The following is a 576716-nucleotide window of genomic DNA, read 5'->3' as shown; positions in this document are numbered from 1 at the left end:
TAGCTAATTAAAAAAAATTATTTTGAGCCATACAGAACAGAAACAGGGTCTTTGGCCCACTGAGTTTGTGCTGTCATTCAATCACCCATTTACACTAATCCTACACTAATTCCATTTAGTTTGCCTCACATTCCCCTTAACTTTCCACATGTTCTGTCACTCACCTACACACTAGGGTAATCCACAGTAGTCAATTATACTACAAGTCCATGTCTTTGGCATGAGCACCCAGACCAAAACCACAAGGTCAAAGGAGAACGTGCAGACTCCCCACAGGCAGCGTCTGAAGTCGGGATTTTACCCAGGAGGCTGGAGTTGTGAGGCACGAGCTCCACCACTGCTTCACAGTGCTGTCCTTTCTCCTTGTTGATAGCACTGACTGATAAAGGCTGGTTCACAAGAGATGGCCATTGCTTTATTTTGCACTTCCATCTCCACGTGAGAGGGTTGAAGGGCTTGAGGGTAACTGTTCAATAGTTGATTGCATCATAGCAACCCAATCACTTCTTACACTGATCAATATCAGTCGAGAGCTCTGGAAAGTGACTCAATATATTTACCCGATGGGTTGGACAGCATCTAAGGACAAAGCAAACCATTTAATGTTTTAATAGATCCTGGTGTCTATTCCCTGCTTTGCATTGAGGACGATCCATTTTACCCAATGTTTGCATTACTGAATGATACAATTGAGATTGACGTTGATAGAGTGATAAAAACTGCAGCTTTCTGCGTCTTCCCTTCTCTTGTTATTCTGCATTTATATTGAATTGATTCAATCTAGACTTTTCCTAACATCGGTACAGTGGTTTGATTAATGTAATCACTACTATGATGTCTTTGAAATTATGATGTGTGGGAGCTTATTCTGATATCCACCTGCTCAAAACAAGCCTTGCTTATGAGTTTAGTTTCTAGTGCTTCAGAAGGCTCTTGAAAGAATTACTTGCTGGAATACTGGTGCACTATTTTCCCTAGGGGATGTGTTTGACATTGCCAGACCTCATTGAATATTTTCTTTTGAATTCCCTATTAGGTATATATTGCTTCTCTCATATTCATTCTCTCTGAGTTTGAACACCCCACAGAGGGTAATATCCTCACAAAATGCTGGAGAAACTCAGCTGGCCCGCCTGCATCACACACAAAATGCTGTTGGAATGCAGCAGGCCAGGCAGCATCTACAGGGAGAAGTGCTATCGACATTTCAGGCCGAGACCCTTTGTCAGGACTCCCTGCGTTTTGTGTGTATTGCTCTGACTTCCAGCATCTGCAGATTCTTTTTCTTATTTGTGAGGGGAATATCCTTCCTACTTCTACCCTATTTTACCCCTTGAAGTATCTGAATTGTTCTGTTGAGCCGTGTTTGAACCTTTTGTTTTCTAGAGCGGCAGCCTCGTTGGATCAGAGTTGGCAACACTCATCAGAATGTTAAATAACCCCCTTTCTCATATGCATCAGAAAACGTCTAACTAATAGGTTTATGGACACCGGGTTGAGAAGGAAGTCAGTCCTGCAGAGGTGTAAAGTCTCAGTGACATCAGGACCTAGGACAAGAGCAAATTATCAATTGTGATTAGACCTTTTCATATTTGTGACCCTATGCATAGAGACAGCTCCCTCTGCAATTGAGATTTACTGGATCAGCATTCCAATTGTACAACTGATGGAGGTCAACAGCTGTACCTTTCTATCACTACAGGTCTTTGGCTCATGTATGTCAAAATCAGAATCAGAATCGGGTTTATTATCACTGGCGTATGTCATGAAATGTTCTGTGTCATGGCAGCAGCACAGTGCAAGACATAAAAGTGACCATAGATTAATTAATTAAGTAAATAAATACATGCACCCATGTCCCTGATGGTGTGGTTTCTTAATGATGGGTGGCACCTTCTGAAGCTGCCTTTAATGATGGGGAAGGTTCTTCTGTGATGGAGCGGGCTGAGTCTACAACCTTCTGTAACCTATTCTGATTTTCTTTGATTCTGAAGAGGTACAGGTAGCTTCTTTGATAGTTTATGGGATTCTGCTGATTTTTAAGAGCTGTTGCCAATCAGGATAGGAAAGCACTTCTATAATGAAAGCACTTGGGAATGATGAGTGAAGAACTGAGCCAGTTACAGATGATGAAAATCAGCAAAAATCAGAGGGTGGTGAGAATAACTGCTGTTGAGATATTAAGGCTGAAATGGAAAGTGGTTCATTCAAATAAATACACGTGATAGCTCTGTTGCCAAAGGAGGTTCATCAAATAAATATGTAAATCTTATCACTCCACCTCCTCCGTCACCACCATCCAGGCACTTAAACAGACCTTCCGGATGAGGCAGAGATTTACGTGTTCCTCCTTCAACATTGCCAGTTGCACTCTCTGCTATTGATGTGGCCTCCACTACATCAGTGAGATAAAAGTACAGAATAGGTGACTGCTTTGTCAGGCCCCTATGAAACATTCACCTTGGCCACGTGAATCACCTAGTTACCAGCCATCTTAATTCTCCTCCCTATTCTCATACTGACTTGCCTGTCCTCAGTCCCACTCTGCAAGAATGAGGCAAAACACAAACTCAAGGAACAACTACTTGTGTTCCACCTGGTAGTCTACCAACTCGGGGCTCTCCAAACTGGGGATAACGTGCTTCTGTTCCTCTCTCCTCTTGATTCCCTCCAGTTCCTCCTGTTCACATCCAACAACCCTCCCCAGTAACTTAACACACTATTTCTTTCTCCTCCTCCACCTATTCCATTTACTCATCACTCAAACCCTATGCACACCCTTTTCTCTTATTTTAGTCACCTCCACCTTCTTATTTCCATTTACCCAGACTTGGATTCACACTTCTCTTTCCTATCAGCAGCCCATTATTGCTTCCATCTATCACCTCCTAGCTACTGTCATTACTTTAAACTTTTTCTCCCCCCTTTGCCTTATCACCATCCTCCTCATTTGGTAGCAGTTCCCCCACCCCTTCCCTCTCACTTCTATCTCCCCTCTTGTCTTTCAGTCCAAATGAAATGTCTTGACCCAAAATGTTGACTGTCCACTTGCTCTGCGGAAGCTGCCTGACCTGCTGAGGCCTCCCGCAGTTTGTGCTTTGCTCCTTGCTAGGGTGATAAGGAGGAGAAAAACCATAAACCATCTCTCAGCAAGATGCTGTGTGAGTGCTGAAGTGCAGAGAATTCTTTATAAAGAGGGAGCAAGCTATTGAATAAACAAGCTATGAAGACTGTTAACATCAACTGCCTAGAGACATAATCCTAAAAGTATCTCACCAACTAAATACCAAGAGATTATAATCATTTCCACAATTGATTCTGTGTCTGCTAATGATTTATAACACAATGAGCTGCATACCTCAGGCTAGTTATTTTGTTCATTAATCTGTCCGTTAATAATGTCGTTTTTAGATTACAAGCCAATTGACAATATCTATTCACTTTCATTAAGAGTTGTTATGCCCTATATTAATCTTATTTAACTTTCTAATCAGTGAACAATTTTGTCATGGATCCAAGTGTGTCTAATCTCTTCCTTGACAATTTGACAAGAAGATAGTCAAAAATGAAGCACAAATGTTTAGCAACTCTTCCAATCAAAACTATCCAAGTATAGTATTGGAATTCAGGAAAATCTCACTGTCAATTTTTAAATGCTGATATTAAAGGAGAATTTTAAGAGAAGAATAACAATGAACACAGCTCTTCAACAGATTAACTACATTAAACAGAAAGGAGGGAAATGATATGAAACAAATACAATATATCCTTTGAGGGTGTAACCTGTAGGGTAGTGAGAAAGGACACCAAGGATGTTGTTCTCGGAATTTTTAAATGCATTTGCTAAGGTACCTCATAAGACTGTCACATAAAATAAGAATTTAAGATCTCTGGTGAAAAATCAATAACTTGAGACATTTAGTCTGTTTCTCTCTCCACACAGTATTTCCAACATATTATGTTTTGGTTCACATTCCCAGCATCTGCAGCATTTAGTACTCATAGGTTTGAAAGTAATAAAGAGTGGAGTTACTTGTACTTTTATTTAATTTCCCTCAGTGTTGTCATTATCTGTGGCTTAGATGTGAATGCAGGAAGCTAGCAGATGATGCCAATCTTGGGCATGTGATTGTTGACGAGGAAGCTTCCAGATGATGGATGTTACAGATTTGGGAATATCTGCTGAAGAAGCCTCGTGAAGAGACTGCTGTCATTTTGTTGGCACATACTGTGGACACGAGGTGCTGCTGTTGCCCCCCCACAGTTGACATTTTGGGTTGAGAGCCTTCATCCAGATTGCTAATCTAAATGCTGGTCTAATGCTAAAGACTGTGATAGTAGCAATCTAAAGTGGAGGCCAAGGTGGATGGACTGTTCAGCACTTTGAGCTGAGATTGGATGCAAATGTTTCGACCTTCTATTTGAGTTGCATGTGGATGTCATAAAGGATGTAAAGATTCTGGAAGCATCTACTTCCTGCTAGCCATCAAGTATGGCAAACTGCTTATGGTAATATTGTGGAACTTTGATCAGTTAACAGAGTCTGTTTCTTGCAGTTTTCATTATCTAGCATGAATGTGGCTATTTCACAAACTCACCAGGTTGGCACATCAGCCTCTTGCTGCTCTGGGCTGGCCACAGAAGGTGCCAAGGTTTCCACAACTTAAAAATGTAAAATGTTAGTGGCTCAATGAATGGTTTGTTTGTGGTTGAAGATCAAGGGTAAACAAGCATCCTTTAATGAGCATGATTTCTCACAATCCAGGTCATGCCCTCTTCTCATTACTACCATCACAGAGGAAGTCAAGAGTCAGAAGACACACTCTCTATGTTTTATGCACACCATTAGATTTCTGAATGGTCTATGAACTCATAAACAATACTGCAATATTTCTCTATCACACTATTTATTTGTTTATTTTTGTTATAACATAATTTTTAATGTCTAGCACTGTATTGCTGCTATAAAAACAATACATTTCACAAAATATGTCAGTGATAATAAACATGATTTTGATTCTGATTCAGAACGAACCATGGTACTAACACTTTCACTTCCTAATATTTATGATGTTCTGTGCTACATATTTGAAGTTGAGGGAAACCATCAAAAATTAGGGATATCTGTTGACCAATAGCTTCTGTCAAACCATTTTCTTCACCTTGACTGTAATATTTTATTATAAGTTGCTAATGATCACTTTATGATGTAAATGGCAAGATTCCATTGATTTACTGCTGTTTATTAAGAATGATAAAATGTCTCAGGAAGATATTCAATAACTTTTATTAATGAGATAAATTAACCAAACTAACTATAGCATGTGTTGTAATATTTGAATGCATGGAGAACAAGAAAATGGAAAATGTATCCTGGGTAAGGAAGGTTTTTCATTTTAAATGTTATCATTGGTATTTCCATTCCTTCACCAGTATAAAATGGCCTTGATTCAGGGTAGCCACAGTATGTTTGGCATTATGTGGAAATTGTTGGGTTGCAGAGAACATGATTTTCTCCTTGGCAATATTGGTTTTCCCTGCATGCACATGACATTTGTCATTATTATAGATGACTGTGCTTCCTGGGCTGCAGTACACTTGTCTAATACTGGACGATTGTTTTTAAAATCCTGTGGGGATCAAGTGGGAAGCCCAGAATGAATGCAATATTTGTTCTGAGAGACAATCTGCAGTTGATCTTACAATGCTCTGGATTACAAATGAACTTGGAGCAACAATTCATAAATTCATTATCAGCCCTAAAACTGATGCCCATTTTCAGTGCCCTGCGTATGCTCAGATGCAGCCATAGCTTGACAGCTTTCAATTCAATATGTCACCAATAACCCTTAAGAATTTTTACAGATAGACTGTAGAGAGTCTATCCAGATGCATTACAGCTTGATGCGGCAAGTGCTCCGCCCAAGACCGCAAGCAGCTACAGAGAGCTACTGATACACCTCAGTCCATCATTAAAACCAGCATCCTTTCCATGGACTCTGTCTACACCTCCCGTTGCCTCATAATCCAAGACCATTCCCACAGTGGCCATCCTCTCTTCTCCACCTTTCCTTCAGGCAGAAGAAAGAATAGCCAGGCTCAAGGACAGCTTCTAGACCATTGCTGAACACTTGTTTTCACAATCTAACTTGTAATGGCCCTTGCACATTATTGTCTGCCTGTGCCTTCTGTGTAACTGTAATCCCATATTCTACATTCTGTATTGCTTTTCCCTTTGTACGACCTTTAAGTACTTATACTGTGAAATGATCTGTATGGATGGTATACAACACACAATTTTTCACTGTATCATTGCACCTGTGACAAAAATAATCCAGTTTCCAATTACCCTGTGGCCAGGGGGTTATTGGTTCAAGTCCCACTCTGGACATTTGAGCATTTTGGTGTTCCTCTTCAGTGCAGTACGGTGTTAGAAGTGGTACTTTGAGCAGAAGAATTAAGCAAAAACTCTGTCCTCCTAAGTGAATAATAAAGTTCTCCCCCAGTTTTCTGACCAATATTGACCTTTCAAGTGAACGTTGCAGATTGTCTGCCCTATATCACATTGCTACTTGTTTGAGTTTACAGCATGCATTTGACTTCCTCATCACAAGTCCTTGGTAATAAATTGATGCACCGAGTTTAGTGAATGCCACTACTAATTTCCCATTTTATGATCAGCAGAGGCTCCAGTTATTTCCACATAACAGTCATGAGGATGCTACACAGGTGGAATGCCATGGGATGTTGTCAGGTTGTGAAAGGTGCTGTAAAAATACAAGTTTGTCTCTTTTCAAGTGTAATAAAAAGCGCAGAACAAAAAGCAGTCAGTCAAGTCCTGAAATCAATACAAAAAGTACAAATTTTCATCCGAATAAAGATGTTTTGTGTCACCCATAATCCAGCTTTGTTTAAATGCTGCATAAATTCACATTCTCATTGGGGAGTTTGATTGACAAATTTGAAATGACCCTTCTATTTAATGCACTTTGATTAACCATTATTTCCTTATGGATTTCTACCTTTGCATCTTGCATGATATTTGCTGTGTGAAATGCGGATTTAATTTGAAGATTGGGAATGATATTTAAGCCTGGAAGGAGAGTATTGACAAAAGGAGGTGCACCTCATTTAATATCGAACAAATTATGAACTAACATCCAACATCCATCTTCAGTCTGAGCAGAACTAATGAGGCTGCATTTAGATCAGATATGTTGGGTTTGTTATTACACGTCAATCTGTTTTGTTTAAATTTGCAAACTTACTAGGAGCTTTCTTTGCTCCTCTGAGCTGCTTATACAGTTAGCTGGAGTATTATTTAATAAAAAGCATTCTCCAGGGAAACCTCTCCAAATTTGACTATAGTCAGGGCTTCAAACCAGGAAACCATCGGTTATTGAAATTAAAGAAGAATCAGAAGTGCAGGGTCCAATAGCTTTGTCCTCTAGCCAGCCTGTTTCCACTTAAACAGAGTTAAATTCTCTTCTTAACTCATGATTTTCAAACTTTTGTTTTCTTCTCCTTTTTAGCACTCTGCTCACCACCTTTAATCTCTCTTGAAGGTTCTTCTGCCCAAACCCCAACACACAATGACTTAGATTTTATCAAAGCCTTAGAAAACTCCAGCAGCTTCATTCCCCTGGCCATATTGCATTCATCTCAGAACTGTCAGTCTTATAAGTTCCTCTGTGGCCTCCTTCCACTCTTCCTTCCCAACCTTCTCCATTTCATGCCCTTTAATCTGTTCCTCTGACACTGTGCTTGCGTTTTCCTGTGTGAGTTTGTTGAGCTCACTTCTGTTCTTTTATAGCAGTATAGATGGCAGTTTTCATGATCTGACACTCCAGTGGTCTCTTGCACTTTGGATCACAGAGCATACAGCAGAGCGACAGGTCCTCCTGCCCAACTTGTCTATGCTGAACATGATGCCAACCAAGCTAACCCCATTTGTCTACATTTAGTCAAATATCCCTCTAATCCATTCCTATCCATGTATCTATTCAAACGTCTTGCTTCTGCCACTTTCATTGACACCTCATTCCATATATGCACCACCCTCTATATGAAGAAGTTGCCACCAGGCTCTCTTCTGAATCCTTCACCTCTTATCTCAAACCTATGCCCTCTAAGTTTTCAATTCCTCTTCTCTGGAGAAAAGCCTGTGAGCATTCATTCTATTTATATAACTCCTTCATGATTTTATATGGCTCTGTAAGGTCACTCCTTTAATCTACAATCCAATGAATGAAATCCTAGCCTGACATGCAACTCCCCATGCAACTTGGGTCCTGGGACCATCCTCGTAAATCTTCCTTAGTCATCTGCCCTCAGACACCTCCCCAGATGTTCTGTGCTTACTAACACCCAAAGTAAGCTTATTCTCTTCTCATTCCTCTGCAGATGTTCACTTGTTTATAAACTTGAATCCACTGGAATAAATAAAGACTGTCTATTGATGGATTTTGAATAGATAACACCGCCACAACACTTGGTAACTGAAGTCAATCAATATTACTGTTTTTTTGATGCTGGAATTTCACATTTCTAAATGCTGGGCTTCAGAACCATTGGAATTCATACTCTCTGTTCATATTGAATTGAACTGAATTGACTTTATTTCTTACGTCCTTCACATACATGAAGAGTAAAAATCTTTAGGTTACGTCTACATCTAAATGTGCAATGTGCAATCATAGCAATTTATAATAAATAGAACAGTCAATGTAACATAGAAATACACTCGGATCAGCGTCAGTTCATCAGTCTGATGGCCTGGTGGAAGAAGCTCTCCCAGAGCCTGTTGGTCCTGGCTTCTAGGCTGCGTTACCGTTTCCCGATGGTAGCAGCTGGAATAGATTAAGGCTGGGGTGAACGGGTCCCCAGTGATCCTTCAGGCCCTTTTCTCACACCTATTCTGTGAATGTCTTGAATCATGGGAAGTTCACAACTGCAGATGCACTGGGCTATCCGCACCACTCTCTGCAGAGTCCTGCGACTGAGGGAAGTACAGTTCCTATACCAGGCAGTGATGCAGCCAGTCAAAATGCTCTTAATTGTGACCCTGTAGAAAGTTCTTAGGGATCTGCATTCCTCCTGTAATCCACAACCAGCTCCTTTGTTTTCGCGACTTTGAGGGAGAGGTGTTTTCCTGATACCTCTGCGTCAGGAAGAGGACTTATCCCCTGTAGGCCAAGTTATTATTGTTTGAGATTGGACCAATCAATGTAGTGTTGTCAGCAAATTTAATTAGCAGATTAGAGCTGTGTGTGGCAACACAGTCATGTGTATACAGTGAGTAAAGGAGGGGACTTAGTACACAGCCCTCAGGGGCTCCTGTGTTGGTAGTCAGAGGAATAGAGGTGAGGGAGCCAATTCATATTGAGTCCAATTTCTAATGTTTACCATGACTAAGGGTGCAAACCCTGCATGTACTCTAACTCTGGAAAAGCTTCTTAGGACGATACCCAGTTGCTCACTGCTCCAGAGAGTTTAGTTCGGTCCTGACCCTCTGTGCTGTGTGTGTGGAATCTGCACATTCTCCCAGTGAATGAGCAAACTCCCCCGGATGCTCCTTTCTCCCTCTCACATCCCAAAGATGAGCAGGTTAATTAGTTGTAATTATTGTTGTTTAGTTAGTCACTGCAAATTGCTCCTTACGCGAAGGTAGGTGATGGCATCTGGGGGCTATTGATGGGAAAATGTAAAAAATGGGGTTAATGCAGTATTTGTGTAAATGGGTGTTTAGTGGTCAGTGTGGAGCTGAAGATCCTGTTTCTGTCTGTGACTTGATGATCCCCTTCTCTTTTAGAAAGCTGACTAACTGCACACTCTATCAGTCAAAGACTAGTGGTCTTAACCAACAGATATCACCTCCTGGTAGTGAGTAAAAGAGAGGCAAATATAGTTGTGAATAAGCTGAGTGAATGACCACCCAGCCAACCCGGATCCATGTGGGATTTAACACTCAGCTTTAACGAACGTCATCTCTGCTCAGTCTGTGAAATCCTCGTCATTTATTTCAAATGATTTTTGTGCTTCCATTTATGTTTCTCAGTGGACAGCTCACGGGAATTAATTGCTTGGTGTCAATCTGAATGAAACTAGTGTGAGAGCTCACTTTCCTGTTCTTCTTTTAGAAATAATGCTTTGTATGTGAAGACATGAACAAACTTCAACAGATTACACTTGCATAATCTTACTCCTGTCATGTAGGTTCACCAGTCTGACTCCTGGGATAGTGAGACTGCCTGATTAAGGGAGATCGGGTTTAGTAAGTCTGCACTCACAAGAGATTAGAAGAATGAAGGGGTAGTATTGAAACATGCAAAATTATGATATGGCAGATGCAGGGAGGATATTTTGCCTGGCCAGGGAGGAGGCGTATAGAAATAGAGACCATAGTTCCAGAGTGCAGGGTAAGATATTGAGGTCTGAGAGGAAAACAAAGTGACCATGTAGAATGGTAGGACAGATGGCATGGACGGCAAGTGGCTGATTATAGTTCAAAAGGGGGTGGGCAGGTTTCTGGACTCAAAGGCATCAATAAGTACAGGGAGGCAGTGGGAATGTGGTACTGAGATAGGTGATCAACCATGTTCTTGTTGAATCGCAGAGAATGGAGTTACACAGCAGAGAAACAGGCCCAACTTGTCCAGGGTACTTTCCTGAGGTGCAGGTACCTGACAGTGAAGCAGATGGAAAGGGACGTTGAGCTACACCTAGCTCCAATTTTCACTTTTCTACAAAGTGATGGGCCAATATTGCACAAAAAATGAAGGCAAGCTTTCGCCACAATCTCCTCGGGATAATGTTAGAACATTCACTGCCTTGAGCATAACAGGTAATTCAGTGAGACCCAGATCCACGGAGATGCTGCACATGCCTTCATATCCCATCCAAAAATAGTCAAAGTATTTCCCGGTTTTGCGTCCACATAAACATATGCTAATTCAAAAATTATACCCTGTTTTCCTCTTACCTGAGGAAACAATTTCTCCATTAATTCTCAACTGCATCCTTCCAATACTTTATCTTCTTTAATTAAACCACAGTTTATTCTTCTAAACTGAAGGGAATGCGCATGGTATTTTCATTCTAACTGAGCATTTAGCTCTTTGTTGTCATCTTTCAAAGACAAATATTCCCATCTTCCTTTTTACCTCAAATATTCTTGAAAAAGGTTGACCCCATTCTGTGCTGTAGTTCTATGGGCGATAGCTTCATCTCCATAATCTCCCCTTGTGACCATTCTCTGTGCAAAAGTCTAGTCAGCACATCTCAGCAGGTTATCTGTTCATGGCAAGATGCAAAACGAGCCCACAGGGGTATCTGTGGAGCTTTAGATGACATTGTTTAGTCTATTTGTGGCCAGAGTTTATTGTCCACCACTTACTAGTCCTGACTGAATGCTGGACAGCTTAGAGTAAACTACTCTGATGGAACAGGGAAACTGCTGGATGAGCTCAGTGGGTCGAGAAGCATCTGTGCTGGGAGAGGAATTGTTGATGTTCCAGGATGAAACCCTGAATCAGGAAGGTATGTGCAGGGTACATAGCCAGTGTAAAGAGGAGAAGGCTGGTGGTGAGACAGGGACCAGTAGGAGATGGAAGATGGGTAATGAATGTAGAGTGGGAGGGGGAAGGGTGAACTTGGGAGTCAGAGGCAGGTGGATGATAAGCATAAGGCAAAGCAAACACAGATTTTGGCAAACAGGAACGTGGAAGTGATGAAGGTGGAGACACCTATGAGGAGATAAGCAAGAGCACAAAGGCTACCAGTGCAACAATATGATAAATAAGGAATATGGCGATGGTGGGTCTGGAGTCACATATAGGGGAAAAGGTGGAGATTTCCTTCCCTGAGCCAGATGGGTGGCTCTTACAACAATCTTGTTACAAATACTGAGATCAGAATTTATTTTGGATTTATTTACTTACTTGAATCTAAATTCTCCAGCTGCTGCCGGGATCTCATCTCTAACCCCAACATTGATTCTTCCGTTTCTGGCTACCAGTTTAATTGCTAATCTACTGACTCCTGAGAAGATCAGCTACAGGTGGTTGCATGTCTTTTTCTCCTCTTCCTTTCTCACAGGGCAGTAAGAACAAATGCAGAGGTCTCAGTGCCAATATCGCTGAGAACATTTCATTCCGTTCAGAATGGGGTCACCTTTGCTGGAAATTACAATGCACCTAGTGGTCATGTACTGTGAGCACTAAGAAAACACACATGGGAGAAGGTACATTTAACAGTCACCAGTGGACAGTGCTGCCTGGATAATTATAATTCTTTCCTCTGGTTTCTCACTGATACAGTTGAAATTGAAACGGTGGACCAATTAATATTTTTGCACAAATTGTTTCTTTGTGCTCTTAAATGCAATTTTTCAAACATTTATACATTTATTAACATAAAATTGCCTTGAATAACCATGGAAACAACCAGATCAACCTATCACATTGAGTTATTAATGGGCGGCAATTGGGATCCAATTGCTCTCCAGGGACAGGGGAGGAGGAAGCGGGGACAAGGATTAAGCCATGTGTTCTTGCTTCACATTTTTATTTAATGTAGCACTGCACTGCCCACTCTTCTTAGCAATAATTAATAGCAGACTTCGGCAAACCATCTGCCACTTGTGAGGTAGTAGAGAAAGCCAATCCATCAAATATTAATACTTATAGGGATTGCAGGAACACCTATGCATACAATGTGATCACCGGTCTCCCTCATATCTGCACAAACTAATTGAAAAAGTAATGACTTTATCTGGAGTGACATGAGTCACTGCAATTTGTCTATATTATTTTTTCTGTATAACATATTCTCAATGTACATTTAGGTCATTAGGGAGTGATGAATAGGGTTTATGTTGCCGGCACTGAGTTGAAGCAAACATATCTCAAGAAAGTTTTATCAGAAATTGCAGATGCTCTTGTCTGTTTCAGTTTGAAATTGACTCAGTGTCTCAGAGGTGTTAAATGTGGACAGTTTTATTAACCTCAATCCAGCAGATGCTGTGAATTTTATTTAAAGGGAAATGCAACTGCTCACTGGATTATAATGACACAAGCTGCATTGAAATAACTTCTAGGCGGTGTCCTCAAACACGTCTGGCATATCACTTGCAGCAGCTTATCAATCAGGCACTTATGAAAGCAGATTTATTAAGCTCATCTTTAAAAAAATATTGGATGTGACTTCCATTCTGTGCAGTTAATTTTTTTCCATCCTCTGTCTCTTCTCCCCTGGGGAATCTACAAAGAACCAGCTAGAAGAGCACTTGAGATCCGGAGGAAATTATTTCACATCATGAGAATAGGCATTCTGCAGTGCTCCTGCACAAGAAATTTGCATGAGTCATATTCTTCCTGCTAGAAATCTCTCGAATGTTTTCGTAAAAAGTTGGTGCTTATCTGTTAGTGAACCAGAGTGTATTAAGGAGTCCCTTTCAAAATAACTTCCATCCTGCAGAGTTAATTTTTCCCATCTGAAAATGTTACTAAATGAGTCAAGACATGACTCACTTTCAGGATTGATGGACACCAGTGGTTGAGTTGCTCATATTAGTAGCACCGCTTTTCGTAGCTCTGGCCTCAGGGAGTGTCTTGGAAGGGTCCCACCACAATACAAGTTGCGCTCTTTCTGCTACTTGTGCTACAGGGGGATGTCAGGAACTTCTTTCTCAGGGAGAAAATAAGGGTCTTTGGGTGAATCTGGTGTGTGAATGTGAGGTGCAGTTGAAACCTCCATAGGTAAACTGTTGCTTCACCGGGGAAGAGTTCAGGGCCCAGGGCTGTGGGGAGAGAAGATGAGACAAGGCGGGTGTGGCAAACCAATGGATAGGAAAATACCAGAGCACAGACGAACCCAGGGAGACTTTTCCCACTTGATGGAAGGACTGATTTTGATGCAAAGGACAGCCTGTTCTGAAATATTTATATTAAAATTACAATATAAATGTAAAAGGATGAAGTTAAATTGCAAGGATTGTACGTGTTGAATTATAAATGAGCAGCTGGTCTCCAGCTGACCAGTGTGTAACGCTAGGAGGTGACTGGTCTCAAAGACTATCCAAGTCCACTGTGAAATCACAAATTAAACTCTACTTGGTCTTTAGCAACGCTTAAAGGTTGAAGATCACTTGTTTCCTCTCATTTCTGAAAAGTGGATTATGTCTGTGCATGATTTCTTTTACCGAGGAGAGGCCATTGACAACGGCAGTGCCCTGAGCTTTCAGATTCTGATTAAACAGCAAGAAGGTACAAAATAGTAGTAGACAAGGTCTTCTGCACATTCTGCACACACACACACACACACACACACACACACACATACTCAAAACACATGGACGCAGTCATACTCTGACCGCACACATACTGACACTCACCACTTAAGCACACACAGCCATATATGCAAAAACGCATGGACATGCAATCTCAGCACAATCCAGAAACCCCCTTTCTCTTACAGCCTTCCCTCAAACTGCCAATCTCCGTCCCTTTTCCCCAAATTGTGTCTCTAGGTCTCTTTTTTCCTTCTGTTCCCCTTCATCTCAGCTCTCTCCTTCCACACTCATTGATTTCCCTCTTACCCCCTTCCCTCAGCTGGGTTCTACTTGTTTACATTAAGCACACAACTGAAAAGGTGTTCCTTAAAGAACATGCCTTGTCTCTTGCTGAGGAGACAGTCCATGTCTATGAACTGGAGACCAATCCTTCAAATAAAGATAACATGAATGCTTGGGTGCCTCCAAAATGGTTCAGCGACATCCTTGACTGAGCAAGGTTCCAATCTTTAGTGGTTTAATTAAGCTGCAATGTTTATCTAGAAAGCTGTAAACTAAAATGGAAGCTTTATTTAAAAATGAAAATCTTAACTTTAAAATGACTTCTCGGTGTGGAAATTTCCAAAGCACTTTGCTAACTTCTGGGTTACAGATTCGTGAAATCAACCCCATAATTGGCACCAATATTTGCACTCTAACCTTACCTTTCAAATTCATTACCTCTCCTTGGTTTTCTGTGGTGGATGGAAATGCAATTTTATAGAGTCATTGAGGAAATCAATATAGATGCAGGTTCTTCAGCCCATTGAGACTATGTCACCACAATGTCCACCCAGCTGGTCTCAGTTTTCTGTATTCAGCCCAGATCCTCTAAGCCCCAACTTTCCATGTCCCTATCTAAGTACTTCTTAAATGATACTAATGTACCTGTCTCAACCACTTCTTTTGGAAGCTCATTCCATGGACAGAAAAAGTTGCCCCTAAAATAACCTTAAGTCTTGCCCCGCTCACCCTAAATTGGCACCTCCTAGTTTTGGACTCTGTTATCCTTGGGAAAAGACTGTTACCCTTGGGAAAAGACTGTTACCATCCACTTTATTTTTGCTTCTCATAATTTTGAGCACCTCTTTCAAGTTGGCCTTTCTTCTCCTATGCTTGAGGGAATAAAGACCTAGCTTAGCCAACCTCTCAGGCCTTCTTGTCCTGGCAACAGCCCCACAAATCTTTTCTGCACTCTTCCCTAAATCAGAAAGAAGAAGTAGGAAAATTCTTGCATTTTTATAACATTGCTCACAACTTTAAGACTTTGGTTGAGATACTGGCCAAGGTACAAGGAAAATCTTGTGGATCAACCAGACCAGATAGAGAAGTCATTCAGAACCTGCATGGAATGGTAAATACTGCCCAGTCCATCACAGTCTCATCATTTTCTTCCATCCAGCCCATCATCATTGTGCTTTGCATTAGGAGGCTATCTATGGTACACTCAGTGGCCACCTTATTAGGTATCTTCTGTACTTAATAAAATGGCCACTGAGTGTACATTCATTGTCTTCTACTGCTGTAGCCCATCCATTTCAAGGTTCAATGTGATTTGCATTCAGAGATGTTCTTCTGCACACCTAGACTGTTGTAATGTGTGGTTACTTGAGTTACTGTCACCTTCCTGTCAGCTTGAACCAGTCTGGTCATTCTCCTCTGACCTCTCTCATTAACAAGGCATTTTTTCCTACAGAAATGGTGGTCGCTGGATGTTTTTTGCTTTTCACACCATTCTCTGTAATCTCTAGAGACAGATGTGCATGAAAATCCCAGGGGATCATCAGTTTCTGAGACACTCAGACTACCCCATATGGCACCAACAATCATTCCATGGTCGGTCACTTAGATCACATTTCTTCTCCATTCTAATGTTTGGTCTGAACAACTGAGCCTCTTGATCACATCTGCATGCTTTTATGCATTTATGTAGTTAATGCTACATGATTGGCTGATTAGATTATTTGCATGAATAAGCAGGTATACAGGTGTAAAGTGGCCACTGAATGTATATCATTATGGATGTTTGTCACCCTGTCTCCTTCTCCCCTCAGCCTACCAGGAGAAGATACAGGAGCTTGGAATTTTGGATGACCAGGCTCAAAAAGCAGCCTCTTTCCCACTGCGATCAGATTTCTGAACAAATCAATTCTTTCACACAGCCTTCCTGGCCATGCTGCCAAGTCCTTAAACCTTAGTTCAGCCCATTCAACTGAATTCTGATCGTACAGCTGGCATTGAAAAGCACTACATTATTTTTTGAACAACCTTAGACTGCTTTATGGTGCTTTGCTCCATTCCATCGATTTGCACCGATACTGTATTTATGATTTTTAAAATTATATTGTTGCATTTAGTATTACCATATATACTGCTTCTTCTGAGAGATTCAAGATTAGCTTTATTTGTAATGTGTACATCGAAACATACAGTGAAACTCATGGGGTTGTGTTGCCTTTATGGCAGTTATTTATAATATTTTCACTTAGTAATTCATTTGTTAGCATTTTATTTAAAGTTAGGATTGTTTAAAGTAAATTCGTTGTCTGTCATATATTGCGGCATGCGATGACGTCACATCCAGTTTCGCTGCGTCCTGTGTGAAAATACCGGTTTGGAGAAACGGGAAGGTGGGGGCCACATATGTGCAAGTCCAGCGCAAGAGAAGTTGTCTTTCTATGCACTAGAAACATAGTGGAAGCAACGCCGTAAGTCATGAGATAATCAATATGTTGAATTAAGATGTTAACGCTGATCCTGTTAAAAGTAACAAAGGTCAATAAGGTTTATGTTTTCGTTAGTTAAAGAGTTGCGGATAGTTTGTGTTGAAGTGTATTCAAAGCAGTCAATGGCATAGGTAGATTCTGACTGTATGCTGCACTTTAATATAATGTACTTGTTGTAGTTTTACTCTTGCAAGTATTTACGATGTAAATGTAATATCAAGAAGGAAACAAATGCTGTACAAATCTTGTATTGTTTTATCAACAGTTTTCACCATATGTTAATGAGGAAGAGCAAACAGCAAATGTTTAATCTTACTGCGACCCTGTTTTCATTGACTACAGTTTATCTCGGTGTTTAGTTCAGCGTTATCTTACAGGCCGAGCGAGAACACTACAGTGAAAAGGCAGCATTATCAGGTGTTTCAATTGCTACAATGACAACTCGATCCAACATCAAGTCATTGCCAACTAGCGACAGGAGCAGTAGGGCATCATCAAGTAAGGCCGCCCACACAAGAGCTAAAGCAGAATCCGCCAAGGTGCGAGTGCGCTATGCCAAACGAGAAGCAAAATTGAAAATGTAAGCGGCTGCCAGAGAAGCTGAAAACAAAATGGAAGAAGCTGCCAGAGAAAAGGAAGCAGCTGCCAGAGAAATGGAAAAGGCTGCCAGAGAAGCCCAAAACCAGTTGGAAAGGGCAAGGATAGCGGCAGAGTTAGAAGTGCTGACGCTGGAACGAGAAGAAGAAGCTGCCAGGGTGGAAGCAGAGTTCATAGAAGATGCTGAAGAAATGCATGATCTGGTTGACGTAAAATCTACATCAGAAAAGACCAGATTGGAACGCACAAGCGACTATATCCAACCTCAGATAGACTGGAAGATTCGTTCTTCCTCTCCATACTTATTTGATAATGCCCCACTTCATGAAGAGTCTCAGAGAGGCCTAACTGCATCACATCCATCCGAGGAAGACAATTTACCCTTGCAACTCCGCGATGAAGTCAAGAATGAAAGGGCAGACGACAAATACTTCTCGACACCAAACTTACCAGATTTGGCGAGAAGAGAGGCAAAGGCCAAATTCAGAACAGCAAATTCCATAACAGAAGTACGCCCTCAGTCATATACCCGCTGACATATTCCCCCAGCCAGCATGCCACTTGCAGATGAACCCATGGCACAGTATTTAGCACGACGAGATCTCGTCACTTCAGGAATATACCAGTTTGACGATAAACCTGAAAATTACCGTGCATGGTACTCCACATTCACCAACGCTATCCACAGAATCCAGCTCAAAGCAACCCAAGAGTTGGATCTTATGGCGAAATAGCTGGGAAAAGAATCATGCGAACAAGTGAGATGCATACGTTCAGTGTACATCAACAAACCCAAGCTAGCCTTACGCAAAGCATGGGAGAGACTTTGGGAGTGCTATGCGGCCCCCGAAATTATTGAAGTGGCGCTATACCGACGTCTGGAAAATTTTCCTGAAATGTCAGCCAAGGACCACATTAAGTTAAGGGAGCTCGGAGATTTACTCATGGAGATTCAAGGCGCCAAAGAAGATGGCTACTCAACTGGTCTAGTATACCTAGATACTCCATCCGGGATTAGACAAATTGTGGACAAAGTTCCATTTGGGCTGCAGGACAGGTGGGTGTCTGTTGCCTCAGAGTACAAAGAAGACCACAATGGTCGATTTCCTCCCTTTGAGTATTTCACTAGGTTTGGGTGCAAGGAGGCGAAGAAGCGAAACGACCCTAGCATCATGGGTCCAGGAAGCAGTACAATTTACACCAAGCCAGATAAATCCTCTTCGAATAATTTCGACATTAATAAACCGGCCTCAGTGCTTAAGACTAAAGCCTTTACAACCAACTACGACCCTAGCAAGAATTGTCCATTGCATAACAAACCCCACCCCCTCAGAAAATGCAGAACGTTTAGGGAAAAACCCCTTGAAGAGAGGATGGCCCTTCTCAAGGAGAAAAGAATATGTTTTAAATGCTGTTCCTCTACCTCTCACCTTGCTAGAGAGTGTACGATCGCCGTGAAGTGCCCGGAATGTATAGCACTAATCACGATGGGGTCATGCATCCCGGCCCGTTACCGCAAACCGACAAAGCTCCTTCACCCTCACAACAGGATGGCGGGGAGGGAGAGGCTCACTCCAGGACAACTGTTGTCAGCTCGAGCTGTACAGAAGTTTGCGGTCAAGCTCAGTCAAGCCGTTCTTGTTCAAAGATCTGCCTCACTAAGGTGTACCCTAAAGGAGCCAAAGACAAGGCCATCAAAGCCTGTGTAATTCTGGATGATCAGAGCAATCGCTCACTAGTCAGTCCAGAGTTCTTTAAATTGTTCAACATTGAGAGTGAGCAGTTCCCATACTACCTTAGAACTTGCTCAGGCAACGCGGAAACTCATGGAAGGAAGGCAGAAGGCTTCCAGCCCAAGTTCCTGGATGGTAAAGTCGTCATCTGTCTCCCTCCTCTCTTAGAGTGCAATGAAATTTTGAATAACCGCACTGAGATCCCAGCGCCAAGTGCGGTGCTACACCAGCCACATCTCCACCACATCGCCAAACACATCCCAGAACTGGATCCAAAAGCAGAAATACTCCTGCTATTAGGAAGAGATGTTCTTCGGGTGCACAAGGTTAGGCAGCAGGTCAATGGACCACACGACGCCCCCTTTGTGCAACGCCTGGATCTGGGCTGGGTGGTGATAGGAGAGGTGTGCCCTGGCAATGTACACAAACCGACGGTTAGCACACTCAAGACCAATGTGCTAGAGAGTGGCCGCCATTCAATTTTTCAACCCTGCACAAGTGTCCCGTGTATTAAGGAAGCATGACAAGGCTTTAACAAACGTAAAGTAACTGACGAGATGCTGGGTCAGTCAGTCTTCGCTCAAACTGAGCATTATAATAAACTTGCTCCATCAGATCAAGACGCCATTTTCTTAAAAATAAAGGACACCAAGGTCTTCAGAGATGAAGCAAATAATGGGGTCACCCCACTGCCTTTCAGAGAACCAAACCAGTGCTTGCCAAACACCAAAGAGCAGGCAGTCAAGCGGTTCACGCCCTTGCAAAAAACCCTGAAAAGGAAACCTGAGATGCAGCAACGCACCCGATTGACCCACGAGGTACTGCGCACACTAATGGCAAAGGTCACAGCCATTATAAATGCACAACCACTCCTACCTGTGTCTTCCGACCCGGAAACCCCCTTCATACTCTCGCCATCAATGCTCCTTACGCAGAAGGCAGGAGCTCCCCCTCCACCAGGGGACTTCTCTGATAAGGATTTGTACTTAAAGCAATGGAGACAGGTCCAGGCTCTGGCAAATCGGTTCTGGTCTCGTTGGAGACAGGAATATCTACCTTTGTTGCAACACAGACAAAAGTGGACAGAACCCTGCAGGAATCTTCCAAGTTGGAGATTTAGTCCTGCTCAGGGACAAGCAAATCGCCAGCAACAGCTGGCCAATGGCCAGAATCACTGCTACATTCCCTAGCAGGGATAGACATGTCAGGAAGGTTGAATGGAAAACTACCGACCAAGGTGATGTGAAAATTTACCAAAGGCCTGTTACAGAAGTCATTCTACTTCTACCTAACGACTGATTAGAGACTAAAGTTTTGTATTATGTTCATTGTGACCTTACGAAGGTCAAGCAGGGAGTGTGTCAAGCAGTTTATAATATTTTCGCTTAGTAATTTGTTTGTTAGCATTTTAGTTAAAGTTAGGATTGTTTAAAGTAAATTCGTTGTCTGTGATATATCGCGGCATGCGATGACGTCACATCCGGTTTCGCCGCGTCCTGTGGGAAAATACCAGTTTGGAGATACGGGAAGGTGGGGGCCACACATGTGCGAGTCCAGCACAAGAAAAGTTGTCTTTCTACACACCAGGAACATAGTGAGAGCAACACCGTAAGTCATGAGATAATCGATATGTTGAATTAAAATGTTAACACCGATCCTGTTAAAAGTAATGACTGTTGATAAGGTTTATGTTTTCGTTAGTTAAAGAGTTGCGGATAGTTTGTGTTGAAGTGTATTTAAAGCAGTCAATGGCATAGGTAGATTCTGACTGTATGCTGCACTTTAATGTAATGTAGTTGTAGTTTTACTCTTGCAAGTATTTACGATGTAAATGTAATATCAAGAAGGAAACAAATGCTGTACAAATCTTGTATTGTTTTATCAACTGTTTTCACCATACGTTAATGAGGAAGAGTGAACGGTAAATGTTTAATCTTACTGCGACCCTGTTTTCATTGTCTACAGTTTATCTCGGTGTTTAGTTCAGCGTTATCTTACATGCCGAGCGAGAACACTACAGGGGTCATGGGGAGAACAGACAAACTTCTTACAGGCAGCGACAGGAACTGAACCCTCATCTTACAGCTGCCACTGAAAAGTATAGCACTAACCACTATTCTAACGTGCTGCTTGAGCCTCACATGAGCAAGGAGTTTCATTTCACTCAAGTGTATATGATATAAACTGATTAGAAACCAAATCTGTCATATCTTGGGCAAGGTATTACCTGATTCTGTACAGCACAGAAGCAAGTGCCTCAGCTTTGGGTTCAGATGGACAGGGACTTGGACGTGGGTCTTCAGGCAAGACCCGTGTGGTTAGGAGTCAGAAGACCCCCAGAGCTAGAAAAAGACTAGCAATATTTGGCAGAAGCATGTGTAATGCTCTGGTTAACGTTTCTACTGCTATGCTGTGGGGCCTTTCATTTAGTAGCTTTCTGTAAAAGCAGGGTGTCCTGCTGGTAGAATGCCTTGGTTTTGGCTAAAGATAAGGGGTCATGAATGCTTAGGAATGTTGTGTCAGCCAACCAGGGTGGTGGAATTGGGAGAAGTTTCTAGAGAGAGCTGGACTGACAGAGATTTGTGATGTACACTGGTGGGGTTGGTGATCTTTCTGGTGGGAGATGCTGAGGAGAGAAGATTAGGAGAGATGGCTGTAGGATTCAATCTGACGGGTAGACACAATTGCAAAGGGTGCATCGCGAGACGAAGGAGTCTAAGATGGGAAGCTCTACCGGTGATTGGTGATGAGAATTCAGTGCCGTGAGTAATGGTTATACCCAGCTTTTGGAAGAGATGAGCTCCAACACTGTGCACATTTAGACTGGTTTAATTGTAATGGGCCTTTTACTTCTTTCTTTTCTTTCTCTTAATAACTGTTTGATAAAGCTGAAGTTAGTAAATATACTTTCATTATAGTGTATGATTTGTTAGTTCTTGCTTTGAATGAATTTTGAATGAAATTTTATTTCGGTCAGTACAAACATAACAAAAAGCATAATTTTCAATGATTTCATAACAATTATTTCATAAGACAAAATTAAATAATAAAAATCTTTAAAACCGACCGAAAGGGTGTAGGCTGAAGCTACAGCTTATTATGCCTACCTCTCTTACTTATACAAAAACATATTTTGCATCAATTGTCACATCAAAACAAAAAAAATTATAATCTTTTAACACAAAATCCAGTTCCAAGTATCATTTATTTACATTACTCCCATTCATTTTAAATCATGTATTTTACATTTGTTCATTAAATTATTTTAAAATAATTTTTAAAACTTATTAAGGGTGGAGCATGCTTTTAAATTCTCACTAAAAATGTTCCATAGATTCACCCCTCTGACTGAAATACGATGATTTTTTTTACATTTGATCTTATCCTCTGTTTTTGAAATATACATGTTCCTCTCAAATCATGTTGACTTTCTCTCATTTTAAACAATCTTTGGATACTTTGTGGTAACTGTCTATTTTTTACTTTATACATAATTTATATTACAGTATTTTAAAATCTACAAAATCTCTGAATTTTAAAGTTTTTAGTTGAATAATAGTGGATTGGTTGGCTCATAATAACTTGTCTTATTTACAAATCGTATGGCTTTCTTTTGGAGTAGAAAAATTGAGTTTGTATTTGTTTTGTGTGTATTTCCCGATGTCTCTACACAGTAAGTCATGTATGGGACTATAAGTGAACAGTATAATGTATACAAAGATTCCTGATTTAAGATATCTTGCACTTTGTACAGTATTGCAATAGATTTTGACATTTTTGCTTTGACATAATTTATATGTGGCTTCCAGCTTAATTTATTATCTATTACCACTCCTAAAAATTTTGTTTCAGATACCTTATCAATTTCAACATAATTTATTCTACATTTACTCTATGAGTTTGGTACACGGTTTCCAAATAGTATGATTTTAGTTTTACTTAGATACAGTGATAATTTGTTAATATCAAACCATTTCTCTTTATAATTTTTAGTTCTTTCTCTACTGTATCCAAAAGTTGCTTCAGATGTTCTCCACTACAAAATATAGTTGTATTCTCAGCAAATAATATACATTTTAATGTCTGAGAGACCATACATATATCATATATTTACAAAATGAACAGCAATGGACCAAGCACTGAACCTTGTGGAACCCCACAAGTTACCCTCAAAAGTTTTGAATTCGAGTTGTTTATGTGTACACATTGATACCTTTCTTCCAAATAACTAGTCATGTGCCACCCCTCTAATACCATATCTTTCTAATTTTGTTAATAATAATGTATGGTCAATGGTGTCAAATGCTTTTTTTTGATCAAGGAATACTCCAACTGTGTATTAATTTCTTTCTATAGTGATTGACACTTTTTCTACAAAATCTATTAATGCTATTGTAGTGCTTCCATTTTTTCTGAAACCATATTGCTGTTCACAGAGTATATTATGTTTTGTTATAAAATCATTTAACCTTACAAATATTTTTCCAATATTTTGTAAAACTGTGAGAGCAAAGAAACTGGTCTATAATTTGAAAATACATGTTTATCTCCAGCTTTGTATATTGGAATGACCTTGGAAATTTTTCCAGCAATCAAAGACTGATTACAGATATGAGTCAGTGGTTTCACTTGTTGACCAATAATTGTGTGTGGGCAGTATTTACACAGCAATTGCTCAAATCGAGGTTTCTTTAATCGGAACATCAAAAAGCTCTTGCTTGGTTGAACCCCAAATCATACTGACCTTAGACGTACATTGTTTATGAAAGTTGGCCTTCTCACTGTCGAGTCACGTGGCTGTTAGCGGAGCCGGCTACAGGCCAAGTTTGCATATGAGCCTGGTGAGGGGGTTGCACATGGATATAAACTAAAACTTTCCCCAGACTATTCTTTGTATAATGCAATCTAATTCTTAACTTGTGACCATAATGCAACTAATGAATGACAACCAACACTCACAAGTTACTGGAAGAACTCAGCAGGTCAGGTAGCATCAATGGAGTGGAATAATCAGCTGATAATTTGGGCCAAGACCTCTCATCAGTACTGCTGAGTTCCTCAGATATTTTGTGCTTGTTACTCAAGATCTCCAGCATCGGCAGGATCTCTTGTGCCTGCAGGCAATAGTCATGTCTGAACCACCTGCATTTGTACTGAATAGCTTTTCCTTGTTCCTTACTTTAGGTTTTTCCAAGAAGTTAAAATAGAGCTTGAATGATAAATCTGCATTGCAATGCAGCAAGGATAAAAGTTTAATCATTGTTACATTTCCTTTATGGTTTAATGGTGGTAAACCGTTAGTCTCGCAAAACCATGGATCTGTGCCTGGAATGGTTTCCAAGGCGCAGGCCTGGGCAGGGTTGTATGGAAGACCGGCAGTTGCCCATGCAGCAAGTCTCCCCTCTCCATGCCACTGGACGGGCAAGGGCCGATACAGCTTGGCACCAGTGGCATCGCTGGAGTTGTCAGAATGAGGTTGAAGGCAACGTTGGACTGCCTTAGGGACTCCAGCTCAGGATTTGTCCTCAGGGTTTACTCCTGAAGCCTTTCCCATGAGTGGATATGGCCACAAGGCAGCAGAGGTTTGAAATCAGAGTTTTCCCTCTCTTAGATGGACTGCCTTCCCAGGCTGACGAACTCCATCTACTCAAATATAATGGTTTAATAGTAATTTCAGAAACGGAACCCTATCCAGCCTCAAATACCACTCAACCCCAAGGCACTGATTTTGATGCTGTTCTCTGCTCACCATCATTCCAGTCCAAATCAATCATGCAGATTAAACATACCTTTCCAGTCTCTATCGTCTCAGTGATATGAGATTATATTTTCGAGCAGCTTGGTTGAATCCACTAGGAGAATGGCAGCTCTGGATTGGGTGTTGTGTAATGACCCAGATTTGGTAAATGAACCTCCAGGAAGCAGTGATCATAATATGATAGAATTCACCCTCCCAGTTTCAGAGGGAGAAGCTAAAATATCAGTATTACTGTAAAGTAAAGGGAATTACAGAAGCACAAGAGAGGAGTAGGCCAAAGTTCATTAGAAGGGGACGACAGAACAGCAATGGCTAGAGTTTCTGTAGGCGATTCAGAGGCCAATTCATATATACATCCCAAAGATGAAGAAGTATTCTAAAGGGAGGATGAGGCAACTGTGGCTGAGAAGGGTAGTCAAAGACAGCATAAAAAGAAAAGAGGGAGCAAATAATATAGCAAAAATTAGTGAGAATTTAGGAGAAGGTAGCTTTTAAAGGCTAACAGAAGGCAACTAAAAAAAGCCATGAGGTGAGAAAGGATGAAATATGAAAGCAAGTTAGCCAATAATAAAAAAAAGGATACAAAAAGCTTTTTCAGAGATAGAAAGAGTAAAAGAGAGGCGAGAATGGATATCAGACTGTTGGAAAATGATGGTGGAGAGGTAATAATGGGGAAAAAAGAAACAGTGGATTAACTTAATAAGTATTTTGCATCAGTTTTCATTCTAGAAGACACTAACAGAATGCCAGAAATGTGAGAATGTCAGGGGCAGAATTGAGTGTCGTTACTTTTAGCTAGGAGAAGGTGCTTGGGAAACTGAAAAGTCTGAAGTAGACAAGTCATCTGGACCAGGTGGATTATGCCCCAGGGATTTGAAAGAGGTACGCAAAGAGACTGTGGAGACATTAGTAATGATCTTTCAAGAATCACTACATTCTGGAATAGTTCCAAAGGGCTGGAAAATTGCAAATATCACTATACTCTTTAAGAAGGAAGGGAGGCAGAAGAAATGAGATTACAGGCAGTTTTGGGCCCCTCATCTTAGAAAAGATGTGCTGCCATTGGAGAGAGTCCAGAGGAGGAATGAAATGGTTATCATATGAAGAATGTTTGATTGCTCTGGGTCTGTACACACTGGAATTTGGAAGGATGAGGGGGGATCTCATTGAAACCTTTCAAATGTTGAAAGGCCTAGAGAGAATAGATGTGGAAAGGATGTTTCCTACGGTGGGAGAGTCTAGGACAAGAGGGCACAGCCTCAGGATAGAGGGGCCCCCTTTCAAAACAGAGATGTGGAGAAATTTCTTTAGCCAAGGGGTGGTGAGTTTGTGGAATTTGTTGCCACATGCAGCTGTGGAGGCCAGGTCGTTGGGAGCATTTAAGGCAGAGATTGATAGGTTCTTGATTGGGCATGGCATCAAAGGTCATGGGGAGAAGGCGGGAACTGGGGTTGAGGAGGAGAAAAACAAGAGGATTAGCCATGATTGAATGGCGGAGCAGACTTGATGGGGCAGATGGTTAATTCTGCTTCTATGTCTTATGGTCTTATGGTTTATTCCCCTTGAGCTCTTGTCTAAAATTTTAATCCTGTGTCTACTGGTCCTTAGAACTTCAGTGAATGAAGCAGCTTCAACTTACTGTAATCAATCATCACTCCTGACTACATTTTATCCCCTAATGGAATTGTAAAATAATTTGTATTGATTTGGAAATCTCCTGTAACTTCTTTTACATACTTCCTTTTTGAAGTTCTGAATCTTTCTTTGTCATGTTTTACTCTTCACTCTCTTTCTGTCTCTGACTCCGTCACTGACCAGGACCCGAACTATTTTTGCATCTTCTGATGTCTAATTTGCCATGGCCTTTCCACATGTGGTTTATCATTAGAAAGTTGGTATCGGTATTGATAATTGTTGCATACACCAAATACGGTATGAAGTTTCCCTTGCATATTGCTCATACAGATCAAGTCATTGCACTGGGCATTTGGTGATCGAACTCTTACTCCATGGTTTAAGTACACCACTGTGCAATGGGGTGTTGGACTTCCTAACCAACTGACCTCAGATAATCAGGATACACAACTGTTCCTGCCTTCCCATCATTCTCAACATGGTTGCCCTCCTGGCCCCGGGCTGTGTGCTGAGCCCACTGCTGTGCATCTGTTTAGACATACTGTATGGATAAACACCCGAGTAATCACATTGTCAATTTTGCCAATGACATGACAATGATGAGATGGCCTGCAGAGATGAGGTGGAAGAAATCAATGTCATTGTATGGATTGGGTTCCCTTTAAATTTCCTTTGTTTGTGTTACGATTGGGACCGTTGACTCCTTGTTTCCCTTTAATTCCCTGTTTTCCCATGTCCCTCGGGCTTGGTGATTAAAGGCAATTTACTCTCGACTGAACCAGCAGTCTATAAGTCTTTGGCTTTCAACCGTTTGGTGCGAGAGTGTTATGGAGCATTAATGAAGTCACCGAAGCTATTGTGTGCTAAAGTCATCTTGCCGGAGCCAACGAAGTTTCTTGCTGGAGCGAGTCAAGTCTCCTCCCCAAAGCAAGCGTCAGCAAGCCGCCTTCCCTCGCCAGAGCAGGTCTGTCAAGATTAACCCGCCGGGGTGAGTCAAGAGCTCACCACTGCTTGGAACAAACTTGTGCCCAGATAAAGAACTGCCTATCATTATGTGGTCTAAGTCTCCACGTACTGTGTTAAAAAAAGGGGTCCCAGCCCTGTGCCCTTGAAGGGTCCTGACCCTGTGTCAAAAAGAGTCCTGACTCCGTCCTGTGTCCAAGGAGGAGCCCTGGCTCAGTGCTTCTTGTCCTAGCTTCCACAGGGTAGGTCTGGCAGTCTGCTGCTACCCTGAGTTGAGAACTGTCTCCTCGTGTTCAAGTTCAAGTCCAAGACCAGGTTTCATCATTCAAGTCCAAACTCCAAGTTTCAAGAATCAATTCCAAGCTCCGAAGTTCAAGTGTCAAGGCCAAGTGCTGAGGTTCAAGTATCCAGTCCAAGCTCCGAGGTTCAAGTATCAAGTCTAGGGTCCCGAGTTCCAAGTATCAAGTCCATGCCTGGGTCCCGAGTTCTGTGCTCCGATCCCTGGTTCTGAAGTCCATGTTCCGAGTCCTGGCTCCGAGTTCCTAGTCCCTAGTCCAAGTCCGGGTCCCCGAGTTCTAAGTCCTGGCCCAGACCTTGAGTCCCAGCCTAAGTCCAGGGCCTGAGTCCTAGTCCATTATGCTTAATCCCCTTTCCGCTTTGCTCTCTCCTTGATTTCTCTATGTTCTATCCTTGCGTCAGGGCTTTCCTTGTAATTATTACTAAACTCTATTTAGTTAGCCCTAGAAAATGTGTTTATGTCCTGCATTTGGGTCCAGCCTTGCTCCGCACTTGTGATAATCAAGGCCAGGTTGCAAGCAAATAACTTCTTTCTCAGTGTCAACATGAAAAAGGAGATGGTTATCGACTTCAGGAAAACTATTAGCAATCACAGACCTCCTCATATCAGCGGAAATGGTGAACAGTTTCTAACCCTGGGAGTTCATATCTCGCATGACCTCTAATGGTCACAGAACACTTTCTCCCCAGGCAGAATGCTCAACAATGCCTCTGCTTTCTGAGGCAGCTGACCAGAGTGGCCTATGTACATCAATACTCATGACCCTCTACAGATGTGAGAGTATCCTGCCATCCAGCATCACAGTGTGGTATGGAACACTGTACAATGGCACAATGGCACCAGTCTAGCCATCATCAAGGACATATATACAGAAAGGTCACACCCGTCCTGCTTACGTTTGTCAGGGAAGAGGCTGCGTAGAATCCAGACCAGGACCATTAGGATCAAAAACAATGACTTCCCCCAAGCATTTCAGGCTAATCAACATCTCCACCCATTAACCCACCCACCTCACCACAACAACTACATATACATCACCGAGCATCACTTTATGTACGTACAGTCTATGTATATAATAGATACTTGTACATTGTATTTTATAGGATTATTTTTATATTTTTATTGTGTTCTTTATGTGTATTGTGCTTTTTAATGCTGCATCAGAACTGGAATAACAACCACTTTTTCTCCTTTACACTTGTGTACTGAAGAGTGACAATAAACAACCTTGAACCTTGAATCTCGGAAGGCAGAGTTTGAAAACCTTTGTACTGTACATATTATTGGGCGTTCTTGGAATGATCAGAATCAGCAAAGATTAGAGTCACAGAGAGACTTGGGAACTGTTTCTTTGATCCACCATGTCCATATCAACCCATCCTTACTAATCCCATTTACCAGGGACTAGCCTGTAACCTATTGTGCATTTACAATTCAGATAACTTTCTCTCGATTTTTCTTTAAGATGTTGGAAGTGCCTGTCTCCAGCTTGTGCTCAAGTGGCACAATCCAGGCTCCAACCACAATCTAGGAGAAAAGGTTTGATCTTAAATTCCTTTGAACCTCTTATCACTTGCCTTAAACCAGTGCCCTCCTGTTTATTTTCTTACTGAGGAAGTTTACTTCTGCTAGTTGGAATGAAGGGTCCTTTGGTTTTGACAATTGTGGACCCATTGGTTTGGATTATAGTCTGCATAAAGCAGAAGCAAATGAAAGTTGGAGGAAATATACATGGCTACCACACCGAGGAAAGAGCTCTAGAGTTGATGGAGTCAGAGGGGTTGGTGAAGCTAAAAAGAGGTTCATTTATAGGGTTTGTAGCGTTTTCGCACAGGAGTGAAAACTCTGAACTAAACACCAAGTATAAACCGGAGTCAATGAGGCACGGTCCCAGAAAGATTAACCGTTTACTGTTCACTCTTCCATATTAACGTATGGTAAAAACTGTTGATAAAACAATACAAAATATATACAGTATTTGTTTCCTTCTTGGCATCACATTTACATCATAAATACTTGCAAAAGTAAAACTACAACAACTATATTACATTAAAGTACAACATACCATCAGAATCTACCTACACTATCAACTGCTTTAAAGACACTTCAACACAAACTATTCGCAACTCTTTAAGTAACAAAGAACATAAATTTTATCAACCGTCATTACTTCTAACAGAATCAGCGTTAACATTTTTACTTCAACATATCGATTATCTTATGAACTTACGGCATTGCTTCACTGATGTTTCTAGTGCATAGAAAGAAAACTTTTCTTGCGCTGATCCTGCACACACAAGCCCCCTCCTTCCTGTTTCTCCAAACTGGTATTTTCCCACAGGACGCAGCGAAACTGGGTCATCGCATGCCACTATATATCACAGGCAATGAATTTACTTTCAACAACCTTAACTTTAACTAGAAAATGATTACAAATGAATTACTAAAGTGAAAATACAATAAACTAAACGAATGCCTGCAACACAGGGTTGACCCTACTCTCTGACTTGCTCTTCTGAGCCTGTGTGCTGAAGATCTTGTCCACTCTATCCCTGGATGGATAGTATCTGCACTGCTGTTCTAGAGTAGGTTTTTCTCTTCCCAGATTGTAGGTTTGTTACTGAAGCACTTTATCCATGCATTTTGAAATTTCACTGGGGATAAAACCTGCTCCTGAGGCCATGTTATTTTTTACGACATTCAAAGTGAATTTATCATCAAAGTTCATATATATGTCACCATACACAATCCTAAGATATATTTTCTTGTGGGCAATCATGGTAAATAGAAAGAAATACAATAGAATCAATGAAAGATTGCACATAAAAAGACAGTCAAACAAACAATGCGCAAAAGTTTACAATCTGTACAAATATAAAAAATAAAAGCCAGAAAATAATAAGAAATAATAACAGCTTTTGACAGAATTTACTTCAAGACTTAAGAAAATCTGCCAAACAGAGCTCAACAGTAAAAATATAATAAAGGGAATAAACATTGACTATACCTGTATTAATATTTTGACTATACCTGTATTAATGTATTCTTTTGGCATAATATCATGGACTGAATCTGATCTGGAAAATTTACAAAGAAAAATAGGAACTGAAATGACAAATTTCAGTTAAAATTATGTATATTATTATGTGCTTAGGTCAACACTACCTAGAACAGAAGGGGGAAGAGGAATAACAGACATTAAACATCTACACAGCATTCATATAACCATATAACAATTACAGCACAGAAACAGGCCATCTCGGCCCTTCTAGTCCATGTGGAACGTTTACTCTCACCTGGTCCCACTGGCCCGCACTCAGCCCATAACCCTCCATTCCTTTCCTATCCATATACCTATCCAATTTTACTTTAAGTGACAATACCGAAACTTCCTCTACCACTTCTACTGGAAACTCATTCCACACAGCTACCACTCTCTGAGTAAAGAAATTCCCCCTCATGTTACCCTTAAACTTTTGCCCCCTAAGTCTCAACTCATGTCCTCTTGTTTGAATCTCCCCTACTCTCAATGGGGAGTCATCAGTTTATTGAGTCTGTTGGCATTGCCTATGTTGATGCCATTGCCCCAGCACAGCATTGCATAGAAGATTGTACTGGTGACAACAGACTGGTAGAACTTGTGAAGGAGAGAACTGCATACTCCAAACGACCTCAGTCTCCTTAGAAGTAGAGTTGACTCGGGCTCTTCTTGTACTCAGCTTCTGTGATGATGCTCCACTCAAGACTGTACTTGTAGATCTTCACCATCAATAGTTACAGGGAGCAGTGCAGGCTTAGTTTACCTAAAGTCTATCACCATCTCTCTTGTTAGGGATGTTGAGCTGCAAATGATTCAGCTTGAAACATTTAATGAAGTCCTCCACCAGAGTCCTGTATTCATCCCTGAGGAACCCAGGGACCACAGTGCTACTTTTAGCCATGTCTGACACTCAGCTCTGAAGCCGCATAAGCTGTGGTCTGCCATTCAGGTTTTCCATTATCCAGGATGCAATGGAAATGCCAACCTGCATTGACGGAGCTTTCCCCCCAGCAGTATTAGTAAACAAAATTCTTTCAGTCAATTACTAAATCAAACTTCAGATCTAACTTACGGGAATTCCAAATGTTTACCACTTGTTTGCAGACATTCCTAAAAGACTGGTTTGTAATTTTAACTATATAACAATTATACCACAGAAACAGGCCATCTCGGCCTTTCTAGTCCATGCTGGACACTTACTCTCACTTAGTCCCACTGACCTGCACTCAGTCCATAACCCTTCATTCCTTTCCTGTCCATATACCTATTCAATTTTTTTTAAATGACAATGTCGAACCTGCCTCTACCACTTCTACAGGAAGCTCATTCCACACAGCTACCACTCTCTGAGTAAAGAATTTCCGCCTTGTGTAATCCCTAAACTTGTGCCCCCGAACTCTCAACTCATGTCCTCTTGTTTGAATCTCCCCTACTCTCAATGGAAAAAAGCCTATCCATGTCAACTCGATCTATCCCTCTCATAATTTTAAATACCTCGATCAAATCCCCCCTCAACCTTCTATGCTCCAAAGAATAAAGACCTAATTTGTTCACTGTTTCCCAGTAGCTTAGGTGCTGAAACCCAGGTAACATTCTAGTAAATCTTCTCTGTACTCTCTCTATTTTGTTGACATCTTTCCTATAATTCAGTGACCAGAACTGTACACAATACTCCAAATTTGGCATTACCAATGCCTTGTACAATTTTAACATTACATCTCAACTCCTATGCTCAATGCTCTGATTTATAAAGGCCAGCATACCAAAAGCTTTCTTCACCACCCTATCCACATGAGATTCCACCTTTAAGGAACTATGCACCATTATTCCTAGATCACTCTGTTCTACTGCATTCTTCAATGCCCTACCATTTACCATGTATGTCCTATTTGGATTATTTCTACCAAAATGTAGCACCTCATACTTATCAGCACTAAACTCCATCTGCCATCGCTCAGCCCACTCTTCTAACTGGCCTAAATCTCTCTGCAAACTTTGAAAACCTACTTCATTATCCACAACGCCACCTACCTTAGTATCATCTGCATACTTACTAATCCAATTTACCACCCCATCATCCAGATCATTAATATATATGACAAACAACATTGGACCCAGTACAGATCCCTGAGGCACACCACTAGTCACCGGCCTCCAATCTGACAAACAGTTATCCGCCATAACTCTCTGGCATCTCCCATCCAGCCACTGTTGAATCTATTTTACTACTTCAGTATTAATACCTAATAATTGAACCTTCCTAACTAACCTTCCGTGCGAAACCTTGTCAAAGGCCTTACTGAAGTCCATATAGACAACATCCACTGCTTTACCCTCGTCAACTTTCCTCATAGCCTCTTCAAAAAATTCAATAACATTTGTCAAACATGACCTTCCACGCACAAATCCATGTTGACTGTTCCTAATCAGACCCTGTCTATCCAGATAATTATATATACCACCTCTGAGAATACTTTCCATTAATTTACCCACCACTGACGTCTTACTGACAGGCCTATAATTGCTAGGTTTACTCTTAGAACCCTTTTTAAACAATGGAACCACATGAGCAATACACCAGTCCTCTGGCACCATCCTCGTTTCTAATGATATTTGAAATATTTCTGCCAGAGTCTCTGCTATTTCTACACTAACCTCCCTCAAGGTCCTAGGGAATATCCTGTCAGGACCCAGAGATTTATCCACTTTTATATTCCTTAAAAGCTCCAGTATTTTCTCCTCTTTAATCGTCATAGTTTCCATAACTTCCCTACTTGTTTGCCTTGCCTCACACAATTCAATATCCTTCTCTTTAGTGAATACCAAAGAAAAGAAATTGTTAAAAATCTTCCCCATCTCTTTTGGCTCCACACATAGCTGTCCACTCTGATTCTCTAAGGGGCCAATTTTATCCCTCATTATCCTTTTGCTATTAATTTAACTGTAGAAACCCTTTGGATTTATTTTCACCTTACTTGCCAAAGCAACCTCGTATCTTCTTTTAGCTTTTCTAATTTCTTTCTTAAGATTCTTCTTACATTCTTTATATTCCTCTAGTACCTCATTCAGATAAAACTTCTAAGGTTATACTTACACCAATGAAAATAGGGATCAGCACTCCACACAAGCATTTGCAATTCTGATAAAAAGTACACACCACTAAACTTAAGTGAGACCACAATCCAGAAAAGTGAAGATATTATCACTCTAGAAGAAAATTTTAACCAATAGAAGAGCATGACCCTCCATGGAAGACATCCCTACAATCCGAGCAGACTAGATATCAACGAGGAAGCGTCGAATGCCTGGCTCAGAGTTGGAGATCTTTTTCCAGGACAAGAGGGGTTCCTCGTGGCAATACAGTACCGGGGTGGTTAATACACACAAAAAAAATCAAAATACGTAATTAAAGTCCAACAAATTCAAGATGATAAATGTAGAAAATGCCGAGAAAAAGCAGAAACAATCCAATACATTACAGGATCCTGTAGCAGTTTTACTTAATCTGATTACTTACACAGGAGCAATCAAGTAGCATTCATCAAACATTATTCATCAAAAGCTTACCTTTAAATACAACCTCATGGATGAAACCACACCTTACTATAAATACAAGCTTGATCCAGTTTTAGAGTCAGAAAACCACAAATTATATTATGACGGATCTGTTAATACAGATAGGACAATCAATAATAACCACCCAGATATAATAATACAGGATAAACAAGCAAAACAACGGACTTAAAAGATATAATCATCCCAAACACACATAACTAACATAAATCAATGAGTAAAAACACCAGAAATATGCTGAATTGAAAGAGGAAATTGAAAGACTATGGATCATGAACTGGGTATACATTGAACTGATAGTAATATTTACAACTGGTATCATCACAAAGACACTACACAATACCATTGAACAATTAGGCCCATACTGTAATATTTAAGTAAATCTTCAGAAAGCCACAATACTAAACACCGCTAGTGTAGTCCGAAAGTTCCTAGCAATTGGGTAATGAGTGTGCTTGGCTGTGCCCATACCTCAGGTTTTACCAGCTTCAGCTGAGAAAAGATAATAATATTGTGGTGGCCTACACATGCGGGACTCAAACTGCCATCGGGAGCTGCGGGCAGACATGCGGTAGCGCGTTTGGAACTACCCGCTTGGGGCGGACTTTCCGGGGACAGCCTGGCGTCATGTCTGCCCCGCGGATCGCAGGGGCCCATGGGAAGAGAGATTTAAGCGTGCAATTTTGAATCAGTAAAGGCATTCTGAGTTCAGCTCTCTCTGCCTCCGTGTGTTTCTTTAGTAGCGCGTTGCACATGACTACAATATTATAATAACAATAATAATAACATAGTGCAATAAAGGAAAAGCTTTTGACAGAATTTGCTTCAAGGCTGAAGAAAAGGAGAGCTCAATAATAAAAATATAACAAAGGTAATAAATAGTTTTGCTATACCCATATTAACATATTCTTTTGGAATAATATCTTGGTCCAAAACTTGGCCAAAGTATGTTTTGTTTGTGGGTCTCCACCCATCCTACACTCAGTCTCTGCACTGTTTAATTGTTCTAGTTGTAGCAGGACCTGGTACAACAATTGGGATGTGCAAGAACGTATGAAGCTGCTGACATTAGTGGACTCAGCCCAACACACCTTAGGCATCATCTCCATCATTGGTTGTATCTACATAAGATGCTTTCTCAAGAAGACAACATTCATTGTCAAAGATCCCCACTATTGGGAACATGCCATCCTTGTGCAGGTGTCATCATGCAGTCATGCAGAATGTACAGAAGTCTGAAGTTCCACACCACAAGCTTCAGGAGCAGCTATTTCTGTATAACCATTCAGTTCTTGAACCAACTGTCACAATCATAATCACTACCTCGGTATAGCAACACGAGGACCCTTTGACCACTTAGCACTATGATTAATTTTTTTCCTATTCTAATTGTTTTCTTTCTCATAAAAACAAGTATAATAATTGTTTCATTTCTGTTTTTCTGGTGAATTCTGTATCTCTCATGTTATTTGCCTGTAATGCAGCTCCAAGTGAACTTTTCTTTATACCTCTGTTTCTATGTACTTATGTATATGACAGTAAATTCAACTTTGACTTTGACATTGACCTTGCCAAGGTTTGTGCATAATAGAATCAACCTTCTACAATGTAATATCCATAGAAGTTTTTCCTCTGGGGGACTTAGTTGGGCCACAGATCGTGCATTGGGGGTAATTGTATTGAAGCTAACTAAGCGGGAAATAAAGGGCAGGATTTGAGCTTCAGTCAGCTGTGATGGTTGGGTAGTGTGTGAGGATGTCATAACTTTGGGTTTTGTGTTGATTCAGGCTATGTGTTGTTGGGTCAACTGGGCTAGGGTCTATTGGTGGAAGGGCTCCTACGAAAATTCACAGTATACAGTAAAATGTTCTACCTATGCAAGAACTTAGGTGAAGGACTGAATAATCTAGCACTCCTTTAGATGGGGCCAAGTAGCTTACCTGCAGCAAAGGATTAGCAAATTAATTCCAAGCAAACCCTTTGAATGGCTTTGATTGCACTGTTCCTCACTGTGTGTCACTGAGCACAGGCAACCGATACCTACAAAGGTCTTAGAACTTATTCTGAGCCCAACAGGAACTGGGGAGTCAGATCGTCAATTCCTTTGGAATGGTGCAGGGTTTGGTGGCATTTTGTGGCTGCCTGTGTTTTGTTCTGTATGACTGCAATAAGTAATTTTGGTACTGTCATCAATAGAGGGAGAGTGTCTGAGTAGGTCTGAAACAAAATCCATAATACACATCCCACAAAGAGATAAGCATAGCTTGGGGCTCTGCCTGTTCCCATAGCTACCATGTTATACTGGTTGATTCACACAAAGGTCGGACAGGGAAAGGACGCAAACAACATTCGTCAAGGCATTTCATTTGTTTCATGTTCACCTCTACGGTGCTGTAACTAGCTCTGCACTATAACTCCCATACCCAAAACCCTCCATACGGTGGGCGGTAAAATCAGGCAAGGCAAATAGAGTGAGATGGAGTTTGATGTAATCAGAATGTGCTGTAAATGACTTAATGGATTGCAACTCAATAAAACGGAGTTGGACCACTGATAAGAACTATCATGTGCAAGTTCAACTGGGCTACCTGGAGTTTGATAAACAATGAACAAATAGCTGAATGATTCACAACTTGTATGAGATGTAGTGTGGCATATTTGTCTGGCTGATACGAGACATCTATGGAGTAATACAACTGAAGTTAAAAGGTGAACCTTTCTGAAACCACCTGCAACCTGCATTCAGTATCACACAACCTCATGAGTTCAAGTCAAGTTTATCGTCATTTAACTATATACATGTACATATATAGTGTACATAGAAATGAAACAATGCTTCTCTGAACAGGGTGTAAAGCACAGTAGCACACATAACACACAATACACACGATAACTTAAGAAGATAAGGATAAATCTACAGATAATCACGTATAAATAATGAACTAAAGTGCATAAATGTTGAATGAGGTACAGAACAGATTAACCAGTGACACGCAGGGAGGTCAGAAGTCTAATGGTCTGGGGGGAGGAAACTGTTTCTTATCCTGGCCGTTCTTGTTTTTATGCATTGGAGTCTCCTGCCTGATAGTAGAAAGTCAAAGAGGATGCTGGATGGATGGATGGGATTGTTGATAATACTAAGGGCCCTATGTACTGCTATATGTACCCTATGATCCTTTCAGCTGTTCTCACTGTCCTTCACTGGGACCTCTGGACCAATGATTGGTATACCAATCAAATCAAATTGTTTAATATTGAAGTTTGTTTAAATGTTCAAGCATGAATGCTGAATACTTCATTTTAATCACAATAATTTACATTTATTCTAAATCCACTTGGGAACAAATAACTGCTCTGGTTTGATGAAATGCCACAGATGTTTGCAACGTTGCCACAGTGAATGTATTACCCACAACTAACTCTTCAACACCCTGCAGTCTATTCATAAATAGGTCTTCCCTTTCATCAAATGTATAGGTATTGGTATACGTACATGCACCAAGATACAGTGAACATCTTAGTTTTGCAAGCCATCCATACAGTTAATTTCAGATCATGGAGGTAATGTAAGGAAAAACAAAGTGCAGAGCATAGAATATACAACATCTTGGTGGCAATTTATATTAGATGTCTCCTCTTGTCTATCATCCATATCCCTCCATTTCCTTCATAGTCATGTGCTTACATGAATGCCTCTTAAGCCTTACCAAACTGGCTGATTCTACTACTACCCTTGGCAAACTATTACTCTCCCTACTACTCTCTCTGTAAAACATTTACCCCTCCCATTGCCTTTAAACTTCCCCCCTTAAACTTGGTATTTGACATTTCTATTGTGGGAAAAGATTCTGACTGTCTTCCCAATCTATGCCTCTCATAATTTTAAAGAACTCTGTAAGGTTTCCCATGAGACTCGGCTGCTCTATAGAGAACAAGCCAAGCCTGTCCATTCTTTCCTTATAGCTTGTACCCTTTAATTTAGATAGCATCTGGTAAAACTTCTTCACAGTCTGCACAACCTTTCTGTAGTGGGGCTACCAGACTTGCAAGTATGGTCTGACTAAAGTTCTTTAGTTTTGCAGAATGACTTCCTTACTCTTATACTCAAAACCTTTACCAGTACAAGCATGCCTTCTGCCTTCTTTACCACCTTATGTAACAACTTTCAGAGAAAAATAGACTGGATAACAAGATTCCTCTCTATCTCAGTCCTGTTAAGGATTCAACCATTAACTGCATGCTTTCCCCTTACATTTGACTTTACAAAGTGTAATTCCTTACACTTGTCCGGATGAAACTCCATCTAGAATTTCTCTGCCCATATCTGTAACTGATCTACAGGTACGTTGTTCTGTATTATTTGATAGTCCTTTACACTGTTCATAACTCCACCAATCTTGGTGTCATCTGCAAACTTGCTAATCTACTCACCTACATTTTCATCCAAATTGTTAATATATATATTGTAAACAACAGAGGCCTCAGCACAGATCCTTGTGAAACACAATTTGTGATGATCCTCCAGTTAGAATTACAGCTTTATACCCGTACTTCCTATTTCTATGGGCAAGCCAGTTCTAAATCTGACCTTGCAATTCACCCTGAACCCCCAGTATCTTTATCTTCTGAAACAATCTACCAAAGGACCCTATCAAATTACTTGCTGAAGTTCTTTGCCTTACCTTCATTAAGTTCCTTTGTCACCTCCTCAATAAACATGCTCAAGATTTTACTGCATGACTTACCCCATACAAAGCCATACCATCTGTCCCTAAGCAGTCTATGCCTTCCAAAATTTGCATGAATCCTATTCCTTGGTATCATCTCCAACTGATACCCGAACACCGACATGAGATTCACTGGCCAGTAATGACCTGGATTAAACTTACTTCCTTTCTTGAACAAAAGTAAAACATTTGCTACTTTCTAATCCTCTGGAACCTCACCTGTTGCTAGAGAGAGGACGCAGAAGTTTTTGTCAAAGTCCTGGCTATCTACTCACTTCTTTCTTTCAATATTCTGTGACATAGGCCATTAGGCCTGATGTATATTTAATATTTGAGTAATATTGTAAATATATTGTTTGATTAAGCATTCATTATCATTTACATATTTCATTAGGGGTTATATGTAAAAAAACATGAATAGCATATGTAATCATGCCACTATGTCATACATTGTGCCTCACTTCCTGCCACTGCCTGTAAGGAGTTTGTACATTCTTCCTGTGACAACTTGAGTTTCCTCCAAGTGCTCCAGTTTCCTCCCACAGTCCAAAGATATACTGGTTGGTGGATTAATTGGTAATTGTAAATTGTCCCATGATTAGGCTAGGATTAAATCTGGGGGTTGCTGGGCAGCATGGCTCAAAGGGCCAGAATGGCCTATTCTGTGGTGTATCTCAAGAATAATAATGATAAAGAAAAACAAAACTAAGAGTGCATATGTTTATCCCTGGTTCTCGTGTGTTGTTTTATTTCTTAATTCTTTTTATCTTTTGGAGTTACAAAAGATAACAGTGACTACAGGTAAGATTTAAAATGTACCTGAGATGACTACCAACCTGTTGAAGTGTTGCATGTTTTTTTTTGCAAAGAGAAAAGAGATATTCAAATTAAAAAAAGAAGTGCAGCATGTTTTCTTTGCAAAAGGAGAAGATGTTTGAGTTGAACAAAAGAAAGGAAACAGACAAAATTCATGGGCTCATAAATAGTGAGTACTGGGTTATAATAATAAATTTAAAAAAGAGCAGAAATGGCTGGCTACATCAGAAAGATAGACATATTCGATTGCACAAGCTATGACTGGGAATATGTATACTGAGGAAACTGAACAGTATTTTAAAGCAAATGAAGTGTGAAGTGAAAAGCGAGAGTCAGTTTTGCTGAGTGCATTAGGAGGAAAGGCGTAGAGTTGCTCAGAGCTTTGACTGCTCCAACCAAACCATCCAAAATGACCTTTGCTGATATTGTGAAAGTAATGCAGGAATATTTAGAACTGAAGCTATTCTTGATTACAGAGCACGTTAAGTTTCATAAGTGGAATCAAAAGGAAGGAGAGTCCATTTCAGCATCCATGGCTGAACTGAAGAAATTGTCTGAGCATTGCCAGTTCAGTGATGGACTTAATGATGCATTGAAAACTTATGTAGTTTGTGGAATCTTACAAGAGAGCATTTAAGAACATCTGCTAACTGAGGCACAGCTCACATTTAAAAGAACAGTTGAAATATGTAACTGTATCAATGGAAAGAGAAGACAGAGATGCAATTAATTTGCAGTCAGGAATGAAAGTGAGCATGTACAAAATGTCTTAACAGTCATGCAATGTCTAAATAGAAAACTACCTGACTGACTTGTGTTACCATTGTGGCAGAGACCCACACACACCAGACCAATGCAGATTTAAAGGCGAAACTTGCAGAAAATACAACAAAGTAGGGCAGGCAGACAAAAATAAATGGATTGCACAGGAAAATCTGCATGCTGTTGATAACAAATGAGATAATGATGAGAGTGACACAGGATTGATTCACCTTAATATTTACAGCATGAAAACTAACCAGATAAATGCAATATGGCTTACACCAAAAGTGAATGGTAAATCAATTAAAATGGAATTGGACACTGGTTTGGCTGTTTCAGTCATTCCTCAAAATTAGTTTGAATGGAAGTTCAAAGGTACTGAACTGAAGCCTGCACATATCCAACTTATACTGGAGAAAAGATGACTCCTGTGGGAATGACATTTGTAACAGTGAAGTATAACAACCAACAAGCCACATTGGGCTTGTATGTAGTAAAAACAGGAAGTTCAGCATTGTGGGGCCTTGAGTGGTTGAGGAAACTACAACTTGATTGGAGATCCATCCACCATTTGCATGTCACATCTCTGCAATAGAGTCACCTGAAAGCAATTTTAGAAAGGTACTGGATAATGCCACAGCAGTGTTCAGAGATGGCTTTGGAAAACTGAAACATCTCAAGGGCAAAATAATGTTAATTGAAAGTGCCACACCCAAGCTTTACAAAGCTGGTCCAGTTCGTGACAATCCGTGATAAAGTAGCCAGTGAGATAGATCACATGGAGGCTAAAGGAATTCTTTTCAATGCCTCTCAGACACCCAGTGTTACCTGGATGACATCATTGTTACCAGTAAGGATGACAAGAAACATCTTCAAAATCTCAAAACTGTACAATGTTAAAAACATTAGAAGATTATGGACTCAGTGCATGACACAAGTATGAATTATTTAAGCCAAGCATCACTGACCGTAGTCACATTATTGAACCATTAGAATCACACAAAAGTGCTGAGAAAAGCTTTTGTTTTGAGTTATTGAATTTTTGAATCTGTTATCTATTGTCTATTGTCTATTGTTATGGATTGTTATGTAATTGATTTGATTTTTGTTGTTCCTATCTGGGCTTCTCCAAGTCCATTTCCTTCCTGGATGTTGTTTAAACCAAGTGTTGATGATTATCTGATTGTTTTGCTTTACACCATGATGTAAGCTTTTCTCCCCTTTCGTTTCTTTCTCCCAATCTCTGGTCTCCAACAGTATGGTCTTCTCTTCCGTCACCAACTTTTGCATTGAAGTCACCCATGACTATGATGACTTCTTGTGATTTGCAATGTTCTAGTGCTCTGTCTAGGGAGTAGCAGAAGGCATCAATTTCTTCCCCTGAGCTTGCCGTTGTGAATGCATATACTTGAATGATAGAGATGTTGTTTTGTTGGACACATAGGATGCAAAACTGGGCTGAGGAGTGGCAGATGGAGTTCAACCCAGATAAATGTGAAGTAGTTAATTTTGGTAGGCCAAATATGATGGCAGAACATAGTATTAATGGTAAGACTCTTGGCAGTGTGGCGGATCAGAGGGATCTTGGGGCCTGAGTCCGTAAGACGCTCAAAGCTGCTGCGCAGGTTGACTGTGGGGTTAAGATGGCATACGATGTATTCGCCTTCATCAACTGTGGGATTGAGTTCAAGAGCTGAGAGGTAACGTTACAGATATATAGGACCCAGGTCAGAACCCACTTGGAGTACTGTGCTCAGTTCTGGTCACCTCACTACAGGAAGCATGTGGAAACCGTAAGTAACACTCAGGCACGGCCAGCATGTGTTCATTGAGAGGAAAACAACTTCTGGCCCTGCCAAACTGAGAAATCTTGTTGGTGTAGATGCTGCGTGATGTATTGCCCAGTTACAAATCTGCACCGCAAAATATCAGACCATATGCAATTTAATGATTGAACTTTATAAATCTTAATAGAGGGTTAGTGAAGAAAATAAAAAGTAAAAGGGCCCATTTTAAGGAAAAAGTCTATTGCCCATCGATGGAACTCACTGTTCGTTCATTTGTTCCCATCAGCCTCCAAGCATAGCCAACGCTTGGACCCTCGCTTCCCAGTCCATTCAGTCCGGACGAAATACCGTGAAACCCGGCTCCCAGACACGCAAGAAAGAATAACATTTCTTTCATTGGATAGCCCCTGCATTGCTGCTACAGAGAAACCATTACTTTAGCAGTGAAACATTACATAGAAGCCATTACATTAGTCTTAGCAGTGAAACCTTACAGCGTGTTATGCTCTCCCCCCCCACCAAATTTAGTCATGTCCTCATGACGTTGAGATAATTCGCTAACCCTTCCTGCAAAACACAAAGCCCAATCCAGGTGTACAAAGCAGTGACATAGCTCCCCAACACAGTAGGGAAGCTATGTCACACTCTATTCCCCTGGGGCTACGTAGGCCAGCCTGATCTGGAGGTTTCCTAATTTTCTGAGACATTCGCACCCCCTAATCTAACTCAATGGGACTTTTCCTTTTTCCTATAGTTTCTCCCTGGCTTGTTTCACAGGGACACTGGACAATACCGTCACCAGAAACATGGGCATCCCCCTCGAGGTCTTCCAGAGCATCCACTAAGAGGGCCTCACCTTCAGGCACTCCGGGAAATTTGGGGATCTCCATCACTCTCGCTACTTCCCTGGGCTGTACCACCATCGGCTTTGATTGGGTGACCCACATAGTCCCTCATCTAAATTCAGTATCTAACCCAATGAAGCCACACACTTCCTCAAAAGCAGCTCAAAACGCTGGGTGCACAGATAATATCCCCAGAAAGCTCTCCCCAGCTTTCTCCGTGCAGGGCCCCATAAGCCTCCTCAGAAACAATAGGACTTTGTCTTTGAAGTTTCCACCCCCAGCTACGGGTAACTCAACTTGTGACTCGGCCCGCTTGGCTACCTTCTCCTTCTCCCTGACAGTATGGACAGGCCATTGCCCCGCCTCACCTGGGGCACCAATGGATGCTGGCAGTCCCACCACCATTATATCAGCGCTAGCCTGAACTAAAACAAGATCTGAGCCAGCCATTCTATCAGAACTCTGTGCTACAATTTCAACTTTGCCAATAGCTTTAACTGTACTCAAAAATCGAATTGACAATCCATCCGGGGTTCAAATATCCACCCCACTCAACACGCATGTATTAGCTACCGGTAACCCCACAAAGGTGCACCACCACTCCAATTCAGAGGCATCCATACCAGCATGGACTTAAACACGACCCACTGGTTCAACGCTCAGGGCAATCACACAGCATCACACTGAATAAATCCCGGATGAGCCCCCACAATTGTAACCTTCAGGCTCGGCCAGCATGTTTAGAGGAAAACAACTTCTGGTCCCGCCAAACTGAGAAATCTCGTTTGTGTGGATGCTGCGTGATGTGTTGACTGGTTACAAATCTGCACCGCAAAATATCTGACAGTACACCATATGCAATTAAATGATTGAACTTCATAAATCTTAATCTGGATAGAGGGTTAGTGAAGAAAATAAAAAGTAACAGGGCCCTTTTTAAGAAAAACATCTATTGCTCATCGATGGAGCTCACTGTTCGTTCTTTTGTTCCCATTGACCTCTGAGCATAGCCAACCCTCGGCCCCTTGTTCCTCAGTCCACTCCACCCGGTAGTCTTCTGACTGTCTCCATACATGTCCTCTCTCTCCATCACTCCCCGATGAAATACCGTGAAATCCAGCTCCCAGACTCACAAGAAAGAACAACATTTCTCCTATTAGATAGCCCCTGCAATCCAAAGTCACGTTATCTCTAGTCATAATCCAAGTATTGCTGCTACAGAGAGACCCTTTATCTTAACAGTGAAACATTACATAGAAGCCATTACATTAGCAGTGAAACCTTACAGTGTGTTACATATAGAAAGCGTGTAGAGGAGATTTACAAGGATGTTGATTGGATTGGCGAGCATGCCTTACGAGAATAGGTTGAGAGAACTTGGCCTTTTCTCCTTGGAGCGATGGAGGATGAGCAGTGACCTGATAGAGGTGTATAAGATGATGAGATGCATTGATCATGTTGATAGTCCGAGGTTTTCTCCCAGGGCTGAAATGGCTAACATGAGAGGGCACAGTTTTAAAACGCTTGGAAGTAGGTATAGAGGAGACGTTAGGGGTAAGTCTTTTACACAGAGAGTGGTGAGTGCATGGAATGGGCTGCTGGTGCCTCTGAACTTTGAGACACTCTATTTGGGACATGTACTGTTTTTGGATCAGAAGAAAGACATAAAGTTGCTACAGGTCCTCTTAGCGGCATGTAAGAAATCAATCACCAGAAAGTGGCTAAATCCAATATCACCTACTTTAGAAGATTGGCATGAAATTATTTTGGAAATATTTAAAATGGAAAAGATGACCTACTCTTTGAGAATTCAAAATGAAAAATTTAATCAAATTTGGAATAAATGGATTGAATTTATAACCCCAAAGCAAGCAGACTCTGGTTGACTCTCCTAATGATTTATACTGCTTTTCTCATCAACACACTAATATTGCTAATGTAAGCACCCTTGGTTCGATTGTTTACTGTTTTTTTTTGAAAATAGGGAATTAACACAAGTAAAAGAAAAAATTCGGGAAAGGGGAAAAATATGGAAAAATTAAGTAAATAAGTACTTAGGGATTGGATAGTTATGTTTGGGGGTAGGAGTAAACATGAATGAGTTAGGATATAAAATCCTACAATGGTAGTTACATAGGGTTACATATAATATTTTGGACCAGAAGCAATGGTTCAGGAGAGATACATGGAAATTATTATTAATCCACTATATTACTATTTTTCTTAACAATTATTGTCATTGCTTAGTCTAATAGGGTGGAATTACAACTGCACATAATTATCTATTTAAGTGCCTTATTACTTTTTATATTATCTCAAAGTTTACTTATGAATGTATAAAAAATTATAGATTAAAATTATATTTTAAAAAAGGAATGGGCTGCTGTTGATGGTGGTAGAGCTGGATATGATAATGTATTTTAAGAGACTCCTGGATAGGTACGTGGAGCTTAGAAAAATAGAGGGCTATGGATAACCTTAGGTAATTTCTAAGGTAAGTACATATTTTGTACAGCATTGTAGGCTGAAGGGCCTGTATTGTGCTGTAGGATTTCTATGTTTCTATATAGTATACTGTACATAAACTATATATATAGTGATGCATTCTATATCGAGTTGGAGTTTATAGCTAAGCAGGGAGGAGTGTTGTGTTTTTAATATTTCAGTAATATTTGGGTAATATACTTGATTAAACATTCTTTGTTGCTTATTTAAGTCATGTAAAAATTTGTGAAGGGCATTTGTCATTGTATCATGATGTCACATGTGTGCGATTCACTTAAAGTTAAAACAAAACAAAAAGAACCTGGTTTATCCCTGGTTCTCCCATGTTTTTCTTTAGATTAGTTTTACGTTTTGGAGTTACCAAACATAATGAGGCCCTGGGAACTTACCCATCTTGATGCTTTCAGAAGATGCTGCACTACTTCTTTCTTCATCTTAAAACATCCCAGAACATGATCATACTCCAGTCTCCCTTCACTCTCCTCCAATTCCTTCTCAGGGTGAAAACCTACACTAAGTGCTCATTTAATGCCTCAAACACTTGGCTCAGTACAAGTACTATACACATTCCCCCCTTTATCCTTGAGTGGACCTACCGTCTCCTTAGTAATCCTTAATGTAAGAATAAAGTTCCTTGGGGTTCTCCTTGATGTTCACCAAGTATATTTCATGGAAGCCCCTTTGACTTTCCTAATAGCCTGCTTGACCACTTTCCTGCTATCTTTATATTCTGTAAGGGCCCTGTCAAGTTTTAGCTTCCTGAGCTTGACAAATACAGTACTTTCTTTTTCTTTCTGGCTAAATTTAAGACCTCTTGGGTCATCCAAGATTCCCTTACCTTACCACCTTGTCCTTACTGGAGTATGCTGATCCTGAACTCTGGCCAGCTGGCTTTTGACTACCTCTCGATTTGTACAACAGCAGCTACTTCCAATCAAATCCCCTTAGCTCCTGTCATTCCAATCATAATCTGCCCTCTCCCTATTTAGTACCTTACAGCAAGATCTGATGTTGTCCTTGCTCGTAATTACCTTAAAACATAATGAGTTGCGGTCAGTATTCGCAAAACGTTCACGCACTATTAGGTTTGTCACCTGGCCTGGCTTATTTTGGATGCCGTTCATAGACTTCAGTTCAACATTCAACACAATCATCCCTCAGAAACTGATTGGAAAGCTGAGCCTACTGGGCCTGAACACCTCCTTCTGCAACTGGATCCTAGACTTCCTGACTGGGAGACCTCAGTCAGTCCAGATCAAAAACAGCATCTCCAACACCGTCACACTGAGCACAGGGGCTCCCCAGGGTTGCGTGCTCAGTCCACTGCTGTTCACTCTGCTGACCCACGACTGTGCTGCAACACACAGCTTGAACCACATCATCAAGTTCGCTGATGACACGACTGTGGTGGGTCTCATCAGCAAGAACGACGAGTCAGCTTACAGAGAGGAGGTGCAGCGGCTAACGCGGGGGTCGGCAACCTGCGGCTCCCGAGCCATTTGTGGCTCTTTCACCTCTGTGCTGCGGCTCCCTGTGGCTTTGGGAAATAATTGGTCAGTATTTAATTATAATGTATTTTATGTTAGTTTGTTAGCTTTTGAAATGTAATTCTAAATTTGAAGATTATGGTGATCTTGTACAATCTAAGTGTGGCGACACATTTCCTCACAATTAGCCAGCATTCCGGCTAAGGGAGATAGCCTACGGGGGTTTGTGAGTACGCGTCTTTTGCAGCATCTGCGTCCATGGGGGCTGGGTTGAGGGAGGCTTAAAAGCAAGGCTGTTTAGTTCGAATAAAGTTATTCGACTGCAGTTTACTGACTGCGTGAGCACACCGCTACAACGTGTTTTTATCGCTATTAATATACGTCACCACTGCCAATACCTGACACCCGCCAGTGCGCGATTTCTTTAATTTTTCGATCCAAGGTAAGCCAACTATGGAGAATTCTAAAAAAAGAAAAGTGACTGAAGAAAACAGAACGTTTAATGATACGTGGACAGATTCATTTGCTTTCACTGTTGACGAGACTGGTTTACCGGTATGCTTAATATGCAATGAGAAACTAGCAAACAACAAAAAGTCAAATGTCGCAAGGCATTTCCAGAATAAACACGCAGCCTTTGCTCAAAAATATCCGGATGGAGATGAGAGAAAAAAAGCCGTTTCGGAACTGATGCGGAAGGTTGATCTGAGCAAAAATCATTTCCAGAAATGGTTGAAGTCTGGAAAATCAACGACATACGCCAGTTATATTGCTGCTCAGGAAATAGTCAGGCACGGGAAGCAGTTTACAGATGGTGAATATATAAAAGAATCTTTCATTAAGATTTCAGAACATCTATTCACGGACTTTAAAAACAAGAGTGAAATTGTGTAGAAAATCAGAGATATGCCCCTCTCTGCAAAGACTGTCAAAGACAGAACCATAAAAATGGCAGAAGACATCACAAGACAGCAAATTAAAGACATCAATTCAGCTGTGGCCTACTCGATTGCCTGTGATGAGTCTAAAGACAAAGGTGATATTGCACAAATAGCGTTGTTCTGCCGGTATGTAAACTCTGCCGGGCCACAGGAAGAACTGATTGAGTTGATACCTCTAAAAGACCAAACACGGGGGGAGGACATCTGTGAGGCTGTCTTGAATTGTTTAAGAGCCAAAGGAATAAAGACCACCCATCTGGTGTCAGTAGCTACTGATGGGGGCACCGAATATGACGGGAACGCACAAGGGAATTGTGGCTTTACTGCAGAAGTCGCTGGACAGAAAGCTGCTGACTTTTCACTGCATCTTGCACCAAGAGGCACTGTGCGCTCAAACATTTCCTCCGGAATGCACAGAAGTAATGGATGTTGTCATTCAGATTGTCAATAAAATAATGGCAAAAAGTTTAAATCACCGTCAATTCCGTTTGTTACTGGACGAGCTGGAAATTGCATATTCTGATCTCCTGCTGCACAACAAAGTCTGATGGTTGTCCAGGGGGGAGGTGCTGAAACGCTTTGTCGCGTGTCTGGAAGAAGTGAAAACTTTCCTGGGCAGCAAAGGGCTCAACTTTCCTGAGCTGGAACAGCCAGAGTGGCTGGAAAAGCTACACTTCATGGTAGACATGACAGCGCACCTGAACACGCTGAACACAGCTCTTCAACGGGGTAAGGACGTACAGCCCTGCACATGTTGGAGGATGTTTTGGCATTCGAGCGCAAGTTGACGTTGCTTGCCAGAGATTTACAGAAAGGCACATTGTCTCACTTCCCCAATTTGAGAGAGTTCAAACAAGGTCACGACATGATAAATTCGGAGTATTTACATTCTGCAATCATCGCAATGCAAACATCATTTGGGAAACGCTTCTGTGAGTTCAGAGAGGAAAAAAACACATTATCCTTCCCGGTCACTCCCCTAAGCATCGATCCATCCCTACTAAATACGACTGCATTGTCAGGTGTGAGTCAACCTGAACAAGTATGATAAATATTTTAATTGCCTATTATTTTACGTATATTCATATGTTTTCATTGTTCAGTGAAATAGTCCTTTTATTTTTCAGGTTGACAGCTGGCTGACGTTATTTTTGGTTTGCTGCTGGCGGCAAATTTAAGTTTGGCGTTTTTCATAAATACAAGAAGGACTCAAATAGGCGTTGAGTATTTTACTTAAAAGTAACCTTCAACCCAACGTCTTTTTTTCGGAGTTCAAAATGTTTTTGTTGCATGCAGAAATGTAATTTCATTTTCTCTGCAGGAGTTCATCAATTTCATAAATGCAACACATTATAGTTTGTTTATACATAGCATAAAGGCAAAACAAAACGTTGTATGCAGTGTTATTTCATTTTAAATGTCAAGCGGGTTTTGCGGCTCCCAGTGTTTTCTTTTCTGTGGGAAACGGGTCCAAGTGGCTCTTTCAGTGGTAAAGGTTGCTGACCCCTGGGCTAACGGACTGGTGCAGAGCCAACAACCTGTCTCTGAATGTGAACAAAACAAAAGAGATGGTTGTTGACTTCAGGAGGGCACGGAGCGACCACTCCCCACTGAACATCGACGGCTCCTCGGTAGAGGTCGTAAAGAGCACCAAGTTTCTTGGTGTTCACCTGACAGAGAATCTCACCTGGTCCCTCAACACCAGCTCTATAGCAAAGAAAGCCCAGCAGTGTCTCTACTTTCTGCGAAGGCTGAGGAAAGTCCATGTCACACCCTTGATCCTCATCACATTCTACAGGGGTTGTATTGAGAGCATCCTGAGCAGCTGCATCACTGCCTGGTTCAGAAATTGCACCATCTCAGATCGCAAGACCCTACAGCGGATAGTGAGGTCAGCTGAGAAGATCATCGGGGTCTCTCTTCCTGCCATCATGGACATTTACACTACACGCTGCATCCACAAAGGAAACAGCATTATAAAGGACCCCATGCATCCCCATACAATCTCTTCTCCCTCCTGCCATCTGGGAAAAGGCTCCAAAGCATGCGGGCTCTCACAACCAGACTATGTAACAGTTTCTTCCCCCAAGCTATCAGACTCCTCAATACCCAAAGCCTGGACTGACACCTTGCCCTATTGTCCTGTTTATTATTTATTGTAATGTCTGCACTGTTTTTGTGCACTTTATGTAGTCCTGTGTAGGTCTGTAGTCTAGTGTAGCTTTCTCCGTGTTGTTTTTCACATAGTTCAGTCTAGTTTTTGTACTGTGTCATGTAACACCATGGTCCTGAAAAACATTGTCTCATTTTTACTGTGTACTTAACAGCAGTTATGGTCAAAATGACAATATAAGTGACTTGACTTGAAAACCAGGTTCAGTGTGTTTTTGCCTCAAGTTGGACTTTCCACGTACTGTTTCAAGAACCTCACTTGGATACACTGATGAAATCCCACACAGTCTAAGTCTCTAGCACTAAGAAATTTCCAGTCTATACTGGGGAAGTTAAAATCCACCATTATGACAGCCCTGTTGTTTCTGCACCTTTCCATAATCTGTACATATATTTGATCCTTCATTTCTTGGTAGTTATTGAGAGGGCAGGTGGAAGGCTATGGTATAATCCCATCAGCATAATTGCACCTTACTAATTTCAAGGCTCCACCCAAATTGTTCAAAGTATAAAGTAAATCTTTTATAGTGCATACGCATATGTCACCATATATTACCCTCAGATTCTTTGTTTTCTTGCAGGCATTCACGTAGAACAAAGAAATACAACCCCACAATCATTGATAAACTACACATAAAAATTGATGAACAATCAATGTGCAAAAGGCCAACTGTACAAATACACACAGAAAAGAAAATAAACAGTACTGAGAATGGGAGTTATAGAATCTTTGAAAGTGAGTCCGTAAATCACTTCAGTGTCAGTTGAAGATATCCACACCGGCTCAGGAGCCTGATGGTTGAAGGGAAATAATTGCTCCTGAACCTGAAATTGTAGGTCTGAAGGCTCCTGTACCTCCTTCCTGATGGCAGTAGCTGGAAGAGAGCATGGCCTGGATAGTGGGACCCTTGATTATGGATGCTGCTTTCTTGTGGCAGCTTTCCATGTAGGTGTGGTCAAGGGCTTTTCTTGTGATGGACTGGGCTGTATCCATTACATTCTGCAGGCTTTTCCCTTCCTGGGCATTGGTGTTTCCATACCAGGCCATGATACAACCAGTAGGATACTCTCCACTGTGCATCTCTGTAAAAGTTTGTCAAGGTTTTAAATGACATACAAATCTGCGCAAGCTTTTAAGAAAGTAGAGGTGCTGCCATGTCTTCTTTGTAGTGGCACTTATGTGTAGGTCCCAGGACAGATCCTCTGAAATGATAATACCAATTTAAAGTTGCTGACCCTCTCCATCTCCAATCCTCCAATAATGGCTCAGCTCTTGGACTGTAGCTCTTCCTCCTGTAGTCAATGATCTACTCTTTGTTTTTGCTGATGTTGAGTGAGAGGTTATTGTTGTGACACCATTCAACCAGATTTTCAGTTTCCCTCCTATAATGCTGACTTGTCACCCCCTTTGATTTGGCCAGCAATAGTAGTGTCATCAGCAAACTTAAATATGGTTTTAGCTTCACAGTTGTAAGTATAAAGTGAGTAGAGCAGGGGGCTAAACGCACAGCCTTGTGGTGGAGATTGTGGAGGAGATGTTGATGCCAATCTGACCTGACTGGGACTTCAAGTGAAGAAAACGAGCATCTAGTTGCACAAGGAGTACCCTTTCCTCTTTAGATGTGCCTTCCACTGTGTCCTCTCTGCGTACTTCCCCTATCAGCAGTGCAACCTCTCCATCTATTTTACACCCTCTCTATCACATCTAAAGCAAAGAAGCCCAGGAGCATAGAGTTGCCAGTCCTGTCCCTCACACAACCAGGGCACTGTAATGGTAACAACATCACTCTCAGAGTGTTACAATTACAGAGAAAGTGTAGTGCATATAGACAAATTATGTGTAAGGGCCATCACAAAGTAAATCGTGAGGTCAAGAATTTATCTTAACAAACAAAAGATCTCATCAGGAGTCTCATAATAGTGGGATAGAAGCTATCCTTGATGCCTTGTGGTGTATATTTTAATCTTTTGCATCTTCTGCCTAATGGGAGTCTGTGTGGGAGTGATCTTCAATAATTTTGGCTGCTTTTCTGAGGCAGTGAGAAAGAAAGTCAATGGAAGGGAGGTTTTCATTATACACTGAGCTGTTTCAGTACTTTGTTCTAAACGAGAAACCCTTTGCATGTCTTTAGAATGTATATAAGTAGGTGGGCACCCTTTGGGTCTGCCCCAAATCTCCCCACACCCTCACTGTCTAGACATTTGTCATGGATTGTCATTCTGGTGGCCCAATCAGCGGCAGGAGCCACAGTGTTAAGATTTCTCACAGGTCGACGACGCTTGTTTAAAAGGAGAGATTTGCAGGCGTTCAGGCTCATTCTGTCAACCCAACCAGTGGCAGGAACAGGGCACAAGGACGAGGTTTCTCGCAGGCCGGTGATGCTTGTTTAAAAGTACAGAAGGGACAAGCAGGGTGGCCATTGTCAGGGCAGCCATTGTTGGGAATAGGCCAGTGGGAGAGTAGGAGTGTCAAGCTTTGGCTCAGAGAAGGCTTCACCTCAAAAGAGGCATTGGCTCTGGCTAAGCTTCTGTTAAGGTTCCCTTTTATCTCTCTTTTACTGTACCTAGTGTCGTAAATGGCTGTTGTGTGTACTTCATGCTGAATGTTGGAGCCCGGGGAGACACAGAGTCTCCCAGGGAACTACATCTGCATGAAGTTCATCCAGCTGCAGCTCTTTGAAGACCGTGTTAGGGATCTGGAGCGGCAGCTGGATGACCTTCAGCTTGTACAGGAGAAGTGAGGAGATAATTGATCAGAGTCACAGGGAAATCGTCACCCTGAGGAAGCAAGAGGGAGTAGCTGGGTGACTGTCAGGAGAAATGGAAATGTGGATAGGCAGTTAGCACAGAGCATCCCTGTGGCCATTACCCTGAAAAGAACGTATACAGTTTTGGATACAGTTGTGGGGGACGACCTCCCAGAGGTATGTACGGAGACCAGGTTACAGGCACTGAGCATGGGCCCGTGGTGTAGAATGGAAAGAGAGAAAAGGAGGAAGCGGTAGTGATGGAGGACTCAATAGTGAGGGGAACAGACTGGAGATTCTGTGGATGTGAACGGGATGCTCGGATGGTATGTTACCTCCCAGGAGCCAGAGTCAGGGATGTCGCAGATTGCGTCCACATCATTTTAGGGGAGGGTGGGGGAGAGCAGCCAGATGTCTTGGACAAATGGCTTTGCCAATGACAAAGGAAGGAAAAACAAAGAGGTCCTGTAAAGATAATTTAGAGAGCTGGGTAGAAAGCTGAGAAGCAGGACCTCCAGGGTAGTAATTTCTGGATTAGTGCCTGTGCCACTTGCCAATGATGGTAGAAACAGGATGATTTGGCAAATTAATGTGTGTGTGGCTGAGAAGCTGGTGCAGGGGGCAGGACTTCAGGTTCTTGGATCATTAGGATCTCTTCTGGGGGAGGTACGACCTGTTCAAAAGTGACGTGTTGCACCTGAATCGAAGGGGAACCAAGGGCAGGTTTGTTAGAGCTGTTAGGGAGGGTTTAAATTAATTTAGCTGAGGAGTGTGAACCGGAGTGAAGGGACTCCGGATAGGACGGTTAGCAAAAAAGGAAAGGTAGCGTGCAGTCAGACTGTCAGGAAGGGCAGGCAGATGATTGGATAAAATTGCAGCTGGCAGGGTGAGTATCAGTGCATTAGGGATACAAAATCTAAAAGGGTAGCAAATATAGTACTCAGAGTGTTATGTCTCAATGCACAGAGTATGAGATATAAGGTGGATGATTTTGTTGCACAATTACGGATTGACAGGTATGATGTTGTGGCCATCACTGAATCATGGCTGAAGGATGGTTGTAGTTGGGAGCTGAATGTCCAAGGTTGCTTAATATATTGGAGGCATAAGAAGGTAGGTAGAGGGAGTGGTGTGTCTCTACTGGTAAAGAACAGCATCAAATTAGTAGAAAGGCGTGACACAGGATTGTAAGACGTTGAATCCTTGTGGGTTGAGTTAAGAAACTGCAAGAGTAAAAGGACTCTGATGGCAGTAATATACAGGCATCCCAACAGTAGCTGGGATGCAGACCACAGATTACAATAGAAAATAGAAAAGGGCAATGTTGTTGTGGGAGATTTCAACATGCAGGTCAATTGGGAAAATCAGGGTGGTAATGGATCTCAAGAGAGTGAATTTGCTGAATGCCTACGAGATGGCTTTTTAGTACAGTTTGTTATTGAGCATACTAGGGGATCAGTTATACAGCACTAACACCCAATGACACTGGATTGGGTGTTATGTAATGAACTGGAGATGATTAGGGAGTTCAAGGTAAAAGAACCCTTAGGAGGTAGTGATCACAATGTGATTGAGATCAACTTCAAATTTGATAGGGAGAAAGTAAAGTCTGATGTAGCAGTATTTCAGTGGAGTAAAGGAACTTACAGTGGTGTGAGAGAGAAGTTGGCGAAAATAAATTGAAAGGAGCTGCTGGCAGGGGTGAGTTTCTAGGCAAAGTAAGGAAGGTGCAGGACAGATAAATTCCAAAAAAAGAAATACTTAAATGGCAAAGTAGTACAACTATGGTCAACAAGGGAAGTCAAAGCTAATGTAAAAGCGAAAGAGAGGACATACAACTACACAAAAATTAATGATAAGACAACGGTTTGGGAGGCTTTTAAAAACCTACAGAGAGCAACTGAAAGAATCATTAGGAAGGAAAAGATGAAATATGAAAGCAAGTTAGCAAACAATATCAAAGTGGATAGTAAAAGCTTGTATGTAAAAAATAAAAGAGAGATGAGAGTGGATATAGGACCACTAGAAAATGAGGCAAGAGAAATAATAACGGACAAGGAGATGGCAGATGAACTAAATGAGTATTTTGCATCAGTCTTCTCCATGGAAGGCACCAGCAGTGTTCCAGTTGATAAAGGGTGCTAGGGAAGGGAAGTGAGTGCAGTTATTATTATAAGGGAGAAAGTGCTCAAAAAGCTGAAAGACATAAGTTACCTGGACCAGATGAACTGTACCCGAGAGTTCTGAAAAAGGTAGCACTAGAGATTATGGAGGCATTAGTAATGATCTTTCAAATATCATTGGACTCTGGGATGGTGCCAAAGGACTGGAAAATTGCAAACATCACTCCACTCTGGAAAAAAGGAGGAAAGCAGCAGAAAAGAAATCATAGACCAGTTACCCTCACCTCAGCGGTTGGGAAGATGTTGGAATCAATTGTTAAGGATGAGGTTATGGAGTACTTGGAGACACAGGACAAGATAGGACAAAGTTGGCATGGTTTCCTTAAGGGGATGTAGTGGACTTTCAGAAGGCCTTTTGACAAGGTGCCACACATGAGGCTGCTTATCAAGTTAAGAGCCCATGGTATCACAGGAAAGTTGCTGACATGGTTAGAACATTGGTTGATTGGTAGCAGGCAATGAGTGGGAATAAAAGGATCTGTTGTGTTCTTTATACATACCGTGGGTTTCTAATAACAAAACATATACTGGAAGAATAGAACTAGAACTTTTATTTCTAACAGCAACCAGCAACCACGTCTTAACCATACAAGCTTTTCGATCATTCTGTCAGTTCTGCACATGCTCATAGCTCCGTCCAATCACGTTCTGACACGTGACACATGGTATCACCACAGGATCCTTTTCTGGTTGGCTGCCAGTGACTAGAGGTGTTCCCCGGGGTTCGGTTTTGGGGCCACTTCTTTTTATGCTGTACATCAATGATTTAGATGGTGGAATAGATGGGTTTGTTGCCCAGTTTCCAAATGATATGAAGACTGGTGGAGGGGTGGGTGGTGTTGAGGATAAAGGTTGGCTCCAGAAGGACTTAGACAGATTAGGAGAACCAGCAAGAAAATGAAATACCATGTTGGAAAATGCATGGTCATGCAGTTTGGTTGAACAAATAAACATTCAGACTATTTTCTAAATGGAAAGAAAATCAAAAAATCTGAAATGCAAAAGGACTTGAGAGCCTTTGTGCAGAACACTCTAAAGTTTAACTTGCAAGTTGAGTCAGTGGTGAGGAAGGCAAATGGAATGTTAGCATTCTTTTCAAGAGGTCTAGAATACAAGAGCCGAGATGTGAAGTTGAGGCTTTATAAGGCACTGATGAGGCCTCACCTTGAGCATTGTGAACAGTTATGGGTTCTTCCTCTTAGATATGATGTGGTTAGGAAGTTGTTGGAGTTGATTGTCAAGGATGAGGTTACGGAGTACCTGGAGGCATATGACAAGATAGGCAGAACTCAGCATGGTTTCCTTAAAGGAAAATCCTGCCTGACAAACCTATTGCAATTTTTTGAGGAAATTACAAGTAGGCTAGACAAGGGAGGTGCAGTGTATGTTGTGTATTTGGATTTGCAGAAGGCCTTTGACAAGGTGCCGCACATGAGGCTGCTAAACAAGATAAGAGCCCATGGAATTACGGGAAAGTTACATACGTGGCTAGAGCATTGGCTGATTGGCAGGAAACAGAGAGTGGGAATACAGGGATCCCATTCTGGTTGGCTGCCGGTTACCAGTGGTGTTCCATAGGGGTCCATGTTGGGGCCGCGTCTTTTTACATTGTGTATCAACGATTTGGATTATGGAATAGATGGCTTTGTGGCTAAGTTTGCTGATGTTACAAAGATAGGTGGAGGGGCTGGTAGGGCCGAGGAAACAGAGAGTCTGCAGAGAGACTTGGATAGATTGGGGGAATGGGTAAAGAAGTGGCAAATGAAATACAATGTTGGAAAGTGTACGGTCATGCACGTTGGTAGATGAAATAAACGGGCAGACTATTATTTAAATGGGGAGGGAATTCAAAGTTCTGAGATGCAATGGGACTTGGGAGTCCTCATGTAGGATACCCTTAAGGCTAACCTCCAGGTTGAGTCGGTGGTGAAGAAGGCGAATGCAATTTTGGTATTCATTTCTAGACGAATAGAGTATAGGAGCAGGGATGTGATGTTGAGGCTCTATAAGGCACTGGTAAGACCTCACTTGGAATACTGTGTGCAGTTCTGGGCTCCTTACTTAAGAAAGGATGTACTGATGTTGGAGAGGGTTTAGAGAAGATTCACTAGAATGATTCCGGGAATGAGAGGGTTAACATATGAGGAACGTTTGACCACTCTTGGACTGTACTCCTTGGAGTTTAGAAGAATGAAGGGGGACCTCATAGAAACATTTCGAATGTTAAAAGGCATGGACAGAGTGGATGTGGCAAAGTTGTTTCCCATGGTGGGGGAGTCTAGTACCAGAGGGCATGATTTAAGGATTGAAGTGCACCCATTCAGAACAGAGATGCCAAGAAATTTTTTTAGCCAGAGGGTGGTGAATCTGGGGAATTTATTGCCATGGGTGGCAGTGGAGGTCAAGACATTGGGTGTATTTAAGGCAGAGAATGATAGGTATCTGAGTAGCCAGGGCATCAAAAGTTATAGTGAGAAGGCAGGGAAGTGGGACTAAATGGGAGAATGGATCAGCTCATGATAAAATGGCAGAGCAGACTTGATGGGCTGAATGGCCGACTTCTGCTCCTTTGTCTGTCTTCTGGTCTAAGATGTGCTGGCATTGGAGAGGCTTCAGAGGAGGCTCACAAGGAATAAAAGGGTTACCATACAAGGAATGTTTGATATCTCTGGGTTTGGACTCACTGGAAATTAGAAGGATGAGGGAGAATCTCATTGACACGTTCTGAATGTTGAAAGGCCCAGACAGAGTAGATGTGGAAAGGATGTTTCCTTTGGCAGAGGAGTCCAGGACAAGAGGGCACAGCCTCAGGATAGAGGAGCTTCCATTTAAAACAGAGATGTGGAGAAATTGCTTTAGCCAGAGGGTGGTGAATTTGTGGAATTTATTGCCACAGGCAGCTGTGGAGGCCAGGCTGTAAGCTATACTTAAGGCAGACCTTGATAGGTTCTTGATTGGACATGGCATCAAAGGTTACAGGGAGAAGGCTGGGGAGTGGGGATCAAGGATCAGCCATGATATTGTGGAACAGACTCAATGGGCCAAATGGCCTAATTCTACTCCTATGTTTCATGGTCTTGTAGATTGGAAGAATAATGGCAGCTCTGAGTGTTCTGTCCTCCACTGCTGATCTTTTCTTCACTAACTTTGGAGGGGACAGATGAACTCTAGACCCAACATCCTCTTACACAAAATTAGAAATCATTCTGTCTTCCTGGAAATTAGTCTCCTGGAACACAGTGGAAAGTAATGAGACCTCAGGCTGAATTTTACATTTTTCTCAGAGTTTATATGTTGACAAGTGTACACTTAGAGCAAGTATTAGGCTGTTTTTAATAGCTAGGTGTTTCAAGCTGACACAAATAGACTGGAAATGGATTTGGCCTTTGTTTGCCTTGCTTCCTTAATGGAGAATACATTGTACTGAACACTGTGTGCACAGGCATTTTCTGGAAACACTAACAAGACTCCCCTTCAGATAAACAAATGAAACAGCGTTTGCTTTGATAGCAACTTACTGGGATTAAAAAATAAGTAAAGTTCACTGGTTGGAAAAGTACTCAAGATCTGCTTATCTCCTTCAATTGAGTGATTGCTGTTGGTGGCTGTTTTTGTCTAGCTGAGAGCAGTAAGCCGTGAACCCTGACCCTATTCAGTTCCATTTGTTGGAGGCCACTAGATAATGGGCCCTATGTTTGAATTGCTTTTCATTCAGCCAATGGATACCTTCAATAAACTTAATTTGGGGCACCACCATCAGTTTGACTGACTCCAACCATGAACTTTCACTTTCCACTTGTCCAAGTATCTTGTGTCACATTTCCAAATATGTTAAACCACAAGGAAATCTCTAAGGGAACAGAGTTTTCTTAACCACCAGTATTATGTGGGCTCTGCAGTCTCAGAAAGAACACACAACATAGGACATATAATATAGAATAAAGAACACAGAAAAATAAAGCACAACAAACATGGCCTTCAACGCACAATGTTGTGCTGAACTAACTAAGCGAATGATACCCAATCTATTCTGTTGTACCTTTGCCACCCCCAACCCTGGCTGTGCTACCCTTTTGATATTTGAAAAAGGATCTAGTGCTTTCCTGGCGTGTGTGACGAGAAAACTCTTCTTGGGCTTCCAGACGGGTATGAGTATAACTGACATTTGGATGGCAAACTCTACCAAAGCAGCAAAGTTCATCATTGAAGCATCGGTTATAATCGGTACCTGTATCCGGCTGGAAACCCGAGAAGAGTTTATTCCTCTTGATATTTATTTCTAAAGAAAGAAAGGAATGGCTGAAGATAGATCTCTACTCCCCAAAATAAACACAAATGATGCTCATGCTAGAAACAGAAACGCCTTGGAACATTCAGCAGGTCAGGCAGCATCCATGGAAAGAGAAGCAGTTAATGATTCAAATCAAATATCCTTCATTGGAATTAGGAAAGAGAGAAACAGGTTAGTTTGAGATGGTAGAGAAGCTAAGGGAGGGGTGGACAGAACAGCAGGAATATTTATAATAGGCTGATACCCAGGTGGCTAAATGGGTCTGTTAATCAGAGTCAGAGGCATGCAGCAAGCAGCACGGAAATAGTCTCTTTGGCCTAAATAGTCCGTGGCGACCAAGACAACTATCTAAGAAAGTCCTGTAACCCCTTTATGGCCCATATCCCTTTAAACATGTCCTATTCATGAATCTATCCAAATATATTTTAAATGTTAATATATCTGTCTTTGGCAGCTTATTCCATATACTGACCACCCTTTGGGTGATAAAGTTACTCTTTAGGTTTCCATTAAATCTCCCCTCCCTCTCTAGTTCTCGATCGCCCAACCTAGGAAGAAGACTTTGGGTACTACTCCTGTCACCCTGCCTATGGTTCTGTAGTAGTGTCAGCTTCTTTGTCAATGTAATATTCTGATAATGGTAAGGAGGCCAGACTGTAGAGGAAATAAAGAATATTGGTAGGAAAAGAAAATCTGAGTCAAGATGATGACAGGTAGTTCTGATACAGACAGAAGGAAGAAAGTGAGTTATCTGCAGTTACAGAATTGGTGTTGTTCCTTGAGGCTGTGTTGGACTTGCTGTAATGGTGGAGAAGACCGCAGATTTAAATAGATGGAGAACCCATGGATTCTTGCCCCTCATGTTACATATGAAGAGGGAAGACTGCATTCACTGTCCCTCTCTTTGCAGTGATCAGCCCCAATGTAAAACACTTGCTATTTCAATTCCATCCCATGAAAGGCACTGTAATCTTGCTATTTCTCACTCTTTCAACCTTTGCCAGATGGTGAGAGTTTGATGGCCTCACAGAGGAGAGGATATTAAGGAGATGGTCAAGTAAGTCAGGTACTGCTCCTGCTCCCACTCTCCACGCGAGTAAGATGGGCTGAGGAGGGAAATACAAGTACAGTTGGCCCTCCTTATCTGTGAGGGATTGATTCCAGGACCCCTCACGGATACCAAAATTCGCGGATGTTCAAGTCCCTTATTTGACCTGCATCAATATGGTGGACCTTAGGACCCAGCGGAACCCCAGTCCTTATGTAACCTGTCTCGGTGTAGTGGACATTAAGACCCAGCGGCAGAGATCTAAATCCGCAGTGTTTCTGTTCACGAAAATAATCACGATAACGATTGAAAATAAAGTGGAAATAATAAAGCGATCAGAAAGAGGTGAAATGCCATTGGTCATTAGAAAAGCGTTAGGGTACGTCGGTCAATGATCGGAACAATTTTAAAAGATAAAGTGAGAAAGGCCCTGCCCCGATGAAAGCTAGAGTTATTACTAAGCAACGCAGTGGTTTAATTATTGGGTTTTGGAGTTTTGGGTTTTTGATCCTCCACATCAACCTGGCACAGTGGAGAGTGCGCTAGGGAGTGGTCTGTCACTGGATCAAACTCGGGAACTTCCATTCCCGAGCCCGGCACGGAAACATATGTTCTTAAGTGTTTTATTTGCATAGAAAGGTAAAATATATACTATATATGAAGACAAATGTTTGACTAACTGAAGCTAAATAATACCTGATGTACCTGTTCTGACTTACTTAGTAAGAGAACTTCCGATTTTTTTTCGATCCTGATCCACGATAACCCACGCACATCCTCCCGTATACTTTAAATCATCTCTAGATTACTTGTAATACCTAATACAATGTAAATCTATGTGAAATAATTGTTATACTGCATTGTTTAGAGAATAATGACAAGAAAAAAGTCTGTACGTGCTCGAACAACAAGTGCTGGAAGAGCACTTCCAGGTTTTTGCGATTTGTGGTTGGTTGAATCCACGCATGCGGATTTCGTGGATAAGGAGGGCTGATTGTATCCTACTGAAAATGCCTAGAATTACAATTTTTAACCACAAGGAATACTGGTGATGGATGGACTGGTCTTGTTTAATATCGATGTATTTTATTGACTGTATTGCTCGTCCAAACATGGAAGTCAAGGGTTAACTGTATTCTCTTCAATTGCCTCCTCTGGGATGCTGGGATCATCAGAAATTGATTCCCCGGCCATTTCTGAATTATCTTTCTACTTTTAGCTTCCTGGTGACATGTGAATTCCTCTGAACCTTCTGCCAGATGTCACCTCTGCACCATTATTTGGGCCCATGTTTCTTTTCAACAGAAAATTGCTCTAACGCTGCTTTTCTTAACATCTATCTTGGTGAAGTTCCACTGCTGTATCTGACAGATTTCCACCTCTTTCTTTCAGAGTGTGTTCCCAGCTTTGCATCCAGCTGGCTCCTTGCACACTTCCTATCTGTGCTGGGTTGAACGTTGAGCTATCAACTTGGCCTTGTAAGAAATGGCAAGGATACACCACAAAGTGAGGAGAGGAACGTAACAACAACTTTAGAGTAACTAGATTATTATAAACAAAACATCTAATTTATTAAAATCCTGAGCAAGGACTGCAATTTTCAGTGAAAATGACATACTGTCCTTACACAGATAGACTTCATGTAGGTCTGTGTTTGAATGTGTTGGAATCAGGCTTGAAGAACTTGTCACTGGAGAAGTTTTCTGTGGATTCAAAGTTGTGTAGTCCACCAAATTCATTAAAGCCTGCTTCACCTTTCCTTCACTGCGGCATTGAGGAATTTTCTAGGTTTTTGACAGTGCTTACTGTTTACGAAATGATTCATTGAAGCTGATCATTGAAGGGAGCAGTGATGTTTTGTAGCCTTTTTGCCACATTTAGCTGGGATTCAGATGCTAATCAGATGAAGGTTTTACACAGGGAAGCCCATCAATATCTGAGACCCACCGAAAGGTCACAAGTAAATAGACTTCGGCGAATGAAATATAACTTGCTGTAGAAATACAATGGACTCAGAAAAACACAGAAAATACTGGAGAAATTTAGCAGGACCATCAATACGTGTCTGGTAAACAGAATTTGTATTATTTCAACTGAATCCTTTAGCAGCGTGTTGAAATTCAGCCATGACAAATTTCTATTCATTCAGTCAAGGATATAGTTCATTCTGGCAACCTCTGCATTTTTAGTTCTTCTCAAATTGCCCTGGTGCTGAGCAGCTAACTGCACTAATGCAGAGGTAACACGAGGAAATCTGCAGATGCTGGAAATTCAAGCAACACACACAAAATGCTGGTGGAACACAGCAAGCCAGGCAGCATCTATAAAGAGAAGCACTGTTGACGTTTTGGGCAGATGGGAGAAGGGGTCATCGGTGGGGGTAGGAGAGTCCTTGCCAAGGAAGTAAGCTCGGAGACGGAGCCGGCGGAAGAAGAGTTCAGCGTCATGGCGTACACAGAACTTGCTGAGGTGTGGGCAAAGGGGGACAAAGGTGAGGCCCTTACTGAGGACAGAGCGCTCTGCCTCAGAGAGTTGAAGGTCGGAGGGAATGGTAAAGACCTGGCACGGATGAGAGATGGGATCAGAGGGGGGAGGGTGGCTGGTAGTGTCAGTGGAGAGGGAAGGTTTGGAGTTTGGGGTTTTGGGTTTGGGGTTGGGGTTTGTGTGTAATGTAGAGGTAATTCGTAATTAATAATTGGTTTATTGTTGTCACATGTACCGGGATACAGTGAAAAACTTCGTTTTGTATGCCATCCATCCTGATCATTTCCAAACATCAGTACAAAGGGAAGACAATAACAGAATGCAGAATATGTTGTTGCAGTTACAGAGAAAGTTCAGTGCAGGCCAACAATAAACTGTAGATTGTGAGGTCTTTATCATTCATCTGTATTGTGCAAGAGGTAATACAAGAATTTATTGACAGTGAGGTGTGTTTTCAAGCTTTTATCATTTCTGCCTGATGGAAGGGTGAGGGGAGAAGTGAGAATGTCTGGGCTGGGAAGGTTATTTGATTATGCCGGCTACTTTCCTAAGGCAGTGAGAGCTGTATACAGTGTCCATACAAGAAGCTGGTTTTCATGAGCTGCTGACCTGTGTTCACAATTCTCTGAAGTTTTTTTTGTGGTTTTGAGTAGAGCAATTACCGCAACAAGCCATGATGCATTCAAATGGGATACTTTCTATGGTATATTGGTAACATTTGGTGAGGGTCAAGGGGTATATGCCAATTTTCCATAGTTTTCTGAAGAAGTAGAGGTGCTGGTGTGCTTTCTTGGCTGTGTGGTCTATGTAGCGAGACCAGGACAAGAATTTGTGATAGTTGTTCCTAGCCATTTGAACCTCTCAACCACCTCCACTTCTGCACCATAGATACAAATAGGGGCTTGTGCTCCATCCCTCTTCCTGAAGCTAATGTTGGATTCTGATGTTTTAATAGAGGGTTCTTTCAAAATTCAAGAAAGAGGTATAAAGCTTGTTGCTTCATAATTGTTCCATTAATCATTGAGAGAATAAAGGAAAATTGAAACGGACAGTGATAGAGACCTGCTAAGCAAACGGAGCGAGAAACAAAAAGATGGTGCTGGGTTCATGTCAGCTCTTTTATACCACATAGATAAGAAAAATTTCATTCAAATTCATAGATAATATTCAGCCAATCTGCATTCAAGAGAAGCTTCACGAATCATACAAATGTAACCACTAGGGAACACACTAAACAATTGCATATACACACTGTGACTACTGGAAGCATAGTAGCATTTACCTGTGCATAACTAATTATATAAAATAGAAGCAGACAATTAATTGCTAAAGAAGGTATCAATTAAACAGTTGGATCCAACAATCATTCCCTTTGATTCTAAATCACACATTTAGAATAATTACATCTGAAAATCCAGTAGCAGAAAAACTTGCAGCATCTACATTGAGTACAAAATCATCAAATCTACTTAAGTTATGAAATATCAAATTCTTCAAAGTATTCATCATGATTATGCTAGGCTGGCTGGTGGCGTAATGGCATCAGCGCTGGATGTTGGGCCGTGAGGTCCCGAGTTTGAATCCAGCTGGCTCCCGTTAAGAACTGGTGATCTCTTAAAAAAAAACTCACCTGGCAGAAGGCAACAATGACAAAACACTGCTGTAACTTGCCTAGTACATGAATTCCCAATACGTCAGAGTGGTGTGGAAGGAAATCGTCTATTACCTGGAAAATAATTCAGGATGTGACCTACCTTATGCTATGGTTAGGCAGATCAGTAGGCACACTTACATGAGTTTGAATTAATCTGGCAATGACACTAATACAAGTAAAAGAGGTAAACTGTGATTAAGTATATTAGTATGAATATTAGTGCTCATTGTAAGTAGAAATAATCAGCAAAAATATAACAACTAATATTAGAAAAATTTCATAATGTCCAGTGGTTGTCGACTTGCTTGAAATCTTCTGGTTGCTTGGTGGTTTGCTCACCCAGCAGAGAGGCACTGGGTCAGAAGCTACTAGCACATTGTCCTCGCTGGATACTACTTTATCTTCGAATTGGTAATTAACAGCTCTTGATAAGGAACTGAACTCCCGGTGGACTCTTATGCCATTTCTAAATCAGATCCCACTCATCAGGAATCAGGGTGTGTCCTCCTTCTGTTGGATCCCTTCAGGACGCAGAAAACCATTGAGAAGCAGACTGTAAACACAGGAGATCCTGCAGATGTCAGAAATCCAGAGTAGCGGACTGGACAGCTTGGGTTAATTTCACACAATAGTCAACTAAACTGTCTGCCATAATGTCTGTATCAACCTCTCTGAGATCCCGTCTCCTGGCAGTTACATAGGAAGCCCTGTTACCACCTTGAATGGACGTGGTTTAGTTTTCTTGTTTGGGATAGCTTTGACGCTACAGCAGAGCATAGGAAGAGCCGTAGGCCATGGTATGCCTTCCTCATAATACCATGAGGAATAATGGCTTCTCTGTACTGTTAACTTCTAAGGCTACTGTAATGGCTTCTCTCTTAACTGCTGATGTAATGGTTTCACTGTAAATGCAATGTTTGATTTATGACTAGTGATAACGGGACTTTATCCAATGGGAGAGATGTTATTCTTATCTGTCTGAAAGCTGTTGGTTTTCGCGGGCTTTGGGCAGAAGGTGTGAGGGGAATGAAGAGAGGAGACACGAATTGAGGAGTCGGTGAACTGCCTGACCCTATGAGCTCTGGGTGGGAGTCCGGAGGTCGATGATGATCGAAGGAGGATCAGCGAAGGGGAAACTGTGAGCTCCAATGAATTGTGAATGGACTGTTTAATAAGATTATTGCCACCTTTTATTTTATATTTTGTTTCTCTACTAACCCCATAGTCAAAGTAAGAGTTATAAGATCTTAATCGTTAAATGCATATTGTGTACTGCTTGTTGTTTCTGGGTACTGATTTGAAACAGGGGACACATCGCACAGCATCCACCCAAACGAGAGTTCTAAAGTTTGGCCGGGCAGGGGGATCCTCACCCCGAGATGATGCCACTAGACAAAACGCATGTTACACTTAGTTGGCTGTTGTTTGATGATTCCATTCATTCTTTTGACTTGTCCTGATGACTCTTGGTGATGTGAACAATAGAAAGATCATTCAATATTCAGCAATTCTTGATAAGACTCCCTGTAAAATGTTTCTCTAGGTCAGAGTTGAGGTGACATGGCCATCACCATCTAGGAATATACTTCTTGATCAGAATTTTTGCTGTGTTTGTGGCAGTGGCTTTCTTTGCTGGAATAGCTTCCACCCATCTTGAAAAGTTGCCCATTATTACCAGTATTGTCATGGTCCCTCCTGGCACCTGGCTGGCTTACTCAGGAATTGGGCCTTTAATACCTCAATAGTTCCCAATCTATTCCCAGGTTCCAATAATTATGAACACCTGCATTCCATCGAGCAGTAGTATAAGAGTCCTGTGACCACTACTAGAAGGTGCCAGTTTGTTGGTCAATTATTGTGTGATACTTTGTTCCCTGTTCTGATTAGAACCGGTAGTTCTAAGTTCCACTCTAGTTTCTGGAGAGTCCCTGTGAATCCCGTTTCCTTGTCAAGATCCCCCTGGTTTCCTGCTCTGTGTTCAGGTCTAGGCCAGCCTCCCCAACTGAGTTGACATGCCAGTGTCCTGCATTTGGGTTCTCTTCTGTTGCCCCTGTGTAACAAGTACAGTTGAGTATCCTTGACACTTTGGTAAAAGAACATAGTCCACATGTGAGGTTAAAAATAGAGTAGATGGGGGCAGGAGCGTTTAACTGTGGTAGCTTTTCTGCTGTTCCAGGATTTGTTAACTGGCATGTCTTACATTTTTCAAATGTTTATCAAGCTTGTGCCCTGAACTTTGGATTCTACTACCATTGAGAGAATCTGTCTATCATCTTTTCCACTCCAATGTGTTTTAGGGAGTGTATCTGCTGTGCCAGTTAAGGAAACTAAGTAGCATGACTGGTGCCATATCTCCATATTCCATTACTGTTTAACCTCCCACCATTCTACATCCAGAACAACTTTTCTTGGCTGGCTATTGAGCTTGTGTCTCTGGAAAATCTTACATGTTTATCTGTGATTTGGAGTTCAGCTTTGTTTCCATAATTCCAGTCAACAGGCTCACAGCCTATGCTCTTGACACTTCATTTATTTCTTTTACTCTTTTCCATGCTGTCCTTTTCCCCATTTCACCTGTGAATGCATTTCCGTGGCTTTGCATTGTAATCATTTTAGAGTTGCTTTTACATTTCAAAACAACAATTTCTGACAATAGTTGTTTCACATCCATACGTTATTGTACCAATTGGCTATTCTTGACTGGGGTTCCGACATCCATAAGAACTCCTCCTTGTCTCCAGAAGTTTTCAAAATCATGAGCAACTTCAAAAGCATATTAAGAATTAATGTAGACATCTACTGATCTTCCTTCTGCCAATTTACAGGCTTCATTCAAAGCTTTCAGTTCTTCCTGTTGTGCAGAGGTACCAGGAGCCATGTTTCCCAAAGCTAGTACTTCAGTTCCTCTCTCTATTTCTCTTTCTCAATCTTTGAGGGGTCGTCAGTGTCAGAATCTGACCTGGACTTGATAGAGGTATTTCTTTGTGATAATTTGCATGCTTATTCACAGCGTTGCTGTTCTTGCACAGTCATGGTCAAAATAGTCTTCCATGTCCACTGGTATCAGTGTAACTGGATTTGCTCATTGAATGATGATATTAGTTATCTCAAGAACAATAGACCACCTGGACCACTGAACAGCTGTTACTGGAGAGGTCCTATTCATAGTCTGTAAAGGCTGTACTGCATATGGGCATCAAACATTTAAAACCTGATCCAGCATAATGTTAGAAACAGTGTGACTGCCAGATAGTTGCCTGCACTGCTCACAAACACAGATCCCATCCTAATACTACCAAATATCTAATTTAGCAGAGTCATAACAAGAGGTCTCTGTGTTCCTGAGTTAAGACTGTCATCATGTAGCCATGTTTCTTTTTGACATACAGGGTAAATGGTCTACTTGTCTCAGGAATTCCTAATGTAGGTGCAGTACACAATGCCACTTTTAAAACTTCCAGTTCTTTTTCACTGAGTCATAGGGTTGTCTGAGTGCTTACAGATTGTTGAGTGGTTGAGCAGTTTCAGCATATGAATCGACCCATGCTCTGTTGCAGTTGCAAAAATTCAGAAATGACTGGAGTTGTTGAACTGTTGGGGAAGATTTTGCTGACTTAACGGCTGTTGCATGATCTGCAGCAATGTTCTGCTTACCTTGGGAAATTTTCAGTCCCAAGTAAATTACTTCTTGTTGTAATTGTACCTTATCTAGATTAGTTTTGTTACCCTTGGATGATAATCGAGCAAATAAAGCACATCATGTTCATGCTGGTCTGCAGTTTTAGATGCTATCAGGACATCGTCCATATATTGTTTGATAACCAAATCAATGGTTGTTAATTCCTTCAGATGTTATCTCAAAGCCATGTGATAGTGGAAACACGAGGAAATCTGCAGATGCTGGAAATTCAAACAACAACACACACAAAATGCTGGTGGAACACAGCAGGCCTGGCAGCATCTATAGTGAGAAGCGCTGTCAACGTTTCGGGCCGAGACCCTTCGTCAGGACTAACCAAAAGGAAAGATAGTAAGAGATTTGAAAGTAGTGGGGGGGAGGGGGAAATGCGAAATGATTGGAGAAGACCGGAGGGGGCGGGATGAAGCTGAGAGCGGGAAAGGTGATTGGCGAAAGTGATACAGAGCTGGAGAAGGGAAAGGATCATGGGACGGGAGGCCTCGGGAGAACGAAAGGGTGGGGGGGAGCGCCAGAGGGAGATGGAGATCAGGCAAACAACTAAATATGTCAGGGATGGGGTAAGAAGGGGAGGACGGTCATTAACAGAATTTCCTTTCCCTTCAACCTAATGACAAGAATGTCAATTTTTTCTTCAGGGTGATCATATCCCCCACCCCTCCTCTATTCTCCACTCTGACCTTTTGCTTCTTCTCACCTGCTTTTTACTTTCCACTGGGTCCCCTCCTCGTACAATCCACTCTCCTCTCTTGACCTTTCCTACCCACTTGGATTCATCTATCACCTTCCAGCTAGCTTCTTTCCCCTCCCCCCCACCTTTTTATTCTATCATCTTTCCCCTTCCTTCTCAGTCCTAAAGAAAGTTTTCGGCTCGAAACATGAACTATTTATTGCTTTCCACATATGCTGCTTGACCTGCTGAGCTCCTCCAGCATTTTGTGTGTGTTGCCTTAGATTGGTAAGGATGACTGATTTCCTTTGCTACAGGTCACTACTGAAAAATGTGGTGAGCCAATAATCCAGTGGTTTCAGGAACATTTTTACTTATGGTGGAGGCAAGAATGTGTCAGTGAGCTGCGGCTGAGCAAGCAGTGCTCTCATGCCTGGCATTGTGTGGATGGTGAGAATTCAGTAGGGTAGAGCTACAGACGTTGATTGAGATAAGGAATAATCCATGACAATACAAAGACAATACAAAACAAATGGGGCATCTCCTTCACATGTTCTACCAGTCTGTTTTCACCTATACAATCTTCTATGCAGTGAAGTGCTGGGGCAATGGCATTAACACGGGTGATGCCAACAGGCTCCATCTTTCTCTCTTCGGCTGTCCATCAATATTTGATGATGACTGAGACCTGGGCAAGGTTGTATAGAAGACCTGCAGTTGCCCATGCTGCAAGTTTCTCCTATCCATGCCACCGATATTGTCCAAGGGAAGGGTATTAGGACCAACGTTGTCACAGAGCACTGTGTGGTTAAGTGCCTTGCTCAAGGACACAACACGTCACCTCAGCTAAGGCTCAAACTAGTGACCTTCAGATCACTAGTCCAACACCTTAACCACTTGGCCACTTGACCAAGTGGGAGAGGCAGGTTTGATTTTTGTCATTAAAAAGAAAAATTGGATAGGTATATGGACAGGAAAGGAATGGAGGGTTATGGGCTGAGTGCAGGTCGGTGGGACTAGGTGAGAGTAAGCGTTCAGCGTGGACTAGAAGGGCCGAGATGGCCTGTTTCCGTGCTGTAATTGTTATATGGTTATATACATGTGATGACCCCCTCCTGTTAGACTGTTTGAGGTAACTTATTTTTTTTATTCTTTCTTACTTCACTTCTAATTATTTGTATATCTGTGCACTTGTAATGCTACTGTGACACTGTAATTTCCTTTGGGATCAATAAAGTATCTATCTATCTATTCTATTGAGAGGCAGCTATACAAATGTTCCAGGAATCCTAAGCACTCCCTCCACAGAAGCTGCTCCCTGACTCGTTGAGTTCCTTTAGCATTTTTTGTGTTGCCCTCCAGGGATCCTTTCCTTTATTCATTCATGCTGAGCATCACAGACGAAGGCCAGCATTTATCACCCAAAATTAAACACCCTTGCAAAGGTGATGGTGGCCCGTCTTAATGAATCACTGCCATCTTGGTAAAGGTGTTCCCGCAGTGTTGTAAGGTAGATCCAAAATTGATTATGGAAGAGTGATATTGGAATATGGAGTAAAAAACTAGCCATCACTGTGAAAACAGGGAGTTGGAATAAAGACCATACGACCATAAGACATAGGAGCAGAACTCTGTCCATCAACTCTGCCCTGCCATTAAATTACAGCTGATTTATTATCCCTCTCAACCCCATTCTCTTGCCTTCTCCCCATAATCTTTGGCACCCGAACTAATTAAGAAACTATCGATTTCCACTTTAAATAACCTCACTGACATGGCCCCCACAGCTGTCTGTGGCAATGAATTCTACAGATTCACTACCTTCTGGCTAGAGAAATTCCTCCTCATCTCTAGTCTAAATAGATGTTCCTCAATTGTGAGGCCTTCTGGTCCTAGACTCACTTACTATAGGAAACATCCTCTATACATCCACTCTATTTCGGCCTTTCAATTTTTAAAAGGTTTCACTGAGATCCACCTCATTCTTCTAAACTCCAGTGAGTACAGACCCAGAACCATCAAATACTCCTCAGACATTAACCCTTTCGTTCCCAGAATCATTCTCGTGAGCACCTTCTGGTCCCTTTCCAATGCCAGCTCATCATAGATAAGGAGCCCAAAACTGCTCACAATAGTCTATGCAGTCTGACTAAAGTTTCATAAAGCCTCAGCATTATATCTTTGCCCTTATGTTTATAACTGAATGCTAACATTGCATTTTTGACTCTCAGGAGGAAGCAGACAAAGTTGCAGCTTTTATTAAAATCTGCAGGTTGAAGACTGAGGTTTGAGCAACCTGTGTTCTGAAGTACAGTCACCACAGACTGAACAGTTGTCAATTAGTTCTGAAGATTAGCTCTCCTCCCACAGGAAGTTTATTGGAGGTGAAGTGCAATGTTGTGAGACGAAAGAATGGGGAAAATGTCAGGGCAATGACACAGACTGGTTTAACACTGCTCTTCAGTGAGAATTACTATTATAAATGCATTGGTTCATATCACAGCTTGGTGGAGTGTTAGACTCATAAAGCACTACAGCACAGGGTCAGTTCTTTTGGTCCATTTAGTCTGTTATTCTGCCTGGTTCCATCAACCCACACCCCAGTGGAGCCAAGGTTCTGTGGGGTGGGGGGGGTGTTCTTCATAGGCCATCTCAACTGATGGTCAACAGGCTTTAGTGAGGTAAAAAGAGACACTAATAATGGCAGTAGCAGTTACTCTTGGAGCTGAGTGATACGGTTTGTCCCCACACCTGATTCAGGAAAAGCTCTTCAATTGTTGGACAGGGTTGACCGAGGAGTGACTTTTTCTGCAGCTGACATGTTGTCTTCATCAGCCATCTTGAAGCAGCAGAAGTAGAATGGAAGCAAGTTATCCTTGATTCCAATGAACCACTTAAGCAGATGGAGGATTATCATCAGGAGTGTAGAAGAGGACAGGAAGGAAGTGGGCCGGACATCTTAGTGGGCTGTAGGGGTGGGAAGGCTTTCAGAGGTAAGGAGGACTGAGACAAGTGGGGAATTAAAACAAGATTGAGAGTGGGACAGTGGGTCTTCTGACAGAGCCACAGCCTTGTAGCTCCCGCGACCTCGGTTCAATACTGACCTCTGATGCTGTGTGGAGTTTCCCTGCTCTCCCTGTGACCGCCTGGGCTTTTTCTGAGCATTCTGGCTTCTTCACACATTCCAAAGTTGGGTCAGTTAATCAGCCGCTATAAGCTTCCCTGAATGAGAATCAGAGGAGTTAATGAGTATATGCAAGAGAATAGATTACAATGAATTATGTGGAGGGAATGTGATGGCTCTGCATGTCAGCAAAATGTTGGTCACCTGATTGGACACCTTATTCATTATAAGGAAATATGAGAAACTTAAAATGAAAGCTTTAATTAATTTAGAGACAATAAGAGAAACAAAGCTTGCTCCAAGCAATGAATTCTGTTCAGTTTAGTTCTAATTCACTCCCAGCCTTTATCATATTTGCTTAATGTGGCATTGCCAGATCTTCAATTTGCATTTTAAGCATCTATGCTGTCAATTCACAATTTTGATCTGTAATTGCGTCAGGACACTGAAGCAGGGACCCAATCACAGACCAAGACTGTGTGCACTGTGATATTTACTGAGTAGCAAATCCAGAGGGGCAACAAAGTCGGCATCAAAGTTCAGGCAGAGATCAAAACCTCCAGAGAAATCCAAAAACCAGAACTGAGAAACAGGCAGAGTCGATATTCAGGCAGATAGAGTACAGATACAAATACTAGAAAGGCTCAGGAAAACTCACGGGCACAATCTAGTAACAAACAGATGAAAACACAGGACTGAAATACACTGAACAATAAACAGAGAGGCAGATGATAGGTGGAGCACAATGAGACAGAAGGGACAGCAAAGCAGGTGATAATGGGAAAGAGGTGAGAGGCAGAATACTTGGTAATACAGGGGCTGGAGTAGAGAGGAGTGGGGACAGGAGCACATGGGGCATGAAAAAGAACAAGAGCACATGGCAATACAAAACCACAGACTGACAGCTAGGGGGAAACACACAAAAAGACAGTTCAACTGGAGGTACTGACAATTTGTTACGATCCTCAATCACATGGAAACACGAGAGGTATTGTTAATGTTAAGATTGGCAATATTATGCTTTTTCAAATGTTATTTTAAGGTGACAATAGTCATGCATTCCTGTGGTAGGTATTAGGATTCCATTGCTACTTCAGTTTAATTGTGGCCAGTGTTCAAATTCAGGCACATTTCATGGAAACAAACAGGGCCACAGAATGAATTCTGAGTGAAAATATTGCTTTGGAAATTTTCTTATTGGATAAGAAAAGGGAGAAAGCAGTTGTGCAGGCTACCATTATCAGCAGTCAAGTAAATCTTGTGAAATTACACCTGAGGGAAGACAATTTCTCATGACTGATCAATAAGTCACCAACCAATAATTTCTCACTTGCCCTATAGCTGCACAAATAGATCAAACACAGGTGAGTTCTTGCCAATAACGTGAGTGGATTATAAATTATATTCCATTTCTATTTAGTTTAGGCCAAAGGTTCACAATGGATCAAGGTAAACGAAAATGGATACTGAGGTTAAAAAAAGGATGGATACCTCAGTACATAATATTCTTTTGGGTTTTATCATCAGTTTGATTCACTAAAATCTGGAACTATCTCACAAATAGTGGAGTGAGTTGAGTCTTTTGCATTTATCATCCCCTGATAAAGCCTTCATGATGCTCCCCCAGCCAGTCTTCTTCTCACCTCCTCTCCAATGAACTAGTTCTGTATGATGTCAGTCCAGGTCTGTTGGTAGAACCTGGCATTCCCACAACCTGACACTTGGCCTGGCTCTGACTTTGATGGCATGGTGCAGTTACTGTCAAATTCTTTCATAGTCTAATACCGCTACGTGAATTCTCAGGATTTGGCTCCAGTTGTATCTAAGCTGACTGAGCTCAGAGAGGGCTGTGAATTTTGACACAATCAGGTGCATAGCAGCTGTGGCAGGGTTTTGCATGCCATAAATTTCGTGAAAGCAAAACCTAACAGCATAAACGGAAGTGAAGCTTTACTCTGCGATGGGCTCAACGCCTTTTTTGCACACTTTGAAAGGGAGAATAAAACTGCACCTGAGAGAATCTCCACAACATTGACCCTGTGATCTCTGTCTCAGAGGTCGACATCAAGGTGTCAGGCCACGACGGTCAATGTACCTGGTAGGGCTCTGAAAACCTGTGCCAACCAACTAGCGTGGGTGTTCAAGGGTATTTGAAACCTTTCACTGCTGGAGGTTCCCAGCTGCTTCAAAAGGCTATCAATTTTACCAATGGTCAACAAGGGCAGGATTATAATCAATGACTATCAAGCAGTAGCACTCACATCTATCGCGATTATGAGCTCTGAGAAGTTTCTGATGGCTCGAATTAACTCCTGCCTAGGCGAGGACCTTGACCCACTGCAACAGGTTCTCAGCAGATGTAGTATCACAGGCTCTGCACTCGGCCTTGGAGCACCTGGGCAACAGCAAATGAACACCTCAGGCTGCTGTTTATTGATTACAACCTGGTATTTAAATGCTCAGGACTAATCAACGAATGAAATTTCAAAACTTGTACTTCCCGCTACAATTGGATCCTTCAACTTCCTCATTAGGAGACCACAGCCAGTGGGGGATCAGTAATTTCATCTCCTTTCTGCTGAGAAACAACACAGGCACACAACAAGGATGCCTGCTTAGCCCACTGCTCTATTCTCTCTACACCCATGATTGTTTGGTTAGACACAGATCAATTCTCATTAATAAACTTGCTGATGACGTCACTCAAACAACATGACAATAGTGAGCATACAATAGTAAGATAGATCAGCTAATAGACCATCTGATATGGGAACAGAAGTAGGCCTTTCAGCCCATCGAGACCACACTATTTGAGTGGTGTCTCAAAACAACCTTGTAGTCAATGTCACTAAGACCATGGAATTGATTGAGGACTTTGAGATATCAGTGCTGGAAAGGGTGAAGAGCTTCAATTTCCTGGATGTCAACACCCCAGAAGATCTATCCTGGGTCCAACATAAAAATGCAATCATGAAGAAGACATACCAGTGACTACACTTCATTAAGAATGTGAGGAGATTGGTATCTCACCAAAGACTCTAGCAAATTTCTATAGATGTATGTTAGAGAGCATTGTGACTGGTTCGATCACTGTCTAGTATGGAGGATCAGAAGAGACTGCAGAGGGTTGTAGACCCAACCAACTCCATCACAGGCACAACCCTCCCCACCATCGAGAACATCTTCAGAAGGCGGTGCCTCAAGAAAGTGACATCTATCATAAATCTATCCTACCTAGAATATGCCCACTTCACATTGCAACAATCAGGGAGGAGGTACAGGAGCCTGGAGACCCAAGCTCAAAGAGCAATTTCATCCTTTCCATCATCAGATTTCTGAATAGTCCATGAACCCATGAACACTACCACACTATTCCTCTTTCGCACCACTTATTTATTTACTTTTTGTAATATGTAAAAGTCTTTGCAATGTACTGCTGCAAGAACACAAATTTCACAACATAGGACAGTGATAATAATTCTGGTTTTGATTCTGATTCATTAGAGAAAGCACCTGGATAAATTACTCTGTGGTTTGAAATTATGTATTCATGGTGATGAATTCTTGTAAGTGGCACATCAGGGAGTGCAGCACAATTTAAGAGGCAGATATTATCCAGAACAACAATTTTAACAGGCAGCTCGGCTGCTGTCTGTAGTGCCTGTTTCCTCCATGACTGACATCTGTGTGAGGTCTGCAGGGTGAGTCGTATGAACTCTATAAAAGTCCTTCAGCAACACTGCTTGCACATTACCTCTATCACTGATATGCACAAGGCTATAGAATCTGTCAGAACCCCATTAGCTCCAATTCAGACACTGTCCCCACTTACCTTTCATTGTTTCTGTGGCAAAACCTGGAATGAGAACTCATTTAACTCTAATTAACACAATGTCAGCAGTTATGGAATGAAACCAGTTTTGTGGCCTTCACTCAAAGCAATTGACAGATTCATATCCCGGCCTGTTTTAAAGAACCATGGTATTTATATAGAAATTTTAGAAGAGTCTCTGATAAGTTTAGCAGTCTTTTTTCATTTTCGGAAACCTTTGGTTTAGCTTTCCATAAGAGATACAACACAGAAATGTAATTCCCTTTGGTCTATCCTTCAGACAAGATATAACTTCATGGTAAGTTTAACAGACTGCTTCATTTTCAGAACCTCTGTCTAGGCTTCCATAAGGTACAATTCCCCAGTAGAGTTTGGAAATCATCACATTAATCTGTGCACTTTTTTTCACAAGTTAAAGGAACATCCTGTTAGCCTGAGGAAACCTGACTGGCACCTTCATAATAGCCACAAGTTGCTCAAATATGCTCCAAAGTCTTCAGACTGTGCTACAATTTTTCCAGCATTTAGCTGCTGAGGTACTCATCAAATGTGCACCTTAGTGGTAATTCCACTGGCCACATTCCAGTCAATCAAGAATGGATTAATTCTACAAACCTTTTAAAATTTAATGTATCCCTTCATCAGTCTTTCAAAATGCTGATAAAACATTTCCCATCAAATTGTATTCTTAAGATAATGGTCAAATGCCAAACAAAAAGGCATTTGCTTAATGACAAATTCTGCTTCACCAAATGATCCATTCACAGACATAATAACATTAGGGTAAAACATTAGGGGTATTTAAGAACCTCTTGGACAGGCACATGGATGAAAGAAAAATGAAGGGTTATGGGGTAGTATGGGTTTAGTACTTTTTTTAAGGAATATATGGGTTGGCACAACATGGAGGGCTGAGAGGCCTGTACTGTGCTGTAGTGTTCTATGGTTCTATGGTTCTATAATAGACAGGATGAAGGTGATACAGTCGAGGGGAGGTGGACTGCAAAATCTGTGTGCAGCATGATGTACGGTGTCACCTGATATCAGATATCACCGTGTCAAACTTTGGAACTTCACCACTGGAAGTCAGTAAACGTCTGAAGGATAACCAATGGTGGGCATTGTGATGACCTGATCTCACATCAGTAAGGAGGACATGGATCAGGCTGGTCATCTGTAACAATGATACTTCTGTTGCCTAGATCAGATACTTCATATTCCCTAAGAATGCAATTGTTAATTTATGCCAATTTACTACAGATTTCAGCAGGAATCTATCCTTCAGTGATACATAAGAAATCCATTTGACTCATTGGGTTCATGATGGCTCCCAGGGGAGCAATCCCATTTATCCCATTCTCCCTTTCCTTTGCTCTTTGTATCCCAGCGAATTATTTTCTCTCACACAAAATTAGCAGATGAGCTATAAGTAAGAAGGATATCTTTGTCCCAGATGATGTTGAGGGTTTTGAGTTTTCATACCATCTGTCTAACGTGCCCAGAAACCTTCACATGCTCATCAAGATTCTTTTCATTCTTTTCCCTTTAAACAAAACACACCAGGGGCAAGACACAGTGACAAGTTACGCTACCAGCCTTCGCACCCTTGGGATATAGGAGGAAACTGCAGTAAGTGAGGAGAAACTTACAAAGTAATGGGGAAAACATGCAGACCCAAGGTCAGGATCAAACCCAGGGCGTGAGTTCAGTGTAATAGCAGTTCTGCCAGATTCATCGCAGGGCCAATTTAAGACATCTTAAGCAGTCTTACAACCTTATAATCAGCTTAGAGAAAACTTTCATAATGTAGGTCAGATATACAGGTCCATAAATGAAAGGGAAATATATTAAGCCCCTGTGATAGATGCGCAAGTGAACCCAGTTCCTATTTGCTTTGATAACCATGTCAGAAAGCACCAACAAAAAGGAGCCTTGATTCTAATGGGCTTATTTACTCTGATTCTAATTAAGTGTTGATGAACTGACGAAGAAAAATGTAAACATCTGTACCTGTAAATCACTCTGCTTTTCTGTTCTCATTAAAGAAATGTCAAACTGCATGGAGCATTACTGTTTTATTTTCCATTTACCGTCAGTTAATGATATTTGTATTCCCCTTGGGAATTGCAGACGGTGCTAAACCTGAAAGAGAATAAATTCCATTATCCCTAAACAGAATAGTGAACTGTTACATTAAGTACATTCGCCTGACTCATTTGCTTCATGCATTTAATTTCATGCTTCTCTGTCTGAGCAATGTGTTAGTGTTTGGTGCATGACAATTAAAAATCTACACAATATTACAATTAGGTAAAATAAATATATTACATGCTGTGACATTGCGCTAATTATCTGTTACAAGAAATGAAACTATAGTTGCTGACATTTAATTGCATGAATATTAATAAGATACTAAATTATATAGTTATTATGAGAAATCATATATTTGTTATTTTTCTGAAACCCCTCCAATCCTCTCACATCTGTGAGGCTGAGGTGATAGCATTCTTCAGGAGGGTGAACCCATGGAAAGTATCTGGCCCAGGTCGTGTACCTGGCTGAGTACTGTAGAGCTGTGCTAATCAACTGGCTGGAATGTTATGGACATCTTCAGCCTCTCTGCAGTAGGTGGTGGATACGGCCCAGTCCATCACAGAGAAAACCTTCCCCACCATTGAGCGGATCTACAAGGCATGCTGCCACATGAAAGAAGCATCCACCATCCAGGACAGGCACTTCCCAGGCCCTGCTTTCTTCTTGCTACTACATTGGCCAGAGATACAGGATTCTTAGATCTCACACCAATTTATCCATCCATCAATATATTTTTTTATTTGCACAATTTGTCTTCTTTTGCACATTGGTTATTTTTCAGTCTTTATGTATTGTTCTTCATAATGAAAATCAATTTTTCAAAATAAATCCCAAAGTAATTTGCATATAGTAAATTTTCCTTGACTTTGATAATTAACTTTACTTGTACTTTGATAATAAATTTACTTTGACTTCGATTTGTATTGTATGACTGGAAGTCCCTATAAAGGACTGAGAGGATTATAGAGGTCTCCCTACCATCCACTTATCAGGAGCACTTTGTATGCAGAGCCCTGAGTATTATTTTTTTAAAATATATTTTTATTGAAGGAATGACACAATGCAGAATACATAATGGATTACATTTTCCTCCATTTAGCTTTTGTATCTTACCCCTAAACAAACCTCTCCTCACCCTCCCTCCCCGAACATACCATGGCAGCAAATGTATTTACAATACAACAATTTACAAATACAAGTACAGACATTTCACAGCCATACCCCCACAGTACTTCAAGACGAAGGCCCACACACATCCACAACATGTCAGATGATCCAGAATATACACATATTGCAATTCGTCAACCACCCTGTGAGGTAAACCATATGCGTGTTAAAAGAGAGGCAATTTCCCAAGTACAATCAGATGCTCTCAACTAGTAGGTAATTCCTTAAGACTCGCAAAATATGACAAGAAAGGTCCCCATTTGGAATAGAACTTTTTCACAGACCCCTTCAAAGTGAATTTAATCTTTCCTAATTTCAGAAAAAAACATTACATCCTCTAACCAAGCACCAGCAGATGGGGGAGTGGCAGATTTCCAGACCAGCAAGATTCTCCTATGGGCCAAAAGCGATGTAAATGCAATGATATCCGACTGGTTTGCATTTAAACCCAAAGTATCATCCGCCACACCAAGTACAGCTATAAGCAGGCAAGGTCTCAGTGTCACCCCCAAAACCTCACTGATAATTTAAAAAACCAGTGCCCAATAGCCATTAAGCCGAGGGCAAGACCAAAATGCATGCACTATACCAGCCAGAGAGAAGGAACACCTGTCATAGCCAGCGTCTGTCCCGGGATATATGTCAGCAAGCCTGGCTTTACTTAAATGTCCCCTGTGTAAAACTTTAAATTGTATGAGCCCCAGTCTAGCACATGATGACAAGGAATGAACCCAATTCAATGCTTTTGCCCAATATTCCTCAGCCAGATCCACACCAAGGTCATCCTCCCACCTAGTCTTAATTTTGTTTAAATCTTGAACTTCCAAAGATATCAGATGAGAGTATAGAACAGAGATCAGCCCTTTATTATTAAGGCCAAGAGTAAGTTTTTCCCACAACATAGCAGGTGGTAGATCAGGAAAAGAGGGAAATTTTTCCTTGACAAAGTGGCGAATCTGCAGACTTTTTAAAAAAATGATTATGCGGGAGGCCATTTTGTCGGATCTGTAGGGCCAAGTTATTAATGGGAAAGCATTTGCTTTTTTGAAGAGCAAACACAAGGAAATCTGCAGATGCTGGAAATTCAAACAATAACACACACAAAATGCTGGTGGAACACAGCAGGCCAGGCAGCATCTATAAGGAGAAGCACTCTCGACGTTTTGGGCCAAGACCCTTCGTCAGGACTAACACGTATACCCACTTCACTCTATCAAATGCCTTCTCTGCATCCAAGGAGATAACAACCTCTGGACTCGGACAATCACTGGGTGAATAAACCACATCAGCCAGTCGATGGATATTAAAAAAAGAATGGTGATTTTTAATAAAACCTGTTTGATCATTTGAAATTATCTTGAGAAGGGGCATTCTAAACGGCACGCAAGCACTTTAGCCAAAATTTTTACATCCACATTCAAAAGTGAGATGGGGCAATATGATCCACATTGAGTCAGATCCTTGTCGTTTTTAAGAAGAAGTTAAATAGATGCCTGTGAAAGAGTAGGGGGTAAAGAGCCCGTTCTCCAAAGATTCCTGAAACACTTCCAGAAGCACCGGTATGAGCTTATTCATAAATTTCTTATAAAATTCTATCGGATAACCATCAGAACCTGGGGACTTACCACTCTGCATAGCCATAATGGCATTATTAATCTCTTCCTGCCCAAGAGCCCGATCTAAATTCTCCACCTCCGCTGGTTCAAGGGTTGGTATTTTCAAATTATCTAAAAATGTTCCATATTTGTTACATTTGAGGGAAACTTTGAGGTATACAGAGAGGAATAAAAAGTTGCAAAGATGTTATTAATCTCTTTTGGATTGCTTGTCAAGTTTTGGTGTGTATTTCTTATCTGGGGAATAAGTCGTGATGCAGCTTGACGCTTCAACTGCTGAGCCATAAGCCGGCTCGCTTTGTCACCATATTCATATGTGTGTTAAGAGGCCACATGCGTTAAGAATTAATTGTTCTGATAGGTTTGTAGATAGAAGATTAAACTTCGTTTGCAAATCAGCCCGGCTTTTATATAATTCCGCAGTGGGTGCCTCAGAATATTGCTTATCCAGGTCCAAAATAGATTGTGATAACACTTGCATTTCCTTCCTAGTATAAGATATTATTTGATCCCTCAAGTAAGCTTTTAAAGTTTCCCAAAGTAAAGAGTATGATATTGACTCAGTTTTGTTAGTCTCGAAGAATGTGTCAATGTTAGCCGATATTTCTCATTGGAAAGCAAAAGGGGATTAAGTCTCTACAGAGGCCATTCTCTAATGTTTAAAGGAAAATATAGGTCCAGTTTCACGGGCGAGGGATCAGATATAACTATAGTACTGTACTCAATTTGTCTAATCATTGATATCAAGTAGCTGTCTATAAAGAAATAGTCTAGCCTAGAATAGGAGTGGTGAACATGAGAAAAGAAAGAGAATTGCTTAACTGATGGATTCAAATATCTCCAAGAATCTATATAACCATTTTGTTTCATAAACATCGAGAAGGTCTTTGCCATACCAGAAGATACTCCTCTGGAGCTAGACCTATCAAGCAGTGGGTCAATAGCACAGTTCAGATCTCCTGAAAAGATTAGCTGGTGTGTATTCGGGTTAGGTATTAATGACAAAACCTTATTTGCAAAATGGACGTCGTCCCAATTAGGGGCATAAATATTTACCAGAATGACAGGTATCTGAAAGAGAGATCCAGAGACTATCATAAAGTGATCATTAGGGTCACTGATTACATCAGATGGTGCAAACTGCGTTCTTTTGGTGATTAATATTGCCACCCCTCGACCTACTATTAAATCTGGAATGAAAAACCTGTCTAATCCATGCTTTACAGAGTCTATTATGGTCTTCCACTCTTAAATGTGTCTCTTGTAGAAATAGTATATCTGCTTTTAATTGTTTCAGATGAGAGAAAACGTTAGCTCTTTTAACAGGACAATTGATCCCCTTTACATTCCAAAAAATAAACCTCACAGGGTGGCCTCCGTCAGCAGCACTCATGTTAACCACATCAGGAGGCACACAGGGCCCACAATCCAAAACAGTGCGAGGGCACAAGCTGCACACAATAACACACAATGGAAAGAAAGTCTGGCCAATCTGTAACACACAAAAGAATAAAACTGCCATGGTAATCCCCCAGAACACTCCCCCCACCCCTTTACACAAACACTAAAAACAATTAACCCCTGAAACCTAGATCTACCTCCCCAATTGAGGATGATCGCAGGCATTACTGAACAACAAACTTCCAAAGTGTTCCCCATACAACCAAACCTTCAATCTAATCTAGGGTGGCTTCCCTCCTTAGAATTTATACCAACACTTATTCTACCTTTGATATATATATAGGCCAAAGATTACACAGGTCAAGCAAAGCATTAAAAACACAAATAAATCTAGGAAACTAAATGCCAGAGATACAAATCCCAAATATTTACATTTTGCTGGTTGAAAGTTTTTGTTTATCAGATTCCGCAGCACAGCAGTTCGACCTGATCACGTTCCACAAATTAAGCTGGAAAAAAATGAACAAAGAAGTGAATTACGAAAATTGACAGTTTGCCTCGGCAGGAGGACCCTTCAATGCTGCATGGATAAATAACCTAAAAAAAAGTCATTGCTCTCCTCGTTCTTCTTCTCCCCGGTACAAATGGTAAAACCCTGGCCGCCTCTGCTGTATCGAAATAATGCTTTTTACCATCATGGATGACCCAGAGCCAGGCAGGATACAAGAGGCCAAACCTGACCCCTTTCCCATAAAGCGGGGATTTCACCTCCTTGAAAGCTGCTCGTTTTTACCCCAGCTCCGCACTAAAACCTTCATGAAAACACGCGATGCCTGCGGAAATACAGCTCCTGCTTCTGTCTACTGATGATGCGTTGCTTATCTTGAAAGAAATGAAAGAGAACCAGGAATGTTCTTGGCCTCGGTTGCTTGGCTTCAGAGACACCGGATGGTTTAGGCCTGACTCGGTGAGCGCGCGAAAGCACGAGAGGCCTCAGGAAGAAATTTGTCCCCAGCACTTTGTCAGAAAACTCGGTCATAAATTTAACAGGGTCCGAACCTTCCAAATTTTCAGGAATGCCAACCTCTCTCAAATTGGATCTCCGTGACTGATTTTCGAGGTCATCTAGTTTCCCTTTCAGAAACGCTGTTTCACTCTGCAACACTGCAATGGTGGCTTCGGTGCTCACCAGTGGGTCACTGTAATCATTCAGGACATCTTCAACCTCACAGATGCATTCGTCGTGTGACTCGTAATAAGACATAATTTGTTCCATGGTAGCATTCACTGGTGAGAAAGCAACTTCAAGTTCTCTTTTTAGGGCAGAATGCACTGCTTGCGTCATGTCAGTAAGAAGTACTAAATGAAGCCTCTCCAAGTCATCGGGTAGTGCAGGTCCAGCGTGCAACAGTGCCATTACTGTAACATCAGCTTTCTTGCTTGAGGCTTCGCTATCTTTTTCCCCAATTTTACTTTGAGGGTGCATTTTCTTTGCCGTATCAATGTCCAGCAACGTCCCGGGTTGTTCACAATATTAAATATTCAGTTATCTCGAGCATGCGATGAAGATAAACAGGTAGATCTTCAATAAAAGTTGGGAGCCACACTTACACGCACCTACTCACTCCATGCTCAACCCAGAAGTCGGCCCTTAGTATTATTAAGGATCCCACCCATCCATCTAGCAGCATCTTTGACTTTCTACCATCAGGCAGGAGGCTCTGATGCATTAAAAAACAAGAATGGTGGTAGGTGTGTTGTGTATACTACAGTACTTTCCACCATGATTCAGAGAAACATTGTCTTGTTCGATGGTATACATGTACTCTATGTAGTTAAATGACGATAAACTTGACTTGATTTGAATTGCAGCTGCAGGGGAAACAGATTAGAATAAGAATTAGTTAATAAGCTGCACAGGATTTTGTAAACACCATTTGGAATGAGCCAAATGGATGTTCATCAAATTTAACACTTTTGGATTCTTTGATGTATTTTCAGAGGTTTGGCCAGCTTTAATGGTGAATCAATATTTAGATGAGACTCCGAAAAAATTGAATAATTTTGTTTCTTGGTATTTTAGGCTATTCAAAAGTCATGAAAGGTGCTACATAAATACATGGTTGAGGTGGGAAGGCAAAACAAGGAGGGTGAAAAAAGCAGCCATGAATTAATATCTGTTGTATCTTATGATTTGTTGTCTGCACCGTTTACTTCATATAGAGTGCCAACATAACCATGTAACAGCTTGCTGATTCTCTAATGATACTGGCAGCATTCCCTTTCTGCCTTTTGCAATGTTGGTTGTCCATCCACATGTGAAAATTCAATGCATTTTCTGATCCTAGCTTTTACTCATACAGTTGTGATTTTGCTCATTGCAGCTAGATAGTCATGGAAGTAAGAAGAAATGTCAGTCTAAGGCATTTCCCATGTAAGCAGAGTAATGGAGGCCCAAAATGGTGGCAGCATTTAATATACACCTCATCTCAATGCTCATTATGCCTTGGATGAATTTTGGCCACTTTGACCACTTTGTTTTTAGTTGTTCTAATTGGATTATTTCTTGTATAATTTATTTTTAATTTACATTTTCCTTCTGAATGTTGTCTATCAGACGCTATGTGCCTATGTTGCAGCTGCATGTCTTTCATTATACCTGTTCAGACCTGTACTTGTGCATATGACGATAAACTCGGCTATAATCTGTTAGGTCTGATGGTGCAGTGACATCAGCGCTGTACTTTGGAGTGAAGGTTCCTGACTTCTAATCCAGCTGGACCACTCCCGGACACCTGAGTTGAGTGTCGAGCTTGCAACTCGGCCTCATAAAAAAACACTGCGCTGTGAGAAGGACGTGGGGGACCACCCACAGAATCTTTCCTCCAAGACAACCGCTTGAAAAAAAAAGTGGTCGCTGAGCTCTGGCAGAGTATGGCACACACAAAAAAATATCTATTATGCTCCAGAACAGACGAAGTTGTTATATAATTTATAAACAATACCTGCAGTTTGAATGCTGCGTACTTAAAGCAAAATGCATGATAGACATTAAAAGTGTCATTGCTCTAAAGATGCATAAACTGATTTTTTTCAGTTGTCCTCAAGGAATGTTTATTTGTTTAATGTCTGTTTTAAATCCAAAAGGTTTTTTGAATTTTTGACGAGGATTGAGACAGTTGCTGATGATCATGGAACCATACCCGATTCTGAGCCCAGTTCCTTCCTGAAACCTCATTGGCTGATCCTGCATCCCTATTCCAATGTAGTTCAGAGAAAGGTGCTATATTCAAGATTGATGAAAGTTACTTGGAGTTTATTAAAGCTGAGCATAACACAACATTAATGGTAACCTTAGATTGCACTTTTTATGATGGAGATTGAAACAGTTATTTTAATATAATTTGTACTTTTTAAAACAGTAACACTGGTGTCAAGATTGCCATTAATACAATATGAGGGATTGGCATTTAATGAGAGATTTGACATTTCATGCAGTATAGCTGGCACTGCAGATTTGGATTCATTGCTGTCAACATCAATTTGCAAGAAGCTGACTGCTTCTGGGCCAAATATTCAGGTTCACAGTTTTGATTTATTTAACAGAGCTTTGTAAATGGCAATTTGCCCTTTTATGTGGCTAAACATAATCCAATGTGTGCTTTCTGAGATTTTTGCTCTCTCTCAAAAATTCTACTGAAAGTGGATGTAAAAACGCACCAAATTTGTGCGCCCAATGTTTTCAGTCTCCTTTATCAGGAATAACCTTCACTTCTGTTTTGGTTAACAGTGATTAAACAAAATTGAGAAAATCATCTCTGTTGGTTAAAGGTCTGTATCACAAGGACCTAACTGTATCATAGGGATCAACATGATCAATACTTGGAGTGCTGGAGTGACTTTCCTAACCTGTTCAAGGTTGGACGACTGGTGTGCATCAAGAGGCCAGTCAAAGCTAACCTACCCAAGCTGGGATCAGCTTGTGTGTTCCCAGTTGACACGATTATACAAAAACTTGAGTAACAGTAAAATTAAGTCTTTGATAACAGAAAGGAGATTACAGAAAGAATTAAGAAACAAACTAAATCTTGATTACAGTATAAAATTATTATTCATAAGTTTAAATTAGTTAACAGTAAATCCATTTTTCCACTACAAAAACAGTTGCATGCTAAAGCAAAACTAATGACCCTTCTGAAACTTGGGTGTTATTTTTGCTGTGTTCTATGTTTCTACTTCTAGGCTTTGTCTGTGGCTCCTTGTCACCACATTAGCACAATCCACATCCAAATTTACTCGTTATTAGTCCTTACTATTCTTTCCTACAACACTACACTGATATTTTAAAATTGGGGAGTACTGATTCACTATCAATAATTCCAAAAGACTGGAAGTAGAGTAAATACTGAAAGGCTTTTATTGGCAGTAAAACGGAGCATGTCCATGCTGGATGTCTGTCCTGGACTGTGGGAGGAGCAGTGACACAATCACCTTCATCCAGGGGTCTGTGAGAGGAGTCACAGGAGAAGTCAGCAGAGGGGCGTGTCCAGACAGATATATAGGGTTTACCACAAGTACACATAAGAAACATTATGATATTGGTTTTCTAGTCCTTAGATTACACTCTTCCCTGTTTAAAACTTGGGAAGAAAAGTAGCCAGACAGGAGCAGTGGGAAAAGGCTGAATCTATAGGGAAAGATGTAATAACAGATAGCAGAATGGAATTGGGTGGAACCATCATGGATTTATGAGAGGAAAATCATTGAGTTAGTGTTATGGTTGCTGGATGTGACCAATAGAAATGAGGGAACCTATAGATTCAGAATCAGGCTGAATGTCACTGATGTAGGTCATGAAATGTGTTGTTCTGCTGTGGCAGTACAGTGTAATACATAGAAAATTACTATTAGTTACAATGAGAATATGTAATAAATAAATAGTGCAAAAATAGAGCAACATAGCGAGGTAGCATTCATGGGTTCATGGACCATTCAGAAATCTGATGGCGGAGGCAAAACTGTTCCTAAAATGTTGAGTGTGCACCGTTAGGCTCCTGTACCTCTTCCCTGATGATAAAAATGAGAAAAGGGCATGTCCTAGACTAAAAGGGCATGTCTTTCATGATGGAACATTTTGGAAGCATTGCCTGTTAGAAGATGTCCTTGATCCTGGTTCGGCTAGAGCTCACGATGGCGCTGCCTGAGTTTACAATCCTTTGCAGCTTTTTCTGATCCTGCGCATTGTTGACTACATACCAGATTGTGTTGCCTTTATGGCATTTGTTTAGTTTATTATATTTTTGCTTTAGTAATTCGTTTGTTATCATTTTCTAGTTAAAGTTAAGATTGTTTAAAGTAAATTCGTTGTCTGTGATATATCACGGCATGCGATGATGTCACACCCGGTTTCGCCATGTCTTGTGGGAAAATACCGGTTTGGAGAAACGGGAAGGAGGGGCTCACATGTGCAGGATCAGCGCGAGAAAAGTTTTCTTTCTACGCACTAGAAACATCAGTGAAGCAACGCCGTAAGTTCATGAGATAATCGATGTGTTGAATTAAAAATGTTAACGCTGATTCTGTTAAAAGTAATGAGGGTTGATAAGGTTTATGTTTTTGTTATTTAAAGAGTTGCGGATAGTTTGTGTTGAAGTGTATTTAAAGCAGTCGATGGCGTAGGTAGATTCTGACTGTATGTTGCACTTTCATGTAATATAGTTGTTGTAGTTTTACTTTTGCAAGTATTTATGATGTAAATGTGATATCAAGAAGGAAACAAATACTGTATATATTTTGTATTGTTTTATCAACAGTTTTAATGGTTAATCTTACTGGGACTGCCTCATTGATTGGTTTAAACTTGGTGTTTAGTTCAGAGTTCTTTTACATGCCGAGCGAGAACACTACAGTGAAAAGGCGGCGTTATCAGGTGTTTCAAGTGCTGCAATGACAGCCCGATCCAGCATCAAGTCATTGTCATCCAGCAACAGGGGCAGTAGGGCATCATCAAGTAAGGCCGCCCATGCAAGAGCTAAGGCAGAAGACGTCAAGGTGCGAGCGTTGTACGCCGAACAGGAAGCAAAATTGAAAAGGGAAGCGGCTGCCAGAGAAGCCGAAAATCAAATGGAAAAGGCTGCCAGATAAGCCAAAAACCAGCTGGAAAAGGTAAGGATAGAGTCAGAGTTAGAAGTGCTGATGCTACACCGAGAAGCAGAAGCTGCCAGGGTGGAAGCAGAGATAATAGAAAGTGCTGAAGAAATACATGATCTGGTTGACGTAAAATCTACTTCAGAAAAGATCAGATTGGAACACACAAGCGACTATGTCCGATCTCAAACAGACTTGAAGATTTGTTCTTCCTCTCCATACTTATATGCTAACGTCCCATTTCATGAGGAGTCTCAGAGAGGCCCAATTGCATCACATCCATCGGAGGAAGACAATTTACCCTTGCAACTCCGCGATGAATTCAAGAATGAAAGGGCTGATGACAAATACTTCTCGACACCAAACTTACCAGATTTGGCGAGAAGAGAGGCAAAGGCTGAATTCAGAACAGCAAATTCCATAACAAATGTACACCCTCAGTCATATACCTGCCGACATATTCCCCCAGCCAGCATGCCACTTGCAGTTGAACCCATGGCACAGTATTTAGCACGATGAGATCTCATCACTTCAGGACTATACCAGTTCGACGATAAACCTGAAAATTACCGTGCATGGTACTCCACATTCGCCAACGCTATCCATGGAGTCCAGCTCAAAGCAACCCAAGAGTTGGATCTTATGGCGAAATGGCTGGGAAAAGTATCATGCGAACAGGTGAGATGCATACGTTCAGTGTACATTAACAACCCCAAGCTAGCCTTACGCAAAGCATGGGAGAGACTTCGGGAGGGCTATGCGGTCCCTGAAGTTATTGAATCGGCACTATTCCGACGTCTGGAAAATTTTCCTAAGGTGTCAGCCAAGGACCACATTAAGATAAGGGAGCTCGGAGATTTACTCATGGAGATTCAAGGCGCCAAAGAAGACGGCTATTTAACTGGTCTATTATACCTAGATACTTCATATGGGATTAGACAAATTGTGGACAAAGTTCCATTTGGGCTGCAGGAAAGGTGGGTGTCTGTTGGCTCAGAGTACAAGGAAGAGAACGATGGTCGATTTCCTCCCTTTGAGTATTTCACTAGGTTTGTGTGCAGGGAGGCGAAGAGGCGAAACGACCCTAGCTTCATGAGTCCAGGTAGAAGTACAATTTACACCAATCCAGTTAAATCCACTTTGAATAATTTCAACATTAATAAACCTGTTTCAGTGCTTAAGACTGAAGCCTTTACAACTAACAATGACCCTAGCAAGAATTGTCTATTGCATAACAAACCCCACCCCCTCAAAAAATGCAGAATGTTTAGAAAAAAAACCCTTGAAGAGAGGATGGCCCTTCTCAAGGAGAAAAAAAAATGTTTTAGATGCTGTTCCTCTACCTCTCACTTTGCTAGAGAGTTTACGATCTCCGTGAAGTGCCTGGAATGTAATAGCACTAATCACGATGGGGCCAAGCATCCCGGCCCATTACTGCAAACTGACAACGCTCCTTCGCCCTCACAACAGGACGGTGGGGAGGGAGAGGCTCACTCCAGGACAACTGTTGTCAGCTCGAGCTGTACAGAAGTTTGCGGTCAAGCTCAGTCAAGCCGTTCTTGTTCAAAGATCTGCCTCACTAAGGTGTACCCTAAGGGAGACAAAGACAAGGCCATCAAAGCCTATGTAACTAGGATGTAACCAGGTAGTTAGACGGGGGGAGATCCAGTGGATGTAGTGTACCTCGATTTTCAGAAGGCATTTGATAAGGTCCCACATAGGAGATTGGTGGGTAAAATCAAAGCTCAGGGCATCGGGGGGAAGACAAAGACATGGATAGAAAACTGGTTGGCAGATAGAAAGCAAAGGGTAGCGGTGAATGGGTGTTTCTCGGAATGGCAGGTGGTGACTAGTGGGGTGCCACAGGGCTCGGTATTGGGACCACAGCTGTTTACAATTTACGTCAATGGTTTGGATGAAGGCATTGAAAATAACATCAGCAAATTTGCTGATGATACTAAGCTGGGTGGCAGTGTGACATGTGATGAGGATGTTAGGAGAATTCAGGGTGACTTGGATAGGCTGGGTGAGTGGGCAGATACTTGGCAGATGACATTTAATGTAAATAAGTGTGAGGTTATCCACTTTGGGAGTAAGAACAGGAAGGCAGATTATTATCTGAATGGTGTAGAGTTAGGTAAGGGAGAAATACAAAGAGATCTCAGAGTCCTTGTTCATCGGTCACTGAAGGTGAATGAGCAAGTGCAGCAGGCAGTGAATAAGGCTAATGGAATGTTGGCCTTTATTACAAAGGGAATTGAGTACAAGAGCAAGGAAATCCTCTTGCATTTGTACAGAGCCCTGGTGAGACCACACCTGGAGTATTGTGTACAGTTTTGGTCTCCAGGATTAAGGAAGGACATCCTGGCTGTAGAGGAAGTGCAGTGTAGATTCATGAAGTTAATTCCTGGGATGTCTGGACTGTCTTACGCAGAGAGGTTAGAGAATCTGGGCTTGTACACGCTGGAATTAAGGAGATTGAGAGGGGATCTGATCAAAACATATAAGATTATTAAGGGATTGGACAAAATGGAGGCAGGAAATATGTTCTAGATGCTGGGAGAGTCCAGTACCAGAGGGCATTGTTTGAGAATAAGGGGTAGGTCATTTAGGACAGAGTTAAGGAAAAACTTCTTCTCCCAGAGAGTTGCGACGGTCTGGAATACACTGCCTCAGAAGGTAGTGGAGGCCAATTCTCTGGATGCTTTCAAGAAGGAGCTAGATAGGTATCTTATAGATAGGGGAATCAAGGGATATGGGGACAAGGCAGGAACCAGGTATTGATAGTAGCCATGATCTCAAAATGGCAGTGCAGGCTCAAAGGGCCGAATGGTATACTTCTGCACCTATTGTCTATTGCAATTCTGGACGATCAGAGCAATCGCTCACTAGTCAGACCAGAGTTCTGTGACTTGTTCAACAATGAGAGTAATCAGTTTCCATACTACCTTAGAACTTGCTCAGGCAGCGTGGAAACTTATGGAAGGAAGGCAGAAGGCTTCCAGCTTGAGTCCCTGGATGGTAAAGTCGTCATCTGTCTCCCTCCACTCTTAGAGTGCAATGAAATTTTGAATAACCGCACTGAGATCCCGATGCCAAGTGCAGTGCTACACCAACCACATCTCCACCACATTGCCAAGCACATCCCAGAACTGGATCCAAAAGCAGAAATACTCCTGCTATTAGGAAGAGATGTTCTCGGGGTGCACAAGGTTAGGCAGCAGGTCAATGGACCACACGACGCCCCCTTTGCGCAACGCCTGGATCTGGGCTGGGTGGTGATAGGAGAGGTGTGCCCTGGTAATGTACACAAACCGACGGTTAGCACACTCAAGACCAATGTGCTAGAGAGTGGCCGTCATTCAATTTTTCAACCCTGCACAAGTTTCATGTGTATCAAGGAAGCACGACAAGGCTTTAACAAATGTAAAGTAACCGACAAGACGCTGGATCAGTCAGTCTTCACTCAAACTGAGCATGATAATAAACTTTCTCCATCAGCTCAAGACGCCATTTTCTTAAAAACAAAGGACACCAAAGTCTTCAGAGATGAAGCAAATAATGGGGTCGCCCCACTAACCTTTCAGAGAACCACGCCAGTACTCGCCAAACAACAAAGAGCAGGCAGTCAAACGGTTCACGTCCTTGCAAAAAACCCTGAAAAGGAAACCTGAGATGCAGCAACAATACGTAGCATTTATGGAGAGGATCTTCGCTAATGGACATGCTGAAGTAGCAGGGCCACTGAGGGAAGGTGAGGAGCGCTGGTACCTCCCAATGTTTGGGGTTTACCACCCACAAAAGCCCAATCAGATCAGGGTGGTCTTTGACTCCAGTGCTCAGTGCGCTGGTGTCTCCCTTAACGTCGTGCTCCTTACAGGCCCTGACCTTAACAATACCCTTCTCGGGGTCCTGCTGCGCTTCCGGAAGGAGAAGGTTGCAATCTTAGCGTACATCCAGTGGTGTTCCATTGCTTCTTAGTACAGGAGGACCATCGCAATTTCCTCCGTTTCTTATGGTACAAGGACAATGACATTAACAAGGAAGTCATTGAGTACTGGATGAAAGTCCATGTTTTCGTCAATAGTCCATCACTGCCATGGCCATCTATGGGCTGCAAAGAGCCATCAGAGAGGGCGCACAGGAGCATGGCGACGACACCGTTAAGTTTGTAGAAAGGCACTTCTATGTCGATGATGGCTTGATATCGCTACAGAAAGAAGACGAAGCAATCGATCTGCTCTGACGAACACAAGCCTCACTCATTGAGTCAAACCTCCGCTTGCATAAGTTCGCATCAAACTGTCAGGCAGTAATGGAGGCCTTTCCACACGATGACTGTGCTCCGGCAATCAAAGACCTAGATTTAGATGGAGAAACCATTCCCACACAGAGGAGTTTGGGTCTCCTTTGGGAGATTATGACCGACACATTCACGTTCTCTGTGCCGACCGTGATCAAGCCATTTACCCGCTGTGGAGTTCTCTCCACTGTCAACAGTGTTTTCGATCCTTTGGGTCTACTGGCACCAGTTACGATCCAGGGAAGAGAACTTCTCAGAGAACTTACCTCTGAGCACTCTGACTGAGATACCACCCTACCAGAAGACAAGCTAAGTGAGTGGGAGGCTTGGAGAGATTCACTTCAAGATCTAAAACGGCTTCATATCCGACGTAGGTACACTGTGACCTCACCCACCGAGGCAGCGCACACAGAATTGTGTGTTTTTTTGGATGCGTCTACCAAGGCCATCGGTGCTGTGGCTTACTTGAAAGTGGTCGGGAAGGATGGTTGAGTTGAAGTAGGATTCGTAACTGGTAAGGCGAAGCTCACTCCGCAGTCCGAGCTGACAATCCCAAGGCTTGAACTGTGCACAGCTGTCCTGGCTGTGGAAATGGCAGATCTTATCCAGGATGAGCTAGACCTAGAGCTGGACGATATCAAGTTCTACACAGATAGCAAAGTAGTGTTTGGTTATATTTATAATGAATCAAAACGCTTCTATGTGTATGTTCATAATAGAGTTCAACGTATCTGCCTGTCTTCAAAGCCCGAACAATGGCATTATGTACGTACCGAGGATAACCCTGCAGACTATACATTGAGATCCTTACCTGCATCCCGTCTGGCGCAGACATCCTGGTTCACCGGACCCCCCTTTCTGTATCAGCCACCAACGGAAAAAACTCAAACGAGCGAGACATTTGAGCTGATCGAACCCGAAAGAGACTCGGAAATTCGGCCGCAAATACAAACAGGAGTCACCTACCTCGAAGAATCGATACGTACTAACGAATGCTTTCAGTGGTTCTCCACTTTGCATTCTTTAGTGAGAGGACTTGCGTTCCTCATTCACATGGCCAGATCACACAAACACTCATCCCGAAATAGTAAATGTAGGGGATGGCACAAATGTAACTTACCTCGCACTGCGGACGAATTAGCCCAGGCAGAGGACGCATCTTTAAAACAACTCAAAGAGCGGCTTTTGCAGGGGAGTTTTCAGCCCTCCAAGCTAATAAACCAATACCAAATGACAGCTCTTTGAGGAAACTCAACCCAATCCTGAAGAACGATATCATCTGCATTGGAGGCCGGTTAATACACTCCCAACTTCCAGCTGCAGGAAAGAATCCAGTAATCCTGCCCAAAGACAGCCATGTGTCCTTACTGCCCATCACCATGAACAGGTAAAGCATCAGGGCCGTCACCTGACAGAAGGAGCAATAAGGGCAGCGGGACTGTGGATCTTGGGAGGTAAAACACTGATCAGTTCAGTACTTCATAAATGTGTAACCTGCAGGAAACTGTGAGGCAAGTTGGAAGCTCAACGTATGGCGGACCTCCCACCAGAACGCCTCGAAGCCTGCCCTCCTTTTACATATGTGGGGCTCGATGTATTTGGTCCCTGGACTATCACTACGAGACGCACCAGAGGAGGACAAGCAGAGGGCCATCATGTTTAGCTGCATGAGTTCAAGAGCGGTACACATTGAGGTCATCGAATCTTTGGATACATCCAGCTGCATTAATGCTCTCAGGCGCTTCTTTGCACTAAGAGGCCCTGCAAAACAGTTAAGGTCTGATTGCGGCACGAACTTTGTTGGAGCATCAAAGGAGCTGGGGATGGACAAAACGGTGCAAAAGTACCTCAGTCAGCAGGGATGCAACTGGGAGTTTAACACACCACACGCCTCTCACATGGGAGGCACGTGGGAGTGGATGATTGGTATCGCCAGAAGAATTCTTGATTCAATGTTTCTGCAGTAACGTACCCGATTGACCCATGAGGTACTGTGCACACTAATGACAGAGGTCACAGCCATTATAAATGCACGACCACTCCTACCCGTGTCTTCTGACCCGAAAAACCCCTTCATACTCTCGCCAACAATACTCCTTACGCAGAAGGCAGGAGCTCCCCCTCCACCAGGGGACTTCTCTGATAAGGATTTGTACACAAAGCAATGGAGACAGGTCCAGGCTCTGGCAAATTGGTTCTGGTCTCGTTGGAGACATGAATATCTACCTTTGTTGCAACACAGACAAAAGTGGACAGAACCCTGCAGGAATCTTCCAAGTTGGAGATTTAGTCCTGCTCAGGGACAAGCAAATCGCCCACAACAGCTGGCCAATGGCCAGAATCACTGCCATATTCCCTAGTAGGGATGGACATGTCAGGAAGGTTGAGTTGAAAACTTCTGACCAAGGTGATGTGAAAATTTACCAAAGGCCGGTTACAGAAGTCATTCTACTTCTACCTAAGGACTGATTTAGAGACTGAAGTTTGTATTATGTTCATTGTGACCTTACAAAGGTCAGGCAGGGAGTGTGTTGCCTCTATGGCATTTGTTTAGTTTATTATATTTTCGCTTTAGTAATTCGTTTGTTATCATTTTCTAGTTAAAGTTAAGATTGTTTAAAGTAAATTCGTTGTCTGTGATATATCGCAGCATGCGATGATGTCACACCCGGTTTTGCCGCGTCTTGTGGGAAAATACCGGTTTGGAGAAACGGGAAGGAGGGGCTCACATGTGCAGGATCAGCACGAGAAAAGTTTTCTTTCTACGCACTAGAAACATCAGTGAAGCAACACCGTAAGTTCATGAGATAATCGATATGTTGAATTAAAAATGTTAACGCTGATTCTGTTAAAAGTAATGAGGGTTGATAAGGTTTATGTTTTTGTTATTTAAAGAGTTGCGGATAGTCTGTGTTGAAATGTATTTAAAGCAGTCAATGGCGTAGGTAGATTCTGACTATGTTGCACTTTAATGTAATATAGTTGTTGTAGTTTTACTTTTGCAAGTATTTATGATGTAAATGTGATATCAAGAAGGAAACAAATACTGTATATATTTTGTATTGTTTTATCAACAGTTTTCACCGTACGTTAATGTGGAAGAGTGAACAGTAAACGGTTAATCTTACTGGGACCGCCTCATTGATTGGTTTAAGCTTGGTGTTTAGTTCAGAGTTCTTTTACACCTGTGCAAACTACACAGATGGTTGTGCAAACAGTCAGAATGCTCTCCACTGTGCGTCTGTAGAAATTCGCTAGAGTCTTTGGTGACGTACTTAATCTCCTCAAGCTCCAAATGAAGTATAGTTGCTTGCATGCCCTCTTCACAATTTGCATTAGTATGTTAGGCCTGGGAAAGCTCCTCTGAAATGTTGCCATTCCGGAACTTGAAACTGTTTACCTTTCGCACTGCTGAATCCTTGATGAAAACCTATTTTAGTGTTCTCCTTCCTAAATCCACAATCAATTCCTCAGCTTGCTGACATTGAGGACAAGGTTGTTTTTGCAAAACTCACCTCGACCATCTGATCTATCTCATTCCTGTATGCTTCCTTATCACCAGCTGAGATTCTGTTAACAGCTGTATCATCAGCCATTTTAGGGATGCTGTTTGAGTTATGCCTAGCCAGGCAGCCACAAGCGTAGAGGGAGTAGGGCAGTGGGCTGAGCATGCATCCTTGAGGTGCACCAGTGTTGATTGAAGGCATGTAATTTCTGATCCGCACCGACTATGGTCTCCCAATAAGGAAGTCAAGAATCCAGTTGAAGAGGTATGATATACTTAGATTTTAGAAAAGTACTCAAAGGGTCCTGCACAGTAGTTTGGTCAAAATGGTTAGAGCATGTAGAATTGGGATTAATGTACTGGCATGGATTTAGATTTGGTTATTGTATAAGTGGGTTGTTCTGAAGGCCATGTGTATTGTAATACCATAGGAATCTGTTTTAGCCCTAGAAAATGTTATATTTCCAAGTGTGTTGACTTTACCAAATTAGGTGGGTAGGAAGAAGATGTGAAGATGCTTCAAGAGGATATGGAGTATCTGAGTGAGTGTGGCCTAATGGATGGAGCCCAATGCAGACAAATATGAAGTCACCCACAAAGCAGAAAAACGGAGTACAATGTAGATGTGAAAAGGATGTTTTACATGGTGGGGGAATCGAGGACAAGAGGGCTCAGCTTCAGGATAGAGGGGCGCCCTTTCAAAACAGAGATGTGGAGACATTTCTTTAGCCAGAGGGAGGTGAATTTGTGGAATTTGTTACCACAGGCAGCTGTGGAGGCCAGGTCGTTGGGTGTATTTAAGGCAGAAGTTGATAGGTTCTTGATTGGACACGGCATCAAAGGTTACGGGGAGGCTGGGATATGGGGTTGAGGAGTGAAAAAAGGGATCAACCATGTTTGAATGGTTAAGCAGACTCGATGGGTCAAATAGCCTAATTCTGATCCTATGTCTTATGGTCTAAAGGGACGTCTTTGTATTCTGGGTCTGTGCCTTCTAGTCCTAGGCTCCAAACAATTGGAAACATCCACTCTATCTAGGCCATTCAATATTTAATAAGTTTCAACAAGATCCCCCCCCCCATTCCTCTAAACTCTAGCGACTACAGGCCCAGAACCATCCAACACTCCTCATACATTAACCCTTCCATTCCCAGGATTATTTTCATGCAACTCTTCTGGACCCTCTCCAATGTCAGCGCATCCTTTCTTAGATATTGGGCTCTAAACTGTGCACAATACTGTGATGTGGAAACCATAGAAAGGGTGCAGAGGAGATTTACAAGGATGTTGCCTCGAGTGGGGAGCATGCCTTATGAGAATAGGTTGAGTGAACTTGGCCTGTTTTCCTTGGAGCGATGGAGGATGAGAAGTGACCTGATAGAGGTGTATAAGATGATGAGAGCCATTGATCGTGTGGATAGACAGGTTTTTTCACGGGGCTGAAATGGCTGGCATGAGAGGGCACAGTTTTAAGGTGCTTGGAAGTAGGTACAGAGGTGATGTCAGGGTTAAATTTTTTATGCACAGAGTGGTGAGTGCGTGGCATGGGCTGCCAGAAATGGTGGTGGAGGTGGATACGATAGGATCTTTTAAGAGACTCCTGGATAGGTACATGGAGCTCAGAAAAATAAAGGGCTGTGGGTAACCCTAGGTAATTTCTAAAGTAACGACATGTTCGGCACAGCTTTGTGGGCCAAAGGGCCTGTATTGTGCTGTAGGTTTTCTATGTTTCTATGTTACTCCAAATGAATTCTGCCAAATGCTTTATTAGCTACAGGCCAGCTCCATGTACATGTCCTGCTTGTGAATCCATGGCAACCAGATAATGGTAATGTTAATGGATTGAAAGACATTGCTCAGTCTTGTGATACTGAACAGGAACAGGAGTTCAACACATCCCTCAGTGATGCCAAAATCTTTCTCCATTAAATGTGGTGAAGTGGCATTTGTTCAGCAGTTACATTAAGGTTTCAAGAATTATTATTACAGAAAACTTCAGGGCAGTTTTTGAGAGCTTGCACATTCATATAAATCTGCAGTTTGATTTAACTTGTACACACTGCGATGAAAGCTCCCCCCTTAGGAGAGGCTTCAATTGTACGCACTGGTAAGTAAGATCTTCCTCAAGAAGTGACTGATATTGTGAGCACTAGGATACCTACTCCCCCTGAGGAGTGATTGAAACTGTGAGAACTGGGAAACAAGCTCCCTCTTCGAAGCATAGTTTAAAGATAAACAAGGAACTATCAAGAAATCAGATATTTAGAATTATTTCCCCAACCATGCCTTATTTTGCCATAAGATCTTCAATCTGACACATTATCTTGATTTCCCTCTCTACAGATGCTGTCTGACCAGCTGTGTCCAAAACTGAAGTTTTTTTTAGATTTCCAACTTTGACCTGACAGTTTTGTTTTGTATCTGTAATCCCAATGAAGTTAGTGTGAATTTGTAAGGGAAATATTCAAGACTGATCTGCAGTCCTAATGTGCTCTGATAACTGGTGGTTTCAAAGATAACGGCTGGATTTCAACCATTTGGTTGAACAGTCATGACTTTTAACAGTCATTACCCCAAAACATTAACTCTGTTCCCCTCGCCACAGATGCTGCCTGACCTTCTGAGTGTCTGCAGTACAGGCTGTTTAAATTTAGCTCTCTGATTCACTTTACTTTAATATTTCAGGTCACTTGTTTGTGTTTGATCACATTTTTCATTAAATTTATTTTTACAATTTCTTTTGAATTTTGAGCAATAATTTTTCACAGAATCAAAAGTGTAGAACTAGACCTTTTATCCTGATGGTTCCTTGCAATATTGATGCTTCACTTCCCTCTGACTCCAGCAGCATATCCTTCTGTTCATGTGTTTAACTAGTTTCCTCCTGAATGTGACAACCCCAGCTGCTCCCTTCCATAGCAAGTTCCAGACACTAACCACTCCCTTGTGGTCCATGAGAAGTGTAATTTGAGCTGGAGATGACCTGTAGCATTGCCAAGCACTTCCAGAGAACTGGCAACACCAACTCCTGATTGGGTAGACTGCAGTGACCTTTACAGAACAAATCACATGTCCAGAATGGACTCGAATCATCAGATAACCTGCAACCTTAAAGAGGCAAAGAGTCATTTAGTACAGAAACTGACCTTCAGACCATGGTGTCTGCACAATGGTCAAACACCCATTTACAAAAATCTCATTAAACACCCACTCAGATTCTACCATTCACCAGCTCACTAGAGGTGATTTACAGTGGTCAATTAACCTACAAACAGACGCTTCTTTGGGATGTGGAAGGAAACTGGAACACACCAAGGAAACACATGGAGAATGTATATACTCCACAAAGACAGCAACCAAGTTCCTACTCTCTGGATAATGAAGTGCCTCCTTACTTCTGTATTAACCTGTCTTTGATTTATAGCTTCTAAAGTAAACTTACCTATAAATAGAAATAATTCCTTTCTATCTACCCTAAAATTTGAAGACTTCTTATTCGGCACTTCATCTCTGAGAAAACAGGTTCAGGCTGTGCAGACTTTAAAGATAATTATTAACTCTCAGTTCCACTATCACCACTGTAAATCTTTTTTGCACTTTCTTCAGCATCTCTATAATAGATAGAACTGTGCACTGTGATCCAATTCAGATTCAATGATTTGTGTGCACTTCAATAATGCCTTCTTGATGCAAGCCCCATTGTAATAAGTACAAATCCCAGATTGTAATATTTAGACCATAATGTGTAGGAACAGAATTAATCCATTGAGTCTGTTCCAACATTCAATCATATATGATTTCCTTTCCTGCCATTGTCCAGCCTTCTCCCTGTAACCTCTTACTAATCAAGAACCTATCAACCTTCACTTTTCCTATACCCAATGACTTGCCTCCATGGCTGAGTGTGGCAGTGAATGCTACAGATTCACCACTCTCCTGCAAAAGCAATTCCTCCTAATCTCTGTTCTAAAGGAATGTCCTTGTATTCTGAGGCTGTGCACTCTGGTCTTAGACTCTCTCACTATTGGAATCATCCTCACCACGTCCTCTCTATCTAGGCCATTCAATATTTCGTAGGTCTCAATTAAAGCCCACCCCCACCCCATTATTCTTCTAAATTCCAGTGAGTACAAGCCCAGAGGTCCTTATACATTAACCCTTTCATTCCTGGGATAATTTATGTCTCTGATTGCCTGCAGTTTCAATTTGTGTGTCACTGCCCCCACATTTTATTAACACAACTCTATGGCAAAAGCAGCATGTTCAATAAATCACTGAGGGCTTATTCTCCAGGTCTGTTCAACAGCTTTGCAGTGGTGCTGGGTAGAGAGCTGTGCTGCAGGTTATCTCAGGATTGCACCTCGCGTCGGGTTGTGGGGGTGTTTGGATTATCCATGCGAAGTGCTGCATTCACCACCGTTGGCATCTTATTTCAGTTCTAGGAGCTTCAGGTGTTTTTGTTCCATAACTGCACAGGAACAGGCAGCAAGCCTCTTGTATGTTAACTGTTGACATTCTGTTGGAATGGGTTTATGGTTAATAAGTTGGTAAATTGCTTTATTACAGTCACATAACTGAGGTGCAGTGAAAATTTATCTTGCATACCATCCATGAGAGGTGTAGTAGTTGCTACATCGGCAGTCAGGTTTTAATTAGCTACATCAAAGTCCAGCGTTTAATTAGCTGTGTCAGTGACCAGAGTTTAACTCCTGCTGCTGTATGTAACAAGCTTTCAGGAGACTCCCCATGACTGTGTGGCCTTCCTCCAGGAGCTACAGTGTAGTGCAGGCAGACATTAAAGTGTAAGGTCACAATACAATCCTGAATGTTCTTATGAATGATTTACTTTCTGCACCACATCACTTTGCCCTCAGGATGGAACTGGTGACAGGTTTTACTGAGGTTGGCGACAGGTTTTACCGAGGCCGGTGACAGGTTTTACCGAGGCCGATGACAGGTTTTACCGAGGCCGGAGACAGGTTTTACCGAGGCCGGTGACAGGTTTTACCGAGGTTGGCGACAGGTTTTACCGAGGCTGGTGACAGGTTTTACCGAGGCTGGTGAAAGGTTTTACCGAGGCTGGTGAAAGGTTTTACCGAGGCTGGAGACAGGTTTTACCGAGGCCGATGACAGGTTTTACCGAGGCCGGAGACAGGTTTTACCGAGGCTGGTGACAGGTTTTACCGAGGCCGATGACAGGTTTTACCGAGGCCGGTGACAGGTTTTACTGAGGCTGGTGACAGGTTTTACCGAGGCCGGTGACAGGTTTTACCGAGGCCGGTGACAGGTTTTACCGAGGCCGATGACAGGTTTTACCGAGGCCGGTGACAGGTTTTACCGAGGCCGGTGACAGGTTTTACCGAGGCTGGTGACAGGTTTTACCGAGGCTGGTGAAAGGTTTTACCGAGGCTGGTGACAGGTTTTACCGAGGCTGGTGACAGGTTTTACCAAGGCCGATGACAGGTTTTACCGAGGCTGGTGACAGGTTTTACCGAGGCCGATGACAGGTTTTACCGAGGCTGGTGACAGGTTTTACCGAGGCCGATGACAGGTTTTACCGAGGCCGGTGACAGGTTTTACCGAGGCCGGTGACAGGTTTTACCGAGGCCGGTGACAGGTTTTACCGAGACCGGTGACAGGTTTTACCGAGGCCGATGACAGGTTTTACCGAGGCCGATGACAGGTTTTACCAAGGCCGGTGACAGGTTTTACCGAGACCGGTGACAGGTTTTACCGAGGCCGATGACAGGTTTTACCGAGGCCGGTGACAGGTTTTACCGAGGCTGGTGAAAGGTTTTACCGAGGCTGGTGACAGGTTTTACCGAGGCCGATGACAGGTTTTACCGAGGCTGGTGACAGGTTTTACCGAGGCCGATGACAGGTTTTACCGAGGCCGGTGACAGGTTTTACTGAGGCTGGTGACAGGTTTTACCGAGGCCGATGACAGGTTTTACCGAGGCCGGTGACAGGTTTTACTGAGGCTGGTGACAGGTTTTACCGAGACCGGTGACAGGTTTTACTGAGGCTGGTGACAGGTTTTACCGAGGCTGGCGACAGGTTTTACCGAGGCTGGCGACAGACCTGATCTGCTGATGATGGTACTAGGAGCATGATGCATGTGGACTGCCAGATATGGCCAGACGATGTACGAGTGTTGGTTGGCTATTGTCAGATGTATCAAGATGCAGTGTAAAGCTTGTCTTGCATACTGTTCATCAAAATGGAATGACGAATTACACAGTGCATTGAGGCAGAAGGTAAAACAATAACAATGCAGAATAAAAGGTGACAACTATAGACAGAATGCAGTGCAGGTGAGTAATAAAGAGCAAGATCATAGCAAGGTCATAATGGGTCGGAGGTGGATTTTAATTGAGACCTACTAAATACTGAATGGCCTTGATAGAGTGGACGTGGTGAGGATGGTTCCAATAGTGAGAGAGTCTAAGACCAGAGTGCACAGCCTCAGAATACAAGGACATCCCATTAGAACAGAGATTAGAAGGAATTTCTTTTGCAAGAGAGTGGTGAATCTGTAGCAAGATTGTGAATCCATGTTATTGTACATGACGTCCACTTGGGAGTCTAATGATAGAAGCTGTCCTTGAGTTTAGGACACTGCATGAGGAAGGCTCAGCTCTCTATTCATACTGAGATGTTCAACTAGTGGACTGTTGGCATAGTATAAAATTTACCTCAATCCTTTAACACAACACCTCCCCCAAGTTAAGTTGAGTAACAATGCCACACAGAGCAGGTATGGTATTTGTAATCAATAATTACTGCCATGGGTAACACAGCTCTGCAGTGGGTGTAGCTGCTACTCTTACTGCTCCAGAGACATTTGTTGGTCCTCACCTCTGCTGCTGTCAATGTGGAGTTTGCACGTTCTCCCTGTGACTGAGTGGGTTTCCTCTGGGTGCTCCAGTTTTTTCCCACATCCCAAAGAGATATGGATTAATAGATTAATGGACCACAGGACATTGTCCTTTGAGTGCAGGAAAGCGAGAGGATCTGAGGGGAATTGATGGGAATGTAGCGAAATAAATAATAGGATTATTTAGCTGGATTAATGTAGCTAGCCGGTTGACGGTCACTGTAGACTCAATGCTCTGAAGGGCCACTTTCCTGATGTATCACCCTGGTGTTTAATCTTAACATTCTTTCAGTGGTAAGTTTCAGAGCTAGTCTACACCATCAGTTTTCCAATTCAGATTTCACCTAAATGTTGAAAAGATACTCTGGCATTTAAATGGCTGATGGCTGCAAAAAGGAACCTTTGTGCAGACCAGCTGATCTCCCATCAGGGGAAAACCTGACCTGAACACATTGAGCCCGATTCCATGTAGCCTCATTTTTCTATGACAGCAAAGGGTCACTGGGTCTGCAGCATTTCTACAGAGGAGAAATGTCCAGAGGAACATTAAGGGACAGACCACACTTGTATATAAAAAGGCTCAAAATATGCTAGGCATCTACCTCACAAATAATGAAGTATGTAAATTATTTGTCCAAGTTGCAGACCCAAATGCAAAACAGGTAAAGCATCGTTAGACTGCCTATATCCCATTTCATTTGTTTTCCTTCACTTTTAAGCCTGTCACATTCAAAATAAATACTTATTTCTATTTCCAGAACAAATCTCAACTTTCCAAAAGGCTTGTGTTCATTTTGAATATCACTCTAATATATTACTTGGAACTGTACATACTGGAGTTTAGAAGAATGAGGGGAGATATGATTGAAACCTATTGAATGTTGAGAGTCCTAGATAGAGTGGATGTGGAGAGGATAATTCCTATAATGGGGGAGTCTTTAACCAGAAGGTACAGTCTCAGAATACAAGTTTAGAACAGAGATAAGGAGGAATTTCTTTAGTCAGAGGGTGGTGAATCTGTGGAATTCATTACATGGACAGCTGTGTATATACTTAGAAAGGAGGTTAGTAAATTTTTTATTAATAAGGGTGTCAAAGATTATGAGGAAAAGACAGGTGAATGGGGTTGAGAAGAATAAGAAATTAGCCATGATGGAATGGTGGAACAGACTTGATGGGCTGAATGGTCTTTATGACTCATTTTATTACATTGTAAGTCTGTTTTAGACCCTATTGGATTTGAAGGAAGAATGTGCAAAGCTCATCATATGGTAGCTGGCTTCCGCTCATCACTGCAACCATTTTTGTCCTTTAGTTTCTGTGTCACTACAATAGGCATTTCTCTTCCTCATTGTTTTGAGACTGACGTGTGCTGTCTACAAACTTTATCCTGTTAAAATAAAAACTCATCAAACCATCATTCTTCCATTCAGTCACAAAATCTGAGAACTCCTTGATTCTCAGTCTCTATAGAATTACAAGATTCAATATCCTATTTGGCACACCCACTGTACCCTTCATTTTGTCCCATTGCATTCCCCTTTCACCATATCCACCGAAATGTCCCTTTGTACAATCCTTATTCTCTGCTCTCATGAAACCTACTATTAGTTCTGTGAAAAAGGACTCCTAAGTTCTCTCTTCATTCTATGTTGACATTTTTCATCCTGTACACTATGGGAGCCTGTTATTTGGTGGTCCAGAAAAAGCAGGTGCTGGACTAATTTTAGTGACAGTTCACTGTTGTAAAAGGAAGATAATCATTTTAATAGTCTTCAGAGTTGAGGTGGAATTGACCAAATAGGCTTCTCCGAGTTAATCTTCCAGTTGTGCTTTTGGAATATAGTTCCATCTCTTGCTGCTCTATCTGTGAAGGTCAATAACATGGCTTCAGTGTGTGTGGGTCATCATTCTACTCAGATAAACAACAATGGAAGCAGAGAGACATTTTCATAAAGATTCAGTAAGCGTGTAATATCACAAACCGCCATTCCCTGAAGCAGAGTTCAAATTGGATCAGCTGTTGATTCTTGAAGTGGGAAATGTTTAAACCTTTTCCGATCAGCGCTCTGTTAGTGTGACCAGAATATGTGATCGTGCAGATGTGTGGAAAAGTGCCGTAGCCGTGAACTTAGTTAGAAGCATTAAGTCTTACACAGGTAACTCTCAAATCTTGCTCCAATGCCATTTAGTCGCAGGTTTTGAAACACATCCTTTACACCTTGTGCAACTCACTGTAGTGCCAAACATTAGTCTGCATTCTTGAATTCCTGTGTGGGATCCGGCTAACTGCTAACTTCTGAGGAATTTCATTACGGAGGAATCTCATCACATTTGAACTGGGTTATTTATGAACTGTATCGCATAATATGAACTGAAAAATAATCGTTTGGCATAAGCAATTTTCATTTTATATCATTTTAATGTCTTCCAGATCAGAATTCATTATGTGACTCTGTGGAGAGGACTGTTCAAGTGTGTCTCCAGGGTCTGAGCACATAATCCTCATTAATATCTAACATAGTACTGAGTTGTGTTATAGTATTGGCAATGGTGCTTTTCAGATTCACCTATCCCAGGGGCAGTATCGGACCATTAGTGGGTGAGGCATCCTCACCTTTGTCCTTGAGATGGTATCTGATTTTTAAGGCAGAATATCCAGCCTGTATTTCACCTCTGAGCTTAATCCACAGTGCACACATTTTCTTATCCCCCAGTGACCCAGATGACTGCCTGACTGAGCCAAGGATTGTCATTCTCTTGTAGGAGTCATGTGCCTCTGTAAATTAATGTTCTACATTGGCACTGGAATGTGTGGCATCACTTGTAGCCTGCCCCCAGCACATTGTAAAGCTCTGTTTGTTGTTAACACAATCGACACATTTCATTGTATGTTTCAATGTACACATGATATATAAATCTGAAATGTGCTTTGCATTCTGTCTCAAAGCTTGTTAAGGGAGGAATGGGTCTCAGTTGTGGAGCACCTGCACCAGTTCTGGGGGAAGAGGATATAAGCTTCAGTGAACTGAACAGAAACAAGTGTCCTTGGGAATCAAGTGACCAGTGCTGTAGGAAATACCTTAAACTGAATAGATGGGGAAGGGAAAGTCAGATGAGAGGAACTGTAGAGTGAAAGGGCATTATAATACTACAGAGCAGCAAAATCTGTCAAGATTTTCATTGATTTTGCCAATTAATACTGATGGTCCATTTATCTAGATGTGTAAGAGCTTGGTATGGCAATTGCTCTGCACAACGTTGCACATAATTGCATAGAGTTGTGGACACAAGTCAATACATCAGAGAAACCACTCTATGGACTCTGTTTATACTTCTCACTGCCTTGGGAAAACAACAAGCAATATCCAAGGTCCCACCCATCCTGGACAATGTCTCTTCTTCCCTCTTCCATCAGGCAGAAAATACAAAAACCTGAAAGCATGAGCTACTAGGCTCAAGGACAGCTTCCACTCCGCTGTTATAAAACTATTAAATATTTCCTAGCATGATAACTTGGACTTTTGACCAATCCACCTAGTTATGATCTTACTGTCACAACCATGGATTTGGCAATTGTGCTCATAAATATGCATATATCATCTAATTATTATTTCATTGTGATGGTACTTAACTCCATTCTTTTTGTCATAGTGCTTGTTGAGACTTGAGCAAAGCGCAGAAAAATTATGCTGCCTGCCTGCATTCGGCCTTGCCTGAGAAAATTGGATGGTTGAGCCAACTGACTCTGAAGACTAGTGGTATTCATGTTATATTAGTTATTCCTTTCAGCCACTGTGTTGACTTTGCTTTTCATTTGAGCTTTTTTGTTAATGGCCCTGTTTGGCCTAACGTTTATTGTTTTCTTTTTCCTCTAAACTCTGTTCGCATTAAAGTCTGTGAACTATCGACCCGCTTCAGTGCCTATCTCCACACTAGGGACATATCTGAACAAATTGACACTTACATAAGAACATAACATCAGATATAGGGGCAGGAGTAAGCCACCTGGCCCATTAAGCCTGCTCTGTCATTCAATAAGGTCCTGGCTGATCTGGCCATGGATTCAATTCTATCTACCTGTCTTTTCCCCATAACTGTTAATTCCCTGCTATGGAGAAATCTGTATCTCAAGTATATTTAATGATGTAGCCTCTCCTGCTTCCCCAAGTAAAGAATTTCACAGATTCACTACTGTCTGGGAAAAGTAGTTACTCTTCATTTCCATCCAAAATCTATTCCCCCAAGTTTTGAGGTTATGCCCCCTAGTCTCACTTACAATGGGAACAACTTTCCTGTCTCTGTCTCATCTATTCCTTTCATAATTTTATGTTTCTATAAGATCCCCGCTCATCCTTCTGAATTCTAGTGAGTATGGCCTATGTCAACTCAGTCTCTCTTCATAAGCTCACCACTAATCTCCAGAAACAACTTGGTGAACCTTCTCTGTAACGCCTCTAAATCCAGTATATCTTTCCTCAAGGAGATCAGAACTGCACACAATATTGCGAGTGCAGCTTCACAAAGACCTCTGTGCTCTTAAATTCAATTCCTCTTGCAATGCAGGCCGACATCATATTTGCCTTCTTGATAACCTGTTACATCTGCATACTAATGCACAAGCACTCCCAAGTCTCTTTACAGCAAACTGAAATTTTTCACAATAACAAATGGTAAGATTTTGTTAAGATGGCAGCATACTTGGTCACAACAGACTCTTCGGGTCCTACAATTGATGCAAATGTGTGTGGTGAGTGACTTTTCTCACCATAAGACTATGATGAACATTGGTAATATAAAGACAGCATTCTGGTTCACCGGTGAGACTGATGGTGGGAGAGCTGTGTGGCCTTGGTTGCCGGGCAGGGCAGGTCCTCAGGTCATGGCATCACCCGTTACAGCCGCCCATGGGAGGAGACGCTGGAGGCAGTGGAGGAGAGAACAGAGGGGCAGGGTACAAGCTGGAAGTAACATCCATGCTGGGTTGGGATCTGGCCCCTCCTGTCAGTGAAGTTCTACAGTGTCACTCTTGGGAAGATGAGCTGGATCGCCTGTGGCTGACCCAGTGCAAGACAGGCTGATTTCTCTTCGTCAGCTGAGCCAGCGCGAGATAAGGAATTGCTGCGTACTCATTCTTGCAGAGAAGTGGCTCCAGGACAACATCCCATACACCATCAATTTTCAGGCAATGCCACTCAGGGACTTGGGCTAATATTATTTTGCGACTGTATGTGCTGAAGTAACTATATGTGTAGTTGCAGAAGGAGCCTGTACTGTGGTCCTTCCCACAGAGCCTTGGTGTTGGCTGCAGGGAGCTTCAGTGTGTCCCTCAGCATGTACTCCTTCAGACTGGACTGTGCCAGTCTGTAGTGTTACAGTACATGAAAAATTACTAACTGATAGTGTGCAAGGGCCAATGGCTTAGAATCTGGTTACTGGGACCCTGTTAAGCAGCTGTTCATTTGACCCAGTTTATTTTAATTTCAAAAATAAACCATATTCATAAAAGAAATGCAAAAAACACAAAAAAACAGTGTATGACTTTCCTTATATTCATATTGTCATTCAGTATGTACCAAGGCCTTGTTAGAGAAGGACTTGCAATCTGAGGCCCTGCCATCAGTGGGCAGTGAGGAGCTGGATCCTGTATCACAGCTAACACATGGGGGGTTTATGAAGAGGCCATATGAGTGGCACTGGTGTGATGAATAGAGAATGTATTAACCTGATGACACTCTGAGTGAACTGACTTGATAGCATTATCGATCTACAGACTGGATGGCATTACGCTTGCAAGACAAATAAGTACTGTTTTATATTGTTTAGTATAGTTTTAGGAAGTAAGTTTATTTTTGAAACAGAAAGTTATGCAGGAATTGGTAAATGTCGATGGGAAACATTTGTTAGCAGGTATAAAATTAGATGACCAACTGTTAAACTTTTACTTATGAATTTATAGCAAATCCCGTTGTTCTTTCAAAGCGTCAAATCTCAAGATGAAATTTAGTTTTGCAATAACTAAGAAGGAAGTTAAATGTTGTATTAGATAAAAGGAAAAGCTGTATAATAATGATTTCAAAACTGCAGAACAGAGCAAATTTGATCAAAGCAAAGAAGGACCAAGGCACCGGAAAGGAGAGGGGAAGTAGAAAACAGCAGCAATCAAGAGAGAGGCGGAAAACAGATAGTAAAATCCATTTCCAACAGATCAGCTTGGGTCCCTTATAGGACGAGACAGGTGAAATTATACTGGGGAATGAGAAAAACCAAAAGAAATTAAATGGCGGTTCCTGTCTGTCTTCCTGGAAGAACACACAAGGAATTTTCCGAAAATAGCGGAGACCTCAAGCTCAGAAGCAGATAAAAATGAGCAAAATTAGAGAAATAATGAGAGCCAATAAATATTTATGATTTGATAGCCCATATCCTAAGAGTTTGGCCCCCAAACTTTGGAATTCCTTCCATGTTACTTTTTGAGTTCTCTTTCCACATTGAAGTTATTCCTTACCATTGCAACCTGGTTATAGAACATAGAACATAGAAATCTACAGCACATTGCAGGCCTTTCGACCCACAGTGTTATGCTGACCATGTAACCTACTCTAGAAATTGCCTAGAATTTCTCTAGCGTATAGCCCTCTATTTTTCTAAGCTCCGTGTACCTATTAAAGAGGCTCTTATAAGACCCTGTTGTATCCTCTTCCACCACCGCTGCCGGCAGTGCATTCCATGCACCCATCACTCTCTGTGTGAAAAACTTATCCCTGACATCCTCTCGGTACCTTTTTCCGAGCACTTTGAAACTATGCCCACTCATGTTAGCTATTTCAGCCCTGGGAAAAAGCCTCTGGCTATTCACACAGTCAATGCCCCCTCATCATCTTATACACTTCTATCAGGTCACCTCTCATCCTCCGTCGCTCCAAAGAGAAAAGGCCAAGTTCACTCAACCTATCCTCATAAGGTACACCGTCCAGTTCAGGCATCATCCTTGTAAATTTGCTCTGCACTCTCTCTATAGTGTCCACATCCTTTCTATAGTGAGTTGACCAGAACTGAACACAAAACTCCAAGTGGGGTCTGAACAAGGTCCTATATAGCTGTAACATTACCTCACGGCTCTTGAACTCAATCCCACAGTTGACAAAGGCTAACATATCATACACATTCTTAACAACACTGTCAACCTGTACAGCAGCTTTGAGTGTCCTCTGGACATGAGCCCCAAGATCTCTCAGATCTTCCACACTGCCACACTGCCAATAGTCTTACCATTAGTATTATATTCTGTCTTCAAATTATCTGGGTTGAAGTCCATCTGCCACTTCTCAGCCCAGTTGTGCATCCTATTGATGTCCCGCTGTAACCTCTGACAACCCTCCAGACTATCCTCAACACTCCAAACATTGATGTCATCAGCAAACTTACTAACCCACCTTTCCACTTCTTTATCCAGGTCATTTACAAAAATCACAAAGAGGAGCGGTCCCAGTACAGATACTTGCGGAACAACACTGGTCCCCATCCTCCATGCAGAACATGAACCATCTACAACCATCCTTTGCCTTCTGTGGGCAAGCCAATTCTGGATCCACACAGCAAGGTCTCATTGGATCCCATGCTTCCTTACTTTCTAAAGGAACCTTGCATGGGGAACCTTATCAAATGCCTTACTGAAATCCATATACACTACATCCACCGGTCCACCTTCATCAATGTGTTTTGTTACATCCTCGAAGATTTTGTACAGCAAACCTGTACATCCAGTAATAGTGATCTGCTGAGGCTTTTCTGGTGTTCATTGAGGGATAAATATTGGCCAAGACACTGAGAATAATTCCTCCACTCATTAAAATCGTGTTGGCAAGTCAGTTTAGAGTCAGCATGTTGATAGTTCAATCTCTAAGGCTGTAATCTGTGTTGCTGTACACTTAGTAATCAATCCAATACTCTGTTAGGTCAAATTATACTTCCTGGGGCAGAAGAAATCTCAGTCATCAGTAATAACATTTCTTTATACAGTCCACATGCAGGATCTCCACCCAAAACCTCAACTGTTTCCCTGTACGGATGTGTGAGTTCCTCCAGCCTTTACCTGTTGCTCCAGATTTCCCCATCCGTTGTCTCTTGTGTCTACATTTCCTTCTCCAGTTTGTTTTTCAAGTCTTATCCAATAACAGTCCTGTGATATGTTTTGGAATTTCCCGTTAAGGTGCTGCATAAATACAATTGTTAACACACAGTGTTTTTGTGCATTGCTTCTGCCATCAGTTAATTTTTTTATAAGTTTCGGGCAGTGATCCGATTATCCTTGTGGCAACATACTTGTGTTTCCTCTGACATGTGTCAAAATCCAAGCCTGCAGAGTTTCAGCTCTTTGCCCTGACAAACTATTGGTAATGACAGTTGTCGAGCTGGTATCACATTAAACACAATGGGTTCTTTCTGTGACCAGATGATTAAAATTCTGTTCTATCACAACCACAGCCGGTAGCAAACAAACTGTCATTTGATGACAGGAACAGAAATGGAAAACGATGCAGAACTTAGAGGTGAAATTTGAAATTGATTCCCAATGTCTGCTTTTGTATTTCGTTAAGTCAAGATGGGTTTATTCTCATATGCACGGGAACAACGGAAAACTTACTTGCTGCAGCATCACAGGCACTTAGCATCAGAGACACAACATTCACATTGAAAATTACACAAGAAAGAACACAAATAGCCTGAAGTAATTCACATGTACATGTCTAGAGGCTAATGTCAGGCAATAAGTCTGTTTTTGATCAATCTAGGGAGAGGATAATATATGAAGGAACATTGACTATATGTACCCGGTCTTACAGCAAGAACATATTTGCCTCACGGTAAACCGACGTAACGAGGTCAGGTGGCTGTCGTGTAAATTTTAAGGGAATCTGGATTTCTAGAGTGCCCCCCCCCCCCATTTCTGATTCTCCTTCAGCCTCCCACTTTTGTGTCTGTTAGCATATTCACCCTTAAGCCACCTCATGACTCACTTCCCTTCTCGTTCTGCTGGTTCCATCCATATTCCACTCACAGGATCCTCCCCTCCCCTGGCTAGCTCTGGTTTGTCTGCCCTTCACCTCTCCCCTAATGGTTCTCATTATCTCAGATTCCAGCACTGGTCAAACACGCACAAAATGCTGGAGGAACTCAGCAGCTCAGGTAGTATCTATGGAAGGAGATAAACAGTGCACGTTACAGGCAAAGACCTTTTGTCAGAACAGAGTCACAAACTGTCGTCTGTTTATTTCCCTCCATAGATGCTGCCTGACTTGTTGAGTTCCTCCAGCATTTTTGTGGGTTGCTCAAGATTTCCAGCATTGAGTCTCCGGCATTGGTAGTCTTTATATGCCACTTCCATCCCTCCAGCCGCAATCGCCACCTTCAACATCCCTGACCCCCAACTTGCTCCATTTGCGAGTTTTGTCTGCCCACTAGCTCTTGTATTCTAGTCCTTTGAAAATGAATAATAACGTTGACTTTGCCTTCTTTACCTTTGACTCAACCTGCAAATTAACCTTTAGGAAATCCTGCACAAGGACTCCTGATTTCTGAATTTTCATCCCCATTCAGAAAATCTTCTATGCTTTTATTCCCTCTATCAAATTGTATGATCATCAGTTTCCCTACATTACGTTCCATCTGTCACTTCTTTGACTATTCTTGTAAGCTGTCTAAATCCTTCCATGACTGCATGCTTGCAATGTGGAAGCAGGTTCTTGGGTCTGGTGAATGAGACAGAAAACACTGATACTGAATAGGTGTATTAATCATTTATTTACAAATGGTAACAATTCGACCAAACGTTTATGTTCCCCCAAGTTACACAAACTGCAAAGCTTTGTATTCAACAAGCAGATTCTTTTTTAAAATTCGCATGAAGCATACCTTCCCAAAGGCTCTGCACAGCCTGCCTGAAACAAAGGAAGAGAAAAATAAATCCCCCCACGATACCCTTTATAGCCAGGATATTTGAAACTCAACACTAGGTAACCAACCAATGGGAAGAGCAGCTGCAGTTTCTAAACGAACCAATCACAATGGAAACAGCTTTCAACAAGCAGAATAAACCACACTCTCCACATGGCAATGCTTCCTCAACACTACTTACTCTTCCACCTGTCTTTATATTGTCTGCAAACTTGGCCACTAAACCATCAATTCCATCATCCAAATCATTGACATATTATAACATGAAAAGAAGCAATCCCAACACTGACCATAGTGGAGCACCACTGCTCACTGACATCCAGTGAGAAAGGGCTCCACTTATTCCTACTCTTACCCTCTTGCCAGTCGGCTAATCTTCGATCAGTGAGTTGCAATCTCACTGTCTCTCCATGTGGCATTGGATCACATGGACAATAGCAACACCTACAACAGATTGCTGTTTATTGATTACAGCTTAGTGTTCAGCAGAATCATATCCTCAGTATAGTACTGATTACAGTTAAGCATTCAACAATTTGACCTTGTGTGCTCCTTTAGTGTCAATGGGTTTTCACGCACTGGAAGGTTAGTGCGCACGTGTTGACCCATCCGCGTCTGGGCTGGTGTGAGGCCATTCTGTAGTGGTGCACTTCTGTAAATCATTAGACTTGTGGAAATCCTCTCATCCATCTAGCGCTTCCTTCATGAGGCCCTTCACTATCTTGACCGAACTCTCTGCTGACCCATCAGATTTTGGGCGATGTGAGCTTGAAGTTGTATGTTGAAACCCCTAATCATTGGTAAAGGACTCAAATTCACTGCTCAAAAATTGTGGACCATTGTCTGATACAACTTCATATGGAACTCCATGCTTCACGAACACAGCTTTCAGGAAGGTGATGACCGTTTTGCTGGATATTGATTGTGCTGTTGCAACCTCTGGGTAATTGCAAAAGTAATCTGTCACAACAATGTGACTCTTCCCACTACAATCAAACAAATCCACTCTAACTTTGAAGTACGGCCTGTCTGGAACAGACTGTGATATAAACAGTTCTGTGTGCTTCTTTGGTCTGTAGGTAAGGCATATTTCACATGAAGTAATGGTCTGGCTGAGGTCTTGGTTTATTCTTGGCCAGTGCATCACTTCATGAGCTCTTTGTTTACATTTTCCTTCACCAAGAAGCCTTTCATGTGTCTTTTGGAGCATTCCCTTGTCTAGAGACATGCAAATCACAAACCTGTTCCCTTTGAAGACCATATCTTCCACTGCTGACAATTCAGCTCTGCATGACCAATAATCCCGAATACACATTGAACTGTCACTCTCAGCTACTGGCTATCCTTTCTGAATTGTATCTTTGAGTACATTCATTGCTTCATCTGACCCAGCTGTTTTCCTAATCTTCTCTATTCTATCAGGAGATATTGGAATGGAGGTGTCAATCACGTCAGCATAGGCCTGTGTATCTACATTAATCTCTTGGTCACTATTTTCTTTCTTGTTGACTGCTTCAGACAGTACATCAGCGGGAAACATTTATTTTCTCAGTGTGCAGATCATCTTCACGTCATATTTCCGCAGCCTTTTCAACATACACTGTACCCTCATGGGACAGTCATTCAGTGGTTTGGACATAATTGAGACCAATGGTTTGTGGTCTGTCTCCACTTCGAAAGCTTGTCCATAGTTGTACTGAGGGAACCTTTCACATGCATATGTGCTGGCGAGAAGCTCTTTCTCTTTCTGTGCATAGTCAGCTTACACACTTGTTAAAGCCCTTGATGCACAGGCCACAGGTTGCCACGTGCATTCGTTCTACTGCAGTAGCACTGGTCCAAGGTTATACCGGGATGGATCAGCTGTGATCCTAGTACACCTTTCCGGATCATAAAATCAACTCAAGTCAAGTCAAGTCAAGTCACTTTTATTGTCATTTCGACCATAACTGCTGGTAAAAATGAGACAATGTTTTTTCAGGACCATGGTGTTACATGACACAGTACAAAAACTAGACTGAACTATGTGAAAAACAACACAGAAAAAAAACTGCACTAGACTATAGACCCACCCAGGACTGCATAAAGTGCACAAAACAGTGCAGGCATTCCAATAAATAATAAACAGGACAAAAGGGCATGACCTCTTCAGTTAGGATCTGGAAACACTCTTCTTGCTCATGAGACCAAATCCACTCATTTCACTGCTTGAGGAGTGACCTAAGTGGTATTGACACAGTTGATAATTGAGGGATGATCTTAGCCAGGTAAGTCATCATCCCCAAGAAACATCTCACCTCTTCTTTGTTTTGAGGCCTGTCCGTATTTTCAGTGGCTGATGTCTTTCTTGGGTCAAGCTTCACTCCCTCTTCTGATATGATATCTCTTATGAAAGTCAGTGTCTTAACACCAAGCTCACATTTCTCTTTATTTAATTTTAATTTCAAATTTACATTCTGTGTTATGTCAAACACCTCTCTCAGTTTTGCCTCACGTTCATCCTAAGTGATGGTCTCAAAATCAGGCATGCTGTGTAAAGAAAATGTGGATGGTTTTATGGTAGACTTCTAATGTGGATAGAATCCCGAATGGTAGTCGAAGTTGTGTGGCTTCTGGTTTAAGATGGCACTTCTGAAGGTGAGCGCCAAAGTCCTGGTAGTTCGAAAGGCAAGAAATTTGACTGAAAACATAATTAATAACAGATTTTCTGAAGTAAAATTGTGGCAAGCAATCACCGCAAACAATAAAGAGGCAAATGAAGGTGAAGTGAATTTGAGGGATGAGCTGTGTTGCAAAATTGATGCAGATGCAGTTGGAGTGAGTGATTTGGAGAGGAGAAGTTGAGGGGAGTCTTGATGCCTGTCCAACTAACCCAGGTGCAAGGTTGGATCATTCTAGGTGCCATGCCGATTTGGAGAGGTTGAGAATGGCTTTGAGCTGGGCAAAAGGCCCAGAGTGAATTGCTGCATGGACTGGTATAGACCTGGAGCATTTCACTGTACCGGAGCCGGGTGTTAATGTGAGGTACGATCCACTGTTTGGACAACTTAAATGCCGGTCCAGATAGGCTGGAAAGGCAGGGAGCCGAGACTGAAGGCAAGATTTGGGCCATTTTCAAATTGTTCACCCATGTTTCCATGACGCTGAGGCCGTGAGACTGCCCCAACTGCTGTGCTTCATGTCTGCGAGCTTCACGTCAATTTGCCCAGCTAATATGATGAATTGAGACCGAGACTTTGGGCCTACTCCAGGCTGGTCTGGGGATTCAGATCTAAGGACTCAAACTGGTTTGGAATGCTGTTACTGACTTCCATTCTTTGCATGATTTCTGTATTTTTCTCTTTCTCTGCACATCCTGTGTTGATCTCTCTTTTTAATTGGGTTCTTTTGGGTTTCTTGCCTTATGGCTAATTGTAAGCAGGCAAATTGCAAGGCTGTAAAATTTATATATTCTTTGACAATGAATGTATTTTGATTCTTTGAAAACTACACTGTGTCGAACTTGCCTCATCAAGCTTCATCTGCTAAACATTGGGTTTGCTAAGCCACTTTGGACCTGCGAAGTGGGATATGATCTTCTCCTGTGTTGCAATTTAAAAAGCTTTCTCTTGATGGCTCTGTTCAAATTTCCTGGGTTAAGACATATCCACAAAGCTCCATTTTTCTTTTGCACAATGGCCAATGACCTCACCCTGTTGGGTAACGTACTTGGGGGAAATGTACAGAATTCACAATCACTGACATTGAGTTGGGGTTTCACTTTAAGAGGCTGGTCTGATGTAAGGACGTTATTATGTAAAGATTTTTAGCCTGTTTTTGTGTTTAGGTTTTGGAGCTCAATAAAATGTGTTGCAGGTTTCATTAAACATCAAATGCCTCACTTTGTTTTATCTGGGAAACCCTACATTGATGACCCTGATGCTCCAGAACAATCCCAGAGTTATTGAACATGGTGGCAGTGTAGACTCTTTGAAACTGCTGGAGTTTTAGGAGCAAAATAAAGTTGCTTGGTTTGTACAAATTGAAGCCCAATTTGCTCTGCAAGAAATCATCGGCGACAACACCAAATGTTACTAAATGATGGCTTCACTCAGCAGTTCCACAGCTGTGAGAGTGGTGAGTCTGCCGGAACATGATAAATACTGATTGCTGAAAACTCATCTTTTACAGAGTTTTGGACTGTTGGAGTCTGAACATGCCAAACAGTTGTTCTCCTTGTCTGTCATTGGCAATGCTAAGATTTCAGAGCTAATGGACCACTTGCTGTCTCTCCTGGGAAATCACCATCATTGTTTTATTTTCTAAAGAACGCTTCATGCAGCAAATGTCTGATCAAGTTCACATAGCCCTCACTAATGCACCCGTGAAGGATTATAGGGAGTTTGCTAAAATGGCTGATAGCTTACTCTCAGCCGGGGAGATGCATAATTCCTCCTCTTTTCCCTGCCTCAATAAGCCCGGTCAGCAAGGCACCCAACATAAGGACGTCTGTGGCTGGAAACGGACATTGCCAGACCTGTGTTTTTCATATCCATTTTGGTATGAATGCTAGGAAGTGCTGACTACCATGCAGCTTCAATAGTGCCAGCACACTGGGACATCAGAGGTCTGTGAGCACCATGGTTTGCAGCTGTTAGGGTTGTCTACTGTTCTTTATGGACACCCCTTCAGGGCGACACTTCCTGTGTGACATGGGTGTGCTGCCAGCATCGCCTATCGATGAGAAAGCAAAGTGCACTGAAACCTCACAGGAGGCTGCCCATGGCAGCAGGACCCAGACTCACGGGACACGATGGATGATGCTCTGCTTCAGTGGGCAACATTGTACATGGGACTTTGTCATGGCAAAGGTGGCTAGACCTCTGCTTGGTGCAGATTTCCTGTGTGCCCCAGGGCTGTTAGTTGATCTTAAGGCCCACTGGGTTGTGGATGTCAATGACTTTGAGTCGTTATCCTCCTCCCCCAGTAAGATCCCCACAGCAGCTTTGTCAAGCAAGTGCACCACCACATGTGAGTATACTTGACTGCTGGGTGAATTCCCAGATCTCACCAAGCCCACATTCTCCACTTTAGTCCCAAAACAGGGGATTGAGAACCACATTCCCACAACTGGCCTGCCAGTGCATGCCCGTGCGTATAGATTGGTCCCAGAAAAGCCGGCAACCGTGAAGGGCGAGTTTGCCAACATGGAAAGACTGGTATTGTAGCCAGTCGAATAGTCTTTGGGTTTCACTTCTCCATATGGTCCCTAAGTCTGATGGCGGTTGTTGCCCATGCAGTGATTACCAATGCCTTAACGAGACTAGAACCCCCGATCATTACACAGTCCCAAAAATCCAAGACCTTTTGGCACATTTAGCCGGAAGCTTAATTTTTTCCAAAGTTGATCTAGTTAGGGGCCCGTGTGCTCAGAGGACTTTCCTAAAACAGCTGTGACAACCCTGTTTGGCCTTTTTGAATGTCTGCACATTCCATTTGGATTGAAAAAATCAGCACAGACTTTTCAAACAGCCGATGGACTCTGTATTAAAAGATCTAGATTTTCTTTTTGTTTAACAGGATGACATTCTTGTCTCTAATGCATCCAAATTCAGACACGTTACCTCATCTCCACACACTTTTCAAGTGCTTAAGCCAACATGGGTTGAATAATAACCCTGTTAAATGCCAGTTTGGGTTATCAACCATTGACTTTCTTGGCCATCGCATCTCCACAGAAGGTGTGAAGCTCCTCCCATCAAAGTTAGTCACTATTATGGATTTCCTATCACCTTTTCCTATCATGGTCAAGATAGGAAATCAGCAGGAGTTTTGAGGTATGGCAAATTTCTATCACCACTTCATTCTGCAAGCTGCTGAACTTAAGCTCCTCCTATATAGTGTGCTTAAAGGCAATACCCCTAATCAAGTGCTTGACTGGTCAGCAGGCATGATCTGATGAAACTGAAGGAGCTCTTTCTAACACGACCCTAATGGCACCCCTGCTCCCCTATGCACCTATTGCCATTGCTATGGATGCCTCAGACGATGCTGTGGGTGTTGTGCACAAACAGTTGGTCATAGGAGTGTGGCAGAGACGTGCCTTCTTCGGCCTCAGCTAGGTCCCCCTGCAAGGAAGTACAGCATGTCTGACCATGAGCTTCTCAGTCTCTATCCGGCTGTCTGTCATTTTCCCTTCACGCACGTGATAGCCAAAATATCGGACACTTGGTCTCCACAGCAGCAAAGCCACCTGGCTGAGATATCTGCGTTCACAACAGATATACGACATATCAAGGGGAAAAATAATGCCATGGCTGATATTCTCACAGCTAGACTTTGAGGCAGTATACATAGGGATTGGCTATGCCAACATGGAACCTGATCAAGTTACTGACCCAGAGGTCCAGGCTTACCAAACAGCAGTCACGGGCTTGGAGTTGGCTATCATTAAGATCAGGTAAGGTGGGTTTCTCTCCAGTGCGATGTCTCAATCTGTCACCCTTGCCCCGTTGTGCCCTCTATTTGGAGATGGGCTGATTTTGAATTCCATGCACGGTCTTTTGCATCTGGGATAGGAAGCCTCACGGAAATCGATTACATTAAAGTTTGTTTGGCACAGCCTCAGAAAGGGCATGCGTGATTGAATTTATAAAATTTAAGAGCAGGGAAGTTATGCTGCAACTGTACAGGGTACTGGTGAGGCTGAACCTGGAGTACTGTGTGTATTTCTGGTCTCCTCACTTAAGGAAGGATATACTGGCTTTGGAGGTGGTGCAGAGGAGGTTCACCAGGTTGATTCCAGAGATGAGGAGGTTAGACTGTGAAGAGAGATTGAGTTGCCTGGGACAGCACTTGCTGGAATTCAGAAGAATGAGAGGAGATCTTATAGAAACATATAACATTATGAAAGGGATAGATAAGATAGGGGCAGTTTCCACTGGTAGGTAAGACTAGAACTAGGGGACATAGCCTCAGGATTCAGGGGAGTAGATTTAGGATGGAAATGAGGAGGAACTGCTTTTCCCAGGGAGTGGTGAATCTGTGGAATTCTCTGCATAGGGAAGTGATGAGGTCTACGTTAAGGTTAGATAGATTTTTGCAGGTGGAGGTGAGTCCATGACCAGATTAGCCATGGTCTTATTGAATGGTAGAGCAAGCTCGATGGGCCGGGTGGCCTACTCTTGCTCCTATATCTTATGTTCTTATTGGACTGCAGCCTGTGTGGACTGCCAGTGGGCAAAAATTAACTGTCACGTTCAGATGCCATTGTCTACTTTTGAGGTCCCTGAGCAATGATTAGACCATGTCAATGTGGACCTTGTTGGTCCTCTCCCCCCCAACCCACTGGTTTCATGCACCTGTGGACCATAGCATCAGGTGGTCAGAAGTTGTCCCTCTAGTTTCAATGATGACCGCAGACATGGCTCGGGCATTCATCAGCGTCTGGGTTATTCAGTTTGGCACCCCGCCTGATATTTCTTCTAACTGCGGTCCCCAATTCACATTGGATCTTGGCATTGGGCTACATCGCGCCACAGTGATTGTCTGTTGTTCAATGGTCTATGCGAGCTGTTTCACCACTCATTACAGGCTGCTTCCACAGTTACTTCCAGGACAGCGGTGACACACAGCGCATGTTGAAGGGCATCCAGGACATCACTAATTACAAGACATCACCTGACTGTGCAGATGCCTCCCTCCAAAATGTGCTGAATAACTTCTACGCCCAGTTTGAGGCGGAAAATGACATGGCGGAGAGGAAGTCCACTCCTCCTACGAATGACGAGGTGCGTGTCTCTCCGTGGCCGACGTGAGAAGAACCCCATCCAGGGTCAACCCACAGAAGGCTGCTGGACCAGACAACATCCCTGGTAGAGTGCTCAGAGGATGTGCAGACCTGCTAGCAGATGTTCCCACTGACATCTTCAACATCTCCCTGAGCAGCGCCACTGTTCCAATGTGCTTCAAGGCCGCCACAATCATCCCCGTGCCGAAGAAGTCTTCAGTGTCCTGCCTAAATGACTACTGTCCCATTGCACTTACATCCATCATCATGAAGTGTTTCGAGAGGCTTGTCATGAGGCATATCAAGACCCTGCTGCCCCCCTCACTGGACCCTCTGCAGTTTGCGTACCGTCCCAACTGCACAAAAGATGATGCCATTGCCACCACCCTCCACCTGGCCCTAACCCACCTGGACAAAAAAGACACATACGTTCGGATGCTGTTCATAGACTTCAGTTCAGCATTCAACACAATCATCCCCCAGAAACTGATTGGAAAGCTGAGCCTACTGGGCCTGAACACTTCCCTCTGTAACTGGATCCTAGACTTCCTGACTGGGAGACCTCAGTCAGTCCGGATCGGAAGCAGCAGCTCCAACACCATTACACTGAGCACGGGGGCTCCCCAGGGCTGCGTGCTCAGTCCACTGCTGTTCACTCTGCTGACCCACGACTGTGCTGCAACACACAGCTCAAACCATATCATCAAGTTCGCCGATGATACAACCGTGGTGGGTCTCATCAGCAAGAATGACGAGTCAGCTTACAGAGAGGAGGTGCAGCGGCTAATGGACTGGTGCAGAGCCAACAACCTGTCTCTTAATGTGAACAAAACAAAAGAGGTGGTTGTTGACTTCAGGAGGGCACAGAGCGACCACTCCCCACTGAACATCGATGGCTCCTCGGTAGCGATCATAAAGAGCACCAAATTTCTTGTTGTTCACCTGACGGAGAATCTCACCTGGTCCCTCAACACCAGCTCCCTAGCAAAGAAAGCCCAGCAGCATCTCTACATTTTGTGAAGGCTGAGGAAAGTCCATCTCCCACCCCTCATCCTCATCACATTCTACAGGGGTTGTATTGAGAGCATCACTGAGCAACTGCATCACTGTCTGGTTTGGAAATCGCACAATCTCGGATTGCAAGACCCTGCAGCGGATAGTGAGGTCAGCTGAGAAGATCATCGGGGTCTCTCTTCCCGCCATCATGGACATTTACACTACACGCTGCATCCGCAAAGGAAACAGCATCATGAAGGACCCCACACCCACCCCCCCCCATACAAATTCTTCTCCCTCCTGCTGTCTGAGAAAAGGCTCCGAAGCATTCAGGCTCTCACGACCAGACTATGTAACAGTTTCTTGCCCCAAGCTATCAGACTCCTCAATACCCAGAGCCTGGACTGACACCTTGTCCTACTGTCCTGTTTATTATTTATTGTAATGCCTGCACTGTTTTTGTGCACTTTATGTAGTCCAGTGTAGGTCTGTAGTCTAGTGTAGCTTTCTCCGTGTTGTTTTTTTTTTATTATGTAGTTCAGTCTTGGTTTTGTACTGCATCATGTAAACCATGGTCCTGATAAAATGTTGTTTCATTTTTACTATGTACTGTACTAACAATTATGGTCGAAATGACAATAAAAGTTGACTTGACTTGACTTGCTCTGAGGGCTTTCCTGACCAATGAGTGTTGGCAAGATCATCTCCAATGGGTGCCACTGGGGCTCAGAACAGCTCCAAAAGAGGACCTGCAGACATCTGAGGCTGAGCTGGTATATCAGGTGATTTTATTCCTGACACCACAACTGCCTAGTTGGCCTCTCAAAAGCATTCCACCCTCCTCAGTAAACTTAATTCCTTTTCACCTATTCCTACCTCCCATCATGGCGTACAGCACTCTTGAGTTCCTGTTGACACACATTCCCCCTCATTTGTTTTTGTCCTCTATTATTTCCTTCGGCCCCCTTACGATGGATCATTTTGGAGTGGGGGAAGAGACTTTTATCATAGATAAGAGGGATAAACCTGCACATATTTTGGTAGATCACCTAAAACTGGCCCGCCAAGATTTGAAGTATTCCGCTGCCATGCCGCTGGCGTCCCAACATGACCATGAGTGTGTCAACGCATCTCTGAACAAGCCAGAGGCTCCTGCTGTTCCTCCACCCATGGAACACAGGACCCAAGCTGGACAGCTCCTTCGAGCTCCAGACAGGCTCACAATGCCAGATCTGCTGAATTCCGGGTGGTGCAGGGCAGGGGTTGCTGTGCAGGGTAATGTAATTGGCGGAAAAATACATAATTCACAACCGCCAATATTGAGATGGGGCTTCACTTTAAAGAGGCAGGTCTGGTGTGATGACATCATTGCTTAAAGATTTTTAGTGTACTTCTGTGTTTAATTTTTGGAGTTCAATAAAATATGTTACAGATTTCATTAACCTGTTTTATTTGTTAAACCCTACAATCCATTTGCTTGTTCTTCAATTTTCTGTAAGACATTTACCAATTCCATGTGTACTAGTTCACGTTTAGATTTGGCTCTAAGTGCAAACGGAGCTTTTCTGCATGCATGGACAACAGGAGGTACTGTCTGATCTAAAAGAATTTTGCTTACACCAAGTAAGCATCTGAGCTCCTCAAAGACGTCTGCATACTCTTCCATGAGCATTGTGTGGTCATCTCTAGTCTGTGAAGCCACTACGAAAACTCTTTTCACTAGGATGAGCTTCTCACATGCACTCAGATCTAATATTGGCTGCACTCTCTTTTCTACAATCAGTAGGAATGCCTTTAGGTGCTGTACCTTGTGCTTGAAGATCATTATACAGCCTCCTTTTATTGGAATGGTCTCTCCAGTATAGCCTGTCATTTTTAACTTCACTGGGTAAATCTTGCTCTTTGTGAGTCTTGTAATCATCCATGATTATCAGATTTACCTGGGCTCCAGAGTCAAGCTTGAATGGAGCGACTGTCTCATTCACAGTCGCTGGAACAAACCATTCTGTCTTACCAGCACCAGTGATCTATAAAGATTCTACAAAGACTTCCTCCATTTCTTCAGAAATCGTGTGCATCTTTCTCTTGGTAGTCCCATCTTTGCAGCACTTTGCAAAACGACTCCTCTTCCCACAGTTATTGCAGGACTTTCCATAAGCAGGATGCATTTTGGGATGAGCTTATCTCCACATTTCCTGCATTTGCCTTTTGAGCCTTCCTTTTTTGCTTTGCTGTTGCTTTGGGAAATGCCTTGTGCTCTGCCCCCCTGTTTTCACAGCATGCACCGTAACGTCTGCCCAGTGCAGCTCCTTTCCTTGCGCCCATTACCTTGAAACAATGTCTCTTTGACTGAGGCTACGTCCACACTACACTGGATAAATCCGTAACCGAAGCTTTCTCTCTTCGTTTTTACCCTTCGTCCACACTAAAATGGCATTTTCATCCCCCAAAACTGGAGCTTTTCAGAAATGCTGGGTGGGTATTTTGAAAATGCTGCTCGGGCAGGTCAGTGTGGATGGGTGTGGTGAACTACGTATACCTGTCTGGACACGCCTCCCCTGCTGACTGTTCCTGCGGCTCCTCCCACAGACCCCGGTATAAAGGCGATTGGAGGCACTGTTCCTCCCCCAGTCTCCGAGATGCCGTGTTCCCTTTTGCTGCTAATAAAAGCCTATCATTCACCTCCCATCTCTGAGAGTTATTGATGGTGCATCAATTTTATTAGCAGCAATTTTAAAACATGGAGAGCATTTTACAACCAGACAGATTGGATCGCGACCCACAATCCCAGGAAGCTGGCGATGCTTTCGAACTCTGGCTAGCATGCTCCGAATCGTACCTGGAAGAGATTCATGTGACCGACCCTGCTACAAAGTGCAGGGTTCTCCTCTCCAGAGTCAGTGCAAGGGTCTACTCCATGATCTGAGACCAAACGGACTACCAGGGTGCGATGGATGCCCTCAAAAGACAACACCGGCGGCCGGTGAACACTGTCTACACAAGAAATTGCTTAGCGACATGGCGGCAGCGGGCCAGAGAGTCGGGCGCTGAGTTTGTCCGGGCCCTACAGACACTCGTGCGGGCCTGTGACTGCAGGGGACTGACAGCGGAACAGCATTTGGAGCTGCTAGTAAGAGACGCCTTAGTTACGGGGATCAGGTCAGTTTACGTGCGCCAGCAGCTGCTGGAACACGCCGATCTTACCTTATATTCGGCAATCAGGCTGGCCGACATGCTGGAGGCCGCTCTGCACAACGCTGATGATGTCCAGGTGCGCGATCTCCCGCCAGCCTCATGGACACTGCAGACCCTGCAACCCGTCGGCGAATCAACCTCAGCTGCTGCCAGTTGCGAGTCTGCGCAGTGTTACTTCTGTGGACTCGAAAAACACCCCCAAAAATGCTGCCCGGCCTGAGAAGCTACTTGCTCCAGCTATGGAAAGAAGAGCCACTTTGCCAAGGCCTGTAAGTCCAAACTACGAGCGGGGTCGAGCAGCGCCGCGTGCGAGGCATGGGGGCAGCCATCTTTGGCGCCACCTCGCCCCGCTTCCAACCCACGGGTGCTTACCAGGCACCAAGACAGCGATTCAACTTTGGCCTATGTGACCTTCGACCAAAGCACTCCACACCAGCTCGCACGGTCAATGATGGACATCCTGGTGGAGGGGCACAGGACTAGCTGCCTTTTTGACACCGGCAGCACTGAGAGTTTTATTCACCCGGAGACAGTGCAACGCTGTGGACTCGTGACATGGCCAGTAAGCCAGAAGGTCACCATGGCTTCTGGATCGCATTCCACAGACATCCAGGGGGGGCTGTGTAGCGACATTGGTGGTGCAGGGCACAGAATATCAGGACTTTGCGTTACTGGTCATGCCTCAACTGTTTGCCTCTGTGCTATTGGGGCTCGAGTTCCAGAGCCACCTGAAAAGTGTGACAATGGAGTATGACGGGCCCCTCCCACCAATCACTGTCAGAAATCCTCAGTTTTGTGGGACTTTGTCATATACCCCGCTATTGACCATACACACACACCGACCCGCACATCCCACCCAACACCATGCCAACAGCCGCGCTACTGACACCACTTGCAGCCTCTCCACCCTCAAGATCCCTCCCCCATCGCTGTTCGCCAACCTGACCCCCAACTGTAAACCTGTGGCAACTAAAAGCAGGAGGTACAGCGATAGGGTCTTCATTAAGTCGGAGGTGCAGCGGCTGCTCAGGGAGGGGATCATTAAGCCAAGCACAAGCCCTTGGATGGCCCAGGTGGTCGTTGTTCAGATCGGGCAGAAAAATAGGATGGTCGTGGACTATAGCCAGACCATCAATAGGTTCACACAGCTTAACGTGTACCCCCTACCCCGCAACGTGGATATGGTCAACCAAATAGCTCAGTACAAGGTGTACTCGACCATAGACCTGAAATCCACTTATCACCAGCTCCCCATCCGCCCAGAGGACCGCCCCTACACCGCCTTCGAGGCGGGCGGCAGGCTCTATCACTTCCTGCGCGTCCCCTTCGGTGTCACGAATGGTGTCTCTGTCTTCCAGAGGGAAATGGACCGGATGGTGGACCAGTGCCAACTGAAGGCCACATTCCCATATCTGGATAACATCACCATCTGCAATCACGACTGGCAGGATCACGACGCCAACCTCCAACGATTTTTCCAAGTGGCCAAAGCTCTTCACCACACCTATAACAGGGGCAAGTGTGTGTTCGGAACCACCTGACTTGCTAACCTTGGGTATGTCGAGGAGAATGGGTCATTGCCCCTGACCCCGACCGTATGCGCCCCCTGTTGGAACTCCTTCTTCCCACCACCCTCAGAGCCCTCAAGCGGTGCCTGGGCTTATTTTCCTATTACGCAGACAAGGCCCGCCCCCGGTCAAGTCTACCGCATTTCCCCTCTCAGCCGAGGCCCACGTGGCCTTCAGCCGCATTAAAGGGGACATTGCCAAAGCAACAATGAATGCGGTGGACGAGACCATTCCCTTCCAAGTAGAGAGTGACGCCTCCGATTTCGCTCTGGCTGCTACCCTCAATCAGGCAGGCAGGCCAGTAGCATTCTTCTCTCGTACCCTTCAAGGCCCTGAAATTCGGCACTCTACGGTGGAGAAAGAAGCCCAGGCCATAGTGGAGGCTGTTAGGCACTGGAGGCACTATCTCACCGGCAAAAGGTTCACCTTGCTGACCGACCAGCGCTCGGTTGCATTCATGTTCAGCAACCAACAGCAGGGCAAAATCAAAAATGATAAAATTTTGAGGTGGAGAATAGAACTCTCCACCTACAACTATGACATCCTGTACTGGCCTGGGAGGCTCAATGAGCCCCCTGATGCCCTATCCCGGGGAGTGTGTGCCAGCGTGCAGCTCGATCGGCTTTATGCCCTCCATGCAGATCTTTGCCACCCGGGGGTCACCCGACTTTACCATTTTGTGAAAGCCCGGAACCTGCCTTACTCCCTTGAGGACATCAGGACCATGACCAGGGACTGCCAAGTCTGTGCTGAGTGCAAACCAAACTTCTACTATCCTGAAAAGGCACAACTTATCAAGGCCACCCGCCCCTTTGAGCAACTGAGTGTCGACTTTAAGGGCCCCCTTCCCTCCACCAACCGCGATGTCTACTTTCTCAACATAATCGACGAGTACTCGCGGTTCCCCTTTGCCATCCCCTGCCCCGATACCACTGCCACGTCTGTCATAAAAGCCCTGCGTCAGCTCTTCACTCTGTTCGGATATCCCTGCTATATCCACAGTGATAGAGGATCCTCCTTTATGAGTGACGAGCTGCGCCAGTACCTGCTAGCTAGGGGCATTGCTACTAGTCGGACCATGAGTTATAATCCCTGGGGGAATGGACAGGTGGAGAGGGAGAATGCCACAGTGTGGAAGGCCACACTCTTAGCCCTTAGGTCAAAGGGTTGCTGGTCTCTCGCTGGCAGGAGGTCCTCCCTGAGGCACTCCACTCCATCCGCTCCCTGTTATGCACATCCACCAATATCCACCAATGCCACCCCTCATGTGCGCCTCTTTTCTTTTCCCAGGAAGTCTGTCACTGGGACCACCCTACTGGCTTGGCTAACATCCCCAGAGCCAGTGCTGTTCCGGAAACATGCGAGGAGCAATAAACACTCCCCAATGGTCGAGAGGGTTCACCTACTTCATGCGAACCCCCAGTATGCCTACGTGGTCTTACCTGATGGGCAGGAGGACATGGTCTCCATCCGCGACCTGGCGCCTGCAGGAGCACCAGACCCCTACCCCGAACACTCCACGGTGACTATGAACCCCGTACCCACTGAGGTCCATACCCACGAGACATCGTGCACACCAAGCCCTACACACAAGCATGAGGGATCACTGACGCCTAACGGGCTGGCACCTTGTCAGGCTGGAGCCAGCACAACAACCATCACTGGTGCAATCACAGCCGGTGCTACGTAGATCGCAGCGACAGACTCGACCACCTGATGGACTTAACCTGTAAATATACTTGTAAGAAACTTCGCCCCATGGGGACTCTCTTTTAAAACAAAGGGAATGTGGTGAACTATGTATACCTGTCAGGACGCGCCCCTCTGCTGACTGCTCCTGTGGCTCCTCCCACAGACCCCTGTATAAAGGTGATTGGAGGCACTGCTCCCCCCTCAGTCTCCGAGATGCTGTGATCCATTTTGCTGCTAATAAGAGCCTATCGTTCGCCTCCTGTCTCTGAGAGTTATTGATGGTGCATCATCGGGGTAACCAGAGACTTCTGAAAACACTGTCAGATGGCAGCGCACCATTTCATTGTTTTCTTGAATTCAACCTAACAATTTCAGAACAGACGGGAAAGAGACTGAAGGCAGAAGAGTTAGAAATGTACTCACCAAATACTTTGACCCATAGCTTACTGAATAAATAAGTATACTCACTTTGCCCTGTTTTCTGTCTTTGCTCATATGAAGGTGGTTTTACCTATTTATGCAAGTATTTCTCTGACAATAGATGTGTAACAGCCTAATGCAATATTGTATGAAAATACAGGATAACACTGATGCAGACATGTTTTATACATTTAACAAGGTGCTTTATTAATGCAACAGTGTTTGTCAGTTTTTCAATGTTCGTCGTCAGCCGGGTCATACAGTCCATGAACTCCCTGTCAGTTGCCTCCATACACTTCAGTATTTGTTTTTTAGGCAATTTGTTTTTTTAAACTTTTAAATCTTCCTGTGCGAGAGCCAACAGCTGACCGTCGTTTAAGTTTTTCTAGTCAGTAACTGAACAAACATGCACTGTCTTTCACGGCGAGATTCGACACCAAACATGTCGCTTGTTTTTGGTTGATGTGTCCAGTGCATGCGCAGTAGGAGGAGATTTGCCGAAATCTCCATTTCAATGTGGACAGAGATATTTTTAAAAACACATAGTGTTGACGCCTATCGTTTTTACGCGAAACTGGTGTTTTCAAAATTATCCGGTCTAGTGTGGATGTAGCATTAATGTCAGAGAAAAGCAAGAGTACTCGGTGTGCTGTCCATCCCTCATCTAACATCAGTAAGGAAAAAGCCGATTACATAGAAACATAGAAACCTAGAAAATAGATGCAGGAGTAGGCCATTCGACCCTTTGAGCCTGCACCGCCATTCAGTATGATCATGGCTGATCATCCAACTCAGAACCCTGTACCTGCTTTCTCTCCATACCCCCTGATCCCTTTAGCCACAAGGGCCATATCTATCTTCCTCTTAAATATAGCCAATGAACTGGCCTCAACTGTTTCCTGTGGCAGAGAATTCCACAGATTCACCACTCTCTGTGCGAAGAAGTTTTTCCTCATCTCGGTCCTAAAAGGCTTCCCCTTTGTCCTTAAACTGTTACCCCTCGTTCTGGACATCCCCAACATCGGAAACAATCTTCCTGCATCTAGCCTGTCCAATCCCTTTAGAATTTTATACGTTTCGATAAGACCCCCCTCAATCTTCTAAATTCCAGTGAGTATAAGACTAATCAATCCAGTCTTTCTTCATATGAAAGTCCTGCTATCCCAGGAATCAATCTGGTGAACCTTCTCTGTACTCCCTCTATGGCAAGAATGTCTTTCCTCAGATTAGGGGACCAAAACTGTACGCAATATTCTAGGTGCGGTCTCACCAAGGCCTTGTACAACTGCAGTACTCAAATCCTTTTGCTATGAATGCCAACATACCATTTGCCTTTTTCACCGCCTGCTGTACCTGCATGCCCACCTTCAATGACTGGTGTACAATGACACCCAGGTCTCGTTGCATCTCTCCTTTTCCTAATTGGCCACCGTTCAGATAATAATCTGTTTTCCTGTACTTGCAACCAAAGTGGATAACCTCACATTTATCCACATTAAATTGCATCTGACATGAATTTGCCCACTCACCTAACCTATCCAAGTCACCCTGCATCCTCTCAGCATTCTCCTCATAGCTAACACTGCCGCCCAGCTTCGTGTCATCCACAAACTTGGAGATGTTGCATTTAATTCCCTCGTCTAAATCATTAATATATATTGTAAACAACTGGGGTCCCAGCACTGAGCCTTGCGGTACCCCACTAGTCACTGCCTGCCATTCTGAAAAGGTCCCGTTCACTCCCACTCTTTGCTTCCTGTCTGCCAACCAATTCTCTATCTACATCAATACCACACCCCCAATACCGTGTGCTTTAAGTCTGCATGCTAATCACCTGTGTGGGACCTTGTCAAAAGCCTTTTGAAAATCTAAATATACCACATCCACTGGCTCTCCCCTATCCACTTTTCTAGTTACATCTTCAAAAAATTCCATAAGATTCGTCAGACATGATTTTCCTTTCACAACTCCATGCTGACTTTGTCCGATGAATTCACCTCTTTCCAAATGTGCTGTTATCACATCTTTGATAACCGACTCCAGCATTTTCCCCACCACCGATGTCAGACTAACCGGTCTATAATTCCCCAGTTTCTCTCTCCCTCCTTTTTTTAAAAAGTGGGGTTACATTAGCCACCCTCCAATCCTCAGGAACTAATCCAGAATCTAAGGGGTTTTGAAAAATTATCACTAATGCATCCACTATTTCTTGGGCTACTTCCTTAAGCACTCTGGGATGCAGACCATCTGGCCCTGGGGATTTATCTGCCTTTAATCCCTTCAATTTACCTAACACCACTTCCCTACTAACATGTATTTCCCTCAGTTCCTCCATCTCACTAGACCCTCGGTCCCTTACTATTTCCGGAAGATTATTTATGTCCTCTTTAGTGAAGGCAGAACCAAAGTAGTTATTCAATTGGTCTGCCATGTCTTAGTTCCCTATGATCAATTCACCTGTTTCTGACTGTAAAGGACCTACGTTTGTCTTGACCAATCTTTTTCTTTTCACGTATCTATAAGAGCTTTTACAGTCAGCTTTTATGTTCCCTGCCAGCTTTCTCTCATAATTTTTTTTCCCTTTCCTAATTAAGCCCTTTGTCCTCCTCTGCTGGTCTCTGAATTTCTCCCAGTCCTCAGGTATGCCACTTTTTTTTTTCTAATTTATATGTTTCTTCTTTGGACTTGATACTATCCCTAATTTCCCTTGTCAGCCACGGGTGCACTACCTTCCCTGGTTTATTCTTTTGCCAAACTAGAATGAACAATTGTTTGTAGTTCATCCATGCAATCTTTAAATGCTTGCCATTGCATGTCCACCGTCAACCCTTTAACTATCATTTGCCAGTCTATCTTAGCTAATTCACTTCTTATATCTTCAAAGTTACTCTTCTTTAAGTTCAGAACCTTTGTTTCTGAATTAACTGTGTCACTCTCCATCTTAATGAAGAATTCCACCATATTATGGTCACTCTTACCCAAGGGGCCTCGCACGACAAGATTGCTAACTAACCCTTCCTCATTACTCAATACCCAATCTAGAATGACCTGTTCTCTAGTTGGTTCCTCGACATGTTGGTTCAGAAAACCATCCCGCATACATTCCAAGAAATCTTCTTTCTCAGCACCCTTACCAATTTGGTTCACCCAATCTATATGCAGATTGAAGTCACCCATTATAACTACTGTTCCTTTATTGCACGCATTTCTAATTTCCTGTTTAATGCCATCCCCAATCTCACTACTACTGTTAGGTGGCCTGTACACAACTCCCACCAGCGTTTTCTGCCCCTTAGTGTTATGCAACTCTCCCCATATCGATTCCACATCCTCCAGGCTAATGTCCTTCCTTTCTATTGCATTAATCTCCTCTCTAACCAGCAATGCTACCCCACCTCCTTTTCTTTCCTATCTATCCCTCCTGAATATTGAATATCTCTGGATGTTGAGCTCCAATCCTTGGTCACCTTGGAGCCATGTCTCTGTGATCCCAACTATATCATATTCATTAATAACTATCTGCACATTCAATTCATCCACCTTGTTACGAATGCTCCTCGCTTTGACACACAAAGCCTTCAGGCTTGTTTTTACAACACTCTTAGCCCTTATACAATTATGTTGAAAAGTGGCTCTTTTTGCTTTTGCCCTGGATTTGCCTGCCTGCCACTTTTACTTTTCACCTTACTACTTTTTGCTTCAACTGTCATTTTACACCCCTCTGTCTCTCTGCACTTGTTCCTATCCCCCTGCCACATTAGATTAAAGCCTCCTGAACAGCAGTACCAAACGCTCCCCCTAGGACATTGGTTCCAGTCCAGCCCAGGTGCAGGCCGTCCTGTTTATACTGGTCCCACCTCCCCCAGAACTGGTTCCAATGCCCCAGAAATTTGAATCCCTCCCCTTTGCACCATTTTTCAAGCCACACATTCATCTGAAATATCCTTCTATTTCTACTCTGACTAGCACATGGCACTGGTAGTAATCTAGAGATTATTACCTTTGTGGTCCTACTTTTTAGTTTATCTCCTAACTTCCTAAAATTCACCTTGTAGGACCTCATCCCAGTTTTTATCTATATTGTTGTGCACCACGATCACTGGCTGTTCACCCTCCCATTCCAGAATGTCCTGCAGCCACTCAGAGACATCCTTGACCCTTGCACCAGGGAGGCAACATACCATCCTGGAGTCTTGTTTGCGGCTGCAGAAATGCCTATCTATTCCCCTTACAATCGAATCCCCTATCACTATAGCTCTCCCACTCCTTTTCCTTCCCTCCTGTGCCGCACAGCCACCCATGGTGCAATGAACGCGGCTGCTGCTGCCTTCCCCTGATGAGACAGCTCCCCCAACAGTATCCAAAACAGTATATCTGTTTAGGAGGGAGATGACCTCAGGGGACTCCTGCATTAGCTGCCTACTGCTACACTGTCTAGTGGCCACCCCTTCCCTTTCTGCCTGTGTAGCCTTTACCTGTGGTATGGCCAACTCACTTAACATGCTATTCACTACTTAACTAGTTATTATCACACTGCTGTTTGTGATGGCCTGCTGTGTGCTAATTGACTATTGTATTTACTACATCCCAACAGCGAGGACACATCTAAGTTACTTAATTCACTGTAAAGTGCTTTTGGACATTCTGAGGCCATGAAAGACAGAAGGTAAATAGAAGTACTTCTCAGGCCATTGAAACTCATTAGCAGCATCAGTCTCCTCTTCAAGCAAGCCATCCCTCTTCATTATCAGAACATTGAATCTCACAGCAGAGCAGGGGTCACTGTGCAAGCTGCGGACCTTTGAAAGAACATCCTGTGCCATCTCACATCCCCACACTTCTGCAATTCTTTATTTGCCACAACTTCAGGTGAAACTACTTATCAATTTGGCTTCCACCAACTTTCCAGAAACAGGTTTTCCACTCCGGACAATTCTTGGAAAGATTTTAATACCCCTTTTCTCCTCTCTTTGTGTCTTTTGCCCATAGTTTTAAATCTGTGGCAGAGAAACAAACGGTGAGAGAAAAAGGATGGGTCATGCAGTATCTTTGGGTGGTGCAGTGGTGTGACGACAGAGAAGAAATTGTTGATGTTTCAGGTTGAAAGCCTGCATCAAGACTGACTGTGAAGAGGGAAGATTTTTAGTATCAGGAGGAGAGACAAAGGCTGGTGAAACTGTTTAAAATCTGTGGCAAAGAAACAAGTTGTCAGAGGAACTCAATGGGTTGCCCAGCATCTGTGGGTGATAGAGTGGTGCGACAGCAAAGAAGGAATTGTTGTTGCTTTGGGTTGAAACCCTGAGTATGAAGAGAAAAGATGGTTGGCATCAGGAGAGACAAGGACCAGTAGGTGATAGATAGACCAAGGAGGGGTAAAGGATAAAAGGCAGAGTAGATGGAGGGTGGAGTTGGGAGACTGAGGTAGATGGGTGTTGTGTATTTGCAGTGTATCTTAGTACTTAATTAGATAGTGTATATATCGTGACTTGACACTTCATGGTCTGAACATGTCTTTATTCCTCATCCCCGCTTCCATGCTCCCAAACATCACGTGTTGTTCTGTCTCCAACTGATGACATTATCACCATACCTGACAAGTATCAAACTACATTAACTGACATTACTATTTTAATAAATGACATACCTCCTTTCTTGAGAAATGAACTTTAATGTTATAGAACCCATTCAACTAAGATTTTTAACCATTTCAGTTCAACACATATTCTCTGATATGCCTGACTTTAACCAACACATTTTCTGTTTCAACTAAATGATAACTCTGGAACTAAAAACTTCATTTACAACTTACAATAGTTTGAAATGTTTCAAAACCCACAACTTAAGGTCTACTTTAATACAAAATTGTTAAACTTCAGAGGTTGTTTTCTAACCATTTGCGGTCTCTCTGGTTTCTCTTTGCTTTCAATGGCTGTTAATGGCTTGAAGTTGAGCTTGCCCAAACTGTCCATCCTATTGCCTTCCTGTCCCAGTACCTCATTGTCCAATCCTTGAAATTCATCCTGTTTGTCAAATGTCTTTCTTGTGTTGAACTTTTTCACATGTGTGGTGTTCCTTGCATACTGCACTGCAGTTGGAGATTCAATTACTACTTGACTTCCTGTTTTCCTCACCACCCTGTGTGGTGTTGTGTTGAAAGGTGTGGTGAATTTGTCCACCTTTTCTTGCTGGAAAAGCACAGAGTCCCCAACTTTTACAGTGCTTCTCTGTGATCAACTGCATACAGCTTGTACTTTCCTTTTTGTTCTCCGTCCCAACCTTGTACTTCCAGTTCTGCTGTGTGTACCTCCTTTATGTCTGGTAACTTCCCCCTCATTTTGTGGTTGTGTAGAGAAGTTTGACAGGACTTGTAGTCGCATGTTACACACACTTGTATATAGTCACACGCTTTCTCACTTCATGTTTCCAGTCAAGTCCTTCTGCTTAATCCTTTTCATCAGTGATGCATTTTGGCACTGCACTTCACCAATTGCCTGAGCCCACTTTGGCATTGTCTTCAGGTGTTTGATTCTATTACTCTCACAACATTCCTTGAACTGTTCAGATCTGAACTGAGGTCCATTATCTGATTTGATAGATATGGGCTGTCCACATCTATTGAAAATATTCTCCAGACTGTCAATAACTTTCTCTGCAGTTGTAGAGGCCAAAATGTCATATTCATATAATTAGTGAACAACTGCTACTAGAATGGAATAGTTTGTTGGTAATGGTCCAAGCAAGTCAATGGCTACCTCCTGCCAAAGACCACCTGATAACGGTGTCAGTTTTAGTGGTTCTGGAGGGTTGGGTCAAGGTACTGTCTGACAGCCGTGACAAGCTTTGCAGCATCTCTCAGATGCTTTATCCACACCAGGCCACCAAACCTCGGTTCTGAGATGCTGTTTTGTACCAACTATTCCCAAGCTCTCCACGAAGTGCTTAATCGCTCGATGCACCCGCTCCAGTTCCAAAACACAGAGCTTGGGCTGCTACACCGGCAGACACTTCCTGCACGTTCCAGGTGGTCTGGAACACTGGAAACATCCGTCCCCTCCTGTAGGATGGAGGATATGAATTACACTCAGCTAAACTGACCTGCTCTGCCTCACCCTCACTAATAGTCTCTGAACTACAGGTGTCAGGAAAGACTCACTGCTGACTCCAATATCACACCATGAAACCAAACACTTAACTGACTACTCCCAATTGACCTTTCACCAATGCCTCCAGACTAAAGAAATATTCCACTCTATGTTCTATCGCATGTGTAACACTTTCCATTCTGTGCGCTTTCCCATCGTAGGAATCATTCCGTTCCATTTTCTATCCCAAGTGTTACATTCCATTCTGTGAGCTATCCGATGTGCGACACATTCAATTCCATGTGCTTTCCCATAGGTTGCATGTCCCAGTCCATGTGCTTTTTTTGAGTAGGAAATAATGAAGGGCATAAAAATTCTGTAGCTAGGTATTTATTTTTAGATCATTAGAAGTTGTTTTGTTGGATTGTGCATCTTAGAATATCTGGCACTATCTGAAACTTATCTCGCTGGTGGTTACTGGCCCGTATCCATTTTATAATGAGAAATATTACAACAGAAACTGATGCTGTTCATTGAAGCGGCCACTGAACCTGAAATTTTCCAGGATGAAAATGTTGTTGGAGGCAAGTTTGATTCTATATAGAAAATGATTTGTCGGATAGAGTGTGATATGGACTGAAAAGCCATATGGAAAATACTGAAATTAAAAAGCGAACACGAGGAAATCTGCAGATGCTGGAAGTTCAAGCAACAACACACACAAAATGCAGGTGGAACGCAGCAGGCCAGGCAGCATCTATAGGAAGAAGCACAAAGGGTCTCGGCTCGAAACGTCGATAGCGCTTCTTCCTATAGATGCTGCCTGGCCTGCTGCATTCCACCAGCATTTTGTGTGTGTTGCTGGAAAATGCTGAGTCTGCATTTACAGACTGTCTTTTCTGATCAGTCTTGTTTTGGTGGATGTTAAGAGCAATAAATGTGTAAAGGAAATCTAGGTGCCAGTTTCAAATTTTGGAAGTCTGGTGCACTCAGTAGGAGGGAGGAAAGTGATGGCTCAGTTTTATCTCAGTTTTAATTGTTTTTTCAGTGGCTGTTTTTAGGTTTGTGGGGAGTTAGGGGTCAAGATAGGTTTTAGGGACAGGAAAGTTGAGGGGGTAGAGGAATTAGAGGACAGACTGGAGCTTTAAGTCTCCACTCTGTGTTTGAAGGGCAGTGACATGGATGTAGGATATCCACGGACCAGGCTGTGAGATCTGACCAGATGTCAGACCAGAAGATTAGTACAGTATGGGCAAAAGTTTGTGGCCCCCACAAGTTCAGCGCGTTGTCAGCGGTTTCTGGAGTTGGAATTCCATGTGAGCTGGAGGAACAAAGTTCAATGAGACTAGAGTTCAAGGTCTGGGGTCCCGTGATCAATGTCCAGAGTTTAATGCCTGGTGTTTGGTGATCTATGGGTCTTGTGATTATTGCCGAAGATCAAGGCCCATCCAAGGGTCAAATTGGAAATCTGTAAGTCGAAGCTGGTTGGCTGGAGCCCCAGGTCTATGAATCTCTATAAATCCACCAGTGTATGTATGCCCGGGTTTCTATCTGAGTCCGAATCCAAGTCCACTAGAGGTTGGAGGCCGAAGAAGGTAGCCTCTCTTGGGGCTAGAGGACTGTGTGGGTGGGTGGGAGGGAGGAACAGGTTTGTTGTTGCTGTTGTTGCTTTGTTGCTTTCTGTATTCTGCTGAGCATTGTGGACATACTATATTGCCGGTGGAATGTATGGCAACACTTCAAGGTTCAAAGTTCAAAGTACATTTATTATCAAAGTATGTATACATCATACAACCTTGAGATTTGTCTCCTTACAGGCAGCCACAAAACAAAGGAACCCAAAAGAACCCATAAAAAAAATCGTCATACACCTAACGTGTAGAAAAAAAAACCAAATCGTGTAAACAATAAAAATAAGCAAATAACATTCAGAATGAAAATGAGACCTCACAAAGCCAGGAATCACTATGGGCAGATCAGGCCACAGCCTCTGGTTACATCCACACTACGCCGGATAAATCCGTAACTGAAGCTTTTTCTCTTTGTTTTTACCCTCCGTCCACACTAAAACGGTATTTTCATCCCCCGAAACTGGAGCTTTTCAGAAATGCTTTCCAGGGTGGGTATTTTTGAAAACACTGCTCGGGCAGATCAGTGTGGACGGGGTAACCGGAGACTTTTGAAAACGCTGACAGACGGCAGTGTGCCATTTCATTGTTTTCTTGAATGCAACTTAACAATTTTAGAACAGACGGCAACAAAACTGATGCCAGAAGAGTTAGAAATGTACTCACCAAATACTTTGACCCCACAACTTACTGATTAAATAAGTATACTGTACTCACTTTGCCATTTTCTGTCCTTACTCGTATGAGGGTGGTTTACCTATTCATGCAAGTACTTCTCTGACAATAGATGTGTAACAGCCTAATATAACATTGTATGGAAATACAAGCTAACACTGATGCAGACATGTTTTATACATTTAACAAGGTGCTTTATTAATGCACCAGAGTTAGTCAGTTTTTCAATGTTCGTCGTCAGCCGGGTCAATCTGTCTGTGAAAGTCCCTGTAGGTTGCTGCCGTATGCTCCAGTATTTGTTTTTTTTTAGTTTTAAGTTCTCCTGTGCGGGAGCCAACAGCTGTCCATCATTTTAAGTTTTTCTTGTCTGTGACTACACAAACGCGCACTTTCACGGTGAGATTCGACACCAAACATGTCACGTTTTCAGTAGATGTGTCCCGCGTATGTGCAGGAGGAAGAGATTCGCCGAAATCTCTGTTTCAATGTGAATAGAGATATTTTTAAAAATACATAGCTTGGACGCCTATTGTTTTTACGTGAAACCGGCGTTTTCAAAATTATCTGGTCTAGTGTGGATGTAGCACAGCTGTGTAAACATCGTGGAGCAGCAAGCAAAACAAATCCAACCCTTGCCTCTAGTCCTCTAGTTCCTTTTCAATTTGCCCCAGGCACACCTTTGGGTGCATTGGTTGTTAACACAAATGACATATTTCACTATATGCTTCGATGTGCACTAGGTAAGTAAATTTGAGTCTTCAATCTTGAATCTTATCCTTTGTCTTGTGGATGTTTTTCACTGCTCCCACTGTGGTTGAAAGTCCAGATGAACTCATAGAGTGATCTGCTGTTTGCAGAAGACCATTCAGCTGTCAGACCTTAAACACATGATTGCTGAATGTTTTCAAATGCACCTAGACACTCAAGTGACAACAGTTAGATTTATCAGCGAAGGATGGATCGAGGAAAGAGTCCTGGAGAAAGAGTTTTGTTGGAAAAGGAGATGAGAATCATGATCTGATTTATTACCAATGACATACCTCAGGGACCGCTTTAATTGGGTACAGGAGTGGAACCCAGTGTGGTGTTCTGCTGTGGTAACCTATAAACTTCAAGGTTCAAAAGAACTGCTGTGCATTCAGAGATACTTTTCCGCACACCACTGTTGTAATACATGGTTATTTGAATCACTGTCACCTTCTGGTCTTGAACCAGTCTGGCCATTCTCTTCTGACCCCTTTTGTTGACCAGGGAACTGCCACTCACTGGCAGTTTATTATTTGTTTTTCACATCATTCTCTGAGAACTCTAGAGTCTGTCCATGAAAATTCCAGGAGATCAGCAGTTTCTGAGATACTCCAACCACCACATCTGGCACCAGCAATCATTCCCCAGTCAATGTCACTTAGATCACATGCTTCCCCATTCTGATGTTCAGTCTGAACAACAACTGAACCTCTTGATCATGTCTGCATGCTTTTATACATTGAGTTGCTGCCACATGATTGGCTAATTAGATATTTGTATTAATAAACATGCGTACAGTTATTCCTTAGACAGCGGCCACTGTGTGTGTGTTGTGAAATTTGTTGTTTTGTGCTGTAGTAGAGTGTAAGATACAAAAATTACTTTAAGTTACAATAAATAAAGAAACAAAGGAGGGATAACAAAGCCGTGCTCATTGGTTCATGGACCATTCAGAAATCTGATGGCAGAGAGGAAAAAGCTGTTCCTAAAACATTGAGCGTGGGTCTTCAGGCTCCCGTGCCTCCTCCCTGATGGTAGTAATGAGAAGAGCGCACGTCCTAAATGGTGAGGGTCTTTAATATTCCCTTCCTGAGACACTGTCTTTTGATGATGCTCTTGTTGATGAGGGGGCTAATGCCCATGATGAAGCTGGTTGAGTTTAAAACCCTCTGTCGCTTCTTTCAATCCTGTGCATTTGAGCTTCCTTAAAAGTGGTGATGCAGCCAGCTCTCTACTGCATTCTTATTGGTTAATGAGCAAGATTTTCCAATGACATGTCAAGAAGAAGAGCACAGGTCGGACCCAAGTGCTCAAAGGATGGGAATAAGGAATCGTGATCAGGAAGGTTATGCAGAAATATTTGGAAGCTTGAAAAGGAGTTGGATTGATATCTCTTATTGAAGGGAAGTTGATGATGAAATACATACTAAAATGACGCGTGTGTTTTCCTTAAGGATCTTCCAACGGGGTGTGAAATGCACACCTTTGCAAATCAATTGTGGAGAATAGAACCTGGGAAAAGGTAATGCCAATTTTAAGCCTGGTATGTATGGCATGTGGAATGACTTGCCAGGTGAAGTGGATGGAGCAACTAAAATAACCACTTATCAGAGACACCTGGACAAGTACATGGAGCTTCAGAAGCTTATGGGCCAAAGACTGGCAAATAGGACTAGCTTGAAAGAGGCATCTTGGTTGGCTTGGCACAGTTGGACTGAGGAGTCTGTTTCCTTGCTGTATGAGTCCATGAAATCCTTCCTGGGAGTGCAAGTGATCTCCAGAGTTCCACCAGAGGCCACGGAATGTGTGAAGAACTCCCCGAGTGAAAGGTGAAACAAAAGAAAATGCTGACACTTTGACTGAGCTCTGACAGCTCTGGTACCTTTGATACCAAAAGCTGTGTAGCAAAAGGATATAAGAATTAACAATAGACCAGGTGTTGTTTTCTATATCTTTTCATTGTAAAAAATTAAAATGGCATAGTCTGGTTAGTAGGCAACACACCACATAAGGGCCTGCATTCATATTTTTAGTTAATAATCTTTAATGTGACATGGATCTCACAAGAGGCTTTGAAATAAAAACAAATGCTGGAAACTCTCAGTTGGTCAAATAACATCTGTGAAGAGAGAGTCAATGTTTCAGATCCCATGGCATCATCACAAAATGCTGGAGGAACTCAGTAGGCCAGGCAGCATCTATAGAAAAGAATAAGCAATCGATGGTTTGTGCCAAGACCCTTCATTTCAGCCTGAAATGTTGACTGCACTCTTTTCCATAGATGCTGCCTGGCCAGCTGAGCTCCTCCAGCATTTTGTGTGTGTTGTTTGGATTTCCAGCATCTGCATATTTTCTCTTGTTTGGCTTAATTTTCGTTCTGATATAACTGTAAGGCTATAAAATATAAAGGCAAAATTGGGACATTTTGCCCATCAAGTCTGCTCCACATTTCAATCATGGCTGATCTTTTAAAAAAAACTTTTCTCTACCCCATTATCCCGCCTTCTCCCCATAACCCTTAACCCTCTTACCAAACACAGACTGAATGACTGAAACATTAACTCTATGTCTTTCTCTACCTGCTGAAAGTTTTCTGTTTTCATTTCAGATTCACAACATCTACAGCATTTTGTTATAGCTAAACTCAAACCTTCTTGTGTAGACCTGCCTTCCAAGTTCAACTTAATGGACCACATCTCTGGAAACAGAATAACAAATTAGTGACTAAGGTTAGAGTCATAGAGTCATAGGGCACAAGAGCACAGAAACAGGCCCTTTGGCCCATCTAGTCCATGTTGAGCTGTTATTTGGCCTAGTTCCAGTGACCCACACCTGGACCATAGCTCTCCATATCACTCTGATTTATGAACATATCCAAACTTCTCTTAAGTGTTGCAATCAAACCTGCATCAACCACATTCGCTCAGTCCACACTCACACCACCCTCTGGGAAGATCCTCCTCAGGTTCTCCTTAAATATTCACCTATCCCTCTTAAAGTATGACCTCTAGTTATAGTCTCATCCAGCCTCAGTGAAAAAAGCCTGCTTGCTGTAACCTTATCTATACCCCTCATAAGTTTGGAAACCTGTATCAAGTCTCCCCTCATCCCACCAATATGTTGAAGTGGGACAAGTACCTTATGTTCACCACTAGGAAAGCCCAGCAGAGACTGTTCTTCCTGTGCCAGCTTAAAAAACCTAACATCTCAGGGCACCTCCTGATGAATTTTATTCAGCCATCATTGAGAGTGCTGTGACCACCTCCATCACCGCCTCCTCCCTCTACAAGACCAGTTTTGCAGTGAGTGGTCCACTCAGTGGAGAAGATCAATGGCTGTCAGCTACCAATATTAAATTTCCTGTTCATGGTCAGAACAAAGAAAAGAGCTGAATGATTACTGTTGGCCCCACCCACTCTAGCAGTCACCTTTTCACCAAATTGCCATCGGGGAGATGCTACCAGTCCATCACCACCAGGTCTACATGTCATCTCTGAAGCTTCTTTCCTGTAGCTATCCAGCTTCTCAACAAACCTCACTCAGGTGTAAGACCCTGACTGTCCCTGCACAATATCATTAGATGGTCTTTCCTGCTCTCCCTGTTCTGTTGATAATTATTGAGTCTGTTCATATGTCCACATTTATTTAAGTTTGGTTATTGATGTTTATGCAAGAGACAGTTCTGCTAATTGTTAATTCCTCATGGCTGTTTACACTATTGCCTTGTAAATTGTTGGTTGCTGTTGTGTTGTTTGTCGTGGTATTGTCCTGTGTTTTATGCTTGGCACTGAACCACGATCAGTTTTGTATATTTCACATACGGGCAGTAAAGTGATTCTGATTCTTATTCCCATTCTCCTATGCTTGAAGGAATAAAATCCTATCTACTCAACCTTCCTCTGTAACTCTGGTCCTCAAGTCCTGGCACCACCCTTGTAAATTTCTCTGTACTCTTTCAATCTTTTTCATATCTTTCCTGTAGGTAGGTAACTGCACACAATACTCCAAATTTGGCCTCCCCAGCATTTTATACAACTTCAACATAACATCCTAACTCCTGTACTCAATACTTAGATTTATGAAAGCTTTCCTTACAACCATATTTACCTGTGATGCCACTTTCGAGGAATTACGGATCAATAATCCCAGATCCCTCTGTTCTACTGTATGCCTTACCCTGACTTACTTTAGACTCATCTGCATTAAGTTCCATCTGCCATGTTTCCTCGCTCTTTATTACTGTAATATCTATCTGACATATTGTTTTCAAACAGTATGATTCCCTTCAACACTAAACTTCACCAGGTGGTGTTTGGTAAGTATTGTCAATTTCCCAAAGTACTCCTCCCCAAATAGTGAACCCCGCCCTCCCCCCCCCCCCCCCCGACAAACAGAAGCAATAATGTCAAGGAGGTGCACCGGGGAAATTCCGCTCTAAATAGACTCCCAGGAAACCTGTCTGTGAATTATATCCACACAGGGGATCTACCTTTATATAGAAATGCTGTTTGTGATCTCCCCCTCCCTAAGAGATGAGACAGCCAGATGCGAACCCTCAATGATTAGTCAATCTAATTTACCACTGCTTCACTGGCTCAGTGCTGTCAGATTCTCTGATATCAGGTCTTGCTTCTGAGGGTGGTATGGGAAACACATTCTATATAACGGTAAAATCCTGAGTGTATGTTTGGGCTGCTCCACGTGTTAGCACATCACGTGCACAGAATGCCCAGGAGGAAAACACAGGTGAAGCTGGCAGTCAGTGTTTCCTTCTTGTCGAAATTGAAAAGACAGGCCACAAGCATAAAACGGTTTCTGGTCACCTATTCCGACCTTTCAGCAATGTTTGTTTTATGAATGTGCAATCCACACAGGGTTTGGTGAGCAGTGAAGTTCCTTGCCCGATGCTCCTGTTCTCAATGCCCAGGTTGTAAGCTATCCCCATCGATGCTGCCCAACACATTGTCCTTCTCCTAACAACTGAAAGGCAACATCCATTTCATCACTTGCTCTTAACAGCTGGCCAGACTTTAACATTTGAAGGAAAGAGGCCTAGCAGGGCACCGAGTTCACACTAATCATCAATCACCCATTTGGATTGGTTTTACTTTAATCCCATTCTTAACCTTCCCACATTCCTATCAGTTCCCCCCAGATTTACTTACAAAGCTTCATGCCTTTGGGGCATAGGAAGAAACCAGTGGACCTGGAGGATACTCAAGTAGTCATAGGAAGAACGTGCAAACTCCACGTAGACAGCACTGGAACAGAATGGACCCACATCTCTGATGCTGTGGGACGGCAGCTCTACCAGCTGTGACCCTGAGGAATATCAAGTTTTATGAAGTTTTAATTGGGAGAAGTAAACAATAGTGAGATTTAAAAGCAAGAACCAGCACATTAAAATCGGCGTTGTGTAACAGACACACACAAAACGCTGGAGGAATGCTATATAGCAGAATTTCTTTTCATTACAGTCCTAATTTGCTGACCTCTCATTTCAAGACAATTTCCCTGGTCTAAACAGGAAGAAACAGCTTCTAATCCATTCATTCCTCTTGGAATTCTACAGATCGACTTTGCTTAGACACAGAAAGAAAAGAACAGACAACCTAGATCACTGCTGGCATCTGTGCCATTTATGGTAAGGCGTTACGTGCCGTTATAGGGCTGGATCCCAACTTGAGAGATTCAAGATTTAGCATGTTAGAGGAGAATGTATTTTAACTTCATAGTGAGGAGGAGGTAGTTGAGGGGAGGAAGAAGTTTGCAGTACTTTGTTTTGTGGGAAAAGTGTTGTGAGAAGACCTGAATGAGAGAGAAATGTCATCAAATTAAGTCAATGTAGGAGGCAAGAACACAGACCAACTGTTTAGTGCAGATTAGGATGAGTGAGTAGATAGCGCATCTCACCCATAAGGTGATTCATCAGAGTCCAGATCATTGTCATATGCTCAAGTATTCCTGTTCATAGATGTAATGAAAAATGTATTTACAGCAACATCACAGACATAGCATTGGAAACAAGAAGAACATAAATTAAACCTAAATTGTACCAAATTATATAAAAAAGATACAATTAGAAGAAAAAGGTCCATTGTCAGTTATCAGCAAGATGGAGATGATATTTCTAATCCTTACCTGCTGACCACGGTCAGTGCAGATTGGATAACCCGCCTCGCTGACAATCAACGCTAGCACACCTCAACGGTGTGTGCTTAGCCCACTGCTCTACTCTCTCTACACCCATAACAGTGTGGCTGGGCACAGCTCAAATGCCATCTATAAATTTGCTGATATTTGCAAAACTTCAGACGGTGAGGAGAAGGTGTACAGGTGTGAAATATATCAGCTGGTTGAGTGACGTTGCAGCAACAACCTTGCATTCAACATCAGCAAGACCAAAGGATTGCAGATTCAAATTCCTGGGTGTCATCATCTCTGAGGATCTATCCTGGGCCCAGCATGTCAATGCAGTTACAAAGAAGGCACAACAGTGGCTATATTTTATTAGGAGTTTGAGGAGACTTTGTATGTCACCAAAGATGCTCACAAATTTTTACAATGTACAATGAAGAGCATTCTAAATGGCTGTATCGCCATCTGGAATGTAGGGGCAGGCACTGCACAAGATCAGAATAAGCTGCAGAAAGTTGTAAACTCAGTCAGCTCCATCATGGGCATTGGCCTCCACAGCAAACAGGACATCTTAAAGGTGCAATGCCTCAGAAAGGCAGTATCCATCATTAAGGACCCTCATCACCCAGTATGTGCCCTCCTCTCATTGCGACCATCAGGGAGAAGGTACAGGAACTGTAATTTACAATTTTTATTATTATGTATTACAATGTTCTGCTACTGCATACCAACAAATTCCATGACATATACCAATTATATTAAACCTGAACAACACACACAAAATGCTGGTGGAACACAGCAGGCCAGGCAGCATCTATAAGGAGAAGGACTGTCGATGTTTCAGGCTGAGACCCTTCGTTAGGACTAACTGAAAGGAAAGATACTAAGAAATTTGAAAGTAGTGGGGGGAGGGGGAAATGCGAAATGATAGGAGAAGACCGGAGGGGGTGGGATGAAGCTGAGAGCTGGAAAGGTGATTGGTGAAAGTGATACAGAGCTGGAGAAGGGAAAGGATCATGGGACGGGAGGCCTCAGGAGAACGAAAGGGGGAGGGGAGCACCAGAGGGAGATGGAGAACAGGCAGGGTGATGGGCAGAGAGAAAAAAAAACTAAATATATCAGGGATGGGGTAAGAAGGGGAGGAGGGGCATTAACGGAAGTTAGAGAAGTCAATGTTCTGCCATCAGGTTGGAGGCTACCCAGTTGGTATATAAGGTGTTGTTCCTCCAACCTGAGTGTGGCTTCATCTTGACAGTAGAGGAGGCCATGGATAGACATATCAGAATGGGAATGGGACGTGGAATTAAAATGTGTGGCCACTGGGAGATCCTGCTTTCTCTGGTGGACCGAGCATAGGTGTTCAGTGAAATGGTCTCCCAGTCTGCGTCGGGTCTCACCAATATATAAAAGGCCACACCGGGAGCACCGGACGCAGTATACCACACCAGCCGACTCACAGGTGAAGTGTCGCCTCACCTGGAAGGACTGTCTGGGGCCCTGAATGGTGGTGAGGGAGGAAGTGTAAGGGCAGGTGTAGCACTTGTTCTGTTTACAAGGATAAGTGCCAGGAGGAAGATCAGTGGGAAAGAATGGGGGGGGGGGACGAGTGGACAAGGGAGTTGCATAGGGAGCGATCCCTGCGGAAAGCAGAAAGGCGGGGAGGGAAAGATGTGTTTGGTAGCAGGATCCCGTTGGAGGTGACTGAAGTTATGGAGAATTATATGTTGGACCTGAAGGCTGGTGGGGTGGTAAGTGAGGACAAAGGGAACCCTATCCCCAGTGGGGTGGCGGGCGGATGGGGTGAGGGCAGATGTGCGGGAAATGGGAGAGATTAAACCTGAGTCTGGTTCTGATTGTAGCTAACTGGTCAAAGTGGTCATAGTATTGCCATGCTGAGGTAATGATTAGATTTGTGCATTAGGGGGCATGCATGGAGTAAGGGACAAAGATAGAGATCAAAGTGAGATTGGGTCTAGGCCAAGGATGAACATTAGAGAAAGTCTGGCCAGTGGGCTGGGAGTGGGACTCAATATGTAGGTCAGTGAGTCTTGATCTAAGTGATGGAAATGCATGTGATCTCTTCCAAATCAATTTCACTCCTTCGCTTGTCCCCTTCATCATCATTCACCGTATCATATGATGTGGATGGTCATGGTGACAATGATTGACCTCGGCAAATTTTTCTACAGAAATAACTTGCCAGTGCCTTCTTCCGGGCACCGTCTTTACAAGATGAGTGACCTCAGCCATTATCAATACTCTTCAGAGATTGCCTCTAACATGAGACAAACTGCAGATGCTGGAAATCCTTCCTCCACCATCAATGCTGCCCTCACCTGCATCTCTTCCATTTTATGGGTATCCACTACACCAGAGATAGGGTACCTCTTGTCCTCACCTACCATTCCACAGCTTCCATGTCTAGCGCATAATTCTCCGTGACTTCCACCATCTTCAATAGGATCCCACCACCAAGCACATCTTTTCCTTCTACCCACTTTCCACTTTCCACAAGAATCACTCCCTACATGACTCCCTTGTTCACTCATCCCTCCACACCGATCTCCCTCATGGCACTTATCCTTGCAAGTGGAACAAGTGTCACATCTGCCCCTATACTTCTTCCCTCACTACCATTCAAGTCCACAAACAGTTCTTCCGGGTGAGGTGACACCTGGCTTGTAAGTCTTTTGGGGCCATCTACTATATCTGGTGCTCCCAGTGTGGCCTCTGAGACACAATGTAGATTGGGAGATCGCTTTGCTGAGCACGTATGCTCCGTCTGCCAGAGAAAGTCTGATCTCCTGGTAGCCACCCATTTTAATTCCACTTCCCGCTCCAATTCTGACATGTCAGTCCATGGCCTCCTCTACAGTTGTGATGAGGCCATACTCAGGTTGGAGGAGCAATACTTTACATTCTGTCTGGGTAGCCTCCAACCTGATGGCATGAATATCGAATTTTCGAACTTCTGGTAATAGCCCTCCCCACCCACTCCTCCTTCACCATTCCCCATTCCTGTCTCCCTCTCTCACCTTATCTCCTTACCTGCCCATCACCTCCCTCTAGTGTTCCTCCACCTTCCCTTTCTTCCATGGCTTTCTACACTCTCCTATCAGGTTCCCTCGCTTCCTGCCCTATATCTCTTTCACTAATCAACTTCCCAGCTCATTACTTCACCTCCTCCCCCTCTCGCAATTTCACCTATCACCTACCACCTTGTACTTCTTCCTCCCTTCCCCACCTTCTTACTCTGGTTTCTCATCTTTTTTTTTCAGTCCTGATGAAGGATCTCAGCCCAAAGTGTCTTTTCTATAGATGTGGCTTGGTCTGTTGAGTTCCTCCATCATTTTGTATTTGTTGCTTCAGAGATTGCCTGCCTGGCGTCAGTAGTCACACAACCAGGACTTGTGATATGCTCCAGCTGCTCATACGACTATCCACCTGACCCCATGGCTTCATGTGACCCTGATCATGGGGCTAAGCAGGGGCTACTCCTTGCCCAAAGGTGACCTGCAGCCTAGAGGAGGGAACAAGCGCCTTATACCTCCTTTGGTAGAGATGTATCGTCACTCCGCCACCCTCTTAGCATTTGCAAATTCCAGCAGGCTTGAGTTTTCTCTGGATTTCTTTTCGCAAGTTATTATGTACTCTATTTTCATTTCATTCAGTGAGTGTGCTCTAGATTATAGTTTATTGGATTAGCAAAATACCAATTATTTTAAATCTGATTACCAGCCCTCCTGCCAGAGGAAATAGTTTTCTGTATTTACTTTTTATCATTCACCTCTCTCTCCTGACCTATTCTGATCGACAGAAATCTTAAGCTTTTGTAATCCTTCACATGAATTCTTAGTCTTAGAATGGTCCATCACTCCAATAAATCCCCTCTGCATCCTTCCTAAGGCACAACATCTATAGTATCTTCAGAACGCTATTAAGATGCAGCATATATAAATCCAAAAAGATAATGACTGATTTGTAAAGCAGGACACTTAAGCTATTCACTTATTGAGCATCTGAGCTGCTGCTGCAGACTGTTATGTTGAGGGAAGGGAGGTTTGCTCCTTTAAATACGGTGCAAGGCCCACAGTGAGGTAGACTCAGAGACCCAAAGTTCATCTCTGGCATTTAAGAGGTCAGTTCAAGAGTTTTACAATAGCAGGATAGAAGATTCCCTCGAGCCTGGTGTCAAATGCTTTCAAGCTTTTCTATCTTCTAGCTGATGGGAAGTGAGAGAGGAGAGAATGCCCGATTGGTGGGGTTTTTGATCATGTTGTCTGATGGGAAGTGGGAGAGGAGAGAATGCCCGATTGGTAGGGTTTTTGATCATGTTGTCTGATGGGAAGTGGGAGAGGAGAGAATGCCCGATTGGTGGGGTTTTTGATCATGTTGTCTGATGGGAAGTGAGAGAGGAGAGAATACCCGATTGGTGGTGTTTTTGATCATGTTGTCTGACGGGAAGTGGGAGAGGAGAGAATGCCCGATTGGTGGGGTTTTTGATCATGTCTGACGGGAAGTGGGAGAGGAGAGAATGCCCGATTGGTGGGGTTTTTGATCATGTTGTCTGATGGGAAGTGGGAGAGGAGAGAATGCCCGATTGGTGGGGTTTTTGATCATGTTGTCTGATGGGAAGTGAGAGAGGAGAGAATGCCCGATTGGTGGGGTTTTTGATCATGCTGTCTGATGGGAAGTGGGAGAGGAGAGAATGCCCGATTTGTGGGGTTTTTGATCATGTTGTCTGATGGGAAGTGGGAGAGGAGAGAATGCCCGATTTGTGGGGTTTTTGATCATGTTGTCTGATGGGAAGTGGGAGAGGAGAGAATGCCCGATTGGTGGGGTTTTTGATCATGTTGTCTGATGGGAAGTGGGAGAGGAGAGAATGCCCGATTGGTGGGGTTTTTGATCATGTTGTCTGATGGGAAGTGGGAGAGGAGAGAATGCCCGATTGGTGGGGTTTTTGATCATGTTGTCTGATGGGAAGTGGGAGAGGAGAGAATGCCCGATTGGTGGGGTTTTTGATCATGTTGTCTGATGGGAAGTGGGAGAGGAGAGAATGCCCGATTGGTGGGGTTTTTGATCATGTTGTCTGATGGGAAGTGGGAGAGGAGAGAATGCCCGATTTGTGGGGTTTTTGATCATGTTGTCTGATGGGAAGTGGGAGAGGAGAGAATGCCCGATTGGTGGGGTTTTTGATCATGTTGTCTGATGGGAAGTGGGAGAGGAGAGAATGCCCGATTGGTGAGGTTTTTGATTTTGTTGTCTGATGGGAAGTGGGAGAGGAGAGAATGTCTGGGTGGTGGGGTTTTTGATCATGTTGGCTGCATTCTCTAGGCACCGTGAAGTGTGGACAGAATAAATAAATGGGAGGCCGGTTTTCACGATGGTTTTACAGAAAAGACAGACTGGATACAGGGCGGTTTTTGCTAATGTGTGAGAAATCCAGAACCAGGGACCACAGGCTTGGGCTACGAGTAATACCATTTAGAACAGGAATCAGGATAAGTCATTTCCCCAATTGGTGATAAACCTGTGGAATTTTCAGTGGAGGCCAAGTCACTGAACATATCGAAGGAGATGTTTGTCATACTTCTCAGTGCAGGAGGATCATGGGATACTGGGAGTAGGTTAGGAATGATGTACGGAATTAATAACTAGATATGATCGAGTTAGATAATGCAGCAGGCATGAGGGGCTGAAAGGCCTTCAGCTTCTATTTTTTCATGTCTTTAGGCTTCTCTGACTACAGGGAAACACTTGAGAACATCAGATTTGGTTCTAGTAAATTACCTAAAGCTTATCAAGCTAAATCCATTAATGTTTCTCATTAATTCCAATGAGGAACATTTCGTCCGCATTGCCGACTTGTCTCAAATATTCATGAAGTGATTAAGGCAGCAATGATTTACTCTAAAAATCAGCACATCACATTTTGCTGCTGTCTAAATATCAGTGACACTGTTACTTTTTGTAAACAGGCTTTCTGTCCAATCAGGATCACCATATGTGCACACAACTGAATACACAAAGAACAGCAGCGTATTCAATCCCGAAGACACATTGCAACATTTCTCCAGGAGCCCAGTGCCCAGAACTACATACATGTCCAGTAGAGACCTAAGCAATGATCTCTAAACGTTTAACATCATGCTTTTGAATAAAATTTAAAAAGGGTACACAAACTTTTAAAGTTTATCTTCATAAATATAGTAGATTATATTCAAAATCTATTTATGATAATAAACTTAAAAGGTTGGTGTAAGTGAAACACCATTTCACCCTGAATTTTCATCCGATTCAAAATTTACCATTTATTTTTTGTAACTGTTCACTTCCTAATTTCAGAGCTCCTCCATTCTGGGATATCAGGAAAGGTGCGATCCAACCACAGTCCTCTCTCTCCTGTGATGAACTACAGCACAACCCTGAACTGTGAACCACTCCTCTGCCTGTTTGAGCTCCTCCAGCAGTTTTGTGCTCCAGAATGCCTCATCTGCAGTCTCCCTGTGCCTATAACAGGCTCTGGATATATCAGAATCCGGTTTATTATCACAGGCATGTGTCGTGAACTTAGCCGCAGCAGCAGTTCAATGCATTACATATTATAGAAGAAGAAAAAATAAGTAAAATCAATTACAGTATATGTATATTGAATAGATTAAAATCATGCAAAAGAAATAATATATATTAAAAAAGTGAGGTAGTGTTCAAGGGTTCAATGTCCATTTAGGAATCGGATGGCAGAGGGGTAGAAGCTGTTCCTGAATCGCTGAGTGTGTGCCTTCTGTACCTCCTTCCTGATGGTAACAGTGAGAAAAGGGCATGCCCTGGGTGCTGGAGGTCTTTAATAATGAATGCTGCCTTCTTGAGGCACCGCTCCTTGAAGATGTCCTGGATACTTTGTAGGCTAGTACCCAAGATGGAGCTGACTAAATTTACAACTCTCTGCAGCTTCTTTTGGTCCTGTGCAGTAGCCCCTCCCCCATACCAGACAGTGATACAGCCTGTCAGAATGCTCACCATGGTACATCTATGGAAGTTTTTGAGTGTATTTGTTGACATACCAAATCCCTTCAAACTCCTAATGAAGGTTCATCACTGTCTTGCCTTCTTTATAACTGAATCGATATGTTGGGACCAGATTAGATCCTCAGAGATCTTGATACCTAGGAACTTGAAACTGCTCACTCTCTCCCTATGAGGATTGATATGTGTTCCTTCGTCTTACTCTTCCTGAAGTCCACAATCAGCTCTTTCATCTTACTGATGTTGAGTGCCAGGTTGTTGCTGCAGCACCACTCCACTAGTTGGTATATCTCACTCCTGTATGCCCTCTCGTCAACACCTGAGATTCTACCAACAATGGTTGTATCGTCAGCAAATTTATAGATGATATTTGAGCTACGCCTAGCCACACAGTCATGGGTATAGAGGGAGTAGAGCAGTGGGCTAAGCACACTCCCCTGAGGTGCACCAGTGTTGATCATCAGCGATGTTAAATCGATGATCTCGTTCACTCCCCTCATCACACTACTGACGACGATGGAGTCTCAGTGAACACAGCATTGCTCTCCTGCTCCATTGAGAAACTGCCGACTGACTGCCATGACATAACCTGTGAGAAAGCTGGAGAGTGACAGGAAGTCGCATTTCCATGCACTCAGCACTTTCAGTGTCAGGTTTTACAGTGATTGTGCATCAACTCCAGCATTGCACAAATGAATACCCAAGCAACAATATAAACTGTGCACTGACTGAATTTTCTATTTATGTTGATTCAGCATCTGAAAGTGGTTTCGTTAACAATAAGGAAAATAGACTATTGGAGCATGCAACATCCCATTACCAGAGCACAAAGATCACATGGTAAAGAATTCAGGAACATCTTAAGAGAAATTGCAGCAAGGACACAGATATTGCTGTGCTAAAACGAATGACAGGCTGCTTATATATGATAAAATGTTGCTGATGAGGCAGTATACATGATCCTCACAGGCATTGTCTGCTGGAGAACTTTTGCTTCAGGAGTCTATCCCTTTGGGTAAAATGAGTGGTTCCCTAAAGAGCTTACTGGTGCTGTTTGAATATTATAAGGGATATAGTCAGCTGTGCACTCTTTGCAGCCACAGAGGATGAAATGCTATTTTAAAGTCATTACCTTTCTTCTGTTATTTTCTGCTATATTTATGTCATTTATAATATTAAAAAAACTCTTACGTGGCTTAAATATAGTGGCAAGGAACAGAGTTCATAGAATCTAAAGAAAATCAGCCATATATTTATTACAAAAACAATTTTGTACGTGAGGATTATATTTTAATTTGAAGTGCATGAGGAGGAAGGATAGATTGAAATATATTTTCTAATGTACTCCTTCAGAAGGCTCAGTTGCTATGGTTATTTATATTTCTATTGTTGCCCCATTCACTGGCTGCAGCCGTGTGATAAAATAAATCAGGGTAAAGTGTGATGAAAGGGTGGAAACAAAGTTCAATTATTTGGGACAGAATTAATGCAAAGCATAGAGAAGGGGGACAAACAATTTTGAATTGATGTCAGTCACTTTTATTCTTTATCATTTTGAATTGATAAACGTTTCAGACTGTCTGTGGTTTTGAATGCTAAGATCCCACAATAAATAGAATGGACAGCAAAAGATTTTCTTTTTTTAAACTCTCCCAGTACTGAATACAAAAATCTGAATGATGTTTAGATCATTTTGGGAGAGAACTAAATGGTCAGGTGATAATATGTTGACACAACAATATTGATCCATTTTCAGGATGCAGATTTATTGTCCAACCTTAGCTGCTCTTGAAACCAGTGAAGTTTGGAAGAACACTAGAACACTAGAGTACAGGCACAGTATGGGCCCTTCAGCCTTCAATGTTGTGCTGACCCATATACTCCTTAAAAAAAGGTACTAAACCCACACTAACCCGTAATCCTCTATTTTGCTTTCATCCGTGTGCCTGTCCAAGAGGTTGTTAAATGCCCCTAATGTTTTAGCCTCCACCACCATCCCTGGCAAGTCATTCCAAGCACCCACAACCCTCTGTGTAAAAAAACTTACCCCCGATGTCTCCCCTAAACTTCCTTCCCTTAACTTTGTACATGGTGTTTGCTATTCATGCCCTGGGAAACAGGTACTGGCTATCCACCCTATCTATGCCTCTCATAATTTTGCTGCCCTCTATCAAGTCCTCTCTCATCCTTCTACGCTCCAAAGAGAGAAGTCGCAGCTCTACTAACCTTACCTCATAAGACTTGTTTTCCAATCCAGGCAACATCCTGGTAAATCTCCTCTGCACCCTCTCCAAGAAGAAGACCAATGCACCTAACATTTTCCAGGGCTACTGTTACTTTTCTGACATGTAGAAAATAAGTCCCTAGACTTTGTCCAATTGATTTCCCAAATATTCTGTCTTTACCAGTGCTGACTTCCTTCAGTTTCCTCACCCTGTAGACCATTGGCTCCATGTCATATCTGGGAGGTTATTTCTGCCTCCCTTGTGGAAAGAGAATCAAGGTAAATATCTAATTGTTTTGCTATTTATTTGTTCAAGGTGTGTCAGAAGGGCAATGTCATGATAATCATTGGGAATTTTAACATGAAAATGGATTGGGGAAACCAGGTCAGTACTGGACCTGAAGAAAGAGAATCTGTGGAATGTCTGAGGGATGGCTTTTTAGAACAGCTTGTTGTTGAGCCCACTAGGGGATTGGCTGTGCTGGATTGAGTGTTGTGCAACAATCTGGAGGTGACAAGAGAGCTTAAGGTTAAGGAGCCCTTAGGGAACATTGATCAGCATATGATCGAGTTCACTTTGAAAGTTGAGAAGGAGAAACTAAAATCCAATTCATTGGTATTTCAGTGGAATAAAGGAAATTACAATGGCATGAGAGGGGAACTGGCCAAGGTTGACTAGAAAGGGACACTAGCAGGAAGGACAGCAGAGCAGCAATAGCTGGAGTTTCTGTGAAAAATGAGGGAAGTGCAAGACAGATATATTCCAAATAAAAATAAATTTTTGAATGGAAGAAGGACACCACTGCGGCTGACAAGTGAAAGCAGAGCCAAAGTAAAAGCAAAAGAGAGGGCATACAAGGAAGCTAAAGCTAGTGGGAAGATAGAGGATTGGGAAGCTTTTAAAAACTTACAGATGGAAACTAAGAAGGTCATTAGGAAGGAAAAGATGAATTACGAAAGGAAGCTGGCGACTAATATCAAAGAAGATACTAAATGCTTTTTTAGTATATAAAGGGTAAAAGAGTGTCGAGGGTAGATATAGGACCAATAGAAAATGCCGCTGGAGATATTGCGATGAGAGACACAGAGATGGCAGAGGAACTGAATGTGTATTTTGCATCAGTCTTCACAATGGAAGACATGTGCAGTATACTGGACAGTCAAGAGTGTCAGGGAAGTGAAATTTGTGCAGTGAAAATTATGACTGAGAAGGTGCTCAGGAAGCTTAATGGTCTGAGGTTGGATAAAACTCCTGGAGTTGATGGAATGCACCCTTGGGTTCTGAAGGAAACAGCTGGACAGATTGAGGAGGCATTAACAATGATCTTTCAAGAATCAACAGATTCTGGCATTGTACCGGATGACAGGAAAATTGCAAATGTTACTGCACTACTTAAGAAGGGTGGGAGGCAGCAGAAGGGAAACTATAGACCTCTTAGCCTGACATCAGTGGTTGGGAAGATGTTGGAATTGGTTGTTAGGGATAAGATTATGGAGTACCTGGAGGCACATGACAAGATAGGCCAAAGCCAGCATGGTTTCCTGGAAGGAAAATCCTGCCTGACTAACCCATTGCAATTTTTAGAGGAAATTACAAGCAGAGTAGACAAAAGAGATGTGGTAGATGTGGTTTACTTGGATTTTCAGAAGGCTTTTGACAAGGTGCCACACGAGGCTGCTTAGCAAGAAACGAGGCCATAGAATTACAGGGAAGTTACTAGCATGGGTGGAGCATTGGCTGATCAGCAGAAAACAGAGAGTGGGAATAAAGGGATCCTATTCTGGCTGGCTGCTGGTTACCAGTGGAGTTCTATAGGGGTCAGTGTTGGGACTGCTGCTTTTTACACTGTAAGACAATGATTTGGACTATGGGATTAATGGATTTGTGGCTAAATTTACAGATGATCCAAAGATAGGTGGAGGAGTAGGTGGTGTTGAGGAAACAGAGAGCCTGCAGAGAGACTTAGATAGTTTAGGCTAATGGGCAAAGACGTGGCAAATGAAATGTTGGAAAGTGTATGGTCATGCAGTTTGGTGGAAGAAATAAATGGGCAGACTATTATTTAGATGGGGAGAGAATTCAAAATACAGAGGTGCAAAGAGACTTGGGAGCCCTTGTGCAGGATACCCTAATGGTTAACCTCCAGTTGAGTCGGTGGTGAAGAAGGTGAATGTAATGTTGGAATTCATTTCTAGAGGTATAGAACATATGAGCAGGGATGTGATATTGAGGCTCTATAAGGCACTCGTGAGACTAAAATTAGAGCATTGTGTGCAGTTTTGGGTTCCTTATTTTAGAAAGGATATACTGACATTGGAGAGGGTTCAGAGAAGATTCACGAGAATGATTCCAGGAATGAAAGGGTTACCGTATGAGGAATGTCTGGCAGCTCTTGGGCTGTATTCCCTGGAGTTTCAGGGAGAACGAGGGGGGATCTCATAGAAACATTCTGAATGTTAAAAGGCCTGAACAGACTAGATATGGCAAAGTTATTTCCCATGGAAGGAGAGCCGAGGACAAGACAACATGACTTCAGGATTGAAGGACGTCCATTTTGAACAGGGATATGGAGAAATTACTTTAGTCAGAGGGTGGTAAATCTGTGGATTTTGTTGTGAGAGAGAGAGAGAGAGAGAGAGAATTAATATGAAAGGATATTCCAAGTAACTTCTCTGGGATACTTTCCTCTAAGGTGGGTTTATTTTGCCTGTGACTTGCTTCAATTTAACTACTCTGAGTCTGCCTTGAGAGACAGTTGCACTTTTCTAAAGTTATTAATGACAATGGAGGTAATTCAATAGTATTGTTTTCATCCATTGATGGCTGCTGAAAACTTTGAGGCCAAAAGTGAGAGTTTTGCTGCAATTTTTACCAGAAAAAAATATACAGTAAGATGTAATATAATACAGACCTCATGAATAAAACTTGTTGAACTTCAATGAGTTCAAGACTGGGGACAAAACCCCTTTACTAAAATAAGTTTACCTGAATTTCAAGAAATAATTACCCAGCTAAAACCCATCAACTCATGCCCTTTATCCTATTGCCACAGGCTTTTTAAAAGAAGCTTCAGATGCACTAATCAACAGTATACTTGACATAGTTAATTACTAGTTTCTTGCACTTTTTCCATATTCCTTCAAAACTACCACAGTTAAACTCTAGTTTAAGAAAAATAATCTAGATTGTTCTGTTTTGGACAATTTTACACCTAAATCCAATCTGCCTTTTCTGAGTAAAATTTTAGAAAAGTTATTTTTTTGACAATTTAGTGATTACTTGAATAAAAATTCTATTCTTGACAAATATCAGTCAGGTTTTAGATCAAATCATAGTACAGAAACTGAATTGCTTAAATGAGTTAATGACTTGAGGCTTAATGCCGACACAGGTAACATATCAATTCTTGTTCTCTTAGATTTGACCACAGCATTTGATACCATAGATCACAGCATTCTCAGTGGTAGCTCTTTCTGGTATTTTCTTAATCTGATTTCAGTCTAATATAACAGAAAGAAAATTCTGTGTGATTGTGCATCCAAAATCCACGATGTTGTGTCGGTGTGCTGCAAGGACCAATTCTCGGCCCGTGTTGTTCTCACTCCACCTGCTCCCATTAGGTCAGATTATTTCAAAAGACAATGTGATTAGCACAGCTACGCAGAGGACACACACTGTATTTGTCTATTACATCAGATGATCTTGAGGCTCTAAACCCTCTGGTCCAACGTTTTACTAGCATTACAGAATAAATGTGTTTGAATTTCCTTAAACTAAATCCACTAAGGAACAAGAACAGAAATTCTGGTTATTGGCAGCAATAAAAAAAAGTGTGACACTAACAAAAAAAATGATCACCTGGCCTTACAAATCAAGCCAGAGGTAAAGAATTTAGGCATTATTATTGACTGTGAGCTACATTTCAAATCACTTATTAACCAAGTTATTAAGACTGTGTTCTTTCATTTAAGAAACATAGCAAAAGTTTGATTTCTTAATCGAACTTGAAGATGCAGAAAAATTGATAAACACTTTTGTTTTTAGCTGATTGGACTGCACTCTTTTCAGGTCTGCCTAAGAAAGATATACTGTAAATCAGCTGCAGCTTGTTCAAAGTGCAGCAACAAGTATCTTAACCAGAAAAAGAAAATCTGAGCATATTTCAAGCAACACACACAAAGTGCTGGTGGAACGCAGCAGGCCAGGCAGCATCTATAAGGAGAAGCACTGTTGACGTTTCAGGCCGAGACCCTTCGTCAGGACTAACTGAAGGAAAAGACAGTAAGAGATTTGAAAGTAGGAGGGGGAGGGGGAAATCCAAAATGATAGGAGAAGACAGGAGGGGGTGGGGTGAAGCTAAGAGCTGGAAAGCTGATTGGCGAAAGGGATCCAGAGCTGGAGAAGGGAGAGGATCATGGGACGTGAGGCCATCAATGGCCTCAATGAATCAATGTTCATCAGGTTGGAGGCTACCCAGACGGATTATAAGGTGTTGTTCCTCCAACCTGAGTATGGCTTCATCTTGACAGGAGAAGAGGCCATGGATAGACATATCAGAATGGGAATGGGATGTGGAATTAAAATGTGTGGCCACTGGGAGATCCTGCTTTCTCTGGTGGACAGAGCGTAGGCGTTCAGTGAAACAGTCCCCCGGTCTGTGTCGGGTCTCACCAATATATAAAAGGCCACACAGGGAGCACCGGACGCAGTATACCACACCAGCCGACTCACAGGTGAAGTGTCGCCTCACCTGGAAGGACTGTCTGGGGCCCTGAATGGTGGGGAGGGAGGAAGTGTAAGGGCAGGTGTAGCACTTGTTCCGCTTACAAGGATAGGTGCCAGGAAGGAGATCGGTGGGAAGGGATGGGGGGGCGGGGAGATGATCCACATTTCACCAATTTTGGCTTCATTACACTGGCTGCCTGAGTCCTTTAGAAGCAATTTTAGAATACTCTTAATTGTATATAAGGCCCAGAATAACCTAGATCCTCTGTATATTTTAGAGTGTCTCTCCCCTTACACCCCTAATCATAATCTTAGATCTGCGAATACTGGTTTGCTGGGTGTTCCCAGAGCCAAGCATATAAAAACTGGTGCTGTAGCCATGTGCACCAAAAATCTGGAATACTCTACTGACTGAGATGTACCAGGCTAGAACTGCGAAATGTTTCAAAATACTTCTAAAAACCTACTTTTCTAATTTGCCCTACTTATAGGATTACTGAATACCTGTTGATGTGGATTACGTTTATATAATTTGGTAGATTTGATTACATTTTATTCTATAGAATGTTTGTCTTTACTTATGAGTTTTAAATTTGTCTTGCATTTTTTATGACTATGAAATGAAATTTATCTTTAATATCTATGTAAGATATTGGCACGTGGCCTAGTGGATAAGGCATCGGTCTAGTGGTCTGAAGGTCACTGGTTCGAGCCTCAGCTGAGATAGTGTGTTGTGTCCTTGAGCAAGACACTTAACAACACATTGCTCTGTGACGTCACCAGTGCCGAGCTGCATGGGTCCTAGTGCCCTTCCCTTGGACAACATCGGTGGCGTGGAGAGGGGAAGGCCAGCAGCTTGGGCAACTGCCGGTCTCCCACACAACCCTGCCCAGGCTGCGCCCTGGAAGCCTTCCAAGGTGCAAACCCATGGTCTCAGGAGACTAATGGTTGCCTATATTATATCTATGTAAGGAACTTTGAGCCTGCATCTTAATGTATGAAAGGCTCTATATAAAAGTTATTATTATTGTTTTCAAGTTGCTTTAGAGGCCTATCACTGACTGTGTTTTGAATTGATTTCCTCACTTTCTGAATGTTCCTTCTCCACTTTGAACAGTCATTGGCCACAGGTCCCCAGAGTCAGTGAGGGTCTTGTATTTGTGTATTTTGAAAACACCATTGAAGATTTTCCTCAGGCTGCCTGGTAATCTCCTCTCAAGGCAGACCCATGTAGAAACAGGACGCTGTTGGACATGATGTGGTTCAGGCCAGGAATTCAAGAACATGCCCTTTTGTCTTGAAGGCCACTTTTTATCGTGGCATCCCGGGTGATTTAGTGTGGACATGGCAGAGTGAGAATTAAGAAAGCTCCTTGGGAAACAATATTGGTCAATGTTCAATGTTCAGGGGTCACTGAACAGGATAAGCAGAAGATGCAGAAAGTTGTAAAGTCACTCAGCTCCATCATGGGCACTAGGCTCCCCAGCATCGAGGCGACACCTTAAAAAGGAGGCGTCCATTATTACTGACCTGCTTCACCAAAGACATGCCCTTTTCTCATTGCTACCATCACAGAGGAGGTAGAGGCGCCTGAACACACACACGCTCAATGTTTTTGGAACAGCTTCTATCCTTCCACCATCAGATTTCTGAATGGGCAATGAATCCATAAACATTGTGTCACTGTTTTTCCTTTATCTTTACACTTCTTATTTGTAACACTTACCCAACAGGCTGGTATATGTCTAGGGGAAAAGGAGACCCAGCCACTCACCAACCCCACCTCCCGTACACGCAGGTGCTGTGAGAATCAAGTTTATGCCACGCGTACACACACAATATCAAACTCACACCAAATACCGTTATGGAATACACTTTAAAGATTTTACTAAAACTAAAAGAGTACTATGCAATACCGAATATATGAAGGAAAAGAAAATAAAGTAAAATGCGCCAACTTATCAAAGTTCAGTCAGTTTAGTGCACATCGTTGGAGCTCAACCATCGAACCATTCGACCCCTTGTCACTTTCCTCCGACCTCCATGTCCTCGCAACTGGGACCACCCTCCGTGGTCGACCAAGCAGTGCAGCGCACGTCCACCTTCCTCGGCGTCTCCTTCCCGCCTCCTCTGAAAAGACCGCGAAACCCCCCAAGCTCCCAGCCTCACAAGACAAATTAACATTCCCCATTCATTAAAAAATGAATACAATCCCCATATCAGCAAGTCCAAAGCTAAACAACTGCGAGAGAAAACACTTATCAGACAAAGAAGCATTCCTACTCTAGCAAACCAAAGAAGCCATTTTGATGAACATACACAGGATATTGTACATTCTCCCCCCACCAGTAAATGTCATGCCCTCATGACATTACCAGAGTTCCCCAAGGCTTCTTGCAAAACACAAAACCCAACCCAGGTGCAGAAAGCAGCGACATAACTACCCAGAGCAGTAGAAATCACACTCGGTTCTCCTGGCACCACATATGTCAACCGCTCCGGGAGGCACCTACTCCTCTGAGATCTCCATACCCCTTCTGCCGACCCTTCTGCTTCACAGGGCTCCCTCTTCACCTGCAAACCCACTGCCTCGGACACCCCAGATCTACCTGACAGACCCTCATGGGGCTCCCCCCTCACCTGAGAACCCTCCGGTTCACGTTCGGGTTCCACCCTCTCATCCCCCAACATTGGCTGCCTCTCCATCTGACCCTCAACACCTTTCCTCCTCTCACCCAACTCAGTATGGGAAGGGCCAGGAGCCTCCTCTTCTGGTACTGGAGTGCCAGCGAATGGGAGCAGGGGCCACTCATCTGAGTCGTCATCTTCCGAATCAGTATCCATTCCCGTCTCTTCTGCAGTGCACCCTCGCAGAGTCCTTGTACTAGGCGCAACCTCCCACTCTGGCTCCTTGTCCACCTGCACTGCTTGACTCAGGGGCAGCAGGTGATTCCGATGGAGTACCTTGATAGGCCCATTCCCACCCGCAGGTTTCACCCGGTAAACTGGTAGATTCGGCATCTGGCTTTCTATTACATAGGGGCTGGCCGCCCATCGATCTGCCAACTTGTGCTTACCAGGGAGTCCCAAATTCCGTAAAAGGACCCGGTCGCCCGGTAATAATTGGACAAACTTCACCTTTTGATCATATCTCATTTTATTCCTCTGATTTTGTTTGGTAGCCGCCGCCTCGGCCAACTCGTACGCCCTCTGTAACTCCCTCCTCATGTCGGACACATACTTCAGATAGGGCTTCCCCAGTAATTCACCCACTTCAGCCCCAAAACACAAGTCAATGGGCAACCTCGCTTCCTGCCTGAACATCAGATAATAAGGCGAGTACCCTGTAGCATCATTACGAGTACAATTGTAACAGTGAACCAATTGTCCAATATGACGACTCCACTTACTTTTCTGCCCAATCTCCAGCGTCCCGAGCATATTCAACAGGGTCCTGTTGAATCTCTCTGGCTGAGGATCTCCCTGTGGGTGATAAGGGGTAGTCCTGGATTTCTCAACCCCTTTGCATAGTCAGTAATTCATGGATAAGGCGGCTCTCAAAGTCCCGCCCCTGATCACTATAGATTCGCCTGGGAAGGCCGTAATGAACAAAATACTTCTCCCATAACACCTTCGCCACTGTCGTCGCCTTCTGATCCTTAGTGGGAAATGCCTGAGCATAGCGAGTGTAATGATCGGTGATGACTAAGACATTCGCGGTGTTGTTGGTGTCAGGCCCGATCGACAGGAAATCCATACATACCAGGTCCAGAGGTCCTGCACTCTGCAAGTGCGACAGTGGAGCTGCCGACGTGGGCAGGGTCTTCCTCCGGATGCAACGACTGCATCCCCTACAGTATTCTTTGACTTCCCCCCTCATCCGGGGCCAGTAGAACCGGTCTTTGAGTAATCCATAGGTCTTTTCCACCCCCAAGTGTCCAGAATCAACATGTAAGGCCTGGAGTACAGCCTGTCGATACTCCTCCGGCAGGACCAGTTGCCAACAGTGGGGTTGGTCCGGAGACGCCGTTACCCGGTACAAGATTTGGTTCTTTAACTTTAACCGAGGCCACTCCTTCAATAACAGAGGCACGCATGGGTGTTTCGCCTTCTCAGCCAACGCCCCATCCCCCTTCTCGACCGCTCTCCATACTGTGCCAATGCCCGGGTCATTCTGCTGAGCAGCTGCCACTTCCCCCGGACTCAGTTCCGGCAACTGTCTAGTCCACAGTGCAGACAGTGCAGTCAAGTCACAGTAAGCTAGGGGTATGGCATCGTCAAAAACCCCCAAATGGTCCACGGCTTGCTCCAGCCTTCCTCTTCCCTCGGCCTTCATGGTGATAGCAAACTGACACATTGCCTTCACTCCAGGGGCAGGGACACTCTCCCACTCCTCGTCCTTCTCCTGTTCCCCTGGCTCCCGACGTGACAAAGCATCCGCATCGACATTCTTGCTTCCGGGGCGGTACCTCAGGCTGAAATCATATACCGACAATGCCGCCAGCCACCGATGTCCTGTGGCATCCAGCTTCGCCGAAGTCAGGATATAAGTGAGAGGATTGTTATCCATTCTCACTTCAAACTTGGCTCCGTACAGGTAATCGCCCAACTTGTCCACCACCGCCCACTTCAACGCCAGGAACTCCAACTTGTGAGTGGGATAGTTTCTCTCCGATGGCGACAAGCTTCGGCTGACAAAGGCTACCGGCCTCAATGCTTTGCCATGCTCCTGGTACAGAACAGCCCCGAGACCCTCAAGGCTGGCATCCGTGTGCAGCACGTATGGCTTCTGGGGATTGGCAAAAGCCAACACCGGGGCCTGGGTCAGCGCCCTTTTCAAAGATCGGAACGCCTCTTCACATTGATCATCCCATCTCGAGCCAAAAGGTTCCGCCGAGCGCAGAGCACTCATGTTCTGGGGTCTCAGCCAGGTGGTCATGGCCTCGATCTTAGTTGGATCAGTAACCACTCCCTCTCACGAAATGACGAGGCCAACATAGCTGACCGACGACTTGCAGAACTGGCATTTGTCCAGGGAAAGCTTCAGCCCTTCTTCACTAAGCCGGCTTAACACCTTGAACAGCCTCTCCTCATGTTCCTCCAAAGTCGATCCAAACACTATCAAATCGTCCAGGTACACCAGCACCTCCAACAGATTCATATCCCCCACAGTCTTCTCCATGAGCTTCTGGAAGGTGGTTGGGGCCCCCGATATGCCCTGGGGCATTCGTTCGAACTGAAAGAACCCCAGCGGGCAGATAAAAGCGGTCTTCTCTTTATTGGCCGCGCTCATCGGGATCTGGTAATACCCACTTCTTAAATCCAGCACACTGAACCACTTCGCACCGCTCAGGCAGGCCAGCGCATCCTCGACTCTTGGGACAGTATATTGATCAGGGACAGTTCGCCGATTCAAAGTCCTGTAGTCAACACACATGCGCACCCTCCCATTCTTCTTCCGTGCCACCACTATTGGGGACACATATGGACTTCGAGACTCAGCTATGATACCGGCCTCCTTCAACTTGCACAAGTGCTGCCACATGTCCTCAACATCTGCCGGAGCCAGCCGCCGGGATCTCTCTCGGAATGGGGTGTCCTCCGTCACCCGGATGGTGTGGCGAGTGCTTTTGGAGCAGCCAACATCAAACTCGCCCCGAGATAAAACAGTTTCCATCTTCAGCATCTTCTCCACTAGCCTATGTTTCCACTCCGACGACACTGGGGAATCCTCGAAATTAAAGGCTTCAGCGGTCAGTTCCCTTCGATGCTCCAACCCCTCCCCGTTAGGGGTCCTCACTGGTGCGCTAGACATTATGGTCACCGGGAACAGATGTGCCAGCGGCATTCCCCTCTTAAAGGTGATTTCTCCTGCCATAGTGTTCCTGACACTTATAGCTATACGCCTCGCATGTACCACCCCTGGTCTCTGCACTTCGGGCCTCACCAGCGCCCCCGCCGGAAATCATGTCTCCCCTTCAAGATCGTCTGGGGCATCTACTGACAGGGCTTCGCCCGTCGGCACTCCTGGGAATCTGGGAGTCCCCATCACTAGTGCTACCTCCCCTGGAGGGATCACCTTGGGCCTCGCCTGCGTACACCACACCGTCCCTCGTTTACACTCCGGGTCCAGCCCTTGGGAGGCAACCCATTCTTCGAACACCGCTCGAAACACTGGATGCACCAAGAGGGTCTCCAGGAAGTGTTCCCCCACTTTCTCCTTACAAGCTCCCAGGAGCCGTCGCACAATGGGGGAGTTAATCCCCACCAGGGCAGCACCACCGGTTTCCAACGGGTCAGGATGCACCAACACCAACGTCTCAATAGCTTCTGACACTCCCACATTGCCCTCTGAGAACTCCAATCTCACCGATAGGTACCCATCGTACGGGTAGTCACCCTCGCTCACACCCCAAATCTGCAGGGCGTCAAATGGGGTTACGGGCAAATGCTTTAGATATTGATTGTAGAAAGACCGGTACAATAAGGTCACCTGCGATCCCGTATCAAGAATGACTTTTGTGTAAACTCTCTCTATCCGTAGACACAAACGGGCACGGGGTCCTACCTGCCCATCCGGAATAGAGGCGTGGGCACCCGGTGGTCCCCTGGCTGATCTCTGGGAATGTGTTCCTCCAGAGGCTCCAGTCCATTCCCTCACTGAGCCTCTCCTAAGTTTCCCGACACCTCTCCCTTCTTAGTCGCAGGGGGGCTTCCCTCCGCGAGACTCCTTGTCTCTCAGAATCCCACCTGAAGTGTCCCTCCTCTCCACAGCTATAGCACACCCTTGGCCGCCCACAGTCCTGCCTGAAATACCCCTCTTTCCCACAGTTAAAGCACACACTGCACGCTGCCCCTCCTCTCCCAGGACGGCTCCTGCTCCCAATCCACTGCACGGGCCACACCCGGGAGTGAGTACCTCCCCTGTCCCTCCCCTCCAAAGGGGGTCCCTACTCCCCTGGGGGTTTTCAGTCCTCCACCCAGCCACCACTTCCTGTATCGCTCCCGGTGGCCCGCGCCCCTTTTCCGCCCCAACGCTCTCTCTTCCTCTCGTACCTGTCTAATCAGTTGCCCGAACGATGGAGGGGGCCCTTTCTATAAGCCTGCCGGATAGTCCACGCCACCTTGTCCTCCTCCAGAGAGCCACTGAATATCTGACTCATCCTCACGCTAGCCACGTCAGTCGCCTTCACTACCCCCCCGGCGCCGCAGCCCCGAGAGCATCCCCTCCATCCGAAATATGTACTCGGAGAGCTTTTCCCCTCTCCATTGTTCCAGGCGTTGAAACTCTGCTAAAAGCAGCCAGGGTTCCCCTGACAACCCAAACGTTCCCTCCAAAACTTCTAGGCATTCCTCCACTGAGGCCCCAGGCTTTTCAGCTTTCAACTCCCGGACTTTTTTGGCTGCCGAACCCCTCAAACTGCCCACCAATCGCTGCCTCTTCTCCTCCTCCGAGCCTGGCCACTCCTCTAACATCAAAGACGTATGCTCGATCCAGGTCTGATAGTCCACCTCTCCATCTGGGGTAGGCTTGGCTCTGGAGAACACCCCCAGCTTCAGCCATGGCCTCTCGGCCACCCCCACCAGGGAGTTAAGTGCGGCTGCCAGCTCCGAAGGCCTAGTCAGAAGGAAGGCCTAGTCTCGCCTTCCCCCTCCGACCCCCCTTTACTAGTGATGGGCACCTCCCCGGGGGCCACCTCTAGCTCTAGCTCCTCCTCCGGTGTCTCCTCATCCTCCCCCTCGGAGAGAGTGTAGAGTCCCCACGGCCCCGTCTCCCCCGGTACACTGACCATCGCCGGCAGTTCCGACGTCCTGACGTCAGCACTCGTACGAACCAACACCCAGCTAGACTCTACCTCTTTACCACACTGTCTAGCTACCAATTCTACCTGCCCAATACCTTTTACCAAACTTAACCCCTGCACTAACACATCTCCCGAAACTCGAAAATCCACTCTGCTCACTACACAGGCATAACTGCACCGGTACATCTTCCACATCTTCCAACTCGCACCAGCTAACAATCTTATCTCTGTCTGTCTCCGCTCTGCTGCCTCCGCGATTCCACAGCACCTGACAACCCAATCCCGGACGAGCACCCACAAATGAAACACTTACCCAACAGGCTGGTATATGTCTAGGGGAAAAGGAGACCCAGCCACTCACCAACCCCACCTCCCATACACGCAGGTGCTGTGAGAATCAAGTTTATGCCACGCGTACACACACAATATCAAACTCACACCAGATACCGTTATGGAATACACTTCAAAGATTTTACCAAAACTAAAAGAGTACTATGCAAAATAGTATATATGAAGGAAAAGAAAATAAAGTAAAAGGCACCAACTTATCAAAGTTCAGTCAGTTTAGTTTGGAGCTCAGCCATCGAACCATTCGACCCCTCGTCACTTTCCTCCGACCTCCACGTCCTCGCACCTGGGACCACCCCCCGTGGTTGACCAAGCAGTGCAGCGCACATCCACCTTCCTCAACGTCTCCTTCCTGCCTCCCCTGAAAAGACCGCGAAACCCCCAAGCTCGCAGCCTCACAAGACAAAATAACATTCCCCATTGGTTAACAAATAAATACAACCCCCATATCAGCAAGTCCAAAGCTAAACAACTGCGAGAGAAAACACTTATCAAACATAAAAGCATTCCTACTCTAGCAAACCAAAGAAGCCATTTTGATTAACATACACAGTACATAGTACATATTTAATTTAAAAATTTAATATGAACTACTTATTGTAATTTATTTTTTTATTATGATGTATTGCAATGTACTGCTGCTGAAAAATAACACATTTCACAGACATATACCAGTGATATTAAACCTGATTCTGATTCTCTTGTGGTTCCTGGACAGTCTGCACACATCTTGAGGGAGTCACATGTACCGCATAGTTTGTATCCTGTGTACAAGGTGAATTTACTGTCCCTGAGCAGGTAACCCTCTTTGCGTCTTGAACACCGTTAATAAGGTGCTACAAGTATTAGTGTTGCTGAAGTCATATAACTAACTGGTACAGCTGAGGTATTTGTGAGCTTAGCAACTGTTTGATACTTTCTATACTTCCTGATGTGCATTTTTGTGCAAATTAGATGGTGCTTTGTTGCCTTCAAGCAATACCTTCAAAGAATGCATGGTTTCGACGTAATCCATGCCTGAAATGCAGGTTCTTTTTTTATCGCACATAAATTTAAAGCTGAGAAATGCTAAACGCTTTCACAGATTGGTATCAGTCCTTGTTCTGTTGTTTATCATTAGACTTGTTGCCTGAATTATACAGCTCAGCGCATCAGTTGTTCCATGTCTCTGTGCCTATTTGTTATGTGGTACAGCTTTCCCTGACCCTGCAAGTTATTCATTTTAAGGAATTAAGTATGCAGCCCATTTCAATAACTTGCTGCATAAACCAGCCTAAAACATGCTGTAGTTCTTTAGCTTGTTACGTACCCTGTAACTGGGTCACTTACCAGCAAAGATAGAGAGGTCCGTTGAAGTCTGATGGTACTATTTTTAACAGTATTTATTGATAAAAATACACAAAATAATATCAATGCAAACATACAGATAATATACGTCATCAATACTAAATCTAAAAGCGCAGGTATAATAATAATCGATAAGGAATAGCTCTATCGTTGTCTAGGGGATAATGTATTGTCCGATGGAAATATAAAAGTCACTGTTGGTTCATTCAAGCTGCAGCGTTTTGGTTTGAGAGAAAGACGGGTTAAAACTTGCCCAGTCCTTTTATGATGTCAATCCTTCGAGAGTCGGGAGTTGATTTCCCCGTTGTTAGCTCAAAACCGTTCTTCCGTGGTAAAGGCCCACCGATTCCGGGGCAAATGGAAAAGGACGCACGTGGCCTTCCCACCGGATTTCGCTATTACGGGATCGCTAGCGTTTCTTCTGGTGCGTCTGAGGGGCTGTGCCCACAGACCCTCTTTTATCCTGACTCACAGGGTCTCAGATGTCAATCAGGTTGGGATGATGCAATCCCTCCACCAACTGCCCTCGGTTCATTGCCTGGGGGGGGGGGGGGGGGCTTCAATGAATCGTACAGCATTCAATACACAATTCCGTCTCCAAAAGACAATGACCTGTTCTGTGGCTTTTTGTCTCGGAGGCCCAGGAAACATTCCAACCATCGAGGAATCTGTGTATCTCTCTCTCATTTCCTGGGTCTCCTGACTCAAATCAATAGCGATCTTGCGATTCTCAAAAAGGAGGGGGCCACGGGCGTAACAAGCTGATTAGAAGATAGCAGAAGGAATTAATTTCTTGACCCTGATCTTTCACATTTAATGCTTCACTGAAGGGCTTAATAGATATATATATTTTACATTACTCAGCAAGGACTAGTCAGGTCACAGATCCATTAGCTGCAGTATGGGGCTCTGCATAGTGACCCAAAAGGAGATTAAAATAGCAAGCAGGTCTCACACAATTCTGCCTGTTGAAATGACACATCTGCTGACTTATACATCCTGTCTTTTATGAATTAGTATTCACAAAAGTTTGTGACAGCCATTGTTCAGGTGAACACCAACTAGTATGTTCCTCTTTGATGTGGATGGTGTAAATTCTTCTCAACCTGCACTGATTAATTGAAGTCTATTTGTCAAAATGCCATATCATTCACACTTATGTGGCCATATGGACCTCTCCTAGACCTCCCCCGAAATTTAATCTCAACATTGATGAGTAACCGTACTGAGACATAATTATTCAACAGACTAATCACATACTGTTTCATAGATGATATTTCCACTGGGTAATGGCGGAACTGAAGCCAGATAACACACTGTTGCAGTGTACCAACTTTGCCACTAAATGTCAGTGGAGTATTATGTTTCAGAAAAGGTACCAGAAACATTGATAGAGTCCATGATGACCATAACAGAAATCATTTGTTTCGTTTGATCCTAAATCTTCAGTGTTAATCTCATTCTGAAAACATGTGTGTGTGAGTGTGTGTGTGTGTGTGTGTGTGTGTGTGTGTGTGTGTGTGTGTGTGTGTGTATCTGAGGTGAAGATTAGTGCATAGATTTGTTGACCAGCACACTGTTTGCCTTAACTCAATCAGCTGCACTTTGCACTTTCACAGTTGGGAATTGATAGTTCCCTCCTATCCCCCCACCCCCCGAGGGTGCAGATGAGGTTTACTAGGATGCCGTCTAGATTAGAGTGTATGATCTATAAAGGCAGGTTAGACAAACCAGTTGATCTTCATAGAGCGTCAGTGGTTGAGGGAGACCTGATAGAGGATTTTAACATTAAGAGAGACACAAATAAGTATGTTAATAGGATGGTAAGAAATGTTACCAAGGCAAGTACATGTCTGATAGAGTTACTTAGAAAAGCATATAATTCAGATAATGGTAGTAGAATCATTTCAAGCATGTATAAGGTGTTGTCAAATCTTAAGACACAGTTGACTTCATACATTAAAACGAAATGGGAGAAGGAAGGAGGGATAATTATATCTGAGGAAGAATGGACAATAATATGGAGGTATCAATGGAAATGTACTAGTTCACAGAAATGGAGGGAGCTCGGGTGGTAAAACTTGATAAGATATTTTATTACACCCTCTCAGAAATCCTATTAATATAGTAACATCCCTGTTTGCTGGAGAAGTTGTGGAAATCAAAATGCAAGCCATTATCCTATTTTCTGGAAATGTCCCATTATCAAAGACTACTGGAGTGGGATACATAATACCCTACAAGAAATCTTTAAATGTGAAATACCCTTAGAGAGTAAGACCATATATTTTGGGTTTATACCTCAAGAATGGTTGAAAAGAGATAAATATTTAATGAATATACTGTTGGTGGCTGGTAAAAAGGCCTTTACTAGGAAATGGTTATCACAGGAAAGTCCAACTTTAAATACATGGATGGAAATTACAATAGACATTTACAAAATGGAGAAGATAACAGCATCTGTTAACCATAAGCTGGAACAATTTGATTCATACTGGGAAAAATGGTTTAACTACATAACACCTCTTACGCCTGGTTTTATTCTCACAAGTCAGTGAATATGTTGTAATAAAAGATCACTCCCTACTTTGCACTTAGTTTTCTTATCTCGATTGTTCTCTCCTTTCTATGAGTGTATACCTCAGATAATTATTATGTTGAGATTTGTGACAAATATGATTACATGATATATATGTACAGTATCTGAAATACATCTTATGGAAATGTTTGTTTGATGATAAACTTCAATAAAAAATAAAATACAAAAAAAAGAGACACAAATAGGGTAGACAGTTAAAATCATTCACCCAGGGTAGAAACGTCAAGCACCAGTCAACAAGCTTTTAACTTAGAGGGGGAAGGGAGGGGCAAGTTTTTATGCAGAGAGTGGTCAGTGTGTAGAATGAGTAGTGAAAGCAGGCAGGTTAGTGGAGTTTAAGAGGTTTTTAGATAGACAGATGAATCTGAAGTAAATGGACGACACACAGGAGGAGGCCATTTAGTATAAGTTGGCATCACGATCGAGACAATGTTGTGGGCTGAAAGGCTTTTTTAGTGTTGTGATTTTCCATGTTCTATGTCAAAGCACAAGTTCTGGGGTAATGTTCCAACAACTCTTATTTTCCTTCTGTGACACTCTCAGACCCATGTTGATGCAGTAAATGTCAGGTTTGGTATGTGAAAATGCAGACTGAAGTAAAAACAGAAAATGCTGGAAACACGGTAAATTCTGATGATCAATCATTGACCTGAAGCAATGGCTGACACACCACAAAAAAAGTAGTGAGGTAGTGTTTATGGATTCATTGTCCATTCAGAAATCTCTTGGCAGAGGAGAAGAAGCTATTCCTGAATCATTGAGTATGTGTCTTCAGGCTCCTGTACCTCCTTCCTGATGGTAGCAATGAAGAGAGGGCATGTCTTGTGTGATGGGGGTCCCTAATGATGGAAGCCGCTTTTTTGAGGCATCGCTTCTTGAAGATGTCCTGGATGCTACAGAGGCTGGTGTCCATGATGGAGCTGACTGAGTTGATAACATTCTGCGGCTTCTTTTGATCCTGTGCAGTGGCCCCCACCCATGCCAGACGTGATGCAGCCAGCTAGAATGCTCTCCATGGTACATCTGTAGAAATCTGTGAGTGTCTTTGGTGATATACCAAATCTCCTGAAAATTCTAATGAAATATAACTGCTGTGGTGCCTTCTTTGTAACTGCCTCGATCTGTTGGGCTGAGGATAGATCCTCAGAGATGTTGTCACCCAGGAACCTGAAACTGCTCATTCTTTCCTTGTCTGATCTCTCTATAAGGACTGGTGTATGCTCCCTCATTTTACCCTTTCTGAAGTCCACAATCAGTTCTTTGGTCTTACTGACATTGAGTGCAAGGTTGTTGCTGCAACACCACTCAATCAGCTGATATATCACCAATCACCTTTCCAATTCTTAGCTTCAACCCACCCCCTCCGCTCTTCTCCTATCATTTCGTATTCCCCCTCCCCCCACTACTTTCAAATCTCTTACTATTTTTCCTTTCAGTTAGTGCTGACGAAGGGTCACGGCCCAAAACATCGACAGTGCTCCTCCTTATAGATGCTGCCTGGCCTGTGTTCCACCAGCATTTTGTGTGTGTTGTTTGAATTTTTCAGCATCTGCAGATTTCCTCAGCTGATATATCTTGCTCCTGTATGCTCTCTCATCACCATTTGAAATTGTGCCAACAATAGTTGTGTTGTCAGCAAATTTATAGATGACATTTGAGCAGGACGTAGCCACACAGTCATGGGTGTCCTACACATCAGGTATTGCATAGAGGGAAGTATTATAATTGTCCTCAAGGAATGGGTGACAGTAATCTTTCTTCCCAGTGGAAGACAGCCTTTGGATGTAGAATATAAGGGTCGTAATGTTTGTACAATGATCCGCAGTAGTGTAGTAGTTATAGTGACACTATTACAGATTGGGGCATTGGAGTTCAGAGTTCAATCCCAACATCATCTGAAGGTGACTGAACTTCCTCCCCATGGAATGCGAGGGTTTTCCCTGGCTGTAACGACGTACTGGGTAGGTGAATTGGTCATTGTAAATTATCCCGTGATTAGTTCAGGGATAAATTCGAGATTGTCGGGGGTTGCTGGGGAGACATGGCTGAAAGCACTGTAACAATAAAATAATAAAATAAAGTAAATTGCTGCCAATTCTGGCTAAGACCAGTAGAATGACTCTAAGGAACCATGGTCCAGAAAGACTCACAGTCTTCAGGGCAGATACAGTTTTGATGCACAGTTTATTTGATAGTATTTAATTAACGTTCTGATTATATTTTGGGTGAGCTGCATAGATGAACACATATGGTTTTGAAAAACATTTCAGCCCAAAATAACAGCTGGAAGCTAGTCACAGTGTACAATGAAGCTGGAGTAAGTCAACAGGTCAGGCAGCATCCATGGAGGGAAATGGACAGCCGATGTTTTGTGTTGGGACCCTTCATCTGAACTAGAAATAAAAAAGAGGAGATAGTCAGTATAAAGGGTTGAGGGGAAGGTGGGGAAGATGAGTTGGTGGGTGATAGGTAGATTCAGGCGAAGGGGGGGAATAGGTAGACGAGGGAAGGGAAGAGTGGGTATCATGTCAGAAGCTAGCAGTTGATGGGTAAAAGTGATGAAGGGCTGAAGATGATGGAAGAATTGTGGATGCGGTTCAGCACGTCACAGAAACTAGCTTCCCCTTCCATATTTTAATTTTCCCTTCAAACTATAGCAAAATCAGGTGCACTGCTAAACATCAGGAACATTTGCTCTGACCTATTATCGTCAGAATCAAACCATCTCATGCAGTTTTGCTGGTGGTCTTTAGGGGTCTGGAACATAGTATTGGTGTTTGCACAGGATTCTATCTTACCTTTCCCAGCCCCTCTTCCTTCATCCATCACATTTGACTTTAACGTGGTCATTCCATTTTCCTTAACAAGTTCCTTTGGGAGTAATTACCAAATGCAGGCATGCCCCGACAGTTTTCTGCTTGCTTATTTGATTAGTCTTCTTGCTCCCACAAAGGGATTAGGCCTGGAACAGGAGTTCAAAGAAATGCTGAGGAGGGTTAATGAGGAGAAAGTAAGCAACCTCACAGAGGGTTAGAACATATTGGATAGATGATCTGTGTCCCTTCTGCCCCTCCTTTGGGTGGATTCTGCTAACTTTGGCTGCTTCTAGCTCCTGTTCCTGCTGCCTGGAAAACTAGTTGTTTTATTAGACAATAGACAATAGACAATAGGTGCAGAAGTAGACCATTCGGCCCCTCGAGTCTGCACCGCAACTCTGAGATCATGGCTGATCATTCACTATCAATACCCAGTCCCTGCCTTGTCCCTATATCCCTTGATTCCCCTATCCATCAGATATCTATCTAGCTCCTTCTTGAAAGCATCCAGAGAATTGGCCACCACCGTCTTCCGAGGCAGTGCATTCCAGACCCCCACAACTCTCTGGGAGAAGAAGTTTTTCCTCAACTCTGTTTTAAATAACTGACCTCTTATTCTCAATCCATGCCCTCTGGTACTGGACTCTCCCAACATCTGGAACATATTTCCTGCCTCAATCCTTTCAAATCCTTTAATTATCTTAAACGTTTCAATCAGATCCCCTCTCAATCTCCTCAATTCCAGTGCCTGGAATTCCAATTCCAATACTCTGCCCTCTTGTTCCTGCTTCCAAAGTGGATAACTTCACATTTATTCACATTGAATGACATCTGCCAAGTATCTGCCCACTCACCCAGCCTATCCAAGTCTCCCTGTATTCTCCTAACGTCCTCTTCGCATGTCACACTGCCACCCAGTTTAGTATCATCAGCAAACTTGCTGATATAGTTTTCAATGCCCTCATCTAAATCGTTGACATAAATCATAAAGAGCTGTGGTCCCAATACAGAGCCCTGTGGTACCCCACTAGTCACCTCCAGCCAGTCTGAGAAACACCCATTCACTGCTACCCTTTGCTTTCTATCTGCCAACCAGTTTTCTATCCATGTTGAAACCCTGCCCCCAATGCCATGAGCTCTGATTTTACTCACCAATCTCCTATGTGGCACCTTATCGAATGCCTTCTGAAAATCTAGGTACACTACATCCACTGGCTTACCCTCGTCTAACATCCTTGTTACACCCTCAAAAAACTCCAACAGATTAGTCACGCATGATTTGCCCTTGGTAAATCCATGCTGGCTCGGCCTAATCCTATTACCGCCATCAAGATGTGCCACTATTTCGTCCTTAATAATGGACTCAAGCACCTTCCCCACAACTGACGTTAGGCTAACAGGGCGATAGTTCTCCGTTTTCTCCTTCCCTCCCTTCTTGAAAAGTGAGATAACATTAGCCACTCTCCAATCTTCAGGAACTGATCCTGAATCTAAGGAACATTGGAAAATGATTACCAATGCATCCGCAATTTCCTGAGCCACCTCTTTTAGAACCCTCGGATGCAGACCATCTGGACCTGGGGATTTATTAGCCTTCAGTCCTACCAGTCTTCTCATCACAGTTTCTTTCCTAATGTCAATCTGTCTCAATTCCTCTGATATCTTATGACCCTGGCCCATCCATACATCTGGGAGATTGCTTGTGTCCTCCCTGGGGAAGACAGATCTAAAGTACGCATTAAATTCTGTTGTCATTTCCCTGTTTCCCATAACAATTTCTCCCAATTCATTCTTCAAGAGGCCAACATTTTTCTTAACTATCTTCTTTCTCTTCACATAGCTAGAAAAGCTTTTGCTATCCCCTTTTATATTCCTGGCTAGACTGAGCTCATACCTGATTTTTTCTCTCCGTATTGCTTTTTTAGTTAAGATCTGGGCAAGTGTGAGGTGATCCACTTTGAGAAATTAAATGTAAAAGGACAATTCTCCTTTAATGGCAGATCCTTAACAGCACTGATTGATGCACCATCAATAACTCACTCTGAGATGTAAAGGCGAGATATCGGCTTTTATTGACTGGAAGAAGGAACAAGTAGTGGTTGACCACCATACTACATCCTGGAGACTGAGAGGCCGGGCTCAGACCTCAATCGCCTTTATTCAGGGGTCTGAGGGAGGAGCCACAGGAGCAGTCAGCAGGGGGCGTGTCCAGACAGGTATATGTAGTTCACCACACTGATATACACGGACACCTTGTGGTCCAAGTGCATAGATCCCTCACAGTTTGATAGGCATAAGGCATGATTGCCTTTATTAGTAGAGGCACTGAAATCAACAGTCAGGAAGTTATGTCGCAGCTTTATAAAACTCTGGTTAGGCTGCATTCAGTTCTGGTCATTCCATTATTAAAATGATTTACAGACATTGGAGAGGGTGCAGAAGGGTTTTATGAAGACGCTGCCTGAATTAGAGGAGAGGGTGGATAAACCTGTGCTGTCTGGAGCTGCAGAGGCTGACGGGAGACATGATATGAATTTATAAGCTGAACAGAAGCATAGATAGAAAGCATTGAAATGTTGAACACTAGAGGGCATACATTTAAGGCGAGAGGGGATAAATTCAGTGCTTTTTACATAGAGAATGGTCGCTGCCTGGAGTACACTGTCAGGAGCGGTAGCGGAGAATAGTACAATATAAATGTTTAAGAGGCAGTTAGACACATGAATGTGCAGAGAATGGAGGGATATGTACTTGTGTAGGCCCAAGGGACTCATTTAGTAGGCATTTGATTTACGACTTTAATTAGTTTGGCACAGCATTGTGGACTAATGGGTCTGTTCCAGTGCTGTACTGTACTGTTATAATAATGTCAAGCTATCCAAGCAGGATTTCGGATAAAACTGGAAGAGTTCACATTTTGGGCAAGGGCAAAGAGCTCTTTAACCCTGCTACCAGCCCATGTTTACATGTAGAAACCTGGCACGGTATGAAATAAAGCTGAGTGCAACTGGCGACTGGTAACTGATTTAATGTGTTACAGTCCCCAAACAGGTAGGTGAGTGACTTTAGCAGCTCTTGCATCGAGAGATACATCTTTCTTGTGATTTAAACACAGAGCAGAAGGAAGAAGTGTACCATGTAATTGGATTCCTGTCCTTTGTCAAAATTACTAAAATCTCCCAGTTATGGTTTTGACACAGGCTGGTCCACTTGAACAATTCCTTGACAAAAGATCCATGGGGTTGCAACCAATTGCCTTGAGTTATCACTTAAAATCATGTTCCTTAAAGGAGACTTACCTGATGTTATTTTATTTAAACTTATCTTCTGCCCAATAATTTCTGAGAGGAAGTCTTTAGGAACTGACAAATCACATTGGAACATGAAGAAGCATTAACCAAATCTGTGCCTAAATAGCAGAACAAAGAATAACTGAAATTAATATAATACCATGCTGCAACAGAATAATTGGACTCAACTGCAAGTGCTAGAAAACTGAAATAAATACAGGAAATGCTCGAAACATTCAGCAGATCTGACAGCAATTGTGAACAGTGAAACAATAGTCAATGGTTCTGACATATAATCTTTGTTGTGAAATTTTAATTATGTTCCTCTTGCTACACATAACATAGCTGGTCTACTGGAGAAAGGACAGAGTGATTGTCCTTAAAGGTCAATCTCAGATCCTAGAGAAAGAAAGCACTGCTCTATATTGAATAGAATCGTAGCATGTACAAAGTAGTTAGGGGCATACAGCTCATTATTTGCAGGCTGCAAGTATCTAGCTATCTATATATCTTCTCATAGCCAGAATGAACTGGTTATCTGTGTCACTAGCTGTCCAAATACCATCTACTCTTTGGGTGAAAAATGTACCCCTCAGATTTCCTTTAAACACTTTAAAACTATGTTTTCTAGTTGTGGACATTCCTGCCCATGTGAAACAGACACTGACAATCTACCATCTCTGTGCCTCTCATCATTTTATACTGTATGCTTCTACAATGTCACTTCTCAACATGTTTAGCATGTTACATTAGTTAAAGGAGTGACCCAGTAAAGTGGTCACTGAGTGTATAGTGCCCCAGTTAATGTGAATCCACTCTACTTCAGTGGCGCATGGCCAAGTGGTTAAGGCGTTGGACTAGCGATCTGAAGGTTGTGAGTTCAAGCCCCAGCCGAGGCAGCGTGTTGTGTCCTTGAGCAAGGCACTTAACCACACACTGTTCCATCCACCCAGCTGAAAATGGATACAGGCAAAATGCTAGGGGTTAACCTCTCGATAGACTGGTGTCCTATCCGGGGGGGGGGGGGGGCAGTCTCGTACTCTCAGTCGCTTCACGCCATGGAAACCGGCATAAGCACCGGCCTGATGAGCCTATACAGACTTTAACTTTAACTCTACTTCAGGCATTGATTGAATTTGGTCTGTTTGAATGCTCTGCTCAGTATGTGTACTGAAAGCTCTTTCTTGCAGCTTGATGTTAAACTTTAATATAAATGTATTGAGGGAACTCAGCTTTCTGTTCTGGATAATCATGTTGTGAAATTCTACTGAAAGCTGTTATTGAATACCTTTCCTGATTTGTTGACCTTGTTTTTTGTTCACTGTTTGTTGTTACTTTTTCATTTTGTCTTATAAAGGATATTGGTTCTTCTCAGCACGTAGAACAACAAACATCACCTGTCAGAAAAAAGGAACACCTGTTAGTTGTCTAAGGCAAAATTACGTTGTTCACCATAAAACTCCATTATTCAAAAAAATTGGTTCTTTAGATTAAAATATTACATAACTATTAGACCAATAATGCTTTGCCTCTCTGCCAAACTCGGTAGGTAACAAAGATTTCAGGGAAGGCAGTCTCTTAGAGATAAAAGAGACTGCAGATGCTGGAATCCCAACATTCACAGTTGAAGGTAAATTTATTATCAAAGTAGATATATGTCACTATATACAAACCTGACATTAATTTTCTTGCTGAATACAAGAAACAGTATAGAAACAATGAAAGACAAACAGGGCAGACAAACAATCAATGTGGGAAAGACAACAAACTACGCAAACACAAAAAGTGAGTAAATAAACAAACAAACAAATAAGTAAATAAGCAAACAAGCAAGCAATAAATATTGAGAACATGAGATGAGGAGTCCTTGAAAGTAAGTCCATAGGTTGTGGGAACAGTTCAGTGATGTTATCCCCTTTGGTTCAAGAGCCTGATAGTTAAAGGGTAATAACTGTTCCTGAACTTGGTGGTGTGAGTCCTAAGACTCTTGTATCTCTAATGGCTACAGTGAGAAGAGAACATGGTCTGGATGGTGAGGGTCGTTGATGAAGGATGCTGCTGTCCTGTAACAGGGCTTTGTGTAGATGTGCTCAATGGTGGGGAGTGTTTTACCTGTGCTGGACTGGGCCATATCCATTACTTTCTGCAAGCTTTTCTGTTCAAGTGCATTGGTATTTCCATACCTGGTCAAGATGTATCTATACATAGTATAGCAGTGCTTGGATGTGTTCGGACCCCTGGTGCTGCGGGTTATATGTGGATGATAACTGAGCAGAGATTTCTTCAAACAAGGCTGATTGAAGTCCCCGACAATGATTTGGAAGGCGTTGCGGTAGACTGTTTCTTGTTGCTGATGGTGGCACTCAGTACTTTGAGTGCTAGCATAACATTGGCCTTTGGTGGTCAGGACCACAGAGGAGTAAGACAGTAGGCAGTTAATCATTAGATGTTCAGGTTGGGGGAACAAGAGTGCACCAAACCGCTAGTCTGAGCACCACGTAAAGTTTATCATGAAAGACAAACCCCCACCTTGTACCCTCTCTGAATAAGCAGTGCAATCCACTTAGTGTATCAATAAGCCAAGTTCAGGTAAATTATCATTCAACCATTTGTGAATACCTGTGAATACAGCTAAACAAAACAGTGTTCCTCCAGGGCCAAGGTACAAGATACTGTAACAACAGTCATACACTGCACAAGGCACATATAGCACATATAAATCAGCAAGCAAACTTACAGTCACACAAAATAAACATATAGAACCCGAGTCCCTGAGTGTATATCCTGCAAACAGGTGGACTTGGGTGTTGTCAGCAAGACTAAACATTTCTCACATGAATGCACACAGGTACACATGCACATATTTCAGCTTGTCATTCAACCGTTTGAACGCTGGAGGGCAGCACCGATGGGAGAGGTCAGCCCCCATCCCAGCATGGATGCCATGCTACAGCACCTCCGGCGTCTCCTCTCCCAGACTGCTGCAACAGGCAAGCCTGCAGCATGAGGCCTGCTCCTCACTGCACCCAAGGCCAAGCATCTCCCCCAGCATCTGCCTCTCCAATAAACAAGGAAAGTGGACTTGCGGAATTTTACATTACCAATGTCCCACAGGGCTTAATGATTGCAAGAGAGATGTCCAAGGAAATCACTTGCTGTTATGTCTTATAGCATTCTGACATGTGGGCCATCATTTATACGAGCAGCTCTTCCCAAAGTCATCCTCTAATATTTCCCATTACAGGTGTCCCCTGCTTTACGAATGTTCGCTTTACGCCACTTCACTTTTGCCAGAAACCTACATTAGTAACCTGTTTTCGCATTACAAAGAGGATGATCACTTCTACAAAAATTTTTCCCATATAAATTAATGGTTCTTTGCGTTACACAATTTTGGCTTAAGAAAGGTTTCATAGGAACGCTCTACCTTTGTAAAGGGGAGGGACACCGGTACTGTAGTCAACAGATGGACTCCAATTATTCTTCATTATTGATATTAGTTTATTATTGTCACATGTACCAAGATACAGCGAAAAACTCGCCTTGCACACTGTTTATACAGATCCAATCGCTGCACGGTGCATTGAGGTAGAACAAGGCAAAACAGTAACAATGCAGCATACAGTGTAAGAACTACAGAAAAGTGCAATTCAGGTCAGTGAGAAAGCACAAGGTCATAATAAGATGGATTGTGAGGCCAAGAGTCCAAGTTATCATACAAGGTCCATTCAATAGTCTGATAAGCTGACCTTGTGCCTGGTGGTACGTTCTTTCAGGCTTTTGTATCTTCTGTCTGATGGCATAGGGTAGAAGGAAGAACGTCCAGGGTGGGTGGGGGTCTTTGTTTATGCTGGCTGCTTTCCTGAGGCACACTGAGAAATATAGATAGAATGGAGCAACACAGACAAAATGCTGGAGGGGACTCCGCAGGCCAGGCAGCATCAATGAAAAAAAGTACAGGTGACGTTGAAACATGTTGAAATGTCGACGGTACTTTTTTCCATGGATACAGCTTGGCCTGCTGAGTTCCTCCAGCTCTTTGTGCGTGTTGCTCGGATTTCCAATATCTGCAAATTTTCTCTTGTTATAGATAGAATGGAGGCTGCCTCTCCTAATGTGCTGAGCTGTGTCCACAACTTTCTGCCGTTTCTTGTGATCACATGTACAGCAGTTACCATACCAAACCATTATGCATCTCGACCGAATGCTTTCTAGGATGGATTGCTAAAATTTGGTAATTGGCAGAATTTCTTCAGGGGGTTTCTCCCTTCTGGCTACCACATCTCAGGTGATAAACTTCATTCTCCATCTGTCCAAGTACTTCTGACAGTCATACCTCTGTTGATCAATCCATACAATCTTGGCAACTGATCAGGAGCTTTTCCTCTTCTTTAAGACCTTTTGAAGATGCACCTGATGATTTTTACAATTCCAAAATCTTTCCAGGATATTTAAAAGTCAAAAAGCTGCAGGTATTGGAAGCCAGAAATAAACTTTCCGGTAACTTAACTTGCTGGCTTCTGATAAATCTTGTACATTAAATATTTGAGTTATGCTTGCCATAGTGCAAACAATATTCTGACTCTGAGGTGTTTTCAGGAAATAAGACGAACTACCCACAGTGTGTCTCGGTTTGCTATAAATTTATAGGCAAAATTACTTTGACATTCATTAGCTGAGGTTGAAAACCAGACTTATGCAGCAGCAATACTAAATTGGAGATGTAATAGATTAGGTATTTGTGAATTAACTCACAGGATAGGGACATCAGGAAAGACGTGACATTTATTAACATCTTTACCCATGGGATTTTTTGCCTTTGATGAAGGAGTTTCCACATTGCTCTTCAGCAAGAAGTTTTATAAACTTTGAAAAAAAGGTGACACATCTCTAAGACATTCCGGTGCCTGATTTAGAAGGTAAACCAAAGTTGTATGCGCTCCTTTCTGCTTGCTCTCTACATGATAGAAGTTGCAACTTTTGGAAGATTTTTTTGGAAGGAATCGATATAAATAGACCAATTTTTATGTTGGAGATGTTCTTATTCTTCTACCATTTATCCAGTACAAGACTTGTTGTTGACTCAATCTAGTTGGCTATATAGAGCGCAAGAAGGAACTCTGAATGGAGACAACCTTCAGATACAAACCGAGTTCCAGCTCTCTCAAGAGTTGAGAATGGAGATGAAGCTACTTGAGTCAAGAAAACTCCTCTAAAGAACTTCAGCTTTTATGTCCTTGAGTTTGGTCTCCAACCACCTAAATCACCTTCCCTTATGCTAAATATGACTTCTCCATGATCTCTATCACCCTCGGTTTTAGCAGACCCACCATTCAAGATATACAGTCATCTTCACGTATGTCCCACAGTCAATGCGCACTCCAAATCAAACACCGTATTACCCACAGTCAGAACAGAACACTGACGTCATACACCACCGGGTTCAAGAACAATTACTTCCTTTCAACCATCTGGTTCTTGAACCAACCTGCACAGCCCTCATCACTATCTCAGTACATCAACACTATGATGACTTTGTACAAGAGTTTTTCTTTCTTTTCTGTTCTAATTATGTTCTTTCTTGTATAATTTTGTATAATTATGTGTATGCTTTTCCTTGTGGCCTAGATGCCACAGCTAAGTCAATCTTGCACCAGTGCTGGTGGTTAAATTTGTTGGTCCATATTTGGCCCCAAAGGAAGCAACTGATAAATGACATAATTTACTTCTATTAATGATATCATATATTTGTTGATGAATGATATTTTGTTTTAATTAATTTGTGGCTGTGACATATTGCTGAATTAAAAGCAGAGCCAATGAAAGGTCAGGCACCATCTGTGGAGAGAGCACCAACATGAAGGGAGGCAGAAGAGATTGCAGATGTGGAATCAAGAGTTAGCAAGCTAATTCCAAACTTTAACTCCCTTTCAATCTTTATACTGGCTGTCGCCCCTGTAAAGGCAGGATTGTATTGCCGAAGCTTTCTTAAGGTTGTCATTGCCGGCGGAAGTAGTGGCGTTGAGCTCTTGCTGCCTATTAAATGCTCCCAATGGTGTGTGTATCAAATAGCCTCAGACAACCAAGTCTAGCTACTGCCTTTCACGTGTGGCTTAGCTATTAAGCCCGGTGGATCTGTTTCTACTGACAGGAGAAGGTGCAAAGGCAGGTAATTGGTACCTTAAAACCAGTCGCTTTGGACAGATAGCTATGGTTGGCAGCTCATCTTGGAGAAAGAAAATTCGGATCTCAAACTACTGCCTTGCAGCTATACCCACTCGGGGTATAGGTAAGGCCTCAGCAGTAAACCCCAAGGAAAACTCCAGAGCTGGAGTCCCTAAGGCTTGGTTCAATGCTGACAGACAATGCCTGCGATGTTGCCGATGCCATACTGTACTGGTCTCTGCCTCTCCTTTGCGTGGAGAGGGGAGCCTGCTGCATGGGCAACAGCTTGCTCACCATATCACAGTGCCCTGACTTGTGTACTGGTTGGCATTTCACAGACAGCTAGGATGCAATATCCATCATTGACTCTGACCAATGGAGGGCCTCACAATACTAAGTCTTTATAAAACATTGATATGACCGCACTTGGATTATTGTGAGTAGGTTTGGATCCTTTATCAAAGAAAGGATGTGCTGGTATTGAAGAGGGTCCTGAGGATTTCCAGGAATGAAAGGATTACGTATGATAAGCATTTGATGGCTGTTGGCCTGTACTCTCAGGAGTTTAGAAGAATGAGAGGATCTCATTTGAATCTATCAAATATTGAAAGGTCTAGACAGAGTGGACATGGGGAGGACCTTCCGAGTTTCCTATACTGGAGTGTCTAGGACCTCAGAATAAAAGGATATCCCTTTAGAACAGAACTTTGGAAGAATTTCTTTAGCCAGAGTGTGGTGAATCTATGGAATTCATTGCAATCGATGGCTGTGGAGGCCAAGTCATTGGGCATTTTTAAGAAGGACCTCGGCCTGAAATGTCAACTGTATTTTTTTTTTCCATAGATGCTGCCTGGCCTGCTGAGTTCCTCCAGGTTTTTGTGTGTGTTGCTTGGATTTCCAGCATCTGCAGATTTTCTCTTGTTTATATTTTAAGCAGTTCTTGATTTCTAAAGTCAACAAAGATTACAGGGAGAAAGCAGGAGCATGGGTTTGAGAGAGATAATAAATGATGGAATGATGGAGCAGACTAAATAGGCCAAATGTTCTGATGCTGCACCCATGTCTTGTGAACTTTCAGTCCAGGGTCTCAGCTTGACTGTCCACTTCCCTCCACAGATGCTGCCTGACTGAATTCCTCCAGCTTCTTGTTGTTTGCACCAGAGTGAATACAGGTTTCCCCCGCTATCTGAAGGTAGAGCTTTCCTATGAAACCATTCGTAAGCCGGAATGGTGTAAAGTGAAGAAGCAATTACCATTAATTTTTATGGGAAAAATTTTTGAGCGTGCCCAGACCCAAAATAGAACCTACCAAATCATACCAAATAGCACATAAAACCTAAAATAACACTAACATATAGTAAAAACAGGAATGATATGATAAATACACAGCTATATAAAGTACAAATAATATATGTACAGTGTAGTTTCACTTCTCAGAATCAGGAAGATTGAGCTAAAGCCGATTTGTAGAAAAGAATTGGCACGTACACGCATGCGCACACACCCGCCTGCACAAGGCTTCACGATCATGGCAGTCTTTCTCGGGGTAAACACAAGTTTAAAGCGAGCATCTTTTTTCATAAAAGTGAAAATCCTCTTTCAGTTAGTGAAAGCAAGTACTAATGTAAGTCTTTCATAAAAGCGAAGTTGCGTAAAGTGAACGTTTGGAAAGCGGAGGACACCTGTATCTCAGATTGATCATCGTTCAACAGAATTGAAAAAAATAAACAAAAACAAATGATTTAGATTTTATTGATGCATCGAGATCTTCGGGCCAACAAACCCAGGTGTGGAGTAAACTTGAAATCAAAAGGCAAAAACTAATGATAAAGATTTATTCAAAAACGCAACAGGGGAATAAAAAAAAATAACTCAAAGTGTACTTGCTCAGGAGGGGTAGAATTCACAAAACATTTATTCACTTGGAATCCAGATTAAGGACTCAGTTATGAATGCTAGTTGTGATGAACTTTGCATAAAGCATAGGAACCCTATATGTATCAAAATCAAAACTTAATCAACTCAAAACAGGATGCACGAGGAGCCCAAGTTCAAAACACAAGGATAACTGGCAATTAAATCAGTTGCTTAACAAGCTCTAGTTAAAATAATCAGAGGAGTTCAGGTGTGTCTGAGCACTGAGGCCTGATGCTCTCTGGTGCCCAATGCTGATCCGAAGAGTTCATGACAGAACTCCCCCTCCTATGGCTGGCACCTGCTGGTCCAGGTGATCTGGATATCTTCTAATAAATCTGTAATTAACTGAGGATACAAAATGTTATGGGAAGAAACCCAGCATCTCTCCTCCGGGTCATAACCCTCCTAGTCCACAAGGTACTGTACCTTACCATGAATAAAATGAGAATCTAGCAGTCGCTGACCTATGTATAATTGTTGACCATCAACATAATGAGGAGATGGAGGCTCTCCTCTTGCTAAATGCCTCCAGCAAGTCTGAATGTTCTGAAAGCACTCTAGACAATTTGATTGACTTAGAGTCCAGTTCTGAGGAGTCAGAAGGCATCTCAGGGCTTACGACCAATGGCTTGTCATAATTCAGGGCTGGCATCGCTAAACTCTGGCTGGTGCCTTGGTACCTTAAAAACTTTAGAAAGACAGTTATTCTGACAAAGGTTTGACCAACCCAGAACGGTGTCTGAAGTGTAATTAATACACAGATTATGGAAAAGTAACCATGAGAAACCAAGGATTAGGGGATTATCTGGAGAGTGAATAAGGAGGAACTAAATTGTCCCTTGGTGTATACCGATCGTTGACTTGAGAAGAATGGAAAATTAAGAAAGTTGACCAGGTCCCAATGGTCTTCCATCCAGGGCTGTAGCAATGAGTGGCTGGTTGAGACATAATTTAGAAACTTGGATCTTCTTGGCCAGTCCAAGATCTAAGAAATTCCCCACTGAACCAGAATCTACCAAGGCCCCAAGGGAATGTTGATGTCTCAATAGGGAAGGTAATTCATTGAACGGAGAGAGAGAGATTAGGGGTTGTCACAGTTCTTACCCTCACTGGACAGTTCTGGGTGTCTCCTGACAACTTGAGACAGGAGACACGAAAATGGGCATCTCCTCTGCTTCATGTCTCTCTCGGTACTGGGGAGAGCCAGGTTCTTCCCAGTTGTATGGATTCCTCCGGAGAAGAGTGCGAAGACCTGCGAGGAGCTGGGTGGAGTCTCAAATTGTGAAACTAGAGGAGGCATGGGTGAAGTTGCCACACCTCTTCCTCTTTTTCTCAGACATACGATTATCAATTCTGATAGCCATTACCGTAATCTCCTCCAAAGCATCTACTAGGTCTCTGGTTGCTAGATCATCCTTCATTTAGCCATGTAATCCCCATTGAAAAAGGGCTACCACAACCTCCATGTTGCACTCACTCTCTGCTGCCAAGGTCCAGAAGTCAGTTGAACAGTCGGCAATGGATCGAGCCCCCGTCACAAATAGAGGAGTCTGCTGGGTACCTTTGGACCACTGGCAGGGTGAAAGAATACCTTCCTCATCGTTCTTAGAAATAAATTGTCTTCAAAACATATGTGAGAGCCCTTTTTCCAGAAGGCCGTAGCCCATGAAAGGGCCCTGTCACAAAGGAGGGGCTCCTGTCTGAGGGGAACATAGTGGGCTGTAACTCAAACATTGAGAACATAGATAAGAAACCATGACCATTGCATTGTACCATTTGGGGGCAGGCAGGGACTCATGGTAGTTTAGGACAAACATAGCCAGACACACAGGCAAATGCTCAGAACCAGAGCCTATCCCTGAAGAAAATACTGTATACCTCACCTACCAGTTTCAGAGCCTTTTTGCAATGATGCTGGTACCTCCTGGACTAAATGTTCATGCTGTCCAATTGCCTCTCCTTGGCAGGCCAATTCCATACATAATTAATCAGACTCCTCTGGGTCCATGGTGGCTAAGACCTGCTGTAATGAGATTGTCAGGCAAACAAACCCAGGTGGGGAGTAAACTTGAGACTTGAAGGTAGAAAGTAACAAAGAGGATTTATCCGAAGACCAAAGAGGAATAACAAATGACTCAATGTGAACTTACTCGAGAGGGCTAGTGTACACAGAGCATTCATTCATTCACTTGGAACCCAAATACACGACTCAGGTGGGAACAATAGTCCTGACAAACTTAAATAGTGCACATAGCATGGGAACCCCAGGCGTATCAAAATCAAAACTCAATAAACTCAAAACAGGGTGCATGAGGAACCTGCATTTAATAAAAAAAAACAAGCGGCATGTAAAACAGAAGGAAAACCAGTCACTAACAGCTTCCACTTAAAACAAATCAATGATATTCTGGTGCTTTGCAACACCAAGGACTGACACTCTCTGGCGACCCCTGCTGATCTGATGAGTTCATGACAAGTGAAGGGAATGAATGGCGTGAACCAAGGAAATGCCCATGTAAAGGTGGTGACCTAGATGATGTAAATGGCACCAGAGGTGGTGATGACAGCTGAGGGTGTGGGGTGGTGGTTTGCTATTTTCTGCTGGTCACTCTGAAGGAGGTGTAAGCACACAGAGTATATCCACACTTCGAGGACAGAAGTGATTCAAGAATGCAGCTCACCACCACATCTCAAAGCAAATTTTTTTCATTATTTATTTATTATGAAACATTTTATTGAGTAGGCCGTTCCAGCTCTTCAAGTTACGCCTCCCATCAACCCCCGATTTAACCCCAGTCTAATCGCAGGACAATTTATAATGACCAATTAACCTACCAATCGGTAGATCTTTGGACTGTGGGAGGAAACAGGAGCACCGGGAGGAAACCCACATGGACGTGGGGAGAACGTACAAACTCCTTACAGACAGCAGTGGGAATTGAACATGGGTCGCTGATGCTAACCACAATGCTACCGTGAACAGGCAATGAAATGCCAGCTCAGCCTACAAAGCCCACATTCCCTGAATATAAAAAGAATGAAAAGGGAAGAGCTGGAAAGCTGGAAAGCACACATCCACCGACTGCCCGAAAACCAGTCTAATCCTGTGACACTCTGGGGGCAGTGAAGAGCCAGCCGATTGGTGGGGCTGGAACCTGACAACTCGGGTTAAGGATGTTATGTTTGTTTCCCAAAAGGCCATTATTTTTCAGTTTTTTAATGGTCTTTGTCTCTGATATTATTTGATCCTAATTTATTTAAATTTCTCATTTAAGTGCTTATGTCCCAGAAATAACAATCTGTTACTAGTCCTGTCGTTACTGTTAACAATGCTAATTGTAAATAAGCCTGGGTTGTTTGATCTCCTTTCTCTGTGTTGGACACACAATTACTCAATTCTGCTCAACCAATAAAGGCTCCAAATTATAGCAACTTTTCTTAATAATTTTATTGTGTGGGAGTGGTGAAGGACTTCATGTGGGAAATCTGCCATATAACTTCTAACTTTTGCCTTTCATAATAGTGCTGAGAGGGAAGGTTGCAGAACATGGCAATAAGCTTGGTTGCACCCTGGTTCTCCTGTGTAAACCATCCTTCAGTGGTTTGCACTCTCTGATGTTTAAAAAAGACATGCTGCTCCTGGGAATGCATTTGGGTGATTACCCTCTACCTCCATGGATTTTTGAGCCCTCTGGCTAGGACTCACTTCGACTGGGCTTTAATGCAATGAAAACCATGCGATAATGAGATATTAGCGGAGAATGCCATTGGACTCCTGAAATTGAGATTCAGGTGACTCCTTCTGTTTGGGGTTGCCCATTTACTGTGGACATTTCAGGGTTATGTCCATGAGGCAAACTGGAAACCACAGCTGGTGCCTGAGGAAGCTCAAGCTGAAGGTGAGCAGAAGCAGGAGGAGTATGGTACGTTGCTAAAAGCTGGCTGATTTCCACTCTTGGAGAAGCTCTACCTTGGTGTGTTGATGCCAGGAAAAAGTCACCCTTCTTTGACATATCTAACACTATATGTCCAGGATAGAGATAGAGAGTTTAGTGACCCGGTTTCATGACAACAACCTTTCCCTCAGTGTTAGCAAAACGAAAGAGTTGGTCATCAACTTTCAGGAAGGAGATTGATGCTCATTGCCCTGTCTACAGTGTTGAGGTTGAAAGGGCTGAGAGTTTCAAGTTCTTAGGAGTGAACATCTCCAATGGCCTATCTTGGTCCAAGAAAGCTCACAAACGCCTCAATGCATGTCCCTTGCAACATTTGCCAATTTTTAATGTTGCACCATAGAAAACATTCAGTCTGGATGCATCCAGAAGAATGGCAAATGCTTCACACGTTACCACAAGGAAGTGCAGAGAGTTGTGGACACAGCCGAGCACATCACAGGAGCCAGCCTCCCCTCGATGGGCTCTGTCTATACTTCCTGTTGCCTCAGTATAGAAGCTAATGTACTCAAAGACCCCACCCAGCCTGGACATTTTCCTTTCTGCTCTCATCAAATACCTGGAAGCATGTACCGCCAGGTTTAAGGACAGCTTCTTACGCTGTTGGTATCTGACTATTAACTAGCTCCCCAGTACAATAGAATGGAATCTTGATCTCCCAATCTACCTCATTATGAGTTTCCACCTCATTGTTTACCTGCATTGAACTTTCTCTATAGCTTTTACACTCTATTCTGCATCGTTAATGTTTGACCATGTCTACCTTGTTCATTGTGTGATGAATTGATCTGTTGAATAATATGCAAGACAAACATTTTACTGTGTCTTGGTATATGTGACAATAATAAGCCAATTCCCATTCCAGTTCCATTTCCAGGTGTCAGCTCTTTGGCCATTGAAGCCTTCTCCAACATCCAATAAAATCCTGGTTGAAGTGATGGTATCAACTCCGCCTTCACAACTACCCCTAGTAATCTTCCACCCCTTGCTTATGTAATCATAAACATATTCAGAAACTCTGTTCATATCAACATCAGATAAAGAAAGTTCCAAAGACTTACAACTGTCTAAAAGGAAAGATTATACATTTGTTACCTGTGTACTGAATGGGCGAAGCCTTAGTTTGAAGCAGTGGCCCCTAATTCTAGATTCTCCCACAAGAGGAAAAAACCATTTCCATTCAAGCTGTCAAGATCCTTCAGATCATCAGATCTTATGTAGAACATAGAACAGTACAGCATAACATGGATCCTTTGGCCCATGATGCTGTGCCAATCTTTTAACATATTCCACAATCAATTTAACCCTTCCCTCCTATACGCCTGGAACAGTGCATTCCAGGCAACCATATCTCTTTGTGTGAAAAACTGATCTCTGGCATCTCCCTAAACATTCCTCTACTCACATTAAGAGGAGATCCCCTGATATTAGTCATTGACGCCCTGGGGAAACTCTCCACCTTTGCCTCTTATAATCTTATATACCACTATCATGTGGTGTCTTACTCTTCTGAGCTCCAAAGAGAAAAACACTAGATTGTCCAACCTTACCTCAAAAGGCATGTTCTTTAATTCAGGCTACATCCTGCTAAATCTCTGCACCCTCTCTAAAGCCTCCCCATTCTTCCTATAAGGAGGTGACCAGAAATGAGCACAATGCCCCAAATGGTGTTTTAATTAGTCCCTTTCAATCCTCTAAGCTACAATAGATGCAGACACAACCTATCCAATTTTTCGACTCATAATAATTCACCTTTTCCAGGTAGCAGTCAATTAACTCTTCTCTTTTTATCAGTGCAGCTAAGAGTAATGGATATTGTGATATGTTGAACACACTGATATGTAAGTATCTGCTTCTGCACTGAACCAGCTTCCAATGAAAGATGAACAAGACTCTGATTATTGGACTGCTGCTGTGAGATCTCAGAGCATATCTCTGTTCACTATGGAGATGAAGCAGAAACTATTTGGCGAATGACTGTTCCTAAACTACTTCAACTTGTCATGGAGCGTCAGAGACCAGACCTTCTCTGATCAGCGTGACCTCCGTTGGGTGGCTTCTGACGGCTGGAAAACTCTTGGCCAAAAATGTAAGTGGTGCCCAGGAATATTCACAGATTTGCGACCTTCCGGTAAGGTGGTGACGTAGCATTCTGTCTGCGTCCAACTTAAAGTGTTATTGCCTTTTTTAAACATAGTGTTTACAACTGTAAGACACTGCTGGATATTAAGAATTTCAGGTACTGCAGGTCTATCCTGTCAGTGGAGGAGCTGGAGTTGCTGGACTTGGTGCAGGACATGTTGCTGTCTGCTACAGAAAGTTGTTGGAGTGTGCAGTCAAACAATGAGCGATTGTCTTGGACATTATTCTTGTCATTGCAAGGCCCTGTTTGCCATTGGCAATGCATTTTAGAATATTCAAGGCCACTTCACTGGCTTATTGGTGAGACCAATGACGGGGAAGCTGCATGGACTTCATTTAGCGTGGAGTAGACCTCATGCCACGGGGTCACCTGTTGCAGTCGCCCAGGGGAAGAGATGCCGGAGATGGTTTGGCTCAGCATTCATGCTGGGTTGGTGCTGCCCTCCAGTGTTCGCTCAGTGAAAGACAAGCTAGATTGCCTTTGTCTGCGGACTGCTGTGGGCTTGTTCTTGCTGACAGCACCCATGCATCGTCAATCTAAGGACATGACACTCAGGAACCTGCAGTATATTACATATTTTTTGTGTGACTGTATGTTTACTGCTATCTTATAAGGATGTGCAACATGTGACTTGTGCTGTGTATGCCTCTTGCTACTGCCTTTTGCACCTTGGCCCTAGATTAACACTGTTTCATTTGGCTCATGGGTATTCATGTGTAGTTGGCTGAATGACAATTAAACTTGAACTTGAAATTGAAAGAAAATTGATTATCCTTTGGGAACTGCACCAGGTTTACGACACATACACTGCAGACTTATTATGCTGTTTAATATATGATTGCAAAGACAGTGTGCACATTGACACTGTGTCCCATGGTCAGCTGAAATTATTGCACCAACTAATATCATAAAAAGCTAATTTGTAAAAGTCTATCACAATCTTTTGTCAGGTGTTATCTAAGACAGTATGCAATGAATCGCAGAATTGACATCAGGGAAACATTTTCTAAGATAACTAGAGTTAACTGATTGCAACTATTTCCTTAAATAAATTGGAATGCTAAATTTTAATGAATTCACTTTCTTGGCATATTTCAGTACCGCCAAAGGAAATACCCATTAACTGTATTGCACCCCTGTGTTATGCCCCAGGATCCCAACCAAAGGTTGAGTGAGCTCAATAATGGCCTGGAACTCCAGGTGAAATGACATAACTTTTTCATGTTCCACAACAACTGGTGCTCCTTATAGCAATGTTTCGATGCTCCTTCTGTGGTAATTAGAATCTTAAAAGAGCAATGTGAATAAATGGCACTAAGCTACAGCAAATCTCACTTGTCGGTCCTTTTGAGCTCCTGTCCCATTTCCTTCTATTCTCTTTCAATCTTTTAAATGTGCTTTATCCTTCTTTCATGGAGCGTTTTGTTTGAATCTTTCTAATCAGCTGGAAATGGAAATGAAACTGCTCTTATTCAAGTGACAGATCACATCCTGTGTGACCACGGCAACGTGTTGCTTCTGGCATTGTCAGCTTGTCTGCAGATGCAGATTTGCTTGCCCGCTCCACTCCCCCCTCACTGTTGTCAGCTGGTAGGACTGTGCTCATCTGCTTACCTGTTCAGAAAATCACCTGCAATATGACCCCTTCCAATGTCAATGCCAATACCTGTGGTGTCCTCCTCCAGGACCCTGCCTTTGGATCTGGTCCAGGGGTAATATTTGAGTTCAACATCTGCACAGCTCTGGTTATACCCCCTCCGGGCACTTGAAGACTCTTCTGTAGACTGGCCAACAGTCTAGAGGTCTTTTCTGAATTGTCTCAGTATCTTAAATGGAGAAACCATTGATGTTGTCAAAAGAAGCACAATATGTTATTGTCTACAAACGCAGAGTCTGGTGCTAAAGGGGTCGTGGTTGTGGTCGTGGCTATCCCTCATGGTCGAGGATGACGGTCTTTGTTCTGTTGATATATTTATGGGTTCTCAAGTGGCTTATGAGTCCAACCTTGGCTTTGAAAGTTCTTCCGCATTCAGCACAGGTAGATCCAGATGGTAGATCGGGCTTTGGCTGTTGCTGCCTCTCTTTCCATTTTCTTCTAATTCTGCACATCTTTTGGCTTCGGAAGTTGCTGTTCCTTCTCGGATGATGGCTTGCCAGAGTTCCCTGTCCTTGGCCTTGGTTTCCCAATTGTTGATGTCAATGTTACATTTCTTCATGTTGGCTTTTAAGATGTCTTTGAATCTCTTCTGTTGTTTGCCTCTTTTACATTTGCCTTCTTTAAGCTGGGAGTCGAAGATTTGTTTCGGCAGACGTTCGTCTTTCATCCGAACAACATGGCCTCTCCATCTTAGTTGGTTCATGATGATGTAGGCTTCAATGCTTGTTCATTTAGCACGCTGACATTGGTTCTTAGAGGTACCTCACTGTTGGATACACCACTGTACAATGGAATGCAGGTCTGTGGTGATTGTGTAGTGTGGGGGAAGTGAGGGGACTGAAGATGCCAGAGAGAGGTCAGAGATAGGCCAAGGGGGGTGGGGGAAGTGAGGAATCAGTGAAGTGGAGTTAAAAAGAAGTGAGGGGAATGATAGGTGGTGAGAGGAGTGAGAGGGCAAGTGAGGATCAGTGAGGGGAGTACAAGGATGAAGCAAGGAGCAAGTGAAGGGTAAGCAAGGTTCGAGTGAAGTCAGGAGAGGGACTATGTGGAAGCAATGGATCTGGGGTTATTAGAGAGTGAGGCATAGAAGGGGCAGTGTAACTGGGCTAACAGACAATGCTAGGTTACCTACGGTGTTACTGATGACGTGAAGAGAAATTGCAGCAACTTTAAAGTTGGAGCAATTCTATTTTGCTAATTTTTGTGAGGCTGGAGTGAGGTGCAGACACAGTGACTGTGTCCAAATTGGTTGGGGAGTTATTGCACGTTAAATTTTCACAAACTGCGCTTGTTTGCATGGCAACCAAAGTCCACGTGTGGCATGATGGCGTAGTGGTCAGGGCACCACTTTACAGCGCAGTCTGTAAGTCTGGGGTTGGATCCTCGCTGTCGTGTGCACGGGATTGTACGTTCCCCCTGTGACTACGGCAGCTTCCTCTGGGTGCTCCAGTTTCCCACCACAGTTCAAGGACATACGAATAGGGTTAGTGAGTTGTGGGCATGCTATGCTGGTGCCAGAAACGTGGCCACACTGCCGGCTTCCCAGCATCATCCCTGATGATTTAATTTGATACATTTCACTGTATATTACGATGTAAATCTGACAATTAAAGCTAACCCTTCAAACCCTACAACTGTCACAATTAGAATTTCATGCTTAATTAAGTATGCACAAGTTTAAATATTTCTGTACCAAGCAAATGTGCTCACCTATTAATGTTTCATGATGTTAGAACAGAGCTGAACGTGTGCCAGTTCGTGGAATCACAAATTGCTGACATGATAATACAGTTAGGTTGGATGAAATTGACAAATATGAGATGGCTACTTAGTTTACGGGGATTATACAAAGTAAAGCCTGATAGGCTTTTAGCAAACTGCAGATGAAGTTGAGGAGGGAGTTGGTGACAGTTTACAAGTACTGACTGTGTCACAAGACTCTTAGCTTCATTGGGAAGATGAGGGCCTGTGGAGCAGCTGGCAACTGTAAAATTGGACCCACCGTGTGCTTCTGTTTCTAACATCCTGTCACCCAGAAAAGCAGGTTCTCAGGGATACTTGTACCTGGCCTCACTCTAAACCCTCTGAGTAGGTTTGTTTCATAAAACTGGATTCCTACTTGAGTGATGATACCACTCTACAACTTACAGTATGTTTAGCTTGCAGTAGAGATGGAGTCATGGCAGAAGCAGAGCTGGGCAACAGGGTCATACATCTTGGTTTATCGAGTTTGCACTGTTTCCACAAATCCTACTTATCCTTCATGCATTCTCCACCACTCCGCACACTCTTCACAGGTTTAACCACTCACCTACATATTTTGGGCAATTTACAGTGGCTGAAACACTCTCATCTTTGGGAGGTGCAAAGAAGCTGGAACACCCGGCGGAAACTGTTCACAGGGAGAATGCGGAAGCTCCGTGCAGGGAGCGCCTGCCGGTGGAACTGAACATGGGTCATTGACACTGTGTGACAGCAGCTCTACTAGCAGTGCCAGTGTTTCTCCAGGAAGGGTTATCCCTAAATAAAAATAAAATACATCGCTAAATTGGTTTATTATTTTGTAGGCACCAAGGTTGAATGAAAAGCCTTGTTTTGCACACTACCCAAACAGGTAATTGAGGTAGTCCAAAGAAAGAGCAATAACAGATTGCAGAACATAGAACTGCATTCACAGAGAAAGTGCAGTGCAGGTAGGCAATAAGGTGGAAAGCTATGATGAGGTAATTTGTGCGCTCAAGATACATCTTATCGCATAAGAGGTCCAGTCACTGGTCTTGTAACAATAGGATAGAAGCTTAGAGCACATAGGATGGTTTACCTTGAAGGATATTCACTTTCTATTTCTTGAATGCACCGAGTGCACAGTTTAGCTGACTGAGCTTCTTTACAAATTAAGATGGTGCAGTAACAGAGGTGACTGGTTGGGAGAAATCGGCAGAGCAGGCACTGGCAAAGCCAGTCCTTCTGCAAAGCCAGTCTGATGCCACCCCCGCTATTTGTATGACACAACAACCCAGAAGCTGGTAACCACAAATGAGTGAGGCCTATCAGGGGCACAAGAAGATTGGTGGCATTGTAGATGGTGTAGAAAGCTGCCAAAGGACACAGCGGGATATTGATCTGGAAGGAGAAACGGCAGAGAAGTTTAATCTGGGCAAGTGTGAGTTGTTTCACTTTGGGAACTGAGACGTAAAGGGATGTTCAACTTAATGGCAGGACTCTTACCAGCACTGATGTACAGAGGGAATCCCGCGGTGCAATGCCATAGTGCCTTGAATGTGGCTCCCTGAACTACAACGTTTGTAATAAGATATTACAGAAGGCATAAGGTATGCTTGCCTTTATTAGAAGAGGCACTGAATTGAGAATTCAGGAAGGTTAAGTTGCAGCATTATAAAACTCTGGTTAGGCAGCATCTAGATTATTGCTTTCAGTTCAGGTTGCCCCATTATTCCAAGGATGTGCAGGCTTTGGAGAGGACGCAGTAGAATTTTACCAAGATGCTTCCAGGATTAGAGGAGAAGTTGGACAAATTTGTATTCTCTGGAGTGGCAGAGACATGATGGTAGCATGTAAGATAATGAGAAGTGTTGATACAGTGTTTATAGATCATGGCTGACAATTCAAGATCAGACTTGTAGATCCTAAGGAACAATGGCCCAAAGAGAGTCACTGTTTTCAGGGCAGAAAAATGGAGACAAAAGTCCTGATACATAGCTTTTGTTACAGTATTTTGTAAACGTTATATTTGTATTTTGAGTGATATCCTCAGGAGAACCCGTAATGTTTTGCAAAACCTATCAGCATAGTTAAACATACAAAATAATGGTGGAAAACTAGTCACAACATGCAAAGGAGCTGGAGGAACTCAGCAGGACAGGCAGCAACTATGGAGGGAAATGGACTGTCAATGTTTCAGATTGGGACCCTTTATCTGGACTGGAAAGGAAGAAGGGCGATAGTATAAAGTGTTGAGGGAAAGGTGGCAGATGAGAGATAGATCCAGGTGAGGGGGGGAACAATAGGTAGACGAGGGAGGGGAAGAGTGGGAATGTTGTCAGAAGTTAGGAGTTGATAGGTGGAAGTGACACAAGGCTGACAACGATAGATAAATTATGAACACAGGTCAACACATCACAGAAAGAGGCTTTCTCTTTCATGGACTGTATACACTTCTCGTTGCTTCAGTAAAACAGCCAATATTACCAAAGACCCCACCCACCCAAGACATGCTCCCTTAATTTCCCTTCACACTGGGCAGAAGGTACAGAAGCTTGAAATCACATACCACCAGGATCCAATACAGCTTCTATCCCACCGTTATAAGACTATTCACCATTTCCCCAGTATAATAAAATGGGCACTTGACCTCACAATCTACCTCCTTCAGGCATTGCACCTTTTTGTTTTAATACATGGCACACTCCCTGTAACTGTTACACTCTATTCTGCATTCTGTTATTGCTTTTTCCTTGTACTACACCGTTGTGATGAGATGATCTGTATGGATGGCATGCAAAGCAAAGTTTTTCACTGTGCCTTGGTACATGTGACACACAGGGGCATCGGGATCCAAGTCTATTTTTCCCCGAAAGTGGCTGCACAATTTGTTAGGGTGGCAAAAAAAAGGCATATGGCATGCTTCCTTAATTGGTAGAAGCGCTGAATTTGAGTTAGATTGCAACTTCACAAAACTCTGGGTAGGCAGCATCTGGAGCATTGCATTCAGTTCTGATTGCTGCATTATAGAAAGGATATGGAGGTTCTGGAAAGGGTGCAAAAGATGTTTACCAGGTTACTGCCTATAAGACTGAGTTGGACAAACTGGGGTTGTTTTCTGCAGAGTGGCAAAAATTGAGGGGAAACATGATAAAGGCTTACAAGGTTATAAGACGTACCGTATATAGAGTAGACAGCCAGTATCTTTCTCACAGGGTCAAAATATCTAATACTAGAAGCCAGGCATTAGGCTAGAAGAGGGAATGTTCCAAGGAGACAGGTAAGACTGTGTTGTGAGGGATGGTGGTGGAGGAAGATAGGACAGAGGTGTTTCACAGGCTCTTAGATAAATATGCAGAGACTGGAGGGTTTATGGACTTGTAGAAGCAATTAGGCGTCATTAGCTTAATTAGCTTGGCTCGACATTGCAGGCTGAAGGGCCTGTTCTTGTGTTATACTGTTCTATGTTCTACGTTCTTAAGTGTAGGGAGGTGGTTAAAATGAAATTAGGAAGGCAAAGAAAGGTTAGAAAATATCATTGGCAGATGGGGTTAAGTTCAATTCCGATATATTCTATAAGCTTATTAAGGGTGTAGTTGACAGTGAGCAAATCTATCAAAGCTTGCAGTGGGATCTAGACCAGCTGAAAAAATGGGCTGAGAAGTGGGAGATGGATTTTAATGCAGACAAGTGTGAGGTGTTGCACTTTAGGAGGTCAAACCAGGGTAGGACTTGCATGGTGAGCGGTAGAACAGGGGAGTATGGTGGGATAGAGACATCTAGGAGTACAGATCAATAATTCACCTGATACCGTAAATTCTGGACTATAAGCCGCTACTTTTTTCCCACGCTTTGAACACTGCGGCCTATACTACGGTGCGGCTAATGCATGTTTTTTTTCATGCTGCCAAAAACATTTTGCCTCGTAACAGTAGACCAATAAAATTGATGAGTAGTTCACAGAGGTCCAATGAAATTGTACGATAAATCAAGCGCACTTTCACAATTAAATTATTGTAAATCAGTCATTTGTACTCACCCTCATCAACATGGAAAACACTCGAAGAAAAGCATATGTTGCAGCTTTTAAGTTAAAGGCGATCAATCTGGCGGTTGAAGAAGGAAATCGAGCTGCTGCACATAATCTTGGCATAAATAAATCGATGTTGAGACGGTGGAGATGCCAGCGTGAAGAACTGAGTCAATGCAAAAAGACGACAAAAGCTTTCAGAGGTAATCATAGCAGATGGCCCGAACTTGAAAACTTTCTTGAAGACTGGGTTAACACACAGAGAGCAAGCGGCCGCGGTGTTTCCACCGTGCAGATCAGACTGAAGGCTAAAGCAATCGCCACCAAAATGAAAATCGAAGATTTTAGAGGTGGGCCATCGTGGTGTTTTAGATTTGTGAGATGAAAAGGCCTGTCCGTCAGGGTACGCACGACTCTGTGTCAGCAGCTCCCTCCCGACCATGAGGAAAAACTTGCTAACTTCCGCACATTCACTCAAACAAAGATAGCGGAGAATTCCATCGGGCCAGATGATATCATAAATATGGATGAAGTACCTTTGACGTTTGACCTGCCTCTCACTCGGACTGTTAATAAAAAAGGTGACTCGTCCATCACACTGAAAACAAGTGGCCATGAGAGAACGCATTTTACTTGTGTTCTGAGCTGCACAGCTTCCACTGATGGTGATTTTTAAGCGGCTGACAACGCCAAAGGAAAAATTCCCAAAAGAAATCATGGTGAAAGTCAATAAGAAAGGTTGGATGATGGAGAGTCTAATGAAGGATTGGCTGAGAGAGTGCTACGCCAAGCGACCAGGGGGATTTTTTCACAGAAAAAAAAGCATTGCTTGTTATGGACAGCATGAGGGCCCATTTAACAGATTCAGTGAAAGCTGCCATCAAGAGTACAAACTCAATTCCAGCTGTGATTCCTGGAGGCACCACGAAGTATTTGCAGCCACTGGACATCAGCGTGAACCGGGCATTTAAAGTGGTGCTTCGCGTTGAGTGGGAGGCTTGGATGACGAGCGGTGAGAAATCCTTTACCAAAACAGGACGCATGCGAAGTGCATCTTTAACTCAAGTCTGCCAGTGGATCCTAAATGCGTGGAGCCGTGTCACAACATCCACCATCACCAACGGGTTTCGAAAGGCTGGACTGCTGCGTGATGAAGAGGACCGCGTGCGCTCAAGTGAGAGCGACAACGAAGAGACTGAAGTGAGTGACGAGATCCTGAGGTTGTTCAATTCGGACACTGAAGGACTTTGATGGTTTTAGTGCGCAGGAGGAAGATGAAGAAGGCGATCAATAACTTTTCCTGGTAGGCTGCAGTATATATATGTTTTTTAACCAGTCGTTAGGAGATATTGGAATGTTGTTCGTGCACTGTTCAGTAAAAAAGTATACGCAACGTGTTACCGATACGTATGTATATTTAAAAGTAGCTGTGTTACAGGCACTGTTTGAAAAAAAGCATTTGCAATATGTATTTGTTTATGTTACCATACGGATTTAATTAAAAGTTAAAAAATCCTCACGTGTAATATCTTTCTGTGTAAATATCTCATATTACAACGTGGGACACCTGCGGCTTAAAATCTGGTACAAGTACAAAATTGATTTTCTTTCTAAAATTAGAGCGTGCGGCTTTTAATCAGGTGCGCTCTGTAGTCCGGAATTTATGGTAATTGTAAATACAATACTTTTATTAAAGGCTCCAAATTATAAATATTCTATCAGCACTATGTATGCATCTGCAGTATACTGGAGTGCGATCAATTTGTGCCTGTATGGTTGAAGAATTATTTCTACCTTTGCTATCAATGAATGCAGATGATACCTGTTTCCTTACTTGTAAATAGGGAGAAATCATTTACTTTCTATCCAGAACAAATAGAACAAGTTTGCCGCTTGGTATATGAGCATCATTAAAAGCATGTTGCTTAGACAAAAATAAAGGGAGCTCCATCTGTCTTAGAGGCATTTTTGAATCAATATTTTAAATATCCCTTGCTGAGCTAACAGTCTCAGAATGCTATTATTATGCCAAACAGAAGTGTCACCACGGCTCAACCATTAGACTTCCTGTTTCTTGACCTTCCAGTTGCAAGTTTGAAAAAGATGACTTAGCAAGATGAGGTGGTGACTCATGGATAATTATTTGCCTTGTAATATTAACTGGAGCTATCTTTCTGAACAAGAATCATTAAAAATAGGTAATGCATATTCAATCATTGCAGTGTCCTGAACTGTGGGTGACTTACTGTGTCATTTGCTTTTTAGAAGGCTTAATTCATTAGCTAAAAAAGAATGTATTTGAAAGGATGACTGGAAGAATTGGATCAGCCCATTATTGAATGGCAGAGCAGACTCGATGGGCTGACTGGCCTATTTCTGCTCCTATATCTTATGGTCTTATTGTCTTATTGCCCAGAAATAGTTCAAAACTTGTGGATCAATTGAAATTGAAACTGGCATCCATTTAACGGCTTGAGATGTCTGCATGCTGCAGCTAGTTAAAAATATGTATGGTTTTGCATCTGAGAAATGAAAGCAAAAATACAGGGTTAATATTAAAAAAAGGAACTTATTCATTTATGCTTTGTGGGCATCATTGGCCTGGTGAGGATTTATGCCCATTCCAAGTTGCCCTGTGTAGGCTAATAGACTTCTTCAGAATGCAGTCAATGCCCAGATGAGTCCGGATGAAAGGTCCTGGCCCGAAATGTCAATAGCTCATTACCCTCCATAGATATTGCCTGACCTGCTGAGTTCCTCCACCATTTTGCATGTGTTACTAAAGCTGAGATGGTTGCTCTGGAGTCACATTCAAATGACGATGGTACGTAGATAGGAAAGGTTTAGGGGACATGGGACAAACACAGCCAATGGGGCTAGGCCAGTCAGGCAGTTTGGCCGCCACAGATGAGTTGGGCTGAAGGGCTTGTTTCTGTGTATAGCTGTGGTGATTCTGTGACTCAACATAAAGATGAAGATGACAGAATCCGCCCCCCAACACAAAACATCTGTGAATCTGTAAATCTATGATTTTAATGCAGTCCAGTGATTTCATTTCAGTGGAGTTTTTTCCAATTACAGAAAAGTTGAACTAAATTGTAAAACAATAACACCTGGCATTGTGAAGATGAAACTAATTTTTATTAGATTTTGAAATCTGGCCTCTGGAAATTAATCCAGTTACCAAAACAAAGCTATCATATCATAAAGAGAACTCAAAAGAAACATACTTATTAGCTGACAATAATTCAGTAATAAAGCATTTCAGATACTGCAAATCCAAAACACAGAGGTATAAAATCCTGGAAATACTCACCAAGTCAAGCAGCATCTGTGGAGGGAGAAAAAGAGTTTGTTTCAAGTTAATGACCTGCCATTTTAATTGTTGACTGTTTTTCACTCCATCATAAAATCAGAGAGTTCTCTAAAGATTGCAGAATATTCATTTTTACTTGCAACTTCTCAACAAGTGTAACTGTCTCTGCATGCAGCCACACCCAGCCAGCACTTTGTCACAGCAAGTAGTTTCAAATTTAAAAGTTGCAGGGCAGAAGCATGATGGAAGAATTCCCACTTGCCCGGATGAATGCAACTTCAACATCTCCCAAGAAGATGAATGCACTCAGGGTGAAGAGGCCCATTTAATTGGCATTTCATCAAGGGTTCTAAGCAGTCGTTCCTTCCACCATCAGTACAGAATAACTGAATTGTATCTCGTCTAGAAAACAAACAGCAATTACTCACCTACTGATTTATGCAGTTCCTGCACCTCCCTTTGCTAGAGACACTATCACCAAAGAAGGAAAAGGGCTTCAGTGTCACTGAAACCCCAAGACCTCCATCACTGTTCCTTCACCATCCCTGAGTCTGAGCCTTGGAACTCCCTCTCCCAACGGAAGTAACTTCACCAAAAGGACACTGAGCACCTTCTCCTTGAGAGCTTTGTGAAGATGGCAATGACATGGAGTTACTGGCAGCAAGGAAGGAAAACAACTTACACAAGTCAATTTGAAACCTACAGTGTGGTACCAACAGGGTGAATGTTCATAATGATCTTGTACTGTGGTATTGGTTGCTTTGTTGTGGTGTGGGATTCAGTGTGTTCTTACTGTAGTCACAAGGGACTACAGATTCTGGAATCTGGAGCAACAAAAAAAGAACTAAAGGAACTCAATGGGTCATGCAGTATCGACGAAGGGAAATGGATAGCTGAATATCTTGATCAAAAAAAAAATGGCTTTTCAATTCCCTCCAGGGATGCAACATAACCTGCTGAGCCAGGAAGCATCTATTAGACAGAACTGGACAGGTCCACATAGATTTATAAGGACATTGTCAGGAATAGAGACCCTGAGTCCATGTTAATCACTGTGCTCACCCAGCTAGTCCCAATTTCCCACATTCAGCACATAACCCTCTGAGTCCCACCCCTTTATATACCCATCCTATTGTACCTCCCTCAACCACTTCCTCTGCCAGCTCTTTCCACATACTCACCACCTTCTGCATGAAAAGTTGCTCCTCAGGTCCCTTTAAATCTTTCTCCTCTCATCCTAAATCATTTGTATGTCCCCTAGTTTTGGTCTCCCTTTCTTGTGAAAAAGACTGTTGTCATTCACCTTATCTATGTCTCTCCTAATTTTAAACATTTCTCTAAGGCTACTTCTCATTCACCTATGTTCCAAGGAAAAAAGACCTGGCCTGGCCAATCCTCCATATAACCCAGGCCCTCTAATTCTGATAACATCCTCATAATTTTTGTTCACTACTCACTCCAGTTTAATCACATTTTTCCTAGAATATTATAACCAAATTTGTACACAGTACTCTGAGCGTAGCCTTATATAACTACGACAAGATGTCCCAACTCCTCTACTCACTGCCTGACAGATGAAGGCCAGTGTGCTTAACATCATCTTCTTCACCACTCCGTCTACCTGTGACACCACTTTCAGTGAACTATACACTTGTACTCTTCTCTTCCATTACACTTCGAGTTGCCCTGCTGTCAAAGCTGTCAAAGGTCTTGCCAAAGTCCAAACAGACAACCTTCACTGCCTATGTCATGTACCTTTACAGTTAACTTTTCAAAGAAAAAAATTATCACGCATGATTTCTCTTGCACAAAGCGAAGCTGACTCTTCCTAATCAGACTCTGGCTATCCAAATGCTGGTAGATCCTGTCCTTCACAATTCCTTCTGTTAACTTGCCCATCGTTGCTGTCAGGCTAACTGCCTTGTAATTTCCTGCTAGCCATTGCTACCTTCATAACGCAATGGGACATTAGCCATCTCCCAGTCTTCAGGAACTTCATCAGTTGCTAATAACGGAGCAAATATCTCCATAGTTTACTCACTAGCCCTGCACAAAGCCCAGGGATGAACTCTGTCAAGCCCTGGGGAGTTTTCCTTCCTAACACTCTGTAAGCCTGTGAATACCTCGTCCCTGGTAAAGTAAATGTCCTCCAAGAAGTCACCACTTGTTTCCCTTATTTTTTGAGCAACCATGACCTTCTGCATGAATATTCCAAAATATCCCCTTCTACTCAGCAAAAGTACCTTTTGGACTAATTTTAGATATCTTGTTTTCAAAAGGCCACTTGAATTAACTATGTATGCAGAATAATTTGCAATTAAGCATTCATGTTGAATAAACATCTTTATTAAATGTGTATCCAATTGGATCAGATTGCATATTGATCATTTAATTGTATTTTTTAACATATGATCTTGTGATACTGATCTTACCGAGGCTTTGATCTATTTGTTGATCTCAGTCACTGTTCTGACTACCTGCTCACATGGCAAGTTCAGTTATGAATATTTAAATAATCAGCAAACACTGGGAAGTACAGAATAAGCACAAAGGGTGCACAGATTTGTTCAGAATATCAAACATTGGTTATAGCAGAGGAGACCATTTAGCCCATAGTGTTCATTTCAGCTATGTCCCAGATAAACGTGCTCTACCCACAGCCCCTTCCTCTATTCCTTTACATTTTCTTTTTTTTACATATGTATCCATTTCCTTTGAGAAGGTTACGATGCCTGTCTCCGTCACCTTTACCAGTAGTCCCTTCCAGATTCCAAACACACGCGATGTAAACAAGATTTCTTTCACATCACCATTAATTTTCTTCTCATATTTTACACTTGTGTCACAACCATGGATCTGGCAGCACAGCAGATACTGTAATTGTGCTCGTGAATATGCACATGTCAGCTAATAATTATTTCATTATGATGGTATTTAACCCCATTCTTTTTGTCATAGTGCTTGTCGAGCCTTGAGCAAAACACAACAACGTTTCGCTGCCTTGCCTGAGAAATTGGACTGTTGAATCAAATGGCTCTGAAGACTAGCAGTATTCATTTTATATTTAGTTATTCCTTTCAGCCACAGTGTTGGCTTTGTTTTCCATTTGAGAGTTTTAGTTAACAGCGCGGTTTGGCCGAGCGTTTATTGTGTTCCCTCTGTTCACAGCAAGACCTGCTTCAGTATCTCTCACTCCGCTCTTGGGCCATATCTGAACATAGTGACAACTTGTGACCTCTAGCAAAGGAAACAACTTCTCACCATTTACTCTAAAAGGCCATAAGATGTTGGAGAAGAAATAGGCCATTTGACCAATTGAGTCTACACTGCCATTCCATCATGGCTAATATATATTATCCCTCTCAACCCCATTAACCTGCCTTCTCACATTAACCTTTGACACCCTGACTAAAGAATTTATCAACCTCCACTATCTGGGCTCTCATCATTTTAGGCATATATCAAAGCTTGCTTCAGCTTTGAAATGAAATGAACTATCTTTATTGTCATTGCATAGTACAATTTGTCATGCATCAATACAGTGAAAATAAATTTGCAACTCTCGTACTCAATGCTATAAAACAACAAATAAAATAAATAAACAATAAATAAAATCAAGTAACCAGCCAGTACGAACAATGTCCAGCAGTACAAAAGCGCAACTCAGATGCATGATAGCCATAAATCAGTATTAAAAGTAGCAATGTAACATATTTATGGATGATACTTGATCAATTGGTTCAGAGCAATTATAACTATGGGGAAAAAGCTATTTTTCAGTCTGAAAGTGTGAGCATAGAAACTCTTATAACATCTGCCAGATGGAAGAAGTTCAAACAGATGATTGCATGGGTGTGTATTGTCCTTACAAATGCTTGTAGCTTTCCTTAGGCAGCACAAGGTATAGGTGTCCTCCAGGGCTGGGAGCCGTTTCTTAATGATCTTCCGTGCGCTAGAAAGCTAGAAAGCTTTCAGTTTTCTATTGGTCTCAGAGTATCTAATTGACTTTTTATTATAAATCTTTTGTGGACCTTCTCCAATGCAATGTATCTGAAGCCCACACTTAGAGCCGACTGCCTATAAAGGCCGACCTTATCTGTACATCCTTTATTGAAGAAGGGAATAACACTCACCACTTCCCCAATCCACTGGTACCATCCTCCAAAATCCTTTAGCGTACTGGAAGCAGATGATAGCTATTGTCATATTTAATGGCACTCACCAATGAAGCACATTACTCTTAAGAGGTGTTTAGACAAATCCATGAGCAGGAATGGAATTGAAGGATGTAGAACACATTAGGCAGAAGTGTAGTTTAAACTAGCATTATGGTCAGCACGGATGTTATGGGCTGAAGGGCCTGTTCCTGTGCTGTAATCTTATATGTTTTACATCCTATACTGGCATATCTATGCTGTATTCATCTAGGCAAATGCAAAAAAAAAATTACATTACAAATTATTGGCTATGGAAATTTGAAAGTAATCAGGAGGTGAGCCTCTTACTGCAGATCACCTGACCTCTGACATACACACATCTGTCAGGTCCAAGTATTTTTCTGTTTGCTTGACTGTTGACGGCAGGGAACCCAGTGATGAGAATGCTGCTCGATGTCAGATTGAAGCAATTAGCTTATTTTTCCTTAGACGTGGATGAGCTTGCCTGGCATTTGTGGAATACAATTCCTGCCTGCCATTCACAACTGCAATTTAAATGGTTATGTGACCATGGTTTCGTACTGTGGGTGTCAACTTCAAACACTTGGATGAGGCGGGATAATGACGTCAGTGTAACAAGCTGCGACAGACCGCTGGGACTTTTAGTGGTAGAGAGAGAGAGAGAAAGCTTTGGACTGCGGGCAGGAACAGCTCACTACAATATGGGTAACGCCTGATACTTCCCCATGCCCAAGTTTGAATTGATTAATGGCACACGGTGCACATTGGATGCGTGACCGTCACTTTGTATAATCCATACGTGGATTTTTGTTGGAGTATCCTGTGGCAACCATTTTTGTTAACCCTTACCTAGATTCTGGTGTGCTACGTGGTAACCACTTGTGCTAAGGGATATTCCGTGACTGTCACCTTGTGATATTTCTACGTGGATTTTGAAATGACTCGACAGGCAAGATCTTTGGTGACTGTTACTTCGTTTACCTAGCATGGAATCTGTGGAATTCTTTGTAATTGCCTCCTCTCTACATTTTAACGTGGATTTATAAATCTCACCCCTCATTTATTCCGTGGATTACTGGACCTTTCTACTTTGCCATCTTTAGGAACTGTTCCTAAGCTTGACTGTTCGGGAGCCACACACACATAACACTGTTAACTTCTGTTTATTTTGTTCAGTTTTCTATATTATGAGTAGATACTAATAAAGATAGTGGCTTTAACATTAAAACCTGACTCAATTTGTGATCTATTGCTGCTGGTACGCAACAAAATATTGTCCAGCTCTTAGAGAGTCACAGAATGAGCATGAAGGCACGCCGTGCAGCCCAATGAGTCTGCATAATCCATCATCAATCCTACACCGATCTCATTGAGGATAATTTCAAAAGGCAGTGCCTCACCATCCAGAGCATTCCCTCTTCATGCTGGTCTTTTGAGTTATAATAAAATCTATTTTGCTGGCAAACGTGCAGTCTCTGGAAAATGATACTGACAATCTCAGAGCTACAATATTGTATCAGAGGGACATTAGGAATGCGTGTGTCCTTTGTTTAATGGAATCTTGGTTAACTCCTTCCGTGCTGGATGCAGACATTCAAATAGACAGGTTTGCAACACATTGCCAAGATAATTCAGTTGACTCTCTCAAAAGCAGAGATGGAGGTGTATGCCTCATGATCAGCTCCTCATGATGCACTAATATGCCAGTGATGTCCCAGTATGGCTCACAATTAAGTGCCGACCATTTTACCTGCTGCCAGAGATTTCAGCGATCTTTTTGGTAACGGTGTACATTCCACTTCAGGCTAATGCCAAGCAGGCTCTAGAGAAATGGAGAAAAGTAACCAACAGGCGTAAAACAGCCCACCTGGATGCCTTCCCCACCATTTTGGGGGATTTTAACTAGGCCAGATTGAGAAAGCCACTAAATAATTATTAACAAACCTCCTGTAGTACCAGAGGAATTACCACTCTGGACCACTGTTGCACTAAGTTCAAGAATGCGTACTGTGCTATTCCAAGTCCACTCTTTGGAAAGTTTGATTACCTGAGTGTACGTCTACTCCCTGAGAGTAGGTAGAGACTGAAGGCTGCAGCACCAGTGGTGAAGGCCAAGCAGGTATGGACCAGGAAGGCACAGGAGTGCTTTTATGACTGCTTTCAATCAGTGGACCGGTCTGTGTCTTCGAGACTGGATGAGTATGCTGCAGTTGTTCCTGACTTCACTTAAACCTCTGTGGATGAGTGTGTGCCTACAAAGACAGACTGTACATTTGAAAGGGAGAATCAAACCATAGCTATGAAGATCCCTGCAGCATCTAATGACCCTGTGATCTCTGTCTCAGAGGCTGCCGTTCAAGAGGATGAACTCTCATAAGGCATTAGGACCCAATGGAGTGCCTGGTAAGGCTCTGAAAACCTGTGCCAACCAACTGGCGGGAGTATTCAAAGACATTTTCAATCTCTTACTGCTACAGTTGGAAGTTCTCACCTGCTTCAAAAAAGGGCAACACTTATACCAGTGCCCAAGAAGAGCAGTGTGAGCTGCCTCAACAAATATTATCCAGTAGTGCTCACTTCTATGGAGCTGAAATGTCCTGAGAGGTTGGCCATGGCTAGAATCAGCACTGGTCTCAGGAAGGACCTGGACCCCCTGCAATTTGCCTGTTGCCACAATATCTCTGTGGCTCTGTTTGCAGCCTTGGATCACCTGGACAATGCAAATACCTATGTCAGAATGCTCTTTATTGACTACGGATCAGCATTTAACACCATCATTCCTACAGTCCTGATCAAAAAAACAGCAGTACTTAGGCCTTTGTTTCTCCCTCTGCAGCTGGGTCCTTGACTTCCCGACTGGAAGACCACAATCTGTGCGGATTGGAAATAACATCTCCACCTCGCTGACAATTAACACTGACACTCCACAAGGTTGTGTGCTTCGCCCACTGCTCTACTCTCTCTACACCCTTGACTGTGTGGCAAAGCACAGCTCAAACACCATCTGTAAATTTGCTGATGATGCGACCATTTTTGGCAGAATATCAGATGGTGCTGAAAGGGTGTACAGGAGCGAGTTACACCAATGAGTTGAGTGGTGTATCAACAACAACCTGGCACTCAACATCGGCAAGATCAAAGAGCTGATTGTGGGCTTCAGGAATAGTAATACAAGGGAACACCAACCAATTCTTACAGAGGGAACATAAGTGGAGAGAGTGAGCAATGTCGTGTTTCTGGTGTCAATATCTCTGAGGACCTAATCTGAATACAATATATTGACACAACAGTGGTTGGTCTTATCTAGAATAATGATGAGAGAGAGTCTAGAAAGGAAGTGGTGTGGTTGGGGGTGTGAGAAGAGCAACTTAAACCTGAATGTGGAGAAGACAAAGGAAGTCATTGTGGGCTCCAGGAAGGTGCAGACAAACCATCCCCCTCGGAGAGTACATGGATTCTCCATTGAGAGAGTTAGGTGCTCCAAGTTCCTGGGAATTCACATCACAGATGACCTCACCTGGTCCCTTAATATCACCTCCCTGAATAAGAAGGCACAGCAGTGCCTCCACTTCCTGAGAAGATTGAGGCAAGCGAGGCTCCCACCCCCCATCTTAACTGCATTTTACAGGAGCACCATTGAGAGCATCCTGTCAAGTTGTATCTCCATTTGGTATGGAAGCAGTCAAGCATCAGACCAGAAGTTCCCACAAAGAACTGTGAGAACAGCTGAAAGGATCATAGGTGTCTCTCTACCATTCTTCGGGGACATTTACTGAATCAGGAGCAGCATGTACGCAGGGCCCTTCGTGCTATTATGGATCCCGCCCATCCATTCAGCATCTTGTTTGGCTTTCTACCATCAGGCAGGAGACTCCAATGTATAAAAACTAGAATGGGGAAGAAAGTGTCACTGGTTAATCTGTTCTGTATGTTGCAATATTTAATATTAATACACTGTAGTTTGTTATCGATGTGTGATTCATCTGTAGATTTATTCTTACCTTCATAAGTTATCATGTGTTATGTGCGTTACATGTGCTGCTGTGCTTTATATCCTGATTCAAAAAAATGTTGTCTCATTTCTATATACATAAAATGGTTATATTTGTTATATACATGTATGTAGTTAAATGACAATGAACTTGACTTGGTGCAGCTATAAAGAAGGAAAGACAGCGGCTATATTTCATTAAGAGTTTGAAGAGATTTGATTTGTCAGATGAAACACTCGAAAACTTCTACGAATGTACTGTGGAGTGCATTCTGACTGCATCATCGTCCTGTACGGGGGTGGGAAGGGGGCTTCTGAACAAGATTGAAATAAGTTGCAGAAACTTGTGAAATTAGTCAGCTCTGTCATGGGCACCTGCCTCTGTAGTATCCAAGACATCTTCGAGAGCGGTTCCTTAGGAAAGCAGTGTCCATCGTTAAGGATGTGCACCACCTAGGACATGCCCTCTTTACGCTGTGCCCGTCGAGGAGGAAGTAGAGAAGCCTGCAGGCACACATTCAACAACTCAGGAACAGCTTCTTCCACTCTGCCATATGATTTCTGAATGGACATTGAACCCATGAACACTACTTCACTACTTCTTTAATTTCTGTTATTCTGCACTACTTAATTTAACTTAACTATTTAATAGACACATACACAATGTAACTTGGTCTTCTTCTCTATATTTATTTATCATGTCTTTCATTGCACTGCTGTCGTTAAGTTTACAAATTTCATGATATATGCTGGTGAGATTAAATCTGATTCTGTTTCTGTCTCTTCTCATTACTATCATCAAGTAGGAGTCACAGCAGTCTGAAGACCCACACTTAAAATTTTAGAAATGTTTCTTCTTCTCTGCCATCAAATTTCTGAATGATCTATGAACCCATAAACCATACCTCATTATTCCTCTTTTGCACAATTAATTTATTTTTTATGATAAATTTTAGTAATTTTTATGTCTGCTGTCACAAGAGAACAAATTTCACAACATATGTCGGTGATAATAGCCCTGATTGTGATGTTGATATCATGTAGGGTGGTATAAGGGAGAGAGCTTCTCTGCAAGGAATCAGAGTGCGCCTCCACCTCTGTCCAGGAGTCAGAAGCTTTCCATGTGTGTCCCAGTGATGGTCCTGATCACTGTTCTTGCATGGCTCACACTACAAGAGCTCTCAGCTTCTGTGATTCATGCTCTGAGTACATTCAGGTGCCTTGGTGACAGCTTTTGCCATTGTTTGATGCATGTGGTGGAATAAATACAGTTGGCCCAATCGCCAACGGGTTTTTCTAGTGTGTGGTCCTACATGATTTATAGACTGAGTGGAATGCCTTCCAGTTCCAGGTTAGCTCTGTGTGCCACAGAGATGTAATCAATCACCCTGTGTGCCCAGGGGAAGCCCAACGTGTTGGAGAAGCTGTGTGTCCTCTGTGCAAAATGAACAAGATGGATTTCTCCTCCATCACCTCCCCCATACAGCTGTATGCTACACATTTATATAGTGTAACCTTATACTGGTAAATGTTTGGATATGGAGGGAATTGGGGGATACAGGTTTATGGAACTGAGGTAGTGTATCTGCCATTATCATACTGAATGATGGAGCAGGTATGGAGAGATGAAGTCAGTGAATGTACAGCAGGGAAACAGGCCAGTCAGCCCACCACAGTCACTCCAACCAATGGGGATCCATCTGCATTAATTTCACCTCCCAGCACTTGTCTCCTACCCTGGTTAGTGATTCAAGTGCTCATCTAGAGACTTATCAAAGATTGTCTGCAACCCTGCTTAAACCATTCCCTTGGCCAATCCATTCCAGGAACTCACCATCCTCTGGACAAAAAACTGCTCTCCAATCCCTCTGAACCCCTTTTCCCTTATTGTAAGTCTATGTCCTCTTGTTTTGTCTCCCTCTGATATGAGGAAAAGATTCTTGCAGAGCACACAATCTAGACCCTTAAAACTTGATATGCCTTAATCATATCTCCCCTTAGCATCCTCCTCTCCAAGAGAACAGACTTAACTTCTCCAGTTTCACCCTTATAACTGAAATGCTCCATCCGGAGTAACATTCTGGTGAAATTCCCTCTTTACCTTGTCTGGTGTTATCACATCCTTCCTATAAAATGGCATCCAGAACTGACATGATCCTCCTTGAAGATTAGCTGAAGGTTTATGAAGTTGGAGTGAAACCTCCCTACTTTTGCATTTAGTACCCTGTCTAATGAAGACCAATAACCCATTTGCCCCACAAACATATATTTACCTGCATTGCAATTTCAAGGATCTCTAGACATGTCCTCCATGTCCTTCTGTTCCTCAGTGCTCCCTTAAGAACCCACTATTCATGGTGTATGTCCTAGCCTCATGCATCACCTCATATTTATCAGGATGGAACTCCACCTTCCATTTCAAACCCAATTTCACCAACACATCAAAATCATTCTGTAGCCTGACTACTCTCTACACTATCATCACCTCTACCAATTTCACCACCGACAAATCTACTGATCATGTCTCCTGAAGCTAAACCCAAATCATTCACATACATTGTAAACACTGATCGCTAAGGAACACCACTAGCAGCAGAATCCAACTGTGAAAACAACCCTCCATCATCACCCTGTCTCCTATCACCAAGTCAATTTTGGATCTAATTTCCCAACTTCCCTTAGATCCCAGGAACACTTACCTTTAGGACCATGTGGGATTTAGTCAAAGGCCTTACTGATGTTCATGTGAACTATTTCTACTGCTCTGCTCTCATTGATACACCTGGTAACCTCTCAAAACTTTCAGTTAGATCAATCAGAAAAGATATGCCTCTGATAAAGCCATGTTGGCTATCTCTGTTTAGTCCCTGCTTTTCCAAGTAGTTGATAATCCTGTTCCTCCACACTTTTTCCAAGAACTGCATTATCACTGGGCTCACAAATATGTAATTGCCTAGCTTTTCCCTGCTGACATTTTCCTCTCAACTTGAACCTCATTGGTTTTTAGTGAAGATTTCAAAATATCAGTTAAAGCCCCAGAAATCTCTTCTCATGGGATGTTGGTGTCATCAGCAAACTTGCTGATCCAGTTCAACATATTTTCATCTAGATCGTTGGTATAGATGACAAACAACAGATGACCCAGCAGTGAACCCTGTGGCATACCACTAGTCACAGGCCTCCAGTCAGAGAAGCAAGAAGCTACTATCATTTTCTTGCTTCTCCTGTGAAGCCAATGTCTAATTCACTTTTTTACCTCGTCTGAATGCAAAGCAATTGTATCTTCTTGACCAACCCCTCATGCAGGACCTTGTCAAGTGCCTTGCTAAGGTCCATGTAGACGACATCCACTGCCTTGCCTTTATCAACTTTCCTGGTAACTTCCTCAAAAAACTCTATTAGATTGATTAAAAGATCTATTAGATAAAAAGATTAAAAAGATGTGATTAAAAGATTAAAAGATCTATTAAAAGATCTCTATAAAAAGATCTATTAGATAACCTACCATGCACAAATTTGTGTTGACTATCACTAATCAGTCTCTGCCTATCCAAATATTTATATATCCAGTCCCTTAGAATACCTTCCAATAATATACCTACTACTGGTGTCAGGCTCACTGGTCTATAATTTCCTGGTTTACTCTTGGAGCCTTTCTTAAACAGTGGAATGGCATTATGTATCTTCCAATCACCCAGTACATCTCCCATGCCTAAGGACATTTTAATATCTGTGCTTGGGCCCCTGCAATTTCTGCGTTAGTCTCTCACAGGGTCTGAGGGAAGGCCTTGTCAAGCCCCGGGAATTTATCCATTCTGTTGTTCCTCAAGACTGAAAACATCTCTTCCTCTATAATCTGTATACAGTCCATGAGCTCACTGCTGCTTTGACTCACTGCTATAGGCTCTGAGTAAATACATACGCAAAAAATAATCAATTTAATATCTCCCCTCCCCCATCTATTTTGGCTCCATGCATGGTTGTCTATCCTGATTCCAGAAGACCAATTTTGAATCTTGCTACATTTTTGCTCTCAATATGTTGATAGAAGACCTTTGGATTCTCCCTCACCTTGTCTGCTAGAACAACTCCATGCCTTTTAGCCTTTCTGCTTTCCTTTTTAAATGTTCCCTTGCATTTCTTATACTCTTCAAGTACCTGATTTACTACTTCCTGCCTATACCTGCTATGCACCTCCTTCTTTTTTCTTTTCAGGGCCTCAATATCTCTTGAAAACCAAGGTTCCATAAAGCTGTTATCCTTGCCTTTTATTGAGACAGAAACGTACAAACTTTGTACTCTCAAAATCTCAGTTTTGTAGGCCTTCTGCTTACTAGGTACACCTCTGTAGAAGATAACCTAAACCCAATGCACAGTTGCCATGCCAGATTCTTCCTCATTCCATCAAAATCAATATTTCTCCAATTTAGAATCTCAGCCTGAGGCCCAGACCTATCCTTCTCCATAATTATCTTGAAACTCATGACACGATCACTAGATGCAAAGTGTCCCCTCCACAAACTTCTGTCACCTGCCCTGTCTCACTCTCAAATTGCAGATTTAGCATCACACTCTCTCTAGCAGGGACCTGTCTGTGTTAATTAAGTAAACTTTCCTGAACACATTTGACAAACTCTATCCCATCCAGCCCTTTTACAGTATGGGAATCCTAGTCAATAAGCTAAAATTGCCTATTATCACAGCCTTAGATTTCTTGCAACAGTCTGCAATCTCTCTACAAATTTGCTCTTCTAAGTCCTGCAGACTGTTGGATGTTCTATAATATAATCCCATTACCAAGGTCATCCATTTTTTTATTCTTCATTTCCTCCCATATACCTTCAGTAGACGGGCTCTCCAGTCTGTTCTGACTGAGCACTACAGTGACATTTTGCCTGACAAGTAATGCCACCCCTCCCCCTTTAATCCTCCAAGCTCTATTATATCTAAAGCAATGGAACCCTGGAGCGTTGAGCTACTAGTCCTGCGCTTACTAATGGCTGCAAACCCATAATTCCACATGCTGATCCTTGCCCTGAGCTCATCTGCCTTTCCTACCATACTCCTTGCATTGAAATATACACAATTCAGAACATTAGTCCCACCAGGCTCAGCCTTTTGATTCCTGACTTTGTAGACTTAACATTCCCTACAACCACTGCACTGTTTGCTCTGGCAGTCTGGTTTCTATACCCCTTTAACTCTAGTCTAAACCACTCCCCCATGTGCAGCACTAGCAAACCTTCCTGTAAAGATATTAGTTCCCCTAAGGTTCAGCTGCAAACCTTCCCTTTTGCATAGGACCCACATTTTCTGGAAGAGAGCACAATAATACAAAATTACTAAATGCTCCCTCCTGCACCATCTCCTTAGCTATGTGTTAACCTTTATGATCTTCCTATTTTTGACCTCGCTAGCACATGGCATAGGTAGCAATCCTGAGATCACAACCCTGGAGGTCCTGTCCTTTAACTTAGCAACTAAGTTCCGGAACTTCCTTTGCAGGACCTTATCACCCTCCAACTATATCTAAAGCAGTATACCTTCTGTTGAGGAGAATGGCCACAGCCGTACTCTGCACTGGCTGCCTATCCCTTTTACACCTCCTGACAGTCTGCCAGTTACCTGTGTCCTGCACCTTGGGTGTAACTACCTCCCAGTACTGTATGTCTTTTCTATCAACCTGTCAGCTTTTTGAATGATTTTTCAGGTCCATCTCCAACTCCTTTACGTGATCTGAACGAAGCTGCGGCTGAATGCACTTCTTGCAGGTGTCGTTGTCAGGGACACTGGAGGTCTCACTGCCTTCCCAAATCCTGCAAGAGGAGTATTCCATTATCCTGCCTGGCACACCCCTGCCATAAGTGTGGAATAAAAATCAAATGAAAAAGAAATCTACCTACAGTCTCTGTCTCACCTCTTTGAGCTAAAGCTTGAAGTCCCCACTTTATCACTGGCTCAGTCACACAATGACCCCCCCCCCCCCCCCACAATGGCTACTCCACTTGAACCTAATTTATTTATATTGGCCCTTGCCGAGTGCCTATTTATGCGCTTGAGAACTGGGTCGTGTAGAATGTCCCGACTGCTCTGCATGTTTCCTTTGAAATCTCTCTCCTGCTACACAATCCAGTGTCTCCTCAGGAACTGTGGCACACAGAACATTTATGTTCCATTAATAGTTTATTTAATGCTGTCCAAAAGAAGCTCTTTCAAATGAGGTTTCCTTGTTTCAGAACACTCTATCTGAGCATTTTCCATGACCCTTTTGTTTCTTTACCTCACAGGATGTAAAGCTCTGTGCTGGAGTAAATTATCTTACACAGGGCACCTCCTTACCTTTTGGTAGGTCTGTGTGGTGGGAAACAAGAATATCAGAGATGAAACAGAACACTTGATAGTTCGAAACTTACTCAACTGTTCAGTCAGATCAAAGCTGATCTTCACTCAATTCCTCCAACTTGTCTGTGATGAGCTTTCTCTCTCCCATTGCAAGACAGATTGCTTCCTGATTTTACTTGTCGATAGGCTCTAAACTTAAGCCAATTTTCCCAATTTACCCACCAGCGGAAGCATATCTCTCTAACCATCTTAATGAATCCCATTTTGCAGAGAAATAAAATCTGTGAAGTTAGAAGTAAATAATATGAGCCAGTCCATCAAACTAAGTGATTTTGAAAAAGGCTTATTGATGGTGAAAACTACTTTCTGGAGATGAGTTGTCGTATGAACTGCAGTGACTGTATATTATAACATTGAATTATCCTCTAAATTCATTTCGAATGTATGCTGTCTTCCTCCATCTATCACCCACTTTCTGCTTGCTAACATTCATTAACGTCAATTGACAGTGGAAGATTGATCCTTGCCATTCATTGATGTCAAATCGCACTCCAATGACCTTCGTAACAACATAAGGGGAGAGGTATAAGTTATCACTGTGAGTGATGATGGCTGGTGATTTTCTCTTCCATATTCCTCTTGTCCAATTGCAGTCAGCAAGACTAGGTTTGAGAAAGCAAATAGAATAACTTCATTGCTTACATGAAAACAGAGAATGCTGGTCAGGTAGCAACTGTAAAACAGCTTCCGGTTGAAGACTTTATGAGTGTGAATTTAGGAGGTGTGCTTAGTAAGCTTGCTGGTAACACAAATGCTGGTTGTGGTGTGCATAGCAGCGAAGGTTCTCTAAGTCTGCAGTAGAATAGGGATTAGATGAAAAGTAAGGTGGAGGCTTGGCTGTTGGAATTCAGCCCCAATATGTGTAAAGTGATAATTTTTGAGAAGACAAATAGAGGCAAACTCTGTAAAGTAAATGGTAGGATGATAAAGAATGCTGAATCACTGTGAGACCTTGGAGCTTAAGTCCATAGTTCCCTGAAAAAAGGCAGTATAGATAGATAGGATGGTAAAGAAAACATATAGCATGCTTGCCTTCATAGACCAGGGCACTGATTATATGAGTTGTGACATTAAATTGCAACTTTACAAAATGCTGGTTAGGCCACACTTGGAGCTACACTGTAGGAAGATTGTGTTGGACAGAGTACACAGGAAATCTGCCAAGATGTTCCATGGATTACAAGACTGTAATTGTAGGGAGAGTTTAGATAGACTGTTAGTTTTCCCTGGAGTAAATGAGTGAGGGGTGACCTGCCAGAGATATATGAAATTATAGGAGGCACAGAGACAACAGATCGTCAGAATGTTTTTCCCATGGTAGGGATATGAGAAACAAGGGGGATAGGTTTAAAGTGAAAGGAATGAGCTTTAATAGTGATTTTTCACAGAGAGTGGTTGAAACCTGGAACTTGCTGCAAGAAGAGATGGTGGTATCAGATACAGTAATTGCTTTTAATGGACATTTAGACAGACATTTAAATAGGTAAGGTATAGAAGATCATGGGAGAACATGAACATAATGGACTGAAAGGCCTATTTCTGTGTGGTAGGATTCTATGACTCCATTATTTTACTTAGTTAGTTCTTGATTCCTATAAGTGAGGAGATAGAAACTTTGTCAGTTTGCTTCTGATGAAGACCTTGCTGGTGACCTCTGTAGTAAATCCTAGCTGCCAATACTATTTCTATGATAACACAAACCTCATGAGAGCCTGCCCATTAGCTGAAGTGCCCTATTGAATCATCTTAACACATTGCTATCACTGGAGAGAAAGGCAAAGGAGAGATTCTCTGAATTCAAGTACAGAAACCAAGAGTCAGAAAACAGTTAAAATCATTGACATATTGTAGAATGATAATAGCAGAAAAGGTGTCCATTTGGCTTTTTATGTCTGTTCTATCTCATTCAAAGAGCTGATTCTGACAAATCTTTCCAAATTTTGATCGATATTATCTTTTAAATGTTATACTTGTATCTACTTCTTTTTCTTCTTTTACCCATGTAGGGAGTGGTAAATCACATCAGAAATTGGGTCAGGAAAACAAAAGGCAGCCTTTGGTCAACATCGGCAGTGAAAAGCTACCTTTACGTAGTGCCTATGCCATGAAGTGCCCCAAAGTGCTCTACTAGAGGTTAATAATTCATGGTGCCCAGAAAGAGAAGTTAGGAAAACTGGGAGTCAAAAATTTGGTCAGATGTAAAATTTGAGGAAGAGAGGAGCCTCTTTATTATAGATCAAAGTCACAGTTCCATTGCTAGCATGCTTCTGAGGGATATTGGGACTTGCTGCTGTGCTTAAGGTACTATAGAAGTGTTACTGTAGTATAGATAAATGCAAGGCAATGAAGGCATGGGTTAAGAAACCTCAGTGGTGATATCAAACCAATAATATGGGAATGTGGGTCATACAGGACACAGGTATGACTTGACTTTGAAACAGAATAGAGACTTTATAACACCTGCAGAATGTAAACAACCTTGTTGGAACTTTAGCCTCAAGGTAAATCAGAATTAATAGTGAGATTTTATGGAACATTTGTTTCACTTTCCTTGAACACTATGAATTCATTGCTTCTCCTTGCTGCAATGGGATATCTTGGCTCTGGAGAGGACAGAGTGGTACTGGAAAGTGTTCTGAGGACTGCACTTTGGAGCTGTGCAGTTGATACTGAGGGATGGAGGAAGCCACAATAACCTGAGAGTGCAGGTACCATCCTGTGAAGCCAATTCTTTCATTTCACCAGGGAGAATTGATCTGCCATTCAAAGGTTCCAAGAATGTATAGAAAAAAAGAGCACTGTTTGTTATGACACTGTCAGTTATTCCAGTTATTGCCCAGCTGTTCAGAACATTATCATGAGTCTGCCGCATGGCACCTGATCAAGTGCTTTTTTGGAATTCTACGTATAACACTACGACTCTCCCTCTCTCTCAATTTCATGAATGCCCTTGGGCCTTTGGTGATGCAGTTAATTGCATTAAGGAATTCAATATAAAAGGCAGTAAAATGTTGAATTTTATTGTTAGCCAAAATGAATGAATGGCAAATAACCATCAAAGATGTAATAATCTCTATAAACAATGATGGTGAGGTGGGGGGAGGGATAAGGCGACTTGGGAGGTGTGGAGAGTGCGGAACTCATTACCACGGAGGGCAGTGAAGTCAAGTCACTGGGTGTATTTAAGGCAGAGGCTGATAGGTTCTAGACTGGTAATTGGGTTAAAGGGTACATAAGGGTGAAAGTGGGAAAAAGGGCTTGAAAAACACCCCAGCTTTAATTGAAATGCAGACCAGATTTAGAAGGGTTGAATGGCCTAATTCTCCTCCCAGGTTTTATGGTGAGGAAGAAGGAATGGGGAGGAGGCAGTTTCTTCCTGCTTTTGAAAACATGCTTAGCTGTGATTATTGAAGCAAGGAATTAGATGACATGTTTATCTTAAAATGGGCAATTCTAAATCAAATCATTCTAATTCTTCAGTTCCTCTATCTTTTCTTTAATCAGAATCAATTACTATCTGCTGTGCCTCTGACCTTATACTCCTTTTTGCATATTTCAAATACTAGAATTGAAATTGGTAATTAATTTATTATTGTATAGAGTTACAGGGAAAAACATCCTTTTTCATGCCATTAATACAGACCATTTCAAAACATAAGCACTTTAAAATAGTACAAGAGAAAAGCAATAATGGAATGCAAAATATAATACAAAATTGAGTGACACAAAATTTGGAGCAAGAAGGCTACAAAAAGAATGTCTAAGGATTTCCGGAACAAAGGCTTTTTACTACTCGGGGTAAAAGAGAGGTAAGACTGCAGAGGCGTGTAATGTCAGCTAGTAGAGCAGGAAAAGTTTAAAAAGAAGACCGCCATATCCAGCGGGCAGCAGAGTGAGAGGTGGCAGAGTAATAGGGCTTTGGCTCAATGGGCTTAGGTGGTAACGCGGTGAGGTAGGTTTACCTGTGTTAATTGCGGAAAGGAAGACTGTGTGTGAGGCTGGTTTTCTGCGCTTGGTGTCAGATGTGGGAGGACCTGGAGTCTCCCAGCCTCCTGAACGGCCATATCTGCACCAGGTGCGCTGAGCTGCAACTCCTAAGGGAACGCGTAAGAGAACTGGAGATGCAGCTCGTTGACCTTCACCTGGTTAGGGAGAGTGAGGAGGTGCTAGAAAGGAGTTATAGACAGGTGGTCACAGTGGGGCCATGGGAGACAGATAAGAGGGTCACAGTCAGGGGGGGAAGGGGAAGAGTCAGGTACTAGAGAGTACCCCTGTGGCTGTACTCCTGTTTGAGTACTGTTGGGGGGGAGTTAGCCTACCTGGGGAAGCAACAGTGGCCATGCCTCTGGTATAGAGTCTGGCCCTGTGGCTCAGAAGGGTAGGGAAATTAAGAGAAAGGCAGTAGTATTAGGGGACTCTATAGTTAGAGGGTCAGTCAGGTGATTCTGTGGATGCAGGAAAGAAACTCGGATGGTAATTTGCCTCCCAGGTGCCAGGGTCCGTGATGTTTCAGATTGCGTCCAAGATATCCTGCAGTGGGAGGGAGAACAGCCAGAAGTTGTGGTACATATAGGTACCAATGACATAGGTAGGGAAAGGGAAGAGGTCCTGAAAGAAGATTACATGGAGTTGGGAAGGAAGTTGAGAAGCAGGACCACAAAGGTAGTAATCTCGGGAATACTGCCTGTGCCATGTGACAGTCAGTATAGGAATGGAATGAGGTGGAGGATAAATGTGTGGCTGAGGGATTGGAGTGGGGCAGGGATTCAGATTACTGGATCATTGGGACTTCTTTTGGGGCAGGTGTAACCTGTAGAAGAAGGACGGGTTGCACTTGAATTCCAGGGGAATCAATGTCCTGGCAGGGAGGTTTGCTAAGGCTACTGGGGAGAGTTTAAACTAGAATTGTTGGGGGGTAGGAAACAAACTGAAGAGACTGGGGAAGAGGCGGTTTGCCCACAAATAGAGGAAGCTTGGAGACAGTGTGTGAGGGAGGATAGGCAGGTGATAGAGAAGGGATACACTCAGATGGACGGTTTGAGATGTGTCTATTTTAATGCAAGGAGTGTTGTAAACAAAGCGGATGAGCTTAGAGCGTGGATCAGTACTTGGAGGTATGATCTGGTGGCCATTACAGACACTTGGATGGCTCAGGGACAGGAATGGTTACTTCAAGTGCCGGGTTTTAGATGTTTCAGAAAGGACAGGGAGGGAGGCAAAAGAGGTGGAGCCTGGCACTGCTGATCAGAGTAGTGTCACGGCTGCAGAAAAGGTGGTCATCATGGAGGGATTGTCTATGGAGTCTCTGTGGGTGGAGATTAGGAACAGGAAGGGGTCAATAACTTTACTGGGTGTTTTTTATAGGGGCCCAATAGTAACAGGGATATCGAGGAGCAGATAGGGAAACAGATCCTGGAAAGGTGTAATAATAACAGACACAAGGTATACTGCAGATGCTGTGGTTAAATCAACATGTACAAACAAGCTGGATGAACTCAGCAGGTTGGGTAGCATCTGTTGAAATGAACCGTCAACATTTCGGGCCGAGTCCTGATGAAGGGTCTCGGCCCGAAACGTTGACTGCTCATTTTAACAGGTGCTGCCCGACCTGCTGAGTTCATCCAGCTTGTTTGTACGTCTTGTAATAATAACAGAGTTGTCGTGATGGGAGATTTTAATTTCCCAAATATTGATCGGCATCTCCCTAGAACAAGGGGTTTGGATGGGGCGGAGTTTGTTAGGTGTGTTCAGGAAGGTTTCTTGACACAATATGTAGATAAGCCTACAAGAGGAGAGACTGTACTTGATTTGGTATTGGGAAATGAACCTGGTCAGGTGTCAGATCTCGTAGTGTGCACAGGGGGCATTTTGGAGATAGTGATCATAATTCTATCTCCTTTACAATAGCATTGGAGAGAGATGGGAACAGACAAGTCAGAAAAAGATTTAATTGGAGTAAGGGGAATCATGAGGCAATCAGGCAGGAAATTGGAGGCTTCAATTGGGAACAGATGTTCTCAGGGAAAAGTATGGAAGAAATGTGGCAAATGTTCAAGGAATATTTGTGTGGAGTTCTGCATAGGTATGTTCCAATGGGACAGGGAAGTTATGGTAGAGTACAGGAACCGTGGTGTACAAAGTCTGTAATAAATCTAGTCAAGAAGAAAAGAAAAGCTTACAAAAGGTTCAGAGAGTTAGGTAATGTTAGAGATCTAGAAGATTATAAGGCTAATGGGAAGGAGCTTAAAAAGGAAATTAGGAGAGCCAGAAGGAGACATGTGAAGGCCTTGGCGGGAAGTATTAAGGAAAACACCAAGGCATTCTACAAGTATGTGAAGAGAAAGAGGATAAGACGTGAAAGAACAGGACCTATCAAGTGTGACAGTGGGAAAGTGTGTATGGAACCGGAGGAAATAGCAGATGTACTTAATGAATACCTTACTCCAGTATTCACAATGGCAAAGGATCTTGGTGATTGTAGTGCTGACTTGCAGCAGACTGAAAAGCTTGAGCATGTAGATATTAAGAAAGAGGATGTGCTGGAGCTTTTGGAAAGCATCAAGTTGGATAAGTCACCGCGACCGGATGAGGTGTACCCCAGGCAACTGTGGGAGGTGAGGGAGATTGCTGAGCCTCTGGTGATGATCTTTGAATCATCAATGGGGACGGGAGAGGTTCTGGAGGATTGGGGAGTTGCGGATGTTGTTCCTTTATTCAAGAAAGGAGGTAGAGATAGCCCAGGAATTTATAGACCAGTGAGTCTTACTTCAGTGGTTGGTATGTTGATGGAGAAGATCCTGGGAAGCAGGATTTATGAACATTTGGAGAAGTATAATAGGATTAGGAGCAGTCAGCATAGCTTTGTCAAGGGCAGATCGTGCCTTACGAGAGTGTTTGAATTTTCTGAGGATGACACTAAACACATTGATGAAGAAAGTACAGTAGATGTAGTGTACATGGACTTCAGCAAGGTATTTGATAAGGTTCTGCATGCAAGACCTGTTGAGAAAGTAAGGAGGCATGGCATCCAAGGGGACATTGCTTTGTGGATCCAAAACTAAATTGCCCGCAGAAGTCTAAGAGTGGTTGTAGATGGGTCATATTCTGCATGGAGATTGGTGACCAGTAGAGTGCCTCAGGGATCTGTTCTGGAACCCTTACTCTTTGTGATTTTTATAAATGACCTGGATGAGGAAGTGGAGGGATGGGTTAGTAAGTTTGCTGATGACACAAAGGTTGGAGGTATTATGGGTAGTGTGACGAGCTGTCAGAGGTTACAGCGGGACATTGATAGCATGCAAAAATGGGCTGAGAAGTGGCAGATGGAGTTCAACCCAGTTAAGTGTGACATGGTTCATTTTGGTAGGTCAAATATGATGGCAGAATAGAGTATTAATGGTAAGACTCTTGGCGGTGTGGAGGATCAGAGGGATCTTGGGGTCCGAGTCCATAGGACGCTCAAAGCAGCTGCGCAAGTTGACTCTGTGGTTAAGAAAGCACATGGTGCATTGGCCTTCATTAGGAATTTAGGAGCCAAGAGGTAATGCTGCAGCTGTATAGGACTCTGGTCAGACTCCACTTGGAGAACTGTGCTTAATTCTGGTCGCCTCACTTCAGGAAGGATGTGGAAGCCATAAAAAGGGCGCAGAGGAGATTTACAAGGATGTTGCTTGGATTGGGGAGCATGCTTTATGAAAACAGATTGAGTGAACTCGGCCTTTTCTCCTTGGAGCGACGGAGGGTGAGAGGTGTATAAGACGATGAGAGGCATTGGTCGTGTGGATAGTCAGAGGCTTTTTCCCAGGGCCGAAATGGTTGCCACAAGAGGACACAGGTTTAAGGTGCTGGTGAGTAGGCACAGAAGAGATGTCAGGGGTAAGTTTTTTACTCAGAGAGTGTTGAGTGTGTGGAATGGGCTGCCGGCAACGGTGGTGGAGACGGATACAATAAGGTTTTTTAAGAGACTTTTGGATAGGTATATGGAGCTTAGAAAAATAGAGGGCTATAGGGAAGTCTAGTTATTTCTGAGGTAGGGACATGTTTGGCACAACTTTGTGGGCCAAAGGGTCTGTATTGTGCTATAGGTTTTCTATGTTTTCTATGTTTCTGTTTCTAAAATGTAGTTCTGATGTAGGGTTTTGACCCAAACATTGGCAATCCTTTTACTAACAGATGCTGCTTGATCCATTAAATTCTTTCAGTAGATCTCTTGTTGTAACAAACTAAAATGTTACTGTTATGGTGTCAGTGTAAGAACAGTGCAGATAGACAATAAGATGCAAGGGCCATGATAAAGCAGGTTGTGAAGACAGGAGTTCATCTTAACATGCAGGAGTTCTATTCAAGAGCATTTTAACAGCAGGATAGAAGCTGCCTTTTGTCTTTTTTGCCTAATGGATGGGGGAGAAGAGAGAATGTTCCGGGTGAGTGGGCCTTTGGTTATGTTGGCTGCTTTTCAAAAGCAGTGAGAGGTGTCAACAGAGTCCACGTGCCTCATGGTTTTCCTGATGGAGTTAGCTGTCTCCACAACTCTGAAGTTTCTTGCAGTCCTGTGCGGGGCAATTGCCATACCAATCTGTGCTATACCTGGGCAGGATGCTTTCTATGGTGTATCTATAAAGGTTGGTGAGGGTCAATGGGTACATTCTGAATTTCCTTAGTCTTCTGTGGAATTAGAGGTGCTGATGTGTTTTCTTTGCTACAATGTCCAGATGCTTGGACCAGGACATGCTGTTTTTGATATTCACATCTAGGAACTTGAAGCTCTCAACAATCTCCACTTCATTGGTACATAGAATGGTGCGTGCTCTTCCCTGCTTCCTGAAGTCCCATACCATGACTGTCACTTCCCCAACGTGATTCAATATAAATGTATATAATCATTATAGACTGGGGTTTTATCATCATCCCTAGGTTTATCAGTTACTGCCCACATTCTACCTTAAAGATTTTTATTTCCATTTATAATTCCTCCTTCTGATCTTACTCACCTTGGACTGCTGGACAGTCCAAAATAATTCAATTTAAACTATTAGTGAAGTGATGTGATTTAGGTTTCAGTTCTGATATGGTAAAATCCGACCATATCAGACATTGATGGTAATGTTATAAGCAGAGGACCAGCATTGATATGAGATTAACCTCTTTTAAGTAGCATTGGTAGTAAGAAACTGGGATGCACTGTCAGATAATGCAGCGTTTACAAATTCCATAGCCTATATCAGAAGAGATTGGATAAATATTTGAAGAAGTAAAATCTTCAGTGATATGGAGTAAACAGATTTCTTTTGAAAAGAGCTGATGTGGAATTGAAGTAAATATATTGCACCATATTATGAGTGTAGTGCAAATCTGGACCCCATCCCACACATGCTATTAAGTCAAGATCAATAAAAAAAATTCCAAGTGGGTATTAATAGACCTCTTTGAAGAAAAGTTACTTTAGGCCCTGGAGCCAAATGGAGTGAAAATTTCTGTGGTAAAAAGGCTACAAAGGGTTGAGGTCTCAGCTTTTTGATATTTGTAGTAACTGTACACTAATGTTAAGATGGGAGATGAATGCTAAATCCCTTCATAGATTTCAAATGGCTCATACCATACTTCTGGCAATACAGTTTGCATATCAAAGATCTGGTTGACCATGCTGCTGGAACAGTCAAAAAACGTAATCAGTTGTCAAAGAGGCAAACCGGCAGCCATCCAGTTTCTGTCATCTTTCTGACTGCTTCTAAGTGGCTTGAATTCTGTTCAGCCAAGGGTGTCCAGCACAGAACCAACAGGGTATTGAAAATTAATGGCCTGCTGATGCTGGCTGAATTGATTCTTCTTATCTTCAAATGCCAAGAGGCAGAAATTTCAACACGGTACATACACACAGAGCAAAAATATAATCTTCTAATCAAAATACTGTATATTGAAATGCTAGTTTAGTAAAACAGGAACTTCTGATTTGAATAAAGGCAAAACTTAATTTTTCAACATTACTCATTCTTGATCTTTTAAATACAAAGAGCATTTCATAGTAAACTGTGTATGAATTTGAATTTACTGGAAACTTTCCTTTCATTTACCATGATCATATATCTCTCCTGCCAGTCAAGAAAGGACAAATGTTGTGTGGTGGTGCAAAACAACGACAATGCATTGATCTAACTGCCAATAGAATGTTGTTGAAGTGTGTAATTTGTTCTGTGGAGAGCTGACCGTGACCGTCATTTGACTGAACAATACAAGTCAGGTAATTGATGTATGGTTCAGTAGTTTGAAGGTTTTCTAGTCAACTGATTATTGCTAAGTGCACAACTTATGTTTAGAAAGATGGAACAGATATGACAGTTTCAAACTCTATATACTTTGAAAACTATTGATTGTGAATGCTTGTCAGAATTCTTATGTCCATTTGAATGCTGGAATTAATTGGTGCCACATAAACTCATCCTACTTTTGATTCTTTTCATCGAGACTGAGTTTTGAGTTATATATCATCCAATCAAGAGATTAACAGCCTATTATGTTACAAATATTATTGATATTAATAAACCATGAAATTAGCCAATGTATTCACTTCAGAATGTTAATACATTGTCTGTGAGTGTTCTACTGTCTTTCAACAGCAGTCGACTCTACAGTTCACTGAGCTGTGTTCATTGGACGAGAGCTGAGATGTTTAAACTCTCTTCTGCCAGTTATAATAGACAGGACAGAAGCTTTTGTTTTGGTTGTTGTTGCAAAGCCAGCACAAATGCCATTGATTCAGTGCACTCCAAAATCTGGCATGTGGTACTGGCACAAATAAGCATATCATGTTCACTGGGTGAACCATATGTCCAGGGTGACATTCAAATGCTGGATACTTCCAATTCAACATTTCATTCTATTTTATTTCTTTGTTCATACTGATGTTCATGGCAATGCCAGTGTTTATTGTCTAAATGCACCTGAAATGTGGAAATTATTAAGATTTAACTAGGTTGGTATGTTTAGAGTTATATATACGCCCAACTAGGTAGAAGAAACAGATTTTGTGGATGTTGGTGAATCAAGTGGCTTTTTACAACATCTGAGCACTTGAATGGTGTTCAATTTTCATTAAAAATACCATAGTGGGATTGTATCAATGGTTCTAAACAGACCATTAGTCTGGTAACCTAATCTCCCTGCTACCATACCCACTTAAATCTGTTCCTAGTGTTGATCTCTGAACAATGCTGGTACCTCACCAGTGACATTCTGTCAGTAGAAAAGTGTGGTCTAGATCAAGCCTGATCCTTTGCCAAAGAACTCTATATTTGGAGAGGTCGTTCCAAATCTTAATGGGATCTTGGGTTGAGAAAGGAAGCTGTAAAACAGCAAAGTGTAGCTGAAAAACTTTTACAGATAGTTAACAACATTCAGAAATAGGTCCCAACATCTTTAAAGTTAAGGCAAAAACAAAATAATCAGTAACCAAAATACTCAAAACAATTAACAATAAAAGTGTATGTACGTAATTAACTAATTATATAGAAATGTAAATTAAGTAATGCTTATTCCTTGCCGCTGTTTTCCCCACCGTTGTATCAATCTCTTCTTCCACCTCCTCTGGATTTTAATGGTATATTTGTGGCATTAACACCCTACTGCTGCTCTCACATGGGCTCCGTGACCCTTGCCAATCAACTTGCTTCATCATTGCATTTAATTCCCTTGAAGGCTGCACATCTCCCTATATCTGTAACTGGTCTGGATCTTTAAATATACAGCTCTGTCCATGAAGCATGCCCTGAGTCTCTGTGGCCATTACCCTTTACACAAGCTCTCCGCCTTTCAACAGGAGCCTTCAAATTTTCAAATATCCCCTGCAAATCCTTGTCAAATGCCACTTTCACTTCTCTCCCTCTTGCATTTGCTTTTAGGCTATACATCACTTCCAGCCTTTCCTTTGTGCTCTTGGTCTTCAGGTGTCAGGTGTAGGGGAAAGAATAGTGAGGACTAAGACTCAGTAAATAGGGATCTGGATTGATCTAATGTGTTAACAGAGAATTGCAAAGACTAAAAGTAGAGACACAAAGTATAATGCAGCAGTGATGACATCCTAGTTTCAGGAACTTCTTTAATCTCTTTGCTGTAACAGGAGGTCTGATAAACTGTCATCCAAGTTAGACTTGTGGATAATCATTTTATTCTGTAATCAAGACCTAGTCTGGTACTTAATTACGTTCTTCTACAACCGCATTTCTATTAACAAAACCTAGTTTTACTGATAATCAGTTTCTGTGTAATCTAGTCAACTGAGAATGTAAAAGCTCTACCAAATTCATGCTCAGGTAGATCATCTTTGACTGCACCAATAGTAATGAGTCAGCCAGTATTCTGAACACCAGTTTTTGTGGTCTTTCTGTGTGCCCCTACAGTGTTGGTTTTGCCTGACCACACTTTTGTGTGACGTATCACAAGATAATAGTTTTACACTTTACAGTATTTCTATTGTATTATAGTGCCTATACAGAGTATTCACTCCCTACTCCTGGAAGTTTTCAAGTTTTATTGTTTTACAACATTGCATCACAGTGGATTTAACTTGGCTTTTTTTTATACTGATTGACAGAAAAATACTCATTTCAAAGTGAAAAGAAATCTCTACAAGTTACTTAAATTAATTACAAATATAAAACACAAAATCATTGATTGCATAAGTATTCACCCCCTTTAATATGACACACCGAATCATCACTGGTGCAGCCAATTGGTTTTAAAAGTCACATAAATAGTTAAGGTGTCCTAGTTATATATTCTGTGCAGTCAAGCTTTTGCAATTGATTGTAACAAAAATACCCCTGTGTCTGGAAGGTCCAGCTGCTGGTGAGTCAGTGTCCTGGCAAAAATGACACCATGATGACAAAACAACACTTCAAGCAACTCTGGGAAAAGATTACTGAAAAGCACAAGTCAGGAGATGGATACAAGAAAATTTCCAAGTCACTGAATACCCTTTGGACTACAAGTAAGTCAGTCATCAAGAAATGGAAAGAATATGGCACAGCTGTAGATCTGCCTGGAGCAAGCCATCTTCAAAAATTTAGTGACTGTGCAAGAAGGGGACTGGTGCGGGAGGCCACCAAGAGACCTATGACAACTCTGGAGGAGATACAAGCTTTAATGGCTGAGATGGGAGAGACTGCACATACAACAACTGTTGCCCGGGTGCTTCACCAGTCACAGCTTCATGGGGGAGTGGTGAAGTGAAAGCCACTGTTGAAAAAACTCACATGAAATCTCAGCTAGAATTTGCCAGAAGGTACGTGGGAGACTCTGGAGTCAGCTGGAAGAAAGTTCCAAGGTCTGATGAAACCAATATTGAGCTTTTTGACATCAGCCTAAATGCTATGTTTGGTATAAGCCAAATACCACACATCATCAAAAATACACCATTCCGACCATGAAGCATAGTGGTGTTTGCATCATGCTGTCGGGATGCTACATTGCAGCAGCAACCCTGGAAGGCTTGTGAAGGTAGAGGGTAAAATGAATGCAGCAGAATACAGGGATAACCTAATGCAGTCCACAAGAGAACTGTGACTTGGGAGAAGATTTGTTTTCCAGGAAGACAATGACCCCGGCAGAAAGCCAAAGCTACACAGGGTTGGTTTAAAAACAAGAACATTAGTATCCTGGAGTGGCTAAGTCAGAGTCCAGACCTCAATTGAATTGAGAGAATTTGTGGCTGAACTTGAGAAGGGCTGTTCACTCATGAATCCCATGCAATCTGACGGAGCTTGAGCAGTTTTATAAAGAAGAATGGGGAAAAATTGCAGTGTCCAGATGTTAGAGACCTATGCACCGAGATTCAAAGCTGTAATTTCTGCTAAATACTGACTTGAAGGGGGTGAACACTTATGCAATCAGTTATTTTATGTTTTATATTTGCAATGAATTTAGATTATTTTGTAGATATCTGTTTTCACTTTGACATGAAAGAGTCATGTTTTTCTGTTGATCAGTGCCAAAAAATGGCAAATTAAGACCATTGTGTTCAATGTTGTAAAACAATAAAATGTGAATACTTTTTATAGGCACTTGTACTTCTGGAACTGATCAAACTCGATAATTTGAATGCACGACTGTTCTTTTGTTGCAATAATCTATCACGTTTGTAAATGTAATAGCAATCGGCTCTAAGGTTAATATTGACCAGACTGATACAACACCTGCTTGGGAGATGAGCTTAAATGCTGCCAGTGTAATGCTGTTCTTCCTCTCCTCAATGGACTCTATCCACTGGTGGCTTTCATTCATTTAAGATAATGAAATAGCTTCCATTCACCATAATGATCAGGGTGATTCATAGAGAGTCATAAAGCATGGAAGCAAGCCCTTCAGTCCAACTTGTCCACTCAAACCAAATCCCATTTGCCTTCATTTGGCCATTTTGATCTAACTTTTTCCAATCTATCTATCTACCTGTCTAAATATCTTTTAAACCTGTTAATTTTACCTGTCTCTACCACTTCTACCGGCAGCTTATTCCATATACCAACAGCCTTTTGTATAAAAACTTGCCTCTTAGATTCCTTTCACATTTTCTCCTTTCATCTTAAGCCCATGCCCTCTAGTACAGTAGTTGGCTCCTCTAGTCTAAAAAAAACTGTAACTAGTTACCCTACCTGTGCAGTTTGCAATTTTATAAACCTGTAGAAAATCTATTCACATCTACTGTGATGAAGTGCTTTGAGAGGTTGGTGATGATTACAATCAAACTCTGCATAAGCAAGGACCTGGACCCACTGCAATCTGCTTATCGCACAATAAGTCTACAGTGGATGCTTTCTCACTGGCTCTCCGCTTGGCCGGGGATCACCTGGACAATAATAATGCCTATGTTAGGCTGCTGCTTTTGGACTAGAACTCAGTGTTTAGCACAATCACACTTTCAGTTCTAAGTAACAAGTTACAACACCTGGGCTTTTGTACCTCCCTCTGCAACTGGATCCTTGACTTCCTCACCAGGAGAACACAGTCTGTGCGAATTGGAAATAGTATCTCCCCCCATTCATTGAGTATCAGTACTGGTGGACCTCAATGATACATGTGCAGGCCACTGCTCTAATCTCCCTACATCCCCGATTGTGTGGCAAGGTGCAGCTCAAATATGATCTATAAATTGGCCGACCACACAAGCATTGTTGGCAGAATTTCAGATGGTGACGAAGATGCATAGAGCAATGAGATAGATCAACTGACTGGGTGGTGTCACAGCAACAACCATGCACTCAGCATCAGTATGACAAAAGAATTGATTGTGGACTTCAGGAAGTGGAAGTCGAGGGAAGGCACTCCAATCCTAATTGGGTGATCAGAAGTGGGAAGGGTGAGTATTTTCGAATTCCTGGGTGTCAACGTCTTTGAGGATCCATACTAGGCCTGACATAATGATGCAGTTACAACAAAGGGACCGCAGATGTATTTCAATAGAAGTTTGAGGAGAATTATTATGCTACCAAAAACACTTGCCAATTTTTACAGATATGCTATGCAGAGCATTCCAACAGGCTGTATCAATGTCTGGTATGGAGAGATCACTGTACAAGATTGGAATAGCTGCAGAAAGTTGTAATCTCTGCCAACTCCACCATGGGCACTAGCCTACCCAGCATCCAGGAAACCTTCAAAAATGCTGCATCCATTATTAAGGACTCCCATCACCCAGGATATGCCCTCTTCTCATTACTACCATCAAGAAGGAGGTACAGGAGCTTAAAGCCACAAACTCAACATTTCTGGAATGGCTTGTTCCTGACTGCTGTCAGATTTCTGAATGGACAATGAACCCATGAATACTACTTCAGTAATGTAATGTACTGCTGTTGCTAAAGAATAAATTTTACAACATATGCCAGTGTTATTAAACCTGATTCTGAGTCATCCCTCAAATTCCTTTGCTCCAAGGAACTGGTTCAGACTATCCAGTCAGTGTTTATAGCTGAGCTGTACCATGATATCCCTTGTAGCAGCCTGAATTTACAGTTTATTGCAAGATGCTGTCTTCCGCAGTTTCAAGCCATCTCCAGTGCAAAGTGTAGTACATGGGCTGGTAAAAAACCTAATTTGTAATATATACCCATGCACTTTTCTCATAAATGCATGACTGACTTGGCATGCTATGCTTTTGTCTCTTTCTGATCTGCATAATCTTTCACAGAGAGATTTACACTTTTCCTTTAATAGCCTTAAACAAAACAAAGAAGCATATAAATCTAACATGCATAATGCCCATTATCCACAAACTTGCCAATGCCTGGGGAAGGATGCCTTCTCGGTGGTTACCTGAACAGAACAAAAAAAAGATAGATTGGCCATCAAAGGGTTTCTCTCCTGGGCCATCTGGAGTGCAACTGCGTGAAGTGATATGGAAGTAATTAGCAAGCCATGAGATTGGTATCAGCCAATTCTGTTATGCGTTGTAACTCCAAAACATAAAACTCCTTGAAAGAAAAACATGGAGTCAGGAGTAATGTTTCTACTTTTAGTTTCGTTTTTATTTTAATGAGGCATGTAAGTATGATGTGGTGGCATAACGTATGATGTTTGCTTAACCCATAATGAATTATGTAAACAACAAAGAATGTTTGATCAAGCAATATATATACAATATTACTCAAATATTACTGAAATATTAAATACACAATACTCCTCTCTGCTTAGATTTAAACTCCAAATCACTATAGAATACAATTCAACTATATACATTGTGTACTATATCTTACAGCTACTATACTGAGATCCACAGCATAGTAAATTTTTATTTGTCCTATTCAGATATAAAGATTTAATCCCTGTGGTTGATTTCTTACTCTTGTGGGATAACATCTTTCCTGACAAGGGGGTGTCACTCTGCTTGGCAGGAGGGACCTGAGGCTGTGAAACAATATCAGCTTCTGTGGCCTCCTCCGTGATGTTTGTAGGTGTTGACTCTTGGGATGGCAGGAAATGGTTCTGAGCACTCTGCACACCATTTTTCTCATTTCTTCTTTCTTCTCCAAGATGCTGTTGGTATCTTCTGGACGTGTTAGCATCTGGGATAGTGCATGGTAAACTGCTTGATCTGCTAACCTATCCCAGGACACCAGACAAAGCTTCAAGCCAATGCTTTGATTTTGGCTGTGCCTTGACGACCAGCATATATTTTCTCCAACACTTTAGCTCTCAGCTTAGATGGTGCAACACCTTACATTCTCTCATAAGACTAATTCTGTCAAGGGCAAGTTCATTTCAGTGCTGGTAAAAATGAAGAAACTGGAAGTTCTGCTGCACATTCCAGCCACTTGGAGGTGCCATATAGACCTAAGACAGTGTGGGATCTTTTCCGGTTTCCGTTAGGATCTGTAACAATGGTGACACAATATTTTCAGCCAGAAAGGTTTCTGTCTAGACTTTGCAATTGTGTTTGCATTCACTTTCATTCTAATTGTGTCCAACTCAATTATGTTCCTTTCTGCAGTTTCCATTGATATGGCGATTCAAGTGCTCTCTTAAATGCTTTCTTGTAAGTTTCCACAAATTATATAATCTCCTAATGCATCATTAAGCCCATCACTGAACTCACACTTCTCAAACAATCTCTTCAATTCAGCCAGAATTACTGAAATGGACTCCCCTTCCTTTTGATTTATTTAGGTTATGAAACCTAAAGTATTCTGCCATCAACAATGGTTTTGGTTCTAAATGTTTCTGCATCACTTTCACAATAATGTTACGTACCCGTGGGTATCTTGTACTTGTCACGTGACAGTGGTGTTGAAGCTATACTGGACTTGTGATGGTGGAGTGACATCATTTTCCCGCCAGTAGAGGTCATGTGACAGGTTTTTTTTACAGGGTATAAAAGGAGGACCCCTCCCTGTGAGGAGGGGCAGTTCGTGGCTGGATTTGCCATTTTGACTCCATGCCACTGCGTGGTCCAATATTATGACGCAGTTTGGTTGAAAGGTGGAGTTTTATTTAATGCCTAAAGTTTAAAAGGTCATTGCTAGCAGTTTCTTTATAATACTGCCAGTTAAAAATCAGTGGAGAGTGAAGATCGGAGTTCGGGAGCTAAAAGATTGAGGAAAGTCGATTTCGATGGTGAAACAGGTTCGACTTTGTTTGATCATCATTTGGAAGGAATTCGTTGGCTGTCCCTTTGGTAACCCCTGTGAATAATAGCAGTAAGGGTTGGGTATAGTTTTGTCAAGGAAAGGTCAGTGCCTTTAAGCCGTTTCATTTTCATCTTCGTAAATTCTCCGTGGGAAAAGTATAGTTAGACTGGGAACTGCAACAACATGACGTGAAAGAGAATTTAAATCGTCTAAAAAATCTCTCCTTTAATGGACTGTAAGCATTTTGAACTTTTGCAGTACTACTTTGAAGAACTGTTTTTGCAACATTGCTTTAAGAACTGTTTTCGCTTTATTCCTTTAAGAACTGTTTAAGCTGCCGCACAGCAGCTGATTTCTGGTTACGTTAGTGGTTTGTTTACTTTTGGGGGTTTGTTTCTCAGTGTTTAATAAATGTTTTATTTGTTATAAAAAACCCTGCCTCACTTATATATTTATTGTTGCTGAATCCGTAACAATATCAGCAAAGCACATTTCAGCTGGTTTGGTATTAGTGATTAAACTTCTAAGCCAGGGGTTGGCAACCCACGGCTCCGGAGCCGCATGCAGCTCTTTCATCTCTGTGCTGCGGCTCCCTGTGGTTTGTTAGTTTTTGAAATGTAATTCGAAATTTGAAGATTATGGTGATCTTGTACAATCTAAATAAAACGTTGAGGCGACCCCATTTCCTGGCACATTGGAACCCGTTCACAATTAGCCACCGTTCCGGCTAAGGGAGATAGCCTACGAGGGTTTGTGAGTACGTGTCTTTTGGAGCATCCATGCCCACGGGGGAGGGGGGGGGTTGAGGGAGGCTTTAAAGCTAGGCTGTTTAGTTCGAATAAAGTTATCTTTGACTGCAGAGTCGTTATTTTAGCGCTGCGTCTAGCACACTGCTACAACGTACAACGTGTTTTTTTTTATCGCTATTAATATACATCACCAATGCCTGACACCCGCCAGTGCGTGCTTTCTTTTAATTCTTCGATCCAAGGTAGGCTAATTATGGAGTAACCTTCAACCCAACATCTTTTTTTCGGAGTTCAAAATGTTTTTGTTGCATGCAGAAATGTAATTTCGTTTTCTCTGCAGGAGTTCATCAATTTCATAAATGCAACACATTATAGTTTGTTTATGCATAGCATAAAGGCAAAAAAAAACGTTGTATGCAGTGTTATTTCATTTTAAATGTCAAACGGGTTTTGTGGCTCCCACTGTTTTCTTTTCTGTGGGAAATGGGTCCATATGGCACTTTCAGTGGTAAACGTTGCCGACCCCTGTTCTAAGCAAACTGTATGCTCTTCCATCTACATGCAGCAAAACTTTTCATTGGCTATTCCATTTGCTTTAAAATACCACTCAATTCACTCATTATAGATCACACAGTTAATCTTTTGTGCAATTGAATGCATCCATGTGGCCAGCCATTTCTGCATTTAAAAAAAAATGTTATTATCATCCAGTACTCACTGTTTCTGAACCTGTGAATTTCATCCATTTTCTGCCTTTTATTTTAATTTGACTGTGTCTGTCCCTCTTCCGAAGACACACTCGATGTGATTTTTTTAAGCCTTGAATGTCTCACTGCATTTGAACTGGTAGATACTCATCTCAGGTTCATTTTAAAACTGACTGGTTGGCAGTGTCCAAAGCATAAAACTAATTGAAAGAAAAATGTGGAGCTTTCTTCCCTAGACTGTAGCAGAATGAGTGGAGATTAGATAGAGATATACAAAAAAAACCGCAGAAGAATAATAAGTCTCATATGCACTCTTAATTTTGTTTTTACTTTAGCGAGATTTGCAAATATAATGTGGTACACAACAATGCCAGTTCTGAATCTCTATGACACCACTGTCCTATCACCTACTATCCCTTTGCCTCCACAGTCAAAATGAGCCAATGAACTCCTCCAGCAGAGTTTGCTTTTTTTGCTACAGAGTCCAGCATCTTGTGTCTCTTCCCTATGTTGAAGCCAGCTGGAGCTGAGGTTCTTCCAGCAAGGCATGCAGAGCATTGTACACTAGTATTGGTGAGCACTGTCACCCTTACCAAGATTCAGTGAAAAACTTGTGTGCCATCCTGTCCAATCATGCCATACAGATAGTAACAAAAAAAACAGAATGGTGCAGCAACTACAGAGAATGTGCAATGCAGGTAGGCAACTACAGTGTAAGAGCCATGATAATGTAGATTAGGAGATCAAAAGTCATGGGAGGTCCATTTAAGAGTCCGATAATAGGATAGAAGGTATTTAAATACACGTGACAATAATAACCAACAACCAATACCAATAGTAATTTTCTGAAGAGCAGCATTCCAGGAGGCCATGGATTTCTGAGAGAGTGGTGTCATAGAGATGTATAACACTGAAATGGGCCCCTTAGTCCATCCCATCCACGCCAACCATTTTGCTCATAAACTGCATTAGGGATGTTTTTTTTACATATCTTCCCTTTTCAAGTGTTTGTCTGAGTGCCTCTTAAACATTCAAGTTGTATCTGATTCCACCCACTTCACCATTAGTGCATTCCAAATAACTGCCAGAGTTTGTGTAAAATAATTTTCCCTCAGGTCCACTTTGCAACTCCATCTTCTCACTTTAAACATATGCCCTCCCAGTTTTCATATAACTACCATACCAGAAAGATTTCAACTACCAATCTATCTATGTCTCTCATAAAACTGGGGCATTGGAGGATTGCTAATGTTGTTCTGTCGTTTAAGAATAAGCCACAAAATTGTAGGCTGGTGAGCTTGACTTCAGTATTGGGTAAGTTATTGGAAAGTATTCTAAGGGACCTGAAATACAAATATTTTGCCAGTCAACATTGCTTTGTCTGTGGTAGGTTGTGTCTAACCAATCATATAAAGTTTTTCAAGGAAGTTACCAGGAAAGTTGATGCAAGGCAGTGGAGGTTGTCTACATGGACTTTAGCAAGGCCTTTGATAAGGTCATGCATGGGAGGTTGGTCAAAATAGTTCAGTTGTTCTGCATTCAAGATGAAGTAGTGAATTGGATTAGACACTGGCTTCGTGGAAGAAGCCAGAGAGAGGTAGTAGATGGTTGCCTCTCTGACTGGAGGCCTGTGACTAGTGGTGTGCTATTGCTGGGATCGGCGCTGAGTCTGTTGTTGTTTGTCATCTATGTCAATGATCTGGATGGTAATGTGGTAAACTGGATCAGCAGATTTGCAGGTGACACCAAGATTGGGGGTGTAGTGAACAGTGAGGAAGGCTTTCGAAGCTTGCAGCAGGATCTGAAACAGATGGAAAAATGGGCTGACAAATAGCAGATGGAACTTAGTGCAGACAAGTGTGAGGTGTTGGGCATCAGTAGGACCAGTAGGTCTTACACCGTGAACAATAGGGTACTGAGTGGTGAAGTAGAACAAAGGGATCTGGGAATACAGGTGCATAATTCCCTGAAAGTGGTGTCGCAGGTAGATAAGGTCATAAATAATGTTTTCACCATATTGGCCTTCATAAATCAATGTATTCAGTACAGGAGATGGGATGTTTTGTTGAAGTTTATACATCTTTGTGGAGGCCTAATTTGTAGTCTTGTGTGCAGCTTTGGTTGCCTACCAGCAGGGAAAATGTACGGAAGATTGGAAGAGTGAAGAGAAAACTTTCAAGCTTGTTACCGGACTTGAGGACCCAAATTACAAGGAAAGGTTGAAGAGCTTAGGACTTCCTTCCGTAGTGTATAGAAGAATGAGTGGAGATCAGTTAGAGATACACAAAAAAATTGTGGAAGAAAGGTTTGACAATCTACTTCTGGATGTTGCCACGAAAACCCCTTGGATAAACTGCACTATCCATATGGTCAGCGTGAGTCAATGGCTACTCGATGGCACTCAACAGCAACAACAAGCAAAATTATGAGGGGCATTGATAGGGTAAATGTAAGCAGGCTTTTACTACTAAGGTTAGGAGAGACTAGAACTGGAGGTCATGGGTTAAGAGTGAGTGGTGAAATGTTTAAGAAGAACATGAGGGGAAACTTCTTCACTCAGAGGGTGGTGACGGTGTGGAATGAGCTGCCAGCGGGAGTGGTGATTCCAGGTTTGATTTCAACATTTAAAAGAAATTTGGTTAAGTACATAGATGGGAGAGTTATGGAGGGCTACAGTCTGGGTCCAGGTCAATGTGACTAAGCAGACTAAAAAGTTAGCATGGACTAGATGGGCTGAAGGGCCTGTTTCCCTGCTGCAGTGTTCTATGTCTCTATAATCATATGTAACATTATCAGTTCACCCCTCATCTTCCTTCAGTCCAGGGAACAATGAACCCAAGCTATTCTAACGCTCTCTGAAACTAAAGCCCAGAATTCCAGAAAAAACATGCTGGTGAATCATGATAAGAACATAAATAATACAGAGAACTTGAGTTTTAGAGCCCTTTAAAGTTCAGAGATGAAGTGAATGAAGTTATCCACACTGGTTCAGGAACCTGGTGGTTGAAGGGTAATTATTCCTGTACCTGGTGGTGTGCGTACCTCCTTCAGGTACAACTGACAGTTGCGAGAAGAGAGCATGGCCTGGATGGTGGGTGTTCTTGATGATAATAAATCAACTTATCAATTTCTGCCCCTGAAATGCCTGCTGCCATTCGTATTCCACTTATTATGCATGACTTTGAAGTGGTGGTTGTGCATCATCCAGGTGCTGGTGGGATTGATGTTCTCTTTTAGGATGCACCTGATGACTACAAGAAAGCTGCATCAATCTCCAGCATGCATCCTGTTGATAACTAAGGTACCTGGGGAGCAGCTAGTGCTGGTGATTTCTTTCAAATGGCATCAACCTGTGGGTTTTGCAGCAGAGGTCTCTGCTGTGCCCTGAGCTCAAAACCTTGCCCACTGCTTTGATCTTGTAAGGCATGAGAGCTTAAAACAATTTCCATGTTGAATTGTACTCTCTATGCTGTAAAGGCGACAGGATAATGGCTGGAATATTGAGAAGGAACAGTTTTTCTTCATAACAGAATGAACATGAATAAACTTCCAAGGGGAAGAAAGTGACAGGCTGACAAATTGAAACAAGGTTGGGTCAGGTTTGATGGGTGATATAACCAGCTATTAAACAGCAAGAAAACAATTTGTTCCCTGAAGTGTTTGATTGTTATTGGATATACCTTATCAGTGAAACATTCAGTCATTCTACTCAGACATTTGTCAGGTCTTTTGAGGAGTTAATCAAAATAGTATTAGCCAGTTTTACTGTAACTCTCATAGTCAGTGTTATGTTAGCAGTGGAAAAGCCTTCTAATCTCTCTCTCATTTGAGGCTCATCTACTTTGTACTCATATCCTCTAGTCCTGTGATCGCAGTTCAAAAATATAATCTCATTACATTTAAATAACCCATTTTTCTTCCTGCATTTTAAAGACATGAACCATGCCCAGTTTGAATGTTTCTTTTCCTCAGAGAACAAATCTAATTTTGCCAGCTTACTCTCATAAGATTTTCAGTCTTGGAATCATCCTTTCTTTTTCATTGGTACATTATGCCTTTGCAAGTAAGCCACACAAATGTTATTGCTGTAGTCTCATCAGCATTTGTCTTCCAAATCCCTAGCCATGCACTAACTGCACAAGTATAACTCTGTCCACTTATCCACCACTGCATCTATCACTTTGTATAAATCAAAGCACACAAGGGTGATGACTTGTGTATTCGGTTCTGCTTTTAATTTAAACAACTTCAAGCTTATTCACCATCAAGTAACTTTTCTTATTGGCCCTTCTGTCATACTTTTGAACATTGACTGATGAATAATCATGGAAAGTTGTTCCCAGGTCAGTGTCCATCTGCGTTTCCCTGTCAATGGAAGTCACTAAAAGGATGCTTACAATCGGTTTTCTTAATTGCCGACCAACCAGCAGAGCTCCTGATGATCCCGCTTGTAAGAGAGGAGCTTAGCATTCTGTTATTTCTGGTTAATCGTTCCCTTGGTTATTCAGTACTCTTAAAGTACAGAAACTACTCAAGAAGATAGATGGGATTTCTTTCATTTATTTCTAACACTATAGGGACAGAAGACTATTGCCAAATTGTTTTTAACCAGTGTCAATCGGATTAGCTAGTGTTGACTTTAGACACTACATGCTTAGAGCAAACAGCTTTAAGATAGCATCATTTGTGCGTATTTGTGTTCAAAAAGCAGTGATTTTTGTCACTGATAGTTGGCGAGAAATAAGCAGTGTCAATTTAGAATTGTTTTTGCTTTCTGTGGTGTCATGCATTCAGGCTTGGAGATGGTGGAAATGCCCAGATGTGAAAATGGAAAAATTTCACTACTTCAATGAGCTATGAAGAACTTGAAGGTAGCATGCTGGTTATCCATTGCATTTAATGATTTCAGTGAAAACTCTGTTGAATAGTTTTTAAAGTGGACAAGCTGCTGCACTGGGACAGTTCCTTGAAAGTCTGGGTTCAGTGCCAAGGGTAATCATCACAATCTAATGTCTCCTTTGGTTGCAGTGTATTACCATGACTTCTTTTGTGCCGTATCATACTCTTCTCTCTCCACAAAGTGTTGCAGAACTCACCATCTTGGCCTTTAGATTTCACTGTTGATCTTGTCCTCCCAGTCCACTGCTAGAACAGACATCTATTTATTTCATCAGGGTATGAGGTCTGTCAGCTACCTTCATCTGGTTTAGCCTGCCTGTTGAAGCGGTGTACCAGGGGTGTGGCTGCTGTCGCATGCAAACAGCTGCTTGGAGCCACAGGTGAGAGCTGAGAGTCTGATGGGGACCAGAGGTGAGTGAGCTACCACAGAATGGATACAACAAGCCCCTTCACCCCTCTCTGGACACCTCCTACAGGCAGCATACACTGGATGAATTCCTCCATTGATAACCATTAGGAACTAATATACTGTTTTATAGATTAGATTAGATAGAAACTCAAATGATCTTAAAGGAAATGACAGTGTCACAGTCACATTACAAGGGCACAGATATACAAATATTAGAAGGGAAGTAAGAAAGAATAAAAAATAAGTTACCTCAAACAGTCTAACAGGAGAGGGTCATCACTTCCCCAGCTATAGTTTGACTCATTATAGAGCCTAATGGCCGAGGGTAAGAATGACTCATAGAATAGTGATCTTTGGAGCAGCACAGTTGTCTTAGTATTGTACTGTAGTAGTATTGGTAGAACTCTAACTTGTTCTGGATTTCAGTTAAATACATTATATGTGATGCACCATCAATAACTCTCGGAGACAGGAGGTGAACGATAGGCTTTTGTTAGCTGCAAGAAACCACCACACAACATCCTGGAGACTGAGGAAGGGGCAGTGCCTCCAAACGCCTTTATACAGGGGTCTGTGGGAGGAGCCACAGGAGCAGTCAGCAGAGGGGCTTATCCAGACAGGTATATGTAGTTCACCACAATATGTTACTTAGTTAAATGGTAGTTTGTCCTTTTTATGCCTTTTAACTATTTCCATGAAACTTTGGCTATTTGAGCCTAAATGTACTGGGGTCCCGTACAGGGTGAACTAATATGGCAGCAGATGAGTTGTTAAGCTCCTTTGTCTGTGCAATATGTCGTCAGTGTTGCACAGCTTGTGTAGTGCTGTAAACACAAAAGGTTCTGTAAAGGCTGGAGATCTTGAGCAGCACACCAAAATGCTGGAGGAATTCAGCAAGTCAAGTAGGATCAATGGAGGGGGATAAACCGTCGCTGTTTCGGGCCGAGACCCTTCATTAAGTCCTGATGAAGGGTGTCGGTCTGAAATGTAATCTGTTTATTCCCCTTCATTGATGCTGTCTGACTTGCTGAATTTTGTTTGCATTGTCTGGCCTACAGGGACTTGCCTAGCAGGCAAGAGTACACAGAAGAAGAAAAAGCTGGATCAGAGACTGGGTAGGTGGAAGTAATCTGTTTGGATCATACAGAAAGAAAGCACAAGTTCAATATCAAATCCTGCCGTTTGCAATGTGGCCAGGTGGATGATTTAATTATTTTTATTATTGAGATACAGCGCTGAAGAGCCCTTCAGCCCATCGAGCCATGCTGCCCTGCAATCCAGAATTATCAGTTCAGGACCAATGAAACAAGTTTATACAGGATATAGAAACTAAATTTGACACATCAAAATGTCACCAACCCCAGCACATAATTACCAACAAACACAGAAATAATAAACTTTTAGTCTGATATCTGGTCAAATGGGCGATGCACAATCAAGAAGCAATCTGGATTAGGGATGAGAAAGAACACACTCGCATAGTTGAAGACAACAAGCATCTGAAGTTACAATGGATTTACGAAAAGCAGTTATAAAAAATTACCCACAACTGGAAAGATACCAGCAGTGATAATATTCATATTCATTGGAATAAAATCTTTGCTATTCTTCATCCATACCTATTAATACCTATCAACAATTTTATTAACAATCCTAAAAAATTGCCTACATTTTTAACAGGAAGTAAAATATATCTCTTACCTAAAGGAGAAATCACAAATGACCCATCAAAGTGTCATCGTATTACCTGTTTATATAACATATATAAAAAAGTTGTGATAAAGGAAAAAATTTTGACAGAATTTACTTCAAGGACTAAGAAAATCTACTAGACAGAGCTCAGTAGGGAAAATATAACAAAGGCAATAAGGACTTCTGCTATACTTTTATTAATGTATTTTTTTGAAATAATATCTTGGTCCGAAACTGATCTAGGAAATTTACAACGAAAAATAAGAACTGAAGTATCAAATTAAAAAAAATACTACGTACACTTGAACACACTTAGATTATCACTACCTAGAACAGAAGGTGGAAGAGAAACAAAAGACATTAAAAATACATAACAGACAAAACTTCCAAGGATATATTTTCAACAATGAAAACAGGATTCACCACTCCACGTGTGCATATGCAATCCTGATAAGAAGTACATACCACCAAATTTAAGTGAAAGCATAATCCAGAAATATGAAGAAAATATCACTGTTAAAGAAAAGGTTAACCATTGGAAGTGCATGACCCTCCATGGAAGACATCTCCGCAATCTGTGGAGACTAGATGTCAACAAGAAACTGCCAAACCACCAGGCTCAGAGTTGGAGACCTTATCCCAGAAATAGAAGGGTTCCTTGTGGCAATACAGGGTCAGGTTGTCTACACAAAAATGATCAAAAATATTTAATACAAGACCAACAAATTCAAGGCAATAAATGCAGAAAACAGAGAAACCAGGAACAATCCAACACATTACAGGATCCTGCAGCAGTTTAACTCAATCTGATTACTTACATGGACACAATCAAGTGACAAACACCATTCACCAAAATTTTGCTTTAAAATACAAACTCATAAATGACACCATACCTTACTATCAATACAAGCCTGATCTAGTTTTAGAGCCAGAGTCCTGCAAATTATATCATAACTGATCCATCATTACATATAGGACAATCCATAACAACTGTTACAGAATGAACAAACAAGAACAACTTATTTAATAGACATAGCCATTCCAAAGACAAAAAACATAGATAGATAGATACTTTATCGATCCCAAAGGAAATGACAGTGTCACAGTCACATTACAAGTGCACTCCCTCCCCCCACTAGCTGCCATTTAGATGATGACATCACGGCGTTGGTAGAATTTAAATCTGGCACATTGAACCCATGCTGTCTCTCTTTTCACTCGGTGGGGTACGACACCCTGGGGGGGGGGGCATTGGTGGTGCCGTGGAAATTGTAAACAGTGGAGGTATGCTGCAGTAAAGAGGGCCAGGATGCACACTTTGGGTAAGTATTTGCCACTGTGTACATGTTTAGTGTCTGTTAACCTATTTACTGGTAGTAAATAGCTTTTTTCCCTATTCACCTGATTCACCCTATGAACCTGATTCACCCTATGAACCTGATTCACCCTATGAACCTGATTTCACACAACAAAATGACAACAAACTTCAACTTCAGCTTGAACTTCAGGTGCGCCTGGAGTGAATGCAGTGCCATGGAAAGATGTCTTTTCTTCAGGAGGTCAGGATGGCTGAGCTAGAGCTGGCGAAACTCAGAGGACCTGGGTATGTGCACCCCTCAGTCTCTGCTGTTCTGGAAGAAACAACACAAATCTGCCCAATCTTTCCTCATAGCACACACCCTCTAACCCAGGTAACTTCCTGGTAAACCCCTTCTACAACCTCTTCAAAGCCTCCACATCCTTCTGATAATGGGTTGAACAGAACTGGAATGCAATGCTCCAAAATGGCCCAATCAGAGTTTTAAACTGTGGGCCTGTGCAGTTCTGTTCTATGTTCTATGTGCTTGGTAAGACACACTTGAGTACACACATTACTTGGGTGCCAAGCCCTCTGGGCCATGTTGAAAACATGATACAAAAATGTGAATTGTATCTCATCCTTGGAGTTAGTTCATTCCACAAAGATCAGGAATTAAATATGGGTTTGTTGTGTGGGATTGTGTTTGCGTAAATCATTAATTTAAACCTCCAAAGTAATGTCTCTTCAAACAAAAAGTGTATGTCAATAAATCTGGCTCCTGGAATTTTTCTAATTAAACCTAGCAATAAACAGCAAGAAAGGATTGTCAAAGTAAACTGCCCCTGAAGCTGTCATACTGTAAAAAGGTTTTTTGAAACTAAGGGAGGATTTATTACTCAATGGATGATGATCTATGAAAGGAGATGAGTGCTTGTTCCGCTGAACAGCTGTCAGCCCCGTGAACGGAGTGTATTCTGTGAACAAAGTTAAAACCTGACAGGTAAAGAACTTTGAAAGTGAACATTACATGTATAATGTCAATTTTTCTGTAACCTGTCATTGGCATAACAGCTCTTATAATTTTATCTTTGCCTGAAACATTTTGTATGCTATTATGATTCAGGAAGCACAAAATAACATTACTTCTGTTCAGCGATTTATTTGATGCGTATGTGTGTTTGCTGAAAGTGCTCCTGAGGGACAGTGAAAAGGCAAGAACAACATTTCGGAGAATGGATGAAGGTGGAGAGAAAGAGAAAATACAAATTTTGGTAGATTAGTTCCACCGTCCTTCCGAAAATTAGCAAGAAGATGCAGAGTGTGGAGTAAACTAATTCTGCCTGTCCCTACCCTCATGCATACACTTAAGAGGAAGGGAGGTCAGGACTGATGAAGATACCAATCCACCAAATATACACCCATCACTCTTATTTTGGTATCCACTAGTCAGTATTACATCTCTCAATCATCTAAATGGGGGCAGGTCACACATATGTGTGCATGTGTGTATATATATATGTGTGTGTGTGTGTGTATTATAATATATATTATATTAATTATATATATTGATGGTTATTTATATATATTCAGGCTCCCGTTCAGCAGGTCATCTGCCAGGGTCAGTGAGGGATTGGTTACATGCAAGTCTGGTGGATCTGTGGGATTTCAACTCATGTTGTTCTAGTTTGACAGTAGATCACATGGGTGTGTCAATAACCTCTTACTGCCATATGGTTACTTTGTACTCAAATGGACATTTATTGTATTTGGTGTTGTATTCTTCCCCACAAAGCCTTTGCATTAGATGCATTGAGTTTCATTGCACCCCACAGCATGTGCTCCTGCACCCTGAGATGTGCCTGTCAGCAGCATTCCCTCTCAGACATCGCACTCTGCTGGAAGATTGACAGATGTTGGGCAGATCAAATCGTGTCTGCTACCATATTGATGACTTTCTAGCAGAGCTTGATGTCTGTCTTCCCAGGGACAACCTGTGGAACAGACTGTCTACCATTACGCAGCTGCTCAAGGTGAACTGCGACAAGAATTCATAATCCTTCGTCACGCCTTCTTTGCAAATTCAGTCTGCAAAGGGGTGTGTTATCATCTCTTTTCTACCGCAGCCATCCCAAAAGCATCGTGCATTGGGGATAATGCTTCTTCTGCATAGGGAGAACCTGACTGGGAGGCTTGATTTAACTCAGATGTTGTGTCATTATCATGATTCAACTCCATGACCAAGCTAAGGGCTGGATGTTCCACTGGATAGGAAGCACCAAACAGAGGTAATGATCATAAGGTTACATGTAATGAAGACAAAGATGTCCAGAAAAAGGAGTGTCAGAGGTTGTCTGTGTGAATTTGAGGGAGAGGGTGGAAAATTCAGAAGGTATCAAGAAGGTATCAATAGGAACATGGTGGGAATTTTATTTAGCCAGTTTGGTATTTTAATTTATTTAGAGATACAGCACAGTAGCAGGCTGTTGTGGATTAACAAGTCTGCGCTGCCCAATTACACTGATGGAACCAATTAATCCACTAACACGTTTGGAATGTGGAAGGAAACCGGAGTGCCCAGAGGAAACCCACATGGTCAAGGGGGGAATGTACAAAGTCCTTTCAGACAGTGACAAAATTTATCCAGGGTCACTGATGCTGTAATAGCTTTATGCTAGCCTCTATGCTACTGTGCTGCCCCTAGAATAGTTCGGTAGATTCTTCAGTTAGGTGCACTTCTGACAACTTGAATTTCTGAAAAATTAAGTTTCTTGAAACCCTATTTTGTTTATGTTATAACCTTTATTTTAGGCTCTGGAATGAAGACCAGATCTTGGGATTCATCAACCTTTAAGAGAACTTTTATATTTTCAGGTGTTTTTGCAGAATTTTCCCAGATGAGCGTCATTACCATCACAACATCAAAATACTGAATTTAGTTTAAAATGAAATGAAAAAGATTTCAAAATCAATTCTACAAATAAAAACCATGCCCTTTAATAAATTTGTTTTAACTCATTTTTATGTACATTCAGAATATATTTTTGAGATACAATTTCTTAAGTGTCAATATTTTCTGTGTCTAAACAACAAAATATTTGTTTACTAATTTAATAAATTACATTTATTTAGACTGTCCTGTTAGACTATAATTAGATTGACGTCTCTTCAATCCGTCTGCTTTTTGATAATTGTGAAATGATCTTAAGTTTTGCTGTTTCCTTTCTTCTCTTTTATCTCTCTCCTTGTCTTTCAAGGTACTGCTGATATTTCACTGGGTCTTCTTTAATTGTATCTTTGTATTTTTGATCAGTCTGTTGATGATTTTGGAGCCATCTTGACATATTCCCTGCCAGTTGTGTGATGGTAATGGCATTTAAGAAATAAGTTGGCTCAATCTTGCTCTTGTCAACTCAACTGGATAGCTAGATTGTAAATGTAATTTAAATATACAGAAGCAAAGTGAAGTTATTTATTTCTCCATCAAAACACACAAATAGTAATTCATTTGGTAATAACACATTGTAAACATACTCTTAGGACAGGAGGTATAAATCTTTAAATTACTCACAGTTCTGGACATCAAAATGTTAGTCTTCTGTCATGACAACCACATGCTCCCTTGTCATCTCATTTCTATGGCAACCAATGAGCAGTTTGAAAAACCTGGACTGGTCTCTAAAATGTGTTGTGTGTTGGTAATGACAGAAGTGTTGGGAACAGCAGTTCTTTGTTATAAAAAATGTACAAATTGTATAAAAATAACCCACGTGAATTTGACATGTGTTTTAAAAGTTCTTGTGAGAAAATATAAACCAAAAGTTTCATGAATTTAATACTTATTATTACTTTACTTTGAAGACATAGTTAGAGAGTCTGGGTAGGGGACAAACCCAAAGACATGAAATTCTGGCACATTTAAGTTTTTAACTCCCTTAAAAGTTATGAAAATATTATTTATGAAGCATCCTGAAAAACGTTTAGATTTACCATTACCTAACTTTTAAAACTACAATACTTGTTTTTGTAAGAACTATTTTATTTCTTGAATATCTACCCCAGTGACAGAAGAATTACTCCAATTAAAGAATCACCCAGTTATAGAATATTTGTTAAGAGCCTATTCCTCATAAGAGAAGTAACTGAATAACAATAGAGGCAGGGTGTCCTGTACCAGGAGCCAGTGAGTGGAAAAGCTCCTGGTATGGAAAGAATATGGAGCTAGCGTACTCCACGACGTGGATTACAGTGGGGAGACAAGGTGCCTGGCAGGGGAGGCCATTATCAGAAAAGGATATTTAAAAGCCTTCAGGGAAGGATTCTGCAAGTGGAGCTGAAAGAAAACATTAAGTGTCCTTTGGCAGTCTGAGGTGAGGTGCTAAGGGGCCCAACTTTTAGAAGGCAGAAAGTAAATAACAGGGTCCAAGGAAGTCTAGTGGAGATGATTGGGTGCGTCACTGGAATGATGGAAGATGACAGTGACATGTCTGCATCTTGAAATGAAGACAGAGAGATCCAAAATAGGAACAGAAGTGTCAGAGATTTCAGGTGAATTTGATGGCAGGGTGGAAGTAGTGGTAAAGGTAATGAGGTTGCATAAGTGCAGGTAGCATCAGCATTGCAGTTGTCAATGGAGTGGAGAAAGAGTAGGGGAAGTGTGCATGAATAGGCTTGGAACAAGGGCTGTTTTGCATTGCTGACAAAAGACAGGCATAATCGGGGCCCACAATAGCATCTGTGGCTATCCTTAGTTGTGAGGGGAGAACAATTTCAGCCAGATGGATAAGAGTGGTAGTGGCTTAGTCTTCAATAAACTGTTTAATGGACTGACAGTCAGGTTATCGGCCCTCTTGGGCCTGAAGTAGTTCTTCAATTGTACCAACCATGGCCACTGCCAGGATCATCATCCTGGACAAGAGGAGATCAGAGGAGAAAGAAAAACGATATTGAGGATCAGATAACCCATTCAACCAAAGTCTGGCAAGATACATTTAAAAATCAGATCACAAGAAAGCAGGAGTGAGAGTAGACCAATGTGGACTTAAGACTGTCCTGTAACTTAATACCATCATAGCTGATTTAACCTAGGCTTCAAGCATTCCGCTGTGTCAGTAGCCCCATCCTACAGCTCTCAATTCCCTGATCTCTCAAAAATTTATCTGCCTTTTCTTTTAAGTACCTACCTCTAGTGATGTAACCACCACAGCCTTCTGGGGTAGAGAATTTCAGAGATTTGAAGGAAGTTTGTATGCACTTCCATTTTAAAACGTTCTGCTCATGACCATGTAAATAGCCCCTTGTTCTTGATCGTCCCACCAGCGAAAACATCAATATCAACCTGTAAACCTCCTTAGAATGTTACATGTTTCAATGACTTCACCTTTCACTTTTATGAACTCCAATGAACACAGGCCTAAGCTGTCCAGCCTCTCTTGATAGGACAACCCACTCACCCAAGAAATAGTCTGGTGTATCTCCTTTGCACTGGCTCCAATGTTACTGTTGTATTTCTTTTACATAAAGTGAGCAAAACTGTGCAGAGTATTACAGGTGTAGCCTCATCGACACCCTGCACAAATAGAACAGAACCTCCCATTTCTTAACCATATAGCCATATAACAATTACAGCATGGAAACAGGCCATCTCGGCCCTTCTAGTCCATGCCGACGCTTACTCTCACCTAGTCCCACTGGCCCACACTCAGCCCATAACCCTCCATTCCTTTCCTATCCATATATCTATCCAATTTTACTTTAAATGACAATACTCAATCTGCCTCTATCACTTCTACTGGAAGCTCGTTCCACACAGCTACCGCTCTCTGAGTAAAGAAATTCCCCCTCATGTGACCCTTAAACTTTTGCCCCCAACTCTCAAATCATGTCCTCTTGTTTGAATCTCCCTTCTCTCAATGGAAAAAGCCTATCCACGTCAACTCGATCTATCTCCCTCATTATTTTAAATACTTCTATCAAGTCCCCCCTCAACCTTCTATGCTCCAAAGAATAAAGACCTAACTTGTTCAACCTTTCTCTGTAACTTAGGTGCTGAAACCCAGGAAACATTCTAGTAACCCCCAACCCCTTCACAATAAAGTGCAAAATGCCAGATGTCTTCTTAAATAATTTTTGAACCCTGACTGCTAACTTGTGATTCATGGTCAGATCCCGCCGAATTCTTTTATTTTTATTTTCTCTCCATGCAGGTAATAATCTGCCTTCAGTACATGACCTTATGCTTCCCCACATTGAACTCCACTTGCCAGGTTTTCGTCTGTTCACTCAATCAATCTGTATCCCATTGCAGAATCACAATGTCCTTATCACAACATACCCTTCCTTCTACTTCTGTGTCATCAGCAAACTTGGAAACCTCACACTCCCCCCACCCCTCCACGTCATTACCAAGAAAAGTAAATACGAGGGCTGATTGATAAGTTTGTGGCCTAAGGTAGAAGGAGTCAATTTTAGAAAACCTAGTACATTTATTTTTCAACATAGTCCCCTCCTACATTTACACACTTAGTCCAGTAGTTGTGGAGCATACGGACCTTGGACCTCCAGAAAGTGTCCACAGCAGGGGTGATTGATAAGTTCATGGCCTAAGGTAGAAGGAGATGAGTTATACAGTTCTTGTTACATGCACATGCAGTTCAACTCTTTGAGTGATTATGCAGAAAGTTTGAAGTTAATAACCCATCAGGGGTGACTGACAGGTTCATGGCCCAAGGTAGAAGGACGTGAGACAGACAGACAGACAGACAGACATACTTTATTGATCCTGAGGGAAATTGGGTTTCGTTACAGCTGCACCAACCAAGAATAACGAAGAAATATAGCAATATAAAACCATAAATAATTAAATGAGATCTCAGAGTGATATTTCTCCTGGTTAGCAGGGATAGATCGGGCTCAGAATATATGTTACCTCTCAGCTATGACAATTATAATGGAGCTATGTGGAACATAGAGCCAGGGTGTTTCATCAAACATCCCCCTTGTTCCATCAGAGCACGCCACTGACACTGAAGGTCTCATGGTCCAATATGAAACCTAGTTGATTGGAGGATGTCACTGAGATCCAACTACCTCAGTATCAGAATCAGGTTCGCTGTCTCTGGCATGTGTTGTGAAATTTGTTAACTTAATTTAGAAATGGAGAAACAAAAAATAAATAAATCACAGTAACTATATATATATATATATATATATAATAGATTGAAAAGTATTGCAAAAACAAAACTAATACATATTATAAAAAAGTGAGGTAGTGTTCATGGGTTCAAAGTCCATTTAGGAATCGGATGGTAGAGAGGAAGGAGCTGTTCCTGAATCACTGAGTGTGTGCCTTCAGGCTTCTATATCTTCTACCTGATGGGAACAATGAGAACAGGGCATGCCCTGGCTGATGGGGGTCCTTAATAATGGATGTCATCTTTCTGAGACTGAAAGAAGCTGCAGAGGGTTGTAAATCTTGTGTACTAGTCTACAAAGTACCCAAGACATCTTCAAGGAGCGGTGTCTCAGGAAGGCAGCACCCATTATTAAGGACCTCTAGAACCCAGGACGTTACCTCTCTTTGCTTAATATACAGTATTTCAGTTTTTGGCACTTATTTAATCTATTCAATATACATATAGTTCAGTTTATTTATTCAGAATTTTTTTTCATCTTCTATATTATGTATTGCAATGAACTGCTGCTGCTAAGTTAACAAATTTTACGTCACATGCTGGTGATAATAAACCTGATTCTGGTATAATTTTTGCCTTTTTGAAGCAAGTGGGAACTTCCACCCGTAGTGGTTGAAAATGTCCTTGAATACTCCTGCCAGTTGGTTGGCACAAGTTTTCAAAGCCTTACCAGGTACTCCGTCGGGGCTTTCAGCCTTGCGAGAGTTCACCCTCTTTAGAGACAACCTATCATCGGCCTCTGAGACAGAGATCACAGGGTCACTGGATGCAGCAGGGATCTTTAAGGCGTTGAGCTCATCTGGTAGTGAAGCATCACTGCCATTCATACTAATGGGTTTCACTTTGTAGGAACCCTGCCAGAGTTGACATGCATCTGATGTTGCCTCCAACATCACTCAGGATTGTTTCTTCGATCTTGAAATAGCCCTATGCAAATCATATCTGTTTATCTTGTACAGACATGGGTCACCAGACATAAATGCCACAGATCTAACCTTCTGTAGACAATGTACCTCCTGTTTCATCTGAAGTCTCATAAAATCATTGAGTATTAAAATAGGTGCCTTGATAGGAACTGAACATGCAGAAGTACAGTGATTGAATCTGAGAAATATTTGTTTGTAGTGAGGGGAAATAGCAGGAAATGTATCAGTAATTTATATTAGCAATTTGGGAATGTGGTGATGTGCTTATGATTGCAATTTTTGGGGCAAGACATTAAAGTTTTAGTAAAGAGTAAAATGGCGATGCAGAGAGTTTCAGCATCAATTTGCTTTCATGTAATTCTTGCAGTGAACAGCTGGCTTTATAGAAATGTCAGGGAATTTAATCCAGCAGATGGGAAGTTGTTAGTGATTATTATATAATGTGAAACCCCGTACATAATGAAATGGTCTTAGGGTAAAACTGAGTTTTATATCCAGGAAGTTCCAATTCATTTGGAAACTGAAACAGTGGAAGTGTTGGAGTTAGCGCGATGCTATTCTGGAGTTACCTTCAGAGGTTAGGTATGTTCATAAAAGATGTGCTAGTTGCATAGTCTTGTCCCAGAGTGGTCACAGAGACAGATTATCTCCTGTACTTTGCAGATGAAGCAGCCTTGTGAATTTATGGGTGACTCTCACACAATGGCTGGACTGCTTGTTGAGATTCCTCTCAGGATATTGTGTAACCCTCAACTTTGACCAACATGTATTTGCCTAGGGGAGGACAGCCTCCAGCCCAGCCAAACTTGAGAAGTCTTGCTTGTGTGGATGCTGTGTGAAGCCTTGCCCGGTTACAAATCTGTGCCACAAAATATCAGACAGTATACCATATGCGATTAAATGACCGAGCTTTATAATTCTTAATTTGACTATGGGGTTAGTAAAGACAACAAATAGAAAAAGGGCCCATTTTAATGAAACAGTCCAATGTGCAGATTGGAGCTCATAATTTTCCATCCATTTGGTCCCCAGCGACCTCCCCCGAGCGTCATAGACTCCTGGACCCTCATTCCAAGTCCACTCTGTCCTCCAGTCTACCAACTCTCTCCACTCGAGTCTTCTCTCTTCGTCTCTTGTCGACCAAATACCGTGAAATCCCTTCTCTCAGGCACATATAGAAAGAAAAACACCTCCTACCATTGGCCAGTGCACATTCCACAGCCCCCATTATCTCTAGTCATAACCCAAACAATGCAAACTACAGAGAAACCATTACATTAGCAGTGAACCCTTTCCCTGGGCATTACAATTGTCCAGTAACCATCTTTCATACAGAAAGTATTCCACAATGGGCTGAAGTTCTACAACTCCTATTTTGATGAGAAGTCTTTTGAAATGAAATGTTAGTTTCTGTGTCTCTTTCTACAGATGCTGCCCAACTTACCGTGGGTTACCAGAATCTTCAGCTTTTACAATCAGTAGGATAAATATTACCTCTTAAGAACAAAGTTACAGATATTTGCAAGTTAGAAATTTCTTGAATAATATGTTACAGTCTTTTTCTAAATTATGTCCAATGGACATTACGGACATTTTTTTAGCTCTGAATCCTTGCCAGAAGGGTTTAGTAGCCACCATTTATAATATGATCATGAAAATACAGCCAGAAGTATCAAAAAAATTAAGAAGGAATGGGAAAAAGAATTTTATTGTCTTATACCCACTGAGCAGTGGGAGAAAATTTTACAATTATCAATTCCTCTTCTATTTGTGTTAAACATGCCCTCATACAATTTAAGGTTGTATATAGGGCTCACATGTCCAAGGATAAACTTGCTCGATTTTACTCTCATGTTAATCCAACCTGTGACAGATGTCATTCTGAAGTAGCTTCATTGACTCACATGTTTTGGTCTTGCCCTTGTTTGCAAAATTATTGGAAAGATATTTTCAGTATTATTTCAACAGTTCTGAATATCAAACTCATCTGTAATTTCTTTTCATTCTTAGATTAATACTGAAGTTGTATTTTCCAAAATTGGAAGAAGACACAGCTGGCTGCTTTTGGGAGATTCTTGCCAGAGCAAGTAGAGAGTTGATTGTTAGATTTTGCAAGGAGTAACTCAGGCTCATTAATCTCTGGTTAATAAAGTAATCTACATCACTGACAAGGGCAGATCATCGTATCACTCAGCGCTCGGCAATTGTGGATACATGCTTGGTGCAGTATCCTAAAAACTGAAGGATATAAGCACCTGGAAAATTGCAATCTGCTGTCATTTGTGGATGAGGTTAGACAACATTTAATGTATTTCTATTTATGCTTGTTAAGACTGGAGAAGGGGTTGAGGCCAATTTTAGAGTAATTATTTTACTTACGTCAAGAATAAGACTGTGACTGACAATGGGACAGCAGCGAGAATGGTCACTTGTACACATGGGAACCTAGTTCACCGGACTGGTCACTTCAGTGAGTGGAACCATGTTGCCCTGTTTCCTGACCATGATTATTAATAACAAGTAATACTGGGAATAAATCTCAGTTTTAACTTCACTGCCTTGCTTCGGGAGGAGATTACACATCGTACTCATCTCATTCTTTATTGTTACTGGTGGTCCCTTCTCTGACATCTTGGCACAGATCCACCTACTGGCAGTCCCTTCCATTGGAATGACTTTGTTCAGCATGGAGTACACTGCATGCAGCTGACAGTCTGAATCTGACCATGTCTCTATCCCTGCTCCACGCTCCCCATCTGCTCCTCAGACTTTCGATGTTCCCCTCTTGTGCACTAATTGTTAGAGAGAATTTACAGTACAAATTACACTCAGCTTTTCCCCTACATAGGACATTTCTTTTTCTTTCTCATGTTGTTGTCAAGCATAACTGCATCCTTGAAAGAATCTAAACAATGCCTGCCTTTTCTGTCTTTTGCCTCACTTTTCTCCACACGGACTTCCTCCTCGTGTGGCAGGATTAAAACTAAAGCCAAACAATGGGTGACCATCCTGAGCCTCTGCTCTGTGACCTGAGTGAGGCCAAGCTGAGCCCACTGGAGCATTTTGAAACACGGACTGCAGAACACGGCTAGACATGCTATGTTAAGTTTACTGTATCATGGAGCTTGCAATTCTCATTGAACTCTGCCAGAGCACTCTGTCAGGAAGGAGAACTTGTTTGTGCATGGGTGAGGTATCACTTGCTCTAAGAAGAGGTGTAAGTGGGGGAAAAAAAAACTGCTCCACACTAATGGAGGGGCTTTGCCATTGGACTGAGTCATGAGTGGTGTCAGGGACAGAAAGGGAACAAAGGCACTCTGCAGTAGACTCGGAGTCTGCATGTGTTTCTTTAGAGAATTGTGTATGTTCCCTTAGGTACTGATTAAATTGATTAGTGCTTTAAAGTCATTGTGCATCCTTTTATTTCTCTCACTGCTGGAAAGGGAATCAAGTGCAACACACCTGTTGACCACCCCGAATTTCTAGCCTGGTTTTAGGTAACCCCACGGCCTTACATGCCTCTGTGCACTCTTCCAGAGTTGACCCTGCCTCACAAAATGGCCAATTCTGCAAGCTAGACTTTTGGATTGCACAAGCAATCCAATGTCTGATTGCAAATCCCTCCCATCTGTAAAACAATCCTTATATACTAATAATATTAGCTCCATTAAGAAAGCAAGTCTCCACTTTGCATGCAATTGAGAAACAGGATGCAAATTTCACTTGGAATGGTGATGGTATACTTTACCACAAGATTCCACTAAAATGAATTTACTTAAGCACTAATGAAATCTGCCAGTCGTCATCTCTGGAACTGACAAGGTAATGACTTTTAAAAAATTCTCTTTAATGTATTTCATAGTCATAATCTGATGTGATTTGTTAATACTCATGAAAATAGATCTTTCACAGGAGATAGACAGTTGTAATATGCAATGCTTTACTTGGAAGGAATTTAACTTTAAATCATTGACAGTGACTAAAGAATACACCAAACTATCTTTTAATATAACATGAGTGCATTAATGAATTTCTGTATAAATTTTGTAGATTTAGTAAGGAATGATACGTCTAAAAGTGCTTGTACACTTATGTAAATGGACTTACAGGGACTTCATTGAAGGAGTTAACAGGATGAGTAGACCATTCATCCACTCAGGCCTGTTCTACTTAATCAACAAGAAAAAATCTGCAGATTCTGGAAATCCTTTGCATTGCCAACTGCTGACAGGACATCAACCATCTAGACTTCAACACTCCTCTCTCCTATTCCAAGCTCACTCCTTCCAAATGTTCGGCTCTCCACTCCCTCCGCACCAAACTCAACCTCACCTTCAAACCCGCAGATAAGGGAGGTGCTGTAGTCATCTGGCGTACTGACCTCTATCTTGCTGTGGCCCAGCGCCATGTCTGAGACACCTGCTCTTGCTTACCCCTTGAACAGGACCTCACTCTCGCACCACCACAAATCTTATTGACTCTGGGGATCTCCCACTCACCGCCAACAATCTCATAGTTCACAGACCCTGCACCTCCCGTTTCTATCTCCTAGCCAAGATCCACAAAGCTGCTTGTCCAGGTAGACCCATTGTTTCAGCTTGTTCCTGCCCCACTGAACTCATATCTGTTTAATCTCCTCTAGTTCAGTCCCTTCCTGCCTACATCCGTGACACCTCATACGCTCTGGAACTTTTCAATGGTTTCAGGTTTCCTGGCCCCCATCATCTTATTTTCACTATGGATGTCCATTCCCCACCAGGAAGGTCTCAAAGAGTTCTGTTTTTTTCCGGACACCAGACCTAATCAGTTCCCCTCCACCACCACTCTCCTCCATCTAGTAGAACCTGTCCTCCTTCTAAATAATTTCTCCTTTGGCTCTTCCCACTTCCTTCAAACAAAAGGTGCATACCTGGGCACTTGCATGGGTCCCAGCTAATCCTCCCTGTTTGTTGGCTATGTGGAACAGTTTACGTTCCACTAAGCCTAAACTGGCGACCGTCCCACATTTTTCCTACGCTACCTGCACCACAGCTGAACTCGTCAAATTCATCTACTTTGCCTCTGACTTCCACCCTACCCTCAAACTTAACTGGTCCATTTCCGATACTTCCCTCCCTTTCTCGATCTCACTGCCTCCATCTCTGTAGACAGCTTATCCTCTGATATTTACTATAAACCCACAGACTCTCACAGCTACCTGGACTATACCTCTTCCCACCCTGTTACCCATAAAAATGCCATCCCCTTCTCTCAATTCCTCCATCTATGCTGCATCTATTCTCAGGCTGAGGTTTTTCTTCCAGAATGAAGGAGATGTCTTCCTTTTTTAAAGAACAGGCTTCCCTTCCTCTACCATCAATGCTGCCCTCAAACGCATCTCTTCCATTTCATGCATGTCTGCTGTTGTCCCGTCTTCCCGCCACTCTACCAGCAATAGGGTTCCTCCTGTCCTCACCTACCACCACACCAGCCTCTGCGTCCAGCAAATAATTCTCGAAACTTCTGCCATCTCCAACGGGATCCCACCACCAAACACATCTTTCCTTCTCCTCCCACTTTCTGCTTTCCACAGGGATTGCTCTCTATGTGACTCCCTTGTCCATTCATTCCTCCCTGCTGATCTCCCTCCTGGTACTTAACCTTGCAAGTGGAACAAGTGTTACATCTGCCCCTACATCTCCTCCCTCACTACCATTCAGGGCTCTAAACAGTCCTTCTAGGTGAGGCAACACTTCACCTGTGAGTCTGATGGGATCACATACTGTGTCCGGTGCTCCCAGTGTGGCCTCCTGTATATTGGTGAGACCTGACATGGATTGGGAGATCACTTTGCCAAGCACCTACGCTCCATCCGCCAGAAAAAAGCGGGATATCCCAGCGGTCACCTATTTTAATTCCAATTCCCATTCCGATATGTCCATCCATGGCCTCCTCCATTGTCATGATGAGGCCACCTGTTGGTTGGAGGAACAACACCTTATATTCTGTTTGGGTAGCCTCCAACCTGATGGAATGAACATTGATTTCTCAAACTTCTGGTATTGCTCCCCCACTCTCCCTTCACCATTTCCCATCCCCATTTCCCTCCCTCACCTTATCTCCTTGTCCATCCATCGCCTGCCTCTGGTGCTCCTCCCTACTTTTCTTTCTTCCATAGCTTTCTGCCTCCTTGACCAACTTACTTCCTAGCTTTTTACTTCATCCCTCTCCCTTCAGGTTTCACCTCCCCTCCCCTGGTGTTTCTCTCTCCTCTCCCCTCACCTTTTAAATCTACTTCCCATTTCTTTATCTCCAGTCCCGCTGAAGGGTTTTGGCTCAAACGTTGGCTGTACTCTTTCCTTAAATGCTGCCCAGCCTGCTGAGTTGCTCCAACATTTTGTTCGTGCTTCTGTTCTACTGAAACTGGGTTTGATATTACACTTCATCCCCACTTTGATGACCTACTAACAGGAACCTCTGCACTTGAGCCTAATAACTGTGTAGAAATTATTCTAAGGGAACATTGGTAGAGGATAGTGACAGGGATCAATTAGGCATTATAATTGCTGTTTTTAAATACATTGTGCAGCCAGCACAGAAAGAGTGTTAATGAAATTACAAAATGAATAAGAGGAGAAGAGGCAAGGCTTCGTGATTAGAATGAAGAAGACAGAGGTACTGTATTGAGGTGTCATGTACATATTGCGGGCTCCCATAAACTGTCAAATAAATAACACTGTTTGAAAAGGCTCTAAACATAAATGAGGAAATTATAGGCTGATGAGTCTGACATCAGTTGTGGGAAAGATATTGGAAGATATTCAAGTGCACTGGATATATAAGTATTTGGATGGACATGGACTAATTAAGGATAGTCAGCATGGCTTTGTACATGGTAGGTCATGTCTAACCAATTTTATAGAGTTCTTTGAGGCAGTTACCAGGAAAGTGCATGAAGGTAAGGCAGTGGATGGTGTCTACATAGACTTTTGCAAGGTATTTGACAAGGTCCTGCACGGGAGGTTTGTCTAGAAGGTTCAGTCGCCTAGTTTTCAAGTTGAGGTAATAAATTGGGTTAGACACTGGCTTTGCAGGAAAAGCCTGAAAATTGTAGTAAATGGCTACTTCCCTGACTGGAGGCCTGGGTCTAGTGGTGTGCTGCAGGGATCTGAGCTGGGTACACTGTTGTTTGTCATCTCCATCAGTCATTTGGATGATAATGTGGTTAACCGGAATAGAAAGTTTGCAGGTGACACCAAGATTGGGGCTGTAGTTGGTGGCAAGGGAGACTATCATGGCTGGCAGAGGGATCTGCACCAATTGGAAAAATGGCAGATGGAATTTAATGCAGACAAGTGCAAGGTATTACATCATGGTAGGTCTACAACCAGGGTAGGTCTTTTATTGTGAACGGAAGGGCACAGAGGATTGTTGCAGAACAGGTCAATAATTTGATAGGGTCATAAAGAAAGCTTTTGGCATGTTGGCTTTCATAAATTGATGTACTGAGCACAGAAGATGGGATGTTATGTTGAAGATCACTTGCAATACCAGAGGAAACAACATACTGGATCATTGCTACACCATCACCAGGAGTGCCTACCATGGTATTCCACGCCCTCACTTCGGGAAGTCTGATCACCTAGCTGTACTTTTACTCCCTGAGTGTAGGCAGAGACTGAGGACTGCAGCACCAGCAGTGAGGACCAAGAAGGTATGGACAAGGGAAGCACAGGAGTGCTTACAGGACTGCTTTGAATCTGTAGACTAGATTCAGGGATTCATCTTTGAACCTGGATGAGTATGCTGCAACTGTTACCGACTTCATTCAAACGTGTGTGGATCAGTGCGTGCGACTTACTGTACATTCCCAAACCAAAAGTCGTGGATGAACCAGGAAGTATGTTGTCTGCTGAAGGCTAGATCGGTGGCTTTCAAGTCTGGTGATCCAGGCCTGTACCAGGTATGATTTGTGGAGGGCTATTTCAAGGGCAAAGAGGCAATTTTGAATGAGGTTGGAGATGATATCAGATGCACGGCAACTCTGGCAGGGTTTGCAAGACATTACTTCCTACAAAGCAAAACCCAATAGCATGAATGGCAGCGATGCTTCACTACCAGATGAACTCCATGCCTTTTATGCCCGCTTTGAAAGGGAGAACGCAACTACAGCTGTGAAGATCCCTGCTGTATCTGATGATCCTGTAATCTCTGTCTCAGAGGCTGATGTTAGGTTGCCTTTAAAGAGAGTTTTTTTTTTAAGCATGTTGCCCCAGAAAGTCAGCCGTTCTTGTCTGGAGCGTGGTGTCAGGATTGGTCTCCTTTCAGATTAACGGGTCACGATATGAACGTTCCTGAGACGACCCTTGTATTTTTTATGAGGTCAAGTGGCTAGCTCAATGCTCAACCCGGCACAGATGGAAAGCATGCTCTGGGGTGGCCTGACTTGGATTTGAACTCTGGAGTCCGGTGCTGATGCCATTGCACCACTATCTTTAAAGAGAGTGAACCCTTGCAAGGCAGAAGGTCCTGATGGAGTACTTGGTAAGGCTCTGAAAACCTGTGCAAGCCAACCAGCGGGAGTATTCAAAGACATTTTCAACCTCTCACTGATACAGATAGAAGTTCTCACTTGCCTCAAAAAGGCAACAATTATACCAGTGCCTGAGAAGAATAGTGTGAGCTGCCTTAATGACTATCGCCCGGTAGCACTCACATCTACAGTGATGAAATGCTTTGAGAGGTTGGTCATGACTGGACTGAACTGTCTCAGCAAGGACCTCGACCCATTGCAATTTGCCTGTCACCACAATAGGTCAATGGCAGATGTAATCTCAATGGCTTTTCACGTGGCTTTAGACCACCTAGACAACACAAACACCTACATCAGGATACCGTTCATCCCCTATAGCTCAGCATTTAATACCATCATTCCCCCAATCCTGATTGAGAAGTTGCAGAACCTGGGCCTCTGTACCTCCCTCGGCAATTGGATCCTCGACTTCCTAACCGGAAGACCACAATCTGTGCGGATTGGTGATAACATATCCTCCTCACTGACGATCAACACTAGCACACCTCAGGGGTGTGTGCTTAGCCCACTGCTCTACTCTCTATGTACACAGGACTGTGCGGCTAAGCATAGCTCAAATACCATTTATAAATTTGCTGATGATACAACCGTTGCTGGTCGAATCTCAGGTGGTGACGAGAGGGCGTACAGGAGTGAGAAATGCCAACTAGCGTAGTGGTGTCGCAGCAACAACCTGGCACTCAACATCTGTAAGATGGAAGAGCTGATCCTGGACTTCAGGAAGAGTAAGACGAAGGAATACATACCATTCCTCACAGGGGGATCAGAAATGGAGAGAGTGAGCAGTTTCAAGTTCCTGGGTGTCAAGATCTCTGAGGATCTAACCTGGTCCCAACATACCAATGTAGTTATAAAGAAGGCAAGTCAGCGGCGATACTTTATTAGGAGTTTGAAGAGATTTGGCATGTCAACAAATTTGACATGTCAACAGATTTGGCTTGCAGGTACAACAGGTTATTAAGAAAGCAAATGGAATTTTGGCCCTCATTGCCAGAGGGATTGAATTCAAGAGCAGGGAGGTCATGCTGCAACTATACAGGGTATTGGTGAGGCCACACCTGGAGTACAGTGTGCAGTTCTGGTCTCCTCACTTGAGGAAGGATATACTGGCTTTGGGGGCGGTGCAGAGGAGGTTCACCACGTTGATTCCAGGGATGAAGGGGTTAACCTATGGGGAGAGATTGAGTCACCTGGGACAGAACTTGCTGGAATTCAGAAGAATGAGAGGAGATCTTATAGAAACAAACAACATTTTGAAAGGGATAAATAAGATAGAAGTAGGAAAATTGTTTCTATTGATAGGTGAGACTACAACTAGGGGACATTGCCTTAAGATTCAGGGGAGAAGATTTAGGATGGAGATGAGAAGAAACTGTTTTTCCCGGAGAGTGGTGAATCTGTGGAATTCTCTGCCCAGGGAAGAAGTTGAGGCTTCTTCACTAAATATATTTAAGATACAGTTAGATGGATTTTTACATAGTAGGGATTTAAGGGTTATGGGGAAAAGGCAGGTAGTTAGAGCTGAGTTTACAGACAGATCAGCCGTGATTTTATTGAATGGTGGTGCAGGCTTGATGGGCCGGATGGCCTACTCCTGCTCTATTTCTTATGTTCTTAAATATACCCAAAAACTTCTATAGTTGTACCATGGAAAGCATTTTGATAGGGTGCATTACTGTCTGGTATGGAGGGGCTACTGCACAGGACTGAAAGAAGTTGCAGAAGGTTGTAAATCTGGTCATCTCCATCTTGGGTATTAGCCTTCAAAGTACCCAGGACATCTTCAGGGAGCGGTGTCTCAAAAATGCAGCATCCATTATTAAGGACCCCCCCAGAACCCAGGGCATGCCTTTTTCTCACTGTTACCATCAGGTAGGAGGTACAGAAGCCTGAAGGCACACACTCAGTGATTCAGGAACAGCTTCTTCCCCTCTGCCATCCGATTCCTAAATGGACATTGAATCTTTGGACACTACCTTACTTTTATTTTAATATACAATATATGTGTTTTTTATTGTTTCAATATACGTAATTGACTTACTTGTTTATTTTTTATTACTATTATTTTTATTTTATTTATTATTTATTACATATTAGATTATGTATTTCATTGAACTGCTACTGCTTTCAAATTTCATGTCACATTCCAATGAAAATAAACCTGATTCTGATTCTGAAGTTGTATTAGGATGGTGAGGCCTAATTTGGAGCATTGTGTGCAATTTTGGTCATCTACCTACAGGAAAGATGTAAATAAGTCTGAAAGAGGACAGAGAAAATTTACAAGGGCTGTTGCTGAGTCTGGTGGATTGAATAGGTTAAGACTGTTTTCTTTAGAATATAGAAAATTAAGAGGAGATTTGCTAGATGTATGCAAAATTAGGAGTATTAAGGACAGGGTAAATGCAACAGACTTCTTCCACTGAGACAAAATAGAGCTCAAGGGTTAAGGATGGAAGGCGAAATATTTAAGGAAAACATGAGGGGAAGCTTCTTCATTCAGAGTGTTGTGAGAGTGTGGAATGAGCTGCCAGCACAAGTGGTGCATGCAAGCTCAATTTCAACATCTAAGAGAAGTCTGGATAGGTACATGGATAGCAGGGGTAAGGAGGGTTATGGCCCTGGTGTAGGTCAGTGGGATTAGGCAGTTTAAATGGCTTTGACATGGATTAGATGGGCTTAAGGGCCTGTGTCTGGGTTGTATTTTTCTATGGCTCTAAAATAAGGTACCAATGTGTTAACATAATTCAAGATAACACAGGGTTATAGTTAATTGGCCACTGAGGGAGTGGAGTTGATGTGAATGCGGGATTAATATAGGATCAGTGTAAATGAGTGGTTAATAGCTGGTGTGAACTCAGTGGGATGACAGGCCTATTTCTGTGATGGGTGATTGTATGTCTCCATCTAATTGAACAAAAATTAGGAGCAAGAGTTGGCCATCTATCCCTTTAAGCTAACTCTATCTCTGTTCTTATATCTCTTTATTGCAGTATTACGCAGAACTCTATCAATCCCTGTTTAAATGAGTCTCCATGGTCCTCAAAATGGAGAAATCTAAAATTTCATCATCCTCTGAATAAAGGCATTGCTCTTCAGATGAAGATCAAAACCGGTTCTGTTCTAAACGATCAATATCCTATTTTGAGTCTGTGACCCCAGGTCATAGACTAGAAACCTCAGCCAAGGAGAAAATTATGCGACCATAAGGATTAAGTCAAATAGGCATGCAAGGGAGACAGCAGATACTGGAAATCTGGAGCAACGCACAGAAAATGCTAGAGGAATTCAGCAGGTCAGGCAGCATTAATGGAGGGAAATGAACAGAGGGAGAAAGTGTGGTGATAAGCAGGTTATATGGACAGAGGAGGGGAAAATGAGGGGTTTAAGGGGCCAGAGGGATAAGGGGAAAAAGAAGAGGATTGGGGAACAGAGGGGTCAGGGAAATTGTTCCTCTCCTATAGATTCCCTCGTCTTCATCGCTTTGCCTCTTTCACCTATCATTTCCCAGCTTCTCAAAGCATTACCACTTCTCCCCCATTCCCATCCACCTAGTTACCCTCCTTCCCCACCTAGATCACCCATCACCCACTAACTCACTCTCCTCCAACTTCCCCACCCTCTTATTTTGCCTTCTACCCTTTTCTTTCTAGAGCTGGTGAAGAATCTCAACCTGAACCATCTGTGTATTCCCCTCCATAGATGCTACCTGACCTGCAGAGTACCTCCAGCATCTTGTGTGTAACTGAAAAAGGTAATTTGTACAAACTCAATATTTTAGCTAGGGAAGTGGGAAGTTTTATGTCCAGGGCCAAAACAGGTGAAATAATCTTTGAATCAGTATTATAGTTTTTGGTGTAACTGATGTTTAAACTTTCTCAGTGTTCATTATTGAAATTGGATACTGTATTTTGACCTGGTAAAGCTATCAGTAACTCAGAGTGCTCAGTTGCAAGAGACTGCGGATGTCTGACGAGAAAATGCTGATCAGCCCCAACCTGAAACATTGACTGTTCATTCCCTCCATGGATGCAGCTATACTTGCTGAGTTTCTCTGCTGTCTTGTTGCTTGGAAGTGCAGATGAAGTTTGCAATCCTTCCATGTTGTTTCCAACAAGTCTTGAATCTTTTAACCTTCTAGTGCGGAATTATATATTGCGTATCTCCCTAAGGCTGGGGAGAGGATCCATATGTTAGGCAAATTAGGCTGATTTGATTGGAATACTTCTGCCCATCTAGTTTTGAAACATATAATGGCATACTTCTGCCGCAGAATCACAGCTCCCCTTCTTACCATAAGCAAAGACAAAACGCATTGCCCTGGAATAAAACAGTAAATAGGAATAGTGTTTTCCCCTGGATTGTCAAAAAATTGTCTAATTTTAAGTTTCACTTTTCTGCTCTGTTTCGTGTATGGCGTAATTGTCCAACCATGGAGCACCGGGCATGTGCGCCCTAATCAATACTTTAATTGGATTTTCATTAATTGGATTTTCATGTGTCTAGTTAATTGGATTAATTGGATTTTCATGTGTCTAGTTAACATTTCGGCATTTAATCAACTCAACCAATTGAAGAAGTAATTGAGGAGATGATAATAGACTCATATTGCTCTTGGCAAAGGATTAATTGATTAGATGAATTACCTATTTCCTTTGTGCTCCTTCACTGAGTTAGTTCACATGCAAGGATTAACATCTACTCAATGTTCCTAAATTGGCAGGTGGTGACACTTGTAGGACTTCTTATAATGGCATTTGTATGTCAATGTATGTATGTAAGAGTGCATCCATGTATGTGTATTACTTGTGTAAGTCCTCCACAGATATTTTGACAATACTTCCTCCTACCCAGTCTTCTGTATAGCCTTTATTCCATTCTCCTGTTTCTGTTGCTCTAACGAGACTTCCACAGGTAGGTCTGAAGTGTCTTCCTTCCTCTTGAACTGTGACTTCCACACTAGTGTGGTGGACAGAGTCTTTGGCCACATCTTGCCTTTTACTAACAGCTCTGCTCCCACGTTCTGTTCTCCTAGATCATGGACAAGGTTCCCCTGGTCCTTGTCTTCCATCCCACCAGCATTTGCATTTAACAAGATACCTCTACAAGTTCTGCCAGCTCCAACAAGATCCTGGCACCTATTCCCTTTCCCTTCACCATTTCAGCAGAGTTAGTCTGCTCTTCTATCTCCATCAGCAACTCCCTGTCTTATGGCACTTTCCTATGTAACAGGACATGGTACAATACCTGTCCTTCTACCTCTTCCCTTCCCAACATCCAGGGACTCAAAGTGTTCATGCAGGCAAGGCAGTGATCCACTTACACTTCTTTCCATTAATTGTGCTGCATTTGGTGTGCACAGTGTGGTCTCTCTATGATTGGTAAAGCCAAATGCAGCCTGTGACCAACTTTGCAGAATACACATGTTCAGTCAACACTTGGAGTATTGTCAGCAGTTTTGGGCCACTTATCTAAGAAAGGTCTGGATAGAGTGAATGTGGAAAGGATGTTTTCAATAGTGGAGGAGTCTAGGACCAGAGAACACAGCCTCAGAATAGAGGGATATCCATTTAGAACAGATGAGGAAATATTTCTTTAGCCAGGTCGTGGTAAATCTGTGGAATCCATTGCCACAAATAGCTGTGCAGGCCATGTCATTGGGTATATTTATGGTGGTGGTGGTGGTTAGGTTATTGATTAATCAAGGTGTCAAAGGTTAAGGGGGAGAAGGCAGAAGAATGGGATTGATAAAGATAATAAATCAGCCATGATGGAATGATGGAACAGACTTGATGGGCTGAATGGCCTAATTCTGCTCCCGTGTTTTATGGTCTTATGGAGAGGGAATCAAAAACTAGAAGCAATAGGTTTATGGTGATAGTGGAAAGACTTAAAGAGGTCCCATGGAACACTTTTCTCAGGCACTGCTTGGTGTGTATATGGAATTCGTTGCCTGAGGAAGTGGTGAGGCAGATACAGTAACAACATTTAAAAGACATTTGGACAGCTACATGGACAGAAGAGATTTAGAAGGCTGAGGGCCAAACAAGGACAACTGGGACTAGCTCAGATGTGGGTCTTGGTCAGTATTGATAAATTGGGTCTAAGAGCCTGTTTCTGTGCTGAGTGACTCTATGAACTTATGACTCTAAAACTGATTACAAGCAAAAGATAATCCTCACCACTGTTGGATTGCGGATAGTCCAAGATAGCAGATGAGTCATTGACTAGGTATAGTAAAGACTTGGAAGACAGCATTAAAGCAGGTTATCCAACAATGAAATTTAGTTTTAACTCAAGAGTAGATGTTTTTCTGGGTGAATAACATTACAAAAATAAATGGTGAGCAGGAAGGTGTTCATAAAAAGGTTATATATCAGTGCAAGAAGCCAAACTTGTTTATAGAAAAAGGACTTTGGAAAAACCAGCAGGATAATTTATAGTCTTTCTTTAAAATGGAATTGCCAGAACCACTTCAACCCAGTGCTATCACAAATCACAGAAAGTTTGTGGTCTGCAATCAAAGGAGAGGGAGATAATTTATCACTGAAAACCCTTTTGCAGGATTGCAGGTCATACATTTTAGGCTCGGCATTGAAAGATATGCTTACGTGAGGTCTTTCAGAAGGATGAGGGGGATGGGTCCTTCATTTAAACCTACCAGGTACTGAAAGGCTTAGATAGAATGGACATTGAGAAGATGATTCCATTAGCAAGAGAGTCTGGATCTGAAAGCACAGCCTCAGAATAACATCCCTGTAAACTGAGAAGAGAAGCATTTCTTCAGTAAGAGGGTGATGAATCTGTGGAATTTGTTGCCACCAAGGACTGTGGAGGCCAAGCCATTAGGTGTATTTAAGGCAGAGGTTGATAGATTCTTGATTAGTAAGTGGGCTAATGATTATGGAGAGAAAACAGGAGAATTGGGTTGAAAAAAAGAAATCAACCAGGATTTAATGGCAGAGCAGACTTGATAGACCAAAAGGCCTAATTCTGCTCCTATATCTTATGGTTATATTCTTACATTGTGGACTTGAGAATTAGTACATCCAGCCTTACAAATATAAAATCTATGGTTAAACAGACATCAAGGATGGCCCCATCTGTGGAAACGTGCTGTAAACATGCAAAACCAATGCAACATGCTGAGCAGATCCAGAACATGGACCAATGGCACGAATGCCAGTGGGTGCTGCAACAGCTCAATAAAATTTAGCAAAATAGTTACACATTATCAACAGACAGACTTGACAGGATCTGGCTATTCAAAACAGTAGTGGTCAAACAAGATTACAATGGAAGGAAAGTTTACAATAGAAGATCAGCGAAGGAACGCTAACACAGATTGGAGTGGATGACCAAGCACAACCAAGAATGCAGTTTGCATACGATACGGGCCATTGACAATCGTATAAAGAAACACTGATTTTAGTTCAAAGACTGATGCACCTATAGGCTGTCCCATCATGAACTGGACACTGTAACCTTAGGGTTAATCAAGTGCCATTAAAGTAGGAACATAACCAGGTGAGGATCTGAGAAGGGCTGGTTGGATGCGTAGTCCTTCTTGATGGGCAGAGGGAAGGCTACTGACTAGAGAGGCTGAACAGGTTAGCCTTACTAGGAAAGCTTCACAGGAAGGCTTGAAGATGGTTTGGAACAAACCAATATAAAGATGACACAATTAGTTTGAACAATCTTCTGAAATGTGTTGTATTACACTTAAGTATTCATATATGGGCATGAACAACATAAAACTATACATGTATAAAACAAGATTTAAGAGAATATTTTGCGAACCTTAGCTGTGTCCCATACATTGAAAGAGCAGGTAGAAGTGATGAGTAAACCCACATCATGCTGTAATGCTGTGCTCTGCAAGTGAATGACTGTGCAAAAAAAAAATGGTTGGTGTATTCATGATGATTTTTGAATGCAACAGCTGCAGAGACAGGGGATTAAATACTCCAGAAAGCATTTTGAAGTTTGTTTTGGCAAATATGTCAAGCCTAGACAAAGCAGATATGCTTTCTTTGTCTAGGTAATTAGATGAAAATGGGCTGTACTCTGTTAGGGAGAAAGCCAAGGCAAGTGCTGATGTTAATCGGCTCAGATTATAATTAAATATGCTTCAATATCCTGGCAGAGTCCTGCCCCAGTCATGAAGCAAGTATCAGCATCAAGCCTATGAGCTGTTGTGATGGATAGTCACTGTCCTGGGCTGGAGGGCCTTTTTGCCAAGCTCAGTTTTCTAACATAGCAGCTGATACTTCTGAAGATCATAGCGATGTTTCTGAGTAAGTGAGTCTCTCAACCGACATTTGTTATTCAGTTTCTTTTCATAAACGTGAACCTGTCAGGGCAGTTCCCCATCTTACCATTATCTCATTGATTGTGCTTTAATTCCTGTCGGCTGATTCCCTATGATTGCTAGTCCCATTATTTACCACACTCCTGGTTCCCATTAGCGAACATTAGGATAAAACTCAGGCTTCACAGCCATGCTGTGCCAGTTCGTTGGTCAATTCTAGCATGAGTAAACCTTGTTTCTTGATTCCTTAGGGCGGTCAGTTCTAAGTTCCACATCATTTCCTGGATACTCTACGTAAACCTTGTCTCTGTGTAAAGACTCTGCTGGATACTGGTTCTATTCGCGCCAGTGCTAACGCCTCATGACTCTGCCTTCGCGCCTGTGTCCTGCACTTGGGTTCATCCTCAGCCTCATCTTCGCAACAGAACCAGTCTTCAGTTCCTAATATAGACGTCAAACAATCATCAGTCTGCAGTTAAAAGGCCAGTTTTGGAAACAAACAGCACTGTCTATTGACCACGGACTGATGACCTGCAGCACAAAGCTGGATCCTGTATAAGACAATGGGGTTATGTTATTGCCTTCCAGCAAACCAGACAACACTGGCTAAGTTATTTAGTTCAAGGAAGCTTGCAGACCAGAATGATACTCTTACTTAGGACATCATATAGCTGATCTATTAACAGTTGGAAGTTTTGTGCACTTAGAGAGTCAAGATTCACAGCATTAATTGTGTGCATCTGGGAACTCTGTACCCAGAGCTTTTTGACCACCTGTGTGAAAAAGGTGTCGGAAAAAAATAATATATGCATGTGAAGTCACCAAAGTGTCAACAAACAGAAAGAACAGTCAGTCTTGTTAGGAATGGATAAAGAATATCAAGAAGAATGACAGAAAGATGGGGTGAACTTGAGTCCATCTCTCTGCCTTTGATTTTTGTAATGGATGACTCATTCATCTGCGATCATTGGTTTGGGTCTTTTTAGCTTATAGGAATTGTATCTGTGTTTTGGAAATCCTTTGTGTTTCAGAAATGGTTTGTAATTTGGAAATCCTTTATTATATAGAAATTCTCTGTGAATTTCAAATATTTTTCAAAAATTTTATCTACATTTAAACATGTGTCCCTGAAGATAACTGAGCTGTGTTTTAACTACTTTGTTAGCTGAAAGTATCTCCAGCTAACTAAGTATCTCCTGGAAGGAGGGAATGCACTGCTCAAATAGTGAGTATTCATAGCTAAATTCACCATGGAGGATAGAGATTGAGAGATGAAGGGAAGTGATCTGACCTTTGAAGAATAGGTGACGACAGTATAACCTCTCTTTAGTGAGGGGATCCATTACTCTCTATATCGGATAGGGCTTTAGGATCTTCATTTGAGTTTACAAGTTCAGGGACAGTATCTCAGTGCCATCAGAGTGAGAAAGGAAAGCCTCAGCAGTGAATGCATGACAACATCTGTGTGATGAAACTGCCTTGGGATATTTTCAGCAATGATGTTGGAACTGTGTTGTTAATGGAAAGTGAGAATGAGTTAGTTATTCCACACAGACCACAAGTAAAACAAAACAATTATGCAAATGAAGAATTTTTGATTATATTTGTTAATTAAATTTGATTTAATTTAATTAAATCCTGGTAGAGAGACTGGTTAAGTTGTACAAACTTTACTATATAACAGAGGTGGGCAATGCTACAATCTCATCATGACTATAACACCTAGTTCAGAGCATCAAAACAAAATGTTATGCCAAATGCCTTGTCAAGATAACCTTACAAAGAGGCTGCAACTACACACACTGCTGTATTTTTATACTGAAAGCAGTAGCTAGTGACCTTACTGTCACAGTTATGGAAATAATTGGAGCAAAATAAAGAGACCCAGTTTTGAATCATGCCTGGATACTTAGGGATGACTAGATTCCTACATTTCCTAACTACTTCCTTGCAGACAGATGTACAAGATGGTATAGATGATAGTAATCCTGAAAGGGAGGCCAAGCAAAGTATGAAAGACCTCCATGCAAAAGGTTTGTATGGTATATATGAGGCCAATAGCCAGATGGTTTGTCCACAGCTTTGGCATGAACAAAGACAACAAAGATCCAGCTAGCAGATGTACAGTGTGTGAGGAATGTTGAATGTTACCTCCTAAAGCATGACTTGAAATGTGGAAATGGTTGCCAAGGCACTTCCAAAAGATTTGGTTCAGGCATTGGGAAAACGAGGTTGCTCACTCCTTGCGAATCGTTGTCAGCCCTTCAAAGTAGCTGGAGGTCAAACTGATGGGCTTCTGTACTTCTTCTCTGGACCATAAACTGAGGAGTGGGGAAATATAGCACTGTTGTCGTGTTCTGCCCGGATGATAAGTTGTTGTACACAGTAGTCTGTAATTCAGCTTGAATAATTTTCAAGGGATTAAAGCATTGTTGACTCCACCTCTCCACCCGAGGTCCAATGGGAAAGGGAAAAGGTCATTTCAGAAGTTAAAGGGTACATGAGAAAGCATGTATAAAAGGTTCTGATGCTCTGTACCTGTGTGCCTGTGATGCTGCTAAGGTAAGTTTGTTCCATTGCACACATGCATACATGTACTAGTGCACTAGACAATAAACTCAACTTTGACTTTAGGAACAAGGGATGTTTCTTGGTCCTTGAACCTGCTTTGTCATTTGTCAACCTGTAGGATCATGACTCAGCTCCACCTTCCTGCCTGCTCCCCTTAGACCTCAGATCTCCAATGGGCCAGAATTCCAACTCAGCCTCAAACAAGGCACACAAAACTCTGGAGGAACTCAAAAGGCCAGGCAGCATCCATGAAAGAGTAAACAGGTGACGTTTCAGGCCAAGACCATTCATCATGATTCATGAATGGTCTCAGTCTGAAATGTTGACTCTACTCTTTTCCATAGATGTTGCCTGGCCTGCTGAGTTCCTCCAACATCTTGTGTTTGTTACTTGGATTTCCAGCAGGGTGCAGGGTGTTTATGGTCTGCCTCAAATATTTTCAATAGTTGCCTTCCACTGCTTTCTGACCGGTGAAGTCCAGTGGGTCACCACAACCTGGAGGAAGAAATTCCTCTCTTCTCTGTCTTAACTGGCTGATTCTGTACTCCAGAACTATAACTCTTGTCATATCTATCTATCCGGTCCCTCAGGGACTGGTATGCTTCTATCACCCCACCTCTCATTCAATCAAACTCCAGTCAGTAGTAACCCAATCTGCTCAACCTTTCCTCATTAGATATCTGAGGGATCCTTCTGGCTGATTGATGCACCATCAATAACTCTCGGAGACGTGAGGCGAGAAATAGGCTTTTATTAGCTGGAAGAGAGAGAGAGCACTATCAGCAGCAAGAGACCATCACACAACATCCTGGAGACTGAGGGAGGAGCGGTGCCTCCAATAGTCTTTATACAGGGGTCCATGGGACGAGCCACAGGAGCAGTCAGCGGGAGGGGGGGGGGGTGTGCGTGTCCAGACTGGTATATGTAGTTCACCACACTGATCTTCACTGAACTGTCGCTAATTGAAGACTGTGGCTGTAGAAGGAGAGCTGAACTCTAACCTGTACTATAGGTACCGTTACGTGTCCATGGGGCAAGAATGACAATGGAGTAGTGTGATTAAACCTTTTTACTGAGTTGCTTAGCAACAGTGTATGCTGGGGAATTTACAGTGTGGGAGCAACATGCCAGACCTGCTGAAACAGAAAACATGTGCATTCGAAAGCCTGCATGGAAAGAAGAGAGCCTCCGTGTGTAGGAAGCCCAATCGATTCACCAATAGATTGGTCATATGCAAACACACCACATTTTTGCAATTGATCTGATAAGGTATACTCCTCCCCCTCCCACCCATAGTTGGAACTGGAGGAAGGGAATAAGCAAGGAAAACTGGGGAATATGATGGAATCCTATTCCTTGGTAGTAGTCAACTGGTTGGTGCACACGGGGTGGGGGGGTGGGGTGCAGCTTCTCTCTCTGTACCTCCTGGTCAGCTAATGTCGATGGCAGTGTCCTGTGCATCTTCTTTTCTCTTGATGAAGTGTCCAATAGCTTATCAGCAGAACATGCTCCTGTAGCTTCCCTGGGAAACCCATCAGCTCATGGAAGTATATGATCCAAACTTCACCTTTCATCCGTTTGTCAGCTCAAGTTCTGCTGCTTAACTGTGACCATCTAGACGGCAGCCCGTAGCCAGTTTCCTTCCTGCAAGATGTGCTTGTTGGCTTTGTCTTTGGCACCAAACATTTGTGGCCTGGTGTGCATATTGTATTTTTGTTTTTTGGCCTCTTGCTTGCTGCAAATTCACTCCTGCTCGGCTGGTTGTAGGAAATCTGCTCTCTGTAGTTGGTCAAATTCTTCTGGCATTGGGCACACTGCAAGTGACACTGGCGGGCCTTGTAAAGCTTCAGCTGGAAGTTCCCTTTAAACCTGAACTTAGCGGCCAGGTCAGAGTATTGTCCCGAAGCATCAGCTGGGAAACCCACTGGTGCTTTTGTAATAGGAATTTAATGCAGGGTTCTCCCCAATAAGGTCAATGTAGTACAGCACCGATGTCATCTTTTTAATCCAAGTTTTAATTTTAATCCAAATTCTGCCAAGCAAACTAGGCCAGATGCACAGGTCAGTGAAACAGGTCTCTCCATTGAACCAATTCTGCTGTAAAGATACCACACATGCCCATACTATCCTCAGTGTAGTTGCAGAACCATTCAGCAGATGTAATTTTGGAATCTGGTGTAAGGATCATTCACTTACCAAGATGACGGCTGACCTCGTATCCAGCTCAAATTTCATGGGCTGGATGTCCACTGTGAGTGCAACCAAGTAAGAATGGGCCTGTCAGGATTTGTGGTGATTTTAAGGCCACCATCAACCGCCATCAACACTGAAAGCAGTCCCAAACTCTCTGGCCAGGATAGAGAATATCTTTACAAACCTTTCTGGAGGAAAACACTTCAGCAAAGTGGACTTAGCTGAGGCCTACCTACAGATGGAGAAGGAAGAAGATTCCAAAGTGTTTCTCACCATAAACACTCACAAATGGCTTAATCACCATAATAGGCTTATTTTTAGAGTAACATCTGCATCTGCACCCTGGCAGAAAGCTCTGGACCAGGTGCTGTAAGGTTGCCCAGGCACTCAGTGTTACCTGGATGACACCATTGTTACTGGTAATGAAGACAAGGAACATCTCCAAAATCTCAGGACATTGTTAAAAAGGTTAGAAGATTATGGGCTCAGAGCATGACAAAACAAGTGTGAATTCCTTAAACCAAGCTTCACTTACTGTCGTCACACCTTTGACACACAAGCATTACACAAGTGTGCTGAGAAATTTCAAACTGTTTGCCAAACCTGGCTAATGTGCTTCTCCCCTTGAACTCATTATTACAGATCAGGAAGAAATGGCAATGGACAAAGCAGTGTGAGGTGACTTTCAAATAGCTAAAGTAAAAGGTGACATCAGACACTGTATTCACAGATTATTATCTACATCATGAAGCTTGCTTGTGATGCCTTGCCTTATGTAATGGATGCAATCATGTCACATGTTATGACCGATGGAAGTGAACGCCCCATAGCCTTGCACTATGACCCTTAATACTGCAGAGAAGAAATATGCATAGATTGATAGAGAGGCCTTGAGTCTGGATTGGGGTGTAAAACATTTCAACCAGTGCTTGTACGGGAGAGAGTTTACCTTCATTACTGATAATAAACCATTTTCAATCTGCTGAATGCTGTTTCACCCACAGCAGCAGCACGAATGCAGAGACAGGCTTGGTTTCTTGGAGGTCAGAACTACAAGATTGGGTTCAAGAGGACAACCCATCATGGAAGTGCTGATGGATTGCCCAATTACTCTTGGAAAATTTACAAACGAGGACACTCATCTGGATATATTCTCCCTCATGCAAATTGAAAGTTTCCCTGTTACAGCAGAGATGATCCAAAAGGAAACCAGTAAGGATCCCACTGTGTCTCAGGTCTAAGTGGCAAAATGACTGGAGTGTCCAATTCCCCCAGCACTGGGATGAAATTATCCTTGACAGAAGTTGCCTTATGTGGCGATTGAGAGCTGTTGTACCAACCAAGCTGAGAGCTAAGTTTCGGAGGAGTTACATGCCAGTCATCTATGTGTGGTCAAAATGGGAGCATTGGCTTGAAGCTTTGTCTGTATCAGCAGATTGAGCAGTTTGCCATGCACTGTTCAGGATACCAACATGTCCAGAGCTGTCAGGACCACTTCCTGTAGTCCCAGGGTTAACTTCTACCATCATCACGGAGGACGCCTCAGAACCTGATATTGTTTCACAGCCACAACCCTCTTCTGCCAAGCAGAGCGGTATTGTCGAAAAAGATGTTATCCTGCAAGAGTGAAAAATGCCCCACACTGATTAAAACTTTAGACCTGAATATATTTCTACGTCTATATCGTAGTTGCATTATATATATATATATATATATATATATATATATATATATATATATATATATATACACACACACACACTGTGTACATACACATGTACAGTATATAATTTGAGATGCTTTCTATATTGAGCTTATAGCCAAGCAGGGAGGAGTGTTACATATTTGACATGTCAGTAATATGTGAGCACATAGCAATGCAAGAAAATCAAATTTTTATAAAGATCAGTAGATGGCTCACCTCCCACACTCTCTGCCTGCACAACCTCACTGCATGGTCCTTCTTCCGATGCCTTGTAACTATCTGTTTTAACCCGACACCCATCAGATGGAGAGGAATCAAACCTCCTCACAGCTTCGGCATAAGAAATATTAAGTGCTATGTTCACCTGCTCAATTTCCTGAGTCTTTTGTAAACCAGGGCAACCTAATGAAGCTGCACTATGAGCAACCCCACCACTGCAGCATTTTGACTCAGTGCCAACTGCACAGCTCCGATAATCATGTTCACCTCCACTTTTTGCACATTGCAATTTCTCCCACAAGAAGCAGGAACAGTTCCCTCTCATTGGCACTTAAAACACCACAACAGTGGAGTCTCATACATTCTACTGAATAACTAATACAGGCTAAATAAGTGTTTGATAGTAGCAATTCATCTAAAAAACACAAAAGAATTATCAATTTTTTCCCTTCCCTCCAAGTCAGTAATCTCTTAGCCAGAACTACCTTCTGCCCTTTCAGATTGTTCCTAATATTCTTCATAGAAACATACAGAGATACACCTGAAATGCCAGCCCAAACCTTTGTTTCTCCTGCTGCCAATGTACTAACGATTTTACTCCTATCCATAGTAATCATTTTCAATATTTTCTCCTGTTGTTTTAAATCAGCAAATGTAATCAACACCTTATCTTTGCTGAGACAATGTTGGCTTTACCAAAATCCTCCTGAATAGCTTTGTCAATCTAATTGGGTGAAGATGTTTGTCAGAACTAGATATGAAAGTAATCAGTACCTTGAAGTGGACATCATCTGCCACCCCAGTCCTAATACCCTCCACAGGGTGACCCTCCTCATCCAGACCTACCCCACCACCAACCCTTAACTTATTTTCCTTTTATTTCTTGCCAAATTCCATTCCTTACCATCACTTAATTCCCACCATAAGCTCCCCTCAGTCACATTACAGGTGGTGCAAACCACCAGTTACCTCTAACAGCCAAAAGTTCAGCCTCAGAGTTGCTACCCCCAGGTCCACAACATCTGCCAGCACTACCCTGGGGATGGTGCGTCTCGGGCAACTAAAACCCCAAGCCCTGCCGAGCCTCTCAAGGTTTCATCTATTTCTATCAAGCCACTTCCTAATTTTCAAAACTCGAGCAGTACAAAAGTAGCCTGTTTGACCTTTCCTAAAACAATACATGCATACCATAATAATTTAATAAACCTTCTCAGAACCAGTTCAAGTATATTTATATCATATTTAAAATAAGAAGAGCTAATTATTTTTCATTGCTCTGATTGGCGGATGCAATTGTGTTTGTATATGCTTCATCCCTTCCTCTGCCACTCTTGTTATCATTACCCATTTGTCCATCTTGTCCTATTGACTTCCCTTTTCAAAGTTCCCTCACTTGGGCCTATGTTTTTCTCAGCGCCCTTGCTACAGCACGTAATTTCATTCACTAAAATATTAATCTCAGGTCAGTTCAAGTAAGCCTGTGTTCAAGTACGTAAGTAAGCCTGTCCCAATGGATCAACTCTCCTTTCCTCAGAAGGGTTGGGCAAGATTCTGTGACTTGATGTTAATTGCCTTTTTTTATGCACTGCCAGGTGTGCTGAGTATTTTGGGCAATTTCTGTTTCTATATGTACTGGAAACATTGTGGTAGCATCTGTGTGTGTGTGCGCCCTTAACTCCTGGTGGAGTCATTGGGGTGCCGTCGTGTCAAGCTTTTTGCACTGATTGTTCATCATATGGCATGCCTCAGGCACCTGAAACCTGGTGGAGCCCATCCCCCTCCAGGTTTCTGGAGCCGGCTGGATTCGAACTCGGGAGCCTTCAAAGCTCCGAAGTCCGGCACTGATGTCACTACGCCACCAGCCAGCATGGTAGCATCTGTGGAGAGAGAGAAAAAAAATCAGTACTTTTTGAGTTGTGGTCTTTTCCCTGAACTGGAAAATTTTAGAAAATATTTTGTTTCATTGTTTTTTTTCATACTTTGTAATCATTTAAAAATGCAATAAAAAATTATTTAAAAAAAAAAAAAGAAAGGATAGAGAGAATGAAAGGAAATGTCTGGGATTAGATAGAGACAAAGGTTGTCCTTGTCAGCCACAATATTATAAATTGATCCTTTTCCAGTATCCTAAATTGTTGAATGAGCTCTACTCTGGCTTTGTGCCTGCCTTTTAAAAGATGACACAGAAAGACTTGCGAGATAATGTTGAACAACAGATCCAGAGTGAATATGAAGTTTAAAGATGTTTTCATGAGTTAAAAAGGATCTGAAAGATGATCTTGACTTGAAGTTTTGAAAGGACTGGTTATGGAAAAGCCAAATGCATCAGATGTGATTTTTTAAAAATTCCGTAGGTTCTTGAATGTTCCACAGATTGGAAGGTAGAAAATGTATTTAAGAACAGAGGGAGACAGAAAGCAAGGAATTACAGAGAAGTTAACTTGACAAGAGTAGGATGGAAAATGCTAGATGTTTTTTAAAGGAAAGAAATAATAATGATTCCATGAGATTGTGTCAACATGGATCATGAAAGAGAAGTCATGTTTGAAAACTCTGTTGGAGAATCTTGAGGTTGCAATGAACAGTATGAGATAAAGGAGAAACAGCAAAAACAGTCTTTTCAGACTCTCAGAATACCTCTAATAAGGAGCCAAGCAGGAGGTTATTAAACAAAGCCGCAGCACATGTGACAGTTTTACAGGAAGCAGACAATGTGAGTAAATGGCTGATTTTCTAGTTGGGAGGATAACATTACAGGAGTATCAGAGTGGTTAGTACTGCAATATAATGTGGTAATAAATCAGGCCATAGATTCATAGTATCATAGAGGGATCCCAGTGTGGAGTCGGGTCTCTCAGCCCTTCTAGTGCCCACTGGTCGTCAGCCATCCATTTTACATCAGTATTGCATGAATCACATTTTTTATTCTCTCCACATTCCTTCTCTGCCACCAGGTCTACCACTCAGCTATATCTCAACCCACACAGCAGTGGAATGCGTGAATAAATTGAGGCACCAGGATGAAACCCAGGTGGTCATGCAAACTCCGCACGAACAGTACCAGAGGATGTGGTTAAACCCAGGTTTCTGGTGTTGTGAGGTAGCAGTTCTGCCTTATGTGTCACTGTGCTGTCTAGGTTATACGACTGGATGGAAAGAAATGGAAAACTGTGTAATTTTTAGGTGGTGATAGGTTGAAAGCTTCCCGTAGACAGGACCTTTGCTCAAGATTGAACTGGGGTCTCTGGTGTTGATATTCAATGGAGTTGTGTATTTATGCACATGAATCTCTGTGGAACTAATCAGGAAAACAAGTGGCATGTTGGTTTCTATTGCAAGAAGATTTGAGTACAATAGGCTTCAATGCTATTGTACAGAACTTTGATGAGACTGGTCTGGTCTTCTACTTAAGGTCTGATATATTTGAGAGGATGGTAAACTGGTAAATTGGTTTATTATTCTCATATGTACTGAGGTATAGTGGAAAAATAATCTTGCATACCATTCATACAGATCACTTCATTATGACAGTGCATTGAGGCAGTATGAGTTAAAAGAATAGCAGAGTGCAGAATAAAATGTTACATTTACAGAGAATGTGCAGGAAGGTAGACAGTAAGGTGAAAGGTCATAATGAGATTGTGATGATTACGGTCTTCTTAAATCTGGTGGGAACATCAGATTGAAGCAGGGGGAAGTTAAAAATGCCTATAAATACCTTCATCAGCTGATCAGTGCAGCATCTGAGGCATGTAAGCCAGATATTTCCATGGGTTCACTCTCTGGAAGAGTGATCTTATAATAGTGACTGTAGGTTCAGGTATATTGGAGGCTGTTTGGGGCAGCTGTTGATAATCCAATCCCCTTCCTTTCAAAATATGTAGAGAATGCTTTAAGCTTCTCAGGAAGGGATGTGCTGCTGTAGCCCATTATAGCATATGAGCCTGCCAAGACTGTCACCTGGTCAGGGACTGGTGTTGTCTCTTTGTAATCCTGATAGCTTTGCAGAGGTTGCATCTCGATCTTTTACATAGGCCAGGGTCACCTGATTTGAATGCTGCAGTTCCAGGTTTCAGTAGGGAGTGAATCTTTAGGTTCACCTATCATTCAGAGGTTCATCTGATTGACACCTGGGATAGCAGTGTGTGTTCAAGGAGAGAAAAGTAAGACTGGACATGGTCTCCTGAATCTGATGAAAGTGTAGGAAGTTCTTGTGGGGTAGATGAAAGCATGATGTTTCCTTCAAGAGGCGAGAAACAAGAATCAAGTCCTCACAATAAGGGGCAGACATATTGGTGCTGGAAATGGTTTATTGATACCTGTATACTGAGATACACTGAAAAGCTTTGTACACCATCCAGGCAGATTATACCATCTACAAGTACCTTGATGCTGTGAAAAGAAACAGAATGCAGATTGTACTCTATATAATATTGCATTAGTTATAAAGAAGGCAAGACAGTGGGTATACTTTATTAGGAGTTTGAAGAGATTTGGTATGTCAACAAATCCATGGAGAGCATTCTGACAGGTAGCATCACTGTCTGGTATGGAGGTTCTACTGCACAGGACTGAAAGAAGCTGCAGAAGGTTGTAAATCTGGTCAGCTCCATCTTGGGTACTAGCCCACAAAGTACCCAGGACATTTTTAGGGAGTGGTGTCTCAGAAAGGCAGCATCCATTATTAAGGACCCCCTGCACCTAGAGCATGACCTTTTCTTCACTGTTACCATCAGATAGGAGGTACAGAAACCTGAAGCCACACACTCAGTGATTCAGGAACTGCTTCTTCTCCTCTGCCATCCAATTCCTAAACGGACATTGAATCTTTGGACACTACCTCATGTTTTTACTATACCGTATTTCTATTTTTGCACTTTTTAAAAATCTATTCAATATACATAATTGATTTGCTTGTTTATTATTATGTTTTATTTTTTTTCTCTCTGCTGGATTATATATTGCATTGAACTGCTGCTGCTAAGTTAACAAATTCCACATCACATGCCGGTGATAATAAACCTGATTCTGATTCTGACAACAAAACAAGTTAAGTTAAAAGTCTGCAATGAGGTAGATTGTGAGATTAAGAAGATTGCTGGCTAGCAGCTAGTAAACCATTGAAAATCTCTACCTAAGATGGCTAAGTCACTGAATATATTCATGACTGAGATTAATTGTCTTTTAGATATTAAGAGAATCAAGGGCAGTGGTGTTGGTACAGGAAAGTGGAGATGAGAGAAACATCATTGAATGGTGGAGGACGTGTAATGTTTTGAAAGGTCTTCTCCTGCTTTTCTTTCTTCTTTCCTTACATTCTGACATTTGAAAAGAGCTTTGCTCACTCCATTTCAGCCCTGCTGTCATTATAATCCATGTTTGACACTTTGCAGATTTCAATCTGTTTGAGATTGGATCTATGCTGTACACTTCATTAACTAGCAGGAGTCTCCCGAATTTATGCTCTTTATAATTCCAAACCCCTGCGCCAACTCTGCACACTATAACTACAAGGTACCTCATTCAAGCTCTCAACCTAATTATTTGTACAGCTGCCGCCAGCAGGCAGCTTCTTTCCTACTGATACAGAAATAAATTCTGAGTTAAATTGATAATTAATTTAAATGCTAAATGCAAAACATCACTAAACCTAGAAAGATATCACATTTAAAACTCTTACGATTCCTCCACTCATCAGTATCCTGAGCTTTGTGCTTGTGATTCATAGAAATGGTCTCCATGCTCTCAGTTTTGAATAAACTTCGGAGCTGAGTCAAAAAGAGCTGCTAGCAGCAGCGACTTACCAAAGAGGCGTTGAAGAAACAGAATGCATAGCATCAATTGAACTTGTGCCTGAAACATTGGCACACAGTGTCCCTCCTGTTATCAAATCATACTTCATTTCACAATGAGATACACTCCTACTGAAATGTTAGTGAATTGAAAACTCAGAACCAGGCTGAATTTGGTAGAACCCAAAGCATAGGGAAAAGTGAAGGAAAGGGACTGGAAGCAGTGAATGGGTCATGAGAAGATAGTTCAGATGAATAGAACCAGGAATGATCTAGTGAAATTGGCAATAGGCTTTGCAAAACACGTATACCAGAGAGCTTATAAGGTAACAGTTTTCTATATTGGGTTAGATTAAGCTGATGCATGATTTTACTGATGGCACAATAATATGGAATTCAGAACTGGAGAATGCTCCACAAGTATCTAGAGAATTTACTAAGTCAATGGAAGTTGCTCCAAGATGAGGAAGAACGTGTAAAGAGTAGTAGACGTAGTCCAATAATCCCTCCCTACCATCAGTTGCATCAACATAAATTATTGCTTCAAAATGACAATATTGATCATCAAAGATCCCCACTACCTGGGTCAAGCCATCTCCTCACAGCTACCATTGGGCAGGTGGTACAGAAGCCTGAAGTCTCACAGCACCTGGTCCAAGGATAGCTTAGGGACAGGAATGGTTACTTCAAGTGCTGGGTTTCCGATGTTTCAGAAAGGACAGGGAGGGAGGCAAAAGAGGTGGGGGCATGGCACTATTGATCAGAGATAGTGTCACAGCTGCAGAAAAGGTGGACATCATGGAGGGATTGTCTATGGAGTCTCTGTGGGTGGAGATTAGGAACAGGAAGGGGTCAATAACTTTACTGTCAGAGATTACCATGGTTGTTAGATAACTTTACTGGGTGTTTTTTATAGTCCGCCCAAAAGTAGCAGGGATATCGAGGAGCAGATAGGGAAATGGATCCTGGAAAGGTGTAATAATAAGAGTTGTCGAGATGGGAGATTATAATTTCCCAAAGATTGATTGGCATGTCCTAGAGCATGGGGTTTAGATGGGGTGGCGTTTGTTAGGTGTGTTCAGGAAGGTTTCTTGCCACAATATGTAGATAAGCCTACAAGAGGAGAGACTGTATTGATTTGGTATTGGGAAATCAACCTGGTCAGATGTCAGATCTCTCAGTGGGAGGGCGTTTTGGAGATGGTGATCATAATTCTATTTGCTTTACCATAGCATTGGAGAGGGATAGGAACAGACAAGTTAGGAAAGCGTCTAATTGGAGTAAGGGGAATTATGAGGCTATCAGGCAGGAAATTGGAAGCTTAAATTGGAAACAAATGTTCGCAAGGGAAAGTACGGAAGAAATGTGGCAAATGTTCAGGGAACATTTGTGTGAAGTTCTGCATAGGTATGTTCCAATGAGACAGGGAATTTATGGTAGGGTGCAGAAATTGTGGTGTACAAAGGCTGTAATAAATCTAGTCAAGAAGAAAAGAAAAACTTACAAAAGGTTCAGAGAGCTAGGTAATGTTAGAGATCTAGAAGATTATAAGGCTAAAAGGAAGGTTGCTTAAGAAGGAAATTAGGAGAGCCAGAAGGGGCCATGAGAAGGCCTTGGTGGGCAGGATTAAAGAAGACCCCAAGGCATTCTACAAATATGTGACGATCAGGAGGATAAGACATGAAAGAATAGAACCTATCAAATGTGACAGTGGGCAAGTATGTATGGAACCAGGGCAAATAGCAGAGGTAATGAATACTTCACTTCAGTATTCACTATGGAAAAGGCTCTTGGTGATAATAGTGATGACTTGCAGCAGATTGAAAACCTTGAGTATGTAGGTGTTAAGAAAGAGGATGTGCTGGAGCTTTTGGACAGCATTATAGACAATAGGTGCAGAAGTAGACCATTCGGCCCTTCGAGCCTGCACCACCATTTTGAGATCATGGCTGATCAACTACTATCAATACCCGGTTCCTGCCTTGTCCCCATATCCCTTGATTCCCCTATCCATAAGATACCTATCTAGTTCCTTCTTGAAAGCATCCAGAGAATTGGCCTCCACTACCTTCTGAGGCAGTGCATTCCATACCCCCATGACTCTCTGGGAGAAGAAGTTTTTCCTTAAATCTGTCCTAAATGACCTACTCCTTATTCTCAAACCATGCCCTCTGGTACTGGATTCTCCCAGCATCTGGAACATATTTCCTGCCTCTATCTTGTCCAATCCCTTAATAATCTTATATGTTTTAATCAGATCCCCTCTCAATTTCCTTAATTCCAGCGTGTACAAGCCCAGTCTCTCTAACCTCTCTGCGTAAGACAGTCCAGACATCCCAGGAATTAACCTCGTGAATCTACGCTACACTTCCTCTACAGCCAGGATGTCCTTCCTTAACCCTGGAGACCAAAACTGTATACAATACTCCAGGTGTGGTCTCCCCAGGGCTCTGTACAAATGCAAGAAGATTTCCTTGCTCTTGTACTCAATTCCCTTTGTAATAAAGGCCAACATTCCATTAGCCTTCTTCACTGCCTGCTGCACTTGCTCATTCACCTTCAGTGTCTGATGAACAAGGACTCCTAGATCTCTTTGTATTTCTCCCTCACCCAACTCTACACTGTTCAGATAATAATCTGCCTTCCTGTTCTTACTCCCAAAGTGGATAACCTCACACTTATTCACATTAAACGTCATCTGCCAAGTATCTGCCCACTCACCCGGCCTAAGTCGCTGGGCCCGGATGAGATATACCCCAGGCTACTGTGGGAGGTGAGGGAGGAGATTGCCGAGCCTCTGGTGATGATTTTTGCATCATCAATCGGGATGGGAGAGGTTCCGGAGAATTGGAGGGTTCCGAATGTTGTTCCTTTATTCAAGAAAGGGAATAGAGATAGCCCAGGAAATTATAGACCAGTGAGTCTTACCTCAGTGGTTGGTAAGTTGATGGAAAAGATCCTGAGAGGCAGGATTTATGAACATTTGGAGAGATATAATATGATTAGGAGCAGTCAGCATGGCTTTGTCAAGGGCAGGTCGTACCTTACGAGCCTGATTGCATATCTTGAGGATGTGACTAAACATATTGATGAAGGGAGAGCAGTAGATGTAGTGTATATGGATTTCAGCAAGATATTTGATAAGGTACCCCATGCAAGGCTTATTGAGAATGTAAGGAGGCATGGGATCCAAGGGGACATTGCTTTGAGGATCCAGAACTGGCTTGCCCACAGAAGGCAAAGAGTGGTTGTAGATGGGTCATATTCTGCATGGAGGTCGGTCACCAGTGGGATGCCTCAGGGATCTGTTCTGGAACCCTTACTCCTTGTGATTTTTATAAATGACCTGGATGAGGAAGTGGAGGAATGGGTTAGTAAGTTTGCTGATGACACTAAGGTTGGAGGTTTTGTGGATAGTGTGGAGGGCTGTCAGAGGTTACAATGGGACATTGATAGGATGCAAAACTGGGTTGAGAAATGGCAGATGGAGTTCAACCCAGATAAGTGTGAAGTGGTTCATTTTGGTAGGTCAAATATGATGCCAGAATATAGTATTAATGGTAAGACTCTTATCAGTGTGGAGGATCAGAGGGATCTTGGGGATCGAGTCCATAGGACACTCAAAGCAGCTGCACAGGTTGACTCAGTGGTTAAGAAGGCATACGGTGTATTGGCCTTCATCAATCGTGGAATTGAATTTAGGAGCTGAGAGGTAATGTTGCAGTTATTTAGGACCCTGGTCAGACCCCACTTGGAGCACTGTGCTCAGTTCTGGTCACCTCACTATAGGAAGGATGTGGAAGCCATAGAAAGGGTGTAAAGGAGATTTACAAGGATATTGCCTGTATTGGGGAGCATGTCTTATGAGGCTAGGTTGAGGGAACTCAGCCTTTTCTCCTTGGGGTGACGGAGGATGAGAGCTGACCTGATAGAGGTGTATAAGATGTTGAGAGGCGTTGATTGTGTGGATAGTCAGAGGGTTTTTCTCAAGGCTAAATTGGTTGCCACAAGAGACACAGGTTTAAGGTGCTGGGGAGTAGGTACAGAGGAGATGTCAGGGGTAAGTTTCTTACTCAGAGAGTGGTGAGTGCGTGGAATGGGCTGCAGGCAAAGGTGGTGGAGGCGGATATGACAGGGTCTTTTAAGAGACTTTTAGATAGGTACATGGAGCTTAGAAAAATAAAGGGCTATGGGTAAGCCTAGTAATTTCTAGGATAGGGAACAACCTTGTGGGCCATAGGGCCTGTATTGTGCTGTAGGTTTTCTATGTTTCTAAGAACAGCTACTTCCCTTCAAACATTCAGTTCTTAAACTAAATTGGAAAACCCTAACGACTACCTCAGCAAAGCAACGCTTTGACCAATTGCACAATATGCATTTTTTCTTCCAGTTGTGTTCTTCCTTGAATACAGGTAATTTTGTGTAACACGCACAAAATGCTGGTGGAACGCAGCAGGCCAGGTGGCATCTATAGAAAGAAGGGCTGTTGACGTTTCGGGCCGAGACCCTTCGTCAGGACTAACTGAAAGGAAAGATAGTAAGAGATTTGAAAGTAGGAGGGGGAGGGGAAAATGCAAAATGATAGGAGAAGACCGGAGGGGGTGGGGTGAAGCTGAGAGCCAGACAGGTGATTGGCAAAAGGGATACAGAGCTAGAGAAGGGAAAGGATCATGGGATGGGAGGCCTAGGGAGAAAGAAAGGGGGATGGAGAACAGGCAGAGTGATGAGCAGAGAGAAAAATAAACTAAATATATCAGGGATGGGGTAAGAAGGGGAGGAAGGGCATTAACGGAAGTTAGAGAAGTCAATGTTCATGCCATCAGGTTGGAAGCTACCCAGCCGGTATATAAGGTGTTGTTCCTCCAACCTGAGTGTGGCTTCATCTTGACAGTAGAGGAGGCCATGGATAGACATATCAGAATGGGAATGGGATGTGGAATTAAAATGTGTGGCCACTGGGAGATCCTGCTTTTCTGGCAGACAGAACGTAGGTGTTCAGTGAAATGGTCTCCTAGTCTGCGTCAGGTCTCACCAATGTATAAATTTTTTATATAAGTATAAATATTTTGGGTAACTTGTGTTTTTCTTCTGGATGTTGTGCATCTGATATTATGTGCTGGTGATACTGCTGCAAGGAAGTTTTACATTGCATCTGTGCATACATGTACTTGACCATAAGGCCTTTCATTTGACTTTATCTTTGACATTAGCTGTGAAAAGATTATGGGAATGGAACTAACCAATGATTCAGAATAACCTATGACAGGAGTAACATGTGTAAGTCATGGCTTTGCTTCGTGAACGAAGATATAGGAAGGTGGCTGCCCACGTCTGCTGCAGGCTCACTGGTGGCTGACGAGGCCAATATGGGACAGGCAGACGTGGCTGCAAGGGAAGATCTGTTCTGGGTTTGGTGCTGCTGTGTCACCATTCTTCCTCATTCCCCTTTTGTCCTCAAGGCCAGCCCTGTGTGCATTCTCAAAGGAGGAGACAGACTGGTGAATGGTGTGTCACCAGACCTCGCGATCGGAGGCTAGAGTAGACCACTGGTGATGGTCAATATGACAGGCACCAAGGGTTTTCTTCAGAGAGTTCTTGTACCTCTTTTTTGGTGCCCCCTGTCACGTTGGCCAGTGGAGAGTTTGCCATATAGGCGATGAGCCTCCATCCTGGAGTCGTGCCCTGCCCAGTATGGCTGCGTCTTCAACAGCCTGGCCTCGATGCTGTTGACCTCCACCTGTTCGAGGGCTTCAATGTTAGTGCCAAAGTCACTCCAGTGGATGTTAAGGATGGTGTGGAGGCAGCGCTGGTGAAAATGCTCAAGGAGTCGTAGGTGGTGACGGTAGGTGACCCACGACTCGGAGCTGTACAGGAGGGTGGTCAGTACATCATCAGCTCTGTACACGCTGATCTTTGTGCCTTTCTTCAGATGCTTGTTGTTCCAGACTCCTTTGTACAGCCTGCTGAATGCGCTGTTTGCCTTTGCCAGTCTGCTGTCAATCTCTTTGTCGATCTTGGCATCTGACGAGATGGTGTACCCCAGGTAGCTGAACTGGTGGACTCACTTCAGCTCTGCCTTGCCGATGGTGATGTGGGGAGTGTGGTCCTGAAGTGCAGGTTGATGGAGAACTTCTGTCTTCTTCAAGCTGCCTTCCAGTCCGAAGAGCTCAGCAGCCTCTGCAAAGCAGGATATTACACACTGCAGGGCTGTTGGTGTGTGGGCACCAAGGGCAGCATTTTCAGTGAAGAGCAGCTGTTGGATGAGTTGCTGCAGTGTCTTGGTGTAGGACTGTAGTCGCCTCAGGTTGAACAGATTGCCATCGGTGCGGTATTGGATGTAGATACCGTCCTCGTCATCGAGGTCTTCTGTGCTCTTTTGAGCATCATACTGAAGAAGATGGTGAAGAGAGCTGGCGCTAGGACACAGCCTTGCTTTACACTGTTGCCTATTGGGAAGGGCTTTGAGAGGTTGTTGTCGTGTCTGACTTGGCCACTCTGATCTTCATGTAGCTGGATGACCATTACACGGGCCGAAGGACATGCCCACATCTATGACTATCTTCCCCGAGCATTCATCAAGCCCTGCAGTGATGGGAAAGAGGTGAAAATGGCAGCTGGAAGCCACAGTTCCGATTCTGCATGTAGGCGGTTCAGGTGTATGGGTCGTCTGATGTTGACCCCGGAGACAGCGATATCATTCGGCAGCACCCTGAACGACCAAACACCCTTCTCCAGGGACTGCACTGCTTGCTCCACATGGAGAGGGGCCTAGAAAAGGTGGCCTAACCAAAGCTCATTTCCATTTCCCCCGGTTGGTTAGCTGCAGTCAACGGGCATCCTTAAATGTGGTTGAACAACAACAAAAATGAAAAAGTGCACACCTGCCTCACAAGGAGTGCAAAGACTAAAGCTGATGTGCTGGAACATCAGAACCATGCTTGATACAGCAGACAGTGGTCACCCAGAATGACACTCTGCTCTAATTGCGTATGAAGTTTCAATGTTGACAGCGCTACTCTTGAGGAAGTCTGCTTCCCAGAGGAAGGCAGCCTTCAAGAACATGGCACCGGCTACACCCTCTACCCCTCAGCCAGAGGCTGAGTGATGTCTTTCTGGCGTTGCCTTTATGGTCAGGAACTCTATTGCCTCCAAGCTTGAAAAATTGCCAATGGGTCACTCCGAACATTTGAACATACTTGAGTTTTATCTGTAATATTAGTTGTGAAAAATTACACTGAACACCAATTTTTTGAAAGTGTTAATTCCTCAGAATTTTTTTTGTTTATGGCAGACTGCTTAAAACTGAATACAAATACAATCTCAGACTATTTGTATCACATAAGAATTCGGAGAAACAAGAAATTAACTTTTCTTGAATATAATGCATTTAATTGCATAATGATGCTGATGCTTTGTAATAGTTCAACTAAGCTGGATTTGGAGCTTCTTTCTGGGGAACGCGCTAAAACGGTAGCGCGATATTAATACGCAGCAGCCTCTCCTGAGTCTGGATTGGAGAATGCCAAATGTTATGTGGATTTTCTAGTGTTGTCTGTCTTGTCATATGCTTTTGTGATATCATTCTGGAGGAACGTTGTCTCATTTTTTAACTGCATTGCATTCGTGGTTTCTAAATGACAATAAACTGAATCTGAATCTGAAGCTAAAAATGCATTGTTGATGATTTTCATCTGTACTCAGTGTCTGAAGCTTTTCACTTAAATGCCCAACAATAACCAGCCAGCACTGATGGAATCCAGTTGCCCTGATACCGTTCCTCCATGACTGTAATTTCACCATGCTCGTCACAGACAGTGCCAAGATTTGCAGGGAAGCCTAAATGGGAATGTTGAAAACAAAACTTTAGTGACATGTCGTACTTCATGGTCTTGAATGTTTGAAGCATGTTGTCAACCATCTGCATGTAATTTGGTGCTCTGTAATTGCCAGGAACATTTTCAACAACATCCTTGAATACATTCCATGTGATTTTCTCCGGTCCCATTAGAATTTCTTTGAATTGCCGGTTATTGATGGCCTGTTTAATTTTTGGACCAACAAAATGCCCTCCTTAATCTTGGCATCAGTTATTCTGACTTGAAGTGTAAATTGAAATAACAAATATAGGGTATTTCAAAAGAGTGGAGCGTAATAGTGAAATTTCATGGTAATTTTCAGTGTAGCAGCCCAAAATTCATAAGGTATATCCAAAAGTATTTAGGAAGCAAAATCTTTGTTGTCCAATGTAATTGTTGTTTTAAGGTTTTTACTTTTTTAGGGAATAGACATTGGCTTTGTGGGAGACACCAGAGAGTGGTAGTAGATAGTTATCTCCCTGTCTGGAGGCCTGTGACTAGTGGAGTGATGCCAGGATAGGTGCTGGGTCTGTTGTTGATTGCCACTTATATGATGTGGTAAACTGGATCAGCAAATTTGCAGATGTCACAAAGATTGGGGATATAGTGGACAGCAAGGAAGACTATCAGAGCTTGCAGCGGGATTTGGACCGGCTGGAAAAATGGGCTGAAAAATGGCAGACAGAACTTAATGCAGTCAAGTGTGAGGTGCTGTACTTGGCAAAATCAGGAAATTTTAATTCTATATCTAAAATGTCCCTCCAAATGCTTTGTGATGCAAAAATACAAGAGTACTTTTTGGGTTTCCCAGACCTCTGGAGATCTGACACTGGAGTGGAGATGAGATCCTGGTGCATTTTGCAGCAGTTTCTGTGTTCCAAAGGAATGAGAGAGCTCCTGCTGTCAGTCCCTCATGGAAATAATAAGTATTTTCTCCAAAGTTTCTCACCTGTCCCATTTCAACCTCCCTGACTTCATGTCCTGAACTCTAGCTTCACCCTCTCCGAATTACTACTTTCCACCTCCTCTGTCCCCTCATGTCCCCTCCTGCATCTCTGCCCACAAATAGGTCAGTCTTTCTTGGCTGGAACAAACCATACTGGAAATGGAAGCAAAAATGCATAATTGCAACTGGACCCCCAGTTCACTGGCCTCTGTTGTGCCTACTGTGATCACCTGCACTTGCCCTCAGCCCCCACAAACTATCATTGTTCTCTATATATCTCCTTAGCTTTGCAATGCTGTAGAAACTCCCAATCAATGTAACATCACTGAATCATTAGAAATCTCTGCCACGGATGGAAGCATTAATGCCCATTGTGCTCATGGCGATGCTGGTTGAAAAAAAAACTACCCTGACTTATTCCACTTTCTGTCATCAGCGGCATAGATCACCATGCTTCAACTATCGCCAAGTATTTCTTGAATGGATTCTGCCTTTTCCTTCATCGCCATAAGTTACAGATCACACCACCCACTGGGTGAAGAATTCCTCACTTCTCCTTTAGACCTTCTATCAATTGTATTAAATCTATGTGTGCTATGATATTGCTCCAAAGAAAAATAGATTCCCCCTCTTTGTCTAGTTCTCAAAATCTTATGCATCTTAAGTGGCTCGCTTCAGATGCAAAAAATCACATTCGAACCTACTTCATAGCGGCCGTTGTCTAGTACAGTATAAGCAACATCCCCATAATTCTATCTGGCACCCTCTAGTGCAAGTACACTTTTTCTGCAAAGTGATGTCAAGCTGTGACTGAACTATAGTTGTTTACACCTACAGCGCAACTCTCCTGCTCTTATCTTTGATACCTTGGCTACTAAAGGAAAGCATCCCACATGCCTTTTTATTTGTCCATCCGTCCTGCTACTCTCCGCAGGTCTAGGAGCATCCATGGAAAGAAAAGCAGTTAATGCGTTAGGTCAGAGTTCTTCTGTCGGACAGAGGCAAAACATATTTTGAGTAGCAGAGGAGAGGAGAGCACACTGTTCTTCCCTGTGTGTATAATGTTTTCTTAATGGCAAAACTTTGGAACACGTGCTGTAGGCTGGACTAGACTTATAGAGAAAGAAGAACTGTGCCAATATGATGTCAGAGTAGAAGTGGCCAGTTTTGATTCAGACAGAAAGGAGGAGTGAGTTATCTAAAGCTGGGGAATATGGCATTGAGTCCTCCAGGCTGCATTGTGCCCGGATAGAAAATGGGCTGTTGTTCCTTAAGGAAGCATTGGCCATTGCTGTAACAGGAGACGGTAGATAATAGAGTCACAGTTGTAGCAGGGCGGGGAAATTAAAGCTGCCTTTAAGGGTTTGTGGACTTACACCAGGATCTCTACTGATCCTCCACACCACTCAATTTTATGTTTTATTTTATTTAGAGATACAACACAGTAACAGTCCCTTCCAGCTCAATGAGCCTGTGCTGGTCAATTACAGCCATGTGACCAATTGACCTACTAACCTGTATGCCTTTGGAATGTGGGAGGAAATGAGAGCAACCGGAGGAAACCCATGCAGTCAAAGAGAAAATGCATAAACATCTTACAGACAGTGGTGCTGCAATATCCCATCATTGATTGCATATTCCTTTGCCTTTCCAAATGTATCAAATGCCTCCAGCTTTCCAAATATATCACCTGACATTTCTCTGAATCATTTTCTATGTGCCAATCTTCTGCCTTTAATACCTTCACACCTTTAAAACCTTCCTGCTTCCTTCTCACTGTCAACCACATGGTCAATTCTCACATCATTTGCAAATTTCTACCTTAAGGCTAAATCTTTATGATGAATTAAATGTCAGGGACAAGGACTGATCCCTGTAGAAATCCTTTGGAAACAACCTTGCAGTCACAACAGATCCTTTCATAATACTCCTCCCTGCTACTGAGATAATTTTAGATCCAAGTTGTTCTGCTCCCAGGGCTCCAATGCATATCTGGTTTTGACCAGCTTACACGGAGGAGTTTGACAAAACCTTTGCTACATTAGAAGTGTCACTCTTATTGACCCTCTTTTGTATCACTTAAAAAAATTCAATAAAGCCAGTCAGGTGTAAGCTTCCTGTAGCCAATCAATTCTGACTGATTAATTCCTGTCTTTCTTCTCTTAAGATTAGTTCTGATAATTTGAATTAACTGGCCTGTACCTCCTCATATCCCTTCCTCTGACACCAAACTTATAATCAAAGTTAATTGAAAAACTGTGTTTGAAGCCTCTGTAATGTCTTGTCTTGCTTCTTTTAACTGCCTGGGATACATCTCAGTTGGGATTAGTGAGTTGTCCTAATTCGAAGACACTGAGCCCCTCTCCTTCTGTGGTTACCCCATATAAGCAGTGTGGTGGGAAGGGAGATCATATTGGAACCTACCAAACACTGAAAGGCCTGGATAGAATAGATGCGGGGAGAATGATTCCATTTGTAGCAGAGTCTAGGATCTGAGGCACAACCACAGAATAAAGGGGTGTCCCTTTAAAACTGAGATGAGGAGGAATTTCTTCAGCCAGAGGATGGTGAATTTGTGAAGTTTGTTACCGTGGAGGAAGGTGGAGGCCAAGTCATTCTGTGTATTTAAGGCAGAGATTGATAGCTTCTTCATTGTTATGGGGGTTAAGGATTATGGAATAAGTCAAGGGAATGGAGCTAGAAAAAATCAGCCATGATTGAATGGTGGAGCAGACTTGATGGGCTGAATGGCCTAATAATGCTTCTATGTCTTATTGTCATGTGGCATATCAAATATTTCATTGTCACTCCCTCCTTTGTGAGTAAGAGTTTCATTGAGAACTTTATCCACATCCTCCACTCTTTCGTCTCTGATAGGCTCTGGTGCTCTGTCAGTTATATTTCTGTCTCACATGTACTTAAAAGCACCTTTGGATTTACTATGGCTAGACTGTTGGTATTTCAAAGCTCCTCTTTACTTTTCTTTGTCTCCTTTTAAAATTTTTACTCATCCAGTCTTTCTGATGTGTTGAGTATTTAAGGACTGACAATGCCCTTCTCTGCCTTATCCTGTGTTTTCTATGCCTTTTCATTAGGGGGCCATGGATATGGTAGTCCTATCTTGTACCTTGTGAGAAAGTACTTCCCTTTCACTCTGTAAATCCACCCCGCCTTGGATGTCATAGTGAATCAACACTGCAACAAGCTCTTCACACCACCTGCTCTTCCAGTAAGACCTTTGTTAATACAGGCGTTACAAAGTGGGCCACTTGCTAAGCCCAGTTAAATTTGATCATTTGGTTTCCTAATCCCTTCCGAAGCATAACTCTGTTACTCTCTCCATAGATACTGTCTGACCTGTTGTTTTCACAATTTTCTGCTTTTATTTCAGAAACCCAGCATCTAGTGTTTTTACAATTTTCACCAAGATATTTGAATTATATTTTACTTGTTAAAGTCCAGTTTTTCTGCATGTCAATGTCCTGATAATACTGTCCATCATTACTCATTCTGAGACTGTGTTAGCTATTTTGAACCATTTTTGTGTTGGGAAGTAACTGAGGCCAGTTGTCCAGTGAAATCCTATGATTCTTTTCAATAATCTTCATGCCACACTCACAGAAGTAGTCTAATATTGTTAGGAGACGCTTCCAATTGAACCAGCTTCCGAGCTTTAAATGCTCTAACCCTGCAGAGTGTGGATAGCCAGTGCAGCTTCCTTTAGGGCTTAGGGTGTCCCCATTAATCGATAATCATGCTTTGGGCACCAAGAATTGAGCATTTAAGGAACACCTGGACATATGTTCAGTGCTCAATTGTAAGCCTACCAGTGATTTTTCAATCCTATTTGAGACTGCGTCTCAATCCCAGCCTCAGCTACTCCAGCATTTGGGACCAAGCATCCTCATCAAGGACTCTCATTACAGTACGATTGAGCCAACGTGGACCCAGTGGGGTAACAGAGTCTATCGTCCGTTGTGACCAGCCACAGCAAAGATACTTCCAGACAGAGCCTGGAGATTCACGACCTCCAGGTAGCCATTGGTCAACTTTTGCAAGGAGGATGTTAGAGTTGCTTGGGAGAACCAGTCGGTCACGCTCCAGAGCTAGTACATTCTCCAACCCCAGGCTCTCACCATGGCTTCTTAATGCACTGCTCATTTGTATTTAACTTCAAAGTGCCCTTTGTTATCTCTCTTCTGCCTGGAAGAGCCCTGCGCTGGGGATGTTGATCAGTGTTCTGTGTGGATTCGAGGAGCCTGTAGCTGCATTAAGGAGGATGTTTTATCACCTGGCTGAGCCTCAGATTGCCTGATGTAGATTTGACGGGGGGATGGTCAGCGATCGAATTTCAGACCTTGGCCCAAGAGAGTGGTTGGAATGGGGAGATCTTGACCATGCTACACCACCATAGACTCTGAGACAAACTGAAGGATGCCCTCGCTTTGGGAGAACCAGCAAAAGAACTTAGAGGTTCTCGTTGACCGCTCAATCCTTCTTGATAATCGTCTGGCAGAGCAAAAGTGGGACCTCTTCAGTAGGTCAATGAGAACTGGTCCAAGCCATCCCTATGCATCACAGTTCCTCCCCTCAACCTTGGGCCATGACCAGCCTGTTGTCTGCTCAAGATCCAGTTGAACACTTGCAGCTCAGTTGCTGATGGGAGGCTCCAGAGTCAGAGTCAAGGTTGCTGCTTTTACTGTGGGGAATCACGTTGCCTTTGGGCTGAATGTCTGAGGCTGCAGCCGCCTGGGGAACTGCTAAGACCAGTCAACATTGGGAGGACAGTGATAGTCCAGTGACAGTGATAGTAGCAGCCACTATGCCCAATCCCATGGATTTTGGTTTTGTGCAAGGTGGAGTTCACCTGCGGTACGAATGAGGCAGGTGAAGGCTTTTGAGGACTTATGGGCGGTGTGTAACATTCTGGATTTAGAAACTGCCTGCTGGTTTGACATACCACTGCGGGAGTTCAGCCAGTCTTTGCCCGCAACTGTCTTAGAAGGCTGATCACTAAGTTCTGGGCAGAGCCAGCAACAGTCTGTGTAATGCAGATGAGGATCGGGGATCATGTGGAAGACATGAGTGTCTGCATTATTGACTCTTCTCTCATATCCTTGATCCTCAGATACCCTTGACTGTCCCAGCGTAACCCATCCATGGGATGGAGAGAACGAGAATCATTGCTTGGTCCAGTCATTGTAAGAGGCTTTGCTTATGGTAAGAGTTAGGCTTCAGTGCAAGGGAACCTGAGATCTGGAGACCTAGTTCAGTCCTCAAGAGCGGACAAGCTGGTTCTGGTCAATGGGACAGTGCAAGTCCCAACACAGTCTGGATGGAATCCCCCAGGAACTGGAGAGAGGGAATCTCTAGGTCAGGAGAAGACCAAGGAGATGCCCAAGCAGTCTGGGAGATTTGCTGCTAAACTGAAAGGAACCAGCCAGCAGGTCTCAAAAAAGGGAAAGTGTCCTACATGTTGATCCTTGAACCCTATTCCCAGGGTTGCATGAAACCTCTGTAATGTCTCTCTGCCCTTGCCTGTGGATACAAGTGGGGGAGTGGGCTGGGGGGTTGGACTCCGATTTGGCCACTGTTTCCACGGATGAACTTTGTGAGCTCAGAGAACGGACTCTGAAGTAAAATCACCCCTGTTACCCAAGGAGTCTCAGGAATCATTTTTGAAGGAACGTCCGGAGGAGATAGCAACACCTAAACTGGTCAAAATCCCTTCTGTTTACAATCTCTTAGAGATCTTCAGAAGGAGAAGTGCCATGGAGGCCAAATGGATGTAAAGGCAACTCATGCCGCAGTCTTCATTTGAGTCTCCACCTCACCTGCCGGCGCATGTTTCTTCTTCATACACAATAAAGATGGGAGCTTGTGGCCGTGTATTGATTATAGGGGGATTAAACCGCTTAACGACCAAGGATTGCTACTCCGTTCCTCTTAAGAGAATGGCTTTTGAGATGTTCCAAGGGGTGAGGGTATTCACAATATTAGACATCTGGAGTGCCTACAATCTGATCTGTATCAGGGAGGGTGATGGAAGGTGACATTCAATACACTGACAGGGCAGCAGGTTGGTCTATTCTGTAAATCGTGAAGCCTTTATCTATGATCACTGTATCTGGCATGTCTGGTGAAAGCCATGGCTTGTTAACTGGAAGCAAGGACATTAAAATGCTGGTGGCACCTATGGTGGTGAAAATGGTATATGTATTGATGGTGGTAGTTGTAATTTGGGCACCAATGCCAATTGAGTGCTATAGGTGCTGGTGCTGGGTGGGGTAGAGACCCCAGTAGTAGTGACAATATGTGTACTGGTAGGGGCAGTGGTAAGGGTGCCAGTGGTGATGGTGTGGTGATAGGGGTATGAGTTATGTTTGAATTGGTAACTGATTTATTATTGTCACCAGTGCCAAAATCCAGTGAAAAGTTTTAGTTTATCTGCCATCCACTCAAATCATGCCATACGTAAGTGCACTAAGGTAATTAAAAGGAAGACAGAAAGCAGAGTAGAGTAGTACAGTTACCGAGAAGTGCCAAATAGAGAGGGAAAGACAGAGATTCTCAAGATACACTTAAAGGATTCTTTCCTCACCTAAGAAGTATGACAAATCAATGGCAACTATAAGAGAAGAGATGCAACTGGAGGAAGTTTGACAACATTAAGTGCTTTGAGAGTTTGGTCATGGCTAGAATCATCTCCTGCTTAAGCAAAGACCTGGACCCACTGCAATTTGCCTGTTGCTCCAACACGTCTACTGCAGGAGCAATCTCACTGGCTCACTACTTGGCCTTGGATCACCTGGACAATAGCAACACCTACACCATGCTGCTGTTTATTGACCACAGCTCATCATTCAACACTATCATACCCTCAGTTCTAATCAAAAATCTTGAAAACCTGAACATCTATACCTCACTCTGCACCTGGATCCTTGGCTTCTTCACTGGGAGTCCACAGTCTGTGCGGATTGGAAATTATCACCACGCTGATAATCAACACTGGTGCACCTCAAGGACGTGTGCTTAGCCCACTACTCTACTCTCTCTACACCCATGATTGTGTGGCTGGCACAGCTTAAATGGCATCTACAAATCTGCTGACAAGACAGATATTGCTGGCAGAATTTCAGATGGTGATGAGGAGGTGTGCAGGAGCAAGGTCGATCAGCTGGTTGAGTGGGGTCACAGCAACAACCTTGCACTCAGTGTCAGTGAGACCAAGGAATTGTTTGTGGACCAGGAAGGTGAAATTGCGGGAACACACCCTAGTCCTCATCGAGGGATCTAAAGTGAAAAGTGTGAGCAATTGCAAGTTCCTGGGTGTCAACATCTCTGAGGATCTATCCTGGCCCCAGTGTATTGATGCAATATCAAAGAAGGCACAACAGTGGCTACATTTCGTTAGGAATCTGAGGAATCGGGAGGAAGTTACAGCTTGTGATTCAGCTGGGATCTCAGAGAATTCGACCTTTGTAGGTAGGATTTAAGCCTACCTGGTCAATACCTGTGGAGGAGGGGGAGCTGCGCAGGCGCGAGTGACGTCAGCATCGAGCGTGCACTTTAAAAGGCAGAACTTCTTTTCAGAGCGGGCAGCGGAGTCCGTGGAAGCAGAGTCCTGGGCTTTGGCAAGCCTGTGTGATTGCTCGCTGAGGGGAAGAAGGTAAGGTCGCTAGGTGCTTTTTAGACTTATTCTGTCAATCCAGTTCAGGTATGGGGGAGACAGTCAGAGCAGTGGTGTGCTCCGTATGCAGTATGTGGGAGGTCAGGGTCAACACAGTTGTCCCTGATGACCACACCTGCAAAAGGTGCGTCCAGCTGCGGCTCCTATCAGCCCAAGTTAGGGAGTTGGAGCGGGAGCTGGATGAACTACGGATCATTTGGGAGGCAGAGGCAGAGATAGATAGGAGTTATCAGGAGGTAGTCACACCAAAAAACCAAGAAGTAGGCAGATGGGTGATGGTCCAGAGAGGCAGGGGGAGCAGGCAGAGAGAGCAGAGCACCCCTGCGGCCATTCCCATTAGCAATAAGTATACCGTACTGGATACTGTTGATGGGGATGACCTACCAGGAATGAGTTGTAGTGGTCCTGCCTCTGGCACAGAGGCTGAACCCTCAACTAGGAAGGGGAGGAGGGAAGAGAAGAGAGTGATAGTTTTAGGGGATTCTATAGTCAGGGGGGCAGATAGGAGATTTTGTGGGGCAGATCGGGAGTCTCAGATGGTATGTTGCCTCCCTGGTGCCAGGGTCTGGGACATCTCAGATCGGGTGCAGGCTATTCTTGAGAATGAGGGCATGAACCCAGACGTAGTGGTCCATGTAGGGACCAATGATGTAGGTAAGGTGAATGAGGGGGTCCTGCTTAGAGAGTTCAGGGAATTAGGAGTGAAGCTGAAAGGCAGGACCTCCAGGGTGACAATCTCGGGATTGCTACCTGTGCCACGTGCAAGTGAGGCGAAGAATAGAATGATTATGCACATTAATATGAGGCTGAGAGCATGGTGCAGGAAGGAAGGGTTCAGGTTTTTGGATAATTGGTCTTTGTTCCAGGGACGTTGGGATCTGTTTCGAAGGGACGGTCTACATCTGAACTGGAGGGGTACTAACATTCTTGCAGGAGTATTTGCCAGTGCTGCTCGGGGGGGGGGGGGTTTAAACTAGATGTGCAGGGGGCAGGGATCCAGAATACAAGAGAAGATGATATGATGAAAGATAAGGGACAGGTGGGGAATACACGTTTCCCAAATATTAATTGTGTAAAGGAGAAAGGTGAGACAGAACACGTGTTGGAAAAGTTACATGTACAGAGGGTTGGTCAGAAGGAGCATGGGGTTAAATGTGTAGAAGGTTTGGGCGATCTTGAGAAGGTCATCAAAATTCAAGGCGCAATTAGCCCGATGGAAGTTCAAGGAGCTGGGTTAGGTACAATAGACAGTGTTTAAAGCAAAGAGAGGAGGAATGGGCTAAGAATTCTATACTTGAATGCGCATAGTGTCAGAAATAAGACAGATGAGCTTGAAGCTCAGATGAAAATGGGGAACTACGATATCGTTGGGATAACGGAGACATGGCTGCAAGGGGATCAGGCCTGGGAATTGAGTGTACCAGGGTATACGTGCTATCGTAGAGACAGAAATATGGGAAGAGGGGGTGGGGTGGCCCTGTTGGTGAGGAATGAGATTCAGTCCTTAGCAAGAGGTGACTTGGGAACAGGGGAAGTAGAGTCTGTGTGGATTGAGCTGAGGAACAGTAAGGGTAAAAAGACCCTAATGGGTGTTGTGTACAGGCCCCCAAACAGTAGCGTGGATATTGGGTACAAGTTGATTAGGGAGTTAACATTGGCATGTGCTGAAGGTAATGCAGTCGTTATGGGAGATTTCAACATGCAGGTGAACTGGGAGAATCAGGTAGGTGCTGGACCCCAGGATAGGGAGTTTGTGGAGTGTCTAAGGGATGTATTTTTGGAACAGCTTGTGCTTGAGCCAACCAGGAACGAGGCTATTTTGGACTTGGTGATGTGTAATGAACAGGAATTGATGTGATCTTGAAGTAAAGGAGTCATTAGGAAGTAATGATCATAACATGATAAGTTTTTATCTACAATTTGAGAGGGATAAGGGCAGATCAGAGGTGTCAGTGTTGCAATTAAATAAAGGAGACTATGGAGCCATGAGGGAAGAGCTGGCCAAAGTTAAATGGGCGGATGCCCTGGCAGGAAAGACAGTGGATCAGCAGTGGCAGATATTCTTGGGGATAATACAAAAGATGCAAAAGCAGTTCATTCCAATGAGAAGGAAGGATTCAAAGAGGGGGAAGGGCCACAGTGGTTGACAAAGGAAGTCAGAGATTGTATAGCATTAAAGAAAAAGAAGTATGACAGGACTAAGACGAGTGGGAATACAGATGATTGGGAAAGTTTTAAGGAACAGCAGATCTTAACTAAAAAAGCAATACGGAGAGAAAAAATCAGGTATGAGCTCAGTCTAGCCAGGAATATAAAAGGGGATAGCAAAAGCTTTTTTAGCTATGTGAAGAGAAAGAAGGTAGTTAAGAACAATGTTGGCCCCTTGAAGAATGAATTGGGAGAAATTGTTATGGGAAACAGGGAAATGGCAACAGAATTTAATGCATACTTTAGATCTGTCTTCACCAGGGAGGACACAAGTAATCTCCCAGATGTATGGATGGGCCAGGGTCATAAGATATTAGAGGAATTGAAACAGATTGACATTAGGAAAGAAACTGTGATGAGTAGACTGATAGGACTGAAGGCTAATAAATCCCCGGGTCCAGATGGTCTGCATCCGAGGGTTCTAAAAGAGGTGGCTCAGGAAATTGCGGATGCATTGGTAATCATTTTCCAATGTTCCTTAGATTCAGGATCAGTTCCTGAAGATTGGAGAGTGGTTAATGTTATCCCACTTTTCAAGAAGGGAGGGAAGGAGAAAATGGAGAACTATTGCCCTGTTAGCCTAACGTTAGTCGTGGGGAAGATGCTTGAGTCCATTATTAAGGACGAAATAGTGGCATATCTTGATGGCAGTAATAGGATTAGGCCAAGCCAGCATGGATTTACCAAGGGCAAATCATGCTTGACTAATCTGTTGGAGTTTTTTGAGGGTGTAACAAGGATGTTAGACGAGGGTAAGCCAGTGGATGTAGTGTACCTAGATTTTCAGAAGGCATTCGATAAGGTGCCACATAGAAGATTGGTGAGTAAAATCAGAGCTCATGGCATTGTGGGCAGGGTTTCAACATGGATAGAAAACTGGTTGGCAGATAGAAAGCAAAGGGTAACAGTGAATGGGTGTTTCTCGGACTGGCTGGAGGTGACTAGTGGGGTACCACAGGGCTCTGTATTGGGACCACAGCTCTTTACGATTTATGTCAATGATTTAGATGAGGGCATTGAAAACTATATCAGCAAGTTTGCTGACGATACTAAACTGGGTGGTAGTGTGACATGCGAAGAGGACGTTAGGAGAATACAGGGAGACTTGGATAGGCTGGGTGAGTGGGCAGATACTTGGCAGATGTCATTCAATGTGAATAAATGTGAAGTTATCCACTTTGGAAGCAGGAACAAGAGGGCAGAGTATTGTCTGAACAGTGTAGAGTTAGGTAAAGGAGAAATGCAAAGAGACCTAGGAGTCCTAGTTCATCAGTCAATGAAGGTGAATGAGCAAATGCAACAGGAAGTGAAGAGGGCAAATGGAATGTTGGCCTTTATTACAAGGGGAATTGAGTACAAGAGCAAGGATGTCCTTTTGCATTTGTACAGGGCCCTGGTGAGACCACACCTGGAATATTGTGTACAGTTTTGGTCTCCAGGTTTAAGGAAGGACATTCTGGCAATTGAGGAAGTGCAGCGTAGATTCACTAAGTTGATTTCTGGGATGGCAGGGCTGTCTTACGCAGAGAGATTGGAGAGATTGGGCTTGTACACACTGGAATTGAGGAGATTGAGAGGGGATCTGATTGAAACGTTTAAGATAATTAAAGGATTTGATAGGATTGAGGCAGGAAATATGTTCCAGATGTTGGGAGAGTCCAGTATCAGAGGGCATGGATTGACAATAAGAGGTCAGTTATTTAAAACAGAGTTGAGGAAAAACTTCTTCTCCCAGAGAGTTGTGGAGGCGTGGAATGCACAGCCTCAGAAGACGGTGGAGGCCAATTCTCTGGATGCTTTCAAGAAGGAGCTAGATAGATATCTGATGGATAGGGGAATCAAGGGATATGGGGACAAGGCAGGGACTGGGTATTGATAGTGAATGATCAGCCATGATCTCAGAATGGCAGTGCAGACTCAAGGGGCCGAATGGTCTACTTCTGCACCTATTGTCTATTGGCTATTGTCTATTGAGAATTTGTATGTCACTAAAGACCCTCACAAGTTTCTATAGATATACTGTGGAGAGTATTCCAGCTGGTTTCATCACCATCTGGAATGGAAAGGTCACTGCACAAGGTTGGAAAAAGCTGTAGAAAGTTGTAAACTCATCCAGCTCCATCATGGGCACTGGCCCCCCAGCATTGTAGATATCTTTAAAAGGTAATGCCCCTGAAAGGTGACATCCATCATTGAGGACACCCATCACCTAGGACACACCCTCTTCTCATTGCTACCATTAAAGGGGAGGTATAGGAGCCAGAAGACACACACTCAACATTTCAGGAACAGCTTCTCCCCTTCCACCACCATCATATCTCTGAATAAACAATGAAACCATGAACACAACCTCAGTACTTTTTCCTCTCTTTCTGCACTACTTATTTAATTTAATATTCTTATTTTATATACACTTCTTATTGTAATTTATAGTTCTCATTATTGTAATAATACAATATCACAATACAATCCTTACTGTAATTTTTAGTTTCTGTATGTATTACAAGGTATTTTTCCCAGGCTTTTTCCCAGGGCTCAAATGGCTAACACAAGAGGGCATGGTTTTAAGGTGTTTGGATAAAGGTACAGAGGAGAGTGAAAGGAGAAAGTATTGTATGAAAACATGTTCTTCTATGACAACACATTGCTTTGATTCTCTGCTGACAAACTCCTATTTACAGAAATCCTTTGGTACCCAATTTTATTCTCCCCACATTTCTACCAACTCCTTCACTAGAGGCGATTGACAGCAGCCAATTAACCTAGCAAACCACACCTCTTTGGGATGTGAAATAAAACCAGAAGATCAAGACAAAATACATACAAACTCACAAACTCCACACTGACAGCTGACCAGGAATTGAGGCCAGTGCTAAACCCTGGTTACTGGAACCATGAGGTAGTTGTGCTACCTACTGTACTACTGGGTGACCCACTTTTGTCTGAGGCTGTGAATGACTCCATTTTATGATCTGTGTATGAAGGACATTAATGTGTATCGAAGGCTGAGGAAGACTATTACAAGGATGTGTGGACATGGTAGGGAACGTAGTCAAGACCAAACGTCAGAGCAGTAATCAGGGGTCAGACAATCAGTTCACTTCTATGATCATCTTCTTGCTCTGGAGAAACAGGACTATATAAAATGCAACATGAATCACCATTCAGACGATTAACTTAGAACATTAAATTGGTTGTCTCTTCACAGATGCTGCCTGACGTGCTGAGTATGATCAGCCTTCTTTTGTTTCTTTTTCTCCCAAGAGGGTCAATCCACCTTCATCAATCTGAGTCCGGAATGACAGGATGAAGAAGAATAAAGAAAACAAATCTACATTTTCTATGTACCAGATGTACACTAGGAGAGTTATTATAGGACAGAGCAGATCCATCAATGTAATGAAAGGCCAATTATGTTATGCATACACCAGCTTCTTCCAACAGCAGTGAGGTAGGAACTGTAGTTCCTAACATCTCATTGAATATGAGATATAAGTTAAAGGTTCCAAAGGTGAATGAGCTACACAGTCCCCTGGGACATTCACATCTGCTCAAAACATTTATGTAAAAATTATGACTTTTGTCTTTTCTGGTGAAGGAAATCCCATTGGATAACTGAACAAATCATTCAATGTCAAATTGCATTAAAGACACGCCACTGCACATTCCCTTTCTGAAATTAAATGACAATGGGATCTCAGAAGACTGACTGTAAAACGTGGTGCAGAATAATTCATATGCTACAGGAAATAAGGCTGATAGCAGGCAAAGGCAGCAAATGCTCGTTTCAGTCCAGCAATTTTCATTGATAAAGCCATTGGCCTGGAAAACAAAAACCCTCTAGCAATGATCCCAAGAGCCAGGACAAACGTTTTGTGGTCAATGATCATTCAGCTCAGTAAACACAATGACTTGGATGGCTTTTATCTCAATTTTTTCATTTGAAAACATCTTCAAATTAATTAGAGGACAACTTGGGGTGCCACCATGGCAAAACAGTTTCGTGCAATGCTATTGCAGCTTGGGGAGGCGGAGTTCAGAGTTCAATTCTGACACTGACTGTCAGAAGTTTGTACATCCTTCCTGTGAATGCATGGGTTTCCTCCGGGTGCTCCAGTTTCCACCCGCGTTCCAAAGACATACCTGTTAGTAGCCTAATTGGTGTTTGTAAATTGTCCTGGGATTACAAAAGAATTAAATAGGTGGTTTGCTCATTGGGCTGGAAGGACCTGTTCTGTGCTGTATCTATAAATAAAAAAAACACTGCTAATAAAGGAAGAACAAAGAGCCTATACTTAACATCTAAAAGTTTCGACTTACTGGACTCCAACTGAACACAAGTAGTTATGATAAATTTATAATGATGACTTAAGAAATATTTATGATGAATTAGCATTCCCCTATTTTGCACTGAGGGTAGTTTCTGCTGCAAACAGCGAAGCGAAGTTGAAGTTATTAGCTGGTGGGTGGTTGTGAAACAATGTTTCAGTCATTTCCACTCCTCATCGATCAAGGGCTCAGCATTTCTCAGAGTAAAACAGAAAAACAAATGAGTGGAAATTAGGGATTATCCCAGTTGTTAGCTTGAACTTGTTAAAGTGAAATGCTACTGTAGATTCAAAGTGTCGAATGGGGAGGGTCCTTTCGTGAAATTAATACTTGTTTCTTTTCACTGCAGGGCCCAAGGAGATTTCAAGACAAGAAAATATTAACCCAGTTACCGGCTCAGTTTAGAACTGTGTGACAGGGCGAAGAGGCCTCCAAATTTACCCTGTGCTCCACTACAGCCCAGCAGAAACAAGTGAGGCAACTAGCACCCTAGATTTGGTCCACCTAGTTCTCCTTTGAGGCTTAACTTCTCAAAATGATGCTGAGATGGACATCAGCCAGGCAAAGGTTCAAACAGACCCCCATTATTCTTTGAAATTGTTAATTCTATTAAGAAGTCTAATTATTTGTTTATCTGGGACTCTAGTGATAAGATTCACTCCTTGGAAAGGGCTTTCAAAGCAAAACACAGGATTAGCACAGCAATTAATCCTGCAATGTTGAATTAGCCTCATATTTGTGAATCCAATCTGTCCCAAACATTGAAAGAAAGGAAAAGATCTAAAACTGTGTCCAGCAGGTAGCAACAGGAAGTGACACAATGGAATCATAGTCAGAGAGATACATCATAGAAACAGGCCCTTCGGCCCACCAGGTCTGTACTGAGCATCAAGTGCTTACTTTTACGCTGAACCTATTCCACCCCATTTTATCCTTTCCCACTTCCCCATCAACATCTCTCTATTACCTCAACAGGGTCACTCACTCATGGTTACTCAAAACAATTTAAAGCAGTCATTTTGATTAATCAACTGCACATACTTGGGGTTTGGGAGGTAACTAGATCACCATGGGGAAATGCATACAAAGGGATGGACCTGGAGTTCTGGATTGAACCTGGGTCACTGGAGCTATGAGTTGTACCACCATACCACCTAAACTGAACGATGGACACAATTTCAAACCTGGATATTTAAATAAGACAACCTTTTATTCTATAGAGCTTTGGCCAGCTACTCAATGTTGCCAAGTGAACTGTTCAGAATTAGTATTATATTATCATTAAGGAACTCAGCAGAAATGGCTTTGCCTGCAGAAAGGTGAGAATATGGAACTTACCTCAAAAGGTAAATGAGGCAAAAGAAAGAACAATGCACTGAAGCTCCACAAATAACAAAAGAAAAAGGAGCAGAAGAGTTCAGATGATTTTTTGATAGTAGCAGAGTCATATTGAGAATAAACACAGGTATAGAGTAGCCTGCTCATATATTGTAAATTTGACTAATCAGAAATTCTTCCTCATTTGGTAGTTGAATTCAACAGAATGAACATCAGTAGCAAAATCCTATGTTTCAAGTGTATCGAGTGTATTTAATGCTGTTGAATTTAGTGCATTTAAGTCTAATAAAATCACTCAAGAGCAATCATGATGTAGTGGTAGCTGGGATTTTTCTTTACAAATGAGCTAAGCTGGGCAGAAGGGATCCCATCGTGTGTTCTTATTTCAGAGCAGGATATAAGTAAATGTTGCAATCTTTTTTTTACTTCAAGCTGGAAGCATTTTCCCTCAGGCATTTATCCTGATATAATTTCCAACTGTAGTATCAAAAGGTTGAAAAACTCCTTGCAATACATTTTATGTGATTTTTAAAAGATGTATTATGGGTCAGCATTTGTAGGTATGGCTTTTTATTTCTCAATTGAAACAAACAAAAAAGTGTGCCCTAATATCCAATCCTTGATTCACTATGAGGTGGATGTCTCATACTGTCATCTTTCCATCTAACAGCCAAGGCAAGTATCTGTCTTTTGCAGTAGTGAAACAACAGCTGCAGGTGTATGTCAATGCTGGGTGTCATAATGTGTTCATCCTGCAGAGTATTTCATCAGTTGCTATGACCTAGCCTTCGCAGGGTCAGATCAAAATGTTGGTATATTGGTAAATGAGTTTATTATTATCGTATATACAGAGTTACAGCAAAAAATATTTTGCTACGTCTATGTAGATAATTTAATCACATTAGTACAAGGAGAAATGAATAACAGAATGCAGAATACAGTGTGACGGCTACAGAGAAAGTTCAGCACAAAGTTCAGACAATAAGGTACAGGCCTCTATGTTCATCAGCTTTAGAAGTAACCAGCCCTCTCATATTCTCAGGAGCTGGTAAAGTCTCTGCTATTCCCAGGTACAGTTCCTTTACATAGAGACACTCAGCACAGATACAGGGCCCTCAGGGCAATGCATTCAGAATGACTGATAAAGGTCAGACAACACAACAGATGGCAGGACCATAGGGAAAATTGTAGAACAGAGGGAATTTGGTGTACAGATCTATAAATCCCTGAAGGAGGTAATAGAGCTTGCAATGAATGCATGTGGATGCTAGTTTTTATCAGCACCAAGTATAAGAACATAGAGGTTGATGTACAATTTTATAAAACATTGGTTAGATGCATTTGAATTCTCCAAGCAGTTCTGATTGCCATATTATCAGCAAGATACGACTGTGCAATGAAAATACACAGGAGGTTCAACATGATGTTGCCTGGGATGAAACATTTCATTACGAGGAGAGATAGAATAGGCTGGATTTGATTTTCAATTGAGTAGAGGAGGTTGTGGGTTGGGAGGGGAACTGATGGCAGAGTATGGAATAATACGAGGCCTAGACAGGATGGATAAAACCATAAGGCTATGAGATATGGGAGCAGAAGTAGGTTATTCAGCCCATTGAGTCCGCTCTGCCATTCATAGAACTTTACAGCACAGAAACAGGCCTTTTGGCACTTCATGGCTATGTCAAACCATTTTTCTGCCTAGTCCCACTGACCTGCACCTGGACCATATCCCTCCATACACCTCATCCATGTACCTGTCCAAGTTTTTCTTAAATTTTAAGTGAGCCCGCATTTACCACTTCATCTGGCAGCTCATTCCACACTCCCACCATTCTCTGTGTAAAGAAGCACCCTTACATTTCCCTTTAAACTTTTCCCCCTTCACCCTTAACCCATGTCCTCTGATTTTTTTCTCCCCTAGCCTCAGTGGAAAAAGCCTGCTTACATTCACTCTATCTATACCCATCATAATTTTATATACCTCAAATCTCCCCTCATTCTTCTACGCTCCAGGGAATAAAGTCCTAATCTATTCAACCTTTCTCTGTAACTCAGTTTCTCAGGTCCCGGCCTTCTCTGCACTCTTTCAATCTTATTAATATCTCTCCCATAATTTGGTGACCAAAACTGCACACGATACTCCAAATTTGGCCTCACCAATACCTTATACACCATAACATTCCAACTCTTATACACAATACTTTGATTTATAAAGGCCAATTTACCAAAAGCTCTCTTTACTATCCTATCTACCTGTGACGCCACTTTTAGGGAATTTTGTATCTGTATTCCCAGATCCCTCTGTTCTACTGCACTCCTCAGTGCTCTACCATTTACCTTGTATGTTCTACCTTGGTTTTTCCTTCCAAAGTGTAATACCTCACACTTGTCTGTATTAAACTCCATCTGCCATTTTTCAGCCCATTTTTCCAGCTGGTCCAAATCCCTCTGCAAGCTTTGAAAACCTTCCTCACTGTCCACTACACTTCCAATCTTTGTATCATCAGCAAATTTGCTGATCCAATTTACCACATTATCATCCAGATCATTGATATAGATGACAAATAATAATGGACCCAGCACTGATCCCTGTGGCACACGACTAGTCACAGGCCTCCACTCAGAGAAGCAATCCTCCACTACCACTCTCTGGCTTCTCCCATCGAGCCAATGTCTAATCCAATTTACTACCTCACCATGTATACATAGCAACTGAATCTTCCTAACTAACCTCCCATGCGGGACCTTGTCAAAGACCTTACTGAAGTCCATGTATACAACATCCACTGCCTTCCCTTCATCCACTTTCCTTGTAACCTCCTCAAAAAAATTCTAATAGATTTGTTAAGCATGATCTGCCACACACAAAGCCATGTTGACTCTCCCTAATAAGTCCCTGTCTATCTAAATACTTGTAGATCCTACCTCTTAGTACTCCTTCCAATAATTTACCTACTACTGACGTCAAACTTACCGGCTTATAATTTCCTGGATTACTTTTAGAACATAGAACATAGAATAGTACAGCACATACTTTTAGAGCCTTTTTTTAAAAAATGGAACAACATGAGCTATCCTCCAATCCTCCGGCACCTCATGCTTAGATACCGACATTTTAAATATATCTGCCAGGGCCCCTGCAATTTCAACAGTAGTCTCCTTCAGGGTCAGAGGGATACCCTGTCAGGTCCTGGGGATTTATCTACTCTGATTTGCCTCTAGTTAGCAAGCAACTCCTCCTCTTCAATCTGTATAGGTTCCATGACCTCACTACTTGTTTACCTTATTTCCATTGACTCCATGCCAGTTTCCTTAGTAAACACAGATGCAAAAAACCCATTTAAGATCTCCCCCATTTCTTTTGGTTTCATACATTGCCAACCACTCTGATCTTCAAGAGGACCAATTTTATCCCTTGCTATCCTTTTGCTCTTAAAATACCTGTAGAAACTCTTAGGATTATCCTTCACCCTGACTGCCAAAGCAACCTCATATCTTCTTTTGGCCCTCCTGATTTCTTTCTTAAGTATTTTTTGCACTTTTTATACTCCTCAAGTACCTTATTTGCTCCCTGTTTCCTATACATGTCATACATTTCTGTCTTCTTCTTTGTCAGATTTCCAATATCCCCAGAGAACCAAGGTTCCTTACTCTTATTCACTTTGCCTTTAATCCTGACAGGAACATACACACTCTGCACTCTAAAAATTTCTCCTTTGAAGGCCTCCCACTCACCAGCGACATCCTTCCCAGAGAACAACCTGTCCCAATCCACGCTTTTTAGATCATGGGCTGATTCAATTCTTCCAGGAATCCTCACTCGCCTGCCTTCTTCCCATACACTTTTATGCCCTGGCTGATCAAGAACCTATGTATCTCTGCCTTAAGTACATCCAATGACTTGGCCTCCACAGCCTCTCATGGCAACAAATTCCACAGATTTACCACCCTCTGACTAAAGTAATTTCTCCACATCTCTGTTAGAATGAACATCCTTCAATCCTGAAGTCGTGCCTTCTTGTCCTAGACTCCCTTACCATGGGAAATATCTTTTCCATATCTAATCTATTCAAGCCTTTTAACATTCAGAATGTTTCTGTGAGATTCCCCTTCGTTCTTCTGAACTCCAGGGAATACAGCCAAGAGCAACCAAAAGTTCCTCATATGGTAACCCTTTCATTCCTGGATAGTCAACCACTCAATGTGCAGAGAATAAAAAAACAAATTGTGCAAATAATAAAAGTAAGTAAATAGCATTCAGAACTGAAGTTTACAAAAGTGAATCCGCAAGCACAATGCCAGCGGCTGATTCAGGAGCCCATTAACTGCAGGCCACAGCCTCAGTTCAGCACAGAGAGGAGTAAACCTCACAAAGCAGCAAGTTGAACCAGCCTCTCCCTGGCCTTTGGCCCTGACACGCTGACCTTTTCAACCTGGCCCGCCTTTTAAATTGTCCAAACCTTGGGTCATTCTTTGCTCTCAGATCCAGGTCTTGCTGCTTTGATACACTCTCGAGCCCGGACCTCATCACCTTGTTTTGGCCAGTATCCAACCTTTGCAATACAAACTGGTGCTTAAATTGATCAAACCTTGTGTCTTTCCTCACACCTCGACTCCACCGCATTGAATCGCACCTGAGTCTCCTCCAGCAATGGCCAATCCACCTCAGTGCAGCCTGTACATGGCAGGCTGCACATGTCCAGAGCCTTTGAGGTTTAAGTTCACACTGCAAAATTGCAAGGTTCCACAGGTGGTTCAAAAGCTCACTCTGAAAGAAAAGTTGCAGGCTATGGATTGCAGCGATTGTTTGCCAGAAAAGGTGTGATTAATAAAGTAGCTCGCATTATTTTTTGTTTTGTTTGCAGCTGGCAAGTAGTTGCTGAGCTTCTCCAGCACCATCTTATATCAGGAGATAGCGAAAGTAGGGTCAAGGTGAGGGACAACTGAGTTTGAGAGGATGTCAGGGAAATTTTCAGCCAGATGGTTGTTTGCAATCTAGAACAGATTGTCAGTGAAGGTGGTAGAGGTTGTATTTAAGTATTTACATGACCATCTAAATGACAAAAGCATGTTGCTATATGCCAAGAGTGGGCAAATGGAATTAATATAGATGGATACTTTGTTTGAGTGAACATGATGGGCCAAACAGTCTCATCTCTGCTCAGCGACTCCGCAATCCTCACTGTCAGGAACGGACCCTTTGGCCCATTGTTTATGACAACCAAATTGCCTGGATGATCTGAGCTATTTGCCTACATTTGGCCCGTAACCCCATGAACCTTTCCTATCTATGTACCTGCCTAAGTGTCTTTTAAATGGCCTACTACATTAGTGCTACATTATCAATTGCTATGTGTTTTAATCACCCTGCTCTCCGTCCCATTAAACACTTCCCTATCTGCTATCCAACCACCAGCCTGCTTCCCAGCTTCCTAAACCCGCCCTTCATCTGACAACTCTCAACAGTCGCTTCCCAGGAGCTATACTTGCTTAAAACAACACAGGGTCTCGGCCCGAAACATCGACTGTACTTCTTCCTGTAGATGCTGCCTGATCTGCTGCATTCTACCAGCATTTTGTGGGTGTTGCTTGCATTTCCAGCATCTGCAGATTTCCTGGTGTTTGCTTGCTTAAAACAATTAACTTCCTTCTCGTGAAAAGTCAGATACTGTACACACATGTCCACAGAAACGTACACAAGATGTCTTTTCAGTAAAACTTTAAAAGTCATTGGGCATGCTACTTTACCTGGGTGAATTTTGCAAACTGCGTGATTCACACAGAAAGGTTGTGTTTTCATGATTTTTGCAATATACCATCAAAATTCAATTACATAGCCCTGAGAAGCAATGCAATATGATACAGACAAAAACCTTTGAATTAACTTTCACCACTTAAGCAATTTCCACCGAGTGATGAGGCCATAAAGACCAGCTAATTAAATGATAAGGTCACAAGGGAAATCATTTAAACAAAGCAGTTAGCTGCCGAAGATGGTCTGGGAAATACAAAGAAAAGAAAGGTTAGTGATGTTTTTTGGAGTCTGTGATTAGTTTTGAAGTATGGAGCCCTGGCCAGGCTACAGGAAAATATAAATGTTCCACTCTTAAACATGCCCATGGCTTGAAAATATTTTGTACCTCTCACCGCAACACAGTCAAGTATGGAACCTAGGGTTTCTGGGTGCATTCCTGTGTTTACAAAGGTGGTAGGACCGATACTATATATTTCTAGTCTCATCAGTAGTCTGGAGATGTTCCAGTGCCACCATTTTCCTTCCATGCCAACTTTTTTTGACAAAGTTATTATTCTGGAATCATTGGCTAGGTTGGAATTTTTGTCCATCCAATTTCCTTTGAGGACCTGGTAGTTAGCTGACTTCACAAACCACTTCAGTCCTTCAGAGTGCTATGATTGGTTTCTGTCTGATAACATCAACATTCAAAATTATGGTGCTCTTCAACATGTTGCTCTGATGTGTAAGCAAGGTTTATCAGTCCCATCAGACGATGTACAGTATATTCTTTATAACTTAAAGGTTTTTCAATCAGGCAGTTACATTTTATAAATAACAGCTGACAACACTGGGCCAAATCTCAGATACATTCAGGGGAATGAAAGAAAACATCCAATATATGTACAAAACGCTAGTGAAGTCGCATTTGAAATATTGTGCTCAGTTTTAGTCACTTTGCAGTTGCACAGATGCCATGAAGCTGGAAAGTATGCAGAGGGGATTTACATCGATGTTATAGAACTCAAGGGACTAATCAATGGTTGCAGAGAGGTTAAGTAGGTTGAAACTTTATTCATTGGAGTATAGGGGAATGTGGAATGATCTTGTGTAAAATTATCAGGGGAATAGTTGGGGTGAATGCACACATTCTCCTTCCCAATGTTGGGACACAAGATTAGGGTGAGGAGGAGCTTTAATAACCATATAACAACTACAGCACTGAAACAGGCCACCTCGGCCCTTCTAGTCCATGCTGAACGCTTACTCTCACCTAGTCCCACTGACCTGCACTCAGCCCATAACCCTCCATTCCTTTCCTGTCCATATACCTATCCAATTTTACTTTAAATGACAATATCAAACCTGCCTTTACCACTTCTACTGGAAGCTCGTTCCACACAGTTATCACTCTGAGCAAAGAAATTCCCCTTCGTGTTATCCCAAACTTTTGCCCCCTAACTCTCAACTCATGTCCTCTTTTTTGAATCTCCCCCACTCTCAATGGAAAAAGCCTATCCATGTCAACTCCATCTATTCCCCTCATAATTTTAAATACCTCTATCAAGTCCCCCCTCAACCCTCTACGCTCCAAAGAATAAAGACCTAACTTGTTCAACCTTTCTCTGTAACTTAGGTGCTGAAACCCAGGTAACATTCTAGTAAATCTTCTCTGTACTCTCTTTATTTTGTTGACATCTTTCCTATAATTCGGTGACCAGAACTGGACACAATACTCCAAGTTTGGCCTCACCAATGCCTTGTACAATTTTAACATTACATCCCAACTCCTATACGCAATGCTCTGATTTATAAAGGCCAGCATACCAAAAGCTTTCTTCACCACCCTATCCACATGAGATTCCACCTTCAGGGAACTATGCACTATGATTCCTAGATCACTCTGTTCTACTGCATTCTTCAATACCCTACCATTTACCATGTATGTTCTATTTTGATTATTCCTACAAAAAAGTAGCACCTTACACTTATCAGCATTAAACTCCACCTGCCATCTTTCAGACCACTCTTCTAATGGGCCTAAATCTCTCTGCATGCTTTGAAAACCTACTTCATTATCCAAAACGCCAACTATCTTAGTATCATCTACATACTTACTAATCCAATTTACCACACCATCATCCAGATCATTAATGTATATGACAAACAACATAGGACCCAGTACAGATCCCTGAGGCACACCACTAGTTATTGGCCTCCAACCTAACAAACAGTTATCTACCACTACTCTCTGGCATCTCCCATCCAGCCACTGTTGAATCCATTTTACTACTTCAATATTAATATCTAATGATTGAACCTTCCTAACTAACCTTTCGTGCAGAACCTTTTCAAAGGCCTTACTGGTCCATATAGACAACATCCACTGCTTTACCCTCATCAACTTTCCTAGTAAACTCTTCAAAAAATTCAATAAAATTTGTCAAACATGAACTTCCATGCACAAATCCATGTTGACTGTTCCTAATCAGATCCTGTCTATCCAGATAATTATATATACCATCTCTAAGAATACTTTCCATTAATTTACCCACCACTGACGTCAAACTTACAGGCCTATAATTGTTAGGTTTACTCTTAGAACACTTTTTAAACAATGGAACAAGATGAGCAATATGCCAATCCTCTGGCACCATCCCCGTTTCTAATGACATTTTGAAATATTTCTGTCAGAGCCCCTGCTATTTCTACTCTAGCTTCCTTCAAGGTCCTAGGGAATATCCTGTCAGGACCCAGAGATTTATCCACTTTTATATTCCTTAAAAGCACCAGTACTTCCTCCTCTTTGATTGTCATAGTTTCCATAACTTCCCTACTTGTTTCCCTTACCTTACACAATTCAATATCCTTCTCCTTAGTGAATACCGAAGAAAAGAAATTGTTCTAAATCTCCCCCATCTCTTTTGGCTCCACACCACACATAGCTGTCCACTCTGATTCTCTAAGGGACCAATTTTACCCCTCACTATCCTTTTGCCATTAATATAACTGTAGAAACCCTTTGGATTTATTTTCACCTTACTTGCCAAAGCAACCTCGTATCTTCTTTTAGCTTTTCTAATTTCTTTCTTAAGATTCTTTTTATATTCTTTATATTCCTCGAGTATCTCATTTACTCCATGCTGCATATATTTATTGAAGATCTCTCTCTTTTTCCTAACCAGGTTTCCAATATCCCTTGAAAACCATGGCTCTCTCAAACGTTTAACCTTTCCTTTCAACCTAACAGGAACTTAAAGATTCTGTACCCTCACAATTTCACCTTTAAATGACCTCCATTTCTCTATTACATCCTTCCCATAAAACAAATTGTCCCAATCCACTCCTTCTAAATCCTTTCACATCTCCTCAAAGTTAGCCTTTCTCCAATTAAAAATCTCAACCCTGGGTCCAGACACATCCTTCTCCATAATTATATAGAAACTATTGGTATTGTTATCACTGGACCCAAAGTGCTCTCCAACACATACCTCTGTCACCTGACCTATTTCATTTCCTAACAGGAGATCCAACACAGCCCCTTGTCTAGCTGGTACCTCAATGTATTGCTGCAAAAAAACTCTCCTGCACACATTTTACAAACTCCAAACCATCCATCCCTTTTACAGTATGGGCTTCCCAGTCTATGTGTGGAAAATTAAAATCTCCCACAATTACAACCCTGTGCGTACTACAAATATCTGCTATCTCCTTACAAATTTGCTCCTCCAATTCTCGCTCCCCATTAGGTCGTCTATAATACAACCCTATAAGTGTTACTGCACCTTTCTCATTCCTCAATTCCACCCAAATAGCCTCCCTAGATGAGTCCTCTAATCTATCCTGCCAGAACACTGGTGTAATATTTTCTCTGACAAGCAATGCAACACCTCCCCCTCTTGTCCCTCTGATTCTATCACACCTGAAGCAATGAAACCCAGGAATATTTAGTTGCCAATCACACCCCTCCTGTAACTATGTTTCACTAATAGCTACAACATCATATTTCCAGGTATCAATCCATGCTCTAAAATCATCCACCTTTCTTAAAATGATTCAAGCATTAAAATAAATGCATTTAAAAAATTCTCCACCTCTTCCTCTTTGTTTATCTCTAACAGTGCAAACAACTTTACTATCTTCTTTTTCTTCCTTCTTCCATACACCTGTTTCTATACTCTGGTTCCCTGTTCCCCTCCTCCCTTGTATCTAGTTTGAAGCCACTGGAGCCTCTCTAGCAAACCTACTTGCAAGAATATTTGTCCCCCTCCAGTTCAGATGTAAACCATCCCCCCGGAATAGGTGCTACCTTCCCTGGAAAACTGCCCAATCTGAATATAAATCTGAAGCCCTCCCTCCTGCACCATATCTTCAGCCACGTGTTGATCTGCGCTATCTTACTATTTCTAAACCCGCCTGCACGTGGCACTGGTAGCAATCCTGAGATTGCTATCCTGGAGGCCCTGTCCTTTAACTTGGCACCTAGCTCCCTAAACTCACCTTTCAGGACCTCCTCACTCTTCCTACCCACATCATTGGTCCCTACATGGACCACAACATCCAGCTGCTCACCCTCCCTCTTGAGAATACTGAGAACTCGATCTGAGATATTGCGGACCCTGGCACCAGGGAGGCAACAGACCATCCGGGATTCTCAATCTCTTCCACAGAACCTCCTATCTGGCCCCCTAACTATCGAATCCCCTATCACTACTGCTCTCCTCTTTTCCCTCCTTCCCTTCTGAGCTGAGGGTCCAGTCTCAGTGCCAGAGATGCAACCACTGCAACTTGTCCCTGGTAGGTCATCCCCCTCAACAGTATCCAAACGGTATACTTATTATTGATGGGAACGGCCACAGGGTTCTCTGCTCATTCTGCCTAATCCCCTTCCCTCTCCTGACAGTCACCCAGCTACCTGTCTCCTGACTCTTAGGGGTGACTATCTCTCTGTAATTCCTGTTTATTTCTGCCTCTGCCTCACGAATGATCCTAAGTTCATCCAGCTCCAGCTCCAGTTCCCTAACACGGTTTTGTCAGGAGCTGCAGCTAGATGCAGGTGTAGTCATCAGGGACAATTGTGCTCGCCCTGACTTCCCACATACTGCAAACAGAGCACTCGACTGCTCTAACTGCTGCCTCCATTACCTACTCCTAAGGTAATTAAATTAATTAAAGGAGCTCACCCAGTCTTACCTCACTTGGAGTGAAGATCATCCTCAGCCTCTGCTCGCTTTTTCTCCCGCTGCCTCACGGGCAGACTTTCACACGCTTGCGCAGTCGTACCCCCTTCAAACCTCGCCTCTGCCTGTTCTCGCCGAAGCCTGTTGAGCCAAAGCCATCCCACTCTGCCTCAGTCCACTCCAATGATGGCCACTGTATATGGTGGTCTTTTTTTTAAAGCTTTGGCGTGCAACATCACGCGCCTGCACAGGCTCGCCTCTTTTCCCCGATCAGTTGAAAAAAAATGGCTTCTCTCTGAAATACCTTTACTTCTTCCCTCTCCATCTCTTGCTTTGATTACAATGAGGAATGCTTCATTTAATGGGAACATGAGGTCAATTTGTCATGAGGATGGTCAATATATAGAATGAGCTGCTAGTGGTTGAGGTAGGTCCATTACTAACATTGATAAGATACCTGGATGGGTACATGTATAGGAAAGGTTTCGAGGATGATGGGCCAAATGGGAGTGAATGAGACTAGATTAGATGGGCGTCTCCGTAACTTCCGGCTTCGCCAACAGGATCCCACCATCAAGCATCTTTCCCTCCCCCACTTTCAACTTACTTTGCAAGTGGAATAAGTGCTACATCTGCCCCTACAGTATATGCCTCACTACTATTCAGGGTCCCAAACAGCACTTCCAGGTGAGGCAACACTTCACCTGTACATCTGTTGGGGTCATCTACTGTACCCGGTGCTCCCAATGTAGTCTTTTGAGTATTAGTGAGACATGATGTAGATTGAAAGACCACTTCGATGAGCATCAACAGCCTTTCTGCCAGAGAAAGCGTGACCTCCCAGTGGCCACCCATTTTAATTCCACTTCCCATTCGTATTCCGACATATCAGTCCATGGCCTCCTCTGCCGTTGTGATGAAGCCACTCTCAGGTTGGAGGAGAAAGACCTTATATTTCGTCTGGGTAGCCTCCAAGTTGATGACATGAACATCAATTTCTTGAACTTCTGGTAATGCCCTGCCCCTTCACCATTTCCCATTCCCTTTTCCCTTTCTCACCTTATCTTCTTGCCCCCCCTCTGGTGCTCCTCCCATTTTCTTTCTTTTTTTCCCTATCAGATTCCCCCTTCTTCGGCCCTGTATCTCTTTTACCAGTCAACTTCCCAGCATTTTACTTCATCCCTCCTCACCCCCAATTTCTCCATCACCTTATGTTTCTTCCTCCTCTTCCCCCCCATCTTCTAACCCTAACTCCTCATCTTTTTATTTACAGTCCTGATGAAGGGTTTTGGCTCGGTGGAGGACGCTGGTGGAGGTGTTGCTTTACTGCTGTTTGTGCGTGGGAGGGGGAGCTGGGGAATGCTTTGGGGTTCCAATGTTTAACTGTCATTCATCCTTTGGGGCACTCCTCTGGCCGGCTGGTGGCACAGTGGCATCAGCGCCAGACTCCGGAGCAAAGGCTCCCGAGTTTGAATCCAAGTCGGGTCTCCCCCGGGCACACTTTCCATCCGTGCCGGGTTGAGCGTCGGGCTAGCCACTCGGCCTCTTAAAAAAAAAGGGTTGAGTCAGAAACGTTCATATCGTGACCCAGTTAATCTGAAAGGACACCAATCCTGACACTACGCACCAGACAAGAATGGCTGACTGTGGCTGACCGTCTGGTGTGACACACTAAAAAAAGCTCCTCTGTTTTTGCGGATGTTTGCAAGGAAAAGAATTTCAGAATGTATATTGTATACATTTCTCTGACATTAAATGTATCTATTGAATCTATTAAACCTATACTCTTTTCCATAGATGCTGCCGGGCCTGCTGAGTTCCACCAGCACTTTGTGTGTGTTGCTTGGATTTCCAGCACCTGCAGATGTTCTCCTGTTTGAGGTTAAGTGGGCAAATTGGTCAACAAAGGACCTGTTCCTGTGTTGTATGACTATCTGACCAGGTTCCATCTATAACTACACAATGTTAACATCCAGAAAGAAAGAAAAATAGTCTTTATTGCAGCTATTCATTTTTTTAAAATTAAGGAGCTTTTCTTTTGAATATGTGTTGAATTCAGATTCACTTATTTACCACGCATACATCGCAACATACATACCAATGTGTCATTTGCATAAACAACCAACACTATCTAATGATGTTCACAAGTGTCACTACACATTCTGACACTGACAGAGTGCAGGATGCTCATGATGCTCAGCAGTGTAACACAGAACACAACAAGCAACAAGACTACAACAGCAAAACAGTCCCACTCACCCACTCACAAGTTCAGTCCTCCAGCCCTAGGTCAGGCCAGGCCCCCGGGCCTCCAGTCTCCAGTCTCAAGACTTTGTCTATCAGGCTTCGACATCTGGACTTCTAGTTGACCTTAGGGATTGAACATAGAGCCCCAGACTAGCCAATGATGGAAGCACAAACTCTATGGCTCCAACTCCGGGCTCTGAGACTCATGGCCCTCAATGCCTCCTGAGATCTGATCCTGCCTGTCCCCCCACTCCCGACCTGGTACAGACCGACATCCACTCATGCCTTTTGTAACAAATTAGAGGGCTTAGGATTAAAGTAATTAGTGGACGGATGAGTGGCAAGAAGAGAAAAGAGTGAAAGATTGTTCCATCAGGCTCAAGGACAGTTTCCATCTTGCAATCAGACAGACTTCGTGTATGATAAAGATGAACTCGGGCTCACAATCTACCTCAGCCTGACCCTTGCACCGTATTGCTTACCTGCACTGGATTCGTCTGTAATTGTAACATTATGTTCTGCATTCTGTTACTGCATTTTCCTAGTACGATCTCAATGAAATGATCTATATGGATGGCGTGCAAAACCAACTCTTTCACTGTATCTCTCTACACATGGCAATAGTAAACCAACTTACCCAAATTTTTCACCCGGACTTCAGAACCTACTGCTTGAAAAAGTGATGTACACATAAACATCCCTCATATTTAAAGAGTTCATTTGATTTATAACTTGCAGACTACAGAACCAGTGCAAGAATAGTCTTCATCCAGCACAAACACAATGAGATGTATGATCCTCTGCATCATCATAAAGTTTCCATGAGTCTAATCTGACACACTGTTCATAGAATTGTCGTTCTTAAACTACCCTACCTCCCTACAGAATTCTATAACACTATTGAACCTTGAGGGTATTCACGGATAAACCTGAAGATCAGACCTTAGCCTTCTCTTGAGGCTAATCAGCTGGGATCAGTCTCCTCTTCCCTTCTGGAAACTGGACCTAGGAACACACTGAAAGAAGTGAAAGACATGAAAAGAACAAGAAAACATATTCATGCTATATTGTGGTGTTGCTAATCTAGTGACTAATAATGTGTCAGTTGATTCCAGGACAGAATGATTAAACGGAAGTAGCTGTTCTTGAACCTAATGGTGAGGAACTTCACACTTTTGTACTTACTGCCCAACAGTAGCTGTGAAAAGATGGTATATGGTGGTGGGACCTTGGAAGTTGGATGTTGCCATCTTGAGGTAACACCTCCTGTATGTGGGGAGGGATGTGTCCAAGGGGCATTATTGGGCTGTCCACAACTCTACAGTGTGCTTCCTGTTGTGAGCAGTGAATTCTGTCATCAAAAAGTCCGGCCTAAGGCAATTCCAAAAGTTCTAGACTACTCTAAAACTGAGGCCCATGTTGTCAAAGTAGTGGGATACCTATGAATATTTACAGTGCTTGAAGTGCCTGACACTCAGAAAAAGACCCTACAAGTAATTATTCAACTTTACAGAGTGCTGCAGAATTTTCGGAAGAACAAACACCTGTGAAAGAACAATTTCTGCTGTGGAATGGGTAACAGTTGTACGGCTGGTATCTCTGGCTGGAAGATTCAGTCGATGATCCTGTGCATGGGCATATAAAGGTCTCTAGGCATTAGCTTTTCTCTTTTGTACACAACAGCTATTATAAAACCATGAACTGTCAATTTATGGAGATAAGAAGCTTAAAAATATTGACAATGGGTACTTGTAGTTGCGATAGATTAGTGAAAAATTAACACTGGATTTAGCTAAACTTCCGTGAATTCAAAATAATTGAAATACACAATGTTCGACATGCAAACATTGTCTTGTCAAGGCAATGTAATTAAATTCTCTAGGGCCACAGAAACAGGCTGTGTGATATGCAAATCAACTCCTTCATATTACGCTTGGAAGCTGCCAAAACAAACAGTGTTTGAACTGAAAATATGGGGACAGAATAAGGCAAAAAGATTCAGGATTCAACATTCAAGATTGTTTAACGTCATTTCCAGTACGCAAGTGTAAAGGAGAACAAAATAATTGTTATTCCAAATCCGACAGAGCACAAAAACACACAAGATAAATAACACAATAATTTAGAAAACCATAATAAGTAGAAATATATAAGATAGTTAATATATATGGATTGATTGTATGTCCATAAAGTGACACTATGCAAAGGAGGGTCTGTACGTAAGGTGACTCTGACAGGAGATGATAAAGTAGTGGAGGGGGGGGGGGGTGGTTAATGGGTGCTGTTGATCAGTCTTACTGCTTGGGGAATGTAGCTGTTTTCGAGTCTGGTGTCCTGGCATGGATGCTGCATAGCTTCCTCTCTGATGGGAGTGGGACAGCTGGAGATGAAGTAAGGTTAAGGACCTGTTCAGGATCAGGAGATGAGCTTTTGATCTCAGAATCCATCCTTTTGATTACAGCTTCTGGTATCAGAATGTCTGATCTCCAGTCTCCTTTGCAAGCTGACTGAGATAAAATGTGTTCCTATGTTACCAGTGACTGTTCAAGAAAATGCTAAGTTGCTTTCAAATGTGCTTTGAAATATCCCAGGTCTGGGATGAATGCATCAGAAATTGACTGTCTCTTTATCTCTTCTCCCCTCTCTCTTCCACCCTTCCTTCTCTCTGCTCCTCTGCCTGACTTTGTGGCTCTCCCCTTTCTGTCTCTGCATTTCTCTCTGCTCCTCCATTCCTAAGTGTTTCTACCATTTGGTTGTTGGCCATGAGGTGGTGTTGCTGTTTCAGAGAAGGCTCCTCTCCATTGTTTGGATCCTGATGAGGTCATGTTGTCCAGCGTGAAGTCATTGAGATATTTCCTGGTGTGGTCTGAATATCTATTCTTGCCATTTTGTATATCTTGCTTCTGTGGTTATCTGATCTACCAGACAAATTCTGTTCCTTATTGCCCCACCCCCGTTAGTCCCTACTAGATCAGCCAGCATGTTTATATGAGCATTTTATTCATCCCTCAATTTGCCCTGACTCCGTCCCCTTGCTCCTAAACTGCCAAGAGACAAACATATCAAAATGGATTCTATATTTATTGTGCCATGAAAAATTTATTCAGCCAAAGCATTTCATTTTCTTTGAACCAGTGGAAAAGAAGATTGGAAAGCCCAGATCTCCTGGAGGTGAGACACAGGAATGTTCAGGCCATTGTGAGGTTGAGGAGGTGGTTTTTGTTTGAAGCAAGTGAATTGGGAAGATGGAGCTTCCCAACAGCCTGGTGGAAGTAAATGTCTTACACTTGGAGGAGGGACCCATCTGGAAGCTGCAAGTCTGACGGAGAGTGCAGAACTCTTTGAGAGAGCCTTCATCCCTTTAGCCCAAGACAACCACTGTGACTTCCCAAGCAGTGGGTTATGACACTGCCAGCAGGTGACAACTCTTTTTTGTGTAATTTACACACTTTGACTTTCTTTGCACATTGGTTGTTCGTCAGTTTTTGTTTCTGTATAGATTTTCATAAAGTCTGTTGTATTTCTTTATTTTCCTGTGATGGCTGTGAGAGGATGAGCTTCAACTTTGATAATAAATTTACTTTGAATGACTTCTCCCACAGAAGATCTTTACAGTTGGTTTCATCAACTTTGCCCCCAACTTCTATCCTGCCCTTAAATTCACTGTTATATTCTGACACCTCTCTCTCCTTTCTCAATCTCTCTGCCTCCATCTTCTGGAGACAGACTGTCTACTGATATCTTTTGTAATACTACTCGCTCTCCCAGCTATTTGACGATAACTCTTCCCACCTTCTCACTTGCAAAAATGTTATTCTCTTTTCCCAGTTCCTCCATCTCATCTACATATGTTCTCAGCATGGGGCTGTTCTTTCCAGGACATCAGAGATTTCCTCCTTCCTCAACGAGTGATACTGCTCTCACTCACATCCCTTCCATTTCCCAGACCTCTGTCCTCACCCATCTTCCCGCCACCATAACAGGGATAGAGTTTTCCTTGTCCTTACCTACCATCCAAAGAGCCCCTGCATCCAGCACATTACTCTACATCTTCAAGAGATCCTGCCACTAAACACATCATTCCCCATCCACCTCTCCGCTCTCAGTGCAATACCCTTCTCCACCAATCCCTCTCCACTCATCTTCCACCAGGTACTTATCGGTGTAAACAGGACAAGTGCTACACCTACCCGACACCTCCTCTCTCGCCAACATTCAGAGCCCAAACAGTCCTTATGGGTGAAGCAACCATTCACCTGTGAGTTGGCTGAAGTCACCTACTGTAGCCAGTGCTCCCAGTCTGTCCTCCTCTAAATTTTGACATCCTACATAGACTGGAGGAACACTTCACCGAGATTCCTCACTCCATCTGCCACACAAGGTGGCATTATCTTTTGGTGGCGCAGTCGCAGTTGAATTGGTGCAGGTGGCCTCACGCAGTTCCAGGAGGGAGAGACTTTAAAAAGTAGAGCTCCCATGTGATTTCAGATTTTTTTGGTGGTGCACTGGCAGTTGAATTGGTGAAGGAGGCCTCACACAGGTCCGGGAGAGAAGATATTAAAAAAGGAGCTTTCACGGGATTTTGGCTTTTTTTCAGTGGTCCAGTAGTAGTGGAACTGGCAAAAGAGGCCTCACACAGGTCCAGGAGAAATGATGTTAAAAAGGAACTTCCACAGGATTTCAGATTTTTTTCGGTGGCGTATTCATGATTCATGAGCAAAGGCAAAGAAAAATAAGGCAGGAAATAGCGGAGTGATCATTGTGTGGGTGGACCAGGGTTAGAGGGGGGAGGCTTTCACTCATCAGACTTCAGCAAGAACAGTTTTGGGCGAGGTAAGTATCTGATGAGTTTCTTCTATTTTCTTCTTTTTCTTCATCTTTTGTCTGTTAGTGCATAGGTAGAGCAGTCAGAATAGCTGTAGGGGTGTGTAATGTTCCTTGTGTGAGTTGTAGGAATTCTGGGAGACCTCCAGCCACCCGGATAACCACATCTGCACCAGGTACAGCTCTTCAGAGAATGTGTCGAGGAAATGGAGCAGCAGCTCGATGACCTTTGTCTCATATAGGAAACTGAGGAGTTGATAGAGAGGAGCAATAGGGAGGTAGTCACCCCAAAGTTGCAAGAAGCAGCCAGCTGGGTGGCTGTCAGGAGAGGGAATGGAAATGTGCAGTCTGTATAGAGTACCTTTCAATAATTGGTATACCATTTGGATATCTTGAAGGGGAGACACAGCAACTAGGTCTCTGGCACTGAGTCTGGTGCTGTGGCTCACAAGGGAAGAGGGGAGAAATGGACTGCAGTAGTCACAAGGGATTCCATAGTTTGAGAAGTAGAGACAAAATTCTGTAAATGTGCTAGAGACACCCCGATGGTGTGTTCCCTCCTAGTTGCCAGGGTGAGGGACATCGGATCGAGTCTACCACATTCTAAAAGGGGAGCCTGAGCAGCCAGAAGTCTTGGTACATATTGGGACCGCTGACATAGGTGAAAAAATGAAGAGGTCCAGAAGAGAGAATTTTGGGAGCTAAGTAAATAGCTGCAAAGCAAGACCTTCAGGATAGCAATCTCTGGATTGCTGCCTGTGCCACACACCAGTGAGGGTAAGAATAGGATGATTTGGCAGACAAATGTGTGGCTGAGAACTGGGGCAGGGGCCATGGTTTCTGGATCATTGGGATATTTTCTGGAGAAGGTGTGACCTGTACAAAAGGGATGGGCTACCACATGAACCCAAGGGGGACAAATATCCTTTCAGGCAGGTTTGCTAGAGCTGTTGAGGTGAGTTTAAACTAATTTATCAGGGGGATCTGGAGTGATAGGGCTGAGAATTGCAACATTGGGTTACAAGCAAGAGGCAGTGTGTTGAGAGATGGTCAGGAAGGACATGCAGATGATTGGGGAAAATTACAGTCAGTGGGAAGAGCTGCAGTGTAAAAGGGGGACAGAATCAAAAAGGGTAGTGAATATAGGATTGAAGGTGTTATATTTGAATACACTCAGTACGTGGAATAAAGTAGATGATTTCGTAGCAGCACTATTAGAGATTGGTAATGATGACATTGCGGGCATCACTAAATCGTGGCTGAAAGAAGATTATAGCTAGGAGCTTAACATCCAAGGATACACATTGTACCAAAAGGACAGGCAGGTAAGTAGGGGGGCATGGCTCTGTTGGTAAAAAATGAAATCAAATCCTTAGAAAGTGGTGACATAGGATCGTAAGATGTAGAATCTTTGTGGACTGAGTTGAGACACTGCAAGTGTAAAGGAACCTGATGGGAGTTATATACAGGCCTTCAAACAGGAACCTGGATGTGGGCTACAAATTACAATGGGAGGTAGAAAAGGCATGTCAAAAGGACAATGTTATATAGGATTTCAAAATGCAGATAGATTGGTGTATATTCATGTGGGATTTCAATATGCAGGTAAATTAGTAATATCAGGTTGGTATGGGATCCCAAGAGAGAGAGTTTGTAGAATACATACAAGATGGCTTTTTAGAGCCCACTAGGGAATCAGTTATTCTGGACTAAGTGCTGTGTAATGAACCAGATTTGATTAGAGAGCTTAAGGTAAAGAAACCCTCAGGAGAGAGTGATCATGACGTGATAGAGTTTACCTTGCAATTGAAGAGGGACAAGCTTATGTCAGAAGCATCAGTATTAGAGTGGAAAAAGGGAACTACAGAGGCATGAGAGAGGAGTTGGCCAAAATTGATTGGAAAGAGACACTAGCATGGATGATGGCAGAGCAGCCGTGGCTGGAGAGTCTGGGAGCAATTCGGAAGGTGCAGAATAGATACATCCCAAGGAAGAAGAAGTATTCTAAAGGCTGGATGATGCAACCGTGGCTAACAAAGGAAGGCAAAGCCAACATAAAAGCAAAAGAGAGGGCATATAATAAAGCAAAAATTAGTGGGAAGTTGGAGGACTGGGAAACTTTTAAAATCCAAAAGAAGGCAAATAAAAAAAATTAAGGGAGTACAGATAGAATATGAAAGTAAGCTAGTAAAGAATATCAAAAGAGGATTTCAAAAGTCTTTTTCAGATGTATAAAGAATAAAAGAGAGGTGGGAGTAAATATTACACCGCTGTAAAATGATGCTAGAGAGATTGTAATGGGTGAACAAGGAAATGGTGGATGAACTGAATAAGTGTTTTGCAACATTCTTCACTGTGGGAGACACTAGAGGTATGCTGGACGTTCGAGAGTATCAGTGGACAGGCATGAATAATGTTGGGAAGTGTATGGTCACACATTTTGGTGGAAGGAATGTTGGTGGAAAATTTTGGTGGAAAATGACTATTTTTTAAATGGGGAGCAAATTCAGAATTCTGAGGTGCAAAGGGACTTGGGAATCCTTGTGCAGGATTCTCTAAAGATTAATTGATAGGTTGAGTCGGTGGTGAGGAAGGCAAATGCATTGTTGGCATTCATTTCAAGAGGAATATAAAATCAAGGATGTAATGCTGAGGCTTTATAAAACACTGGTAAAGCCCTGCTTGTAGTATTGTTAGCAGATCGGAATTCTTATTTAAGAAAATTGTGTGAAAACTGGTGAATCTTCGAAGCTGAATGAATAAGTCACAGCTCTCACTGATTTCATCAAGACCCGCAGGAATGCATGTGTGCCTTAGCTGAGATACTGGATATACCAGAATCAAAAACTGTTGATAAACCAGGGGATTAGTAGTGTGCTGAGGGCTAGATCCGCACCATTCAAGACCAGTGATCCGGAATTATACAAGTAGTCTAGGTAGGAGCTACAGAAGGCTATTTTAAAGGTGATAAAGGTGATTGAAGCTAGAGACAGATTCGTTTGCACATCAGCTCTGACAAGAGTTGCAGGCCATTACTGTCTGCAAGGTAAGACTACCATCATGAATGGCTGTGATACTTCCCTCACAGGTGAGCTCAACACCTTTTATAAGCACTTTGAAAGGGAGAATGCAACTACACCTGTGAGAATCCCTGAGGCATTTGGTGACATTGTGATCTCTGTCACGGAGGCTGACAGCAGAACATCTTTCAAGAGGATGAACCCTCTTTAAGGCATCGGGCCTTGAAGGTGTACCTGGTAGGGCACTGAAAAGCCATGCCAACCAACTGGGCGAAATGTTCATGGACATCTTTAATCTCTCACTGCTGCAGTTGGAGGTTCTCACCTGCTTCAAAAGGGCGACTATTATACCAGGATTCAAGAAGAGCACAGTGAGCTGCCTCAATGACTATTGCCCAGTTGCACTCACATCTATGCTATGACGAAGTGCTTTGAGAATATGGTCATGGCCAGAATCAACTCTTGCCAAAGCAAGGACCTGCACCTTCTTCTATTTGGCTATGACCACAATAGGTACAGATGCAATCTCACTGTCTCTCCATTTGATCTTGGATCACCTCCTCAATAGCAGTGCCTACCTTAGGGTGCTGTTTATCAATTACAGCTCAATACAATTATACCCTCAGTTCTAATGAACAAGCTCAAACACTTGAGCCTTTGTACCTCCTTTTGGATCCTTAACCTCTTCACCGGGAGAGCACAGTCAGTGCAGATTGGAAATAACATCTCTTCCTAGCTGAAAATCAAGAGTGGAGCAGCTCCAGGATGTGAGCTTAGCCCACTGCTCTACTCTCTCTACACATAATTGTGTGGGCAGGCATAGCTCAAACAGCATCTATAAATTTGCCAATGACACAACTACTGTTGGCAGAATTTCAGATGGTGAAGAAGAGGTGTACGGGAGTGAGATAGACCAGCTGGTTGAGTGGTGTCACTACAACAACCTTGCACAACATCAGTAAGACCAAGAACTTGATTGTGGACTTCAGGAATGAGAATCCAGGCAAGTATACACCAATCCCCATCAAAGGGTCTGCAGTGGAAAGGGTGAGCAATTTCAAGCTCGTGAGTTTCTAAATCTCTAAAGATCTATCCTGGGTTCAACATATTGATGCAAGTAGGTACATAGAAGGCATGATAGTGGCGATATTTTATTAGGTGTCTGAGAAGACTTGGTATGTCACTGATGACTTGCAAATTCCTACAGCTGTACCACAGGAAGCATTCTTACTGGTTGTATCGCTGTCTGGGATGGAGGGGCAACTTCACAGGATTGGAAAAAGATGCAGAAATTTCTAAACTCATCCAGCTGCATCATGGGCATTAGCCTCCCCCAGCAGCGAGAATACCTTCAAAAGGTGATGCCTCAAAAAGGCAGCTTTCATCCTGAGGGAACCCATCACCCAGGAGGAGGTACTGGAGCCTGAAGCCTCACACTCAACATTTCAGGGTCAATTTTTTCCCCAGTCCAACAGAATTCTGAATGAACAATGAACCCATGAACACTACCTCACTCTGTTTTTGCTCTCTTTTTTTTTGGTGTGTTTCTCATAATAATTTATCGTTATTTATTATTATTATGTAATGCAATGTACTGCTGCTGCAAAGCGACAGATTTGGTGACACATGCCAGTGATATTAAACTGATACAGAGTCATCGGGGACTTGCCAAATTTCCTTAGCTTTCTGAGAATGTAGAGGCATTAGCAAGCTTTCTTGGCTGTAGCACCAGTGTGGCTGGACCAGGGCACATTGTTGGTGATTTTTACATCTTGGAACTTGAAGCTCTCAACTAGCTCTACCCTATTTACATAATTATGAAGGGCTTGGATAAAGGTGGACAGTGCAAAACCTTTCCAAGGAAATTTTCAAGGACATTGAAAACCGGTGGGCAGAGGCTTAATGTGAGGAGTTAGAGGGAATCTGAGGAAATGGTTTTCACACAGAGGGAAGTTGAGGTCTTGAACTTGCTGCCAGAGCAGATGGTGGGGATAAGCGCTGTCATGGTTACAAAGCACCCAGAGGAGCACTTGCATAGCCAAGGCACAGAGTGTTGATAAAAGAAATTACTGTCGTTGAGTACTCATCATGGACATGGTAGGAAAAGTGTCTGTCTCTGTGCTGTTTAAATCTAGAGGTAAGGGAGAAATTTCCTATTGAAGATAGCTAATCATCTTCCCCGAGTTAGAAATGTAAAATGAGCTCTGTTCCATAAAGCAGCAAATGCAGAATAGAATCAGAAAATGCTGAAAATATCTTGTGTACCACCTGCTGGTGTCACAACCACAGATTCGGCAGTGCAGCAGATAGAGCAATTACCCTCATGAATATGCACATGTCAGCTAATTATTATTTTATTGTGATAGTACTTAACTCCATTCTTTCCATCATAGTGCTTGTCCAGACTTGAACCCAGCCCAGCAATGCTTCGCTGCCTGTTCGCATTCGGCCTAGGTTGAGAAATTGGACTGGCAAGTCAAAGGACTCTGAAGACTAGTGTTATTCATTTCATAGTTAATCATTCCTTTCAGCTGCAGTGTAGGCTCTTCATTTTCCATTTGAGAATTTTAGTCAATGGTCCTACATGGCCTGCATTTATTGTTTTCTTTTTGCTCTAATACTGTTTGCTCTCGCTTCAGTGTCTCTCACTCGGCACTTGGGCCATATCCGAACCCGATGACAGGTTGCCCCATTTTAGGAAGCCTTGGAGAGAGTACAGAAGAGACTCACCAGGATGCTGCCCTGGTTGGAGAGTATAAGGAGAGGTGGGACAAATTTGAATTGTATTCTCAGTAGAAATGTCAAATACCAGACAGCTATTCCCACAGCCCTGTGTTGGTCCTCAAAGAAATCCCACTCCCTACTCTCTCACAAGGCCTTGTGCCCATCCTCAACCTGGCCCGCTGCAGTGGGGACTGACGCAGGGCTTTAGGTTGTGTGTGGAGCAATGGGATTATTTTGGACACTGTGATGGTCCTGTGGGGAGAGAGAATAACAGTAGGACCAGTTTAGGGCTAATGGATTTTGGGGCTTTGAAAATAGAGCAGGGCACAGTCAATATTCAGGGTCTAAACATACTACATCGATGGAGCTGGACGGTAGCATTTGTCTGGGGACTAACAAAGGGCTTTGTGTCAAAAGAGCATGAGAGAGGTCACTTTGAATATTTGGTGCAATGGTAAGAAGGGGCAATGGGATTATTTTGGAGTTGATACAGGATTGTAGGGAGCGAGCAGGGCAGTGGGATTATTCTGGTGACTAACATGGCTGAGTTATGTAGTGTTGCCTCCCAGGGTCAGGGACATCTTAAATTGAGTCCACGGCACTCTTTTTGTGAGAGGATAAGCTGCAAGAGGTCATTGTCCACATCAGTACCAATGACATGGGTAGGGAGGATGACGAGGTCATGCAAAGTGAGTTCTGGGAGTTAGGTGCTAAGTTAAAAGACAGGACCTCCAGGGTTGTGATCTTTACATTGCTAGTGTAATGTCCTATGCTAGTAAGGCCAGAAATAGGAAGATCATATAGCTTAACACATGGCCAAGGACATTGTACAGGAGAGAGGGTTTGAGATTTTTGAATCATTGGGTTCTCTTCCAGGAAAGGTGGGATCTGTATACATGGTATGGTTTGCATCTGAACTGAGGGAGACTTTGTACAAAGTCAGGAATCAAAAGGCTGAGCATAGTGGGACTAATGCTCTGAGTTGTGTATATTTCAATGCAAGGAGCATTGCCGAAAAAGCAAATGAGCTTAGGGCATGGAGCAACAAGTGGAAAGTATGATTTTGTAACCACTAGTGAGACCTGGTGGCAGGAGGGGCAGGACTGTCAGTTCAGTGTTCCAGGGTTCCATTGTTTTGGGTGTGTGAGATCAGAAAGGATAAAAGGGGGAGCTGTTACATTATCAGTCAGGGAAAATATCGCGGCAGTGTTCAGACAGGACAGGGTTGATCTAATGAAGCTATATGGGTAGAAGAGAGAAATTAAGACAGGATGACAACATTAATGGGATTATGTTATAGCTCAGCATTCAGAGGAGTAAATGTGTAGAATGATTGCAGAGAGGTGCAAGAAACATAAGGTTGTGATATGTGATTTTAACTGGTATTTTAACATGTTTTGACTGGGACAGGCATACTGTAAAAGGGCTGGATGGGATAGTTTGTAAAAGGTGTTCAGGAAAGTTTCCTTGATCAATACATAGAGATCCCAATGACAGACTGTGCAATATTTGATCTCTCATTAGGTAACAGGACAAGGCAAGTGACAGAAGTTTTTTGTAGGGGAACACTTTGCATCTCATGCCATTAATTTCAAGGTAATTATAAAGAAGGATAGGTCTGGTCCTCAGGCTGAGTTTGTCAAATGGAGAAAAGACAATTTTGATTGTATCAGAGAGGATCTGGCAGGTGTGGATTGGGGCAGGCTGTTTTCAAGCAAAGGTGTACTTGGTAAATGGGAGGCCTTCAAAAGTGAAACTGAGAGTACGGTGTTTGTATGTTCTTGTCAGAAGAAAATGTAAAGGTACAAAGTTCAGGGAAGCTTGTTTTCCAAGAGATATTGACGCCCTGGTTAAGAAAAAGAATTAGGTGCATACCAGGTATAGACAAGGAGGAGCAAATAAGGAACTCAAGGAGTATAGGAAACACAAGAGACCACTTAAAAATAAAATCAGGAAGGCTAGAAGGCAGCAAGAAGTTGCTCCAGCAGACAAGGTAAAGGGAATCCCAAAGGCTTCTAGGGAACAAAAAGAGTAGCGATGGACAAAGTTTGCCCTCTGGAAGATCAATGTGATCAACTATGCATGGAGCTGAAAGAGATGGAGAAGGTGTTAAATAGATTTTTTTTTTGCCTCTGTATTTACTTGGGAAAAGAGACTATAGAAGTGAGGAAAGCAGTAGTGAAGTCATGGACCAGGAAAGGTCTGTCAGGACCCCAGTATTCTGCTGTAAAAAGCAAATACTAACTGTGGGGAGAGAGGAATTGTCAATGTTTTGGGTTGAAACCCTGTACATGGCTGAGAGGGGTTAAAAAAAAGATTATTTGAAACAAAGATTTTGGTCCCTAAGTACTTCCGAATGTATCTTATGCATTTTGGGCATGAAAACCACCATGAAATTTCCCTATCACACACTATTAAAGAAAAACCTATATTTGTTATTTCAATTCATAATTCAAGTCAATTAAAATGTAAACTGAAAAGTGTTCTATTTATCCAGGGTGGATGCTGCATGGCACAACAGCTTTTAGAGAAACAGGACATGGAGTCTGGAGGAGGTAGATGAAGATGCTATGATGCATGACCCAGGAAAGGAAAACAATCCTGATACTGATACAGATTTTGAACTCTTTTTGTTGAGTGAGCCTCATCTGATACCTCAATCTAAGTTAAATTACCTTGTCAGAGACTTGTATTTGTCAAAGTCAAAAGCAGAATTACTGGGTTCAAGACAGCAAGGTTGGAAACTGCTGTTGCCAACCACACATATTTCCGTGAAGGATTTTGAAACCTGAGACCGATATTCCCCAGAAAAACTGATGCCAAGATTATGGAAGGCATTTTTGTTCATTCACCAAACAGGTAATCAATGACAGGCAATTGAAAGAACTTCTCGTAGAACTCAAGAAAATTGCATGGAAGGCATTCAAGGATAGTTAAAAGAGAATTTTTGGCAAATACAGAGCACCAAACTACGTGCAACTGGTTGACAACATGCTTCGAGCACACAAAACTATGAAGTGCAGCATGTCACTAAAGAGTAGTTTTCTACCTTCCCAATTAGACTTCTTCCCTGCAAATCTTGGCACTGTCAGTGAAGAATATGGTAAAAGGATTCTCTAGGACATTGAGGGCAAATGGAATCCATCAGTGCTGGCCGATTATTGTTGGACACTTAGCAAGAAGCCTCAGAAACTGAATACAAATGAAAATCATCAAAAAGCGTTTTTAGCTTGGTTGAACTGTTGCAAAGCATCAGCACTATTATGCAATGAGTCACATTATATTCAATAAAATTTATTTTCTTGCTTTTTCAAATTCCTATATGATACAAGTATCTGAAATCATATCTGTGCTCAGTCTTGAGTGGTCTATCATAAACAGAAAGGATTTCTGATGAAGCAACACTTTCAAAAAAAAAAAATTGCTGTCCAGTGTATAAGGATGACAACGAGTGTGGTGAGACAAAGGCCAATAAGTGTTTGATTGATCAAAAAAGGTGAAGAATGATGGCAGAAGGAGTGACGTGGGAGAAGGGGAATGATAGATTTGAGAGACCAAGGCCAGTGTGTGAAGGCGTATGATGTGCTGGACTTCATCAACCATGGGATTGAGTTCAAGAGCTGTAAGGCAATATTACAGCTATATAAGACCATAGTTAGAGCTTAATTGGAGTACTGTGTTCAGTTCTGGTCACCTCATTGCAGGAAAGATGTGAATACTATAGAGAAAGCTCAGAGGAGGTTGACAAGGATGTTGCCTGGATTGGAGAGCATGCCTTATAAGAATAGGTTGAGTGAACTTGACCTTTTCTTCTAGGAGTGATGGAGGATGAGCGGTGACCTTTTAGAGATGTATTGGATGATGAGAGACATTGATTGTGTGGACAGCCAGAGGCTTTTCCCCTGGGCTGAAGTGACTAACACGAGGGGGCACCGTTTTAAGGTGCTTGGAAGTAGGTACAAAGGGGTGTCAGAGGTAAGTTTTTCCACACAGAGTGGTGGATGCATTGAATGCACCTCCAGCGAAGATGGTAGAGGTAGATACAGTAGGGTCTATTAAGAGACCCTTAGATTGGTATATGGAGCGTAGAAAAATACCAGGCTATGTGGTAAGGAAATTCTAATCAACTTCTAGAGTAGGTTACATGTTTGGCACAACATTGTGGGCCGAAGGGCCTGTAACATGCTGTAGATTTCTATGTTTCTAAGGCAGGTGGATAATAGCTGGAGACACAATAGACTGCAGATATCAGAACCTGGAGCAATAAACGATCTGCTGGAGAAACTTAAACATTCTGATTTTACATTGCTTCAATTCTAGCTTCTGTGATTTCTTGACACTCATCTTTGCACCAGTGGAGGCCAGCCTCTTTGGATGTAAACCATAAGCTTCAGAATTCTTTAAAGCACTGTTTATTACTCATCTCTTCAGCAACACTGATCCTAACGTCTTCCTCAATGAGCTGCTTGGGTACCTTGGGAACAGTTGAACATTCAATCAATAATCGGATGCTGTTTCAAATACATCTACAGGCAACATTTGAATCCATCACTTCATCTCCAGTAAGTTACAGTGTATGACTTAAGAAGAATTGTAAACTAAGTTTTTAAACCATTTCCATGTCAAATCAAGGCATAAAGGTCATAACAGACTTGTGCAGAAATAATAAGTCACCATTTAGTTGTCTGGCTGATGAGCATCTCAGCACCTTTTTCTTGCCTTTGTTCTGATATCCCTTAATATCCCACATGCATAGCCATAATCTGTCAACATCAGTTTGAAATCCTAATGAATTAACATTGGACTATACAGTAAACTCAACTATCCTATTTGGTTGGATTTCAAGTGGAAAAGAGGGGTCAGCTGGTAAAAGAGAACGTGATGGAGAAATCAATACCAGACAGAAAGCAGGAGAAGCAGTCAAGAGTCAGAGAGTTGTACAACACAGAGACAGGTCCTTCGGCCCATTATGTCCATACCAACCCTTTTTTTCCACCTCTCTAATCCCATTTTGCTGCATTCAGACCAAATCCTTCTTTGCCTTTCCTCTTTAGAAGGGATAAGGGAAAACAGATTGAATAACCCTGTACTCCATGACAACTTCATTATTTTTTCAAAAAGCAAGATAGCACACAATGAATGTCAGTGTCTGTTGTGGCCTATCAAACCCTTGTCCAGAATGAAGTAATGATTTAGAAACTGATGGCTGGCAGCGGTGACAATTGGATAATAATGAGGAGAATTGTCATTGAGTTATACTGTCATCAGATGTCTTCTCAAACCTTCTGAATTATACATACTGTATAACACAGTATTCCTAAGCAACCTCTTCAAATATTCCACTTAAAGAGTAAAATAGTATTTTGCTCAAACTGTCAATCAAACAAAGCATCTGCTCTAATATTATCAGCAGAGTTTTTTATTAGATATTGTCATCGCAAAGACAGACGTTTATGAGGCAGCTGGGATATGGGCAAAGGTAGAAATCAAGGATGGGCAATAACAATGTAGACCAGAATGAACTGTGAGATCTGGGTTTTAACTGAGTGAAGACAATTGGGAAAAACAGCAGGGCTGTGGGTTAAAGTGATAACTGCATTTGTCAGATTGTTCTGAAAAGTGTCCATCAACTCCGTGTGCCATGACATGGAATTCTTTCTTCCAAAACACTCCAGTGCTTGAAGCCTGAGAAAACCACAGACTTGCCAATCAATCCGGAGCTTATATCCAGAGCTTGTGTTTTGTTTCACAGATAGCTTTGAAATAAAGAAAGCCATCTCCATTATTTTTTGTCTCAATTCATTAATTTCAGAAAGTGAAAGGAAATTACAATTAATTGTGTTACCATTGGCAGTAATAGATTGTGGTGGATCAGAATTGTATCACATTTTCTTGTCAGTTCTAAATCTGCAAACCCTACCATTTAAAAGGATAAGGTCAACAAGCACACAGAAAGCATGACCTTCAGATGCTCCTTCCAGTCACACAGCAGTCTAACAACAGAATTTTTAGAATCCCATGGTCAAAGTCCTAAAGACACTGCAAGAATACCAGTAACATATGGACCTGCAGTTCTTCATGAAATAGCATCACCATCCTCATTTGCATAAGATTTAATGATGGGCAGGAATTCCTCACTAACAATGAATGTGAAAACACATAACACACAAAGCAAAAGCTGGCAGGTGATAAGTGGATCCAGCCGACAGGCAGGTATTGGTGAGGGGAGAGTGGGAATGATGTCAGAAGCTGAAAGGAGGTAGGTGAGGATGACAAAGAGCTAAAGAAGATGCAGTCTGATAGGAGATTAATGTGGAACATGGAGTCAACAGAGGGAGGCGAGTACTCCTTGGAAGAGAGTATAGATGATGGGCAGATAGAAAGGGTGAGGTAGGAGAAAGATAAGGTGATGGGGGCCAGCTGGATCATGAGGAGAGAGAAAAGAAATAAAAAGTGAAAAAGACTGAAGAGGAGCAACTAATGGAAATTGGAGAATTTAATGTTCCTGCCATGAAGCAGGACACTGCCCAGGTGGATTATGAGGTGAAATTGACTTTCAAGGACTCAAAGTCACCTTCAGAGAACCTCTGATTTTCCTGCTGCTGAGAACAAAGGGACACCACATCATAAGATATAGGAGCAGAATTTGGCTATTTGGCCCATCAAGTCTACTCTGCCATTTCATCATGGCTCATCCATTTCCCTCTCAGCCCCAATCTCCTGCCTTCTCCCCAAAACCCTTCATGCCCTGACAAATCAAGAACTTATCAATCTCTGCCTTAAATATGCCCAATGACTTGGCCTCCACAACCAACTGTGGTAACAAATTCCGCACATTCAACACTCTCTGGCTTATGGAGTTCCTCCTCATCTCCAGCCTAAATGGACATCCCTCTATTCTGAGGTTGTGTCCTTAGCTTGTAGACTCCCCACCAGAGAGAACATCATCTCCACACCTACTATATTGAGGCCTTTCAACATTCAATATTTTTCAATAAGATTCCCCCCCCCCCCAATATTCTCAATTCGAGTGAGTACAGGCCCAGTGCCAAATGCTTCTCATATGACACACCTTTCAATCCTGGAATCATTTTTGTGAACCCACTCCAAAGTCAGTACATCTTTTATTTGATAAAAGGCTCAAAATTGCTCAGAATATTCCAAATGAGGCATCACCATGGTCCCTCCAAGCCAGGATGACTGAGGCAAACCACCTCATACAAAACAACCCCCAACTAGGCTCAGTCCCAGAGTCCCTTATATCCACCTGCCAGCTGATAGGCAACAGGTGCACCTTCTTAAGCCAAGATGATCCTATTTGGCTTAAGGGTGACAGGAGGGACAGCTGCAAGACCCGGAGTCCAGAGTCTGTGGACCAGATCAAGACCCGGAATGCGGGCTCCGGACTAAACCATAACAAGGACACTCAAAGCAGCTGTGCAAGTTGACTCAGTGGGTAAGAAGGCATACAGTGTATTGGTTTTCATCAATCGTGGAATTGAATATAGGAGCTGAGAGGTAATGTTGCAGTTATATAGGACTCTGGTCAGACCCCACTTGGAGTACTGTGCTCAGTTCTGGTTGCCTTACTGCAGGAAGGATGTGGAAGCCATAGAAAGGGTGCAGAGGAGATTTACAAGGATGTTGCCTGGATTGGGGAGCATGCCTTATGAGAATTGGTTGAGGGAACTCAGTCTTTTCTCCTTGGGGTGACGGAGGATGAGAGGTGACCTGATAGAGGTGTATAAGATGATGAGAGGCATTGATCGTGTGGATAGTCAGAGGCTTTTTCCCAGGGCTGAAATGGTTGCCACAAGGGACACAGGTTTAAGGTGCTGGGGAGTAGGTAGAGAGGAGATGTCAGGGGTAAGTTTTTTACTCAGAGTGGTGAGTGCATGGAATGGGCTGCCAGCAACAGTGGTGGATAAGGTCTTGTAGGAGACTTTGGATAGGTGCATGGAGCTTAGTAAAATAGAGGGCTATAGGCAAGCCTAATTATTTCTAAAGTAGAGACATGTTCGGCACAATTATGTGGGCTGAAGGGCCTGTATTGTGCTGTAGGTTTTCTATGTTTCTGTGTTTCTATGTAAGTTTTCTTTATAATCCTGTCTACCTGTGATGCCACTTTCAATAAATTATGGACCTGTATTCCCAGATCCCTTTGTTCTACCTCACTCCCCAGTGCCCTACCATTCACTGTGTAAGACTGTGGTTGATCTTACTGAAATGCAAAACCTCCATCTGCCGTTTTTCAGGCTATTTTTCCAGTCGGTTCATCCAGACACCTGCAAGCCATGATAGTTTTCCTTGTTGTCCATTACACCCTCAATCTTGGTGTCATCTGAGAATTTGCTGATTTGGTGTACCAGATGTCAAACAACAATGAATCCAGCAGCGATTGCTGTGGCTCTCCACTAGCCTCAGACCTCCAGTCAGAGAGGCAGCCATCTACTACCATTCTCTGGATTCTTCTGCAAAGCCAATGCCTAATCCAATTCGCTACAGGTAGTCCCCGAGTTATGAATGTCTGACTTACGAACAACTCCTACTTACGAACCGAGGAAGGAGAACACCGTCTGCCATTTTAAGTCAGATTGCGACGCAGTCCGCCATTTTTAGTCATTGCCGTTGACACTGTGTTAAGTGTGTAACTTTGTAGTTGACTTAAATTTTTCTAAGCAAGATTCACCCTAACCCTGCACCCCCCTTTTCCAATCAGCTGGTGGCTCAGTGAGATCAGCGCCGGGCTCGAGAACAGAGGTTCCCAAGTTCGATCCAGTGACAGACCTCTTCTGAGCGCACTCTCCATCCGTGTTGGGTTGATGTCGAGCTCACAACCCGACCTTGTAAAAAAAACACTGCCTCCTCCAGTTTAAATTCTCATGCGGAATATTGTGAAAGATCAAATACCCAAACCCAAACCCAGCACAGCCCCCACTTGTTCCATTTAACCTGTGTGGTGGTCCTTAGGACCCGGTGGAGCTCGGGTCCTGCCGCCTGCAATGTTGACTGGAAGCGATCACGATTGAAAATAAAGTGGTAATAGTAAAGTGTTTGAAAAGAGGTGAAATCTCATCAGTCATTGGAAAAGCATTAGGTTACAGTCGGTCAACGATCGGAACAATTTTAAAGGATAAAGGATAAAATGAGAATAATGGAGCATGTGAAAGGCCCTGACCCGATGAAAGCTACAATTATTACTAAGCAACACAATGGTTTAATTAATGGAATACATATGTTTCTTAAGTGTTTTATATGCATAGAAAGGTAAAATATATACTAAGACAAACATTTGACTAACTGATGCTAAATAATACTGGATGTACTTGATCCGACTGACATACAAATCCAACTTAAAGATGGACTCAGGAATGGAACTCGTTTGCAACCCGAGGACTGTCTGTACCTCTTCTTGAATGCCAAGCAACTGAACCTTCTTGACCAAACACCTTGCTGAAGTCCATGTAGACAACATCCACTGCCTTGCCTTCATCCACTTTCCTGGTAACTTCCTGGAAAAACTTGATAAGATTGATTAGGCAAGACCTAACATGCACTACGCCATTCTGACCACCCTTAATCAGTCCATGTCTGTTGTGATGAGCAAACCAAGCTAAGATGGGGTCCAGAGTTGACTCCCCTATGAACTATGCTGCTAATCAGAGAGAGAGAGAAGAAGGGGGGGAAGCATCCTGCTGTAGACGAGACAGAGAGAGAGAGAGAGAGAGAGAGAGAGACATGATTTAATATTATGGCTCCTCAGCTGATTGTTTACCTTTGCTCCAAGGACACTTTCTTTGCCTGCTTGTAAGATTCTTGCAGAGACAGCAAGGCGAGGCCAGCCTGATGGACAGCTGGTGCCCTGCAAGTGATGATAAAAAGCAGGTCTACAAAGATACAAGCAGACACACCACGGGACATTGAAAGAGCATTGTGCACCCACGTGAAGGTCAGGATTTGGAGGATCGATTCAGGGGAATCGATCAGAGGCTCAAAGTGTGTGAAGCTGCGACCAGTGGGGGCTTGTTTGTGTGTCCACCCTTGCCTGGGTGACAGGCCTACCACTGAAGAACGGTCGTGCCTAGTATGGTCACAGTTGGTGACCACAACAGGAAGACAACGGAAGGTTCAACGGCAACTGCATCACCTCTCTCTCTCTCTCTCTCTCCAACAGTACACCAGCAACTAACTCAACCTAAACTAAACTGAGTTGAACTGAACTCTTCACCGTCGTAAGACTATCCATTTACCCCTAGACTTTGAAAGAGCTTGGTTTTGATTTCTATTTCCACACTTCTGTATATATCATTGCTAACCTGTTTCATATATTTGTATTGTATAGTACTGTATTACTTAGTTTACTAATAAACACTATTAGTTACAGTAATACCAGACTCCATCATGTATTCCATTTCTGCTGGTTCAGTAACATGGTCACGGGGTACGTGACACTGTCCAAATACTTAAATATTCAGTCCCTTTGAATACCTTCCAGCAACTTTCCCATGACTGAAGTCAGACTCACTGGCCTATAATTTCCTTGTTTATTTTTAGAGCCTTTCTTAAGAACCAGAACAACATTAACTATCCTCCAATGCTCTGGTACCTCACCAGTAGCTAAGGATGATTTAAATATCTCTGCTTTCATGTTCAAATTTGTATTCCAGTTATATTCAGTGGGAGAAAACTTCACCTAATTGTCTAATTGTCCTGTGCTCTAAAGCACAAACCAGAAATTTACCAGTCACCAATCCAAACACAACACCAGATGGGAATGCCTCCAACTTAACTTCAATGTTGCTTAAGGTTTTTCTGATGGACATTTGAAGAGTTTCCCTAAATCGCTGGGAATACATTCTGTCTCCTTGCAGCAGAGTATAAGGGACAATCATGTACTAGCATCCTTTCCCATTTCTGCCTCTAATTTACATTTTCACCGAAGTGAAAGATGTAAGACAATGTGATTTGCTGTCATTTGTTTATCACAATTGTACAAAGTCACAGTTTCAGTTACTTTATTAATGCATCTTTGCCTTCCACCCACTTCGTGCATCTTGAGCCAGGTAAGTAATGCGCTATTATTGTCTGCATTGTGTGTGATTTAGAGATATTACAGTAAAATCACTTTTATCCATTTGGAAAAGCATTAAACTGAGGGAAAGTACACAGTTACAGCTACAGATGAGCATTCTTTTATCACAGTAATTTGACAGCAAGATCTTCCCAATTTTAACCTGACAGGAAGGTAGCTTTAAGTGTTATCTGTGCAGATTTCCATCACCACTTCCATTCTCAGATGAAACCCTAGAGAAGAGGTAACTAGAAGAATCAACACAATCGCACTGTTAACTTACCTACACCAGTTCTTCTCGTTGTAAAAGCAGAGAAAAGCAAAAAAACTTTGAAAACAAAGCAGGTTGCATGCTTCTCAATTTAACTGTAGAAAATAGCCGCCAGAAACAATAGATTTAATTGCTCACACGTCTCTAACACTTCTGTCTGTTGCAATATTGGTGGTTAGTCATTACTGCTGTTTTAAGCCTCCACCACTTCAAGGATTTCATTGTTATGATTTTGTCTTTGTATCAACATAGTGTTTTGCATAGAACTGACTAAAGCTTGGTGTCTGTGGAAAAAAGAAGCCATGTTGTGCACTACCTTATTTTATTTAACTTGACTGGCAATTTTCCCAATAAATTAGAAAATCCCAATATATTAGAGACAGAGATATTTATTACCTGTAAATATGAGTTCTGTCAGGATGCTTGAACTGGTGCTGAATTATAGATTCACTAATGACCATCTAGAATTAACAGCAAGGGGGTGGAGGGATAGCATAGACCCTCCATATTTGCTCCAATGAAAATTGAAAGCCAAAGTTTATAAAGATCTGGGGCAGCTTCAAATTAAGGATCCCCGTTAATATCAATGCCTGTCTCAACATGTCCAACTTAGGTTTTTCTGGATTGAACTGAAGTTGCTGAAAGGTTTCCAAGCCGGCACACTTATTCTGTTCCTTTCACCAGTGATCTGTTGAGAGTTTTCAACATTTTCACTCAAATACATAATATTAAGGGAATCTTGACTGTGCTTCATAAAGGAATGGGGATAGAACCATTTGTTAAATTTGTTCACTTTGGTCAAATGACTACAATCTGGACCATGTTAAAGGATTCATCAGCAGACCAAAATGAATGTGTCACAGATGACACTAACTTCATAAAGGCATGCATGGTTGTGAGTGCACATTCTGAATCTTCTCCAAACAGAAACACTGGATCAATTAGGTGATTGTTAATTTGTTGAAGGTTAGATCTATGGCATTCAGGGCTGGTGATCTCAAGACATACAAGAAGTCTAGATATGACCTCCAGAAGGCCATTGTGAGTGAAAGGAGACAATTTCAGACTAAACTGAAATCGGGTGCTCAACAGCTGTAGCAGGACTTGCAAATTATTACTTTCTATAAGGTGAGATCGGGTAGCATAAGTGGCAACAACCCATCAGTCCTGGATGAGCTCAATGCCTCCTATTCACACCTTTATAGGGAAAAGTATGACACACCCACATATCCCAGATGGTTCTGTAATTTGAGTCTCTGAGACTGATGTCCTTTTTGAGGGTGAATCTACCAATGGCATCTGGACCTCAAGATAGCACTGATAAAATGGCGGCACTTTGCATGGAGATCCGAGGGAATCATCAGATATTCCAGTTTACGATGTTTACAGTTGAACTGTGTTGGCCGAGTGATTCAACATGCAATGGTTACTTCAGTAAGTAACCACAATTAAAATGTTTGAAAAACCCATTGATCTTCAAACTCAGCAGATTCTGGACTGCAGACACTAATCAAGAGTGCAGTTCCCCTTTAAGATAAGGGAAGCATGGAAAGCATGTTGCTCTGTAAGTCCAGTTGAAGCACAGAACCCTTAGACTCCACTCCCTACCATCCTGCTGGCGAATGTATGGTTTCTGGAAAATAAACTTGAAAACCTCAGAGGAAGATACCAGAACCAGACAAATATCAGGGGCTGCAGTACACTTTTGCTTACATCCACCATTTCAGATATTGCTGCAACCTGAAGGTTTCACCATCCACCACAAGGACAGGACAGCTGAGGCTTTTAATAGTAGAGGAGGCAGATTATGCTTCGTGAGTAACTCATTGTGGTGCACAGGCTTTGATTCTGTCTCAATCTTACTCACACAACCTGGAACATCTAGCAATCATGCATCATCCCTTTTATCTGCTGACAGAGATTTCCATCATCATCCTGGTAGTGGTGCTCATTCTACCCCTGGCAAACATCAGGTAGGTACTGGAGGAGCCTCGCATTGCAATCAGCAGTCACAAGGCAACATACCCTGATGCCTTCCCTATCATTGTGAACATTTCAACCAGGTCGGCTTGAAAGAGTCTCTGAATAACTGCAACCAACATATCACCCGTGGAACCAGAGGAGCCAACACACTTGACCACGTTTATGCAGCAATCAGGAATGCTTACTGTGCCATCCTATCTCGCACTTTGGAAAGTCCAGTCACCTGGCTTTGCTTCTCCTCACATACAGGCAGAGACTAAAGACCGCAGTACCAGTGGTGAGGGCCAAGAAGAAGTCAAGGGAGGTAGAGGAGCACTCATTGGAATGCTTTGAGTCGATGGACAGGACAATATTCAGGGATTCAAATCTGACCGAATGTCCTACAGTTGTTACCGGCATCATCATGATCTGTGTGGATGGTTGTATGCTTTCAAGAACATACTGAACATCTATGGAAGAAATAGGAGATTCGTAGTCTGCTGAGGGTTAGATCTGTGGCATTCAAGACCAGCGATCCAGAACTATACAAGAAATCCATGCATGACCTATGGAAGGCTATTTTAATAGTGAAGAACAATTTCATTTGAGGTTAGAGACCTCAGCGTCAGCTGTGGTAGGGTTTGTAGGCTATTACTTCCTACGGGATGAAACCTAATATCATGAACAGCTGTGATGTTTCTCTGCCAGTTGAGCTCCGTACCTTTTATGCATGGTTTGAAAGGGAGGATAAAACACACATGTGTGAATCCCTGCAAATGCTAGTGACCCTGTGATCTCTGTCTCTGAGGCCAACATCAGAACATCTTTCAAGAGGGTAAGGCATCAGGCCTTAATGGTGTACCTGGCAGGACTCTGAAAGCCTATGCCAACCAACTGTCAGGAGTGTTCATGAGCATCTTTAATCTCTCACTGCTGCAGTCAGAGGTTCCCACCTGCTTCAAAAGAGTGAAAGTCATATCATATCAAAGATCAAGAAGAGCAGAGTGAGCTGCCACAACAACTATTGCCCAGTTGCACTCACATTTACTGTTGTGAGGTGCATTGAGAGGTTTGTCATGGCCATAAACAACTCTTGTCTAAGCAAGGACCTGGACCTGCTGCAATTTGCCTGTCACTACCTTAGGTCTACAGCCAATGCAATCTCACTTGCTCTTCATTACTTGCTCTTCATTCGGCCTTGGATCACCTGGATAATAGCAATACCTACCTCAAGTTTCTGTTCACCTCAGTGTTCTACATCATCATGCCCTTGGTACTTATCACCAAGCTCCAAAACCTGAGCCTCTGTACTTTCTTCTGCAATTGGATCCTTGACTTCCTCACTGGGAGACACAGTCACTGCAGATCAGAAATAACATCTTCTTGCTGACAATCAACACTGTCACACTTCAAGGATGTGCATTTCAACCCACTGCTCTACTCTGTCTATGCACATGATGGTATAGCCAGGCACAGCTCGAACACCATCTATATAAATTTGTTGATAACTATTGTTGGCAGAATTTCAGATGGTGATGTGGAGGCTTACAGGTGTGAGATAGATCAGCTGGTTGAGTGGTGACGTAACAACAACCTTGCTCTCAATGTCAATAAGATCAAGGGATTGATTGTGAACTTTAGGAAGGGGAAGTTGCTAGAACATACACCAGTCTTCACTGAGGGATTAACAGTGGATAGGGTGAGCCGTGTCAAATATCTGGATGCCAGCATCTCTGAAGATCTATCCTGAGCCCAATATATTGATGCAATTACAAAAAAGTCACAATGGTGGCTATATTTCATTAGGAATTTGAGGAGTCTTGATATGCTATCAAAGACTCTAGCAAATTTCTAGAGATGTACCATTGAAAGCATTCTAACTGGTTGCATCACTGCCTGGTTTGGAGGGGCAACTGCACGGGATCAGAAAAAGCTGCAGAAAATTGCGAATTTAGCCAGCTCCATCATGAACACTAGCCTCCCCAGCACCAAGGATACCTTCAGAAGACAATGCCTCAAAAAGTTTGCATTAAGGAACCACATCACCCAGGATGTTACCTCTTCTCATTGCTACCATCAAAGATGAGGTAGAGGAGCCTGAAGACACATATTCAAAGTTTTGGAAACAACTTCATCCCCTCCATAACCATATTTCTGAATGGATGATGAACCCATCTATACTACCCCTTTATTTTTGCTCTCTTTCCACACTACTGATTTAATTTATATGCTCTATATATATTTTTGTTATTGTAATTTATAGTTTTTTATTATGTATTGCAATATACTGCTGCCACAAAACAACAAAATTCACAAAATATGTCAGTGATATTAAACCTTATTCTGATTCTGATTCCAGACAGCACACCTGGCCAAGTTCTGGGGATCTGTTTTGACCAACTGGCTGGGGAAATTCCTGACATATTCATCCTCTCACTTCTGCAGTCTGGGACTCCCATAAGATCCAAAAGGACATTTATTTTACCAGTGCCCAAGATGAGAAGGTGACCAGGCTCGAGGGCTGCCTTTTGGCAGCACTCATGTCAACCATAATGAAGTGTTGCCCATGGTTGGTTATGGCATGAATAAACTATTGTTTTAGAGATGAGTGGGATCTGCATAATTTGCCTGCTACCAAAACAGGTCAACAGCAGATTTCCTTGGCCCTTCTATCTCACTGGACAACTGAAATATACATGCCAGGCTGTTGTTTATCAACTACAGTGCAGCATTCAACATAATTATCCTTCCAATCTTATCATCAAGACCTGGGCTTTTGTACATCCATCTGCAACTGGATCCTCAGCAGAACTCAGTCAGTGAGGATTGGTTACAACCTATCCTCTTTGCTGACCATCTGCACAAGTACACCTCAAGGCTGTGTTCCTAGACCTCTTCTAGACACTCTATACACACAAAGCTGTGTGATTAAGCATGGCTCCAATAGCATCTTCAAATTCGCTGACAACACCACTGTTGGATGAATCACAGGTGCCGATGAAATGTCGACTGTTCATCTCCCTCCATAGACGCTGCCTGACTTGCTGGGTTCCTCAAGCATTTTCAGTGTGTTGCACTGTGACCACTTTAATCACTTTGCAATTAAATGGACTATTTTCATCTAAATGTGCCCTTATTGAGTGTATAATTTATGTTTTCCTTGTGAATATTGCTTATATGATGCTACAATATTGTGGTAAACCATGTATACCTGTCTGGACATGCCCCTCTGCTGACTACTCCTGTGGCTCCTCCCACAGACCCCTGAATAAAGGTGATTGGGGTACTGCTCCTCCCACAGTCATCCAACATGGTCGTGCTCCATTTTCACGGTTAATAAAAGCCTATCATTATTTACTCTACTTCCAGTCTCCTAGAGCTATTGATAGAGCATCAAGTATATACTTGTGAAGCTGCTGCAGGTAGTTTTTCATTGCACCTGTGCTTGTACTTGTGCACATGATAATAAACTCGACTCTGACAGAGTTCAACAACATGTAGCCACAAAATAAGAAATTAAGAAAAAGGAACAGGAGAAGGCCTTCCCAGAGCCTTTAATTCAAAGCTCCTATTAAATAAATTCTTCTCCATCAAATCTACTTTTCCATCAGCATGGCTGAACTACACCCCACATGCCCTCTGTCTCAAGAGCCTTGAAGAATGTCTGGAGAGAGCAATTGTCCTCGTGGTTTCATTATAGGCCTTGTTCTGCTGAAAGGTCAATGTACCTCTCTCTCTCCTTGGATAATGCCTCGTCGTTATTTTGGATTTCCAGCATTCACAGCATTCGTCCCTGTCCTTGGTCTTCATCTGGTGCAGTAAAAGCACAAGCTTGTTCCAGTTGTTCTTAAAGAAATATCTGCATGATGCTACAGTATATACTTGTCCCGTTTAATAGCCCAAATCACTGGGAAACACTGCTGATATCATGCAAATTTGGAAAAAAATCTGAAAAATGTTTTCTGGAAGATTTTCTGTTATCTAAAGTTCTGTACTTGCCTGAATTCATACCAAATTAAATATATACTGTGCCTATCAAAAGCATGCACCCCCTTTGGAAGTTTTCATGTTTTATTGTTTTACAACATTGAATCACAATGGAATTAATTTGGCTTTTTTTGACACTGATCAACAGAAAAAGACCCTTTTGTGTCAAAGTGAAAGCAGATCTCTACAAACTGATCTAAATTAATTGCAAATATAAAACACAAAATAATAGATTGCATAAGTATTCACCCCCCATTAATATGACAGACTAAATCATCAATGGTGCAGCTAATTTGTTGCAGGAGTCACATAATTAGTTAAATGGAGATCACTTGTGTACAGTCAAGGTGTTTTAATAGATTGTACTAAAAATACACCTGTATCTGGAAGGTCCAACTGCTGGTGAGTCAATATCTTGGTGAAAGCTATGCCACTCTGCCATGAAGACAAAAGAACACTCCAAGCAGCCCTTCAAAAAAGTTATTAAAAAGCACAAGTGAGGAGAAGGATACAAGAAAATTTCCAAGTAACTGCATATCCCTTGGAGTACAGTTAAGTCAGCCATCAAGGAATGGAAAGCATATGATACAGCTGTAAAACTGCCTACAACTGGTCATCCTCAAGAACAGAGTGACTGTCCACAAAGGGGACTAGTCACTGAGCGACCTATGACAACTCTGGAGGAGTTACAAGCTTCAACGGCTGAATTGTGAGAGACTGTGTGTACAGCACTGTTGCCTGGGTGTGTCATCAGTTGGAGCTTTATAGGAGAGTAGCAAAGAGAAAACCAGTCTTGGAAAAAAAAACTCACATAAAATCTTGGCTAGAATTTGTCAGAAGGTCTGTGGGAGACTCTAAGTCAGTTGGAAGAAGGTTCTATGGTCTGATGAAACCAAAACTGAGCTTTTAAGCCATCAAACCACATGCTATGTTTGGTGCAAGCCAAACACTGTGTATCCTGAAAAACACACCATCTTTGCTATGAAGCATACTGGTAGTTGCCTCATGCTGTGGAGATGCTTCACTGTAGCAGGCCCCGGAAGGCTCGTGAAGGTAGAGCGTAAAGTGAATGCAGCAAAATACAGGGAAATCCCAGAGGAAAACCTAATGCAGTCTACAACAGTACTGCGACTTGGGAGATTTCCAGCAAGACAAAGACCCCAAGCATTAAACAAAAGCTACATGGGAATGGCTTAAAAACAACGTTAATCCCCCTGCCAAGAACTAATATGGCAGGGAAATGGGAACCAGTATGATAGAGATTAAGTTGAACCAGTTAACAAGTAGATGAAGCAATATATAATATGAATGTAAGGAAGGACAAACCAAGGATTGGGTATGACTGCAGACAAAGCTAGGAGTTAAGTTGTACCACAGAGGCAAAATTCAAAAAGGTGAAGAATGCAGGACTGAAGGTGCTGTATTTAAATGCATGTAAAATTCAGAATAAGGTAGACAAACTCATTAGACCAATTAGAGATTAGTTGGTATGATGTTGATGTTGTGGGTACCACTAAGTTGTGGCTGAAAGAAGGTCATAGTTGGGAGCTTAACATTGAAGGATATGCTTTATATTGAAAGGACAGACAGGAAGGCATAGGCAGTGGTATGGCTCTTTTGGGTAAGAGATAGAATCGCATCTTTAGAAAGACATAGGGTCAGATAATGTTGAATCTTTGTGGGTGGAGTTAAGAAACTGCAAGGCTAAAAAACATTATGGGAATCATATATAGGCTTCAAAATAGTTGACAAGATGTGGGGTTCAGATTGCAAAAGGAGCTGGAAAAGGCATGTAACAAGGGTAATGACACAATTGTAATGGGGGACTTCAATATGCAAGAGGATTGGGGAAAATCAGGCTGGTATCAGATTGCAAGAGAGGGAAATTGTTGAAAGCCTATGAGATGGCTTTTTAGAGCAGCTTGTGCTCAAGCCTACTAGGGGAAAGGCCATCTTAGATTGGGTGTTGTGTACTGACCCAGATTTTATTAGTTAGCTTCAAGTAAAGGAACTTTTAGGAAACAGTGATCTTAATATGATTGAATTCATACTGCAGTTTGAGAGGGAGATGCACAAGTCACATATTATCAGTATTGCAAGGGAATAAAGGGAATTACAGAGGTATGAGAGAGGAGCTTGCCCAGGTGGATTGGAGGAGGATACTGGTGAGGATGACAGCAGAGCAGAGGTGGCTGAAGTTTCTGGGAATAGTTCACAGGGCGCAGGACAGATAAAGGCTGATTTATACTTGTGCGACGCATTGATGCCGTAAGTACTGCGTTACCTACGCTGTACCTACGTCATACCCTACGCCGTAGGGTGACGTGCACCTCCTCAAAAAAGTAACTCGCACGTCGAGGTGACGCAGACTATAACAACTGCGATTGCTCCGCTTGGTAGCATCTCATTTCCTCCTTTGCATTTCTGGTTGCTTCTTCTCCGCCATGTCTGTACACCGATGCAAAATAGATGAACCAAATCATCAAATCTACCTGCCAAACATACAAAAATGTTTGAAATGCATTTCCTCATCCATGTCTCTCATGGAGAAACTCAACACAGTGCCATAGAAACCCCACCGCCAACTAGTGTTTTGGCGTAAGCCAATGCATGCTCGCTACGGCGTAGAGCAATGCAGAAGTGAAAATCAGGGTTATGGCATAGCTACAGTGTAGCCAATGTGCACAACTATAAATCAGCCTTAAGTCTTACAGAAGAATAAGTTCTGAAATGCAGGGCTAGGGAGCTGTGGCTGATAAAGGATATAAAGGACCATAAGGTAGCAAAAATGAGTGGAAAATTGGATGATTTGGAAGCTTTTAAAATCCAGCAAAAGGCAATTAAAAAAGCTATAAGAAGGGAAAAGATGAAATATGAGGGCAAACTAGCCAAAAACATAAATGCCCATTCCTTGGCAGCTGTATCACATGACTCATTGGCACCACATGGTGATGATTATTCCATCTCTGTGCTGTCACTCAGGCTAAAATCAAACCGACAAATAGTTCAAGATGGGTTCTATTCCTGCACAGTAGGTGGTGTTGCTCCTTGTGTTTGCATGTGACCTCAGCAACACGATGCCGCGTTACTGTGCAGAAGGCTGAAATTCCCAATATAAACGTGCACAATGCTTTGCACATTTGAATCATCTGGAAATCGCTTCTCCATGTTTTAACGTCATTGACGGTGAGCTTCCAGACACTGGAATTTCTCAGGCAGTAACTTTGTGCTGGCCAACTCATTGAACATCGGAGCTGAAGTGAGAAGTTGTTTCCATTAAACTGAAGAATAGATAATGCAACATCAATGTCAATTGTTGACTCCCCTGAATCTATCATCCAGTTTCATAAAGGTGGGTGAGCACTCTGTTCCCATCATGATTCCTACAGCAGATTCTGACCCGTTATCACAGTTGTCACATGAAAAGAAGTACTGGTAGATACGAAGCAGACTTTTTATTCAACAACATGAGACTGAGCAGGCATCATATTGAGACCCCTTTCAGAAGAAAAATGTCTGCTTGACCCGACACTGCGTGACATTTTATATGCTAATGATCAAAGGACAATTCCATATTTACAATGCATCTGGAATGCTTCATTTGAACTTCACACCTCTCTCTTCACACCCACACCACTGACACCCAAATAATGTATTTAAATCAGCATTATCTGGTCTTCCAATTAACTGTGGTTCATGGTTCCTAGGAACCCAATGTTCAGGGCTGCATTTTAAGTTTAATCTACAGTCTATATTCACATTTGAAGATTAATGACTGAAGTCAGTTGCTGAAGTTATTTGCTTTGTGTGTTACCCCCAGAAATGCCCTAACAATCACTTTTTGGTTTAGTCCCATGTTGAAAACTGCTACAAAAGCTTCTGGCAAAGGATCCATAATTGAATTTTGAATAAAGATTGTGCTTTGGCATGTGGTTCACGAAATGTTAGTATTGTCATCCAATGCACTGTAAAGCAGAGAGCAAATGAGGTGAACCCAATCAAAAATGTATTAAAAGTATAATTCAGAGATTTTTTCAGAATAAGCCATGTTCTGAATAAAGCACTAGTTATCACAAGCTAGTAAGTTGTCTTGTGAATTGTTTCTTTATATGCAGGGCCGATAATTCTTTGTTCATCTAAAAGGACTGATCCTCTGACTTTGTCCCAGGAATGCAGAGATAACTGCGATATCAAAATCTGTTGACTTATATCCAAGACTTGCTATTTGTCCAAGACATCTGTGAGCTGAGAGGCCTGCATATCAGTGAGGTATTGTTATCTTTCTCTCAGGAACACTTGGTTCGGCATGAAAACCATGTGCATGTTTTAGGTTGCATTCATGCAATGTGATGCCTATAACCTTTTCTAACTTTTATCTTGTTTTTCATTTTTTACTGTTGCCAACGTTAGACAAAGCACAAATGAATTCCTTATTGTGAGCGTACAATCACCATTCACAGATCAATGGAAATCTCCAACAAACGTTCTGTGACAGAGACAAATTTAAACAGCCATGGTTCTCATTAGCAACTCTCAGCAGTACCTGAGATGCAGCGACAAATCTAATAGTACTGCTGCCTCCCAGCTCCCGTGACACAGGTTCAATCCTGACCTCCTGCTTTGTACACGTGGGCCAAAGTATTTGTTTCTACTGTGTGCTGTATGATTCTATGACTTTATGTGTACTGAAACACAGGGTACATCATGCACAATGGGTATAATGGTAGAAGAGTGGTTAAGCTGCTGATATAGGAAGCCAAATGCTTGGATCAGCACTCCAGAGATCAGATTTGAATTACTACCAAAGGCTTTAACTTAAAATAAAAATATAGAGTTTTTCAAATGATAACTAGTCACGGTAATGGTGACTATGAAACATATTTATGTCATTCATGCTTTTGGGGCTAGGAATTTGTCCTTCCTGAATCACTTGGGTCTCTGCAAATGTCACGTCAGTGGCAGGGAGTTTGTTAGAAAAACTCTGAGAATTAATCTATACATAAAAAGGCAGGGATTAATCACGCAATGCATATTCACTGTCCTGGGCCAAGGGGCTTTTTTCCCCAGTTTCAGTTTTCTAACATAACAGCTTTGATGTGAGCTTCTGGAACTCAAGGGTCATTTTTAAGTAAGTTTAACTTCCACCCAATATTCATTGTTCAGCTTCTAGTAGTAAATGGAAGCCAATCTTCAGTTCTTAATGTGAACAGCAACCAATAATCAGTCTGAAGTTAGAGGACAACTTTGCAAACAAACAACACTCTCTATAGAGCATAGCATGGGGGTAGTTGCTCATGAGATGGACTGTAAAACAATGAGGTTAAGTTAATTGGGCTTGATATCAAGCCAGACAACATTGGTTAGGTTATTGAACTAAAGGAAGCTTGCAAACCAGAATGATACTGTCATTTAGCATATCAAGCAGCTGATCTATCAATAGTTGGAAGATTTGTGTACTTAAGGAGTCAGCTTCAAAGCATTAATTGAGGGTATCTGGGATCTCTGTGCATAGAAACTTCTGGACCATCTGCGTGAAAAGATATCAGAAAAATATTACAAGTGTGAAGTCATCTAAGTAGCAAAAAAAAACAATATAAATGTAAGAAAAGAGCAGTCAGGCTTGTTAGGAATGGCCCATGAAGATCAAAAAGAATGACTTATAGCTGGGGTGAACTAGAATCCATTCGTCTATCTTCAATTCCTACGATAGACGATTTATTTGTCTGCTACTCTTTGGTACTCAATGTCTTTTTAGCTGATGTGAATTGTACTTCTGTTTTGGAAATCCTCTGTTTTTCTGAAATCATTTGTACTTTGGATATCTTTTATGAGATTAAAAACCTCTGAGTTTTAAATGTGCTTTAAGAATTTTGTCTCATTTAAATGTGTATCACTAAAAAATGAACTGTGTTTAAATTAGTATCATGATGCTCCGGGGTGGGGGTGCATGGTCAATAGCCCATCCCTGAATTTCTAATGACCAGCATTGTTCTTGTGACAAGATGCTTTTGTGGGATTATGGTGGGCAGTTCCAATTCATTTATTGTTACATTTTAGCTTGGGTTATACAGTTATTGCCTTGTGTATTTGTGGATCACCTTAACTGTAACTGGGGTGTGTGATGGTCACCTCCCCCCAAGACATGAGACAAGTTGGGTTCACTCTCTGGGTCATGGTGCCTGGTCTGTTTTGTGTTTATCACAATAGAATGATTGTTGAGTTTAACGAGCTTCCTCACCTGTCATTATAGACCAAATGCTTGCCACCATATGTTAGCTGGAAGTATCTCAGACTTGGTAGGGAGAGTAGACCCTTTGCTCAAATCGTGGGTATTGACAGCTGAACAGATAATGAAGGATAAACAAGGAAGTGAACTAGTTTTTGAAGATTGTGTGGTTACCGTATAACCTCCCTTTCGTGAGGGCACCCACAGCTATCTATGTCCAAAGTGCTAAAGATGTTCATTTGAGTTTAGAAATTTACAGTCATCAAGCCAAATTTATCACTATCAAAAATAGCCACCATGTTTGAGGAATATTCTGTCTGAACAATTTAATTGAATTTTTCAGAGAAGTAGCAGAGCGTAGTGTGGTTGATGGACTACATGGACTTCAGTAAGGTCTTTGTCAAGATCTCACAGGATCCAAAAGGTAAGATTCATGGGATTAATTGATTTGCAGATGACAGATATTGTTGATTGTGTTAATGCTATTGTTGCTTGCTTCTATTGTTTGCTTGATCTGTGTTTTTTTTCTCTTTCTCTGCGCATTGGGCGTTGGTCCTTATTACGTTTTAATTGAGTTCATTTGGGTTTCTTGCTTTGAGGCTACCTGTAAGCAGACAAATCTAAAGTTTGTATAACTGACACATTCTTTGAATATAAATATATTTTGAATCTTGAATCTTTGAATCTAGAGAATGATTGTCTCAGGCTTTAGGATAATATTGATCATTTGGTCAGATGGGTGGACAAGTAACATTTAGAGCTTAATCCTGATAAGTTTGAGTTGATACACTTTGGAGGAATACTCAATGAACTGGGTTGAACTGAGGAATAGAGTGATCTTTGTGCCCAAGTGCAAGGATCCCTGAAGGCAGCACGAATAATAAAGATTTGAAGAAAGCATACTAAATGCTTTCCTTCATTGGGCAAGGAATAGAACAGAAGAGCAGGGATGTTAAACATCAGTTAGGCCACAGCTAGGGTATTGTGTGACATTGTAGGAAGGACATTCTGTAAATAAGCATGAGAGGATGTGAAGGATATTCACCTGGACGTCGTCCAGGTAAGGAGATACTGGATAGATTTTGATTCATATTTAGATTTATTTATTTATCATATTTAAGCCCCAGCTTGATCAATCTACCCTCACTGGAGCACCGCCCAAAATTCAACCGTACTTTTTTCCATAGATGCTGCCTGGCCTGCTGAGTTCCTTCAGAGTTTTTTGTATGTTGCTACCCTCACACAAAATACTCTTTAATCAGGCAGCTGGTAAATCTCATCTGCACCCTCTCTAAAGCTTCCACATTCTTCCTATAATGAGGTGACGGGAAGTGAACACAATATTCCCAACATGGTTTTACCATGGTTTTATGGAGCTGCAACACTTCCTCACACCTCTTGAAATCAATCCCCCAACTAATAAAGCCAACATGCCATGCACTTTCTTAATCACACTGTCAACTTGCATGACATCTTTGAGGGATCTGTGGATGCGAGTCCCAAGGCTCTTCTGTTCCTCCTCTGCTAAGAATTCTGCCATTAAACCTGTACTTTTCTTTCAGGTTTGACCTTCCAATGTGTATTATTTCACACTTCACCAGATTGAACTCCATCTGCCACTTCTCAGCCCAGCTCTACATCCTATTAATGTCTTGTTGTAACTTATGACAACCTTCTACGCCATCCATTACACCACCGATCTTCCTGTCATCTGCAAAAATTACTAAGCTACCCATCCACTTCCTCATCCAAGTCATTGATAAAAGTCAAAAAGAGAAGGGGTCCTAGAACAGGTCTCTGCAGAACACCACTGGCCACCAAACTCAAGACAAAGTAATCTCCGTCTACAACCATCCTCTGCTTCCTGCGGGCAAGGCAATTCTGAATCCACACAGCCAAGTTTCCTGGGATCTCATGCTCCTCACCTTCCCAGTGAATGTACCATGGGGAACCTCATCAAATATTTTAACAATATCCATATGCTTCTTATCTATGGCTCTACATTCATGGATTTAGTTTGTCACTTCCTTGAGAAATTCAAGTAGGCTCATGAAAAATAACCTGCCCCTTACAAAGCCATGCTGATTATTTCTGATCAGACCATGCTTCTCCAAATGCTCATAATTCCTGTCTCTAAGAATCCTCTCCAATAGTTTGCCCATCATTCACGTAAGCCTCACTGGTCTATAATTCCCAGGATTGTTCCTATTAGCTTCCTTGAAAAAAAGGAATAACATTTTCCATCCTTCAATCTTCTGGTGCTACTCCTGTGGCCAGTGGAGACACAGAGATCATTGTCAAAAGTGACATAATTTCTTCTCATTCTTCTCTTAATAACCTGGGGTATATTTCATCTGGCCCCAGGGATTTAGCTATCCTGACGTTTTTCAAGATTCCCCTCACATCTTCTTTCTTAATGTCCCTCATTCCAGCCTGTCTTATGCTGTCGTCACAGTCATCATCCCTCTCTGGTGAATACTGAAGCAAAGTATTCACTGAGGATCTTCTCTACCTACTCTGAAGCCTGAAACCTAATTCCTCTTTTATTCCTGATCAGTGCTACCCTCATTCTAGTCATCCCTCCTGTTCTTTACACATGCATGGAATACCTTGTGACTTCCCTTTATTCTATTCAATAAAGCCTTCTCATGCCCCCTTTTTGCTCTTCTTTGGCCCTTTCTCAGCTCCTTCCAGGCTACCTTATAATTCTCAAGAGCCCTCTCTGACCCTTGCTTCCTCTTGACATATTATACATCTTTTCAACCATGTTACATTCACCCTACCATCCTGTCCCTGCCTCAGTGGGCAGATCTATCGAGGACACAGTACAAGTGCCCCCGAAAACATCACAGCACTTCACTACGGGTCATACTCAAAGACCAGCCTTTACCAAAGAAGGTGGTTTTATGAACCAGTGAAAAAATAGTGAGCTTGAACTTAACATTTAAGGTCAATTGACATTTTCTGCGAGAAGAGTGTAGTATCAGAAATTGGGAGATCTCCAGATAAAGAACATAAGACACAGGGGCAGAGTTACAGCATTCTGACATTGCATTTGTTTTGCCATTCTATCTTTGCTGATTTATTATTCCTCACAACTTCATTCTTCGACTGTGTGCCCACAACCTTTGGCATCCTTGCTAATCACATCCTCCGCTTTATATTTACCCAATGACTTGGCTGCACAACTGGCTGTGGCAGTGAAATCCATTAATTCACTACCCTCTGGCTAAAGAAATTCGCAGTTGTAGTCATGGGTTGCCGCACAATGTTCTCAAGTAACATCCTTCTATTCTGGGGCTCTACCCTCTGTCCCTAGACTCTCCCACTATTGAAACCATACTCTCCACGTTCACTTTAACCAGTCATTTTAATATTTAAAAGGTTTCAATAAGATTGCCCCTCGTTGTTCTGAACTCCAATGAGGGCAGCCATCAAGTGCTCCTCTTACGTTCACCCTTTCATTTCCAGGATCATCCTTATGAACCTGCTCTGGATCTGTGCAATGCAGCACATCCTTTAGATAAGGAGACCAAAACGGTTCACAATATTGTAACTGTGAACTGTTCAATGACTTTTAAGTCTCAATGTCATATCTTTTATTATATATTCTAGCCCTTCTGAATGAACAATGATTTGACATTTGGAAACATGTCCCTTTTCATATCCCTCTTGCATATGGAATACTTCTTGGGAGATGGAGGTAGGCAGCAGTGACTAGATTTTGTGACTTTATAACTAAAAGTCAGTTTGGTTCTGAGTCTGGTGGTGGAGCAGCTGTAATACGAGTTCCATCAGACCGTTGCTCTGATGTTTACTCAGTCTCTGGGAAGTGGTGTTTTATGTAAGTTCATAGTATTGATTCTCATAACACTTAATGAGATGCACATGTTATGATCTTCCAATTTTGTATTAATAGAGATTTTTGTTATGAATTGCTCTTGATGCAGCAGACCTGTTGCTGATCATTTAATCTAAATACATGATTCACCTTGCTGAGATAAGTATCATTGGTATGGCAGCTGCTGGCATCCACATGGCAGTGCTGAACATGCTGGAATGCATGCTTAGATGAACTTAATTGCTCATGCATGATTAAGTCTGGTGGTTTGTATTCAGCTTGGCATTTTCTTAGTCTTGTTTTCTGAGATGTGAGCTAAAAACTGAAGAATGATAAGCCACAGAGATTGTCAAGGTCAAGTGGCATCCAATCAATTTCCATTTGACTTATGGGGGCATTACAGATCCATTTAGTCTTGTGTTTGTTAGCCCCAGAACTTCTTCTTCACAAAAGGATCTTTAGTAAAAGTTACACTAAATGCAGGACAAAATACCACATTAGTTCCATAATATTATGAGCATCATTGTTTCTCTTCACCCAGATGAAGACTCTTAATCTGTAATATCAGCTGCTTGGTACAGTCCATTGATGCTGCCATACCCATTGTGTTCATTCAAATCTTTGTCTATTGGCCCAGCATTCAGGATCCAGTGTCTCCAACATCTAACATTTGCAGTTTCTTGTGTTTCCATCATTGATTCCCTTCCCATTTGTACAGAGTCTGCTTCTTGTCTGCAGTGTCTTCAGTAGATTCAACAATGGGAGATCAAGTTTAATTTGAAGCCTCTTAACTGTGAGAATCCAATAATCAACTAGATTTTCAAATTATCTTTACTGCTACTCTTTCTAGCATTGATGATTACTTTAGAATATCATGTTGGACTTCTAAGAGAGACTAATTGTTCTTATCTAAATGGAGTTTTGGATAATTGCTCTGTACACTGTCCATAAAATATTGATGAAATATTCCCATCTCACAAAGAGAGTAGTTCAGGAGTCATTTTACAATGTTTTAATTAGGAAGAAATTTCTTCAACATTTCACGAAGACTGTTCAACATCATTTTGTAATGAATAAAGAAAAAGGCCAAATATATCTAAAAAGAACCAAAATTCATAATGGGCTCTACAAATTCACTCAAATTTATATTCACTTCAATTGTCCTCTAGTACTATTAACAGCTCTGTCCTTGTCTTCTGGAGATACTGCAATTGAAAAGAAACAGATGGTGAAGCAGCTGAGTGTAACCGGAATTTAAAATTGTCAGAACAACAGCTCAGATTCATATTTTTATCACCTAAAATTACTGGTCTGGATTGCGATCAGAAGAATCTTTCACATGGGTTCAGAATTAAGTGTTTTGATGCAGATGAGAGAAAACTCGTTTTCAAACTCAACCCTGCAATTGATGAAGCACGTTCACCTCAACAACAGTATCATTAGAAGTGTCTTTAATGGAATGAAATGTCTTAAAGTACTTCAAAGAAACACGGTCAAACAAAATTCAATTCTGAGTCACATAAGGAGATTTTAAGATCAACAGAGGTTCTTAGGACCACTTTAGATTTGAGGATTAAGGAGCAGGGATACAGGGTGGTGAGCATATTTCAGGAGGGAAGTTCCGGGTGTTGATTCCTGATGAAGGCAAAAAACAGTGAACACATTTATGTTCCATTCTTGTTGTCAGGGTATGACAAGACAGGCTGAAAGCCAGTATGATTCTCCGGGGTGGATGTACATCTATGATCACTACTGTTAAATGGATTGTAGAATATACAATAGGCCACAAGTACAATTCAATCTTAATGAGAGGGGCCGAATATCCAGCTAACACAAGTAGCTAAAGTGGTACGGTAATTGTATGCTTCCATATGCAAGTCATGGACACTTTACATACTGAATATGTGGGAAAACTCTGAATCACACAGCAAACAGAGGTTGTGGCTCAACACCATCTGAATGCACGTCTGATCCTCAACTTGAACCTTACACAGGAACCTAACACACCAATAACACTGGACAGTCACAAGAGAAAACAGAACATCCCACAGCTAGAACAGAGGACACCTCTCACCTAAACCACAAGACTCTTCTCATCTAGAACATAGCACACTTCACACAAAGACAAATGAGTTGTGGAGAGATACAGCTCAGAAACAAATCCTTTAACCCATTGTATTCCTATTGTCCACCAGGCAACAATTTACATTAAATCTACCTTAGCCTAGTTCATCCTCCCCACATTCCTATCAACTTGCTTCAGTTTCAGACTCACCTAAACACTTGGAACACTCTACAGCAGCCAAACTACCTGTGAGGTGGAAGAAAACAAATTGAGAGAAACTCGCATGGTCACGTGGAGAATGTGTGAGCTTCGCACAGACCATTGAAGAAGGGGATACTTCGAACCACTACTGCATGGTGTGCCTCCAAATCTTATTGGAGCTTAGAAGAATAAGAGATGATCTCTTTGAACCATTCTGTGTGATCACGACAGAATGAAGTACAGTGAGCACAAATGTCATGGTCGCCCCTGTAACAAGGTAGATCATCATTCATTCTAGCAGGAGTGGTCTAATTAAAAAGATATAAACAAAAACTTGATTTTATGCATGCAACAGATTATCAAGTAAACAATTTCACTAGACATTGTGGCTACTCTTAAGATTCAACAAAATATTTCCCCACACAGAGTTAAGCATCTTCTATAAAAGCACACTACACCCTTGTGTTTGTTTTCTCTGTTAGTAGAAGACGAACGGCTAACACTTAGCAATAAAATTGATTTTTGGTATTTTGATGATGGCAGTAAATGAAACAGAATTATAACAAGGGATCAGACAGCATCTGTGAAAACTAATGCTTCAGATCAGAATCACTTCAGCAGAACTCCAATGAGAGGTCTTTGACCTGACACATTAATTTTGTTCCTTTCTCCACATATGCTGACTGATCTGTTAAGTATTTCCAGGACTTTCTGTTTGATGAAGATGGAAGTGATTACAAACTGTGTCCAGTACTGCATCCTGGACATACTGCCAATTCTTCAGCTACAACTTCCTGAAATGGTATTGTACTGGAGGTGTCTCTTCCACAGACACCATGCAAGGTAGAATTGTATGTACAACTAGGAAGTAGATTTGAAATTCTACTCCTGATTGCCCTGATGGTCTTTATTAATTCTCTGTTTGCAGTAGCACCTTCACTATTTTAAATATAGTGGATTCCAGTTAATTAGGACAAATCAGGACCAATATATTTTGACCCAATTAGGCGGCTGCCCCAGTTAGCAAAAATTACATAGAAATCATTAAAAAGATACAATAAGGACATACAACCTTGTATGTGAGTAACTAATTATGTATTTCAATGAAATACAGAACAAATTAGAACACTACCAATACAACTACAATATTACAAAACTGCATTAGTTCCTAATGGTTATCAATGGTGAATTCATCTAGTGTATGCTGCAGCATAGGGTAATTTTGGCTAGTGTCAAGTCTTTTTGTGGCTTCTTGGCAAGAGGGCTGTAATTTTTTAAAGTTAAAATAAAAAACAGAATTATCAAAAATCAGAGTTTTTTGACTCAATGTCCATCAGCCCAAATAGATAATATAATGAAAGCACATGCAACTGGTGCTATTTAATGAGGCTGCCTGGCCCGCTGAGTTCCTCCAGCACGGTGTAGCATCTAAAGGGCCACACAGGTGTACATGACTGATACCTGTTAGAAACTATTCAGCAACTGCCTCTGTCTCAATTAAGCAGGATAGTATTCCAAATAAACAAATGGAAACCCAGATATTATCTCAATTAGTTTTTGTTCTTTAGGAGCTGTCCCAAATAAATGGCTGCCTCAATTAATTTATTGCAATTAAATGGAATCCACTATACTTAATATTCACATTTAGAGATGCATGCACTCAGTGGCCACTTTATTAGGTACCTCAGTACCTAATAAGTGGTCACTGAGTGTATGTTTGTGGTTTTCTGCTGCTGTAGCCCATCCACTTCAAGATTTGACAGGTTGTGCATTCAGAGATTTTCTTCTGTGTGCCACTGTTGTAACACGTGGTTATTTCAGGTCCTGTCCGATTGAACTATTCTGACCATTTGCCTATGATCTCTCTCATTAACAAGGCATTTCCACTCACAGAACTGCCACTCCATATTCATCATTTTTTTGTTTATCGCAGCAATCTCTGTAAACTCTAGAGACTGCTGTGTGTCAGAATTCTGAAAGACCAGCAGTTTCTGCAATAGAAACATAGAAAAACTACAGCACAATACAGGCCCTTCGACCCACAATGCTCTGCTGAATATGTACTCACTTTAGAAACTACCTAATAACCCTCTATTTTTCTAAACTCCATATGACTATCCAGAAGTCTCTTAAAAGACCCTATAGTATCCACCTCCACCACCAGCAGTGGCAGCCCATTCCATGCTCTCACCACTCTCTGCGTAAAAAAACGTACCCCTGACATCTTCTTTGTACCTACTCCCGAGCACCTTAAAACTGTGCCCTCTCATGATAGCCATTTCAACCCTGGGAAATAGCCTCTGCCTATCCACATGATCAATGCCTCTCATCTTCTTATACACCTCTATCAGGTCACTTCTCAACTTCCGTTGCTCCAAGGAGAAAAGGCCAAGTTCACTCGACCTATTCTTGTAAGGCATGCTCCCCAATCCAGGCAACATTCTTGTAAATTTCCTCTGCACCCTTTCTGTAGGTGCTCAAACCACCCCATATAGCACCAACATTCACTCCAGAGTCAAAGTCACTTAGATCACATTTCTTCCCCATTCTGACGTTTGGTATTGCTGAGCACCTTTTTGCTCTGTCTTCTAACAAACAACAAATAACTCAGGGTGGATTAATTATAAGCACATTTATTTTACCTGCAGCAAGGGGAGACCAGCACCATGCCAGCTCCAGTATAGCTTCCAAAAAACGGACAGCATAGTCATTGCTTTGTACACAAGTGTGGCTGCACACGCCTCTATTCAGGAAAAAGAGTGCAGTCTGTCCTCCTGCTTCATACGAGCACTTGGCATTCTTCCAGTAGTGCATCTGCTGGACTGCAGTCTTTGGTCCATTAGCATAATGTTGCATGAACACTATTAGCAAAGCACTCTGGCACAATACAGGTTCCATTTTGTTACTACAAGTAAAGTACATATCCACATTGCCTACTTTATGTCATTTCATGCCACTACATTTTGTTAAATACAGTAATTGAAATATGCACATATATGCATATAAAGCAATGATCCAGATCCAAAGCCCTATCAAAATTCCCTTTTCATCCCTCCACTTCAACAAGTACCGATTCCTTTCCTTAATGTTGTTTCACACAAACATTATGGAAGAGTAACAGCCATGATTATAATGCCAATAGTTATACCATATTACAGAATAGCTACCTACCATCTTCCCAGCATTCTGAGTGGCCCCTATCCTTTTCCTGGAGTATAATTGTGATACTGCTCTTCTACTTTTTTAAACTCTTTGGTAGCTTGCAGTTTGTCAAGTTAGTTATATTTTCTGTTTTATCAGGTATGTAAGTACAGCATTTGTGCCCTTTTAGGGCACAAGCACCCCATTTTCTGATAGAATAAAATCCAAACCCATTTTTTTCAGTAATGCTACTGTACAAACAGCCGTCAGTTCAGCTGACAACTTGGTTAATGCTTGCTGGGTTTGATCAAGGGTATAGCCCATCTTGTTCATTATTTTCTCCAAAGCCAATGCCATGTTTATCAGCTCCTGTGACAGTCTCACAGTTTACTGTCCTGGAAAGGCAAATAGCCTGAATCTCTCAGGCTCTGTAATGGACCTCTGGTGCTGCTGGACCAGAGGATGGTGAAATAGTGACACCAAACGTTGCATGTGTGGCACTACTTAGGCAAAATAACAGCAGCCCTTCCAGGCCCATGGCTCTCTTCACTTCCCTTCAGATTTGGTGCACATACCTGGCAGTCAGCAGCAGACCCGGTAATCACATACGTACTAAGTGCCGTTCAGTGGACGGGGAGGAATGAGATTTATTAGTTACATACATGTACCCTTACTGCTCTCCAGATAGGTGCCCTCACTCATCCGGTTGCAGTGACATTGTACCTGATCAATGCCCCTAGCCACTGCGCTTGACAGTTTCATGTGGGGAATCTGGTCCCCATACTTCCTGTGGCTGCATCAATTGCATTTAAAGGTTTGAGGGGTGGTGAACATAGCATCTATTAAAGCACTTGAAATGGCAATTGGTGTCTGTCCTGTAACCATTCAGGATTTTTAGTTTGGTTCCACTGGTTCCAAGTTATTCCTGAACACATATGCCAAACATTCACTAGAATTAAAGGGAACAGCACATAGCGGGAATTCTCTTTCACCGTGGAATGGAATATGGGTACAAATCCAAAATGCTGAAACATTCAATCAGTGGGTATATTCATAACTGAGTAAAAGGAAAGAGTTATGAGCAGGGGCTTTGTTTATATATGGTATGCCGAGACATCCATTAGTTCCAGCATCACCAGTACGAACAGGGTGATTGGTGCAGCATTGAAGCATCTCATCTTTTCATTGGCTCAGAAGTCTTTTTACAGTTTGAGACGTGTATCCACGATGGGTTTTCTCTTACCTTGATAGCTGTATTAGTCACCAGCAATTCCTAGAATGGTCCTTGGTACTTAGGATACAAATAATTCTTCCTCCTATATGTCTGGATAGCCATGTAATCTCCAGGCTGTATGTCGTGATGCTTAGTGTTGCCCATTACGGGTTGTGCTTCCTTCACCTGTTGATAATACTCGGTGATACCTTTTGTCAAGAATACACAATAAACTAACATGCTTTCATCCAAATTATGTATGCCCATTTACTTAACTCCTATTGGTGCACCAAATGGCAGGTGCAATGGTTTATGATTTTGTGGGAAGGCAATTCAGTAGTCTTATTGGCTGTGGCCCTAATAGTCAAAAGGATCAAAGCTAATTCTGGTTTCCATCTCAATCAACATATTTTACTGAGCTTGTTTTTAATCACTCCATTCATCCTTTCTACTAAGCCTGTTGACTGAGGATAGTAGCTGGAATGGAAATGTTGGTCCATCCGTAAGGTCTTACTTCTTTTATTACTTTCTCAGTAAAATGGGTACTATTGTCTGCAGACAGTTTCCAAGGAATCCTGAGCCTTGGGATGATTTCCTTCAACAAATGTTTAGCTGCTATAATGGCATCATTCTTTCCAACAAGATAATGCTTCAATCCATCATGAAAATGCATCATTAATGACCAATAACTATTTATATCATCACATAAAAGTAATTCAATACAATCCATCTGTAAATATGTGAATGGTCCATCAGAGGGTCGTGTATGAGGTTCTTTCACCTTCACTAGTTCCCCTGGATTTTGTAAAATACATATCATACATTTTTCACAAACTTGATGCAGAGCTTGTGATAAACCCAGGGCATACCATGTTTGATTTATATGATCTATCAATCCCTTCTTCAGACTCTGGGGAAAAAGGGTACTGTACCCCATGGGCACTGGAGCATTTGGGTTAATGGTCACTTGATGCAGCTCAGCTGTGATCATCTTACCTATTTCACTTGGCCCAAAGTTGTGGTGGGACTTTGGAGAGTAAAGGTTCCATATCGGCGCTGAACAACCCTTCTACAACTTCTTGCTCAAAGGCTGTTCCTGCTCCTTATGCAGTAGGGAGCAATAAAAGAAAACTTTTACCTCCTTCCGATCGCCACAGATTCCATCCAGCCGTTTCCAGGACCTTCTGTCATGGCAGTCCTTCAGACCCTTGGCCATCAGTCAAAGCTCCTTTGCCATTTTATCTCTTGAAACTGCTAGAGTTAAGTGGGGTTCCCAGTTCTCTTGAACTCGTACCATCCACTGAACCTCGTGGGGGAGTCACACTGCTGCCACAATACCAAAATCACCCACATATATTTCAGAAGTGTATAGAACAATTTCCTTGCCAACATAGGTGCCAAATTTCTGATGCATAGAATGGTCATTTCCAGCTGAGTCATAATAAGCCATATGGTGAAGGCAATAATGCCATTTACCGTGTTGTAGGTCTAGAGAAATCTTCAGAGGCTCTCTCATAAAAATGTTCCAAACTCCTTGATAAGTGAGGAATTGCCACTTGTACAAAATTGGTTGACTACTACTGAAAAAGTATAGTCCACAGTGGCCTTCTGGAACAGACATTTTAAATCCCTCAGGATTGCAGGTAATAGAAGCTTGCATGTTACGCAGTAAATCTCTTCCATATATGTTCACTCCAGCAGAAAGTGAAAAGGTATGATTTACATCCTATGAAAACCTCCACTGGGTCTGATTTGGGGACATTAACAGGCTGTCCCCTTAGTCCAGTTACACAGATATTATCCTTACCAAACTTGGAGGACATTCGTCCTCTTTCATTATGGAGTAGGTGGCTCCTGTCTCCACTAGAAATGGTTATCCATGTAGTCTATCAAGGCAATTCTTCCACAGATCTCTTTCCATAATTATTAAACATGCACCATGCTGTTGTCCCCTTATTTGGAAGGACTCTCCTTATCCCAATACTACCCATTCTTGTCTCTCTTCCTCACCCTACTTACCTTATTTACTTTTTCTTTTGTTCACTACAGCATCCTCTCGGGATTAAACCTATGAGATCAGCTTCCACAAATGGTAATCTTACTTACTCTTTATACTGGTGTGTCCCTGATACTCTTACTGTTAAAGTCTAATCATTGATACCTGTATGCTTCTGGTCGCTGTGCCAAAAGCGTCAGTATCACACAGAGAGAAAATTATCTACTCTGTGTACAGTAGCACAGATCGTTCTGTATAGAACCTGGAGCAGGGCAGAACCTGGCATTTGCTACTCATCTGGAAAGGCCAAACAGAGCAAAAGGCAAAGGTTCATTTTGGTGATCACTCCTCCATCAAAGTTTGCCGAGGAGTAGGTGGTTACTTGTATTCCCTTTGGTCTGCTCCTATACCTAAACATACTACCTTGGTATTACCTCAAAGTTTTGTCAAGCAATTAACAAAAAATAACTCAGAGTGGATCAATCATAAGTGCACTTTTTATTTGCTGCAAGGGGCTACCATCAGTGCATAAATGCTGGTGATAGCCTTCAAAAAATAGACAGCATTGTCACTCTTTTATACACAAATACGGCTATCCATGCCTCAGATCAAGCATCCTCTCCTTCTGCTTTATCAATGCACTCAACACTCTTACAGTAATACATCAGCTGGTCTGCAGTTTGTCAAGGACTCGGGTTCTGTCAGCGAAATGTTGCACAGACACTAATAGCAAACCATTCTGGTACAATACAGGTTCCATTTTATTACAGATAAAAATGCCACTTTGTTACTACAAGTGAAGTACATTTCCACAGCATGAACCTCTTAACTTTGTCTGGATGTCTTTATGCATTGAATTGCTGCCAGAAGATTGGCTGATTAGATACCTGCATTAAGGAGGAAGGGTACAGGTGCACCTAATAAAGTGGCCAATGAGTGAATAAACAGTTGAAATAGATTTAAATAATAAAATAATCATTAATGATTTTAAATCATTAGACCCATAATATTCATATTAGTTCATACACAAGGAAAGAGTGAAACAAATTACCAAAGAACACTTGGCTAAATTAACACTGTAATTAAGGTTAGCAACCCCACTTAAATAGTTGAAACAGAAGCGAGGAGCCAAATGCAAACTGCATCCAGCCCTTGATCTCAGTCATTTGTTGAGCTTCTACAAGCCTCAGAATTGAGTCCAGGAGCAGGTACCTGACCTCCTCACATGTCTGACTTCACTGTTGGAATGCATAGAAGTAGAAGGCATGCAGAGTGAATGGACGAAGATTTCTCTGTATGGAGGATTCAACAAATGGAAATGTCGTCTGGTTCATCAAAACTGTTCTGTCATTCTTCAAGGCCAAGGCTATTATTCTTTCCAAATACTATTTATTATCAAAGTACATATATATCACTATATACAACCCTGTGATTCATTTTCTTGCAGGCATTCACAGTAAATACAAGAACCACAATAGAATCTGTGAAAAAACACACGTGACAAAGACAGACAACCAATGTCTAAAAGACAGAAAGCTGTGCAAATACAAAAGAAAAGGAAAAATAAAATAATAATAACAATAATTTGGTTAACACTACCTAGGACAGAAGGAGGATGAGGAATAACAGATAAAACTTTAGTCTCTTACTATCTTTCCTTTTGGTTAGTCCTGACGAAGGGTCTCGGCCCAAAACGTCGACATCGCTTCTCCCTATAGATGCTGCCTAGCCTGCTGTGTTCTACCAGCATTTTGTGTGTGTTGTTGTTAAAACTTTTGAGTACTATTTCTGTCAACAAAAACAGGATTCAGCACTCCACATGAGCATATGCTATTCTAATAGGAAGTACACACCACTAAACTTAAATAAACACAAAAAAGAAGTTATCACTAATGAAGAAAAAGTTAACCAATGGAGGAGGATAACCTTCCATGGAAGACATCCTCATGATTTGAACAAAGTAGATATTGACAAGGAAATCTCAAACACCAGGCTCAGGGTTGGAGACCTCTTCCCTGTGTTATGATCCCAGCCCCCTCCTTTGTGAGAATCGCAAGAACACCCGTCGGGGGGGTGGGGGGGGGGTCAGTAGACCCAGTAGGAAAGAGAGAGAGAGAGAAATGTGCCAAATTGCACGTCCCACCCGGGATGCAGAATAAAGACGACAGCGACTATTGTCTCATGGAGACCACGTGAAAAGCCCTCGGGCAAGGTGGGCTGGTTGAGAGAGAGATTGCATCATCCCAACCTGATTGACACCTGCGACCCTGTGAGGAAGTATAAAGGAGAGTCTCAGGGGGACAGCCCCCTCAGACGCACCAAGAAGACACGAGAGAGTGATCCCGCAGCAGCGGGAAGCCATTCTGAAGGAAGCCACGTGCGTTAGATTCCGGGATTGGAATTTGTGGCTGGAATCACAGAAAACCGCTTTTAACTAACATCGGGGAGAGGGAACCAACGCTCCCCCGATTTCACAGAAGCTTCATCAAGACTCGGCAAGTTCTTTCTCTTTTCCCCCAATCTCTCTCTCTCTCTCGGTCGCCCCACGTGAAACCCAGTGATTTTCCAAGGGGCTGAGGCCTGCAGACTTCTGAGTAACTTTTATATTTCCAGTGGACAATCTATTAACCCCTAGACAACCATAGAGCTCACTTCTTAATGATGATTATTACTATACCCGCGCTTTAGATTGAGTGTTGACGATGTGCACTATCTGAATGTATGTATTAACCTTACTTTTGTGTCCCTTTGTAAATAAAAACATTTGAGAATAGTGACATCAGACTTCAACAGACCTCTCTGTCTTTGCTGGTAAGTTATCCAGTTACGGGATACGTAACAACTGAAACAGAGATGCTCCTTGTGACAATACAGGACAAGGTGGTTAATAAAAAATATCAACAAATGCATAATAAAAGACCAACAAGTGCAAGATGATAAATGCAGAAAGTGCCAAGAGAAACAATCCAACACATTACAGAATCCTGGAGCAGTTTAACTCAATCTGATTATTTACTTATACTTCAGACACAATCAAATGGCAAACATCATTCACTAAAATCTTGTATTAAAATACAAACTGGTAAAAAAGACAATCTATCAATACAGGTAGGGCAAAACCTAATAACCATCTGGATATAATATTATAGGATAAACTGGCAAGAACAACTTACTTAATAGATATCGCCATTCCAAACACACTTAACATACAAAAGTCAGTAAGTGATAAACACCAGAAATATGCTGAATTAAAAGAGAAAATTGAAAGACTGTGGAATATGAACAGGATATACAATGTCCCAACAGAAATATATACTACTGGTATCGTCCCAAAGTCACTACACAATAGCATTAAATAGCCTACAAAGCAATACTTCTGTAAAGCTTCAGAAAGCCACAGACACCACTGGACTAGCCCATAAGTCCCTAGCAATTGAGAAAAAAAGTAATAATAATAAATAAATAAGCAATAAATATTGAGAACACAGGTTGTAGAATCCTTGAAAGTGAGCCTGGAGATTGTGGACTCAGTTCAGTGTTAGGCTTAATGCAGTTATCCACTCTGGTTCAAGAGCCCAATGATTGAGAGGCAACCTGTTGATTTTAGTCATGAATGAAATGAATGACTGAGCCTCCACATCCCTTTGAGATAGTCCGAAGTTACTTGTACTATAGCTAGGCACTGTAAACCAGTTCTACATTTGTCAACTAGGAGGAAAATGCTGACTCTTACTTTTCCCATTTTTCTGCAGGTTCACTGTTATTACATCATTTACTATGTATTTCAGCACCTTTCTTGCTATTACATCCGCAATGAGAAATGAGCAAATCTGTTTTAACCACATGCTTGCCAATTTTTGAAGCTGTTTCTACTGAATGATGTTTTAATGCCACCTAAAGTCACCTATTTATAAATATGTCATTAAAAATCAGTGATTTTTTTACTGTCTGTGTTTGCCTTTGATTTGATAGCTTTTAATTTTCTCTTTAAGTTGCAACAATGTGACATTTGGAAGTGAATGCTTTTCATTTTCACCCTCATTTTGCATTTCACTAGATTTTATGTGTGCTTACTCTGTGTTAGTTTCATAGCTTGTTCGGTAGAGGAATGATTCAAATACACCTTCATCAGGTGTCTACTGATATTTCACGCATAGTCTCATCCCATTCCTTTTCCTTTCGAGTAGCTGACTCCAATGGACCCAGATGTTCAAGTTCCAACCCCAGTTTGTGTTATTGATGCACAAAAGGCACAGTGATCAGCCTCAGATGACTGACAATTTTGCATAGGACGACACGCACAAGGTCCTGTGCATTAGTGGGCTTTCAATGGACATCTGGAGAAAACTCACAAAGTTGTAAGATCAGATCACTGAAGTAACAAGCAGAAAACACAGGTTTATTATAATAAACATACTTATCCAGGATATAAATGCTATGAAAATTAGCTTTTTTTGCTGCAGCAGCTCATTAAATAATAAACAGAAATTAGATAAAATTTAATTCACATAAATTATGGTTACTTTCACAACAGTGTAAACAAAAAATAATAACATAATCAGATTAGTGCAAGTTAAGGGAAATATAGTCTGAAGTAAAGCTAAGGTTTTTCTGGACAGTTCAAGACCCTAATGTAGTTGGGAAGAAGTTGTTATTGAATCTTAAGATGTGGGTCTTCAAGCGTCTCTACTTCCTGCCTAATGGCATCAATAAGAAGAGGGCATGGCCTGGTTTATGGAAGTTCCTGAGGATAGATGTTGCCCTCCTCATCTCTTACAGATGTCCCTGAGTGTGGGGAGAATTGTATCCATGATGCAATTGACCACTCTGTTGTGCTTTACATTGTTATGGCTCATACAAATTTCTACCAAAATATAAGAAATTATTTCTGGCTCTGACCTTACAGCAGCAGATTACTACTGCAGTGGTATCATTATTACAACATAATGGAATAATTTGACAGTCAAAAGAATTCCATTGAATTTAGAGGTTCCTAAGTTGCAAACATGTTCAACCACGTCAATGAAGGTGATGACAGATGGAATAAAGACAATTCTATCAGGTAACATTGCATCAATGGAATGAGAACATTAATGTTTCAGTTTGTTAATCACCCACCAGAACTGGAAGATAGAGATATTAACTGTCTTTAACCAGTTTCAGAAGCAGAGATATTGGGGCATCAGTACAGATTAAAAGCCTTATCTTAGAATTGGAGCATTAAAGATAATATTCGTGATGGATTAAGATGTAAGTGCATTAAATATTCTGATTAAAGGATTGCCTGGGCCCAGTGCACTGACATTCATTATAGGAATGGAAGGCATTAACAGAATCAAACATGTAAAGTGGATAACTAATCTACAAATGCTGAAGTAATGGCATCAGGAGAAAATGAGATGGATTCTGAAACTTACAGATAACCTAGACATGGGTTGTGTGTGAGTAGGAAAGCAGATTAGTAGGAACCTTTACAGCCATTAGACTGCTGTGCTGGCATGCTGAACCTCACTCAACACAACTCTGAACTGATTCCACAACCTACAGACTCACTCTCGAGGAATTTATAACTCTTCTCAGTATTTCTCAGTATTTTCTTACTTTCACACCTTGCTTTTTTATAAATGTCTACAAGTAAATGGATCTCAAAGTAGTATATGGTGACATAAACAGTAAATAAATAATAAACTCACTTTGAACATCGAGCTTATAATCCATAGAGAAGAAATGTGATTTATAATTGACTGGTAGAAGTATTGAAAAGTATTGAAAATATATCAGTTAGTATCAGTCAGGTGAAAACCTTTATGATTCACATATCAGTCCTTTTAAATAAGTCCTTGTCTTGAAACTGAGAAAGGAAGATCTCCAGAAGAAGAAAGACTAGAGGGGCTGAGAAATTCAGCTGACCGAACTGTTCAGGTTGAAATTCATCAAGATGAGAGCTGTTGGAAAAAAAAGATGATCATTCGGAATGAAAGTAATTGTAAGAAATGGTTTAAACAGGAATAGTGTCAGACAAAGAGAAAGGGAAGGAGGTACAAGAATATAATTGTAACAAGAAGAGATCTGTGCTTTTATTTCATGTCACCTACAAGATGGAAAACACACAAAGAGACAAACGCAGGGTGAAGTAAGGTAATGAATAAGGACAGCACAAGCACAGAATGAGCTGATGCCAAAAAAACTCTGTCAGTCTTCTCCAAGCCTGTGGTGAGAGTGAACTGTTCAACATAAACAGTAAAGAAAACAAAAAGCAGAGTGACATCTATAGCCTAGTCATTCCCAAAGGATTTCAAACTCAACAAAGTACATGTGATTTCTGAAGACCAGGGTAGAGCTGGCAATGGATCTATCATCTTGCACTTCAATATGACCCTCAGGTAGCAGGTTTGGTTGATGTTCACCTGAGACCCTGTTGTTCCCATGGGATCTTCAGAGAGTACCCAAAGAGCACTGGTCTAGCAGAACCTCTGAAAGTTTAAAGTTTAAAGGAAATCTCTTATCAAAATACATATATGTCACCATATACTATCCTGAGATTCATTTTCTTGCAGGCATTGACAGAAACTAGAGATGATCACAATAGAATCAATGGAGAATAAAAGCACACAGCAAAGACAGATAAACAACCAAGGTGCAAAAGGCAACAAGCTGTGCAAATACAAAAAGAGAGGGAAAAATAATAATTATAATATTAATAAATAAATAAGCAATAAGTATTGAGAACATGGTCTGTAGAGTCCTTAAAAGTGAGTCCATAATTGTGGAACCATTTCAGTGTTAGGATGAGAGGTTATCCCCTCTGATTCAAGAGCATCATAGTTGAGGGTAAATAACTGCTCCTGAACTTGGTGGTGTGGGATCCAAGGCTAGTTCCCGATGGGAGCAGCAGTGAGAAAAGAACAAGGCTTGGATGGTGGATGCCCTTGATGTGGGATTCTGCTATCCTGTGACAGCACTCCTTTTAGATGTGCAGAAAGATGGGGAGGGAGCTTTACCCAGGATGGACTGGGCTTTTCCATTCAGTGGAATTGGTGTTCCCATAGCAGGCCTGATGCAACCGGTCAGAATGCTCTGCACCGGGTGTCTGTAGAAATTTATCAAAATCTTCAATGACAAAATTTCACAAACCTCTAAGAAAGATAGTACAATCATCCGTAACGATATCAGGCCCTTCAGCCCACAGGGTTATGTTGTCCATCCAGCACACCCATTTACACCAATCCTACCCTGACTTGCTTTATTCTACCTACATTGTATCGACTGCTTCAGATTCTATCTCTCATCCACACACTATAGGGGACCTTAGAGTTGCCAATTAACCCACCAACCTGTACACCACCAGATGAGGATGAAAACCTATCTGGTCATAGGGAGATTATACAAACTGCTGAATGACAGCACCAATGATGAGGATTGAACCTCGGCCACTGGCGTCCCTATATAACTACAGCAGAGTGACCGCAGTTGATGTAGTTTCTGTGTTCAAGACTCTGGAGCTGAATTGGCGCCCAAGACATCCCAACTCAAAGGCAGCTTGCTGCCCACTGTCAATCATTTGATAACCAATGAAGAGCCATAAGTATGAGTCAAATCAGTGGGTTTAATTCTTATTTAAATGTTAATAAAATTCCACATGCAACATTTCTGAAGTTTTTTAAGGCTCATTGAATTAATGATAAATTAGCCAACTGGAACATAAACTAACAGCAATCAGCAAGAGGAGAGAAAGAGAAATCAAAAGAAACTGCGTCTGGAGGGGAACTGTGATGTGAAATTCCACACGGGTTGGTTCAGCTTGATTCTGCTCACATTACTCAAAAACCATTTGGAAGGAGCTTCTTGTGAATTTAATCAAACTTGTAGCTGAGAATGCCAAGTGACAAGTCTGAAGAATAAAATTAAAATGATTACAAGTATCTCAAGTTCATGATCTACTATCTGGCTGCTTGCCAATCTACCTGACTTCCCTGGCGCTGGGAGAAAACATTGAATTGTTGGATATAAACAGCTGATGTCAATACTTTAGTTGTTGATGGTACAACAAGGTCTGACTCTGCAGAGGTTAATGAAGAAGAAAATTGAGCAGCAGGATGTAGTTACTAGTCTGTTTCCATTTCTACTTTTTGCAACAGTGTGGGTGGTGCCCGTAACACCTGCATTGCTCATGCATGCTGAAAGTACGCAGCGAAGAAGTTGGTCACATTAATCCATGCTATCCCTCTCTGTGCCTCGTGGGCAGCTACCTTCCCATTTCCTTAGTATTTTGACAATTTTTTTTTATGAGGCCAAGTTTTTTGATTGACGCTCAACCCAGCACAGATGGAAAGTGTGCAAGGAGCTGGCTGGATTCGAACCCGGGACAACTTGCCTCAAAATCCATTGTTGATGCCACTACACCACCGGCTGGTTGTGTTAATCCAAACCCTTTATCAATTCAATGATATCCCCATTAAGTGGGGCAGGTGGCTGCAGCTGATAGATTATCTGCACAATGGTCTTCACAATCTAATCACCCACATTCATTTCTGACCTACATTGCTGGCTGTGTGGAGTTTGCATGTTCTCTGTCTGACCACAGGCATTTCCCCAGATGCTCTTGCTCCCTCACTCGTCCCAGTGATGAGCAGGTAAGTTGACCCTCACTGGGGGCAAGTTGTTGTAAACTGCCCTGCATTGTGACTAAGTTGCAAAAAGAATTAGAAGGAGAATTGATGGGCATCTCCTTTATAAAAGAGAATAAGTACAGGATACCAGAGTAAATGAGAGAGGCAGAATGATATTGATGGGATTGTTTCCCTTAACAGCCATACAAATGCTTCAGGCTGAGTGAATCTTTTGGGTTAATGTAAGAGAGCTTGCCACCGAGCTGCAGCAATTCTCTGGCTGAGCCTGTCCTTTTCTCCTCAATGATTCAGAGTTTGCTGGTTGATCTGGTGTTAGAGGGGTGCAGTAATTGACTTGAGTGAGGAGATATTCTTCACCATGGGCAGGGAGCGCTGTGGATGAGTCAGAATTATGGTACCAGATTGCACCATTCGTCACATTCAAGTGCTGGGCAGGAATAGATACCATGGTGCCATCCTGTTACAATATGCAGACAACCACTGGGACAGGGGCTGTCCATTCAGAGAGTGGAAGCCATCTCCTGCATGGCTCCTGAACAGAAAGGGTCATGTGCAGTGATTTGCCCACATTACAGGTATCTCGGAATTCAGGCTTCAATTGACTATATTCAGAGATGTGGAACAATGGCAAGGTCTTGTCTTCATCTCATTTAGACTGATTAGCAACCATGTATGGACTGCAGTGGTAACTGCTGGGTATTTGGTGGGGACCTTCTGCATATCTGTGTGACTCAGACCTTCCAGCAATTAGCCTGACCACTAGGTGGCTGCAGAGAGCACCAATCTCCACCTGAGTCTCATGAAAGTGCCAAGCACAAAAGTAGGAAGTACCCGTCATGTGAGGTGTCCCACCAATCTTACATCTGTGGCCGCCTGGACAGCACTAGATCTGGATTCCCCTGCACACCGAAGAACGTTCCTGATCCATAGGGGTTTGTACATCATCCACAGTCTCGCAACCACACCCTCATGAGCAGTTGCAGTGCAGGGAAGTGCAGTGGAAGAGTTGACTGTGGCTTCTACTTCTTCGGCCTGTGTTGACTGATTGTCTTGCTGCTAATGAGGAGAGAGCTGAACGGAACCAATCTGGTAATGAAGTCATTGGTCTCGTCATTCAGCATGAGCAAGAGGTCATTTAGATTTGGACTGGTATGTGACAAGTAACATCGGTAACAAGTCACCAAAAAGAACCTCACTTCACCTCCACCTTCGGTAGTATTACTATCAATAATCCTCCACTGCCAACTTCCTAAGGGTTCATAATTGACTATAATTAACTGAATAATCCACATAATCAGTGTACTACAAAAGCAGGTCAAAGCTTCTGAATCCAGTGTGAATTCAATCATCTCCTGACATCTTTGCTTTGTCTGAAAGTCAGGGTGTGATGAAATCCTGGCCAATTCCCTGGTGTGGCTCAGCAACGAATGAGAACCTTAGTGCCACCTTGGATAAAAGACCTTGTTTTATGGCACCCAATCACCCACCCTCAATGATACCTCCCTCCGTTACTTGCCAGTTGAGGCTGTAACAGTCCCATCTACAAATGATCAACGATTCTTCAACAGCTTTGACCAAACTTGTGTCCCTTCTATAGAGGAGAAAGTCTGAAAGCTGCACTGAGTAACCGGTGCACTCAGACACAACTCCCCACCTCCCTCCGAACAGAACTCTCCACACCCACACCCCTCAGCTCCAGTCGAAGCTACTCCGGATACAGCGATTCCACCCCCATCATCATATTAGCATTCAATTGTGCCCAGGTTGGAAATGGATTCAGTTCATTATTGTCACAAGTACCAAGATACAATGAAAAGCTTCTCCTGCATGCTTTTCATACAGAATAATTCATTACAGAGTGAATTGGGGTAGAACAAGATAATACAATATGATGTAGAATGAAGTATAGCAACTACAGAGAAAGTGCAATGCAGGTAAACAATAAGGTATAATTCTATCCCACTGTTTGTCATTGACTTGAACAGAACATTTGTAGGATAAGATGGACACTTGGCCTCACTACCTACCTTGTTATGATCTTACATTTTACCATTTACCTGCACTGCACTTTTGGTAGCTTTACACGTCATTCTGCATTGTTATTGTTTTACCATATTCTAGCTTAATGTACTGTGTAATGATTTGATCTGTATGAACACAATGCAAGACAAGCCTTTCACTGTATCCTGATACATGTGACAATACTAAACCAATACCAATAAAGTGCAAAATCAAAATTATGAGGGGGATAGATAGCGTTGACATGGATGGGCTTTTTCCATTGAGAATAGGGGAGATTCAAACAAGAGGACATGAGTTGAGAGTTAGGGGGCAAAAGTTTAAGGGGGAATTTCTTTACTCAGCGAGTGGTAGCTGTGTGGAACAAGCTTCCAGCAGAAGTGGAAGAGGCAGGTTCAGTATTGTCATTTAAAGTAAAATTGGATAGGTATATGGACAGGAAAGGAATGGAGGGTTATGGGCTGAGTGCAGGTCAGTGGGACTAGGTGAGAGTAAGCATTTGGCACGGACTAGAAGATGGCCTATTTCCATGCTGTAATGGTTATATGGTTATTATCATATGTAAGGTCAAGAGATCATCTTATAGTACTAAGGAATCATTTGGTAGCTGTCCCTCGTATCCAAAGATGATAGGAAACCTGGGTGGGAGAGTTTTTTAAAGTGGAAAGGTCATTGCACCTGGGAAGTTTCACTGTCTTGACGTCAGAAGTCCATGTCCAGTGATATGAGTAGTCATCACATCCTTGGTTCCAGTGGATGACCATGACTTCTTCTGTGCCTCATCATGCCCTTCGCTCTTCTCAGGGCAAACCATCTTCCTGCCCATTGGATCTCAGCTGCCCAGTCCGCTGGAGCTGCCTTTGCAAGGTAGTACAGACAGCTCCCTACCACCCTGGGGCACGATGCCCACCGGCTACCCTTACCTGGTTAGTCCCACCTGTTGAAACAGTGCACCGATGTGTGCCTGTTGTAGCAAGCAAGCAGCTACTTGGAACCACAGGTGACATTTGAGTGTCTGGTAAGGACCAAAGTTGAGTGTCTGGTGAGCTACCCAAGACCGTGTATGTCAAGCCCCTTCACCAGAGGTGCTACCCATCCCCGGACCCCGCACACATCCCAAGGAACCATTTAAGTGTCATAACAACTGGGTAGAAGCTGTCCTTGATCCTAGTGGTACCTGCTTTCAGGCTTTTGTATCTACTGCCCAATGGAAAAAGGGAGAAGAAAGAAATGTCCAGGGTGGGTACGGTTTTTGATTATGCTGGCTTTTAGGCTGACTTTAGTGCATATCCACTGGGCCTCATGGGCCACAAATCTTTAGCTGAAGTTGGATCACAGTGAGAGACATCAAGCCTACCATCCTGTGAGGGATATGAAAACAAGACACACTGGAAATACACATGTGGCATGAGCACCGATGTTACGTGACCTACTGATTAGCTTCAGCATTTGTATTTAATACTCTTGGCATTTGCTTGTTTTTATTATTGAGATATGGTGCAGAATAGGCCTTTCTGGCCCATTAAGCCACAATTAACTCGAACCTAATCACGGGACAGTTTACAATGACCAATTAAGCTACCAACCATTACGTCTAAGGACCGTGGGAGGGAACTGGAGCACCCGGAGGGAACCTACACAATCATGTGGTGAATGTACAAACTCCTTACAGGCAGAGGTGGGAATTGAACCCGGGTTGGTGGTACCACAAAGCATCATGCTAACCACTCCACCACTATCCTGTACCTGCAGCTTTTGTTGGACATTATTTCAAAGCTTTGGATGGAGTTAGAGTTATGGAGTCCTACAGCATGGGGAAAAAAGCCTTCAGCCCAACTTGTCCAAGCCAGCTGAGATGCCCATTCATGCTAGTCCCATTTACCTGCATGTGACCCATATCCCTCTAAGCATTTCCCATCTTTGTTGACTTTTAAAAGTTGTTAATACCTGCCTGAACCATTCCCTCTGGCAGCTCATTCCATATAATGACCACCCTCTGAGCGTAAAAGTTGCCCCTCATATTTCAATAGATCCCTCTCCAATAGCCTGCCCTGTAGAGAGCTCATTGATACTACGACCAAGAAAGTTCATTAGTGCCTTGCCCTCCTCAGGAGTATATGCAGCAACTCTTATGAATACTTAGTGATGCACTACATTCTCTCTGGGTGTATGATGGCTTGGTAAGACAACTGCTCTGCACCTGACCAGAAGAAACTGCAGAGAGTGATGGGCATAGCCCAATACATCACAGGAACCAGCCTCTTCTCTATGGACTCTGTCGATTCTTCTCAGTGCATTGGTAAAGCAGCCAACATATTCAAAGCCACCACCCATCACAGACATTTCTCTCTTCTCCCCACCCCATCAGGTAATCAGGTATAAGATATAAAAGCCTAAAAGCACAGACCACCATGCTCAAGGACAGATTCGATCAAACTCCTAAATGATAGACAGACTTTTGCATTTCACCGTTTAGCAGCATTGTACTTTTTCCATAGCTTTTACACTTTATTCTGCATTGTTACCACTTCACCTTATTTGAGCTCAATGCACTGTGCATTGATTTAATCTGAATAAACATTATGTAAGACAAATATTTCACTGTAACTTGTGTACATGTGACAATAATAACGTAATGCTCTATCCCAACTATTTTCTGATTCCCTGACTCTGGAAAAAGAACAGTGTTCATTCACTCTATCTATGTCCCTCAAGATTTTATACATCGCTATAAAATTACTCCCAGTCTCCTACTCACCAATGAATAAAATCTTGGCTTGCCCAATCTCTCTCTATAACTTGGGTCCTTGAATCCTGGCAATAACCTCGTAAATCTATCCTCCATTCTTTTCACTCAATGTCATCTTTCCTATAGTAAGAGGACCAAAACTGAGCATAGTACTGCAAATGTGGAATCAGCAATACTGTGCACAACCTTCCAAATCGCCTCCCAAATTCTGTACACAATGTCTTGACTGATACGAGTCCAGCACACGTTGATCAATGTTTTCAGTGATGATGTATGGCCGAGGCTGTGGTGGGAATTTGAATTTGAATTCTTGGCAGGAATCCTGATCTTGTTTGAATTAGAACTAAAATTTATTTAGATCTTACATCCATGCCACAAGGTGAGGGAGTAAATATCTTTGCATTCTTTCCATCCTTGAACTGTACTGCTGCCACATAGTCACACATTTTACATAATGCTGCACAAGCTGGTGATAACAAATCTGACTCTGTTTCTGATTGTCATTTGAAAGATTTGCATGAATACATGGATCAGTGTGTGTTGGGACACTCCCTGTCAATTGATGAAGCCACTTTCAGGGTGGTGACAGTGAAAGCAAGAGTGAAATCTGATGTCCTGATTTTCGGCTGCGAGTCTGGCTGTAGAGGCAGAGAGAAGGATCGCACTGTCCAGCCACTGGGGTTCCGGCATAAAGAAAACCGGAGGGAGATATTCCTCACCAAATCCAGTGTCAGGATTGAAGAACCGGGGACAGGTGCAAGGTGCCACAAAGCGGGGTGGCACGGCAGTGTGGGTAATACAACGCCAGCGACTCAGGTTCAATTCCGCCACTGCCTGTAAGGAGTTTGTGCATTCTTGCTGTGGCCACATCGGTTTCCTCTGGGTGCTCTGATTTCCTCTCACATTTCAAAGGCTTATGGGTAAGTAGGGTAATTGTTCACATGGATATAATTGAGCGGCATGGCTGGTTGGTCCAGAAGGGCCTATTACTGTGCTGTTTCTATAAATAATTAAAATAATAACAATAAAGCTAAAGTCTCAGGGTGTGTATTATCAAATCATTAGGGAATCCACCACCAACACATATTGCTCCTTGCATGCACGCAAATTATTCAACTGACAATATCTAAAATCAGAATCAGATTTATTATATGTTCGGCCTTTCTCTCTTGCCTGGATTCACCTCTCACCTGCCAGCTTGTACTCCCCCTACTCTTTTACTGGCTTCTGCCTCCCACCCCGCACTTTCATTCCAGTTGTAGTGAAGCATCTTAGCCTGAAATATCGACTATCCATTTCCCCCCGAGGGCCTGTCTGACCCCCTGAGCTTCTCTAGTACATTGTGTGCATTGTGGATTAATGACATGGGAGCAGTACAGTGCAAAGACAGGACATAAAATCAGCACTCCTACCAAGAATTTAAATGTCCCCATGTCTTGTCCCTTTCAGACAGCCAAACCCTTCACCTGGCCAAGTGTTTAAATGGGTGGAGTTTCAGGAGATCTTGAAGGTAGTGCTGGGTAATTGATGTGAATGTTATTTAAGGTTCAGTTTTTATTAAATCGGAATTATCATTCATGAAGGCATAGAAGTGTAAGCCATCTGTTTAACATCAAAGCAATGCGGTATAGTGTTACCATACACTCAATTTTGTAACTCATGACGTGGGTACCAGTTCATTTGGCAAATGTAATGAGTTAGGTTATTCACTCAGTGTACCTCTCATTTTAGTACATCAAATGTATTTCAATTGTCTTTTAGCTGGAACAACAATCCATTTTTTTTAGACAGATGAATGTTGTGCTGGTTCAATACACGCAATTGCAGCTGACAAAGGCTCTGTCTGGCCTTGCAAACGCTGGTGCTGATTTCTCAGTCTAATGAGAAAGTGACACCGCTGTGATACTTGAATTCTTCCACTGTCTTCACTCTTCTTCCCTTGATAGTAATACAGGAGGCAGTAGCAGTGGATTCAGGAGCAGGTTGAAGTAAGACTTCTGTCTCACCATGGCTGATGGTAAGACAAAGAGGCAGAAGATGTCAACAATGTCTGATTCTGAATTAGCTGAAGGTCGCACAGTGTGAACCATTAGAGTACAATCGTGGGTGTGAAGTGCTTCAATGATGAGTTTCCTGACTATCACATAGGTCAAAGAGTGATCCATTGACTCTGTACTTCAGGTAGACACCCTATTCAAAGTCTCTGACTGTCTGGTTCAGCACTCATGTGAAGAATGGGTTAAACAGTACAGGGGCCATTCGAACCCTTGCTTCACTCCAATTTGAAATACTGAATGATTTCACTTGAGAAGACTTGGCCAGCCATATCAGAAGCGGGTTTAATATCACCGGCATATATTGTGAAATTTGTTAACTTTGCTGCAGCAGTTTGATGCAATAAATAATAATAAAGAGAAACAAACTGAATTACAGTAACTGTATATATACTAAATAGTTAAATTGAACTGTGCAAAAATAAATAGAAATAAAGAAAAGTGAGGTAGTGTTCAAGGGTTCAATGTGCATTTAGAAATCGGATGACAGAGGAGAATTATTGAGTGTGTGCTTTCAGGCTTTTGTGCCTCTTTTCTGACAGCAGCAATGAGAAGAGGGCATGTCCTGGGTGATAGAGATCCTTAATGATGAACGCCACCTTTTTGAGGCATCTTCTTGAAGATGTCCTGGACACTATGTAAGCTAGTGCCCATGATGGAGCTGACTAATTTTGCAATGTCCTGCACCTTACTTCAATTCTGTGCAGTAGCCCCCTCCATCCCCACCACCTCTACCCCATACCAGACAGTGCTGCAGCCAGTTAGAATGTCTTTGTGGTACTTCTGTAAAAGAGTGGTGAATGAGGTGAACATGTTTGCATGGGTATCCAGTCTTGGCAGGATCTCTGTTTACTGTACCAAATGCCTTAGTAAGATATATGAAGGCAGTCTGCAGCTCCAGGTTCTGCTTGATTCACTTTTCTTCAACGTGACAGACACAGAAAATTGTATGAATGGTGTCTGACCTGGACAAAACCACACAATGTCTCAGGAAGGTTCTACTCTGATACTCTTAGGATTAGCCAGTGGAGGATGATATGAGACAGGATCTTCCTACAAACTGACAGGAGCTAACTGCCTTGGTAGTTTCCACAATTGGCTTTGTTATCTTTATTCTTGAAGAGCAGAATTACTGTGACATCCCTACAATCTTTGAGCATGTGTTCTTTTTCCCAAATGCTCTTAGGATGTTATGAAAGGCTTCCAACACAGATGGACCAGTTGTCTTGAAGATTTCCACAGCAATTCCATCCTTCCCAGGGGCTATTCCAGAGCTTATCAAAGTAACAGCTTTTTTTGACCTCAGCCAAAGTAGGTGAAAGGTTGAGTCTATGTGTGTACCAGGTTTTGGGGGAAATTAGGTCAAGTGCAATCTGGTCTACATTAAAGGGGATTTCAAGCAAAACTGAAGGTGTACAAAGCTGTTTGTTCTCAGCAGTTTCTTGTATAGATGTGAATATTGGACAGTATACTGAAGGTAGCTCAAGATAGTCTGAATTCAGTCTCCAGCATCCACTGGCAGAGCCGAGTCACAAACCTAGATGTCCTCAACAGGGCAGGCACCGCAAGCATTTGCATAATGATCATAAAAGTACAAGTTTGGTGGTCAGGGAATGTTATACGAATTAAGGATTCCCAAATCCCCAAACAGCTACTGTATGCTGAGCTTCATTGGGCAAGAGTAATTGAGATAAAATGGTCAAAGATTGCATTAAGGTTACTATTGCACATGCTAAACTTGTTCACAAATAGATAGAACAGGGTGCACAAGACCAGAATTGTTGGCTAGCCTTGGTTAGAATTGCTCATTACAACCCAGAAGAGAGGCACCAAGTAGAACTAGTCACTAGTCACTACCAGATCCAAAACAATTTCCATGTCCTTATTGTGGACGTCCATTTTGCTCACACTAATACAGAACAGAGGAACTGCACAAATCTAACTGTCATCGTTGGATGTGATGGACAAGTAATCTAACAAATTATCAATCCAAAATAATCTTAATACTTACACAAGCTAAGCTACAAAGAGAATGTGTTTTTTTAAATTTAATGAACTTTTCCACCTCTTTTCTTATCACCTTTCTCCAAGTAGCAATTGGCCAATGTCCATCCTCTTGGTGTGTGATTGGCCGTGAGCTCTGATTATAGGGGTGGGAGGACGTTCACACAAGCCACATTTTGCTTTTGTCCAAAACTCCTGTGTAGACCTACACAGACATAAGAAGTAACATTGGCTATTGAGCTCTGTAACCTTGCCCTGGCAACCATTAATGTCATGAGTGATGTCGTCTGAGCTCCATTTACTCATCTGCTCCATTTCCATTTAATATACTTACTCTACTGATTTCACTCTTACAACTTACCATTTCCCTTCCTCTGGTGTGAAGACTGCTCCTTGCTTTTCCTTGTAAGTGGTCTAGCTCTGATCAGAACATGAGAAAATGGAAGCCGGGGTAAGCCGTTTAGCCCCTCAACCATGCCTCATCTTTCAATAAGTCTATGGCTCATCTGCCTCAAGCTTCATCTCCTGCACCAGTGAACATGGAGTTAATGATTCAAGTTCATCTACCAAAGGATATTTTGAGATCTGACAAGGTTCTTTTACCTCATACATTAACTTCTAATTTTCTCCCCACAGATCCTGTTTGACCTGCTGTACTTCTGTTTTTGTCTCAGATTTCCAACATGTGCAGTTGTTTTTTCTTACTTTTAACCTCTGGCTTAAGATACAGTTTTGAAGACTTCTGTGATATCTCTGTTGGATGATCTCTGTGATTCTGAGGCCTTGGCTCAGAAATACCACTCACTGCAGGGAATGGTGCCCTTATAAAGTCTGACGATTGCAATTACCGACAGCATCCATTCAGTTAATTACTGGCAGCTTCTGCACAGTCCGCTGAGAGAGCTGGAGAAAAACACACTACCATCACATTCCAACAAATGAATATATTCAAGCAGAATTCATTTACTTTTTATCTGAGAATGAGGTTCTGTCAATTCTTTTATTTAAGAGTATGAACCCACTTGCAGAGAAAATGTAAACAATTAATCAGTCTTCCACACTTATTAGGAGTTTGCACTCAGCATGAATACTAATACATTTATTATTTTTGTTGTTACTTTTGAAAACAATTCTGTTCTTTTGTGACAAATTTAAAAATTGCCAACATTGGACTGAAAGAGAAAGCTAAGTTTTGTTATGTGAAAACATACGAAGAGAAGACCATAAGGACAAATGAAGCTGATTGATGCTATTATAGTAAATTTGCCTGTGAATATATCACTCTTTGTTCTTCAGGACGTTACACCTTTTTGAATATTAGCTGTATAGTTTTTCAAATTACACTTACGCTTATTAAAGTGGTACACAGAAGACTATGAAATAGAGCACTATTTGTGTATCATCCACAAGCTTTGAGTGCTTGAAGATCAGTTTTAGTTCAAAAGAGATAATATTCCCTTTACCATGTCCTGCTAATGTGCACCATCTCTCCCAATCCCCCCTCCCACAACATTTGGCAGAAGAACCTGATAAACATTTGGCGTCAGTCTTCACTGTGGAAGACAATGGCAGTATGCCAGAAATTAGAGTGTCAGGGAGCAGAAGTGAGTGCAGTTGTTGTTACTAAGAGGAAGGTGCTTGGGATGCAGTAAGATCGGAAGGTAGGTAAGTCATCTGGACCATATATACAACACCAGATGAAATGCATTTGGGATACTTGGAGGCACATGATAAAATAGGGCAAAATCAGCATGGATTCCTTCAGGGGGAGTCTGGCCTAACAAATCTGTTGGAATTCTTTGAGGAAATAACAAGCGGGATTAAAAAAAGGAGAAAAAGTGGATGTTGTTAACTTGGATTTTCAGAAAGCTTTTTACATGGTGCCACGCATGAGGCTGCATAAGAAGGTAAAAGTCCATGTATTACAGGAAAGAATTGGCTGACTAGCATGAGGAAAAAAGTAGAAATAAAGGGGGCCTTTTCTGGTTGGCTGCCAGTGACCAGTGGTGTTCCCCAGGGATCATTGTTGGGACCGCTACTTTTCATGTTATATTTCAATGATTTTGATGATGGAATTGACAGTTGTACAGACCAAGTTTGTGGACGACTCAAAGATAGGTGGTGGGGGCAGATAGTGTTGGGGAAGCAGGCGTCTGCAGAACAACCTAGACAGATTGGGAGAATGGGCAAAGAGGTGGCAGATGGAATAGAGTGTGGGGAAGTGTATGCTAATTAACTTTGGTGGAAGGAATAAAGGAGTAGAATGTTTTCTAAACAGGCACAAAATTCAGAAATCAGAGCAGCAAAGAGACTTGGGTGTCCTTGTGTATCATTCCCGAAAGGTTAACTTATAGGTCGAATAGGTGATGAAGAAGCCAAACGTGATGTTAGCATTAATTTCAAAAGGACTAGAATATAAAATAGTATTTCCAGCTGGCACTCATGGTTCAGGTAACACACATTTCAGAGACTGAAGGCTTTGTGCCAAAGATCACAGTAAGCAAGGTCATAATCTGGGCACTGAGACCAACATAACACCAAGGCTGCATCACATGGCTCTCCCAGGAGGAACTGAAGATCCCAGGATATGACCAGCACAATGAATTTTCTCCATTCAATATCATAATCGAGCGATGCTAAGAAAAAATGGGCAAACAAATTTCTGCCATAACAATTGAGTTAGCATTTCAAACACATGATATGAAATTCAAACAAGATAGGGTATGCTGTTGATGAGAAGGGATTATTGATTTCAGTCAGATTTACAATCAGGTTAGTTTGTTGCCACAAATACCAGTCAGCAATGAAATTCCTTGTTTCCATGAAGCAGAACATCATTATTCCCAAGATTAGGAGGTGACAGCAAATGTTGACCAAGATGAAAGAAACTCATTTAATAGAGACACCAACAGATGCTGACCCTCCAGTGTGAATCCATACAGCTACTGACACAGCCAGTGTGGATCCACAACGATACCGACACACCCAGCGTGGGCCCACACCGATACCGACATTCCCAGCGTGGGTACACACCGACACCGACACTCCCAGCGTGGGTCCACACTGATAGCGACACTCCCTGTGTGGGTCCACACCGATACCGACACTCCCACTGTGGGTCCACACCGATACCGACACTCCCAGCGTGGGTCCACACCGATACCGACACTCCCAGTGTGGGTCCACACCGATACTGACACTCCCAGCGTGGGTCCACACCGATACCGACACTCCCAGCGTGGGTCCAAACCGATACCAACTCTCCCAGCGTGGGCCCACACCAATACCGACACTCCCAGTGTGGGTCCACACCGATACCGACACTCCCAGTGTGGGTCCACACCGACACCGACACTCCCAGCGTGGGTCCACACGGATACCGACACTCCCAGTGTGGGCCCACACCAATACCGACACTTCCCGTGTGGGTCCACACCCATACCGACACTCCCAGTGTGGGTCCACACCGATACCGACACTCCCAGCGTGGGTCCACACCAATACCGACACTTCCCGTGTGGGTCCACACCCATACCGACACTCCCAATGTGGGTCCACACCGATACCGACACTCCCAGCGTGGGACCACACCGATACCGACACTCCCAGTGTGGGCCCACACCAATACCGACACTTCCCGTGTGGGTCCACACCCATACCGACACTCCCAGAGTAGGTGCACACCAATACCGACACTCCCACTGTGGGCCCACACCAATACCGACACTTCCCGTGTGGGTCCACACCCATACCAACACTCCCAGCGTGGGTCCACACCAATACCGACACTCCCAGTGTGGGTCCACACCGATACAGACACTCCCAGCGTGGGCCCACACCGATACAGACACTCCCAGTGTGGGTCCACACCAATACCGACACCCCCAGCATGGGCCCACACCGATACCGACACTCGCTGTGTGGGTCCACACTGATACCGACACTCCCAGTGTGGGTCCACACCGATACCGACACTCCCAGCGTGGGTCCACACCGATACCGACACTCCCAGTCTGGGTCCACACCGATACCGACACTCCCAGTGTGGGTCCACACCGGTACCGACACTCCGAGTGTGGGCCCACACCGATACCGACACTCCCAGTGTGGGTCCACACCGATATCGACACTCCCACTGTGGGTCCACACCGATACCGACACTCTCACTGTGGGTCCACACCGATACCGTCTCTCCCACTGTGGGTCCACACCGATACCGACACTCCCACTGTGGGTCCACACCGATACCGACACTCCCAGTGTGGGCCCACACCGATACCGACACTCCCAGAGTGGGTCCACACCGATACCGACACTCCCAGCGTGGGTACACACCGATACCGACACTCCCAGAGTGGATCCACACCCATACCGACACTCCCAGTGTGGGCCCACACCGATACCGACACTCCCACTGTGGGTGCACACCGATACCGACACTCCCACTGTGGGTCCACACCGATACCGACTCTCCCAGTGTGGGCCCACACCGATACCGACACTCCCAGTCTGGGTCCACACCGATACCGACACTCCCATTGTGGGCCCACACCGATACCGACATTCCCACTGTGGGTCCACACCGATACCGACAGTCCCCGTGTGGGTCCACACCGATACCGACAGTCCCAGTCTGGGTCCACACCGATACCGACACTCCCATTGTGGGCCCACACCGATACCGACACTCCCACTGTGGGTCCACACCGATACCGACACTCCCAGTGTGGGTCCACACCGATACCGACACTCCCATTGTGGGCCCACACCGATACCGACACTCCCACTGTGGGTCCACACCGATACCGACAGTCCCCGTGTGGGTCCACACCAATACCAACACTCCCAACGTGGGTCCACACCGATACCGACACTCTCACTGTGGGTCCACACCGATACCGACACTCCCACTGTGGTCCACACCGATACCGACACTCCCAGTGTGGGTCCACACCGATACCGACACTCTCACTGTGGGTCCACACCGATACCGTCTCTCCCACTGTGGGTCCACACCGATACCGACACTCCCACTGTGGGTCCACACCGATACCGACACTCCCAGTGTGGGCCCACACCGATACCGACACTCCCAGAGTGGGTCCACACCGATAGCGACACTCCCACTGTGGGTCCACATCGATACCGACATTCCCCGTGTGGGTCCACACAGATACAGATACTCCCAGTGTGGGTCCACACCAATACCGACACTCCCATTGTGGGCCCACACCGATACCGACACTCCCAGAGTGGGTCCACACCGATACCGACACTCCCACTGTGGGTCCACACCGATACCGACATTCCCCGTGTGGGTCCACACCAATACCAACACTCCCAGCATGTGTCCACACCGATACCGACACTCCCTGTGTGGGTCCACACCGATACCGACACTCCCAGCGTGGGTCCACACCGATACCGACACTCCCAGCGTGGGTCCACACCCATACCGACACTCCCAGAGTGGGTCCACACCGGTACCGACACTCCCACTGTGGGTGCACACCGATACAGACTCTCCCAGTGTGGGCCCACACCGATACCGACACTCCCAGTCTGGGTCCACACCGATACCGACACTCCCAGAGTGGGAGCACACCGATACAGACTCTCCCAGTGTGGGCCCACACCGATACCGACACTCCCAGCGTGGGTCCACACCGATACCGACACTCCCACTGTGGGGGCACACCGATACAGACTCTCCCAGTGTGGGCCCACACCGATACCGACACTCCCTGTGTGGGTCCACACCGATACCGACACTCCCAGCGTGGGTCCACACCGATACCGACACTCCCAGTGTGGGTCCACACCCATACCGACACTCCCAGAGTGGGTCCACACCGGTACCGACACTCCCACTGTGGGTGCACACCGATACAGACTCTCCCAGTGTGGGCCCACACCGATACCGACACTCCCAGTCTGGGCCCACACCGATACCGACACTCCCAGTGTGGGCCCACATCGATACCGACACTCCCACTGTGGGTGCACACCGATACAGACTCTCCCAGTGTGGGCCCACACCGATACCGACACTCCCAGTCTGGGTCCACACCGATACCGACACTCCCAGTGTGGGTCCACACCGATACCGACACTCCCAGTGTGGGCCCACACCGATACCGACACTCCCAGTGTGGGTCCACACCGATACCGACACTCCCAGTGTGGGTCCACACCGATACCGACACTACCAGTGTGGGTCCACACCGATACCGACACTCCCAGTGTGGGTCCACACCGATACCGACACTCCCAGCGTGGGTCCACACCGATACCGACGCTCCCAGTGTGGGTCCACACCGACACCAACACTCCCACTGTGGGTCCACTCGGATACCGACACTCCCAGCATGGGTACACACCGATACCGACACTCCCAGCGTGGGCCCAAACCGATACCGACACTCCCAGTGTGGGTCCACACCAATACCGACACTCCCAGCGTGGGTCCACACCGATACCGACACTCCCAGTGTGGATCCACACCAATACCGACACTCCCAGCATCGGTCCACACCGATACCGACACTCCCAGCGTGGGCCCACACCGATACCGACACTCCCAGCGTGGGTCCACACCGATACCGACACTCCCAGCGTGTGTCCACACTGATACCGACACTCCCAGTGTGGGTCCACATCAATACCGACACTCCGAGTGTGGATCCACACCAATACCGACACTCCCCGCTTGGGTCCACACCGATACCGACACTCCCAGCGTGGGTCCACACCGATACTGACACTCCCAGTGTGGATCCACACCAATACCGACACTCCCAGCGTGGGTCCACACCGATACCGACACTCCCACTGTGTGTCCACACCGATACCGACATTCCCCGTGTGGGTCCACACATATACAGATACTCCCAGTGTGGGTCCACACCAATACAGACACTCCCATTGTGGGCCCACACCGATACCGACACTCCCACTGTGGGTCCACACCGATACCGACATTCCCCGTGTGGGTCCACACCGATACCGACACTCCCACTGTGGGTCCACACCGACAACGACACTTCCATTGTGGGTCCACACCGACAACGACACTCCCAGAGTGGATCCACACCCATACTGACACTCCCAGTGTGGGTCCACACCGATACCGACACTCCCAGCGTGGGTCCACACCGATACCGACACTCCCAGCGTGGGTCCACACCGATACCGACACTCCCAGAGTGGATCCACACCCATACCGACACTCCCAGTGTGGGCCCACACCGATACCGACACTCCCACTGTGGGTGCACACCGATACAGACTCTCCCAGTGTGGGCCCACACCGATACCGACACTCCCAGAGTGGGTCCACACCGATACCGACACTCCCAGTGTGGGTCCACACCGATACCGACACTCCCAGTGTGGGTCCACACCGATACCGACACTCCCAGCGTGGGTCCACACCGATACCGACACTCCCAGCGTGGGTCCACACCGATACCGACACTCCCAGCGTGGGTCCACACCGATACCGACAGTCCCAGCGTGGGTCCACACCGATACCGACACTCCCAGCGTGGGTCCACACCGATACCGACACTCCCAGCGTGGGTCCACACCGATACCGACACTCCCAGTGTGTGTCCACACCGATACCGACACTCCCACTGTGGGTCCACACCGATACCGACACTCCCAGTGTGGGTCCACACCGATACCGACACTCCCAGTGTGTGTCCACACCGATACAGACACTCCCAGTGTGGGTCCACACCGATACCAACACTCCCAGCGTGGGTCCACACCGATACCGACACTCCCAGCGTGGGTCCACACCGATACTGACAGTCCCAGCGTGGGTCCACATCAATACCGACACTCCCAGTGTGGGTCCACACCGATACCGACACTCCCAGCGTGTGTCCACACTGATACCGACACTCCCAGTGTGGGTCCACACCGGTACCGACACTTCCAGCGTGGGTCCACACCGATACCGGCACTCCCAGTGTGGGTCCACATCAATACCGACACTCCGAGTGTGGATCCACACCAATACCGACACTCCCCGCTTGGGTCCACACCGATACCGACACTTCCAGTGTGGGTCCACACCGATACCGACACTCCCAGAGTGGATCCACACCCATACCGACAGTCCCAGTGTGGGCCCACACCGATACCGACACTCCCACTGTGGGTGCACACCGATACAGACTCTCCCAGTGTGGGCCCACACCGATACCGACACTCCCAGAGTGGGTCCACACCGATACTGACACTCCCAGTGTGTGTCCACACCGATACCGACACTCCCAGCGGGGGTCCATACCGATACCGACACTCCCAGTGTGGGCCGACACCGATACCGACACTCCCAGTGTGGGCCCACACCGATACCGACACTCCCAGCGTGGGTCCACACCAATACAGACACTCCCAGCGTGGGTCCACACCGATACCGACACTCCCAGTGTGGGTCCACACCGATACCGACAGTCCCAGCGTGGGTCCACACCGATACCGACACTCCCAGCGTGGGTCCACACCGATACCGACACTCCCAGCGTGGGTCCACACCGATACCGACACTCCCAGTGTGGGTCCACACCGATACCGACACTACCAGTGTGGGTCCACACCGATACCGACACTCCCAGTGTGGGTCCACACCGATACCGACACTCCCAGTGTGGGTCCACACCGATACCGACACTCCCAGCGTGGGTCCACACCGATACCGACGCTCCCAGTGTGGGTCCACACCGACACCAACACTCCCACTGTGGGTCCACTCGGATACCGACACTCCCAGCATGGGTACACACCGATACCGACACTCCCAGCGTGGGCCCAAACCGATACCGACACTCCCAGTGTGGGTCCACACCAATACCGACACTCCCAGCGTGGGTCCACACCGATACCGACACTCCCAGTGTGGATCCACACCAATACCGACACTCCCAGCATCGGTCCACACCGATACCGACACTCCCAGCGTGGGCCCACACCGATACCGACACTCCCAGCGTGGGTCCACACCGATACCGACACTCCCAGCGTGTGTCCACACTGATACCGACACTCCCAGTGTGGGTCCACATCAATACCGACACTCCGAGTGTGGATCCACACCAATACCGACACTCCCCGCTTGGGTCCACACCGATACCGACACTCCCAGCGTGGGTCCACACCGATACTGACACTCCCAGTGTGGATCCACACCAATACCGACACTCCCAGCGTGGGTCCACACCGATACCGACACTCCCACTGTGTGTCCACACCGATACCGACATTCCCCGTGTGGGTCCACACATATACAGATACTCCCAGTGTGGGTCCACACCAATACAGACACTCCCATTGTGGGCCCACACCGATACCGACACTCCCACTGTGGGTCCACACCGATACCGACATTCCCCGTGTGGGTCCACACCGATACCGACACTCCCACTGTGGGTCCACACCGACAACGACACTTCCATTGTGGGTCCACACCGACAACGACACTCCCAGAGTGGATCCACACCCATACTGACACTCCCAGTGTGGGTCCACACCGATACCGACACTCCCAGCGTGGGTCCACACCGATACCGACACTCCCAGCGTGGGTCCACACCGATACCGACACTCCCAGAGTGGATCCACACCCATACCGACACTCCCAGTGTGGGCCCACACCGATACCGACACTCCCACTGTGGGTGCACACCGATACAGACTCTCCCAGTGTGGGCCCACACCGATACCGACACTCCCAGAGTGGGTCCACACCGATACCGACACTCCCAGTGTGGGTCCACACCGATACCGACACTCCCAGTGTGGGTCCACACCGATACCGACACTCCCAGCGTGGGTCCACACCGATACCGACACTCCCAGCGTGGGTCCACACCGATACCGACACTCCCAGCGTGGGTCCACACCGATACCGACAGTCCCAGCGTGGGTCCACACCGATACCGACACTCCCAGCGTGGGTCCACACCGATACCGACACTCCCAGCGTGGGTCCACACCGATACCGACACTCCCAGTGTGGGTCCACACCCATACCGACACTCCCAGTGTGGGTCCACACCGATACCGACACTCCCTGTGTGGGTCCACACCGATACCGACATTCCCACTGTGGGTCCACACCGATACCGACACTCCCAGCGTGGGTACACACCGATACCGACACTCCCAGCGTGGGTCCACACCGATACCGACACTCCCAGCGTGGGTACACACCGATACCGACACTCCCAGCGTGGGTCCACACCGATACAGACACTCCCAGTGTGGGTCCACACCCATACCGACACTCCCAGCGTGGGTACACACCGATACAGACACTCCCAGTGTGGGTCCACACCGATACCGACTCTCCCAGTCTGGGTCCACACCGATACCGACACTCCCACTGTGTGTCCACACCGATACCGACATTCCCAGTGTGGGTCCACACCGATACCGATACTCCCTGTGTGGGTCCACACCCATACCGACACTCCCAGAGTGGGTCCACACCGATACTGACACTCCCAGTGTGTGTCCACACCGATACCGACACTCCCAGTGTGGGTCCACACCGATACCGACACTCCCAGCGTGGGTCCACACCGATACCGACACTCCCAGCGTGGGTCCACACCGATACCGACACTCCCAGAGTGGGTCCACACCCATACCGACACTCCCAATGTGGGTCCACACCGATACCGACACTCCCAGCGTGGGTCCACACCGATACCGACACTCCCAGAGTGGGTCCACACCCATACCGACACTCCCAATGTGGGCCCACACCGATACCGACACTCCCAGCGTGGGTCCACACCGATACCGACACTCCCAGAGTGGGTCCACACCCATACCGACACTCCCAATGTGGGCCCACACCGATACCGACACTCCCACCGTGGGTCCACACCGATACCGACACTCCCACTGTGGGTCCACACCGATACCGACACTCCCAGCGTGGGTCCACACCGATACAGACTCTCCCACTGTGGGTCCACACCGATACCGACACTCCCAGTGTGTGTCCACACCGATACCGACACTCCCACTGTGGGTCCACACCGATACCGACACTCCCAGTGTGTGTCCACACCGATACCGACACTCCCAGTGTGTGTCCACACCGATACCGACACTCCCACTGTGGGTCCACACCGATACCGACACTCCCAGTGTGGGTCCACACCGATACCGACACTCCCAGTGTGTGTCCACACCGATACAGACACTCCCAGTGTGGGTCCACACCGATACCAACACTCCCAGCGTGGGTCCACACCGATACCGACACTCCCAGCGTGGGTCCACACCGATACTGACAGTCCCAGCGTGGGTCCACATCAATACCGACACTCCCAGTGTGGGTCCACACCGATACCGACACTCCCAGCGTGTGTCCACACTGATACCGACACTCCCAGTGTGGGTCCACACCGATACCGACACTCCCAGTGTGGGTCCACACCGATACCGACACTCCCAGTCTGGGTCCACACCGATACCGACACTCCCAGCGTGGATCCACACCGATACCGACACTCCCAGCGTGGGTCCACACCGATACCGACACTCCCAGCGTGGGTACACACCGATACAGACACTCCCAGCGTGGGTCCACACCGATACCGACACTCCCAGCGTGGGTACACACCGATACCGACACTCCCAGCGTGGGTCCACACCGATACCGACACTCCCAGCGTCGGTCCACACCGATACCGACACTCCCAGTGTGGGTCCACACCGATACCGACACTCCCAGTGTGGGCCCAAACCAATACCGATACTCCCAGTGTGGGCCCACACCGACACCGACACTCCCAGCGTGGGTCCACACCGACACCGACACTCCCACCGTGGGTCCACACCGATACCGACACTCCCACTGTGGATCCACACCGATACCGACGCTCCCAGTGTGGGTCCACACCGATACCGACACTCCCAGTGTGGGTCCACACCGATACCGACACTCCCAGTGTGGGTCCACACCAATACAGACACTCCCAGCGTCGGTCCACACCGATACCGACACTCCCAGTGTGGGTCCACACCGATACCGACACTCCCAGCGTGGGTCCACACCGATACCGACGCTCCCAGTGTGGGTCCACACCGACACCAACACTCCCACTGTGGGTCCACTCGGATACCGACACTCCCAGCATGGGTACACACCGATACCGACACTCCCAGCGTGGGCCCACACCGATACCGACACTCCCAGTGTGGGTCCACACCGATACCGACACTCCCAGTGTGGGTCCACACCGATACCGACACTCCCTGTGTGGGTCCACACCGATACCGACATTCCCACTGTGGGTCCACACCGATACCGACACTCCCAGCGTGGGTACACACCGATACCGACACTCCCAGCGTGGGTCCACACCGATACCGACACTCCCAGCGTGGGTACACACCGATACCGACACTCCCAGCGTGGGTCCACACCGATACAGACACTCCCAGTGTGGGTCCACACCCATACCGACACTCCCAGCGTGGGTACACACCGATACAGACACTCCCAGTGTGGGTCCACACCGATACCGACTCTCCCAGTCTGGGTCCACACCGATACCGACACTCCCACTGTGTGTCCACACCGATACCGACATTCCCAGTGTGGGTCCACACCGATACCGATACTCCCTGTGTGGGTCCACACCCATACCGACACTCCCAGAGTGGGTCCACACCGATACTGACACTCCCAGTGTGTGTCCACACCGATACCGACACTCCCAGTGTGGGTCCACACCGATACCGACACTCCCAGCGTGGGTCCACACCGATACCGACACTCCCAGCGTGGGTCCACACCGATACCGACACTCCCAGAGTGGGTCCACACCCATACCGACACTCCCAATGTGGGTCCACACCGATACCGACACTCCCAGCGTGGGTCCACACCGATACCGACACTCCCAGAGTGGGTCCACACCCATACCGACACTCCCAATGTGGGCCCACACCGATACCGACACTCCCAGCGTGGGTCCACACCGATACCGACACTCCCAGAGTGGGTCCACACCCATACCGACACTCCCAATGTGGGCCCACACCGATACCGACACTCCCACCGTGGGTCCACACCGATACCGACACTCCCACTGTGGGTCCACACCGATACCGACACTCCCAGCGTGGGTCCACACCGATACAGACTCTCCCACTGTGGGTCCACACCGATACCGACACTCCCAGTGTGTGTCCACACCGATACCGACACTCCCACTGTGGGTCCACACCGATACCGACACTCCCAGTGTGTGTCCACACCGATACCGACACTCCCAGTGTGTGTCCACACCGATACCGACACTCCCACTGTGGGTCCACACCGATACCGACACTCCCAGTGTGGGTCCACACCGATACCGACACTCCCAGTGTGTGTCCACACCGATACAGACACTCCCAGTGTGGGTCCACACCGATACCAACACTCCCAGCGTGGGTCCACACCGATACCGACACTCCCAGCGTGGGTCCACACCGATACTGACAGTCCCAGCGTGGGTCCACATCAATACCGACACTCCCAGTGTGGGTCCACACCGATACCGACACTCCCAGCGTGTGTCCACACTGATACCGACACTCCCAGTGTGGGTCCACACCGATACCGACACTCCCAGTGTGGGTCCACACCGATACCGACACTCCCAGTCTGGGTCCACACCGATACCGACACTCCCAGCGTGGATCCACACCGATACCGACACTCCCAGCGTGGGTCCACACCGATACCGACACTCCCAGCGTGGGTACACACCGATACAGACACTCCCAGCGTGGGTCCACACCGATACCGACACTCCCAGCGTGGGTACACACCGATACCGACACTCCCAGCGTGGGTCCACACCGATACCGACACTCCCAGCGTCGGTCCACACCGATACCGACACTCCCAGTGTGGGTCCACACCGATACCGACACTCCCAGTGTGGGCCCAAACCAATACCGATACTCCCAGTGTGGGCCCACACCGACACCGACACTCCCAGCGTGGGTCCACACCGACACCGACACTCCCACCGTGGGTCCACACCGATACCGACACTCCCACTGTGGATCCACACCGATACCGACGCTCCCAGTGTGGGTCCACACCGATACCGACACTCCCAGTGTGGGTCCACACCGATACCGACACTCCCAGTGTGGGTCCACACCAATACAGACACTCCCAGCGTCGGTCCACACCGATACCGACACTCCCAGTGTGGGTCCACACCGATACCGACACTCCCAGCGTGGGTCCACACCGATACCGACGCTCCCAGTGTGGGTCCACACCGACACCAACACTCCCACTGTGGGTCCACTCGGATACCGACACTCCCAGCATGGGTACACACCGATACCGACACTCCCAGCGTGGGCCCACACCGATACCGACACTCCCAGTGTGGGTCCACACCGATACCGACACTCCCAGCGTGTGTCCACACTGATACCGACACTCCCAGTGTGGGTCCACACCGGTACCGACACTTCCAGCGTGGGTCCACACCGATACCGGCACTCCCAGTGTGGGCCCAAACCAATACCGACACTCCCAGTGTGGGTCCACATCAATACCGACACTCCGAGTGTGGATCCACACCAATACCGACACTCCCCGCTTGGGTCCACACCGATACCGACACTTCCAGTGTGGGTCCACACCGATACCGACACTCCCAGAGTGGATCCACACCCATACCGACAGTCCCAGTGTGGGCCCACACCGATACCGACACTCCCACTGTGGGTGCACACCGATACAGACTCTCCCAGTGTGGGCCCACACCGATACCGACACTCCCAGAGTGGGTCCACACCGATACTGACACTCCCAGTGTGTGTCCACACCGATACCGACACTCCCAGCGGGGGTCCATACCGATACCGACACTCCCAGTGTGGGCCGACACCGATACCGACACTCCCAGTGTGGGCCCACACCGATACCGACACTCCCAGCGTGGGTCCACACCAATACAGACACTCCCAGCGTGGGTCCACACCGATACCGACACTCCCAGTGTGGGTCCACACCGATACCGACAGTCCCAGCGTGGGTCCACACCGATACCGACACTCCCAGCGTGGGTCCACACCGATACCGACAGTCCCAGCGTGGGTCCACACCGATACCGACACTCCCAGCGTGGGTCCACACCGATACCGACAGTCCCAGCGTGGGTCCACACCGATACCGACACTCCCAGTGTGGGTCCACACCGATACCGACACTCCCAGTGTGGGCCCACACCGATACCGACACTCCCAGCGTGGGTCCACACCGATACCGACACTCCCAGTGTGGATCCACACCCATACCGACACTCCCAGTGTGGGCCCACACCGATACTGACACTCCCAGTGTGTGTCCACACCGATACCGACACTCCCAGTGTGGGCCGACACCGATACCAACACTCCCACTGTGGGTCCACACCGATACCGACACTCCCAGCGTGGGTCCACACCGATACCGACACTCCCAGCGTGGGTCCACACCGATACCGACACTCCCACTGTGGGTCCACACCGATACCGACACTCCCAGTCTGGGTCCACACCGATACCGACACTCCCAGTGTGGGCCGACACCGATACCAACACTCCCAGCGTGGGTCCACACCGATACCGACACTCCCAGCGTGGGTCCACACCGATACCGACACTCCCAGTGTGGGTGCACACCGATACTGACACTCCCAGCGTGGGTCCACACCGATACCGACAGTCCCAGCGTGGGTCCACACCGATACCGACACTCCCAGCGTGGGTCCACACCGATACCGACACTCCCAGCGTGGGTCCACACCGATACCGACAGTCCCAGCGTGGGTCCACACCGATACCGACACTCCCAGCGTGGGTCCACACCGATACCGACAGTCCCAGCGTGGGTCCACACCGATACCGACACTCCCAGCGTGGGTCCACACCGATACCGACAGTCCCAGCGTGGGTCCACACCGATACCGACACTCCCAGTGTGGGTCCACACCGATACCGACACTCCCAGTGTGGGCCCACATCGATACCGACACTCCCACTGTGGGTGCACACCGATACAGACACTCCCAGTGTGGGTCCACACCGGTACCGACACTCCCAGTGTGGGCCCACACCGATACCGACACTCCCAGCGTGGGTACACACCGATACAGACACTCCCAGCGTGGGTACACACCGATACCGACACTCCCAGCGTGGGTCCACACCGATACCGACACTCCCAGCGTCGGTCCACACCGATACCGACACTCCCAGTGTGGGTCCACACCGATACCGACACTCCCAGTGTGGGCCCAAACCAATACCGATACTCCCAGTGTGGGCCCACACCGACACCGACACTCCCAGCGTGGGTCCACACCGACACCGACACTCCCACCGTGGGTCCACACCGATACCGACACTCCCACTGTGGATCCACACCGATACCGACGCTCCCAGTGTGGGTCCACACCGATACCGACACTCCCAGTGTGGGTCCACACCGATACCGACACTCCCAGTGTGGGTCCACACCAATACAGACACTCCCAGCGTCGGTCCACACCGATACCGACACTCCCAGTGTGGGTCCACACCGATACCGACACTCCCAGCGTGGGTCCACACCGATACCGACGCTCCCAGTGTGGGTCCACACCGACACCAACACTCCCACTGTGGGTCCACTCGGATACCGACACTCCCAGCATGGGTACACACCGATACCGACACTCCCAGCGTGGGCCCACACCGATACCGACACTCCCAGTGTGGGTCCACACCGATACCGACACTCCCAGCGTGTGTCCACACTGATACCGACACTCCCAGTGTGGGTCCACACCGGTACCGACACTTCCAGCGTGGGTCCACACCGATACCGGCACTCCCAGTGTGGGTCCACATCAATACCGACACTCCGAGTGTGGATCCACACCAATACCGACACTCCCCGCTTGGGTCCACACCGATACCGACACTTCCAGTGTGGGTCCACACCGATACCGACACTCCCAGAGTGGATCCACACCCATACCGACAGTCCCAGTGTGGGCCCACACCGATACCGACACTCCCACTGTGGGTGCACACCGATACAGACTCTCCCAGTGTGGGCCCACACCGATACCGACACTCCCAGAGTGGGTCCACACCGATACTGACACTCCCAGTGTGTGTCCACACCGATACCGACACTCCCAGCGGGGGTCCATACCGATACCGACACTCCCAGTGTGGGCCGACACCGATACCGACACTCCCAGTGTGGGCCCACACCGATACCGACACTCCCAGCGTGGGTCCACACCAATACAGACACTCCCAGCGTGGGTCCACACCGATACCGACACTCCCAGTGTGGGTCCACACCGATACCGACAGTCCCAGCGTGGGTCCACACCGATACCGACACTCCCAGCGTGGGTCCACACCGATACCGACAGTCCCAGCGTGGGTCCACACCGATACCGACACTCCCAGCGTGGGTCCACACCGATACCGACAGTCCCAGCGTGGGTCCACACCGATACCGACACTCCCAGTGTGGGTCCACACCGATACCGACACTCCCAGTGTGGGCCCACACCGATACCGACACTCCCAGCGTGGGTCCACACCGATACCGACACTCCCAGTGTGGATCCACACCCATACCGACACTCCCAGTGTGGGCCCACACCGATACTGACACTCCCAGTGTGTGTCCACACCGATACCGACACTCCCAGTGTGGGCCGACACCGATACCAACACTCCCACTGTGGGTCCACACCGATACCGACACTCCCAGCGTGGGTCCACACCGATACCGACACTCCCAGCGTGGGTCCACACCGATACCGACACTCCCACTGTGGGTCCACACCGATACCGACACTCCCAGTCTGGGTCCACACCGATACCGACACTCCCAGTGTGGGCCGACACCGATACCAACACTCCCAGCGTGGGTCCACACCGATACCGACACTCCCAGCGTGGGTCCACACCGATACCGACACTCCCAGTGTGGGTGCACACCGATACTGACACTCCCAGCGTGGGTCCACACCGATACCGACAGTCCCAGCGTGGGTCCACACCGATACCGACACTCCCAGCGTGGGTCCACACCGATACCGACACTCCCAGCGTGGGTCCACACCGATACCGACAGTCCCAGCGTGGGTCCACACCGATACCGACACTCCCAGCGTGGGTCCACACCGATACCGACAGTCCCAGCGTGGGTCCACACCGATACCGACACTCCCAGCGTGGGTCCACACCGATACCGACAGTCCCAGCGTGGGTCCACACCGATACCGACACTCCCAGTGTGGGTCCACACCGATACCGACACTCCCAGTGTGGGCCCACATCGATACCGACACTCCCACTGTGGGTGCACACCGATACAGACACTCCCAGTGTGGGTCCACACCGGTACCGACACTCCCAGTGTGGGCCCACACCGATACCGACACTCCCAGCGTGGGTACACACCGATACAGACACTCCCAGCGTGGGTACACACCGATACAGACACTCCCAGTGTGGGTCCACACCCATACCGACACTCCCAGTGTGGGTCCACACCGATACCGACACTCCCAGCGTGGGTACACACCGATACAGACACTCCCAGTGTGGGTCCACACCCATACCGACACTCCCAGCGTGGGTCCACACCGATACCGACACTCCCAGCGTGGGTACACACCGATACAGACACTCCCAGTGTGGGTCCACACCCATACCGACACTCCCAGAGTGGGTCCACACCGATACCGACACTCCCAGAGTGGGTCCACACCGATACCGACACTGCCAGTGTGGGTCCACACCGATACCTACACTCCCAGTGTGGGTCCACACCGATACCGACACTCCCAGCGTGGGTCCACACCGATACCGACACTCCCAGTGTGGGTCCACACCGATACCGACACTCCCAGCGTGGGTCCACACCGATACCGACACTCCCAGTGTGGGCCCACACCGATACCGACACTCCCAGTGTGGGTCCACACCGATACCGACACTCCCTGTGTGGGTCCACACCGATACCGACACTCCCAGCGTGGGTCCACACCCATACCGACACTCCCAGTGTGGGTCCACACCGATACCGACACTCCCAGTGTGGGTCCACACCGATACCGACACTCCCAGCGTGGGTCCACACCGATACCGACACTCCCACTGTGGGTCCACACCGATACCGACACTCCCAGCGTGGGTACACACCGATACCGACACTCCCAGCGTGGGTCCACACCGATACCGACACTCCCAGTGTGGGTCCACACCGATACCGACACTCCCTGTGTGGGTCCACACCGATACCGACACTCCCAGCGTGGGTCCACACCGATACCGACACTCCCAGCGTGGGTCCACACCGATACCGACACTCCCAGCGTGGGTCCACACCGATACCGACACTCCCAGTGTGGATCCACACCGATACCGACACTCCCAGTGTGGGTCCACACCGATACCGACGCTCCCAGTGTGGGTCCACACCGATACCGACACTCCCAGTGTGGGCCCATACCCATACCGACACTCCCAGTGTGGGTCTGCACCGATACAGACTCTCCCAGCGTGGGTCCACACCGATACCGACACTGCCAGTGTGGGTCCACACCGATACCGACACTCCCAGAGTGGATCCACACCCATACCGACACTCCATACCAACACTCCCACTGTGGGTCCACACCGATACCGACACTCCCAGAGTGGGTCCACACCGATACCGACACTCCCTGCGTGGGTCCACACACATGCAGCTTGTATCCCAGCATCTAAATTTAAACATCTACAAGTAATTTTCTTCCTTGATATTGAAATATTCCCTCTCTGGGTCATGACTTTTGCTGTCTGAACTGGTCTTTTGTGGCTGATGTTTGCCCTGATGCATTATCAGTAAGGGATTTTATGAAAACTCTGGGGGTATTTTGCAGTCGTTCTGTCTGCTGTGAGCCATCTGTAATTGCTGCTCTGATGCTCTGGGCTCCTTGCAGTTTTTCAACAGTGATTCTCTTTGTTGGACTGTGTGGTTACAATATGACCATCTGTAAAGTGGTAACAAGTTGTGAATAAGAAATTCAACACAATGTTTTCAAGTGAGTGCCATGAACAGTGAATCAAACTTTGCACTACTCTGTCATAAATACCCCATGCAGGCTCATTTGCTAATTAAGCAGGCAGTAGGGTGGTCTCTTTAACCTCCTGCCAGTTTTCCTCTTGTTATATCTGGTAATTCAGTCTTCTGGAAAGTAAGTGTTATGGATGGAGGGCTGCCTCATTCTGCTCTGGATACAGCAAGGTTTGGGTAATTCCATTGCTATTCTTTTTACAGAGGTACAGAGTGCGATATATTATGCAATTTTTAAATCATTGGTGCTAATTCACAGTGCGAAGCCAAAGGGGTACTGAACAATATTCAAATGGATCGAATGATTTCTACAGTAAAGTACTTACTTTGCTGCTAATGGAGAGATCACTCCTAACATGCAGAAACATCTATTCTAGAAGGTAAATCTGGATCTTATGGAGACCAACTGGCTATGAGATCTTAGTTTTTCTTCAGTCATTATTAGAAGCTCAAGACAGAAGAAAATAAGATGCTTGGAGTTAGGGATGCACTTCCTGGTGTGTGCCTGTATGGATACACAGCTGGAATTTAACACCATTGAGTATTCCACTCTGCATACACCACCAGTCCTGTTCTCAAATGGGTGGATCTCAGATAGAAATAGACCTGCAGTATGGGTGTGTAAACTGCAAATGAATTCCAACACAGATTTGAGCCACTTTTTGGAAAACTGGTTTCAAAGTGAAGCAGAAGGGCAAAGATACCCACAGGTATGCAGGTCTCTGAAAGTGGTGATGCTTCTGAGGGCAGCTTTGAAGGTAGCATCAGCCACTGGTTCATGAAATCAAATCAAAAAGTGCTGCAGTTCTGGTGTCATCGATGAAAAAAGAATGTGAAACTCACTGCTTTGTGTCCGCAGGAAGAGAGTTCATAAGAGCCTTCAGTAGACCACAGTCAGTGTGCTGGCAATGTAATTCCTATTGGAATTGGAATTGGTTTTATTATATCTAGCGAGATGCAGTGAAAAGCTTGTCTTGTATACTGTTCAAACAGATCAAATCATTGCTCAGTACATTGAGCAAGCTGAACAAGATAATGCAATAACAAAGCAGAATAAGCTGTTACAGCTACAGAAAGAGTGAAATGCAGGTAAACAATAAGGTGCACAATCACAATGAGATAAGTTGTCAGGTCAAGAGTCTAACTTATTGTACTAGGGAACCATTTTATAGTCTTATAATAGTATAGTAGAAACTGTCCTTGAGCCTGGCGACACATGCTTCAGAATTTTGTATCTTACGCCTGATGGAAGGGGGAGATGAGTGAACGTCCTGAGTAGGTGCTGGCTGCTTTACTGAGGCAGCAAGAAGTATAGGTAGTGGGGAAGCTAGTTTCCTTAATGTGTTCACAGTGCTCTGTAGTTTCTTGTGTTGCCATACTGATCAAATTGTGAGGGTCAATGGAGACATACCAGATTTCTTTAGTTTCCCGAGGCAGTAGAGGTGTTGGCGAGCTTTTTTGGCCTTGGTGTCAGTGCAGTTGAACCAGGACAGATTATTGGTGATGTTCACTCCAAGAAACCTAATGCCCTCAACCCTTTCAACCTCAACACTATTTTAACAGACAGTGCCTATTCACCTCCCTTCTACTTGGACGTTTTCATGTTTTATTTTTCTATGACATTGAATCACAATGGATTTAATTTGACTTTTTTTGACACTGACCAACAGAAAAAGTCTCTTTCGTGTCAAGGTGAAAACAGATCTCCATAAAGTGATCTAAATTAATTACAAATATAAAACACAATGTAATTGATTGCATAAATAGAAAAAAATAGAGAGAGTACAGAAGAGATTTACTAGAATGTTACCTGGGTTTCAGCACCTAAGTTACAGAGAAAGGTTGAACAAGTTAGGTCCTCATTCTTTGGAGTGTAGAAGGTTGAGGGGGACTTGATAGAGGTATTTAAAATTTTGAGGGGATAGATAGAGTTGACGTGGATAAGCTTTTTCCATTGAGAGTAGGGGAGATTCAAACAAGAGGACATGAGTTGAGAGTTCGGGGCAAAAGATTAGGGGTAACATGAGGGGGAATTTCTTTACTCAGAGACTGGTGACTGTGTGGAACGAGCTTCCAGTAGAAGTCGTAGAGGCAGGTTCGATTTTGTCATTTAAAAAAAAAAATTGGATAGGCATATAGAGAGGAAAGGAATGAAGGATTATGGGTTGAGTGCTGGTAGGTGGGACTAGGTGAGAGTAAGTGTTCTCCACAGACTAGAAGGGCCGAGATGGCCTGTTTCCATGCTGTAATTGTTACATGGTTATAAGTATTTACTCCCTTCAAAGTGAAAGCAAATTTCTACAGATTGGTCTAGATTTATTACAATTATTAAACACAAAATAGTTGAGTGCATTTTTGCTCACCCCCTTCAGGTTAGCATTTAGTAAATGCACCTTTGGCAGCAAATACAGCTTTGAGTCTGTGTGAATAAGTCTTTGTTAGCTTTGGTAATAAAGCTAATATCTGGGTACTACAGTTTTTCCCCTTTCTTCTTTACAAAACTGCTCAAGCTCTGTTAGATTGAATGGGGATCATGAAGGAACAGCCCTTTTCAAGTCCAGCCACAAATATTCAATTGGATTTAAGTCTGGACACTGACTTGGCTACTGCAGTACATTAACGTTGCTCTTTTTTAAACAATTCCTGTGTATCTTTGGCTTTATGCTCAGTGGAGGGAATAAACAGCAGCACAGAGTTTGTGTAGCATCCATTGTCTGCTCCCTACCATAAAAGGCATGCAAATTCATGAGTAATCTTTGCCTTCCTTCAACCAATGGCATTTTCATTTCCCCTCTTCTTCTGAGTAGGTGCTGGAAGTACTCTGAGATGTAGTCCGTTGAGTAAGGAAGGTCTCAGAGGCTCTCTGTTAGGAAAGTTTACAACAGTCCACTTTCTCTTGCATTAAGTGGCAGTGGACCATCCCTTTCACTGGATTGCTGCCTGACCGTGTTACACTGCACACACTGACTCATTCCAGGCTGCTTTCCAGGTATTGCATGTCAGCTATGCCCCGTTCCAACACCAAAAGGCATTCAACTTTCCAAGCATTCTTCTGTGTGTGAGACAGCTACCCAGTGCTAGTTCTATGAATTCATACACGTGGAGATAAGAGCTGAAGATGTCAAGCAGTCTTCAATCAGTATGGAAAGCAAGCATTCTAGAAGAATCATTTAGACAAATCTCAAAAGAATCTCACAGAAGAATCACATTAATTTTCACACACTTTCAGTGCAAAAATAAAAACAGGTTTTTAAATATAGTTTGGACTTCAACATTTTGGGTGTGGGCAGCTGTGTCTGTAGAATTACACATTTACAATTAGAACATATCTCACCTCTACATATTTAAACATCATTGTTTGGAATCCAGACATTGAAAACGATCTTCTTTTGCACTGCACTGAGAATTGGTTCCGTCTACAGACAGTGATAGGTGTTTGTGTTGATCTTGCATGGCTGCTACCCACATCACTCCTGAAGGATGCCCAATCCATATCAATCCCTTACATCCTGTCGAACATCATGTTGTCTTCAAACTGCATGGATCTGCTGCTCCAGTGGTGTTACCTTGCCAATCCCTGAGGAACTGCTGCAGACCATTGGCTCTTCTCTAATTAAGCCAGACTGTAATTGTGCCAGGAGAAACCAAGTTCCTGCTTCAGGTCCATGACCAATCAAAAATCCACCATGTTGTTCATTACAGAGAAGCCACAGCCTCACGTGGAAAAAAAACAAAGGGAATGTCTGTGGTAGGAGAATGAAGAGTGGTGCAAATGATGGTGCTGCTAGTTGAGAGGGGGTGAGATTGTTATTCATAGTGATTCTGAATGAAGAAGGTATAAACAGAGTGAGATGGACAATAAGGGAGAGAACACTTGTCATAGTGAAATGAATGGTGTAAAATGTCTGCCAGGAGCAGCATCAGATGGACCTACAACAAGATCCCAAAACAGAACCACTTGTATGAGCAAAAAAATGATGGCACAGTGTTCTACACCATTCATGACTCCTCATTTAGTTCATACCCAAATGCAGCAGGACCTGGACAATATCCAGGCTTGGCTGACAAATGGCAAGTCACATTTGAGCCATGCAAGTGCCAGGCAATGACCAACTCCAACAAGGGAGGCTCCCTTGACATTCTGTGGCATTACTATCACTGTATCCACTACTATCAACATGCTGGGGGTTACCATTGACAGGAAACTGAACTGGTCTAGCCATATGAAACTGTGGCTACCAGAACAGGTCAAAGGCTAGGAATCTTGCAGCGTGTAACTCACCTCCTGAGTCCCCAAGCCTGTCCACCATCTACAAGGCTCAGGTCAGGAGTGTAATGGAATACTCACAACTCGCCTGGATGAGTGCAGCTCCATCAGCCCTCAAGGAGCTTAATGACATTCAGTACAAGCAACCCACTCAATTGGTACCCCTTCCACAAGCGTCTAATCCCTCCACCATCAATGAACAATTGCAGCAGTGTGTGCTATCTACAAGATGCACTGCAACAACACAAAACAGTTCCTAAGGCAGCACCTTCCAGACCCATGACCACTGCCATCTAGAAGGATGAGAACAGCAGATACCTGGGAACACCACCACTTGGAAATCCCCTTCTGAGTCACTCACCATCCTGACTTGGGAACATATTGCTGTGCCTTCATTGTCTCTGGGTCAAAATCATGGAATTCCCTCCCTAACAGCACTGTGGGTGTACCTACACCTCAGGGACTGTAGTAGCTCAGGAAGGCAGCTCAGCACCACCTTCTCGAGAGCAACTGGGGATGGGCAATAAATGCTGGCTCGGCTGGCAATGCCCACATGCCGCAAATGAATAAATAAAAAAAAACAAAATGTGTCAAATAAACCAGTAATCATATCAAAGCTCTGTAGTCCCATTACATCAATTGTAGAATGGCGGGAGATAAATAAACGGCTAACAGGGGAGGAGAGTCCAACTGCATGCCGATGGTTCATCAGAGAATGTCTTCCCTCATGAGGTAAAAGGTGAGAATATTTGCTAATGATTGCACATGGTTCAATTGTAATTGTTCATTCCTTCTAGCACCGATGCACTGTGGAGATTCTACAGTGCAGCTTAGTTACTCACTTGGCTACTTTGACAGCACCTCCCAAGTCTCCACTACCATGACGAACTAGAGCAGTAGACAGATAGGAATGGCATCTTGACTTGGAAATATATCCAAGATTTGAATGATGAAACCCTGTCCAAGATCACTGTTGGAGCACCTTCTGAAGGCTGAAGAGCAAAAATAAATTCCCTGTGTGTTTCATCACCGTCTTGTTGTTCATAGACTTACTGACCAGGCTGGAGTTCCTCGGTTTCTGAAATAAAAAAGTAACATTAGCAATGTTGGAGGTGAAGTGGGAGCAAGGGAGGAGGAGTTGGGATTTCTGTCGCCTTAACCTCGTCACTCCGCATCCTCAGTAAAAGTCACCCTTGTGATGGTTGGCATATATTATGACCTCAGGGATCAGACAGCTCCCACCAACTTCAGGTGTGTACCATCACAGCCTCGACTTTGTATTGTCCTCATTCTCAAGTTGCACCTTTCTTTACTGTTTCCACGGTTAGGTTCATCCTTTGAAATTCTTGAGGCCCAGCAGCAGCCACAATACACTGTCAGCTCCAGCAAAGCATCTTCAACTATTGTCAGTCTTCCTAGGCTGATAGGGACAATAGGTCAACAGTGTGGTCAATACCGGCAGGAGCCCATAATCATTTTGATACACAGTAAACAACAAGCTGATAATGTTGCCTCCAGTGGCTCTCCCTTTTAACCCCTTAACCTGAAGAATTGCAATGTTAAAGAGAGACAATAATCCTTTGTTTCTTCCTCTGTAGTAGAAATATCAATGCACTGACACAAAATACTGTTCACCAGTTTGGGTTGGAAGGCATATGTGATAAGGAGAAGTTAGACAAACTTGGGTTGTTTTCTCTGGAGTGGTGAGGCTGAGGAGAAAGCTGATATAGAGTTTTAAATGATCATGAGAAGCACAGATAGAGTAGACAGCCGGCATCTTTTACAAGTGTTGAAATGGCTCATACTGGAGGTAATGCATTCAAGGTGAGAGGAGGGAAGCTCAAAGGATATGTGTGAGGCTTTTTTAAAAAGTGTGATAGGTGTCTGGGGCACACTGACAGAGGTGGTATTGGAGGCAAGTACAATACAGGCATTTAAGAGGCTCTTAAATAGGCACATGATTTTGCAGAGAATGATGGACACTCTATGAATAGAAGGGATTGGTTTAGTTAGCTATTTAATTATTAGTCAAATTGGTTCAGCACAACAATTTGTCTCCCATTTCGAAGTGCTGCTGAATTTCAAGACATATGCTGGAGATATTAAACCTGATTCTGATTCTGGACCTGTTCCTGTGCTGTACTGTTCCAAATCAGTTATCAATACCATTTATTGTGAATGAGCTTTGTCATCACCATTTAAGTTGTTAGTATCACCAGCCAGTCCAATGTTTGGCAGATAGATAACATATCACTGGCACTGAAGTACAAATGTTGAGAAAAGTGCTTGAGTATATACAACGTGGACAACACATGGTGGAGTTTTTTATGTGCTGGGCTAATCAACAACATCTTCTCCAGCTATTGAAGTAGAAACATAGAAACATAGAAAACCTACATCACAATACAGGCCCTTCAGCCCACAAAGTTGTGCCGAACTGTCTGGGTCCGGTCCGGTCCGGAATCCACATTCCGGGTCTCGATCCGGTCTGAGGGCTCCGGACTCCGAGTCCTGCAGTTGCCCCACCTGTCACCCGTGAACTAGTTAGGACCCTCCTGGCTCAAGGAGGCACTCCTGTGACTCATTGAGCTGCAGGTGTTTATAAGGGGCCTTGGGCCTTGGGCCTTGGGCCTTGGGTGGCTGTTTTGTTCTGTTTCCTGTTTCTCCACCGAACACTTCTCTGCATTCTGTTATCCTGCCCGGGCTCAGATCTACTCCTCATCATGCTTCTCTGCCCCGTACCAGTACTGCCAGGTTGGTCCTCTCCCCCACCTTTCTTCCCATGCGCTGGTCCTGCTTCTCCGCTTGTTTGTTTTGTTCGCACGGTTGCGCTGTCTGCCAGCCTTTCCCGATTTTCCTGCTATCATGGCTGTTGTGTTGGTCACCCAAGACCTATGCCTGTTCCTACCCCTTGCCTCCATCGGGCAGACTTGGCCAGTCTACTGCTGCCCGTTGGGGGTTCTGCCCCGACTTCCTCTTCCACCTCAAACCCTGGGATTGTACCCTGCACCCGCCTAGGGGTCCGCGTCGTGTCCAGGCCTCCGGTGTTTCCACCTGGAAGGTGGCCCTACCCAGTTCAGATGTGACCCACCCAGGGAGGGCTCTCCGCTAGCTTATCTAGCCCCCTAGACCTGTCTGAACCCCGGGGACCTGTCTGCCTGCCTGCCTGAACCCTGGGAGCCTGTCTACCTGAACTCGAACTCTGGGAGCCCGCTCCGCTCTGCCTGCCTGACACTCTATCTTCCTGAACCCCAGCTCTACCCTTAAATGCCATGGCATCCCCATCCTGCCCTCCCCCTAGTACTTCAGTGTCTGTGTCCTGCGTTTGGGTCCACCCGGCCCCATTCCTGGCACAAACGTGTCCCTACCTTAGAATTTACTAGGCTTACCCATAGCTCTCTATTTTTCTAAGCTCTATGTGCCTATCCAAAAGTCTCTTAAAAGACCCTATTGTATCCGCCTCCACCACCGTTGCTGGCAGTCCATTCCACACACTCACCACTGTCTGTAAAAAACTTACCCCTGACATCTCCTCTGTATCTACTCCCCAGCACCTTAAACCAGTGTCCTCTTGTGGCAACCATTTCAGCCCTGGGAAAAAGCCAGAATCAATGCCTCTCATCATCTTATACACCTCTATCAGGTCACCTCTCATCCTCCGTCACCCCAAGGAGCAAATGACTTTTTTTTGCATGGTGATTTCAATAAAGTCTAAACACAGCAACGTGAAACAATAAAGACAGAAATCCTAACAGGGCTGCTTCTGAGGAATAAGATCAGACAATATTGGCATGGAGCCACAGAAGGAGGATCAGAGAGAATGACAAGCACTTGGTCAAAGTGTAGGTGTAAAGGGAGTAGAAAGAAGCAAATGCACAGAGTTATGCGATAAAATTAGAGAAGAAGACTTCTTAAATGGAGACACAAGAGACTACAGATGCTGTAATCCGGATTGATAAACAAATAGAGTTTTGTGTCAAGTGTTACCGTTGCCGTCAATTCAAAGCATCAAGATCTTGCCATCTCCAAGTGAGCAGGTTGCGTTTGAACTTGAGTAATAGAGTAGAACCAAGGGTGGAAGCTCTCATGGTGTAACAACAGTGGATGTTAATAGATTTGCTGCTCATTATATGGAACCTAGATGACAAGCTTTTGCTTCCCATTTGGGAGAGCTGCTGAATAGCACAACATATGCCGGTGATACTAAACCTGTTTCTGATTCCAGCTTCAGTGACAGACACAATACTGATTCCCCCCGCTGAAAGTCCGAAGTATTACAGATGCTGGAAATCTCAAATAAAATCGGAAAATTATGCAAACACTCAGCAAGTTAGCAGAATCTGTGGAAAGAGAAGCAGAGTTAATGTTTCAAGATAAAGACCCTTCATTGTACTTTTTGGTCAGTGCATTAACCTAGAGGTACAGTAAGCTCTGGGATGATGGCCTTCATTGAAAGAGACAATGAATACAGAAGTTGCTTCAATTATGCAGTTACAGTATTAGTGAGACCACAATTAGACTATTATGTGTAGTTTTGGTCTTCCTAGCTAATAAAGGATAGACTGTAATTGCCGTAGGGGGTGCATCGTGAAGTTCACCAGACAGATTCCTGGAATGGCAAGATAGCATTATGTTGAGAGATTACATTAACAAATTTACATTCTCCAGAATTTGAGAATTTGAAGAGTCATCTATTGTAAGGAGAAAGTATCTGGTTAATAGCAAGACTTTTAAATGCTTTGATCTTGGGGTCCAAGTCCATATCTTACCGAAAGTGTCCATGCAAGAAATTCACATTGCAACTTTATAAATGGTGGATAGGCATGCTTGTAGTATTGTGTGAAATTTTAGTTATTGCATTACAGGAAGTACATGGATACTTTGGTGAGTGTCCAAAAAAGGTTTATCTGTGTGCTTCCTGGATTAGAATGTATGAGCTAAAAGGAGACATTGGACAATTGTGGATTGCTTTCACTGAGCGGTGATCTGATATGAATTTATAATATTATGAAAGGTATTGGTAGGGTAGAGCATCAAAATCTTTTCCCCTGTGTAGAAATGTCAAGAACTACAGGACGTGTCTTTAAGATGAGGAGGGAAAAGTTTCACGGAGATGAGCAAGACAATATTTTTTACACAGAGAGTGATGGGTGCTTGGAACAGGGTTGGTGATGGAAATAGATAAAATAGTGGCACTGAAAATGTTGCCAGACAATAAAATATGTAGGGAATAGAGGGTTATGGTTCATGAACCCACAGAAGGGATTGAGTTTAATTTGGCATCGTTTTCAGCACCTGTATCATTGGCCAAAGGGCCATTTCCTGTGCTGTACTATTCTATGTTCTGCATTCATGTCCAATAATACATATGAAATACTGACAGTATGTGATGGACTGGATGCGGGAAGAATGTTTTCCCTGGGTGCGTTGTTTAGAAAGAGGGGTTGGAGACTTAGGTTTCAGGTCAAGAGGTAGCTGTAAAATGAGTCAGAGAACAAGTTGTGATGATTATATTTCAACTCCTCAAAAACATAGAAATATGAATGGTTGGTTGAAAACATGGCAAATGAGGGGAAGTGTGTAATCATGCATTTAGGTAGGGAGATCAAAAGGCAGTTGTGACCCATATGAAAAACATTTGCAGATGGTTAGAGTACAGAGCGATATTTGTTGTTCATGTGCAGACAGGTACAGCAAGTACTGCAAAGGGCAAAGTGGAGTCTAGAAAAGGGGAAGTCTGGTAATAATGTTGATGGAGTCAAGCATCTGAGCTTCTGTTCAGTTTTGGTACCTCTCATTTAAGAACGCATTAACTAACACTGGATGATTAACTAGCCATCAAGAAAGGTACTGGAGAAAGGTCAGTAACATTATGAAGGACCCCACCCATCCTACTCATGGACGGTTTGTCCCATTCCCATCTGGGAAGAGGCGACATACCATCCATGCTGGGACAACCAGACTCAACGAACAGTTACTTTCCCCAAGCAATATCTCCACCCAGTAACCCCCTCCACACCCCCAAGAAACACCACTTTATCATTTCCCGTTACTCATCTTATGTACAGACAATCCTGTGCCTAGCATCATTTGGACATACAACTAATCTATCTTACAAATATTTATATTTATTATGTTTTTTATTATTATTGTGGTCTTTATCTTATTGGGTTCTTTTTGTGTTGCAACGAATCCAGAGTAACAAGTATTTTATTCACCTTTAAACTTAAGCACCAGAAATGACATTAAACAATGTTGAATCTTGTATCTCACAATAATACCGGTAAATTCGGTATGCAGTTTAGTACTTTCACAATTACTACACTGGTGCTAGATGCTGCGTGTGTAAAGGCTCCTGAAAATTTCTTCCACTTTTTGTGCCAATTTCCACCATGCTCTCGCTTTCACATGTTCCATCTTTGACTCTTCCCTCCCCTATATTTCTTATCTATATCCATCTCAGTGGACAGGTTATTTACATGTTACATACAAAGACTCCCACATTCCTCCTCCCATCTCTTAAAGGTTCCATTCCATTACTCAAATGTCTTCTTCTAATTCTGATAACCAACCTCTCCTCTCCAGTACTTCTGAGATGTCCACAGTTTTCCTTAGTTATATTTTCTCTTCTACACAGTTGACAGGACTCAAATGCATCTACCCTACTTCCGTACGTCTGCTCTCACCCCATCTCATTGAATCCAGGGCAAGGAAAGGGCAGCCCTCATCCTCAGCTTCTACCCATGTCTCCATAGTCAATGGATCATCCACTGTAATTTCCATCAACAATAGGACACAACCTGCCCCTTTGCCTTTACCCTTCCCACCAACCAGAGACATTTTATTTTATTTATTTATTGAGACACAGCGCAGAATAGGCCCTTCCAGCTCTTCGAGTCCCACCACCCAGAAACCCTTGACAACCCTCAATTTAACCCTAACCTAATCATAGGACAAATTAGAATGACCAATTAACCTACTAACCGGTACATCATTGGACTGTGGGAGGAAACTGGAGCACCAGGAGAAAACCCATGCAATCCAAGAGGAGGACGCACAGATTCCTGAGAGGACGCTGGCATTAAGCTCCAAACTCTGACACTTGAAGCTGTAATAGTGTTGCACTAACCATGGCATGAGACATCCACATACATTTCAGGTGAAGCAGTGATGAACTGCAGTTTGTCCAATTCTGTGTGATACATGGTTCCATGGAGTGTCAAGGAGTTATACACCATGGAATCATCATGGTCTTTGCCCAACTTGTTCACACCGGTCAAGATGCCTCTCTGTGCTAATTTCACTTGTCTGTATTTAGCCCAATTGCCTCTCACCCTTTCCTGTCTATGAGGCTGTCCAAAAGTCTTTTAATCATTTTAATTGTCCCCTTCTCTATTATCGCCTCCGTTAGCTAGTTCCCGCTATCCACCACTCTCTGTACAAAAATGTGCTCCTCAGGACCCCTTTAAATCTTGTCATTTCACCTTAAAAATGCTTTTTTATTTTTGACTGCTCTGTGCTGGGAAAAAAGTGTGACTATCTCCCCTATCTATCATCAACGTTATTTTATAAACCTCTAGAAGGATACATCTCAACCTCTTTCGCTCCAGGGTTCAGTACAACCTATCCAATCTCTCCAGTCCCAGCCACATTTATGTAAATCTTTTCTGCACCTTTTCAAGTATATTGACTATAGGAGGAGGAAATGGGAAGTCCATGAGCTAATCCTCGTTAGGGATAGGAAGTGGAGTGAGTCAGTAACTTTAGATTACTTGGCATTACCACTTCAGGGCGTCTATCCTGGGACCATCATGTAAGTACCATTTTGAAGAATGAATGGCAACGTCTCTGCTTTATTAGAAGTTTGTGCAGATTCAGCATGTCATCCAAAACTATAGAAGCACAGCGGAGAGTGTCCTGACTGGTGGCATCATGGCTTTGTATGGAAACTCCAAAGGCCAAGAATGGAAAAGCCTGCACAAAGTAGTGGATACAGTCCAGACCATCACAGGCAAAGCGCACCACCCCCACCCCACACCATCCCCACCATTGAGCACATCCGCAAGGAGCGCTGCCACAAGAAAGCAGCACCCATCATCAAGGGCTCCTGCCTTCAGCTCTCTTCTCGTTTCTCCCAACAGGAAGGAAGTCGAGGAGCTTTGGGTCTCACACCACCAGGCTCAAGAATAGCAATTACCCCTCAACCATTAGGCTCTGTAATGGTATTGTGTTTACTGACTGCAAAGCCCTAAACTCAAAAGACAATTTTAAGCCCTATCTGATATAGATACAATACCTATGGGTGCCTTACTAGTGAGTTTATACTATATCCACCTACTTTTCAAGAACTAGCTTAATTCCATGTCTAGTCTCTGCAGTGGGGTTTAGCTGCCAATACCCACTACTTCAGTGATGATGCATTATCAAGGAGGAGATATTTCCAACTAACGAAGTGGTTTAAACTGTTCGTTTTATTTTTAATGATACACACTTAACTTTAGATAAATAGTTCTTAACACACATTTAACACTCAGAGAGGATTTCTAATTTATAAAATATCTCTGAATTACAAAAGATTTATGAACTACAAAGGATTTCCAAACAAAGCTACAATTCTTACAAACTATAACATACTTGCGGAAGGTTGCAGAATGAATTCTAGTTCTTTCTGTAACACGATCTTTCTATAATTCTTGTCATTCCTAACAATCCCCAATGCTTCTTCCTCTCTCACCCTGTTGATGGTAACACTATGTGACTAAACACACAGCAATAAATTATTTATGACTGTTTGATTACGGGCAAATAGGAGATCTGGGTAGATACACTAGGCTATGGGACTAGAAACTCTAAAATGTTTATTGGATTTATCAATTTCAGTTGACCAAAGAGGAAAACATTTTCTTTTTATCTTAGCTTCTGCTTCAGTGCTTCATTCCATCTTATCTTCCCATTGAAAAACCAGATCAAGGGCTTCACTGAATAATTTAGAACATAACCCAGAGATGCAGGAAATTGTCATGCTACCTTGACATTTAACAATGGAGTGGAACAGCGGCAATAACTGGGGAAATGGAAATGTCTAAAATCTTTGTAGTGAGTATGTTTGTATATTTGTTGGCCATAAAGCGAAAGTACAATCAGTTAGGAATCTGTCTAATGTAGAAGTCTTCATGAAAAAATAGGGCTTACACTATGCTCTAGTCTAACGGTTTCAATGTGATGTTCCCATGAGTGGGGTCATTTAATAACATAATAGTGTCTAGGTGTTGAGGGATCCATCTGAAGGGATTCCTTTATTAATTTACCTTTACTACCTGGGCTGGAATCTCACATTTTGTTGGGGTTTATTAACTACTTCTGCAAGGGATTTTTTGCCTTCCCATGGTATCTATGTTCATTTTATCTGCAACGAGGGTCAGAGTGAATGTTTAAGTGGGCAGGAACAATCACTTTTTCAGAGGCAAGGTTTAAGGGTTCCACTGTATTAGTTCACTTATGACCAAGAGATAGTGATATTTAAATTGAAATCATCATGGCATCATAGCCATCATCCAATATTTTCTGAGTCATTAAGCTTTGGGGTGTCTGAGCCAGAGGAGACCATTTCCGTAGTGAACGCAATTCTCTGTGAGAAGGCAAATGGTAAGTAAGGCAGCACTGAACAATATTAGTATAAACACAAATATTAGAAGTAAAATACAGCAAAGGAAACAGATCTTCTTGGAGTTTGAGTCTGTCTTACTCTGAAAACAACAATGCATTCTGGATTTATTATCCCCAGGCAATGTCTCTGAGATTTTCCTGAAATGAATAGGAAATATTTTATTGCTTTTCAGATCTTAACATGTGTTTTATCTTCTCAATACATCTCACTTCAACCTTCCCATTGGGGTGCAGACGTTCCATGGTGTACCAGTCATATATATGTGTTCCACTCATTCTGGGGGGATAAATTTTGCTGGGGCAGGTATAAAGTTACCTTCGGAGACAGTTTTTGTTTTGCTTTATTTTGTTTTGTTTTGGAGACAGGTCTTGTTTCCCCTCCTGGTCTCAATTATCTCATTGATAACCTGGGTAATGAGACAAGTAGGTTTTCATCTAGTATGGAAACTAGTGCTAGAATTATTTTTATGGAATTTCTTTTCTTGGACCTGAAACCCTTCCTGTGGTCTCCAAACCTTCTTGTCAGGTTCATTCACTTTTTCTTGAATTCCTATAAATTCTTTCAATTCCTTGAGGAGAGTTGTATCAGGTGTAGGTAATATTTGGCCTGAGTTAGTGATTAAGGGTATTTTTAGGTGGATATTGTACAATAAGAATTAAGGTGTAAAATTCTTATGTATTCTTACTTCCACAGTTGCCATTTTGTTTACAGATATATGCACTTCAGGGACAGGTATTGTGTATTTAATAGTTAAGCAATATTTGAGTAATCTTGTATATACAGTACACATTGGTTGATAAAACATTCTTGTACATTTACGTAACTAATTACAGGTTAATTGCATGTATGTTAATTGCACATATCTTCGTGCTACCACGTGATATGTGTGTGCCTCATTTAAAAGTAAACTTGATGTTAGGGCCACATTTCAGACTCATGAGTTTCCCTTTGAATTAGTTTAATGTTTTGAACTTACAAAACATAATAGGTATAGCCTGCTTTGCCTCTGGAATAGGTCAGTTTTGCCAGGCCTCGTATAATCTTTCGATTTCTTCGCTCCACCATTCCACTTAATTGCAGTCAGAATCGGGTGCTGTACTCCACTTGTACGCTTGTTTGTTTAGTTATGGCTTGAAAGCCATTGCCAATGAAGTAAGGCCCTTGGTTGGCATTTATGCAGGTGAGTGTGCCAGCATATGGGAATGTGGAGATCCGGCATGCTGTGATGGTTGTGGGCTCACTACAAGAAGTCTTGGAGTCTAACCACATGTATTCTCGTATGAGAATATGATGAATTATCGTATTGTACCAATCAGGCTACCAATGAGACAGGTTGCCTTGAGATGCCAGAAGTATTCCTGTATTGTGAATTTGCCACACCTGCATTGACGCAGTTGGTTTTGTTTGTCTTATAGAAGGTAGTCTTGTGCCTGTTTCATTATTATAGGCCAGTCATTCTTTATAACTTGTGACTGTTTACTTACAATCTCTCAATATGTAAGGTCACCAATAAAACATGGCTAGCTTCACATGAGTAGTTTATCTGCTATCATGATTGTATCTGAATCCCTGATGTGTTTCACAAATCCATGCTTCCCACTTGCAGACAGAAGATACTTGTTTCTTGTCTTCTTTTAGAGCAGCAATACACAAACCTTATCTTTACCTTCAGTTTAAAATATTTGTAGTGTGTTGGAAATCCTTCAGGATCAGGTTCAGTAGTACAAAGCAGAATTCTTAAAACGTCATCCTGGTTATTTTTTATTTCTTGTTTAGTTACTTCCTAAACCCTGGCCTCCCTTCCTATAGTAAGATCCATCCTGATAGCTTGTTATACTCATTTATTACGTACTTTATTACTATAGCTGTGTAAGAGGCCTGCATTATGTCCTGGGATGTGTAATGTCTGTAGTAATGGTCTAATGAATAATAATTTGTAAATATTCCTCCATGTGGACAATATGGAGGCAGTTTGCTCTCTGTTCTCCATCTGGTAATTGACCAGACGGGAAGATCTCTTACTACTTTCCTAACAACATTAAAGTCAATACAGGTTCTGCTTTATTTACTTGTTTTAGACATTATTCTAGGGCGGGGGTCGGCAACCCGCGGCTCTGGAGCCACATGTGGCTCTTTTACGTCTGTGCTGCGGCTCCCTGTTGCTTTGGGAAATAATTGGTCAGTATTTAATTAAAATGTATTTTATGTTAGTTTGTTAGTTTTTGAAATGTAATTCTAAATTTGAAGATTATGGTGATCTTGCACAATCTAATTAAGACGTTGTGGCGACCCATTTCCTGACACATCCGAACCGGCTCACAATTAGCCAGCGTTCAGGCTAAGGGAGATAGCCTACGGGGGTTTGTGAGTATGTGTCTTTTGAAGCATCCGTGCCCATGGGGGGCGGGTTGAGGGAGGCTTAAAAGCAAGGCTGTTTAGTTCGAATAAAGCTATCTTTGACTGCAGTTTACTGACTGCGTGTAGCACACCGCTACAACGTGTTTTTATCGCTGGCTGTCCAGAGGGAAGGTGCTGAAACGCTTTGTCGCGTGTCTGGAAGAAGTGAAAACTTTCCTGGGCAGCAAAGGGCCCACCTTTCCTGAGCTGGAACAGCCAGAGTGGCTGGAAAAGCTACACTTCATGGTAGACATGACAGCGCACCTGAACACGCTGAACACAGCTCTTCAGGGGTAAGGATTTACAGCCCTGCACATGTTGGAGGATGTTTTGGCATTCGAGCGCAAGTTGACAGTGCTTGCCAGAGATTTACAGAAAGGCACATTGTCTCACTTCCCCAATTTGAGAGAGTTCAAACAAGGTCACGACATGATAAATTCGGAGTATTTACATTCTGCAATCATCGCAATGCAAACATCGTTTGGGAAACGCTTCTGTGAGTTCAGAGAGGAAAAAAACACATTATCCTTCCCGGTCACTCCCCTAAGCATCGATCCATCCCTACTGAATACGACTGCATTGTCAGGTGTGAGTCAACCTGACCAAGTATGATAAATATTTTAATTGCCTATTATTTTACGTATATTCATATGTTTTCATTGTTCAGTGAAATAGTCCTTTCATTTTTCAGGATGACAGCTGGCTGACGTTATTTTTGGTTTGCTGCTGGCGGAAAATTTAAGTTTGGCGTTTTTCATAAATACAAGAAGGACTCAAATAGACATTGAGTATTTTACTTAAAAGTAACCTTCAACCCAACGTCTTTTTTTCGGAGTTCAAAATGTTTTTGTTGCATGCAGAAATGTAATTTTGTTTTCTCTGCAGGAGTTCATCAATTTCATAAATGCAACACATTATAGTTTGTTTATACATAGCATAAAGGCAAAACAAAACGTTGTATGCAGTGTTATTTCATTTTAAATGTCAAACGGGTTTTGCGGCTCCCAGTGTTTTCTTTTCTGTGTGAAACGGGTCCAAGTGGCTCTTTCAGTGGTAAAGGTTGCTGACCCCTGTTCTAGGGCTTTAGCCCCAGCAAAGTGATTTCCTAATGGATAGGCTTACAGCTCATGTGGTTCATATTCAGTTTCCAATAAAAATTTCCTTTTTATAATCAAGAGCAGAGATCCATCTTTCTGGACTTCCATTACCAATCCATATTTGATAATAGTGCACCAAAGGATGCTGTGCTATATTAGGTTGTGGAGAAGATGGTTCGGCATCCTCCATGACAAATAAGGGTGAGAACTCATGACTCACAGGAACATATTTCCATTTTAAGGTGTTCTCTTTGGAAGTATTTGCAATTCCTATATCCCATTATGGTAACTCTCCATTCATTTTTGGTAATATACCATTTTTTAATATATATCATTTTTTAAAACCACAAACTCTGTATAATAATTAGATTGTCCCCTTACGGTGGTCTCACTGCAATAAGTACATAGAATATGATAGTAAGACATCATTCTGAGGCAGTAAACTCAGTTCATTTGGGGTGAAATTAAATGAGGCATAGTGTATGGGATCCTTGTGTTTCTACTCCCTCATTATAGCAGATGGCTTTGGCGGTTTTTGGTGAAACACAAATTCACAGAACAAGGGAATTTCTTAAGATTCTTGTTTGGAGGTCTATTGCTTGCTGAAATGTATTCATTATTGTTTTCTCATGAGACATTCATGATGTTTTGCCTTTAAAAACATAAGCTTTGGACATCCGATTCAAGTGACTTTTTGTCTAAGTTCTGGAATTAAACCACATCCCTGACTGGTAATTGTTATGCATAGGAAATTCACTTTTGTGTGGCAGAGCTGAGATTTTTAAATGTTAATTACATTGTCACTTTCAAGAAGTAGGTGTGACCCAAAGTTATTGGTCTGATCTATGTAAGATTTATACTTTTTACAAGTCAATCCTTGCATCATTTGATGAAATGACTGTTGCTGTATCAAAATTGCAAGGTCGAATTTTGCCAAAAATACAATCTTTGTCTGCACCCCCCATGCCCCCCCAGAGCATTCCATGTGTGTAAGGCACAAGCAATGGGGATTAATGCAGGTAATCAATAAAGAGTTAAATAATTCTAAAGAGGAATCAGCTAATAAATTATGCATAATTAAAGCAGCTGGTGAGAAAAGTTCATCCAATTTATCTTTTTAGCAGAATAATTAAGGTTAGATTTTAGAAGTGGTACCAACTCCAGGAGGACAATTGAAAACAGGAATGATTAAACTCAGCTGGATTTTCCTTCCCTTAATATCCTGGCATAAAGCAAAAGGGTACAATGGTGTATCATAAGAAAGTTGGGTTAAGTTATTTTAGCACAGTACTGAAAAGCAACCTCTTAAACAGGTGCTATATATATTTATATTACAGACATCTTTTGCAAGCTCGGGATTCACCCACACACTTACACCCAGCTGAAGATTAGACTGCTTTAAATCTTCTTGCAGTTTGTCTCAGCGTCACGGAAATTTACTGCACAGAAACAAATCCACCAAGTTCACCTTTCTGCCCATTGACACTATTCCCATTCAAGAACATAGAACAAGGCAGCACTTGAACAGGCCCCGCAGCCCTTGAGGCTTGTGCCAACTATTTTGCCACTTAAAAGTTCCACACCTGTCTGCACATGTTCATGTGCCTATTAAACATTTCTATCTTACCTATTTCCACCACTACCCCTCACCATCAGATTTCTGAATGGTCCATGAATCTATGATCATGACCCCTCTATCCCCCTTCAGCACTATCTCTGTATGTATCTATTTAATAGTAATTTTTCTGTCTTGCACTAAACTGCCATACAAAATAATACATTTCAAGATGTAGGCCAGTGATAATAAACCTGATTCTGATTCTAATTCTGTTTCCCGGCACCTTTCACTCTCAATGTAAATAAAATCTTGATTGCATTTCTCCTTTAAACTTTTCCCTCTCACCTTAAACCTATATCGTCTTAACATTTGTCATTTGCATCCTGGGTGCAAAGTAAACTCTGACTACCTACCCTGTCTACACCTCCCATAGTTTCGTAAATGCTATCATCATTTACCCACATGAAGACTGAATGCTGAATGTTTTCCACTCCGTTGCTGACTGGATGTAATTCCCATTCACCTGTGACTGCCCCACCCATGTCCAAAGAAGATGTTGAATATCAGGTTGGCTGTCAGTGCTAGCACAATTTAGGCTGGCTTAGCTACTGAGGAAGAGATCAAACAAGTTCCATGCCATCGGACTGGCAATCTTCAGTGATAATCATCAAAATCCTCCAATTATCTGTCCTAGAAATGTCTTCATACTCTTTACCAACACATTCGATCCAACCCTGGCTGAACTGGTGTTTCACTTTATGATCTGGCTGTTTTCTGACCTTTTTTCATGGAAGTATTTAGTACAATTCACCCCTGCACTCTCTCACCGTTCTCAGCTCCCTCTGAATTCTATTAAAGCACAGACTGAAATAGCAGGGACTCAGTTGAATAGTTCTGCTGTGCGATCGGTTATAAGGAACTCTTCTCATTTCCTGGGCAACTAGTGACATTCCCACTTCTCACATTCACCCAACGATGAGGCTTACAAGCTAGTACAGCTGAAACATTACACAGTAAGTGAAGAGACATCAGGGAGAGCTTGGTGAGTTCTGTGGGAGTCAATTGGGTTGAAGTGGAGAAACGTTACAACTTGTGTAACGTTTTCAAAATTGGAGATGGGAATTCTCATGTAAATGCAAGAAGTAATCCAGGAGAAGTATTGTTCCCAGACAGTGGTAAGAATGTGTGAGCTGAAGGCTCAGCTCAGATTCCTGCTCTTTCTACAATTGAAGGGATACTGGAAATCACAGGAGGAGATGAGAGAGCATCTGATTTTGGAGGCAGAAGAGTTCTAAATTGTCACTGTAGCCAGATTGTTCTCTGATTCACCAGTTTTCTCGCATCAGTGCAAAGGCCCAGAATTGTTCAGGGCCTGGGTAATGTGATACATGTGATATGTAGAGCACTTTTGTTGCGGGGTCACCATTTCATCAGCTCACAAAGCTCAAGGCTGTACTGCACCTCACCTACTCTGCACCAAGAGAGGTCTTTTCTTTGCGCAGTGCCTGAAGGAAAACAAGCTGCTCACATGGTGTGTGGAGTTCAATGCGTGAGAGAGTTCTGAGGGAGTGAGTCATGGAAGAGATCTGTAACCTCCAGAGTGAGGTCATCTCTTTGGAGCTGGGGTGGTGCTCAGGTCATGAAGTGGTAGGTGGAAATGGTCACGCTTGGGATTGAACCTGAAAGGGTGGGACTGAGGGTGGAGGGAACGGCATTATGAGGGAAGGTCCTCAGATTTGTTCCCAGTGCTGGACTCAGCATACCTACTCCTGTCACTTCACTAAAATTATCAAGAAGAAAGCTCTGTTTACATGGATGAAAACCATGGAGGTGACGTCTGAGTTAGCTTTCCACTGGACTCATTTACAGGCCTTTCAGTTCAGACTTGACAATCCAGCTATAAGTCCCTGACTTTCATTGTAAAGTATCGTTTTATGAAGTACAATATGTATGTAAATATTGTGTTTGGAAATTGTATTTCTGAGGCTTTGCATTTGAAATTCATCCTCATTTGCTTGCTCTGAACATTCTACATGGTGGTGGGATGTGTTGTACACAATTTCTTTGTTTCAGGCTTCAGAAATGTGCCAGATGCACTGCCACCAATATATCTGCCACCAAGGGTTAACAAATTTCTGCTGCCACATATCCTTATAAAATGGATTTTGAGCACTTTGAATCTACCTTCTCAATCAACTCACTGGTAGAGTTCCTGCAGGTTCATGATTTCAGCGACACACCTATGTCACCTGGTTGAACCTCACCTGGTTCACATTGGGAGGTAAGCACAGGACAAGAACTATTCATTGGGTTTTATTGGCTCCTGAGCCTTAACAATGCAGTCACCGCACTTTAATAAACTTTACAGATTTAATGCTGAAATGTCCTAATGGTTGCATCATGTCCAGAGTGCCAATTCAAATGTGCAGGAACATAAGAAGCTGCAGAGTGCAATAGATTTAGCACAATACATCATGGACACATCTCTTCATGCCATCAGTCATATCTACAGAAGGTGCTGCTCAAAAAATCAACATTTATCATTAAAGATCTCACCATCCCAGTCATACCATTTCTCACAACTATGATCAGAAAGCAGCTACAGAAGCCTAAAGTTCCACACTAAGAGTTTAACAACAACTAGTAACCTTCAACCATTCGGCCCTTGAATTGGCACAACCCTAATTACAACCTCAGTGTAGCATTACTATGGCCACTTTGATCAATTTGCACTAATATGGACCAATCTACTCCTCCTTTCTTTCTCCAGTCCTGCCGAAGGATCTCAGCCTGAAACGATGACTGTACTTATTTCCATCGATGCTGCCTGGCTTGCTGAGTTGCTCCAGTATTTTGTGTGTGTTGTTTGGATTTCCAGCATCTGTAGATTTTCTCTTGTTTACACTAATATGGACCTTGTTTTCTTTTGTTATAATAATCTTCTAAAAATATGTATTTTTCTTGCAAATGCTGCTTGTCTGATACTATCTGTTTGCAAAGCTGCTGCAAGTAAGTCCTTCATTGCAGCTGGGCATATGGCAATAAACTCAGCTTAGACTTTTGACTTTGATGACACATGGGCCCAAGCCAGCATTGGAAGCAAATCTTCATCTTCTTTGGAATATTCCATCACTGACCATTGACCATTTCAGTTTCTTCATTGCATTTTCCTTTTGCTGGTTTCAATCAGAAAAAGCAAAGAGCTGATTATCAATAACAGGAGGGTAAGCCGGAGGTCCATGAGCCAGTCCTCATTTGGGGATCGAAGTTGGAGAAGGTCAGTAGTTTTAAGTACAATGAAGAGATTGAGATGGTCAATGATGGAACCAAACTCCCCACCCCACCACCTTCACACTCTGGCCTTTGCTCTCACAAGAGCAGGTTCCAGAGCCCATTGCACTTCCAGGGCACCAACACCATGGATGACCCTAACGGCCGCTCTCATTGAAAACAACAGAGGCTCATCTCAGCCCTGGTTTTACTTTGCATTCACACTCAAACACTTCTAAGCTGGTGCATTTTGAAAAGGTCTATGTATCCAATAGGGTATGCAGTTATTGGAGGGATTTTTCTGGGAATCGCTTTGCCAAGTGGTCTGTGTGATGGAGGAAAGAGCTGTGTGAGCGGCAAGCTGCTGGGCCAGGCCTTGAGGAGTTTAATGCTTGCTGTACAACTCCCAGAATCCTCAACCTCCCTGTACACACCCTCACACAATAAGGTGGGTGACATGTTAAGATTATTAGTTGTGTAGTTATGTTTATAGATATAACATATAATATGCATACATATTCTCAGTTTCTGAGTGCACCAGTCTTAGGGGAAATGTATAACTTTCTAGCCTTATGTGTTTCTTTGACTGATTATTGATTCCACTCCCACTGATAATAATTCAAAGTTCAAAGAATAAAGTCTTTATTTCTCCAAGTACTATATATATTACCATATACTATCTTGAGATTCGCTTTCTTTCAGGCATTTACAGGAATATAAATAAATACACTAAAACACGATTCATAAGAAAGTCAGCATGGCCAGGATGGTGAGTGTCCCTATTCACAGATGCTGCTTTCTTGTGGCAGCACTTCATGTAAACATGCTCAGCGGAGGGGAAGGCCTTGTCTGTGATGGACTGGACTTAACTACCACTTTCTGCAAACTTCTCCATTCCTGGGCATTAGTACTTCTGTACCAGGCCATGTTGCAACTGGTTAGGATATATGAAAGTTATATATAGAAGTTTTGTCAAAGTTTATAGTGTCATACATGCCAAATCTACTCAAACAGTTAAGCAAGTAGAGGCACTGCCATACCTGGTTTGTGATGCACTTATATATTGGTCCCAGATCAGATCCTCCAATGTCATAGTACCAAGGAATCTAAAGCTACTGACCCTCTCTACCTTCAGTCCCCTAATGAGGACTGGTTCATGGACTTCCAACTTATTCCTCCTAACGCTGACAATCAGCTCTTTGGTTTTGTTGATGTTGAGTGAGAGGTTGTGTTCAGCCGGCCACTGGTGTTTGGAGCTCAACTATCAAAGTCCTAGTCCTGACGAAGGGTCTCGGCCCGAAATGTCGACAGCTCTTCTCCCTATAGATGCTGCCTGACCTGTTGCATTCCACCACCATTTTGCATGTGTTGCTTGAATTTCCAGCATCTGCAGATTTCCTTGTGTTTGCCTTTTAGGTTCTAGTATTACCTGCTTAGACAGTTCCACCTCTCAATCTCATTCAAAAACTCCTTAAAAATTATCTCTGACCGGGTATGAATTCATTAGGTTTAATGACCCATCTCTTTCCAAAACCAGCAGCTAGACGCAGCAGGATAAGTTTGATATTGAACTTGGCTACCACCAATGTGGAGTTTGCACATTCTCCAGGTGGCTGTGTATATTTCCCACAAATGCTTCCATATACCAAAGACATATAGGCTAATAGATTAATTTACCACCGTAAATGATCCCTTCATTGCAGGTGAATGGTTGTTTCTGAGGGAAGTTAGCAATGTGTGGAGGATAAGATAGTGGCCTTATGTTAACAGGTGTTTAAAACTTGGTGTGGATTCAGTTGGCCAAAGTGCTTCTTCCCCTGTTGTAAGACAGTGCAATGAGACAATCTGTCCATGAAGCTCCATGCTGATTGACCAGCCCTGTGATATAATCACAAGCCCCAGACACGTTCCTTGTCAGCTGTTTAAGCTGCACTCCTCTTTCCAACTGGCTCCTAAAGCTGACAAACAGCTTGAATGTGAGTGTCATTAATCTTTACATGAATAAAAAAATAACAAAATACTATTAAAAATTTAACAATGCTTACATGAATATTGAATTAAAATTTAAAAATATATAAACTTCAAATGCCAGAAAATACTTCAATGCAATTAAACAAACATGAATGAATGCAATTTGTTCTCAGAGACATACATCGTTAGATAATTTCCCCCTTGCTGCTCTTCCTCACTATAGTTATAATGGCACACAAGGAGGCAATTTGGCTCAGTAGTGCAATTTTATTGGTTCTCTCCCAATCCCTTCATCTCTGCATTCTTATTCTCAGTCCTAATCAGACCTGATGAAGTGTCTTGGCACCAAATATCGACTGTTTACTCTTTTTCGTAGATGCTGCCTGGACTGATGAGTTCCTCCAGCATTTTGAGTGAGTTGCTCTGCATCTTATTGTATGTCAAACTTGCCCATCAATTGTGCCCACTGATCTGTAAAAAGTGAGAATTTACAACAGCCTTCCACCTGCCAGCTTGCCTCTTTCCCATGGTGTGGCTGAAAGAAGACATAAGGTGAGAGGTGGGACGTTAGAGGCAATCTGAGGGGAGCTTGTTCACGTGGAGAAATGTGGAACATGTTTAGTGTGTAGGTTTTGGATAGGCTTTTAAATTGCTAAGGGAGCAATGGATCTAATGCAGGCAAAAGGGCTTGTATGAATGTCAGCATGGACCTGGTGGGCTAAATGGCCTTTAACTGTGTTGTGTGACTCTATCACCTGTCTTTGGGATGGGGAAGGAAACCAGTGAACCCTCCAGAAATACACACTGTCATTAGGAAGAATCAGGATCAGAATCCGGTTCATTCTCACTGTCTTACGTGATGTGAAATCTGTTGTTCTGCAGTTGCAGTACAGTGCAATACATAAAAATACTGTAAGTTGCAAGAAGAAATATTTTAAAAAATAATAAATAGTGCAAATAGAGAGAAAAATGATAAGGTAGTGTTCATGGATTCATGGGCCATTCAGAAATCTGATGGTGGACAGGAAAAAGCTATTCCTAAAATGATGTGTGTGCATCTTCCAGCTCCTGTATCTCCTCCCAGATGATAGAAATGAGGAGAGGGAATGCCCTGGATGTTGAGGGTCCTTATTGATGGATGCCACCTTCCTGAGGCACTTCCTCTTGAAGATGTCCTCACTGATGGGGAGGCTAGAGTTCATGATGGAGCTGGCAGAGTCTAAAACCCTCTGCAGCTTTTCCTGATCCTGTGCATTGGAGTCTTCACACTAGGCACTGATGCAGCCAGACCTATTCAATGTGTGTGCTTTGCCCTCATGGCTTCTATCAATATTCAATTCCCAGAGTGTTGAACTGAGGACTACTTCATCCCTTTGGAAATTAGTTGCTCACTACACACAACCTGCCGTTACTGTCTTGGTGAAGCTCACATGTGTTTCTCAATGCTAAAGTGAAACTGTGTTTTTGTCTCATCTTTCAGGATTGATCCAGATGGCACCCCACAACTCTGTTGCTGACCTGGGGGTGGATGCTAACGTCAGAGGTACAGTCACTAGGAACTGGCCTGGTTCCTTCCTATCTCACTTGATGTTGAGTCACCAGAATCTATCAAGCTTGAGAAACCCTAACCCGTGAGTTAAGGCCCTTGACAGCTGTCAGAAAGAAAGCACCTCATGCTCACCCCAGCTGTTAGCCTTGCCTTTCTGATCTAGCAGAATAGCTAATGTTTTGTTTCCATGCTCCACTGCAGAGCTGTCTGCACCGTGTGGAAATAATAAATAAGAGAAGGAAACACCATCTTTTTGCCCATGGGGTTGTGGTTGAATGCCAGCCAAAGCAAATGAAATTAAAGCTTTTTCCCTGTCACAGCTTTGGTCAACACCAATCCTTCTCCCAGTAGATCAAGTCCACAGCAGAACTCTGTTGATCATCTAGCTGTAATCTCTTGTTCATCAGGTTTTTGTTTTCAAGGAATGTTTTAGACGGCCAAGGACACAATGGGAAATGTGAAGCTGCCACAACAGGTCGACATAAAGATAACAACTGGTTTGGTTTTAATTTGTTAAACTATTTACATGGTCTTAAATTTTTTGTCAAAAGCTTTTGAGAAGGACGATTCAGACTGTCTGACTATTTAATTTCAGGTTATGATTCAGATTATATAAATTCATTGTCTTATATACCAGGTTGTAATGAGTCACCTGTACTGAATTGAACTGAAATGTATTGAATTAAATTAAATTATATTGAATTGAAATGAATTATATTGAATTGACTTTATTACTTTCAGCCTTCACATACATGAAGAGTAAAAATCTTTATGTTACGTCTCCGTCTAAATGTGCAATGTGCAATTATAGTAACTTATAATAAATAGTATGCACAACAGGACAGTCAATATAATGTAGAAGTACAATTGTACCAGCATGAATTCATCAGTCTGTTGGCTGGTGGAAGAAGCTGTCCTGGAACCTGTTGATCCTGGCTTTTATACTGTGGTACCGTTTCCCTGATGGTAACAGCTGGAAGAGTTTGTGGTTAAGGTGACTCAGGTCTCCAGTGATCCTTCGGGCCCTTTTTATGCACCTGTCCCTGTAAATGTCCTGAATAGTGGGAAGTTCATAATTACAGATGCGCTGGGCTGTCCGCACCACTCTCTGCAGAGTCCTGTGATTGAGGGAGATACAGTTCCCATACCAGGCAATGATGCAGCCGGTCAGGATGCTCTCAATTGTGCCCCTGTCTGTGAAGTTTACAGAGTAATCAGTAAACATGTTAATAATAAATATCACATTAAATACTGCGATGGGTGCAAACAAGTGGATGGTGTAAAAGTTTGTTTATTTATTTATTGAGATAAAGCATCGAGTAAGTACTTCATATCCTCCGAGCTGCACCACCCAGCAACTAGTCTAATCACAGGACAATTTACAATGACCAATTAACCTACTAATGGGTATGTCTTTAGACTGTGGGAATAAACGGGAGCACCTGGAGGAAGCCCAAGCTGTCACAGGTAGAACATACAAACTCCTTACAGATAGCAGGTGGAAATTGAAGCTGGATCGCTGGTACTGTAAAGCACGCCGCCCTATAGTAGTCTGAAAAGACAGGCTTTCACAAGAATATCTCTGTGAAATGAGGGGAAATTTCAAACTAAAGAACTCTTCCTCAGCTCAAAAATTACAATGAAAACTGAAGACATAGGTCTAAGTGGAGCAGGATGCATGTCCCTGGACGGAATAAACTGGACAAAGAAGAGATGGTCACAAAGGGGCTTTCAGTAATTGGTTGGGATGGTTGTGTATAGCAGTATTATAAAAAATGAGGTTTGGAGTCAACCAGAGCAGTCAATGAAAGCCAGGTCTAACAAACTCTGCAGACAGTGGCTGTGTCCAGAATCCGAGACAAAGCTCATTACTTGGCAGCTGGGGTTATGGATAGTTAAGAGTTAAAAGCTATGCAAGATTATTAGACTGCAAAAGCTACAGCAGGTCAGGATTTGCAGTTTGTAATTTTCCTATCCATAGTATTATATCAAATAATTATTTTGTAGTTTCTTATAATTTCAGTTGTATTACTATTTGTGCTTATTGTATTCTATTAGCAGTAGTGCTACCTATTTTCAGTAAGCTTTTAGAAAGAGTACTGATTGTTGTTATTTTGTGAGCCCCAGTTCACTTCGCCCTCTCTGGACAGGCTCAGGAAACCCAGAGAACAAGGAAAGGGGAGAACGGTCAGCAGAGTTTCAACAAGGGGAACAGGGAAGTAAGTACCATTGAAAGGGGAGAGTCATGGAACTGCTGGTGCATGTGGCCTAATAAAAAAAAAGCTGTAGATCACCTCAAAAGAATCAAAACTGAATAAAATCCACATGGCTGTCAGCACATGGGCAGAAAAAGAAGCAGCAATTAGTGCGGGAACAGGATAAGGATACAATGTGAGGGGTAGTAGCAGAAACTTGCAAAGGAGGTAAATGTTAACAGCTGTTGGGAAAAAATTAAAAATCCCCAGGAGCAGAATTTAACCTGGACATTTAGCGGCAGCATTGCAAACAAAGGGGGCAGAACATTGTTGAGGATCTCTACTATCCATCCCACAATCTCTTTGACCCACTATTGTCAGGGAGGAGGTACAGGAGCAGCAGGACCAGGGTTGACAGACTGGGTAACAGCTTCTTCACTCAGGCTGTGAGACCAATGAATATCCCGTCACCACCAAGGTCTCATCACTGGGATGGTGAGCTGTTTACTGTACTATTTAATGTTTACCTGTGCTGCACACTACAAGATTTCAAACTATATTTTATTAACTTATTTATGGTGATATTTTGATTTATGTAGTCTGTGTGATGTGTTTTGTGAGTGCATAGTCATTCTGAGAAACTTTGTTTCATTTAGTTGTACATATGTACAGTCAGTTGACAATAATATTGAACTTGACCTTGAACTTAAAGCTTTCGGTAAGAATGTCATAATCGCAAGATAGATGAATGAATTGGTAGACAGAGGGAAGAATGTTAGAGATATAATGTGGAAACAATACCCTAAACCATTTTATTGGAGATTTTATGTACTGGAATTTGGAGCAAGGTTCAAAGATTCAAAATGTATTTATTATCAAAGAATGTCTAAACTATACAACCTTGAGATTCATTTGCTTACAGGCAGCTGCAAATCAAGAAACCCAAAATAACTCAATTAAAAAAACAAATCAAGACCAATTTCCATTGTGCACAGAGAAAGAGAAAAGAACACAATTCATTCAGACAATAGGAAGAAGGGGGCAATCTCACAGTCTTAGTGTGACAGAGAGAGGAGTCTGTCTGGGCCGGTGTTAAAATTGTCCGAACAGCGGATCATACCTTGCATTAGGACATGGGTTCCTCCACGGCGAATCGCTCTGGGGCTGGACCTCGCAGCCCAGTGGTTCACTTCAGGCCAGAGTGATCCAATCTCAACTGGGGTATTATCACTGTGAGAAGTGAACACCTGTAGAGGCAAACTAAGACCTTATATCAGAGGGCCTGACATAAGATGTTGACCCAAAAAATACAACCATCCCACTGCCTCCATAAACACTGCTTGACCTGCTGAGTTCTTCCATTAGTTTATGTTTTACTGAACTATTCATGCTAATTTGCTGGGAGGAGAGTAGTGGACTAAATTAAAGTACTGTAGCGGTGCGCTACACGCAACGCTAAAATAACGACACGGAGTCGGTAAACTACAGTTAAAAAAGATTTTATTTGAACTTCGCGGCCTTGCTTTAAAGTCTCCCTGATCCCACCCTCCCCGGGCGTGGATGCTGTAGGAGGCACGTACTCACAGTCCCGCGCGAGCTTTTCCCTTTGTTGGTGAAGCAGACCTGCCGCCCTTTTGGGACTGGCCTTTATGCCGGTGCGCTGGCTATTTGTGAGCCGGTTCGAGTGCGCTAGGAAGTGGGTCACCACATAACCGCCCCCCCCAGAACCGGCGATACACCCCCCAATGTCCACAGTCTGGGCCGGACCCTGTTTGGGAGGTCGGCCCCTGCGCCGCGGTGCCAGGAACTCGACTGGTTGCGCCACGTCCACATGGGCCGGTTTGAGTCGGTCCACCGTGAAAACCTCCTCTCTCCCCCCAACGTCCAGCACGAATGTGGACCCGTTGTTCCTGAGCACTGTAAACGGCCCCTTGCAGTGGTGGCCGATGCCCGCCCCTTTGTACAAACACAAACTTACAGTTCTGCAGGTCTTTGGGTACGCAGGTCGGGTGCTGCCCATGCTGTGAAGTGGGTATGGGGGCCAGGTTGCCGAGCCTCTCGCGTAGTCTGCCCAGGACTGCTGTGGGTTTTTCGTCGTGCCCCTTTGGAGCTGGTATGAACTCCCCGGGGATGACCAGGGGCGCGCCGTATACCAACTTGGCCGACGAGGTGTGCAGATCGTCTTTGGGCACCGTGCGGATGCCGAGTAGGACCCAGGGAAGCTCGTCCGCCCAGTTGGCTCCTCTCAGGCGGGCCATGAGAGCTGACTTCAGGTGACGGTGGAAACGCTCCACTAGCCCGTTCGACTGTGGGTGGTAGGCAGTGGTGTGGTGCAGCTGTGTCCCCAAAAGGCTGGCCATAGCTGACCACAGGCTGGAGGTGAACTGGGCGCCTCTGTCAGAGGTACTGTGGGCCGGTACACCAAAGCGGGACAGCCAGGTGGTGATCAGTGCCCGGGCACAAGATTCGGAGGTGGTGTCGGTGAGCGGGACCGCCTCTGGCCATCTTGTGAACCGGTCCACGATAGTCAGGAGGTGCCGCGCTCCACGCGACACTGGCAGGGGGCCCACGATATCCACATGAATGTGGTCGAAACGCCGGTGGGCGGGATGGAACTGCTGCGGTGGGGCTTTGGTGTGCCGCTGCACCTTGGCTGTCTGGCAGTGCATGCTTGTTTTGGCCCATTCACTGACCTGTTTGCGGAGACCGTGCCAAACAAACCTGCTGGAGACCATCCAGACAGTTGTCCTGTTGGAGGGGTGTGCTAAGTTATGAATGGAGTCGAAAACACGGCGCCGCTAGTTTGCCGGAACAACGGGACGGGGTTGGCCGGTGGTGACATCACAGAGTAGGGTCCTCTCACCTGGGTCTACGGGGAGGTCCTGGAGCTGCAAACCAGAGACTGCGGTTCTGTAACTAGGGATCTCCTTGTCTGCCTGTTGCACCTCTGCCAGCGCCTCAAAGTCTACCCTTTGGGAAAGGGCATGAATGTTAGGGCAAGAGAGCGCATCCGCCACGACATTGTCCTTACCCGAGACGTGCTGGACATCCGTCGTGTATTCAGAGATGTAGTACAGGTGGCGTTGCTGGTGGGACGACCAGGGGTCGGACGCTTTCGTAAACGCAAAGGTAAGCGGTTTGTGGTCCGTGAACGTGGTGAAGGGCCTACCTTCTAAGAAGTACCTGTAATGCCAGATTGCCAGGTATAGCGCCAACAGTTCCCGGTCGAAAGCACTGTATTTGAGCTTGGGTGGTCACAGGTGTTTGCTGAAAAACGCCAGGGGTTGGCAACGACCCACGATGAGTTGCTCCAGTACCCCACAGACTGCCATGTTGGATGCGTCCACTGTGAGGGTGGTAGGGACGTCCATTCTGGGGTGCACTAGCATCGCGGCATTCGCCAAGGCTTCTTTCGTTTTAATGAAAGCAGCGGCGGACTCTCATCCCAGGTAACGTCCTTGCCTGGACCCGACATCAGGGTGAACAGGGGACGCATGATTCGGGCAGCTGAAGGGAAGAAGCAGTGGTAGAAATTCACCATACCCACAAATTCCTGAAGGCCTTTGATTGTGGTGGGTCGGGGAAAATGGCGGACTGAGTCTACCTTAGCAGGCAGAGGAGTTGCCCCGTCTTTAGTAATCCTGTGGCCCAGGAAGTCGATGGTGTCGAGCCCGAACTGGCATTTGGCCGGGTTGATTGTTAGACCGTATTCACTCAATCGGGCGTAGAGTTGACGGAGGTGGGACAGATGCTCCTGACGACTGCTGCTTGCTATGAGGATGTCGTCCAAATAGATGAACGCGAAGTCCAGGTCGCGTCCCACCTCGTCCATTAACTGCTGGAACGTCTGTGCGGCATTCTTCAGGCCGAACGGCATGCGGAGGAACTCGAAAAGGCCGAATGGGGTGATGAGTGCCATTTTGGGGACGTCGTCCGGATGCATCGGGATTTGATGATATCCCCGGACGAGGTCTACCTTGGAGAAGGTCCGTGTGCCGTGCAGGTTTGCTGCCAAATCCTGAATGTGCGGCACAGGGTAGTGGTCCGGTGTTGTAGCCTCGTTCAGCCTGCGGTAGTCACCGCATGGTTTCCAGCCCCCTGTTGCTTTGGGCACCATGTGCAGGGGGGAGGCCCATGGGCTGTCGGACCGCCGGATGATCCCCAATTCCTCCATCCTCTTGAACTCCTCCTTCGCCAGTCGGAGCTTGTCCGGGGGAAGCCTTCGAGCATGGGCGTGGAGGGGTGGTCCCTGGGCCGGGATGTGGTGCTGTATGCCATGTCGGGGCATGGCTGCCGTGAACTGCGGTGCCAGAACCGATGGGAAATCCGCCAGGACTCTGGTGAAGTCGTTGTCGGACAGCGTGATGGAGCCGAGGTGAGGGGCTGACAACTGTGCTGCACCCAGGGAGAATGTCTGAAAGGTCTCGGCGTGGACCAGTCTCTTCCTGGGCAGGTCGACCAGCAGGCTGTGAGCCCGCAAAAAATCCGCACCCAGAAGCAGTTGGGCTACGGCGGCCAGTGTGAAGTCCCACGTGAACTGGCTGGAGCTGAACTGTAGCTGCACCGTACGGGTGCCGTAGGTCCTTACCGTGCTGCCATTTGCGGCCCTCAGGGTGGGACCAGGTGCCCTGCTGCGAGTGTCGTAACTCGTCGGAGGTAAGACACTGATCTCGGCACCGGTGTTGATCAAAAAACGGCGTCCCGACCTCTTGTCCCACACATACAGGAGGCTATCCCGATGGCCAGCCACCATAGCCATCAGTGGCGGCTGGCCCTGGCGTTTCCCGGGAACTTGCAGGGCGGGCTACAGCGGCGGGCTTCTGTGCCCCACCATTGTTCGTTGGGCTCCCCACCCCTGTCTCTGGGGTTAGCGGGCTCTGTAGCCGGGCCTGGTCTGGTTTGCTTCTGGGAGCGTGGCCTGGTGATCTGTGGGACGGATGCCCCACTCACCTTCTTGGCATTCCACAGCAAGTCTGCCTGGGCTGCCACCTTCCGGGGGTCGCTGAACTCCGCGTCGGACAGCAGCAGGCGTATGTCCTCAGGCATCCGCTCCAGGAATGCCTGCTCAAACATGAGGCAGGGCTTGTGTCCACTGGCCAGAGACAACATCTCATTCATTAAAGCCGATGGAGGTCTGTCCCCCAAACCATCCGGGTGCAGTAAACGGGCAGCCCGCTCGCGCCGTGAGAGTCTGAAAGTCCTTATGAGTAGGGCTTTGAAGTCTGTGTATTTGCCATCCTCCGGGGGCGACTGTATGAGCTCCTCAACCTGGCCGGCTATCTCTTGGTCGAGTGAGCTCACCACGTAGTAGTAACGTGTGTCCTCCGAGGTTATCTGCCGTACGTGGAATTGGGCTTCTGTTTGCTGGAGCCATAGGTGAGGTCACAGTGTCCAGAAGCTTGGCAGTTTCAATGAAACTGCATGAACAGATGTGGCGTCGTTCATCTTCGGCCCAAATATCGTTTGGACCGTCGGGGTCACCAATTGTAGCGGTGTGCTACACGCAGCGCTAAAATAACGACATGGAGTTGGTAAACTGCAGTTAAAGAAGATTTTATTCGAACTTCACGGCCTCGCTTTAAAGCCTCCCTGATCCTGCCCTCCCCAGGTGCGGATGCTGTAGGAAGCACGTACTCACAGTCCCGCGCGAGCTTTTCCCTTTGTTGGTGAAGCAGACCTGGCGCCCTTTTGGAACTGGCCTTTGAGCCGGCGCGCTGGCTATTTGTGAGCCGGTTCGAGTGTGCTAGGAAGTGGGTCGCCACAGTACATGGTCTTATATAGCATAGCTTGAGCACAGGAGGGACAATCAGAAAGATGAGCCTTTGAATCAATGAATTGTCCAACTGTAATATAATAGGGGTATTAGCAGTAAACCTGAGCACTTAGCAATTGCTCCTCTGGCAGAATCATGTTAATTGGTCATTTATTTTTCGTGCTCAAATTGGACCTGCCATTGCTAATCCAATGAACACAGCTGTGATTCAAAGATATCTCATTAACTGGGAAGAGGATGGGGAAGTTTTGATGGTATAACAAGTGCTGCATCGAAGCAAATCATTACTTCAGGACAGTACTATGGCACAACTAGCAGACCAACTGCCTCATTGCACAAGCGAGCCAATTCAGTCCTGACTGTGTGGAGTTTGCTCCTTCTCCCTGTGACAGCGTCACTTTCCACCAACTGCTCCGATTTCCTTCTAGTGCAGGTCGGTGGGTTAATTGCTCATTATAAATCATCTCCAGTGTGTGGGGGTGCTTGTATGGAGCTGATTAGAATTTGTGGAGAATTTTAAAAATGCACAGAAAATGCTGGAAACATGCAGCACCTGTACAAAGAGAAACAGTTAGCGTTTCAGGTTGAAGATACTTCAAAAGAACTGAGGAAGAGAGGAGCCCGTTCTAAAGAAGGAGCAGAGCAATGTGTAGAATAAAGGGTACCCTGCAATAAGCTGAATTGTTTTCCTATTTTTGTTTCAAACTTCCAGCATCTGGAGTGTTTAACTGATTTTAACTTAGATGGGTACTAGGTGGTCAGCCCTGACTCAATGAGTTGAAGGACCTGTTTTTGTGCTCTGTGGCTCTACGACTCAAATGTGCTGAATATTAACAGAAGAAAATTATAGCATCTGAAATAGTGGAACATAGTGAAAATGACATGCATCTTCCATCAAACTAAAAAACAATTGTTTAGGGAAGTCTTGTAGCGGTGTGCTACACGCAGCGCTAAAATTACGACACGGAGTCGGTAACTGCAGTCGAAGGAAAAAAAAACTTTATTCGAAATCCTCAGCCTCACTTTTAAGCCTCCCTCAACCTGCCCCCCGTGGTGCAGAGGCTCCAAAGCTCTGTGCTCGCAAACCCCCGTAGGCTATCTAATTGTGAGCCGGTTCGGATGTGCCAGGAAATGGGTCGCCACATAATCCCCCCCCAGAACCGGTGATACACCCCCCAATGTCCACAGTCTGGGCCAGAACCTGTTTGGGAGGTCGGCCTCTGCGCCGAGGTGCCGGAAACTCGGCCGGTTGCGCCAAGTCCACAAAGGCCGGTTTGAGGCGGTCCACCGTGAAAACCTCCTCTTTCCCCCCAACGTCCAGCACGAACGTGGACCCGTTGTTCCGGAGCACCATAAACGGCCCCTCGTATGGCCGCTGCAGCGGTGGCCGATGCCCGCCCCTTCGTACAAACACAAACTTACAGTTCTGCAGGTCTTTGGGTAGGCAGGTCGGGTTCCGCCCGTGCTGTGAAGTGGGTATGGGGGCCAGGTTACCGAGCTTCTCATGTAGTCTGATCAGGACTGCTGCGGGATCTTCCTCTTGCCCGCGTGGGGCTGGTAGGAACTCCCCGGGGATGACCAGGGGCGCGCTGTATACCAACTCGGCCGACGAGGCGTGCAGGTCGTCCTTGGGCGCTGTGCGGATGCTGAGTAGGACCCAGGGAAGCTCGTCCGCCCAGTTGGCTCCTCGCAGGTGGGCCATGAGGGCCGACTTCAGGTGACGGTGGAAACGCTCCTCTAGCCCGTTCGACTGTGGGTGGTAGGCAGTTGTGTGGTGCAGCTGAGTCCCCAAAAGGCTGGCCACAGCTGACCACAGGCTGGAGGTGAACTGGGCGCCCCTGTCGGAGGTAATGTGGGCCGTTACACCAAAGCGAGATATCCAGGTGGTGATCAGGGCTCGGGCGCAAGATTCGGAGGTGGTGTCGGTGAGCGGGACCGCCTCTGGCCATCTTGTGAACCGGTCCATGATAGTCAGGAGGTGCCGCGCTCCACGCGACACTGGCAGGGGGCCCACGATATCCACATGAATGTGGTTGAAATGCCAGTGGGCAGGATGGAACTGCTGCGGTGGGGCTTTGGTGTGCCGCTGCACCTTGGCCGCCTGGCAGTGCATGCACGTTTTGGCCCATTCACTGACCTGTTTGCGGAGTCCGTGCCAAACGAACCTGCTGGAAACCATCTGGACAACTAGGGATGTGCCAAGTTATGAATGGAGTCGAAAACACGGCGCCGCCAGGCTGTCGGGACGACGGGACGGGGCTGGCCGGTGGCGACGGCACAGAGTAGGGTCCTCTCACCCGGGCCTACGGGGAGGTCCTGGAGCTGCAAACCAGAGACTGCGGTTCTGTAACTCGTAATCTCCTCATCCGCCTGCTGCGCCTTTGCCAGTGCCTCAAAGTCTACCCCTTGGGAAAGGGCATTAACGGTAGGGCGAGAGAGCGCATCCGCCACGACATTGTCCTTACCCGAGACGTGCCGGACATCCGTCGTGTATTCAGAGATGTAGTACAGGTGGCGTTGCTGGTGGGACCACCAGGGGTCGGACGCTTTCATAAACGCAAAGGTAAGCGGTTTGTGGTCTGTGAACGCGGTGAAGGGCCGACCTTCTAGGAAGTACCTGAAATGCCGGATTGCCAGGTAGAGCGCCAACAGTTCCCGGTCGAAAGCACTGTATTTGAGCTCGGGTGGCCGCTGGTGTTTACTGAGAAATGCCAGGGGTTGCCAGCGACCTGCGATGAGTTGCTCCAGTACCCCACCGACTGCCGTGTTGGATGCGTCCACTGTGAGGGCGGTAGGGACGTCCATTCTGGGGTGCACTAGCATCGCGGCATTTGCCAAGGCTTCCTTCGTCTGAATGAAAGCGACGGCGGACTCCTCATCCCAAGTAATGTCCTTGCCCAGACCCGACAGCAGGGTGAACAGGGGGCGCATGATTCAGGCAGCTGAAGGGAGGAAGCGGTGGTAGAAATTGACCATACCTACGAATTCCTGAAGGCCTTTGATCGTGGTGGGTCGGGGAAAGTGGCGGACCGCATCTACCTTAGCGGGCAGAGGGGTTGCCCCGTCTTTAGTAATCCTGTGGCCCAGGAAGTCAATGGTATCGTCCGAACTGGCATTTGGCGGGGTTGATTGTAAGACCGTACTCACTCAGCTGGGCGCAGAGTTGACAGAGGTGGGACAGATGCTCCTGACGACTGCTGCTGGCTATGAGGATGTCGTCCAAATAGATGAACGCGAAGTCCAGGTCCCGTCCCACCGCGTCCATTAACCGCTGCAACGTCTGTGCGGCATTCTTCAGGCCGAACGGCATGCGGAGGAACTCGAAAACTCCAAACGGGGTGATGAGAGCCGTTTTGGGGACGCCGTCAGGATGCATCCGGATTTGATGGTACCCTCGGACGAGGTCTACCTTGAAGAAGATCCGTGCGCCGTGCAGGTTTGCTGCAAAGTCCTGAATGTGCGGCACAGGGTAGCGGTCCGGTCTGGTAGCCTCGTTTAGCCGGCGGTAGTCGTTGCACCGTCTCCAGCCTCCCATCGCTTTGGGTACCATGTGCAGGGGGGAGGCCCAAGGGCTGTCGGACCGCCAGATGATCCCCAATTCCTCCATCCTCTGGAACTCCTCCTTCACCAGTCGGAGCTTGTCTGGGGGAAGCCGTTGAGCACGGGCGTGGAGGGGTGGTCCCTGGGTTGGGATGTGGTGCTGTACGCCGTGTTGGGGCATGGCCGCTGTGAACTGTGGTGCCAGAACCAATGGGAAATCCGCCAGGACCCTGGTGAAGTCGTTGTCGGACAGCGTGATGGAGCCGAGGTGAGGGGCTGGCAACTGGGCTGCACCCAGGGAGAATGTCTGAAAGGTCTCGGCGTGTACCAGTCTCTTCCTGGGCAGGTCGACCAGTAGGCTGTGAGCCCGCAAAAAATCCGCACCCAGAAGCGGTTGGGCTACGGCGGCCAGTGTAAAGTCCCACGTGAACTGGCTGGAGCTGAACTGCAGCTGCACCTGACGGGTGCCATAGGTCCTTACTGTGCTGCTGTTCACGGCACTCAGGGGGGGACCAGGTGCCCTGCTGCGGGTGTCGTAACTCGTCGGAGGTAAAACGCTGATCTTGGCCCTAGTATCGACCAAAAACCGGTGTCCTGACCTTCTATCCCACACATACAGGAGGCTATCCCGATGGTCAGCCGCCGTAGCCATCAGCGGCGGCTGGCCCTGGCGTTTTCCGGGAACTTGCAGGGCGGGCGACAACAGCGGGCTTCTGCGCCCCACCGCTGGTGGTAGAAGCACCAGTGTTCATTGGGCCGGGGGTTGGCGGGCTCTGCGGCCGGGCCTGGACTGGTTTGCTGCTGGGAGCGTGGCTGGGAGATCTGTGCGATGGATGCCCCGCTCACCTTTTTGGCGTTCCACAGCAAGTCTGCCCGGGCTGCCACCTTCCGGGGGGTCACTGAAATCCGCGTCGGACAGCAGCAGGCATATGTCCTCGGGCAGCTGCTCCAGGAATGCCTGCTCAAACATGAGGCAGGGTGTGTGTCCGTCGGCGAGAGACAACATCTCATTCATTAAAGCCGATGGAGGTCTGTCGCCCAAGCCATCCAGGTGCAGTAAACGGGCAGCCTGCTCGCGCCGTGAGAGTCTGAAAGTCCTGAGGAGCAGGGCTTTGAATTCCGTGTACTTGCCGTCTGCCGGGGGCGACTGTACGAACTCCGCGACCTGGGTCGCTGTGTCCTGGTCGAGGGAGCTCACCACGTAGTAGTAGCGGGTGTCTGCTGAGGTGATCTGGCGAACATGGAATTGGGCTTCGGCTTGCTGGAACCATAGGTTCGGTCGCTGTGTCCAGAAACCCGGCAGTTTCAATGAAACTGCATGAACAGAGGCGGCGTCGGTCATTTCTGGTCCAAAAATCGTTTGGACCGTCGGGGTCACCAATTGTAGCGGTGTGCTACATGCAGCGCTAAAATTACGACACGGAGTCGGTAACTGCAGTCGAAGGGAAAAAAAAACCTTATTCGAAATCCTCAGCCTCACTTTTAAGCCTCCCTCAACCGGCCCCCCGTGGCGCAGAGGCTCCAAAGCTCTGTGCTCGCAAACCCCCGTAGGCTATAATTGTGAGCCGGTTCGGATGCGCCAGGAAATGGGTCGCCACAGTCTCATTAATAAAAACTTTAAAAAGAAATTAATCCAATACAGCATGACAACAAACTTATGAAGGATTGCAAGCAAAGGTATTTTTCTGTGTTTTCTCAAATAAGCCAGAGGAGATTTAGCACACGATTTGATCAAATGCATAATCCTAAAATGTAAAACGTGTTTTTATTTAACAAATGCCTCCTGTTTTTTGAATCACTGAGGTCTATTGACTGAGAGCCTTTGTTCATAAGTTATTTTTTGATCATAGCACTAGAGTATAACAGTACCCAAAATGGGTTCGATAAAAAGTCCCCTCATGTCAGGATACAGCCCACTATCAGCATCTACCTAATATCTCTTGCACGTGAAGAAATAAAGAACATTATTTTTTTTCTGCAAGCAATGATTATTTCTTTATGGGGATTCAAAGCCTGCACTTGCAAACTCTGAGCAATAATTATACTTCAAAGATTCCATTTAATTTCAAACACTGCAGGTTGCCTGCACTCTAATTATCCTGTCAGAATATTTCACAGCATTTCTGATTACTATGTAGGAGCCTGACTTGCCACTGGCAGAATCATTTAGTTTGGGTTTGACCTTCATTGCAAGTCTCTCAGTATAAGTGCCTGTCAAGCCAGGAGTGTGTCTCAGTCCCTGTGGGTAATGGGTTAGACCAGAAGAGCCATTTGTCAATGTCAGGACGTAAAGGTCTGATATCTACATCTGTGGTCACTTGTGCATTGGAGCACTATCCTGCCTCTTAATCTAAATCTGAGAAATGTCCGTTATGGAAAAAAGAGTTCTCTTTGCTCGAGAAAGAAAAGTTTCCATTGCCAAATAACCCACTTTGGGAGCCCTGTGTTCCTTTTGAGGACCCTTGATGCATTAGTGCTGACTGATTCAATGTATCCAGTACAACTTTGCAGCTTTCCCCCAATTACCTCCAGAAGAAGTCTTGCCAAAGTTAATGTTCATTATAGCGATGTCTTTACTAGGTCACTGAGGCCTGATTCCTCTCACAATCCTTTGAGGACAGAAAAACTCTGAGCGTGAACTTTAACTGCCTGCATTTGTTCAAAAAAAAGGGTAAAAGTTAATTTTGTTCTTCCATTACCAAGACTTCAAGAACCAGTTTGATAGTGAACTAAACATAGCTTATTGTCCTAAAAACATACCATGCAAATGTTTCAGCTTTTGTAAAAACACAATATTTTTTAAAATCCTTTCCCCTTCTCAATGCATTTTCTTTTAGGTGCACTCATCACAGTGTAATCAAACTGTACTGGTTTTTAACATCACATACAAAATGCTGGTGGAACACAGCAGGCCAGGCAGCATCTATAGGGAGAAGCACTGTCGATGTTTCGAGCCGAGACCCTTTGTCAGGACTAACCAGATGCTGTCTGGCCCGCTGCGTTCCATCAGCATTTTGTGTGGGTTGTTGCTTGAATTACCAGCATCTGCAGATTTCCTCGTGTCTGATTTTTAACTTCTATTAGATCTCCAGTGCCTAATTAGAACTGGAAATACAAGTTCTACTTTTCTCAGTGGGGAATGGGAAAGGTGTGAAGAACTGTCATAGATGATCTCTTACAGTTCATAGAAAACCCAATCATTGCACTGTTATTGGCTGTAAAACCCACATGGAGTCCTTCCTTGTGAAAGAAAGTGAAGAATGGAAAGCATTGATTTCCGGAGAGAGGGAAGTGTACTAAAAGTTATCTGAGGGTCAACTTCTTCATGTAGAAGGTAGTGAGAACAGAGGAAGTAAGTAAATCAGGTACAAAAACAAAATTTAAAAAGCATTTGGGTAGTGTAGTACTGTGCACAAGAGTTAGACACACACACAGTATATATAATATATATATATATACACACACACACACACACACACACACGCACACACACACACACACACACACACACACACACACACACACACACACACACACACACACACACACACACACACACACACACACACACACACACACACACACACACATATATATATATACCCAAGACATTTGCACAAGTACCGCATTAATTTTATGTATTGCGCTGTACTGCTGTCATAAACTAAAACAAATTTCATGACATATTGTGAGTGATGATATACCTGGTTCAGATATGGGTTTCTATTGTGGACTGAGAATGGGAGGGTACAGGGAGAAGGGAATCATGTTTAGGAATGGAGCAGGAAGTATCAGAAAGACATTCTGTAATGATATATAAACCAATTGTTTGGAATCAAATGACCCTGCCTGGTGTCTTAGGGCTGGGCATGTCTGCACCTGCACTAACCCTACCCCTAGCACTCCTTCTCTGCCAATTGTCCCACACCTCTCCCATAGTGCTCCACCATCGTCATTCCCAAAGTTCTTTGTTCCTGCCGGATTTACAAACTTGCTCTCTGCAGCACATTGACGAACACAGTACTGTGCAAGTCTTAGGGACCCTAGCTCTTTTGGTGCCTAAGACTTCTGTATAGTACTATACATGGACAGAAAAGATTTTGGAGGAATACAGGCCCAATGTAGGCAATGGAACTAACCTGGCTGCGTACCTTGTTTGTTATGGATGAGTTGGGCAGAAGGGCCTGGCTTTGTGCTGTATTACTTCATGACTCTATGACTGTAAAAGAACATCGTTAGGTTGCCTGTCAGGTTCATGACCTGGATCATCCCAATCTGTTTTATACCCCGTGAATTACTTCTGATGTGTAATCAGTGTTATAGAGAAAAAATTGCTTAGCAAGCTCCCGCAGAAACCAAGGTGGTAATGCCTGACTGTTGTCACTTGAAGACCAGCAGAGACTCCACTATCCCAGTTCAGACCGACGTAGTGGAATTTCGGCCATCTGCCTGAGAAGGAGATCCTCAGCTCAAAATCTCACCTGAAGCATATCAGCTCTGTGAATGCAGTGCTGACCAAGTGGGTTGCGATCTGTGGACTGGATCAGGCACCAGCCCTTGACAGGGTATGTAGTTTAATTCTATGTGATGCTGAGGATTTCCCGACCCTTCATCATTTGTTCTTTCTTTCCCAATCTTTTTATTATTATTAATAATATGAACAAAATACAATTGATATATTAATAAAGGGATTACAAACATACACATTCCCATTGCACATGAAAGAATACATAAGCAATGATTACAGTATAAATGAGTATTAACCCTTCATCATTTGAATCAAACACTTAGATACTCCACAGATTCTGTAACATCAAACTTAGAATCTTAAATTATCTGATGCTCTTCATTGCCTCCACCCCTATCATGTGAACTTCTTCTCACTCCCCACATCTGTACTCTGAAATAGCTGTGTCCTCAACAGCAATCCCAGCTCATCCAAGTACAACTCTGAAGCCCCCATCGCAGTTGTCTCTCAATTGCTCTGTGCTAACTTTTGCATTTTTGTTCCTCTCTGACTGGTGTTAGCTTCATAAAGTCTGTAGGGAAGCTTAGAGTCCTGTTTTCTGTCACATACAAGGAGCTGGTTATTTCAAAGTGAGTTGCATAGAGAAATTATTCTTTCACAGCTATGAACCTCTGGAATTGTCTGGCCCAGAGGTTAGATCATGCCAGATCAATAGATATTCTTAAGGTAGAAGAAAGATAAATCGAAAACATTGATGAATTAATTGATATGGGGAACAGAAGAGGATTTGAAGTCAGCACAGATTAACCAGGATCATATTAAATGACTGAGTAAGCTTGAGTGGTCAGGTGACCTACTCCTGGTCAAGAGAAAATCTGCAGATGCTAGTGATCCAAAGCAATATACACAAAATGCTGGAGGAACTCAGCAGGCCTGAAGAAAGATCTCGGCACAAAACATTGACTGATTACTCTTTTCCACAGATGTTGCCTAGCCTGCTAAGTTCCTCCAGATTCCTACTCCTGGCCCAGTTTTCTTGTGTTAATTTAATTCTCTGTGAGTCAGGCAGCATCTGGAATGGTCCAGATGAAGGGTCTGACCTGAAGGCTTGACCATCCATTCCACCCCCTCCTCATTATCTGACCCATTGAATGTCTCCAGAATCTTGTATATTGCACCAGATTCTAGCATCAGTCTCTAATTCTCTGTCCTGCTTCCACTCTGACTTCTGTGTCAATTGCATCCTACACAGATCCAATGAAGATGAACGTAACATCAAACAAAAACATCTCATTTCCTTTGCAGCACTCTTGACTCAAAATTCAAGTCCAACAATTACAGATTATCTGCATTCTGGCATTCCATTTCATTTTCCAGTATTGGCTTCAATTTTTTCTGTTTTCAGATAATTATTTAGTATTTACACTTCCACCAGACTGACCTGTTCTCCTCACTTATTCTCCCATTGTCACAACCATGGATTTTGTAGCGCAGTAGATACGGCAATTGTGCTTGTGAATTTGTACGTGTCAGCTAACTATTATTTAATCATGATTGTACTTAACTCCATACTTGTTGTTTAGTGCTTGTCGAGACTTGGACAGAGCTTTGAAATGCTTCGCTGCTCTTTTGCATTTGGCCTTCCCTGAGATATTGGATTTTCAAGTCACCTGACTCTGGAGACTAGTGGTATTCATTTAATGTTTAGATGGTCTTTTCAGCCACAGTGGAGGCTTCATTTTCCTTTTGAGAGTTTTATTTAACGGCCCTGTTTGGCCTAGCATTTATTGCTTATGTTTCCTGTTCATATTAAAGTCTGTGAACCATCGACCTGCTTCAGTGTCTCTCACTCTGCACTTGGGCCATATCCGAACCTGGTAACACACATCCTCTATCCTCCCTTTTATAACGTAATTGTCTATGCTTTTACCTATCCTAAATATCTACAACCTCTCCCACAATTAGAACATAGACCATAGAAAATAGAACTTTGAAGACTGGATAGTACAGTGCAAGAACACGTCCCCTGGCCCACAAAGTTGTGACAAACTAATTAAGTTCAAGTTCATTTAATTATCATTCAAACATACATGAATACCATGAATACAGCTGAAATGAAATACCGCTTCTCCAGGACCAAGTTACAAAACAGAGTACCAACAGTCATACTCAGCACAAGGTACATCTAACACAAATAATTACAAAAGCAGTAAACATACAGTGCAGTCACACAACAAATAGTAATGTGGCCCAAGTCCGAGTATCATCTTCTGTAGATTGATGGTGCTTGGGAAGAACAAGCCCATGAACCATCAATCCTGCAACGTCCAAACTTCAAGCAATTGCAGACAGGTGCAATCCAGCTTGTCTTCTACTGAGCAGACACTGGAGAAGGAAAGCAGCATCCATCATCTCGGACCGCCACCTACCAAGCCAAGCTCTCTTCTTGCTGCTGCCATCAGGAAAGAGGTACAGAAGCTCTAAGTCCCACACCATCAGGCTCAGGAGCAGTTACTACCGCTCAGCCATTAAACCAGAATTGATAACTTCACACACCTCAACTGATTCCACAAACTTTAAGAATCTAAAATTCATGTTCTTAATATTTATTGCTTGTTTATTGATTATTATTTTTTTCCTTTTTTTGTATTTACAGAGTTTGTTGTCTTTTGCACATTGGTTGTTTGTCCATTTTTGTTTTGAGGCAGTTTTTCATAGATTCTATTGTGTTTCTTTGAATTTACTGTTAAGGTTCACAAGAAAATGAATCTCAGGGTAGTATATGGAGATATATAGTACTCTGATAATAAATTACTTTGAACTTTGAACTTCTTTACCACCCTACCAAACTGTGCAGCCACTCCTACCCCCACTTCTTTCTATTTCCCCCTATTTCTTCATATTAAATCTTATTGTTACGACAAGTCTCCAGCAACAGTGAATATACAATTGAAAAAGGTTTTTTTGATAAACAAATAAACATTTATTTAACTCTGTTCAACAAAAATGAAAAATGAACAAACGACTAACTTAACCAGAAGTTAACTGCTATACAGCAACTCAAACAGTTCTTACAGTGATAAATATGAACACAGTTCTTAAAGTGATAAATGCAAAAGTCCAAATGATTTATACAGTCAATTAGGAGAGACTTTCCTGAAGTAACAAATTCCTCAACAACGTGACTTTACTGCTGATCCCAGCAGAAATATGCCTTGCCCGAAAGATTCATGATGAAGGAAATAAAAACGGCTTAAAGGAACTGACCTTTTCCTTGGCAAATAACACTGTCCCAACCCTTTCTGCTCTTACAAGCAGGGATTATTTTGGATGCAGGTTACTATTTCCTGAATGAAGATTCAATAAGGTTGATCCTGTATTAAACCGCCGACAACACCAACTTTACTTGATCCTTCGGGTTTCTGTACTTTAGTACATGCTTCACTCTCCAACTGTATTGCAAAGGTAGATCAAACTAAAACTGGCAGCATTTGGCAAAACTGCCAAAAATAACCTTTAAGACTTAAGATAGAAAGTAAAACTCCACCTTAAAACAAAGCTGTGTCATGAGACCAAATACATAGCATAACAGAGTAACTGACGAATTAAACAACGAACTAACCTGTATCACAGCAGGACTTTCCCATTTTATACCTGTTGGAACAGGACATCACATGACCTCACATTGGCGGGAAAATTACATCATATGACCTCACACTGGTGGGAAATTACATTACCCCACCATCACAAGCATGATTACATCATGCTCACCAGATACTCAATTACATCATGGTCATAAGATACCCACGGGGTAAGTAACATTATTCCGTCTATTACCATTTACTGTTATGATGAACTGCATTTAACCCACTGATACTTGTGCTTCTTTCCCTACCTGACTGGCTGCATGATCTCATAACTTTCTTTTGAATCAGTATTAACATATAGCAGCTATACCTGAGTGCAAGCTGAGATTTTCCTGAACCATATTTCCTTTGCAAATGGTACCAACATTTCCTACCACCTAATCCATCTAGACAACTGACCATCCCCTTCTCCCAGTTTCTCGATCTCCACCATTCCTGCTCTCAAGATGAGCCCTTCCATTCCAGGACATCTGAAATGCCCTTCCTTTTCAGGAAGCATGACTTTCTTTCTACTATGGTTGATGGAGCCCACTCTCACATTTTCTTTTTTCTCCCAGTTTCCTGTTCTCAACCCACTCTCCCACCAAATGGAAGGATGTCAACACCAATTCCCCTTCCTTCAAAAGGAGCAAATATACCTCACGCCACCTTCACTGGCCATCTTCCTTCTCCATTTTCAGTTGTGATACTGGGTCTTGACCTGAAGTGATGCCAGTTACTTCCCTGTCACAGATACAGCTGAGTTCCTCCATTTCCAGTGCAGACTCCAGCATCTATTATCTCTGGTGGCTCCAAATGACGTCGTAGTAGCTTCAGATGGTACACCTTGATAACGTCTGTTTATATCAGTAACATAGTCTACCTAGTTCTTTCAGGTTGTCATAGTGGGGGTGGTGGTAAGGATATGCTCCCATTACCTATTAAATGTGCCCAATGGCATGCATCTCAAACAGCCTCTGACAACCAAGTCCAGCTCCTGGCCCTCATATGTGGCTTAGCTCCCGATCCCGGCAAAACCACTTCTACTGCCGGAACAAAGGGTAAAGGCATGTTACTGGCAACTTAAAACAAGTTTCTTTGGGAAGAAGGGACTAATCAGTCATCTAGGAGAAGGAAAACTGATCTCCAGCCTATGCTGCCTTGGAGCTACACCCACACGTGGGGAAGGCTATAGGAGTAAATCCTGAGCTGGAGTCCTTTATTGACTTCCATGATGACTGCCAACTCCTGCAATGTCGTTGGTGCCAAACTGTATCTGTCTCTGCCATTCCTTTGGTTTCATCAGCTACTGGAGAGGGGAAACCTGCCTTAAGGACTGCATATCATGTAGACAGCTGGGACACCACATCCAACCAACCGAGAGCTTCAATTACGATCCTGTGTCTTATTGTTTACCTGACTGCACTTGTCCGCCACAGAAAAACATTATTTTGCATTGTTCCACCTTGTTCTTCATTAGTGCTGTGTGTAATGATCTAATCTGCCTGAACAGTACACAAGACAAGTGTTTCAGTGTATCTTGATGTATGTGACATTGATGTTCCCCTGATGACTCTTTGATTTCAGAGTCTGTAGTCTGCATGAAAGCATCCTTCAGATGGATGAACTTTCAGGAAGCATCCGGCCCAGATGGGCTACCTGGCTGAGTAATAAAGACCTGTACTGATCAACTGGCTGGAGTTTTCACCGATATCTTCAACCCTTCACTTCAGCAGTCTGAGGAACCTACCTGTTTCAAGCAGGCTTCAATTGTACCAGTGCCTAAGAACAATGTAGTAACCTGCCTCGATGAATATTGCCCAGTAGCACTTACACACATTGTGATGAAGTGTTTTGAGAAATTGGTGATGAAAAACCTGCCTGAGAAGTGATTTGGATCCACTCTAATTTGCCTCCTGGTACAACCATTTCATTAGCTCTTCACTCAACCCTGGAATATCTGGACAGCCAAGATGCATAAATCAGGATGCTCTTTATCAACTACAGCTCAGCATTCAATACTATCATCCCCTCAAAACTAATCAATAAGCTTCAAGACTTGACAATATCTCCTTGTGAAATTTCCTCACTTGCAGACACCAGTCTGACTGACAACAACATTCTCTCCACAATCTCCATCAGCGCAGGTGCATCACATAACTGTGTGCTTAGCCTTCAGCTCTACTTGCTTTATACTTACGACTGTGAGGCTACGCACAACTCTACTGCTATATTAAGTTTGCTCATGACACTACTGTCATTGGCTGAATCAAAGGTGGTGACAAATCAGCACATGGGATGGAGATTGAAAATCTGGCTGAGTGGTGCTACAACAACCTCTCACTCAATGTCAGCAAGGCCGAGGATCTGATTATTGACTTCAGAAGGAGAAAACAGGAGGTTGATGAGCCAATTCTCATTGGAGGATCAGAGGAGAGGGTCAGCAACTTTAAATTCCTCAGTGTTATTTTGGAGGACCTGTAAGTGCAATTACAAAGAAAGCATGCAGCACCTCTACTGCCTTAGGAATTTGTGAAGATTTGGCATGATATCTAAAACTTTGACAAACTTCCAGAAATGTGTGGTAGAGAGCATATTGACTGGATGCCTCACAGCCTAGCATGGAAACACCAATTCCATTGCATAGAAACCCCAGAAAAACTCATGAATATGGCCCAGTCCATCAAGGGAAAAGCCCTTGCCCTAATTGAGCACATCTACAAGAGTGCTATCTCAGAAAAGCAGCATCTATCATCAGGAACCCCCTAGCACCCAGAACATGCTTTCTTCTCCCTGCTGCCATCAGGAAGAAGGTACAGGAGCCTTAGGACTAAGACAATCAGGCTCAGGAACAGTTATTACCCCTCAGCTATCAAGTTCTTGAACCTGTGGGGATAACTTCATTCAACTTCACTTGCCACATCACTGAATTCTTCCCACAACCTATGGATTCACTTCATGTTCTCAATATTTGTTGCTTAGTTTTTTTCTTTTGCATTTGCATAGTTTGTTCTCTTTTGCACCTTGATTGTTTGTCCACTCTGTTGTTTGCAGTCTTTCATTGATTCTATTTTGGTTCTTGGATTTACTGAGCATGTCCGCAAAAAATGTATCTCACAGTTGTATATGGTGACATATGTGTACTTAGATAATAAATTTTCTTTGAACTCTGAGCTTTCAGAAACCAATTCCAAAGCTATGCTGAAACAAACATTTTTATGTTATTAATGAAACACTTGTGGCTTTGGTGCTGATTGATGACTTTCATAGGCTTTGTGATCTACACTGTCTTGAGTGGGATCCTCCAATTACTGGATTGTAGGAGGAACATTATACAACACATCAAGTCATTTAGAGACCAAATTGTAAGCAATAATTTACAAGAGGTGATCAGTTTTGGTGTTATGATCTGTGTTTTCCTATTGTGGATTTTGGACATTGAATTTGGTTGCCCTTGTTCATTTCTGTAAATACAGTAAATATATTGCGAAGAGGACTGCCTGTGTTTGCCACAACCTTTTCCTGTCACAAACAACTCACTACACTGAGGGTGAACTTGTTTTTATGTTGTTTCCCAGTCACCCCTAGACTAGAGCTACCAAGGGAATGTAACTCCTATGTTATTAGGCTGTCTAAGACTCTATTCTTTGTAAGATAGGAGATTGGGAAGTGATCTCATAAAGGTGTATAAAATCATGAAATGTAAAGATAACAGTGAATACACTTTAATTTACTTCCTCAGGTAAGGGGAACTAAAAGTCATTGGTCTGAGGTGAGAGGAGAAAGATTTAAAAGTGACCAGAGGGGTAAATTCTTCATGCAGAGGTTGGTGCATATATGGAAAGAGCTGCCAGAGAAAGTAGTTGAGACAGGTACAGTAACAACTTTTAAAAGATTCTTGGGTAAGTATACATTCAGAAGGGGGTGTTTAGGGGGATATTGGTCAAATAGAGGCAAATGACCTAATTTGGTGGGTAAATGGCTAGCATGGATGAGTTGAGCCAAAGAGCCATTTTCCATACTGTGTTATTCAGCACTATACAGCACCTTTTGACTATCCAGAATGAATATACAATGAACTCTCTTCTGTGATATGTTTTTTGGTAATAAGGAAGGCAGATACAGTGTTAACAATCTCTTTTAAGAGGTCTACACTATATAGATAGATAGATAGATAGATAGATACTTTATTCATCCCCAAGGGGAAATTCAACATTTTTCCAGTGTCCCATACACTTATTGTAGCAAAACTAATTACATACAGTATTTAACTCAGTATAAATATGATATGCATCTAAAATCACCCTCCCAAAAAGCATTAATAAATAGCTTTTAAAAAGTTCTTAAATAGTTTACTAAAGTGCATTGAGTGGTAACTTAAGCTCAGTCCTAACCCCGGCACTTTAACATGTCTTGCCCCTGGTGGTTGAATTGTAGAGCCGAATGGCATTGGGGAGTAATGATCTCTTCATCCTGTCTGAGGAGCATTGCATTGACAGCAACCTGCCACTGAAGCTGCTTCTCCATCTCTGGATGGTGCTGTGCAGAGGATGTTCAGGGTTTTCCATGATTGACCGTAGACTACTCAGCGCCCTCCTCTCTGCCACTGATGTCATACTCTCCAGTTCTGTGCCCACGACAGAGCCCGCCTTCCTTACCAGCTTATTAAGATGTGAGGCGTCCCTCTTCTTAATGCTGCCTCCCCAGCACGCCACCACAAAGAAGAGGGCGCTCTTCACAACTGTCCGATAGAACATCTTCAGCATCTCACTACAAACAGTGAATGACGCCAGCCTTCTGAGGAAGTACAGTCGACTCTGTGCTTTCCTGCACAGGGCATCTGTGTTGGCAGTCCAGTCTAGCTTCTCATCTAACTGCACTCCCAGATACTTGTAGGTCTTAACCTGCTCCACACATTCTCCATTAATGATCACTGGCTTCATATGAGGCCTAGGTCTCCTAAAGTCCATCACCATCTCCTTGGTCTTGGTGATATTGAGACGCAGGTAGTTTGAGTTGCACCATATCACAAAGTGCTGTGCAAAGGTCTTAGGCATATTTATATATAGATAGGGTGCCCTAAGTCATTTGCACAGTACTGTATTTATCAATGCAGAGCAGAGAGTGAGTTTGTAAGTCTGCCGGGAGCAAATGCTGTTGGGAAGAGCGAGGGTGGAGCACTGCAGGAGGGATGTGGGACAGGTGGCAGAGGAGGAGTGTGGGTGGGCGGTGGCATGGTACATGTGCAGGCACACACAGCCCCAAGACAGCAGGCAAGGTCATTTGATTCCAAACAATTAGTTTGTTGATCATTACAGAATGGTTTTCTGGTACTTCACACTCCCTCCCCTCTCTCTCGCTTCCCCTTTTCCAAACCATGACACCCCTCTCCCTGCCCCCTTCCCACTCTCAGTCAACAAAATGAGCCCATATCAGAATCAGGTTTATCATCATTCACATATGTCATGTACCTGTGTCAGCAGTACAGTGTAATACATAATACTACTGCAGTTCTGTGCAACTGTCTCAGGCACCCTGGCAATGTGTATATCCCTTGATGAGCATTTGATGGTTCTGGGTCTGTATTCATTGAAGTTTAGAAGAATGAGGGGTGGGAGGATCTCATTGAAACCTGCCACATATAGAAAGGCCTCGATAAAGTGAGTGGAGACAGGATGTTTCAAATAGTGAGAGGGTCTAACACCAGCATGCTCATCCTTAGAATAGAAGGACAGCCTTAAGAACAGTGATGAGGAGGAAATGCTATAGCAAGAGTTTGGTTATTCTGTGTAACTTATTGCCACAAACAGCTGTGTAGCCCAAATCATAAAGTATAAAGTTATGAGGCCATGGAAAGAAAATGGGGTTGAGAAGGAAAATAAATCAGCTATGACTGAATTGTGGAATCAGAATCAGAATGAGGTTTAATATCATGGGCATGTTGTGAAATTTGTTGTCTTTGTGGCAGCAGTACAATAGAATACATAATAATAGAAAAAATTGTGAAAACTTTGATGAAGGTAGAGTAGTAGATGTAGTGTATATGGATTTCAGCAAGGCATTTAACAAGGTACCCCATGCAAGGCTTATTGAGAAAGTAAGGAGGCATGGGATCCATGGGAACGTTGCTTTGAGGAACCAGAACTGGCTTGCCCATAGAAGGCAAAGAGTGGTTGTAGGTGGGTCATATTCTGCATGGAGGTCAGTGACTAGTGGTGTGCCTCAGGGATCTGTTCTGGAACCCCTACTCTTTGTGATTTTTATAAATAACCTGGATGAGGAAGTAGAGGAATGGGTTAACAAATTTGCTGATGACCTAAAGGTTAGAGGTGTTGTGGATAGTGTGGAGGGCTGTCAAAGGTTACAGCTGGACATTGATAGGATACAAAACTGGGCTGAGAAGTGGCAGATAGAGTTCAACCCAGATAAGTGTGAGGTGGTTCATTTTGGTAGGTCAAATATGATGGCAGATTATAGTATTAATGGTAAAGCTCTTGCAGTGTGGAAGATCAGAGGGATCTTGGGGTCCGAGTCCATAGGACTCTCAAAGTTGCTGCAGGTTGACTCTGTGGTTAAGAAAGCATACGGTGCATTTGCCTTCATCAATCTTGGGATTGAATTTAGGGGCCGGGAGGTTATGTTGCAGTTATATAGGACCCTGGTCAGACCCCACTTGGAGTACTGTGCTCAGTTCTGGTCGCCTCACTATAGGAAGGATGTGGAAACCATAGAAAGGGTGCAGAGGAGATCTACAAGGATGCTGCCTGGATTGGGGAGCATGCCTTATGAGAATAGGTTGAGTGAACTCAGCCTTTTCTCCTTGGAGGAATGGAGGATGAGAGGTGACCTGATAGAGTTGTATAATATTATGAGAGGCATTGATTGTGTGGATAATCAGAGGCTTTTTCCAGGGCTAAAATGGCTAGCACTAGAGGTACAGTTTTAAGGTGCTTGGAAGTAGGCACATCTTTGTGGACTGAAGGGCCTGTATTGTGCTGTGTGTTTTCTTTGTTTCAGTGTTTCAAATTACATTGAGTATACATATTGAATAGTTAAATTAAATAGACAGTGCAAAAATTGAAATAAAGAAGTAGTGATGTAGTTTTCATGGATTCAATGTCCATTCAGAAATCAGATGGCAAAGGGGAAGAAGCTGTTCCTGAATCACTGAGTGTGTGTTTTCAGGCTCCTGTACATTTTTCCTGATGGCAGCAATGAGAACAAGGCATGCCTTGGGTGATGGAGGTCCTTAATGATGGAGGCTGCCTTTTAGAGGCATTTTTTATTAAAAATGTCCTGGATGCTACAGAGGCTAGTGCCCATGACAGAGCTATGTTTACAATTATCTGCAGCTTACCTTGTACAGTAGCACCCCTCCCCCCCCATACTCGATGGTGATGCAGCCAGTTCGACTGTTGTCCAGCATACAGCTGCAGAAATTTGTGAGTGTCTTTGGTGACATACTAAATCTCCTCAAACTCCTAATGAAATATATTCACTGTCATGTCTTCTTTGTATCTGTATTAATATGTTGGGTCCAGGATAGATCTTCAGAGATTTTGACACCCAGAACTTGAACTTGCTCACTCTTTCTGCTTTTGATCCCTCTGAGGATAGATGTGTGTTCCCTTGTCTAATGCTTTCTGAAGTCCACAATCAGTTCTTCGGTTTTACTGATGTTGAGTGCACCATACCACTCAACTAGGTGATATATCTCGCTCCTGTACACCTTCTTGTCACTATTTGAAATTCTGCCATCAATAGTTGCATCAGCAGCATATTTGAGTTGTGACTAGCCACAGTCATAAGTGCATAGCAACAGTAGAATAAGACATATCCCTGAAGGGTAAGCACATATCCCTGATGTGGACCAGAGTTGATTATCAGTGAGGTGTATCATTGGTCACCCTAGTTTGGAACGGGGTCCAGAATAGACCCTATGAACTGTGCTACTATTAAGAGAGAGAGAGAGAGGGAGGCAACCAGCACAATGAGAGAGAGAGAGAGAGAGAGAGAGAGAGAGAGAGAGAGAGAGACTGCTCGAAAGATTGATGTTATGATTTCTCTGCTAGCTTGTTTACTTTTCCCTGAGGTTACTTGCCTGCTTGTGAAGTTCCTGCAGAAAGTAATTGGAGCAGGTTGATGGACGGCTGGTGTCCAACATGTAGAGATAAAAAGCAGATCCGCTGGGACACCGACAGACACACCAATGAGACACACACAGTGTCGGACATTGAACAAGCTTTGTGCACCCACATGAAGGTGGGTTTTTGGAGGATAAATTTGGGGAAATCGATCAATGGCTCAGTATGAAAAGGTGCGACTGGTGGGGAATTATTTGTGTGTCCATCCTTGCCTGGGTGATAATTCCACCACTGAAGAATGGTTGTACGTGCTATGGTCATAGACGGTGACTACAACAGAATTTCTGAAGACAATGGGAAGATTGACGGCAACAGCTCACCTCTCACCTCTCTCTCCAACGTTACTCAATGAACTACCTCAAACTGAACTGAACTCTCTCTATTGTCGTAAGACTGTACCCATTTACCCCTAGGTTTGAAAGAGCCTAGTTTTGCTCCTATATCCACACACACACACACACACACACACACACACACACACACACACACACACTCTATTATCATTGCTAACCTGTTCAATATATTTGCATTTATATTTCTGTATTGCTTAGTTACTAATAAACACTATTAGTTTATAGCAATACTAGGCTCCAAAGTGTTTTCCATTTCTGCTGGTTCTTTAACCCGGTCACCGGGTACTTTTAAAATTGGGGGCTCATCCGGGATATGAACAAAATTGTGTGGGGGCTTGTTTGAATTGATTGGGGGAAATCCCTCATTTTGATTTGGTTGTGTGGAAAAACAGCAGAAAAGGAGTTTGTGGTTAATAAGTTTGTGGCAGATCCAACCCCTGAGGTTTTAGATGAGGTTAAGAGGGATGTACTAATGGAAATTGCTTGTAAGCTAAAGATTAAAGTGACCACTCACATGAAGAGGGCTCAGGTACAGCTGTTAATAGCACATCATTACATAGCTGAGGAAAAATTCGAAGAGGAGGTGTTGGAGACATTTGTTGAAGATAAAGCACTTACTGAGGCTGAGGATTAGCTTCAGGCAGATAAAATGAAGCATGGGTTTGAGCTAAGAGTAAAACAACTTGAGGCTGAGGAGGCAAGGAAACAGAGGGAAAAAGCAGAAAGACAGAGACAGTTCGAGAGGGAGATGAGGCAGTTGGGATGTCCAGTGTTGGACAATGATGATTTTTATAGCTTGAAAGAACTGGTTGTAATTGAAGAATTTAAGTGTGTTCCTGATGATGTAAAAACATTCTGAGATGGAAAGGATGCTGCTACCTTGCAGGAGTCTGCTGGGTTAGCAGACAAGGGTGTTTTAACCCACAAGGTTGACTTACTTCGGACTGGAGTTTCCCAGTGAGTAGCTGGGAGGATCAGTGGAACCTGGAATTTGAAACTGGGACTGGTATTGAAAGTCTAGAAGAGGCAGCTGTCCTAATTGCCTGCATTCAGGTTGTTGATGCACCTGTGAATTCCCAGGGTGTTGAACCTTGTGTTAAAACTCAGTTAAGGTCTGAGCTGTCTGACTCGGTTGAAAAGGAATGCAGTTTTTTTGTGTCAGGTGGACTTGATTCAGTGTATAAAGGGTTAACCTTGGTGCCAGAGGAAACTGAGGATTCTCAGTCATTTGTGTTACATGGTGTTCCAAACGTTGGTGATGAGTTAAAAGCTGGTGACGTGAAGTTTATGGACAATAGTGAGAATGGGGCTGTGCCTGGTCTTTTAAATAAAGAACTTGAGAAATTTGGACTGGTTTCATGATCTTTGACCCTGCTTGCAGGACAATGGTATGTTAAGAAAGTATGTAAAACTCTGAATTTTGTTTTTGCATCTGGAAGTACACAGCTGCAAGGTCATAGAGCTGTTTTTCATGATACTGGGGTGAGGAGACAGCTCTCACAGAAGAGGAGATTCAGAATATGTCAGTAGGATATTATCTTAAGGATGGGGTGTTACTGAGGAAGTGGAGATCACCTACTGTGCCTGCAAGTGAGGATTGGGCCATTGAACAACAAGTAGTGGTCCCAAAAGTTTACAGGGCTGAGATTTTAAATGTGGCTCACAGTATGTCTTTAGGTGGACACTTTGATGTGAAAAAGACAGTAAATAGAATTATGAAGGAATTCTACTGGCCTAATTTAAGGAAGGATGTTGTGAACTTGTGTAGGACTTGTCATACCTGTCAGGGTGCAGGAAAACCAAATCAGGTGATCCCAGCAGCACCACATAGGCCGATACCTGTTTTTGGTGAATCATTTCCCAGGATCATAGTGGATTGTGTGGGCCCATTGCCGAAGACTGCAGCTGGCTACGAGTATCTGTTAACCATCCTATGTGTTGTGTTTAGGGTCCATGGAGTGGTTCCCCTCTGGAACATCAAAGCCAAGACTGTGGTAAAAGCACTTATCAAATTTTCCACACTGGTAGGTCTATCTAACGAAATCCAATCTGATCAGGATAATAACTTTACTTCGAGAACATTCCAGGGAATAGTTAAGGAGTTGAGAGCTAAGCATATTGTGTCACCTTTGACCTTACTCAGAGAGCAATTGTCAGATCAGAATGTAAATATGGTCAAGTCTTATCATGACCCCAACCCCGCACCAGTGAGTACTTTTATGACAACGGAGAAGATTGTAGTGTCTGGCACTGAAATACTATATCATTTTAATGAACTCCCTGTAGTTTTTACAAGACTCTGAAATACTGATGTTTTGAAAAATGTTGATGGGAAGGTTCAACATTCGCAGTAAAAGCAGCAAAAACAACTGAAGAGCTTAATTAACAAGTGCAAAGATTTATTCCCTGACATTCTAAGGTTGTGTATGGCCGCGGTGCATGATGTAATTGTAGATAAAGCTGATCCCATTAAGCAGCACCCTTACATAATGACCCAAGACAAAAATAAAATGATCGAACAAGAAATTGAGTACATGCTAACAACTGGCATAGTTAGGCCAACCTCTTCAGACTGGGCGTCCCTACATCAGATGGGGGTATGAGATTCTGTACTGATTACAGAAAAGTTAATGAAGTAACTAAGACAGATGCTTATCCCATCCCGAGAGTGAATGATTGTATTGAGAAAGTGGGAAAGGCTAGGTACCTTACAAAAATTGACTTGCTGAAAGGATATTGGTGTGTTCCTTTGACTGAAAGGGCTAGAGAGATCTCAGCATTTGTTATAACTTTGGGGCTGTATGAATATAATGCTTTACCCTTCGGAATGAAAAATGTTCCAGGAACATTTCAAAGGATGATTGACTCAGTAATTAGAGGTTTAGAAAACACAAGGGCTTATATCAATGACTTAGTGGTCTGGAGTGACACATGGGAAGAGCACATTGTGGCTGTGGAAAAATTGTTTGAATGGCTGTCCGAGGCCAATCTAACAATGAACCTCGCTAAAAGTGAATTCAGCCACGCTACTGTCATGTATCTTGGGTATGTAGTAGGTCAGGGGCAACTGGCTACTGTACAAGCCAAGGTACAGGCTATCGCTGAGGTTCCCTTTCCGACTGGCAGGAAAGCTTTGAGAAGGTTTTTAGGATTGGTGGGGTATTACCGAAAGTTTTGCAAAATCTTTGCAGATATCGTTCTCCCGCTTACAAAACTCCTGGGGAAGAGTGACAGATTTGTATGGAATGACCTTTGCCAGGAGCTGTTTGAAAGATTAAAAACTATACTGTGCTGTCATCCTGTACTTTGAGCACCTAACTTTTCAAAAGCATTCTCTATAGCAACAGACGCTAGTGACGAGGCTGCTAGGGCAGTATTGTTACAATAGGGTGCTGATGACATTGAACACCCAATGGCTTATTTCTCCAAGAAATTTAATGTACACCAGAAAAATAATTCCACTGTGCAAAAAAGAGTTTATTATCACTTATTCTGGCGTTATTTCGAAGGTTATATTTGTCCTGCCCAGAAACTACTGATAGTTTACACAGATCATAATCCGTTAGTATTTCTGATTAATATGAAAAATAAGAACAGAAGGTTGTTGAACTGGTCTGATATTGCAAGAATATGACCTAGAAATAAGACATGTCAAAGATACTGACAGCATTATAGCTGATTGTTTATCTAGATGTTAAGTTCAAAATTGTACCTGTCTTACTCTGTTATCTGATGATTATCTATATATTGTTTCAAACTCTGTAATACACATGTAACCTAAAATTATTCCTTTGTAAAATTTTCTTAAAAGGAAGGGGGTGTCATGGGTCACCCTAGTTTGGAACGGGGTCCAGAATAGACCCTATGAACTATGCTACTATTAAGAGAGGAAGGGAGGCGACCAACTCAATGAGAGAGAGAGAGACAGAAACTGCTCGAAAGATTGATGTTATGATTTCTCTGCCAGCTTGTTTACCTTTCCCCGAGGTCACTTATGTGCTTGTGAAGTTCCTGCAGAAAGAGGAGGGCGGAGCAGGTTGATGGACGGCTGGTGTCCAACATGTAGAGATAAAAAGCAGATCCGCTGCAACGCAGACAGACACACCACGAGAAACACACAGTGTCAGACACTGAACGAGCTTCGTGCACCCACATGAAGTTGGGTTTTTGGAGGATCAATTCGGGGAAATCGATCAGTGGCTCACAGTGTGAAAAGCTGCGACCGGTGGGGACAGTGGCTCACAGTGTGAAAAGCTGCGACCAGTGGGGACAGTGGCTTACGGTGTGAAAAGCTGCGACCAGTGGGGACAGTGGCTCACGGTGTGAAAAGCTGCGACCGGTGGGGACAGTGGCTCACAGTGTGAAAAGCTGCGACCAGTGGGGACAGTGGCTCACAGTGTGAAAAGCTGCGACCGGTGGGGACAGTGGCTCACAGTGTGAAAAGCTGCGACCAGTGGGGACAGTGGCTCACAGTGTGAAAAGCTGTGACCAGTGGGGACAGTGGCTCACAGTGTGAAAAGCTGTGACCGGTGGGGACAGTGGCTCACAGTGTGAAAAGCTGCGACCGGTGGGGACAGTGGCTCACAGTGTGAAAAGCTGCGACCAGTGGGGACAGTGGCTCACAGTGTGAAAAGCTGCGACCAGTGGGGACAGTGGCTCACGGTGTGAAAAGCTGCGACCGGTGGGGACAGTGGCTCACGGTGTGAAAAGCTGCGACCAGTGGGGACAGTGGCTCACAGTGTGAAAAGCTGCGACCGGTGGGGACAGTGGCTCACGGTGTGAAAAGCTGCGACCGGTGGGGACAGTGGCTCACGGTGTGAAAAGCTGCGACTGGTGGGGACAGTGGCTCACGGTGTGAAAAGCTGCGACCAGTGGGGACAGTGGCTCACAGTGTGAAAAGCTGCGACCGGTGGGGACAGTGGCTCACAGTGTGAAAAGCTGCGACCGGTGGGGACAGTGGCTCACAGTGTGAAAAGCTGCGACCGGTGGGGACAGTGGCTCACAGTGTGAAAAGCTGCGACCGGTGGGGACAGTGGTTCACAGTGTGAAAAGCTGCGACCGGTGGGGACAGTGGCTCACAGTGTGAAAAACTGTTACCATTGGGGACAGTGGCTCACAGTGTGAAAAACTGCGACCAGTGGGGACAGTGGCTCACGGTGTGAAAAGCTGCGACCGGTGAGGACAGTGGCTCACAGTGTGAAAAGCTGCGACCAGTGAGGACAGTGGCTCACAGTGTGAAAAGCTGCGACCAGTGGGGACAGTGGCTCACAGTGTGAAAAGCTGCGACCAGTGAGGACAGTGGCTCACAGTGTGAAAAGCTGCGACCAGTGGGGACAGTGGCTCACAGTGTGAAAAGCTGCGACCGGTGGGGACAGTGGCTCACAGTGTGAAAAACTGCGACCAGTGGGGACAGTGGCTCACAGTGTGAAAAACTGCGACCAGTGGGGACAGTGGCTCACGGTGTGAAAAGCTGCGACCGGTGAGGACAGTGGCTCACAGTGTGAAAAGCTGCGACCAGTGGGGACAGTGGCTCACAGTGTGAAAAGCTGCGACCAGTGGGGACAGTGGCTCACAGTGTGAAAAGCTGCGACCAGTGGGGACAGTGGCTCACAGTGTGAAAAACTGCGACCGGTGGGGACAGTGGCTCACAGTGTGAAAAGCTGCGACCGGTGGGGACAGTGGCTCACAGTGTGAAAAGCTGCGACCAGTGGGGACAGTGGCTCACAGTGTGAAAAGCTGCGACCGGTGGGGACAGTGGCTCACAGTGTGAAAAGCTGTGACCGGTGGGGACAGTGGCTCACGGTGTGAAAAGCTGCGACCGGTGGGGACAGTGGCTCACGGTGTGAAAAGCTGCGACCGGTGGGGACAGTGGCTCACGGTGTGAAAAGCTGCGACCGGTGGGGACAGTGGCTCACAGTGTGAAAAACTGCGACCAGTGGGGACAGTGGCTCACAGTGTGAAAAGCTGTGACCAGTGGGGACAGTGGCTCACAGTGTGAAAAGCTGCGACCGGTGGGGACAGTGGCTCACAGTGTGAAAAGCTGCGACCGGTGGGGACAGTGGCTCACAGTGTGAAAAGCTGCGACCGGTGGGGACAGTGGCTCACAGTGTGAAAAGCTGTGACCGGTGGGGACAGTGGCTCACAGTGTGAAAAGCTGCGACCGGTGGGGACAGTGGCTCACAGTGTGAAAAGCTGCGACCGGTGGGGACAGTGGCTCACAGTGTGAAAAGCTGCGACCGGTGGGGACAGTGGCTCACAGTGTGAAAAGCTGCGACCGGTGGGGACAGTGGCTCACAGTGTGAAAAGCTGCGACTGGTGGGGACAGTGGCTCACAGTGTGAAAAACTGTGACCAGTGGGGACAGTGGCTCACAGTGTGAAAAGCTGTGACCAGTGGGGACAGTGGCTCACAGTGTGAAAAGCTGTGACCAGTGGGGACAGTGGCTCACGGTGTGAAAAGCTGCGACTGGTGGGGAATTATTTGTGTGTCCATCCTTGCCTGGATGATAATTCCACCACCGAAGAACAGTCGTCCGTGCTATGGTCATAGTCAGTGACCACAACAGGATTTCGAAAGACAATAGGAAGATCGACGGCAACAGCTCACCTCTCTTTCTCTCTCCAACATTAGTCAACGAACTACCTCGAACTGAACTGAACTCTGTCCATCATCATAAGACGGTACCCATTTACCCCAGGTTTGAAAGAGCCTAATTTTGCTCCTATTTCCACACACACACACACACACACATATATCATTGCAAACCTGTTCAATACATTTGCATTTATATTACTGTATTGCTTAGTTACTAATAAACACTATTAGTTTATAGTAATACCAGACTCCAAAGTGTTTTCCATTTCTGCTGGTTCTTTAACCCCGTCATAGGGTACGTGACAGGTGGAGATGTTATTACTGATCTGCATAGATTGTGATCATTCGGTTAGCAAGCCGAGGCTCCAGTTGCAGAAGGAGGTACAATTCCCTCTGGAGTTTTTCAATCAGAACTGTGGGAATGATGGTAATAAATGCTGAACTGCAGTCAATAAACAGCAGCCTGACTTTGGTATTTGTATTATCAAAGTGATCCAAGGCCCCATGAAGAACCAGTGAGATCACACTTGCTGTAGACCTATTGTGGTGTTAGGCAAATTCAGTGGATCTAAGTTCTTGCTGAGACGGAAGTTAGGTTTAGCCACAACCAGCTTCTCAAAGCACTTCGTCACCATTGATGTGTGTGGTACTGTAGCAGATTTGATGGGCTAAATGGCCTAAATCTGTTCCTATGTCTTATAGTCTATGGTTACAGACAGTATCAGGTTTAGATCATGTTCAGCAAGTTACGTTGCCTTTGTTTTCTTCCTGATTACAAGGGAGGAAGGAACGGGGCTTGCTTTTGTTGCTTAATGTGTTCTACATTGTTCTGCTGAGCACTGAGGGTGTGTTATGTTGTTGCCAGAATGTGCAGTGAACTTGCCTCCAGCACACTCTTGGGCGCGTGCTGGATGTGAATGCAAGTGATGCATTTCACCGTATATTTAGATATACGCATGGCCGTGACAAATAAACTTGAATCTTGTATATTTCTGCTTCTCAGGATCTTGTGAGGAAGCTGGAAACCCATCAACATTAGAATTCCATCACACCCATAGAGTCTACTCACCACTGCCTCACGCCTCCCTCCCTCTCCCCAACAACGACCTGAAAATCAAACAACATTTAACATTGGAAATATGAAACAAAAATAGAAGGTTTTGAAGGCACTCAGGAGAGCAGCTAACATCTGTAGAGAGAAGAAAAAACCATGTTTCAGGTCGATGCCCCTTCCAGAAATCTTTTTCCTAGTTTGGCTGAACTGACATAACAATTGTTTCTCTCTCCACAGATGCTGCCTGTCCTGCTGAGTATTTCAACATCTCTAAATTTTATATAATACCTACTTCATGCCTGGTTCCTCAACCATGGCCTCTGGTTACCTGATGTCACCCTCCTGGATTCCTAAGTGTGACCAAGGGACTTGCTTTGATTTCTAATTTCATAAATAATCTGAATATGTGACAAAAGCCTGAAATCACATCCCACCAGGCTGGACAGCTTCTATCCTGCCGTTATAAGAACATTGAATGGAGCTGTTATATAGTAAGATTTGACTTTTGACCTTACAATTTACCTTGTCGTAGCCCTTGTGCCTTATTGTCTGTCTACCCTGCACTTCTCTGTAATTCTGCATTCTGTTTTTACTTTTTCCTTTTCAAGTTGCGATGTGGTGAAATGATTCTTATATGGCATGCAAGACCAAGTTTTTGACTGTACCTCTGTTCATGGGACAATAATGAACCAATGGCCAATTCCTAAGCTTCCTCATGTCCATTTTGCATGATTCATTCAAATTGCGTAACAGGCTTGCGGGATGAAATAATTTTTCCCTTTTCGCGCAGTCCTGACAGTAACTGCAGGGTGGTCAGTGTGAGAAACAGACACAGAGAATCACATGCACCTCAGTGCACTGCAGAAGTTTTTTAAACTTGCATGTGCAAAGTTGTAATGTCCAAATCAATCTGTTGAGATAGCAACCTTAATTATTAACACATGCAATAATAAGGAGTCACCAACACTTGATAATGCCTTTCCATTGACAGATCAACAAAGAACAGGTCTGACAGTGAGTTCCAAAGCATAATGTAAATCAGAGAAATAACCTCATACATGAAAGACACAAATTCAATAAAAGAGCACAAACACAAATCAAACAACAGAACATTTGCGTCAGAAAAAGAAAATTTATTTCAAATGCTCAGGTGATACCTTGGGAAATGGATAATGAGATTACGCTCACACATTAATCTGAACTGTTTGAATAGAGTGCAGCTACAGGCCCACTTCATAGCCTGCTAATTATAATGGAGCAGAATTTGCCAGGATTTGCCCATGTAATTGGCATCAAGCTCAAGAAATGGGTACCTGCAGCTCTGAACGCAGGAGTTCCAGACCTGCTTATAAATTCTTGCCAGTGAACAGCAACTTATCCGAATAATAAGTTACTAAATTATTTACTAACTAAGTTATTTTGCTTCAGTTGTGCATAGTGCTGTTAAAGTACCCATAGTGTTGTTGCTGTTTGAAGTTCCTTGCAGTTATTGGTAACTTTATTTTCCACCATTGCCCTGAAACATGCATGGTATTTTTCTAATACCACCTTACCACCTTAATGTTCCATGGTTCTGCAGAGTTTCCACTCAGTCAAACAAGGGCAGAAGATATACAGTGAACAGCAGAGTTCTGTTGAGTGTTGTGGAGAGACATGGAGGTTGCTGAAAGTGGTAACACAGGCAGACAGGGTGGTGAAGAAGGTATGTGGTATGCTTGCTTCCATTGATTATGACACTGAGTAGAGGAGTTGGGACACTTGTGAGACTGTACCTGAAGTATTGTATGTAGTTCTTGGCACCAATGCAGAGGACGGAGATGATCAAGGTGTAGAAAATATTCACAAGAATGTAACTGGGACTGGAGGGCCAGAAATAGATATAGGAGAGACTGGATAGTCTGGGACTGTTTTCCTTGGTGCATTAGAGCTGAAAGCTGACCTTACCAAGTAATATAAAATCATGAGGGCAAAATTAAGGCAAATGGTGACCATCTTTTTCCCAGATAGAGAGGGCAAAAACCAGAGGACAACAGTTTAGGGTGAGATGGGAAAGGAAACCTGACAGACAATTAGAAAGGAAACCTGACAGACAATTATTTTCAAACAGAGATGGAGCAGAATGTATATGGAACATTCTGTAATAAAATGTGGTAGAAATGGATACAGCATTTAAAAATATATAGACAGCTACAAGGATAGGAAAGACTTAAAGGGATATGGGCCAAATGGGACAAGCTCAAGTAGGTACCTTGATCTTCATGGATGCATTGGGCTGATGGGTCTGCTTTTGTGCAGTACAACTCTAGGAATCGACATTTCCTGCCCCATCACTGAATGCTCCACAGCCAGGGCCATGCTCATTTTTAGCCCAAGGCTGTTTACTGTAACAGGAGCTTTAAAAACAATTGCCATCTTCTCCAATTGCCCAGTTATAGTGTAACCTCCATCTATCTTGACCTCACACTCTACATGCATCAGTTTGAAGCTCTAAATGGCCCTCACTGTCCATGCACTCCTCTAACAACTTCAGGGCCACATCACCTGCTAGTTCCTCCTGAAACGTGACCAGGTCCCAGACAGGAAGGCGAGTGCTGCATTGAGAGCTGTCCAGAGTCTTCGCTGCCCTGTTTGACTCATCAGTGATTGTCCCTGCTCTGGAAAGGCCAGCACTGTGTGCCTCTGTCATCGCTGATTAACTAGACTAAAAACTTGCTTTACTACTCAATCAGACTTTATTTACTTGAGCATAAGGAGAACAGCTTGGCTCCTGTTACCAAACTGTTGTGAAGGTTGAACAAAGAAATACAATTTTTCTTTACAAATATTGAATAGCTGGATACAGATATTGATCTAAAAGAAACTTTGTGCACTTGTGAATCGCATCATTTGAATATGTAAGCACCAACCGCAATACATATTTCAGGTATTAATAACCAATTATATCTATCTGTTAAAGGACAATAGTACTTGGGAATTAATAAAACAGCCATCCAATAGTAATTGCTGCCTAAAATCCGTTGTATTTTTATCTTGTCTTGGTCTGCTTGGCGACTTTCGTTCCAGACTTGAACAGAAAGGCAGTACAAAGGAAAGTTAGACTTTAAGGCGAGTTCAGCCTGAATGACTGCACTAGGTCTGTGCACTGTCTCTGTCAGCTTATTGTTTTGTCTCTTACCTTCCACACTCAGAATAGACTGTACAAAGGGAAGTCCAGCTCTCAAAGGTTTGGTTTGACTTGAGACCGTAGTGTGCTCATTCTATTCTGTCAGCACACCATTTAAAACCCTGCCTTGCTGCAACTTCCACACTCCTCCCCCCCACTTCATTCTGTGAAGACAACACGAGTGTTACTGAGTTTCAAAAACGCAGAGTCCCTAAACCAGGGGTCAGCAACCTTTACCACTGAAAGAGCCACTTGGACCCGTTTCCCACAGAAAAGAAAACACTGGGAGCCGCAAAACCAGTTTGCATATAAAATGAAATAACACTGCATACAACGTTTTGTTTTGCCTTTATGCTATGTATAAACAAACTATAATGTGTTGCATTTATGAAATTGATGAACTCCTGCAGAGAAAACGAAATTACATTTCTGCATGCAACAAAAACATTTTGACCTCCGAAAAAAAGACGTTGGGTTGAAGGTTACTTTTAAGTAAAATACTCGACGTCTATTTGAGTCCTTCTTGTATTTATGAAAAACGCCAAACTTAAATTTGCCGCCAGCAGCAAACCAAAAATAACGTCAGCCAGCTGTCAACCTGAAAAATAAAAGGACTATTTCACTGAACAATGAAAACATATGAATATACGTAAAATAATAGGCAATTAAAATATTTATCATCCTTGTTCAGGTTGACTCACACCTGACAATGCAGTCGTATTCAGTAGGGATGGATCGATGCTTAGGGGAGTGACTGGGAAGGATAATGTGTTTTTTTCCTCTCTGAACTCACAGAAGCGTTTCCCAAACGATGTTTGCATTGCGATGATTGCAGAATGTAAATACTCCGAATTTATCATGTCGTGACCTTGTTTGAACTCTCTCAAATTGGGGAAGTGAGACAATGTGCCTTTCTGTAAATCTCTGGCAAGCAACGTCAACTTGCGCTCGAATGCCAAAACATCCTCCAACATGTGTAGGGCTGTACGTCCTTACCCCGTTGAAGAGCTGTGTTCAGCGTGTTCAGGTGCGCTGTCATGTCTACCATGAAGTGTAGCTTTTCCAGCCACTCTGGCTGTTCCAGCTCAGGAAAGGTGAGCCCTTTGCTGCCCAGGAAAGTTTTCACTTCTTCCAGACACGCGACAAAGCGTTTCAGCACCTCCCCTCTGGACAGCCAGCGATAAAAAACACGTTGTAGCGGTGTGCTACATGCAGTCAGTAAACTGCAGTCAAAGATAGCTTTATTCGAACTAAACAGCCTTGCTTTTAAGCCTCCCTCAACCCGCCCCCCCATGGGCGCGGATGCTGCAAAAGACACGTACTCACAAACCCCCGTAGGCTATCTCCCTTAGCCTGAACGCTGGCTAATTGTGAGCCGGTTCGGATGTGTCAGGAAATGGGTCGCCACAACGTCTTATTTAGATTGTACAAGATCACCATAATCTTCAAATTTAGATTTACATTTCAAAAACTAACAAACTAACATAAAATACATTTTAATTAAATACTGACCATGTAGCGGTGTGCTACACGCAGCGCTAAAATTACGACACGGAGTCGGTAACTGCAGTCGAAGGAAAAAACTTTATTCGAAATCTTCAGCCTCACTTTTAAGCCTCCCTCAACCTGCCCCCCATGGCGCAGAGGCTCCAAAGCTCTGTGCTCGCAAACCCCCGTAGGCTATCTAATTGTGAGTCGGTTCGGATGTGCCAGGAAAACGGTCGCCACAACCAATTATTTCCCAAAGCAACAGGGAGCCGCAGCACAGACGTAAAAGAGCCACATGTGGCTCCGGAGCCGCGGGTTGTCGACCCCCGCCCTAAACCCTCTAATGATCCTATTGAGAGAGGATGACTGTTGAATCGTAATGGAAGCAGCTGCTCTTTGAACAGAGCAATCTTAAGCAAGAAGTTAGAGTGAATATTAGAACAGGGAGGAATACTTACCCTGCCCTCCATTGCCCACTGCACACAGCAGCTACCTAAACCTCCCAGTAGGGAGTGGAGCCAGGTGTGGACAGAGTCCTATAACCCCTGCCCAATATTATCAGCTTCAGACTGGATCAGGGATGTACATGCAATGCTCCTGGCCAATGATTGCGCAAATACCACCTTTTTCATCTAATAGGAAATCTAATGCCAACTGGTTCTGAAGGGCCACAGCAACCAGCCCAATAGTAATGTTTTTAATGGCCTAACTGGTGTCATTTAATGCTGAACATGTCTCATTAGCTAATTTCTTCATTGCTGATTTGCTAGTCATTTTTATGGGCAGAACAGTTCCCTGCTCCCCTCACAGTTCTAGTCTCATTATCAAACTTGAAAACAGAATTAAAGATATCGGTTGCATTGGCAACCCACCCCGTGAACACGTGGACCCTCTGGAACAAACCCAGCAGATCCATTGGTTCATAGCTGTGATGGAAAGAAGTGTTAGAAGGGTTATTGCCATGACAGAAAATGGACACTACACACAAACTATCAAAAACATATAAAGAATTTTATCATTTAAGTTCACAAACAGTAATGATCAGAAGTTCAATTAGTCAGTTCTTATCATCAAGGTTCTTTTGGCCATCAGTTTTCTGGTCTGGTGGCCTTGCTGGCTTAACATGTGATTTGTTGACCCAAGATGGCTTTTCTTGAACATTGTATATGGTCAGCCACTTCCCACAATGGCTCAGGGCAATTCTTCCATCGATAGGATTTCTCAAATACCCAATCTCCTAGCTAGCAAGTATTCTGTAGTCACAATCTTATTGGGCTTCAAACACCCATTGATGGAAGCTTTTAAGAGTTTGTGTTAGTACCATACAATACTGCACCAAGCTTTCACTTATGGTATGGATGTCTATCTGTTTCACAAAAAAAGGGGTGAGTGACTGGAAAGACCATGGGATATCCCAACACAACCTCATGTCAAGATAAGCCTGTTACATGATCTATTTGATTTTATTTATTTCAGGATATAGTGTGGACAGGCCCTTCTGGCCCAACAAGCCATATCACCTAGCAACAGACCTATTTAACACTAGACTGATCACAGTACAATTTACAATGACCAATTAACCTATTGACCAGTATGTTTTTGGACTGTGGGAATAAATTGGGGAACCTGGAGAACATACAAATGCTTTACAAGCTGCACTGGAATTAAGCTCCGAGCTTCAGAATACCCCAAACCATAATAACATTGCACTAAATGCTACGTTTTCATGGCACCCAAGATCATCCGACTCACTCCACTAACATTGATTCCATTTGTGTGGGGGTGTGAGGAGAACCCCAGTTTCATCAGCATGGTCTTGAGTCCAACTCATCTATCCTCAGTAAATGGCATCAATACTGAGCACCGAAAGATTCAACAGAGCCATATAGAATGGAGAACAGAGAATAGTACAACACGCTATGGCCTGTCGGCCCATGATGCTTTGCCGACATCTTAACTTACTCCAAGATGAATCCAACCCTTCCCTCCTATACAGACCCTAGCCTCCCTTTTCTTTCATCCATGTGCCTATATCAGAGTCTCTTCAATGTCCCCAATGTATCTGCCTCTCCTACCACACCTAACAACGCATATCCCACACTGTGTAAAATGTGTAGTGTGTAGGCCTCCATTAGTCTCGATAGACCATGGATTTGCGCCTTGGAAAGTTTCCAGGGCGCAAGCCTGGCAAGGTTTTTTTTTTATGAAAGACCAGCAGTTGCCCAATCTGCAAGTCTCCCTTCTCCATGCAACCAATGTTGCCCAAGGGAAGGGCATTAGGACTCATACAGCTTGGCACTGGTGTCGTCTCAGAGCAAAGTGTGGTTAAGTGCCTTGCTCAAGGACACAACACGCAGCCTCAGCCAAGGCTCGAATTAGCGACCTTCAGATAACTAGATGAATGCCTTAACCACTTGGCCACGTGCCAACAACATGTGTGTAAAATAAACCTCCCTCTGACATCTCCCCTAAACTTTCCTCCACTCACCTTAAAAGGATGTTGTCTGGCATTGGTTATTGCTGCCCTGAGTAAAAATATCATCGCCCTTGTACGTTGCATGCCTCCTGTTTTCATGAGTAATACATACAATGGCATGCGAGCCAATATGCCAGGCAATGCATTTCTTGTTAAAGTCTGTGCATCCAATTAACAGAAAAAAAGAAGCAAATCAGCATCTGTAATGTCTAACAGTTTCCCATCCTCCTAATTGCAACTTACTTCATTGATGCCTTTCATTCCATACTTCCCTCATTTAGGGCCCCCACATATTTGATCTTTCAGGATAGGTATAACTTTGCAGAATTATAAATTTATGGCACCACCCATCTTAAACCCTATAGAGATTTGTCTCTTCCCTTTGAATTCCCCCTTTTAGTAAGCAGCTCATTGAATAAAGGATTAGTGATGTTATGATGTAGCTGCATTAATCAGTGCTGAAAGCTGTGTACAGTTTTGTTCATTCTGTTGCAGGAAAGGTGTTGCTAAACTGAAATGATTTACAAAAATATACCAGGACTGGAGGGATTGACCTCTCGGGAGATGTTGGCCAAGCTCTGTCTTTATTACCAGGAGCACAGGAGAATGAGGGGGTGCTTTTATAGACATTTATAAAATCATAAGGGACATAGATATGGTGGATGGCAGCAAGGAAAAGGCAGAAGGGTTGATATCAAGTACTGGAAAATCTGAAGCAGTAAATGCATGAGAAAATTGAGCTGATGAACTCTGCTAAGAAGAAAATTGAAATGTAAAATATTAAGGTATTAGAAACAACTCATAACACAAAACTGATAAAATGAAATATTACAGACTGATGGAAGAAAGTGGCTCAGGGTCCCACACAGAGCAAGAGGGAACAAGTGATAAGACTGATAAAGAAATAGTCAGAAGAAAAACAAATCTTAAAGAAACCCAGAGGGAAATTCAACCATTTGGAAAGCTTGTCAATCAAGGCACAAAATATCTTAGCAGCCAATATTCTCTGTGTAATAGTAACCTGTACAGGTGTGGCAAGCACTGACTTTTGGTAACCCAGCCTGTTTAAGCTGCATTATTTATAAATACTCAGCAGCAATTTGAATCATTCTCCTGGTGCTGGTGAAAGAAAGTATATAGTTAAGTACATTAGATAGATAACTCTTTCTGTAAGTGCTGCTTGGGTGGTTCAGTTCTTTTAACAATGACCAGTGACAACAATAAACTGAACTGGAATTACAAAGAAAAGGAAGTAATTGCACCACTCAGTTGGCAAAGAAATATTTTTAATACACTGGCAAAAGACTGAAGGTATAAATTTTCAGTTAGCCTGACCCCCATAATTACTTTTGCAGCAAGAATTCAGCATTTACACTACTGTTTGTGTGACACAGTTCATCCTGGTGTTATCTCTGAACAGCTGATACTTTCTGTGCTGGAATACTTCTGCACTCTCTTCTTCTAAAATGTTTTTATCACTGTCAACTCTTTCATCAGTTTATTCTGACTGAAGGGAATGCGAAATCTAGGCAATTTAACACCTCAGTTCCTTCAAAATAATGGTCACTTAATAGAAAGCTTAATGCATTTTTGTTGTATGTTATGTGGATTCATGATAAAAGATGCATTTGGAACTGTGACCTTAACAAAAGGAGGATGCCTGCATGTGGAGATGATTAAAAGCTGAGAAGTTCTTTAATAGAATTTCTAGTATCATCACCTGATTAAGATGTATGGCTGAGCCCATCACCTGATAATGATGAATGGCTATATCAAATGGCACCAAGGGATTGCCAGCAAATAGCTAAATAGGGAGGCTAAACGCATTTTATCTCAGTGTAGTTCCTTTATGTTTCCACATACTGTATAGGTTTGGAAGGGCAACAATTAAAAAACCGGGTACTTTAAAGTTACATAGACTTGTATGCATGTGTCTGTATTTAAAGCCATACCACATTCACTTGCTTGGGTTGTTATAGTAATTGGATTCAGTTATTTGATATTGAATGTTACAGAATTGGCTTGAAACCCTCATTCAGTTTCCTGTTCATTGTCCTCTCAACGTGTATCTCTAACTCGGCGTTCGATGAACAAGGAAACAACTCCTTATTGTGAAAAGGATTCAGACATCAGAACTTGTTTTTCAGTGGAACAAGCAATGTTTAAGAAGTTGGAGACAAAGAACATTAAAGTAATATGTCCAGAGCAAGAAGGTTTATCACCCAAGATAAAAACACAATAAGTTTAAAGAACATAATGAAAACACAATATAACTATAAATATTAAAGCTATCCTCTAATACACAAGTGACTGTTATATGCATAGACTGACTGTAGATACGTAATGTGATGCTAGGTGATGTACATGTAGTGATGAAGGGGTGGGTGGAGGTATCGGTCAGCCTGATGGCTTGAGGGCAGTAACTGTTTTTAAGTCTAGTGGTATTGTGGTGGATGCTGCATAGTGGGACGGGGAGTGGGACAAACAGTCCATAAACGGGTTGGATGGGATCCATCATGACATTACTGACCTTTTCCAGCACCTTTCTGTAGATATATTCTTGTTGGTAGGTAGTCTACTGCTAGTGATGCATTGGGCTGTTTTAACTTCCTGCTAGAGCCTCCCTGTCTGTCACCTTGCAGATCCTATACCATACAAATGATGCAGCATTTTAGCATCTCTCAGCTGGGTATCTATAGAAGCTCCTGGGTATTGATGTACATAGACCAGCTCTCTTCAGTGTTCTCAGAAGGTACAGGTGTTGGTGAGGTTCCTTAACTGTGGAGGATACATTCTTGAACCATGGGAGGTTTTATGAGATGTGCACTCCCAGGAGTTTGAAATTGCTCAGAGTTTCCACTGATGTGCCACCAACGTGTGGGTTTTCCTGAAGTTGATAGCCATCTCCTTTGTCTTGTTAACATTGAGAAAGAGGTTATTTTCAAGGCACAAGGTCTCAAGGTCTTCCACCTCCTTTCACCTCCTTTCTCATTGTTTTTGGTGATGGGCCCACCATTGTGGTGTGATTGGTGAACTTGACAATGTGATTCCTTGGGTGTTTGGCCGTGTAGTCATGCATGGACACAGTGTATAGCAGTGGGATCAACACACAGCTCTGGGGGTTGGGGGGGCACCTGTGTTGAGGATGATGGGGAGGGAGAAGCATTTTTGCATCCTGACTCTCTGAGGTCTGTTGGTTAGAAAGTTCAATGCCCATTGCACCGTGGTGTATTTAGAACAGGAACGCTGGCCTTTATAAATCAAAGCATTGAGTACAGAAGTTGGAATGTAAAGTTAAAATTGTACAAGGCATTGGTAAGGCCAAATTTAGAATATTGTGTGCAATTCTGGTCACCGAATTATAGGAAAGATATCAATAAATTAGAGAGAGTGCAGAGGCGATTTACTAGGATGTTACCTGGGTTTCAGCACTTAAGTTACAGAGAAAGGTTGAACAAGTTAGGTCTCTATTCATTGGAGCGTAGAAGGTTGAGGGGGGATTTGATCGAGGTATTTAACATTTTGAGAGGGATAAATAGAGTTGACGTGAATAGGCTGTTTCCATTGAGAGTAGGGGAGATTCAAACGAGAGGACATGATTTGAGAGTTAGGGGGCAGAAGTTTAAGGGAAACACGAGGGGGTATTTCTTTACTCAGAGAGTGATAGCTGTGTGGAATGAGCTTCCTGTAGAAGTAGTAGAGGCCAGTTCAGTTGTGTCATTTAAGGTAAAATTGGATAGGTATATGGACAGGAAAGGAGTGGAGGGTTTATGGGCTGAGTGCGGGTAGGTGGGACTAGGTGAGATTAAGAGTTCGGCACGGACTAGGAGGGCCGAGATGGCCTGTTTCCGTGCTGTGATTGTTATATGGTTAAATATATTCCAGGATAGAAGTGTTGGGGCAAGGAGTAGAATGATCTACTTCAGTTACAAGACTAACACCAATAAAGGCTAAGTGGCCATTATTCAGAATAATTTAGCAGAGTTATCAGCAGTGAAATAGGCCCTTTGTCCCTCCAAACCAGCTGCAAGCAACAACTGTTATTTTAGATCAATGCTACACTAACCCGTCTTATTCTCCCACGTTTTTGGATATGGGAGGAGTTCAGAGTACACAGAAAAAACTGCGCAGTCACAGGGAGAAGGTACAAACTCCACACCAACAGTACAGAGATCAGGATTGAACCTGCACCTCCGGAGTTGTGAGGCAGCAGCACTTCCAGCTGCACTTACGATCCACGTGTATAGTTACTTCAGCTGATGCAAGCTCACCTGAATGTAGGAACAGCTTGGGAAGCAGAGCAGCACGACATCAATCCGAACACACTGTCAGTTCCCTGCCCCATGAGAATACCGATAAAATAAACCATAGCAATTTCATTGTAGTGAAATAAAATAGTCAGCTTCCTTCATTCAGCTCAAAAGACAGTATAATCAGTCATTCTCAATGCCATTAAGGTCTGGAAAATAATGATATATTTTTTTATTAATTGTACAGTATTTGAGAAATGAGCACAATACATATAGAACCATAGGTGATCAGAAAGAAGGGGAACCAATCACATTGTACCTCTTTATAATTCATTGTCTATGATATTATTAATAACCTAAACTTGCTTTTGACGAATTAAATTGAGTTCACCTTTTCAGAAAGCTTCAGGTTACCCTTGCCAAGTGCCACTCCAGTCTCTGTAAAAGACTGTGGCATCCCACCATTTTTCTCCAGCACAGGATTTAATTCTACCTTGTGTCTTTGCCTCTACTGGGTAGTGGTTGCTAGAACTGCCCTGTTGTTTCTGTCGGACAGTGTGGGCATTTGTCATGCCTGCTTGCTTTGTCTGTGCTGCACTGAACCATCACTGTCCTGTGTGAACATGCAGGTCACCGGTATTGACGTCTGTTTGCCTGTACAGATCAGGCCGTTCTTTAACATGTTTGTGGAGAACACTAGATTCAGTATCTAGTCCATCTGTAGGTCAGGTGTAGTACTGTCCAGTTTATCTGTACTGGGCAGGTGCATCATTATCAATTCTGCCTGTACTGGGCAGGTGTATTACTGTTCAGTTTGTTGTTTTGGACAGGAGTATCACTGTCAACTCTGTCTGTACTGGGCAGGTGCTTTACTGTTCAATTTGTTTGTACCAGATAGATCTATCACTGTCAATTCTGTCTGTACTGGGCAGGTGTATCATTATCAACTCTGTCTGTACAGGGCAGGTGTTTTACTGTACAGTTTGTTGGAACCGGATAGGTGTATCACTGTCAATACTTCTGTACTGTGTAGGTGTATTATCTTCTCTTTGCAGGAAAGTTTTGTTCAACCTGAAGATTGCCTTTCTGATTCTAGTTGAGAAGGAAAGATTCTTTAAACTGAGTTCTTCCTGAGAAATTGCATATGTTAATCAGGTCATGATATCACTGTACAGAAAAGATAGAGTTGGCATATTATTACAGTCCAGCAGCATAACCCTGACTAGGAATACAGCCTTCAATCCAAAGGAGTAGTTTGAACTGTCAAACTTTGGAAGGTGATAACCAGAACACCCAACCTCTCTGTATCCATCTCTTCCAGGCTCTGGAATGAAGATCATCAGATTCTTGAGGTGTATCAGCTTTCAGTCACACTAACTCCTCTTACACTATTTTTGACCAATTAAAGGCTATCAAAGCTGAGCAGAGACTTAAAGGGGTTAACAGAGATGAAGACAGACAGACAGGCAGGCAGACAGACTGGTTCTGATATAAAGTTGGTCTCTGTGGCAGCAGAAGGAGACAGAGAGTAAACAGACTCACCTATTGATCAATGTATGGAACAGTGAAGGGCAATTGACCAGATGGATAATTTCAACCTCTCAGAAAGAGTTACTGTAAATGTCCACCCAAAGGAGGTATGGAACTCAACTTCTTCTATAAAACCAGTGACTACTTCTAACCCAGTTGAAGGGCCTTTGAGTGTTAAGTGCATGTGAATAAACCGCTTGCATCTTGAGACTAGACAACTGATTGGTGACTCTGCTATGCAACACTCTCCGCCTAGCTCAGCACTAATAACATTTTGTTCAATTCCTCGTTCTTATGAGACCTCTAGTGATTTTTCTGCCTTCTTCTGTGAGGACAGACAAAAGTCATGGTTTAATTCTTCCACATTCCCCATTACAACTTCTCTCATCTGTCTGTAAGGGACTGACATTTTCCTTCCTTCATCATTATCTTTTTGTTTCTTGTTTCTTGCCAGACTATTTTTCTATCTTGCCATTGCTATATCAATTTCATGGTCTGCCTTTGCTAAGTTCTAAAGATGCTTCAGATTGCAATGTTACTTTGGGCAACTTTATAAACCTTTTCCAGTGATGTAAGATATCTTTAATTTCTTTTGTCAGCCATGGATAAATCATAAATCACTGGTTTACACTGAACCACATTACTTTCAAACTCAGTACAAAATTGACATATTATTGTCATTCACCCCTAACAATCCCTCTACAGTAACATCTGGAATTAACCCTTTATTATTTCACAAAATAAGTTTTAAAGTAAGCTTTTAAAATGACCAAAATGGTTGTTGCGATGTGTCTAGTGGGTAGTGCTTGTCGCTCTCACTTTCAGCTTCCACCGTTAGCTAGTCGTCTTGCAAAAAGGAGAGCTGAATGTATAAGTCTCCCCCTGCAGATGAGCTGTTGCCAAACATATTGTTTCATAAGCTTTCCTTTTGACTACACTGGTGAGAGCAAGAGGGGGATCTTGATGACTGGGCCTCTCAGACCTTCTGTCCAGGCTTGTGATGATGATCATCACCTATCGTCCTTCGAGACAGATGGATGGCAACCAAGCTTCTTCCTAGATGATTTCCCAACACATTAATCCAGAAAGCATACTGATTTGGAAAATTATGATGAAAAAAAAATAATACTTATTTTCAAATACAGCATAATCAAAACCACATTATAAATGTTTTCTTGTTGGCAGAGAGAGGGAGAGAAATCGAATAGTTTGGATGAACATCGATAGGAAAAAAAAAGGCACTAGAGGATCAATTCATTTTAGAGATAAGTGTTTGATACTGATGTTTTAATCCAAGGTTCTTACAAGTCAGGAAAGAGGCACAAAACTTGTTGCTTCATGATTATTTTGTTAAGCGTTAATGGAATAAAGAGAGTTGAAAACAGATAGTTTTAGAGATCTACTAACTGATGAAAGGGAGAGTCATAAATTGACACCCAATATGCAGCAGCTCTTTTTATACTACATAGATAAGAAAAATTCCATTCAAATTTGTAGATAAGAGTCAGCCAATCAGAAATCCCTTAATCAAACAATGCAGCACCAAAAGAAACTTCCAGAGCTTTCCAGAATCATACAAATGTAACCACTAGGGGAGACAATGACCAACAACATGCCCATAATATGGCCACTAGAAAACGTATGAAGCACTCACATCTATATAAGTAGTTCTATGAAATATGAGCAGTCAACTAATTGTTCAGCTGCACAGAACATAACAATGGAACAGATATATCCCACAATTCCCCCTTTGTTTCTAAATCACACTTTTAGAATCAAAGGGGGCTTGTGGGGTCTGACTGTTTACATCTGAAAATTCAGAGGAAGAAAAACGTGTGGTATCTATGTTAAGTATAAAATAATCAAAAGCTACTAAAGTTATGAAAATATCAAAGGGTATATATTCTTCAAAATAATCATAGGACTGTCAGAGTTATGCAGATAAATAGGCGTATTTACATGAGTTTAAGCTATTTTATTATTCACCCTTACACAAGTAAAAAAGATGTATTATTATAAAGCATGTTAATATGAATATTAGTAAATATTGTAAATAAGGGAAATTGGCAAAAATATATCAACAACTAATATTAGAATAAATGTCATAATGTCCATTAGTTGTTGACTTTTTCAAAGTCTTCTGGCTGTTTAGTGATTAGCTGACTATCACCCAACAGTGAAGCCCTGGGCCAAGAAGTTGTTAGTGTGTTAACCACAGCACTGGTTGGGTACAACTTTAGCGCACTTGCTTTGACTGTTGTGAACCCATTTACTTTTGCCTTCTACCTTCACCACAAAATTGGGAATTACGAGCACTTGATAAGAATGTTTCCATTGAGCTGCCATTTCTTAATCAGGGCCCACTTGCCAGGAATCAGGCTGTGTCCTTCTTCACTCCAAGCAGCAGAAGCCTGTTGAGAAATAGACTGGGTTCATTTCACTGAATAGTTAACTAAACTATCTGCCATAATGTGTATATCACCTGTTCTGAGATCAAGGGCTCCCAGCAGGGACATATGACACCCTGCTGCCACTTCAAATGCATTTAGGTTAGTGTTCTTGTTTCGGGTTGCTCTGATGCTACATAAGGCCATTCGAAGAGCAGTAGGCTAAGGTGAACCTTCCTCATGATACTTAGTCATCGTTCAACTTGTCCTGATGACTCTGGGTGATGTGGACAATGAAAAGATATTTTAATGGATATCAGGCAACCTAATTCCTCACAAACACTCACAGTGAAATGTGTTCCTTAGTCAGAGGCAATGTGACATGGTAATCCCATCTAGGAATATAGTCTCTGATCACAATTTTTGCTGTGTGTGTGGCATTGGCTTTCTTTGCTGGAATAACTTCCACCCATCTTGAAAACCTGTGCACTATTACCAGTATGTCTGAGTACCTTCGACACTTTGGCAAAGAGTTGGAGATTACTTGTAAGTGTAAAAATGGATCAGATGGTGCAGGAGCACTTAATTCTGGTAGCTTTTCTGTTGCTCCAGGATTTGTTTTTTGGCATGTTATGCATCCTTCAAATGTTTGTTGAGCTTGTACCCTGAATTTGGATTCTGCCTTCACTAGGAGAATCTGTCAATCATCTTTTGCACTCCATTGTGTTCTATAGCATGTATCTGTCCTGCCAGATAAGGAAGCAATGCAGTTAGAGATACTAATCTATGACTAGCGCCATATCTCCACACTCTATCATTGTTTAACTTCCCACCATTCTCCATCCAGAAACACTTTCCCTGGTTAGAGCATTGAGTTTGCATCTCTCAAGTAGCTTTTATGTTTGGCTGAGTTCAACGTTACTTCCATAATTCCAGTCATCAAGTTCACTGCCTATGTCCTTGGTACTTTGTTTATTTCCCTTACCCTTTCTCTTCTGTCCTTTTCGCCATTTCATCAATGAAAGCATTTCCACGGCTTTTCATTGAACTCATTTTGGAGTGGCGTTTACATTTTAATATGGTGACTTCAGACAACAATTGTATAACATCCATAAGTTCTTGTACTAGTTCAGCATTCTTGACTGGGGTTTCTACATCCATAAGAAATCCTCTTTGTCTCCATTAGTTTCCAATATTATGAACAACTCCAAAAACACATCAATAATCAATGCAGACATTAATTGTTTCTTTCTGCCAATGTACAAGCTTTTATTTCTGCCTGTTGCACAGATATACCAGGATCTATGATTCCTGATGTCAGCACTTCAGTTTTAGAAACAATGGCCCATCAGCCATTCAAATTCCTCACTCAATCAATGAGGAGCCATCATTGTACAGAATCAGATCTGTGTTTGATAAAGGTGTTCCTTTGCAATAATTTGCCACTTCATGGCTCAATATTGTTCCTGCACAATCATGGTCAACAGAGTCTTTCATGTCCAACAGTAACAGTGCAGATGGATTCACTGGAATCACTCATCAAATGATGGCATTAGGTGCCTCTAGAATAGTAGACCACTTGGGCAACCGAGCAGCTGTTACTTGAGAAGCCCCTCTAATCAACTGAAACAATTAGACCAAGAGTATGCCTTGGCTCCAGAACCTGCCTTATATAAAAGACACATTGAAACTAAAACTAAATATGATCTCCTTTTAACTCATCCAATTGAAACCCAACTCCGAAAAGATAAAAGTCAATTTTATATTCATGGAGATAAAACAGGTAAATTATTGGCTGATCAAATTAAAACTTTTATGGCTAAACAGCAGATTAAACAATTTTGCAAAACTAATGGTGTTAGGACAACTGATCATTTAGAAATAAATGATACTTTTAGAGAACTTTATTCTAATCTCTATAGTTCTGAATCTTCTAAGGATAACACTGCAATGAACAATTTTTAGACCAACTAAACATTCCTACAATTTCCACTGACAACAGAAAGTTGTTGGTACAACCTATTTTTTTTAAGGATATTGAGGCTGTGCACTCATTACATTTGAGGAAAGCTCCAAGTCCAGATGGATTTTCTGGAGAGCTTTACAAGATCTTTTCCTCACTGCTTATACCTCACTTATGTTCAGTTTTTTTGGATTCATTCAAGTTGGGCAGACTCCTTCACTCTTTTTATGAGGCTTCCATTTTGCTTATTCTTAAAAAGAATAAGGATCCAACTGAATGCTCTTCTTACAGACCAATTTCTTTACTTAATGTTGATACTAAGATCCTAACTAATTTTTGGCCCATAGGGTTGAAAATATTTTACCATCTGTCATTTCTGATAACCAAACTGGACTTATTAAAAAAATTGATATTCTCACTTTAACAATAGTCAGTTATTAAATGTTATTTATTCTCCTTCTAACATGATATTCAAATGTGTGGTATCCCTAGATGCTGAGAAAGCTTTTGACAGAGTTGAATGGCATAATTTATTTAAAACTTTAGAAAAATTCAATTTTGGACCCATTTTCATTCAATGGATTAAATTACTTCATTTAGTTCCTTCCGCTAGGGTTATCACTAATTCTGATAATTCCAAACCATTTGAGCTTCAACGTGGAACTAGACAAGGCTGTCCATTGGGCCCTTTGCTTTTTGATCTGGCCTTACAACCATTAGTCATTGCCTTTCGAGAATCTAATGATATCTCTGGTATTTTAAGGAGGGACCCTATTCACAAAGTCTCACTGTATGCTGATGACCTGCTGCTATTTATTTCTAATGTTGAAGCTTCATTACCCCATGCGCTTTCTTTTCTCTCCTGGTTTAGCCAGTTCTCAAGTTATAAATTAAACCTACATAAAAGTGAACTTTTCCCTTTGAATAATTTGATATCAACAAATTGTAACCTTCCTTTTAAAATTTTAAGAAGCCAATTTACCCACTTAGGTGTAACAATTACTAAAAACTATAAGTGTCTATGTAAAGAAAATTTTCTTACCCTATTGAATCATGTAAAAAGGATACTATCAAATTGGTCACCTCTTCTGTTATTGCTGTTTAGCTGAATTAATTCTATTAAAATGAATATATTACTTAAATTTATATATCTTTTTCAAGAATTGCCTGTTTTTATTCCTAAATATTTTTTTTGATTCTCTTGACTCTATTATATCTTCTTATATATGGAAGAATAAGCATTCTAGATTAAATAAAAATCATCTTCAGAAAGATAAAAAGAAAGGAGGATTAGCCTGATCAAACCTTAGATTTTATTATTGGGAAGTTAATATAAGAAATCTTACATTTTGGTTATATTAAATTAATCACGAGGATTGCCCGATGTGGGTTTTTTAGAAACTAACTCTGTTAATAAATTGTCAATTATTTCTCTTCTTGGATCCTCACTCCTTTTGTCTCTGAGTACATTAAGTGATAATCTGGTAGTTGAACACATTATGAGAATTTGGATACAATTCCGAAAATACTTTGGCTTTTTGAGATTTTCTCTTTCAAGTTCCATTTTCTCTAATTTTTTTAAACCCTCTGTGATTGATGTGGCTTTTAAAGAATGGGATAGATTAGGTGTTAAATAGAAGAAAGTCTCTTTCTGTTTGAACAACTGTCAACTAAATATAGTTTACCCAAAACACATTTTTTTTGATACCTACGAATAAGAGATTTTTTACGGTCTCAAATAAGTGCAATTCCTAAAAGTCCTGATAAGAATCTACTAGGTGTAATTTTTTATTTGAAACCTTTTTATAGTGGATCTATATCTAATATTTATAATATGCTGTAGGGAATGAGAAGTGTTCCTTTAGATAAAATTAAAAATCTTTGGGAATAAGACTTTAATTTCTGAGGAAACATGGAATCAAATTTTTAAATTGGTTAACACTTCATCGTTATGTGCCTGCCACTCTCCTACAATTTAAAGTGGTCCATAGGGCCCAAGGATAAGTTGTCTAGTCTTTATTTAAATATATCTCTGTATTGTGATAAATCTAATAATGGAGAAGCCACACTCATTCATATGTTTTGGACATGTCCGAGTCTTGGAAAATATTGGAAATAATTATTTCACCCTTTCTCGATACTTTTCAGAGTAAACTTTGACCGCTTTATTTGGTGTTGTTGGAGGAAAGGATATTATTTTGGAGTCATCTGACTTGCACATTTTGGCTTTTATTTCTCTTAAGGCCAAAAGGATGCTCTTGCTTAAATGGAAAGATGTAGCCCCTCCTATTCACGCTCAATGGTTATGTGATGTGATGTCATGTTTAAATTTAGAGAAAATTCGATGTTTGATGTCCGAATCTGGTCAAGATTTTCAAACATTGTAGGGAACTTTTCTGTATTATTTTCAAAACCTTTGATTTGCTGTTAGGCACAGACGATGACTAATAATTTATTTTTTCCTTTTTTTACTAATCAGCTTCAGTCTTGGTAGTGGATTCGATTTTTTTATATAATAAAATTACTATATCTCAATGTTACAAATTAATTAATCTGTATGGACAAAGGGTAAGGAGTCTTTATATGTGATTTAGTATAATGTATTGATAGGTATATTTTTTCCTGTACTCTGTATTCTTATATGTAAATTAATAAAAATATTGGAAAAGTGAAGCCCCTATTCATAGTCAGTAGTTTTTTTCAGAGTGTGGACATCGAATATTTAAAACTTGATCAAGCACAATGCTAGATTCAGCCAAGACTGTTGATAGGTTACCCGCATTGCTCACAAACACAGACCCCATCCTAATGCTACATGATCTAGTTTAGCAGAATGATAACCAACCTCAATGTTCTTGATTTAAGACTGCCACCACAGACACACAGGGTAAATACAGTATATCAGGGATTCCTAATGCAGGTGCAGTACACAGTTGCCTTTAAATTTTGAATCTGCCCTTAGCAGATTGCTCAGTGGTTGAGCAATTTCTGCAAGTGAAACTACTCTGTTGCAATTGCACAAACCAAAAAGGACTGGAGTTCCTCAACTGTTGGAGAAGATTTTGCTGATTTAATGGCTTTTGCATGATCCTCAGTCCACATATGTATCACCAAGGTGTAAAGGCCATTTAGTAATATTAAAATCAGAGTAATCATTGCTTACAGATTCCATTAATCTCATATTCCCTGAGGCTTTAAGTTTAGGGGTGTCCAACCCTGATGAGAAAACTTCTGTAATAAATGAGACTTCGTCTGTTAAGCAAATGGTAAGTAAGGCAGCACAGAATAATGGTATCTTATTATAAGCACTAATATTAAATGCAAATTAGAGCAAGAGCAGCATTACTGCCTGGAGTTTAAGTCGTTCTTACTCTGAAAACAATACATTTTCAATGTGTTCTTCCTAGATGATGAATCTATGAGATCTCCCTCAACTGAGTAGAATTCCTACATTTCTTCTTTCTTCAAAACATGTGTTTTTTTCTTTTTATTACATCACACCCCCCCCCCCCCGACCTTTCCCATTAGAGTGCAGGGGTGTTGTGGAGGATCCATATACTGGTCTAATGCAAGGCTACCACTAATCCTGTAATCCTGTCGCGGCAGGTTTGATGTTAAGTGGGAAGACAGTTTTACTTATGGTATTGTGTCTCCTCTAGGTCTCGATTACCAAGGTCCTAACAAGAGAAGGAAGCTTCCATCTAGTATGGAAACTATGGTCAGAATCATTTTTAATGGAATTTCTTTTCTTGGACCGAGTTCCCTTTTTATGGTATCTGTCATGTTTTTGATCTCCAAAACATAAAACTAATTGAAATAAAACACAGAGCCAAGAATAACATGTCTAACTTCGTTTTTATTTGAAGTGAGGAGCGCCGATGCTGTGGTGGCATAATGACATAATATGTCATTCATAAATTTTAACATATAGCCTGTAATGATTTATTTGAATGAACAAGAATGTTTAATCAAACAATATATTTACAATATTACTCAAGTATTACTAAAATATTAAATACAGGCCACTCCTCCCTGCATAGCTATAAACTCCAACTCAATATGGAATGCATCTCAGGTTTAATATCATTGGCATATGTTGTGAAATTTGTTAATTTTACAGCAGAAGAACAATGCAATACTTGATAAATAACCAAAAAACCCTGTAAGTATATATGTATATTAAGAATTAAATTAACATAAGTAGTGATAAAACAGAAATTTAAAAAAGTAGTAAGGTAGTCATCACTAATTCAATGTCCATTTAGGAATTGGATGGCAGAGGGGAAGAAGCTGTTCCTGAATCACTGAGTGTGTGCTTTCAGGCTTCTATATCTCCTACCTGATGGTAACAATGAGAAGAAGGCATGTCCTAGGTGGTGGGGGTCCTTGATGATGGAAGCCACTTTTCTAAGTCACCATTCTTTGAAGATGTCTTGGGCACAACAGAGCATAGTACCCATGATGGAGCTAATTAATTTTGCAATTTTCTACAACTTACTCTGACCCTGTGTGGTAGAAATTGCCGCCCCCCCCCCCCATACCAGATGGTGATACAGCCAGTCAGAATGCTCTCCATGGTATATCTGTAGCAGTTTTCAAGTCTTTTAGGTGGCAAACCAAATCTCCACATACTCCTGATGAAATATGGCCACTACTTTGAATTGATAGCTGCATCCTCAGAAGTATTGACACCCAGGAACTTGAGATTGCTCACTCTCTATATGTCTGATCCTTCTATGAGGATTGGTTTGCATATCCTCGTCTTACCCTTTCTGAAGTCCACAAACCGCTCTTTGGTCTTACTGATATTGAGTGCAAGGTTGTTAATGCGATACCACTCAACTTGTTTGTGTATCCCATCAACATGTGAGATTCTGCCAACAATGGTTGATTCATCAGTAAATGTATAGATGGCACTTTAGCAATGCCTAGCCACACATTCATGGGTGTTGAGAATAAAGCAGTGGGCTAGGCACACATTGCTGAGTGTCAGCAAGGTGAATCCCTTTGATCCCTTTGAAATGTTGTTCAAACTTATTTTATGGAATGACTGAAATAGGCAAGGCAATGTCAAATTACATTTTAATTAATTTGCCATTCACTTCTGGTGTAAGCCATATTGCTTTAGCACTGAGCTTGCGGTACCCCACTAGTCACTGCCTGCCATCCTGAAAAGGTTTACTCCCACTCTTTGCTTCCTGTCTGCAACCAATTCTCTATCCACATCAATACCATACCCCCAATACCATGTGCTTTAAGTTTGCACACTAATCTCCTGTGCGGGACCTTGCCAAAAGCCTTTTGAAAATCTAAATATACCACATCCACTGGCTCTTCCCATCCACTCTACTAGTTACATCTTAAAAAAATTCTATAAGATTCGTCAGACATGATTTTCCTTTCACAAATCCATGCTGACTTTGTCCGATGATTTCACCTCTTTCCAAATGTGCTGTTGTCACATCTTTGATAACCGACTCTAGCATTTTCCCCACCACTGATGTCAGACTAACCGGTCTATAATTCCCTGGTTTCTCTCTCCCTCCTTTTTTAAAAAATGGGGTTACATTAGCCACCCTCCAATCCTCAGGAACTAATCCAGAATCTAAGGAGTTTTGAAAAATTATCAATAATGCATCCACTATTTCTTGGGCTACTTCCTTAAGCACTCTGGGATGCAGACCATCTGGCCCTGGGGATTTACCTGCCTTTAATCCCTTCAATTTACCTAACACCACTTCCCTACTAACATGTATTTCCCTCAGTTCCTCCATCTCATTAGACCCTCGGTCCCTTACTATTTCCAGAAGATTATTTATGTCCTCCTTAGTGAAGACAGAACCAAAGTAGTTATTCAATTGGTCTGCCATGTCTTAGTTCCCTATGATCAATTCACCTGTTTCTGACTGTAAAGGACCTACATTGGCCTTGACCAATCTTTTTCTTTTCACGTATCTATAAAAGCTTTTACAGTCAGTTTTTATGTTCCCTGCCAGCTTTCTCTCATAATCTTTTTTCCCTTTCCTAATTAAGCCCTTTGTCCTCCTCTGCTGGTCTCTGAATTTCTCCCAGTCCTCAGGTGTGCCGCTTTTTTTTGCTAATTTATATGTTTCTTCTTTGGACTTGATACTATCCCTAATTTCCCTTGTCAGCCACGGGTGCACAACCTTCCCTGGTTTATTCTTTTGCCAAACTGGGATGAACAATTGTTGTAGTTCATCCATGTGATGTCTAAATGCTTGCCATTGCATGTCCACCATCAGCCCTTTAAGTATCATCTGCCAGTCTATCTTAGCTAATTCACATCTCATACCTTCAAAGTTACCCTTCTTTAAGTTCAGAACATTTGTTTCTGAATTAACTATGTCACTCTCCATCTTAATGAAGAATTCCACCATATTATGGTCACTCTTACCCAAGGGGCCTTGCACGAAGAGATTGCTGACTAATCCTTCCTCATTGCTCAATACCCACTCTAGAATTGTTTGCTCTCTAGCTGGTTCCTCGACATGTTGTTTCAGAAAACCATCCCGCATACACTCCAGGAAATCCTCTTCCTCAGCACCCTTACCAATTTGGTTCACCCAATCTATATGCAGATTGAAGTCACCCATTATAACTACTGTTCCTTTATTGCACGCATTTCTAATTTCCTGTTTAATGCCATCCCCAACCTCACTACTACTGTTAGGTGGCCTGGACACAACTCCCACTAGCGTTTTCTGCCCCTTAGTGTTGTGCAGCTCTACCCATATCGATTCCACATCCTCCAGGCTAATGTCCTTCCTTCCTATTGCGTTAATCTGTTATTTTAATTTGCATTAATTTTTATCTGTATCTCTTCCATGTGCAGTCCATTTATTTTTGTGTGTTAGAAAGAGATAGAAAATGCATACCAAAATGTCAATGTTGCTATAGTTATGGGGGATTTCAATGTGCAGGGAGAATGGATAAGCAGCTTGGTGCTGGGTGGCTTTTTAGAGCAGTTCATGGTCGAGCCCACCAGAGGATCAGCTGATCCGGAATGGGTATTGTGCAATGAACCGGAATTGTTTAGAGAGCATAAGGTGCAAAAAAAAACTTAGAGGAAAGGAATCATAATTTGATCGAATTCACCATGAAGTTTGAGAAGGAGAAGCCATTGTCGGATGTATCACTATTACAATGGAGTAAAGGGAATTACAGAGCCATAGAGAGGAGTTAGCCAGAATTGATTGGAAAAGAAAATTGGCAAAATGACGGCAGAGCAGCAATGGCTGAAAATTCTGGAAGCAGTTCTGAAGCCACAGGCTTTAAACTTCCCAAAGAGGAAGAAGTATTCTAAAGGAAAGATGACACGACTGAAACATTCTGGTTCAGTCAGCTGCATAAGTCTAAGGAAGACAATGTCCAACTCCTCCGAATGTGTGAAATTGAGGTGCAAACCCACCCCAAAACCCCGTTTGTGTGGATGCTGCGTGATGTGTTACCCTACGAAAAAGTGCCATGAAATAACAGACAACACACAACATACAATTAAAAGATATAGCTTTATAATTTTTAATTTGACTAAAGGGTTAGTAAAGGAAGAAAGAAAAAAAGAAAAGGGCCCATTATAATGAAACCATCTAATGTGCACAAGTTGGTGCTCACAGTTTCCCCTTTACTGATCCTCCTTTGATCTTACCCCGGGCTTCATCAAATCACGGCCCGCTACGGGTCGAATCCTACGACTGCTTCTCTCTGGCAATTTCTCTCTTAACAAAAGACACAAGTCCAACCTTAGTGTCCCTCACCAGAGAAACCTCCCCTTAACCCGGCCACCCTAATCGGATGGCACACAATTCTGCCATCTCTTATTTTCAACAGTAACCCAAACAAGCAGCTTACACAGAATCAAATACAGAACAGCACAACAGTAAAAAGAATATGAACCAGGACATTACACACCGTGGCTAACAAGAGAAGTCAAAGCCAACATAAAAGACAAAGAGAGGGTGGACTGGTACTAATGGGGACAAGGAAATAGCAGATGAACTGAGTAAGTATTCTGCATAAGTCTTTGCCGTGGAAGACACTAGCTATGTGTAGGAAGTTCCAGATGTCAGCGGTCATGAAGTATGTGAAGTTACCATTACGAGAGAGCAGGTTCTTGGGAAACTGAAAGGTGTGAAGGTAGATTAGTCACCTGAACCAGATGCTGTACACCCCAGAGTTCTGAAAGAGGTGGCCGAAGAGCTTGTGGAGGCATTAGTAATGATCGTTCAAGAATTGCCAGGTATTGGACTGGACAGCGGACTGGAATGCAGCAAATGACACTCTACTCTTCAAGAAGGGAGAGAGGCAGAAGAAAGGAAACTACAGGCCTGTTAGTCAGATCTCAGTGGTTGGGAAGATCTTGGAGTCGATTATTAAGGATGAGGTCTCATTTTTGTCTGCCCAACATCCTACTTTGTTGCATTTTCTGCAGGTTTTGACTTTAAACTTATGAAACACTCTGGTTCCCTTGACTGCGTAAGTATAGGGAAGACAATATCCAGCCCCGCTAAACATGTGAGATTGAGGCACGAGCCCCCCCTCCCCCAAATACCCTGCTTGTGTGGATGCTCTGTAATTAGCTTCCCTGTTACAAATTAATGTCACGAAATAACAGACGGTTCACTGCATATGGTTAAAGGAATTAGATTTATGAATCTTAACTAAAGGATTAGTAAAGAATAACAAAAAGAAAACTGCCCATTCTAAATAAACAGTCAAATGTGCACAAGTTGGAGCACATCTTGAACTTCTCTGTCACTCACTCGCTGGGCCCTCGGTCAGTGTGAAAGCACACACCACCTTCCGAGTGTCGCTTGCAATCCGCCTCAAACAAACGGGTCTCCCACCGGATCGTACGCTATGACCGGTTCTCCCCAGCGCTCCTCTCTCCGTCTGCTGCCAAACACAAGCCCAAGACCAACCTTATTGTCCCTCACCAAGAAAAACCTTCTGCCAATTGGATGGCAGACGTCCCACATCATCCCTTATCTTCAACAATAACCCAAACAGGCTGAAAGCAGAACAAACAGCTCTTACAGAGCTGCTGAATGAAATACCTACAGCATAACAGTAAAGGTGTGAACCAGGACATCACACTGTCTCTCCTCCACAAATAGTCATGTCCTCATGACTTTGAAATAATTTGCCATTCCGTCATTAATAACACCGTTTTCAATGGAATTCCCTGATGTCAGAGCCTCCAATCCATTTGTAAATGGTAGTCACATATCTCACTAAGGGGATAGCTGCAGCCTTCTGTTCTGGTACTACTTTGGCCAGCCTATCTGGTGGGCTCCTGACTCTTTGAGACCGCAGTATCGCATCATCTATATCTTCAGTCTCAGACTTCCTTTGGGCATACTTCTGGTCTATGTGGTGAGGCCTCCCCCTGCCTGTTACTCGTGCCTTCCAGCAACTCAGGCCCCTCTACCATTGGGCTGTGTTCAGCTTCATTCCCAGTTACTTTAGAGCCCAGTCCCCCTTTGGGGTCCAGCTGCAAACCTGCCTGCCCACAGATAGTTCCCCCAATTTCACCTGCCTCAGCGTGAAAAGGGTTGGGAATCTCTTCCTCAATTAGTGGGGAGTTGACAAAAGACAGCATATGCCATACCCCTATTTCCTCACCTTCCGAGTTTATATCCCATTCAGGGGCAGAGGATGGTCTGATCTTCCCTGCTGTTTGTCCTTCAGTCTCTGCATTGCTGCAGAGTTTTCGAACTAGCTGTAGGTCCAGGTCAGGCTCTGGGCTAACACGCAACTCTTGTCCTAGAGGTAGAAGGTGGTTCTGATGGAGAATCTTGATAGGCCCATCCCGTGCTCTAGTTTCACCTGGAAAACCGGTACATTTGGCATCTGTCTCTCCACTACATAGGCCATAGCTGCCCATCAGTCAGCTAACTTATGCCTCCTAGATAGCCCCAAATTCTTTACGAGGACTTGGTCTCCAGGCATGAGATGGGAAAACCTAACTTTTTGATCATACCTCCTCTTATTTCCTTGATTCTGCTTGGCAGCCATGACCTCAACTAATTCATAAGTGTTTTTCAGCTCATATCAGGCACCTACTTCAGATAAGTCTTCTCTTTATCAGCCTCACTCATGGGTATCCGGTAATACCCACTCCTCAAGTCAGGCGCACTGAACCACACCGCACCATTCAGGCAGTCCAGCATGTCCTTGATTCTCTAAACTGTATACAAGTCAGGGACTGTATGCTTGTTCAGAGTGTGATAGTCCACCCACATCCATGCCTTCCCATTCTTCTTCCTGGCCACCACTACTAGAGACACGTAAGGGTTTTTGGACTCAGTGATGATACCAGCTTCCTTCAACTTCCGCAGATGCTGCCAAATGTCCTCCATCTCTACAGGGGGCCAGTCACTGTGCCCTTTCTCCAAACACGGTGTCCTCTGTCACCCGGATGGTGTGCTGAGTGCTCTTGGAACAACCCACATCAAACTCATTAGCAGGAAAGACATCTTCCAGCTTCATTATTTTCTTTATCAATTCCTTCTTCCAACCTCCAGGTACTGGGGGTCCCCAAAGTTGAATGACTCGACAGTCATTTTTGGAGAGAGTTTCTCCCTGGCTTGTGTCTCAGGGACACTAGGCATTACCGTCACTGGGAAGAGGTGCGCCATTGGCATCCCCTGCTTGAGGGTGACCTCCCGCTCCAAAGTGTTCCTGACACTCGCTGTCATCCTGGTCACCTGTACAACCGAGGGCTTCTGCAGTTTGGACCTCACCAGTACCTCAGCAGGTAAGCCTGACTCCTCTTCGTGGTCTTCCAGAGCATTCACCAAAAGGGCCTCAGCCTCTGGCATTCTGGGAAAATTGGGATTTCCCATCGCAAATGGTTTATGTTCATTATCTGGCCCAGTGCAACCATGCACTTCTGCAAAAGCAGCTCGAAACGCTGGGTGAATGGGCAAAGATTTCAGAAAGTTCTTTCCAATATTCTCCTTGCAGGCTCCCACCAGTCTCCTCGCAATAGGAGTATTCGTCCCCATGGGAATTGAAGCGTGGTCCTTCTCAACCAGGTCTTGTCAAACCAGCACTATTAAGGACCTCGGCCACTCCCACATCTGCCTCTGAAAACTCCAACTTCACTGACAAATACTGGCAAACCATTGTACGGATAGTCATCCATACTAAGACCCTAGATCTCCAGTGAACTGAGTGGCGTCAATGGTAAATGTGTCAAATACCGGTTGTAAAATGAATGGTACAGCACAGTAACCAGAGTCAAGTAGGTCTCTAGTATAAATACCCTCAATCTATAGCGATACACTGGAGCTTGGCCCCACTAAGCCTTCAGGAATAGGTTTTTTTTTGGTTCAGAGTGTTTCTGAATGTAATGCTGGGAATGTGTTCCCCCCAGATGACAGGCTGTTCCCTCACTGGGTCTCTCTGCTTAGGTACCTGGGGGCTCACTCTCCGAGGGGTTTCCCATCACTCACACTCCCACCTGAAGTGTCCTTCTTCACCACAGTTATAACAGACAATTCTGGCTGCTTCCCTTCTTGCGGGACCCTGGACACTAGCAGACTCTGAGTAGTCTGTCCACCTCCCTATCGGCTCTATCGTATGGTAGGGGCACGGATTGATAACAATCAGGACATCTCAGTCCTAAGCTCTGCCACGTGCTCCTTCACCACCTCATGGGGTGGGTTATCAGTGGCCACCTCAGCAAAGGGGACCACTACCGAGGACTGTACCCTGCAAGCAGAGGCCTCCAGCACCTCCATGGCATTCTCCTCCTCTCTTACTTCTCTGATTAGCTCAACAAATGAGGAAAAGGGGCATGTCTTACGAGAAATTTGGAGACCCCAAGCAATCAGGTCCAATGAATAGGCGCCTTTCACCACTTGGTCCTTTCTTGACCGATTCACATCTATGCCGCAAACAATTTACCTGCCTCTCTATCTGAAAAATGTAGGCAGAAAGCTTTTCCCTCCTCTCCTGAAACATGTTCCGAAACCCTGTCATAAGCTCCAATGGGCTTCCCGTCCCACCAAACACCTTTTCTAGCCCTTGCAGTAGGCCACAGAAGTAGCAAAGGGGTTTTGCATCTTAACAGATTGCATTACATCAGCAGCCAGCCCTTTCAAACTTTCAACCAATTGCTGTCTTTTCATCAACAGAGCTCTGCCCCTCATCCAGCAACAGAGAGGTCTGCTCCGCCCAATTCTCATACTCCTCTTTCCTTTGGGGGGGGGCTTTGTTCCTGAGAACAGGTTGAACCTACAATAGCTGAGACTTTGAACCTGGGTATTCTGCCATTCATTCGTGAGGGAGGTAAGGGCTGCTACCACCTCAGAAAGCTCAGCCCTCGCCCTCAGACCATCCTTCCCTTGCTCTGCAGAAACGAGAGCAACTTGTCTTTAAAGTCTCTTTCCCTAGCTACGGGAAACTCAGCTTCTGATTTGGCACGCTCGCCTTCACTCCCCTCCTTCCAGAAAGTATGGACAGCCCACGGCCCCACCTCTCCCGGGGCGCCAATAGTACCAGGCAGTTCTACCGCTGTTACGTCAATGCTAGTCTGAACTAGAACAACGTCTCTGCCCAGCGTTTTATCAAACCTCTGCTCCACCCCTGCAACATCCAAAAATATGTATCATAATCATTTTACTGAACGACATTGGATCAAAGCTCAGGACAATCACACAGCATCCAGCAAAATTGATCCCAGACGATACCCCCACAATGAAATACTCTAGTCTCTTCAGCTGCTTAAGTCTAGGGAAGCAAACCTCTGGCCCCATCAAGTGTGTGAGATTGAGGCACGAGCTCCCCCCCCCAAACCCCCGTTTGTGTAGATGCTGTGTAATTTGTCACCCTGTTACAAACTTATGCCACAAAATAACAGGCAGTACACTGCATACGATTAAAGGAATTATATTTATGTATCTTAACTGAAGGGTTAACAAAGAATAACAAAAAGAAAAGAGCCCATTCTAATTAAACAGTCAAATGTGCACACACTGGAGCTCACCTGGAACTTCTCTGTCAGTCTTACGCTGGGCCCTTATTGTTCTTCATCAAGAGAAACCTCCCATGAATTGAATGGCACACATTTCACATCATCCCTTATCTTCAACAATAACCCAAACAGGCTAAACGCAGAACAGACAGCTCTTACAGAGCTGCTGAATGAAATACCTTCAGCACAACAGTAAAGATGTGAACCAGGGCACTCCACCTGCATTGGTCTGATGTACATGAGCACCTGCCACATGACAGTCATATAATTTGTTCAGCCAGACTGGTTTCTACTTACATGTTATTCATGCTCACTTTCATTCCTGACTGCAACTTGTTTGTGTCTCTACCTGATGTTTCCACTGATGTAGCAATCTCAACTGCTCGTTTAAATGTGAGTCACGCTTTAGTTAGGAGCTGGTTTTGAATGTTTTCTTGTAAAATTCCACGAACTAAATGATTTCTCAGTGCATCATTAAGCCTCACTGAACTGACAATCTCTTCAGTTCAACTATGTATGCTAAAATGGACTCCCTTTCCTTTTGATTCCACTTGTGAAACCTAAAGTGTTGTGCAATCAACAATGGTTTTGCTTCTAAATGTTCCTGCATGACTTTTATGATATCAGAAAAGCTCATTTTAGCTGGTTTGTTTGGAGCAGTCAAACCTCTAAGCAAACTGCATGTAATTCCACCTATTATGCTCAGCAAAAACTGGCACTCATTTTTCATTAGCTATTCCATTTGCTTTAAAATATTGCTCTGTTCGCTCAGTATACATCACCTAGTTATCTTTTGTACAATCAAACACATCTATCTTTCCAATGTAGCCAGCCATTTCTGTTTTTTTTTAAATTTATGACTATGATACTGTTTATGAACTCATGAATTTGTCCTTGTTCTGCCTTGTTTTAAAACTTGACCACTTCTGTCCTTCAGTGAAGAAAAAATGTGCCGCGGTTCCCGTTAACTTGACATTTTGCTGCAGCTTTTTTTTAAAAACTTGAACATCTCAGTGCATGTCAACAGGTAGTTAGTCATCTGAGGTTGTTTTAAAACTTCCTTGTCATCACTGTTATGACTTTGAAGATCCAAAACATAAAACTGATCAAAATAAGAACATGGAGCCAGGAAAACATGTTTAACTTGGCGTTTAACTTAAGTGAGGTGCACACATATGACATGGTGGCATGACGATTTATGCCATTCATGTACTTCTACATATAACCTGTAATTAATTATTTAAATGATGAAGAATGAAGAAGAAACTATATACTCAAATATTACTGAAACATTAAATTCATAACAATATTCAAACTTTTTTGTCAGGTTCTTTTGCCTTCTCTAAAATTCTCATAAGTTCTCTTAATTCCTTGAGGAGATTTGTACCAGATGCAGCAAGTGGTTGGCATGAGTTAGCAATGTGTATAGGTGGACACTGTACATTTAGAAAGGAGATGTAATATTCTGGTTCACTATTTTCACAATTGCCATTTTGTTTATAGACATGTGTATTTCAGTCCACTTTGGCTCGAGAGTAAACCAATTTTGCCAGGCCTCCTTAATCTCTCGATAACTTTGCTCCACCATGTCATTTTATTTTGAGTAGAATGGAGTACTCTACTTACGTGGTTGTTTGTTCACACATGACTTGAAAGCCTTTGCCAATGAATAAAGACCCTCGGCATGTCTGCAGGCAGGGGTGCTAGCATATGGGAAAGTGGAGTTTCGGAGTGCTGTGACAGTTACACCCTCACTACAAGAAGTCATGGAGACTAACGTCATGGAGACTAACCACATGTATCCTGTACAAAGTTCAATTATTACAGAAGTATACATATTAGGTTTCTGTTTAGGTAGGCTACCTGGGGATGCAATAAATGGGCTTATATATTCTAATTGCCACACCCCTCATTTGGTGTAGTTAATTTTATTTGTCTTTTAGGAGTTGGTCTTCTGACTGCTTCTTATTATAGGCTAGACATTCTTTACAACTTGCAATGAATTGCTTACAATCACTCAACATGCCAACTTTCTGAATGAATGGTTTGTCTTCCATCATGATTGTATCCAAATTCTTGGTGGGCTTCTTGAATCAATGCTTCCCACTTATGGGCAGGAGGGATTTGCTTCTTATCTTTTTCAGGGTCCATACCCAAACCTTTCCTTCACCATCAGCTTCATACTTCTACCATGTTGGCAATCCTTCAGAATTGGGTTTAGTAGCATCCAGGAGAATTCTTAAAACAGCATCCTCGTTGTTTGTTATTTGCTGTGTAGTTAAGAGTTTGCAAAGATTCAGCATAACATCTAAAACTTTAACAAACTTCCACAGATGTGTAATGGAGAACATATTAATAGGCTGCATCACAAGCTGGGTACACCAATGTGCTTGAATGAGAAATCCGACAAAAAGGAGTGGATATGGCCCAGTCCATCATGAGTAAAGCCCTCCTCAACATTGGGTTACAGGAAAGCAGCATCCATCTTCAGGGACCTCCACCATCCAGGACATGCTCTCTTCTCTCTGCTGCCATCAGGAAGAAAGCACAGGAGCCTTAGAACTGTCACAACCAGGTACAGGAATCAGTTACTGCCCCTCAACCATCAGGCTCTTGAACCAGAACGGATAACTTCATTTGCTCCACCACTGACCTATTCCCATGGACTCGCTGTCAAAGACTCTTCATCTCATGTTCGCGATACTTGTTGCTTATTTATTTATTATTATTATTTTCTTCTTTTTGTATTTGCATTTTGTTGTCTTTTGCACATTGGTTGCTTTTTTCCTCTTGTGTGCAGTTTTTCATTGATTCTATGGTGTCTTTGTATTAACTGTGTTTGCCCTCAATAAAATGAATCTCAGGGTTGTATAAGGTGACATAAATATACTTTGATAATAAGTTTACTTTGAACTCCAGCACCCACTTACCTCTTCTCTTCTCCTCACCTGCCTATCATCTTCCTTCCTTCCTCCTTCCATGATCCACTGTACTCTCTTATAAGATTTCTTCTTCCTCAGCCCTTTACCTTTACCACCTAACTCTTCCCAGCTTCTCACTTCATCCCCCCTTCCCAACCCAACTACCTTCCCCCTTCACCTGGTTTCAACTATCAACTGCGAGATTGTACTCCTTCCTCTCCCCACATCTTCTGGCTTTGGCTTCTTCCCCCCAGTTTCTAAACCTGATAGAGGGTCTCAGCACAAAACATGAACTATTTACTCCTCTTCATACTGTGGATGCTGCCTGACCCTTTGAGTTCTTCCAGCATTTTGTTACTCACCTTAAGATAACTCTGCCTACCATCAACTGATATCATGAAAAGGCTATCTCTCAATAATGCAAGTAACTATCAATATTGGTCCCCAGTTAATGCATTGAAGCAAGCTTCTTTCATTGCAATGCATAGGTAATGGATATTCAGGCACTACAATCCCCAACATCTGTTTTCAAGGGCTATCTCATTTAGCCTCCAGTGACATTTAAACATTCATAACAGCATTCAGCCTTAAGAAAAGAGTAATGCCAGACTGAGATTAAGAACTAACCAGTGTGCTAAAATCCATTTTTGCTTGAGTTATATTACAAAATAAAATTTATAAAGCAAGAAATACAGCCATGGTCAGTCATGCTAGAGATGCTGCATAGTCAACGCAGTATATTTAACTCTGCCTCCAAAGGTCATTCAGTCGGAGAGGAAGGAAAAACATGCTAATTACTGCAACTGCTACGGTAGTAATTTGACCAGCTAAATAAACCCGTCGTGACAAGTTATTTTTTAAGCTGCTTTCCGCTGGACTAGTTTCCACATCTCAATGACTCACACATCATCCTTTATCAGAAACAATTATTTTTCCAGTAGGTTCCACTGAACTGGAATCTGTTTATGGTGGTGTTATGGACAACTGGAATATTGATGTTCCTTCAGTTCAGTGGCAGGAAACATTCATTCCTTTGAAGTTTGATACCAGAACTGAAAGGACAGTGAAGAATCTAGCTGCAGTCTTTCTCCTTTTGGCTGTGTTGTACACTTTCCACGATTCAGAAGTGGCCTGATGAGTGGCAGGAGATGAGAGCAAACTGTTTTATTCATCAGCTCCAGTAAAAATTTTGCTATTTCTGGCTTACTGATAAAAAGAGATCAAAGTCTTAACATTAAAATGCAAATCAAATCTTGACAGTTCATTCATCCTTAACTTTCCACCTGTGCTTCACATGATGTGTCCATCAAATTCTCTCCAAGAGATCCTCAAGGTTCTATTCAGATTAGTCACTGAACATTGTCATTGACAACCTAGTAAGGCCAACATTTGCAGGATTAAAGTACAGAACATCTGCATGTTATTGAGAATCTCCTTGAAACTGGCACATAAAATATTGCAGTAAGGTAGTGGCTTCTAAATTTTATTTCCATGATCACAGGTAATTGTCTTTTGGTCAAGATGCTCTTTAAGTATTGAAAATAATGTCCCATTTAGTAATGCATGAATTCCACAGAAAGGGAAGTTAAATTCCATACACAGAATGATCCAACCTAGCCAGAACTCAGTTTTCTCAACTGGACATGAATAAATCTTTCTTTCTTTTTCAATCTTTTTATTAATATCAATATGATAAAATTAATACATAGTTATTGGGATTACAAAATTAAAATGAACCTAAAAGGATACACAAGCAATAAGTACAATATAGTTAAGTCTTCCCAAATCATGCATGATGCAAATATCATATAGACGAGACAAAAAAAAAATCTAGGCATATAATGTTGAAAAAAACAGAAAAGAGAAAAAGAGAAAAAAAAATTATTACCCCGCCCCCCCCAAAAAAAACTAATCTAACAAACTGACCATGAACTAATAAAGAAAAGAAAAGGAAAAAAAGGAGAAAAAAATGGGCTGTTTATAGTATCTATAAAAAGACAAAGAATCATCAGTGTCACCAACTCTGATCCTCTCTACATATATATAATCAAAACCAGAAAAACAAATAGGATAGTTCAGGGCTCATATGTCCAAGAACAAATTGGCTCATTTTTATTCCCACCTAAATCCTATATGTGACAGATGTCATTCTGAGATAACTTCTCTAACTCATATGTTTTGGAAAAATATTGGAAAGACATTTTTGATATTATTTCCGTGGTATTGAACATTGATTTACAACCTCATCATATATTACTGCAATCTTTGGTTTACCAATGATGGAGTCAATTCATTTATCTTCTTCTGCTTGTCAGATGATTGCATTTCTTACATTAATAGCTAGAAGATCTATTTTGTTGAATTGGAAAGAAATTAATCCCCCTACCACATTTCATTGGTTTTCTCAAACTATGTTATGTCTAAATTTGGAAAAATTTAAAGTGTCATATACGACCCTTCTATTAAATTTGAAAAGACTTGGAGGCCATTTATTCAATATTTTCACATGATGTAATTCAACCCTGTTCCAATCCTATTTGTTTTTCTGGTTTTGATTATATATATGTAGAGAATAAGTTTAAATCAATAGTTCCTAACTGTTGGTTATTAGATGCTCCTTCCTTTGGGAGATGTATGAGACAATAGGTATCTTAAGAAGAATCCAAAGTGGATCATTGACTCACAGCCACTAGCTGAACATGCTTGCAGATTCTTTGGCCTTATCTCAGGCACTCACCAATATTAAGGATGTCAAGGTGCTGGGATCTTCCTCTTTCTGCTGGCTGAATATTTATCTAGTGCCGTTCAACACATACGAGCCTAAAACTGGGCTTCCATAGGGCACTGTGGACAAGCAGCAACTGTCTCCAGCAAGTTGGATGAAAACGAATCCCAATACATTTTAACTACACTGCACACATGGAATAAAACTTAAAGTAATAAAATAAAGACCACTCAAGGACAAAAAACAAAAGGAATATATACCTGGAACCAGAGCTTGTGACAGTGACACCAAATGAGTATTTTGCATCTATATCATCAAGAAGTATATGGAGGAGTGTGAAATCAGGGAAGGATATACTGTTAGTCTAGGGCATGTTCATATCAAGAAGGAGGATATGTTGGGTCATGAGTAGCATAAGGTTAGAGAAGTCCCAAGCCCATTTATTGAGAGAGCAAGCGAAGAGAATGCTAGGGATTCATGGAGACTTGACAGAGATCTTTGTATCCTCTTTGACCACAGGCAAGGTCCCAGAGGACTGGAGAATAGACAATGTTGTTCCTCTGTTTAAGAATGGCAGGAGAGACAAACTAAGACTTTATAGGCCAATGAGCCTTATAAGAAATCTATGTTGTTTGTACTGTTTATAAATGATTTGTATGGAAATGTAGATGGGTTGATGATTAAGTCTGCAGATGACAAAAAAATTTGATGATGAAGTTTGTCAAAGTATACCGCAGAATGTAGGTCAGTTGGAAATATAGACTGACAAAGGGAAGATGGAGCTTAATCCGAACAAGTATGATGTGTTGTAACATGTGAGGCCAAATGCAAAAGAAAAGTGTACCATAAATGACAGGACCCTTGCAGTGCTGAAGTAGAGAGGGATCTTGGGGTGCAATTCCAGAGTTTCATGAAGATGGTAACATGAGTAGATAGAGTGGTAAAGATGTTGTACAATGTGCTGTTTCATCTGTCCGTGTGTTGAGCAAAACTGTGGGAAGTCACATTGTATAAAACTTTAGTTAGGCTGCATTTGGAGAATTGTGAGTAACTCTGGGTCACCCCAGTACAGGAATAATATGAAGCTTTTGAGAGGATACAAAAGAAAGAAAGATTCACCAGAAAGTTGCCCAGCTTAGAGTATTATCTTTAGGCCATTGTGCAAACTTGGATGATTTTCTTCAGTGCATCAGAGGCTGAGGGGTGACTAGATAGAAATATATAAAATTATGGAGCATGTTTAAGATTAGAAGCAAAGCCCACTCGAATTTGAATGTAACCCTCTTTTTTTCTAGGTTAAATGTCAAATAATAGTGGGCTTAGCTTCAAAGTGAAAGGTGGAAAGTTTAAGGAGATTTGCATGATACACTTTTTTTACATAGTCTGGTATGTGGTTGTAATGCACTGCCTGGGGTGCTGGTGGAAGCAGAATGATAACAACATTTAAGAGGCATTTGGACTGACAAATGAACAGGTTGGAATGGAGGGATAGAGACCACGAGCAGACAGATATGCAGTTTAAGTTGGCCTCATGGTCGATGAAGGTCCTGTTCCTGTGCTGTACTGTTCCAACTTTCTGGGTTCAATCACCAAAATCAGAATTGTAATCCACAACAATCTGTAAATTTATAACCCCATCTTCAGAGGTTGAAAGAGATCTATGCTCTATTTGTCGCAGGTACATGGAAGCATCATAGCATATAATGAAGTGTGTCATTTATGTCAACAATCAATGCAGTTCGAGGATTGTGCTGGGGGCGGCCTGCAAATGTGAATGCACTACCAGCTCAACATAGTATGCTAAAAACTCATTAGCCTTAGCACTAACTGTATGTCTTTGGAATGTGAGAGCAGATCATACAAACTCCTTACAGAGGTAGGAATTAAATCCCAAATGGTGGTTACTGGTGTGGCGAATCACTTTCTACTAGGCCACTCAGTGGGCCAGTGGATTAACTCTGATTTAGCAAGTCTTGTAGATGGACATGCTGAGAGTCGCACCAGGCACACTTAAAAATGCCAAGTAGGTGAGGCAGAAGGTGAGGATTACTCATTCACAAAGCAGCGAGCGCAGCTTGCAAATGCAGTGTGTCTCAGCTCCACGACCGTGGTGATCCTGTTCCGTTCAGTTGCAGTGCCACACTGCACAATGACGGGTGTGTTTGGTATGAAGACAGGACTGCAGAGTCATCACTTCTATCGATACTGTCATTTGCAGGTGCAACAGATAGATTAGTGGGAGGGAAATCATGTAAGTTTCTTCTTTTCTTTTTCTTTATCTATCTTTTTATTAGTTAGATAAAAAACGACATATATATTTATATATATAAACAAGAGGAGAATTGTCTCAAAAATCTATATCAATAACAATTCAAATAAAAGGAAAAATACAAATTATCACGATCATACATAGAATTAATTTAATAGTATGTAATAAAAAAGATCATGGATTCTCCTCTTAACCATAACAATAAGAAAAGAGATAAAGAAACTTTTATAATTGAAATGTACATAAAAAAATCCAAAACACAAAAAAAAGACACAAAAAAATGAAAACAAAACTGGGCAGTTTATCTTTATCTTGAGGGTAAAAGCAGGAAAAAAGGAAAAACTTTCTCATCAAATCCAAAACTTCAAAAAGGTAACTGGAAGGGCCATAAGTCAGAGCCTATGAAAATAATGAATAAAGTATCACCAAGTTTCCTCAAATTTAAAGGATGTATCCAATGTCTCACTTCTTATTTTCTTTAAACTTAAACAGGACATAATGGAGGAATGCCAAAAAAGGACAGTGGATGGATTAGAAACCTTCCAAATGGCTCTCCGAGCCAATAAAGTTGTAAATGCTTTTGAAGTTTGCAGACGACACCATCCAGAACAGTGATGAGTCTGCATATCGACAGCAGGTGGACCAACTGGCGCTCTGGTGCAGTCGGAACAATCCGGAGCTGAACACGCTCAAGACAAAGGAGCTGATAGTGGATTTCAGGAGACATCCCCCTGTTATGTCCCCCCTCACAGTCCTCAGCAGCCCTGTGTCCACTGTGGAGAACTTCAGGTTCCTGGGAACCACCATCTCTCAGGATCTGAAGTGGGAGCAGAACATCAGCTCCATCCTGAAGAAGGCCCAGAAGCGGATGTACTTCCTGCGGCTCTTGAGGAAATATGGTCTGCCTCAGGAATTGCTGTTGCAGTTCTACACTGCAGTCATTGAGTCTGTCCTGTGCACCTGCATCACTGTGTGGTTTGGAGCCGCCACCAAGCAGGATAGAACCAGACTACAGCACACAGTGAGGACTGCCGAGCGCATCATTGGAACCTCTCTGCCCTCTATTGTGGATCTGTACTCTTCCAGGTTGAAGAAGAGGGCGGGGAACATCATAAAGGACTCCTTCCATCCTGCGCACGGACTGTTTGAACTGCTTCCGTCTGGTAGGCACTTCAGATCCCTCCAGACTAAGACTAATAGGCACTGGAGAAGTTTTTTCCCTACTGCGGTCACTTCGCTGAACAGTTAACTGCCGGTTAACCGTCGGCTAACTATTACTTGGATCGCACTACCTGTATATATAATCTATATTTTCATTTATATTTATCATTATTATTGTTATGAGCAGAGAGACAACATCTGCCGGAAGTAAATTCCTTGTATGTGCACAGGTACTTGGCGATTAAAGTCTGATTCTGATCCGTAGAGTGGAAGCAGGAATATCTTCTGCTTCTGATGGAATAATCCCAAGAATTGCTGTTAATAGATTTGGTTGTAAATCCAAATTCAAGACTTCGGACAAAGTTTTAAAGACTTCTTTCCAAAATTTATCTAACTTGATACAAGACCAGAACATATGTGTTAAAGTAGCCACCTCAATATTACATCAATCACAAATAGGATTAACATTGGAAAAAATACTGGCTAATTTATCTTTTGACATATGTGCCCGATTCACTACCTTGAACTGTATCAAGGAATGATGGGTGCAAATAGAAGTATTTACCAAATAAAAATTTTTATCCCATTGATTATCTGAAAGAGACTTCTGAAATTCCAATTCCCATACAGCATTAATTTTATCATTAGCTAATTATAGCTATCAGTCCTTTTTGAAATGGTTTGACCTGAAAAAGAGTATCAATAATATTAGGTGAATAAGCCAATGGAAAATCTGGAAGCAAACTATGCAGAAAATACCTAATTTGTAAATATCTAAAAAAGTGTACATTAGATAGATCATATTTATCCACTAATTGAGTAAAAGACATTAAACAGTTGTCCATGAACAAATCTAAAAAACATTACTATTCCTTTGGATTTCCAAATTGAAAGGTTTGATCAAAAATTGAAGGTTTAAAAGACTAGCTAAGATGTATTTTATTAGAAAGAACAAAATTATTAAAATCAAAGGATCTACGAAACTGAAACCAAATTCTTAATGTATGTTTAATAATAGGATTAAGGTCTCAACTACCAATCTTAGAAAGCAAAAAAGGAAGAGGAGTTCCCAGTAAAGAGACCAAAGAATACTCATCCACCAAGTTTTTCTCCAGATCTACACATAACGGACAGTCATGCATATCTGAAAAATAAATCCAAAAAGAAATATAATGAATATTAATTGCCCAGTAGTACATTCTAAAGTTTGGCAAAGCCATACCACCAATTTTTTAAATTTCTGCAATAAAGGTTTATTCAATCTGGGATTTTTATTATTCCAAATAAAAGATAAAATTTTAAAGTCTAATCTATCAAAAAAACAGTTTAGGAACAAAGGAGGGGATTGCTTGAAATACATATAAAAACTTCAATAACACTATCATTTTAATAGCATTAATATGGCCAATTAATGATAATGTCATAGGAGACCATTTAGAAATTACTTGTTGCGTGTACTCAATTAATGGAAGAAAGTTATAAAATTTCTTCCAAATCTTACAATTTGGCACAGGTTTCTTGCTCTATCTGTGGCAATCGTATTCCAAAATACAATCCAGACCAGGTAATGGGAAATATACATTTTCACTGGGACATACCAATGATAGGGTTTTACAACATTCCTGAGTATAATGGTCTTATTAAAATGCTTCTTTTAAATGGGAAACTTTTTAACTGAAGCCTTGCAGCTTGAAGTCACCTCTCTGGATTAGGAGTCCAGATCTTTGGTTTGCTCTACGTATTCCTTAACCACAAAGCCATTGACAAATTGAAGAAAAGCAGACAGTGCAACCCTTTGTGAATGGACAAAGGGATGTAACTGAGCTTGCAACCAGTTTTTTCTCTCTACTCTGAGATTCCACCATCCAATGTCCCCACCAGTCCACCAGTTCATGATATGATGGTCAAATAGAAATACTGGGTATGATCTGAAATTCTAAAAGCATCACATCACATCTGTGATCTGTCCTGATGCCATAGTGTTTCTGAAACAATTACTGATGGGGAGTTAGCATGAAGCCTGTGTCTCAGGAAGTGAAAACCTTTACACTCCAATGGGAATGAAATCCCCTGATCCTTAAAAGCTGTTACAATAAATAAAATACTCTCAAGTAACTGGAGTTAAGACTCAAGTAACTCAATACTACTCAAGTAACTGGAGTCTGAGTCTGTTAATCTCAGGTGGTATTTAAGCACCTTATGGTGGAGTTTAGTATTGGTACAGTGAAATCCTGGCTCTGATAAAACTAAGTCAACTGCATAATTTACTCAGAGAGTGATAGCTGTGTGGAATGATCTTCCAGTAGAAGTGGTACAGGCAGGTTTGATTTTGTCATTTAAAAAAAAATGGATAGGTATATGGACAGGAATGGAATGGAGGGTTGTGGGCTGAGTGCAGGTAGATGGGACTAGGTAAGAGTAAGCGTTCGACATGGACTAGAAGGGCCGAGATGGCCTGTTTCTATGCTGTAATTGTTATATGGTTATAATGAACCACTACATTTAATTTTTAAATTTTGTTTGTCCCACTTTAGTGGCAATCTGTTCATCACCCCTAGGTCTCTATTAACATTTAAAATCCTAGCAGCTTGCTGTATGTGGAACTGTCTGAATAGGGGCTTGCTCAGTTCTGGAGACGAGGGTACAATGTAACTGGGGGACTAAATGAGTTCTGTGTTACTGGAATCATGGATTAATGACCCTAAATTGTAAGTACTTTAATAAACTGACTTTTACCATATTTTATCATGCAGCAATTGGAAATGGCTTACAAAGAGACAGTTCTCTACCACAGCAGCTATGGAGTTAGCATTTCGGCAGTCTCAAAACCAAAAATTGACTGCTCATTTCAGAGACACAGGAGAGACTTCAGATGCTGTAAATCTCAGTCAACACACACAAAATGTTGGAGGAGCTTAGCAGGTCAGGCAGTATCTACAGAGTCGACATTCTGGGTTGAGGTCCTTCATCAGAAGCGGAAAGGCAGAAGCTGGAATAATAGGGTAGAGGGAGAAGGAGGGGTCCAAAAGTGTCAGGAGAGGTAGGTGGATAAGAGAAGGGGAAAAGGAAATGATGTGAGAAGCTGAAAGGTGATAGGTAGAAGAGTCAAAGGGCTGAAGAAGAAGGAATCTGAGAGGAGAGGCGGGGAATTAAAGGGAGGTGATGCTTAGGTCATAAGAGCAGGGAAGGGGAAAGAGAAGAGGTAACAGGGCTACAAGGATAAGGAAAAATCGGGGGAATATAGGGGAGAGATTACTGGTAGTTATAGAGATCAATGTTGATGACATCTGATTTGAGACTACCAAGATGGAATATGTGGTGTTGCTCCTCCAACCTGTATCTGTCTTCAACATGGCAGTCCATTTTCCTCCAAGATACTCTTGCCCTCAGCACCTTTACTGATGTTCTAGATTCCAGCACCTGCAGTCTCCAGTTCTTCAGCTTATGAGAGTTGCACTTCGGTGGATGACAGAGCAGTTAGTCAAGGTCTTAGAGGGAATATGTTGTAGTTGATAATAGAACAAAAATTTGGAATCTCAGCTGGTCATGCGCCATCCTTGTAAAACAGAGAGGGCTTACTTCATAAGAAGATATGGCCTATAGAAAGGAGGTGGAAGAGCTTGAGGCAAATAACTTTTTCCTCAATGTCAACAAGACAAAGGAGATGGTTATTGTCTTCAGGAGAGCTCATGCTACTCACCACCTCTTTACATCAGTGGCACACCAGTGGAAACTGAGAGCAGTTTGAAACTCTTGGGAGTCCATGTCTCACACCACCTCTCATGGTACCATTTCAGGCCGAACACTTTCTACCAATGGCTCTTCTTTCTGAGGAGGCTAAAGAGAGCTAGACTATGCACATCTACTGCATACTCACATCATTCCAGAGATGCACTGTAGAGAGCATCCTAACATGCAGCATCACTGGAAGGCTCTGCAATGGGTAGTCAAAACTGTCCAATGCATCACCACACCAGCCTACCCATCATCAAGAACCCATGCACAGAAAGGTTGTGGAAAGGGGCCATCATGAATTATCTCCACAGACTGCTCATGGATTGTTTTTCCCACTCCCATCAGGAAGGAGGCTATGCAGTATCTACACCAGGACCACCAGGCTCAAATAAACATTATGTTCCCCAACCAGTAAAGCTGACCATTGTCTCCACTCAATAACCCACCATTCCACACCCCCAACCACCACTATTTTACTATTACCTACAAGTCACCTTATGTACGGACACTTCTATGCCTAGCATCACTTTATGGACATACAATTAATCTATATATTGTATATAAGCTATCTTACATAATTATATTTATTGTGATTTTATTTTTATTGTGTTATTTATGTTATTGTGTTTTTATTGTGCTGCATCAGATGTGGAGCAACAATTATTTTATTCTCCTTTACAGTTGTGAACTGGAAATAACATTAAACAATCTTGAATCTTGAATAAAGCAGCAATTTACCAGCTGGAACAGATCTATGCTGGACCATCCGGTGACGTCAATGTGGCTTTCAACATGACCAATCACCTCCAGCTTTGGTCCAAACCTGAGCAAACTCCAGAGGTAAACGTCTGAAAGGCAGTTTGACTTTGCAGTGAAGGTGACATGGAGGAGCCTGAGTAAAATTGAAGTGAATGGGCTTCAGGGAGAAGTTCTCCACTGTCTAGAGACAGTCCTAATATTCAGGAAAAGGCTGTGGCTGTTAGAAATAATCATGTCAGCTCTATCTCTGAACCCCCTAGTGGGCAAAGGAACTGCTGCAAAAATAGCCTGAAGAAATTCAACATTACATCAAAAAACTTGGAAGACATCACACTGAGTAGATCCACCCGTCACAAACCTGTTCAAGGGGAAACTGTGCTACATGAGATGAGCCTCCGCTGTGCCACAGAGAACAAGCAGTGAAAGGAGGTACTGAAAAACCAAAAGACTCAACCACCAACCACAACCACCACCTACTCTTGCCTACACTGCACATGAACATGTGGAGCAGCCTCTACTGCCAACCAAGGACCCAGAATAGGCACCTCCATTGGAGGACAGCATACTCAACTCGAGTGAGTGCTCTACTATTACTACTATCAGACCATAAGCACAAGACCAGTTTTTGACCAGTAGTTGTGGTAACAGTTCCCCCGGACTACTCTTCACCAAACTGCTCAACCCTTTCGCTGTTTGATCACTTCTGCTCTGTGCTTCTCCACTTCATTCCTTTGATCCAAACTCTGTCCATTTAGCCTGCCTCTGTATTTAGCTACAGTTCTGAGTAATGGTCTGCAAAGCCTCCATAAGTGCTGCTGGTCTGCTGAGTGTCTCATTTTCAAGTTTTGAATGGACATGCATTTTTGCTTAGCTTTATAATAAAATCCCACATAAAATTTGCTATTTCCTGTCCAGTCAGCCCTGTATCTCAAATTCATCTTCTATCAAACCTGCAGAAACAAACATTCCACCAGAAGGTTGTGGAAAACATTAACAGTTCAATTATTCTGAAAAATCTGAATCCAATTTTAAAATAAGAGCTGGAGTAGTGGTGGGAGTTATCAGTGACATTTGACTCATGCTCTTACAAAATGCTATAATCCTGCAAAATATGAGACAGGCTTAAGAGGCTGATGGATATGTTGTATATTTAAGATTTCAATAATACTTGAGTAATATTGTAAATATATTGTGTGATTAAGCAATATTTGCTGCTAATGTAATGCATTGTGGATTATCTGTAAAAATCTGTTAATGGTATACATTATCATGCCACCACATGATACATGTGAGCTTTGCTTAAAGTAAACACAAAGTAAACAAGATTCACATTTCAGACTCCTGTGACTTTCTTTTAATTAGTTTAATGCTTTGGAGATGAAAAAAAATAAGTGTGGAAACAGGGTATTTTTAAAACGAATTGGAGATGACTACCTACATTAACCGTGGAAGTTCGAATAAAAAGAAATGCAGTGAGAATTGTTCAAGTTTAAAAAAAGCACAGCACATTTTATTTTCTTTGGAGCAGTGAACTTTCTTCGCAAAAGGAAAGGTGATCAAGGTTAAAAAAAAAGGCAAAAAAGGATAAGTCCATGGTTCTATAACAAATGAATACTGGGTGATAATAATCATTAAAAAAATACAGGAATGGCTGGCTACATCAGAAAGATAGACAATTTCCATTATGCAGCAGATAAATTAATTTTGCATACTAAATGAATTAAGCAGTGTTTTCAAGAAATTGGAATAACCAATGAGAAATGAGTGTCAATTTTGCTGCATGCATTGTGTTTAAAGGCACACTGTTTGTTTCAAAGATTAACTGCTCTGACCAAGCCTGCTGAAATGATCTTTGCTGATATTGTGAAAGTAATGCAGGGACATTTAGAACTGAAACAACTGTTGATTGCAGAATGCTTTAGGTCTTCATGGAATTCAAAGGGAAGGGGAGGCCATTTCAACATATGTGACTGAAATGAAGTTGTCTGAACATTGTCAGTTTGCTAATGAGCTTAATGATGAATTGACAGATTTTTTAGTTTGTGGGATTTTACAAGAAAGCATTCAAAAACAGTTCTTATACTGAAGAGCAACTTAAATTTAAAAGCATAATTGAAATTGTTATTTCAATGGAAACAGCAGATGGAGACACAATTGAGTTGCAGTTGGAATGAAAGTGAGAATGAACAACATTGCAGTGGCTAAGCAGAAACTGGCCTGGCTGAACAAATTGTGTTATCACTGTGACAGTGGCTCACAAACACCAGACAAATCCAGATTTAAAGGCAAAATCTGCAGAAAATGCAACAAAATAGGACACATCAAAAGAGCATGCTAAGCAGACAAAACTAAATGGGTTGCACAGGGAAGAATTAAAGACTAAATTTGAAGTTGCAGTTTCATAAAGAGTACTAATCATGATATTGATGAAAAATCTCATAATGATGAGAGTGACTCTGGATTGGTTAACCTTGAGGTCTAAATTGTGAAAACTATCAGGAGACAAGCAATAATGCTTACACCAGAAGGGCACAGCAAATTAATTAAAACAGAATTGGACACTGGCACTGTTGTTTCACTCATTCCTCAAAATGAGATTGAACAGCTTTCCTAAGATACTAAACTGAAGCATTCAGATATCCAACATATACTTGAGAAAAGATAATTCCTGTAGGAATGACATTTGTAATCATAAGATTCAGGAGCAGAATTAGTATATTTGGCCCATTTAGTCTACTCTATCATTTCATCATGGCCGATCCATTTTCCCTCTCAGCCTCAATCTCCAGCCTTCTTCCCATATCCCATCATGCCCTGACTAATCAAGAATCTATCAACGTCTGCCTTCAATATTCTCAATAAGTTGGCCTCTACAGCTGCCTTTGGCAATGAATACCACAGAATCATCACTCTCTGGCAAAAGGAATTCCTCCTCATCTCTATTCTAAAAGGACATCCCTCTAGTCTGAGGCTGTGCCCTCTCATCTTAGAATCCTCCACCATAGGAATCATCCTATCCACATCCACTCTATCAAGGCCTTTCAACATTTGATAGGCTTCCATGAAGTCACCAATCATTCTTCCTAATTTCGGTGAGTAGAGTCCCAGAGTCTTCAAATGCTCTTCATACGACAAGCCTTTCAAATCCAGATTCATTGTTATGAATCTCCTTTGCAACATCTCCAATGTCAACACATCCTGTCTTAGATAACAGACTCAAAACTGTTCACAGTAGTCCAAGTAAGGCCTCACCAGAGCTTTATAAAGTCTCAATATTTTATCCTTGCCTTTACATTTTAGTTCTTTTGAAATGAATGCTAACATTGCACTTGTTTTCATCACCACTGAAGCCACCTGTAGGGAATCCAGCATGAGGACACGCAGGTCCCTTTGTACCTCAGATTTTTAAAATTTTCTCTCCATTTAGAAAAAAGTCTACAATATTGTTTTTTCCAGAAAAGTGCATGACCATCCACTTCCTGTCACTGTATTCCATTTATCACTTCTTTGCCCATTGCCCTACTCTGTCTACATTCTTCTGTAGCCACTCTACTTCCTCAAAACTACCTGCCCATCTACCTATCTTTGTATCATCCACAAATTTGGCCACAAAGCCATCAATGTGGTCATTCAACTCCTTGACATTTAACATGAAAAGAAGCAGTTCCAACACAAACCCCTGTGGAAAACCACCAGTCACCGGCAGCCAACCAGAAAAAGTGCTGTTTGGGTCTTGCTCCAGTCCATGGACCTTGGGCCTTGCAGCCAGCCCTCCTGGAGCCATTGGATCATTTTGGCTTAAGGAGGTACACCTGTCGCCTATTAGGGGGCAGGTGTTTATAAGAGACTCGGGGACTGGGCCTACTTGGGGTGTTTTGCTCCTTGCCTGCTCTGAAGCTGGTTTGTTTGCTTTGAATCCTGCTCTGCTACCAGCTTTGCATTCTGTTCTGCAACCTGCTCTGTCTGGTTTGTCTTGCTTTTCCTGATTCTCTTGGGTGTGTTGGTCCTGCTGTTCTGCTGTATTTGCCTTGCCTGTGCTGTCTGGTTGCTTCTCCTTATTTACTGGTGTATCCTGGTTGTCCTGCTACTCACCCTGGACCCAGCTCCATTCTGTTCCCTTGCCTCTGTTGGGTAAGCCAGACTGTTGCTGTTACCCCTTGGGTGGTTCTGCCCCTTCCTGTCCCTTGCCTCCATTGGGGAAGCCAGGCTGTCTGCTTTTGCCTGGCAGAGGGACTCTGTTCCCTTCCTTACCCCTCACCTTTGATGAGTTGTGCCCCGCACCTGCCCAGGTATCTGTGCCTTGCCCAGGCCTTGTGTTTCTGCCTGGGAGGTGGCCCTGCTTGGGATCCATGTGGCCTGCCCTGAGGACTCCTACCCTTTCCTCCACTCTTTTCTGATGGGTTGTGCCCTCACCTGCCCAGGTGTCTGTGCCTTGCCCAGGCCTTGTGTTTCTGCCTGGGAGGTGGCCCTGCTTGGGATCCATGTGGCCTGCCCTGAGGACTCCTACCCTTTCCTCCCCTCTTTTCTGATGGGTTGTGCCCACACCTGCCCAGGTGTTTTGTGTCTTGCCTGGGCCTCCATGTTCCTGCCTGGGAGGCGGCCCTGCCCAGGAGTTATGTGCCTGCCACAAATGCTGGGATCCAGCCCTGCCTGCATTACCCCTTACAAGCCATGGCATCCCCATCCTGTCCTACCCCTAGTACTTCAGTGCCTGCGTTGGGTCCATTCCTGTCCCCGATCGTGACAGGTGCCCTTTATTCCGAGTGTTTGCCTCCTGCCAATCAGCCACTGATTTATCCATTCTAGCATACTTCCTGAAATAACATGGGCCCTTAACTTGTTAAGCAGCCTCATGTGTAGCACCTTGTCAAAGGCCTTCTGAAACCCAAGTACACAACATCCATCGATTCTCCTTTGTCTATCATGCTTGTTATTTCTTCATATCTGACATCTCTCGATCTTCTGGTAAACTGCTTTCTTCTTCCACAGAGAAGACTGATGCAAAATACTTATCTAATTTGTCTACCATTTCCTTGACCCCATTATTACCTCTCCAACATCATTTTCCAGTGGCCTGATATCTACTCTGACCTCTCATTTGTACTTTATATATCTGTAAAAACTTTTGGAATCTTCTTTAATATTATTGGCCTGCTTACCTTTGTATTTTGTCTTTTTCTTTATAACTTTTTGGGTTGCCTTCTGCTGGTTTTTAAATTAACAGTGAAATACCATGAGTAACAGCCACATTAGGCTTGTATATCTTAAAACACAGGAGAGCCAGCATGACTGGCTGAGATATCTACAACATGATTGGATATCCAGCCCCACCCAGTGAGTTAAGAAAGGTACTGGATGAAGCCACAGCAGTGTTCAAGGATGGCTTTGGAAAACCCAAATGTATCTAAGGTAAAATAGTGTTAAATGAAAATGACACACCGAAGTTTTGCAAAATCCATCCAGTTCTTTATACTATTTATGATGCAGTGGCCAGTGAGCTAGATTGGATGGAATCCAAAGGAATTTTTTCAAAGCTGAGTGGAGTCTATGGGCAATGCCAGTGATTCCACTTGTCAAGAAGAATGGGTCTGACAGGATCTGTGGTGACTTTAAGATTGCCATAAACCAAGTACTGAAAGCAGATCAATGCTCTCTGCCCAGGACAGAGGATATCTTTCCAAACCTTTCTGAAGGGAAACACTCCTGCAATGTGGACTTAATTGAGGTTTACCTACAGATGGAGATAGAAGGAGAGTCCAAGTGTATTTCTCACTTTAAACACTCACAAAGGGCTTTCGCACTACATAGGCTTATTTTTGGAGTAGCATCTGCCCCTGCATTCCGATAGAAGCTGCAAGGCTGACCAACACTCAGCAACACCTGGATGACATCACTATGACTAGTGGGGATAACGAGAAACATCTCCAAAATCTCAACACAGCATTAAAATGATTAGAAGATTACGGGCTTAGAGCACAATGCAACAAGTGTGAATTCTTTAAACCAAGCTTTGCTTGGTATGGTCACACCATTGATGCACAAGTTTTACACAGGTGTACTGTGAAAATTCAAGCAGTGATGGATGTCCCAAGGCCAAAGTATGAGTCACAGTTATGGTCCTTTTTAGGATTTGTCAATTACTACAGCAGGTTCCTGCTAAACTAAGCTACTGTACACCACTCCTTGAACTCATTTCTACAGTTTGGGCAGAAATGGCAATGGACAAAACATTGTGAGGTGGCTTTCAAAAAAGGTAAAGGAAATGGTGACATCAAATACTGTGCTCACACTTAGTGATCCACGTCACTCTGTGAAGCTGGCCTGTGATTCTGCGTCTTATAGTACAGGTGCAGTCATGTCATGTGTTATAAATGAAAGTGAATGTCCTGTAGAATTTGCATCACATCCCCTTGACTGCTGCAAAGAAAAAATTTTGTACAAATTGAGAAGCCTGGAGTCTAGTTTGCAGTGTAACATGTTTCAATGAGTACCTGTATGGGGAAGAATGTATCCCCATTACCGAACATCAACCACTAGTGTCCATTTTCAGCCGACAGAAGGGTGTTCCACTAACAGCCGCAGCACAAATGCAGAGATGGGCTTTCTTTCTAGGAGGACACAATTACAAGATCAAATACACTCAAAAATTTCTATAGAATTTCCATGGAGAGCATTCTAACAGGCTGTATCACTGTCTGGTATGGGGGTGGGGGCACTACTGCACAGGACCAAAAGAAGCTGCAGAAGGTTGTAAATTTAGTCAGCTCCATCTTGGGTAGTAGCCTACAAAGTACCCAGGACATCTTCATGAAGCAGTGTCCCAGAAAGACAGCATCCATTATTAAGGACCTCCCGAACCCAGGGCATGCCCTTTTCTCTTTGTTATTATCAGATAGGAGGTGCAGAAGCCTGAAGGCATACACTCAGTGATTCAGGAACAGCTCCTTCCCCTCTGCCATCCGATTCCTAAATGGATGTTGAACCCTGGGATACTACCTCACTTTTTTAAATATACAGTATTTCTATTTTTTTGCATGTTTTTTAATCTATTAAATATATGTATACTGTATTTTATTTATTTATTTATCTATCTATCTATGTATTTATTTATTCATTATTATTATTATTATTTATTTTCTCTCTCCTATATTATGTATTGCATTGAACTGCTGCTGCTAAGTTAACAAATTTCACGTCACATGCTGGTGACAATAAACCTGATTCTGATTCTGAAATTCAGGAGGATGACTAATCATGGAAATAATGATTACCCTTGGAAAAGGAAATAACTGAAAAATTTACAAAAGAGGACACTCCTCTTGACGTATTCTCCCTAACACAAATTGAAATTCTTCCTATTATGGTAGAGATGTTGCAAAGGGAATCTAGAAAAGACCCCGCCGTGTCTCCTGGCCACCTGAAATGGTTGGATTGTGCAGCAGAAATCCATTTCCTTGTTTTTACCAATGCCGCGATGAGCTTGCCCTTGACGGAGGTTGCCTTATGTGGGGATTGAAAATTGTTGTGCCATCTAAGCTGAGAGCTAAAGTGTTGAGGAGCTTCATGCCTGTCATCCAGGCATAGTCAAAATGAAAGCATTGGCTCGAAGTTTGCTTGGTGGCCTGGAGTAGATCAGCAGATCAGGCATTTTTGCCATGCATTCTCAGGGTGCTGACACAGTAGAAGATGCCAAGAGCAGCACCACTTCAGTCCTGCCCTACATTGACACAGTATTCAGGTCAGTTTTATCAAACGGGCGCAAATTTCTTAATAGTAGTGAATGCAGCAACAAAGTGGTCAGAAATATTCCCAATAGCCTGCACCACAGCCTCAGTGATGTGCTGAGAAGCCTCTTCACAAGGACTGGTGTTCTAGAACACTTAACCAGTGTTAATGGACCACAGTTTCTTGCAGAGCAGTTTCAGCCATTCCTGGGAATGAATGGCATAAGACATATTACTCTGCTCCATACCACCCAGCTACAAATGGCTTAGTGGAAAGGTTTGTCCAGAGACTAAAGAACACACTGCGAGGAATGCCAGCAGAGCACACCATGCTAACAATGAATTAGAAACTCGCCAATTTCCTCCTTGCCTATCACAAGGCAGCGCACTCTGTTACCAAGAACTCACAAATGATGCTGTTCCTGGGTCTTTGCTTGGATCTCCTCAAACCCAATCTCAGAAGGAGTATGCTGGACAAGCAGCTGAGACAAATTAAAGGCGACTCAAATAAAGAGGTTTAATGCTTCATTCCTGGACAAGCAGTCCCGGCAAGGGATTGCAGAGGTGATCAAAAGTGGGTACACGGAAAGATTAAGGACAGAACTGGACCATTCTCCTATACAATGGAGATTGTGTCTGATGTCCTCTGGAGAAGACACATTGATCAGTTGAAGAGAGCAGAGTCAATTGTTTGAGAATAAAAGTAGTCAGAGCTGTCAGAGCCACTACTTACAATCTTAGATTCAACTCCTACAACCACCATGGAGGAGGACCCAGAGTCTGAGACTGCTTCACAGCCACAAGTCTCACCTGCCAGAGGATTCCCTTTGTCAGGAAAGATTTTATCCCACAAGAGTAAGAAAGTCTCCATAGAGATCAAATGTTGGCCAGAATGGGACAATTTAAAATTTACTATGCTGTGGATTTCTGCCTATATACTGCTTGTATTATATAACATACTGTGTATACTTAAGATGAATTCTACATTGAACTGGAGCTTATAGCTAAGCAGGGAGGAGCGTTATGCATTTATATTTCAGTAACATATGAATAATTTGGTAAATCTGTTTTAATTAGGCATTTTTGCTGTTTACATAATGCACTACAGATTATTTGTATAAGTATGTATTTGGCATATGTTATCACGCTGCAACGTCCCTTGCTTAAAGTAAACATGAAGTTAGAGTCACGTTCCAGACCCACATGTCTTTTTCAAATTAGTTTAATGTTTTGGAGTTACAAAACATAACAGAATGTGCTCCTGTTCCAAGTATGCCTATGAACATATTTTCACACTGGTACATTGTTTTGTCTTAACAAAAGCACCTCAAACTGACAGAGTTTGTTAGCATCCTTAGTGATTGATTCAACACAATTAAGGAAAGAATTCTACTCAGGATGTCTGCTGAGTTTTGAATTCTGTGCTGCAAAAGCAGCCAGGAAGCAATATTTCACAGCCTTGCCATAATGAAGGCCATGTCTGGAATATGTGATCATCTTCAGTTGTCTCTGGAACCAAATCTTGGCGAAGGCAAACTTCGAAGGTGAAATTTACCATGGTTTTCATTGCATCAGCATACTTTTTCATTGACTGAGGAAAACGGTCTTTAATACTCAAGATCTCTGACCTGGTACCAAATGGCTGCCTCCATTAACTGATTGTCTAATTAACTGGAATCCGTAGTATTTCTGTTAGTAGATGAGTCAAAAATCAGAAGGCACAGATTTAGAATACAAGAATGTCCCATTTGATCTGAGGTGAGGACCATTACTTCAGTCAGAGGTTGGTGAATTAGAGGGTAATGGAGGTCAGGGCATGGGTTGTATTTAAAGCAAAGATTGATCATTTCCTGACTGGTCAAAGGTTTGCGGAGAGAAGATGGGAGAATGGAATTGAGAGAGAAATAAAATCAGCCATAATTGAATCGTGATCAGATTCAATGGGCTGAATGGCTCCTATCCTATGATCACACTGAAGGAATGCTGCAAAAGAGAAGATGGGTCAGTAGTCTGCTTCCTGCTGAGAGCCGTGAACAGGAGGCAGTGCTTCTGCTTCCAATTACTGGCCATGATAGGACTGGGATCACTTAAGTCCCATTGGTAAAATAGCAGCTTGGCTCCCATAAATGGATAATAGCCTGCAGATTGAGGTGTCACAGGCGGTCCTGCATCTCTGAATCAAAATTTCACAAAGGAATTGATAGTTTTAGGAGAAAGGATGGAGCAATAAATAGAATAGAGTTTCATTTGGTGACAGGACAGTGTCTTGCAAACCCAGATAAAATCCTCCACTTTGCGAAGAACTGCATTCTGATGGCATGATAAATGAAGGATTTTAACAGTGGCCATTATTACAGTGATCCATTTAAAAAATGCAGGTGATATGGTTGCTGAATTGCTGTAAATGGAGCTTAAATTTCTTGTAATGCTTAGCTGTGCTATGGTATTTTAACCTGTGATCCAGTGTGCCATGCCTTCCTGTGCTGACATGACTGAGAGCACAGAATCAGAGTAGCTTATCGCTTTCTCATTCCAGTGCTGATGAACATTTTAGCTCCAGCCCTTTGTGACCAGAAGATGACAAGCTACAACTCAACTTAGAGAAAATATGACGACAAAAAACTATTAGTATACGATAAAAAAAAGTCGTCACTAGTGTGTCTACATGTATGTAGAGAGGAAGGATTGATTCATTGAGCATAAATGTGGGTCTCAGATGCTGAAACATGAGATATAATCAAAAGGCAAGGATAACAGGTTGAGCAAAACTTGGTCTTTGAGAGATATTGAGGTCCTGGTTTAGAAAAAGGATGAGGTGCATAGCAGGTAGGCAGGAACAAATTAGGTACTTGAAGAGTATAAGAAATACAAGAGAATACGAAACAAAGAAATCAGGAAGGCAAACAGAAAACATGAGGTTTCTCTAGCAGACAAGGTGAAGGAGAATCCTAAGGATTCTTCAGACATGTTAAGAGCAAAACGATTGCAAGGGCCAATCTGATCTGGAAGATCAGAATGGAAATCTATGGCTGGAGCTGAAAGGGATGGGGAAAACTTAAAACATTTTTTTTGTATCTGCATTTACTTGGGAAACGGACACAGAGTGTATAGAAGTGAGGCAATGCCACAGTAATGTCATGGACCTTATATAGTTTACAGAGGAAAAGGGGGTTGTTGTTTTGAGACAAATTAGGATGGATAAATCCCCAGAGCCTCACAATGTATTCCCTTGGATCCTATGGGAGGCTAATGCAGAAATTACAGGGGCCCTAATGGTGATGTTTAAGCCTCAGGTGAGATGCTGTAAGATTGGAGGATAGGTTACTTGTTCTGTTGTTTAAGAAAGGCTCTAAGAATAAGCCATGAAAGTATAGGCTGGTGAGCCTGAAATCAGCAGTGGGAAAGTTATCAGAAGGTAGTCTAATGACTGGATTTAAGCTGTAAGCATTTGGATAGACCAGGGATGATTAGGGATAGTCAACATGGTTTGTACGTGATAAGTCATGTCTAACCAATATTACAGAGTGTTTTGAGGAAGTTACCAGGAAAGTTGATGGACTGGAAGGTGTCTACATGGATTTTTTACAAGGCATTTGACAAGCTCCTGCATGGGAGGTTGGTCAAGAAGGTTCAGGTGCTTGGCATTCAAGATGAGGTAGTGAATTGGATGAATTAACGGCCTCACAGAAGAAGCCAAAAATGGTTGTAGATGTTTGCCTCTCTGACTGGTTGTCTGTGTGGTGAAGGGATCAGTCTGGGTCCATTCTTATTTGTTATCTATATCAATGATCTGGATGATAATGTGGTGAACTGGATCAGCAAAATTGCAGATGACACCCAGATTGGGAGTGTAGTGGACAGTGAGGAAGACTATCAGAGCTTGCAGCGGGATCTGGACCAACTGGTGAAATGGGCTGAAAAACGGTAGATGAAATTTAATGCAGACAAATCTGAGGTATTGTGCTTTGCGACAGCCAACTAAGTAGGTCTTATATGGTGAGCAGTAGGACACTCAGAAGTGCAGTAGAACAGAGGGATCTGGGAATACAGGTCCATAATTCCTTGAAAATAGCATCATGGGTAGAGAGGGTCATAGAGAAAGTTTTTTGCACATTGGCCTTCACAAGTATTGAATACAAGAGTTACTGTAGAGTGTTATGCTGAAATTGTATAAGATGTTAATGAGGGCAGCATATTGTGTCGGATTTTGTCACCTGCCTACAGGAAAGATGCAAATAAGATTGAGAGAATGCAGAGAAAATTTACAAGGATGCTGCTGGTACTTGAAGACCTGAGTTACAGGGAAATATTGAATAATTAGAATTTTATTCCCTAGAATGTAGAAGCTTGAGGAGAGATTAGATAGAGGCATACGAAATTATGAGCAGATTTTTTCCACTGAGGTTGGGTGAAACTAGAACTAGAGGACATAGATTAAGGGTGAAAGGTGAAATGTTTAAGGGAATATGAGGTGAAACTTTTCACAGAGAGTGGTGAGAGTGTAGAACAAACTGCCAGCACAAGTGGGAGATGTGGACGATATCAATACTTAAGAAAAAATTGGATAGATACATGGTTGGGAGGGGTATGGAACGCTAGGGTCTGGGTACAGGTTGATGCAGATTAATGGTTTTGCATGGACTAGATAGACCAAAGGGCCTGCTTCTGTCCTGAAGTGTTCTGATCTAGTGTTCAGTGATGGGGAATACGGAAATGGATGATTAGTAAACAACTATTTTGCAACTCCTTTCACATCAGATAACAAAAATTTTAAAAAATCACCTAACACATAAGTAAGATTTTAATGAGAGAGAGGAAATTATTCATACTTGTAAAGAAAATGGACTGAGAATTTAAGTGGACTACTGGTCTCTTGGATCAGATGGCACATTGGGGTTCTGAAAGAGATGGTAACAGATATAATGTATGAATTGGCAATGTCAGAGTCATCAACACATGGCTTTCTACAGCACAGAAACAGCCCTTTCTGCCCACCACATATAGAGCAACCTTTTTGCTCACCTATACTAATCCCATTATGATTGTATCCTTCTATGCCCTGCTTACCTATTGGTGTGAATGTGTCTTCTTATGCATAATAATTATATTTGATTCCACCAGCTTTTCTGAGAAAATATGCCAGATATCAACCAGCCTCTGCCCAAAAATTAATTGATCAGAACATTTGATACTTCTTTACATCTTAAACATATTCATTCCTGTTTTTGATGCCCATACAATAAGAAAAAATATTTTAACCATCTACCCTATTTATGTCTCTCACAGACTTCCGTCAGGTCATCCCACCCCCTCCCACCATCCTCTTTTGCTTCTGTGAAAACAAGCCAGCCTTTCCATTACTCAAATCTCCCAATCCAGGCAATATCCTATTTGCATTCTCTCCACTGTAATGAAGTCCAAAATTGCACACAATTCTCCAAGTGCAGTCTGTACAGAGTGGTTACCTTCCAGAATTTCCTAGATTCTATGATAGTCCCAGTGGGTAGGGGCATAGCAAATGAATGTAATATCATCATCCAACTAAATATTTTAAAACACAGAACAACTTCTGGCTCAGCTTGAAATCAGTTGTTGGGAAAAAGCTTGAATGCATCGGTAAGGAAGTGTTTCAGACATCGGGATTTTAGAGAGATATTCAGTCAGCAGCCAGAAAGATCTTGGCTTACAAAACTACAACTATCTTAGGTTGTGAGGTAACTGTTAGACTGGATACAGGATTGAGCAAAGAATAGAAACAGTAATAATAAATTGCTCAGCCTTCAACTCATGAGATGTCATTAGCGTTGGCCTTTGGCTACAATGGGCAGAGTTATTCACAATCCATAGTAAAGACTCAGATAAAGGAACTGAGTGCAATGTATCAAGCTGGTATCAATGGACAGGATTTTAGACGTGGAGTACAGCCTACACTGGTACTGCATGGGCCAGAATGCACACTTCCACTCTATCATCTCAGTACGATTGGTTCCAGCACCTGGTCTGAGATGAGAAGACTACCTTTATTCAACGATGTGTGGATCCTGGAAAATCTCTGAGAAAACTCTGTACACTCAGTCACAGAGATCTAGGACAAGGCTCAGACATAATCACACTGAGTGGTGAAGCAGTCATAAGGGGCACATAACTTTATCCAGCTCCCCTCGATGGGCTCTGTCTATACATTCACCGCCTTGAGAAAGCAGCCAATATAATCAAAAGACTCCTCCCATATTGTTCATTCTTTCTTCTACCCCCTTCCATCAAACAAGATACAAAAGCCTGAAAGCATATACTACCAGGCTGAGGGACAGCTCCTATCCCACTCTTCTAAGTCTATTGAATGGTATCTCAGAAGATGGACTCTTGACCTTACAATCTACCTTACCATGACCTGGGGCATTATTGTCTATTTGTACTCTACTTTCTCTGTAACTGTAACATTATATTCTCCCCTCTGTCATTGCTTTTCCTCTGTACTACCTTGATGTACTAATGTTGCAAAATGATCAGTATGGACAGGATGCAAGACATTTTTTTTCTACTGTTTCTCAGTAGATGTAACAATAGCAAACTGATTTACCAATTAGCACTTCTTCCAAGTGCAAATTATGTAATGCCATCTTTATTGCAAGTTTAATTTGTGACGAGTCTTCTCTGTAGGCACAGCTCCTTTGATCTGAAGTACATTGTAGGTGAAAGTGTTGACATCCCACTTTGTGATCCTTGACAGACTTTGTGATCAGGCATCAGACTTCAAAGGGAATGGTTCTGTTGCCTCAGAACCGGTTATCTGGACACACATACAATGCCTGCAAGTACCAAGTAGTTCACCTTAATCCATTGATACCATATCACGTGCAGCCCAATGATGCTTCAATATGCTGTCACAATCAAACTCCCTCTGACCTGTCCAAACTCAGCCACACTCAGTGCATCTGAATCCTACTCTTATGCTTTTGTTGCATTTCAAGACTCCTGACATGGAGGTCCTAGTTCACCAACTTCAATGGGGTTCTGCAGTCAAGATCTACCCCTGATGCAGGGTTGTAACCTAAAATGTCATAATTTCTATTTCCACCATGGATTTTGTCTGACACTTTGAGTTCCTCCAACAATTGATTGTTGCTCCAGATTCCAGCATCTGAAGTTTCTTGTGTTACCAAATTAATGGAGCTCCTTCTGCCTTAAGTTCTGGAGAGTCGATGGCAATTCATTTTTAATTTCTTGATAATAACCTCCAGAACAAGGTCCTTCAGTTTTCAAAAGCAGTAAAGCAGAGAAAAATTGGTTTAAATGTTATAACATGAAAGATATTCATTAAATAAACAAAGTTGTACTAAAACAGTATTATAAATGATGAAGGGTCTTGACCTGAAAAGTTGGCTGTATTCATTTCTGAAGGTGCTGCCTGATCCTTCTGAGGAATTCGTCCAGCATGTTCTATGTGTTGCTCTGGATTTCCAGCATCTACAGAATTTCTCATGTTTTATAAATGATTTATTTCAATCAGGTAAACATATAAAATGTTGATATCAGCCCTGAGATCATGTTTTGAACATTGAGTTTCATAGGCTGACTATATCTCAAGAACTATAGATGTCTTAATTTTCAGTTCATAGGATTATGAGCTAATCAACTCCACTCTCTCAGAGGACTATCAAAATCTCCAAAACTTAATGTGTTGGTGATAACTCAGGAAGGTTTTGTTGGATTTTAAATAACAGCTATACAGTTTTTAAACAATGAACCTATCACATAGTCTGCAACAAATGACATTTCACTACCATGTAATTTTTTAAAAGCAATACTGGCTTTAAATGCTGTTTAAAATAATTTCATAATAGTTACCGCAAATGGTACAGTAACACAAGGCAAAACACACCTTGTCCCAAATATCTGATAGTCCGCATCCCTACATTGTACCAAATTCCCAACCTTGTGCTTGTTACCTGTTTCTCTCATTCCTAGAATAATTTGGGATGCTTACACATTAATGGCAATACCCTGAAAAAAACTCCTTGGTATGATTTTTGTGATTGTTTTACTGACTGCGTCCAAATGAAGCAAGTTGGAATATGAAGACTCAAAGGGCAGGAAGAAAGTTGGTCCTATGGCCCTTTGAGCCTGTTCTGTCATTCAGTGATATGATGACTGGATAAGACATCCATCATTTGCCTTATCCACAGCATCCATAATGTTCCTGTTGAGTTCACTCCATGATCCATCCTCCCTTACCTCCCACATTGGACAAGGTTACTAATTACAAATAAACATCAGACATACATAGCTTCCTGAGAAAATGAGACATTTACTATTGAACTAGACTGTTAGGGAGGGATGCTTTTCATTGGATTGACAAATGTAGTCAGATAATTAATAATCTCACTCATGCTCCTTATACAAGGCCAGAGAGCCATTAATAACCAAAGGTGTAATTACTGCATTTGGTGGAGCTGTGAATCCATGTTCTATTTGAAATGTATCGCACTCCAGAGAGGAATTGCACATCCCATTAATTAAACTAAAAGACTCATTGAAGGTCAGAATTTTGATAAGAAAGATGAAAAAGCATAGGATCCAAGACAATTCCCAGTACATTTAAAGGAATGTATTAGCTGTCCTTTCCATCACAACTGGAAGTGTTCTCATATTAGAATCATAGAGCACAGAAATAATCTATGAAGTGTACATGACAGTGGACTACAGCAGTCCCTCCAGCTAATCTACTCCCTGCCAGCCTGGTCCCATCTTCCTGCAGCCAGGATATAGCCCTCAATACCGCTCTCATCCGTGCAATAACCCTGGATATTTTATATACATTTAATTTAGGTATTTATTTGTTGTCTTCTGTATCAGTAGAAAAAAGCAAATTTTAGATTTCCAAATATTCATTTTCCAAAAAAATTAAATATTATATGCCATTGGGAAGGATGTATCGGAGCCTTAGGTGTCACACCATCAGTTCATAGAACATAGAAATCTACAGCACATTACAGGCCCTTTGACCCACAATGTTATGCTGACCATAAAACCTGCTCTAGAAACTGCCTAGAATTTCCCTACCACTTAGCCCTCTACTTTTCTAAGCTCCATGTACCTATCTAAGAGTCTCTTAAAAGACTCTATTGTATCTGCCTCCACCACCGTCGCTTGCAGTGCATTCCATATACCCACCACTCTCTGTGTGAAAAGCTTACTGTGACATTCCCCTTACACCGACTTCCAAGCATCTTAAAACTGTGCTCCCTCGTGTTCGCCATTTCAGCCCTGGGAAGAAGCCTTTGGCTATCCACATGACAAGCACAAGCACATTAACAGACAGAGTGCAATAGCTCGGTGAGAACTAACCCAGTCAGGTACAGACTGGGGAGGTGGTTATTACACACCTCAGTTACAAACACACAAGCAGGCAGTAATACAAATGTTTGTATATCCTGAGCTAAAATAAATAAACTTGAACATCTCTCCATAATACTTCTGAACATGCACATCACAAGTGCGTTTCAAAACAAGAACAGTAAGTAGCGCTGGCTGTTAGGAATGCTGAGTCGAGTTGTTGACCACGGCCCCGGAGTGCCACACCGCCCCTACCCGGTGGGGAAAGCTGATACCGGCAACCCCAGAGTCCACAACAAAGTCCAAAAGTCCCGGTGCTGGTTGACACCGCTGCCTGTGGCACCAGGGGTGGAGGTGGGTGTGGTGTCTGCAGCCTACACAGGGGAGGCAAGAGGCAGGGGACCCAGAGTGTCACCTCCGTCCCTCAGTCTCGCCGGGTTAGTGATGGCCAAGGGCCGGTATGAGGCCAGCTGGCCTTGGTGCAGCACCTAATATACCACATCGGTTGAGTACCTCTCTCAGCCCCTTCCTTTGACTTCCTAGCTCGGGGGGATAGTCCAGCTTGAGTTGCTGCAAGTACTCCAACACTGACTCACCAGGAACGTCTAGCTCGGGAGGAGAGCCAAACACCGGAATCACCAGCGTGCACAGCACCCGTCTGAACTTGTTCACAGCCTGGTGCCCTCCTGAACTGCTGTCCGGTATGCCCACAATACTAGGGGTAGGTGGCAATCCCGATCACGCTGCTGCTGGCTGACAAAGGTGGCAAGCTGAGTAGTTCTTCCGCTGTTTCAGTGCCCCGATCACTGTGGCATTCTTCAGGGGCACTGAAACAGCAGAAGAACTTCTCTGTGTGTCTCATTTGGTGGTGGTAGTACTCTGGCCCAGGACCATGTACAGCTCTGGCCACTTTGTGAAGCAATGCATGGGCATGAGAATGTACCGGCTCCCGGTGTAGGTGCAGAGGAAGGGGTCCAGCATATTTACTGCTACATGCTCCATTGGTACCTTCACCATGTACTGCTGCATTGGCACCATAGGCTGGCAACCCGGCCCCTTTGGGGATGGTCAGCAGCGCCAGAACGGCTCCAGGTCCTGCCAGCACCCATGCCAGTAGAAGCATTCTTGCAGCTTTCCCAACATCTTTGCAACCCTGAAATGGCCAACTCTAATCAGCACTGTGGTGTGGGGACCTCCAGCTGCAGGAGGTGCCTCTCACCACCACCGCACATCTCCAGTCTGCCCCACTGAGGGTATAGGGCTTTGGACTCTGGATCCGGGGCGGAGACCTCTGCACACTCCGGCCACCGTCCCACACTCAGCTATCCCCTGACCCAAGGCAACACCGGATCACTCTCCTGCCCTCTGCCTGGCTGCTGGTGGTCAATGGAGAGAAGGTCTACCTTTCCAGTGGCTGCCACTTTCACCCCACTTTCTCAGGATCTGTCAGCACCCTTCCGCACTCACCACGTGCCCCAGCAGGCAGTATTTCGCGGAGCTGAGGCAAAGGTTCCCCTGGTGGACAGGGGCAAAGACCTCTTCCACATTCCGCAGACGTGAACCAGCAAATCATCTAAATAGATGGCATGTGAGCCAGCACCCTCTCCATCAGTCTCTCGAACGTGGCTGGGGCATTACACAGGCCAAATGGCATTACTCGGAAGGGCCACAACTCTTGACCAGTGGAGAAGGCAGAGTTGAGACAGGCTTCCCGGGCCAGTTCGGCCTGCCAGCAGCTACAGCCGAGATCAGGAGAGATGAACCAGGCTGAATCCACATTATAGTCCACGGCATCATCCATTCGGGCAGCGGGTAGTAGTCCACACAGAGCTGCCATGACCTGTCTTTCTTCCGCACCAACACTGCTAGTCTGCCTACAGGCTGTCAAAGGGCTCAATGATGCCAGCTGCTGCCATCTCTTTGAGCTGCCACTCCGCTGCCTGGCATTTGGCGAGGGTCAGGCAATAGGGTCTCAAGTGGATGGGCCAGGTGTCCTTAGTATTAATGTGATATTGGATCAGACCCATGCTTCTGCAGTCCTTGTCCCTGGCTGTGAATATGTTGTAGTGCTGGTCCAGTAGGTGTTTCAGCCGCTGCCGCTGGTCCTGATCGAAGCCCATGCTGCTCCCTTGTCATAGCACCTGCACCACTTGCACCAACCACAATAACAGATAGGAGTGAGAACTAACTCCTAACTCAATCCCATACAGATGAAAGAGGTGATTATTATACACTCCGGTTACATTCAGGGTGATGCACAAACACACAAGCAAGTAAATGCATGGCCCGAGCTAACAGACAGATGGACAGACAGTCTTTATTGATCCCAAGGGAAATTGAATTTCGTTACAGCCATACCAACCAAGAATAGTGTAGAAATACAGCAATATAAAACCATAAATAATTAAATAATAATAAGTTAATCATGCCAAGTAGAAATAAGTCCAGGACCAGCCTATTGGCTCAGGGTGTCTGACACTCTGAGGGAGGAGTTGTAAAGTTTGATGGCCTCAGGCAGGAATGACTTCCTATGACGCTCAGTGTTGCATCTCGGTGGAATGAGTCTCTGACTGAATGTACTCCTTTGCCTAACCAGTACATTATGGAGTGGATGGGAGACATTGTCCAAGATGACAAGCAACTTGGACAGCATCTTCTTTTCAGACACCACCGTCAGAACGTCCAGTTCCACCCCCACAACATCACTGGCTTACGAATGAGTTTGTTGAACCCTCGGCCTGTTGCCCCAGCACACAACAGCAAACATGATAGCAATGGCCACCACAGACTTGTAGAACATCCTCAGCATCATCCGGCAGATGTCAAAGGACCTCAGTCTCCTCAGGAAATAGAGACGGCTCTGACCCTTCTTGTAGACAATAAGTGAAGTTAAACATCTCACCATAATTCTACTGAACACACACCGTGAATGCATTCTAAAACAAGAACAATAGGTAGCACTGATTGCTAGGAACACTGAAGTGAGCTGTCGAGCACACCCCTGGAGTCCCGCACTACTTTGACTTTGAACTTTGAACCACAATACAGAAAGTACGCGGGGACATTAGAAAGCATACAGATGAGATATACAAGATTGGTTTATTGGATCCATGTGTTTAATTGTCATTTTCTTTGCAGTTTAACTATCAATTAATCTGCTTATACTTAAAGTAGTTTTTTATATGCATGGCAGTTTAATATGCCTCTTGTGGTTATACTAAGTATAATTCTGGAGGTTCTTTGTTTTACATTAAGTTAATATGTGCTTCCTCACTGCTTAATTTTTACTGCTGTATTGAATAAGTATTTTCAAATTGATATGTTATTAACTATAGATTTGAATGGAATTTTTCTTATCTCTGGGTATAAAATAGAATAAAATAGCACTTTATTGTCGTTGCTCAAGACAACAAGATTGTGGTGCTACTCCAGTCTGTGCAAAGCAGATACGTACGATGCATGCAGCACAGCTTAATTCAAAAAGAAATCAGCAACCAAATCAATAATGAAAGATCTAGTACTTTCCCGGCTAAAATTGACACCTGGACCTGGCTGGAAGCCCGAGAAAAGGTTATGTGAATCAAACAAACAAATAAATCGATAAAGAGTAGCTGTTTTATGCTAGGCACCATCTTTAGTTTCTCCTGTCTTCAACTAGTAGAGCCCTGGCCCTGTTTGTTTCATCTTCCCTTTATTCTATCAACTTTTAATAAAACAATTGTGAAGCAATAAGTTTTATACCTTGCTCCTAGCTTCTGAAGGAATCTTAGATTTCAACACCAAAATCCCTCAGGTTCTAGGATGAGAAAATTCAGATAGAGGAATAAATTAGAGAGATCAGGACAGTTTTCTGTGGAAAGATTTAATGAGTGGTCTCGTCAGGTTGAATAGTGAAAGTTGTTTCCACTGGGGTTGAGGACTAAAGATAACAGTTATTAAAAAAAGGAAGAAGTGATGTGAGGAAGTGGCATAGGTGGGTACAATAATGATATTTCAAAGGCTTTTAGATAGGTTATTGGATAGGAAAGGTTAAGAGGGACATGAACCAAACACTGAAATGGGACAGCTTGGATGGGGCATTTTGGTCAGCATGAACCAGTGGGGCCGAACAGCCTGTTCATTTGCTGTATAGCTTTATGAATCTTTAACTAGGTAGAGAGATTTTAAATGACCAGCAGCCCAAGGCTGGCAAATAAAGTTGGGGCAGAGCACCAAAGAGCTGTCCACCTCCGTCTTTAAATCAGCAGTTGAGGAATCATTTATATCCCCACTCCTCAAGAGGGGAAGTTTAGCAATGCCTTTGAAAGACAATGCAGCACTTTCTGGTACAGTACAGAGAGCAGGGTACAATGAGCCTAGTAATGATACTCCAGAACAGAATGGAACAAATCAGATCCAGTATTTGGTTTTGTCCAGTCAATCATCTTCACTACAGCCTCTAGAATTAAAAGATAAATTGGATCTTTCAATGAGAATAATAGTCATAGAGTCAAGCTCTGTAGTTATTTAGTGTAGTAAGACAATACAAAAACCAAAAGTGTTTTGGAACATTTGCTAGCATCAAATGCAACATTAAAATACTGAGTAAGGCCATAGAGTCATAGAGCACTAATGCCTCCGCAATCTCTTTTAGAGCCCTAGGATGCCATCCAACTGATCCAGGTAACTTACTTACTTTCAGACCTTTCAGCTTCCCAAGCACCTTTTCCACAACAATTGCAACTACAACTCATTCTTGCCCCATGACAATCTCAAATTCCTGACATTTAAGACTGAAACGAAGTTCTTACACCATTTCATTATCACCTATTGCTACCACTCCAGCGTCATTTTCCAGCATTCCAATATCCACTCTCACCTCTCTTTTACTCTTTATTTATCTGAAAAATCTTTTAGTATCTTCTTTTAAATTATTGGCTATGTTTCATCTTTTGGAACATAGGACATAGAACAGTACAGCACAGGAACAAGCCCTTTGGCCCATGCTATCATGGAAAACCAGATAAAAAGCCAATTCAAACCACCCAAACATTAATCCCTCCTACCTGCACAATATCCATGTCCCTCCATCTTCCTTACATCCATTTGGCTATCCAAATGTCTCTTAAAAGCCTCTGGTGCATTTGGCTCTATCACCATACCACACAGCATATTCCAGGCATTCACCACTCTGTGTAAAAACTTACCCCTCACATCCTCTTTGAAGCCTTCAATGCACGCCCTCTGGTATTAGGCATTTCAACCCTGGAAAACAAATACTCACTGTCTAGTCTATCTATGCCTCTCATAATCTTTTAAACCTTTATCAGATCTCCCCTCTGCCTCCAGTGCTCTAGAGAAAACAGCCCAAGTTTATTCAGCCTCTCATGATAGCACATGCCCTCAAAACCAGCAAGCATCCTGATAAATCTCTTCTGGCCCCTCTCCAAAACCTCAACATCCTTCCTTTAGTGGGGCGATCAGAACTGCATGCAATAATCCAGATGTGGCCTAAACAGAGTTTTATAAAGTTGCAACGTGACCTCTTAACTTCTGAATTCAGTGCCTCAACTAATAAAAGCAAACATTCAACAACCATTCTTAACCACATTATCAAGTTGTGTAGCTACTTTGAAGGAGCTATGAACTTGTATCCCAAGATCTCTCTGCTCAGCAACATCGTTCAGGATCTTGTCCTTAACAGTACACTGTCTCCTTACATTTGCCCTACTGAGGTGCAACTCCTCATTTTTATCTGGGTTAAACACTATTCTTGAGGCCTCACCCTCTTCTGAGTTAACCTCTTGTTCTTGAGGTACGTACAGAATGCCTTGGGATTCACCTAACTCCTACTTGTCAAGGATTTTTCATGGCCCCTACTAGCTTTTCTTATTCCCTTCCTTATTTCGTTTCTGGCTTCTTTATACTCCTCATATGCTTCATTTTATCCTAATTTCTGAAGCTTTACCCAGTTTTCCTGTTTCTTCTTAAGTTCATCACCTCTCTGGGCATCTAAGGTTCTGAATTGCTCCCAACAATCCAGCCACTGCTATCTGCCATCATCCCTGCTAGCATCCCCTTCCAATCAATGTTGTCCATCTCCTCACTCTTGCCTCTGTAATTCTCTTTACTCCATTGTAATACTGAGATATCTGACTTTAGCTTCTTCCCCTCAAAGTACTTTCATATTATGATTGTTGCCTGCTAAGGGGTCCTTTACCCAAAGTTCCCTGATCAAATCTGGTTCATTACACAACACACAATCCAGAATTGCCTCTTCCCCAGTGGATTCAACCACAAGCTGCTCTAAAAAAGGCATCTCTGTCATGGTCCCAACCGTTAGTTCCTCATATTCTCCCAGTTCCCTTTTCCCTGTATTCTCCCGGGCTCCTTGATTGTGGCACCTGATTCTCATCTAAAGCTGCAGCATAAATGCCCCGGCTTTGCATCCACTCATCGCCAGATCAGTGATCATTAGAACCATAGAATTTTACAGCACAGAAACAGGCCTTTTGGCCCTTCTTGGCTGTGCCAAACCATTTTTCTGCCTAGTCCCACTGACCTGTCCCTGGACCATATCCCTCCATACGCTTCTCATCCATGTACCTGTCCAAGTTTTTCTTAAATGTTAAAGGTGAGCCCACATTTACCAGTTCACCAGTTCACCTAGCTGCTCATTTCACACTCCCACCACTCTCTGTGTAAAGAAGCCCCCCCCCCCCACCAATGTAAACTTTTCCCCCTTCACGCTTAACCCATGTCTGTTTTTTCTCCCCTAGCCTCAGTGGAGAAAACCTGCTTGCATTCACTCTATACCCATCATAATTTTATATACCTCTATCAAATCTCCCCTCATTCTTCTATGCTCCAGGGATTAAAGTCCTAACCTATTCAACCTTTCTCTGTAACTCTGTTTCTCAAGTCCCAGCAACATCCTTGTAAACCTTTTCTGCACTCTTTCAACCTTATTAATATCCTTCCTGTAATTTGGAGACCAAAACTGCAAACAATACTCCAAATTCAGCCTCACCAATGCCTTATACAACCACACCATAATATGTCAACTCTTATACTCAATACTTTGACTTATAAAGGCCAAAGTACCATAAGCTCTCTTTATAACCCTATCTACCTGTGATGCCACTTTCAGGGAATTTTGTATCTGTATTCCCAGATCCTTCTGTTTGACTGTACTCCTCAGTTCCCTACCATTTACCTTGTATGTTCTACCTTAGTTTGTCCTTCCAAAGTGCCATACCTCACACTTGTCTGTAATAAACTCCATCTGCCACTTTTCTGTCCATTTTTCCAGCTGGTCCAAATCTCTTGGCAAGCTTTGAAAACCCTCCTCACTGTCCACTACACCTCCAATCTTAGTAACATCAGCAAATTTGTTGATCCGATTTACCACATTATCATCCAGATCACTGATATAAATGACAAATAACAATGGACCCAACACTGATCCCTGTGGCACACCACTAGTCACAGGCCTCCACTCAGAGTAGCATCCTCCACTACCACTCTCTGGCTTCTCCCATCGAGCCAATGTCTAATCCAATTTACTACCTCACCATGTATACCTAGCGACTGAATCTTCCTAACTAACCTCCCATGCGGGACCTTGTCAAAGGCCTTACTGAAGTCCATGTATACAACATCTACTGCCTTCCCTTCATCCACTTTCCTGGTAACCTCCTCAAAAAACTCTAATAGATTTGTTATACATGACCTACCATGCACAAAGCTATGTTGACTCTCTCTGATAAGTCTCTGTCTATCCAAATACTTGTAGATCCTATCACTTAGTACTCCTTCCAATAATTTAGCTACTACCGACGTCAAATTTACTGGCCTATAATTTCCCAGATTACTTTTAGAGCCTTTTTTAAACAACGGAACAACATAAGTTATCCTCCAATCCTCTGGCACCTCACCTGTAGACACCAACATTTTAAATATATCTGCCAGGGCCCTTGCAATTTCAACTCTAGTCTCCCCCAAGGTCTGAGAAAACACCCTGTCAGGTCCTGGGGATTTGCCTCAAGATATCAAGCACCTCCTCCTCTTTAATCTGTGTAGGTTCCATGACCTCACTACTTGTTTGCCTTATTTCCATTGACTCCATACCAGTTTCCTTAGTACATTTGTAAATACAGACACAAAAAACCCATTTAATATCTCCCCCATTTCTTTTGGTTCCATACATAGCCGACCATCATTGTTTTAGCCAGTATGGTCATTCACGTTCCCGCCCGCTTAGGATTGTGTATTCTAAGTTCAGTACTGAGGTGTTACTCTGTCTCTCCTTGTCACAATAAGTATTGCCTGCCGTCTGCCTTTCCTCCTGTTTGCCGTTCAGCTCCAGCCATGCTCCCCCACTCGTCTGCGCCTTAACTCTATCTCTGTTCATTTGCATTTGGTTTCACCCGTTCTGTGCAACAATCTCATAGACATTCCACAAATTCCCTCCCTAAACTGCAATAACCAACCCAATTTCTTAAATCTACCTGTATATAGAAAGCGCACATATCTATTGTAACTTTGACCTTTTTACATGCCTTTTCTATATCCCATTGAAATTTGTATCTGTTATCCTGTCGACTGTCATGGAATGCAAAGAAGGCTTGACCCAAATGCAGAGCAGCAGAGATTATTTAGTGGTGAGCAATGAGTTAATAATAAAATGCAAACTAACAAGCCACAAGAAGCCGCAAAACAAGAGAGTAGCAATTCTTAACGTGACAATGCAGGGAGGTAACTGAAGCATAGGAGCAACTGGCTGTGATTGGCTGGTTTGTATGAGTGAAGAAGGATTGTGAATGAGGGCTGGGTTCAAATAGGCTGCAGGTGATGAGTTTGAAATGAGCAGCAGATGACTACTGTTAGCTGGGTGGAGACTGGAAGGAGCTTGCATGTGCTGGCCTGGCAGCTCCTGCTCAAAAGCCTGTATATAACTCCCGTCAGAGTTTTTTTTTTACCTTTGCAGTTTCTTAACTCTACCCATATCGATTCTCATCTTCCGATCCTATGTCTCCTCCTTCTAAGGATTTGATTTCAGTTCTTTTCTGAACAAAGCCATCTCACCTCCCCCCCACCTACTTGCAATCTTTTTGATATAATGTTAAGCTCCTAACTATGATCTTCTTTCATCCATGAGAGTGATGACCAGAATATAATTCCTACCAATTTCTAGCTACATTACTAGATCATCTACCTAATTTAGTATACTGCGTGCATTTGAATATAACACCTTCAGTCCTGTTTTCATTGATTTTGCCTCCATGTTTCAATTCAACTCATTCCACTAACTACAATTTTGCCCTATTACTTGCATGCCCTTCCTTACAGCCTCACTACACACTGCATCTACTTGTATATCAATGTTCCCATGCTCAGCTCTATCACTCCGTTTCCCATCCCCCTGTCAAACCCTCCCCAACAGCTCCAGTGAACCTACCTGCAAGGATATTGGTGCTCCTCAAGTTCAGGGGTAACCTGTTCTTTTTGTACAGGTCCCACCTTCCCCAGAAAACGATCCTGAAATCGGAAACCCTTCCTCCTGCACCAATTCTTCTGCCGCATATTCCTCTGCCAACTCATCTTATTCTTTCTCTCACAGGCATGTTAACCTGGCAGCAATCCAGAGATGACTACCCTGATGTCCTCCCCATATCGAATGCTATGGCCTAATCAGAGATATTACTGACCCTGGCATCTGCGTGTCTCTTCCATGCTCACAGAATCTCCTGTCCACTCCCCTGATTATGGAATCCCCTTTGACTACTGCACTCCTCTTCTCCCCCTTCCTTTCTGAGCCGCAGAGCCAGTGTCAGTGCCAGGAACCTGGTCACTGCGGCTTCACATTGGTACGTGATTCTCAGCTCCCCCCCACCCCCACCACCAACAGTATCGAAGGTGGTATACTTGTTCGTGAAGTGAACAGACAGAGTGGTACTCTGCACTGGCTGCCCGTTCCCCTTCTCTCTCCTGTGCCAATCACACAGGTATCTGCCTTTTACAACTTAGTGAGGACTACCTGCCTGTAGCTCCTATCAATCATGTCCTCATTCTCCAGTATGAGCGAAGGTCATCCAGCTGCAGTTCCTTCACATGTTCTCTAAGGGGTTGCAGCTAGTTGGGTTCATATGGGAGAATGAAGAGTTGACAGATAACATTCAATATAGTGAGGGTGAACAGCTAGAAGATATGGTACATATTGTTAGTTAATGTACAGATGTAATTATCATGGAGACCGGAGGTCTTCCGCAGTTCCCACGTTTCACACAAAGAGCGTACTACTAACCTGTGACCCATTCTCACTGCACTAGCTTTGTACTAATAGACAAAGGAAGACAGAAAAAACTCACTATTAACTTACTTTAAATACCTGCCTTTTCTCAGCAAAGCCCATTGAGCCAAAGGCTCCCACTTTAACCCTGGCTCACTCACACAATGGCCGCTCCCACAATGACCACTCAGCTTTCATCTTGCTTATGTTCAAAGTGCAAGGTGTTTTAAAATTAGACAAGAGGAAGGAGTGGAGAGAATGAAGAGAATGCCTGCTATTTTCATGGAATCATACAGTTTCTGATTAGTGTATTGTCATTTACACCAGTGCACAATAAAATTCCTAGTTCCTGAGAAGCTCAGAGTGCAAACAATATACATGGCAATAATAAGTGTAAAACTATAGAATAATGCAAAGGTAGCAGCATGATCTGAAGTAATGCAGAAAAAAACCCGAAATTGGCAATATTGTAATTGAATGACCGAGAGGTAAAATTTAGAGACAGTGAAGCTAACAGCATCACTGGGAAGGTGGCATGAAAGAGGGGATTGGTTCAGAAGTCTGATCACCATGGGGAGGAAGCAGTTTGTGAGTTTGGCTTTCAAGCTCCTGTATCTTCTCCCAGAAGGTAAAAGAAAAAAAAACAGGCAATAGCAAAGATGGCAATTTTGTTGACATTATCATTAGGCTTCCTAAAGCAATGCACTACACCAGCATGTATGCCCATGCCCACAATCGAGTACACATCTACCCCATTTATCAGTACATGGTCAGTTGCTGAGTGTGCCTTGGCAATCAGGATCCTTCATAAATGCTATTAACCTGCATCCACCTCCCACTCTGAGAGAGCACTCAGACTCCAACCATGTAAAATGCTTTTCCTCAAAATCATCTGATAAAGGAGAGAACCAAGTAATGAACCAAAACTTTGTGAAATATTAAACAGGATTAAAACATCATGGAACAGATAGCAAGAAGGTAAAACTATGTAAAAACAAGTAGATGCTGGCCTGGAAATACCATCAAATAACATGGTCTTAAGTTATGCTGTGTAATTGAATTGTTGCATAAAATTGATCAGGAACCATTATGTATTGGAACCTCTTTATATGCATTACATATAATGGGCTTTGGAACTCTGCTTTCCTTATGTAGTATACAGTAAATGAAGCAGACAGTATGTGCAAGGGTGATATCACTCCATGTAAAACCAGATTGATGGGTTCCTGCAAAATTGATTAATGTTTACCCAATTAATACAGCCTGCAAGCTACCCAAGGGAAAGTGAATCTGCACAGCAGAAACAAGCTTGCACATATTCTATTTAAAGACGTGGTCATTACTCTTGGTATGATAAACAGCTAGTTGCTAGAGGCAGAGGAGCTGCTATCGGGATTGCTTTGAGTCGGTGGACTGGGCCGTGTGCCAGGATCATCAGAGGATCTGAACAATTATGCCACTAAATCATTCAGAGCTGTCTCCAACCCCAGAAGTCCTGGATGCACCAAGAGATCCAGAATCTGCTGAAGGCTAGATCAGATCTAGCCACTGAGTAAAATACAATACCTCTGGAAAGCCACCTCAAACATGAAGCAGCGACTTCAGACCAAACTTGAATCACTAAAAGTTGCTCGACAGCCGTGCCAGGATTTGAATGCTCTCACCTCCTACAAAAGGAAACTAAGGTGACAACCAGCTTTTACTACCCAATGAGTTCAATGCCTTTTATGTTTGCTTTGACTGTCAAAACATGGGCACACCTTCATGATCTCCCTCAGTCCCAGATGACCCTGTGATGTCAGTCTTTCAGATTGATGTGAGGGCATCCTTCAGGACAGTGAACCCTTGGAAATTATTCAGACCAGATGAGGTATCTGGTGTGTTTACTGAGATCTTTAACTTCTTGCTTCAGCGGTATGAGGCTATCAGCTGCTTCAAGCAGGCTTCAGTTATACTGGTGCATAAGAGGAATGTGGAAACCTGCCTTTTTGATTATCGTTCAGTAGGACATATATCCACTGTGCCAAAATGGTCTGAGAGGTTAGTGATGAAACATATCAACTCCTGCCTGAGGTACAACTTGGATCCACACCAATTTGGCTACCTTCACAACAGAGCAACAGCAGGACTCATTTAATTGGCTCTTCACCTAACCCTGAAACATCTGGACAGTGAAGATGATTATATCAGGAAACTCTTCATTGACTACCGCTTGGCAGTACAGGCGAGCTGCGGCGACAGGTGATTTGTGAGTTAGGGGAACAGAAAGGAGATTCTGTGGACAAGAACGGGATTCCTGGTGGTATGTTGCCTCCTAAGTGCCTAGGTCCAGGACATCTTGGATTGAGTCCACAGCATTTTCAAGTGGGAGGGAGAACAGCCAGAGGTCATAGTCCACATAGGTATCAATGGCATAGGTAGGAAGAGGGATGAGGTTCTACGAGGTGAGTTCAGGGAGTTGGGTGCTAAATTAAAGACAGAACCTGCAGGGTTCTGATCTCAGGGTTATTACCTGTGCCACATACTAGTGAGGCCAAAATTAAGAAGATTAGTGGTGTTCTGCAGGGGTTGGTGTTGGGTCCACTCCTTTTCACATTATATGCCAATGATCTGGTGACAGAATTGATGGCTTTGTGGCCATGTTTGAGGATTATATGAAGATAGTTGGTGGACAGGTAGTACCGCAGAAGGACTTAGACAGATTAGGGCAATGGGTAGAGAAATGGCAAATGGTATATAATGCAGCAAATGTATGGCCATGCACTTTGTTAGAAGAATTAAGAACTAAGATTATTTTCTAAACTGGCAGAAAATTCAGAAATCAGAGGTACAAAGGGACTTGGGAGGCTTTGTGCAGGATTTCCTAAATGTTAATTTGCAGGTTGAGATATTAGCATTTATTTCAAGTCTGGAATATAAACTATTCCTATACAGCTCGGGGTATTAGAGAGTGGAATTCAATCCCAATGTCCTCTGTAAGGCGTCTGTATATCCTTCCTGTGGAATGCATGGCCTTTCACTGGGTGCTCCTGTTTCCTCACATAGTGCAAAGATGTACCACCTAGGTTAAATGGTTATTGTAAATTGTCCCGTGATTAGATCAATGTTAAATTAGTGTTGTCAGGGGTTGCTGGGGCAGAACTGCTGAAAGGGCCAGAAGGGCCTACTCCACAATGTATTGCTAAATATGTAAATAAAGGCAAGGTTGTAATGCTGAGACATTATAAGGTATTAATCAAACTGCACTTGGAGTAACCTGAGCAATTTTGGGTCCCTTATTTAAGAAAGGATGTGATGGCATTGGAAAGAGTACAGAGGAAATTCATGAGGATGATCCCTGGAATGAAAGGGTTAATGGATGAGGTCCTTTTAATAGCCCAGGGCCTGTACTCACTGGGGTTTACAAGAATGAGGTGGGGATCTTTTTGACACATATTGGCTATTGAAAGGCCTAGATAGAGTGGACGTGGATAGGATTTTTCCTATAGTGGAAGTGTCTAAGACCAGAGGGCACGGCTTCAGAATAGAAAGAAGTCCATTTAGAAAATGGACTTCTTTATTTAGTCCATTTAGAAAATTTAGTCAATTTAGAAAAGAAATGAGGAGAAATTTCTTCAGCCAGAGGGTGGTGAATCTGTGGAGAATGGGGCTGAGAAGGATAATAATTGGTCATGATTGAATGACAGTGACAAAATGGGCTGAATAGCAAAATATTGCCTTATATACTATTTTATCTTGTGGTCTATTAACAGAATTTCTACTATACTTAAAATCAACACCTAATTCAGACATTAAATCCAAGCTGTCTCCAAGGAAGAAGGTCCCATTACTCCCATTACCATTTCCTCTGGTCTCCTATAGCTTTGTAACGTATTTCTTCTCAGATGCACATTGATCTCCTGCTGAGATTCTCCCATTTACTCACACATCAGGAGCAATTTACAGTGCCAATTTGCACAAGTCTAGGTTGTGGAAAGAAGCAGAGAAACCCCATGGAATGACAGGGAAAACATGCAGATTCCACACAGACAACAAGGTCAGGATTCAGCCTGAGCTCCTGGTATTTGGAGGCAGCAGCAGTGCATATTACACCAGTGTGCAACAAGATAGTTAGTTAATTTAAGCAAAGCTACAAAAAAGTTAACAACATAGATGAACTTGCTTATGCATTTCCCTCCAAGTTTAAATTTGACAATTGCCCTGATACATCCAATTTGTATGTCATGTTAGTGTTAAGACGTATATAGTGTCAATAATAAGTGTCAATATTTTCTTTGGTGTGCAGATTATAGGAGTTTTTTATTGTTCTGTTGGCACCACCTCAATGCGCACAAAGTAGCAGCTATGTAACTGGGCTTGCTGCTTACTTCCACTGTTAAATCTACTCAGTTTTCATTACACAATGCAACTCATTCCCCTGCAAGGCAAATGGGAATTCTTTATCTCCCTACTCTCACAAGAATTCATATATGGATTCCCGCATGATCGTGTATTCTGAAGGGACATATCCTCTGCTTGCTGATATCCCACTAGGTCTTTGGGAGCCCACTGATCCACCCAAACTACAGGCTCTAAGATATATAGGGAGGATTATCTTGATCTTCCATCATTATTTGCATTCTGTTATACAATGTTCAATGTTCACTTAGTCTGTCCCAGACAAATAAAATCTAGTGCAAGCTCATGATTAGAGACGGCTTAAATATGGCCTACGTATTTCTTTGGAAGAATTATAACATGTACGATAAACTACATCAGCATTAACTATATTTCATATTCTACATAAGCTCACATTAGGTGATGTTTGATAATCTGATAATAGTATTAAATGTTCATCATTAGTCCACTCAAGTACATGTCCCTACTCCTGTCTCTCTGAAATTATGTGGGTATTTATTTGATTATCTAGTTACTATACATGGTGCACAAATTATTCTGAGTTGCCACCAGAATGATATGGAAGTCTTTATAAAATCTTTTCACGAAATTGGTAAAATAAGCTGGAAGTTATTTTCTAAAAGAAATGGTATTAAAACATCTTTCCACAGCTCTTGCTGTTTTAAACTATTGTTTTACTCTGAAGTATTTATATTCTGTCTTGTTGTCTTTAATTCACTATTCATTGTTCCTAATTCTGTTCTATTCTAAGCCTTTCCCGCTGTGCTAACTCCCAACACTATATCATTAGGCAGACTACTTTGCTTCCTGTTTCCCTATGGGGCTTGAGTTGAGACCACAGTAGCCAATGAGGATTAACATCCTCACAATGTTTCAAACTGATTTTCCAATTTGAATTCCCACAAGCATCCTGCCTTTGCCTAAAAAGCTCTATCTGCTTGTTGCTGCAATTTTCCTGTAAGTTCACAACCCCTTCATTTTTATATTTCCTTCAATGCTACCTGGTCAAGTATAAAATAACTGGAATAATCTGAATAATCTGGATATAGAATCTGATGAGTAGGGATCAACACCAGTCCATTTTTAGATTACAGAGTCATGGAGCCCTTCAGCCCATCTGGTCTATGTCAGCCAAAATACCCATCTAAGATAGTCCCACTTGCTCATGCTTGGCCCATGAAACATTCCTATCCCTGTAGCTGTCCAAGGTCCTGCTATTTTAGCTGCTTGTGTACTTAAATGATATGTATATAGGTTTCCTTGATGCATTATCACCACCAAATCCCTGAGAGGCTGGAAGTAATGAACAGAAAATGCTGGAAATACTCGGCAGGTCAGGCGGCACCTGTGGGAAGGGAAACAGTTAAAGTTTCAGCTTGGCAAAGAACTGGGAAGGAAACAAATGAAGGTTATGAAGCTGCTGGGCAGATGTTGGATGTTAGATTCTTGAGAAGGTAAAACTGGAGAGACCATGAGGATAATCCATGGCTGATGCTGGGACAGTTGGCTTCCACGTTAAACATGCTTCCATAACTGATGCCAGGCAACTGCCTTCTAGGTCAGCATATACAAAGACCAAGTTGTGCCTACATAATCCTCCATAGATTTATTGTAATATAATAAAAGTCCCAGAAATTATTCCTTAATATAGGGAGCTTCTGCACTGTTTTACCCTGTTGATATCTGTGCTCCATCTTCCTTGCCTCAGTGGAGAGACAAATATTCGACTTCCATTTGCCTTTTTTCAACCTTTTTAGGGTTCACTATTTGTCCACATTGTGCTAGGAGTTGTAACTCCAGCAGCAACACAACTTGTTCCCTAGTCATGTCCATAATGAGAAACAAATCAAACATAGACAACAGACAATAGGTGCAGGAGTAGGCCATTTGGCCCTTCTATCCAGCACCAGCATTCACTGTGATTATAGCTGATCATACACTATCAGTACCCCGTTCCTGACCTCTCCCCATATCTCTTGACCCCGCTATCTATAAGAGATCTATCTAACTCTCTCTTGAATGCATCCAGAGACTTGGCCTCCACTGCCTTCTGGGGCAGAGCATTCCACATATCCACCACTCTCTGCGTGAAAAAGTTTTTCCGCATCTCAGTTCTAAATGGCCTACCCCTTGTTCTTAAACTGTGGCCTCTAGTTCTGGACTCACCCATCAGCGGGAACATGCTTCCTGCCTCCAGCATGTCCAATCCCTTAATAATCTTATATGTCTCAATCACATCCCCGCTCACCCTTCTAAATTCCAGTGTATACAAGCCCAGTCGCTCCAATCTTTCAACTTATGACAGTCCCGCCATTCCGGGAATTAACCTTGTGAACCTACGCTGCATTCCCTCAATAGCAAGAATGTCTTTCCTCAAATTTGGAGACCAAAACTGCACACAATACTCCAGGTGTGGTCTCACCAGGGCCTTGTACAGCTGCAGAAGGACCTCTTTACTCCTATACTCAATTCCTCTTGTTATAAAGGCCAGCATGCCATTAGCTTTCTTCACTGCCTGCTGTACACTGAGACAAAAAGGTTTTCCATATACCAAGCCATTTGCTGATGGAAAATACAACAACACACAAAGCACTGGAGGAACTCAACAATTCAGGCAACATCTGTGGAAGAAAAGAGACTGTTGACATTTTGGGTGGGGACTTTTCATCCGGATTCCCATTTGGAGGAAGTCCAGATTTACTGATGAAATATTGGCGCCTTATTATTGCAGATGTGCTAAGCTGTATTAGTGCTGCTGGAAGATCATCAACTAGCTGAAGAACGCACTTCGAACATCCCAAAAATTGTTGGCCTCCCAGTTCAACAAGATACTGATAAAGCAATATTGCTGCAGGGTACATTTCAGGCTGCAGGAGTAAATGGTGGGAGAAGAGTCGAAGCTTAACGAAAAGCCAATGAAAAGGCTTTGTAGAGAAGGATTGTACACTAAGGTCCTGCCAGCACTGAGCACTGAGAAGTGGAATTCAATGCAACAGCCTGTTAGGGGTCACCCTAGTTTGGAAAAGGGCTCCAGAAGAGATCCTATGAACTGTGCTGCTGTTAAGAGAGAGAGAGAGAGGGAGGTATCCAGCGCAATGAGAGAGAGAGAGAGCCAGAAACTGCTCGAAAGAATATTATGGTTTCTCTGCTGATTGTTTACCTTTCTCCGAGGTCACTTGCCTGCTTGTAGAGTTTCTGCAGAAAGCGGTGGGCAGAGCAGGTTGATGGACAGCTGGTGTCCAGCATGTGGCCACGGACAGACACACCAAGACACACCATGAGACACACACAGTGTCAGACACTGAACGAGCTCTGTGCACCTACATGAAGGGGGGTTTTTGGAGGATCGATTCAGGGACATCGATCAGTGGCTCACAGTGTGGAAAGTTTCAACCGGTGGGGAATTATTTGTGTGTCCACCCTTGCCTGGGTGATAATTCCACCACTGAGGAACGGTCGTACGTGTTATGGTCATAGTCAGTGACCACAACAGGACTTCGGAAGACAATAGGAAGATCGACGGCAACAGCTCACCTCTCTTTCTCTCTCCAACATTACTCAACCAACTACCTCGAACTGAACTGAACTCTCTTCGTAAGACTGTACCCATTTACCCCCTAGGTTTGAAAGAGCCTAGTTTTGTTCCTATTTCCACACACACACACACACACACACACACACATATATATATATCTGTAACCCCCTGGGTCGCCTCAGGCTCGCTCAGCTCGTTCTCGTCTAGGGGGAGCAGCCTTCGGCCCCGCCAAACTGGGTAATCAGCTGGTGTGGATGCTGTGTGATGTCCCCGCCTCACCAAAAACAGACAGTACACCATATACGATTAAATGAGTACAATTTTAAAGGTTACTATAACTAAGTGATTAATAACGATACAGTATATATGAAGAGAAAAAATAAAGAAAGGCGCCAAACTTATCAAAGTCCAAACCACTTCGTGCACAACCGTTGGAGCTCAATTACTGAAGTCTTCTGGCCACCTTTCGATCCCCTCCGAACTCCTTGACTCACAGCTCAGGACCCTCTGAAGTGGTCAACCAAGCACTTCTAGCTTCATCCCCCCTCCTCGGAGAACCTCCGGGCCTCGGACCCCCGCTTGGGGTCCATTCCTCGCCCAGCTTACAGCATTGCGTCCTCTCTCTTGACCCCCTCGCGCCGATCTGCCCAAAAGCCCGTCAACAAAAGCTTACAGACTCAGAAGAAAGAACATTAATCCCCATTTGGTTTACAAAGGAATACCATTCTCGTTATCAGTAAATTTTAACCCAAACCAGCTTCCAGCACTTTCTTGCAACAAAAACACATTCCTGCTTTTAACAAAACAAAGAAACCCTTTCCCAACAGTAACAAAGAAAAAAGAAGAAACCCCCTTTACATATCGTTGCTAAACTGTTCAATACATTTGCACTTATATTACTGTATTGCTTAGTTACTAATAAACACTATTAGTTTATAGTAATACCAGACTCCAAAGTGTTTTCCATTTCTGCTGGTTCTTTAACTCAGTCATGGGGTACATGAAAAGCCCCAATAACACTTGAAGGGTGTATTGTTCGGAGAAATCACTTGAGTGTGCTGGTGTTTTATAGATGGAATGTTCATACTTGGAAAACACCATGAACATATTCAGTGGATTTGGCAATAGTATGAATGCAAGGGAAGTCATGCCCTGGTTAGTGTTTCATGTATATTTTTTGAGATTAAAGTTTGTTTTTGAAATATAAAATAAAACTGTATTGCTGCCTTTCAGGCATATTTCCATTGATCTTCTTTCCCCATTGCAATAAAACCCATTAGAGATTTGAAACATTGTGCAATGCCACCCAGGTTAGTGTTCTGCTGATCAGCTTTAACACAGCAACAGGGAGTGGGATACATGCCGGAGTGTTTTAGCTTAACATTCTAATGATCTATCATTCTCCGTGATCCATCCAGTGTCCAAGCAGACCAAGTCACCAAGTTTATGCATAGCTGAAGTTCATAAAACCCTTTAGTCCACATGGGACTTTATGACAACCTCTAAATTACCGTAAATCATCTTCAGCTGGCTAACACTCTTCCTCAAGTTCCATCCCTTTCCCTTATCTTTGTGTTTCGTTCAGATACCCCTCTCTCTTGCTGGACTCTTGATTTTCCCTTTTCCTAAAACAACTTATAACTTTCCTCACTCTTCGTACAGAACTTAGTGCCTTTCACTGTCCTTTGTGAGCAAAGGCATTAACTCCCAAACAGCCTGATCCTAGTATTCTTCATTTCAATTTACTAACGTAAGAGCTACTTTGGTAATAAGTTCATGGGAGTTTATCATTTATGGAGAGTATGTCCAGTCAACTAATATGGTCTGTCCTCCCTTCTTTTGTTTAATTCTAAACATACTGTGGTTTATTAATGAGTAATTTTAGATATTCTTTCTCTGCTGCCAAGTTGAGGATAGTTGCAGGTTAGATAAGCAGCATATCAAGTTCAACCTCAGTATTTTCCAACATGATGGAACGAACATTGAGTTTTCTAATGGTAACCACTCCTGTCCCCTCTTATTTCTTTGCCCAGTGGTCTCATGACCCCTTCTCTTCTTTCCCCTCCCCATCTCCTCAATCTGTCTCCTGAACACTCCTCCCACTGTTCCCTCCCCATGTCTTAATTCTGCTCCTATGATTCGTGGGCTTATGGTTCTTTGTACTCAACATTCCTCTATTCCTTAATGTTTCCTAAGGTCCAGTCATTCACTGTGTAATTCCATTTTTTATTATTTTTCCCATAGTTATCATACGCCTCATACTCTTCCAGAGTAAATTCTTTTTGCCATTTCTCTGTCCATGTTACCATTTAAATAATGTATTCCCAAATAATCTGGAGTTGGGCACTCTCAGTGTTTAGAGGTAGTCTATCGAGAACAGCCCGTTATAACCTAAAAAAGTGACCCTTTTCCTCATTTTCAAATTTCTGTACCGCATTTATTATTTCCCAACTTGAAAAGTGATTTTACGCAACTCTATCCCATCTGTGGGATTCCCTTAACTGTGAGGAATATGAGTCTCATCATAAGATGACACCAGCAAGTCTCTCCAATCTAGTCAAGATGTTTTTGAATGTTTGACTGGAACAATCCTCCTCACTCTTCATTATCACATCTGTCTCATTCTACTGCTTTCTATTCTAGCCTTCTCCATTTGATGTCTACAATAAAACCTTCCTTCACAGCACAGGCCACAACTCTGCCTCTGTAACCACTCTTTGATGACTCTGTTCAATTCCTCCCAGCCTCAGAGGTTCAGATTCCTATTCTGCATCTCACAGCATAAAGAAAGTTGCTTTTAAAATCCAAAACTCTCAGCTATCTTCTTCTACTGCATCATCATCTGTTTTGCATGATTTGCCTCACAGAAGTCCTAAATATCTGCACCTATTTTCCATTCTTTTCTTTTCCTTGTTGTCTAATTTTTGACAACTCTCTCATTACCCTCACTGCCACTGCATCCTTCTACACACTTCATTCATTTTGTGCTGCTCTATATTCTTTCACTGAAGCTTTTCATCCTTTTCTCGCAGCTGTTTTCATTTTGTTCTGATGATCTTGCACCAGCTCCCCTGTTCTCTGCCCTGTAGGTTAACAGCCACACACATCTCTTCCATTTTCAATTTTCCTTCGCCACAGGAGTTTCTCTCCTCTTAACCTTCATTCACAGCTCTAATGACACATATTCTTTCATTGCCAATTTCTCAGGTACTACTCCATCATGCGCTCTCCTCCTTCACCTTTCATCAGCCAGTGTTAGACGTTGGCAACGTACTCTTACTCTCATCCTTTGACTTCAACCTGAACCCACCCAGGGAGGACAAAACTCAATGAGGTTGGCAGTATAACACAACCCAGAATTCTATTGCAACTTTATTCAAACTTAGCAAATAGCATGAACAAAATCATTTTAATGCAGCAAACAATATGATATATGATATTCCATGAATTCTCCAAAGAATGTATAAATACATTAAGAAATAAAATTCTGTAAACTACTGTGCACTAGTATGACCTCTCCACTCTGTACCTAACACAGCTTTAACCCTTAACTGGAATCTATGACAACTACTCCAATATACTTGTCTCTGATTTTGTACATGAGATCAAGATCAAGTCTGTCCATGTGAGCTGCTTTTCTTTAACTTTTAAAATTGGTAATCTTTCTTGATTGTGGAGAATTTGTTCTGGACCAGGAAATGACTGCTCACAGTCTCCACTGTTGTTACACTGATATCGAGAGGTGTGTGTGTGGTCCAAGTTCTCCTGAAGTCAATAAGCACCACCATTTTCTTAAGGAAGAGGTCATTGGCATAGCACAAGGTCTTGAGTTCTTCTATCTCCGTTCTCATCATTGTTGGTGATGAGTCCCACCACTGTCATGTCATGTCATCTGATCGTTGGAGTGTACAGCAATGGGCTCAGTACATAGTGCATAGTCAAGAGTAATATGTACAGCGATCTGTCTTATCTGTGGCTATTGATAAGTTGACAAAGACTTTCCTGAATCTACCTCATTTTAAAATGCTATAATCACTCATATGACAAATTAGTTGACCTGTATTCTCGTTCAATACTTTTGCAAGGACAAGACTTCCAAGGTCTAATGCTCAAGCACTAAGCACAACAAAGACAAATTAATGGGCATATTCTTGTGCTTGACAACATTCTGAAAGTTTAGAAGAAACATAGAAACGTAGAAAACCTACAGCACAATACAGGTCCTTCGGCCCACAAAGTTTTGCCGAACATGTCCCTACATTAGAAATTACTAAGCTTAGCTATAGTCCTCTATTTTACTAAGCTCCATGTACCTATCTAAAAGTCTCTTAAAAGACCCTATCGTAACCATCTCCAACACTGTTGCTGGCAGCCCATTCCATGTACTCACCACTCTCTGAGTAAAAAACTTACCCCTGACATCTCTTCTGTACCTACTCCCCAGCACCTTAAACCTGTGTTCTCTTGTGGCAACCATTCCAGCTCTGGGAAAAAGCCTCTGACTATCCACACAATCAATACCTCTCATCATCTTGTACACTTCTATCATGTCACCTCTCATCTTCCGTCACTCCAAGGAGAAAAGGCTGAGTTTGGTAAATGAATTTCCCTCTCACACTGATATTTATCGCATACTGCACAGAAACAAGCCCTCAACCTATTGTTCTGCCTAGCTCCATTGGCTTGTACCTGGACCACAGCATGCCCATGTACTTATCCAAATTTCTCTTAGAGGTAAATATTGAAATTGAACATGCATCCACCAATTCCACTGGCAGCTTGTTCCACACTCTCACCACCCCATGAGGCAAGACATTGGCACTGAATTCTCCCTTAGATAATTCATTTTTCACCCTTAACCTATGATCTCTAGTTCTAGTCTCACCCAAACTCAGTGAAAAAAGCCACTTGCATTAATCCTGTTTCTTACACCATGCTAACCCTTATCTCTAACACCTTTCTGTAACATAAAAGATTAGCTTACCTCCCAGTTGAAAGCCACTTCCACAGTCACTGACTGGATGCAGCAGCTCTTTCCCATTGGCTGGATTTTGCCCACATCACCAGTTTCCGGTTCCATGTATGCAGGGTATAAGAATAGCACATGTAAGACTCTCTGTTTCTTTTTGCTAGGGGCTCCCCTTCAGACTGGGTGTCGACCAGGGCTGAAGGACCATTGAGAAAGTGGGTTGCAGAAAGAAGACCCTGCATGCACAATTGGATAAGTACTTGTTTGTTGAATGTTTAGTGTTGTATTTGTGTAACTTAGGACAAATTAACAATGTACCTGCTTGAGTTAGAAGTGTTATTGAAAGTTTAATGTCATAGTTTTGTAACTTAGGGGGCTTGGATGAGTATCAGAATCAGGTTTAGTATCACTAGTGTAGGATAATGTAAGGTAGTTGTGCATAATTCACAACCACCAACATCTGAGTTAAGGTTTTCTTTAAGACACAGGTCTGATGTGATGACCAAATGACATGAAGTTTTTTTTAACCACACTTTATGATCTGTATTTGGTTGACAATAAAGAAGTTGTTACAGTTTCCCCTTAAACTTAAAATGCCTCTGCCATTTTATTTATGAAAACCTACACCGCCATATATCATGAAATTTGTTGTGTTGCAGTAGCAGTACATTGCAATACATAATAATAACAGCTATAAATTACAATAAGAAGTATACAGTATATAAAAAATTAATTCAATAAGTAGTGGAAAAAAGGGGGAAAAATACTGAAGTAGTGTTTATGGGTTCATTGTCCCTTCTGAGATTTGATGGCAGAGTGGAGTTCCTGAAAGGTTGAGTGTGTATCTTCAGGCTCCTGTATCTCCTCCTCGATACAAGCAGTGGGAAGAGGACTGGTGTATTCCCTCGCCTTCTCTTTCCTGAAGTCCACAATCAATTCCATGGTCTTGTTGACATTGAGTGCAAGGTTGTTGCCGCAACACTACTCAACCAGCTGATCTACCTCGCTCCTGTATGCCTCCTCGTCACCATCTGAAATCTTGCCAACTATAGTTATGTCATTGGCAAATTTAAAGCTGGGGTTTGAGCTGTACCTAGCCACACAGTCGTGGGTGTTGATAGTAGAGCAGTGAGTGTGATGCTTCACTCCCAGATGAGTTCAAAGAGCTTTGAAAGAGGGAATTAAAACTACACTTGCGTTGATTGCTGCAGCATCTGGTGTCTCTGTGATCCCTGTCTCAGAGGCAGACACCAGAAAATCTTTCAAGGGGGTGCATCCTTGAGGTGCACGAGTGTTCATCGTCAGCGAGGAGGAGATGTTATTTTCGATCCACACATACTGTGGTCTCCCAGTGAGGAAGTTAAGGATCAAGTTTCACAGAGCGATACAGAGGCCCAGGTTTTGGAGCTTATTGACCAGAATTGAGGGAATGATTGTGTTGAACACTGAGCGGTAATCAATAAACAGCAGCCTGACATAAGTATTTATATTGTCCAGGTGATCCAAGGCACAGTGAAGAGCCAGTGAGATTGTATCCACTGTAGACCTATTGTGGTGTAGGCAAATTGCAGCAGGCCCAGGTCTTTGCTTAGGCAGGAATTATTCCTAGCCATGATCAACCTCTCAAAGAACAACGTCATCATCGTACGGCCAGATTTGGGAACAGCTTCTTTCCAACTGTGATAAGACTGCTGAACAGATCCTGACCCGGATCTGGGCCGTACCTTCCAAATATCTGGACCTGACTTGCACTACTGTACTTTTCCTTTTCTATTTTCTAATTATGATTTATAATTTAAATTTTTATTATATTTACTTCAATTTGTACTTGTAAAATTTTTGTAAAATTTATATTTGTACTTCAGGGAGCTCGAATCTCAGAAACAAATATCACTGTGATGATTGTACGCTCTAGTATCAATTGTTTGGTGACAATAAAGTAAAGTAAAGTAAAAGTTTGTTGAGGCAGCTCACCCTTCTGTCCTTGGGCACCGGTATGATTGTTTTCCTTTTGAAGTAGATGTGAACCTCTAACTGCAGCAGTGCAAGATCAAAGATGCCCTTAAACACTCGCACCAGTTGGTGCCACAAGCTTTCAGAGCCTTACCAGGTACACTATCTGGGCCTAACCCTTTGTGAGGGTTCACCCCCTTGAAAGATTTTCTGGTGTCGGCCTCTGAAACAGGGATCACAGAGGTACCAGATGCTGCAGCAATCAACGCAAGTGTAGTTTTATTTCCCTCTTTCGAAGCTCATTGAACTCATCTGGGAGTGAAGCATCACAGCTATTCATGAGGTAGAGTTTCGCTTTGTAGGAAGTAATGGCCTGTGAACCTTGCCAGAAGTGCAGTGCATCAGATTTCATCTCCAACCTAAATCAGAATTGTTTTTTCATCCTTTAAATAGCCTTCTGTGGGTCATACCTGGACTTCTTGTATTGTTCTGGATCACTGGTATGAACACCACAGATCTAGCTCTCAGCAAACTCTGAATCTCCTTGTTCATTGACAGTTTTTGGTTTGGGTATGTCCGATATGTTCTCGAAAGCACACATTCCTCCAGACATGTCTTGATGAAGTTGGTGACAACTGTGATGTATTCATTCAGACTCAAAGATGAATCCTTGAATATTGTCCAGTCCACAGACTCAAAAAAGTACTGTATGTGCTCCTGCACCTCCCTTGCATTAGCTTCTTGGTCTTCATCACTAGTGTTGTGGTCTTTAGTCTCTGCCTGTGCGCTGGGAGTAGAAATACAGCCAGGTGATCAGATTTTCCAAAGTGTGGGCATGGGATGGCACAGTAAGTATTCTTGATGGTGATACTACAGTGGTTAAGGGCGTTGGCACCTCTGGTCCTGCAAGCAATATATTGTTGGTAGTTGTTCCAAAACTTCTTCAAGGCTGGCCTGTTTGAAATCTCCCGCAATGATAGGGATGTCATTGGATGTGCAGTTTCATGCCATCTGGTTACATTGTTCAGCCTCTCCAGTGATGTCGGTCTGAGGTGGAATGCACACCACTGCCAGGATGATGGCGGATAACTCCCTCGACAGATGGCTTGGACTGCTACATGTTCCAGGTCAGGTGAGCAGGATTTACACTTAGATGCTTGGCTGAATGTCTCACTATTTGTTTGTAAATAAAGCGGTGAAGTGTTTACTCACAATCAGTGTTTTCTGTCCTATTTACCGAATCTGAGAATCTGCTTCCGCGCAGCATTTGGACTAGTTGGCAGGATTCAGTGAGTATAACAGGAGTTTAAAATGTTCAGGAGTAAGAGCAAGTGAGAGAACCCCTCATGTATGGGGTGGACAAACAGTAGCACTGGGCTCAGCAGTGTCACGAACCTACCAGCAGGCCACAGCACACCAGTGGACTGATCAGACAAGTTTGACTCCCATGGGGAAAAGATCAGACGCCATATTGTGTCTGTATTAAACAAGGAAGGGTTCCCAGACAAGAAGCTGAGTCAAACTGCATTTGTCTGCTGGCAGCCATCGTAAAGCGCCAGGATGGGAAGATCGCACTGAGAGAGCAGGAGATAGTAACTCTAAAGAACAAGGTGGAGATATTGCACCAGTGCTGTACCACCATGGGGGTAGCTGCCCAGTTGGCTCAGACACAGACCCGAGCCCTTCAGCAGTGAGCAGTAACTACAGGTTTATATAGAAATAGCAATAGCCCAGCAGATAATTCTGAATGAACCCTCGCCATGGTAGTGCATTTGGTTAAGATAACAGCTCCCCACTTAATAGGGGTGGTGCTACCACTTAATGGGACCGGCAGTCAGAAGTAGCATAAATGCAGACTCCTGGTTACTGGAAGAGTTGGAGTATGTGGGAAATGGGATGTGTAGCCAGGTCCGGAAACTGGATTAACGGATGGGGAGTGGGGGATCCCATGTGGGCCGTAAAGAAATGTTTTTAGCGTTGTTTAGGGCAGGGGAACCAGAGGAGCAGGTCGATGGTATTCCTACTCCCTCTGTCTACGCTGAGTGGAGAAACACTGCAAGGGAGTTTTTGGACAAGGGAACTGTTAAGCGAAGGGGTCATCTTCTGAGCCCTCCCTGGATAAGTGTTCACTGGATTCCCCATCTCACACTCAAGATTTCCTGTATCCTTTGCTGGAGGCTCTACGAAGTGCGCTGGTGGATCTGCAGTGGCAGCAGGGGACTGGTGGTGGGTGGTGTGCGCCTGCTTCTCCCACACAGAGATGGGGTCAGGGCCGCCGGTGGATATGGTCACTGGCTGTTTCCCAGAAGGGGGACCCATGGCTTGACATACTCATTGCTGTATAATGGGAGAAAGGGAATGTGCAGTGGTGGATGACACTTGTGGACATATGTAACCCCAGCTGTTAGTGGGATCTCTGGGCTTAGGGGGTTCCTGTCTTCCTGCCCGGAATGGCAAATGGTCCAACACAGCCAGGACTCATTTGTGTCTTGGTGGCGGCATCTGCCAAGTTCATTCTGGGTATGAATCTGCTGAGAAGTGGATTTCTGCAAACAAGAAACTGTGGTTTTACCTTTGGGGTAGCTCAGGCAAAGGTACTGGTGGGATTGGACAGATGGGAGCTTTCTCTGATTCCCCTCCACTTGAGGGTGCAAGACTATATAGTATCAGATCCCAGGAGGCATCAAAGAGGTTGGGGAGACTGTAGATGCCATGTTGCAGGAAGGCGTACTTCATCTCACCATCTCCCACTGTGACAGTTGGTGTGGCTGGTGTGGAAGGACATGGTTCATGACAGTTGGCTATCGACAGCTGAGTATGCATGCACCGCCTTCATACTGCTGTTCCAGATGTGGTGACCATTATTGACGACGTAGAGGGTAGGAAGAGGAAGCTTTGGTATGAGGTACTGGACCTGGACAATGCTTTCTTCTCCTTTTTCCAGAGTCCAAAGTCACAGGACCAGTTTGCCTTCATATGGGAGGGTCAACAGTACAATTCTTGCCACCTCACCCAGGGTTATGTACCCAGGTCCATGCTGTGCCATGGCATGATAGCTTTACAGGAGATAGAGCAAAACTCCAATGTCTCGGTATCCCCCGATGTAGATAATCTGCTGTTATAGGGGTCCTCGCAGGATGTAGTGAGGCAGGCGCTGGATGGAGCGGTTACTTCCTTCAAGGAGTAGAATTGATATATTAATTCTGAAAAGATACAGGACGTCAGTCCAGATGTTCTGTCTCTGGACATGCAGTGGCATTCTGGGCAGCGGCAAATACAGTACCTAATAAAACCAAAAACAAGATCTCAAAGGCTGCAGTCACCACCAAGGAGAAGATGCAGTGCTTTGCAGGGCTCCTTGGATATCAGAGCCAACACATCCCCTACTTGAGCATGATATTGCACCCCCTATACCAGACCTCCTGCAAAAGAATGCTTTCCAATGGGGGCTTGAATAGCAACTGATCTTTGCAGGCATGGAACGGGCTATCCCATTAGCTCCTAGACAGAGTGGGTACTCTTTGAGCTGTGTTTTTCAGCAACCCCCTAAGTGGCTGAGAGGTGCCTGTGGCAGGTGGTCAATGGGCATCATGTCCCCTTGGGGTTTTAGGTGAAAACTTGCCCCAGCTGATGACCTGATACATCCCCTTCGAGAAGAAGTTGTTGGCTTGCTATTGGGGCTTGCTGATCACTGAACACCAGGCAGCCTCTAAGGCAGTCTTACTGCAAACACATCATGCAGTGGGTGAACTCTCATAATACAACTCACAAGAAGAGATGTGCCCAATGGTCTTCAGTCGTTTAATGGAAATGGTAGATTGCAGACAGGGCAAACGTCTGATTTGAGTGAATTGAATAACTGAGCCATCCAGGGTAGGGAATTCCAATGGCTCATAGCAACTTGATTGAAGAGATTTCTCATCTCAGCATGAGTGGACTTACTTTAGGTCTGAAATTGCAATTCTAGATTCCACAGTTGGGGGAAATATTTTCCCTATTTTCACCGTGTGGAACCCTGTATGAATTTTGGTAATTTCAATGAGGTCTCCTCTTGTTTCTTCTAAAAGTAAGAGAGTAGAAAACATGAGATCCAGAATGAACTAGCTGATTAGATACAAAGTTAATTTGGTGGAAGAAGGCAGGGAATAGGAGAAGAGGCTTATTTTTCAGACCGGAAACATGTGTGTAGTGGTTTGTCACAATGATGTTCCTGTTGTTTTCATTTTTATTAATGAATGAGATGAAAATGTTGTTAATATATTTAGACAGGTTGTAGATGACATGAAGAAGGTCAGTTTGATGGTCAGTGAAGAAGATTATCTAAGGTTCAAGAAGGATCTAGATAAACTTGGTCCAAGGAATGGAAGATGAATTCAATTCAGACCAGTGTTAGATGTTGCATTTTGGTAAGTTAAATCAGGGCAGGACTAACACAGCAAATGATAGGACTCTGAAAGTCTTGAAGAACAGAGAGACCTAGGAGTGTAGAACAGTATTGAAATATGCCTTCTTATGTTTTATATTCCATATTTACTATCTTTTTTTTGCTTTTTGCATATTTTTGAGTGTGGGTGGAGGAGGTTTGATATATAGTATTTTTGTCTAAGCAGTTTGGTTCCATGGTTCTCAGTTTCATGACTGGCTGTGTGGAAGACAAATTCTAGAGTTGTATATTGCAAACATACTTTGATAATAAACGTACTTTGAACTTTGAACATAATTCCCTGAAAGTGACAATGGAAGTAAAAAGGGTGGAAAAGGAGACCTTTGCGCCACTTTGAGTACAGAAATTGTGACTGCCATATTGCCAACGTACAAATTGTTGGTGAGATTACGCTTAGAATATTGCTGTTTACGTTCTGGCTTGTGTTGTAAATAAACCTCGTTATTTGTTATTTTATTTGTGGTAATATTACCTTTGTGTTGTGTGTGAGTTGTATGTACTGTGCTGTGCATCTTCTGCTGCAGGAATGTTGCTTCATTTGTCATATATATGTATATGCTTGAATGACAATAAACTTGAAATCAAACTTGGTGAATCTTTGCTGCTCTGCCTTGATAGCAACTGTTCTATATCTTCTCTTTGTGAAAGTCATCAGCTTTCCCAGGAGCAGAGTCACCACAGCTCCCTATAAACAAGTGAAACACCTTTATTCCTATACATATCCTCTCAAACTAAAGCCTAACCCACCATTAGTCCCTAATAATTTGCTTCCTACACTGCATGTTAGTTTACATGATCTTGTACACAAAGATACCAAAAGCTCTTTGAACATCAACATTTCCCAATCTGTAACCATTTACAAATCACTCTGCTTTTAGGGCTCGATCACCAAAATGCATGGTCTCACATTCAAACTTCACACAAAAAACAGCTAAGGCCAGGATTAAAGCCAGGTTTCTGAAGCTGCAAAGCACAGGGCTGACTATTGTGCCACAACCTCATGCCTGTACTGGAAATCTAAAGCATTGTTTCTTGCATGCTCTAATATTGAAATGGCCAATTACCAGTGATAACGGGCCTATTGTTTCTTTCAGTATTTTGACATAGGACTATATCTCATTGACAATTTGCTGCAGAAATATATCTTTCTTGATATAAATGGTTATTAATTCTAATTCATATATTAAGGGCAATTTCAGCTAATACCGTGATCATAAATTGTAAATTAGACCGATATGCATATGATCTCTGAGGTAGATCTCCATCTGAAGTCATCATTTATCAGGTAAGTTAGTAGTATATCTATTGTCAGGGTCAAGGACTGCTGAAATAAGCATAATCAGGACTAATTAATTCACATACAATCATTTTTATGAAGCAACTTGAAAAGGTTAATTTCAACTGGAAACAATTCATCTTACCGCTTTTCATCTTTGCAGAGAGATGTAGGCCAGTTAGAAGAGTGGGCTAAAAGATGGCAGATGGAGTTTAAGGCTGATATGTGTGAGGTGCTACATTTTGGTAGGAATAATCAAAATAGCACATACATGGTAAATGGTAGGGCATTGAAGAATGCAGTAGAACAGAGTGATCAAGGAATAATGGTGCATAGTTCCCTGAAGGTGGAATCTCATGTGCATAGGGTGGTGAAGAAAGCTTTTGGTATGCTGGCCTTTATAAATCAGAGCATTGAGTATAGGAGTTGGGATGTAATGTTAAAATTGTATAAGGCATTGGTGAAGCCAAATTTGGAGTATTGTGTACAGTTCAGGTCACCGAATTATAGAAAAGCTGTCAACAAAATAGAGAGAGTACAGAGAAGATATACTAGAATGTTACCTGGGTTTCTGTACCCTAACTTACAGAGAAATGTTGAACAAGTTAGGTCTTTATTCTTTGGAGTGTAGAAGGTTGAAAAGGGACTTGTTAGAGGTATTTAAAATTATGAAGGGGATAGATAGAGTTGATATCGATAGGCTTTTTTCATTGAGAGTAGGGGAGATTCAAACAAGAGGACATGAGTTGAGAGTTAGGGGACAAAAGATTAGGGGTAACACGAGGGGGAACTTCTTTACTCAGAGAGTGGTAGCTGTGTGGAATGAGCTCCAGTAGAAGTGGTAGAGGCAGGTTTGTTATTGTCATTTAAAGTAAAATTGGATAGGTATCTGAACAGAAAAGGAATGGAGGGTTATGGGCTGAGTGCAGGTCGGTGGGACTAGGTGAGAGTAAGCATTCGGCACGGACTAGAAGGGCCGAGATGGCCTGTTTCTTTGCTGTAATTATTATATGGTTATATTCTGTAAGGAATTATTCTGGTGCTCCTGGTTAACCTTGGCAGGAATTACTCAGTGGCTGCTTTATTAGGTACACCTGTCCACCTGTTCATTAATGCAAATATCCAATCAGCCTGTCATGTGGCAGCAACTCAAAGCATGAAACATACAGGCGTGGTTAAAAGGCTCAGTTGTTTTTCAGACCAAACATCAGAATGGGGAAGAAATGTGATTTAAGTGAATTTGACCATAGAATTATTGTTGGTGCCAGATGGGGTGGTTTGAGTACCTCAGAAACTGCTGAGCACCTGGGATTTTTCATGCACAACACTCTCTAGAGTTTACAGTGAATGGTGCTAAACAACAAACAAACAAAAACATCCAGCAAGTGGCAGTTCTATGGGTGAAAATACCTTGTTAATGAGAGATGTTAAGGAATGACCAGATTGCTTCAAGTTGACAGAAAGGTGACAGTAATGCAAATAACCACGTGTTACATCAGTGATACTCAGAAGAGCATCTCTGAGCACCCAACACACTGAATGTTGAAGCAGATGAATTACAGTAGTAGAAGCCCACACCAGGTTCTACTCTTGTGGGCACCTTACTTCACACTCTTCTGACTAGTGGACCAGTGAGTGTATGTCTCAAGCTTTAAGCAGCTTATTAAAGTGACCATTCTTATTATTTCTCTGAAATATTTTGAAACTTCTTGGTTTCTTCTCTGTGGAAATCTAGGGTACTGAATGAACTTTTCAATTTGAGCCAAAAATGAATAAACTAATGTAAGGAGCTAAAGCAATAGCAAAGTTTGGATAGGCAGATTAGTTCATTATTAATCCTTCAGTGATATATTGGAACTGTTTCTTTTCCTCTTTAGTACATATACCAGATTTCCATTGTGAAATTAATCTAAGTCCTTTATATATTCTTATTCCTGGTCAGCTTTGCCTTATATGCAGCAGAAAAATGAATTAAACCTTAATAAAAATTAGTGGTACAGAAGCAATTGACAAGAATAATCAAATAGCTTCTGTTAATTGCAGAAACATATTATTCATATGCTACCAGAGCAGCTTTAGAGCAAAATCAAGAAATCTGATGTTATTAAATTTGCCATGAAGTTGTTAGACTACTGTAAAAATCAAAATGATTTATCCACATCCTCTGTCATACTTATCTGCTCAGAGTTATGTTTGTGTCCAATATGTTAATATTCCAGTCCAGGTGAAGGGTCTCATCCCAAAACGTTGACTACGCATTTTCCTCCAGAAATGTTGCCTGACCTTTGAACTCCTCCAGCATCTTGTGAGTTGCTACTGATTCCAGTCTCTTGTCCCTCCATGGTGATGATTCATAGCTGGTCAAACAAGCAACCAGCAAGGGATGGGCAGTGATGCTACCCTTTGTGATGTTATTTTACAAAACAGAAACCTAAAGGGAGCAAAGCTTAGAAGTGATCTTGAGCGTGAGGGTGGACAAAGTCAACAAGGTGGTGTTGTGTGAGATGGTTCAACCCTTAACTCTCTTCTAGAAATATGAGAGTTTTCACAACAACTGAAATGTGATAAGACAAAGAAAAAAATGTGGAACTTTGAAATATTTAATAAATGTTGTAATAAAAGAAGAGTTTGGGCAAGCAACACAAATCAATATGCCTCCCAATACAAATTACAGGAGTTCAGATATGCATCAAGGAAAAGGATTCATGTTATGAACATAAACACCTCAAGTATTTATGGACACAGAAAATTAACAGCCTGTTTACCAATTCTGGCATAGGATTGTGGAAAATAAGTCACGAATAATGAAGACTACCCAGGTCTACTGCCAAAAACAATCCCAGCTCTACCATCTGTCCAAGAGTGTTGACATTCTGTGGTGTGTAGCCCCCCCAAGCAAAGAAACCAGTTTATCTTTTTTTAAGGCTATACTGTAGGTAGAAGGAGGTGGATCAAAGTAGAATCATAACCTTGAATATGTTTTGTAAAATATAATGGATCTTTTTAGACAATGCAGAAGGGTTTTAGAGGCCAGAAGTGGCAGTTACTCCCGATTATTTCTGTTCAGTAGACAGAACATCAAAGTATTTTCTGAAGGCATTCATGTTAGGTAAAAACAATTGTTCTTATTATGATTTTCCTTGTAGTTTTAGCTTTCTTTTTTGCTTCCATATAAGTTTGTATAATTAGCTGTAAACTTTTAGTAAATTGTCATATACTTGGTTCAATACTTACTTGTCTGCAAAACTGAAGTGTGATTTAGTCATACCGGCTGAAGTGATTTCTTATCTTAACTTGCCTAATCTGTTTTGAGTTGCAAAAGTATTCTCATGTCCTTTTTTCCAGCCTGCTGTTACAGGCAGTCAGTTACAACCAGTCACAATTATAGCCACGAATAGCCACTTAGAAGAGAAAATCTGCAGACGCTTGAAGTTCAAGCAACAGACACAAAAGACTGGAGGAACTCAGCAGGTCAGGCAGCATCTATGGAAAAGGGTACTTTAGACATTTTGGGCCGAGACCCTTCAGCAGGACTCAGGTGTATGTACAGTTACAGCTCCTTTGTTAGTTCTCAGCTTTTCCTGCTGTGCAGGCTCCCTTATCGGATCCACACTCTGCTGAACATCAGATAAGACAGATGTAACATAAGATTTACACCTCATTCTTGATTTCCAAAGAAACTTCTGGACAACATCATTTCCAGATCCAATACACCATACTTATGCATGATTTAATACTTTCCACCAAATTCCTCCTTCTATTCTCTTTACCTTTCCCCTTGTTTATTTGGAAACAGCAAAGAACCAATGTGGTAAGTGTTTCACCAAAACGGAAACAAATTTCAGCAGCAGATTACTGTAATCATAGTCATTAATGTTCTTTAAAACTAGAACTTTTATTTCACACTCAGTAGTCGTGTTTACCTTTACAAACACTTCATGTGGTGCACCTCATGTAGACAAGGCCCATTTACACTGCTCTCATTGGCCAAAATGATTTCTAAGTACCTGCTTTATGTTTCCAATTAGTCAGAACAGAGCTTGAAAAATGTGCATTTTCGTAAATGCTGGAACTCACAGGAGATAATTACATAATGCAACAAAAAGCAGAAAAGCTTTATTCTATGAACATTTACCGTGCTTGACATATTTGGATTAAGAACTGTGAGACTTCATCAAGACTGGAAAGGAAGGAGAGCAGAAGCCAGAATAAAAAGTGGGGGGGGGGTGTGAGGAGGAGATGGAGGAGGAGGAGTACAAGTTAGTTAGTGATTGGGGAGTCCTGGTGAGGGGAAAGGTGGATGGAAGAGTGAGAGATGTTGATGTAAAAAGTGGGAAAGTGATAGATGGAAGAGATATAGGGCAGAAGATGAAGCAGTCTAAAAGGAGAGGACAATGGACCTTGGAAGAAAAGGAAGGTGGAAGAGAACTAGAAAGAGGAGATGGGCAGGTGAGAAGAGAAGCGGTGAAAGGAGGAACCAGGATGGGGAAGAGATCTGAAATCTGTTGAGGGCTGTATCAGTGGCATTCAGGACTAATGACACAGGAAAAAAGTCCAGGTAGGACCTCTGGAAAGCCACCTCACATGTGGCAATTCTGGACCAAACTAAAATCATAGAAGTATGCTCAACAGTTGAGGTAGAGCTGGAATGCTATCACCTCATAAAAAGAAAAACCAAGCAACTTATGTGACAACGAGGTTTCACTCAATGCTTTTTTATGCTCACTTTGACTGACAGAACATGGAGAAAACTTCAAAACTCCTACAACATATGATGACCCTGAGATTTCAGTCTCTGAGGCTGACATGAGAGCATGCATTAAGAGGGTGATCCCACAGAAAGCATCTGGTTCAGATGGTGTACCTGGCCGAGCACTGACGTCCTGTGCTATTCAACTGGCTAGAATGTTTACTGACATCTTTAACCTCTCACTTCAGCTCTCAGAGGTACCCACCTGCTTCAAGCAGGCTTCAATCATATTGGCGCCCAAGAATAATGTGATAATCTTTCTTAATGACTATCGGCCAGTAGTACTTACATCCAGTGTGATGAAGTGCTTTGAGGGGTTGTTCATGAATCACATCAACTCCTGCCTGAGGAGTGAACTGGATCCACTCCAATTTACCTATCATCACAATAGGTCAATGGCAGATGCCATTTTATTTGCTCTTCACTCAGCTCTGGAACATCTGAACAGCGAAGAAGCATACATTAGAATGCTCTTCATTGACTACAGCTCAACATTCAATGCTATCAGCCCCTTGAAACTAATCTCTAAACCCAAATAACTAGGCTTTTGTACTACCTTGTGCAACTGGATCCTCAATTTCCTCACTTGAAGACCCCAGTCAGTAAGGTTTGGCAACAACATCTCCTCCACAAGTTCACTACACCACTGCGTGCTTAGCCCCTGCTCTACTCACTTTGTACCAGCTCCAATGCCACATTAAAGCAGGCTGTTGACACCACTGTTGTTGGATGAATCAAAGGAGAGACAGATCGTCATATAGGAGAGGGATTAAAAATTTCATTGAATGATGTCACAACAACTGCTCACTCAACTTCAGCAAAACCAAAGGGTTTCTTGTTGACAGCTACGTGAGGGAGAAGCCAAAGATCTATGAGCTAGTCCTCATTAGGGACTTGGAGGTGGAGAGGGGCAGTAACTTCGGCCATGTGGAACAGTCCATGTTCCAAGCCTTCACTGGCGATGCTCCCCATCTCTTTCTGCACTATATAACAGCTTCATACACCCATGCTGAGCTAGTAAGGTTCATCAAATTTGCCTCCAATTTCCACCCTGCTCTTAAATTAATTTGGTCCATTTCTGACACCTCTCTCCCATTTCTCAATCTCTCTGTTTCCATTTCTGGAGCCAGGTTGTATACCAAAATAACACACATAAAACTTTGGAGGAGCTCAACAAGTAAGGTAGTATCTACAGAAGAGCCCTCATTAGGTCTACTGCATTTTGTGTGTTACTCTGGATTTTCAGCATCTGCAGAATCTCTTGTGTTTAAAACTGTCTACTCATATCATTTGTAAATTTACTGATTTTCACAGCTATCTTGAAAATACCTCTTTCCACTCTGTCACTTGTAAAAATTCCATTCCCTTTTCTCTGTTCCTCAGTATCCATCACACCAGTTCTCTGGATGAAGCCTTCCTTTCCAGAACAACTGAGAACTCCTCCTTCTTCAAAGAATAGAGTTTCCCTTCCTTTGCCATAGATGCTGCCCTCAGATATATTTCCTCCATGTCCCAGACATCTGCCCTCAGCCCCTCTTCCCACCTCCATAACAGTTCTTGTCCTATCTCTAAACACATCCTTACCTACTGTACTCCTACTCTCTGGTTTCCAGAGTGATTACTCTTTCATGGCATAATTGTCTATTCATCCCTCGCCACTGAGTTCCCTCCTGGCATGTATGCAGAACAAGAGCTATACCTACCCATTAACCTCCTCCCTCACCAGCATTCATTTTCCAGGTGAGGCAACACTTCACCTGTGAGTGTGTCAGGGTCATCTACTATATCCAGTGTTTCCATGGCAGATTCCTTTACAACATGAGACCTAACATACGGTAGATTAGAAAGACCTAACACACTGCTCTGTCGGGCACCTTCACTCTGCCTACAACAGGCAGGATTCGGCGACACAGTTGATACGGCAATTGCGCTTGTGAATTTGCATGTGTCAGCTAATTAGAATTTAATCATGATAGTATTTAACTCCATACTTGTCGTCGTAGTGCTTGTCGAGACTTGAACAGAGCACAGCAATGCTTCGCTGCCTGTTTGGTTTTGGCCTTCCCTGCGAAATTGGTATTCGTTTAATGTTTACACTTTCTTTCAGTCGCAGTGTAGGCTTCATTTCCCATTTGAGAGTTTTAGTTAACAGCCTTATTTGGCCTGGTGTTTATTGTTTATTTTCTCTTTAACACTGTTCACATTAAGTTGGTGAACTATCGACCTGTTCAGTATCACTCACCCTGCACTTGGGCCATATCTGAACCTGGTAACAGGATTTTCACTCTCCATTCCCAAATGTTGGTCCATGCCCTCTTCTATTGCTACAATGAGGCCATACTCAGGTTGAAGGAGCAACACCTCATATTCTATTTAAGTAGCTTCCAGCCTGATGTCCTGAAGGTCAATTTCTCTAAGTTCTGCTAATATCTCCCTTTCGCTCTTTTTCCATTTCTCATTCTGGCTTCCCTATTACCGCTTCTCTTCTCTCCACCGGCCTTTCACCTCCCTTTCTGTCATGGTCTACATTCCATTCCTATCATTCTTGTTCAGCCTTTATCTTTGCCACCAATCACCTCTCAGCTTCTCATCTCATTCCCCCCTCCTCCACCCTACTATCTTCCAACTCACTGGATTCACTTATCACCTTCTAGCTTGTATCTGTCCTCCATCCCCAATCTTCATATTCTGGCTTCTTCCCCCTTCCTTTCTAGTCCTGATGAGGGGGTCTCCACCTGAAATGTTGACTGTTTATTCCTCTCTATAGATGCTGCCTGACCTGCTGAATTCTTCCAGCATTTTGTGTTTATGTTAGTCAGGATTTTCAGCATCTGCAGAATCTATTTTGTTTATCACTAACTTTAAATTCCTTGGCATTATCATATCAGAGGAACTGTTTTGGGACCAGTACATAAGTGCCATTACAAAGAAGGCACAACAGTGCTTTTACTTTCTTCCAAGTTTGTATAGGTTCTGCACATCATCCAGATCCATAGTGGAGAGTAACCTGACTGGTTGCACCATGGCTTGGTCTGGAAACTCCAATAACCAAACACAGAAAAGCCTACAAAAATAGTGGGTACAGCCGGTTGGTCACAGGTAAAGCCCTCCCCACCACTGAGCACATCTACAAGGAGCAATGCCACAAGAAAGCATCATCCATCATCAAGAGCCCCCATCATCCAGGCCATGATTTCTTTTTGCTCCTGTTATTAGGAAGGAGGTAAAGAAGTCTTCAGTCCCACAGCACCAGATTCAGGAACAGTTATTATTGCTTTGCAACCATCAGCCTCTTGAACCAGTGTGGATAGCTTCACTCACCTCAACACTGAACATCTCCACAACCTATGGACTTACTTCCAAGGACCTTACAAGAACATAAGGCCATAAGAAACGGGAGCAGAATTAGATCATTCAGCCCATTGAGTCTGCTCCGCCATTCCATTATGGCTGATCCCAGATCCCATTCAACCTGTACACCTACAACTCATGTTTTCGGTGTCACTTTTTAACTTATTTTATTATTAGGATTATTTTGGTTTTGCACATTTTGCCTCCTTTTGGACATCGGTTGGTTATCAGTCTTTGTGTATAGTTTCTCTTTGATTCTATGACTGTGAATGTCTGCAAGAAAGATAGTGTATGGTGACATATATAAACTTTTTAAATAAATTTACTTTGAACTTTGAATGGAATAAGTAAAGAGTGAGGAGGGAGAATTTACTGAAGGATCAAGAAATTAAGTAGACATGCCATGAGTCTGCAGACTACCCATATAGAATATGACGTGTTGTGGAGAGACAGAATGGGAATTCTGTCACAAATACCTTTTGACCTAAGTGCATCATTTTACACATCCCCACACTATATTCCATCTGCCACTTCTTTATCCATTTTCCCAATCCATCTAAGACTTGCTGCAAACTCCCTTTCTCTTCAACACTACCTGCCCCTCCACCTATCTTCCTATCATCTGCAAACTTCATCCACAGTGATGAAGTGTTTTAAGAGGTTGGAATTGGAACATATCAACTCCTGTCTGAGTGGTGACTTGAATCCACTCCAATTTGCCTACCGAAGCAACAGGTCCACAGCAGATGCTATCTCATTGGTTCATCACACAACCGTGGAACATCTAGACAGCAAAGTTGCATACATCAGATTGCTCTTTATAAATTAAAGCTCAGCATTATATGCACAAAACTAATCAGTAAACTCAAAGACCTGGGCCTCAATACCCCCTTGTTCAGCTGAATCCTGGATTTCATCACTTACGGTCCCCAGTCAGCTGGATTGGCAAAAAACATCTCCCCCACAATCTCCATCAGCACAGGTACACCACAGGGCTGTGTGCTTAGCCCCAGCTCTACTTGCTTTCCACCTAAGACTGTGAGGTTAAGTACAGCTCCAAAAGCATATTCAAGTGTGCAGATGATACCCCTGTTGTGGGCCATATCAAAGGTGGTGATGAATTAGCATACAGGAGGGAGACAGAGAACTTGTCTGAGTGGTGTCATTACAACAACCTGTGACTCAACATCAGCAAGGCCAAGAAACTGATTGTAGATTTCAGGAGAGGAAAACCAGAGGTCATTGGAGGATCAGTAACTTTTAATTCCTGGGTGTCAGTATATCAGAGGACCTGTCCTGGACCCATCATATTAATGTAATTACAAAAAAAAGCACAATAGCACCTCTACTTCCTTAGGAGTCTGTGGAGCTTTGGCATGTCGTCAAAAACCTTGACAAATTTCCATAATTGTGTGGTGTAAAGTGTATTGTCTAGCTGCATTACAGTCTGTCGTAGGAATACCAATGCCTTTGAGTAGAACATCCTACAAAAGATAGTGGATTTAGCCCAATACATCACGGGTAAAGCTGCATCCACCAATGTAAACAAATGGAAAAGCACGGTCTCATCACTTTAAAGACTATCAAAGCCCCAGTGACAACGGAGAGACCTGTAATGAGGAGAGGTGTGCTTGCATGACTAATAGCATAGAGAAGTGTTAAAGACAAGTCCTGGCAGAGATTTATAATGGGGCTGTGGGTGAAGTTGCATGATCGAGTCTTCCGAGACCAATATGTGCAATAGTCTTGTTCTGACTTACTTACAAACAGATGTGTGGGGGTGGTGGGGGGGTGTCTGGTTACATGAACTTTCAAGCTCAGATTCTGTCAATGCAGCTAATGTGATGCTAATGTGGCAATGCACACAGTTCCCCTTCAGTCTATTTCTTTTCCCACAATTTCTTGCTTCAGCAACCTCCTACGAATGAATTGCAGCAATCTCTCACAAACTGAAGTGGCCAGTGACAAATACCTATCACCCATACACTGGGAAGTATTCGCCTTACACAATGTAACATTATAAATCTGTTAACAGGAAGTACAAAGACTTCCCAGCTGCCAACATTTTACTATTAGGGCTATTAATATGAACTTTATGTAACACTGATGAGTGCATTATGTGATCAGTGCTGTCTGTTGTTACAACACTGTTTATTCTGGAGATGGCAGAGGGTCACTCTGTATCTGTGAGGAAATATGCAGCAAGAAGAATTCTGCCTTGACACAGTGAGCTTCCTTGTTATTTTGATAAAGTATTCCCATTGTTAGCCTGAAGTACCAAATAATTTTCAGTGTCTCAAAGAGAGAGTCAGAGACAACTTTTATACTTTGAACCACCCGAACTGAGCAGAGCCACAAATAAAATTATAGGTCTCAAGTTGGAGTAGACCTGATCTGTTTAATGAAATGACTGTAATTTCTTTGCAAGAGATAAGGGATAAGAATGCAAAACGTTTTGCAGGCATGGATTCCATTGTTAAAATTGTCTCCAGGGCAGGTTTTACAAAGTTAAGTGGCAGGTTAGCTGTTTTCAACAAACTGTTGAATCTTTATTGTCTGAACTGTAAAAAGAGGTGGACATAATTCACCAGGATAGATCTAATTACTAGGGCATTCTGATTAACATCAGTTGGGGAAACATGAGGGACAGCAAAAACTACATTTAAAAACTGCAAAGGATTGCTACATGACTATAAAATCTAACCAATAATATGAAGCACATTCATTAACTGCTGTGTACACATAGACATCAGCAATAAGCACTACAATCTTGCCTGGCTGGCCATGATGGGACACCTTGCAATTAGTTCCTTCCTGCATAGAGTATCTGTCCCAACAAATGCTGCCCTTGGGGTGACTACTGAGGAGGACATGGTCACCCATCTCTTTGTATATTTGCTAAGGGAGTGTGAAGAAGAACGCAAGGGTCCTTGTCACAGTTGATCCTGAGCAACAGAGGACTGAATTGCGGGCTGTTCCTAGGGACACAAGCAGAAATGAATATCAAGCGCTGCTGGAAGATCATTAACTCAGTGAAGATGCTCACTGGTTTGCCCAAAACCTGGTGGTCTTCTAAGGGAATGCTGACAATTGGCACATTCCAGGCTACAGGAGAACATGCTGAGGGTTGCACTGAAGCTCAGTTTAGCCCTCTGTGGGGAAGGAATACTTTCTGTAGCCCTTCTACAAGTGGACATCAAAGGTTTCAGTTTTTTTGGGAAATCCTTCAAAAAAACGAATGAGTGTTTCAGTCTGGGGAGCAACATTAGGGATGATGATACTATGTACAAAAATGTATTCACTACTGGATGTATTGACCAAATCACATGAAAAATTAAAAAAGAAATTGCATGGTTTATCCTTTTTATCCACATATTTTAATATGAATACATTTTATTTTTTGAAAATAAAGAAAAGTTAATGCTTGAAATTTGGACATTAAAAACAGCTGAAGGGAAGCTAGGAGATGTTTGATTTATGGTACTTAATGTTCAAAATTAGTTGAGTGGGAAGAAGGTCCTTGAGCTGACACAAGAGACATATAATAAGGCTGATCATGAGAAGGGTTGGAGCACACTGGGGAGGCATTGAGGGAAAGTAAAGGGAAGAAAGCTGCAGGCTGTGTGTGAAAGCTGATAATTAAGTAAGTAAATCACCACCATTATAAAGCTGATCCACCAGGTTCAAGATGGGAACATGTCTCCAGAAACAGGGGCATGTTATAAACAGGCATCAAGAAACTCAAAATCTCCTTTGTATGGTGAGAATGTGAAATTTCATAACACATCTTGCAGCAGAACCAGTCTCAAAGACATGATCAAAGAGAACTGTAGAAAAAGAAGTATTTGTTCCAATAATGTGGAGGGGAATGGATGGGGTTTAAATGTTGGCCAAGAGTTGTCGGGTTCATTTATTCTCCTCTACGCGCCGTTGTCCATAAAAGTTAATATAAATTTAGCTTTACTAATGTCATGCAAAGTGGCAGCACCACCTTGAGTGGTGAGTGGTGAAGCCAAGTGCACATGTACAAAAGTAGCGGAGAGGATGTAACCAAACCCCAAAGAGCATTCGCTTTGCAATGAAACCCGGCAAAAAATTTCTAACATTTGTGATTTCAAAATCATTCAAAGTTTGTTAAACTTAATCAACTGAAAAAGACAAAAGTAAATATAAAAAGGAATGAAAACAAATCTCTGGACCCTTAAAGGACAATTAACTTTGGAATAAATAATTCAAATTGCCTACCTTGATTCCCTGCAGCCGTTCCTCTCCAGTGAAATCAATGGAGGTGTTCTTCCATTTCCCAGTTTGGGAGCAATTGAGAGTTCTTTTGACTTCAAGCTCCACAACAATATCAGGTGGGTATAAAGAGTGAGTTAAATGTGATGTCTCCTTGGTATATACTAAAACAAAATGGCAGTCTAGAAGACAAAATAGGGATGGTCTGGAGTGGGATTGTTTTGTGAAAGTTTAAAGAGTGCAAGAATACAGTCTTGAGTGTAGCTAATGATGAGCAAATGTTTTTCTGGGGAAGGTGAAATCATTATGCAGATACATTCCTTGTGTGGTTCCTTCTTGCATCTTGCAGATCAGCTCATTAAGTGGATGATAAGTATTAGTTTGTTTTCTGTACTGCTACTTCAGGAATCACTTGTTTTCCCTTATGTTTGCATTTCTTATAATTCTAATCAAGTGATTACTTGTAGCCTTCAGCAAGTGTATAGTGATTCCTTTGTTTGCAGATGCATAGGCGAGTACCCCTTTCTGAATTAGGAAAAAAACACAGAATACATTTTAAATTATATTTGTTACACAATTAGCATAGTCAGCAGGATTCAGCGTTATTCATATCATGTTTTGCAAACAACAGGAAGTACCTGCAGGTGAGGCTGAGGTTTGGGTAACGGGCTGGACAGACATCACCTATGGATTTGGGGAAGTGGCCAGTCTACTGTCTGTATGCTGCCTTCCCTCATGCTGAAGGCCAAGATGGAAAGGAGTAGTGGTGACATCCTGGGCATAGTTGCCACTCTGCTAATTAAGGTAGAGTTTCCAAACAGTAGGAGTGTAAGTGTATATCCTATTAGATTTTGCGTGCATTTTGAAAACAATATTTGACAGGTATCAGGCAGTCTACCTGTAATGAGAAAATAGGAATCCCAGAGCAGCAAAGGATTACAGGAAATGGCAGCCATGTCATGCATGTCCTCTGGCTGTATTTATTGAATTAGGTGTTCCTGATGAGGCCTCCTCTATCTCGACGAGACTGACGTAGAGTCACCAGCCACTGTGCAACATTTCACCATTCTCCATGGTCTTCATTCCTTCCCCATTTCCACATCAACAATCAGCTCTTTAATTTTACTGACTTTGAGCTTTTTGGGTTTTGTTGCAAATAAGTTTGGGGTTTATTGTTGCCATGCAGCTATGTGGAAATTCTAAACTAAATGGCTTAAGTGTAGGGAAATGGCAGCAATTCCACACAGAATATTTCCAAGAAAAATCTGTGACCAGTATATGGATTGCTCACTAAAACACCTGTAGGTCAATATTACATGCTGGGCCTAGGACAGGTCTTCTGAAATAATAACACTTAGGAATGTAAAGTTGCTAACTCTCTCCACCTCCAATCCTCTGATGAGGGCCGGCTCATGGACCTCTGGTTTCATAAGAACTTAAGAAAAAGGAGCAGCAGTAGGCCATCTGGCCTATCGAGCCTGCCCCGCCATTCAATAAGATCATGGCTGATCTGTCCTTCATTTACCTGCTGATCTATCTGTCCAAGTACCTGCCTTTTCCCCTTAACCCTTAATTCCCTTACTATGTAAAAACCTATCTAACTGTTTCTTAAATATATTTACTGAAGAAGCCTCAACTGCTTCCCTAGGCAGAGAATTCCACAGATTCACCACTCTCTGGGAAAAACAGTTTCTCCTCATCTCTGTCCTAAATCTTCTCCCCCAACCTTGAGGCAATGTCCCGTAGTTCTAGTCTCACCTACCAATGGAGACAACTTTCCTACTTCTATCTTATCTATCCCTTACAAAATGGACGATCGCGCATTTACCAACGTTGTATTCTGTTTGCCTGCACCAACCCCTGCCCCCACTCACCATTGACTGCCAACCGGAGAAATGCCCATTTATACCAACTCTCTGCCTTCTATTGGTTAACCAATCCACTATCCATGTCAATACACTTCTTCTGACTCCATGCATCCCTATCTTATTTATAAGTCTCTTGTGCACACCTGATTGAATGCTTTCTGGAAATCCAAGTATACGACATCCACCTGTTCCCCTCTGTCCACTGCACTCATTATGTCCTCAAAGAACTCCAGTAAGTTTGTCAAACAGGATCTGCCCTTTCTGAATCAATGCTGTGTCTGTCTAATGGAACCACTCCTTTCCCTCTCCTGAAGTTCCTAGTCAGTTCCTTGATCTTGCTGACATTGAGTGAAGGATTGTGTTATGTCACCACTCAGCCAGCTTTTCAGTTTCCCTCCTATACACCAAAAGGTGCACTTATGAAAGAAGTGCCTCTACTTCTTTAGGTGTTTGCTGAGATTCTGCTTGACATCTAAAACTTTGACAAACTTCAATACAGGTGTAAAGGGCAATATATATACTGGTTGCATCACAGTCTGGTATGGAAACACCAATGCTCTTGAATAGAAAATCCTACAAAAAATTGTGGATATGGCCCAGTCCATCACAGGGAAAGCCCTACCTTCCATTGAGCATATCAAGATGAAATGCTGTCATAGGAAAGCAGCATCCATTATCAGGGACCCCCATCACTCAGGACATGCTCTTACTGCCACCATCAGGAAGAAGGCTTAGGAGCTTCAGGACTCATACTTCCAGGTTCAGGAACAGTTACTACTCCTCAACTATCAGGCTCTTCAAACAAAGGGAATAACTTCCCTCAACTTCACTTGCCCCATAATTGAAATGCTTTCATAACCAATGGACTCACTTTCAAGGCCTCCTCATCTCATGTTGTCGATATTTATCGCTTATTTATTTGTTATTATTATTTCTTCTTTTTGTATTTTTACCATTTGTTGCCTTCTGCAGTCCAGTTGACTGCCCTAGTTGGGGTGTCTTCCATTGATTCTATTATTGACATTCAGAGTGGATCAGACCCTTCTGACCCTTTGAGCTATGCCAGCTGCCCATCCCAATTTAATCCTAGCCTCATCATGGGACAATTTACAATGACCAATCAACCTACCCACCGGTATGTCTTTGGACTGTGGGAGGAAACTGGAACACCCAGAGGAAACCCACACAGTCATACGGAGAACATACCAACTTCTTACAGGCAGCTGCAGGAATTACTCTACAGATTTATTGAGGATACCCACAGAAAATGAATCTCAGGCTTGTATATGGTGACATACAATATATGTTCTTCAATATTAAAGTCTACTTTGGACTTTGATTTTCATGTGGCCTCAGTTAGACCATAAGATATAACACATAGGAACAGAATTAGGCCATTTTGCCCATCAAATCTGCTCTACCATTCAATAATAGTTCAATTATGAATTATTCAATAATTCAATTATTTAAAACAGAGTTGAGGAGGAGTTTCTTCTCCCAGAGAGTTGTGGAGGTGTGGAATGCACTGCCTCGGAAGACGGTGGAGGCCAATTCTCTGGATGCTTTCAAGAAGGAGCTAGATAGATATCTGATGGATAGGGGAATCAAGGGATATGGGGACAAGGCAGGGACTGGATATTGATAGTGAATGATCAGCCATGATCTCAGAATGGCGGTGCAGACTCGAGGGGCCGAATGGTCTACTTCTGCACCTATTGTCTATTGTCTAATAGCTTTTCCCTCTCAACCCCATTCTCCCCATAATCTTTGATGCCCTTACTAATCAGCTAATGAAGAAACTATCTATCTCCTCTTTAAATATATCTAATGACTTGGCCTCCACAACAACCTGTGGCAATGAGTTCCACAGATTTGCCACTTTCTGGAAAAGGAAATTCCTCTTCACATCTGCTCTAAAGGGATGTATTTCTAGTCTGCTGCTGTGCCGTAGTTTTACCAGTACAGTTCCCTGTTTGCTCCACAAAGTCAGACACAGAACATGAAATAGAATAGCATAAGAACAGGTTCTTTGGCTCACCATGTCTGTGCTGGTCACAATGCCACTTTAAAATAATCCTATCTGCCAGCATGTGATCTGTATCCCTCAATTCCCTATCTATTTGTATTGCCACTTTCATGGAGCTATGGACTTGCACCACAAGTTCCCCCTTGTACGTCAATACTGTTGAGGGTCTTGCATTTACTGTACTTGACCTCCTAAAGTGCAAAATGTCACACTTAACTCATTTAAACTCCATCTACTAATTTTCCACCCATATCTTCAATTGATCTACATCCTGTTGTATTGATGACAACATTCTTCACTATCCACAGCTCAACTAACTTTGTGCTATTTGCAAATTTACTCATCAGCTCACGTACATTTTCATTCAGATTATTATTATGTCGCTAAGACAACAGAAGTCTCAACATTGATTTCTGCAGTCAGAGTAACACACTTCATCACTAGCCTCCACCTTCAAATCCAGTCAACAAAGTTTCCTATGCCAGAAATGGGTGATAACAGGAAGGTCAGTCATTCAGCACAGTCATTAAAAGATCAGATTAGCTCAGATGAATCTCGTTCAAAAATATCCAGTGCTCTGACTACCTCAGTTGAACCATGTTTAAAATAGATTTCTTGCATGTAAAGTATTGGGCTCTTAGCTTCATCTACCCCTTGTTCCAATTATCATTTATCTGGAGAACTCATCAGTTTCTGAAGATATAATCCTAAGAATGAGTTTCTGCATTGAGTTGGTTTTCCCTTCTGAAGTCCTGAGTGTAGAACATAATTACTGATTTATACTGTACATACAGAGCAAATATGTTTTCAATTTGATTTTATTGCAATGCACACAACACACTGGAGGAGCTCAGCACTTATGGAGAGAAATAAAGAGCTGATGTTTCAGGCCGAGACCCTTCATCAGGACTGGATGCCAAGTGGAGGTGGCATTAGTAGAGATGCCAAGATGCAGGCACTCTCAGTTTGGAAGAGGAGCTCCTCATATTAGCCCAAATTGATGGCATGAACATAGATTTCTCTAACCTTTGGTAAGTTCTCCCCTACCCTTCTCTTTTTTTCATAAGTTCTAAGTTCCTAATTTCTTCTTACCTGTCTATCCCCTTCCTCCAGTGTCACTCCTTTTTCCCTTTCCCCCATGGTCCACTCTCTTCTCCTGTCGAATTTGCACTCCTTCAACCCTATCACTTTCCAGCTTCTCACTTCATACCCCACTTCCCCAACCACCTACCTTGCCCCCTCACCTGGCTTCACCTATCACATTCTAGTTTGTAGTCCTTCCCCTTCCTTCACTTTCTTATTCTGGCTCCTGTCCTGATGAAGGGTCTCAGCCTGAAACATCGACTCTTTATTCCTTCCCATAAATGCAGCCTGACCTGCCGAATTCCTCTAGTGTTTCTCTGGATTTCCAGTATCTGCAGAAACTCTGCAGTAAGAGATTTGAAAGTAGGAGGGGGAGGGGAAAATGCAAAATGATAGATTTCAAATCTACTCCTACTTTCAAATCTCTTACTATCTTTCCTTTCAGTTAGTACTGACGAAGGGTCTCAGCCCGAAACGTTGACAGTGCTTCTCCTTATAGATGCTGCCTGGCCTGCTGTGTTCCACCAGCATTTTGTGTGTGCTGCTTGAATTTCCAGCATCTGCAGATTTCGTTGTGTTTGGAGGAACTATTGAAGTTTTGGGTTGAAACTCTGCAACAGAACTGAGAGTGGAGAAGCGAGATAACCAGTATAAAAAGAGGAAGGAGAGAAATGAGAAAGATGATTGATGGCCTGAGGATGGGTGTGAGATGACTGGCAGGTTGAGGCAGGTAGGGGAGGTTTGCAGGGGTGGAGTTGGTAGAGAGTGGCAGGTTAATGATAGATCTGTAACACAGACACAGTCCCTTCAGGCTACCAGGTCCACACCAGAATTTATGATCCATGTTGGTACACCTCTTTCATACAATCCTAGGAAAATTATTCCCCTATTTTTTTTTAGATAGTTATTAGTGTTTTTTTTGTTTTATTTCTCTTTGTCTCCTTCAACCATCCATGGGGTTAACTGAACTCAACTTAACTCGTCCCCATCATTGAACTGATCCCAGAACCTATGGACTGACTTTCAATGCCTCTTCATCTCAGGTTCTCGATGTTTATTGCTTATTTATTTATTTTTATTAGTTCTTTTTTTCTTTTGTGTTGTCTTTTGTGTTTTGCCTTTTGTGTTGTCAATGTGTTGTCTTTTGCACACTACCTGTTTGTCTGCCCTCTTGGATGTGATCTTTCATTGATTCTAAAAAGTTTCTTGGATATACTGTGTGTGCCCACTAGAAAATGAAACTTAGGGTTATTCATGGTGGCATAAACGTACTTTGATAATAAAGTTAGTTTGAACTTTGAACTCGGTGGCCACTTTATTAGGTACTTCCTGTACCTAGTAAAGTGGCAACTGAGTGTATGTTTGCCTTCTGTGTCTGTAGCCTATCTTTTTCAAGGTTCAACATGTTGTGCGTTCAGAGATGCTCTTCTGCACACCACTGTTGTAACACGTGGTTACTTGAGTTACTGTTGCCTTTTTAGCAGCTTGAATTCTATCTCCTCTCCTCTGACTTGTCTCATTAACAAGGCATTTTGCTCACAGAACTACCACTTCCTAATGCTTTTTTTAGTTTTTTGCACCATTCTCTGTAAACTCTATTGACTGTTGTACATGAAAACCCCTGGAGATCAGCAGTTTCTGAGATACTCAAACCACCTTGTCTGGCATCAACAATCATTCCACGGTCAGTCACTACGATCATATTTCTTCCCCATTCTATTGTTTGGACTGAACAACAACTGGACCTCTTGACCATGCCTGCATGCTTTTATACATTGAATTGACACATGATTGGCTACTGAAACATTTGCATTAATGAATAGGTGTACATTGCACTTAATAAAGTGGTTATTGAGTATATATAACAAATTTGTAAACATTATTCTCATTTGTCTAAATAGAGAGCTATATGAGTTTACTCCTACTACAGTAATTGTTATTACGAGAAGTGAACACCAGCAATCATGGCCTGTCACATACAGAGCTGTTGAGTGCAATTGTATGCAGTAAATATGTTAGTCCCACTCAAAGAACAACTTCCAGGACACAGGG

This window comes from Hypanus sabinus, chromosome 9 (genome assembly GCF_030144855.1).
Source record: "Hypanus sabinus isolate sHypSab1 chromosome 9, sHypSab1.hap1, whole genome shotgun sequence".
Taxonomy (NCBI): Eukaryota; Metazoa; Chordata; class Chondrichthyes; order Myliobatiformes; family Dasyatidae; genus Hypanus; species Hypanus sabinus.
This window is presented reverse-complemented; position numbering follows the sequence as displayed.